Source organism: Oryzias latipes, chromosome 16, assembly GCF_002234675.1.
Source record: "Oryzias latipes chromosome 16, ASM223467v1".
In the NCBI taxonomy this organism is placed as follows: Eukaryota; Metazoa; Chordata; class Actinopteri; order Beloniformes; family Adrianichthyidae; genus Oryzias; species Oryzias latipes.
The window spans coordinates 9,531,984-9,991,305 of record NC_019874.2 but is presented as its reverse complement, the minus strand read 5'-3'; the positions used below and the strand labels follow the sequence as shown (position 1 = coordinate 9,991,305).

Sequence of the window (459,322 nt, the reverse complement as noted above, 5' to 3'; positions counted from 1 at the left end):
AAAGTCCTTGAGAACTTTAAAAGCCTTAAACATGTGATTCTGACACTCCCAATGTTAACGTGCCTCCAAGGCACGTTAACATTGGGAGTTGGGTCATCTGGACCCCACTAGACAGTGCGCTGAACCTTTTTTCTTCAATAATTTGTGATCTTCACTGGTGTCCATGGATTCCATGAAATCGTTTACACCTTTATCCACATTTGTCATGGTAGGGATAACACGTCAGTGTAAGGGTGGGGTCATCTGGACCCCACAAGAAAGCACAAGGGCTAACACACATAGGATTTCCTTGGACTTGTTAACGTATTTTCTTAACGTTTCATCTCTGCTGCTCTGGCTCCAGAGCAAAGTCTTCTCTCTATGATGTCATCTTTTCTACTCTCTCTCAATCTTCCTTATGCATCATCCAATTGATTTAAGAACAAAAAAAATAAATTCCCCCCTCTCTATCACCTGCACAGCAACCAAAATTCTCTACCTATTTAGCAAGATTTTAATAAGATTTTCACCAATGTAAATTTGCAACAACAAGAACAAACCAATCACATTTACATAACATTTTACAATATTATGTTCAAGCTGTTTTAAATCCTATTAATGAACTTGCTTTTCAGAGTATTTATTTCAATACTAAATTTTACCCAGGGTTACATTTTCTATCATACATTCATATCATACAACACATTGTTTCATTCATCTTGAGCCAGGGATTCGTGTCTCAAATTTTCATAATATTCTGATGAAAAATTAACTAGCAACAGGGAAACCCTGCTGTTGCGAGATGCCACACAACGCCTCTCAAAATCTACAACTTCTAATTGGCACGATTTGCCTCTTGTGTTTTTGGTTTCAGGGTTTTTCTTTCTCTCTCAGCTGTGACCTTTAGGCCCGTCACCCCTCGGTTTCCCTGGAGATGCTCCCAGCGGTTTCCAGTTATCTCATTTATTCTCTTTATTTGAGGAGCTGTCTTTTGGTGTTCTGCATCAGAGCATCTAATGCGTTTGTGCCTTGTTTTGAATCATAATTATACCTACCAGTGACACCTCCAAGATTTGTCTGAGTCTTCCTGCTCCTGAGTTTATCTAACTATCCCCCTCGTGACACAAATTCCAACCTTTTTTTTTCCCCCCAAGGACCTTCTGAGAAGTATGCTAGAAGAGTTGGGAGGTGATTGATCAAAATCGGTAGAAGCTGATTTTTTTTTTAAAGGTCAAAGGTCAGTTAAACTGCGGTGGTGGTTGTCGACTTAACCTGGTGGCTCAAAGTTTTCTTTTGTTGTAAATTTAAAAGGTTTCACACGTTGCCACAGCATATATCGCCACCAAGCTGTAGGACCTGTGGCCGTCCCATAATAGGAAACTTCCTTTGGATATCCTTGAAAGTTGTTTTTGGTTTCGTTGTCCAACTTTAAACTTTTTTTGAGTCAAGAACTTTTGGCCCTATACATTTTGGTTTCTCCTGCTGTGAAATCGTGGTTTTAGGGGGGGTCAAAATTAATTTTCAGTGTTAATTTTTAGTCTGTAAATGTTTGCTGAAAGGCCAGTAAGACAGAGGAATTGCAAAAAACAATCTGGTCCTTGCACTCCAGGACTCCTGGGGGAGGTTCTCCATTTGTATGTTAGGTTTTATTGGTTGCCTTTTTCCTTTATAATCTGACAATTCTGCACAATTTGGCAGAATTGTGGGTCAATTTGTGTTTCAGCTCTTGCTTTATTTTTGATTGAATTGAACAGTTCACAGCAGGGTTGTTTTTCTTTTCATATGTTCGAGCTCCAAGAATAAAGTTTCACGCAGCAAGCGCGTGTTTGGATGAACGCGCTCACCCATCCCCGCGCGCTCCAGCTCTCCCCTCACCGCCCGTCGGTGTTCTGTTGCTCAGTGCTGCTCACACTTGAAGTGACAGAGTGAGGCTCAGAGCTGTGAGCGCAGCGCGCACACGGCACAGCCGGCCACTGTTGTGCGCCGCGTGATTTTGGAAACAGAGGAGACGCGTCCAAAGGATTTTTTTTTATTAATACCATTAGAGACAGCAATCGATTGGGGACAGCGCTCATCCAGCCTGTCGTCAAATCACCATGCGAGCAGAGCAGACCCGCCGTGTGCCATGCTGAGAAACTCCCCGACTCTCCTCCTGGCTCTGACCGCCGTGGCCGCACTAGTACCGCCATGCCAAGGCTGGAGCGACGAGGACCTCCTTCTGCCGCCCATCAACTCCTCCAACAGGTTTCTGGCCAACCTGGAGGTGGACGTGCGCTTCTCCAAGAGGTCCGTGGAGGAGAGCGACGCCTCGCCCGGCGATGCCTACCCCATGCAGGCGCTCAGCCCCTCCGCGTCCCAGTGCAACGTGAGCGTCCACAGACTGCTGCCCACGTCGCTCGTGGCCCGCTGGGACAGCAGCTTCGGCTTCCAGTGTGACGTCCTCATCTACACCACCAACAACCACGGCAGGGCTTTCTTCTCAGCCTCCATCAACCGGGCCATCTCCCCGGTGGTCATCGAGCACCTAGGGGTCACCGGGGGTCAGCAGGAGCTGAGACTGTGCGTGGGGTGCGGGATGTCCCGGTACCGCCGGTTTAGCCAGGGGAGGTTGAGGGGCCAGCAGAGCGGGGATCAGCTGACCTTCTGCTGCGTGGACTTCAGTCTCGATGAGCTGAGGGGGGACAAGACTTGGAGGCTGAACAGGAAGCCCATCGAGTCCACGCTCGTGGCTTGTTTCATGACTCTGGTCATCATCGTGTGGAGTGTTGCTGCGCTCATATGGCCGGTGCCGATCATTGCAGGCTTCCTGCCCAACGGGATGGAGCAGAGGAGACCCAGATAACTGCACAATCTCCATTCAACCCTTTATAGCCCATGCTGCCTAAACTGTAGCCATTCACCTGTACACACATCAACACATGGAGGCTCCAGAACAAAGCTGTTCTTTAACCTTTATACCTCCTCCTTCCTCACTGGGATTGTAAGGTAAAGTATACAGGATTATTCTAATAGCCAATAGTAATCTATACTGGGACCAACGTGTTTTGTATGCCCTTAGGCCTTCCTCCAGATTAGAAAAAGTCATTGTTAAGCGTGCAAACCTTTGTCTCTGGGCGGTGTTTGTAAACTTTTTAACCTTTCTAACGTTTTTGCCTTATCTCATGTGTAGGACTTTTGCACAGGAAACTTTAACATTTTGCTGTCATTGATTTACACTATAGCCCCCTTTAGTCATAGATAAATGTAACCTCTTTTCTAATCTAATAATAAATAAACTACTGTTATTTATGACAACTGACATGTAAAAAAAGAGGATTTCAATTATTTATAGACTTAGATTTAAAGGTCGAGTGCATTATATAATAATGTTTATTTGTATATTTGTTGGAGGAGTTTTAATCAAAATAAAAAAAATAAGGATATGATATGTTTTCTATTGTTTTCTGTTTGTTTTTTGGCTGCACTAAATGTGAGATCGTTGAAAAGACAATTTATGATAATTTAATGGTCCAAAAAAAGCAAAAAACTCTACTACATGCATGAAAATCTGTGATGGTAACAATTCTCTTCCTATAAATCAATAAGGCTTTAATGTCAGGACTTGGAGACTTAATTTTAATGATGATAAAATATTTCTGAGATTAGACTGAAGAAGAATTTTAATGGTTTCATGTACCAGGTAGGCCCTCTATTTTATACTTATTTAATTCGCCCTTGATGTAAATTTTGTGAAATGAGCAAATTCAAATGGGAGAGACATTTTTAGTTCTCTTTGGTCCTTTCTTCTGGTTTAATTCGTTTTCCAAAAAGAAAGTTTAAACTTGCACTTCTAACATTTAGACCTAGTGAATACATAATATCTTTTTACCTGATGTGTCAGCAGATAGATTGTACTTCATAGCTGATTATTAACTTTGATAAGTGGATATTTCTAAAATAAAAAAGAAATAAAAAAAGGAAGATACTTAAGCATTTATCTAATTTTTCTCAAATAAATCAAGTCACAATATAGTTTAGGTTATAAATCTGCTTGGTGGAAAGTTTTTGTGGTGCTGAACTTGAAATGGACTTTTCACAAAACGAAGAGAGGGCTGGTTCCAATTGCAGCAGGTTTTATAAGCACAGCTAAAAGTCCACCAAGCTAAAACAGGGTCAGGCAGGCAGAGGTCAATAATAAGCAGGGGAGCATCAGAGAAGAAACAGGAGTGGTCAAGATCCAGGCGAGAGTCGGTGCAGGCGGAGGGCAAACGGTCAGAAGATCAGGTCCCTATTGAGGCTCAGTGCTGAGCTTAAGTAGACTCCACGATGAGCGGCATCCAGAAACTGCACGCCGGGGTTGCTGGGAGATGTAGTGCATCTAGAACTCTGGAGACTGCTCCCGCCGGTGACCAGAGGGGGAGACAGAGTTCTGACTTCTCTGGAATCACCAGAAGGAGGACGGCTGCTCTTTTTATTCAATACAACGAAGCATGAGGGCCACAGAAAACAGTCATAAATCTACAAGAATTAAAGTCATAACGAGGTTAAATCTTGTAAATTTATGCCTTTTTTGTTTGAATTTATTACTTTTTTTCTTGTAAATTTACGACTTCAAATCTCGTAAATTTACATGATTAAAGTTGAAGTGAGCAGTCCATCAAGTCAACGCTGTGCAGCAGCAAAGCAAACTGGCTAAACTTATTGAACCGGTGAGCTGAAGGTTTATTGATAACGCTACAAATGTTTGGAAGCTCCTTTGTTTTATTTGTGGCTTATTAATGTTTTTTTTCCCTAATGGGTTCCAATTAGTAAAGTAAAGGTAAACAGTCATATTAACAGCAATATTTTTGGTTATTTAGGCTGTTTTAGGAGAAAAAAAACAGGTTCCATTTTTCAAATGCCAATTCTCAACTTTTAATTCATATATTTATAAATGTTACATTTACTAATATATTTAGTTAGTAAACTAAGAATTAATTTAAATTTTAATGTCTTTCGTAACTGTGTAATTAGTTTACAAACTAAATGTTTACTTTAAAACAAATAAATAAAAAAATTAGTTTGCAAATTATTTTTTTAGATCTGACCAAAATATCTATTTTTCAAACTAAACATTTAAGTTTCATAACTAAATATATATCTGTTAAATGAATATTAGCATGAGTATAGCATAAATAAGTATTTAAATCCAAATTAAATATTTAGCTTTTTAACTAAATATTTAGCTTGGAGTTAAATATTTAGCTAAAATGCAAACTAACTTGCTGAGAAGTGGAAGACGACTACCAAATTAAAAGCTGGATTTTGTGCTGTCTGAACTGATTCACATTAGAGGTGTCGTCCATGTATGTACTTGTGTTTTACTGATTCAAGATATTTTCAAAATACTGGTCGAAAACATTTGGCGAGCCATTTCAACGACTTCTCTTTCATAAATAGGCTTCTTCTTAGGGCACTGCTACACTTTTGTGTCACTTCTGCTGGGACACTGAGCCGCGGTCAGAAACTTTTTTACCAATGTTTGTCATGTTGTTAATGATCAAACAGATACAAATGCATTTTGAAACAATATGTTGTGCTCTTAAATCATCATCGGCCAAACTTACAACAATATTTTCAGAAACCTATTAACTGGAATGACATGAGCAGTCATTGGACCAAAAATGTAAAACGGAAAAAAAAGGTTTCCATGCTTATTTTTCTGGCATTATATGAAGTTGTGTCACAGTTTGTCTTATAAGTTGCAGTGATTATTTTAATTTTATATATTGGGTTGTAAATAAATCTTCCAAAGAAGTATCTTGTGAGACCATTATCGTCCGCTAGACAAACAATTCAGTAAAGTAGTTAATTTACGAATCTCTTTGACAATAAAAGTACAGTAAAGCTGAATGTCATCAGCAAAAGACCGGACTAAACTGACTAAGAAGATCTTAAAAAGGAACATTATAGAACAAAAATGAAAGAGAACGTGGACAGAGCCCTGAGGAACACCGCAAGTCAGTTATTTTGATTTTAACATTTTGTTGCCTAATGCTACATTCAAACGTCAGTCTGTTTGATGGGAACAATTTAGGGTTGACCCCAACAAAACTGAGCTGCAGAGCCATGAATACGTTCTAAGACACGTCCAAGAGCAATCTCTGTTGATTGACTTTTTCTGAAGATAGAAAACGTCTAGCAGTTTATGATGTCCCATTAAAAAAGATCACCCGTTGTGACAATTTTCTTTTAAACCTAAGAACGACAAGGACATTTTTGGAAGAGCTTTGATCTGGGTTTGATCTTTTTTTGTATGATTACAAGATTAATGACATGTTTAAAGAAAGAGGGAATGTAGCCAAATTTCAGAGACATATTAATCAATTTGCTAAGGTCACACAGCTTACTGACCCAGACTGACCATTTACAGTCCCACTCCGATCATCTTTTGATTTATTGCAAAGCGTTGCCAGTTGTCTTTTAATTATCTTTACGCTGTTTTTGCCAAAATCAATAAACCTGTGTCATTTTCTAGGACATATTTTCTGCAGAATAGCAGCAGTTCATTAGAAATTTGTCTCTGAGTTGTGGGCGGGTTTGTTAGCACATTGGAAGCCTGCACACACTTCCCATCTTCCATCTGTTTACACTCTGTCCTGTTAGCTTACAGCCCCTCACAATCCCAAGCTAACATTAACAGCGCAACAAATATGGCAGGCAACATTGGAGCTATCCAGCCGTGCAGTTTTGAGTCAGATGCAGGTCTGACGAACATGGATCTAGTCGTCTACAAGTGAATGCATCAGAATGGAGAAAAGCAGGGAGCTTCTAGCCCACCCAGTGTATTTTCTAGGTCACACATACAATTTTCTGAACTACATTTTTTTGTCTGCTCGTGATTACCAACAATTTGAATAAAGAAATACTCAGAAATGCAATTTAAGCTTAATTTTCTTTATATACTTTCTCCATCATCAGAAAATGGCAAGAGAAAGAACACGTTAAAAACACCAAAAACACCATTTTCATCTGATTGGGTCTTTAAAGGCTCAGGATTTTCAGTTTCATTAAGGACTGACAGCCTGACAGCACATTATGTCCTCACAGAAATCCGGAGACTTTGCACATTTTAATCTGTTTTGCCTAAACTTTCATGTGACTTTGAATCACAGGGAAAAGAATTGAAAGAATTGAGTGGAGTTTTCTGTGTCTTCTGATTTGATGATGACTGTGCTTAGAAGCGCTGATTCCTTTGCAATCATTTCTAGTATACTATAAATTAACTGTTAAATCTAAATAACTTTAAAATAGCTTGCTTGTTATTAAGGATGTGGAAAATGTCAAATCTTAGTTTTGTTGTTTCTGAAAGGTGTTGATTTGGCTCTGGGTGAAGAGGATCTTAGCCTGATGGTCATGGTTGGGACACAGCCTGATCTTTTAGGTGTTTTATGTGTGAAAGTTCATCTTGTACTTTCTACAACTTTCTCTTGTTCTTGTTAGAATATGCAACCAGTCTCAGATTGGTCATTTTTACGTTTTTAGGCATAGGAAAAGTATTGTTTTTCTTCTTTTTGGGAACTTTGTTTTGTTGACTTTGGTTCTCCCTGAAGCTTTTTGATGATCCTGTTAACATTCACTTTTATGTCTGTAAATCATTAAAGTATTAGTTAGTGTATACAGCAGCTGAAAAAAAATTATGCCGCCTTTATGAACGCTGATTTAACCATTTTAGAACAATCAAATGAATGAAAGTGAACTTACCGGAGAGGGAACGGGATAATAGATAGTGGGTGCACTGGGCTAGGGCATGGGGGTGAAAATTTATAAGGATTTTACTCCCTTTCAGATCGTTCCTGTTTGTTTTTTGGTTTTTTCTTGTCCTATTTTTCCTCTAAAGTATATGTCCAAAATAATATATCATATTAGTATTAATAATGGAATCAAATCCAGTTTGACTTGTGCTATGACCTTACAATTTATTAGAAAATATGATCAAAACTAAAGTAACTAAAGTAAACTTAAGGTAAAAATAAAACTTTGACAAAAAAACGGATCATATTTGTGGAAAATAGCAAATACAAAGGATTTTCTAAAGGATGAATAAAGTGTTGCTGCGCCAGTCAGCGAGAAACAGGCCTGAAGGGCTCTTATTGGGTTGAAGGTTGTTGACCCCTGCTCTAGTCCATTCTACAGAACCTCTGTGTTATGTTGTTGTCCATCTGATCACCAGAAATGCAAGCTAGAGATCCAAACCAGGATGAAAAAGGAGAAAAGCATAAGCAGAACTGGATACAAAATGTCCATAATGTTAAAAAAAGTGAGTTGTTCAGTTTTGTTTTTAATCAGTGCTGGAAAGCTCTCCTAAAGTCGGTGCTGAGACTCTGGTTTTCCCCTCATCCAAGAAGAAAAATAAAAACATGAAACTCCTTCTTCCTCTTGTCTTTTCTTTAGAACAGATGAAGGAAAATCAGCTCCATCATCAACCAATAAATACTTTATTGTCCTGTGAGGGAAATGATCAAACATAAGTCCACAGTTAATGAAGCCAACTTTATGCTTGAAGAAAAGGAACAGCTGCTGATGAAGACTCCCCTGGGTACTCTTGTGTGGAAGGTTCAATGGTATACTCACGCCTGCTGGGAGGGGGGAAACCGGGGGGCTGAGCAGGTGATTGGATTCTGATTTTGGTAAGCCTTCCAAACTTTTGTAATTTTTCTTCACTGGTTTCTGTGATTGCTTGTTGCTGGGAGTGGCCTTTTTTTCTCCTGAGTGGAGGTTTTGTGAACCCCCTGCGTTGAAACATGCTTGTCAAGTTATTATGCCTCACTTAAAGAAGAAACGCATCCATGGAGTATTCCAAGGAGCAATTCGCACAACATCTAGACACTTGTCCTTGTTTTTCTTATTTTATTTTCCAACTTGAATAGATTTAGACAGTGCAGTGGATTTGCTTAGGAGCCACTGTAATCCACTAATACACATATGGACTGGATGGGCGAACATCCACAAACCCTCTAGCACCCTAAAGAGGGTATAGCGCTTGTCCACTGTTGTTCCTGAATCTGAGGTTTGACTCTCAGATGGACTCTCCTCTCCAGTACCCTGGCATGGACTTTCCCACAGAGGCTGAGGAGCGTGATTCCCTGGTAGTTGGAAAACACCCTCTGGTCCCCCTTCTTGAAAAGAGGAACCACCACCCCTGTCTTCCAGTCCAGTGGTGCAGTTCCTACCTCAGTGACTTCAGCTTGGGTAATGGACAGCCCCACCAAGCAGGCCCAATCATGCCCTTCCAGGTGCCACTGTCATTAATGACCACTGTGCCACGTGGTCATTAAAGTCCCACAGGAGGACAATAGAGTCTCCCCTTCGAGAGACACCAAGAAGGCAGGGTACTCGGAACTGGTGTTTGGCCCGTAAGGTGAAACCCCAGTCAGAGATATTTAAATTCAAATTAATCATTTAGCTTTTTAACTAAATATTTAGTTTGGAGCAAAATATTTAGATTAAATATTTAAATTAATAATAATTAAATATTTAGCTAACATGCAAATGAACCTGCTGACAAGCGGAAATGAACTACCAAAATAAAAGCTGTTAGAATAGCTGCTAAAACAGCTCATCCAATGTTTTTGGCCAGCGGGTTGGACATGACTTGAATTAGTAACACTAATACATGCATGGAGAACAACTCAGGCAAGAATCAGTTCAGAGATAGCGCTGAATACAGCTTTTATTTTGGTAGTCCATTTCCGCTTGTCTGCAGGTTCATTTAAGATAAGAGATAAGATAAAGCTTTATTGTCATCGTACAGTCACACTTGGTTCAACAGTACAACGAAATTGCAGGCATGTTAGTTAAATATTTAGTTTGGAGCTTAATATTTAGTTCCAAACTAAATATTTAATTTAAAGCTAAATTTTTAGCTCCAAACTAATTATTTAGTTAAAAAGTTTATTTGGACTTACAAAGCTTAAATGTTCAATTTGGAAAAAATATTTAAGTGAAATATAAACAATTAATTTGCAAGAAAATTGTATTTATTTTTTTAAATGTACAACTAGTTTACAAACTAAACATTTAATTTGTAAACTTAATATATAATTATAAAAAAAAAATTTAATGTTGAATTAAATATTGACCTTGCAAACTATTTATTTAGTTAACTATAGATAAATATAAATTTTTTTTGTAGAACTTAACTTTTCCTTTTTTTAATGTAAAGTGACTTTACATTTCAGCATGAAGAAGCTGAAAAAAAAATGTAAACTGAAAAAACCCTTTGACTTTGTTGGCTTTTAACCTCACAGACATGTAAAAACAACCTCAATCCCTAATGTTTCAGCTTTTTTCAGGCTCAAATATGTTACTTATGTGACAAAAGAACACTTTTGTAGAGTTTTTTTTACACGTTTATTAATTTAAATCATAAAATGCATGCATGAATACAAACAGAAATACATACAATAAAAAAAGGGATCACATGATTATCATTTCTGAGTCAAAAAGAAAGCATGAGAGATTCACTTAAAAAATAAATTATTCATCCCGAATTTATGTTAGTGAACAACATCAGAAAATGTAAAATATGCCGGAGAGTCAGACAAAATGTTTTACTACAAACCAAAATGGAGGAACTTTAAGTTTGGAGGATTATTTTTTAATGCATTCATTTCCTGCTATAAAAGTTAAATGCAACCACATTTGTAAGAAATATGTGTTTGGGGAATGCAGAATTTGTTGAATGTTGAAAGATTTCCCAAATCTTCAATCCACCAAACTTTTTTATTATTCAGTTCCAAATTCTGATTAGTAAAACCTTAGATGGAAACCAGCAGAGGTCTCATAATTATTGGGTTAAATTTGCCTGATTTATCAACTGCTCATTACTGTGAGAGTAACAACTTTCAGTGGAGGAAGTGTGATGGTGTGGGGTCTGTCATCTTCAGGCTGTGTTGCTGCAAGTAAATTCTAAAACCAAAGGAAATCTCATTTCTTTGCTGTCAGGGACCAAACCGAGTTTATCAAAAAACAACACAGAGGTTCCTGGAGTCTTTCAGAAACTTGCGTCAGAAAGTTGAAAAGGATCCGTTGAATCTTAACACTAACCCATGTGGGATGAGCTGGGGTGTGGTTGTTTATGCTTCCTCCACACAAAACTCAGGTTCTTTAGGACTTTAATCCTCCACACAGGAGTCAATGATGGAAGAAGCTGCTGCTTTTTAGGTATTATGTGATGGTTACTTGGTTACAACCCTGGCATGCTGCTGTCCTGCTTGTTACACAAATGGGTGTGCACCATAACATGCATATAACCAAATAGTAAAAACATACTTTATGTGCAGAGCTCTCAAACGATGTTGAACTCACACACAGAGGCCTTCTCGGCTCTGCAGCTCTCATCAAACCACTTACCCTTGGCTGTGGTGGAGAGGACAGCACAGTTCTGGCTGTGGCCGCCGTCCGGCTGCAGGGTGATCTCTGTCTCCCAGTTCTTGAAACGTACATTCGAGCCCGAATTGTCCACCCACTGGCCGTCTGTTATCATGTCGTTGATGCCCAGCCAGATGTGCTCCTCGGAGCTGATGCTTTGCCGCACGTAGTTGTAGAGCTGGTCGTTCTCCTCCCATGTCAGGGGGGTGCTCAGGCTTCCTCCTTTGGCGATGCAGTCATCGCTGGCTGAGTGGAAGGTCTTCTTCACTGGATCGGCCAGAAAACATTTGCCGAGGACCTTTGTGCCTCTCAGACAAACTGAAGGGAAAAGTTCTGAAAGTTTATCAGCTGATCTTTAGTGAGAATTTAGTCAAAAAACACTGTTAAACATTACACTTTACAGCTGATAGATCACTTGCTGCTGTGAACAAACCTGTCTGCAGAGCCTGCTGCTCTTTCAGCAAGTTCAGCTCCTGAACAATGTCGTTGATCTGCTTCTGCAGCTCCTCCACAGCAGAATCTAATTCTAGGGAAAACAGCAGAAAAGGAGAGTCATCATTTTCATTCCCAGGAACTGTCCATGTCAGGTCCTACCTGTTTTGTTGTTCCTATTCTCAGAGAAAGTCTGTTGCAGGGAGCTATGCACCATCAGCAGCAGATAAAATGCCATCCTTGGTCCTTTTGTGTCCATATTACATGAGAAATACGGCTGAAATGTGCTATGAGGAACCTTTTTTGACACAGCTCCACTGAAAGGTTCTCTTCCCTCAGCTCTGTTTGCTGGTCGGATGCAGACTGTTGTGTCTCCCATGCCTGGCGTGCAGCCTCATAGCAGGAGGGAGTCTTATCTCAGGGCCAACAACGTTTTGCAGATGTTCAACATCTGCGCGTGTCGTTTTTATGTTGCTCACTTCAGACAAGCATGAATTGAGTTCCACATGTGTGAAAGTTACCCACAGACCTGAGGATGGTCTGTGTTTTTCTATCAAGTTGTTTTTCTTCTAAAATTACAATTGATATAATTTGCAGACAATTTGATCAATGAATATACTTTTTAAAATAAATTAATCGCCACATAAGATCATGTAAAATCACACATTGTATTTAATGTTTTGATATTTATTCATTTATGGTGAGTTTTGTTTCTGCTAAGGACTAAAATGAACCAGATATTTGAGGATTTTTTTGTCCCCGGTTCACATCAGGATGTGTTCAGTGTACATGAGACTTGCATAAGAATTGAATTTTTATTGCAACAGAGCTGGATCGGTGGTGTTTCAAAAGCATATTTTAGTAATAAAAAGTGAATGCGTGGGGAGATAAGTGAGTCGATGTCAAACATGTGATTTGCTGCAAGTGAGAGCCGGAGAATTGTTGGATGAGCCGCTGGCACTCTCAGGGAAACAGTTTCTGTGAGGACCTGGTGGTGCAGGACCCAAAATGCTGGACTAGACTAGGCATGGTGGCAGAAAGTAAAACGTTTCATAAATAAACTGAACCATGCTAAAACCATGGGAGCAACACGAGAGTGACAAAGCAGATGATGTGACAAGGAGAAACTGAAAGCCAGATACTTATACAGGCTGAGGGTGATTAACTGAAATTAAGACAGCTGCAGATCATGATTAACCTGAAACGGTGAAGATCTTCATGGAGGCCCAGCTGAAGCTCCCCAAGGAAGAGGTGCAGAAGATCGCCTTCCATAGATTTCACTGACTCAGAGGAAGGAGATCCCACAGCAAGCATCCACGACCGATTGTAGCTAAATGTGAGCACCATAAACAAAAGGAGCTGGTGAAGAGCCACGGTCAGGAGCTGAAGGGAACACACTTTCAGTGTGAATGACTGGTTCCTGATGGAGATCCTGCGGCGGAGGAAGAGACCGTTCCCACTTAGGAGGAGCAGCTCACCGCCAGATCCTGAGCAGTGGTCGCCGTGGACAAACTGTTCCTAGACAGCCGGCTCTTTTGGCGACCTAGAGGTCACACCATGGCTGTCCTGAGGAGCCTCAGACACAGCGATGAGAACATCTGTGCAGCGCTGATGACCTGCTAAACTTACATCTCATCTTTTGAAAGTTTTACTTGAAAGCAAGGGTCAGACAGACAATGGTTACATTCAATCTGTACACTGAAGATGCAATCGAATCACAATCATTTATAATGTATTGAACACACACACACACATTCAGAAGTTCAGCCTCTCCTCACAGCTGCATGTCTGCAGCTTTGGGTTTTCAGGAAGGGGAAGTCAGAGCTGGGGTTGTCTTTAAGCTGCTGGGAGTTGGTGCAGACAATAGTCTGTGCACGCGGGTGTCCATTTTTAAAGTTTATCTCGATTTCTTTTTGTGTAGAGTTGTTAATTCTGATTTTATATGGATCCACATCTAATTGACAACAAGAGCTGATGCCTATACAAATGTCGTCATTTTGCTTCTAAACCACAACCTGTTTGGTATGTGTACAGAAGGAGTCAAGGTGACATAATTTAAAGCATTTTGCACTCCTCTGTATACAGATCATCTTTGGGCTAACTATAAAAGTGCCAGTATGAGAAAGCTGCAGGTGGCGTACAATGATGCTCTAAGAGTGCTTTTAAATAAGCCAGGGAGGACGAGTGCTAGTGAGCTTTTCGTTTCTCATAGAATTAACACTCTCTGGGCTTGCATGCGCTCGCTGATGTTCAAATTTAGCAGATTAAACGCTTCAGAGAATACTCTCATCTTGGCTATAAGCAACATTAGATTTAGTGACATACGTTTCTGGTCAAATTTATGGAAACACTGGAATTAATTAATTTATTTTTATTAAGTATTTTTTATTAACTTTTTTATTAACTGTAACTGTACACTGTACCTCAACTTGTGTATTCTTGACACTGTGTATTTTTTAAATGTAGTGGGTCTGTGTACTCCTTTTTACTGATTGGACCATGAGTCTGGAATAAATTCTATCTATCTATCTATCTATCTATCTATCTATCTATCTATCTATCTATCTATCTATCTATCTATCTATCTATCTATCTATCTATCTATCTATCTATCTATCTATCTATCTATCTATCTATCTATCTATCTATCTATCTATCTATCTATATGTGTTAACTGCTTAAATTCCTGTGGAAACTCTGTGACATGAAAATCTGAACAATAATTTCCTAAATTATTGTAAAGTATTACTGAACCCAGCACATTCTGTGATAATTATCAGTGTTTTCTTAAAAAGTGTGTTCTCTTTTTTCATTGTCTTCTGCTGTAGTCTTACTTTATTAATTTTTCACACCTGGTTTTGAGTTCATCGCCACACTTGCTGCTCAACATGGTAAATTGCTTTCATCTGTTTGTTTTTTTAACTCTGTATTTCAAAATTTAATAAATTTCTGATCCCCCGTCTGTTACTGTAAGGAAACAATCCCAGCAGTTGAGCTGGTTTAGCAGCCTGAAAACAATAAATGTATTTGCATTCTAATTTTAAAATAAAGGCTAATTTACATGAAACATACAGAGAGGAGGAGTATAAAAGAGTTGGGTGAGATTATAATAAAAAATGTAAATAATGAATCAGTTGATTTGATTACCGTTTTTGCACATTTGTAATGCCAAGAAGAAAATATCCTGAGACAGAATCCTTTTATTCTTCAGCTCAAATACATACAAAATAAACTCCACTTTATTTTTTTAAAGTTGCACAGAAAACATTTCTACTAAATGAAAAATAAGTTCTCTTATAATTTACAAATGCAACTTTTCAGACAAAGGCAGCTTGTATCAAGTAACTGAGTCAAAATATCTTCCGGTAGTTGAAGTGTTTGCTGCTGAGTGACCTGCAGGCACATGAGTGACACAGGCTCTGCATCACAGCTGCACTCATTTAACACATACAGATGCATAGTTAGTTAACAGTCTCCGCCCCCATTACAATATCTTTCATAAATACAAAGAACATGTGAGGCTGATGCTAAGATGAATACAGATTGTGGTTTGCAGCTTTGAAAGAATTCCTGCTTTTCCCTGCAAAAGTTCTGCACATGTGACATTTATAAAAGTCTGCATCTGTTTGTGTTTTTAATTTTTTACTAATCTTTACGAGTCTCAACTGTTTCAAGTTCTGCCTTTCAAAATAAAAGATTGCCTTCCTGGAATGTGAGTTTTCGAGCACGTCTCCATAGAGGTTCCACTCTGGCTTTGAAGTCTTTCTCCGATCAGGACATTTCACAGTACAAGAAAATCAAATTCAACGCCAGAAAAACAAGGTCAACATGTACATGTAATAACAAAATGACACACACAAACCAGCTCAAACCAGAATAAATTAAGTGTGCTTGCAATGAGTCTTCTTCATCTGGTAAACAATCAGGAGTCAGTCCAGCTGGTTCATGTCGGGCAAAGCACTGAAAGAAGAGCGGATCTGGAGGTTAAACAAATCCACGTGAAATGCAATTAGGGAAAGAAAAACACACACTGATCAATCAAATGGTATGAAAGTGTGCTAAACTGAAACAAAGCTCTCAAGGGCAGGTGGGGTGACAGTCAGGTTAAAGCTGAAAAGACATCTTTATTAAACAAAAACCAATTAGCAGCGCTTAATCACAAAGGGCGGAGTTTAAGAGCTCCAGGAGTGGCCCTAAAGCCGGCACTGAGCATGCTCCTCACTGTGCAAGTTGGGGGGGGGGGAGACACACCAGTGCTATGTCAGAATTCCCTCCCTAATCCCTAACTACTAAAAAAAACTATATAGCACTATATGACGACTATGAATCCACTGTGCTCTGAAGATGAAAATGTTGATTAAGAAAATGAATTTAAACACCTTTTTTTTTTTTTTTGCAAAAATTGTTCGAATGCATTGCGGTCTACATTTCCCCAATCCAGTGTGCATCGATGCACAATGGTTTTTCGCAGAGAAATTTCTATGGCATACTATTTTGGAATTGTAGATTCGGACAGCACTACAAGATGGCGAACGCACTAGAGTGCGTTCGCCATCTTGTAGTGCTGTCCGAATCTAGTAGTGAAGGAATTCAGACTTAGCCCAGGAGAGTTTTGGTTGGGAACCGACTACAGTACATTCAGAGGCAGGGAGGGGGCGACTAGGACGACACCACCGTCACAGCGCAGTGTGTGTGCCACAAACCTCTCCATCTCCTCTCCACTAGCTCAGACCACAGCTAGTGAGTGTGAGGCGGTGATAAATTATGCAGAGCGGAACAAATGACACACAGGAAGACAAAGTCATGAACAGCCAAAAAGCTTCAACTGCAGTGTTTACATTTGCAAAGGGGCGCGAGTGTGTGCTCCAGTGCAACTTTAGCTTCATATATATATATAAATATATATATTATATTTATAAATATATAGGACACATATATATATAAAAATTAAGCTTATTTATAATTGCATTTTTCTGCAGGAGTCCCACTTAAGTCAGCTGATCATCTTCTGTGCTGCTCACAATTTCCATTCATATCCTCTGCTAGTTACCACTCCAAATAAAGAGTAGTTGCTGTTTCATTAATACAAATATTACATGTACTTTAAAGGATACAATTACTGACCCAGAAGGCAGATTTGTAATCATTAACATATCCATTCAGAACAATGACTTCTGCATAGCTAGCATCTATGGCCCGCATGTTGACGACTTCCTTCATTCACAGATTCTTCACCTCACTTTTGGTTCACTCTGACTCTGATTCTGGATCCTGAACTTGACAGACTCGGCACAGCAGCAAACCAACGTACATGAAAGTATTCTTAAGCAGTACATGAATGATCTGGGTCTCTGCGACGCTCGGCGCTCATGTCACCCAAACACTAAAGGGTTCACCTTTTTCTCTCCAGTTCATCATTCACACGCTCGTTGAGATTATTTATTAATCAATACACCTCTTTTAAAAGATATCCAAAGTTCCAGTATTCATCCAATTATTATCAGTGATCATGCACCAGTTTCTGTAAATATTTCTAGGGAAATATCCACACCCTCAGGTAAAACTTTCAGGTTTAATACGTCTCCGTTAAAAGACCAAGAATGTATTTTATTCTTTAAAAAAAGAGTGGGCAACCTTCTTAGAATTTAACAATACTCCTGACATTTCACCACATGTTCTTTGGGAAGCAGCAAAAGCAGTGATGAGAGGGAAAATAATTTCCTATTCAACTTATTAAAACCACAAATAGAAAGCAGATTTAGTAGAATTAGAAAATGAAATCAAACCCCTGGAGGCTGGTTCTGCACAGAAACTCATTCTGGGAGATTTGAAAAAAAAAAAAGAATTAAAGCTTCAATTAAATTACATCATCAATAAACAAACATAATTCCACCTACAAAGACTTCGACTAAAAAATATTTGAATATTCAAATAAATCTAGCAATACACATCTATTATGGACCAGACCGGAAATGTCACTCATGACCCGGTCAAAATAAATAATGCGTTTAAAGACTTTTATAAAGACTTATACACATTTGAGATCATTCCATCAGAGCAAAGCATCAACTCATTTCTTAATAATGTAAACCTACCCAGGTTAAATGAGGATCAAATCACAAACTTAGACTCAACGCTCTCAATGTCTGAACTTCATGAAGCTCTGTTGCTAATGCCTAACAGCAAAGCTCCAGGACCTGATGGCGTTCCTGCTGAGTTTTATCAAGAATTCTGGGAGCAGCTGGCGCCAACGTTTTATAAAATGGTCCAATTTATCCAGAAAAGACAATCAATGTATTTGGAGTATTACTACTTTTAAGTCTCCTGGATTAGTTGGACTATTTTGAGCTTCACATCTGGCCTTTTTCTGAGACCAGACATGAGTAGAGCCAACGTGATGCAAGTTCAAAGAGGACAAATGCTCACCATTGAGAATATAATTTGTCAGCAGGCTGGGCACTTTGTCGCTGTCGTCTCTCATAGCTTGCAGAACTGCAGAGATAATCGACAAATCAGACACGATGGTTGAGCCTAAAGAGGAGGAAACACTGCAGGAGAGCTGAAGACTCTTACTCTTCGTCAGGACCTGAAGGTCTTCGACAGACGGAGGGTGACCTTTCCCCTCATAGGGGATGACTGTGGTCAAATACTGGGAATGGTTGAAGGAAAGAGAGACTATGAGACTGAGGCAGGAAAAATGGAGAAGATAAAAAAAGAGCAGCGGCTGGAGATGCATCTCAGTTTTAAAAAGCTCGTCTGGAGCAACATTCACACCGCCCTCGGCAATGTGTAAGCGGCCTCTTCCATTGAAAAGTCTATGTAAATGGGCGTTTAGAGGATCCGCGTTCAAAACTCTCGCATTCACGAGAAGCTACGCAAGTTTTTACAATCGTTTTCAGGCTCTATGTTCATGGAACGTGCATTGAAAGTTAAACCAGGTTGAACTTTGACCAATCAGGGACTCAGATTTGGTCCGTTTTAATTCATGAAAGTGCCAACCATTTAAAGATTTGATCATGAAGGATTAACTTAATAATTGTGATTTGGAATCATATCACAGCAAGTCTTTCATGTATCACAATAGAGCTGTAAAAGAAAGCCCAGAGCAAAATTGTTGAGCTTTGCATCTCTTCGACATTGCGCATCAAACCTCTTCCATCCGTAGGTGGCAGATGTGCGCTCGTAAACAGTAGAAAAAAAAAGAAGAAGCCCCTCCCTGCTGGTCCAGTGTGAACACTGTGTACTAAATGCCCTGTGTACGTAGCTTCAGATAGAAGAGGACAGTTTACCTGTCTTTCACTGCAACCACTCCCAAAGGTTTGCTTGAAGCTGTTCTGAATGACAGAGGAGAGTCCCTCCATGCTGAAGCGCTGAGGAGGTACAAGGACAAGTGAGGAAATGTGAGGAGACAGAAATTTCAGCAACTTTTTAAGAACAACCAAAAAAAACATAGAACAGATTGTAGATTGCAGAAACTTTTCAGTACAGACCGAAGTTCTCTCTGAAGGGCCCTGCGCCGTCCCTCCTTTAAGCTTCTTTTTCCTCCTCAGGGCTTCCCGGTGCTCCTTCTGTCGGTTCTGCACGTCAATGAGTGCCGAGATGAAACAGTTTTTCACCTCCTTCTCAAAGCCTAGCTCATCCCTCATGGCCAGCTGCTGCACCAGCTCCTCTGAAAACCTCTGGGTGTTCCTCTTCGTCTCCTCCAGACACCACATCAGCTCTGACACGCTCGATGCCCTCAAGCCTGAAGCATTAAACCACAAGCAGAGACTAAACAGGAGCTACATGAGACACAAGGACTCATTGCTGTGAACTCCAGAGGGCACTTACGCTCCTCAAAGCCAGGGCTGCACCTCTGGACCTCCAGGGGGAGTGTGGAGAAATCTGACTGTGAGGGATTGTGCTCGGACAAGTCCTGCATCATCTCCTCAATCTCCTCGATCACCTGCACAGAGGACATCAACGCATCATGGGAGGAGAACCTCTGTTGGGAACATCTGTGAAGCTTCTACTGGCCAGCAGCAGCCTCCTCCGCTCCGACCCCACCTGCTCCGCCGTCATGAGCGGCTCCTCTGAAAGGCACGGGGCGATGATGGAGCGCGTGTCCAGCTGCTCCTGCAGCTCCTCCTCACCGGACAGCTCCGCCAAAAAGGCCGCTTTTCTCTATTTAAGAACAGAACAAAGGGGGAGGTGAAATAATCGGCGCACTAAACCCAGGCCAAATAAAATATGAGATTTGTGGGCTAAACTGAGAGATTTAGCGATGGATGAAGGGAAAGTGGGGCAGGGAGGGGGGAAGGGGGGGTCATTCACCGGGTTCTCCTCCAAGTTGAATGTGGAGATGCAGACGGAGCAATTCTGTTCCCATTCCAGAGGCGCGTTGTGGTTGAAGCTACCGGTAAGAGCATTCCAGATTCTGCAAAAAACACAAAGAGTCATCGCTGATCATTACACCCCTATCTAAAAATGTACTTTATGTCCTCATAAAACCCACTGACTGTTGTCGTTTTGGGCCTTTACCATAAATAAAACTCTCCCTCCTTGAGCTTAGTTAATTCTGTTTAATTGGATAGGCTGTATTTACTTCAGCTGCCTCAAACTGAGACAGTATTTCTGTCCCACACAGATCAGCCTGCAGCTCTGAGCTTATGGCGCTGATCCCAGCTCAGCTGATGCAGTCAGAAATACCTGATGGGAACAGTGACAGGTGCACACAAACCTGCAGAAATGCTGCAGCATGAAAGTATCTCTATGGGCCATTTCTATCATCGCTTAAAGAAGGGGTGTCCAAACGTTTTGCAAACAGGGCCAGATTTGATGAGGTGAAAATGTGTGAGAGCCAACCAATCAGGCTGCATTTTTTTGAACCTTTATAATACCACGAAATGCAAGTTAACTATTTAATTAAAATGTTATTACAATGGGATACTTTTTAATTCTTCTTAATGTTTGCATCTTAATGTTTTTTTTAAATATATAACTACTTTGAATATCATATTTGAAGACCGGAAATCAAAAAAGGAAATGTCTGTCTGGGAAGAAATTGACTTTTATTAACACTGAATCTGGGTTCCTAGGAAATGTTTAACATTAGTCAATAATACATGCTCACTGTAAACTTCTAATTGTAAATAATGTGAACGGGAAAGTAAACCAAATAGTTATCTTATTTACAAATGTAGCCTTGAAGAATGTAGCTGCCAGGGGGCCCAAACCAGGGTCTCGTTGTGCTCGTCCAAAGCCCGGCTAATAAAGAAGGTTGTGTCAGGAAAGGCATCCGATGTAAAATCTTTGCCCAACTAAATTTGCAAATCAGACCTATGATAACCAAACCACATCAGGTTAACAACTGTGATGTTCACTGATGGGGTGCCAGTGGAAATTGGACTATTGTTGGTCAAAGGAGAGGAGGAAGAGAGAGAAGAGGAAAGTCATGAGTGTTGGACTGAGGGTAGGGACATTGAACTGGACAAACTGGTGGAAGCTGAAAAAGGAAGGATGTTGACTTTTAAGAGGCAGTTGAAACAGGCTCTGGGTGGTCAGGAGGTACTCCCAGATGACTGGAAAACTACAGCTGGGGTGATCAGAGAGACGAGTAAAAGTGTTCTTGGTGTGCAATCAAGAAATAAAGTTGATAAGGAGACTTGGTGGTGGAACGAGGAGGTGCAGGAATGTATACGGAGGCTAGCTAAGAAGAAGAAGTGGGACACTGAGAAGAATGAGGAGTTTAGGGAGATTCAGCGTAAGGTGGAAGAAGAGGGGTCAAAGGCCAAACAAGGGGTTTATGATGACTTGTATGCTTGGTCGGATAGTAAAGAGGGAGAGACTGACCCGTACAGATTAGCAAGGCAGAGAGGCCGTGATGGGAAGAACATGCAGCAGGTTAGGGTGATGAAGGATGGGGATGGTGATGTATTGACAGCTGTCAGTAATGTCATGGAAAGATGCAGGTTTGATTTAGCAGCACCGATTACAATAGTCTGACTGAAATGTCTTTATTTTTAGTCTTGGAAATTCAGTGAGAGGTTATGGAAAAGTCATGGAAAACTATTCCTAAAAAAGTGTACCAACCCTTCAGAGAGGGGGAGGTTTGCCCTGGAAAGGAGAGGAATGGAGGTTAGCTGCTGCAAGATGAAGTGGACATGTGTGTGAATGAGAGAGATCCAGGTGGAAGAGAGAGGTTACAGGGAGAAGAGAGAAAGAAGGTGGAGGATTGGAAGTTTCTAGGGTCAACAGTTCAGAGGAATGGAGAGTGTGGAGAAGAAGTGAAGAAGTGAGTGCAGGCGGGTTGGAAAGGATGGAGAAAAATGTCAGGTGGACGGAACGTAAACCGTGGTGAGAGCAGCCATGTTGTTGGGCCTAGAGCCAGTGGCACTGAGGAAAAAACAGGAAGCAGAACTGGAGGTACCAGAGATGAAGATGCTGAGGTTCTCTCTGGGAGAGACCAGGATGGATAGGATGAGGAATGAGGACGTCAGAAGGACAGAACATGTTAGAGGTTGTGGAGATAAAGTCAGAGAGGCCAGACTGAGATGTTGGGACACGTCCAGAGGAGAGACAGAGAATCTATTGGTAGAAGGATGCTGAGTTTAGAGCTGCTAGAGGTCTAGGAAGACCAAAGAGGTTTCTGGATGCAGTGAAGGAAGACATGAAGGTAGCTGGTGTTAGAGGAAAGGATGCAGAAGACAGGGTTAGATGGAGGAAGCTGATTGGCTGAGGGGACCCCTGAAGGGGAAAACCCAACGGAAAAGGAGAGATTATCGACTTTAGAAGTACAAAGGACTGTGGTTTTCATCACATAAACAAATAAATCTATACAATTATAAAATTGTTTCAAAATGAACTAAATCGATTATAATAGTTATTGGAAAATACCATTTGGATCGAGGCACAGTAAGCTTATTTTACTGTAACGTAAAAAACAAACAAGTGCATCACAGCAGACACCACAATCATCAGTCCATCATTCCAGTCCGATGTGTGGAAACACTTTGAATTTTTCAGACATGTAACCATACACTATGGTATAATGTTCTAATAATGTTAATAATTCGGATTATTATTTTATTGGCGCTTTGAGGAGGATCAAGCCTCCCGGGCAGGCGACAACTGTAAACAAACAAACAAACAAACAAACAAACAAAAGCAGCCCTCACTCGTCTGTCTCCAGCAGCTTGTCCTCCGTGATCTCCGGAGCCCTGCTGTCCGTCTCCGCGCTGTCTGGAGGCTCCAGCCCCGCGTCCTCGACGCTCCTTCGGCGGACGGGTCCTCCCGGTGAGAGGTCTCCGCGGCGCCGGCGGACGTCCTCGCCATCCCGGCTCGCTGCCTCTCCCGCCTCGGCGGACAAACGGCCTCTCTGGGGCGGCGAGTCTTCCTGGCCCACATTCAGTCCTCCGTCGTCCCAATGCTCGCTCGGTTCCGCCATAGCCCGACCATGCTAGTCAGTCAGGTGGAAGGAGAGTCTGCGGCCACGGAGCTGGCGGGCCACCTCATCCTCTCCGCGGGCCTGAGGCGAGGCCGGACCGGGTAGCGGTGCTTCTGCAGCGGCCCACTAGCGGTGACATCCAGGATGAGAGCAACACCCGATGCTCCATGCTCATCCTTTCAACAACAACACAACAATAATGATATTCATTTGAATACGTTTTTGTGTCATAACGTATTTTATAACATTTTATATAACTTCAACCTGCATTTTAAGACTATAAACCTAAAACCAAATCTAAATGAAGCGGTGTGTTCAAGTGAAATATGACATTTAGCTTTCAATGGTTACAAGTCCATATTAGTTGTTTATTTGTCTCGAAAAATAAAAACAGACACATTCTTCAGCATTTCCTGTCCTCTGGAGTCTTGTTTATGAATAAATAAAAATCGAACTATTTTATTTTAATAAACAATTAATATGCTTTTAAACCGGGTTTCAAGAAAACAAGCATGAGGAGGATTTGGCGACCTCTTATGGGTGAAAGAAGAACTGCACCCGTCTGCTCTGTATTTCCTTTACTGACTGTAACAGAGCCCCAACTAAACTCCAAAATTCAGGCCTGCAGGTGAATGAATGTTGACAATATTTACAGGATTCCATAGAAACGTAAGCACGAGCTCCCCGTTAGCGCTGCTGAATAAAAGAGGCGTTCTCCCTTGCAAGAAGCCTTGAATTAAAATGGGTAAGACAGGAAATAATACATTTTTGTTTTAACTTTGATATTCAGGTTTGTTTTATTTTTTTAAATTGTAAATCGATGAATGGTAATACATGATTAAGTGGTAGTGAATCATGTATGGTCTGCAGGGACAAAGGAAAAGTGCTCCCCAGGAAGAATTTGCATCAAGGGGAACAGAACTCCATTCAGAAGTTAATTATTCGGGTCGCACAAATGTTTTATTGTTTTTATAAATATGGTTGTCAAATACAAACCACTAATGTGCCAAATTTAAACATCTCCTTTGAACTGTCCCACGCTCTAATTTTCAGACTTCCAGACAGTTATGGGTGAGAATAATTCATCTTTTAAGGCAAACTCTTAAATCCCCGCTCACATTTGCATTTACCTAGAAGACTGGTAAAAGCTTAGAACTTCTTCTTCTTCTTCAGGGTCGGTTCAATCTTCTTGTCTGTTTTACACCATCATGTCAGGTTCAGATATTTGTTCCTTTAGGGTTTTGAAGAGAGGATCTTCCTTACAGCTCTGAGCTTGTGCACATCTTCATGCAGCGATTGACCTCACTAGAACAAACAGATTGAAAACAAGGTGAACACACATACAAAAACACACAAACACCTGTGGGAGTGCACACTTTGTTATGCTTTACGTCCATGAAGGGAAAGAAGATTTCACTTTAAGAGCAGAAGCTGCAGACTCAGTGTGAATCTGGTGATGTGTTGATGCACACATCCAAGAGTCTGATGTGTTTGGACTCATCGAGGTGATCCAAACATTCGTGTGTGAAGATGTCAGCACATGTCAGATGTGAAGATGTCAGTGGATGTCTCCTCATCTTGAGCTTTTTTGTAGCAGGACTTTCTGGGTGACTTTGGCCTGACCCGGGTGGGAAACGGTTAGACACGGATTCAGAGAATGAACACACTCATCCACGGTCTCCTCTCAACACTGCATCCTGATGCTGGTGGTTCCTCATTGCAGAGAAGTCCTCTGGCAGAGGGGATGCACGTCAATGTTGACCCCATTCTGCAGAAGATGTATGAGCTGAACGCCATAGCAGCTGAAAAAGATTTGTTTGTGCAAATGACAGCTAGAAGGACGAAGCTGTGAAGGAAGGATCTTGAAGCTCTACAGGAATGGCATCGTCATGTCTAATGGCCCATTTCACTCATATTAGGGGTAAAGTACCCAGGTTAGCTTTCAAGAGAGGAAGATTCTGCTCTTTGTGCAATAATTAGTGGTTTCCACTCCATCTTTGTTGGTTTTGACATCAGTTCATGCAGGACATTGTGGATGGAGACTTTCCAACTGAGCTTCAGGACACATTTCCAGATGGTGGACCATTTCAGGTCCGTTCCTATTGCTGTTTTTCTGCACGTAAAGGCACACGCCATCGTCGACGGGCCGCCATGGATTGCCTTTCCAGGTAGAGGGTTCACCTGTTGTGGAGAGGAAGAGGAACCCCCCCAATGTTGTCAGATACCAGCTGCAGGGTTTGTTTCAGGTCTGTTGCAATCTGCAGAAAAATGGGTTGTTACGCTGTTCCTCTGATGGTAGAAGAGAAGGGCAAAGATCAGCTCCTAAACAAGCTGTCAAAGGCGAGCGCCATATTTTGATGTTTTTCATTAACATGAGTATTTTTTTTTTTTCATCGGACTCCCAAAGAAGCATCTCCATGATCGGTTTGAAACCCCTGCTGTGCAAACAGTAACCGAGGGGTAAAGGAAATGCAATCATGCAGGAACAGAGGAGGAAAAAATTACCTTGTTTTTCTCTTCAGAATGTAGTTTTGTTGTCAACATCTTTTTTATTTCAGGGTAATTTGTAAATGTGAAAAACATTTAGATCATTTTTCTTTAGTTAAGGCAAATTTTACTACATGGGATTGTAAAAAAAACCCTCATATTTTGGAGGTCCAAGATAAAAGATTATGTAATTACCAAAGAATAAATCTCATTTGAGACCCATTTTTGCTTCAGTTTTTAGCAGCAGCTATTCAAGATGCAAGACCATTTTCACCTCAGAAACGGTCTGCGCAGACAAAAAACACAAGTATGAGGAGTATTTCCTCCTCAACACTGCAGCGCAGGAGGCCGATGTGGTTATCAGCACTTACCCACAATGCTCCAGTGAGGACAGCCTGCTGGTTGACAGAAGGAAACTTCCAGCACGGATTAATAAAAAGAAAAGAAGCTTTTTAAAAAAGTTGAAGAAAATCTCTGAATTGCACTCGAGTGTCTGACAGGCTCCTTCAAAATAAGAAAGAATGATTGAACCCTTTTCTAAATCAAGACATGATCACAATGTGGAAAGTTAAACTGGACAAAAATTGAAAACCAAATCTTGAAAATCTTTATTTCTAAAATATGCAAATACAAACAAGAACAAAAGTATGAAAATATAAACGTCTTTTTTCCCCTTTAGCAAAAAATTGGAGGCGTTAAGGCTGCAGAGACTTTCTGAGTCAAACTTTGTGCTACTCGAGAGATAAAAGGTCCCATGAAATGAAATATGGCTTCAATGTTCCTAAGACAAATTCTTCACTTCTTGCATATTTTTTAATCAAATTCCTTCCTGCACAACGGTTTTTCTGCACCACTCGTACTCTAAGACAGTAGAACTTTTCCCCCACAATGTCTTTTGGGATGATCCAGCCAGCCCTTCCCATCGCCTCAACACGGCTTCTTTTAAACACAACACAATTAAATAAAAACACATCTAAAATCCATTTCATGGGACCTTCACGTCTGAATGTTAGCAAACTATTACACAGGTTTGCTGAACCCCTGAAAGCTTTCAAAGCAGACAAATAAATACTGACAGTTAACACTGTTTCTCAGAAACCTTTCCCTTTGATGCATTGATCTAGCAGGAGTGAAAGCGTCTACATTCAGAGTCTGGGAATGTGTTGGCTGTCCTACTGGTTGATGCACTGACAGGAAAACTTGCCATGGAAGAGCCGGGTGCAGGCAGTCCTTCCTGTTGGTCAGAAACTAAAGGAGTTGAGCCTCCAAAACGGGACGAAGGCACATGCTGGTGTTCAGTCGGTGTTCTGCTGCAGCGTGAACACCGACACATTTGAGTGACAGCTAGAACCAGAGTTTCTTTGGTTTAAATGTTCTCGTAGGCTTGTTGGTGCGAGTAGCTGTTTGGTTGTTAAACCTCTCTGTTGAGTCTTTACATAACAGCGCATCAGTCATAAAGCACGGGTTAAAATATACTCAGTTGATTGTCAACCACTTAAGGATCCTTCCCCAAAAGAGGGAAGTTGAGATTTCAATAAGTTACATTTGCAGGACAGAGTCCGCTGCCAGTTTGGAGCAGGAAGAGTAAGACTGTTTGGTAACTTACAGCACGGTGTCAGCAAGATTCAAATCACTAAACGCTTTAAAGGATCAAGTAGTAGAGGTAAGTTATGTTCACTTTCTGTTAGCCCTTAAAGTGAAGCACACTAACTCGCCAAAGTGATGAGACAGTTCAGCTACTAACAGGCTTCAGTCATTCAGTCAACACAGAGAGGCAGAAGCTGACCCATCTGGGCTCGTCTTTGTCCTCGTTTTCAGAAACTAAATCTGTTCCTCTTGGAGAAAAGACTTGCTGGTGTGACGCGGCGGAGGGGAAGGAGGGCTTCTGTGGGGTTGGGGTTTACTGGGTTATGCAGTTTTCGCCCATGTCCTGTGCGTAGCGGTCCAGGATCACGTTGCGTAGCTCCTCCACGTCCCGACGGAGCTGCTGGGCCTCCACCAACTTCTTCTGCAGCACGTCTGGATCCATCCAGTCCTCGTTCTGCTCCGTCCCCGCAGGAGGTGCTGACACAAAAACAAACTCCATTAACACATTTTCCATGTCTGTGTGCTACAGAGAGCAGTGGCCCTCAGCCTTTTTTAAGCCACGGACTAGATTAATGTCAGGTTCATGGACCAGTCCAAATGGGGCCGATGTTGGCATTTCTTGGCAAAAACGATTGTTTATATTAAAATTCTACAACATGAAATTTAGTTTACAAGCCATTTGAAACTGCCTGTAAATGTTGATACATTTTCAATGAAACGAAGTTGATGATTTGTAGAAGTTGTGGGATTTTAACCTTTTTTCTTCTTCATAGAATATCATTACAACACTGAGAACTTGAACTCAGGTTCAGATTATCTTTCAGGGCAAATAGATGCATCATGTCTTTGAATTAAAGCTTGATTCATTGTACATTATTATCCATCTGAACATGATTGGCTATGGAGTCAAGAGGGCGGGTGTCTGCTGACGCTCTCCAATAAATGCATGTGCAGAGCATCACAACAACAGGAAGTCTCAGCGACCAAGGCAGCATTTCAGGCTGGAAATACACATTATTTACAAACAAAAGAAACTAAGGTTGACGTCAAATTCACTTTGTGTCCCGGAACAAAGACATTACCAACGTCCATTTGAAGTCGTTCAAATAAAGAATAAAAAAAGCACTGAACCCCAAACTTTTTTCTGTTTCTCTCTCGCGACACCCTTAAAACAAGAAAAACTGAACGTATTTATTGCAAAGCATGTTGTGGAGCTCATGCTCCTGCTGTACACTGTAGAGTCTGAGTCATTTAAAGATCCAGCAGGACTGAGCTTTCAGTCACAGCGGACATTAATGACGAGAACACCAAGATAAAGACATCACTTATAGGATACTTGAAATATGTTAATACTTTAAATCAAAGTAGGTTTTTCTCCTTATGTAAAGAGAATATTCATAATTTTCTTGCCACAGTTTTGTAGTGTGATCATTCTGAAGAAAAATGTTAAAGTTCAGGTTATGGTGCAACAGAAGAGCGATTTATCGAAGTGCAGCAGAGACATATTGTTACTTTATTATTGGCATTTAGTCTTGTTAACGATTTTACATTTCCATTTTTTCCTCAGTTAATATGGTTGAAACTATTTAGTTTAATTAAACTAAAAAAAGTTAATGATTAAAACCTTTCCATTCAGTTTATGTGAAGTTAATATCTATATTATTTATAGCTTGTCGCAGCATCTTTTTGTGATAAATATTTTAATTTCTACACCTCAATACTCTCTCGCTATTAGAATTAAACAAAATAGAGTTTTATTGGTAGAACTTTAATTAAATTATTGAACTTACGTTATTTGTTATGTTTGGAGGCAGGTGAGGAAAAATGTTGAATGTATTCACATATTTTAACTTAGTAAGTTACTAATTACTTTTAAAATGCAGTAACTGAGTTACTAACTCAATTACTTTTTGGGGAATTAAACTAGTAACTATGACTAATTACTTTTTTAAAGTAGTAATCTGGTAGACTCCTGCAGAGTAAAAAGAAAATAAACAAAACCGGAATAATCAAATCGTTCTTTAGTTATTTTATCATTTAAATATATATTGTTATTTTTGTCTGCGGTCTGGTATCAAGTGAGCCATGAACCGGTGTGCAGCCGGGGGGTTAAGGACCACTAGGCTAGAATACATGGATAGGAGGGGTGGAGCTTACAGGTGAGACCCAGCAGCAGCGAGAGGTTGGGGTCCTGTCCCTGAGCCCGCTGAGTCAGAATGCTGCACAGGGAGCGCAGGTCGCTAAGGCAGGAGGCGATCTCGGAGAGCAGCCTCTGCGTGAGCTGAGCTCCTGCTGGTTGGAGGACGGACGACGCCTGGTTGGAGCTCTTCTGCTCTGGATCGTTCATCTGCTCCTGGAGCGTCAGATTCTTCTCCATCAGCTCCTGATTCTGGGCAGACAGCTGCAGCAGCCATCCAGAAAACAGTCAGGAGCAGTTAGCATGTTTCACACGTTGAGAGAAGTCCAGCTCACCTGCTTCATGGCCACGTGGAGCTCCAACACGCTCTGCTCTTTGGCCGACATCTCTTCTCTGAGAGCCTGGGAGCTGCCTTCTTCCTGAGATAGCTGCTCTTCCAAAGCCTGTGGACGCAGATAAGACAAAACCGTAGCATAAGACAACTGTCAATTAGAAACATGTGGATGAAGATAAAGTTGTGCAAAACTTTGAAAAAAATGCACGGTAAATAGTACAATTATTTTTTCAGTTAATATTTCTGTTTTGAATACAATTTGTCTTTGTTTTAATATAACTTCTTTGTCTTGAACACAAAACTTCTGTTAACGTAATACATGATGGGGTCACAGGCATATATATCGAGTCACCAAACATAAATGATTCAAATTGAGGTTTGTTTATTAAACTAAAATAGAACTTTTTAGAATGCTATTGATCCCATAATGGGAAATGAATAAAAGAGCCTCAATCTGCATTCTCGCTTTGCTGTGTCGATGTTTTGGGACTCAATGTGAATGCATCACCCCATCATGTATTATGGAGGAGGTTTTGTATTCAATACAAAGAAAAGTTGTATTTAACACAAAGACAGATTCAAAACAGAAACGTTAAACACAAAACTAAATGTTGTATTCATGTTTGCAAAGCTTTGCAATAATGATTAATTTAAGCTCAATTCTGTCTTTATGAATGTTTCTTTTTGACAGTTTGTTAGCATATCAACACAACAAAAAAAACACAATCATGTAGACTTCAGAAAACAACAACACCTTAATCTGAGAGTTGAGCTGCTCCATCATTTTAAGTTGCTTCTCAATAACCTGAAAAACAAAAGGAAATCTCAGCTTTAAAAATGTTTCAGAAATCCAGACTTATAGAAACATTTTGGAAAGAAAATGTTTCCCAGAATCTTCACTTCTACTTGAGAACAAGTTTAGCGATTTTGTACAGAATAAACGTAAATCATCATATTCTGTCGCAGAGAATAGCCGGCCGTCTCTGGGACAGAACCAGTTGATCCACGTTGATCACATAGACGGTCAAAGAGTTCCAGTATTTCAAAGAGTGTGTGTTGTGTACGTGTCAACACCGGGACCAATTTTGCCCGCGATATTATATAATGTTGGTGATCTCTAACATGATGAACTCTGATGTCCTCATACCTGATCTTACTCATCCTGGTCACTCACAAAGAGAACCTTAGTGAGTGAGAGGTAGCTGAGATGAAGAACTGCATCTTCATCTCTGCTACCTCCAGCTCTGCTTCCCGTTTTTTGCTCAGTGCCACTGTTGCTAGGCTGAACAACATGGCTGCTCTCACCACTACACCTACACCTTTCCTTTCCTTTCCTTTCAGCTGAAACTCTTCTGTCCCACCTGACACTTTTCTCATCGGAATAGAGCATTAAGCCCTGCAGTGTGAACGTAGCCTTGGTCTCTAAAGGGTTTGAATCTCTTCTGGAACTTCTGTATCAACGTATGTGTTTGGGTGTGAGGGTTAACGGCTTCTCTGCACGGCTCATTTCACACGTCTCTAAGACAAACACCTTTCGGAGTTTCTGCTGTTCCTCTCTTAAAGCGTTGTTCTCCCCTCTCAGTTTGTCAACATCCAGGCAGGGCAACCGGGCTCCATCCTCCAGACCCTGCTGCACCCGCTGCTGCATGCTGATGAGGACCAAAGAAAGCCAAACAAAACCTCTATTATGCAGAGTTCTTATAGTCTCTTTGTACTTGCAGTAAGAAGATCATTCACGTGTCCAGCCAGCAGATGCCACATACTCAGTGATGGTTGTCAGCAGGTCCCTCTCCCTTCGTTTCTGTTCCTCCAGCTGTGTCTCTTTCCCTCGCAGTTGTGAGGTCTTCGTCTTCAGGCTGGCTTCCAGTTCTGTGACCCTCTCTTGTAGCTGAGCCGCCTGCTCCTCAGCCTCTAAGAGCTGTTTGGCCAAAGCGCACACAAACTCCAGGGGTCAAAACGTTACATATTAGGAGACGAAAACAAAACGCTGCTGAACTGCTCTGACCTGCTTATTCTGCCTCTGGTAGTCCTCTAAGGTGGGCAGGTCGGCCAGGTACCGCTCCAGAGTCTCGATGCGCTGCTGGTTTTCTCTCTTCAGCTCTGCTTCCTTCTGACACTTTTTCTTTAGGTTGTTGATGTGTTTGTCTCGACTGCGTATCTGCGAATGTCACAGACAGGTATGATAATCACCTGTACACGAAGGAGGAGCTTTTAACAACAAACGTGTAAATGAACTTTGTGTAAATGATGGTTCCACATAACATTTTAAATCTGGTTATCAAGCTAATCAGCTTTATGGTGGATTTTACCAGCAAACTAATAGACGTCTGTCTTGTTTTTTAAGTTGAAATGCAGCATTAAAATAGTTGAAAGAAATTGGTTACATCAATGTAGAAAGGAAATTGGTGACATAAAAACATTAAAATAGAATACACATAAGGTGTTTTTTATAAAACTTCTGGTTTTTCTCTTCTTCTTTTTTTACTTTTACCAAAACAGAAGAACAGAAATGAAAATCATCCCAAAAATTATAACTGTAAATGAATTTCCAGTGGATCCTCGATTCCCAAAAGTAAATTTAGCAATAAAGCTCCCTGATTTCTTGATTTACTAGCCAAAATTAGATTTTACTTAAACTCCATTTCCCCCACTACTAACAAAAAAGCAACCAAAACATGTCATTTTGCTCAGCTTTATAATTTAATATAAGTGTATTTGGTGTTTGTATCCCACATGGCGTTTACTTTGAACAATTGATGTACAGGTTATTCTTTGTTTTTTGCTGTATGTCACCTGTGGTCTAAAATAAAATTAAAATAAATAAATATTAAAAAAAGAAAAAAAAGTTCTGAAAACCAAAATGACAAAATGCTATTTAATTTAATTTGGAGGAACAGAAACGATTACGTAAAAAAACAGTAGTAATGAACACTTACGATAAGGGTGGTCTTAACTTTTTAGATTTTTGCACATTAAATAATACCTTTAAAATAAATTGGCTGAGACATTTTATTAAGAATCTAACTTCCATTTGGAATTTCATTCCAAATTATATTTTTTCTAAATTAGGAGGCATGAACTTTCGTTTACATTGTAACTATATTGTAAAAAAGATCCCCCTAAAACTTTCCTACTTCCATTAACAAATGTTACTTTCTTGGTCACTCATTTACAAACACATTTTTTCTCCACACAGATTCTACATATCAGTGACGTGCGGTCAGGTGAGGCGAGTAAGGCTCAGCCTCACCTGCCATAATCGTGATAAAACAGAAAAAGGTAAATTAATGAAACCAAAATTTAAAACAAAATCGCTTTTTCAAGTTGTAATTTTGTGGTTCTCCAAATTGCAACATGTGGGTTTAGGTAAGATATGTTGGGTAAGCACAAACCCTCTCTTCCTGTTTCTTCATTTCCTCTGCATGCTTCTCACAGGCCTCCTTCAAACTCCCCGTCAGGCGCTGCGTCTCCGCCTCAACTACCCCCAGCCTCCGTTCTGCTTCTGCTTTCTCCAGGGCAACACAGTCGGTGCGCTCACTGAACTGAGCCCTCAGGAAGGCATTCTCCCTCTGAGCCTCCTGCGAAAAGGTGTCTAAGTCAGGGGGAGAAGCTCCAGAGGGAGGTGGCAACAGCCAAAAACAAAGGTTACTGTCAGCTTCAGGATTCACAGCATGGTTCTGCTAACCTGAAGACGCAGCATACAAATGTCCCCAAAAGATGTTCCCCGGCCCAGAAGCGCCCCGTGGACTTGCAGCTCACTTTCCCTCAAACGTTGTTCCAGCTGGGCCATGTGTTGCTTTTGTCTGCATGGCAACAGAACGCAATGGTCAAAAAAACAACAACAGGAATACAAGTGGATAACCTGATACAGGAAGAAGCCCGGTTTCACAAACAGAGGAATATTCAAAGACGCAAAGGTTCATATTTTCTTATAAATTACATCAAAAAAGATTGCATATATAAAAAAAATCATCTGCAGCAAATTTCCAGCTTCTGGCTAATTGAAGAAGCATCTGTAAAGCTGCTAGGTTTAGCTGTTTGACAGTTCCGCTGTTTTTACCTGAATGTGTACAAAAATCTGACCTACAACTTCATTCACATTACAATTGAATTCACAAAGGCGTAAATCAGAAATGCAGTGCTGGTCTGCCTACTGTTGCTCATCACACAGAACACCATCAAACTGATGAGTTATTAATGCATTTCACTGTTAAATGCCATAAATATTTAAACAAATAATTTTAATTTACAACAAAAAGATATGTTTGGTAAGCACAAACCCTCTCTTCCTGTTTCTTCATTTCCTCTGCATGCTTATAACAGGCCTCCTTCAACGCGCCACATTCTACGTGATGTGGCGCGTTGTCATGGTAACAGCTGGGCCGACACCAATCATGTTCATTTGCATTCAATCTTATCAAAAAAGTTCAATCATGCAGGCCGAATGGTTGGCCCTCACACGGTTTCACCTCACCAAATCTGGCCCTTCTTGCAGAAGGTTTGGGAAACCCTGGGTTAAATAAAGCATCCATTCAGAGAGAAAGTTCCCCTCTAATCGCTAGTCTTTGTCCTGATGATGAAGCAATAGTTTGTTTTAAAGAAGCCAGTGCAGTGATATAGAACAATTAAGCTATGTGACCGGAACTTCTTTTTTAGGTGTACATTATCACGGTCCATCATCACTTTTTAATCCACAGCCACCAGCCAATCAGAATCGGGAATTCACCATGGTATAATTTCTGATAATGGACACCTGGTCGGCTATTATCCCTTACATAATAGACAGCCTAAACAGATATAGTGGGGTTAGCTGCAAGGTTTATATGTGTTGATATATTAATGACAAATCCAACCGTCTGGTGAAAGGAGCACTCACCGCTCGATAATCAGCTCCTTCTCTTTCAGCAGACTCTCACTGGCTTTGACCAGAGCGTCCCACTTTCCTGACACCGACTGCATCGGTGTAGAATACAAAGACGGGTACTGACCCACTCCTGCATTCATTAACTGAGACAGAAGAGATGGGAAATGGACAGAAGCATTACACATGTAGAAAAACATATTTGATTTGCAAATGAATGACCTTATCCACAATGACCCAGTTCCACCACCTTCTATCTTAACCGTCAGAGCTTACAGAGCAGCTGGTGGCAACGACTACAGTGGAGCTAGAGCAGAATCTGAAAACACGCCGTCACAGTGAAGTTCTGGGTTTGACTACATTTCTGACTGGAGACCTTCATTCTATCAGTTTCAAACACAGATTCTACATTTATGCAAACCTGCTGTAGGAGATTTAAGGAACACTTTTACATTTTGATGAGATAAAAGTTTAAAGAAGTTTTAGTTGCAACAAATAACTCGGCGCAAGCTTATTGACCCTTATTTTGCTTATTTAGAATTCATTTCGCTTTTTTGCACTGGAATAAAGCTTCATCCAACCCTCATACACAACTATTTTAACTCAACAAAATATGTTTTTAAATTCTAACATTTGTGGTGATAAAGGTCAAATATGACCTGGCAAGGACTACTGACTGTTGTGTGCACTCCATAACGTTGTGATTTTTTTAATCTTCTAGCTAAATTGGTAAATATATTATATCCATCAGAAAATGTTTAAAAAAGTTTTTGGGCTCCAACTGTTCACTGGTTCAGCGTTCGAAATAAGCGGTTATCCTGTTGTCCGAGACAACCAGATTTCACAGAGGACAACCAAAACTGAACCTGATGGTTGTCTGTGTGACAACCTGGTCTTTTATTCAACATTTTGGTATTAGGTAACTATTTTTCAAAGTTTTGAGGAAACCGACGTCCGACTTTTTAAGATAAAACCGAGTGTACACGAACGATGTCACGTGACCTCCGAACGAACCGAGGATGCTTGAAGACGTGAGCAGCATCAGCTTTAGCAGACTGAGTTGGACGTTGATGATGATGATGATGATGACATATCCCTTGAGGAACTTGTCTGAAATTACTTCTCAAAAATGACAACATTGTACCTGCATGTCTTGTTTAAAAGATCAGGGATATTAGTCTTTACTGCTACTGCAGCACACAATGTAAACATGGTATCATTTACATATGTGTTTATTTAACTTTTCATCATATAAATATTACTTTATATTTGGAATGCTGTACTAGTCCCAGTCCATACAAGTGTTCTAAATTTTAAAAATTCTCATTGGGTTACAGTGTTGGTTAATGTAATCAATTTTCTGATATATTATAGGGTAAGGTCAAGTATTTTCATTTGACCGTAGCAGTATTTGATTTACATGGCAATACTTTGTGTAACCAGATGCTTCAATATTTAGCAAAATGTTTGTTATTAATATTTAAAGATTTTATTAAATGTCCATCATAAGAGGCAGTTGATGTTAGATGTATAGAAGAAATAAAGATGTAAGTACTGACATGTGAGTAGGTTTCGTTGCTGTTGAACATTATTACTTGCCAGGTTGTCCAGAGGACAACCATTTTTTCCCCCTTATTTCTAAGGCTGCTGGTTATAGTTTGTCAAATTTAGCTCAGCCTGAAAATGCTTAAAAACGGCAGATATTAGGGGTGGAACAACTAACCGATTCATCGATTTCTATTCCTAGGATTGAACCAGACTGGTCTGTCTGAGGCAGAATTGTTTGCGTTAGCTCTGTTAAGAACTGCAAAGTCGCACATGGATGACATAAAAGCAGCGGCACGGCATGTGCGGAGTTCAAATAAAAGGTTCATGCAAGCAAATAGTTGGACATGTGTTTTATAATTGAGAACACAATAGTTTTAGATTAAAAATTTGATTAATGTGATAAAAAAACAAGCATTTGTTTGATTAATCACAATTAATTGGCACCTCTTGGTGTTTGGACATTTGTTTGGAAACAAACTGACCCCTAATAATATCCATTAAAAAACTGCTTGAAAGGTTTTAGGCTCCAACTGCTAACTAGTTACATTTCCTTTACAAATGAGTAATTATAATAACCACGTCTTTGAAAACCCACTTTTGATCTATTCTATAAGAGTTCCCAGTAGTCTTGATTGTGATTATGCCATTTTAAGACAAAATCAAAAAAACCTGTGTCCATTTCAAGGACACTTTCTGTAGTGCGAGAGTATTTCATTTGAAATTTGCCTCCCAGCTGAGGGCAGGAATGTAAGTGTAGAGCAATCCCGCCCCCCTTCCCATCTTCCACCTGTTTTCATGCTCTCCAGCAAGCTTAGAGCCTCTCCCATCCCCAACCTAACATTAGCAGTGCTACAAAAATGGCGAGCAATATCAGACCTTTCCAGCCGTACAGTTTGAGCCAGCTGCCCGCTCAGACGAGGAAAACAAAGACGTACACGGATCTGTTTGCCTGACAGTGGATGCATCAGAATGGAGCGGAGCAGGGAGCTTGTGGTTGGCCACATCATTTTCTACATCACAAATAAGCTCTTTTTCAATCTGCTTTTTTCATCTGCTCCTGATTCACTGCGATTTGAATAAAGAAATACCCAGACATACAATTTTAAGCTTAACTTAAAATGAGTCTTTAAACTAATATTAAAGTATAGATACCCAAGAAAGATACCATACAAGCTCCATCATGAGTGAACCCCACGCCTTAATTTATACAGACACATTAAACCTCATACTGTGTTGTTTCTAGAAGAGGATGGCATGTTTGATCAGTCGTCAGAGAGGACGTGTGGGCCTTGTTTACCTGCATTTGTTCCAGCTGCAAGCGCAAACTATCCAGGTGCTGCTTTTGCTGCCAGTTGGAAAGTTCACTGCATCTGTCCTGCCGCATAGGATCGAACCCTTTGGGGCCTACATGCTCCCTCAGCAAAGCTTGAGTCTGCAGACTGAGAGGGTTGGAATAAAGTCCTGCGGCACCGAGTTGACTGCCCCTTTGATTACAGGGATCAGATGTTCCAGAGAGACCAGGCCTCGCTTCAGGAAGAACGTTGTAGCTGTGCTCCAAACCTCCTCTGTAGGCATCAGACGCACAGTCCACAGCCTCTCTAATCCCTGTCGTCTGTAACTGGTGTCTTCCATCCGGACAGAGCCCCCCTATGAGTGCCGACTGGTTTAGCGTAGGTTCCACGTCAGGAGTATCAAACCTCTGTCCTTCATCCACCCGTGTACGGTCTGAGGGGAAAAGCGAGTGGTCCAGTCCGTTTATGAGACTGCGGTAGCGGCTCAGGCAGTCTGGCCTGGCTCTCACAGGATCAACCCCCATTCCGTCCTGAGCGTCCAAGTTGGGAGAAGACGCAGACTTGCAGAGCGATGAAGACTTTGATATGGACCCACTCGTGGTTCTTGAGCTTGATGAAGATCTGTGACCCTCAGCGGAGGACAAGGCGTCTTCCTGACCAAACGACTGGTGATTTGAGGCCGGGCCGCCCGCTGTTGATGGCATGACATGTGCAGTGGGAATGGGGTTCTGATTGCGGATGGGTTGGAAAGAGGGACTGCTGCTGGAACTGCAGAAATCTAAAAAAAAAAAAAACATAAATAACGTCTTAATAAAAACAGTGTAAAGAGCACAAGAGCAAACCATTGTCTTTATTTTTACCCGCTGGGATGAAGGAAATGAGAAATGCAGCAGGATTTATGGGTGGCCTACTTCAATGATGAGGTGTCACCACAGAAAGAATTAACCAGCTCTGACTGACGCAGCTCAGGGGACGGGCTTATAATAGACTTAAACCAAGGCTCAGACAATAATATTCATGATCCATAAAGGAGAATCTACCTAAAGAAAGCTAGAGTTTCCTTCAGAATAAGGCAGTTGTAATTCACCATATAACTTAGCTGCTGGAAAAAAAGGGAAGATTAAAATGTCTTTCCTTTAAATTAAACATAAACATTGACATCCATTGCCAACATACGGATTAACTCCCTCAGATTACACAACAGAGAACACATTGGACTCATTTCTTTTTGCAGGCTACAAAATGTTCACCATCCTAAGCCCTAAAAAATTGAAGGAGAGAACGATCAACCCCACCAGACACGCCTTCAAATGACAAAACTACACCACAAACCTCAGAGACCTGCTGAATTCTCAAAGACGGGAAGTCACTTGAACCCAAAGACCAATCACACGGCTGGGACATCTTTTTCAGACGCTTAACTCGGGCGACAGCTGTGAAACTTTAAGTCATAGCGGAAACCGGTCTTCTGCATTTCAGGGCAGCGCTGAGACGACCGCTGGAGCTTCAGCTAACCACACTGCAAGCTACCTGGCTATGCGCCCCAAAACCTCCCCGTTCTGAAACAGTCCAGCCAGCCGGCAACAGGCTCCCAGCAGAAGCATACAAAACAGGCACACAGGAAAGGTTAGGGGTATATTTAGCCCACCTCTCACATTACAGGAGGATCTGTGGGTGCCGCTCATTCAAGCACCTTGCCCCCTCCCACTGTGACACACACATCAACAGTCAAAAACTGCAAAGGATCATCTTTTCCCAGTTAAAACCACAGTCTGATCAAATAACTGGAAATATTTAAACAGAATGAAGGGTGGGAGCGCTTTACTCCTTCAAATACACCAAGGGAATAAAAAACCTTGAGGCTTCACTGGTTCTGGCCAGAACAAGTCTAAACTACTCTGCAGCAACAACATTTGAGAAATGTTTTCTCTGTAGACATTCCTGCAGGTGGGACACATGTACCGTTGTTAATGCTGAAGCATGGTTCCTGTTGCTGTTTAGTTCTGTTTAAGGGTTAGGCATGCAAACTACAAAAACATGCTTTGGTTTTACTTCATTTGGCACAGCGATTATGTAGGCAGTGTGTGGAGCTCTCATGCAGCTGCAAAAACGTGTTTTTAACAAACAGAATCGGGGAGGGAAACTTTCTTTCGTGTTCCAGGAGACTTCACACGCACAGATATGTGAAGTGGGGTTTTGCATGTACAAGCTCAGAAATTAGAGAACAAACACCTCATCTGCTTAAAGCAAAAGGCAGGAGAGACTAATTATAACTGTAAACAGACTGTGCTCCCAAAGCTAATTTAAGTAGACGTAAGCTTAGTGAGGAAGACCAAAGAAACAAAGATCTACCAAGAGTTGTGTCTTTTTTGCTGTTGCAAACATTTAATGAGTAAAAAGCAACCCGCTTCTGCAAACTTTTGTGTTTTGCTTGAAAATTACATTTAAAGATAACGATGAATTCCATTCAAAAAGCAGAGTTTAAAGGTTTTTTTTTCAAACACCTAGTTTGTGAGTTTTGACAAAAGGCAAAACAGGAATAACCACAGGATAGATAAAGAATAGATAAAGAGTTGAACTGAACTGAGTAAATCAGAATTAGTGCAACGCTAAAAACTATCCATTTTGAAACGTTTTTTCCCCTCAGAAACAAGCGCAAAATCAACTCAACATATGTTCCTGCTGTTTCCAGCTTCTTACTATACAGAATGAGAAAAAAAATCTTTAAAAAAAAACACCAAAGAATCCACAATGCTAAATCGTTAAAAGCTTGTTATGTCAGGTTCAAACCCTACAATACTGATGCACCTCAGATAAATATTCCAGTTGGGTTTTTTAGTCCTTTCTGTGAAAATATGGAAACATCCAATAACATGCTCCTATTATTTCTACTTTCCAATAACAAACCTGCCTTGAATAATGGACACTCTACTAGGGCTGGGTACCACTGCCATTGAATCAAATCAATAGGAATTTCTATTTTTACCCAACTTCCCTTCCTATGTAAATATATAAAACACCTCATATAAACAGTTATTTAAAACATAGGTGGAACTACCATTGAATAATGTATCAAATCTTACATTAAAAACTAACCAAAGGTGCTGAAAAGTGAACCACTGGAACAATGGACAGACATTATGGAGGAAATCTGTTCTATGAAAAAAATGACATTTCACTTGCGGTTGAAAGCTTCAACTCCAATGGAGGAGAACTTAAAGCTCAAAACTACACCTTTTTTGTACCCCACTTGTTCTACTTTGTTTGTGCAATTACTATTATTTTCATATAAACTATTACTTGATTGTACCTAGAATTACATTATAATTTAGGCTGCATTTCCGCATTCAACGGCACTGGATGTGGCACAGAACTGGTTTGATGCACATGCAGATTGTTGAATTCACTTGAAAAGCAAAACAAGATGAAGAAAGTGTCTACTGGCGCATCATTTTTGAAATACGTGAGGGCAGTGTTGAACTTTTTTCTTGGCTGCATGAACCCAGAGGAAGGGTTACGTTTAGGATGACGGGAGGTGAGCTGGCGGCCAGAAAGAGACCCGCTGCGGAATGGGGAGCCAGCCTGCTCGGGCCTCCTTAAATTTAGGATTTTTTATTTTTTATTATTTAAATCGAGGTAATTATAAAAAAGGGCCCCTGGTCTTATTCTTTTTATTTTATTTTTGCCCTCTCTGGTTACAGAGAAAGAACACCTCTGGGACTTAACCTTAAGTTTAATTTTAAATACGTGCAGCCAACAATTACAGAAATAAAGAAAATCCAGTCTTGGACGCACTTAAAATGCATGCAGAAATGCATGCAATGTGCCATCTTCTCTTCTTCTGCACAGGGCAAATCAGGGAGCTTGTAGAATGCGCACGCAGTCCTGGCCCATTGCCACATCACAGCAGCTCATTAATTCAAACTGAGCGTCTTTGCGACAGTTTCATTGACAACGAATTATAAGGAGGAATACTCAGAAATGCAAAAACTAAATGACTTTTTACTACATTTGCTCTCTGTCATAAGAAAATAGCCACAAGTATATGTCAAAACCTCAAAAAAAACGTGATTTTCATCCGAGGGGGAGTTCATTCACTGTTACACAACACTCTCGCGGGCAACAAAGAAAGAATGAAAAGTCATCACCTTCTGTGCTGTCAGATGCTGAAGTGCCAAGACCGGTGTCCCCGCTGTCAGATGTTCCAGGACGGCGGCCAAATCGGCTTTGGAACTTCTCTGACACAGCTGGCGTCTGCCACTCCATGTCAGCGATTTGAGCTAGCATTTGTTTGTGAAGTAGCAGAATGAAAGCAAAGCTTCATGTCAACACAGATTTAACAGACATTTGGCCATTTTGACAGATGGAGTGTCCGCATACCAGCTGGTTCGGAGTCAAAGTATCTCTGAGGTTGTCATTCCATGAGAGAGCACATCTAAAACAAACAATAAAATAATCCTCATGTCAAACACTACCATTCAATAATAATGCAACAAATGTGTCAAAATGAGGCTTAATGATAAAAGTCATGATATTATAGAAATAAGATCACTTATCTAAAGATCTACCAGATTTATTCCAAAACAAACTTTTAAACTCTTAAATTACATCATTAAGGACAAAGGAGATCTCTCTTAATACAGACATTAATCCTGTCACGGGAGATCTTTAAAAATACCAATTATGTCACAGGACCCAGCAGCTGTTATGTTGTCCCCTCGTGTGTTCACAAACACATAAACTACCCAAGAACGACGGCGCCAACGGCGAAAATAACACGAGCCCCTGACTTACATAACCGTACCTTTAAATCATTGAATGCCTGATGGAAGCCAAAATAATATAGCAGTAATTTAAAAAAACAAAACAAAAAAAACAACACGTTTACGGAGGTTAACTGTAAAAGCTGGCTCTTAAAACTCAAATTGACTAAAAAACAACCTCCAAGTTAACATTTAGCCATTTAAAACAAATTTAAATATAGGTTTGAACTGATACACATCGTTTAAAGATTAACTGTTTAAAACGGCTTAATTTTTAGAATTTTTCCCCTCGTCGCTCATCTTTCAAAGATGCGCTAGCCTGTACCGTCACCCATTTTAGCTAATCCGTAACAAATCGTCGAACAAGCTAGCTAGCTAGCAGCTAACACAGCTTTGCGGTTTACTCAGCGTGGAGTTGGTCTCATTTTTCCTCTCTATTGTCGCATTTTCGACTCTAGTTTAAAAATAAACTTCTATTTTGTGTAGCGGAGCATGGATATAAGTTACCTTCTTCTCCATATAGACGTGGAATTGCAATAAACAAATCTCGGTTTCAGGCTAATAAGTAAAGCCGAATCTGTACAAGCCACTGCTGCTGCTGCTGTTGTTGTTCCGCTAGCAAACTGATTCCCTCTGATGGCAGCCAGCCAACCAGACACGCAGGGGCCGCTTGTTTAATAACGCAGCGCCGCCCGCTTAGGTGTGGAGCTTCACTGCAGACCCAACTGCCGATTTTATCCCAGCTTTTTCTTCAGAGTACAAGCTTTCAACCTACACCCGGTATCAATATTTAATAAATATTATTTAGATAAACGTTAACAATTGAAAGAAAACATGACGTGACATGAACAGCAGCATGAATATGAATGAACTTTAAACCACTATTTATTATTATTATTATTATTATTAGTGTTATTATATTATTATTATTATTATTAGTGTTGTTGTTGTTGTTGCTATCATTATCATCATTATTATTATTGTTGTTGTTGTTGTTATCTGAGCAATAAGAGAATGTTTATGGTACATCTTTACTCTATTTTTTATGATTATATTTTATTCCGTCCTTCTTTTTCTGGTTCTTTTATGTCTTTTTTTTTTTTTTACTATTTTAAAGATATTAAAATGATTTTAAATGCAGTTTGTAAAGCTTCATCGGTACAAATCTGTACTAAGGTTGATTTGTTCTTGATATTTTTATGAAATTCTTCTCTCAAAGAAAATGATTTTGGTCGAACTTTCAACTGTAATCTCAAAAAGTACTTAGATTACAATAATGTAATTTAGTGAGCAATAATTTTGGAATTTTCTATATAAGCTTTAGTATAGTCAGCTCGATTGCGCCACCATGTGGTCAAACTTGATACAAAATGCTTAAATCTTTTATGTCATAAGTAATAATGATAAAATTCCTTTTTCCTCTCAATCATTGGATGCTAGAAAAACATTTTGAAAACAGGACCGCCCACTTTCGCCTAACTACATTTTCCGTTGTTATGGAATTTTTGGGAAAACGTGTGATTGGCTCCCGATTGAACATACTTTCGCCAAACTTTACCCTTTCGTTTACATAACGTTATTTGGTCCGTGTGGAATCTGATGTAACCATTCATTTTGCACAATTCTTTATTGTTTCTGTAGAAAACATGTGGAGAGTGGGATTCTTAACTTTGCAATGCTCCAAATCTCAGACAGTTATACCTAACCTCACAAAATTTGAAATAGGACTTCATCTTAGAGTGATCAATGAATATCAGAAGAACTATGAAAACATTCCTACAGGTGTCGCAGCAACATCTAACCACTGGTAGTTTGCAAAGATCACTGGGGAGATCTTTCGTTTAACGTTTGGCAACAGTCAGTGTTATGTTGTTTTAATAGGATTTTTTAGAGATTTTCTTTTGCCAAAGGAAATGAATGACCCCCAAATTTGATTACCTATATCCTTTATCTAAAAATGTATTACACCTAATGGTACAGTATGTGAGCAATTACTTCAAAATTACATTTTCTATTATTGTTATTATTATTACCATCTGCTATATGTGTCATAGTGCATGCAACTTACTGTTAACATGTTTCAATAGCAATAACAATTAGTTGGTAATGGGCTGCTAGAAGTTTGAAGCTGGAGGAAGTATGGTGCACTGGGGTTCTGTCCTCTATTCCCATTCACTCCTCCTTTCCTCTATTCTTGATCATCGTCTCAAGCCCCCAGTTCATTCATGCATATAGTTGTAGAGTTTGATCAGCTAATTTTTCTCTAAGAGTTCTGGTACATCGCCTGTCCGTCCTGGGAGACAATCCTTACTTCAAGCGGACACCCCTGAGGTTTCTCCTTTTTTTCCCCGGAATCAGTTTTTTTAAGGAATTTTTCCTTACTGAGGAATGAGGATGCCCAGTTTAGTTTAGTCTGTTTAGTTTAGTTTAGCAATTACCTATTTTATTTTTTGACTGATTTCATGTTTGGATAAAATTACTGATGTGAAGCCAGTTGAGAGAACTATTGTTGTAATATTAGGCATTATAAATAAAATTAAATTGAATTGTACTTCAGACCAATCTATCCTTGCTGCATCAATTCTGGCTCTATTGCGCCACCAGGTGACCAGTTGTGGCACAAAAGCCAGAGCATGAGACGTAGGAATAAGCTTTTATCCCCCAATGTTTCTTTGGATGGTAGAGATTTAGCAAATATGGATCAGCAATCTCTACCTAACTGGATTTTTCGCAATTTACGATTTTTGGCAAAACACTTTTTTGCCTCCCTATGCCAAATACTTTGAGCAATCTTTGAATAATTCTGCCGCAAATCCAATGGTACCACACATTTTTCTATAACTTCATACCCTATCTGTAGAACATGTGTTGGCAACTTTGCAACTCTGAAGCTCTTTCACAAATCAACAGAACCTCACCAAATTTTAAAGACTGCTTCCTTATTTGAAGACAGGTTAGTGCAACAACTTTTATAACAATACTCCCATAGGTGGCGCTACAATTCATTCCAATATGTTTCCCTTTATAACGCCAAAGGTCATTGACCTACATGAATGAAACTTGACGTGCAGGTTGGACAGAAAGTCTTTAACAGCAACAGCTTTAAAATGATTAAAAACAGCATTGCTTTCAGCAATCAGATGTAACTCCTTTAATGAATTGCACATCTAGTTATTATTATTGTTAGTAAGAAAAATAAGAATTTAGGTGACTGTTATGTATGGAGTGATTCTTATTCCCCCACGCTGCACACAAAACTTTCTAAATTTAAAATGAAAATATTAAATATTTGCTTTCAATTTTTTTTTTTGCTTTCAAATTTTTTTTCTTTTCTTTAATAACATATTTTTTCGCCCGCGTTGTCTCTCATCTTGTATGGAGTGATATTTATGCCACCACCTTGCACACAAAACTTTCTGAGTTACAAATGATAATATGCAAATATTTAATATTTTCATTTGCAACTTAGAAAGTTTTGTGAGCAAGGTGGTGGCATAAATATCACTCCATAGTTGTGCATTAGTCTTTTGTTGTGCAGCACTTTTTTTATGCCAAAAACGCGTCATTGCGGTGCTTTTACTTTGAAGCACTTTGACAGGAAGTGCTCAGACAAAATTGACCGATAATCTCATCTGGGAGGAGGGTTGTGTTCAAGTTAGAGAAGGTGTTCTCTTAAATCTTGTCAACAAAGTCCCATGGAGTGTTTTTACGGCCTCTTTTAAATGGGCCCTTCTCGTACGGGATATTTTCACTTCACCGGCGACAGCAGTAAGAAACTGTTAAGTGTTGTGAATCATAAATAAAATGCTGCAGCTGCCTGGACGAACTTAGCTAGCAAGGAAAACACCAGTGAGTTTGCCAGAAACGCTAGCAGCTACCTGGCAAACGACGGATCTGTTTAAGGCCCAGGAGACGGGGTGGCTCGAGATCCAGGTAAGCTGATAACGATTTCGCCTTTAATCGACTGTCATGTTCTAGCTAGCAGTGTAGCTCTGTCGTGCAGACAGAGCTACACTGCTACTGCTAGCAGTAGCCGGTCAGCTAACACAGCCTGGGTTTGGGATAACTGGAGAGGCACTATCAGAGGATTGGACTGACCAAAGTCTATAGATCAACGATGTTCTTCTGAAGGAGGAACGCGTACACATTTAGCAGTAGTGTTTCCACTAAATAATAATGGCTGCGTCTTCATCTTTTCTCTGTCTAACAGCTGAGTGATACCACAAACAAAAATACATGTAATCGATCTAAACATTGAGACCTGGAACCCTCCAGCTCAGAACGTGGTTTATGTTTTGAGGTGAGGCCATGACGACTATCAACATAACCAGGGAAATCCTGCACAGGCAGATAAGTGTGAGTATTCTATGACAGCCCCATCCTGAGATGTTGTATGCATGTATGTATGTATGCACACAAAAAAGTGCTGAGACATTTTTTTCTTTCTCTTTCATGTCTTCAGGATAAGAGAGCGTCAGGTTTTCAAAGGTTCCATCATGTGACCGATCCTTTCATTAAAAGACTTGGACTGGAGGCAGAGCTCCAGGTCTTTTATTTGATTTGATTTAAAATGTTCAATGAACTTCCAGTTATTGGTAAACACGACATCATAATTATGTGGGCTCTTATGTTTTCCTGAAAACCTGTCGCCCGTCTCAACAGGGCCACACCGGCTGCGTAAACTGTTTGGAGTGGAACGAAAAAGGAGAGTAAGTCCCCCCAAAAAAAAGTATAAGAACCTCCCTATCATTTCATTGTCACAAAGCACTTGGATCTTTATTTTTTTTAAATTCTTTGTTTTGTTTTGTTAAGTCTTCTAGCTTCAGGTTCAGATGACCAGCATGCCATCATCTGGGATCCCTTCAAACACAAGAAACTTACAACTATGCACACAGGTCATGCAGCAAATATATTTTCAGTTAAGGTAAAGAGCACTAACTTTAAGATTGTTTTTTTTAATGTGTATTAAAGGGGCATTAATGCCACATCATGGTGTAGGATCAGTTGGGTTGCTCTTTTTATTGCGTGGTACCTGAAAGCCATGAAAGCTTTAAAGTAAGAGTTTATAGAGTAACACCTAAAAACTGGAGACCTTTACTGCTTTTGTTTAAAGCCTTTGATGATTTGGCCTTTTACAGATGTTTAAATTGTTCATTCAGGAGTTTTAAGGCCTACTTGATGTGTCCACGCCACGACAGAAACACCGGGGTGTCTGCATTTAGTCCCAGTTATGCAATAATATTCTTCCTCAGCTGCACATAATTTAATAAATAACCCTTTTTGGATTGGCTTTAATTGGCTTTAGCTTTAATTAATTCGCTTTAGCTTTAATTGGCTTTGGCTTTAATTCATAGTTGTTGATGTCATGTTGTTTTCTTTTACTCGTTTTATACTTTTTTTTTAATCTAGTCATGTATTTTATCGCTCTTTTTAATTTATATTGTTATTTTCTATCTTTGTTCTTGATTTGCTCATTTTTTTAAAATCTCTTTTCTTAATGTAAGGTGCTCTGGTACCCTGGTGTTGCCGTAAAGTGTCATATAAATAAAGATTATTTATTATTTATGTAAGAGATTCTTATAATATCTCAGAAAAAGAGTAAATTGGTGGCTAATTGGTGATGTAAACAGGTTTTAACACTTTATTAAGGATAATTATTTAAAGTAAGAGCTGCTTTCTGGCTGTGGGAGAATTGTCCAGACATTTTTTTGTCTAGTCTTCTGTCAACTCTACATCTATTACACCAGCTGAAAACTCAGTGGAGATCTATTTGGTGGACACTTTTTTTTCATTTGTTTGCTTTGCATAAAAGTGCTTTTATTGAGATTTTACCAGCATTCATTATATTTGAAATTCTTAAAAACATTCTGGAAAGCACTCTTTATTTTTGTGACTGGCAAAAACCTTTTCGCTTTCCCTGTATACTTAAATCCTGAAAGTGTAAACTCCTAAAACAAAACAGCTAAACAAATAAAAATGCTCATTTCTTTTGTGTTTTTCCTTCTGAGCTCTGAGAAACTTCTTGCTGCAGGTGGAAGTACATCAACGTCAGGATTGTTGATTTTTGTCTGTTCCCACAGTTCCTTCCTCATTCTGGAGACAGGATATTGATAACTGGTGCGGCCGACACAAAGGTCCATGTGCACGATGTGACCGTGAAGGAGACCATCCATATGTTTTCCGACCACACCAACAGAGTCAAACGTATTGCCACGGCGCCCATGTGGCCCAACACCTTCTGGAGCGCCGCGGAAGACGGCATCATCAGGTAACAGCCGCAGAGGAAACGCGCAAGCCCTGCTTTTGACAAAGCTTGTCATTTGAAATGCCCTCTCTTTCACTACAGACAGTATGACCTGCGGGAGAATAGTAAACACTCCGAGGTGCTCATTGACCTCACAGAGTTTTGTGGTCAGCTGGTTGAGGCCAAGTGTCTGGCGGTCAACCCGCGGGACAACAACTACCTGGCTGTGGGAGCAAACGGGCCTTTCGTTCGTCTCTATGACATCCGGATGATTCACAACTACAGGTTATAGTTCACATCAGCATGAAGCACTTCCTCTAATTCCTCCCAGCTTCGCCTCACCTCTGGGTTGATTTTTTTGTTTGTTTTTTCATTCTTCAACAGGAAATCTTTGAGTCAGAGCACATCAGCAGCTGTGCACTCCTTCTGTGATCGGCAGAAGCCCATCCCAGATGGTGCAGGGCAGTACTATGTAGCAGGTGTGTTGCAATCGAGCTGCTCTGTTGAAAAAAATCTGTTGAGGACGAGGTGCGCTGCTGTGTGCTAATTGGAAAATGAAGTGGTTGAAGAAAAGGCTTTACTGCTCCCGTCTGCTGTGTGAATGCTTCAGGACACCTGCCGGTGAAGCTGTTGGACTACAATAACCGGCTGAGGGTCCTGGTGGCCACTTACGTTACCTTCAGTCCAGACGGCACAGAGCTGCTCGTCAACATGGGCGGAGAACAGGTGCTGCGTCTCAGAGCAAACAGCACAACGTTGAAAGATTTTTTTTTTTTACCTTGTTTGCGTCCCTGATGCATTCTGGGGATTTTTTTTTTACTTTCAGGTCTATTTGTTCGACCTGACCTTTAAGCAGAGCCCGTATACCTTCCTGCTTCCAAAGAAATACCAGTCATTACCAGGTACACTTATTCATAACATTAAAGACCCACTCTGATGAAAATGGCATTTTTGGTGTTTTTAACATGTTCTTGTGATTTTTTTCTTCTGATTATGGGGGACATAGATAAAGAAAATTAAGTATAAAAAAGCATTTTGAATATTTTTTAATGGAAATTGTTGTTAATTAGGAGCAGACATACAAATTCAGTTTGAAAAAGATCTTATTTGTGATGTAGAAAATACGTTGGGTGGGCCACAAGCTCCCTGCTTGGAGCTCTCAGCAACGAGGAGTTGTGACTGTTGCTGCAGTCACAACTCTGAGGTGAATCTCTAATGAACTCCTTCCGCTCTGCAGAAACTAAGTGCTAGAAAACGACACAGGCTAAAGACGACATAACCATAATTAAAAGACCACTGGGAACAGTTTTACAATAGATCAACGGATGATCTGGGTGGGACTTTAAGAGGGAATGCTTTGTAGCATTGGACAAAAGTTTGTGTCTAAATGCAGTATTTTGATCATGAAATTTTATTATTTTCTTTTTTTTTTGTAGAAGATATGCCGAATGGAAAGACCGCTAACAGTGTCTTCAATGGAATTCATTTCCCTTCCAGCCACATCTGCTTTGCCGGAAGCAAAATGCAACAGAGGTATCCCTGTGTCTTTCAAATATGTTTTTAATTTTGTTATGTATAGATTTTGCCGTGATTAAAGAAAATATTTGCTACTTTTTAAGTTCCACTGAGCTCCCACCTCACTTGGAGAAGATAAAGCAACAGGCGAACGACGCATTTGCCCGGCAGCAGTGGACGCACGCCATCCAGTTGTACAGTTTAGGCATTCATAAAGCCAACCACAACGCAATGCTTTATGGGAATCGGGCTGCTGCCTATATGAAGCGCAAGTGGTAGGGGGACCGAGCTACTTTTAAAGATTAAATACAATTAAATTAAATGAATCAAATTACATTCTGATGTTTGCGTGCATCTGTTTTTTCCAGGGACGGAGACCATTACGATGCCCTTAGAGATTGCATAAGGGCTCTCGCAATAAACCCCGACCACCTGAAAGCACATTTTCGACTGGCAAGGTGCTTGTTTGAGCTGAAGTATGTGGCTGAGGCGCTGGAGTGTCTGGATGATTTCAAAGGAAAATTTCCGGAGCAAGCCCACAGCAGTGCCTGCGACTCCTTAGACAAAGACATCCGGGCTGCGCTTTACACCAAATCAGAATCAGGTGGGAAAAGGCTTCAAGATCCACTCTGATAAAAAACTGTGGGGTATTTTTCAGTGTTTTCAACAGTTTTCTGATGATGGAGAACATATAAATACAGAAACTTCAGCTTAAAATCACATTTCTGAGTATTTCTTTATTCAAATGATTGTAAATCAGGAGTAGGAAAAAAAACATGCGTTTCCAGGCAATTTGCTAAGTGTTTAGTGTTTTTGTCCGCAGAAGAGAAAAAGGCAAACATTCGATTTCACTCCTACAACCGGAAAGAGTCCATTCCCGAGGATGAGCTGGTGTTGAGGGAGCGTAGCTTGGATTACAAGCACAGATACTGTGGCCACTGTAACACCACCACCGACATCAAAGAGGCCAACTTCTTTGGAAGGTCAGTGACGGGCCGTGCCAGCATCACTAGAGGGCAGTCACGAGCTGCGGGGCAGAATGTCATCTGAGATTCCTCCTTGTTACAATGTAAACAAAAGACAGTTCCAGCCGACTGTGTCGTTGCTGAATATGCCCATATTGCATTTTTATTTGGGAAAAGCCAGCAAACTCATTGATTTCTCTTCGACACATGAGGGGGAATTGAACCTGCAAACTACCGACCAGAGGGGGACTGCACTACAACGGACGGTCAAAGCTGAAGAGGCTCCACAGCGTCTTCAGCTTTTCTTTGTGGTTGTTCTTGAGTTTCTGTTTGTTATTTTCATTGTGACGCATGTACATATAACTTATCCAAATTAATTAATTCAATTGGTAACAAGTAATTGAGTTCAATTTATTCAACCTATTTTCTTACGTCTAACTCAATTATTGTTTATTCAACTCAAATTTACATATTTATCTAACTAAATGTCATTTTACTCCAATTCAATTAAATGTTTTTCCATCTAAATTAATTATAATTCTTGAACTCTCATATGTCTAAGTTTCAGCCTGCACATATACTCATTTTTATAACAATAAAATGAAAGAAACAATAAGAATTTATAGGATGAAACGTGTCATTTACCATTTCTCTGACTTAAACATTACACCACTTCGCAGTAGGGGTGCTAAATAATCTTATCATCCTTTCCCCCCCATTCATGGTGCAGAGACTTAAGCATAGTAGGACAAAATAACTGGGCAAAACACAGTAAAACAGCTAAACACATTTGGTCAAAAACCCACACTTAAACCCAAATCCGTCCAGACAGGCAAAGGGAATGGTATCCCACAATTCCTTGCTCCTAACAGCTGCACCAAAGTTACACCTACTTAATTGAATTAATTTGAATGAAAGTAAAATAACTGTCTGATAACTACGGGTTATTTTTAAGATCACTTAACCAAAAATATTGATTTATCGTAACTGAAGCAAATAATTAAGTTAGATCAAAGTAAAAAAGTTTATTTTTCCAACATCCATATGTGGTCTTATCGCCCTCTCATGGTGGAAAAAGTATTATCTGAGCTTCTTCATCCACTAAATCATCTTCAAATGGACGCGCCTTACCTTTAAACTAACCTTCAACTAAACCTGCTCCAGACCAGGTTATGTTCAGAGCATGAGTTACTATGGCAACTTGACATATCCTGAAACGTACCTCCATTTCTGGAACCGAAAGCTGAGGTAATCCGCTTCCTTAGCCTCAAACTTACCGTGGTAACTAGCATAACCTGCTTTCTGGAATACCTCCCTGGTTCTGGTGTCAGACACTTTCTTTGGTTTGCATTTAAATGTAATTCATTTACACTGTTTTCACCAATCATCAAGACTGGATTTATTTTTATTCCTAAAATAAATGCACACATTTCTCACATCTAAAATACACTGTTCATGAGGCCCACTTTGCTCACATTTCTGTGAAGTTTTGTGGATTCATATTTTTATGTCATAACATTAAAAGTTGCTCTGTGTCGGGGTAGAAAAACCAAGCAACAGTTTTGTCTGTCGGGCTTTCCTGCCACGCCCGTTTAACCTGTTTCCCTGCTCCAGTACCCCCACTCAGTCAAAGCCCTTCATTCTCCTCTGCAGCAGCCCTGACAATGACTGTCATTAGCATCACTGCAGCAGGAAAACAAGTCAAACATGCGCAGCAGGGAGGCCGCAGAAATGTAGATGGAATGAGAGCGTCTGAGTCAGCTTTCCTTTTACCTGGAAAAGAGCTGTGAAGCAAGCACGCGTTTAGTGGAATGACTGCGGTCTCAGGTTTCCATGTACAGGCGTTGGCATTCTCAGTAGAGTGTTTCCATGTCTCTCCAGCAAAGGCCAGTACATTGTCAGCGGCTCAGACGATGGCTCCTTCTTCATCTGGGAGAAGGAAACGACTAATCTGGTGAGGATCCTGCAGGGGGATGAGTCCATAGTCAACTGCTTACAGCCGCACCCCAGCTACTGCTTCCTGGCCACCAGCGGTATTGACCCCGTGGTTCGGTTATGGACCCCAAGACCAGAGGTGACTTTGTGTCCACTTTTGTCAACCAGAAACGACCCCCCCTTAAATTCAGGGTTCAGCTGTGACCTCTCTGTTTTGTCCCCTTGCAGACTGACAGTGAGAACGGGCGTGTGGTGGAGGACATGGAGGGAGCCGCGCAGGCCAACCAGCGGCGCATGAACGCCGACCCTCTGGAGGTTATGCTGCTTAACATGGGCTACCGCATAACGGGCCTGCGCGGGGTGGGACCGGACGGCTCGGACGATGAAGACAGTTCAGAAGGACAGGTGCAGTGCAGGCCGAGCTAAACCCGTCCGTTCCTTTGGATGGAGTTAGGAAGCAAAGCGCCCTCCCGGCTCCTGTGTGCCCCCTCTCCCCGCCTGCCTGACAGAGCGCTGAGTCCATCTCTGCACTATGCATCACTCTCTCCTCTCTGAAGCCAGGACTTGTGGAGACCAGGTTAGGGAGAGGAATTCACGCAGGATGACATCCTTCATCCTTTTAATGCACCTACGAAACCTCAGCTTCTCTCTCCAGCCTCTGCTGGCCGGGGAGCTTCTTTGAGGAGAGCGCCTTTGTTTGTACTCGCTACTCCTCAGGTTTAGGTTGAAGGAACGCATAGAAGCAGCAGGAGATCTGGCCAGGTGACCCATTTTCAGGGAAGCATGACTACTTTGTCATGCACCCCACCGTAAGGAAGATCAGTTCACATAAGAGAAAATGCTGGTGTGCTGCTGCTTCCCTGCCTGTCTGCTTGAGGGAGCAGCATGTCGCAGTGCCCAACCCCTCTCAGCACCTGCACATGCAAGTTACTGCTTTTGATTTTCACTGCTTTCCGTTGGCTTTGGTCACAGAAGGCCGAGACTCAATTGTATTTATAAACTTTTACTTTACAGCTGTCTTTTCTCCTCTCCCAAAGGTTTCCATCTAATCATTACAACTGCTAAGGATGTTGACGCAGGTTTCTCTGTTTCTTTGAATCTGACTGTGGCACCTTTTGGTTTGGATGACTTACTTGTAATAAAGACTTTTTCTAACATGTATTACTTGTTTTTGTCCAGCTGTTTGCACACATGATTGAGACAAAACCTTGGGGTTATGTTGAATTCTAAATTGCAATAAATGGTGGTTTAGCAAAGCTCCTGTGGGCTGTAAGGTTCCTGGCTACAGGGCCCTCCCAGAGTCCGTTGCTGCTGTCAGGTGTACCGTTTGCACAGGGTTTTGGTCTGTGACGGGCTGGGAGGAGTAAAAAAACACAGACACCTCATCAGATGGATAAATGATGAGTTTGTCCTCAGCCTCATGCATCACTTGGCTTCGTTTACTTAATGCATTTGTTCTTAATTTGAGGAACCCTGCAGTAACTTCTGTTTCAGCAAGACAATAAAATAATTGAACAAAATGTAGTGTTTATTCCCCTTTTCTTCTCACAGTGGCACAGACACCTTTTTTTAGGTTAGGAAACATGAATTCAGCTCACTCATTTATCAGTAGCTGCTCTACTCTGAGACTGAGCAAATGTGAACACAGTTCATCATAAGCAGGAGTTGTTAGCAGATCCTCTCATGACCCACATGCTTATGTAGTGAGATGACCCAACTTTAGTAAAGTAAAGGTTAAGTCTGTATCTCATGGCAGAAATGTATAAAAGCTGGGATGTTCAGTCATCTTCCATTCCCCAGGTAAAAAAAAATGTGTGAAAAACAAGTATTTAACTGGTTAACAGAACATTTTAACTTTATTCTACCACTATTAAGTGAAAATAATCCATAAACTGTGCCGGACCATAACTGAAGTGGCTGATATCAAGAAGTCCTACCAATGGCTAGAAAGGGCTGGCCTAGAGGACAGCACTGAAGCGCTCATCCTGGCAGCTCAGGAACAAGCCCTGAGCACCAGAGGGATAGAGGCTCAGATACCACACCAGATAAGACCCAAGGTGTAGGCTGTGCAAAGAGGCCCCTGAAACAATCCAGCACATAACTGCAGGGTGTAAGATGCTGGCAGGGAAAGCATACATGGAGCGCCACAATCAAGTGGCTGGAATCATAAACAGGAACATGTGTGCAGAATATGGACTGGAAACCCCAAGGTCAAAATGGGAAACACCTACGAAGGTGGTAGAGAATGAGAGGGCAAAGATCCTGTGGGACTTCCAGATCCAGACTGATAGGATGGTAATGGTGAACCAACCAGACATTGTAGTGGTGAATAAAGAACAGAGGAAAGCAGTTGTGGTGGATGTGGCAGTGCCAAGCGATGGGAACATCAGGAAGAAGAAACTGGAGAAATACAAGGGACTCAGAGAAGAACTGGAGAAAGCCTGGAAAGTGAAGGTGACAGTGGTGCCTGTGGTAATTGGAGCACTCAGGGCAGTAACCTCCAAGTTGGAGGAGTGGCTACAACAGATACCTGGAAAGACCTCAGACCTCTCAGTCCAGAAAAGCGCAGTGCTAGGAACAGCTAAGATACTGAGCAGAACCCTCAAGCTGCAAGTTGAAGGTGTGTTAGGGATGAATGTTGTTAAAGAGTGTTATGAGCAGCTGTTTAATCAACATGGACCTGATCTCTTTGCTCTCCCTGAAGTACAGAAGACGCCCCAGGACTGGCAGCAGGCATTACAGTGCCACCATTGGATGACATCTAAAGCTCAGATGTTAAAGAAAGGGATGGCAAGGCTTAGAGGTAAGGACTCGGTTATCATACCAGGAGGCACTGTTAAATGGGTTGCAGCCACATGTTGCTCCCAGTTCACACAGTTGACAGGGGCTTCACTAATTGAGCCCTTGGAAGATGGCTACGCCCTTCCTGAGAACCTTTTGTTATCTCCAGCCATGGTCGTTGGTCAGGGGGCACGGTTTATGTCCATATTGTGAATGTAGGGAAGATGGACACAACCCTCTGACCCCACCAGCCGATTGGCATACTCAGCCAGGCAGATGTGGTCAGTTTTCCGGATGGCGTTACATTTGTAAAACAGAGCAGTAGGTCTACTGCCACGGTTGATTCTCATAAAACTGTGGAGATGAACACTGTCCAAAAACAGGTCCAGTCGGTTGACCTGTCGGCATTATCAGAGTTGGATCAGCAGAAGGTGCGAACATTGTTGTTACACCACGAGGGTGCTTTTGCCACCTCAGAGTTGGACCTAGGTTGTAGCATTTGATAACCCATGATCTACCTCTGCTTGATGAGACCCCTATGAGGCAGCGACATAGGTGTATCCCGCCGTCTGATTATGACAAGGTTAGGGCTCATGTACGCAAACTGCTGGACAGTCAAGTCATACGAGAGAGCTGTAGCCCCTTCGCCTCCCTAATAGTTCTGGTTCAGAAGAAGGATGGGACTTTGAGGTTGTGTGTCGACTACAGACTCTTGAACAGCAAGACAAGGAAGAACGCTTTCCCTCTACCTAGGATCGAGGAATCATTGGACGCCCTATCAGGCGCTAGATGGTTCTCAACAACTGACCTGGCCAGTGGCCACCATCAGGTGTCAGTAACGGAGAAGGATAAGATGAAAACTGCTTTCTGTGCACCCTTCGGCCTGTTCGAGTTTCAGATGATGCCTTTTGGCTTAAGTAATGCCCCCAGCACTTCTCAGCGGCTTATGGAAAGGATGTTTGGGGACCAGAATTGTCATACTCTGTTATTGTACTTGGACGATGTGATTGTCTTTTCCTGCACTGTCGATGAGCACCGGACTGGATGGGAGCTAGTCCTCAGCAGCTTTGAGAAGGAGTCTCTGAAAATTAAGATGGGAAAGTGTGACTTCCTGAAACAGCAGGTGGACTATCAGGGTCATGTTGTGTCTGCAGCTGGGGTAGCAACTGATCCAAAGAAGATTGCAGCTGTAGCCGAGTGGGCCCCTCCCCCGACTGTATCTGAATTAAGAACATTCTTGGGCTTTGCAAGCTACTATAGGCGCTTTGTGGAAGGCTTTGCCCAGTTGGCTGTCCCTCTTCATCGGGCCGTTGCTGAGGTGTCCGGGAAGAAGCATGGTAAGTGGAGGGAGTCTTTGAATGAAGCATGGACCCACCAGTGTGAGGGTGCTTTCCAAGGACTGAAAGAAAAACTGATCTCCTCACCTGTTTTGGCATACGTTAACTTTGATCTGCCTTTCCTTTTAGAGGTGGATGCGAGTCATGAGGGCCTTGGCGCAGTGCTGTTTCAAGAACATGAAGGCAAAATTAGGCCCATTGGCCTACCCGAGTCGTAGTCTTTACCAGGCAGAGAAGAACTACAGCTCTGCGAAACTTGAGTTCCTGGCAATGAAGTGGGCCATGACGCAGAGGTTCCGAGACTATTTGGTGGGCCATAAGTGTGTAGTGTGGACTGACAACAATCCCCTCAGTCATTTGCAGACAGCATAGCTGGGAGTTACAGAGCAGCGTTGGGTAGCAGAGCTGGGGGTATTTGATTATTCAGTAAGATACCACTCTGGCCACACCCATCAAAATGCAGAGGCTCTTTCTCGACAATCTCAAACCAAGGCCTGTACCATCATCCATCATGACACCATCTTGTCCAGGGTCAGTGTTACCAGAAGGACTACAAAAGGTGGAAAGTGCTCCCATTTCAGCCACCCAGTGCAGTGTTTCTACTGTATGCACCTGGTCGGGCAGCAGCGAATGCCTGGCCGGCTGGAGAAGCATGCACTGGAGATCGGAGCACAGAGACTGTGGGGTTGGCTTAGTATTAAAGACGGACTGTTACACCGCACCTACCAGCGACCGGCCGGGAGTGAGCAAGTCCTCCAGCTAGTACTGCCAGAGAGCCTACAGGAAGAGGTGTTTTGGCAGTTGCATACCCACCATGGCCATCAAGGCATTAAGCGAACTCTGGAGTTGATTCAGCAAAGGTGTTACTTGCCACATATGGGTGCCATTATTTGGGATTTGTGCCTGAAGTGTGAACGGTGTTGTCTGGCCAAAGCACCCAACCTCAGGTACGAGCACCTATGGGTCCTCTTTTGGTTTTAAAGCCAAATAAAATTCTGGTCCATTGACTTTTCCATGTTGGAGCCAGCGAGGAATGGGAGAGAGCAAGTGCTGGTTGGATGACCAATGTCTTTTCGAAGTTCACACAGGTTGTGCCAGCCCGAGACCAGAGGGCTTTTAATGTGGCAGACATCCTCATCAAAGAGTGGTTTTACAAGTATGGAGTCCCCATACGGCTGCATTCTGATCAGGGCCGCTGCTTTAAAAAAAAAATCAAATACCAGCTTTGTGAGTTGTATGGCATCGCACAACACCCTACCATCCTCAGGGAAACGGCCAATGTGAACGGTTTAATCGTACACTTCATGATCTGCTGCGAACCATCCCATTTGACCAAAAGCACCGCTGTCCTAAGTATTTGCCTCAAGTGTTGTTCAGAGGAGACAACAAGTGGCTATGGTAGGTGCTAAAGAACGAATGTGCCTAGCTGCTGCGGGGAGGAAGTAAAGAGCAGACAAACATGTCACAGAGGAGGTGTTGCCATCTGGACAGATGATTTACCTTAGGGACTTTTCACACAGAGGGTGTAACAAGATCCAAGACAAGTGGACTACTGAAGTGTTTGTGGTCACAAGACATCCTGAGCAAGGAGGGGCTGTTTATACAGTTGCCCCACGCGATCAGCCCAAAAAGGTACGTCATGTAAATCGTTGCATGATTAAGCCTATACCTGTGGAACCATCTGTTTTGTCGGATAGACCCAGTTCTAGAACAAGGAGCCCTGATGTGGAGGAGAATGGCTTCTGGGTTTTAAGACCTTCAGCAGGACAAAAAGGAACTGGGGTCCCGGCTGTACATACAGTGGAGGCTGCCCCGGCTGCCTGCCTGAACACCTTTGACCCTTCTGTATTACGAAGGACTACTCGGGGAACAGGGAGTGAGTGGATAGACAGTGGCTGCCTGCATGGTGGTATGTAGTGTTGAAGCTCCTCTTCTTGGAAGGATGTAGATCACATTTTACTCGTTCACATTCTTCTCTTTTAACTAGATGCTGTAAGCGGCTGGAGGTGTTGCAGATGTCATAAGCCACTGTGTGCTCTTCACCCACCCTTTTAATACATTTTTAATGTGTTTTTAGAGCGAAGTTGCATTTACTGTGATTTACTCTGATTGTTGTTGTATAGGTCCAGGTCAGGCGCCGGTTCGTGCGGTGTCGGTGAGGAGGGCCCCTGCTGGCAGTGTTTTCTTCACTCAAATTCCCTCACTGTTTATTTCCCTTTTTAGCGTGTAGTGGAAGTTTCATTGGCACGTTTTTCTCACGGTGTGGGTGGGTTTGTTTTGTTTTCAGCACGGAGTGGAGTGAGGTGCACTGTCTCGTACTTGCTAAGTCCACGGCCCCTCTCTTCCCCTCACCTCCTGCACAGGCGGTCGACTCTGCCTTCCCGTTTTTCTGCACTTCCTTTTTATTGTTTTATCTGTGTATAGATAGCCAGAGTATAATTGCACCTACAGAAATTTAATTACTACAGAAATTTTTACAAGCTTTTATTGTCTCAGCCATTTTTTTGGTGGCTCCACTCTGCACGGCGGTAGCTTGGTCACATATATTGCAAACTATTGCAAAAGAACATGTTAAAGACCACTTATAAAACAAGTAATTCCACACCCAAAATGGCAAAAGAGGATGTTTATTCCATTCAACCAAGAACATGGAAGCAAGCACAAACAAGAACAAATAGAGGAAGGCAGAGGAAGACACTGAAGTGTCAGAACAAGAAACTCAACACAAACTGACAAACATTTTCATATTTTTTTTTTTTACTTTTTTTTTTTTTTTACCTTAAAGATTTTCAGTTTTGTGTATTCCTTTTTTTCTGTAACATTGTCTCAAAATTATTTAGTTGTGCTTTGTTTTTTTATTTTGAAATCTGTTGCATGTACTGTACTGTATGCCCAAGTTGGGAAAACGAATAGTAAAGCATCAAAGCATCATCAAAGCATCATTGACAAAACTAATTGTGAGTAGTTGCTGATTTATATCATGTATTTGTTTGTGCCCGAAATTATTTGAAGTATTTCTATTATTTAACCAATCAATTGATTTCAATGAGTGGGTACATTCATATAACTTATAGAATTTTAATTTAAAAAATTACATTAAAAATCCACTCTCATGAAAGGTTTGACTGTGTTTGGTAGAATGTCTCCGCGTATTTTGAATCCGTGCTGTGCCAGTGACCGTGAAGCTAACACTCCAGTCTCCGTTGCAACAACAGCGTTGCGTTCACGGACTGTCGGTTTTCTCCATCGCGTCTTTCCGCCTGCTCCCTCCTGGCGCGGTTGGTACGTCACCGTCGCTTCCTCCCATTCACTGCAGGCTGTTATGGCGGAGGTGGAGAAAACCGACACAATGATGGAGTACCACAGCGATTTCCTGAAAACGGACAAGAAGAGCAACCGCTACCCATTCTGCATCGTCTGGACCCCCATTCCGCTGCTGTCGTAAGAGGCGCAGACATTCAGCGCGACTCCGTATCTGACGGATTACACAGTTCAACAGTTAGCTATAATCACCCAATGGAGGCAGATTAGACAGAGCCGTTTTTCCTGTTATTTGTTAAAATGCGGTCAAACTAGAGCAGTCTTGGTTCTGACGGGGGCTTTTTTTCTCCTGCAGGTGGGTGCTCCCCTTCATTGGTCATATGGGCATCTGCACCTCCTCTGGAGTCATCCGAGACTTTGCAGGATCATATTTTGTGTCTGTGAGTTTTGGCACCCTGAAGCCAGAATCTGATGCAAAATTGCGACATAATTTTGCAAAAAATTTGGTGTATAAATAATTATTTTGATTTAATTTTTGTGTGCATTTTCAGTGACAAAATAATGTCAATTTTTACCAACGTAACTTGAAGAACATTCGTTTGAATTTAAATGTTCTTTCTAGGAGGACAATATGGGGTTTGGCCGCCCTACTAAGTAAGTTCATATACAGAAAATGCATATTTGCATAGACCTGATTTTAAATGTATGGTACTTGGAAATTTCAGGTACTGGAAGCTAGATGTGGACAAAGTGTGTGGTAATGGTGCAGCCACGTGGGACAAAGCAGTGCACGACGCATCCGAGGAGTACAAATGCAGGCCGGTAAGGTAACATTCAGTGACTTACATGTCAACACATGTTGCTGCATGATTTCTCATATAGAAACTATGTAATTCCCTCCTCCCTTCTCTCACTAAAGCACAATCTGTGCTTTGATAACTGCCATTCTCATGTTGCCTTGGCCCTCAACCTCATGCGATATGACAACAGCACATCTTGGAACATGGTGAACCTGTGTGCCCTGTCTCTCATATATGGAAAACATGTGAGGTAGGTATTTGACACCTTTTCAGCCACTTACACTGCATTGTAGCAGGACTTAAGTGGACTATGAGTCTATTATAGTCTAACTGGAGGTGACATGGAGCATGAATGCAACAAAACACAGAGTAAACTGATAAACCGCTGAAGAAAATGCTCACTCAATCTAGTATGGAAGTTCTAGCATGTTCTTTCTCCAAGTGCTCTGACTGTTTTCAGCAATAATCAGAGATATCCACATGGGGGCCCAAGTCAGGGTCTCATTGTGCCGCTCCCAAGCCCGGATAAATATAGAGGGTTGTGTCAGGAAGTAAATCCGACGTAAAAATCTTGGCCAAACCAAATATACGAACCATGAATGAAGAAAATGAGAAAGAACAAAGAATAGAAGAAGTGTCTGTTGTGGAGCAGGAACTAACAAAGACTAGTAAGATAAGATAAGATAAAGCTTTATTGTCATTGTACAATCACACAAGGTACAACAGTACAACAAAATTGCAAAAGGTGAATAAAGTGAGGGGGGGGGGCATTGAAGAGGATGAAAAGTGGAAAGGCACTTGGTCCTGATGATATACCTGTGGAGGTATGGAAGTGTCTAGGACAGATGAAAGTGGAGTTTTTGACTGTTGTTCAACAGGATCTTAGGTGGTGAGAAGATGCCTGAGGAATGGAGGAGAAGTGTGATAGTTCCCATTTCTAAGAATAAGGGAGATGTGCAGAGTTGGGGCAACGACAGAGGAATAAAGCTGATGAGTCATACTATGAAGTTATGGGAAGGAGTAGCTAAGATAGACTAAGAGCAGAAGTGAACATTTTTGAGCAGCAGGATGAGAACTACAGATGCAATCTTTGCTTTGAGGATCTTGACAGAGAAGTACAGAGAAAGGTCAAATAGAGCTACACTGCGTCTTTATAGATCTAGAGAAAGCTTATGACAGGGTGCCCAGGGAAAAACTGTGGTATTGTATGAGGAAGTCTAGAGTGACAGAGAAGTATGTTAGAGCAGTTCAGGACATGTATGAGGCTGTAAGACAGTAGTGAGGTGTGCTGTAGGGGTGACAGAGGAGTTCAAGGTGTAGGTAGGATTACATCAGGGATCAGTTCTGAGCCTCTTCCTGTTTGCTTTGCATTGTGATAGACAGGCTACAGATGAGGTTAGACAGGAATCACCATGGACTATGATTTTGCAGACAAATTTCTGATTTGTAGTGAGAGCAGGGAATGGGGGGGGGGGGGGGGGCAAGAGAGGTGGAGGTTTGTCCTGGAAAGGAGAAAAATCAAGGTTAGCCACAGCAACACGGTGTACATGTGTGTGAATGAGAGAGATCCAAGTGGAAGAGTGAGGTCACAGGGAGAGGTGATAAAGAAGGTGAAGGATTTGAATTAAATAGGGTCAACAGTCCAGAGTTATGGAGTGTGGAAAAGAAGTGAAAAGCGAGTGCAGGCAGGTTGGAATGTCCAGAGGAGAGACATTGAATCTATTGGTAGAAAGAGGCTGAGTCTAGAGCTGCTAGGCAAGAGGTCAAGAGGAAGACTAAAGGAGGTCTATGGATGCAGTGAAGGAAGACATGAACGTAGGTGGTGTTAGAGTAGAGGATGCAGAAGACAGAGTTAGATGGAGAAAGCTGATTCACTGTGATGACCCCTGAAGGGAAAAACCAAAAGGAAAAGAAGAAAGGCCCACTCTGACTAATTTTTGGTTCTATTGTAAAAGTCTTTCCAGTGGGCTTTTAATTATGATTTAACCATTGTTAGCCTTTTTTAAAAAAACCTGTTTCGTTTACTAGAACATCGTTCCTGCACAGTGGCAGAATTTTGTTTGTATCCAAACCTAATTGAAGTTAAATAAAAACTCTCCATAACATCTGACTGGCAGCTGGAAATAAAACTAACAGGTTTATACACTCTTCCACCAAGCATCTGCAGTTCTACAATAAAAATTACAATAATGTTTAGCAAGGTAAAGTTTTATAAAGGGTATTCCCTTTCCGTTAAAGCCGGCCAGCAAGCGCAAAACAGAAAATACCAACGAAAGCGAGCAGCTGCTAACGGGAAGGGAATGTATTAATAATGTCCACATAAAAAGCAATAAATAGATTTTAAAAAATCATTCATGATTAGTTTTATATTACATAGCTTCCGGGATTCAGGACGTTTCTTTTTCCGTTAGAAGCCTCGTCTTCGCTTTCGTTGTTTTGTTTCTGGATTTGGTCATTTTTACCGGGATTGCTTTTTGTGATTTGGAATTTGGTAATTCAAACTTGGATTTACTTTTGTGTTTCAGGAGAGGGTAATTTGTTCCATGATTTGCTGTTGTGTTTCAGTATTTGTTCATTTGTACCGAGATTGGTTTTAGTGATTCAGGATTTTGCAGTTTATACCTGGATTTGTTGTTGTTGTTGTATCTTAAATGGAAATGTGTCTTGCACTTCTCGGCCACCGTAGTAGAACTCTGCACTCAATAAATAGTGCACTATACAGCGCATTTGCAATTTTGAAGTGCTTTATGAATCTACAATGTCAAAATCCAGTGCCCTAGAAATTTCCCAGACGTCTCTTACCAGTGTGTATTTATACTCGCTAGATTGGCCAATAGACTACAATGCAATGCGTTTGACCAAATTTTGGGGGGAAAATAGGTTTTAATTTATTATTTTATAAACCATTCCAAATTATAAGACACAAATGCTTCCATACTCTAGTAAATGTGTAGCTAAATTCAATTAGAAATATCTAATTTGACAATCAGATATTGTCTAACAGAAATGCTTTTTTGCTCTCACAATGTAACTGCATCAATTGACTCAAAAATAAAATGAAAAATGTATCCTTTAAAATGCTTTTTTATTTTTTACTTCGACGCCAATCATTCTGTGACATAATTTAATCGATATTGCAAAGAGTGGATTGCATTTTCGTTTTCACATTCACAGCCCAAAAACTGCAACATACCGGTAATTCATTTCCAATCAACAGTTTCAGGGGGGAGGCGGGGCAATGAATCCTAACGTTAGCAGTGAAACAAAGATGGTGAGCAAAATCGGAGCTATCCTGCCTGTTCTGAGCCAGATTCCAGCTTGGACGAGGAAAACAAAGACGTACACGGATCTATTTGCCTGCAAGTGGATACATCAGAATAGAGCAGAACAGGGAAATTTTGGCCCGCCCAGAATATTTTTTTGTCTTTCCCTGATTCAAAATTATTTGAATAAAGAGATACTCAGCAAATGCAATATTGGGCTTAATTTTCTTTTATATGTCCTCCCTCAGAAAAATGCTACAAAAACATCTTAAAAACACCAAAAACACATTTTTCATTGAAGTGGGTCTTTGACATCTTCTTGCTAATTTGTTATACATTGCAAGTTATTCAAATTATAATCTGGCCAATCAAATACCTCAATAAAAGTATGTGGTCTTATGTGGAATGTTCGAAATGTTCAATTGACAGATTCTCCAGAACCCGCTTTCAAGTGGTAGGGGTGCATCCTTCCAGCAAACTTAATCCTGATTGGCGAGAGTGGTTCCCATAGCAATGTTGACTCAGACCGACTCGGACCAATCACTGTTTACTGAGGATTTCTGGCTCTAACATGGCGACCGTATTGCGTAAAATAGACGTATTTTTGCTGGAGCCGGAAGTAAGCCACTTTCTATTGTGATGTCAAACTCACTCAGTCCAGTTCTCATGTACAGTCAAGGCTCATCATACAACATTTGGGCCTCACTTGTGTGGTTCAATTATGGAGTAAGACAAAGTTCAATTAATAAGTAGGGTTTTCTGTTGTTTCCTCATTTGTGTGGTGCCAATCATCCCTAAATCCCTTCTTTTTTTTTTTAAATAAATGATGGTACAACATGATATATCCCATCCTTATAAACTTTGAACAAAAGTGAAACATGATGCTCAGACTCACACAGAACAGAGGTTCATGTTCAGGTGAAGGGTCTCCATTAAACACGTCTGGTTGAAGGGAAAATAATTCTGCTGCTGGATTTCAGTTGCATTGTGAGACGTGTGCCTCCCTCATTATTCTCCACTGACCCACATAGAGGACGCTGGCGTCACCGAGTGGGCTGCCTCTGCTCACATGCTCCCACAGCACAGGGGTCCGTTAAACAGATGGGCAGTCGTGTGATTCATAACTGAAGGCAGTGCTCCCCTCCCTCACCTCACTGCTGCGGCTGGATCTTTGTATCTACTGTGAAGGAAGAAGGAGATGTAGAGGGATAAGGGGTGAAATACAAGCAAAACACCTTCAGTGTTCAGGCATTCATTCCTCTAAAATATTCAACTTTCTGTCCCTTAGCATGGCCGCGTTCCTCAAGACTTGGCTGCCCTTCATCATGCTCAGTGGAGTCCTGGCCACCTTCATCCTCACCTTCCATTTACAGTAGTGTGTCAGGCTCTGGGTCTGCTTCAATTTTTCATTTCCCCTTCAGGGATTAATAAACTACCTTGTCTAAATGCATCATGTAATGTCACTGATATGTCTTGTTAACATCGATTGTACAAAAGCCAAGAGGAAAAACTGAAACTTTTACATGTTGTGTAGTGTGGTGATTTAGTTTTACAGAGAAACCTTACTTTGTATTTGAAGTTATAAAGTAATTTCTAAATAATTAGCTGTTTCTTTTAATTTTTTTTCAGTACTAATTTTAAAAAGTCTACATCTCTGTCTCCAAAGTTTATCGTTTTACATGCAGCTTTTTGAAAATATTGTCAATAGTGAATTTTCAGCATATTACTCAACATTTGATCCAAAGAAATGGATTTGCTGAGGTCAATTTTTCATGAGACGCCCTGATGAAAGCTTTTTCAGACTGGCTACGGTTCATTTCTGGAACAGATTCCAGGGAAACGAATCCAGAAATCCTATTCAATTATTTGTCCAATAGATATGAGCCGCTACCAAAGATAGAATGATAGAAGGTCCACACATGAGGAATTATGGGACATTTTTATGCTCAGCGAAAATCCATGAGATTTCACCTTTATTGTCTATAGAGGAATAATGCTTTTCAAATGTGCAGCTTCACACCGAAATGCTAATGTAAATCTGCAAAATTGTGAACGAATGACTGTTGTGCTTAAATATGCTTTATTTATTATTCATTGTCAGTATAGATTTTTTCTGTTTGATTTGTAGATTTGTTTTCCCCGTTTGTCTTTGCTGGAAGACGGCAGTGTAGGTCACAGGCTGTGTACGCCCTAATCATCCTCTGTACCTTTAAGGGAGCCAGGGATCTTTTTCATCCAGTAGATTCTATGAGATATGAACTACCATCATTTTACAGGAGCCCTTATTCCCACAGTGGAGCGAATGAGGAGACACTGATGTCGTCCTTGCCACCTTGTTAGATTAGTCTGTAAACACAAAAAAGTCCTTTTTTTCCCACCATCCTCTTTTGTCGTCAGTCTGACGATGTGTGTTTTTGCAGTCTTTGTGTTTTGGGGGCTTCTTTTTTTTACGCCCCACCAGCTCTCGGGATGTCCTTTATCCTGCGAGTGTTTTGCCGTCACCAGCACAGTGAAATGTGTATCCAAGTCTCTGCTCACAGTGCCGAAAAACATTCCGGGATATGCCAGGACTCTCATCTTCACAGGGAATCATTTACACCAAATTGGACCGGACTCTTTTAAAAAGCTGACGAATGTAACTAACATCATTTTAAGCAACAACAGGTGAGAATGTTTGTATTGTTAGTTCTCTGTCACTTGTGTATATTCTGCCTTTTTTTATGGAGACTTTCTTTGTGCATAATAAATTAATTTTATCCTCATTTGTGATTGTGTTTGTTTTTAAAAGATGCTTTACTTGTTTCTGAGATCAAGCCTGAACTGTCAGAGCAGGTCTTACAGTGATGCTCATCTTCTCAGAATCACAGAGTTGGCGTCCCACACCTTCTCTGCCCTCACCAACCTGCGCTTCTTGGACCTCAGTGCCAACCAGCTGGCTCTCATTCACCCGGAGGCTCTTAGCATCCCCGACAGTCCTCTTCAGGAGCTCAACCTGAGCCAGGCTCTGCACAACTTCACTGCACTGACAGACCTTACCACCGCTCTGCGCTGGGGTGGGCTTTGGGGTCTACTCCGCCTGGACCTCTCTGGAAACCACCTGGCCCTGTTGCCTCCTGGAATGTTCTCCTATGTTCCCAGTCTGCGGCAGCTCCTTCTCTCCAACAACTCTTTGCTGGCGGTGTACAGTGGGACCTTTTCTGGCATGGCTCACTTGGAGATACTGGACCTGACGCATAACGCTTTCAAGACTCTCAGGGCAGATGGTCTACAAGAGCTGGACAGGCTCGGGAACATAAAAATCCTCCTGGGTAACAACCCGTACAACTGCACCTGTGAGATCCATGATTTTGTCACTTGGCTCAACAAATCCAAAGCTCAAGTGGATGTGGAAGCTGTTAGATGTAGTTCACCTGAAGACTTAAACAACTCCCTGCTGAGAGGTCTCACAGTCCAGGCTGTTGGTTGTATTGTTCCAGTCCTTTCGGAGGTGACTGACATCACCCTGCCAACGTCCTACGCCTTCCTGGGGTTAGTGTTAGGCCTTGTGGGCATGGTGTTTCTGTTCGTGGTCTACCTGAATCGCAATGGCATGAAGAAATGGATCACTGACACGCGAGACGCATGCCGGGACATTCTGGAGGGATACCACTACCGGTACGAGATTGACTCAGACCCTCGGCTGGGCCACATCACAGCAGGTGGGAGCAGGTCGCAAAGGCACGCGGGAACAACGCTGTCCCAACAGCAGCTCAGAGACACCCGGATCATCCAGAGTCCCACACAAACATTAGCCAAACAGGTGACAATCTCCCCTAATGCAAACTCATGAAGGATCCTCGCCTAAACTGCTGTTTACACCTTCCAGTGCATGTTGCAGTAAGAACCTTAAAAAATGAACTTAAGTGCCTTCCTGTTCTTGAGGCACTGAAACTGCATCTGCAACCATTATCTGCTCGCTATATGAATCTGATGTGTCTGCATGCGTGTGTACCTGCATGTCCATATGGATATATACAAAGTGTGTATATTTATACATGCATTCAACAAAATAGCTTAAATAATGACTTTCATAAGATATGACTAACTTTATAATGTATGAGACCTATAGAGAGGAAATCGATTAGTCTTTACTTTTCTCTTTGGCAAAAATGTCCATATTTCATTTATACTACATGTTGGAATGAAACAAAGACGTTAAAATCTTTAGTGTAATAGGATAGATCTTAAAAGCCAGCTTGAAACAATAAAAAAATAAGTAGTATATTTTAGAATATAATGCTAAATATAATTTATTAAAACACAAAAAAGTAAATTAATAAGTTGTACTCCTAACTACTGCCAAGAATTGTGTATAATAAAGCTGTTGTGTGATAGTAAATGTGTATTTAGACTAATTATGAATAAAATATTTGCCTTTTATTTCTTTTATGTGTGTTTTTATTTTCAATTATGGGTTCACATAGACCCACGTTTTCCTCCAGGTGAGTTTCTCCTACTATTTTAATTCATAGAGGGCGTGATAAAGTGATTGTGTTCAGAGAAAATAGGGCAGAATGAAAGATGCTGTTTGGAAACACACCTGCAGCTGGGGGTTTACCTGTGGAGTCCATTTGTCACGGTCTAATGTGGAACATGTTTTAGTCATTTAACAAAAAAAGAGGGGGTGTTGCGCATTTTCAAATTCTGACAGAACTCCTCTAACCCCCACCCAACTAAACTTCTGCGAGTTTAAACCCGCCTCCCGTGACGTCACCGCTCACCTGTGGGATTAGCCGTAGCCGCAGGTAATAGCCAAACATTGGGAGGCAACACACAAAGGAAGAGTAGGGCGACGCCAATGAGTCGCGCTGCGTGGTTCGGTCGCGGAACCGGACTCCAATCGAACTCTCGGAACCACCTAGAAGTCCACCGTCCGTCCGCCCGCCCGCTGATGCTTGAACAAGCGCTCTCTGCGGGCTTTTCCCGTGGGACTTCCGCGGTGCTGCTCGCCGAACAAGTTGTCTGAGAGTAACCGCGACTGCCGCTGTGTCTTCTTATGCTGTGAGTGGACGTTTTGGTCACCTCTGAAGTGAAGTGGGCTGATGCTGAATCAGGTCTGCTCTGAACTGCACACGTCCTCCATGCCCTAAATATTATTTTCCCCATCGACCCACGAGTCTGTGCAACTTTTAATTTTCATATATTTCTCTTTTGAGTAGGAGCAGAGCATTTGGCCTGCCTTTTTAGGCTGAAGTATTTGAAATATAGTCGTGTATTAAGGCTGTAAGAGTGTTGTTTTTTTTTCTGAACTCATTGTCCTCACATTTCTGTCCCACACAAGGTCTCCGGCATTTTGAGCCATGCCTGGCCGCAGCACAGGGGCCCCACAGCCGTCCTACCATGACAGAAACCACACCTCAAGTTCCAGGCTGGACAAGTACAGACAAACTCGAACTATATCCAGGGAGAGCACGGCAAGCCAAGACTCCTACAAGGATCCCCATGGAGAGCATCTACACGAGCGCCACATGCACCACCCCCGCTACCTAGAGACCAGCCGGAGCAAAAGCCAATCTCGAAATGGTGTGTGTCGGAACTCCCAGAGTATTGGATTTATACCGGGGTCAGCAGACAGCACGCCAGTGAACAGGCCGTCTTGCGGCTCCTGCACGTCTATGGGATGGAGTAGCTGCAAGGCTCTCCTCTGTTGTGTTCTGACTTGTGGATTTTACGGTAGCCGAGAGCCATGTCTCCCTGTTAATGAGAGCTCCACAGACCATAACCCCAAAGCACAGAATGCTCCCCATCCTCCAAATGGGATGGCTCTCACCAACCCCACCTGTGGCCTGCCTTTGGAGTCGAACAATGCCTCCAAAGGTTGCAAGGTGCCACCAGGGGAAAGCTTCCGTTACAGAGATGTACGTATTGGAGGAAAGACGGTCCATTATCCAGTCACCAATGTCACCAAACGGACCCATATGGCCGACAAGAAGGAGAGCCCACGACCAGACAGTTACACCAGCCTGTTAGCCAACGATTATTACGACAAAGATGACCCAAGTGACAGCACAGATATTGACTCTCTTATCACCAGAAAGCTGCTGGAGCTTTACGCCCTCCACCAGATTGACCAGCTAGCCAAGTGCACCTCCGACTCCTCGTTCTCACGTAAGACCAATGAGATCAGTGAGCTGATCTACAGCATTGCTCAAGATTACAACCTAGAGGAGCAAGAAGCCGAGTGCAAGCTGGTTCACGGAGTCATCCGCATCAGCACGCGAAAGGGCAAGAGGAAGAAGAGCCAACTGTCAGGGCACCGTCCCAATGGCAGGAGCGACCGGACCCTCCCAGACAGCGGCAACGAGACCATGACGAACACTTTTGAGAGCAGCGATTGTAAGCAAATGAATAAATCGTGCACCACCCGTGATCAAAATAAACATAATACATTCAGGATATTTTAAACCTCAACTTGTCAAATATTCCCATCATCTGACTTGTTTTCTTCTAATGACTCACTGCTTCTTTTGGAACATTGCTGCTATTGTTAGACTCCCAATTGTGAGCTTAATGCAACAAACATTTCAAAGGTAATGATCCAATGATGATTGCCTAATCTCAGACAAGCTGGCACAAGTTCACCATGTCGACCCAAACACTTCCAAATGACACAGACGACCAACCTCATTTGATCGTACTTGCTAGTCGTAGCACTTGGCTTATGCTCACATCTGCGCTTGTTTTTGTGTTTTGTCCCCTTTTTTGTTTTCTGCAGTTCCAGAGGTCAAAGTGTCTGAGCAGACGCCATCGGACGAGCTTGCAAGAAAAATGAGGCCTTACAGCGGAAAAAGTGAGTTCATGCTGGGAATTTTCCATTGCAGCCACACAGACCCATGTGCAAGTTTTTGCTGTTAAAATATCCTGTCATTGACCTCTTCTTTGGGAGTTATGACCCTTACATGGGGTAGTATAATTACCACCAGGGTGTTTAAGTCGGTTTGTGTGTACGTGCTGCACCTGTAGTCATTTTCCAGTAACACAGCAGTTTTTATAACAGTAGAAGCCAGCTTTTTTCCTGACATATTGGCTCAGTAACCCGTTTAGACCTGAGGCGCCCTATTATAATACCGCATTACCTCACTTGCATTACCCCATCAGGTCTAAATGGGTTAAAAGCCTCTTCCTTGTTTCTGCCACCCAACAGCTACCCATCCATCTACCTCTTTCTACCCCAACTGCCTAGCAGTCATGTTACACCACCTGCTAAAGCTGCAGATCAGGTCACATTAAATATATGCCTGTTAATGTCCCCTGATTTACTGTGTAATTTTTAGAAAAGGTCTTTGGTTACAGATGGATTTACAAAGCCGCAAATCTCCCCCTCCCCTGCTGCTGTTTTGTAATGAGGTGGTGTAAAACCACGCCGTGTCCTGTTACAGGATTTTGAATGTGGGTTCACCGCATTGTTTTTGCACAAATTGGTACGCGGAGGCCTGGGAAAGTTTTTGTAACAGTTGAGCCGTTCTGCTTTTGATGGTGCATTTTTCACATTAAAAGCCGTAGTTCAGTTCTGTGTTTACAAATTAAACAAAACCTTTTTTTTTTTGTTTTTTTTGTTCCCACCCATAGCTTATTCATCCAGCATGAGTGCAGGCTACCACCAAGACACTGGGACAAACTCCTCTGCTGCTCCACTGCTCATTTAAGGACTGCTGATACGGAAAATCAAGAAAATAATGCCTGTTTTTACTAAGTTAATTTGACCATTTCACCCCCTCTTTCTTCATTTATGCTGTTACCCCTGGAGGGTCATGCTTCTCCTGGTGTTGATCAAAGTTTTGTAATTTTACTTTATACTTCAAGGATCTCTTTCGTTCTAATTCATGACCAATGAGAGAAATATTTGTGTCCATATAGGGTGTACCCCCCCCCCTTTTTTTATTTGTCTGCAGTGTTTTGAGAGATGCATCAACAAAATCAGTTTCCAGGAAGCCAGAGGGTGGAGGCCGATAGTCGAACACAACCATTCACATTTTTGTACTAGTTTTTTGTTTTGTTTATGCAAACTATTAAGTGTGTTACATGTGATGACTGTGCCATCTTACCATTGTTTAGGCTCCAGGAATCCATTTCTGTATTGTTATAAGTCATATTTGGATGTAAACATTTTTAGGTAACTGTTACTTTGTGCCATTATGCCTCATTTTTTAAAAATATTTAACAAGTTGTGTTTTTAATAAAATAAAAATCGATGGACCTTTATGGCTTTTTATTCAGACGGGTTTTTTAATAAAAGAAGTTTGATGTTTTTTAGCCTCTGACTGTGACTCACACACATAATTTAGTTGTTGCAAAGCCTTTCAATGGTTTTTTTCTGAAAAAACAAGGTCTATGTTTCATTAAAAATGATATGTCCCTCTACAAAAATGTTTTTTCAGGTTTAGTCTTTACCCTAGTGTTCCTCCTAATTGTCAGTCTCCCTGAGGTCAGTGTTGCAGCAGGCAGGCTTCTTCAGCCCTCAGCGATGAGAAGAACTTGTTGGACTGGTTCTTACAGAAAGGAAATAAAATCCTGGCATTTACTTTAGTCTTTTATTGCAAAGGAAGAAATGGTGCAGAAAACGATCTTCCGAGAACCCGTCCTAAATCTGTTTGGCCAAACAAATATTTATCAGTGAAAGTATAATGCAAAATGCTGCTACATGTATTTGCTCAGGGTCTGTTTTATAATTGCTGGAACAGAATAAACAGTTGTAGTTCAGCTTGAGAAACTACTATAAAAGGCAATCCCTCTCACACAGTCTTGAAGGGATAAGACTTCAATTAAAAAGATGGAAACGCAGGAAAAAAGTGGAGATTTTCCACCACCAGCTCTTTTTTTTTTTTTTTTTTTAAATGTTTTGTTTGTGCTGTGTTACCCCATTTCCCCTGGCTCACTGCCCCCACCATCAGCATTCCTGTTTTACCTGTATATGGTGTCAAGTAAAGAGAGACTGTTTCACAACCATCATACCACAGAATGGATGAATGTGAACAGCTTCTGTGGGGATTTTTGCATGAAGATTGTTAAGACAATACTGCTTTGTTGGCTTGGATTTACCCTTTTCTTCTCAGCGTATCATAAGATTGTAAAATAAGGTTGAAATGGGATCGAGGATCTTTCTTTTTATTTGCTTGTGGATGTGTTTTCCAATAGAGGGAGACAAAGCTTCGGAATGAACAAGAAATATTATTCTGTGACACATTCCTGTCATCATTTTTGAAAAAGAAAGAGCTCTTGTGGATAAATATCCACGTTCACCAACAAGATCCAACTGCAACTAAGAAATTTGTCAATCTGAGTTTAGCAACATCTTGACTCAATAATATGCGTTTAACAGCTGAATTTGTCAGATTAAGTGTGACAGTGGCATTGGCTTGGTGTGAGTCAAGAGCGTGAGGCTGTAATTTGTCATTTGTGTACAAAAATATATTTATTTGAAGTTTCCTGTAAAAGCAAAAGACACATATTTACAACAATGAAATAACAGAAAAGATTGACAAAATCAAATATTCTAATAGAAAGAGACAAGTCTGCCACTGTGTGAAAATCCTTCTACTTAGGGGAAGGAAATCTGTTGACACAGAGATAAAGTGACCTCAGCTTTGCGTGAATGTGAGCAATCATGGTGGCTTGTTCATCAAATCTACATTTTTTTTGTGGGGTTTTATAATCTGCTTCACAGCAGCCGTCCAACATTCCTTTCCCAGCCTGGGTGTCATGTGGTTTAAAGTCCCTCAGCTGAGGTCCACTGTTCTTATCTGTAAAAGAGCATGTCGACCAGCAGCTCCAGCAGGTCAGCCTGGCCTATGACGGGCCGGAAGAAGAGCTCGGTGACGAGGGTGGGTGTGATGCCCTGCAGCATGGAAGCTGTGAGCAGGATTCGAGCGAAGCGCTCCTCGCGACCCGGGTGAAGGAGCTGCACCACCTCCCTCAGGGCGTGCTGAGCTTCCTGCTGCAAGCCCTCCACAAACAATCCAGCCTTTAATTCCGGAACGTCTGTGGACGAGGAAAACGAGTAAAGTCAGTTAACGCACACACACATACTTCATCCTTTTACTGAATCCAGCACCTTCGTACCTGGATTGAATATCGTGGTTCCCTTCAGGTATGCATACTCCTTTGGGCTTAAATCCAAACTCCAAAACTTTTTGAGGCAAGACTTGAGTTTGCTGACGCCTGCCATGGTGGGCTGCTCCCTTTTAGCCTCGGGGCTCTCCTGGCGGTTCAGAAGAATCTTTTTCAGCATGCTGTCAGCGGGGGCATCTGTAACCTCAAAGTCCACATGTTCTTGAGCCAGCCCCAGAATAAAGAGGGGAGCCCAGCAGCTTCTCAACAGCGCAAACTGATCACTCAGTGGCAGCTGGTTGAACGCAGGCAGGCTCTTAATGAAGTGGACGGTTTTAACCAGAACTGCTGAGGCTTCTTTGCAGATCTCACTTGGACTTTTTAAGCACAGTGTCCGGCGCACCTCGCAGTTGCACCTGTGAGGCACTGAGATGTAGTTGAGGCAGTCTTGGCTCTGCATGCTGCTGTCCATTTGGCTCAGGATGTTGTAGAGGATGGGATTCAAAACCCTATCATTGTTGGTTAAGCAATGGCATCTGCTATCCATCTTTTTCCCCCCGATGACATATAATGGTGATGAATGCGTGCGTCCTCTCACAGATAGACTCCTCATGAGCTCCTGAGTGGTGCTGCTGCCTCTTCTATATTTATAGGGCCAACCCCCCTCCGTTCAGTGGACCTTGAAATGTCAATACACTCGATGTGAAAAACAACCGCTCGCTTTGCCAGGTGACTGCTGGAACAACCCTGGGAAACTGATAAGATTTTCTCAATGAAAGTAGCTGCTGGAGTAACACATATCAAAAAGGATGGGCCTTATCTGCCAGCAAGTGTCATTAACCCAGGCTGTACCAAGCTACCAAGGACTGCAGTGGTAATCCAACCCACACTGTGTCACTACACCTGCCAGATCACACCTGTGAAACTGGAACAAGGCCAGGGCACAAAGAGGGCATTGACCCCTGACTTAAATCCTCAAAAGTACAGTGTCATTTCAGTCAGTGGTAAAACTAGACAATATGGGAGAAAATTTTGAGAAAATTCTACGTATTGGCTTTTAAACTAAAAGAGAAATAAAAAAGAAGCTACTCTAAACTATTTTTAAGGGGCCTTCATCATGCTTTTATTGAGCCTTCCAGAGTGAACTATATCCATATATGTGATATATATTCTTTTGGCCCTAAAGAACGTTTTTATTATGAAATATGAGTTATTTTCACAATTCATTTCATACCCGGAAGTAGAATGACTCGATCTCTGAGGCACCGGCTTTCTCTCCTGGTGGGTCCGCCCGTTTCATGATGTCAACTTAGAGTCAGCCACAGCAGCGTGTCTGCGTTTTTCCCTCGAAAACAAACAATATCCGAACTTTTGCAAAGATGAATGTGCATAGAAACAGAATAAGCTAGAGAAAGTGGATGTGTGTTACCCTGGGGTTGGGGCTGCAGCGCAGACTCTGGAAGGGGCTGTTCCTCACTTTGAGACGTCACAATGTGAGGACCCACTCGTTGTTGTGGGTTGGGAGGGGCTGGTGCTCAGAGCACAGGTTTTTAGAGGAATGCTCAGAAATGCATGAATGGATCAAAATACCCCTTTGGGGTTGTTTACAGTGAGGAATGAAAATTACAATACACTTAAAGCTCAAAAAAGTTGATTTTGGATGATATAAGAACCCTTTGAAATTCCACAAATAAAAAGAAACAGACTGGTTAAAAATGACGAACTCTTGACATGAAATTCAACAAAATCTCAAATCACAGTTGCTTTGGGTCAATAGGTTGAATACTTGCCCAACAAACCTTGGACAAATATAGAAGTGCTGTGTCCTGTGAGTCATTTAAGGTTGTGTTTCTAAACCCGGTACTTGGGACACACTGTATTTTTTCAATCTTACCCGGCTCAAACTCAAATGCCTTAGGATAAATTATTTGCTTTTAATCTGGACATAAGTTTTAAAGCAATATTGTTTGAGACTTGTTCTGTAGCTCACTCAAATGAAAACAAGCTGCTGGAACTCCCTTTCTCCATACACTTTGGAATAGTCTATGCATTCAGTCTTGAATGCATAGACTCGAGCTCCAAACAGCCACGCAAAGAATCACAAATGGGGACGCAATGTTTTACAATCAACTGCAAAAATGATGACAAGAAAATAAACCGATCGAGAGGAATCACTTTTCACAGGTTAGTAATCACATTTTAATAAAGAGAAATCAGGCTTGGAAGCATGAAGTGGGTGTTAAAGTGGATGCTAGCAGGCTGGTTTGAGTCATCAATGTATATTTTATTTAATGTTTGATGTTTAAATATTTTAATGTAATGTTTATTACCTAAATATTTGACAAACTTGCTGCTTTCAAGACATGTTGGGTTTGTAGTGCAGGAATAAAACGTATTACTTTCACAAAAGGCTTTGTGGCTGTGTATTAGACAATTTGCATCCAGGCTACTAGATTTTAATAACTAAGCAATACTATTGCGCTGGTAATTCACACACCTATATAAAACTCATAAATGGCAGTTAGAAGACTAGTTAATGTTGGTGGCCGTGGTGCAGTGGTAGGGCTGTCAACCCATGATCGTAAGATTACAGGTTTGATTCCCACCTTGCACAACCATGAGTCGATGTGTCCTTGGGCAAGACACTGAACCCCACCTTGCCTCTGGTGGTAGGCAGGCGCCTGTGTTGGGCAGCGGAGTGTGAATGTGTGTGTGACTGGGTGAATGGGTCTGTGACTGTAAAGCGCTTTGGGCCTTTTAGGTAGAAAAGCACTATATAAATATACGCCATTTACCATTTAATGGCAATTTGTTAATTTATTTGTTTAATTTGATTAAGACTAAAGTGAGCAAAATGTCTGATGTTGTTTATGATAAAACATAAATGCGTTTCAAGGAGGAGAGATCTTGAGAATGAAATAGAGAGATTTATTAGTGAAGCATGAGTAGTCAGAAGTCTTTGGCGGTTGGGCTCAGGGCTGGAAATATCTTGCTTGATTGTGATGACCTTGGATCAAGTGAAGAGTCCCCGAGCACAGATGGTGATGGTGGTTAAGGCCAGACCGGCCCAAATCGAAGAGCCAGGAGGAGAATGGGGTGGAGGTGGGCAGACGGCATGTCTGGAATTTGGAATTGGGCTTTGATGAATTTGTGGACAGCTGTGAGCAAAGTGAGTGCTATTGGCTCAGAGTGAAGACCAAACAAGTGAAGTGTGATTGATGAATCAGCAAAGCCATCATACCTGGATATGAGGTATCTTCCTTATTGAAATTGCGTCAAATCTTCACTTTAGAACAATGTGCTGCACTCTTAAATGTTCTACAGATTCATCATAGCCCAAACCTACTATAACACTCCATATGATGCAATATTTTCATAAACTTATTAAATGGATTGCTTTTAACAAGTGAGCAGTCATTTGACCAAAAATAAAATAAAACATTTTCCTTAATTTTCTAGCATTTTATAAAGTTTTGCCATAGTTAGTCTCCAAATGCTCCAAACTGTTCCCACAAGGTTGGGAGCATGGAATTGTCCAAAATGTTTTGAGCAAAATGTTTTGAGCGAAGCATTCAGAGATCCTTTCACTGGAACTAAGGGGCCAAGCCCAAGTCCTGAAAAACAACCCCACACCATAATTCCCCCTCCACCAAATTTCCCATTCGGCACAATGCAGTCCAAAATGTACCGTTCTCCTGGCAAACTCCAAACCCAGACTCGCCCATCAGTTTGCCAGATGGAAAAGCGCGATTCATCGCTCCAGAGAAGGCATCTCCACTAGTCCAGTGGCGGTGCGCTTTACACCACTGCATCCGACACATTTTGAGTTTTTGTTTGACATGAAATGTAAACTTATTATAGAAAGACCCCAAAATATAAACAACAGAAGAAAAGAAAAATCAACAAAGTCTCAGAATCCTGCTTTTATTTAATAGATTCTGTCTGACACATTTTTATCGATCCATGTTATGTGTGATGTTTTTTGTATTTCATTTAACCATAAAGAACAACAAAGAACCCATGTTATTTGCTGCAGATGTTAAAACAGTTGACTTTCTAGGGTTTTTTAACACCTTTGGTATCAATGTCAGAGGATTGTAAAATGTTTGCTTCTGTAAGTAAATAACCAATAGAAAAGGGAATCAGGTTTATTGGTTCCGTAACAAGTGGAAAAGCATTACATGTTCCACAATTCTAATTTATCTTTTCTGTGCCTGGCACCGAGGTTTGAGAGTGATAAGCAAATGACTTTACTACTGTTGCAAATAAACAAAGTAAGTAGCACGTTATGGTTCAGACGAACAGTTTCATTAACCTTAAGCATCAAAAGCTGTTAACATTATGGAACCACAGGAAAAAAAACAATTTAAAGAATAATGTAATTTTTTTTGACAGTTTACACTCCTAGACTTTTTTTAAATTGACATCTGGGAAGTCTAGGGAAAAGGCACAAATTGTTAAGTTATGGAGTCAAGGTCAGTCACAACGTTTATGACCCCAATCAAGATAGACGGCAGACACAGCTGGCAGCACCAGTCACTGAATGTATTTTTTTTTATCCATCACTCTCTGATCACATTCCCCTCAAGAATAGTCTGGAATGTGTTTGTTATTCCCTGAAATAACATGAATGTGATAGTCTGTGATTACTTATACAAGATTTGATGTCCTCAGAGGATAAATTGCTCCACGATAAAATGTATGCTTATCATGAACACTTCAGCGGTGACTTACAATACACCCAGCAGCCTTCATCGAGCATGTGGGCCGCTATAAAAGCAGGCGATAACTGTGTTTATAGAGGTTTGGAGCAGGCAGAGACGGGCACGGAGGACAGACTCTTATCTCTGCCAGAACAGTAAGAATTATGTGTCCTTTATTGAATAAGTGGAATCACTGTACGAGATTGAGACAAACTGTACATGTCATAGCAGCATTACTTAATCCCCTGAAATATGTCCAAAATTATTTTCTTATTCCATTGTTTCAAATAGGCAAACACATCAACAATTACAGTTTAGCTGCAATCTCAGTCTCTAAAAACAAGGCTTTGGACTTGAAAGTCCTTCTTCCTCAGTGACGACAAGTTTTGAGTCTGCTAAAAGTAGTTCACCTCTTCACCAACTGTACTTTCCTGTGGCATGCCATTCAAAAAATAAAAAAATAAAAAAACTTTTGTAGTAGAGACTTAAGTGCTATAGTTTGCAGGCCACACGCTCCCTGCTCCACTCCATCCTGATACATCCAGTTGCAGACAAATAGACAGGGACATGCATCCTGTAGAACCTGGTGTATTCAACCAGGGATGACCAAGAGGCAGCCGCACAGATGGACTCCAACGGGACCCCATGGGCAGCAGCCCAGCACGTAGACACAGCCCTGGTTGAATGACACAGCACCCTGGTTGGCAAGGGACGGTCGTGCATAGTATAAGCCCACTGCTAGATGGTACCCACAACCTAAAAGGCCAAACAAGTGCCAGTCGACCCCCTGTGGGGGCAAGCAAAGTAAACAAACAGGCAATCCATAGTGCAAAACCCTGCGGTCACCTCAACATACCGCCGGGGGCACGGACAGGGCAGAGGCACTGCTCAGGACCACCTAAGTCGAAAAGGGGAAGTGCAGGGGCTAATGGCAATTAGGCGCGCGGCCACTTTAACCCTTGTGCTATCCTAGGCACTTTAACATTGGGAGTTGGGTCATCTAGACCCACTAGACAGTGCGCTGAACCTTTTTTCTTTAATGATTTGTGATCTTCACTGGTGTCCATGGATTACATGAAATCTTTCCACCTTTATCCAACTCTGTCATGGTAGGGAGAACACGTCAATGTAAGGGTGGGGTCATCTAAGGTAGCACAAGGGTTAAGGATGAAGGAAGCATCTACCATCAGACTCTACAACTCACCTGGTAGCCATGTGTGTACAGGTATTTAAGAGCTTTCCCTTCCCTGTATATTTCGTATTTATTTTATTGTGCTGCTACTACAACTGAATTTCCCTACAGGGATTAATAAAATTGATCTTAATCTTAATCTGACCAGAGAAAGACCCCTGAGCCATCAGGGGACCACGGTAAGCATGCATCACCGATGGACCGCACCTGGAATTCGCCAACACAGCACAGCCGTCAGGCACCCCAAAGAAACCGAGAGACCAGTCGGCAGTGGCTAGCAGAGACACCATCCACCCCGATACGCCGACACGAAATGGTGGCCATCCACAGGGTGGAAACGTTGAACCTGATCAAGTAAATCCTGGAGGAAGCGCAAAATGGAGTAGACCTCACAGGACCCCACAACAAGCCACATGCGGAAACACCAGCCATAAAAAGGACGCCATCTGTCGATGTAAAGCCGCCATGTGGAAGGGGCCAGGGCATTCAGGACAGTGCGACACATGTCAGCATCCAAGGCGGCTGGGGCCACTTCGGCCCCTGTAGCAACCAGGCGTACAGCTGGAGGCGATCGGGGTTGTGATGGAGAATCCAACCCCCCAGCTGAGACAGCAAGTCCCACCTGTCGGGGAGGTGAACCGACGAGCAGCACCAGAGCCTGTGCAGCAGTGGAAACCAGATCCGCGCCAGCCAGAAGGGAGCCACCAACAGGAGCCCAGTACCAGATAAATCAGGGGAACAGCGCTGGCCAACTTGCAACCTCTCTAACAAGAAGGGGGGCATTGCCCTTGACGACGATGCATTTTCTGCCTCATCTCTTTCATAACTCACAAGGGTTAAGCAAAACAGTTTAATTAAAACAATTGTGCGTCTATATTGTAAAATATCATGTTTGCAAGTGAAAATAACTGCACATAATTCTGTGATGGTGTCCAGACCTTGGCCTTTTACTGTGTGGCAGTGGAGCTATTGTTTCACAAACTTTAGACAGAGGGAGATTGCTTTTATCGCCTTCCAAATCTGAGCTGCTTCATATTCAGGATTTGGGTTCTTTTGGTCAACATCTTTTAGCACCAACAAAGTGAATTGACAAGATAGACCTCGGCCTTCATTTTTTTCTTGATAAAAATCACACACACCACACATGTCAATGTAAAACAAAAATGAAATTCTATAGCCAATATTAACGATATACAGTCATTCTTCTGAAAACTTCCTGAATAAGAATCAAATAAACTTGAAGAAAAAAGTATTTTATAATCTTTTATCTGATATCCTGGCAAAGTTAAATGTTTTTAGACCATTTAGGTGAAATTGCATAATTCCTCACAGCACACCTGACCATCTCTCATGATGGCACACTGGTGTACAGCAGCAGAGTGGTTAAAAACACTGTTCCACAGCTTGACTGCCTTTATTTTGCAATGACCTTCCTCTTCATTAGTTTTCCCACTGTGTCAGTGAACTCCCATCATATCTGTGTGCGTGTGGAACATGCCGTCTGGAGCATGATTTTTGACCTCAATCATGGCGGTACAGCAGGGAAATGTTTGTCCCGATCTGATTTTACACAAACAAGAAACAAAAGGCATCTATCTTGTGAGATTCCTTTTTTCTTTCTATATTTAGATTATAAATATGGTCAACAACCGTCACATACAAAGAAAACAAACAGACAGGGCAATATTTCATGTACCTGTGTCATAATCACCATTTTTCATTTTATACTGTACATATATTTTTATTGTTTTGCAGGCTGTTTTTATTGTCATGTATTTTATGTTGCCACTGTCGTGTCTTTTAAACAGATAGATAAATCTATCTATCTATCTATCTATCTATCTATCTATCTATCTATCTATCTATCTATCTATCTATCTATCTATCTATCTATCTATCTATCTATCTATCTATCTATCTATCTATCTATCTATCTATCTATCTATCTATCTATCTATCTATCTATCTATCTATCTATCTATCTATCTATCTATCTATCTATCTATCTATCTATCTATCTATCTATCTATCTATAAATCATGTAATCATTCCACTATTAAAATGTTCAGCTTTTTCCAGCTATGACTTTTGGTCCTTCAAATCCTTTAACTTTTCAAGATATTCCAGGATTTCCAGGATTTTTGCCTCCATTGAAATACATGGGGAATCTTTGAAAAACTTTGGTTCTTTCTGGGGTGCAGAAGCTCGCTGGTTCAATACCCACCGCTCGCATTCTTCACAAAAATATTTTTTTTTGTTATTGTGCTGTTTTTCCCTTTATTTATGGTAAACTTTGATCATTTCTTTCTTTATTTATTTTTTTGTGCCAATTATTACCCTTAAAGTTTCATTTTTATTCAGCGATATAGCATTCAACGCGGCATTTTCGTCTGGAAATGCAGCTCCTTTCTGTCTGCCTTGTGTAACCCTTGTGCTATCCTAGACACTTTAACGTTGGGAGTTGGGTCATCTAGACCCACTAGACAGTGCTCTGAAACTTTTTTCTTCAATGGTTTGTGTTCTTCACTGGTGTCCATGGATTACAGGAAATCCTCTTCACCTTTATCCACCTTTGTCATGCTGTGGAGAACACGTCATCGTAAGGATCGGGTCATCGGGACCCCATAGGACAGCACAAGGGCTAAGGCTTTGTATAAGTCCTGATCAGAAGTGGGATTAATAAATAACCAGTCTGACTGTGACCAAGGCAAAATAGTGTGTGATATGACATGTGTAAAATGATGTCAGGGTCCAGATAACTGGTGTTAGTTTTACTGCCATTACTAACAAAATACAATGATAAAAGCTGAGGTGAAGGCCAAAGCTGGAGTTATCCTCTGGGTTAATGAACTTCAACATGTATTTGTCATCAGACTGTGGAGTGTGGGGAGGGAGCTTCAAACTGACTTGTTTTGAAATCTTTTTTTACTTTTTTTAACCAGTTTTTTGTTAAGACTGGTCTCAATTAAACACGCTGTCTGCAAATGTGAACTTTACCAATGGTGAAATGTGAAGAGACAAAAGAAAGCAGGGTTGATTTTGTCCTTTTAAACCATAGACCATATATAGAGAAAGTTAGAGTTGAAAGTTTTAAACAAGCAATTGAGAGGCAGCAGGATGAATTTTGACTCAAAAATGACCAAAAACCTGGATCTTACTGTTTCCAACTGTAAAATGTTGAGGGAAGTGTACAAAGTGGATTGGTTACTGAACTTTAACATACTTTAATCCAGTGTTTTTCAACCTTCTTTAAAGCCGAGGTACACTTTTTCCTTGACAAAAATCTCAGTTCACACCAACAACCGAAAATGTAAAAGAAGAGAAACTCCCTAGTCTGTATTGATGAACAGTGTCTCCACAATCTCACATAGATTTTGTTGTAATAACTGAGGCACAAAAGGCTTGAAGTTCCAGCTGTTTTTCCTAAATGTTGTTACAGTTGTCAAAAAGAATGTTTAAACTAAGTTAGATAAAGTTTACTCAGGTAGTTGTTTTCCCTCCAGTTTATAACAATGCAATTTCATGTAACGTTGAAAAAAAGGGACAAAAAGAAAACTAAATAAAAAAAAATATATAGATATTTTTAAAATAGTGATTAATTTATTATTTATCCCAAAGCAACTGTTATTTTTTTACAATAATAAAAAACAACATGCTTGATAAATTTTATACAAAAAAGACTAACATTACATTCATGTTTGTTTACTTTTTTCTTTTGTCTAATTAAAAAAATGTAACTTTAACAACAAAGGGGCATTTTAATAGAATAAACTCTTTTGAATTTTGTTTACAGTTTTTCTCAGTGGCTTTAGTACAATTCTCAGATCAGAATTGAAGTTTGCAAATACGTGTGTGCATTTCTCAAAACAATTTGTACAAACAGCAAAACACTATGGATTTCTTGCAAAAGCCTGTAACTTGCTCAAAATCTTTAGTTCATCTCTCAAAACTAAGTCTTTATGTCATTGAACATGTCAGTGTCATCAGAATGTCAAGTCCTTGTGTCATTGTCTACGAACAAGACAGTCAAATGACTTTGTCATGTTGTCAATATAACTGTGTACTTTAGAGGGAGGTTCTGATGTAAACTATGGCTAAAGTTTTGATGACAATTGTTGTAAAATGGAAGTTACACCTTTTTTCTTTGATTACAAGAGACTGGACAAGATTCACATTTACACTTTTATTGTTCATATTGTAATTTGTTGACAGACCATGTCATGCAAACATAGAAAAAACCCACTGCGAACAGTAACACAAAGGCAGATAGGACAATATTCTGTACAACAGTACAGGCAGTGCAGTAGGAATTGGTGTGGTCTTCCTACACCTCTTGTCGTTCTTGTATGTTAGTCCACAAATTCTCATCCACATCACAGCGAATATCCTCTCTTGCAATGCAGTGAAATATCTTCGTCACATTATGACAACTTGGTCAACCATTTTGCAGTTAATGACTTATACGAGGAACTAATGACTAGGTGTTTTGAGGAGTAAGACTATTGCACAGTGAACTATATAATACATTTTGATCAACATGACATAAACAATTGGTAATGTAGCAAAGAGCAGAGAATTGTACATAATCATTTGCATGGATGTACCAAAGCAATTGCAACTTGTTCAAAGAAGTGAGAAACTGCTTATATGATGTGCACAAGTGACATCACGATGTGAAGATTGAACAAATAGTTTTGGGAATTTCATTCTGATCTGAAAATTGTACTAAAGCGACTGAGAAAAACTGTAAATGTGTCTATTGGCCACTTAACCATAATCCTGTTACTTTTATTTAAACTTGACTTCAAGTTTTTCAAAAGTGCTTGAAGTCTGAAATTGAATGTGTCTTACATTTTTGTGTTTGTTGTGCTTCATGACAGTTATCAGCAGCGCAGTAAGAAATGTTGTCACTTTAACCTGATGCATCATGGGAGATGTAGTGCTAACAATGGCGCTGAAGCTGGACAGACCCACATCTTTAGGTTTAATCATTTTATTCACTATCCCACTTCCCGTGGGAATCCACACCACTAAACACGATCTTGAGGTACTGTTTTTGTTGGAACTGAGAAACCAGCAGTGAACAGAACCACTCGTCCACTGCTGGCAACTTAGTGAGTTCTCCCGACCAGTGGAAAAAAATGGGGGTTGAACCCCCAGGATACACTGAAAGGGCGAGAGCCCAGTGGTTGCCTTCTTGAGGGAATTCTGGGCATATTCGGCCCAAACCAGGAATTAACTCCAGCCTTCTTGATGTTGGCTTTGGTAGGTACGGCTTGATTTCCTTGTTCAGGTGTTCCACTTGGCCATTGGGCAGAGGATGCTAGACAGAGGTGAGACTCACATTTATGCCCAGACCCTTGCATATTTCACACCACACTCATGAGGTAGACAAGACCTGACCTGACCTGACCTGATCTGATCTGATCTGACCTGACCTGACCTGACCTGACCTGACCTGATGTAATGTAATGTAATGTAATGTAATGTAATGTAATGTAATGTAATGTAATGAAGGCAGAGTGGCACAAACAATGCTTCATGCTGAGCTTCACTCAGTGCAGTACTTAAGTATGCTGTTGTTGATGAGTGAATGAGAGTCAGGTTTGTGGCATCCAGGAAGTGTGTGCTGGGGTTGCTGGGAGTTGTAGTGTGGCTGGAACTCTAGAGACTGCTCCTGCTGGTGACCAGAGGGGAAGACAGAGCTCTGACTTCTGACATTTAGTTTGTAAAGTATATAAATATAAAAATATTTAACTTTAAATGAATTTTTTAGCTGGCTAACAAAATATTTAGTTATGGCATTTAAAAAAATGAATTAAAAGATGAAAATATGCATTTCAAAAATGAAACCTGTTTTTTCCCCCCAAAAGACGTCAAATAACCAAAGATATAGCTGTTCATTTTTGACTGTCACTTTTCAACTGGCACTGCATAGACAAAGGTTTTTTGCTTTTTTTTAAACCTTTGTGTTTTTAAATTCCTGATTGTATTGAAGGAAGTTATCCCTCATTCAGTTGAATGTAGTTTATTTGGGTTCTGGCTGATGTTTTTCACACTTATTTTCGTGTGACAAGCACAAAAACTGATGGAAATTCATGTTGGCCACACGTGATACCTGCAGCCAAGATGCACAATCTTGCATATTGCCCCCACACGTATTTTAAGTGTGTCCAAGGCTGAATGTTCTTATTGGCCCCACGTATTTAAAGTTAATCTTAAAGTTCCATTAGTTGTCACGCACCTAGGCGTGTGAAATGTGTTCTCCGTATTTGATCCATCCCCTGCCTGCAGCGTGCAGACCGAGGCGTGCCTAAACTACGGTGGCCCTGAAGTGCAAAGCATTCAACAAATCACTCGATACAAAAACATTTTTAAGATCACAACAACAATTAAAAAAAAAAAAAAAAATTAAAAAGCAGCATTACATTTTAGAAAACAAAACAAAATTTCAGAAACCAAAACTTGAAAAACAAAAATGACAAAAAAAAAACATTTCAGAAAACAAAATTAATTTCCAGGAAAAAAAAGAAATATTAAAAAATGAAAACATTTCAGAAAAAAAAAATCCAGAAAAAAAATGAAATATTAAAAAATGAAAAACATTTCAGAAAAAAAAAATTCCAGAAAAAAAAAATGAAATATTAAAAAATGAAAAACATTTCAGAACACAGAATGAATTTCCAGAAAACAAAACGAAATCTTCAAAAATGAAAAACATTTCCAAACCGGAAGAGGCAGGTACTATGGGACAACGCTGATTGGATGATGATTTTTGTCAATCATTTGAACTGAAAAGTATTTTAAATGAAGCGATGACGGATTTTATCGTCCAAACAACAATGTACTATAATAATCCACGTATTTCCCATTTATATATCAAATAAAAAATGCAGCAAACTGTTAATGAACTTTAAAATTATTTTTTTAACATTTCGCCTGACACACGGTCACCCGGAAGTAGTTTGTGAGCACTTTTACTTTGAACGCTGTGCGCTAATGTCTACGGCTGCGAGGTTCACGCTGTCAATCATCTTTAGGTAAGAATCAATTCTGTGATCTTTTCTTTTGTCAGTCACATGTCTCTAAGGATGTTAATTTTAGGATGTTAAAGTGCTGCTTTGAAAAGATAATTTCTTTTTATCTTGCGCATGCGCAAAAGGAACCCGATGGAGACGAACCGTCTTCACATGATAGCCGTTCCCGTTTTCGGTGACAACATGAGAGAAAAAGCTCCGAGCCAGCCTGATTCTGTGATTTATACAGTAATTACAGTAATTATATGGCATCAGTGTTGCTAAAAATCGACTTTAAGACTGAAATCAGTAAACAAGTTCTTATGGGAAATAATATTTAAGTGCATTGTATATTTTTGAACCATGCATATACACATATACTGAAACTTAAAAATGAACTTTAAAGTTTATAAAATACTTAATTGAATTAACATGTGATATTTCTGCAGGTGAAGTTTCTCAAAGCGAAGTTCCAGAAAGGTTTGTGCTGCAGAAGAACAGATGGCAGCTCTACATGGGAATACAAGAAGACTAAAGTCATTCATATCATTGTGCAGTGTACAGGCAAGTCACCATGATTTATGTGCAATGTAATCAATAAATATTATTTAACCTTAATATCTAATTTTTTTTTTAAATTGCAGGTCCTTTAAAAAAACGTCTTTAACCTGCTGCATAAGCCTGATTAGTTGTAAATGATGCAGTGGGGAGTGAAAAACGAAGCACAATTCCTGGCTTTAGTGTCGGGCTGATGATCTGGAAATCACATCTGAGGAATCGCATCAAACACTTGTACAACTCCAAACAACTTAATGTTCCTTTAAGCAAAACTCCAGTTTAAAATGTTCATATTAGACTTGCTTCATTTAGGAGTTTTTCCATGTTTACCATTTTAGGTTTTAAAGCTTTATTAACAAAGATGATGTTTGATTTTCAAAGCTGTTGTTTAGAGATGTTTTTTTGTCAATGAAAAAACTGAATGCTGATGTGAGGATTGTAATAATGGATATGAAAATAAACAAATTTGTTTCATAGCAATGCAGTATATTTATTGAAAACTTAACATGAATACGTTATTCAGTAACAGAAACAAAGAAACTGTTGTGGATTTTCCTTTATGGGCTTCTTCATGCAGTCAATCAAATGTTGCGCTTACAATCAGCATTTACTCAGCGTACCTGTCAGTCACATTTATTAGAGGAAAAAATGCATCTGGGAAAAGTCTGTTTGTGCTTAACAACTATATCAAAAAGAGTCATGTCAGGGAAGTTTTGTCCACATTGCTGCTCAGCATCACATCCAGAGGAAGATGCACAGGTAAGGGACCCCAGTTCCTGCTCGTACATGCTTTGCAGCTTCCTCTGCACTGGACTCCAGCTCCAGCTCTTGAAATCCCTGACAGAGATAAATTAATAAATTAAAAATCCCTGACAGAAAAACATCGGCTGCCGTTCATCTTTCATTCAGGAAAAAGTTGAGTTCATCAAAATGAGGAGAAAATGGGTTAAACCAGAAATTCATTAGGGAGGGGTCAAAACACCAAACTCAGAATAAAATACATTATTTCAGTCTTATAAAAAATACATTCTAAAACACTTTGGTATTCCTCCTCTGCCTGAAAGACTAAAACGTTTTTTTTAAAGATTTATTCTACACTACAGACTTTGCCACCTTTAGTTACACACCTGGGCGTGTCTGAGGATGTGCACATCCAGTCATTTACTGTCATGTTTCTGTGCACTGACACACTCTAAAGTCACAGATCTTATAGTGTGAATAAGAAGCATTCATAAATGTTATTCTGAGACACAAACTGCTGCAGTTTACCTGACAGCTTTGCTGATTTATGCTGCTGGTACACCTGTCTGAGAATCCTGCCCACGTGACCCCCCCTCTCCAGCTGATGAGGTAACCTGTCATTAACGTATGACTGAAGGATCTTGGATCTGTCTGTAAACACCCACCTAGAAATCACGTTTAACGCTACATTTATTAGATCAAACAAATGTGCCTTCATACCTTATCTGTGGATGACGGGACTGCATTTCCTGATGATGTGCGCCGTCTTTAACACCTGTTTCTTCGCAGCTGCTGCTTTAGACAGAATCCTCTCACGACATTTTGAAACATTTGTAAACCTGGTTGGTGTTGATATTTCTGCGTGCGTTCTGTCATCACATCCGCTAAATATTCAAAGATTAACGTTTATGTTAACGTTTTACCGTCCCTTTCTTTGTTTACCTGCAGAACGGACGTCATCCACACAAACTACTTCCGGGTGACCGTTCTGCTTCAGACGAAATATTCAAAAAATAATTTAAACATTCATTATCTGTTTGCTGCATTTTTGATTTAATATGTAAATGGGAAATACGGGAATTATCATGGTACATTGTTGTTTGGACGATAAAATCCGTCGTCGCTTCATTTAAAATACTTTTCAGTTCAAATGATCGACAAACATCATCATCCAATCAGCGTTGTCCCATAGTACCTGCTTCTTCCGGTTTGGAAATGTTTTTCATTTTTGAAGATTTCGTTTTGTTTTCTGGAAATTCATTCTGTGTTCTGAAATGTTTTTCATTTTTTAATATTTCATTTTTTTTCTGAAATGTTTTTCATTTTTTAATATTTCATTTTGTTTTTCTGAAATGTTTTCATTTTTTTTATTTCATTTTGTTTTCTGGAAATTAATTTTTTTTCTGAAATGTTTTCATTTTGTAATATTTCTTTTTTTTCTGGAAATTAATTTTGTTTTCTGAAATCTTTTTTTCTTTTTTATGTTTTGGTTTCTGAAATTTTGTTTTGTTTTCTAAAATGTAATACGCTTTTTAAATTGTTGCTGTGATCTTAAAAATGTTTTTGTATCGAGTGATTTGTTGAATGGTTTGCACTTCAGGGCCACCGTACTAAACAGTGGGCGGAGCTAAAAGTGTTGCGCTCCGCCCACTGTTCGCGATTTTTTGTAAAGGTTTGCTTTCAAAAGTACTAAGTGTCTCAGATTGTAAAGCTGATCGGATTTCTTCTGTCAGTAATGATCTAATCTGTTTAGAAGAAGATTCTCTCAGTTCTCGGGTGCAGGCTGGTCGTGGATTCGGTTCTAGATGGAATTGTTTTCTTGCGAACTCTAAATTATGTTTTGGCATTATCAAATAAAGTGAAGTGGTTCCGGATTTGCCTGTGACTGTCCACGAGAACCGGGATGAACTTCTGAGCGGCGTTTCTACTTTTCAAACAACGCGATCGACACAAGGTTCTTTTTATAACATGATTGACATTCTGCTCATTCACTTGGTGCATCTGCGAATGTGGTGAGGAAGAGGAGGGTGGTGTGTTTGTCCATTCAGCAGAAATACAGAGATGGAAAAAAGAGTGCAAAATATGAGATATTTTTATGAGATAGGAGCCGTTTTGTACGAGACCAACACATCACAGTTTTGATCAGTCTGCCTTTCTTGTTCCTGTAGCCATAAATAGAAAGGGCTGGGTTTTTCCTAAAAAGAAAATTAAAAAAAACAAGATTCCTAAAGCTTGAGTGTTCACATCCTAATATCAAAATAATGAATCTTTTCCTGAATTTAAAAAAAACGTATGTTGAGAGCCTTACACACCGGGACGAATTTCGCGTGTATATTATATATATATATAATATTATATATATAATATTATATATATATATAATATTCGCCGACGTTTAACGCCTCGTCACTAAACAAAGGGCACCAATGTGAGTGTGCACACCGACGCGAAAAAACGCCACGCATCAAAGCGTCATTTTTTAAAAAACGCCTCGGGTTCGTTTTTTTGGTTTGACGCGCCGCGTCAAAAACTATACGACCAATGAGAATGGCGCTTTTGCACACGTGTCTGGAGCTTCTGAAGTTACAGTAAAACACAACTTGGGAGCGCTCAAACACAAAACTGCCTTTCTGAGCACACATACCAGAGAAGAAGATAGACGCTGACGATATGACGGACATTCTAAAATATCCCCGAAAACGCTCATGATACATTTTCAGCTCTTGTACCAGTCGATAAAACTCCCCATGTTCTTCTCTTCTCGTAACTATGGGATGTACCCAAAATCGGCGTCTTTTCCGGCGTCTTTCATCATTCAACAGAACAATAATTTCTTCATCGCTGGAACTGGAGCTGGAGCTACTGGTGCTGGAAATATTCATGTTTTCTTTGTATGATTCTGACAAGCGCGTAAATACTTGCTCTCTTCTTCTGAGTGAAAAGCGACTTTAAGAAGCGTAAAGTTGCGCAGCGCCACCTTATGTACAGGGGGTATTTCTGTTTTACATTAAGCGCCATCTAATGTCAGGGAATGAAATTGCATGTTCGCTCGGCTCATCGTCAGCGAAAATCGCCTGGGTGTGAACACAAGAAACGTGTTGAAAAACACTGGCGAAAAACGGCTGGCGAATATTCGTCCCGGTGTGTACGGGCCTTTAGTCATCTCATCACTCCCGAATCTGGTAGGTGGCAATATTAATGAAAAAGAATGTCATACAGTGGGTGGAGCGCAGCGTGTTTAACCCCGCCCACATTGAGCCACACCTCCGTCTGCACACTGCAGCCGGAGGGACCATTAACCCAAACCGTAATTCTAATTTTAGGAAAAAGAGCTCAGCAGTGGCCGCATGTATTTGGAAAATTACCAGCGAATGCTCTTTTTTATTGTATTTTATTTTTGACGTGAGGTCCGGATGCGGATGTGACGAAAGTTCCTGTGACGTACACGGTACTAAAACGTAAACAGCCATGGCGGACTCCGAGTGGGTGTTTTTCGCCGTCAGCAACATCCCGGTTATGTTCCGTTCCGTGGATCTAAGAAACTATTTCAGTCAGTTCATAGAAAGCGGTGGCTTTCAGTGTTTTCACTACAGACACCGACCAGAGGTTCTGAAAGATCCGGACGGGCCCAGAGCCACAGAGCGCGAAGACGCCGCCGGCGAGGAAAACGACAGCAGCAGCAGGCCCGAACCCTCATCAGAACCCGAACCGACAGCACAGAGCAACTCCACGTCCAGACCGCCAGCAAAGACCTGCTGCTGCATCGTGTCGGTTCGACCCAAAGACGCGGACCGGTTCGTGAAGATGTACGCGGGAAACCACTGGATCAACTCCAAGGGAAACTGGCTGTCGAGGCGCTGCGTGATCCGGAGATTCAAAGTCTCACAAGAAAATGGTACTTTTTCCTCACTTTCAATCAAATCAGTGACTCAATCGATGACCAGCAGAACACAAAATAAGAGTTCTTATTAATAAAGTAAATGTAGGTGTTCTATTATATTCTTTATTCCTTTAAGTTGTTCTAGTGAAACATATTGAATGGGCCGATCTTATGGAGTTCCTCATAAAACTGGTTCCACATATGGTACACAAATTAAATCAAGGAGTATATTGATTAATAATACAACAAACTGCTAAAAAACAACAACAAGTGTTTATTTAATTTGAACTAGTAAAAATCTGGTATGTAGTTTCTGTGGTTTTAACACTAAACATTTAAGTTTGGCTTTATTTAGTAGATGGGGAGAAAGTTTTTTTTTTTTTTAGAAATGTGTAATGTCTTCAATGTGAGTCTATTTGTTTGCTCCAGAACAATAAATCAGATTAAAGGTATTTACAGAAGAGTTGATGGCATGGAAGTGTCAAGAGCCAGACACGTTTCATTATTTTAACGGTCCCTGCAGGGAGGGACAAATGGCTTTTGACCGCACGCTGCTCTTGTTTCCATCTATCCAGATTTGAGGTTCAAATGAGGCTGCATGGTGATGCAGAAGGCCCTGGTTCAAATGTGTGAAGTTTGCATTCTCCCTGTATATGTGACAGTTTTCACTCGGCACTCCAGCTTCTTCCCACAGTCCGATAAACGTGCTCCATAGGTTGATTGGCACCTTTATATTGCTCCTAGGTTTGTGTGAGTGTTTCAGTGTGTGGCCCTGCAACCGGCAGGTGACCTGTTCAGGGTCACCTGCCCAACAGAAGCCGGGTCGGTTCCTGTGACCCTAAAAGAGATTATGAAGACGAAAGGAGAGGTTAAAATGGAAGATATATCCATTTAGTACAGAGAAAGAAAGAGGAAAGTTTTCAACTGTTTGCCCACAATTATCCATAAACTCTACTCTGCTGGTGGGTTTTATTTTGTTTCTAGTTGTGTTCTTTGGTGCTTATTGTATACTATTTGGGCCACAAAGGGATCTAAAATTTGATAGAAGGACCAAAACAGGAGCAGATACTTGGTAATCCACCGTATAATAGAAAGAAATAACATGGAACCAGGACAGAAACTTGCTTTCATTTGGATTGAAAATTAATATATACATCTTAGAATTGAACATTTTTTTGAGTTTTTATTTCAAAACGGTGGCATTTGTTTTCATTTTAGAGCCAATTGCACCATTTGGTGTACCTTGTGTAAAACATCAACTCAGAGAAATGCTGCATTCATGTGACGTTTGAATGATCGGAAAAATAAAAAACAACAAATCTTACAACATAATCCAACACCACATGGATGCACAACAACTTTCTGCACCTAAACAAAGGTCTATTTATTTGTAGTGCACCGTCTATGGGTAGACTTCAGAATTGCAGGGGCGATAAAACAAGAAGGATTATTAATACAATTTATTCCAGTTTGTCGGGCCAGATTAAGTAGTTTAAAAGATAAGTAGTTTAGAATATGGCCCCCAGATTGTAGTTTGCCCACACCAGCTTTAGAGCGGGGGTCCCCAAACCTTTTCTTATGAGGGCCACATAACTTCTTTGCTCTTGCTTAATTTTAAACTCTTTCTTTTATTCTGAAGCACTTTGGTACCCTGAAGGAGTTGTAAAGTGTTTTCTATATAACGTTTCATTACATTCATTCATTTTCCAACAATGATTATTTTGCTGACATATTTATTCAAAGGTCCTTTTTTTTTTTCAAAATACCACACTTCAAATTCAACTGAAAGGTTTTGCGTCCACTAGATGTCCTTTAGCAAACGAAGCTTCAAGAAGCAACTAACAGTTGCAGCTGGTTGTCTGATGTGTAATTGTAACTTTTTCTTTCTATTTCTGCTCTTTTCCTTCAGAGGAAGTCTTCCCATATAAGACAAAACACGAGCAGCGGCGCCGCGTGGCTTTGTCGGAACGCTTCACAGAGGCCGACCTCAGAGCCTTGCCTGAGCTCAACCCACCCGCTCTGATGCGGCACGGGAACGTGGGCACCCCCCTCAAAGTTTTCCTTCAGCTCATCCAGTCCTGCCGCCTCCCCCCACGACTCATTCGAAAGCTGGGCCTCACTTTCCCAAAGACCAGCTCCAGTCGTCGCTACGGAAACGTACCCTTCCTCTATAACAACACGTGCACCCTCCCCGCCACGGAAGATACGGTACTAACAGCCGCTGGACATGAAATAGCCGGTCCTGGCGCTTGGTCAGTTCCCTCTTCGAGACGGAGCCAGGGGACTGAGCATGTGCAGGAGGATGAAGAGGAAGACGAAGAGGAAGAGGAGGAGGATAGACAGTCAAACACAGATGATGTGAGTAGAGGTCACTGTCAACTATGTCTGTCAGTGTTTAACATAAATCTGTCCGTTCCTGTTTTGTGGTTCCTCAATGACTCTTTGTTGCAGGATGAGGATTACTGCGAGGAGTGGGAGCGCCACGAGGCTCTGCATGAGGACGTCACCAGCCAGGAGCGAAGCAAAGAAAGACTGTTTGAAGAAGAGATTGAGCTGAAGTGGGAGAAAGGGGGCTCGGGTCTGGTGTTTTACACTGATGCTCAGTACTGGCAGGAGGAGGAAGGAGGTATAACCCCAAAAACCTCAAACGTTTTAGTAACCATTTGACCCATGAACAGTGAAATCGACTCAGCTACACTTCCTGTTCAGTTAGTTGTCCTAAAAGCATGTTTTTATGTTTTGGGACTTTTCTCTTTCAGACTTCGATGAGCAAACATCAGACGACTGGGATGTTGACATGAGCGTTTACTACGATAAAGGTATCCAACACTCTTCTCTCAACAGGAAGGAGGTCAGCTTTTCTCTAACCCAGTCTCTCCGCAGATGGAGGCGACATGGACGCTCGTGACTATGTCAGAATGCGATATGAGAGGAGGCTGAGGGAAGGAACTGATAGTGGATCGGGGCACAATCAATCTATTGGCAGCTTTGAGAAGTTTACTAAGGTAAGGAGAATTCCAAAAATAAAAGGGGGAGGATAAGCTTAATCGGCTATTCTTTTATTTAACGGACCATTCTTTCGTGGGATTTAGGGTATTGGTCGGCGAGTGATGGAAAAGCAAGGCTGGAGGGACGGGGAAGGATTGGGAAACAGTCAGGTTGGGACTCCAGATGCTCTCAAGAATGAAGGTCAACATCCACACTGCAAAAGAGGCTTCGGGTGAGCATGAACTCTGAAGTGCAAGCAATGCAGCACTGGAATAAAAACCATGCTGACACATGGATTTTCCGCAGGTATCATGGAGAGAAACTGGTTCTACATTCTGTGAAAAAAGTCAAAACGGACCATCTAATATCAACGGTGTATGATAAACCACAAGACGTAGATGGAGGAGACAGTTTACTCAGACGCCAGCCAAGCACCAGCATGAAGTACAGAGGATGGCAACCAGGAGGCAGTATTGGAACAAAAAGATGACCATTTGTCATTTCCTTTGTGTGTGTGCTTTTGTATTAAATTTTAAGCCAGTGGCCTTGTGAGTTTTGTATTTTCTTCTTAAATACCTACTTATTCACTTCGAAATATTTATCTCGTTTAGATTTAACAAAGTCTAATAAAAGGGTTGTGATCATTCTCAGTGAACCGCCACCTTAACATGGTGGAGGGGTGTGAGAGCTGGACTGATCCTGAGAGCTAAGACGTGCAAGACTCACACCCCTGGTAGGGTCTTCCATGAGAGGACAGGTCCGAAGTGAGAGCCAGGCAAATTAGCTGTTCAGAACCCCTTTGTGAGAATAAACAACCAAGATCCAGCTAGGCCTGGGGTTGGGTTCGACGCCTGGCGGCTGGGGCTCTTCCCGCAGGGCCTGGGGCAGGTCCAGCCTGAAATAAGAACATGGGATCACTGCCGTGTTGACCCACCACCTATAGGAGACCTCAAGCGGGGCTGGTGCAGTGTGGTTTTGGTGGTGGTCAATGGTGGTACGTAACCAGCCCAACCCCTGGTCATTGAAGGGTGGCTTTTGGGACTTAAAAGGCCATCTCTACAGGAGGGTGGGAGCCCGAGCTCTTGCAGGAGGTTGAGAGGTATCAGCTAGATATAGTCAGGTTTACTTCCACACACAGCCCAGCTCATGCTCTGAACCTCAATCCCTCCAGAGGGTTTGGACTCAATGATCTGGTAGCTCACAGTTGCTCATGGCCCTAATTTAAACCTGAGTGGTGTTTTTGCGTTGGTTTTCTGTGCTCGTCATAGTTTGTTCATACCAATCCCTACGTTTGAACACAAGAGTGTCCTTCAGCCAACATGTGGACCAGGACAACCAAAGCAGGAGATCGATGATAGACTTTAGTCGCTTCAGGCAACCCTCTGTCGTGTGTCAGGTCAGTCAGGTAAAGAGAGGGCAAAGCTGTCCACTGATCCTTACCTGGTGGTGAGTTGGATCTGCTGGTGGGGGAGGAGTCTGGAAAGACTTGGCAAACACGAACGCACTCAAAAAGGTTAACTGGGAATGTCTGGCTGAGCCCTCCGTCAGAGAGGTCTTTTACTTCCACATCCAGGAGAACACAAAACTGGTACGGAGGAAGGCTGGGGACGTTGAGACAGAGTGAACACAAAGAACAGGGTCTCTCACTCAGGTGATGGCTGCTCCTGCCCTGGAGGTTAGGATAGGGGAAGACATGCAAAGTCCTCCTCAAGGCGAAGTGACTTCCAGCTGTAATCCAGAAAACGCGGTCTGAATCCAGTGGAGTAGTACCAATGCAAAATATATATTTATATATATAGGTTCAAGGAAATGGGCCAAAACTCACTCAGACTGGGAAGAAAAAAAAGAGGGGAAATCTTCCAAGAAGGCATAAGATAACCTAACAGGCTGGATGAAAAGCAGACAGCTCTTTACACTCTGGCACCACTAAAGGACGGAGAGAGGAGTGCAGGGGAAAGCTGCTGCACAGGACAGAAACCCCGGAACATGCAGGAGAGACCACCCTCAGGTGACCAGGGAACGTCTTGGGTTTGTTTACTCGGAAGAGCTGGAAGAAGTGGCACAGGAGAAGAAAAATCTGAGCATTGTTGCACAGACTGCGGCTCTCGTGACCCAAATGAGCAGGAGAAAATGAATGGATGGACGCTTTTGATCATTTTGCCCTGAAATAACACAAAACACGAGTTAAGTGAAAATATTACGTTTTAAAACCACAATGAAGTTATTCCTTATGACAAAGTGACTATTTTAATGCTTCAACAGCATAGATAAATACAAAGAAACAGAATCCAGTCAAAACATTATGGTTTATTAATTTGTTATTCATTTGGCTTTTTAGTTCTTTTGAAAAAAAGTATGCAATTTTTAAAGAAGATAGGGACAAAAATGTGTTTCTATATTATATGAGATTTTAAATGTCGAAAGGAATTTTTGAATTCCACTTCTCATCTTTTTAGCTTTAAGGCTTTAAGCCCGCAATCCAAATATTTTAGATTATTTTGACAAGTTTTTGTTAAATATGTAGCTATTGCTTTTAAAACAAAAACCATAGCTTTCCTTTATCTAAAAAAAATCCTGTTATAATGTAGCTAAAATAAATAATTTTATTTTAATTATCAAAATAAAACTACGGAAGCCGAAAACGGCCTGCCCTACTTTTAGTTATTTACTTATTTGTTTTTACCGTTTTTGAAAAAACGAAATTTGTTTTTTTGTGATAACGAGATAGTGAAGAATAAACTGTAGTGTCGCCCCCTCCCTCTCCCGCACTGAGACGCCGAGAATTGACCTGTTTCTGTCTTCATTTTGTGGTTAACGACAAAGGCGGCACGACCCCCACCCCAAAAGTTTTTCATTTCTTTTCTGTTTTTTTCTTTTTATCTTTCATGTATTGGTGGATCTACGCTCCTCAGATGCCTTAAGCATGAGACGGTACAGGTGTAGGTACCATGACTATTCGGCCTGCAATACCCGTTCGGGGTCCTTTCGATTTAGGATGATGTCACACTACGGTAGCCCCACTTGGACAAACTACATAGCGTACAGATCTGATCGGGCTCTCTTATTTTCATTTCACGTTTCCTTTTGTAATATAAAGTTATTTTACCTCACAAGCTTTGTCTGACATTATTCTTTGTAATGTTTATGGAGATATTTTGCCACAACCCAATTTGTAAAAAGATCTGTGACTGTTAAAAGGAACCTGCTGCTCCACACGAGAGAACTGTATCTCTAAGCAGAGCAGCTTTAGCTTTGTGTTTGCAGGCAGGGAAGATGCTTTGTTATAGAGTGCGGTCTGGAGAAGGGTTCGGACGGCAGCCCGTTCAGCTGCTAAGTTGGACCAACAGACAGCCAATCACACAATGTGACGCCAGCACTACTCGAAGGACCCCGAACGGTTGGTGCAGGCCGAATTGTTATGGTACCTACACCTGTACCGTCTCATCATGCACCAGGACCCTCAATTAATCACCCTAAAAAAAACCCGACAGCATGTTGAATGACAGAGCCCAGGGCTGACGAGCGTCTCTGCGTGGTGCGTTCACTGAACTCCGGACATTAACTCAAACAGCCCAACTCAGTCCGATCCAAAACACTTTTGTCATTTTTTTTACAATCTGCATTTTCGGCTTCCGTATAAAACAGTATACATTTTCATTAATTAAAATGTATTACAATTTATACTTCAAACAAAGTGAAGCTTTTATTTTGACAGCTGAGTAACGTCACGTAACCCGGATGTATAATTCAGCACGATTAGCGTTCTTGTTAGCAGCTGTTGTACACATGCTAATTTAAGTTGATTCATGACAATTTTATGCCAATATTTACGTTTTTATTGTAAAAGAACCTAAATGTAAGGACTTAATCCCTTTTTAAAATGTTATATAAGGACTTTGCGGAGTGTTTTGAAACTTCGTAAATGTAACCTGCCGGCTAACTGAACTGAACTGGTGACAACAACAACAACTGCATCGCTTGTTGTTTTCGTCTCGACATTTTCGGCCGCTTCCTGAAACCATGAGCACAACCGCGGAGGCAAAACCGTCTCTGCGTTTTGGCCAGGTGGTCATCGGACCTCCCGGCTCAGGGAAAACCACATACTGCCAAGGAATGCGCGAGTTCTTGAGCACCATGGGACGCAAGGTGGTGGTGGTGAACATGGACCCCGCTAACGAGGAGATGCCGTATCCCTGCGCGGTGGACATCTCGGAGCTGATCACTCTGGATGAAGTGATGGACAGCCTGAAGCTCGGGCCCAACGGTGGCCTTCTCTACTGCATGCAGTACCTGGAGGCCAATTTGGACTGGCTGGAGAGCAAGCTGAAGCGGCACGGTGACTGTTACTTCCTGTTTGACTGTCCTGGACAGGTGGAGCTTTACACTCACCAGAGTTCAGTCAAGAACATATTCTCCCAGCTGGGAAAGTGGAACTTCCGGGTGAGATGTCTCCATATCCAGATATTTCTGACTGAAAACCAGCTTTTTAGCCTGACACTTGATCTAAATGCTGTTGTGTCTATTCTTTCAGCTGACAGCAGTGCACATTGTGGACTCCCACTACTGCGCTGACCCAGCTAAGTTCATCTCTGTTCTGTGCACCTCTCTGTCCACCATGCTGCACGTGGAGCTCCCCCACGTCAACGTGCTCTCAAAGATGGACCTGATCGAGCAATACGGCAAACTGGGTATGCGTTCCGTTTACTAGCTCGTGTGAAGGTTTTCTCCACGGCGCTGACGCATCCTTGTGTTTGTCCAGCCTTCAACCTGGACTTCTACACGGAAGTGATGGACCTGACCTACCTTCTGGATCACCTGGCCACTGACCCGTTCTTTAAAAAGTTCCAGCGCTTGAATGAAAAGCTGGCAGAGGTGATCCAGGATTACAGCCTGGTCTCCTTTGTACCTCTGAATGTGCAGGTATTGCTGCTGTTTGTAAATGTTACTGTTTTTATCTAAATGTTACCAACTTTTAGTGATTTCTCTCAAATTATTTCAAATGAGTAAGTTAAAAATGGATGTTTTAAAAAATTATATTTTTCTTTCATTTAAGGTATTCTAATATGTTTGTGTTACACAATAACTGGTTATAAGCTTATAAAACACAAATGTTTTTTTTTTTTTATTGATGGGAAGCTTTAATCAGGAAAAAGCTTTAATTTTCATTTTTCCAGTTGATGTAAGGAATTTCTCTTCTGAATTTCTAAAGGTTGAGTTAAGTTAGGCCGCATTTACACTGCATGGTTCAAGTGACTCAATTCCGATTTTTTCCTCTCATGTGGCACAGATCGGATATGACCGGTGAATGTGTAAGCAGGACAAAAGCGCATGGATTCCGATTTTCTCAGATCGGATTCAGGCCTCATTCATATGTGGAAATAAATCGGATATGAATCGGATACGTGCATTTGCGTGTGCCATGTAGGCAGACAAATCGGATATTCCCCAGTAAATGCGAGTCGTACGTCAGTGACGTCAACTCAGGACATCACCAACTGAGATCACATGACTTATTAAGGTGCTTTTGTGCACTGATGTTGCTGTCAGCGTGTTACCTTTCAGCCTCAGGCTTAAGACCGTAGTCGGAAACCGCTGTTATTTCCGGTCCGGTCCCGGTCGGGACGTAAACGGTAACTAATGAAGCGGGACACCGTTGCTCTGGAACAGGCTAGAAGCCGGTTATATCTTTGCTTGTGTTTTTGCGGAGTGGGGGCGTGTATGATGGGGACCGCGCGTGGTGTGTGTGGGTGTGTGTGTGTGTGTTAGGAGAGGAGAGGGGATGTGACCACGGAGCGGGGGACTGTCAGAGAACCGTAAATCAAAAATAAGGTGTCCACTCTGGAGGCTGAGGGTTTCGAACGGGAAAGTGAACCCCGAAGTAGAATCCGCCTTCGGCCCTGGAGAAAATCTCCCGTGCGTTTCTGACCACGGTCGGAAAAAGAGAAGTCATCGCGCAGGAAAGGTTCAACACTTGGATCAAACTGTTAGTACAGCACGTCTGCAAACACTTCCTCATTCAAAATTCAGAGAGAGCTGAGGAGCCCTCCTTTTTCCTCTCCCGCGCATCCCTTCAGCAGCGCCCAAGACAACGCCTCCATCCGTCGCTGAGTTGCCTCCATGACAACCGCAGTCACAAAAGTCAGAAGGAGGTCCGCGGAAGGCAGAAATGCTGCTACGTAGTCCTCAAAACGTCTACGATTGATAGTTTCAGCATTGTATAGTGTGAAAGCAAAAATCGGATACGGGTCACTTTTAAAAGATGATGTAAGCGGGTCGTCAAAAAAATCGGATATAGTAGGAAAATCGGATATGAGCATCAAGACCTGCAGTGTAAATGCGGCCTTAATGTTAAACTTTCACATTTCTAGAGTCATTTACTGCATTTTATTTTGCTTAACAAAGTTAGTCTGGCTATCATTGTAGTTTTTGGACCTGAAAACGGGGAACATTTTCTGCAGGTGGATCTCAGTCCTGAAGTGTGTGGGCATTTGTTTCCTCACATTCCTCATAGATGAACAATGATTCTAAGCTGTGCGTGTCCACAGACCAGAGTCTGCGTGTCAGCACTTCAGATGGGACTGTTGTTTTCTTTCAGCAGATATTGTTATGGCTCTTGATCAAAAAGGGTGTGAATGGTGAAGCGTTTCCAGTTTTCTCAGCAATTTGTTATGTTCAACATTGACTTCATAAGAAGAAATGACCCTCCAGGAGAGGTAGAAATGAGGATTTTGTAGATTTGTGGGTTTGTGTGGTTATCTCACAGAGCCAAACCTTGATAAAACATTAGACCAATGACTTGATTTGAAGGTCACTTCACGCTGAAGATACAGTGGGGCAAAAACGGATTCTGTCAGCCACCAACTGTAAAAGGTTCTTCCACTTAAAAAGACGAGAGAGGCCTGTCATTTTCAAAATATGTAGACCTCAACTATGAGAGACAAAATGAGGAATGTAATCCAGAAAATCACATTGTCTGATTTTTAAAGAATTTATTTGAAAAATAAGTATTTTATCACCTACAAACAAGCAATATTTCTGGTTCTCACAGACCTGTAACTTCTTCTGTAATATGATCCTCTGTCCTCCACTGGTTACCTACCGTATATATAAGACACCTGTCCACAACCTCAAACAGTCACACTCCAAACTCCACTATGTCAAAGAGCAAAGAGCTGTCTAAGGACACCAGAAACACAATTGTTGACCTGCACCAGGCTTTGAAAACAGTATCTGCAATAGGTAAGCAGCTTGCTGTGAAGAAATCAACTGTGGGAGCAATTATTTGGAAATGGAAGACAAACAAGACCACTGATAATCTCCCTCCATCTGGGGTTCCCCGCAAGATCTCACCCCGATGGGGTCAAAATGATCACAAGAACGGTGAGCAAACATCCCAGAACCACATGGGGGATCTAGTGAATGACCTGCAGAGAGCTGGGACCAAAGTAACAAAGGCTACCATCAGTAACACACTACCCCACCAGGGACTCAAACCCTGCAGTGTCAGACGTTTCCCCTGCTAAAGACAGTACATGTGCAGGACCATCTAAAGTTTGCTAGGGAGCATTTGGATGATCCAGAAGAGGATTGGGAGAATGTCCTATGGTCAGATGAAACCAAAATAGAACTTTTTGGTAAGAACTCTACTCGTGTTTGGAGGAGAAAGAAAGCTGCATTTCGTCCAAAGAACACCATACCTACTCTAAAGCACGGTATTTTTGGCCCATTCCTCCATGCAGTTCTCCTCTAGAGCCGTGATGTTTTGGGTATAAAACAAAGTTTTGAGTTGAACTTTTGTTATTAACCAGTTACTTATTTTCCACCAAAATGTACAAATATATTCTTTAAAAATCAGACAATGTGATTTTCTGGATTTTTTTGTCTCATTTTGTCTCTCATAGTTGAGGTCTACCTATGATGGGCCTCTCTCATCTTTTTAAGTGGAAGAACCTTTTACAGTTGGTGGCTGACAGAATCCGTTTTTGCCCCACTGTATCTGCAGTGTGAAGTGACCTTCAAATCAAGTCTGGATAACACAGCTTCATTGGTCTAATGTTTTATCAAGGTTTGGCTCTGTGAGATAACCACACAAACCCACAAATCTACAAAATCCTCATTTCTACCTCTCCTGGAGGGTCATTTTTACCATCATATCTGCAGTGGAAGGTAAACAGGTGATAAAGATGGAGGTTTTGAAAACCACATTAATTTCAGTTGCTTTTGAATTCATTCATTTTCTTAACCTGTTTATCCCCTATAGGGTCACAGGGCTACCAGAGCCTAACCCGGCCACTGTTGGGCAAAGGCAGGGTACACCCTGGACAGATTTTATTATAATTATTATTATGAAGAAAGCACAAGCAGAAAAACACTCAGCTGCATATTTTTAAGGTTTCAGCAATCTATTGCAACAGTTTTGTGAGTGTCTCCAAGGGAAAACCCCCAGATCAGATGTTTTCTTCCTTCTTTCTGGAGGACAAAGAGAGCATGATTCGGGTCTTACGAGCGGTGGACAAGGCCAACGGCTACTGTTTTGGAGATTTGGAGGAGAGAAATCTACAGGCTATGATGTCAGCTGCGGTGGGGGCAGACTTCCATTTCAACTTGTATCCTTCCCAGATCCCTGCGCTGACTCACTGTGACTCATTTGTTTCAACATTAACTCAAAGAACAGTCCAGACTTTATACCGCCCTTTTTTTTAGATTCTAATGTTAGATTATTTCAAGTATAATCAAATTCATGTCTTAATAATAAGCACATTAGTTGCTATATTTCCTTAAGTGTTATTCCACAGCACACTTGGAGTTCAAGAGAGGTATGTTGAAACTGGTGGAAGGACCGTGGAGGAGGAAATGATGGAGCTGTAAATGAAGACTCAGAAGAGAAGGACCGCCGTACATTTGAAGACTCTTATTCAAGTTCTCATCTCACTGCCAGGATTTCACTACTGCTATTGAAAAAAAGGGAAGCCAGTGAGAAAATGAAAGCTAACTTTGCTGTGAAATATCACCTCAAATGAACCACAGAAGAGAGCATTCAGTTCTTCTAATAAAAAAGCTTTTTGGTCCTTTGTTTTATGAAATACACTTTTGTAAATAAAGCTTTTCTTTTGAAAGGTGTGAAAGTATTTCCTTTTTTAAGAGAAATTTTGAAATGCTGTGTTTAAAAAGTTACATTACATCATGAAATGCTGCCTTTATTTTATTAATCTGACATTTCCAAAATGCATTATTAAATATTTATTTCTTTTTTGTGGTTGGATGGTTCTTGGTTGTCCTCCTGCATCCACACTGTGAGAAGAATTTCTCCAAGAAAGAGACAGAAACCTGCATGTTTCCTCTCCTCTCTGTGTGATGGAACGAAATCCCTGCTGCTGCCTGCTCTTCTACAAACATCTGAACATTTTCTGTTTCCCAAAGATGAAGCGTCACCTCGACCAGCAGAGGGCGCATGCGCGTGCAGATGATCTCCCCCACCGATCCGCAGAAATCTGCTCCGACTCTTTCCAGCATCCGGAGCAGAAAAATTAAGTCAGGCGGGGAGAGGAAGCCACATTAAATCTGTGTTTCTGCACAACTGGCCCTGTGTCTGCTCTTTGGGATCTTCTGTCTTCATGAATGCAGCTCAAACTCCGCTGTATTTCTGCTTCAGTGTGAACCACTATAACCAATCCAATCCATGTTGTTTGGTCTCCTATTAAACCCATCTGAAACCCTCTCAGGCTGCCTTTTCCATGTCTGCACTTCTGCAGGGTTGCAGTTGGACTGACATAAATTCGTAAGCCACTTTGAGGACCCAAGCCGTTGTGGGAAATCAAATTAACCCTGTGTGGTGTGGCTGCTAATGACATGCGGGCACCGGGCAGCTTCCTGCCTGCTAAGCTGTGTGTGCATTAGGGGGTGTGTCAGGCAGAATGTTAAATTGTGTTTCTATGTTTGTACATGTGATCAAGTATCGCCCCCCTCACCGCCACTTCCTGCTTTTTTTTTCTTTCCTAACAGCCCCCTAGAGGTAGATAGATGTGTGCGTAAAGCGGAGCGCAGAGTAGAGTAGAGAGCGCGTGTGAGTGCGTGCGCGCCTATTTGTGTGTCGTGTGAGAATGTTAAACCGAAAGGCAGTGTTGTCCCACTTACATGCCAAATGTGAATTTCAACCAGTTGGATAAGGGGGGGAAACCAATAAGGATTTTGGGTTTTTATTTGGATCTTTTCTACCAAACAAGCAGTCCCTGAGACGCGCGCACGCACTTTTTCATTACCATCCCGCCCCTGCCCAATGCAGCGCGCACACCCAACTACCCCTGGCTGGAACGCGCCTGCTTTATTTGTCCTCCTTTAGAGGAGGTGCTGGGGGCCACACAACTCTGGAAAATGTTGTAATTGCTGTGAGACTTTGGAGGGAAAGCGAAAACACTCTGACAAACAGAAGATGCACGGGAAATGCGAGTTTACTTCAGCTGAGGGAGAACCTGCGCGCCCATCCCCCCACGCACAGCACACAGTGTTTCTGGTGGAGCGAGATACAGAGAGGAGAGGGGGTGGCAGCAGAGTAGAGCAGAGCTGAGCCGAGCCGAGCCGAGCAGGCAGGGGAGGGAATGTGCATTGGTAGTCTCTTGCTGCAAGGCTTCCTCCTTCTGTTCTGGAAAAACCTGTGTTGCTATCCTTGTCCAAATGAAACTGTGATAGGCAAGAGTGCACCAAAGCAAATCTGAAAGTAGAAAATACACAGACAAATATGAAAACTAATGTGTGTTCTTATTTATTGGAAGTATGTCATCTTATATGTCTCTTTGCACACTTAAAATAAGTAGCTAAACCATGTGGATTGTGACAATAAATGGCCTCAAAGATGTACAGAGTGGTCACAAAAAAGGAAAATCTGAGGCCAAATGTAAAAGATGATCTAAAGCAACCCAGACGACAACTGTTTGATCCCTAAAAAACAAAGTAGAACGAAAATGACTCAAAAAAAGACCACCTAAAATGAAATTAATGGAACTAAACAGTCTCCAAGGAGTAATAGATTGGTTTCAAAGAGCTGTGAAACCCAAGAGGGTATATTAAACTGAATGTTTAATCATGAGCCATGTCTCAAATTTTGAAAAATGAAGATGCAAATGTAAATAAAAAACAACAACAGCAATGTTTGGTATTTGGCTCAAAATTGTGAGGAAAAAGCTAATTTGATTTTGCTTTCAATATCTTTTAAACCATCTATCTAAACGAATTAATGCAGGGAATGTTTATGGGTTTATAAAGGTTTTTGAATCTATTGGTAGGAAATTGTTTGCAGAGCCTTGCAAAACAGTTATTCTTAAACAATTATTCTTTTATACATTTTCTTCTTCATGGTTACTCATGAAACGTTTTTGTACTAATGATGATATTTTTTAATCAAACATTATATTATTAGCTAAAAATATGTACTTAGGGATCTAATTTGTGTAAGTCTACGTTGAAAAATGAGCTCGAAAATGATGTTTTGAAGGCTGAAAGGGGGAAGCGGTCCGGTCCGCGCAGGCGCAGCTCCGCTCCGTGTTTTGCGGCCGCCCCCGCGTCTCGGTAAAATGGCTGTATGTAGCGGAGCCTCGTGCTGGTTGGGTTAGCTCCCTGCCTCTACCCGGGCTCAGTAACACAACTCCCACAACAATTTCTGTCGCTTCCTCACGCATTGTATGGATCTTCCATCACCTCTCTGACCCGTTTGTGGAGCCGGAACCGAAGGATGGCAGCCGGATTCGGCTAGAATGAGTCTTGGGAATGTATCGACACAAGGATGAACGGTTCTGAAGAATTATTTATATTCAATGCTAGCGTTTGATTGTGACTGACTCGCCGAGAGAGGGAGAGAGAGGTGGCGGGGGGGTATATCATGGCCGCTCAGGTCGCCAGCGCCGCCACTCTTAACACTAGCCCGCCTTCTGAACTCAAAAAGCCGGATCGAGACCAAAAGGAAGAGACGGGGGAGAAACAGTCCGATAAAAAGCAGCCGGGGTTGGACAGCGGATCGCCGGGCCGTGGGAATCTGCAGGACGGGGCCGACGGTGGAAATGCTGGGGGAGGAGGGCAGCTGGAGATGAAGAACGGGAATGGGAACCCGCCCAGAGCCATCAATAATAACCAGAATGACTCCGTCGGACCGGAGGGGAACAACCACCCTGGACTGGTGCATCACCACGGCCCCACATTTCCTCCACCTTCCTACGCGTACAGTCAGCATTACGGTCGGGCCCCTTTTCATCAACATGGCGGACAACAAAGCCCTGGCATGGCAGCTGCTGCGGGTCCGGTCGTGCAGTCGAGCAACATGATGGACCCTTATCAACCCAATTCACAGGAGCATGGCTTTTCAAACCACCAGTTCAACAATTACAGCCCATTCCCGAACAGAACTCCCTACACAGGCCAAGGATACGCCATGAACTCTCCTCGCAGCGCTCAGGCGCCGACAGCTGGGGGGCAGCCAGCTAAGCAGCAGCCGACACCGGGAGGACCCACGGTAATGCCCGGATCTTACAGTAATCAGAGATATAATATTGGAAACCCACAACCTACATCCACGCCGACACTCAACAAACTCCTGACCTCCCCGAGTTCAACGCGAGGATATCCAAACTACCCTGCAACTGACTACGGTAGCCAAGAAGGAGCTAATAAGGGACCAGCAGACATGAGCAGTAGCGGTCAGTACGGAGGCAGCAATCCGGCTTGGCAACAAAGAAGCCTTCACCCGTCGCCTTTGAGCCCGGGGAGTGCTGGGCAACCGCTAGCGAGAAACCAGGTAAATGAATTTTGTACCGAAACGAGTGCTTTAGCACACCCCTGTTTCTCGAAGCTAGTTCACAACGAAGCAGGCCAGCCATTGTCTGATACTAGTTCGCAAAGACTCTAAAATGGCTGCCTCGTGTGTATTTTTTTTCTCTCCCTGTACACCACACCGCTTAAAAAAGTGTTGCTTTCTCGGTTTTTATCTCAACACACGGTAGGAACACAGAGGGACTTGACTGAGGTAGAAGTTTGTGGAAAAGATGTCCAGGGAGCGAAGAAGGCCCGACTTTAAACGGGTTTAAAAAAGCCACTGTGTGTTGCAACGGCTTGTTTTTTTTTTCTCGTCCCTGAGTGTTGCTACTCCCTTTTTAAACGCTGAATTCACGGCATTTTTCCTATGAATTCAGACCTTTAATACGTGAAATGTCGTGTTTGACAAAGTCATATCGTGTTGTTTCGCATAGGCAAATGTTTTATACTTAATAAGCGATGAACAGCAGTTTCGCGCTAGCAACGGAAAGAATGCGTCGCGTGCTGACTGCGACCTTCAAGTGTACTTAACGGCTCGTGTTTTAAAATGTCTATTTACCCCCCTCAAACGGTGACAAGAGGACCCCCCCCCATCGTCAAAAATAATAAATGTTGTCGTGTATTGATAACCCGTTTCCCTTCGCCGAGAGGCGGTAGGGCTCTCGCGGCGTGCTTGTTGTAAACAGTCAGCCCTGCCTTGCGAGTGACCGAGCGCAGCCCGCAGATGGAAGTTTGCAGTGTGATTTGAATTGTGGAGGTAAAATCCTGCTGTCAAAGCCAGGAGATAGTTGGTCTTGGGTTGACATGCTAGCTCAAACCTGATTGGTTACTCATCCGCTGCTCATGGCCATTTATAATTACATGTGATGCAAGGCAACAGTTGCTGATAAGAGCATTGGCTCACCACAGGTCATCGGAGGTATTACTGCTACACTTCCCCTTTTTAACTCCTCTTTTTTTACATCGCAATTCCCAGATGTGTTGCTGCCTACTAGTTTGTGCCACTTTTCTGTATTTTTTTATATGAAATCAATTATATTTTTTAGAATTATAATTCTGTTTTCTTTCATCTTTATATACCCCCCCCCCCCTATTATGTGTATTCTAGACATTTCTTCCCAATTCTCATTTCCCTTCTACAATATGTTTGTGTTGCTGCTTCGTCTTGCATGCCATGCAAGTTTGGCACAACCACTGCAAAAAAAAAAAAAAAATCCCCAACCCCCCTTGAGGCCAATCAGAGTGCAGTCCAGCATCTCTCATCCACCAGAGGAGTTTCCTCTTCGTCTTATGCAGATTAGCCATGTGCTGCTTTTATTTATTCCCCATTATCTTGGATCTTTATCATGTTAAACATGGCACGTCCAATACCATTTGTGTTTGCATGGTTGGTTTGTGCTCACCATAAATGTTAAAAAAAAAAAAGGCTCAGTCTCTCTCTCTGCTTGTCTTTAAACTTCCCCATTTTCTGGTGTCACAAAGCGAAACTGCTTTCTCTGAGGGAGGAAGGGGAAAAAAAGTTTATTGGATCTGGCTCAAAACAGGAGCACAGCTGGGATATGTTTAGGATTGGGCAGAGTGCCCTTCATTTGAAAGTAGATATAAATAGCTCTGACTTCCGAACTATGGCAAAGTGAGATAAAAAAAATCAGGGTAGTAACTGTGGGAAGTAGGGCGGGGAACAAGTGGATGTTTGCTTCCATTCTGAAATTATCGCATGGTACTTAATTTTAAGGTGTCTGTTGGCTGTAATGTGATAAATGAATACATGTTGCTTGTTCAACAGTCAGAATCTTTTTGATGTATGGTGCTTACTGAATTGGTGTTTTTTAATCTCTAGCCACCTGGTTCCATTGATCCAATGGGAAAAATGAGAGGTCCTCCATATGGAGCTGGCAGTCCGTACAGTCAACAGTCACAGCAGGCTCACCCTACAGGTACTCAGCCTGGGCCGGGGTATTCTGGTCAAGGCTATGGGCCACCAGGTCCCCAGCGATACCCAGTTGGGATGCAAGGGCGCACCACAGGTGGCATGGGTGCCATGCCCTACGGTCCACAGGTATATGCTCTTGGTTATTAATGTTCTTTAATGATGCCGCTTTCTACAGTGTCTCTGAAGCTTTGTGTTTTATCTTTAGATGGGTTCCTATGGACAGCAGGGACCTGGAGGATATGGCTCTCAGGGCCAGGCACCATACTACAGTCAGCCAGGCCAAACTTCTCACCCAAGTCAGCAACAAACACCGTACACCCAGCCAACACCCGGACAACCCGGTGGGCAGTCACCATACACAGGACAGGCCCATCCTCCGCCAACTTCTGTTCCACACAGTCAAGGAGGATCTCCCTATCAACAACCACATATGCCCCAACAGTCCCAGGGGCCAGGCCAATCCCAAGGGCTCCCACAGTCTCAGCCACCGTATTCTCAAGGATCGGCACCACAGTCTAGCCAGTCTCCTTATGCCCAGCAACAAGGGCCACCCAGCCAGACACCCCAGCCAAGTTCCAAGGGTACCCCTGGATTGCAAGCCCAGTCGAACTATCCAGGATCTACTCCAGGGCCCCAGCAAACCTCTCAGCAGCAGCAGTCACAGTCTCATCCACAGGGCCAGCCTGCAGCTTACCCACAGAACACTCAACAGCAGCAAGCACAGCAGTCACCTTATCAACGCTTCCCTCCTTCTCAACAGCAGGTACCTTTCAGCATTTTGCTTTACATAATAGTTTTGGCCAATTACTAAATTCTATGCCTGTTTGTGTTTGTCAGGATGTATCGCAGGATTCCTTTCAGTCCAGCGCCCCTCCATCCACGCAGCCCAAGTCTGGCCAGGAGGACAGTCAAGGCCGACCTTCCAGCCTCCCAGTCAGTAACACCACAAAAGCTCTTATTTTGAAAAGCCATTTTGAATACATTACCACCCAAAACAAAGCTGTGTTTGAGGATTATATTTTTATATAAAGTTATGTCTATTTTATGCAACTGGACCATAGTTTTCACTTTATTTAAACGGTATTCTCTCATATAATGTACCAATATAGACAAAGAAAAAAAAACAATGTTTCCATTTTATTTGTTAGCAAAATCTTACTTATTTGCAGTTGTTTAAAAACATTCCTCTATATATATATATATATATATATATATATATATATATATATATATATATATATATATATATATATATATATATATATATATATATTGTTTGTTTCCATTGTTTATTGGTATTTATTGACATTGATATGAAAAAATTAATGTAACTAGACTCAATCACAGATTATCACTTTATCCATCTGTAAATCTCATAGTTTTATAAAACCATAGTATTATGAAACGAAACCCTATTTGTTCCACTGAAATTAACATCAAATTAGATTTTTTCCCCCTCCCCTTTTTGTTGATGTCGTTTGTCAATATCTAACTTATGTAATGTCTGTGCTGTAAATAGCAAAACCCAACCAGTAATATTCCTTGGCACTTGTTCTTTATGGTCTCTGTCTGCCATAACAGAACACTAGCACAGAGTTTTGAAATGCACACTGACCTAGAATCATCAAACTTTGACCTGCAGTCTGAGCGTGCAGGGATTACATCACAGAAACAAACGCTAGACTGAACGATTTTACACTTCACAGGTCTGCCTGTGAAAAGTGATCCTAAATCTGAGCTAATCCTAAATTAAACACTCAAGTTCATTGTTTTTGTCCGGATTAGAAACCTGATTTGAAAAAGTTCTCATCTGAGCCGAGTCTACATCCAAATACTTCGGTTTACATGTCGGATGCAACTTTTGAACCATAGCAATCACAACTCCATTTACTTATCTGAAAAAACACAGAACCAACGCTGTAGTGGGAGTGCACACACTCATATCTAGTATTTAAATCTTTTCTTCCACTGGGGAGTTGCATGCTCCTGCTATAGTAATCTTATCAATCAGAAATCACAGGTGGATGTTCTCTTCGGTCTGTTTGGAGTTGAACTCTGCTTGTTGTTGTTTTTTTAGGATCTGGCGGGGTCCATTGACGACCTGCCAACAGGTACAGAGGGTGCTCTGAGTCCTGGCATGAGTACATCCGGTGTGTCGAGCAGTCAGGGCGAGCAAAGCAACCCCGCCCAGTCGCCTTTTTCGCCCCATACGTCTCCCCACATGCCAGGGATTCGGGGGCCCTCGCCTTCTCCGGCTGGCTCCCCCGCTAGCTCTAGCACGCCGCGCACAGGGCCGCTGTCGCCCGCCAACATGCCAGGTGAGCCCATACCTCACCAGTCAAAGGCAGTCAAACCACTGAAGTGAGGTCTTGTGTTTGTTTTAAATGTATTTCTGTTCCAATTCTCAAAAGTTAATTATTGGAATAACTAGGATATATTTTCCCTCTCAGTCATCAAAGCTGGATGTCTTATCACTGCAATGGGTCTGTTTTTTGCTCACAGGCTTGTATTTGTGAAGGTGGTTTGTTGTGAAATGTTTTGAGTTGAGGTTAAAGTGGAACACGTTTGACTAGAGATCACGATGCTAAAGAAAGCACCAAAACAGTATCACAAACATTAAGAGCATGTCATGAAATGTAAAAATTGTGAACTTCAGTATCTACCAAAAGCAGAGACGACACGGACCTTAAAATGGATGATTGATGACAAGGTGTGATGTTTGCTAGACTTTGATTGACATCTTCAGAAAGTGCCACGTTTCTTTCCTTGAAGTTAAGAGACAAGGGTCTATTTTCCACTTAGTTAAAGATGATTTTTTTTTCTTTGCAAACGTTTTGTTTGATGCACAAAAGTCTTTTTAAAATGTTCTCGCACATTTTTTTCATTTTATTTGATTTGAAATGGTTTATTTCAAGCAATCACAGAATAATGCACAAACAAGACAATAAGCACCCATACATTCGTTCAAAGACATGTCAAACTTACGATAATTAGACTTGCACATAAAATTGTATAAAGTGTAAAATAGGGGGGGGGGGGGGGGGGAATCTATGATTCCTATTAATTTCTGAGCTAAAACCATTTTATCTGCATCGTCCTTTAGGACCCCAGATGCCTCCCAGACCATCAAGCGTGCAGTCGGATGGGAACCTGCACCCCGGCATGAGCCAGTCCCCCATGGCCCAAGACAGAGGTGTGTTTCTATCCTGATGAGCTAAACTGCCAAGTCTTAGCATGTAACACTAAGTAAGCCCCGTCTCCCCCGTTAATTTATTTCAGGATTCATGCAGAGAAACCCTCAGATGCCCCCTTACGGTTCCCCCCAATCCACCTCTGCACTGTCACCTCGCCAGTCCTCTGGAGGACAGATGCATCCTGGGATGGCTCCATATCAGCAGAATAACTCAATGGGGGGCTATGGTCAACAGGGAGGACAGTATGGGCCCCAAGGTTTGTACTTATAAGTGATCTTTGTTCAACTTCAGCGCAAGAAATGGATTTTTTTCCACTCCAAATACTCTTATACCGTGTGCTTTCTGAACTTCAATATTCAATATATTTTTGCAATCCTACTTTTCCTGTTGGGTTAAACTATGGATCCCATCTACCTGCTTCATCCAATCGCCATAATATCGCTGGTTCCTCTCTGTGATTCTGTTGCAGCTATTTATAGTTGTGGAGCAGAGAGTCAGCTGACGTAGCAGAGCCTCCTGTCAGTAGAGCTGAAACTGTGACAAAGGCTTGTTGCTCAGTCTGCCTGCAAAGACTCCAGAAAAGTCTGTTTGGTGGAAGATATTTCTGCTTTTAAAAGTTCTAAGCAGGAACTGAAATCATCTCACAGCCCAGAATTCTTTTTATTGGTTCTTTCATAACTCGCTGAAGGATCGCTTTGTTGTCGTCTGTAGGATATCCGCGCCCTGTGTATGGAAACATGCCTAATGCCAACTACCCAGGTATGGGCTCCATCAACCCCATGGCAGGTCAGGGTGGAGGGCCGCAGTATGCCGGCATCCCCCCAGGAAGGATGACGTCGAACCAGATGGGAGCACGTCCTTATGGCCCCAATGTGGGTCCTGGCATGGGTCCAAATATGCCTCATAACCATGGCAACATGCCACCGCAGGTAGGCTCAGGAATGTGCCCTCCCCCAGTAATCAACAGGAAGCCCCAGGATCCAACACCCATGCCGCACCCTGCCACCAACTCCATGCACAACCGGTAAGTCCCACCATCAGATCTAATGGAGGATACACCACTTCTGCTCAGCCGTTTAAGCACTTCCCTGGTTTCAGGATGCCCAGTTATCCCAACATGAGTCAAGGCATGATGGGCTCCGGTCCACCCTATGCCCCACAAATGAACAACATGCCTGGAATGCTGAACACTCCTGGTGGGTCTCCTTATCCTATGGGGCCTAACATGGTCAATAATGCTAGTGGTAAGTTTAACTCCAGGAAACTTGGTGCAGTGTTTTGTTTTCATCACTATGGGAACTTGAAAGCAACTCTTTTGATCAGGGATGGCTGCCAGTCCAGAAATGAATAATAAGATGAACAATAAAGTGGACGGGACTGGGACCCCCAAACCAGACTCCAAGTCAAAGGTAAGACTTAAGGAAAATTAATTAAAATGCTTCTCCCTCCACCTCCAGTTGTACTTTTTGAGACTATATTTTAAACGTTCTTTCCTCTGTCACTTAACAGAAGTCCAACTCCTCCACGACAACTAGTGAAAACATAACCCGCTTATATGAACTGGGACCAGAGCCGGACAGAAAGATGTGGGTCGACCGCTATTTGGCTTTTGTTGAAGAAAAAGTAATGGGCATGAGTAACCTGCCCGCCGTAGGACGCAAACCCCTCGATCTTTATCGGCTGTACATGTCTGTTAAAGAGATTGGCGGAATGACGCAGGTCAGTGTAGCTGTAACTTCCTCCAAACGTTTGGGCCTCTGCTGTCAGTCGATTTCTGATGTCGTCTCTGTTTGTACTTTGTAGGTGAATAAGAGTAAGAAATGGCGAGATCTGGCCACTTCGTTAAACGTGGGAACATCCAGCAGTGCTGCCAGCTCCTTGAAAAAACAGTACATACAGTGTCTTTATGCCTTTGAGTGCAAGATCGAGCGTGGTGAAGACCCTCCTCCTGAGATCTTTACAGACACCAAAAAGAGTCAAGCTGCGAAGGTCCAGCCCCCGTCTCCAGGTTTAGAGTCTTTTTGCTCATCTCAGTGGCCCTTATATGTAAACTCAATTCCTGGTTTGCCTCCTTGTTATTAAAGTTTTGCACCATATCTGTCTGCTCCTCTCCTGTTTCAAACTGAAGCGTCCCTCTGCTCCACAGCTGGATCAGGCTCCCTTCAGGGCCCTCAGACTCCACAGTCTACCAGCAGCTCCATGGCTGAAGGGGGAGATCTGAAACCTCCCACACCGGCCTCCACCCCACTTGCCCAGATGAGCTCCATACCTCCGGGATCAAGGTTAAAATCTTTGTGACTGGAGCTGAATGCAGATCATCTCTGTGGCTTCCACTCACATAACCTTCTCTTTCCTAGGAGCAGTGTTAACCTCCAAGACCCTTTCTCTGATGGGAGCGACCCCAGCTTCCCTAGGAAGAACATGATGCCCAACTCCACCTATCAGTCTGGCATGAACACCCCAGATATGCAAGCTCGCATGGGCTCATATGAACCTAACAAAGACCCTTTCAGTAACATGCGGAAAGGTGGGGGGACTAAATGTTATTGTAGAGTGGCTCTGGATAACCAGCTCTCACCACCAATCCTGACTTTTATTTTATTTTGCTGCAATTGTCATCAGTCGGAGAGCAGTTTCTACCTGCCAATCAGGGCCCAAACAGCGTAGTGGGCGACCAGCATCAGCAGCCCCCGCAGCAGCAGCCTCCCTTCAACCGGGGGCCACCTGGGAACATGGGCAGCATGCCAATGGGGTCCCGGCAGCAGTATCCTTATGGACCAGGATATGATAGGAGGTGAGAAGTGTCCAGCTAAAGGACAACCATTTATTTATTTTTTTACCTTTTATTTGATCTGTCACAACAAAACATTTAAATTTGAACAATTTGGCCAAACTGGATTATAAACATTTAATGTAGATTTTCTTTTGCCCGAAAAGTCTACTTTCTAGCCAAAGAATCACAGAAATTACCATTTATAATCAAATTTAAAGAAAAACTGGTTTTAAATTTTAACTTCAAAAAATTATATTTCAGGTTTGACTACGCTAGACGACTATAAACTATTTCAGTGTGGAGTTGCTTGTTCACTGATTTAAAAGTTCTGTTTACTGAGGAATATTATGAATAAATGTCCGTATTCCACAGCATAGCTCAGCATTTAACCTAAACCAGTAAAGAAGCTTTTCCGCAGAATATTCAAATGTTTCGTTCTTCACAGTTTAGCTTTAGACTTGGACGTTTGATGTAGAAGATTCCAGAACTGCAGGATCAGGCGGCTCATAGAGCCTTAGGTTCTGCTTTCAAATGGAACCAGCATCCAGACTAGTTCACGTTTCAAACCTAAAACTGCTCTTTGGTAATGCTGTGTAGCATAAAACAATCTGTTTTCCTGCTGCTAAAGCGTCTGGTTTCTTTACCCGCCACTCTCCGGAACTGCTGATTGGTCCCTGGCAGTCCTTTTTATTCATTGATTTGTTTAGTTGGTCAAATTCTGATTTGTCGAATTGTTTTCTCCTCTTCAAGAAACACAACATAAAGGCACTAAAAACATCTCTACAGCTGACAATTGTCCTCCTGCTTCTCCTCAGATCGGAACAAGGATTGGGCCCCGAGGGAAACATGGGACCCGGAGCCCCTCAGCCAAACCCAATGATGCCTGCCAACGCCGATACGGGGATGTATTCGCCAAATCGCTTCCCGGCACAGCAGCCACGGTCGGTTCTCACTACACATGATTGGCAGTGTTAAAAACAGTTGTCAGTGGACAGGAATTCTTCTGTGGTTTAAACACTGTTACTGACTAATAATATAATACGGGAAAAATCAATGAAACTCGAGTTTGTTGCTTAAATTTGAATAAATGTTTCCAGCTTGTATTATATCTCCATGTGCTGTAAGCTATTATTTTAGCCTGAGGCTTGTGTTAATAATTAAAAAAAAAGCAAACAGAAAGAGCTAAACATTTGTTTACAACTTTTGTGTTTTTTCTTAATGTGTGATGTGCATTCTAAGAAATGGTTGTGATTTTTTTTTTTAAATGGGGATTTAGTTTGAGCAATTTTTTACAATGTCAAACCAGAGCTTTTCTTTTAAAATTTTGGCTTCAAGTTAATGGAGCTTGCTTTTAACTGAGTGGGAGGTGTGTAACACTTGAATACCCAGGCTGACCATGCCTCATTCCTGCAGGCATGATTCCTATGGTAATCAGTATCCAGGACAGGGAACGTCCTCTACCGGCTCCTACCCAAACCAGCAGCCTGGAATGTACCCACAACAGGTAAATGATTTATTGTCTGCAGTACATCTGACTGGATTTGTTATAAAGTGTAGATTATATTGGTTTAGTGTGGAGTCGGTCCGTAATGCCTCTGCATTTCATCTGCAGGGCTATAAGCGTCCTGTGGAGGGAGGTTATCCCCCATCGAAACGTCATGAGGCAGATTACAGCGGGCCCTTCCCTGGAGGACAGCAAGCAGCGCAGCAACAGCAGCAAGGAGGCGCCCCGGCACCCCCTTCAGGACAGCAGGAGTCTTACAATCAGTACGGGGGCAGCAGCCCCTATCCCGGCCCCGACCGCCGGCCACCTCCCCCCGGTAATCAATTTCCGTTTCCTTTCGGCCGGGACCGGATGCAGGGAGCTCCTGGACCCAACTCTCAGTCCAACATGCCGCCCCAGATTATGCCGTCAGGCCCGGAAGGTCCTCAGGGTGGCATGTGGCAGGGACCTCGAGATCTCAATTATCAGAACTACCCCAACCGACAGGGTGGTCCTGGGGGCCCACCACAGGGACCCGGTTACCCTAGCATGAACCGCTCCGAGGACATGATGCCCACAGAGCAGCGGATGAATAATGATGGACAGTGGGGCGGTCAGATGGGCCCTCGTCAGCCACCCTACGGTCCGGCCGGGCCGGGGCAGGCCATGCCACGGTCGATGCAGTCCAACTATCAACCCCCTCAGGGAGTGCAAAACCACATTCCACAGGTGTCTAGCTCAGCCTCCATGCCGCGCCCCATCGAGAACCGAACGTCACCCAGCAAATCTCCCTACATGCACGGAGGGATGAAGATGCACAAGGCCGGCCCCCCGGTGCCTGCATCCCACATAGTACCCCCTGCAGTGCAGTCGCCTCTTATAAGACGGGACATGCCTTTCCCGCCCGGCTCTGTTGAGGCTTCACATCCTGTCCTGAAACCTCGACGGAGACTCACCATGAAGGAAATCGGTAAGATCCAATGCAACTAACGTTCATGTGAGGCTGCAGATTTTAGGTTTCTAGAAGTGAGCGATTTGTTTTCCCCCTTCAGGAACCCCAGAGGCCTGGAGAGTCATGATGTCCTTAAAGTCTGGCTTACTGGCTGAAAGTACGTGGGCATTAGATACCATCAACATTCTCCTGTACGACGACAACAGCATTTCCACCTTTGATCTGAACACGGTGAGACTTTGTTTCTGTCTTTATTTGCTGTATTGCCACAAATCCCGTGGACTTGGTTTGTAACATTTGTCCAAATGTTCCTCCTCCAGTTGCCTGGCCTGTTGGAGTTGGTGGTCGAGTATTACAGACGCTGCCTCATTGAGATCTTTGGCATTTTGCGGGAATACGAAGTTGGAGAGCCCGGCCAAAGGACACTGCTCGATCCCGATGCCTTAAAACAAGACTTGGACAACGCTGAAAAGGAGGAACTCCAGGGGGAGCACATGGAACATGAGGGGGAAGAGGAGGAGGAGGAGGAGGAGACAGAAATGGACCGACCCGCTCAAGTTAAAGAAGATCAAAAGCTCTGCTCTCTGGAAGACAAGCCAGAAGATCAGGAGAAGAGCAAAAGTTTTCTGCAGTCTTTATCAGCTAACGAGAGACCCAAGCAGTCCAGCAAGTTTGATAAGTTTCCTCTAAAGGTGGTACGAAGAAAAGACCCGTTTGTAGCGGCTCAGTCCAATTCCCACTGCAAAGTCCAGGAGTTTGACAGCGGCTTACTTCACTGGAGCGCCGGAGGAGGAGACTCAACAGAACACATCCAGACTCACTTTGAGCCTTGCAAGCAGTTCCTGGAACCATGTCAGCGTTTTCCCGTACCCCAGGTTTTACTGAAGCGGCGGTTATTGGAGGAGGAGATACGGGAAAACGGTTTGCCCGCCGAAGAGGACGACAGGAAGCAGGAGGAAGAGGAGGAAGAAAGTGAGAAACCTACGTCTTTGTCGGAGAATTCAACGGTTTTGGAGAAGTCGGAGAGCAGTGAGGAGAACAGTAAAATGGATCCAAAAGAAGACGCTGTTCAGAAATGTGTGAGGAGTCAGCAGGAAAACCACAGACCTATTCTGCCCCCTGAAAGTATTTTAACCCAGCGGTCAAAGCAGACCGTCACAATCCTGGAGGACGAGCCTCGCAGTAAAGACGAGGGGCCGCTCATCGCGCTGGCCGACTGGCAGGATTCCTTAGCCCGCCGCTGCATCTGTGTCTCCAACATCGTCCGCAGCCTCTCCTTCGTACCGGGAAACGACCACGAGATGTCCAAACACCCGGGCTTGCTGCTGATTCTTGGACGCCTCATCCTGCTTCACCATCGGCACCCGGAGCGCAAACAGGCCCCGCTCACCTATGAGAAGGATGAGGATTCAGATGAGGGCGTGGGCCAGAGGGATGAGTGGTGGTGGGACTGTTTAGAGCTCCTGAGGGAGAACACGTTGGTCACCCTGGCAAACATTTCAGGTCAGCTTGATCTCTCCATTTACCCCGAAAGCATCTGCTTGCCCCTGCTGGATGGTCTTCTCCACTGGGCAGTGTGCCCGTCGGCGGAGGCCCAGGACCCCTTCCCCACCCTGGGCCCCCACAGTGCTTTGTCTCCTCAGAGACTGGTCTTGGAGACCCTAAGCAAACTCAGCATCCAGGATAACAACGTGGACCTTATCTTGGCCACTCCGCCATTTAGCCGGTTGGAAAAGCTATTCGGGAACTTGGTGCGGTTAATCGGAGACAGGAAGGTCGCGGTCTGCAGGGAGATGGCCGTGGTCCTGTTGGCCAATCTGGCCCAGGGTGACACACTGGCAGCACGAGCGGTCGCCGTGCAGAAAGGCAGTGTGGGCAACCTCCTGGGCTTCCTGGAGGACAGTCTGGCTGCCACGCAGCTCCAGCACAGCCAGAGCTCTCTGCTGCACCTGCAGGGGATGCACTTTGAGCCCACGAGCCCGGACATGATGCGGCGAGCCGCCCGGGCGCTGCACGCCTTAGCGAAAGTGGAGGAGAACCACTCGGAGTTCACACTACACGAGTCCAGACTCCTTGACCTTTCCGTGTCCCCCCTCATGAACTCACTGGTTTCTCATGTTATCTGTGATGTACTCTTTTTGATCGGCCAGTCATGACAGCTGTAGGGAGCCATGGCTCCGCTTTTAATGGTGGTGGGGGTTTGGGCGCCAACCCCTCCTCCCTCCCTGACAAACTTGGCCTACATGTGGTAAAAGGACACTGAGAGTTCACAAGACTTTCTTTAATTTATGAGAACTTTTCAGAAAATCCTGTCGTCCCCCCCCCAGCCCCAACAGGCCTGCCTAATCAAAGAGCTGTGCTGTCGAGCGGACCAGAGAGATGCTGGCAAAGTGACACGTGGACGGCCACAGGAAGACGGATGACAGCACCACGGTCGGTTGGTCGGGGGTGTGCGTTACCTTTTAATAAAGATAAATAAATAGCTGAAAAACAAAAACTGTAACCAAAGTTGCTGTCTCGTTTACAGTGAGTTTGGGAGACACAACGTGCCCTAGGCCCCCTCGAGGGCACAGTGAGTCTGTAACTTGACGTTCAGAGGTGAGACGGGTGGAAAAAGCGCTGCCCGCTGGTTTCTAGTTGTTACAGCTGGAGCCTCACCAGTAGGCCCGACAGTTTTCTGTCAATAAACACCTTCACCGGGGAGGCCTGTGCAGTGTGCAGTAGATTGTAGGACATTTTCTGTACCGTACTGCTCTTGAGTGTAAGCATTCTGTACCGCATCGTTCACACAGAAGCGGATGGTCATTTTTAGTATGGTGTTGGACAGAAATGGCTTTCTTCCCCAAAGTATCAAGAACCTACAACACCCTTACCTCCTCCTATCCCCTGATTGTATGAACACCTGCCCCCTCCCCATTATGAAAAGAAAATCACCTCTTAGGATTGGTTTTAACTTCAAATACAGCTTTGCTGTGGTGTATATATAATGCTGTACATTATCCTTCCTTTCTGTGCGTCTCTTGTCTGTGTCATGTTCTCACACTTCTGGGTGTGGGGTTGGTGGTTGATGTGAGTTTGACTTCCACTCCCCACCAGTTGGACCCACTCCTCTGGTCTCTCCACAGCTCTGTAGTCACGGCAGACACAGCTCTAACCCGTTTCCTGGTATACAAAGAAAAAAAAGCGAGATGAAGTACACACTTGACAAATTTTCTCCACTCATGGATTCTGCATATTTGTATTTCAGACTATGTAGCTAAGATGACATGTACATTTCTCCCTTTTCCTTTTTTTGTTTTTTTTTGGCTCAAGGAATATCATTTATTCAGTATGAAATCTTTATACTATATGTTCCACGTGGTAAGAATAAATGTACATCAAATCTTCGTAAGCTGTTTGATGGTTTCATTTTGGGGGTTTTGAAAAAGGTGAAATAGACTGAAACTGGCCTTCATGTTTCTATTCAGAAAGGTCAGTGTAAAACCATTTTAAAAAATAACTGTAGAAATTGGAAGTAATATTTGAGGTAGTGTAGTTCTTGCAAAGCCTTTAGGCTTGTATCGCATAGAATCCTTATTGTTAGAAAGTTTATTTTTTTGTATTTTGTGGGTAAAATTGGGTTACTGACGTTTAATGACTTCTGCTATGGGAGACTTGCACACCCTAGTGGAGAGCCATATTACATACGAAAAGTGTAGTTTATGTCTGTTGGCAAAAAGGAAATTAAATTAAATTTTCCGAAAGCCGAACACATGAACAGTGTTAAAAAACATCGTGTGAGATGATTTGTCTAGAAATCATATATTTTTTAAAGTTATCATACTTTTATTTTGAAAACTAAATAATGCACCGGAAGTGAAAGTTTCGAACAGTAGAGTGAAGTAGTACGATACATACACACACACGAAGAAAACGATCTACCTATTTCTACCTGATGACGGTCAAATAAGACATAAATCTTTTATTCACAAGGAAAAAACTGAAATTATCGGACAAAAAAAATGAACTTTCAGAAAAGCTTGTCAAGAAACTCGTAAGCTAGCAGTCTTCTCCTTTAGCAGCTACAATGCTAATGGCTGTGACGGCCGGCTTTCCCCCGTTTAATCCGCTCCATCGATGACCATGGATGTCAAAGCAGTCCTCGAGTTTGCTACAGTCACACGAGGCCTCTCTTTGCTTCTGCAGGTATATTTTTAGCTGCTGTAATTGGTTAAACAGAGGTAATAATGCGCATAGGTTAGCTATTGTGTTCGGACGTGTTGGATAGTGATTAAAAGGGAAAACCCCAGTTTACCGTTTATATTTTTCTTTTACTTTTTTTGTTCCGTTTTAGTTTCTTTTAACGTTTTTTCCCCTCTGTCAGGCTGTCGTAAATGCTGCCATTCCTGACCACGAAGCTGATGCGTTCAGGCCCCCTCGGACAGAAGAACCTCTGTACCTGGACTCGCTGGTGGATTGGTTGTTTGGCGGTCTATCCCACTGGGATGCAGAGCATTTTCTCTTCATCGCGGAGAAAGGATACCTCTTTGAGCACAACTTTGCCTTTTTCCCTCTCTTCCCTGTCGTCATCCGGGGCCTGGTGGAGACTTTGTTTTGGCCCCTGAGCAGCTGGCTGAGCTTGCGGGGCCGGCTGCTGCTGGCTGTTGCTCTGGGAAACACTGCTCTGTTCCTTCTCAGCGTGGTATCCCAGCATGCCCTCAGCAGACTCGTCCTGCAGGACAGACGCCTGGCCCTGCTCTCCAGCCTGCTGTACTGCATCACTCCTGCCAATGTTTTCATGACGGCCGGTTACTCCGAAAGTCTGTTTGCTGCTCTGACATTTGGAGGTCTGTTCCTCCTGGAGAAAGGGTTCACGTTCAGAGCCTGCCTTGCCCTCAGCATCGCCACGGCAGCACGCTCTAACGGCCTCGTTAACATGGGCTTTTTACTCTATCTCCCAGCCGTGCATGCCATTTCTCAGATCCGAGAATACCGTGCCACATCTAAAGGCCACAGTAAAGTCCTCCATTACATCTGGGTCATCACCCGTCTCCTCCTCACCTCCCTCTTTGGGTGCACAATAATCGCCCTCCCCTTTTGTGCTTTCCAGTATTATGGCTACAGGACTTTTTGCACCCCCTCCACCTCTCCGGAGCAGGTCCATCCTGCTCTCCTGTCCCTGGCGGAGAGCAAAGGTTACCGCATTCCTGATGAAAATGGTCCACCGCCCCTCTGGTGCATGAGACCCCTCCCTCTGCTCTACTCTCACATCCAAGACGTGTACTGGGATGTGGGCTTCCTCCGCTACTTCGAGCTGAAGCAGATACCCAACTTCATCCTGGCCCTGCCGATGGCCACACTCGGCATAATGGCTGCGTATGCATATTACCAAGCGAATTCTGAACTCTGCTCAAGACTTGGACTGTGGAGAGCAGGTCCAGACGAAGGGCTTGCCAAACCCACGCCAGGCTTTTTTAACCCCCGGGTTTTTGTCTATGTTGTCCATTCAACAGTTCTCCTGGTCTTTGGAACACTGTGCATGCACGTGCAGGTAAGAAAAACCCACATCATTTCTGGACCGTCTGATCCCGGTTTGCAGGATTTACCATCTTCCTTCTCTGCGTCTTCTAGGTTCTCACTCGGTTCATGGCCTCTTCCTCGCCTGTGCCCTTCTGGATAAGCGCTCACCTGCTCCTCCTCAATGAGCCGCTTCTCCACCAAAGGAGAATGTCGAAGCCCAACGTGCAGCTGCAGCCCCATTCAAGAAGTCACACGCCTCAAAACCCCATCGTTGCACTGTTGACGCACTTCAGAAGCTGCTCTCCGACCACACGGAGCATTCTGGGATACTTTGTCTCCTACTGGCTCGTGGGGCTTGTGCTGCACTGCAACTTTTTGCCTTGGACTTGACTTTAGATTCAACTGGGCTGTTTTTCTATGTAGGACTGGGCTGGATCTGCAACTTTGGAACACTAAAAGTAAATATACTCCGGGTCGTTGCAGAACACCCCATAAATAGTGAAAAGTACATGTTAAATGCAGTCATTTGCATGCAAATACTTAATATACCTCAAACAATTTCAGTCTCATTTCTTTATAAAAGAAAAAAAAACTTTGGGTTGCCAGAACTTGGATAAATTATTTTTGAATGTTTTTTTTCGTGGTGTTTCATTTTATTTTTGTCGTTCTTTGAAGACAACGTTAAAAACAATTGCATGACTTCATTTAGTGCGGGGGTTTGGGGGGGGTGAATTTCTTCTTTTACCTTAGAAAACTTGAATTATTTATCTCAGCTGCTGCACTGCATGTCCAAAAGATCTGCTCCAAGTCAAAGCTGGAAATCTTTTTTTGTAAATAAAAAAATATATAAATAAAGAAAATGTCTTTTTTTTACTTTTAATTTATTCACAGTTGAGAGTAAATAATAAAATAACTTAATGCAACACGGACTTCATGAAATGAGTAGGGTTGACTTTTGATTTTATTTTTGAGTCAATTGATGCAGTTTCTGTTAATCCATTTTAATTGTCAAATGAGGTATTTCTGATTGAATTTTGCTACACATTTACAAGAGAACTTTTTGAAAAAAAAATGTCAAAATACCATCTTCTTTATCATTTTAATGAAGTGACAGAATGAGCTGTGTTTAAAAAGAAAAAGCTGTTTGGCGGATTTATTTTAATTTTATTTTTGAGTCAACGAACCCAGCTTTATTCTGAAAAAGCCTTTCTGGCACTGACTTTTATTTTGAAATATCAGACAGAAATGCTTCCATAGCGTTCACACCGAACGCGATTGGCGCAGCAGAGGTGGCCGGTTTTCAAAAGAGTGTTTGAAATCTCCCAGGCGGACGCCGCCCTGTGCAGATCGCCTGGTACGCGGTGTATGTTGTCACGTGTTTTTTGCTCCAACGTCACATGTCAGTCATCGTAAAAATATCGCGCGCTGCGAGCAGCATAGGACTTCACAACCTCAATGACCTTTGGAGTGACCTTTTGCATCGACATAGCCACCACACTGGTAGTATCAGACAATAGCAACAATATGTATTTGCGAGTGCACACTTTAGGGTGGCTGAGTCTTCTAAGAAATTCAGTGTACTTGTGACCCGGGAAAAGTTGTTGTGGCCACGCCCCTTTTTGGTATTATAAACAAAAATGTGTCGCTTTTTAGGCAATTTAATCATTTATGAGGATGCGAAAAGTATTACAACCTTCGATAAGTTACGTCTTATAGACAGCACCAATTCATGACTCTGACAACATGACTAAAAAAAGTTCAATCACGAGAGTCTGAAAACTCATCTTGATTAAAAATACACCATACAGAGCTGCTGTGAAAAAGGAGATTCTCTGTCCAGCTGAAGTCCTGCTGCCACTTTCCTCCAAGATCATCAATCTCCAAGCCATGAAGGCAAACCAAGACTCTGACATCAAAATTGGAGACCAGCTTGACTCTAAAGCTGCTCAGACAATTGGAGGAAACCTCCAACAGACTCCCAGAGACAAAAACCCAACTTCCATCAAGAAAGAGCCTGACACTCTTTGGGTCTGAAAGGTTCACCAGTAAAGACGCTCTCAGCCAAGAAGCATCCATCGGCATCTAAACCAAAGCTAAGCCTGCAAAATCAATTATTTTGTCTTTGGTAAGTAAGTTCATTTTATAGCTCAATAGTTTTAAGGAAGTTTTTCTGTGTTCTAATGGATTAAGGACGACAGACAGAAGGATGGAGTAAAAACTATTCAGCCCTTACTGCAATAAGTGTCAAATAACAAGCTAAGAGGCATGTATGTATTTGAAAGCTAAACGGTTATTCCCTTAGTTTATAAAGTTTCATACATGGATTTATGTAATATATTATTTATGTACCTTTCTTTAAAGCATCAACCTTTCATTAAAGCCTTAATGTTTGTTTCTAGTCATGGTCATTTATTTATAACTTGAATATTTCTTTTAAGAAATTAACTTTGTTCAAATCAAAAATGTTCTTTGTTTTCAATGTACAGCAGGTCCATTGGACCTTTTCCTCTAAAATCCATTGAATGTGTTCGGTCTGAGCAATAAAGTTTAAAAAAAAAATCGAAATAAAAAAATCAGCGTCAATACGTCACAGTACGCAGTGACGTACATTAGTCAAACGCAAAAGGAGTATGGGAAATGGTTCATGGACGCTTTCCTCGTCGCTGAATTCCTTTAATAAGTCGTTTCATTTTGCTTAAATTTGTGTTGAAATTTCAAGCCGTGTTTACTTTATCAGCCAAATATGGTGGTCAGTCTCGAGTCAGCTCGGCTCGAAAAACCGACTAGTGGCGAAGAAGACCTTAACGGCAGTTAGCTTGTTAAGCTAGTTTTAGGATGATGGACAGCTGAAAACGGACACAAGTACGATGTAAATCATGTACCGTAAGTGAAACGCGAGACCCCAGCCTAGCGAAAGGAGACATTTCCCCGGTGCCTTTGGCTACACTTGGAATACGTTAACTATGAAGAACTGCGAGTATCAGCAGATTGACCCGCGGGCGCTGTCGGTGTCACCGCTGTCGGCGCAGATTCACACCGAGAAGAAGGAACAGCGGCCGCGGAGGAAGTGGGAAGTGTTCCCGGGGAAAAACCGATTTTTCTGCGATGGACGTCTCATTCTATCTCGGCATAGCGGCGTCCTTCCTTTGACACTAGGCCTTATTGTTGTCACGTGTGGCCTTTTCTTCGCATTCGAGTAAGTCAGTGCTTTAATTTAATGTCAACGTTTCGATTTCTGTTTTTTTAGTGGCCCTCTAGTCAACATTGTGGCCTTTACACATAGAAAATCGAATGTCACGTGTTTTGAACCCTTTTATTGTGAAAGCAAATTTGAATTAAAGGAAACTTCCTTCACAGTTGCCCCTTCCTGGTGAAGCATCTGACCGTCTTCATACCTGTGATAGGAGGAGCCCTGTTTGTGTTTGTAGTCATTTCTCTGCTGAGGACGAGCTTTACTGACCCTGGAATTCTGCCCAGAGCTACCCTAGATGAAGCTGCAGACTTGGAGAGGCAGATCGGTGAGACCCTGGTTTGTAATTACACGCTCTCTGGAGGACATACAAGAGGAAGGAGCTTTGCCATATGGACGACACGTTGTTTGTTGTGGAAGTGCAGACTCAGGTCTAAGCTGCTTAACCTCTGTTAGCACAGAGGGAGCACGAACACCTTCACACAACTCCACATTAGGCATTTGCATACTGACTTATTTGGCCCCTGAAGGGAAAGGATCAAACGTAAAGTCTAACGAAGTATAATTTTCTGACATTTTTTTTAATAGATTCCTCAGGCTCCTCAACTTATCGCCCCCCTCCACGTACCAAGGAGATCCTCATCAACCAGCAGATGGTCAAATTAAAGTACTGTTTTACTTGTAAGATGTTCCGGCCTCCTCGGACCTCCCATTGCAGTTTGTGTGACAACTGTGTTGGTAAGGAAGTTGTCAGATTACCACTTTTTAAGGAAAAATGATCAAAATTAACATTTTGTTGTAACTATTATTGATGTAAAAATCAAACGCTAACTCGCATTAAGTTTAAAAAAAATGGGTTCATGCTGGTGAGCCTCATGTCTACAACTGTAATGGCAGTTATTTAAAAGGCCCTATACCATGCAAAAACATTTTTGAGCTTTTAAATGTGTCGTATTGTTAATTTCTCACAAAAATAAGCCCAAAGTGGTATTTTGATCCATTCACGCATTTCTAAGTAATCTCGAAAAACCTGCTCTCTGAGCACCGGCCCCTCTCAATCCACAAAAACGAGCGGGTTCTCACATTTATACGTATGAAAGTGAGGATCCGCACCTTCCAGGCGTAGACCTCAACTATGAGAGACAAAATGAGGGGGAAAAATCCAGAAAATCAGTCTGATTTTATTTTATTTTATATTTTATAGAATTTATTTGCATTTTAAAAGAGCACCAAGCTGCTTTTTATAGGTAAGCAGTGTGATGTGAAGAAATCAACTGTGGGACCCATTATTAGGAAATAGAAGACAAACAAGACCACTGATAATCTCCCTCCATCTGGGGCTCCCCACAAGATCTCACCCTGTGGGGTCAAAATGATCACAAGAACGGTGAGCAAACATCCCAGAACCACATGGGGGATCTAGTGAATGACCTGCAGAGAGCTGGGACCAAAGTAACAAAGGCTACCATCAGTAACACACTACGCCACCAGGGACTCAAACTCTGCAGTGTCAGATGTGTCCCCCTGCTAAAGCCAGTACATGTGCAGGACCATCTAAAGTTTGATAGAGAGCATTTGGATGATCCAGAAGAGGATTGGGAGAATGTCCTATGGTCAGATGAAACCAAAATAGAACTTTTTGGTAAGAACTCTACTCGTCGTGTTTGGAGGAGAAAGAAAGCTGCATTTCATCCAAAGAACACCATACCTACTGTAAAGCATGGGGGAGTAACCATCATGCTTTGGGCTGTTTTTCAGCAAAGGGACCAGGACGACTGATCCATGTAATGGAAAGAATGAATGGGGCTAGGGCTCATTTAGTCTCTCATAGCTGATGAAAATAACAGGCCTCTCTCATCTTTTTAAGTGCACAATTGGTGGCTGACGGAATACTTCTTTTGCTCCACTGTAACCGTGTTGTCATCTGACATGTCAATTCTAGTTGGTTCTATTTTCATTAGCTTCCATGGGTTTGCCATTTTTAGTACATAAATGCTACATTTGTTTGAATAATTGTTGAACCAATCTTTAAATACTTTTAACTTGCTTCAGCTGTCTTTTCTGTTGCTGATAGCTTTGAAATCTGCTCGTTTTTGAAGGTAGAATAGGATGTTTTCAGTGGTGTGCTTTGAGTTTGGTGTAAAATGTCAGAAAACATATTTACTTTCAGTAATCCTTAATAATGTTTCATTGTCCCTGTTTCCCTATTTTCTGGTGTCTCTTCAAATATGGTGCACTAGAAATAAATGGACTTTTGCTTAGGAAGTTCTTTTGCATTCATGTGGTGTTGAAAGATTTGTTGTTTTTCTACGTATATGTGTGTTTTCCAAGATGGACGGGCATTTTTCAAATGATTTACACCTTATTATTGGAGTTTTTGTTTTTCCCTGAGGAACATCAACTAATTCGTGGATTTGGCACTCAAATGAAAACAAAAGCCACAGTTTAGAAATAAAACCTCCCAAATCTTCAGTTTCGAAGTATATGGATAGCAATATTCAATCCAAATTAAAACATATATATATATATATTTTATTCCAGATTGCACTGTATTTCTTCCTCCTGGGTCGGGTTACCAAAACACTCCACACATCTGCCCTTCTGTCAAACTTAAGAACTCTTTGTGGCCCACGAGTCAAAGAGTTAGCCCACCCTGCATTAACGTAAAGCCTAACGTAAGGATCATGATTCCGCTGTAGGTTTGAAGTTTTTATTCTGGGAATTCAGCCTCTGCATTAAAACAAAACAAAACCCATAGATCGTCAGAAAATCAAGCTTTCCTCAGGTTCTCTTGACTTTGTCTCAACTTGCTTGAACTGACTTGCTGACATACATAAGTCATGTGTTTTTTTATTTAGGATTATTTTTTGTTGTTTTTGAGCAGCTTGGCATCCATGACAGGATTTTTAATGATTGGAAGTTATATATTTTTCTATTTTCGCGTCAGAAGGTTCAGGGTTCCACGGCGTGCGTTAATTCTGATAATGCACACTTTGTCAGCTATTAAACTGCTGATACATGTTCACTTGCAAAATAAATAAATACTTGTTTTTTATTACTTTATTCTTGTTATTTTTTTTCAGTTTGGATTTGTTACATGGTGCAGCCCGTTGTCACCAAACCCGACTGCAGCGGCAAAGCAAAGCGTTACATCTATGCTGGTTGTCACGATGGTTTGAATAAAGCATCAGTTCACGGAGAAAGTATCCAAGCCGCCGCAGTGATATAGAACAATTAAGCTATGTGACCGGAACTTTTCTTGTAGGCGTGCGGTTTTCACTGTCCATGATCACTTTTTATACCATGGTCCAGGTGAATATTTGATTCTGATTGGCTGCTGGTTGTGGATTAAAAAGTGAAAACGAACAGTGATAACTGCACGCCCCAAAACAGAGTTCCGTTCCCTATCTTAAATCCTCTGTATCACTGCGCCAGCTTCTTTAAAAACAACCTTTAGCTTTATCATCTGGACCAAAACGAGGAGTAAGAGGTGAACTTTCTCTCTGAACTGATGCTTTATTTAACCCATCGGGACGATCAGCATAGATATATATCACTTTATATTGCCGAATCTTGACTGCAGCGGTGGTGCGGCGCCGCACCATGTAACAAATAGTCCGCTTTTTGTGAAAAAGCAATCAAATAAAAAAAAAAACAAGAATTAATGACTAAAAACTGGTTATTTATTACTCTTGTAAGTGACCATGGTATAAGCAGGTTAATAGCCTTCGAAGTATGCATTATAACTTTTTAACACACTTCGCGGAAGCAACCGTTGGACGCGAAGGCTTCCACGTCGTGCATTAAAAAGTGATGATGCACACTTCATCGCCCATATTAACCCTTACTTAATGCACAACCAGCAGCCAATCGGAATTGTGAATTCACCCGGATCATGATAAAGGTTTTTATGTTAAATATCTTTAAATAAGCAGTCATTACCTAAACTAAATGTAACTAGAGAAGTTTTTATTCTAATTGGGTATATTTCTAACTCTTTTCTCCACTGTTGTTGTTTGAAAACAGAGCGATTTGATCACCACTGCCCATGGGTGGGAAACTGTGTGGGGAAGCGCAACTACCGCTTTTTCTACAGCTTCATCATCTCTCTGTCTTTTTTGACGTCTTTCATATTTGGCTGTGTCATTGCACACATCACCCTGCGTAAGTTTATGTTACCCTACGCTACACACATTTTCTATGAAGATGTGAATTTGTGAAAAGAACTTGATTTAAAATGATGTCTTTACAGGTTCTCAAGCTGGTAAAAGCCTTGTTCAAGCCATTCAGGAAAGCCCTGCTAGATATCCTTTATGGGATTTTTGCCATTAACATATCTTTTTTTGAGTTTGCAGTTTTTACCAAGAATACAAAAGCTTTTAATGTTTAAAGATTTTTTTTGTTAGTTAACCGTGTCTGTGCTCAAGTTTAGAGCAGGAAGTTGGCCGTTATTGTTGAGCTTATTAGTGTTTAAGATAAAAGCTACTCGTAACTTTAGGGAAAGAATGTGTCACTCATTCTCTGAAGCTGCATTGACGTGATTCACGATTATTTTTTTTGCTTCAGACGCCTCTCTTTTGACGTCTGTCAAATTTACTGCTCGCTGCATGTCCACAAAAGTGCCTGACGCCACAGACAGTTGTGGGAGGAGCTACCGCCAAATGTTTGTCTGTGTATATCTCATGGAAGACACAGAGGATGTTTAGAGATCGGATTTACCGTATATCTTCCAATAGTAGCCCTGGCATTTATTCCAGCCTTGGCAATCTGCCCAGCGTATTTTGGAGACAGGCGTCTATTAAAGCAGTTTTTGTAATTCGCCGCTGGCTTTCTTCGCACATCCACCAGGACATCTATTCGCTTGTTTCTGCAGCCATCTCCTCAATATCATCCATCTCGGTTACTTTTAGGACTCCAAAAATGCCACCGCACTAGGTTTAAATTGGAATGAGCGTTTCTTGGCCATCGCTACACTGGCTCACATTACAAATACCAAAGACACCCCATGTCTGCACGACTGTGCACAGGGCGGGGGGACATCGGGGGGGCTCTTAAAGGAGCCCGGCAACTATTATAGACCGGCGTCTAAAGTAACAAGTACCATTGACCTTTACGAGCACCAACAAACCCGCCGTTTCTTGGAGGCCTCTGTGACAGGCTTAGGCTCTGTGACAGGCTCGGGCTCTGTGACAGGCTCGGGCTCTGTGACAGGCTCGCGACCTGTCCAGGGTGTACTGCCTTCGCCCAACAGTGGCTGGGACAGTCTCTGCGGCCCCAGCAGGTTGAGAAAATTGAAGTTCAGGATGAAAATCCTCACATCAAGCAGCCATATTGGACTTTTTTTCTACCTGATCGACTCACTGAAATCGTCATGTGCCCAAAGCTTAGTCCCTGATTTGTTGGCGCTCAAAACGCGCTGCGCTTGAGGCCCAGATCGCGCCGTAAGACCTCAGATCGCGTTTGCACATTGACTTAACATTCAACTTGATGCCCCTGACACGCCAATCGGGTCAGGTGTGAATGCAGCTTCAGATGGTGGGAGTTACTTCCTGCTACACATGGTTTCATTCGAGTCTTTGCATTATTTTGTTGAAACGGGATCTTGTGCTACAATGAACACCTGCAATGGTGGAAAAAATGGGATCTGTTTTCTTAACTCTTCTTCCTGCACTGTGGTAGAGTTGGTGATTTGTTTCTTCTCCATCTGGTCTATTCTGGGCCTCTCAGGCTTCCATACTTACTTAGTAGCCTCAAATCTGACTACAAATGAAGATGTAAGTAGTTTTGTTTTGCAGTTGTGATAGCACTGAAGTTTAATGAGTGATTGTTTAAAAAAAAAAGCAATTGATTACTTACTGCTGGCTTTTTGTTCCCACATTTAAAGATTAAAGGTTCCTGGTCTGGTAAAAGAGGCGCAGAGGAGTCTGGGAACCCGTACAGTTACAACAACATTATAACCAACTGCTGTGTCACGCTGTGTGGCCCTCTGCCCCCAAGGTAAGTAGTGGAATAAAGAAGCATTGATTTCTAAACCTGCACTCATATTGAACATGATTTGGAAGAATGAATCCAGACAGATCCGTCCATTCACTTCAAAAACGAATTCTATATTCCGTGTCCAAGTTCCTCACCGTGGAGCATCTTCCCTTGGCTTCAGTTTTGTACTTTCGGAGATTGCCAGCCCTGCTACGTTTTGAGATGAACTTGTAATAACCTGGACTCTCTGATGTATTTTCCGGAGATCCAAAATCAGATCGATGTTATGGTTGCCGGGCAACATGTGTCGCTCCTCTCATCATAGCCTACTTGTATGCCTATAAGTGTAGACCTATGCGCTGTAAATGATGGCGACTGTCAGTCATTTAGTTCTTGGCCGGGCTAATAATGCCGGTTACGCACACGTCCTCCCACCAACCCCCCCCCCCCCCCCTTTTTTTTTTTTTTTTACCACCGCTCCAAACAGAGCAGCCCGCCATTTGGTGATATCTGCTTTTAAGGCATGTCGGCCTTTAAATCTCATCTCATCACATCTGTAACTTCACCAGTGAACATGCGTTGTGTGTGTGCGCCTAAAGGCAACCCTTTGCTCTGCCCTGTAGTCTGATTGACAGAAGAGGCTTCGTTCCTCCTGACGAGGTGGTGCCTGCAGCGTCTACTGCCTCCCAGATGGAACTGCCTCACTTTTCAACCAAGAATGACGTCAACATGGTAGGATGAAACGGCTCCGAAGGCTGTCTGTCCTGTGCGTTGTTTCTGGCGTTAGCCTGCCTCGTGTGTGCCTTCCCCCCCCTCCAAATGTCCCCCATGCAAGAAATGTATCCTCAAAGCTTTGCACTTTTCTTTTGTGTTACAGTAGAGGAAAGAAACCCTTTCAAACTTGCATTCATTCAAATAAAAGCTGTAGAAATGTGCAGAAAGTTTTTACAGACATTTATCTGGTCGTCTGCTGCAGATGTGAAGCTTTTTATTGTTTGTTTTTGACTCAATAAACCATATTTTTATGATTTTTCTCTTTTGTTGACGCAAACTGGTACTTGATGGTTTTATTTATAATCAGGACATGCAAAGGAAAATGTGTCTGAAAAGCAGCACTTCATAAAACATTGTCTCTCTATTACCATCCTGCAGTGTGTAACAGATTCTATTTTTATATAAAATGCACAGGAACTGTTTTGTTCATCTAAATAAAATGTTTTGTTTTCTAAGATGTACTCTGTTTCTAGTTGAATTATTTTTGCCACGCTTGCATGACTCATCAGAATCATTTCTTAATATCCCAGGTGACGTTTTCCGTCACGGATCTGATGTTCAGCTTTGTATTTATTCATCTTTGTTAGGAGGAGAACTGTCAGGATTTTTCTTTGTCCTGCACAGCCTGAAGGCCGCTGTCAAATGTTGGCAGTCGACGGTAAGAGTAGGGATGGTAAACGGCGATCCCGGCGCCTCGTCTTTCACTGCATCCTCATCCCGAGTCCTTTTTGCAGCCGCTCTAAACTCATTACTAATGTTTTTTCCCCTTTTGCGTGCACATCTGTACCTGTTCTTGCACATGTTGCCATGGGGTGATGCGGTGTGATGCATGCCTTTGACCTCACCTTCCACTCATTCTCCATAGCTCGTTACGTGTCTGAAGCTTGATGTTGAAGGGCTTTTCCAGCTCTTCGCCCACTGGATTTTCTCCGGTGTGCTCCGATTTTTCCATGTGCATGTGTTTGATGAGAAACGGATGAAAATCTGGTCTCCGTCCGAGCAAAAGGAAACCACTTCTTAACGCCGTCTGGCCCTGTTGTCATGTGAGAACAAGAGTAAAGAAAAGGATTTGTGGTAGCAAAAAAGCTCTGATCATTAACCTTTCACCTCAGTGCTTCTCAGCTTTTTTGACAAGTCAGTAACAAACCTTTTGATGCTTTAATGAGCAAAAACGGATACGATTTCACTTTTCTTCTCACATAATTGTCTATATTTGTCCTCTGCCTTCAACTCACTAACTCCATTCTCCATTTGAACCTTCTTGCTGTTTTGTGCTCCTAGTTATCTAAATAAATGTTGTCTCTCTGTGTTTTTGGGGCTTCATTTTTTCATTGTTTTTCCTCCTCATCCTCTTCTTTCTTCCTCCAGTGCACTCAGAGCACCAAGGATGTCTTGGAGAGGATGATCAACTCTGGATCCCAGACTTTGTGCTCTCCGGGACCCCCAAAGACCACCCCACTGGTCCAGGGGCTTCCCAGCACCGCGGCACTGTCCCCTGAGCCTCCCCCTTCTGCTGGCTGCTCGGGACCGCTCGGCCGGCGGCCCACGGATTCCCGCTGCCCGCTCTTCAGCAGAAGCAGCGAGAAGGAATCGCTGCACTCCATCAATCCCGCTTTCCGCCTGGCTTCCCCCTCGCCGTCGGTGACTCGCACCGCTAAGACTCTGGGGGGCGCAGCTGACGTCAGCTTCATGCCGCTGCAGCCGGGGAGCGTTGGGGACGAGGCGCCATAAACATCGTGCCTTCGCCTTCATCGCCCGGCATCTTTTATTTTTTTTAAACACTAACTTTCCCACAGCTGGATGACTTGGTGAACATAGGAAGCACAATATGTTTTTATTTTTTGAAGATCTCTCCTAGTGCAGAAGCTCAGTGTTGAAGCTCCCGGTAACACTTTATGCAAACATTTAAATCTGGGAAAACTTGTCGTTAGACTTGAATGCTGTGGCACAGAGAAGCTGCTGAGTTAGACGGGCATCCTCTGGAACAGTAGCCATCCAAGTGAAGACTTAGCTTTTTTATATTGTCTTGTCTGCTCGTCTGAATTCCTCTGGGCAGGTTTGGTTTGACAGGAAATAAGTCAGTAACCTGTTCGATACAGGCGTAGACTGGTGCATATCTTTGTGATTTGTGTCATTTTACAGAAGTAACTGGAGTATGCAGTTAATGGAAAGCATTTTAGAGGTGGTGTTTGTGCTGAAAAATGTGAGCTTTTTGTCTTATGTACAACATTTAAATTCTTACTACTTTGTTTTTTCCTCACTGATGCACTATTTACTTTAAAATGGTCTGTTGGAATTATTCATTAGCTTTTTTTTTTCTTGTACAGCACAGGCTTTTCCTGCCAGATGGTTGTTCTGTCTGCTGTAAGGTAATAGTTTGGCCTCTAGGGGGCAGGTTATGATTATTAGTGCTTCACCAAGGTGGGCTGCTTTTTATGTTATTTATTTACTGTACCTATGTGGGGAAAGGTCACTGGTTTGTCTGCTGTGCCACAAGCAGAGCTCGTACGAACAAATGTGTTCATATTTTGCTGTGTAACAATGGAACATGAAAATAAATAATTTTTTAAAAACCCTTTTCCTCTTTCTCTTAAAGGTATATTGCTTAAAATGCAGTTTATTTCCATTAAGGCCTCATTATTTCTGAAACTCTGGAATCGAAGAGCTTTCTGTCATTCACAGCATTCATCCAAAAGAATATGAAAAAGGCTTTCTGATATAGTGTGACCGACAGCTTACAAACTTACACAACCAAAACTTTATTTTCTAAACCAAGTCTCAGTACTTATTTCATTGGTGTTTTGACACCGTTTGGACCGAATACAAAAAACATCAACAAATCACTATAAAAACATTTTAAAGATCTCGACTATTAAAAGAAGTTAAAAGGCAGCAGAAGAAAAGAAAAAAGAAAATAAATTCAGAGGATATAATGAAAATGGATTTTAGAAAACAAAATTAATTTCCAAACAATGTTACGAAATGTTAAAAAATGGAAAAACAAAATGAAATGTTAAAAAACCATAAAGATTTCAGAAAACAAAATTAATTTTCAGAAAAAAAACCAGAATGTTCAAAAATGACAAACACATGAGAAAACGAGACACAATCTGAAACCGGAAAAGCACCAACACTCATAAAATTTGAATCCATCTCTCACCTCACTTTGATAATTTTCCTCATTTCCTACTTTTCCTTTGAGGTGTTTGTCTCTTCCAGAATTTATTTTTTGATTAACTTGTATCAGTAAACACACAAAGAAAATACCCAACAATGCACATGTTTTGTAAACTTCTTTATTTTGCTAACATGTTTATTCATAGGCTTTTTTTCTTCGAAATGCCACACTTTAAATTCAACTGATATTTTTTGCGTCCACTAGATGTCCTCCTAGAGCAAATGAAGCATCATGAAACATTACACTGGAGTGAACCAACTGCATGAAAGGCTTTAATGCTTCATGAGGCTTCACCTGCCCATCACTGTTAATCACAGAATTATTCAGGCAAGCGCATAGCTTCTTTTGACATGATATCACCGAAAATGGAAACGGCTAATCATGTAAAAACTGTTCCAAGTCTCCATCGAGTTCCTTTTGCCCATGTGTGAGTTTCAAATAGTAACAATTATCTCGTCAAAGTAGCACTTCTAGCAAATTAACATCCTCAGAGACATGTGACAAAAAAAGATCATAGAATTGATTCCTAAAATGTTTTAAAATTTCTAACTTTTCATTTGTTTTCTGGAAACTGATTTTGTTTTCTGGAAATTAATTGGTTTTCCAAAATCTTTTTTTTTGTTTTGTATCATATCATTTTGTTTTCAGGAATTTTTTTACATTTTGGCTTCTGAATTTTTGTTTTGTTTTCTAAACACGTAATGCTTTTTTTTTTTTTTCTAAATATATTTGTTTAGCTTTTTTAATTGTCATTGTGATCTTTAAAATGTTATTAGGTGTGTTGGAGATGAACCAGCCTGGAGATGAACCAGCCTGGATCGTCGGTGAGACCAGGCAACTGCAGTCGGGAAATGGCGTTTGGGATGAAGGCCAACGCTGAGCTGCAGCAAGACTGTACGAAAACAGGAAGTTAGACTTGTCCTCAACACTCTGTAGAATTTTAATATGCCTCTCTCCCCTCAGTATGATCAATGCTAATATATCTTTTATATTCATTGTAATGCTTTGTAATGTATGGATTTTTTATCAACAAATGTTTTAACTATTAACTATTCAGCCCAACATCTGCTGACTAGTTGAAAAGTTGTCGTGTTTCCAGAGCTGAGTAGACCAGAGCTCTTCTAGGGCCGAAGTTTGGGGGTGGGGGCCTGGGCTTGCTCCGGGGGGGGGCCGGCGCTTTCTGGCTCGTCTCTCTCTGTGTGGGGGGGTGGTGCTGGGCCTGGGGTGTCGGCGCCTCCGGGGGTGGGGCCCCTGGGCTGGGTGGGCCTGGCCCCCTTGCTGGGGGGGGCGGGGGACAGCTGTTCGACCACCGGGGGACAGTCTATCAGCTGTCCCCAACTTACCCCCTTCCTCATATAACCTCATAATAGGGTGAGGGGGTGGGGGGCTTAGCCTGCGATGAGCCTTGGGGGGGGGGGTTTACTAGGCAGTGGCCCCCCTCCTATGGTTGCCGTATGGAGTGGGCCCCCCCTCTTTCGGTTTTATTTGCACCTTAGACATGTAGGGCCCTTGGTAGGGGGGGTGCTTGGACATCACTGCCAGCAAGCAGCGGATGTCCTCCTAGCACCCTACGCGCCAATTTTAACCGCACCTTAGACATTTAGGGCCCCTTGGTGGGGAGGGTGAGGGGACGTCACTGTGAGTAATCAGGAGATGTCCCCTTAGTGCCCTACCAGCCAATTTTAACTGCACCCCCCTTAGTACACACACCCCTCCCCCCTCAATATATACATCCCAACATAAACACACACACATGCACACACACACACCCTCTCAAACACACATACACGCACACACATTTTGCAAGGAAGGTGGGACCTGGGTCCATCTGTCCCCTGCCTCTTCCCTGGTGGGGGGTACGGGCCCCTTTGCAACAGCGGTCGTGTCCCCGGGTTGCCGGCTTCCTGGGCCTGGCGGTGCTCTCTCCGCGCGGTGGGGGGGTTCACATTACATCTGAGCCGGGGGTGTCTGGTCCCTGGGGGGTGGGTTCTGGTCCTTGCTCCTGAGTGCTGGGCCCCGCCAAATTTCCAACTGTGGTCGAGCCTGGTCGGGCCATATTTACAACACCCCTAGTGGGCCCTCTTTTTTCCCCGGGGTTCCCCCCTCCTGGGCAGGGGCGGCGGGCCCCTGCCTCGCTCCTCCCTGGACCAACCGTGGGCCGGGCGGATGGCTGCCTGGAGTGCGGAGCGGGTCTCCCTTGGGGGGTCCTGGCTCGTACCTGGGGTTGGGGCGGGGGGATGCCCGGAACTCCTGGGTGGTGGTGGGGTGCTCGTTTGGGGCTGTGGGCGTCCTTCTCCGGTGGGGCCCTGCGTTGGGTTCTCCCGGCGTGGCGGGGGGGCTGCTCTCCTGGTTGGGCTGGGGCGGCGCTCTCTTTCCCTCCGTGCCTCCCTGGCCTCTGGCTCTGGGGGCCTTACGGCGGCCCTGCTGGCCCTGGCCTGGGTGGCGGGCTTGGTCGCCCGGGCGGCGGTTGTTCCCTGCCGGTTCCCGTTTGGCGTTGGGGGGATTCCAACTGCCGCTGCTGCTGCGGTGGGGGTCTTGGGGTGGGGATGGCTGGGCACTGTCCCTCCTTCTTTTCACGTTCCACCATCCATTTTAGAAGAACATAAACACTCACCTGAGCACAGGTGTTAGCTCACCTTTGCACTAACAGTTTGCATGATTGAATGACTGAAATATTTCACACTAGTTGGTTTTAAGGCATAAGTATGCGTGTGTGAACACTATCTGTTTTGTGTACATGTCGACAGGTGGACATTTTTGCAGCTAGCAGGTGTGTTTATAACATTTGAGTGTGTGTGTGGACAGGCTCCGCCCTTTATTTTTATTTTTTTTTACTACATTTGAACCTTACCATAATGATTAACAACCAGTAAACTTGTTGCTGTATGCTGCTTCATGGTCTTATCCCCCTTCCCCTCTTTTCTTCCCTTCTTTCCTTTTCCGTCCGGTCCAACACCAAAGATTTTCAGACATGATTGAAATTAATAAAGTTTGGCCTCAATTACAAATGGGTTTATTCAGACATACCTTTGGTTTGTCTGAAGATTAATAACCCCTCTTGTTAAAGTAAAATATGTCCAACACAAGAGGCCCTCAGCTCTCATCTGTCTGCCCAGCTGTTGGACAGGACAAGTTGAAAAAAAAAAAAAAAGTTGTCGTGTTTCTTTTGCTAAAAGTTTTTTTTGACCTTTTTTGTTTTTGGTGAGCTGAACATTTTTTGTTTGAAAAAGGGGCATTTGAGCATTCCGGAAGCTATTTTTAATGAATTTAAAAAAGTAGTAGTTAGTTGAATAGTTGAAAAAGCTGAAACTGTTGAACGCTCATCTCCTGAAGGAGCTGAACATTTTGATAGTTGAGTCAGTTGAATAGATGAAGGGGTTGAAGAGCTAGGCGGGGTGATAAAACAGGGACACTATATATAGAGAAATAAATATGTGTAAATGCTATACAGCATTCACACAATAAACCTGGAAGCAGCTCCTTGAATTAAAAAAGGCCAGCCCCAGCTGTCTGGAGGCTTCCCTGTCATTTTGCTGGGTGTCACACTGACAGGTCTGAGTTGAAGTTTGTTTGTGAGGAAAACAGGTGACTCAGTCAGAGCTGCAGTCAGCATCGCCGATGACTTAAAAGCCTGTCTCGGCTGGGCAGGGAGCTCGGATATAATTAACCCCTGAGCAGAACAAACCTGCCTGCAGCTGTCTTTGAGCATGTTTTTTTTTTGTCTCTTCCAGCGAAACAGAAACCTACAGAGGGCCACTGCTTGCATGTGCACTGAAGATCAGATTGCACAGTTCTAGAACTGTGGTGGAGCAAGTGCTATTTGCAGATGCATTTATGCTTAAAAGAAACGTTTTAGAAATTATTAAAATCTAAAGCAGCTAATAGAAGAACTCTGATTTGGTTTCATCCTAAAACGCAGTGAAGACCTCCTGGTGTGAAGCAGAAAGTTTGTTCAAAGCAGATCAGTTTGTGTGCCGCCTTTTTTTGGAGTTTGGGTGTAACGAGGGTGGAATGGGATTATCCGTGTGTTTGTGCATGGTGTTTCTGCCGTACCTAAAAGCCTCATCTAAAAACGAGTCAAACAGTGTTACACCTCACCGTTTACTATGCACACTTCCCAGGTTCACAAGCTGAGAGTCCCCGATCAATGCATCCTGAAGCTGCTTTCACACTGGAGGATGACACAGAAGTGGATTTTCACTCCTGTCCTGGTAATCTGACTCCCCCTCCTGTCCCCTCCCTTATATTTTTGTCCTATTTTATTCATTGTGTTAAACATGAAATGTCATTGTGATTTTAATGTGCATTTGATGTTGCATCACCATCGAACTCAACTCCCATACTTTTTTGATTCCATTTGGCTTCCCTACCAGCTCTCTGAACAACAAAATCGACAACGACATTAAAGTGTGCACAAAATGAAGAACTTATGTATTAGTATTGTCCCAATTTTTATTGAGACAATAGGAAAAAAAGGTTCCCTAATTTTAGTCTTCTTTGTATTTTTAATCCGGGACAGTACGCATTCAAACTCGGTCAGAGAGAGACGGAAACGCAGCGGAAGCGGCCATCTTTTAGACTCAGCAGCGGGACTGAAGCTAACTGTACTGGGAGAGTCTCTGAACGATCTCATGAACCCAAACATGGAGATATGATCATGCCCAATCTTTTCGTAGAGCTCTTTAAAATAAATAAACCTGATATCTCAGCATCATCTGTGTCTTCCATGCATTGTAAATGAGGTAAACACCGCTCCATGTAGCGATCAGGCTGAAAAACATTCGCTGGTAGCTCCTCCCACACGCGGCCGGGGAGTCAAGCTTGACCACGTTTGGACAGGCGGCGAGCAGCAAATTCGCCGAGCGATGAAAGAGGGGCGGCTGACCCAAACTTGTCGTGCAAATCGCATTTGGTGTGAACGCACCATTACACTTTTATTTGTTCTGCTTGATCAATGTGCCGAAAATCCTTATGATCATAACCTTCTGCCTCTGTAAAACTCATCAAAATCCTTTCCATCTATTCACAAAATCAGTTTGCAGCAACAATTCTTGTTTTCCTGGGCAGATCTGAATATTTAGACAAGATGAGAGACCCTTGGGGTTCTTGCGGTGGAAAGACATGAGCCCAGTGTGTTGAAGTGGAAAGAGCTCGCCATGGAAACCTGAATATTTACTATGGAGTTGGATTAGTGTGCCAGTCTACCGCCGGCCCGGACTTTGTCACAGCAGCTATTATCAAGGAGCCTGTCAGATATGGCCTTAATAACAGACTGGAAAATGCTTTGGTTGCTCGTGAGTCATTTCAAATTTCCTCTTTATGGCTGGAATGTCAGCATACGCGCTTACATAACAGACAAAAATGTTTTTATGACTCTTCTTCCCAACTTTGGATATCTTTATGTTTTTTTTATCCATTGATGAAATTGAAGACATGACAATCCCCTTTTTCTGTCTTCTGATGCTTGAATTGAACATAAAGACAATTTTAAAATCAAACCAAAACAAAGTGGCAACTGTTAATATAATAAAATCCAACAAGCCTCAAACAAACTTCTACTTCAACTTCTTATGTGTTTCTCTCTAAATTTACTGCAGCGTTAGAGCAGCCATATTGCAGAAATAAATGCTGCTGCTGAGTTTTGTAATAAAAAAAAGTTAAAAAATAAAAGACAAAACAGAGATTGATCAACAGACAATGTTGTGTAACACTCCTGTAAAGGCGATTGAACTTTGTGTACATGGTCACAGCACAAGTTTATGTAGAAAAGGCAATGAAGCCCGCCTAAGACAATAAATGCAGTCACTGTGAGGGAATGTCGAGACACACTTCTGTGCCAGCGATAGAAATCAGTACACATGAAAGTGCAAGCTGCTATGGAGACATGAGATAAGGACATACGTTCAAAACTGTTCCACTTCTGTAGGGGGATCCTGTAGTTGGTTTAGGGAGTTTAGTGATCTGAAACGATGTCGTTTTGACCGACCCAGTATGTGACTCACAGCAGCTTTTGACCATCTGCACACGATCACTGCCTTCGTGTTTTTGATCACAGCACCACATAAATCTCCTATCTGCGGCCAAAAACCCTCATATTGGTCTTTTCAATTACAGTAAATAAGCCAAGATTTTTTTTTTTCGGTTTAATAGGCAATTCTGTAAAAAACAAAAAAAAAACTAAATTAATCTAAGTTGTCTTCATCAATCGTTGAGAAGCTCGGTATAAGAGGTATTTCCCTGCAGGTGGAAGTTCTTGAAGAACGGATTGAGATCAAAGCTGCTGTTGACATGTTCTGTAGATGTTTGTACCTGACAGAACTATTCAGACTTGAGTTGCAAAAATGTTGTCATGAACAAAATTCTCATTTTTCTTTTGGAAGATCTTCAATCCTCTTACTTTTCCAGTTCAGAGCCTCTCTCAGCTACTGGATGGGAGGATTTTTGAGAATCAAACCAGAACTGGCAGCTAAAAAAAGACTCTCCTCTAACTTTGGCGAGAGAAGGAAAGCAGCCAAGACTTTTCTCTGGTAGCTTTTGATATAAAATGCCACCACCAGGAACATGGGTTGAGAAAATTACAGAACAAGTTCATTTTTTGTGTTTTTGAGGCTGGATTTGGTGACTGTATATTGTAGACAGCTGTCTGCTCTTTCTCTGCTCACAACATTTGGTCAGTTTTGATCTGAGAAGAAGGGAAACGATTGATCAACACCTGAAAATGAACGGTTTTGACAAGACGTATCCATTACCGAGGCAGCAGAGCAAACATGATTTAAGATCCAAAGATGCAGAAGCAGCCCAAGATGTTTTATTACCAACACAATAGGCTCTCCCTTTAACACAGGCCTCTCTTTAAGTAGCTATAGGTCATGGGTTGCAAGCTTTACGGCCCATAAAGGAAGAACATACAGAAGAAGTGAAAAAAACACCACCTATACTCCTATATTTGTGTATGTAACCCTTCTCCTAGGCACTTTAACATTGGGAGTTGGGTCATCTAGACCCCACTAGACAGTGCGCTGAACCTTTTTTCTTCAATGATTTGTGATCTTCACTGGTGTCCATGGATTACATGAAATCCTCTTCACCTTTACCCACCTTTGTCATGGTATGGAGAACACGTCAATGTAAGGGTGGGGTCATAGAATAGCACAAGGGTTAAGAAGAAAGATTTCAGCTGGAGAATGTGAACAGATCCTTCTGGTTTTCAGATGTTCACGGCTGAAGTGACTCAGTCTTTTCTTTCACACGAACCTTACATAATGCAAAGTCTAAGAATAAGTTTGACCATTGAGCCTTGACGAATTCCAACCGTGCAGTATTCCACAACATACTTCTGACACTGCAGCAATAAGGGAAATGCAGCTTCTCACACTAAAAAGCCACTAAACAACACATTTGAAAGAAAACTCCAACATGTAAAAGCGCTGCATTTAAAAAGCTTACAACTTTTTGTTAGTTTAGCCTCTGACAACTGCTTGATTTTTTGTAGCCGTCTGTCATTGATTCTTGTCATATTGTATTGTTATTTACAGCAAGTTAGATCATTTTCCTTTGGGACTGCTTTATCCTGACAGATCGCATAAAGCTGGGAGTATCCACTTCTTTTTCAACTTCTGCTGAATTTGAATGATTTCCCCTAGTAGCTACCTTATCTGATCTCCACGCTCTTCTGTAATCAATCAAGCGGGCAGCGCAGGGACTCTGACGTCAGCAGTGCCGCTGTTTGTGTAATCACTTCCCATGGATTTGTCACATGGCGCAATTCTGGAAAGGTAAATGCTGTCTTATCACTCTTTAGCTCTGGTGTGGGCCGGCATTTCAGCTGACTGGTCATCTCAACCTGGTGTTGCAGGTTAAAAAACAAAAATGAGCCCATGTCAACGTCACCCACTGAATCAGTGATTTGAAGCGCACAATGGATCTGTCAATAGAAACAGTGCACGTGTTGGGACACATCCTGACTTTGGATGCTTGTGTTGTTAACCTGTCAGATGAATACAGTTTTTTTTAAAGGTAATATCCATGAGACTTGACAGATTAATCCAAACGTGAGCTTCACATCTCATCTGGGGAATCTCATTCTCAGGTACATCTCATTCTCCAGGCAGACCTTACAGCTCGCTCTGACGTCTGATCAGGTCTCAGTACCTGAGAGGAGTCTGCGGCTCTTTTTTTAACAATGCCCATGATGCATAAATGGACGTATCACAGCTAAAACAAACTCACAGCTTAGTGAATGAAAAAGAAACGGCTAAATGTATACATTTTTAAGGTTCTTGATTCTTATATGCAGAAACACGAGACGCATAACCTTGTTTTGTTTTGTTCGCCTTGTCGGAAATGTATCATTTGTTTAAGGTGTGTCTAAACACTTGTTGGCTCGCCACACCTGTAAGGCTCACAGTCTCAGTTGTCATAGTTGCAGTAGGATGTCAACCCTAGGACAAACAAGGAGTCTGTAACACTGACATGAATTAACCAAGCAGGAAAGAAGGGGGTGAAGCACAGAGCTGCTGTTGAGATGCTATAGAGTGCTTTATTCCTGTTTGAGTATGTCTTATTCTCACAGCCTCTGTTTAATGTCCAGCTGAGAGGTTTCTGCTCCGAAGATGCAACGTTGAGTGGGTTATTTATGGTGGCATGATGCAGGCATCACATGTGTACGGAGCTGAATCCTCAGCTGGAGGAAGCGCTGCCTAGACGCTCAACAACTGTGGGTGCTGTTGCCACAGAAACGGGGCTACTCTCACATTAAGAAACCTAAATAGATGTCCTGTAGAGAGAAGATGGATGAGGCACCAACCATCTCCAGCCACATCTCCAGTCGTTGGATTTGGTTGCATGAGCTGATGTGTGTTTGAAATAAATCACTCATGCACAGATGTTTGGGAGAAGCATCCTGGTGTGTGATGGGAGTTTCATGGGGAGCTGCACAAGTCAATCATGAAATGAACTTCTAAGCATTTTACAGGTGCAGCATGAACAGTCATGGCAACTGTGGGATTCAAGAACTGATCAATCTCAAAAGAGGAAATCACTTCTGAAATATTTTGGACCATCATGAAATCACCCAAGAAGTAACGTCTGCTATTGTGAGTAATGTCTGTCATTGTGTAAAGCCCCTCATTAAGGGCTTGTTGGAGCACAATGCGCTGCACGCATAGGAGGAAAATGGACCCGTGACCACAGTACTTTGTTTTAACCACAAGAAGATTTTACAAATCCTGAGTCCAGACAGTGTAAAGAACTCAAATTTGACAATCCAAGTCCCCACAGGGCAGAGTCAAGCCGGGTGTTACTCCCTCGGTTTCCGCGTATGGCCCATCAAGTTAAAATAACCACCTTTTCCACGGAAGTCAGATTTTATTTGACTTCAAAAGCCAAATATAATTTTATGACAACCTATTTTTATAAGTGCAGCTTGAAACCTTTAACAATATGAAAGCACAACCTTATCATAGATTTAAATGAAGTCATTTAAAAAAAATCTAGCACTAGTAATATGACTTTTATAATGACTTTTAAAAAACTTTTCCCACCACTGATATTTGCTGTAGTGTGAGAGCATTGGGATTAAAGAGATGTGGCTATATTATCATACATGGAGATTAATATAATGCATGATAAAAGGATGTAATAATAATAAGATATATACATAATAGTAGGATATAATATGATACATGAACTGTATGACACATACAGTTTAATACACAGTTTAATGCAATGGTTTACTTTATGATAGAATAATAGACAAAGTGGCACAACCCTGTTAAAGTTAGTGTGATGTACAGAGATACAGAGTATGTTGTTACATAACATGAAACACTAGAGTGAAAGAAACAATATTATACACTATAATTCTATATGGCGGCACTAGAAAGATTTTACAATTCAATGGACAATATGATGAAAATCCCCTTATTTTTAAAAATACAATAATGTGATACAAAATAATATAATATAACAGGCTAAGAGACATTTTAATTTAGTGGGACACAATATAAAGTGTACACAATAGATGCAAAATATGGTCTTGTATGAAAAAACAAACAAAGTCCAACACATTATCATTGCATTTAAAATAATATAGTGTGACAGTGCCCTATAGGAATATTTAGTAACATATTTATCTACAATAATAATAAGAACTGCTGTGAAAGTCAATGTTATGGTCGTTTGGGATGCAATGCAACGTTAGCACTCTGCATGTGTCAGAGCTTTAAGGTCGAGACAAAGGATGTAAACACCTTTACGGGACTGTTTGTGATGCAGATTATTTTTATTTTTCCTTTTTCAAAACTATAAAAAATGTTAATAAAAAACAGATGGAACATTAGAAGACTTGAGGCTGGAAAATGCCTCTACACTGACAACACAAAAGGATGAGAAGCAACAGGAAGTGCTCCTAGTTTACTGATAGTCAATAACCATAAACTGTGTTTCATTTTTAGCAAACAAATATTTGCAATCTCGATTCCCTGTTATCAATGTTTACTCAATGACTGATTTCAGCAAAAGAGATGAATCATTTCCAGGATGGTTTATGGTGTCAAATAAAGATCCTGCATTTAATAAAATAGTAAAGTTTGAGTGTAGTTAGCATGGACACGACATTAAAAAATAATAATAACTGCTCCCTCAAATGACAAATTGGCATTTTGTGTCCACAGTGTAGTATTTTGTGTGGAATAATTTGCATTTTATTAGCTTTTTGTGGACACAAATGAGTATTTTGAGTGGACAAGTTCGAATTTTATAAGCATTTTGTAGACACACATTTAAAATTTGTGTGAAAACTAAACATTTAGTTTGTAAACTAAATATATAGTTATTGAAAAACATAATTAACTTTAAATTAAATACTTAGCTTGCTAACTTAATATTTAGCTGGTAAATGTAACATTTACAAATATAAATTTAATTGAATAAAAGTTAAAAATATGCATTTCAAAAATGAAACCTATTTTTTTCTCCTAAAATAGGCTAAATAACCAAAAAAAAAAGTGCTGGTAATATTTGACTTTACAAACAGCACCCCATGGTAAACAATGACTTTCATGATCAAAATGCATCCGATCATCCCATCTGTTTATCATTTAGTGCTAAAAGTGACAACAACATTTTCTCTTGTTTAAATTTTATCAATACTCATACATAGCTACTCAGTTGAACAGTTTAGGCATGTAAAATATTTATATTTTTTTTACTTTGTAATATTGTACAAAACGGAAGTACTGTACAAAACCCAATCTTACAAAATAAACTTCAATTATGCCGGGGGAGCATACAAATAACGTGCATTTTATACAAAAACATTCAAGGCTCTACAACTTTCATATAAACATAAACAGCTTTCTGATTAAAGATGGTACTGAGATGCATTTTCATTTGCTCGATTAATATGGGGGTGAAATTAAAAGACGAAGAGATTTAGCATTTATGAATATAAAATGTGCCCAATATAATAATAGTAACATTAATTATGATTTTTTTATTTGGGTCCACGTTTTTATTATGAAAGGCAAAAAATTATATGTTCAAATTTCAGAGTGAAGTTGGGGTGAATAATAATATATATAATCATATATATGAATAATAATAATATATATATGAATAATAATATAATAATAATGAATAATAATATGTTTTTGATGAATTTTAAACACTTTATTTCCAAAAAATTCTAATTTCAGTAAAATTCCAAAAAAGATGGTTAATGGTTTCTGGGTGTTCTTCGCAAAAGGTTTCAGGCATGTAAAATCCAAACATGCAGCAAAAAGCATCAAGGGCGTCAGGAGAAAGTGTTCCCTGGGGGCGGGGCGTCCGCGGTCAATGACCAAACACAGTAGCCAATCAGAGCGCTCATGCTAATGAGGAGCCTTTAAACCCTCCGGAACTTCCTGATGAATCGGCGCTTCGCAGACTGACCGGAATTCAGCGGCTCTCCCGGGAGGAAACTGCAGCTCCAGAGCCGAAGAGACCACCGCGGACGCGGTCAGGAATATCTCCTAAAAGCAGGACATCCACAGCTGAGGAGACAGACAGAAGACGGTTTTTCTTTTTCCTTTTTTAACAACTTCATTTTCCCCCCCCTGACTCTTGGAAGAAGTTTCCATCGCCATGTCCGCTGTTTCGGATCAGAGCCGGCGGTTCTGCGTGTTGTCCTGGGATCAGGTGCGGCGCTTGGACTCGATTCTGGCGGAGAGCGTCCCCATCCACGGCCGGGGGAACTTCCCCACTCTGTCCGTGCAGCCGCGGCAGATCGTACAGGTAAAAAGAAGCGACAACTTCCAACACACGTCCACACTCCAGCTTGTTTTTAAAATGCGTCTACACCAAATGTAATGTCCCAGACAATCTCTCATTTATACATGGACCCCCCCTGAGTGGCATTTGAGCTTCTCAGCCGCTCCTCCTGTGGTCTCCTGTCCTTCTTCACGCCTGAAAAGATCCCATCCGGGAAGAACCCCAGCAGAAATACCACTTTCCTCCAGGCAGCTCTGGTTTTTGTGTTAGATGTTCTCCAGATTAATTTAAGTTTAAAATCTTCATCCCAAAGAAAAACACTTTGGTATATTTATTTTTAATGGCTTTTGCAGCCAGCAGAGAGTCATGGTGCTGCACGCGGGGACACTCTCTCTCTCTCTCTCTCTCTCTCTCTCTGGAAAGGATAGGAAGGATCTATTTGCCTGGTTTGTTTGGTCTGCCTGAAAAAAATATCAGAAGTTTGAGAAACAAAAATATTTTTTTGTTTTTATATTTGAAAAATAGATATGATTATTGGCTTGTAAAGGGTCATTTTTTTGGTCAGCTTCTGGAACCGGATTCTGGGTTTACATGCAGTCACTCCAGACAAGGAAAAAAAAACAACAACCCAACAACAATACAATGCAGGAACACAATAGAGTCTAAACCTAACCCAACATGACATCAATGGGCAGTTTTCTCTCTTTCTCCCTCCTCTTGTGTCAGCTTCTTTAGCTGGACCACCTGATCCAGTCCCATACAGGGTCCCTTCGCCCCTGTGCCGGGGCTGGATCTGGTTTCACCTCCCCCGCTTCCTCCCTTGATGGCTGACTTTGCGTTAAAGGCCAGAGTTAACGTTTCAGAACCCTACAGCCACACAGGATCCTCATGTTCTCCTTCACACACTGACACATTCAGGGGCCAGCTTAATGTAAAGGAGCCCACGCGGGTCCTCATGGACGATGAAGGATGAATAGGAACTACTCTAAATGAGAGCGGGAAGGCGGGCGGGCGGGGGGGGGGGGGGGGGTGATTTCTACTTAAGGACACTCTACGGACTTTGGGAAAGCTAAGAATCTCCATCTGCTACATGGATCTAAAGTTTTGGAGTGGAGGAGTGGACTTGAACAAATGACTTTCCTGCGTTCCACAGCTTTAGTGGTGGTTTGGTTGTGGCCCCTCCGTCAGGAATCACTGACTCATGAATGAGTGTGGACTTAAGATAAACACTCTCAGCATCCTGAAAGCTCGAGTAGCAGGAGGGGGAACTTCAGTTTGATAAACACACACGTCACAAACTCAACCATCCTTCATTGTCGTTATTATGAACGACAGACGGAGCTGGAATGCGAACTCTTGTTTAGGAGCAGCTCTGACGTCAAGCAGCCAGAGGCAGGGCACCAGGCTAAACTCACCTGTGTTCAATCATGCATGATGGAGGAGTGAGGTGTGAACGCTACGCCTGACACAAAAAAAAAGTCTCCATCACTGCTCCTAATTGGAGTTTGAACCCAATAACCGATTCCCATCCTTATTGCCATTATTGATTTGCTTCTTCCACTTCTGCTGCGTTGGGGTTGCTTGGTCTCAAAATGTTTGTCTGCAGGCTGACCCGCTGTGTATAAATAGAGCCGTCATGTTATCTGATCACCATGAGAGAGAGTTAGCGCCCTAATCTGACAGGTCAGTGTCAGTCGGGGGATTTAAGGTTGCATGTGAATGTGTAAAGACAAACTGGGCTGCAGGTGTTAATGTTTCAGTTGCCGACAATAATGGTTTGAAATGTAGAAAACGCGGCACGATACTGATACCAGCATGAGGAAAGCTCTCAATCAGATTGAATTTCATCTCCCTTTTCATTAGTTTTACCCTGAAGCTCCCTTTTGATCTAAAAAGTGTTCTAACTGTGCATCTCATCGTTTGATTAGCTTCCATTTTGAATAGTTTGTGTTATATTTTTGACACTTAAATGAAAAAATGTCCCTAAACTTGAGTTTTCTTTTATTTTGTAGAGGGTTTCCACCGTTTGACCCTAAAAGCTGCACGTCTGGCGTGGACCTAATGGTTCTCGGTCGTTTTACTCTTAAATGTCCTGAAGTGTGAAGGTTGTTCAAAGAGCGCTGTTCTTGCAAGATCGGAAAAGATATCCAGTGTTGGGATGCACGAGGCCAGCATTTTCCTGTCCAGATTTTGGTTATTCGAGTTAGGAACGTTTTCCAAAAATTTAGTGTCGCAGAATTTCTTCAAATGGGGGGAAAAAAGGCAAAGAAAAAAAGCATTTAAAGTGTTTTTACTTACTGTTTTTCTCCTCATATTTGTGTGTGTGTGTATAGATTTGTCCTTTATTTCTTTTTCCAGGTTTTAGAAGCTGCTATTTTAGTGGCAAAATCCATTCAAGTGTCAGCCTTGATGTAATATATATTTTCATGGAGGTTGTAGTTAACCTTTCCCTTTTCCTAATTTGAGATCATAAAAATAAAATTAAAAGCTTTAAACAAATAGCTGCTTTTTGGGAAACCGTTTCCAGGAAGTTTTTTTTCTTCTTCTTTTTTCTGTTTTTTCTCGTTGACCTACAGAACCCAGCCGAAAACCCTTGAAATGACGGAAAACCTGCTTCTGTCCAAACTTTTTTTTTTTTTTTTTTGGCAGAGTATTTTGAAAATGTGATCATTGTTTTTCTTTTTTAGGCTTTTCAAGCTCAATATTTATGCTTGCTTATATTTGTTTGCTTCCAGATGAAAGGATGAGTTTTTACCACAGGCTTAGTCCGTGGGTTTGGCTGCTCGCACTTGTTCCTGTGACATCAGGGCTTCAACGACATGAATGTGCATAAATTAAGCTCCATAGCGACGCATAGGAACTCAAGGCTTTAGAAACGTTTTTGTCAGTGTCACTTCTGGTTGCTTCGGTCGTGAATTTGTCCTAATTTAACCCTTGAAGAGACTGAGTGTTGCGTTCACAGAGTGAGACTGAAGGTAAAGGTGAGGAACTGGACTTTTGTGGGTGCTTGAATTGATCCCGTCTTCTTAGCTAGGTCTTTTGTCAATGAGTGTTTACGTTTCATGATCATTTAAATGAACCATTTTTCTAAAATAGAACAGAGTTTCACAAATGACCTGCTATTCCTGTCTGTCCAGGTGGTGCGGGCAAGGCTGCAGGAGCGAGGCATCTGTGTGAAGGACGTGAGGCTGAACGGCTCGGCTGCCAGCCACGTGCTTCACCAGGGGAACGGCTTGGGCTACAAGGACCTGGACCTGATCTTTGGGGTGTCGCTAAAAGACGACCAGGCCTTCCGTCTGGTGAAGGATGTGGTTCTGGACTGCCTGCTGGACTTTCTGCCCCCTGGGGTCTCTAAGGAGCGCATCACGGCGCTGACGCTCAAAGAGGCATATGTGCAGAAACTGGTAAAGGTCTGTAACGACACGGACCGCTGGAGCCTCATCTCGCTGTCCAACAACACAGGCAAGAACGTGGAGCTTAAGTTTGTGGACTCTCTGAGACGGCAGTTTGAATTTAGCGTGGACTCCTTCCAGATCTGCCTTGACTCTTTGCTCTTGTTTGACCGTTGCTCGGAGACGCCCATGTCTGAGAGCTTCCACCCCACGGTGATCGGGGAGAGTGTCTACGGGGACTTCAGTGAGGCTCTGGACCACCTTTGTCGGAGGACCATTGCAACACGCAGCCCTGAAGAAATCAGAGGCGGCGGATTATTGAAGTACTGCCACCTGCTTGTGCGGGGTTTCACGCCCTCCTCTGAGGCAGACATGAAGCAGATGCAGCGCTACATGTGCTCACGCTTCTTCATTGACTTCCCCGACATCGGCGAGCAGCAGAGGAAGCTGGAGGCTTACCTGCAGAACCACTTTGTCGGGATGGAGCACAAACGCTACGAGTGCCTGATGACTTTGCACCAAGTGGTGAACGAGAGCACCGTGTGTCTGATGGGTCACGAGCGGCGCCAGACGCTCAGCCTCATCTCCATGTTGGCGCTGAAGGTGTTGGCTGAGCAGAACGCCATCCCCACCGTGACAAATGTAACGTGTTACTACCAGCCGGCGCCTTACGTGCAGGACATCAACTTTAGCAACTATTTCATTGCAAAGGTGCAGCCGCCGCAGATCCCTCACTGCTGTAACTCGTATCCAACGTGGCTGCCCTGCAGCTGAGTCAAGATCATGGCGTCTCCACCCGTTCCTTCATAGGGGGGAGACCCAATAACTCATCTTTGCCAAATGTGACTAAAAAAACAATCCTGTACTGCTGTGCACCAGATTGAGCCGACCGTTCTTCTCATTTGTGTTCTTTAAGAACTTTTATAAGATGGGTTGTCATTTCTGAGATGTAGCTAAATCTTATTTAAATATACCAAAAAAGGTTTTTCAGAAATGCTTTTTCTTTTTCTTTTTGAGGAAACAAATTTTGAGTTTGATGTTTTTTTTGTTTTTGTTTTTTTAAATGACCTAATGGACCAAATATACATTTGTTCAGAGACTCCTAGTGCCTACAAAAAACATCTATAAAATGAGAAGTGTGCATATAGTATTTTCTAGATTACTCTGTCTCCCTGCTGGAACAGAAACATTCATTTACGGTATGTGAGATTCTGAAAAAAAGACTTTTCTTTCCTCTATTGTCAATTCTATCTCAATTCTGTTCTGTAATGATTGTTGTCATTTGGATCTTTGGGCTGTTGTTAACTTAAAGTGCTCATTATCTGAATTGCTTCACCGGTCAGGTTGTACTTTGTCATGCTTCCATTAAATGTGAGAAGCTTTGGCTAAAAACCAAACCAAAAAATAAAAAAGACTCTGTTTTTTCCTTCTCCACAATGAATGTGATGGATGGTAAAGTAGCTAATAATGCGCTGGTCCATTTCTAGGAAACTGGCCCATTGAAACGCGTGTTCTGGACTGGAGTGTGTTGTATTTGTCAAACGGGAGCTGAGCTTCAGTTACAACCTGAGGACACGACCATAAGGAGGCTTTTCTAAAGCACAAGGGATTCTCTCTGTGTGATATCAAAGCTTGTTCACAAAGGCGGGCTTGTTCTCACGTCCATTTCACCACTAGAAATTCAACCCCTCTTGCTTGACTGATACTATATCCATGTCATTTCCAATGAGTCAAAATCCGAAATCTGTGCAGACAAAAGGAAAAAGTTAGCTACACCACAGAAACTGGGATTCAAACGGTTTATTTGCAAAAATGTCAAACCTTGAGGTCTGACAGTGGAGTATTCATCTGCCTCTGCCAGAGTTGACTTCTGTGCTAAAATAAAGAAAAACTAAGTTTCTAAGGTTTAACCATTAACCCAGAATGCCCGTAGCTTCAATACTGTGTGAAGTGTGTAGTTTTCATTTTAGCGTCCAAACCCAAAATACCAAACACAAAACTCCACTGTGTGCAAAATACAATCTTCACGTTTGCCAGGAGAATGAACAAAAAACCATAATAATAACCATGTAAAACAGGTTATGGAAAAATAAAACAAACATAAGAAAGGCAAAGGAGTCTGTTAAAGTTTCAGGAGAGACCATGTTTCAACTGTTCTGACAGCTTTTTTGTTAGTGGAAGATTTAATACTGTTCACATACAACACCATTTCTTTCTGAAAAACATAAAACACTGTTTTTTTGTTGGCATATTTACACTTGTGAATAAAATATTTAGCCATAATTATAAGTAAATTAACTAAATATATTTTTTCTGCATTAAGTCTTCCTTGTGTAAAATATCCAAAAATAATATGCTTGTAAAATAATCTAAACCTTTTCCCACTGAATTCTACAGATATCACTCTCCTCTATGGCTCACATTCAAGAGTTTAAAATAAAAACAAATCTAGAAATGTTCCGTTTTTGTCAACTTTGATCCTGAACGTAAACATTGAGATTTTTAAATTTAAACAGCCTCTCATGGTGTTTGGAATCACAGCAATAACTAAATATTAAATATCCGGATGTCTGGTGTTTATTACTTTTGGTCTCAGCATTTCTTCAGTTCCTGTTTGTTTTACTTTTTTTTACCTTCGCTTCATCCTGTTTGAGGTTTGGACTTGGAGCGGCAGAGATGCTCACAATCAGCTTTTGCAACTCTGCGTCACATTTCATGGTTTAAACAGGGTTTATTATGGGAGCTTATGATCACAAAAATATTTAGAATTTGTTTGGTAAAAATAAAGAGTGTAGCTTTGTGTGTTCTTCTGGATTTACTGTATTTATTCAGCCTCAATAGCCAAAGATTGAAAATAAGGAAATCAGATTTTAAAGGTGACAAGCTAATAGCAAAAACAAAGTAAAAAAAATGTGAACATATGGGAGTAAAGGACAGGACACACATGGTGCTATTGTGGTGGAAGATGCAGTTTGGGCAGCAAGATGCTCAACGTCCTCTTTCAAAATAAACCTCTATGAACAGCTTGATTATTTGGGCCTGGAGACCACACTTACAATCAGCTTTCCACACTGGACGTTCATTTGTGAATGTTAATTTCTGGAGATTAACTCTACCTACTGCCATAGAGAATATGTCAAGAGTGAAGAAAACTTGGCTTGAAAAATCACCAAAAAATGTTAGCCCAGAACGCATATTTTTGTTCATCTTTACCCTTAACATTTGGGTGACCAGTGTTGTGAAGGATGTTTTTCAAAGACAAATTAACCTTGTTCTATCTTAGATGACCCCACCCTTCCATTGACGTGTTCTCCCTACCATGACAAAGGTGGATAAAGGTGGAAAGATTTCATGTAATCCATGGACACCAGTGAAGATCACAAATCATTGAAGAAAAAAGGTTCAGCGCACTGTCTAGTGGGTCTAGATGACCCAACTTCCAATGTTAAAGTGCCTAGGATAGCACAAGGGTTACAGTATTGTATCTTAATATGGCAGCTGGATAGCTCAGTTGGCTGGGTGTAGAGTCATTCAGGAGACCTGTGGTCACTTCTCGGTGCGTGCAATGAGCCAAAATCCAACAGGACAAGCCGAAAGGTGAACAGCAGAAGTATTGTATCTTATAAATTTTGTATACGTCTTTAAAGCACTACAAGTCATAAATTAATGGATCTGTCTAACAAACAGCCTTTCTGCTGATTTTGTCCTTTTAGTCAATCTGAAGGCTTATTTCCATTATTTCCCTTTTGGTCCATTGCTATTTAGAGGGCTCCAAAGAGGGGATGTTATCTTAAAAGATTTTTTGTTTGAAGAAAAAACAAGAGCAACATTATTTTTCCATGATTTAATAGCCATTGGAAAATGAAAAAAATAAACGTTAGTTCTGAAAGATCTTTCATACCTCACCAGGGCAGATTCTATGACTTCTCTTAAATAATTTCAAGAGCAAAATTAATGTGTAAAACACAAAAGTATTGGAATGTCATCCCTTCCCTTAGCTAAAAACACCAGTAGTTTATTCAATAAGTGTACTGCAAGTATAGTATATAATAACACTGATGCAGTACGCTTGAAGTTGACTTTTTATATGCTATCCATATATTGTAAACTTAAAATGTTCCAATTTATTTTAAAGAAGTATTTAATTAGTATACTTCCTGCACTACACATGCATCGTCTATCGCTATGTTCAATTGTACTTAATAAAATTAACTTTAGGAGTACTATGTTTTTGCTAAGGTTTTATTCAAACTAAGTGGTTGCATTATAAATAACATGTAAAGGTAAATATTTCACATATACCAGAACAAATGTAATTTTAATTTTTATTCTAAATCTGTACGCAATCTGTCTTGTGTTCTGTGGTTTTTTTTTGGGGTTTTCTTTTCTTTTTTAAGGTTTTATCAATTTGTTGGTAGGTGTGATGTTTGTAATCAGGGTCGGGCCGCGGCCTCACCCGACACCTTTTTCGGTTAATTTTGTTCAATGTTTATGTTGTTTGATGTTTATGCGGACATTGTTCAGTGTCAATGCTTATGTTGATGTTTTAAGTTTGTGTGTTTAACATAACCGAAAAAAATGTCTCTCTCTTCTGTAACTCCTCAACACTAAAGGTTACATGGTGCAGTGAGACATTTCCAAAGTAATTTGGTCCTTTATTTCAGCTTCTCATTCAGAGTTTGTGTTCATGTGTGATAACATGACAAAAGTCACACATCAAACCCACCCTTGATTTGTGAACCAGGATAATTTGTAGAGGGTTTTCTGCCCCATGAAGTCCAGCTCTAACAGTATTTACTGTAATGGAAGTTTCTGGTTGGGCACTCTATGTTGTCAGATCTTTATCATGCAGACAGAGCCTTAAAAACGTCCTGTAATCCAGGCCACACTATGCTGAGTCAGGATGCTGGCGCGGCACATGACTCTGTGGATGTGACATCATCCTCAGGAGACAGCAGACAACATGAGTCTTCACTGATCTGCCAGATGGGGATAAGCCGGAAGCCCCCGTCAGCGAAGTTTAGGTGTTTCATGGTTGTGTGCGTCAAGAGGAGCGATTAGAATTGGGATGTCTTCTGTCAATTGTCAGATCAGACAAGCTCTGTGACGAGTCTTCCCATGCCACATTACAAGTTTTATTTTTATACACAAAGCATTTTTTTTTAAATATATCGCTTTGTCTACCCTTTTATCCAAAGTAGAGATGTATAGTTTCTATAGAAAAATAATAATTTGCAATAACAATAACAGTAACAACTGCAAGAACATTTACAATATCAATAACATTAGTATTAGCAATACCTATAACAAAAACAAACTGTTGCTGGTATTTTGGCCCATTCCTCCATGCAGTTCTCCTCTAGAGCATTGATGTTTTGGGGCTGTTGCTGGGCAACATAGACTTTCAACTCCCTCCAAAGATTTTCTATGGGGTTGAGATCTGGAGACTGGCTAGGCCACTCCAGGACCTTGAAATGCTTCTTACAAGCCACTCCCTGGTTACCCAGGCAGTAAGTTTGGGATCGTTGTCGTGCTGAAAGACCCGGCTGCGTTACATCTTCAGTGCCCTTGCTGATAGAAAGAAGTTTTCACCCAAAATCTGAAGATACAAGGCCCCATTCATTCTTTCAGTTACCGTTCACGGATCAGTCGTCCTGGTGCCTTTGCTGAAAATTGGCCCAAAGCATGATGTTTCCACCCCCATGCTTTACAGTAGGTATATTGTTCTTTGGAGGAGGAAACCCTGCATTCTTTCTCGTCCAAACACAACAAGTTGAGTTTTTACCAAAAAGTTCTATTTTGGTTTCATCTGACCATAGGACATTCTCCCCGAAAAAGGCTCCGACAGTTGCTGACTACAGTCAAATGAAATGTCTGATAGATATTAGTCAAGTTCGGGGTCATAGAGCTGCACCAATATGTCAGTTGTCATTAGCTTAACCTAAATAAATATTAAAACATATTTATCACACTGTTTTTCAAAGTATCTACATTTTAAATGAGGCCACACATCAAGGACAGTGTATAATTTCAATATTAAAAGCTAACACATTAATATTTATTTTAGACTTTTAGTACAACGTTGAAATTTAACAATAAAACTGTGTCCTAGTTGGGGGGATTTTCCATTGACAAGGAAAACTTGGATACGCTCTAACACCGAGGTATTCATGCTTTAATGCCTTTAAAGGTCTGAACGACCTGCGGTGTAAAAAGACGGCAAAACTGTTGAGAAATGGCGTGTACTTATGTAGCATTTTTCTACCTTCTTCAAGGCCCAAAGCGCTTTACAGTCACAGACCCATTCACCCAGTAACACACACATTCACACACTGATGGCAGCTCCACTGCCAAACACTGGTGCCAACCTTCCACCAGAGGCAAGGATGGGTTCAGTGTCTGGCCCAAAGACACTTTGACTCATGGGCATGCAAGGCGGGAATTGAACCTGCAATCTTACTATCGTGGGTCGACCCCCCCCTACCGCTGCACCACGGCTGCCCCATAATATAATAATGTTGTAAAGTTGGCAAAGACAGGAAGTGACGTATGGTTTGTGCATGTGGGGTCATGCAGTGAAACCGATGAGTTCCGCATACAGATCTGGTAGATGACAGGGCCCTCAGCAACACAATGCAAAGTTTACGAAGGAGTTCTATTTCCCGTCCGTTTACGCGTAAATGTCACAGCAAAAAGCCAGGGAACTGAAAACAGGTCCAGGTTTCAAAATAAAAACTTCCATTGTACTTTCAAAATAAAATTTTATAAGACTTCATTTCATTTTTAGGGTGACATGCTCACGCGACTATGCATGTTAAACCACTGATTTCCCCGGCATTCCCATTGTTGTGTTTGTCCTGCACACTTGTTCTATGTTCTGGATGATAAAGTATTTTAAAAAAATGCAGAAAACACCACCATGGTCAAAGAAAGTTTTACTGAGGAGGTTCAAAAATATAACATCATTTATGACACAAAGCATGTATTTTACAACAAGGATTCAGTGAGAAAGTAGAAGGCGTGGTTTTATCGTATAAGTGTTGGATGAGCTAAGAGAGGGGGACGAACTACGTGACACGGGGGTGACAGGACAAACCGCTCCTCTGGGATCCAGGGGTGAGGGGGGACGGACTGGAGACGCAGTGCTTTCCATGTAAAATGTTGTCAGTGTAAATGAACTGACAGTCGTGAGACAGACTCCTCAGAGACACACCGCAGACAGCCCAGTGGAAATTCAGGGTTAGTCTAAATCACGAGTTTTTATTCTAACAAAAAAACTTGATATTTCCTTAATGTCTGCTTCAAGGCATTCTGACAACCTCCTCTTAAGTTTAAATAGGTTTTCTGAGCATCTAAGTTCCTGCTTTATCCTCAGAAATGTGTATTAATTCAAATTTGGACTTTGTGTTATTTAGGTAAAAGCAGGGAAATGTGGGTCTGAGCACAGGGCTGTGCTGACCTGCAGACATTCAGAGAAGCACTACGGACCCGGATACAACTTGACACTCGCTTGACAAAAGCTGTGAATCATCGCAGAGGTGCGCCTGATCTTGATGTCAGGATGAGGAATATGCTGGAAAACACTGGAGGCCAGAATGTGCGCTTGGGAACAGGGTGAGGTCATCTCAAGTAGCCTGCTTGTGACCAAGATAGTTAGCAGGAGGGAATCTGTGACTTTGCTGCAGTGCAGAATGTCACAGCCACCTCAAACTATTTTTGGACAGGCAAACTTATGAGAGACACTGACACACAGCTTGGAGCATTCCTGGAATTACAGCGCACTGACAAACAATCCTAACTTTATCCAGTGAGCAGAGCTAACTGAATGGCTGCAGTGTGTGAAATTTACCCACTGAGGGGGCAAACAGCCGGCACAGTCTTCTCCTCTGTCCCCTTCAAACACCCTTAATGTCTTAGCGGGGACTCATCAGCTAAGTTTATCACCCACACTCAAAGACTACATACAAAGTACATCCTTTCCTTAAACCTTAAAGATTGAAAAAGAAAACAGTGGAGGATATTGAATTGTGGGGATAGGGGTGGAGCTGTGGATGCGTCGTGATCTTTGGGCCACCTGGGCACCTTGGCCTAGGGTGACGGGACTCGGGAGGCGGCTCCTAGGCCCTCTGGGTCCCGGCTCCCCCTTTGGCCCGTGTCTCTGTGTCCAGCGCCGGGGGGCCTCCTGCCCCGTCTCTCCTGGTCTGGCCAATCGGGCTGGGGAGGATCTGGTCCCCCTAATGAACACATGGTTCACCTCGGCAGTGCATCTCCACCCCCACGTGCACATGCACACTGTCACACTGCTCTCTGCAAGCTAACCCACAGTATATTGATGGACAGATATTGTCTGCTTATCCTAGTGTCAGAATTTTCCTTTTGGATGTAATATTTTTCTTTCCAGCTAATCGAGCATAAATGTTGTGAATCTTAAAATCACAGATAATAATGATAATCAGATTAGCAACTTGGCACATATATCCCCTTACTTTCTCCCCCTCTCTCTTTTTTTCTTCTATCCCCTATCTATTTCTTCATGCTTTTGCCCTCTTTCTTCCCTCTGCAAAAAAGAACATTTTATATATATATATATATATATATATATATATATATATATATATATATATATATATATATATATATATATATATATATATATATATATATATATATATAACATAAAATGTGATTAAAAAAAAGAATGAAAAAAAAAACACAAAAGGGGTTAATACAAATATACACCTTGGCTTGAAGAAGATACATAACCCTTGATGTAATAGTAAGACCTGTCCACAAAAGGCTTTCAGCTCTCATCTGTTAGCTCAGTTGTTTGACAGAACAAGTTAAAAAAAGAAAAAGAAAAAAAGGTCCAGCAGACTCTACTTCCTCAAAGTACTGAGGAAGAACCATGTGTCGAAGAGACTCCTGGTGACTTTTTACCAGTGTTCCATAGAGGGCATCTTCATATACTGCCTTGGTGTATGATTCACCAGCTGCACAGCGGCTCGGAGGAAAGAGCTCCAGAAGAGTGTTGGTTGCTCTCTCCTAACACTGAAAAAACCAACACTATTCCCACTGCATCAAAATAGCCCAAAACACCCTTAAGTACCCTAAAAAAAGTAGTCTATTTAAGTTTACTGCAAGTATATTCAATCTATATTAAAAGTGAGGTATATACTTGATATTTACTTTTTCAATACTATCAATAGATTGTTAATTTAAAATTTTCCAAATTAGTCAGAAGAAGTATTCTATTTGAATACTTCCTTTACTACATAAATGGTCTATAGTATACTTGCCTTTACTTATACTTAAGTGTACTTAATAAAACAAACTTCAAGTGTTCTACTTTTTACTGAGGGGACACATCACAGCCTGGAAACATTTGCGTGAACTGCTGTTGTCGGGTTGAAACACGGTTTTTATCAAAAGCCATTACAACACAAAACCAACAAACTCCTGATCAGTGGATGTGTGTTTCTTCTGACTTGAGTTGCTTGCTTGAGTTCTTATCTATTCTACATTTTTATCTAATTTTAAATTATGTGAATGACTGCATTGCCACTTTAATCTTTTTTGCACCTGTAGCATGTCACAATAAACATCTTGTCCTCTTAAGAAGGGCCTGGTCTGTAAAGATGCAACAAAAACCCAGGTCATGCTTACTAGATACAAACAAGTCGGTCATTAAAAGTTGTCAAATAGAATGACAACCATTTACAATGTTACAGCTTTACAATGACATCTGGGTGAGTTTAAACCAACTCCCCAGCATATAAGAGTAGCTTTTCTGGTGGGATTTACTGTTTTGCTGCTGTTACTGATCGAACAATTTCTCGGTGGAATAAAAACAAAGCAAACATAAAATTCCATGTGACTCTGCTTCTTAAGCAATAAACAATCTGGTGGATGAATTTACGACGGGTCAAAGTGAGTCCCCCCCCCCCCCCCCCTTTGTGCTCCCTCTCCAGCTGGAAAATGGAACAGGAAGTGTGAGGTTGAGAAAAAGCTGTGTGTGCTTTCAAAAGCGATGATTGGCATCTGTATTTTTTTTCCTGGCGTGGATTACTTAAAAAGATCTGATCGGATGTGATCTTCTTGCTTTAGCTCAAATTTTTAACATTTTGAGGTTTCTTTATGTCTCAAAGCAGCTTTTATGACTTCACTGCACTGTGGGGGTGTCTGGTCCCCACAAACCGCTCCTGTTGGGCTCAGACGCTGTGGGTTCCAATCTTCACGTCTCATTGGAGAACCTTTGAGGATGGAATGTTTCCCACAAGGAACCAACAATTCTATCAAATCACATTCCTTCAGCATCTCAAGCTGAAACTCAATGAAAAATAAAGTCAAAACTCATAAATCACAAAATAGTTTGGTTTCTATTTTTATGAAATGTGACTTTTGCTGTTATAGGCTGGAATCTGGAGTCTGTTCTTCAGTATATTTCCATATCTCTCACACAACTAAAATCCTCTCCCTGTTTTTCCCCTGAATTTTATCTGCTCATATTTCCTTTGGTTTATTCACTCAAGGTCAAGGAAGGTTAACCTGGAGTGCTGACAAAGACAGACACTCGTGACAAAGTTCTTATTTTCTTGTGTCCTTTCATTGAAACATATTTTTGGTGTTTAGTCTGCAGCTTTAAAGAGAAAGAAAAACAGTAAGACCTGTTAATGCTGATTTTAGTTCGTGACACAAGAACATTGAACTAATTAACGAATGGAAGTTTTAGCAGTTTTTCCTAAAAGTTGCGATAGCTTTCAAGAATGATTTTTAAATAATTTAGTTGAATTGAATTGAATTGCCCAGTTAGTTTTTTCCCCCTCCAGTTGATTAAAATGCAATTTTAATGTAATCTCACAAAAACCAAATAAAAATGTATATTTTCTAAATGGTAGTTTAGTTTTTAAATAGTCCTATTTTTTATGTGTGTGCAAGAGTAACTGTAATTTTTGAAGAAATAGCCTAAACTCACAAAATGTTTGATACATTTTAGACAAATAGACCCACATTTTATTCATGTTTATAAGTTCAGTTTTTCTAAACAAAAAGTGAACACGCTGAAGTTTTATTAGTTTTCTTTTGTCTAAATCATAAATGTAACCTTAACAACAGTGTTTTATTTATTTTTGGGTGATCGTTATATTTGAGTTAAATGTGTCTGTTGGCCACTTCACCTTAATGTTGTTTCTTTTATTGCGGTTTTACTTATAATTAAACCTAACTTCTAGTTTTTTGATAGTGATAGTAAAGCCTGAAATTGAATTTGTCCTTCATTATTAGAAAACAGTTCTATCTTTTATAAAAATGACTTGTACCAAACACTGGAATCTCTGACTGTGACTCCTTTCTGCTCTAACACACGAGTTATTGGAGGAGAAATAAACTGTTTTCCTGTTTTCATTATTAATATTTGCAAACTGCTAAAACAGATGTTTGCATTTGTTGTGTTTCATGACAGTTAACAACAGTGCAGTAAGGGACGCCGTCACATTAACGCAATGCATCATGGGAGATGGAGTGAAATGCAGTGGTGCTGATTCCGGACAGACTTATGTCTCTCGGCTCCATTATTATATTCACTTTTTACACGGTCTGAACTATCTCTATATTGGTGTTAGGGTTATGTAATTATCATTTGCTTACACGCTATTATCACCATGATATGTTCGTCACCGTTCTATCTTTTAGTAAGAAAACAAACACTGACCTGAAAAGTTCTGATTATACATGAATATGATGTTCCTGTACTGCTTGATTGAATGACCTACTTTTATGTTATCAACCCTGGCCACCAATAAAACCAGACTGGATACACTGGGAAGGCAGAACTCCTCTGTGACAGTTCGCGCTGTCACAGACCGATTCTCCTTCTGCAAAAGTTCTCATCTCCTGTGTGGTTCTTCTCTTTATTAAGGAAAAAGTCAGAACCCTGACAATTGGTTGCATTTGTTTCCTTTTTTTTTGTTGGACCCTCTCCACCCTTGCACTTGAGCACAAAAAACAGAATAACATGCTCTTTAGTTTCCATTGATGATCATTAATGAAGCCAATGGAAATGACCGGAATTAATTACAGTAAACCCTTGTTTTTCACGGGGGTTACGTTCCAAAAACAACCCGTGATAGGCAAAATCCGTCAAGTAGAAACCTTAATTTTTTTCTTACAATTAATATACAATTAAATACTCTATTATACATTGAAAAGAAAGAACAAACCATTTTACAGGCTCAAGCATTTGTTTCACAAATAAAGGTACTTTAGAAACATTTTTTTCAACAAATAACTTCTGTACTGTACTGTCAAATAATAATTTTAATCATCGATGTGAAGTGAAGGCTTCAAATTGCGGATATTAGCACCGCCCACCGCGACCCGAGTAATTGGATTAAGCGGGAGAAAATTTAAAATGATTATGAAAAAAATAAAAAGTACAGTCGGACAAATAGTGACTGACTCAGGTGTATTTCACTGCTCTTCAGACTGAGCCGCTGCATCCTGACTCCGCTCTGCAGTGTTTTCTTCTTTTGAAGCCCGCGGTGCAGCTGTGTTTGTCCGGGAGAAGAACATAGTGATTGGCAGTTGTTGTTGCTCTTTTTCTATGGGTTTTAGAGAAACTCGAAATTGCAAGAGAATTTGCATGTACGTAATGTAAAGCTGTTTCACGTACCTGTACATTTTAAACTGCAACGTTATTGACACACAGGTAGAGAAGAAGCGGAGTGACTTTTTAGCCAATCAGAATGCAGAACACAATGCACGATGCAAATCCGTGAAGTAGCGAAACCGTGAAAAGTAAACCGCGTTATAACCGCTTCATAGTTTGTGCCAGGGCTGTGTTCACTTCAAGAAGTCCAGTATTTCGCCAGGACATCAAACTATCCAGGACTGCCTCTGCCTGTGAACCACACTTTCCTAAACTGGACAGTATGTTTCTATGGGGTGCAATCAACCTGCCCTAACCTCGTAACCTTGGAGCCCTCAGGAATCACTCTGATGTGAGATCTGTTTCTCCTGAAGCATACAAGTGACACGTCAATGTTATAGGAACATGGGGTGTTGGCTGGGCTGCTAACCATTCCTGGGCTATTGTCTATTGTTCTTCACCCAGACCTTTTGTCCTGGTCTGAGCTCTTGTTTCGTTTAAGCTTTGTGTCTCTTGTTGTACCAGGAAGCTTATTTCTGTTTATGGTCCTGTTCTTTGCTCTGGAGAAGTAGAAGCTACTTTGGTTGAAATTTCTCTTCACTTACGGGCATTGGTGTCCTGATGTTGTCACCCATCAGCAGCTTTGCAGGTGAGGAGCTGTGCACCAATGGTGTGGCTCTGTATGCCAGGAGAGCCTTGTGCAGATCTTCCCCCTTCTTCTGGAGAGCCTTGATAGTCTTCACAGCCCTCTCTGCTTCCCTGTTGGTTTAAGGATAGTGGGGAGTCGTGGTCGCATGGCTGAAATCATAGTCCTTTGCAAATGCTTCAAACTCAGCTGCTGAAAACTGAAGGCCGTTATCTATAACAAAGGTTTTAGGAACTCCGTGTCACGCAAAAATGACCTTAAGTTTGTTTATCACTGGGACTACAGTAGTAGAGGTAAGGTTAGCAACTTTGAGTATCGGAAAATGTAATCCACTACTTATAGGTACATGGCACGATTCCACTGGAAATGATCGGCTGGAACATGCTGCCATGGTCTACTAGTGAGTGGTGTTGTCATGAGAGGCTCTGGCGCAATATGAACCTCCTGCGTGCACACTGCAGTTTTCAACTTTGGCTTTGATTTGTTTGGTCAAACCCGGCCACCATATGGACTGTTCTGCTCTGACGATGTATTTTTTCATGCCCTGGTGACCTTCGTGCACCATTTTCAGTATTTTCTCCTGTATGTCTACTGGAATGACAAGTCTTACACTAATAATCCATTTGCAACAAGCAGGTCTTGGTGGTCCTGTCAGTACACTTGAAGCTCAGGAAAATGTGCTTTCCTGCTGGTGGGCCACCCTGTTATTGAGATGTTGGCATGTAGAGTCCATTTCCTGCGCCCTTCTGATTTGTGCTAGTTTACTTTTAGATGCTGGCAGTGACGTGCGGTGAGGTTAATGGCTGGTGAGGCACTGACGTCATCAGTCAGATTTACAAACATATGAACCATGAATATAAATAACTGAGTAACTTATTCACCATTTGATTGACAACAGTTAACGTTTTGTTTAAAATATAATTTCAACATGTTTTTTTTTTCATATACAAACTGCAGCATAGAAAAAAGCACAAACGTTATTATCGTCTTACCTTTAGTTGTAAATAAAGTCCATACGCCGCTCCTTCTGAAGAAAATGACTTGCCGCTTGCTATCACTTCTTCTAGTATTTTTAGCGTCATAATCTCAGGGCTCACCGGCGCCCCCTAACACGAGGCACGAGAACTGCAACATGAGGCACGAGAATGTCTGGCCTCACCCAGCGGCTTTTTCGCCGTCGTTTAGCGCTCAGCACAAGAAACACGTCCCTCACATACAGTTATTTATAAAAACAAGCACTGTGCATCATATACATCTGCTAAATTATTTAAACTCAGCTCATATAGTACAAGTGATTGAATCGACATACAGAGAGACAGCAGTACCGTCTGACTGCATAGGTATTGCGCAATCCAAGGTGAGGCTCAGCGGGCTGATGCCTCATCGCAGGTCACTTAGTATCTGAACGGCAAATGCGGAAATTCAGCGATTTTGAAAAGAAAAAACACCCAAAAATGGTACATTTAAATGGAAAATGACCGCAAAGCACAACTTACTGATTAAATATAATAATTGAATTTATTTTTTCTCTTTTCTTCCCATAATGACAGGTGAGGCTGTGCCTCACCTGCCTCTCCTGACTGCACGTCACTGGATGCTGGCAACTGTTGCAAAATCTGATTAAAACACACACACACATTTTCTTCCAAGTGCTTATCATGTATTGTGGGTGGAGCTTGGATGGGTGCCCTGGACAGTGTATCTGCCATGGTTAAGTTCTTTCCTGGAACTGGTTTGGTTTTTTATATGAAACGGAGTAGTCGTATCCTACTGTAAATCTTAGAATACGAGCTGGAAAGTCAACAAGAGCTCTGCTGCTAAGTAGGGAAATGAGAGGCTTATGATCAGTTTGGATCAAAAAGTCCATTCCTACCACATAGTCTTTTGTAACTGCACCGTCCAAATGGGGTGATGGATGCGGTTAAAGGGAATGACTGAAATTATGTCTGAACATGCATGCCATGACCAAGAAGCCAGGAGTCTCTTTTAACTCTAACTGTAGCTTTGACACTCAATCTTAGCTCATTACTTTCTGCTACCTCAGAGTCCGTCCTCTTTAAGTGTCCTCCCCGGTTGTCCACCACTATATCTGTTCCTACACAAATGCCCTCAGTACAGTAAGAACTAGAAATGACAGGAAAAATAAATGTAAAGTAAATCTACAACAAGCCCTCCCAGCCCCAGACTCTGGTTTGTACCTGAGAGTTGTTCTCTGGCTCTGAGGGCCCCTGTGGCGGGCCCCTGTACTGGATGGCTGATGTTGGGTTACCTGGCTGGCAGATTTCCTTGATCTGCTTTTCTGCGCAGGTGTCTGGGGGCCACAGCTGCCACTGCTCCCTCCATCATCCATTCATCATCCCTCCATCATCATTCCATCGCAGTAGAACACAAACACTCACCTGTGTACAGGTATCAGCTCACCTTTGCACAAATAGTAAGCGAATAATATACGCTTCACATGTGTTTGATTGCATAAGTATGTGCGTGTGAGCTGTATTTGTACTGTGCACGTGTTGACATGTTTTCATCTGATCCAACAATAAAATGTATACAAATATGATCAATATAAATAAAGTTTAGCCTCAAATGCAAAAGGGGTTTATACAAATATACACATTGTATGTCAGAAGATTCATAACCCCTGTTGTAACATGTAAATCTGTCCAACACAAGAGGCCTTCAGCTCTGATCTGTTCGCTCAGCTGTTGGACAGGACAAGTTAAAATAAAAAGACAGTTTTATCCAATACTGTAAATCCATGCGTTGTGTCTAACACTTATTTGATCATTAGCTCATTTTTAAGTTTAATATGTCTGTTTCTTTTTCTTTGAGTGGAAATATGACAATACTTATGAAAAAAATAACTGTCACTCCAAATAAGAGACAGACTTCATTTTTGCACTAGGAACAATCAAAGCTGCAATAATTTAAACATGTGTTCATTATTGTGAGGTTAGGCAAACATTACTTTAAAAGAAACCTAAACATCTGATGCTAGCACTACATGAAATGTTTTCTTCTGAATAACTTTAGAGTGGCTTTAACACCCACAAAGAAAAGCAAAATCTGGTCTGATCAAACAAAGAATCGAACATCACCTCTGTCTCTACTGTTAGAGACATCGTGATTTATTACTTTATTTGAGATAGGGTCACCGTTTAGGGATAAACGATTTAATAATCAAAACATGTTTTTTGGAAGTGTTACTGACTTGAGCTGCTCATTTTTTAAACAGATGGCAAGAGGCAACGTTCAAAATAAAAGCAGAATCTAAACTTGCGTCCAGAAATTGTAACTTTTTAAATATTTTCTTTATATTGATTTATAAATTATATAAATATATATATTTTCTAAATGTATTTTTTAATGTTGAAGGACAGTGTTGGACAGTAACACATGATTGAAGGTATCTCAGTGCAGGTAGAGTTGCAGAAGAGTGATGAGGTGTATCAAGGCCAACCCTGACCTTTGTCACTCAGCCATATAATGATGTAACAGTAACCTAGTTTCTTCAGCTCTGTAGAGACTGCAACATTAATGAATTGATTGGATGAGTTTGCTTTTCCTCATAATCTTTTTGTTTTCTTTCGTCCTCTTAATTTGTTCTTCTCTGAGTCCTCAAAAGAGTCATTTAAAAACAAGGAAACATTTCAGGAAGCTTCAAGAGTTGTTTCAGAATGAGATGCACACATCTCCACTCATGTCTGCATACAGTTGCTCAACCAAAGTTTATCCAGTTGGCATAAAGGTTCACAAAAGGTACATAATTTTCTTTTCCATCAGGATTTTCACAAATGATGTGGTGCCGAAGAATCTGATTCAACGTTGCAACATCCAAAGCTGAAGGATGTTTGGATAGCTGTCAAATAGTGAATTAGTGAACTGATGGACCGGTGGTACTACACACATACATTTTTTTCACAAGGTGTTGTTGTCCTCAAACATCGGCTTCGATCAAAGTGAAGCGTTTCTTTTAAGGTGGTGAGTTTGAAACATGACTGAATCTATTTTTGTGTGAAGTTCATCATAAAACACAGAAAGCTGTGGGGGCTGATGGGAAAAGAGTTGAAGTGTTAGGGATTATTTCTGAAAAAAATGGTATTTTTGTATTTAAATAAACCCTAAGTGCAAGTTGCATTACTGTAGAAATGATAAATGATGTCCATAAGAGATGTTTGCGAGCTACCTTGAGCGTTCTCGCCATTCCCACGAGAAGTCTTCATTTTAAGCTAAAGCACAGACATGGCTGTGGGTGAAGGTACTAGTTAACTGTAAACCACTGCGTATAACGTCTCTTTAATTAGAGCCATGGAGAAGCTGCAAGCTCAGGAGGGGAAAGGTGTCTCTGGTTTTGAACTATAGTGCACTCTGTGGATTAGTGAGCAGTTGAAAAGGAAATCAGACTAAGAGGGGATTTACACACTAACACATTTTAGCCGTTAACCTGCGAGCTGTGCTTTGACAATTACCAGAGTTTCATCTGATGGGTTTGAGCTAAGAAATGTTTCTGTTGGAAAACTGCAGATTCATAGTGAAACATTTATAGAAATTTGATGCTTTATTCATTGGCATGAAGCAAACGCTCAAACACATCAAAGGGCTCCATGAAGTGAAATTAAAATCTCAGCCTGGAGGAAGACTTTAACGTTCCGATGACAGACAGCTGAGAGGAGTTATTTCACAGCTTGCATTCTCTCATCACATTTTGCATTTTAAAGTACCTATTGCCTTTGACTCTGGTGCTCTGAGCCACACTTTTCGCGTCCCGCCTGTGATAGTCTGCAGTTTGGGTGACACACAAAAATGGTACTTTTGTTTTTAAAATGGGGTTAAACATCTCCTGCTTGGGGCGTAATTCAGACTGAATTTGGTTTTTCATTTGCCTTTTTTTTGTTGGATTGCGTATAAAAAGCACCACCACTTACTTTGGTCAAATGTAGCCAAAAGCTGTGGCACCACAGACAGTTCTGGATGTGGCGGGTTTGGTGTGTGTGGCAGTAAATAGACATTTAGACCCAGCTGAAGGTACAAAGAAGTCTTTGGGTGGTCCTACTTTTTCAGCTGACTCTTTTTGTGAGTACTGACATCACACAGTGGTCATTAATAACAGACAAACCACACAAGGCTGGTTGGATTAAACTGCAGACGCCCATGAGCCAGAAAAAAATGGACAACAAAATGAAATCACTCATTTACTCATCCGATTCATCAAAAAAACGACCATGATTGTCCGAGTCTAGCGACTTTGTTCTGGGACTGTCAAGTTACAGCAGAGCAGGGTGAGGTCCACGGAAAGAAAAATTCTTTCTGGTGAATCTGGTTCATAAAAAAGACTAAATGAGAAGCAGGGATCCCTTTGCTGGCCTGCTTGACCAAAACAGCACACCTGAATATGGTGCAGCATTTCAAGACAGCACTTGATGTATCCAAATCCTGGAGGCCAATAATGTCTCTCAAATATGCCCCCAGCAGCAGCAGCAACTTTACGCATAACTTCACTGGAGCTCAGGGGTATGTAAGCTATGCAGTTACGTAACTGTGTACGTCTGAGAGCCATAAATCTGATAGGGGTGCAGAGAAAACAACACTGAAGAATCTGTAGTGCCAATCTAATCGGTTTTCGACAGGAAAGAAAAATCCTCTCTCAGCAAGTCTTTCATTTTCCATGAGGAAACAAGAAAAGAGCCCTTTGGTTTTGCTTTTAAATGGTTGAAACTGACTTTGGTATATGCTCAAGGAGTCAAGCCAAGCGTGAGTATTTTGTTTTTTCACTTTTTTCTAAATGCCAAGCTCTTTGGCTCCAAAAAGCAAAAATACCTCTATAGTCATGTTGCCTGCCTAAAACAGGAGCGTAATGCAACTCCTCCTCCTTTGTTTGTAATGACCCTCTCTGCTCTGCCAGCCACACCCTCCTGTCCCTTTTTGTACCTACATACCAACCTGCACCTGCCCTCTGCTTTACTGTCTCATCTGTCTAACCTGTCTGAAATACCATCTCAGCATGGTTCTGGCTCGGGGTTAAACAAACACTCACCAGTGATACAAAAGGAGTCTATGAAAAACTGAAAAAGGCCTAAGATTTACTCCTGGACTTGTGCCAGCTTTCTATTGCTCTGTTTTATTTCAGTATCTGCTTTTGTATTCAATTCAATTCTATTAAATTGTATTTATATAGACCAATATTACAACAATAGTTCTCTCAGTGGGTTTCATACCAGTAATTGTATAAGAACCTAAAATCTGTCATGTAATACAATAGGTACTGTAATTGCTAATCTAAACTAAAAAGACCAAGCTAAACTGGGCATCCCTGCCCTTAGACCCTCCCACTCCACTCCTCCCCAGAGAGGGGTGGGAAAGAGGGACAACACATGAATTGCACTGCACCAAACAGAGGCATGGAGAACTAAATGATAAATACACGATTAAGAATAGAGGAGAGGAGAAGTAGATGTGAATAGAGGACGGAACCCCAGTGCACCATGCTTTCCCCAGCTTTTAACTTCTAGCAGCCCATCAACAATTAATTGCTATTGTTATGAAGTTTAATTTAAACATATTGACAGTAAGTTAAATATTATCTGATTACTAGCTAGTCCAACAATAAGCCTGTCCAAAGAGGAACGTCTAACTTTGAATGTAGAAACAGTGTCGGCCTCTCTTACATAAGCTGGGAGTTTATTCCATAAAACAGGGGCTTGGTGGCTAAACGCTCTACCTCCAACTGTACTTTTACTAATTCTAGGAACCACAAGCAGTCCTGCATTTTATGAGCCAAGTGTTCTATTTGGGTGGTAAGGCAGTAAGAGGTCTTTGATATAGGACGGGACCATACTATGTAAGGCCTTGTAGGTTAACAGGAGGATTTTGAACTTGATTCTAGATTCAACTGGGAGCCAGTGAATTGAAGCTAACACAGGAGTGATGTGATCTCTTCTGCCAGTTCCTGCTAACAACCTTGCTGTTGCATTTTGAACAAGGTGAAGGCTTTTTAATTAACTTTTAGGGAACACTGCTAACAAAGAGTTACAGTAATCCAGCCTCGACGTAACAAACGTATGGATGAGTTTTTCAGCATCACTCTTAGAAAGCTTATTTTGTGATCTTAGCTGTATTGCGCAGAAGAAAAAAATACAGTTTTACAAGCCTCTGATATATGAGCCTTAAATTAAACATCCTGGTCAAATAAAACACCTACATTTCTAACTGTGAAATTGGAAGCTATATTTATGCCATCCAGGGAGACTATCTGAACAGACAGAGCATCTTTCAGGTTTTTAGGACCTACTATAATGACCTCAGTTTTCTCTGGGTTTAGGACAAGGTCATTATTGTCATCCATGTCTGGATGCTCTGATGCAGGCATTAAATTTCTCCACATGGTCACTCTGTTCAGGTTTAATGGATACATACAACTGCGTATCATCCGCATAACAGTGAAAATCTGTGCTGTGTTTCCTGATTATGTTTCCTAAGCGTAGCACATAAAGCATAAACAGGATGGGCCCTAGAACTGAGCCCTGTGGGACTCCGTAGCTAACTTGAGTGCACTGAGAGGACTGTCCATTTACATTAACAAACTGATGCCTATCGGATAAATAGGATTCAAACCACTAGAGGGAAAATCCTCTTATCTCATCCTCTAATTTTTGGAGTAAAATACTGTAATCGATAGTGTCAAAGGCTGCACTGAGGTCTAACAGGACCAGAATAGAAAGTAGTCCCTTTTCTGAGGCCAGTAATAAGTCATTAGAAACTCTAACTAGTGCAGTTTCAGTGCTGTGGTGTGGTCTGAATCCTGACTGAAAATCTTAAAAGTAGCTGTTGTCCTGTAGGTAGCAGTAAAGCTGCCTAACTACAAATCTTTTTAGGATTTTAGAAATAAAGGGAAGGTTTGAAATTGGTCTATAGTTGGCCAGATTGCCAGGATCTAAACTGGGATTTTTCAGAAGAGGCTTAACAACTACATATTTAAAAGACTGTGGCATATAACCTGTTTCCAGAGAGGTATTTATTATAGTTCATGTGGATTTATTAATTAGGGGGAAGGCTTCTTTAAAAAGCTTAGTGGGTATTGTGTCTAAGAGACCAGTTGAGGTTTTGCAGGATGTAATAACTGTTCTTATTTCCACTTGATCCTCAGCAGTGAAGCAGTCTAATGTTACAGAGGTTTCTTTGGATGCCTTCATTTCTACTGCTTCAGCCTGTTCTGGGCTGATAGTAGGAATAACTTGATTCAATTTGTGTCTAATATTGAGATTTCACTATCTGTGGCGGGGGTCTGGGTGTGGGGATGGCTGGTCACTCCCCCTCCTTCTTTTCACATTCCACCATCCATTTTAGAAGAACATAAACACTCACCTGAGCACAGGTGTTAGCTCACCTTTGCACTAATAGTTTGCGTGTTGAATGAAATATAATTTCACACTAGTTGGTTTGAAGGTATAAGTATGTGTGTGTGAACATTATCTGTATACATGTTGACATTTGGACATTTTGCAGCTAACAGGGGTGTTTATAACATTTGAGTGTGTGTGTGGACAGGCCTTTGAGATTTGTATTACTTCTCAACCTTACCGTAATGATAAACATCCAGTAACTTGTTGCTTTATGCCGCTTTATAGTCTTAACCCCCCACCCCCACCCTCCTATGATCACCCTCCTATCCCCCCTCTCTCTAACGTCCCTCTCTCTTCTTCCCTCCTTTCATTTTCCATCTGGTCCAACACCAAAGATTTTCATATATGATTCAAATGAATAAAGTTTAGCCTCGATTACAAAAGGGGTTTATTCAGACATACCTTTGGTTTGTCAGAAGATTAATAACCCCTATTGTTAAAATAAAATATGTCCAACACAAGAGGCCTTCAGTTCTCATCTGTCTGCCCAGCTGTTGGTGTTACGTGGCTTGACTGTAGCTGCTCAGCCATAAAAACTCATTCCATGAAGCTCTCTGCGAACTGTACTTGGGCTAATCTGAAGATCACATGAAGTTTGGAACTTTGACTGTGCAGAAAGTCAGCGACCTCTTTGGAGTATGCGTTTCAGCATCTGCTGACCCCTCTCCATTCACAATTTGTGGTTGAGTTGCTGTTGTTCCCAAACTCTTCCATTTTGTTCTGATAGAGCTGACAGTTGACTGTGATCAGTTGATCTATCTTCTGTTATCCTTGCTGTGGTACTCAGGGGCCGCCCTGTCATGGAGGATCAGGAATCCTAATGTACAAGTTCCTCTGAGATTGTGACCTTTGTTAATATGTGGATTTCTGTGTGTGATATTGCACATTTCTGTTAAACTGCTGAGGAGTTATGGAATCATAAGAGAATATCTTTTAAGCACCAGTAAAATGTTGTAAATCAGTTGGAATAATCCTGGAAGTAAAGTCTTTATCCTGGTCCAAACAGAAAAATTCAAATTTTGAGTCACAGTTTAAGTGTTATTTCCCTTCAGGGTTGAATAAAGTATCTATTCAACTATCAGACTCAACAGGTTGTCCGGTTTGAGTGTCTGATCTGGTTCAGAGGTCATAAGCTGCTGCAGGGGCGCTTGTGGGGCATGGAGGTTTACTACATGGAGTTAAGGGATGTTGTAAGCTGACCTTGATCACTGGTTCTTCTTTTTAGCCTGCTTCCTCTCTTACCTCAGTGATCTGTCCCACATCCCATGTTTTCCAGCACTGTCTACCTCCCAGACAGGGGTAGGTGGGGCTCATAGTCTGTTGTGTAATAGCCGTGCACAGAGGTCATATGCTTTGCTCGAGACAAGCTTTAAGTCTGTACTTTCACCTGTGGTCATTAACACAGTTATCTTGAAATCCCTGCAATGTAGACACACAGTCACAGCTTCTGTTTATCAACAGGCTGTATTCATTTTAAAGGATTTTATGTTCCATGTTTCCATGTTTTTCTCTGGTATTTAATATTTTTGTAACAGATTGAGAGTCATCTCACCAACATCGGATCAATTTTAAAATGCTTCCAGTTACATTTGAAAATTTAGGGTGTCTCTACCATCTGAACTAAATTCATCTTCAGTGCCTGGTGGGTTGTGGGAGGGAACCAACATGTCTGTTAAAAACATCTTTATCAAACAGTCGATCAACTTTTTTAGCCCTTGTGCTATCTTAGATGACCCCACCCTTACATTGACGCGTTCCCCCTACCATGACAAAGGTGGATAAAGGTGGAAAGATTTCATGTAATCCATGGACACCAGTGAGGATCACAAATCATTGGAGAAAAAAGGTTCAGAGCACTGTCTAGTGGGTCTAGATGACCCACTCCCAATGTTAAAGTGCCTAGGATAGCACAAGGGTTACAAATGTGTCAGTAGTTAAATACAAACACCTTTTAAAGGGACACCAAGGACTTTTTACGTAGCAGATTAATTCCAAAAATGTGTATTGAACTGGAGAAGCTGTTGAGCTATTGTGAGCAGCACGAACTGGTGCTCCAGTCAGGACTGAGTCAGGGGATCCGCGGGAAAAATGGTGTATTTCTGCATCGTTTACTGTCCCTCTCCTGGCTTGGATTTGAAAGTCTCAACAATTTGTATGTCAGAAATTAAACCGAAGCCAGTTCTTACAAAATGTTAAAGAGGAAAACAAAATTGTTTGAACTTTTTCTTTTGAACATTACCTTTTTCATTTTTTTATTTACTTAAGAAAAGAAACGTGTTTGTATTAGAAGCCTGGAAAACCTTCAAAAAATGTCCAAGTGTTTCTACAAGACTTTCATTGAGCGCAGTTACATTTTAAGCTGCATTTATGGAATAAATTAATGTGATGGCCACATGTTTCTCAGACGAACCTCTTGTCCAAAAAGTTTCAGGAACCACACACTTTGCTGCACCACCATCTTAAATCTGAACATCCTGAGTCCAGAGCTGAATTTTCATCCTTCAAGAACCGGAAAATACGCGAAAATCATATTTAAATTTGAGTCTGATTGTGATGGTGCCCCTGTCAGTCTCCTCCCCCTCCCCTCTCTGCTTGGCTCCTGATGTGACACAGCTGCGACCACTTACCTCATCACCCGTCTACCTTCATAAGGAGGTCCAGGACCAGTATTCTTCACCAGTTCGTTGCCCCTGATGGTGCATAGTTTGGTTGTCACGTTTTTGCTTATTGTCCCAAGCCCGCACCTAAAATCTTGTTCTTACCTCTCCAGGAATCCACAGCCACGAGTGGTCGCCTGAACCTGCATTTATTCTGGAACCCTGCTCTGTCTGCTTCACCCGGTCAAACCACGAGCCTCTGCCGATCCCCCTCTCCACCACGAGCCTCAGCTGAACCTGCTGTTTGTCGGAATCCACGAACGAAGGCACCAGTGACGCCACGAGTCTACAGGAACCGTTCACCCTCGTCGTGGGACCCCTCGGAGTCTGCTGTCCCTCATACTCACCTTATTCTGGATCTGAACATTAAATCCATTTTTCTAATCACGCCAGCTCTAACCTGTGTCTCCTTCCGGGTTTCAGTGTCTGGGTCTATATTGTTCTGTAGCAATGACACTGATACTATACACATTATAAAACCATGATTGTGTTTCCATCCATGACTCATCAAATTAGCAGATGATACAACCACAGTTGGGTTGATTGAAGACGATAAGAAAGAAGCATACAGGGAGCAGGTCCGGGTGCTGGCGGCCTGGTGCGGAGGCAACCAGCTTAAATATAGATTCAACTTATTGTACAAAAGATCATAGATGTGACGTAGGACCTACAACGGCAAGCCACAAGCTCCCTCCTCCTCTCTTTTCTGGGGCATTCACTTGTAGACCAACAGATCCAGATATGTCTTCGTTGGCCTTCGTTTTCTGGACTTGCACCTGAGTCAAAGCTGTAAGGCTGAATAGGTCTGATTTAGCTCGCTATTTTGTTGCAGCACTAATGTTGGGTAGGGGTTGTGAGGGACTGTAAGCTAGCAGGAGAGAGTATGAACAGATGGGTGTCAGAAAGATGGGGCGGGCTTAATCCAAACCAACAGTCTCACTCACAATTCTGAGGTGAATTTATAATGAACTACTGCCGCTACGTTGCAACTATGTCCTACTAGAAGGTTATTGTTTTTTTTGACAAAAAAAACAGCATAAACATAATTAATAGACTACTGGGAATGATTTTCAAATCAATAAAAAGGTGATTGGAGTGGAACTTTTAGAGTTCTCAGTTTTGTTGGGTTTGTTTCGTTCATGAAGAGTAACACAATACATTAACGTGTTCAATACAACATAAGTCCACACGTTTTCATGACTGGAAAGGAACAGTAAAAACTCTTTTTTTTTTTTAATTCTGCTCCTATATCAAAGCTTAAAGGAAAAATTGAAAAAAAGAGACAATCTACATGGCCTTTAACACTTGTCACCGCAAGCAGTTTCATTTGAAAAACTTTTTAAGTCACTTTGTTGGGAATTCCAAACTTTTACCCCAACAAAATTAAAACATCTGCGACAGACTGGCGACCTGTCCAGGGTGTCTTCTGCCTTCGCCCACAAGTGGCCGGGATAGGCTCCGGCAGCCCCGTGACCCCGAAAGGGAAAAACGGAATAGAAAATGAATGAATGAAAAATTAAAACATTTTGCTTTAAAGTAGTAGCAACTTGAAACTTAAATTCCTATCTCCCCTAGTGATTTTCTGAAGTACAAAGAAATACCTTTTGTAAGCTGTCTGGCACCGCGCTATTTCATGCATGTGCAATGCAGGAGCTTTTGAACACCTTTGTCAAATCACGACTCTGGAAACCGTCGAATATTGTCAGCAGGTTTATTGATACTTAAGAGCGTGAAACTGAAAGCAAAGGATCGATAGAATCAAGTATGCATAGCATTGCATTATTATTGTAAAATACTTAAAAATATAATAATAAAAAGTATTTATTTCACCAAAATCAAAATTCGCAAAATCAAAATTTCAACACAAACTGATGATGCAACTTGTGACTTAAGATGTATGCAAAATCTTTCAAACGATACAACGAAGTGTGTGCATGGTAACATGTATCCTTTGTCTCTTCAAGTGCAATCTTCAATAAAGTTTAGAGGGCTCCAAAACACGTTGAAAATAATCAGCGCACCAAAGAAGATTTAAAACCACATTTGTAAAACACAACTGTTAGTTATAACAGAATACTGTGCTCCTGTATCTGACCGTGTTCTTCCTCTTCTCTTGCTCCTACTTGGCTGTGGACCTCGCCTCTGGCTCGTCTCGCGCCCCCAACCGTCCCCCAACTCGTCTGGATGAAGCCCATCTACTGGACTGTTTAAACATGTCCTTGTAGAGCTAGATAAGCTAATTCTGCTCTAAGAGATCTGGTACATTGCCTGTCTGTCCTGGGAGAGGATCTCTCCTTCATGTGGACACCCCTGAGGGTTCTTCTTTTTTTTCTTTCTAGAATCTGTTTTTTTTTGTGTTGTTTTTCCTTACCGAGAAGGAAGGTCTAAGGCACATGTGTCAAACTCAAGGCCCGATATATAGTATATATCATTTATTTTATCTTTTGCATTTTATGTTGTTATAAGAGCTCAAAGATTGTGCAATGAGCTTCATCCAGTGAGGGTTCTTGGGCAAGACCCTTTGCACAACTGCACAACTATGTAGCCACAAGGGGGCCCAAGTCTGGGTCTCCCTGTGTTGGTCACCAGCCCAGAGAAAATGGTTGTGTCAGGAACGGCATCCGGTGTAAAAATCTATACCAAACCACCTGTGCAAATCAGGGAAAGCTGACTTGCTGCAGGGAAATGCCAAAAGGCAAAAAACAAAAAAACAAAACAAAAACAAACATAAGTGTTTAAAAAATGCTGACTAAATGGTTGGCCCTTATTTCACCTTATCAAATCTGGCTCTCTTTGCAGAACGCTTGGACACCCCTGCTGTAAATCTTAAAATTTCAAAAGTCCTGACTTAATAAGTAATGCATTCGTATTTTCCCTAAATATAACTTTTTGTAGCTTTTATTCAAGTAGCTCTTTTCTTCAGTAAACACAAAAGCATTTAAATTGGGTTTATATGTATAACAATTTCAATATTATAGATTAAAATGTATAACAAATGGCAGATCCTGGACCAAAAGGTTTTGTGTTTTCCTTATCAGTAGAAAATAAAAAAAACACTTATAACCATCCATCCTTTTCATCTATACCCGCTATATCATTTTCGGTGTTAAATAAAAAACATTAAAAAACAAAAATTTTCATCCATTTCATCCAGTCAGTAGGAATAGACTCAAGTCTGCTGCTGCCCTCTACCGGTGAAAGCGTGTTTGTGCAATCGGAGTGGCCCTGAACTTATTTCACTCAACACTCACCAGATGATTGACACGACAGCACCACCTGGTGGAAGTAAAACAAAAAAATATTTTCCTTCTGTTTTTTCTTGGATAAACTGCCATTCACCTCGTGTATGGTTTTTTATGAGTTTGACAGATAGGCAGGCAGGTAGACAGACAGACAGTCAGACAGACAGACAGACAGACAGACAGACAGACAGACAGACAGACAGATAGCTAGTGGGCAGTCCGCGCGCTCTTTGGCACAGCAGTTCGCTCTGTCTGTGGTGCAAATAAATAGTGGGAGTCCAGGCTACGCCCAGCCTCACATTCATCTAGTTTAATCATTACACAGTGACCCCGTTTAAGATTTAACGCATAAGTCTTCTGGTGATCTGTTTACGCAAACAAAACATCCAAACCCCCTGTGTCATGTTAGAAAATTTAACGTTTTTTCTTCTTCTTCTTCTTCTTCTTCTCAATTTTAACAATCAAACTATCTGCCTGGTTCACCAGGATTCACCTTGATATCTGCGCTGACTTTCTTCCACGTCTAAATTTAGTTGTCATATGTCCTGCCTGTCAACTGGGACAGCGCGGCAGGACACGCCCCTGCGCTGAATGAAGGGTGCCGTGCGTAACGCCAGACCTGCCGTGGATCCAAACCTCCCCAGTATTTTTTTTTTTTTTTTGGTTTTGTTGAGGATTTGTTGTCCGACACCTCTGCCTGGTTCTTCATGGTCTTCTAAAGGCAGCGATGACTCCAGAGGAAGATCTCGTTCGAATCGCAAAAAAGCTGGACAAGATGGTGTCTAGAAATAGCACGGTGAGACTGGACTTTTGACAGGTGGTCCCGCCGTCCCCGCGTGCTGCGCCGAAGGCCGCGCGAGAACGCGTTCCTCGAAGCTGGAATTTAACTTTAATGCGCTCGTGGCGCGCGCAAACTCCAGCTCAGCAACGTGCCAGCTGCCCCGTAACGGACGATCAACAGGTGTTGGTCAACAGAGTTGGTCTCTCAGTGCATTTCCAGCATGCAGCAATCTCTTCCATTTGAAGCAGTTTTTCTGCAAAAAAAAAAAAAGTAATCTGCGCAGTTGTGCGTATTCTAAAACGTGCACAAGAAAGTAAACAACAATGCGGCTCGCTCGAGCGAAATATGTGTCTGCCCCTGGAAACAGGACAGGGTTTTGCTTGGCGCATCTGCTGCAAACGAGGGGCCACAGCAACTTCTGACCTTTGCATTCTGGTAAAAGCAAGTGGAATCTGTGCACTGATGTTTTACAGTTTGATTTGAACGCAACAAAACACAAGTTAACGTTTTTTCCCCCCAAGAAATTCTATTGGTTGTTATGAAATTGTTATTTCATGAGTTGAAACAAAGACACAAACTAATCCCCTCTTAACAAATCTTTGTCAACACTGTGCGCAGGAAGGAGCACTGGACCTTCTGAAGGAGCTGAGGAGCCTTAAAATGACACTGAAGCTTCTCCAGGTGAGCACAGGAGGAAATGTGTTTCCCCCTGCTTCAGTTTGGGAGAATCAAAGCTCTAAATTGATGTGTTGCAGGAAACAAGAATTGGAATGTCTGTGAACAGCATCAGGAAGCACTGCACGGATGAAGAAGTCATTTCTTTGGCCAAACTCCTCATTAAAGATTGGAAGAGACTCTTGGGTACTCAGATTGTTGGCTCTCGGAGCAGCAGAGCTTTGTTTGTGCCGTGTTTAACTGTTGGCTGATGTTCTCCTCACAGACTCTGGTCCAACTCAGTCTGAAAAATCTTCTGAAGTGGAGAATGGTTTGGACTCCAGCAAAAAGTCTTCAGGATCCAACAGCCTCTCCCCCGAGACACAAGGCAGGTTAGTATTTCTGCTGGAACATCTGCTGACAGTTGAGTTCCGCTGATATGATCAATCAGTGACAGAAGGATGAAAAAGTTCCAAGCACTTCATACTTCAACTAAAAGGGCTGAGTGACAGACCTTACAGAATACTTTTATAGAAAAGTGTTGCTTCTACTTGTTAAAATTCTTAACCCTCAGTGGTCTCTGGCGATTTTTGTCAATCTCATTGGCTGTTTACAATGACAGGGTTGACTCAGACCACAATATCTTTCTTCAAGTGAAATTTTCAAATAGTTATTTTTTTTCTGGTTCAAAACATACATAACAATAGTTACATTTGTGAAACTTCTTGGAATAAATTCTTGGAAATTTGCTTGGAGTTTTGTCTGTTGTTTTAAACAAGTTTTACGTTGTTCTGACTTTATCTTTTCTTTGTTTGTGGATTTTATACATATTTACGTCGTCTCAAAATGTTTGAATTTAGTTATATAACCATAAGATGGTTTGATCTCATTTTTAGTGATTTGTGCAGTTAAAAAAAAACGACTACATTTACCACTGAGTTTTTTTAAAATAATCAAAAATAGATCTGTAAAAAGTAGAAGCTAGGAGTCATACTAAAAAGATGGATATCAAGCATTGCCACAAAAAAAAAAAAACAGTTTAAAGAGGATTGAGCAAATTGTAAAGTAGAAAAAAAGCTCTGAACGGCTCCAGACTACTAAGAGCGAAAAATGTAAAATAAAAACATCACATGGGTCTATTCAGATACAAATCTTATTCAATGTTCTTCCTGTTCATGTATAATATCAAATTATCTCTAAACTGTAAAACATTACTGATTACTTACTTAGTACTTACTTAGTACTGTTCCAGGATTGAGACTTAAAGTTACTTTGAAGTTACTTTCTTTTTTCCGTTGCAGAAGTATTTCTCAATGGAAACTGGAAAATGTACCTTAAAGTATATTTTACTATGAATTAAAAGGAAATATGGTGAAAGAACAAATAGTCAAATTAACTTTGAAATTTTTTTCTTAAGAGAAAAAATAAGGAATAATAGCGTTAATATGACTCAATCAAGCCTAAAACAAAACAAAGAACGAACCAGAAATCTTATTCTGTAATTTCTGTAACTTGTGATCAACACTTGTGAAATGGGAAAAACTCTGCAGCTGTATCCTTGGCCTGCGCTGATAAGACTGCCTCAACAGAGAAGGCCTCTTTATTAGCAGATGTCAAATCAGGAACTCCTTTTTTATACACTATATTACCGAAAGTATTCGCTTAGTCTTCCAAATGATCAGAATCAGGTGTCATAATCACTTGGTATAAAATCAGGCCCTCAGGCAGGCAGACTGTTTTCACAAACATTTCTGAAGGAGTGGGCCGCTCTCAGGAGTTCAGTGAATTCCAGCGTGAAACTGTCATAGGATGTCATCTGTGCAATGAATCCAGTCGTGTAATGTCCTCGCTCCTAAATATTATATGGTCAACTGTCAGCTCTTTCAAAACAACATGGAATACTTTGGGAACAAAAGCATCTCAGCCGTGAAGTGGTAGTCAGAGAGGGGTCAGCGTATGCTGAAGCACATAGTGTAAAGAGATCGCCGACTTTCTGCCCAGTCAGTTGCTACAGATCTTCAAACTCCATGTGATCTTCAGATTAGCCAAACTACAGCACACAGAGAGCTTCATGGAATGGGTTTCTATGGCCGAGCAGCCACAGTGGGGCAAGAAGGCATTTGATCAGCCACCAATTGTGCAAGTTCATAGATAAACCTCAAATATGAAAAGCACATTGTCGGATTTTAAGGAATTTATTTGTACATTTTGGTGGAAAATAAGTATCTGGTTATTAACAAGAGTTCAACTCAATACTTTGTTTTATAGCCTTTGTTGGCAATGACAGCAGTCAAACATTTTCTGTAAGTCTTTACAAAGTTTTCATAAACTGTTACTGGTATTTTGGCCCATTCCTCCTTGCAGTTCTCCTCTAGAGCCGTGATGTTTTGGGGCTGTTGCTGGGCAACACAGACTTTCAACTCCCTCCAAAGATATGGGATTGATATCTGGAGACTGGCTAAACTATTCCAGGACCTTTAAATACTTATAAATCCACTCCTTCATTACCCAGACAGTGTGCTTGGGATTGTTGTCACGCTGAAAGACCCAAACATGTTTAATCTTCAGTCGTCCTGGTCCCTTTGCTTAAAAACAGCCCCAGAGCATGATGTTTCCACCCCCATGCTTTACAGTAGGTATGGTTTTCTTTGGATGAAATGCAGCTTTCTTTCTCCTCCAAACACGATTAGAGTTCTTACCAAAATGTTCTATTTTGGTTTCATCTCACCATAGGACATTCTCCCAATCCTCTTCTGGATCATCCAAATGCTCTCTAGCAAACTTTAGATGGTCCTGCACATGTACTGGCTTTAGCAGGGGGACACGTCTGACAGTGCAGGGTTTGAGTCCCTGGTGGCGTAGTGTGTTACTGATGGTAGCCTTTGTTGCTTTGGTCCCAGCTCTCTGCAGGTCATTCACTAGATGGTAGTGGTTCTGGGATGTTTGCTCACCGTTCTTGTGATCATTTTGACCCCATCGGGGTGAGATCTTAAGGGGAGCCCCAGATGGAGGGAGATTATCAGTGGTCTTGTTTGTCTTCCATTAACTAATAATGGCTCCCACAGTTGATTTTGTTACGGTTGGTTAGGGAGGATAAACCCGGGAGCAGGAATACTCGAATCCATCTAGAACAGGGGTCGGGAACCTATGGCTCGCGAGCCATATATGGCTCTTTTGATGGTCACATGTGGCTCGCAGACAAATCTTTAATTATACTTTTTTTTTTTTCATTAGACCAGTCCTCGGCGCGATGCGATGCCAGAGGCGCGCAGTAGTAGCGGTGCTTAGAGAGAGAAATCTGCGCCAGCACTTTCAGTTTACTATTATCTATTATTTCACAGAGTTTGTGCCAGCTGAAAACCTGTGTGAATTGCCGTGGCTAAAACTACGCGCTCCCGTCTCTGAGAAAGAGCGCGCAGTTGCGGAGACGGGATGTGTGAGGAAGAAAGCAGAGGGTGGGGGTGAGGGGGTTGTGGGGACCGGCAGCAGGTGAATCGCGCAGGGTTTGTAAATACGTAAAACCCACTGCCTGTCACTCACTGTGGCGTGTGAGTATATGTTTGGCTCCCCGTCTGCATGTGAGCAGTCTTTGTCACATCTACAGAACATTCAGACCTACGATCACGTTTAAAGTCTCAACGTCTGCATGAAGCAGAAACTCACCACGTATCAACCAGACTAGACAATCAGCAAAACTACCATGAGAAATACTCATCAGTTATTAGAAACAGCATAACAATGTTATTAAAAAGAATCCACAGACTTATTGTACTTTAAAATGTTGAAATTACATCAAATGCACACATTCACTTGTATATTTAGTTTTAAAAATATTGTCGCGGACTGAGTTTAACTTGGCTGTTGGACCGCGTCATAAGTTCTGGAGTTCTGGAACGCATCAAGCAGAGATCTGATTGGCTCTCAGTTCTGTCGCTCAGCCTGTTGTTAGGGAGTTTGGACCAATGGGGTTCAGCTATGGGCCGAATAAGGGAAATGGGAGGGCTGACGCGGCAGGAGCGAATATAAAGTTGGGAGAAGCGCTCTCTCGTCTCGCTGGAGAGATTCAGAAGTTGCTGAATTAATTGTACGGCGTTTGTTGCGGTCTGCAGTAACCAGAATAAAGAACCTTAAAAGAGTTTAAGTCTCCGTGCCTCAGTGTGGGAAAGGGACACTACATTATTGTATGGCTCTTTCGAAATTACATTTAAAAATATATGGCGTTTATGGCTCTCTCGGCAAAAAAGGTTCCCGACCCCTGATCTAGAAGGTTTCAAGGATTTAATCAAAAGGCCAAACATAAGTCACAGAAGACGCTCCAACATCCAACACAGAACGAAATGTCCTTACATAAGGAAGCTAGATTAGATAATTGCAGGTAGCTGTGACCAATTCAGGGGAGGCCACAGCCAACCTGCAAAAAACACAACCTAAAAAACATCAGTAGGGGGAAATCCATACGAGATTTCTTCACAGCAAGCTGCTTACCTATTGCTGATTCAGTTTTCCCAGCCTGGTGCAGGTCAACAATTGTGTTTCTGGTGTCCTTAGACAGCTCTTTGGTCTTGGACATAGTGGAGTTTGGAGTGTGACTGTTTGAGGTTGTGGACAGGTGTCTTATATATACGGTAGGTAACCAGTGGAGGACAGAGGATCATATTACAGAAGAAGTTACAGGTCTGTGAGAACCAGAAATATTGCTTATTTGTTATAGACCAAATACTTATTTTCCATCATAATTTACAAATAATTTTTTTAAAGATTATACAATGATTTTCTGGATTTTCTTTCTCATTTAGTCTCTCATAGTTAAGGTCTACCTATGATGAAAATGACAGGCCTCTCTCATCTTTTTAAGTGGTAGAACTTGCACAATTGGTGGCTGACTAAATACTTTTTTGCCCCACTATAAATCCAAGCATATCACCAAGTGCATGGCCACTGGACTCAAGAGAAGTGGAGACGCCTTCTCTGGGGTGATGAAACACGTTTTTTCCATCTGGAAATCTGATGGAAGAGTCTGGGTTTGGAGGTTGCCAGGAGAACGGTAGATTCTGGACTGCATTGTGGCGAGTGTGAAATTTGGTGGAGGAGGAATTATGGTGTGGGGTTGTATTTCAGTAGAAGGAACTTTGAATGCTTGAAACAAAACATTTTGCACAATTCCATGCTCTCAACCTTGTGGGAGCAGTTTGGAGTAGGCCTTTTTCTTTTCCAACATGACTGTGCACCAGTGCACAAAGCAAGATCCACAAAGAGATGGTTAGCACTCTGTTGTGAATTAATTTGACTGGTCTGCACCGAGTCCTGACCTGAACCCCATAGAACACCTTTGAGATGAATCAGAGCAGAGACTGGGAGCCAGGCCTTCTCCACCAACATCAAGTACCTTGTACTTTTGTAAGAATGGTCAGAAATTCCTATAAACACACTCCTCAACCTTGTGGACAGCCTTCGCAAAAGAGCTGAAGCTGTCATAGCTGCAAAAGGTGGACAGAAATCATATTGAACTCTATGGGTTAGGAATGGGATGGCACGTCAGTTCACATGTGAGTCAAGGCAGGTGAGCGAATACTTTTGCCAATATAGTGTACTGTCTGTATGTTTTACTGCTGCCTGTCCTCCTGCAGGAGGCTCGTATGGCCTAGGAGTTAAAAAATTTTTTGTCTGAACTTCAGTTAAGCTGCAGTACAAAGAACTCCGGGTGATTCAATGTCTCTGTGAGTCACAGGTGGCTGGATGTCAAAATGAAATCAGATCCTGACAGAAAGCCCTCTGACAAAAACAGTGAGGAGAAGCAGAAAGAGCACCACACGCACAGAAAGATGCAGACGAGTGAACCCGAGAATAAAAAGGAGGACAATGAGAAACATCTTCAAGAAACCAGAGAAAATAAACTCCAAAGGGTGCAAGGAGACAAGAAACCGGTGCGTAGTGAGGACCAGCAATTCCGAAAACACAAGTTAGACCGGGTGAAGGATGGACTGATAGAAGATCCAAAAAGGATGAGACATGGGGAGGAACTGAAGAGAGAAGAGCAAAGTGAACAAATGAAGAAGACTGCAGATGATGTGAGGAAGGAGAAACATGGAAAAGAGAGCTTGCCGGTCCACATGCCTGCCAGGCCGCTGGTTAAACCCCAGAAACCTGCAGATGTTAGTAATCCACGCTTTGAAAGGTGAGGAGCAGTGAAAGGGGTCGACATAAAGGTCCAACAGAGCTTCAGATGTTACTCTTTTTTCAGACGAGGGGTTCTGGACAGCAGCCTCCTGTACCCCACCAGCTCACCCCCTCCTTCCCAACCTGCTCGGCCTCTAAACCCCAAACGTCAAGCTTTGGATGTAAAAAAAGACAGGTCTGACCTGCTTGCTGATGGCTGTATGACTGATTGCATACATGCATGCGTTTAACATCTGTCCATGCGGTGTACTGAGCTCACCAGTCCTGACTTTAAAGCTCAAAGAGCATACTTCTGCGGCACCGCTCTCATTTGTGCTGTTGTGACGTTCAGAAAGGATGACTCCGCCTCAAGAAACCATCGCCCACCTCAACCGACCATCCCCCCAGCTAAAAAACCTGCTGCAGAAGTAAAGAAAGAGAGGTCAGGCCTGCTTTCGTGCATGCTCTTTAATTGGTTCAACACTAATAAAGGAGACGTAAGCAATGTCTGATTTTTAGGAAAATTCCACCGGAACCTAATGCTCCTATAGCTTTACCTCTTCACCTTCGTCCTCCTCCACAAAGGTGAGGCCCTGCATGCCCACCTGTTCTGCATCCCAGTGTGTTTTTGCTGATCTGACTCACCCTGGATATAAAGTGATTCATCTGAGCTGAGAGGTTTTTGTGCCACTTAGGAAAGAGCCTCCTGATCCCAACGCTCCTCTTCCTCCACTTCCTCTTCACCTTCACCCGCCTCCTCTGGCTCTGAAACATCCCCTTATAGATGGGAAAAAGGAAAAAGACAGGTCTGATGAGTTCATCATGATGGAGTGCATGCAGTCTTGAAGATTTGGAGATTTGGCGGGGAAGTCAGATTTAGAATCTTCTTCCTTGTTTTTTGCAGCAGGAAACTGTCCACAGACGCAAAGCTTCCTCAGCCGAAACACGAGAAAAGAGAAAGGTCTGGAGTCTGGGAAGGATTTTGGTTCTTAATCACAAGAAAATAAATTAAAAATTCATTTAACTTTTCAATGTTCATGTTCAAAGTTTTTTTTTAAATTAAACATTCATTGTTTGAACCAGTGGTCTAACTGTGCCAGAGGTTTTAAAGAAAGGGGGGAATCATGGACACAATCAGACAAAATTTAAGATGAATTAACTATAAAACAGTTCTCATTTGTCAAATGTTAACAGTTGTTTAAATAAAAAAAGTCAGAACATGCTCCACGAGAATTAGATATGACCCCAAATCTACCGTAAAGCCTTACATAACTTGTTGACAGTAGCGGTTTTAGACATGGGCCATACGGGCGATTGCCCGGGGCGCAAATTTAAAGGGGGCTTGGAAACAAATAAATAAATAAAAAACTAAAAGAATCTGCACCATTATGGTTTACTATTATCTGTTATGCCACAGAGTTTGGAACAGTCTGAAACCTGCAAATTGGCGTCCCTCGTAGCTGCACGCGCTCCTGTCTGTGAGACGGTGCCGCAAATGAAGGAAAAGGGGAGGGGTGGAGGGCGCAGGCTACAAAGTAAACGGCGCGCGGAGCACAGCCTCGATTGTGCAACCAGGATCATCGCGTGCTTTTAGATTACTCAGCTCATACTAATAATGTAATTTTTTATTAACTGTTGTAGACATTTTTACCATGCGTCTTTATAAATGTATTTTTTACGTATGCCTCTAGTTGGTGTTAGTAACCTCTTTGACGTAAAGAAAGCAGGTACTGCAGGCAGTAAAACAGCTGTACTTTTTGAGATAATAAATAAACAAAAGATCATTTTTTTTATGTAATGTATGTGTTGAGGTTAATGTAATGGAGTTTTTTTACTGTTGGTGTTGCACAAAATTAGGAAAATGCCAAATACTTTTGGAGTAATCCTAGGGATGAGTTAGTTATATGATTTACTTTTTAAAGACCTAAAAATGATAATCACAATAACAGGTCTTAAAAAGAATCAAATCCCTCTGATATGTTTCACAAAGACACACACAGGACATCACACACCAAGCAAAAAATGAATGATTTGATTTGTTATTTCTTATTATTGATATTTCCAAGCTTTGTTTGTTTTGCTCTGCAGCATGTTCATATTTGTATAATTTTGACAGCATATATTTTTATGGTGAGCAAAATATTATACGTTATTAAGGTTAACTTGATTTATTCTGGATTAGTACAAGATTTATTTCAAATCAAATCAACATTTACATGAAATGAAACATAAGTCTACACAAAACTTTGAAAATAAGATTTGAAAGGGGAATGGAAGAAGCTTATGCTTATAAGAATCCAATCACCCACTCAACAACACTCATAACAGAAAACAACAAGATTAAACAATTTGACATTATAACGCTAGCTTACGACAAACACAAGACAAAGACAGACAGACACGCCCATCACGCCGACCACAGACCACACCTCCTGTAAAAGAGAAGAAAAAAGAAAGAAAGAAAAAGGAAGAAAGAAACAAAACGCCTCAGCTGAAAAAAAGAAACACAAACAAAACCGACCAAGAAAACATCAGTAAACCCATATACACCCGTTTCTTCTTTTTTCTCTTTTCTCTTTCCCTCTTTTTCTTCTTCTCCTCCTCTCTTTCCTTATGTCTTCTCTTTATCTTCTTCTTTCCTTCTCCCCTTTTTCCCTCTCCGTTTCCTTTTCTCTCTCACTGCTTATGGTGATTCATATTCCTGTCTGTTTTTTATTCATATTTATGTTCAAAAAGTTAAGTTTTAAAAGTTTAAAAGGTTAGCTTTAGTGTGTTCACTGAATGTTTATCTTGTTCGGCCCGCAACCTAAAGCGTGTTTTAGAGCCCCCCTGTGCAACTGAGCTTGACACCGCTGTAATACGAGTTTATACTTTGATGCCTAAAGTGAGGCCAGGAAGGAACATTTTGTTTGTGTTTTTTTTCTGTCCCATTGGCATAATTGCTATCTTTCTTTTGTCAGGAAAGATTCAGTGGATGGCAAAATATCCAAAAAGCTCTCAGGTGAAGCAAAGAAAGAAAGGTATTTAATGCTCTCAGTGCATGTGCAGATTGGACTTTTACAGTTCTTATGTGGATTTCACCATTTATGAACAGTTGTTCTCTTCTGTCAGGAAAGATTCATCTGAGTCTAAACCTCATCTTCCTAAAGAACCGTGTGTTGAGGTCAAAAAAGAAAAAAGGTGTGCAGAAGTGCGGAAATGAATCCTGCAGATCAGTGTTGTTGGATGTTTTTTACAGGAAAATATCCCAACCTCTCTTTGCAGGAAGGATTCCTCTGACTGTAAGCCTGGCCAGCTTGCAAGATCATCATCATCATCATCTAATTCTAAACTAGAAAGGTGGGAGTTTACCTTTAAATTCAGTAAAACTAAGAAATGATTTGAAAAAAATAACAAAAACAGCTCTACTGTCTTCCCACCCAGACAGGAATCCTCCGATTCAAAGCGAAGCAGCTCACCGCCAGCAAAGAAGCTGACAGCTGAAGGGTGAATAAAGGAGAGAGGCAGAGCTTTGGTGAAAAAAAACACATGTTTCATAAAATGATTTGTGTTCAAGGAGAGAATCTCTCAGTTCCAAACCTTCTCAGCCTGGACGTGCACAGAGGAAGCTCTCCACAGACAGCACTGAGCGGTATTTATGCAATAAATGATTTGATTCTCTCTTTTTCAACACTGACTTTTGTTTAAACCCCCTGTGCTGTTTTGAGGGTCAAAGTAACCCATTGCCATGTTTAGCTGTAGAAAAAATACACCAACTTATCTTTTTCTAACTTGAAATGTCGTGACTTTTCCTAAATGGGCTTTATCTTCGGAAAAAGGGATACTTTGATTGTGTTTAAGTTTCAAGTGGGCTTTAGATCCCCTAGAGAACTAAGATGGTCTAATGGGTCATTTTTTATCTGTGAATTATAAAAGCATGTTAACAACACAAAAAGTTTAAAGGCCACACATAAATTCTCCAATTCACACACACAAGTACAAACCTACACACACAACTATTGACAACAAATTCAAAATTATTTATGTTTTTTCCCCCATCAATATAATTAATTCTGAAGTAATTACTTCACATTTATATAATAGCAAGAAGAAACATTTACAGTATAACAGAAGGCCGTTATGACAGGTCATTTGTGTTGAAGTATAGTGCAAAAAAATTTAAAATGTTAGTATTGTGTTGAAAAAAATATAATCCCAAATTATTTAAATTGAGGTAAATTAATAAACAACAAGTTGTTTCATCATGCAAAATAGATTTTAGACTTAAAATTCAATTAGGTTGCCCTGGTAATTGGGGTATTTTTTGACATGTAGCACAAGGGGAGGAAACAGAATGTTAGGATCACATGAGGGGAACTTACAGAGCTGCCATTAGTGTGTGAATGCGTGTGGGTGAATGGAACTGTGACTTTAAAGTGCTTTGGGTCTTCGAAGAAGGCCTTCCCTTTAATAAAAAGAATTATGTATATATACTTAAAACACAAAATGTTACAAATAAATACAAAAATAATTTAAAAAAAACAAAAAAAAAACAGAAAGGGGTTAGTGGCGATCCAAAGATTCATAACCCCTTTTTGTAACAGTAAAACCTGTTCAACGCAAAAGGTCTTCAGACCTCATTTTTTTGTTCAGTTGTTGGACAGAACAAGTAAGAAATAAATAAATTTAAAAAAAAAAAAGAAATATGAAAGCATTTTTGTCTCATAATTCAGGATAAAAGTCAATACCAGAGATGCTTTTTCATTTTCACAATATAGCTGTGTTTGTTGACTCAAAAATAAAATGAAACAGCTTTATTGTGGAAATGAAAAAGCTGTTCCGATATTGACTTTTATTTTGCATTTTGAGACAGAAATGCTTCCATAGAAGAAAAGCGCTATACAAGTATACGCAATTTAGGTATACAAAATCTAAAATGTGTTTTGCATTTTTTAAAAGCAATGACATGATTTGAAGTTCTGAAAACACTTGATGTTCTTTTTCTGCAGGAAAGGCAAGTCTGACACACCCAGGACTCCCACCACCCCAACCAGCCCCATGTCCCTCAGCTTCAGTTCTGCTGGGGGTCTGCTGCCTCCTCACCTGGCGACCGGAGATTCCATCAGGGACAAATGTATTGAGATGCTGGCAGCTGCCCTGCGCACAGACGGTGAGGCTACAATGCTATTGGTCAGCAGAATTTCACACCTATGAACACCAATCCAAAGATCCTTTTTTCTTGATGCTCTGGTGTTTGCAGATGATCACAAGGAATTTGGAGTAAACTGTGACAGCATGGGAGCAGAGATTGAAGATTATATCCTCTAAATTTGTTTAATGAGCCATGTCATTCTGTGCTCGACTGCTAATGCCTTGTACTTTACGATTGTAAGACTACTTCATCCTTGACCGTGTAACTTCACATATCTACCAGGAAATAAAGGCCACTGACATGAAGTACAAGAACAGAGTGCGGAGTCGCATCAGTAACTTGAAAGACCCCAAGAACCCAGGGCTGCGAAGAAATGTTCTGGCAGGCAGCATCGAGTTAAGCCGTATTGCCTCCATGTCTGCGGAAGTACATAACGCTGAGATCCTCAAGTTTGGCCATGTGGCTAGCCTCCTGTCTCACTGTGCGCTTTCTGTTTAAGGAAATGGCCAGTGACGAGCTGAAGCAGCTGAGGAACGTTCTCACCCAGGAGGCCATCAGAGAGCATCAGATGGCCAAAACTGGTGGGACCACCACGGACCTGCTGCAGTGTGGCAAATGCAATAAGAAAAACTGCACCTACAACCAGGTAACGAGCAACCATACAACAGGACAATGTTCTCAAAGCTAAATCTAAGCGAGAGAACCCTCCAATAAAGTGGGAGTTAAAGAAGAAAAGTTAAAGTAGAAGAAAACCTGCAAGACTGAGTGATATCAACTGACATGGAGAAATGTGGGTAATATTTGGAAGGCCGGGGTCGCCCAGAGACTGAGGGTGAAAAGTTTAGCCATTTGGCAGAAATTTGGAATAAGTGGAAAAGCTGCTTCTTCTCCACAGATAATCCAGCCATGGCAGTTTTCACATCTGGCAAATGCCTCCCAAGCGCTCTCCATAGCAAGTTATCCCAGACATGCCAGAGATTCATTATTCCTCTTAGCTGGTCTAAGAACACCTACACCAATGATTGAAGTCCCACTCTGATCATCTTTTGATCTATTTTACAAGCATTCCCAGTGTGGTATTTTAATTATGATTACGAAATTCTTTTCAATCAAAAAACCTGTGTCGTTTTCAAAGAGAAACCCCGGCCCCTCTTCCTTTCCTGTTGCTGAGAGCTTTCTGTTGAGGCATAGAAAGGGACATAAGGTCCACCCAGTGTTTTGTCTGCTCCTGATTAACAACCATTTACTCTGAATAAAAAAATATTCAGAAACACAATATTAAGTTTAAATTTCTTTACGTATGTCCTCCATCATCAGAAAAAGGCCACAAGAACATCTTAAAACTACCATTTTTTGGAGTGGGTCTTCAAAGATTCCTTTGGAAGATCTGCTTGTCCGATATTTACCATAAAAAAATTGGATTATTACAGTAAAAACATTGGTACTTTTTGCTTTGGTTCAAAGTTTTGTTTCTTGTAGTTTTTGTAGAAAATACAAGAAACCGATTTCTTCTTTTTGATTTTGACTCAATCCGAGTCAAAATCAAAAATTGATTTTGCATTATACAGGCACTTTAAGTTGACAGTTTGATTTATTTTTTTTAAACTGCATTACTAAAATAGGTGGCAACATTTTCTCACAACACAGGTTTGTACTTGCTTCCTTCTTTTTTTTACAATTTTTCTCCATTGGTTTGGCTCATTTCTTGAAATAGAAATTACATTCTTAAAACAACATGGACAAACCTTCAAACCACTTGGCAATTGTTCACAACAGAATGGAATTTCTCATTAATTTCATCAAATTGCAAATGTCTTCGTACATGTCTCAATGTCTCAGTACATCTTTGCAATTGATTAAGTACAGGTAGCCTACATTTAGCACTATTTCCAAGTGAATAGATCTTGTTGATCTAAACTGATTGTTGATTCTCAGTCTAATGTTTGTTCGCTCCAAAATGAGTCGGCATCATTTCATTGTGTAAGTCATCATATGCCCAATAGTCTGTTCAATTGTCAAAATTAGTCAAGAACATAATAACATGAATACGATATATGAATCCCTTGGAACATTTGATACATTTATTATTATTATGATTTGATCCCTGAATATGAGAGAGGTCTCGTAGGGCCTCACCTGCCACTATATGTTATTGTATGGGACAATGTGAATTTCCACCATGGCCCGCTGATCGGGGCCTGGTTCACTACTCATCCAAGGATGGTCATAGTGTTCTTACCACCTTACTCTCCTATCCTCAATCCTATTGAGGAGTTTTTCTCCGCTTGGAGGTGGAGAGTGTATGAGCATCGGGCCCAATAGTCTGTTCAATTGTCAAAATTAGTCAAGAACATAATACCATGATGGACTTGTTAGGTCACGTGGTTTGGGAGCTATTGAAAAAAATGACTTGCGCATGAGCGTACAAAATTGAAGGGATCCTTCCTGCCAGGGTTTTGGGTCGTTGTGGCACAGAAAGTCTGAAGTGGAACACAGCGGAATGCTGCATGAGGATGAATGGTTGTTTTTCCGGTTTATGGAAGTGACGTGAAGTGAACATTGGTACTTTTTCCTTTGGTTCAAAGTTTTGTTTCTTGTATTTTTTGTAAAAAATGTCCCTCGCATTTATAAACACACACACATATCAGTGCAAATTCCGGCCGCATTTTGGCGGTGGCAGGCGTCGACAGCTGATCTTGTAAATGCACAAGCAGATAGTTTCAGACCCAGAAGTGGTGGAAAACAGCCCTGAAAGCGGTAGCAGACGTGCCACTCTTCTTTTTATTGTAAAAAAGTGCATTGCACCTGTTTAAATTTGTTGATGTTATACTAAGATACCAAAACAAAATCAGCTAACTCAGCACTAAAGTAGGGTAACTGGCAGCCGACTGTTGCGGCAGTAAAAAGGATGAAAAAAATATTAAAAACGCCAATAGGATCAGAAAATATCCATCTTTCTGTCTCTTTTTGAATTTTCTTTTTTAATTATGGCTACAGCCAGCTGACAGTTAGCCTACTTCATCTCCAAATTAGCTTTGTTGATTTTGTTATTTTTCCAATCATTTCCTTAACCCACTATATCCCTTTTGGGATCATGGTGCTGCTCGAGCCTGTCCTGCCTACTGTTGGGCACACCTGGACAGGTCCAGGGAATGGAGCAAGCACCCCCCCCCCTGTTTCACTGTTGTTGCCCGTTAGCCGTCAGGTGGACAGCAGGGAACCAGGGATCTCTCCGCCACCTAGTCAGGTTTTTCTAATTTAGTTTAATCATTGTCTTAACATCTCTTTTTTTGACAAACATGGACTTTTTTACACCTATCCATCCATCTTCCTCTGCTTATCCGGGACCGGGTCGCGAGGGCAGCAGTCTAAGCAGAGATGCCCAGACTTCCCTTGCCCCGGGCACTTCTTCCAGCTCCTCTGGGGAGACCCCGAGGCATTTCCAGGCCAGCCGAGAGACATGGTAAATGGCGTATGGCGTATACTTGTATAGCGCCTTTCTTCCTACAAGGACAAAGCGCTTTACAGTCACAGACCCATTCACCCAGTCACACACACATTCACTCACACATTCACACACTGATGGCGGCTCCGCTGCCAAACACAGGCGCCTGCCTACCACCAGAGGCAAGGTGGGGTTCAGTGTCTTGACAAGGACACTTCGACTCATGGGCGTGCAAGGCGGGAATCGAACCTGCAATCTTATGATCATGGGTCGACCGCCCTACCGCTGCACCACGGCCGCCCCGTGTCTAACGTGTCCTGGGTCTTCCCCGGGGCCTCCGCCCAGTGGGACATGCCCGGAACACCTCTCCAGGAAGGCGTCCAGGAGGCATCTGGACTACATCCCCAAGCAACCTCAACTGTTCCATGACAGGGACGGAAACCGCACTGTTGTTCCTGAATCTGAGGTTCGACTATCAGATGGACTCTCCTCTCCAGTACCCTGGCATAGACTTTCCCAGGGAGGCTGAGGAGTGTGATCCCTGGTAGTTGGAACACACCCTCCGGTCCCATTACTGAAAGAGGAGAACCAACACCCCTGTCTGCCAGTCCAGTGGTACAGTTCCCGACTGCCACGCGATACTGCAGAGATGTGTCAGCCAAGACACTCCTACAGCATCCAGAGACTTGAGGTACTCAGGGCGGACCTTATCCAATCCCGGAGCCTTACCACTGAGGAGCTCGTTGACTACCTCAGTGACTTCATCTTGGGTAATAGACAGCCTCACCCCAAAGTCCTCATTCTCTGCTTCTTCAAAAGAAGGCGTGTCAGTGGGATTGAGGAGATCCTCAAAGTATTCCTTTCACCGCCAGACAATGTCCCCAGTCGAAGTCAACAGCTCCCCACCTGCACTGAAAACGGTGCCTGTAGAGAACTGCTTTCCCCTCTGAGGCCCCGGAGGGTTTGCCAGAATCTCTTCGAGGCCAACTGATAGTCCTTTGGCCTCACCAAACTCCTCCCAGGACCGAGTCTTTTTACACCTAATAAGAGGAATGTCTGCTGCTCTTTTATCACAACCACTTCCGGGCCTGTGTATTATTTATTCAATCAGCTGTTTTGACAACAAAAAATGTGGCAGGACATCGCTGTACAATCTTTTTTTTTTAATTCATCAGAGCTTTGGTACCAAGGTAATTTCCCTGCTAGGGGAGCATTCTTCTTTCTCTTTCGGCTTTTCCCATCAGGGGTCGCCACAGCGAATCATCGTTTTCCACCTCACTCTATCATGGACATCTTCTACCCTAACATTAGCCAACTTCATGTCCTCTGTTAAGACATCCATATATCTCCTCTTTGGCCGTCCTCTTGCCCTCCTGCCAGGCAGCTCCATCTCCAAAATCCTTCTACCAATATATCCACTATCCCTCCTCTGAACATGTCCAAACCATCTCAGTCTGGCTTCTCTGACTTTGTCGCTAACACAGGAAACATGAGCCGTCCCTCTGATGTACTCGTTCCTTATCCTGTCTAACCTGGTCACTCCCAAGGAGAACCTCAACATCTTCATCTCCGCTACCTCCATCTCAGCCTCTTGTCTCTGTCTCACTGCTACCGTCTCTAACCCATAGAGCAGAGCTGGTCTCACCACTGTCTTGTACACCTTTCCTTTGAGTCTTGCTGGCACTCTTCTGTCACACAACACTCCTGACACTTTCCTCCACCCGCTCCAACCTGCCTGCACTCGCCTCTTCACCTCTTTTCCACACTCCCCATCACACTGAACTGTTGACCCCAAGTACGTAAACTCCTGCACCTTCTTCACCTCAGCCCCCTGTAACCTAACGCTTCTACCTTGATCCCTCTCTCCCTCTCGTTCAGACACATGTATTCTGTCTTACTACGACTGACCTTCATGCCTCTTCTTTCCAGAGCAAACCTCCACCTCTCTAGCTGTTCCTCCACCTGCTCTCTACTCTCACTGCAAATTACAATGTCATCCGCAAACATCATTGTCCAGGGAGATTCCTGTCTTACCCTGTCTGTCAGCCTGTCCATCAGCATAGCAAACAAAAAAGGACTCAAAGCTGATCCTTGGTGTAGTCCCACCTCCACCTTGAACTCCTCTGTCTGACCCACAGCACATCTCACCACCGCCATACTTCTCTCATACATGTCCTGAACTACTCTGACATACTTCTCTGCCACTCCAGACGACCTCATACAGTACCACAGCTCCTCCCTCGGCACCCTGTCATACGCCTTCTCTAAATCTACGAACACACAATGCAGCTCCTTCTAACCATCTCTGTACGTTTCCATCAACATTCTCAAAGCAAAAATGGCATCAGTGGTGCTCTTACGGGGCATGAAACCATACTGCTGCTCACAGATCTCCACCTTCTTCCTAAGCCTGGCTTCCACTACTCTTTCCCACAGCTTCATTGTGTGGCTCATCAACTTTATTCCTCTATAGTTGCTGCAGTTCTGCGTGTCATCCTTGTTCTTAAAGATCGGGACCAGAACGCTTCTCCTCCATTCCTCAGGCATCTTCTCACTCTCTAAAATCCTATTGAGCAACCTCGTTAGAAATTCCACTGCTGTCTCTCCTAAGCACTTCCATACCTCCACAGGTACGTCATCAGGACCAACGGCCTTTCCGCTCTTCATCCTTTTCAGAGCCTTCCTAACCTCATCCTTTCCAATCTCTGCTACTTCCTGCTCCACAACAACCACATCTTCCTCCCTTCTTTCCCTGTCATTTTCCACATTCATCAGCTCCTCAAAATACTCCTTCCATCTTTTCTGTACACTCTCCTGGGTTGTTAGCACCTTTCCATCTCTGTCCTTAATCACCCTTATCTGTTGCACGTCCTTCCCATCTCTGTCTCTCTGTCTGGCTAGCCTGTACAAGTCCTTCTCTCCTTCCTTTGTGTCTAACCTGTCATATGAAGTTTCTTCATTCTGTAGCTTCCACCACTTGGTCTTCTTTTCTGTTTTCCCTCTCTTCTTCTTCCTGACCTCCAGAGTCATCTTACACACCACCATGCGGTGCTGTCTGGCTACACTCTCTCCTACCACCACTTTGCAGTCATTAACCTCTCTCAAATGACCTCGTCTACATAGGATGTAGTCCACCTGAGTACTCCTACCTCCACTTCTGTATGTCACTCTATGTTCCTCTCTCTTCTGGAAGTAAGTGTTGACTACAGCCATTTCCATCCTCTTCGCAAAGTCCACCACCATCTGTCCCTCCAGATTCCTTTCCTTCACACCAAACCTGCCCATCACCTCCTCATCACCTCTGTTGCCCTCACCAACATGCCCATTAAAGTCTGCTCCAATAACAACTCTCTCTCCTCTGGGGAAACTCTCTATGACCTCATCCAACTCACTCCAGAATCTCTCCTTCACTTCTAACTCACAGCCAACCTGTGGCGCATACCCACTGACTACATTCACCATCACCCCTTCAATTTCTAACTTTAGGCTCATCATCCTGTCTGAGACTCTTTTCACCTCTAGAACACTTTTTACAAACTCCCCCTTCAGAATCACTCCTACCCCGTTTCTCTTCCTATCAACACCATGATGGAACAGTTTGTATCCTCCTCCAATACTACGTGCCTTGCTGCCCTTCCACCTTGTCTCCTGCACACACAGTACATCTACCTTCCTTCTCTCCATCATGTCTGCCAGCTCTCTGCCTTTCCCTGTCATTGTGCCAACGTTAAGAGTCCCTATTCTCAAACCTATGTTCCTGCCTTTTCCCTTCTCTCTCTGGCCACGGACCCTTCTGCCTCCCCTCTTTCTTCGACCAACAGTAGTCAAATTTCCACCAACACCCTGTAGGTTAACAGCATCGGTGGCGGTCGTTGTTAACCCGGGCCTCGACCGATCCGGTATGTCTAAAGTGTTGTGGATGATTCGCATGGTTATTTTGGCAATTTTTACGCCGGATGCCCTTCCTGACGCAACCCTCTCTATTTATCCGGGCTTGGGACCGGCACAGAGGCAACTGGCTTGCAACCCCTGTGGCTAGATTTCCTGCTAGGGGAGCATTAACATTCAAAAATTGTAAAAGTTAAATTCTGTATTAGTTTGAGAAATGAGCCTCAATGCCCATGCTCACTCAGTTGAATCGATGTTTAGGGAGTCGATGTATAGGCCTGTGACCCTGTGATGTATTTATGATAGTTTGTTAACAGGGGAAGTTTCATATTCAAGGAAAGCAAGAGTCGTATTCAGACATGTAAACAGACATGTCAAAAATAGAACTAAATTTTGCATTCATGTTTTTTTTTAATTGTGCGCAAAGTATTATTTTTATGCACACGTTTCTTATTGACAGTTATCTTACCCCATACTCAAACTGCTCCTTCTTGTTTTCTGCTCTGCTGTTTGCTTTCTTTCTTCTTTGTGTGTGTTTTAGGTTCAAACTCGCAGCGCTGACGAGCCCATGACCACATTTGTTTTGTGTAATGAGTGTGGTTACCGCTGGAAGGTAAGCCTTTAAACGGGAAACAAAAAAATGTATTTACTTAAATAAGTTTAAAAAATATGTTTCTTTTCTTTAAATTTCAGTTTTGCTGAGCCCTGCAAAGAAAAGCCAGACTTTTTTCTGAGCCTTTTTGATTTCTTTTTTTTCTTTCTATAATATAGGACTTGGAGGGAGTTTGTGAATTATTCTATCTGCTCATTAGAAAATATAATGTTATTCTTAAATTTTTTTTGTTGAATTGAAATGATTTTTAGGCATACTTGGGTAATAAAGGTTTGCTACATGTGGATTGGAGTAGGGCAAGCACTTTAGATTTTCTCAAATGGTGTCAGTAAATTAACCTAGCCATAACTCCTGAACAAATATGATCAAAGGTGCTGTCATAAGATGGATTTATTGTCATGTCACTTTGCAGCTGTTTATTTTGTATACATGCAGTTTCAATAAAGCCTCATAAATCAGTGCTTTTGTTCTTTTTGTTTATATTCTAAAGGGCCCATATCATGCTGTCTGTCTATCTATCTATCTATCTATCTATCTATCTATCTATCTATCTATCTATCTATCTATCTATCTATCTATCTATCTATCTATCTATCTATCTATCTATCTATCTATCTATCTATCTATCTATCTATCTATCTATCTATCTATCTATCTATCTATCTATCTATCTATCTATCTATCTATCTATCTATCTATCTATCTATCTCTCTCTCTCTCTCTCTCTATCTCTCTCTATCTCTCTCTCTCTCTCTCTCTCACCTTTGGCACACTACAGAACAAATGTTTTATGAAATAATAGTTATTTTCGCAGTTCAGTCATTCTCCTACCCAGAAATGAGACAAGATACCGGAGGCACAGGCTTTGGCTCCTTATGGTTGCCACCAATTTCATGAAATCAACCTTGACAGCAGCTTGTTTGCATTTCGCCCACGAAAACAACCAACATCTGAACTTTTGAAAAGATGGGTGTGCATACTTTGCATATAAAATGACTGTTTTTGACGATCACCACTAGCTCAGCGGAGAAAGTTAGTGTGTGTGTTAGCTTGTGGGCGGTGCTGGCAGTGCAGACTCTTCCCGGAAGGGGCTGTTCCTCACTTAACTACGTCACACTGTGAGAAACCTCTTGTTTTCGTAGAGAAGGGGCTAGTTCTCAGAGCGCAGTTTTTTGAGAAATGCTCAGAAATGTGAATGGAGCAAAAATACCTCTTTGGGGTTGTATTTTGTGTGTGCAGGAAATTAAGATTGTAATACACTTAAAAGCTCAAAAATTGATTTTGCATTATACAGGCACTTTAAGTTGACAGTTTGATTTATTTTTTTAAACTGCATTACTAAAATAGGTGGCAACATTTTCTCACAACACAGGTTTGTACTTGCTTCCTTCTTTTTTTTTTTTACAGTTTTTCTCCATTGGTTTGGCTCATTTCTTGAAATAGAAATTACATTCTTAAAACAACATGGACAAACCTCCAAACCACTTGGCAATTGTTCACAACAGAATGGAATTTCTCATTAATTTCATCAAATTGCAAATGTCTTCGTACATGTCTCAATGTCTCAGTACATCTTTGCAATTGATTAAGTACAGGTAGCCTACATTTAGCACTATTTCCAAGTGAATAGATCTTGTTGATCTAAACTGATTGTTGATTCTCAGTCTAATGGTAAATCAATGATTTATCTCAGTCTGTATTAGAAAACTCGTGATTCTGTTTGAAAGATCACTTGGCCCAAACACTTATTTCTCCGACTGTTAATAAAATCACATAAATATTATAATTGTATCATTTCTTCCATATCGTTATTGATCCTAAGGTGTTTTATAAAGTTGATTAAAAAAAACCTGAACTTTCTATCTGATCACAGTACATGAGTTCATATTTCACCAACAGAACATGAACAATAGATTTCTCTCAAACCCACTCACAGTAAATTCACTTTCATAGTAAATTCATGTTTATGGTGTGCTTTATATTCCTAAAATCAAATTTAGCAATCAAATAACAAATTTCTTTAAATTTATTTTTGGCCCAAATCAGTAACATATACTGTCAGTTTCAATCAGTAAAAATAAAAAAACAGTTATTAAACAGTTACTTATATGTTTCTGGTTCAAACCTATTGTCTTTTTATACTTTATGCATGTACATAATTTTATTAAAAAAAAGCATTTTTACTCTTATAAACGCTCTGGGATTGATGTTGAAAAAAAAAAAGTTCAGTTTATTGTTCCATGTTCCTTATTGAGATTCATTACTTTGGAGTAAAGATTCATACAAAAAAAAGCTCACCCCAATGAACTATGGGAGATGTAGTGAGGTATGATAAAGTGCTAATACTAAAACCAATGAGTTATATCGCTAGAGGAGACACGCCCGCTTGGGAAACCTGGCCGACACTGGCGGAGCGCGATGCCATCTTGGTGAGGTCGACGACGCCCACATGACAATGATTTCTATAGCCTTTGGTGGCATCTAAGTAGCTTTTATGTAATTTATATATATTCATATTTCTACATATTTCTAAATATAAATAGATATATTATCTATATATATATATATATATATCTATATATATCTATATATAGATATATATAGATATATATACATCATTTGTTGCTGTTAAATAAGAGAAACAGTCAGCCTTATAAGCTAAAACTTTAATGAAATATGCAAAGTTGCATGACTTGTAAATAAAAAAATATTACAAAGAATTTCTATAAATCATTTTTAAACATTTAGAAGTTTTAGACCTCTTTGACATGTAATTTAAATTATTTAGAAAAGCCCAACAATAAGTTAATAATAATAATTAAGAACAATATATAAATAAGTCAATAATAATAATGATGAATCAATAATAGATAATAACGATAATAAATCAATAGTAACTCAATAAAAATAATAAATGATAACAATAAATCCATAATAGGTCAATAATAATAAATGATAATAATACATCAATAATAAGTCAACAATAAGTCCCAAAGTCAACAACAGATTTACCTCTTAAAAAAAACAAAAAACAAAGAAAAAAAATAGATTTACACTACTGATTCATGTGAGTGATCAATAGGTGTTACTCAGATTGTATGGTGTCGGGTTTCAAGCGAACAGTCTGGCCAGTCTTATCAAAATCTGGTTCCATAAAATGTTTTGAACATAGCCAGACTGTAATGCTAGTTGGTAACCACAGTGATCCATCTGGGTTAGCTCTTTTGATAGCTAAGGCCCACTTTTTCATTAAGTCTGAATCCATTGGAAACCTGCAAGAAAAGTTCAGTCACTGAGTCAGAAATGTAGAAAACTACATTACTATAATAGCCTAATTCCATTTTTACTGTATATAGGTTTAACACGAGAAAGTTTACATTTATGTCGACAGCATATTAAATGTACATCATGCAGCATGTTGATAATAGCCCTGCAGCATCATGCATGTCAACATGTGTACTATTAATGAAGCCCATGCAGCATTAAAATAAATTAATTACAGTACTTACCTGTGAAATGTTATGCCTTCCTCCTTCATGGACTCATTTCTCTGAATTTGGCAGTTGAAACCCGCACAATGAACCGGTATTTTGCAAAAAATGTGTTGACATGCATGCACTGCAGCAGTGACTTGACCTAGGATACAAATTCTGGCAGGGGAAACATCCCTTGTCTATCCCGACTCCCAAGGCGCCCCTCTCAGATCGGTCCCAGAGCTGCTTCACTCGGTGAGAATTGGCGTTTGCTTTTCCCGCTACACTCCTCTGATGTCAGTCTGGCGCTTGCTTTTCCAGCTGTGTATCATCAGCATAACTGTGAATGTCAATGCCGTGTGTCCTGATGACATCCCCAAGAAGCAACATGTACAAGTTAAGAAAAACTCAGAAACTCAGTTTTGATTTTAATATTTCCTCCATCACAAGAAAAATGCTACACAAACATGTTAAAACACCAAAAACACAACTTTCATTGGAGTGGGTCTTTAAGTTGAGAGGTATGCTGTTGTGTCACTTTTATTTTGAAAGGAAAAAAGGGGAATGTGTCATGATGGTTCAAGCAGAATAACAAATTATTTTTATATTACGATGAGGCGTCATGTGTTCATGTTCAAATCTAGACTTAAAACATTTCTGTTTAGCCGTGTATATGACTGAAAGGTCCTATCTGCACTTTTCTTTCCTTTCCTTCCTTTATTTTTAAATCAGTTTTCAAATTTTTTTTTCTTTTCTTTTAAAGTAAATTTTATGTTGATTATTTCTATGATGTATTGTGATTTTAATGCATTTTTCTGTTTTGTGAAGCACCGTGAATTACTTTGTGTATGAATTGTGCTATACAAATAAACTTGCCTTGCCTTGCCATAGGCATAAATAATCCTCTGACACACTAGGTAACCCGATGTGCTGCATTTAATGACTTCTGGTGTGGGAAATCCTGCAGCTATTTCAATTCAATGCATTAAAACCCTTTAATCTAGATAGTTTTTAATGATTGTGGTCTGGGCTACTCAGAGGTTGCTCTTGGGTGCCATGGGGCCAGTGAGCTGGGGTTTGAACAGGTCTTCCTTAATGCATTGAAAGGTGTTTGACCTTTCGATCTTTTTGGCAATACAATTCTTTAAAGGTTGGCAGGTTGCACGGAATCCACACCAACATGAATGTCTGTCATTTTGCTGCTGCTCCTTGTCTTCCACTTTGAGACAGCAAAAATTGCTTGGACTTTCTCTCCCTCTCACACACACACACACACAGCTCCGCATCTTCACTCTCACAGTAAATTCACCCTTCTAAGGCTCCACAACAGCAGCATTCAACAGCAGCCATTTGGAGAGAGGATTTCAGTGAACAGCCCCTGTGAGGTGAGTCATTCTTTTTTTTTTCTTCACAATAATGTTAAATATCTCATGATCATCTAGAATGATTTTGAGTTTATTTTCATTTCTCATTTTTAAGCTTTTTCACACTTGAATTGTCATTTTTTTCCCCTATTGCTGTCTTTTCATCACAAACTTTTTATGTCACTATCAGAGAGAATTTTCTTCTTCTTGGTAATAACAGGATTTTGTTAAATTAAATCTGAATATTCTGCTATGTCACATCGTAAATCCTGTCAGCTCCAAGCAGCATGATCTAATTTCACAAATGGCAGCTGTGACACTGTGGGAAAACGAGCTGGAAACCTACTCCAAAAGACAAAACACACAACATAAAGGTTGAAGCAGTCGTGGCTTTTGTCCTTTACAGGCTGCCAACAAAGGCAGAGGAAGGATTTTCCTCCTGAAGCTGCGGTGGTGCTGTGCTTCAGCTCTTCTTACTGTTGCTGTTTGCAGCTAAATGTGTGGGAATGAATCGCTGGTGCTGGCACAGCTTTGATCAGACACAGCCTCCCTCTGAGCTGCTCTTGTCGAAGCACAAATGCTGCAGAGCAGAGACCTGCTAAGTCTTCACGTAGATCCGGCTGTTTTTCCCCCTCACTGTTTAGCTACAACGACCGCGGTGAGGATATGCCGAAGGCAGTGTGCGTTTTATCATGGGTGACTGCTTTTTTGTGGAAGTCTTGATTTGAGTTTCTTCAGTAAAACCTGAGCTAATGAGCATTTTATCATCAGCAGTCTTGACTAAAAGCAGAAACTGTGAAATCTCAATCTTCACAATGCGAAAGTCTGTCTTTCAAAATGCAGGACAGTATTTTTTTCTTTCAGGTTCAGGTTCAGGTTCTTTGGAGAAAACTGTACACATAACATGTGTGATGCTACAACATATCTGACAGGGTTTAGCACATGTCAGAAAATGATTAAATGTATTTTGAAAAGAGATTAAATAATGATTTTGCCTCCCAAAATAACACAGAGAAGAATTAGTCAATGAGTTACAAAGACCTATTTCAAACGGCTGATCCAAATCTGGTCTTTGATACAGTCAAATGACGTCTTTCACAAAAATGGTTGTCAGTTACGTCATTCCTTTTACATAAAGAGCAGCCCACATCTGCATGTTTGTCACTGACAACAAACTCATTCAAAATATCCCAAAGAACCCAATAACATTAGAATATTCTATTAGCCTGATAATGTTAATGCTAATTATACTGTATTATACTGCCCTGGTGACATCATTCCTCTGTGCATTTCAAGTGATGGTTGAAAATCCAGAGATGAACAGAATTATCCTTCAGGGGAATTCATTTGGATATGGCCCAGTACTATCCAAATGAATTCAGGAACAATCAACAGAAAACCAAAACATGTTTCCATTTTCTATTAAAATACTATGCATATAAGAGCACAAACAGTTATGGTAAGAGCCTTATTGAGTTTGCATTTGTAAGTAATATTGTGGCTCTTTGGAGGACTAAAACATTATGTGAAAACTAGAAAATATGGATTCTAAAAATGTTCCAACACAGCTACACCGTGAAAACAAATAAAAACCTTTTCATCTTATAGCTGCTTACAATAAATAGGAATCGTGAGTTATTTAAATCCTAAAATCCTCTGGTGGCAGCAAATTGTGGCAGCAAGCCACTGGAACTTCTGATAAATGCAGCATTACCCAACTGCTTTGATGAAAGACACAGGCAGAAAGCTTCAGAAAAGCTCTGCCTTTATCCATGTTACTGTGATTGGAATTAGTCACATCATTAAAGGAGCCGCAGACTGAAATCAGTTTGCTGCAAGCTTGTGGGGCTTCATGGAAATCACAGAGTGAAAGCAACAGCTCTGCAGTTGTTTGTAGATTCTTTATTAAGATTTATCACATGATTATAATATTCTGATAGAAGTATGGATGCAGGATCTCAATGTCTCCAGAGTTCACAAGACTTAAAGATACATAGTGAGAAATTATTGTGAAAACATTGTTTCTGAAATTTTGAACATGCGGATACTAACATTAAACTTCTACAATACTACTATATTATAGTAATCACACCAAATGTGGTGACTGGTGAAACAATTCCCAAATAGCATTTAAACAATGTTTTAACAATGTCACCAAAGTTTTTGTCACACCTTAAGATGGGAAGGTGTCAAATGTTCACTTAAGGATTGAGGTAAGAAAGGTGGCGCCTGCATGTGATTTGTTCGCTTTATTCTTTCATTTATTTGTGTTTCTCCTTGTGTCCAGACTGGATCAAAAATGTTATATTACTACAATTCTTTCTTCATAAAATTAACAATCCCTCACTCTTCTTTTCTGTTTTAGCCTGCATTGAGAATGGCCTGCAGATAGAGTTGTAAGCATCTAAAGACGCACCGCCCCAATGGAAGTGACAGATAAAACCAATTCTTTGCACAAGGCGCAGCTGGCCAACTCCACATGGAACTTCTACCAACAGAACTACACCATAGCTCCTCCCTCCCTAAAAGACAAGACAAGCCCTTCTGCTGCTGCAGCATGCGAGCAGGTCCACATCGCTGTGGAGGTCTGTACCGAGGCGTGTAAGCTTGTTCCTGGCATTTCAGGTATCTTTGGAAAAACGTCAACCAGTGATGGGACTTTGAGTCAGGTCTCATTACAGTGATGCAACGCGTACCATCAAGCATGACACTTGTGTACATCTTTATTAGTTTCGCTGTCTTTGTAGCAAATGTAGCTAAGCAGAGATGGATTTGTTCTTTCAGAAAGTTTGCATGAAACACTCTCGGGACTTGACTTGAACCATGAACATCTTTGATTTGTATTTTGCTGGATTCACACCGGACGCAATTTGCGCATCAAAATCGCGTCTGCCGCCTCTCATTTGATGTAAATGTCAAATGTACTGATCAAGCCTTGACGCCCCAGCCCCGCAGCAACCGCCAACGTTTTTCTGGACTTCACTTGTTGCCACCTCGAGGAAAACATGGAGGATGTTGAGCAAGTAGCTTGGGGTCATATGTTTTGGAGAGCTCTACTGAGGCACCGTCAAGCACGCCGCTGAGTCTGGGTTCACCAGATCCTTCAAAGTGCTAACACACCAGCTGGGTCGACTTGCATTTAAGTGGCCACTTTGAAAGAAAAGTCTATGCAAACGCATGCAGACCAGAATTTCTGGCTGTTGCGTCTGAAACGCACGTGATCGCGAGCTCTACGTACCAATTCAACCGGTTGAACTTTTTTACGCAGCAACGCAGAGATTTGAACAATCAGGGACTCGCATTTCTTAGTGACATGTTAGTAAAGTCCAGACGTGTCATCTGTTGTAAACATGATCACAAAGGAGATAATAATCGCGGTTTGTGCCCAGCTGGATTAATATGACACAAAGATGGATATTTAAAGGAACAGAGCTGGGAAAACAAAAAGCCTGGAGGAAAGTTTGCAGGACTTGCACTGCTTTGACTTTGCGCACTGAGAGTCAACCTATTGTATGTGTCGGACGAACGCTAGTAAACAGTAAAAACACAAAAGAAAAAGAATCCCCCCCTCCCTCAGGCTACCTGCGTGTCTGGCGGTGGTCCGGTGTGAACACCACCGGCTGAATGTGAGTTCATGAATCATGCAGCACGTTCTTGAATGCACCACACACGGCCAGTCTGTATGCGCCTTCAGAGACTCTTCCGGTGCACTTCCGGTTGACAGGCCGCTGCCGTCTGGATGGACCCTGGGTGGCGGCGGCCTTTCAAGGATGTATCCCGCCTGCTCCCAACAGTAATCGGGACAGTCTCCAGCAACCCCGCGGCCCCAGCGGGTTAAGAAAATGGATGGAAGTTCAGGACGAAAATCCTCGCATCGAGCACCCTTATTGAATTAATTTTATTCTCATTTGATCTAGCTGTGAAAATGTCATGTGCGGAGTCCCTAATTGGTTGACACTCGTGTGCTGCGCCTGAGACCATCGACCGAGACTCTACATTAACTTAACTTTAAAACTCGATGCCCCTGAAGTGCAAATTGCGTCCAATGTGGACATACCTTTTGCTTATTCATCCATTGTTGTTTGATTGGTGCCTGCTTTTCTCCTCTGCAGGTTTTTCTCATTCTTGGCATCGTTTCTCTGCTGGAGAACATCCTGGTGATCACAGCCATAGTCAAGAACAAGAACCTGCACTCCCCCATGTACTTTTTTGTCTGCAGGTGAGCAAGTCATGTTGTGAGGGAAACATGAAACAGTTTTACACTTTTGTATTTCAACAATTCATTATATTGTTGAACCTGGTTTTAAATGTGCTTTGTAAGTTTGGTTAACGTCTTATTCTCAGTGTTTAAAACTCCAGTTTCATTCATTAATGTATAGATTAAATTTCCCCCCAAGCATTATCCAGTGATTCCATAAACCTCTGTTATTGCTGTTTCAAAACAGTACTTTTGCCCTGCAGCCTAAAGGCTATTTTAATTATACTTTATCAGATCACTCACTGTAGTTATTGCCACTGTGAACCAGTGTTACCAGGTAGAATCAGTTTTTCAGCCCAGATAACATCTAAAAGCCAACAGACTCCCAAAAAAAACAAAAAAAACATCCAAGACGTTAATCAGAAATTATCTAGCCTGAAAGCGTGGACAGTGTTATGAATATTTGCATGCATAAAAACCCAATACATTTGCCAACTACAAATTGTGTTTCATATCTTAAATCAGCATTCTTTTTACAAACAGAGCAGGTTCATTTTGGGCCAGGAAGAATGTCTCCCAAAAACACAAACGTGAATGATACAGACAGACTATCAAATAGACACAGCAAAATACAAGCTCTCTCTGACACACATCGTCGTGTGTGCACACCCACAAAATTCACACACTGGTTTTACCTTTAGTTGTAAACAAAGCACTTATGCCTCTTTTTCTGGACAAAAATCTCAGCGACTTTAGCAAAAACGTATTCCTTATGTCCATTTTTTAACATTTGCCTACTCTGAGCAAGTGAGGCAGGTCTTGGTGCTGCCTCACCTCGCAGCCTGTGCTTTAGTTGAACAGGACATTAGCAGAAAACAGTGATTTGGAGTATAAAAATGATCAGAATCACACACGTTGTTACCCTTTTGGCATATCCCTTGTGGAACCAGCTTCTACTGATCCACACAGTTGGTTTGGCAGAGATTTCTACGCCAGATGCCCTTCCTGACACAACCCTGTATTTTATCTGGACTAGGGACTGGCTCATGGGGACCCAGACTTGGGCCCCCTTGTGGCTACATAGTGAGGTAGTAGCGCGAAGGGTCTCAATTTTATTTTCCATTTTATGTTTTTACTTAGATGTTATTTATTTAATTTTCACATCTTTCTGTAAGGCTTTAGGCAGACGTTTTAATATATATATTATACTCTAGGCTGGAACTTTGGAGTTTGAGGAGGCCTCAGGACCTTTCTGACCGTGAACAGCAGTGGTGACACTAGTAGAAAGAGACCAATTAGTCCGGCTCAAAACTGCCACAAGACACAGTACAGGGTCTCTCACTTGGATGTTGGTGGCTGCTCCTGCTTTGAAGTTTTGCGTAGAAGGGTTGACATGTGAGGTCGTCCTTAACGAGAAGTGACATCCAGCTCCAACCTAGCGATGGGTCCGGCAACACCAATGCGCAGGCTAACGTGTTGAGCTCAGAAAGTGAAACCCTGTGTCGGTGCGTGTCTCACTTCAGGAAAATTCACGATACAGCCACTGTGTTGGTGTGTCACAGAGGGGCCAAACAGGGAAGTGCATCTGCCAGCAGTGTTGCCAGATTCTGCGGTTTTCCACCCAGGTGGGTGGATTTGATTTTGACATTGCAGAGAAAATCTGCTTTGGGCAGGTTTCGCATCAATTTGGTGGGGTTAATTTAGTTTTATTTTGAGTCTAAGCTATCTTTAAATTTGAAAAATATTTTCTTTTGAAAAATTACTGGATCTTCTCGGTTACATTTCTGTCACTTGGGTGCTGAATTCTCGCACTGGCACTGGCGTGGGGGAAACCCCCCGTTTCCCCCACCCATCTGTGTTTAACGTTTTCTTTTACTGAATCTTTCCTAAAGGTGTTAAATGTCGTGTTTTAATTAGGTTTGTGGAATTATTTGATAGTTTTAATAGTGTTTCTGGCTTTTTGTCCCCCCCATATATGCATAATATTAATCAATTTCAAACTGACTCTTATTTGAAGTTAATCATTAATTATTCTGGAGGTTAAATGAGGCATTTGTTTAGCAGAACTGTCAACCTTAAAAGCACCTCCTTAATGCTGGGGCATTATAGAACGAGACATGGGAACGAAGAAGCAACAAATACAATGAGAAATATTGTGTTTACACTAGTTTATTTCATCAGTACATCAGTAGAGTTTCTTCACTTGGTTACCTGCAATGATGTTTTCGGTCCAGCAGGAGTCAGTATTGAGTGACACAGTATCAAAACAGTTTGGGCAATGTGCCGAAACGCTTCACGAAGCTTCATCTACTCATCACTACTCCAATCCAGAAAGCTGTGTCCGAGTCCAGAGAAGGAGGGCCAATAAAAAAGACTAAACAGGGTACAGGTATTTCATGTTTGTCTGTTGTTCATTTACTGTTTGGATCTGACTTAAGCCACATTGAAAAGGCACAAGGTCAGGCAGGCAGTAGCTCTGTCTTAGTGTAGTGGGGGCTCTTGAACTCATGTTTGTTCATCTGACAGCAAAAATAGCAGATGTAATATTATTTGAATATGTCTAAATATTGGACTTTCAACGAAAACCTAAAGTAAAAATTAAGGATGACTGTGCTGGACCAACACATCTCAACTGTTTCATCTCAAAGTTTCAGAAAATGACGAAGTGGAGAAATGGATTCATGAATCAGGTTTGAGGGACACTTATGAACTCAAGGTTCAATGAAGAATCAGTTGGAACAGTAATTGTGTGTCTGCATGCGTACTGGTCTTGTAGCAATTATTTATCTTTAGGCTATTTTTCCTTTTTTGAGGAGGAAATTCTATTAACATCTCTAGTTCCACACCGAATAAAGATGACGATCCCTTGAGAAATTAATAAAAACAAGTATTTGGATATATTTTGTTGCTTTTTACATACTGTAGTTTATTTGCTGTTTGTTTGTTACTTTTGTCACTTATCTGATGTTTTTTCTACCCTCGTTGCACAATGTTTCCTTAAAGCAACAAATATATATCTGGTCCAAACCTATCCGTTCTATCACACAATCAAATCCTGGAATGACCACATTCAGACTAGGGTGTAACCATGTCTCCCACACATGCGATATTTTCAGAAAAATTCTTATCTGCACACACTTTATAAATTACAACTTTAACCACATCCCTTCTCTCAGTCACTGATATCGACACCTTTTTTCCACATATTCCTGTGATTTTCTTGGCCTTAGAAAGTTTTTCAGTATTTGAACAAAATAAAACACTGGGTAAATTTTCAAAATAATTGAACCACAACCAGTTTTTAACTTCCTCACTACAGGTCTGACACTACCGTAAATTAATTTGTTAATATTGTCTGAGTAGATTTGCCTTTTTAAAATTCTTTTTGATTTAGTTTCACAATCTTTTGTATTGAAATCTTGCCAATAAAAACAAAAATCTGCGAGGACAAGATGAAAAAGAGAGTTTATCTGGCTGTGACTCCCCATTTTGAGCAAGAGTCACATTAGGTGTAACTCAGGAGCTGGAGGTGAAGGAGCCAAAATGCAGGAACCTGGGCTTGGAGGTAGAAACGTAAACATAAAAGAAAAACTTTAAACAGGACAAAAACTGTGGAGAAACAGTGGATGACCTGACAATGTAGAACTGAAAACCACACACTTCGAGTCACTGAGGACAATGAACAGAAATGAAGACAGCTGTGGATGATTTGCATGAACATAGAGGGACTAACCGGGGACAGAACACCACTGAAAAACTGAACTAAACTGCAGAATCCTAGAACATTATGATAACGTTACATATAAAAGATTTCACCATTCTGGGGATGAAAATTGTAGGAAATCTGTGTTTAAAATATTACCATTTGTATAAAACTTGATTCATGTTGATTATGCCTGAAGCACATGTACCAACATAAATAGCTTCCAGTGTTTTATCGCTTTAATGTCTTCCAAGTCTATGATAAAATGAACAAACTTATGTTGACATTTGTTTATATAAAAAAAGACAATTGTTTCACTTTCACCTACACAGGACACATTGCTGTGTAGTTATTTATTAGTGCTTTATTTTTATACTTTACTTTTCATATTGTTTAACTCTTGTGCTATCTTAGATGACCCCACCCTTACATGTTACATGTTCTTCCTACCATGACAAAGGTGGATAAAGGTGGAAAGATTTCCTGTAATCCATGGACACCAGTGAAGATCACAAATCATTGAAGAAAAAAGGTTCAGAGCACTGTCTAGTGGGTCTAGATGACCCAACTCCCAATGTTAAAGTGCCTAGGATAGCACAAGGGTTACAGGAAAAAAAAGTGCTTTTGCAGCCCTTTTCCGACTTCTGAAATCATTTGCACGCCCCTGAGCATCAGGTTAGGAGAAACGGATAACAGAGAGCACACTGCTTTAGAAAATTGAGCACAACAGTCGCTTTCACATCAAAGAAGGGTTTGTTTGCTTTCTTGAACATCTTTTGCATTAAAAAAACATTCATGAAGCTTTCTGGCTGTTGCAGCCTGGCGGTGGCAGACATGCTGGTTAGCGTGTCCAATGCCTGGGAGACCATCATCATTTACCTGCTTAACAACAGACAGCTGGTGGTGGAGGAGCACTTTATCAGGCAGCTGGACAACATCTTCGACTCCATGATCTGTATCTCTGTTGTTGCATCCATGTGCAGCCTGCTGGCCATTGCTGTGGACAGGTAAAGAACGGGAACATTTAATGATTTGATTACATCTAAATGGCATCTAATATCGAGTCATTACTTATCAGTTGTAAAACAGAATCTCATTCAAACGGAAATGCAATCACCAGGGAGACAACTGGCCTTAGAGCTTTGTTAGAAATACAACCTTGATTAAACGTTGTGGTTTTGAAAAATATTAAGGGCTTCAGGGGTCTCTAATATAGCTAATGTGTATGTGCAGGGGTGATGGGCAAGCTTCTGAAATGGTGGAGAAAACGAGACAAACAAAGGAACAGCAGTAGGTCTGATAGACAGCAGCAGAACTAAAACTAAATGTGGATCCAACGGAATACTCTTTCATCATATTGAGACAGAAATAAAGTTGCACACCGTTAAAATCCCTTTTTATGGAAGTTTATCTCCCATAGTTTAAACTATAAAAATTCAATGGTTAACGGTTTTTGCCTCACAGCAAGAATGCCCCTGGCTCAAGTCCTGCCTGGGGGACCTGAAACAGAACATCAATGGGGGACCTTTCTGTGTACATGGATGGGTTTTCTCCGGAGACTGCGACTTCCTCCCACTGTCCAAAAAACGCTTCATTGGTTAGCTGGTTACTCTAAATTGTCCCTAAGAGTGGATGTGAGTATGTATGGGTGTCTGATTTGTGGCCCTGGGACAGACTGGCGACCTGTCCAGGATGTCCCATGCCTTCGCCCCAAAGAGTCCGGGGATAGCCCCGGGATAGGCTCCAGCAGCCCTGTGACCCCGAAAGGGAACAAACGGATTAAAAGATGAATGAATGAACGAATAATACTTCAATTTGCAATTTAATCATGCAAATTTTAATGGCATTTTGCAATTTATCATTATAAATTACATTCAATCTCAAATTTTTTAAATTAAAGCAAAATCAATCACATTGTTGTGTTATTTCTTTAATTTACTGATTAACCCGCTTTTTCTTTCCTAAAAATTTAGATTGGAATATGTCAGTTTCTCATCAAGTGTTTACCCACTTGCCTGGATTTTGCAAGTTCTACTCCCACTTTCTTTTGATAGACCATTTTAAAATATTAAAAAATACTCATCTAACAAATGTGATAATCGGACACTGGGGAGTAGAGTAGAGAATGTACCACCCTATTAGATCGTATATTACCTACTAAGTTCATGTCTGCAACAGATTTTTGTTCAGCCCTCAGAAGTTATTATTGGATCATTTCTTTATGGGTATTATGTCCCTTAAAAGCTCCTGTAGGTATATGTTGTCACTTGTATGAATATGCATGGATTGGTCCATCTAGTTCTGCTGCATCAACAAGGGAGTATCACAATCGCAGTGAAGTCCTTAAACTGCCTCTTCACCGACCATCCAATGCGCAGTACAGATACAGTGAGGACTTTTTAAGACCAAATGTTTGGTGCATGGGCTGATCCAGTGGGACATAACTGTAATTAGCAAGCCCAGCACACCAGGAGCAGCAGCTCTTGACAGCTTGCCTCCCAATTACCAGATGCAGCAAAGTGACTGGCCCACCCTGCCACACAGAGAAAAGAGTTTTCATGCAATGGGGGCTAAGAAAGGAGGCCACCAGTGCTTTTGAATAATCTGCACATAAGAAGCAACTCAGTGTTCGTTAGCCAGCCTAAAAAAAGACAGCATCTGCCTTTAATCAAAACAGTCACTTTCAACACTGCAGAATGAAGCCGAGTTGGAAATACAACTCAGTTAAGAAGAAAGTTAATGCTGGAACGGAATTTGACCTTTTCAACACATAGATCATTGGCAAAACCTCACAAACCGTCATGTAGAGAACAAATACCACACCTCCCATTTAAAAAAGTAAAATGTCAGATGAAGCAGCTGATAAAGCAGAAGATGGACCTTTCTGCTGGACCATGAACTGGTCATTGTTTTTTTTCACTGAGATGCAGTTCGCCCTTTACTGAAGTTTCTTTTCATTTTTACCAACAGGTACGTTACAATCTTCTATGCACTGAGGTACCACAACATCATGACGATGAGGAGAGCGGGCTGCATCATTGGTGGAATCTGGATCTTCTGCACAGGATGTGGAATAGTCTTCATCCTCTACTCTGAAACCACCCCTGTCATCATCTGCCTGGTCTCCATGTTCTTTGCCATGCTTCTCATCATGGCCTCCCTTTACAGCCACATGTTTATGTTGGCCCGTTCGCATGTCAAGAGGATTGCTGCTCTTCCTGGTTACAACTCCATCCACCAGAGGGCCAGCATGAAAGGGGCCATTACACTCACTATCCTCCTGGGAATCTTCATTGTCTGCTGGGCACCCTTCTTCCTCCATCTGATCTTGATGATCTCCTGTCCACGCAACTTGTACTGTATGTGCTTCATGTCCCACTTCAATATGTACCTCATCCTCATTATGTGTAACGCAGTGATTGACCCGCTGATCTACGCCTTCAGGAGTCAGGAGATGAGGAAGACTTTTAAGGAGATCATCTTTTGTTTTAGTTTGACAAACATCTGTACCAACCTCTGTGCTCTGACCGGTAAGTACTAAGAACAGAGAAAACCATGAGCAGGAAGCATGCCATGAACTTGACAGGATCTACAGCCAAATGACTGACGTGTGCAGCAAACTGAGGAACCTTGATATGTATTGAAAACAGCATCTTCAAATAGTCTCTATGTTGTATCAAACAGCGCATCCACAGATGCAAATACTCTGCCAGCTCCATCTGAAAATATGAGCTAGTTATTATGCTTGTTAGCATGAAACCGATGCCAATGTCTTTACATCTATTTCTCATTTTTGTGGCATGCTCTGATCAAAAAGATTACAGGGAACAACACACTGGGACCTGAAAACTCTGTTAAAAAAATTCAGTCACTTTGTGTCTAATTTCGATGGTCTTTATTTAACAGACTATATTCGTATGAAAAATTGAAAAGTTACTATTGAATGTCAAAGACAGGGAAACTTGACACGAGGAATTAATCCAGATGCGGCTCTAGAAATACCTCCAGATTCCAGCTCTTCATGTAGATGAGTGACAGGTAGCTCTTCTTTTGCATGCAGCTGCAACCCTGACATTTGCCAGGGAACCTCGATATGATAGGCAGCTGAAGGAATGGGAACACCTCCAAACTCAGAATAATGGAGCTAAGCTTAAATCTTAAAGGAGAGTAAGTATAACTAATACAGAAGACTAAAGTGGTCTAATCTGGACTTTACTGTATTTTAAAGCTACAAATCGTGATCCAAGTTTCTGGATTATTGTGATTCTGTCTGCTAACAAGAGAAGAATTTGGTTCCTCTCACATCCCCATGCAGACATGCTACATTCACTGTCCGCTAGAAGAACACTGTGGCAGAATCGGGTGTAAACAGCTGACTTCCAACCTGCTGCTTTTTTGAATGTGAAGTGAACTCTTTTCTGTCTCTGTGCATTTACATCCCATCTGTTTTCTGATTTATAGAGACGCCATCAGGTTACTCTTGAATGTAAAAAAAAAATGTAGATATTGTGTGGGTGGTAGACCGAATGTAATGCAGCATTGCTTTGTGCCACACACTAAAACAGCTCTTTTGTGTCTCATGTCAGTATTTTTTGCACACAAAATAGCTTTGTTCATTCATTATTACTTCATGTGTTACATTTTTTTTATGCTGGGAAAAGGTATGAATTTGAAAGAAAACAGGGTGAGACAGTGAGAGGGAAGAACTAGTTTCCTTTTGTACTGTACTGTCCTTACTGTTGATTTCTGTGCAATTTATAATAAAAACATTCCTTAAAGACCAGGGAAATCAATAGAAACTCAGAAATACAACATCTCTGCAGTTGGGGTTTGTGAAATGTTTACTGAGTGTAAGCAGGGGCGTCTCTAGTGAGGGGGGGGGGGGGGGGGGGCGTGCCACCCCAGTTGCTCCCACAAGCTGAGACTGAAACTTGGTTTCGCATTACATGTTAAACGATATCTTAATAGTAAAACTAATATGTCCGAGGATCCTTGAACGCACCACTCATGTACTACGTGCCTCTACAAGCTGCCCCCCCCCCTCCCCCCACCAGGTATACCAGCCTGTACATTTGTAGTAGTTTTTTCAAACCTATGGACTTTATGCATATCTGTAACTCAGTTGTCATTGAGATTTTTTTTTCCCTGAATACTGTTACAAAGGGAATGAGGGAAGCACCCAGGCGCAGAGCGGATTAGGAGGCATGAGGGTCCAAGCAAAGGGATCTTGAATAACTAAACTAAAATAAAACTGAACAAAACTCCACTACAGCATGCAGGCAAACTCGAAACTCTAATGACAAAGACATAGGAACTCGAGAACAAACTAACATGAGACCATGGATCAGCACAGGAGGAAGGGAAGACAGGACTTAAATACATGCAGGAGTCACAGGTGGAAACAATGAGGGCAGATGGGGACCAGAAGTAAAACTCGAAAACACGACACAACACAGGAAACCCTACAAAATAAAACAGGAAACTGAACTCACAACATGACAGAAACAATAGACAATTAGAACACAAAAGAAAGTAACTAAAACCGTGACAAATACCTTTGTGGCAATGCAACAATCAGTCCTTAAATAATGAAGCCCAAATAATGAATCTCCTTAAACTACAGTGTATTTGTGGGCATAGATGACTACTGTCTCCTATCATTTTATATATTAGGTATTTACATATTTCATCACACCTGAGTTAATAGGTTACTACAGCTTGGGGAGAATAATTTTAAATGTAATCAGAAACTGATCCGTTAAAGCAGGAAACATCTCAAACCTGAAAGATAGGAGCCTCTGGGGACTAGAATATGCATTTCTTTACATTGCTAAGGTTTTATTGTAAACCAAAGTTTTTATTTTGTGACAGAAAATGTTGCTTTCAGGATCAATATGTCAAGGTTGAGTCGGGACACAAATGCAGGACAGCGAAAAGAGCTTCAAAAGCAAACAAGGTTTAATCACAATAGTACTTGAAATGACTGAAGCGAACTTACAAAACGACCCAGTGACAAGAAACAAACAGACCAGGGTTTAAATACACAAATGGGAATGACAAACAGGTGAGCAGACAGGTGCCGGTGATGACTGGTGAAGTTACCTAGTGAAACAGTGAGCCCTGAAAGGAAGTAACAAAATAAAAGCCCAAAACCGGAAGTGAGAAAACACCCACCAAACCCGCCCTGGCTCCGGCTCCTGACACAATAAGTAGGAACAGGGAGAAAAATTGCTTTACGGTGTCATTAATAACATATAGAAGAACTAGATTTCTAGTGCTACCTAGTGGAAATTTATAGTGGTCACTCTCGCTGTGCATTATGCATTCTGTCCTGACTTTTACAGCTATTCCATATGATGGCCCTGAGGTTCAGGCCACAGTCACGATTTGCCTTTTGATGTAGAATCCAGATAGGGAGCAGTATTTCTTTTAAGCTTATATGTTTTCTTTAGTTTGCTGTCTTTTACTAACTGTATTGGTTTGAATGTGCGTAGGTTTTTCTTTTCTAGTTTGCTTTATTTCTTAAAATTATTAGTTTTAATTATAAACTACTAAAAATATTAAGGGACGTTTAATTTTTTGCTGACAAATATTCTTTCTCAACAAATTATCAAACCATCATACTTTTACAACACAAGCACGCAGTTTCTATTTAAATAATGTGGAAAATCCAAGGATGAACAAATCTTTCGCAATGTCCTCGTCTTATTGAGATCAGTGTTTGTGTATTTGTTCAGAAAGAAAGAAACCCTGGGCATTTCTACAGGCACATGTGGTGCAGGAGAACATGTTGTTTTCATGTCAATCGTTTTCTTAGAGTGACCTGGGTTCGAATCTCACAACAGGTATAAATTCCATGTCTTACTACATGTTTTTCTTTGCTCAGTAACAAACAACTCATTAAACATTCAGCAACAAAAAATAACAGGACAAATGTTTAGATTTAGATCGTCATTGTTAAGTGTTAAATCAAGCAAACATCATGGGAATTAGGAGGACGTGGCAACAAACCTAACGGAAAATTGTTTTACTACGGAGGTCATGAATGAGCTCAACAAGCTGCATCACTACTGGCCAAAGGGTGGCACTGCAAGTGGGACTTCATGACCTTTGGCAAGCAAATTTAGCATTATTAAAAACTTTTTTAGCAATCAGACACAATTATGTAAAGTAAATGCAATTATAATGTAGTTTATATCCATCTCTTACTTATTGTACTTCTCAGACATACACTGAAAAACAAGAAAACACTTCAGCCACAACGTGTTAGTCCCAAAGGTCCAACGACAAACAGCACACACAGGTGACCCCAAATGCCAGTGGGGTGGACTTCAATGTTTTTCTCATGAGCACAACTTCCAGCTTGAACATAGGAGCATCTTCCTGAAGGTGTATCTGAGCTCAGCACTGCGAAAGGCATAGATGGCGGGGTCGATGAGGGCATGGCTCATAATCAGCACCACGTGCAGCTGGAACAGTGATCTGTAACACTCGCAATAAGGGTTCAAGGGGCACACCATGATGATGATCAGGTGGGTGAAAAATGGTGCCCAACACACCACAAAAGCTCCAAAAAGGATGGTGAGCGTCAGAGCCCCTCTCATGTTGCTGGCCCACCGCCGTTGACGCTGGCACTTGCCCCCACTACCGGGGGGGAGGGCTGCAATGCTCTTGGCATGGATGCGTGCCAACAGAAACATGTAGACATATAGGAAGCAAATAATAGCCAGAGAAACGATGAAAAAGACAACAAAGCAGATCATGATGAACTTGAAGTCAAAGAACCTCACCATCAGCACAGCTGACACACCACATGTAGTCCAGATGACCACCAAAATACCTCCAGTTCGCTGCATTGTCATGATGTTGTGGTATCGCAGAGCATTGAAGATGGTGATGTAGCTGAAAGGCAGAAAGAAAATGATTTCAAGGGCTATTACTGCCCTCAACAGTTTTTGGAGATCACAACTCCAGATTGTCACAAAAAAATCTTCAGAAGTGCGCTAGCCTGAAAATTTAAACCTTTCAGTCATGAAACATGATTAAATCTGATCTTCTTATTCTTTGTCTCTTGGCTGTTCTGATTAGGGTTCCCACAGTAAATCGTGCATGTCCCTCTAATCCTTTCTCTGCATCCTCCTCATTCACACCAACCCCCTCATGTCCTCCTCTACATCCATGAACCTCCTCTTTGGTCTTCCTCTCTTTCCTGGTAGCTCCAACCTCAGCATCCTTTCACCAACATCATCACGTGTTCAAACATCTCCATCTGCTTCTCTGCATTGATCTCCAGAACATTTAGTATGATCTGATTTCTGATGGATTCATTCCTGATCCATCCCGGTCTCTCCCAAAGAGAACCTCAACATCTTCATCTCTGCTGCCTCCAGCTCTGCATCAGAGCAACATGGCTGCTCTCACCATAGTCTTCTACACCTTTACCTTTCATTATTCTAACACTGTTTAGTCACACATCACACCTGAAACATTCCTCCACCCGTTCCAACTAGCTTCAGACACCTTTTCACCTGTTTACTACACTTTCTGGACTGTTCAGTATCATAGTCTACAGAAATTCCAGTCTAACCTCGTCTGTCAGTCTGTCCATCACCACAGCAAACAAGACAGGGTTCAACGTTGACCTCAGTGTAGTCCCACCTCCACCTTCAACTCCTCTCTCACACCTACAACCCATCTCACCACTGTCTTCCAGCCCTCATACGTGTCCTGCACAACTCCAACGTATTTCTATACATGGACTTCCTCATCCAAACCACAGCTCCCTGTCACACTCTGTCATAGACCTTCTCTTGATCTACAAAGGCACAGTACAGATCCCTCTGACCTTGTTCTTCTCCAGAGGCATTCTCAAAGCAAATATTGCATCTGTGGTTCTTTTACAGTTCATGAAAACATTGTGGCTCACAAATGTTCACTTCTGACCTCAGTCTACCTTCCTCTACAATGTGTCTTCGCTATATCATGGTTCATCTTTCAGTTTGCTGTTTTGTAAATTTCTTCCGGTGCAACTTTGCATGCTTTTTTCAAAGGGTGCACTGTGTTCTGCATCTTTATTGACCTTTGATTGTTGTTGGCTGTCTTCATCATCTTCAATGACTTCCTGACTTCAGTTTAAAGGATGAATCCTTGGTAAAATGTACTACTGCCTGCCTCAACCTTGTGCCCTCTAACATTTTAAGAATGTCTTCAAAGTTCTCCTTCCAAAGCTGTCAACATATTTTCATCAGAGGCCTTGGTCACGCTAACCTGCGGCTTATCCTTCCCTCTGTTTCTCTGCATCACCTGTTCAGATCCATCTCAGATCCATCACTTGCTCTTCTCCTTCCCTCCAACATGTCATACAAGCCCTCATACACCCTCTGTTTGGCCTTTGCCACCTCCACTTTCAGCTTGTGCTATATCTACTCCTCCTTCTGTCCTCTCAGTGCGTCATGTTTTCACAGCGAACCTTTTCCTTTTAACGCACTCCTGAGCTTCTTCATTCCACCACCAAGTCCCCTTGATCTTCTTTCCTCATTCTATATGATACATCAAGTCCCTTCCTCCCAGTCTCTCTGATCACTTTGGCAGTAGTTCTGCAGTCATCTGGAAAAAACCTGATTTAAGATGTCTGAAGCAGACTAAAGTTCCATAATGAAATGTGAGCGTTAATGATAAAGGTCTGGACATTTGCATTGCTTAATCAGTGGTTTGCAAAAGAGCATCCTAAATGTTCTGAAGTATTTCCTGTTTACGTACCGATCCACAGCAATGGCTAGGAAACTGAAAATGGAGCCAACAAATGACATGCAGAGCAGGGAGTCCATCATGTCATCCAGCTTTGTCTCTGAGGGACCTCTCTTCTCCAGCTGTCCCACATCAGCAAAAACTATCATCAGGTTCTCCCAGGTTTTTGTCAGACTTGCAATGGTGTTAAAGGCGGCCAGGCTGCAGATGAAGCAGTACATGGGCGAGTGCAGGTTTCTGTTCAGTATGACGGCCAGTACAACCAGCAAGTTCTCAGCCAGGCTCACGATTCCAACCGTGAAGAAGATGAGGAAGGGGACCTTCACCTCTGGGCAGTCCGTCCGGTTTACTGAATTAGTATTCATGACTTCAAAGTTAGAGCTAAAGGAGCTTGATCAAATTGTGAAAAAAGACAATGTTTTTGAAAAATTAGAACACTTTTAATCAAAATAAACATCTATTTATAATATTGAAAATAAAATCTGACAACATATCACCAAGTAAGAATCATAGTCAGTATCACAGCATATTTGAAGATACAATGTGTTTTAAAATAATTGATAACTCACAGGTTTTAGTTCTAACACAATTAGGAACTCAAAACACAGGTATTCTCTTCCCGCTAACTGTACATAGTGCTGCACTCACTGACTTGACTCTTTCTCTGTCCGGAGGCTCATGTTCCTGTGTTTTTCCTGTGTTTTTGTGTTTAACCAAAAAAAGAAAACAGAAAATAGTAAACGTGTTAACCATTTATACATGGTAATGTTTTGGAAAAAAGACCAGTAATACCAAAACACTCAGCTGTTAACCAACAGATAATGACAAAAGCAGATACCACTTTCAGGAAATTGACACAAAAGTTGCTAAGTAAGGAAGCGAGAGCATCCGTGTCGGATCTTCTTTTCAGCTTTTCAGGTCTTGTATTGTATTTATGTTGTTGTTTTTCTAAATGAGCTTAGAAAAGGTGTTATTTGTATGTCTACACTGCCAAGGGGAGTACCAAGGTAACACAAAATAGGTTTATAAAGCAGCAATTCCATTTTGGTTGACATCTACAGTAAACTGTTGTTTTTCTTCTCATCTCCAAAAAATAAAGGTGTTTTCCATAATATCGAGAGAATAAGTTTTGCTTTCCTATGAAAATGAGATATCAAGTTATTATCTGGAAAAAAACAAAAAATTTTGTCTAGATAATGACTCAGTAACTAGAAATCCTAATAAAATAAAACCAGACATGGCAGTTTGCCTCTTGCATAGCTAAGAACTTAGAGCTGGATTGGAACATTTGTTTTTTGGCATCAAACATCCCATTTTCTACCAGAAACTTGGTGGTCTTGGCACAACTTCATATTACCTTTAGTCATGCAAAGAAAGTGAATCTAATTTCTTGGTTGTGATCATCCGGTGTCATGGTAGCCTTTAACAGCACCATATTTATTTTATTTTTCTATTCTTTAGGGAGCTTGACATGAACCGGTTAAACTGTAAAAAAAAAAAAAAAAATTGAAGATCACTAATTACTAGTGTCATCATTAATCTGCCAGTAGCCTTTTTCCATGATAAAATGGAATTTGAGATTAGAGTGATTCAGAGCTCTAGCAGCACAAACTATTTGTAACAAGATAGTGACACATTAGGTAAAAAAAAGGCATTCTGTGAGGAAAAGAAACAGACATATGTCTTTTAACATTGTTTAAACAAATCTGTATTACATCACCCTTAAAGACAGGTGCATCATGCAAATATTTGCAGGCCCAACATTCAAGGATTTAAAGAAGTATTATTGACCAAATAAGTAACTAACAAGGTTATAAACATTAGTAATTAAGTATTTGTGTGTGTGAGCTTGTGTATTTGTTTAGATGTTTGCATGTGTGTGGGTGTGTGTTTTATGCTTATATGTCTCTCTGGGTCTGCATGTTTATGTATGATTGTGTGCATCGGTGAGTGTGTATGCATATGTGGGTTGTTCTGATGATTACAGCAGCAGCTGTTTTATTGGTCTGTTTTTTTTCCTAATCACAGTTTTTGTCCTGTGAGGTAGAATGCAGCCGACAGAACATGTCAAAGTAAACTCTTTATACATCTCATCGCTGCCCCCAAAAAACATCTCTTTCTTCCTTTGCTGCAGAAATACATAAAAAAAGAGGTATATTGCTGTAATAGCAGACAAAATAAATCCACAACGTTTCACTTACTTGGTATCATTTGCCATGAAAACACAATCCAAAGGATTTTCTTTTGTAATTTTGTCCGAAGCTCACATGGAAGTTGAGTTTTCTACTGTTTCTACTGTTGCAAAAAAAAACCCCACTAAATTGTATTAATAGTTCTGCTGTCACTATTGAAACAGAAGCTAAGTCTGTTTACTGTGCTGCTGTTTTCTTGAGATTGTTGCACCAAGTCCACAGTTTTTTCAAATAATCTTCTCAGAGGACTACTATCTCTGAAGAAGCCAGTCGATGCTCCTATCTGCTTGGTACGAGTTTTTACTGCAGGTTGCATTTCTGATAAAAATGTTTTTCTCAATGGAAGTGTAGTCTTAATGTGTTCTGGCCCTGCTGAGCTTTCTCTTTTACATGTGCCTAAACTTCATTTTCTGTAAGCCTTTAAGACTTCATACTGATGACAATCATCTAAAGAATCACAGTTCTTCACTTGGAAAATGCACGATGAAGCAAAATGTTAGTTTTCAGTCTACCTGCTGAATCCTTTGTCAGACGATGGTTCCTCCTCTTTTGACAGCTGCTAAATTATTCTTTCAAATTATTTTTAAAAATTACTTCTTTCTTCTGGAGAGCAGCTCTTGAAAGGTCTCAAATAGACCTGTGTCCCAGAGCTTTGGCTAATCAGGTTTAATCAAGCAGGAGGACAGAGTCTTATTTAGCCTTGGATGGCTGTCTCATCAAGGCTGCTTTCGTGTTATTTTACTCATTACCTTGTTTCGGTTGTCTCCAGTAATCCATCAGCTCAAGGAAAGTCATTTACTCTTTATGTTTTTTCTTCTCTTTCTTGCTGTTTCCAGGGCCCAAACTCATTTCTTTTTGTTTACTTTTAATCATATCATTTAAAAAATGAAGTTATAAAATAAGTATTTTCTTCGAAAATGTTAAATGTGTGTGTTTGTGTAAAGGTGCAGCACAAACAACATTTCCCAAGAGATTTCTCACACAAACACTTTAGCAGTAGTTCAAAAATGAAGAAAAAACAATTGAAAAACTTTTATTAGGCTTTAAAAAAAACAGTGCCACAGTTTCTGACAATGACTACACAAAACACAACACATTTATTGTTGGATGGATGGATGGATGGATGGATGGATGGATGGATGGATGGATGGATGGATGGATGGATGGATGGATGGATGGATGGATGGATGGATGGATGGATGGATGGATGGATGGATGGATGGATGGATGGATTTCAGGCAAATAATTGTAGTCAATACAATAAAAAGATTACACGGATTTATCAAACTCATAACAGAAATTATAAAATGCATGGATTAAAAAACACTGAAAAAAGACACACTTAAATCTCATTTGCTTAATTAAACATAGTGATCATCATCTAAAGTCAAGTGGAGCTTGAATTATTGATTGAAAAGGAGTGGGAAGAAGCGAGTTTATATAATCCCACCCCAACTGAGTTAATCTATTTTATAGTTTTACATAGTTTTTGTAATCCACTTCTGATCAGATAGATTCTTTTGATTAACAAAATCCAGTGCCTAGTAATGATTGATTATCTTGAGAAAACATTCATTCATGATTCAGTAAACAGTAACGGTTAACCGATATGTAAAATCATTGATTATCATTGGAGCATATTATCACAGTAAACCAGTAATTATTGCTACACATTGCAGATTAAGTAAAGAAAATCAATAGCTTGTTGATTGTAATACAAACATTTCAGTAATCATTATTACACATTACAATGTAAAACTCATTGGTTGTAATTAAAAGAGCTTTGATTATTTCACCACAATCACGTTCACACATGTATGTGGAATTATTCAAACACCTGTTGATCCTTAATCCTCTGATCTTTATATCATGAAATCAGAGTTTCTTTATACATTTTCTTGAATATTTGGATATTTGAACAACATTCATTACTTAACCCGTTCCAGAGTTTAGTGCCACACACCGACACACAGAAACTTTCCTTTGTGGTTCTTGAAGTTCCTACATCCTCTCAGTTTGTAGCCGCCTTCATCTTCTAAGAACTGTTTCTGGATATTTCATGGCAATGATTTCCCACTAGCTCCGTATAGAAGTTGTGTGGTGTAAAAAATCAACAAGGTCATAAAGTTTTAAAAGTCTGGATTGATCAAATAAACTGTTTGTACAATCAAGATAGCTTTATGTACAATTCTGACGGCTCATTTCTGAAGTAGAATTAGAGGATGTACCTAAACAGTAAGTGAAAAATAGTAGTATCAATGAGCAGTACAATAACTATCTACTGTCGTTAACTGTATGTTTAGATATATTTATGATTTAAATACTTTTTGAAACTTTAGTTTGTATGTGTCTGTATGACTTCCAACTTAGTTTGTCATCGATAACAATCCCCAAGAATTTGATTTTTGTAACACTTTCAATTGAGAGAGACCTTATTTATTTTAACTGAGAGCTCGCTATTGGCATTGTGGTTCAGTGCCGCCGGCTCCCCGGGGTGTGACTGCTCCGGGTGGCAGGGATGATCAGCTAGGTGTCCTGGCTGGGGGCAGGGCACCGGCAGCCAGCCAACTCCTGGTCCCGGCCCTCCTTGCACAGGAACAGCTCTACCTGTCTACACCGCCCTAAATAGCAGCGAGCGGCACCTTCCCCATAAGGTTGAGTGGCTGGTAGCTCTGGCAGAATGCTCTCACAAGAGGTGGCTCAGATCTTCCTTTAACAGCTGAGAATGACCATCACCTGAGCTACTCCTTTCACCGCCCACACAGCGACACGACAGATTCTTATCACATTTCTATGGAAACTATTCTCGCCAATCAAGACTAAGCTTGTTGGAAGTCCACACCCCTTCCACTGAAAGCAGCTCTGGAGAATCTGTCAATCAAATGCCAGCAGGCGCCACTTGCTTTTACTGAGGCCTCTGATTGGTCAGTGCATAAGTTGAAGAACTTTTGACAAAAAAAAAAAATTAAGAAAAAAATGAGGATTATCAAGAAGATGTTTAAAAAATGTATCCGAGCCAGAATGGTTATTCTGAACAATAGAATGACTGAGTAAGCAGCTGTTTATTTCTCTACTGAAGTCTATGGATTTTGCCTTCTTGGAGCCACTTCCTGTTTGGAACACCAGGGGGCGGAGTCACTCAGTCCAGTACTCTATACAGTCTATGGTTCAACTTCCATGATCACTTCCAGATGCAGAAGTTTAACAAAAATTAAACAAAAGAAAAAACTACGATCCCATTGGCGATTGCTTAAACGTCATCCCGTTCACTGGTCGGGTAGGGGCGGGGCCACAGACCGAGTAGGAAGCTGAAGATCCAGCTGAGGATGGTTAGCATGCAGGTAAGCCTCTGCAGGAGAACGGAAACCATCAATGAATCTAAAATTAGCGCAGTCCCTCGTCTTTATAGTATCTGGAGCTTTTAATCTGAAGATTAGAATCCACGTTAACAACCTATTTAGCATTAACTACACACGGTAAACCGAACCTAACCCGTCCGCGCTAGTATCTATCGGTGAGAGCCGTCCTCACTTCCGGATGTGAAATCCGACAAACGTGTTAGTCTTCATTCTGAACAGTTTCCGTCATCAAGAACAAACATGCCGCTGAATCCCGGAGCCTTCGCTCTGTCGTCAGTCTTCTCACCTTTCTCCCGCCGTCTTCCGGAGACAGAGATCAGCGTTTTCAGAGCAGAATCGACGTCTCTCTCTGTGTAGACGATGGACGAGCTGGATGGATGATCTGACCTTCCGAGCGACACGACCAGAGAGTCAAACACAAGATACGTCATCTGACAAAAGACCTTTCAGTCACAGGAGAAATATATCAACACCGGCTCAGGAGTAGTTCCTCAAACAGAGAAACAGTAGGTTCCACCTCTCCAGTTAGGAAATCTGGTCTTTACAGTGAAGACCAGGGGTCTGGAACCTGAGGCTTAGGGCCACGTGTGGTTCCTCCAGATCTCTGTTGTAGTTCCTTTAGATCGCTGTTTCGATTCCTGTAATTCAATGTTGTGGCTCCTCTAGTACAGGGACCACAAGCCACAACCTTCTGTGGTGCAGAGATAAAAGTTGGTGACCACAAATGATAGAAGCCGTGAAATGGATCCAAAGTCATAAGAAAGCTGAAGTTGGCTCACAAAAGTCCACTGTACCTTGTTCCAAATTGATAAGCCGTCCCAGTAAGCACCACGACACATATATTAACCCTTAATATTTTCCAATTCCAAAACCAAGTTCTTCAATGGTGAAGTGAACATGTGCAAACGGCGTGCGCAGCCACATCTGTTGTGGTACCTACCTCTACATCTCTATTGTGAATCTTTTGGCTTTGAAGAAAAAAATCCAATCCGTGTGCGTCTTTGTTTTCCTCGTTGAGTTGGAATCTGCATCAGAACTTTACGGCTGGATAGCTCTGATATCGCTCGCCATTCATGTTACACTGCTAATGTTAGCTTGGGGTTGTGAGGGGCTCCAGGGTAGCAGTAGAGCGGAGCGATGATGGGAAATGGGGGAGGGCTTACTCCGTGCCAACAGTCCTGGCCACAACTCAGAGAGGAATTTCGGACAAAGCCCTGTCGCTCGGCAGAAACTATGTTCTAGAGAACAACTCAGGTCTTTGGCACCATTATAATTAATACAGCTGGGAACAGCTGGAAAAGATCAAAAGGTTGGAGTGGGGCCTAATGAGATATCGACCCCTGTATTACAAGGGCTTTGGACTTGAATCTCCAGCAGGACGTCTGCACTAATTTGTCAGATCAGATTCATTTTAATGTGAGTCAAAGGTAAACTGGACATATTTTCAAGACTGGTTATAGTGTAGGGTTCTTGGTTCCACTGCTTTTAGTTTCTGTTGTGCAGCACATTCACACAGCTGTCAACATCAAACCGGGCTCATGGATGGATTAGAGAACAGAAAATGCAGATGGTGTAAATACATTGAAGGATGAAGTACTATTCCTCTGATCTAAAACTGATCCTAATTTAGACTTTATATAGAAGTTAAGTATATTTTTGTATTAAACTGTCTCTCTGTGTGAGCCTGTCTGTTAGCTTTTTCATAAAATTAATTTATGTGATCATAAACTCGTGTGACTCACGAACAAAACGATTTGTTCGGTGACCTGATTTTTGTAGATTTTTACTAACCCTTGTGCTATCTTGTGGGGTCCAGATGACCCCACCCTTACATTGACGTGTTCTCCCTACCATGACAAAGGTGGATAAAGGTGAAGAGGATTTTATGTAATCCGTGGAGACCAGTGAAGATCACTAATCATGGAAGAAAAAAGGTTCAGCGTGCTGTTTTGTATGGTCCAGATGAACCAACTCCCAACGTTGACGTGCCTCCAAGGCACGTCAACGTTGGGAGATGGCACAAGGGCTAAGAGAGATGAAAAAGTTCTGTTAGAGTTTAAGATTCCTGACAGAAAACCTTTATGACAAACTGTGGTCTCAAACAAAGAGGTTGATCACATGAAGTCACTTCATTTGTCCTGAGCTCTGCTGTGAAACTTTCTACATGACCTGAAAGTTAACACGTGTGAGTATCTTGCAGCTGTCATCCCTACCCATCAAATAATGGGCGTGCCATAAAGGTGCAGGGAGTCCGGGGGCCGTTGGAGGTCGCCTCTAACCTCGGGAAGGATGAAGAGTCCAGTGCACAGATGCAGGGATGTTGATCACGGGCGTGGGCAGACCGGGACAGTGGCAGTGTCCGAGTGCTTGCAGGCTGAGCAACGCATCCCCGTCTCCAAAGATGTCATCACTTCATCTTCCACTTCCGGCCTGTGGTTCATCAGAGACACCTGTGGCATCGTGTGTGCCGTCATCACATGGCTCCTGGTTTTCTATGCAGAGTTTGTGGTGGTGTTCGTGATGCTGCTGCCCTCCAAGAATCTGATATACAGTGTTGTGAATGGGACTGTGTTTAACAGCCTGGCCTTTTTGGCCCTCGCTTCTCACCTCAGGGCCATGTGCACAGACCCTGTAAGTCCTCACAGCCTCACTGATACCGTCATGCTCTTGATCCGCCTCTTCTCTGGCCTTTCATTGTGTGGTGAACAGCCTACGGTGAAGTCCTTTCATATTGGTTTGCTGACAGGGAGCAGTGCCAAAAGGGAACGCCACTAAGGAGTACATAGAAAGCCTTCAATTGAAACCAGGACAGGTGGTCTACAAATGTCCCAAATGCTGCAGCATCAAGCCTGACCGAGCACACCACTGCAGGTAGGATGTACGGACGTGTCAGGATGTCTGGAGATCTGCAGAGCAAAACATTGGCACTATTGAAAGCACGTTGTTTTCAACATTGTCTTTTCATAGGTGAACTTTATGAGCTGATCAGCAGGAAGTAGACAATGTGATCTCTGTTGTTCAGTGTGTGCAGGAGGTGCATACGGAAGATGGACCATCACTGTCCATGGGTCAATAACTGCGTGGGAGAGAACAACCAAAAGTACTTTGTGCTATTCACAGTAAGTAACTGCCTTTTGTTGTAAAGTGAACTTTGGTAGCTGAGATGTGTCTTTTCCCTTCTGGAGCACTGATTTCTAAAATCTGACAGAGTTCTCACTCAGCCTGTGAGCACGGTTTTCATTGAACCTACCTTTTTTGACCCAGATGTACATTGCACTCGTCTCTCTCCATTCTCTGGTCATGGTGGTCTTCCATTTCCTCTACTGCTTTGAAGATGACTGGACAAGTGAGTACTCTTCAGTTTTCCTTTTCACTCATCCCGGTGTTTGTTTGGACTAAGATATCTTAGAAACAAACAAATGTATGGAATTTAATGGAACTCAACCTCATGCTTCTAAACCAGGGGTGGGTAAACTACCACCCAGGGGCCATCAGCGCCCTGTTAAATTATTTAATATGGCCCGCCAAACTGGAGTAGATTATATTGATAATACTCAATCTTTTATTTTCCTTGTAGTTCTAGTGTTTGTCCATAGATGGCGCTCTACAAATACATTGACGTTAGCTGCAAAAGGTTCTTCTGCATTCATGTGGTGGTAGAAGATTTGTTGTTTTTCTTACGTTCATGTGTGTTTTCCCAGTCGGAAAGTCATTTTTTTCCCATCATTCCAACCCCACGTTACGCAGTTCTTTAAGTTTGGGTTTTTCCCTGAAGAACATCAACCCATCGGTGCACTTCTTACTAAAATGAGAAAACAAAGAAAGCCCTATAAGGTGCATTTTATTTTATTTTATTTAACCTTTATTTATCCAGGCGAGACAGATTAAGAAAAGAAATTCTTATTTTCAACTGTGGCCTGGCAAAAGGCCTTAGAGGACAGAAAATGAGTTGCAGTAGAGATGTAGAACAAAAAACCAGAATAAAACAGTAGTAACACAGACAATCATTAAAATAATACAATTATTACAATTATTAGATGCATAAAACTAAGTTGCATCAATATTTTTAGTTAAAATGATCACTAAGATTCCCTTTAAAAGTCTTTTTTTATTTTTTTAAACCTTTATTTAACCAGATAAGCTATGGAGAACATGTTCTTATGTACAATAACAACCAGGGAAAATAAAAGTGTCCATTGTCAGGGTTTTTTTAATGAATTATTCCTGTTTCTGGGCTTTGCAGACTGAAAGGATAAAGAACCCAAAGAGGAGTTTGATTTAGGGACCGATAACAAAATCCGTTTGTGCAGAGCGGGTGTTGTACATGGAGGGGGTGAAGAGTACAGCAGAAAGGCCAAGGAGAGTTTTTTAAATTAACAGAAACCAATTTGATGTCAAGTGAGTAAGGAAGTCCAATTTAGTGAAGATTAGAGGGAATAGTGGTGGGTTTTGAAAGGAGCGTGTTTTAAATCGTATGGCAGAATGGGAAAGAGGGTCCAGTTTTTTCAGCAAATGCTTATTAGCTGAAAATGACATCAAACAGGGAAGGATGGTCATTTGGACCAATGTTTTCTTAGAGCCAGAGAGTTCTGAAACCTGATTGGACAGGAGATGAGATATTGTGACAATCCAAGTAATGTGTAAGTTGATTGACAGGTCTTTCTAAAACCTTTGCAAGACGAGGAAGAGTTGAGACAGGTCTGTAACAGTTGGGGTCAGACCGATCCCCACCCTTAAAGAGGAGGTGCACCGCAGCAGAGTTCAGCAGTACAAAGAGAGAGGCTGAAAATATTTGCGATGGGGCCTGCAATGAAATGGCTCAGCCCATTTAAACCTGGAGGCTGTTTTGCAGCTCCTCCAAGAGCTCACATTCCAGAAATGACTCTAAGCTGTTCTTTAAAAATAGTTTGGTTTTGCTTTGCGGGCGACTTGTTTCTGATTTGTTTACATGCCAGAAGATCTGCTGCACTTTTTTTTCCATGCTTTGATCTTTTCTCGGAGAACAACACTAAGTTCATGGTGAAACCAGAGGCTGGGACCTTTACTTTGAGCCGCTTATTAGTGACATCACTGAATAGCTCGCTAAATAGTTGCATTGCATTATCAACAGTCGGAATCGAGCTGATTTTAGGCCACATCTGCCAGGTCACGTAAGAATGCTTGGGATTCAAATGAAAATCATACAGATGCTGCATTGCATCTGTATTCATGTTGCGATGTGAGGATGCTTGTTTCCAGGTCCTGGAGATGTTGAGGGGTCTGTTGGTAAAAGCCAGTCTGTATCCCCCCCCCCAGAGCAGTAGAGTAGCAGCACTCTGAGTCTTACTGCAGTACTTCTTTATGTAGTTTTTCTGGCCTTTTCATGTCCCTCCATCCCCCAGAGTGCAGTTCCTTCTCTCCTCCAGCAACAGTCATCCTCCTCATACTCCTGTGCTTTGAGGGCCTCCTCTTCCTCATCTTCACCTCTGTGATGTTCGGCACCCAAGTCCACTCCATCTGTACCGATGAGACTGTAAGTGACCCTTTTAGAGATCTTTTTCACTCATTCCCCTCTCTACTATTCTCTGCTTCCTTCTTTCTGCTACTGAGACGCCTGTTTAACACTAACCACCACCCCCCCTTTTCCTTATGTGAACATGACCCCCCCCCCCCCCACACACACACCTCGCAGCCTGCATAAGAGCAGGCAACTGAGAGCTAACAAAGGGGAGTCAATGCCGTGAAGAAACGGCTGTGGTGGAGCGTTTGAGGTGGCTCTAGAACAAAAAAAAGCACAATCTGAATGCATAGGTGCCAGTTAACCTGAGTGAAGAGACGGAGAACAGACTGGAGGTGCGGTCAGATGGAGCGCTGAACCATCTGACCGCAAGGCTGCCTCTGATGGAGCTTCCTCCTGGATTCAACCCCCATTTCTGCATGAAACTTTGACTCCCGTTTTACGGTTGGATGACTTTTGCACACTGCATTGTTTATGTGGAGGTGGGAGGAGTCTGTGTCCCCCCTCGCTCTGCCGTGGTCACATGGACCTCTGCCAGTGTGCTGCTGGTGTTAAAGTCCCACTACAATCATCTTCAGATCTGTTGTGATCCCAGTGGTTTATCCGAAATCCGAAAGATGTCATTTTCTTGGACATAGTTTCTGCAGAGCGGCAAGAATTTGTTCGAATTTCACCTCTGGGTTGTGGGCGGGACTGTTGATGCGGGATGAGCCAGTGCTCATTTCCCATCAGCCCTCTGTTTCCCCTCTCTCCCACTAGCTTACAGCCCCTCACAACCCAAGCGAACTTTAGCGGTGCAACAAAAACGGCGAGCAATATCAGAGCCATCCAGCTGTACGTTTTAGATCCAGATTCCAGCTCAGACGAGGAAAACAAAGACGTTCACGGATCTATTTGTCTGCAGGTGGATGCATCAGAATGGAGCGGAGCAGGAAGACTGTAGCTGCTGATTGTAGCTTCTAAATAACTGCTACAAAGTTTTTCCAACTGCATTTTTTTGTTCTGCTCCCGATTCACAATGATTTGAATAAAAAATACTCTGAAATGCAGTTTTAATCTTAATTCTCTTTACAATGTCCTCCATCCTGAGAAAAACTGCTACATGTTAAAAACCCCATTTTCAACAGATTTAAATCTTCCAAACCAAATTCCTCTTTATGTTCCGTATTGGGAGTGAAGCTATGCTGTGTGAAAAGAGCATTTTTACCAACATGAAAGTCTTCTTATGTTCTAAAAAGTCTTTGGAATGTGGTTTGGGATTAACCCGCAGGTCTCCAACTCACACCGTCTGAAGTTTGGTTGTCTTTCGTTTTCAGGGCATAGAGCAGTTGAAAAAGGAAGAGAGAAGATGGGCTAAAAAAACTAAGTGGATGAACATGAGGGCGGTATTTGGACACCACTTCTCCTTTTTGTGGTTTAGCCCCTTCTCTACCCCTGACCATGGGAAGGCGGAGACCTATCAGTATGTGGTGTGAGAGTCTCCGCTCCCCTCCGGGACTTACCCCCCCCCCTACACAGGCTTTGAGCAGCCTTTCCTGTGCTTCTCTGTGCTCCCTCTTCATTTTTGTGTTGCCTTTAGTCAGTCGAGTCGCAGAGAAAAAGACTGAATTTGCTCCTTAATGGTTTCAGAGAACCTCTGTTCTTTGTGGATTTCATTAAGATGTTCTTTTATCCAGAAAAAAAGGATCAGAAGGTCTTTTTTGGGTAAGATTGACCCTGTACCTGACAGTCAAGAAGCTGATACGAAACACAAACATCTTCACTTAGTCAGAATCCAGAAAACAAGTCAGCAAATGAATGACACCTTTGCTTTCCGTACCAGCCAGCTTAGACTGTGGACTCAACTGAGAGAGAAATGCTTCAAAGGCAGCTCTCTGCAGTCACATGTTCCCCACGCTGCATCTGAATGGATGTGACAGCATTGCTGTCTAAATCATTACGGGTGAGAGATCAAGCAGCAGGAAAGTTCGGCTGCAGGACGACCCCCTGCACAACATCCAGACCAAAAGAAGGTTCTGATCCGCTGCGTCAGTGAACGCAGCTCAACTTGTAACTCAGGATCTTCTGTTTCAATCAATAAACTGGAGCTGCAGCTGTTTCATGTGGAGAGATGGAGATAAGAAGTTAGAACTGAGCCTGTTGGACTTTTAAACGTTTAAACACTAAACTCTGCTTTTCCTTTTGGGGAATTTTGGCTTTTTTCTCTCATCTGTGCAGTTTTACATTCATGAATCAGATGTTGAGTTTTCAGATTAGAGAATTCCGGATTCAATCAAGATAAAGCTCCCTATTCACTGTCTGACATGCTTTAAAATGTAAAGCACATGTCCATTCTCCTTATACATATAATGTAACCCCCTGTGTTTGTGTGATGGGAGGGGTCTTCTTGGTTTCTCCTCCTCAGACCAGCTGTTTTTCAAGTCAAATCTGCACTTTCTCTGTGGGTTTTCTCCTTTGATCTTTGTGTTTGGATGCATGTGGATGGATCTCCTCTTTTTCATGTCTTTAAAACAATTTTCTGTTTTGTTTTTTGTTTTTTACACAAATGTAAACTTTTTTAATATTTCTGACATATTTCAGTAAATAGAATAAATTCTTCTCAGCTGCAGTGTATGTGCGTCTTTCCTGGGTGGTGGGGGGGGAGAGTTTGACCCTTTTTCTGCTCACACCTTTGCCCCTCCATGTCTGAGATCTGCCTCTTTCCCGGTGTCCCGTCACTCTCATGTGTTCTACTTCAGTAACTCAGCTTTCTGAGGCAGACATCTGTAATGATCCTAACAGGTAAGCTGCCCCACCCTGCATGCAGACCCCCCCCCCTCCCCCCTGCCCAGCCTTCCCCTCTGCCTTTACTGTCGTTCAGCCGACCTGAGTGGATGACTGGCTTTTGTGCAGACTCTGTCCTCAGGCCTTGGACATGCATGACAGTCCTGCATGTCCCCCCCCTCCCCCCCACTGTTTCTGAATCAATGTTTTTGGGACTTTTACCTGAGGTGAAAGCTGCCCTGTCCGGACTGGCCATGAAGCTCTCACTGCACTGCAGTGAATCCACTCATTCAGCTGCTCTGACACTTTGTTCAGCTCTCGTTCCATTTGAAGGAAACGGTTTTTGGCGCTCACCGTCACACCTGCATGTTGGGTTTGTGGGATTGGGAATTGTACCAGCAGACTATCTGCAGCTTCACTTCAGTGCTCGTCCTGGTGTTGGTATGCAACAGTTTCTGTTAGCTGTGTAACATTTTCCTCATCTGGAAGGAATTTACCAGTTTTCTTATGGAAGTCACCGTTTGATTTCAAATGGTTGAACTCATCTTTGATCACACTTGGTTGTAAAAAAAAAACAGTAAACATTTTCTGAGGCCATTACTTTAGACTTGTTGTAATCTGACTTTTTTTTCCTGAAGTCAAATTTAAATTCCTAGTCCGATCAACTTTTAAACTATTTTCAAAGCATTCCCAGTGGTCTTTTCATTAGGATTTTACCAGTTTCATACAGCCAAAATCCAAAAAGCGTTTTGTTTTCCAGGACATAGTTTCTGCAGAGCGACAGATGTTCATTAGAAATTCACCTCTGAGTTTTGGACCGGCATGTTTGCTGCGCTCATTTCCCATCATACCTTATGTTTACTCTCTCCCACTAGCTTACAGCCCCTCACACCCCCAACCTAACATTAACAGTGCAACATAAATGGCGAGCGGTATCAGAGCTCTCCAGCCGTACAGTTTAGATCCAGATTCCAGCTCAGACGAGGAAAACAAAGGCGTTTATGGATCTATTGGTCTGCAGGTGGATGAGTCAGAATGGGGCGGAGCAGGAAGACTTTGGCCCGCCCACTGAAGCACCTACGTCACTGCTACAAGCTTTTTCCAACAGCATTGTTTTTTTCATCTGCTCCTGATTCACCACGATTTAAAGAAATACTTGAATGTAGTTTTAATCTTCTTCATGAATGTCCTCCATTATGACAAAATGTTACATAGTAAAACCACCAAAAACACAATTTTCATTGGAGCTGTTTAAGCCGTTCTTAAGAAAGGGGTTTGTGCTGCACTTTACTGGAGCCTGAAGGCTGAGGTTCTAAGCTCCCTGCAGGCGCTCGTGAGTGGTAGACCACTGCAGCACATGCTCGGTGCATTTCAGAGGTCCTGGCCAGTGCAAAGCGCCACAACTGAAAGTCCTTCAAGCTCTTTCAAAGCAGATCATTTCAAATCTTTTAGCAGACCGAGTGTATTAAAGTAGGCCATTACTGTTCTTAGCTTTGAACTCTGCTGGCCTCACTCTTGTGTCTTCTTCAGGGAATTGAACGCCTAAAAGGAGAGACAGGAAAGTGGGGGAAGATGCCTTGTTGGGAGGCCATGCAGGAGGCATTTGGAGGCCCTCTGGCCTTTTCATGGTGCAGCCCCTTCACGGGCCTCAGCTGCCGAAAGGACTCTGAAGGCCACGCCGCAGTCATGCAGGGGGAGATCATCGAGGAAGACGTCATCACCATCCCGCTCAGCTAGAGCACTACACACCTGCGGCTCTGCACAACCTTTTTAGAATTTTGGGACTTTTCAGAGTGATAAACCTTTAAACTTAATTTGTTTCATTTTGTTGGAAAATGCAGCTACTGTGAGGATTTATAGCTTTTACCAAAAAATGTGCAGGAACGACAGCAAAGAGACATAAAAGTCTCTGCTGGTTTTCCTCTTCCTCTCTAAAGACAGACTCTGTGCCTTTTTCTACCCCACCATCAGGTATGCAGTCTCCATGTGTCACTTTCTTCTGTCTGGGTTTATCACCATCTTCTCTTCTGGTAAACCCAGCAGACCTACTTTCAAAGAGAAAAATTAAACTGCTTGTCTCCATCACTAAGAGTATTTTCTGTTATCAGTTCATCTGAGCAATTTTATGGGGCTTTTTAGTGGCTGGAGGAGGAGTGTCCGCGATGCCGAGGAGTGGAAAAACAATGCCGTCGAGAGCTTCGGTGCCCGGCTGTACCACATGACTGATTCGTGAAATGGTTTAGATTGTGCCATGAGTTTGGACAGCAGCATGAAGTCCTTAGGCTCCATTCAAAATGTGGATGGAAAGTTGCAGTTAGTAAGAGTTTGGAGAAAATGTAGTTTAGGCTCTTCTGAGATCCGTCCATTAAAGGTAGAATTCTCCTTTCCAAGGCTGAAGGGCTCTCTAGTCACTTATGCAGCTCAGTCTCTATATGTCAGCAAATTGACAAGCAAAGCTGTACATAAATTATGTGACTTTGTCTGGAGAAATCAAACACATCATATCAGGATATCAGTTCTGATGAATGACTACAGTAATGGTGGTCTGAACTTTTTGGATTTCATTACTTGTGACTTTTTAAATTAATGTGGGTCAGAAGGTTTCTGAAACATCCAAACTCTTTATGGATTTTTATCCCCAAACTCTGTTTTCTCTCAGGTGGGTGGCCTCAACATAACTTCTCTCCTCGCAGGTTCTACATCTGGAATAATGTAAATATTCCAGTATAAAACTGTCTTCATACAGCGATGGTTTGATAATAGCACTTCAATCATCAGGGTCAACTCTACACCTAAACTGAATTCATCCAACCTCAGGACTTTTCAGTCGTCTTTCCTGCTGCTCTTCTTCATCTCACCTATTGAATGGAACAGGTGCATCTGACCGCCAGCATCAGCTTCAACATAACTGTTGAAAAAAATCTGCTTTTCTACAAAATAAATAAATAAAGCTATCCTGAGATTGTTCCAGCTGAATCTCCAGCAATGATGTTTTGGACTTCCCTCCTTGCCCTCTGCCAAGAAAATTTGTATTGAACAATAAGGTCCAAGAAGTTTCATGAAACCCTTGTGCTATCCGAGGCACTTTAACATTGGGAGTTGGGTCATCTAGACCCACTAGACAGTGCTTTGAACCTTTTTTCTTTTAATGATCTGTGATCTTCACTGGTGTCCATGGATTACATGAAATCTTTCCACTTTTATCCACCTTTGTCATGGTAGGGAGAACACGTCAATGTAAGGGTGGGGTCATCTAAGATAGCACAAGGGTTAAAGACTCTTACATAGATTTTATCCAACCAATCAGTTCATGCAAAGGTTTAAGAGAGATCTGAATAAAAACTGTAAATTCTATGAACTCTATGAAGAAACATTAATAAATGTAATTTGGACATCTGAGCAAACTAAACTAGTTTGGAACAAATTACCGAATGGAATCAGGACTCGTATCCCCTTTTCTTCCAGACTATGAAGAACATTCTGTTTGGTTTCACTGATTATGATAATAAGGTAAAAAGCCTGATTTTATTAACAAATATTACATTCATAAAACTATATTTAGCAATAAAACTCCAGGTTTCTTTGAATTAAATACTCCAAACAGACATTTACACACGGTTTCTCTCAGTACCAACAAAAACTGTTAAAACCCTTCATCAGTTACAGCTTTACAGAAAAAAACAACGTTATGTGCCAAAGTGGAAAGAGATGGTGAAATACGTTGACTGCACACAAAGGCAGGAGGCGGGGTTCTAGAGTTAAAACTAAATTTTGATCACACGATTATAAAAACTCAAGACGTTTTTTTTTTAACTTACATGCACACCATAAACTAAACAGAAATAGTTCAGTCGGCAGAGGACCTGAATAAATGAGGGAGGTGGAGGTTTTAGACGGACGGACGGACAGTTGGAGTTTATTCCAGACTCGTAGTCCAATCAATAAAAGTACCCAGACCCACTACATTAAAAAAAGCAGCATGTCAAGAATACACCAGTTAAGAAGCAGTATACAAAAATAACAATAGTTAATGAAAAGTAAAAGAGAAATTCGTAAAAAAATATATGAATAAAATAAAAAGATTACTTATGCATAAAACACCATAAACATTAGACAGGCCCTCCAGTGTTTCCATATATATATATATATAGATAGATATCCTCTTTTGTCTTTTTTATAGATGCCATCTATCATCTTTTTTATCATTATGGGACTTTTTTTAGACTTGTAATTTTCATACATGCTAAGAAGCTAGACTTATCTGAAAAACAAGTGCAGGAATATGGCATTTTTTGAAACAAAAATGTCCTCGACTCAAGTCTCTTCACGTTTCTTAGTTCTTAAACAGTGGTGGAGATTCTCCTGCTGGTCTGAGATGAGAGGACGCTCCAAGAGGTGGCTAATCACAGACCACAGTTCCCAGCATCCATGAAGCTTTGAAGCCTTGTGAACTGCATGTACCATCAAAGTGCTTCAGACAAAAAACAGCTAAAGTTTCAAACCAGTCCCAAGTATTTATTTAAACCAGCACACCCTAACTTACTTAACCACCTCGTGGAAAAAACAGTTTTCTGTCACCAAGTGGTTCATCTCTGCCACTATAGATTGTTTTCAAAGCTTTGGTGTAGGACCAAAGGATCCTGACAACCGCAGTAGTGAGCCGTCCTCCGAAGACTATCGGTCACTTCTCTGCTTCGGTGAAGGTCTGGCGCCTCACTTATCCTTGGAGCTGCGGTCTACCGGCGGCATCTGAGCGGTTCCGTGAAGCAGCAGCAGTCCACACAGAGTGAGGCTGATGCCTGTCCACCACAAAGGCCCGTGGTTCTCCCCAAACATCAGCCGCCCCAGGATCCCCTGCAGCCGGACATTCAGGGTCACTGCGTGATCACAACGGCAATGAGGAGAAGCGAGGTGCTCACAGAAAAGATGAAGCTGGAGCCGGTGGTGGTGAGGGTGGTCCTGGCTGTGGAGGAGGAGTGACGGAGGGCTCTGGAGAAGAAGGTCCACATCAGAGCGTTGCAGCTGAGCATCAGGCCACCACACAGCAGCCGCAGCAGAACATGGATCTGCCGGGACAGCAGGAAGCCACCATGACTCTGTGCTTACAAAGCAAAAAAAGAAATAAAACAGCCCAACATCTAAATGACGACACTTTTGGTCATCTATGCTCAGTCCTGACGGCTACACTTTAGGTAGGTACCACAAAGGGTGTCGCTGTGCATGCCGTTTACTTCACCATTGAAGAACTTGGTTTTGGAATTGGAAAATCTACAGTGTTGATATATGTGTCGTGGTGCTTACTGACATAAGTTATACTCTGATTTCGATTTAGAACAAGGTACAGTGGACTTAGTGGACATTTGTGAGCCAACGGCAGCTTTCTCATGACTTTTAATCGATTTCACAGATTCGTGAAAGCTAAAAGATAAACTAGGGCGCCAGAACCACCCCCTGAACTTTGAGGAAATTTTGTGTGACGTTCATCATTGCAGACCCGAATCCCACACCTCCGCAGTAAGGAGAGGTCACAGGTTCAAACCCTTAATACAGAATATTAAACTGCACTCGGCAGACGTAAAGCATCTAACATAAAATGAACGATCTTCTGAAAAATATTAAAAATTGCAGCATCACTTCAATAATGTCCTGTGAAAAATTGATGGTGTTTAGTCAGAGTACAGACATGGAAGATGTAGTGTTGTGATTACCAAGTTTTGTATCCACAAACAAACAAGACCATCATCAGCAATATCTAAAATATTAACTTGCTGAGCTTGAGGTCTATTGGGCTATTGTGTTTATTATCTGTGTTCGGAATTGGAAGCTCCATCGTTTGTGGTATCTCTGACTGGACCACAGAAAGTTGTGGCTTGTGCGGTCCCTACTTTAGGGCCATTCACCTCTTTCAAACATCAATTCATTTTCTGTTTGCTGTTACCCATTGGCTACATGCGGCCCCCCCGGGGACGTCGGCCTCGCACAGCTTCAGGAGGTCCCCCCCCAGGGACAACTTGGCAGCCAGAGAGGCGGCAGCAGCCAGGAGACCGGCCGTCAGCGCGGACAGAGTCCCACCAGACATAATGAAAGCAGAGCAGGAGACCGACTTCCGTTGACAGCAGGGTCGAGCTTCCGGTGATGGTGACATTTCAAAATAAGAGCCAGAAGCTCATCAATAACACACTCAAAACCAAAAATGATCTTACATTTGTGGGCTTAAAACATTCACTGTTTGTTAGGTCCCAATGAAAAAAATCCTTACTGAAAATCCATGAAAGGAAACAAAAAACATCCACGTAACTCTTTTATTCTGAAGTGCCATATTTACCCGGAAGAGTTCGTACTCAATTCCACCAGTTAGAGCTGCCCTCACCGTCACGAGGGGCTGCTTCATGATGATGTTTCCGTGGGTAGAAGCTTTGGAAGCGTCTCATTGAGGATGGATAAAAAGAGGAGCGGCGGGGTTTCGTGGGTGAAGCCGGCAGAACCCACCTTCCTGAAGAAGTTCAAAACGGACGTTGGATACAAGGAGGGGCCGAACGTGGACACCAAGGTACCGAGAGGCGGTTCCACGAGCTGAAACGACACCGGAAACGCTTCTGTCCTACAACAACAAAGCCGTGAATTCACTTTGGGTTTTATCCGTTTAGTCCATTGAAAAGCCTTGACGTAGATTCACGAGGACAGAAATCGCCTCTGCGTCGACGATTGAAGTTTAATATGCTCCTCATTTCCAGTATTTTCAGTCACAGACACACATAGACATACATAGACAGATTCATAGTCACATACACAGATTGGTGAAGCCAACATCAGCCCAGGAGGCCCAGTTGGTGATCCGCTCATCCTTCTGATGATGCTGTTGTGTAGAACTCAGCGTCATCCACACTGCTATGAAGGGGATTCGGACCTGCAACACCTGCACTGTTTGACCAAAAGAGTAAATCCTTTGAAACGAATGTCCCATCAGTCAAAATCTTGTTCTGCTCCTCAGCGCCAGGTGATTCCCACACCTGAGGATGACAGCGGCAGTGATCGAGAGGATGAACAACCACAAGTTGTTGTTCTGACAGACGGAGACCTGTCTGCAGAGATGATCAAGGATATAAAAGCTGGAGGTGCAGCAGAAAAAGGTAAAAAAAAAAAAAAAAAAAATTTCTCCTTCTGAGTTGAAGCCAACACCCTAATTTCTTTACCTGTGCACCACACCCTCTACCCTCAATTGCCCCCCACAGATGAAAAATCAGACGGTAAAATCCTCTTCAAGAAACCAGCCAAGCGCTCTTCTGCAGAGAAATTCCAGGGTATCTCTGCCAGCTCCAGCAAGAAGAAGAAGAAGAAGGAGGATGAGGAGGAGGAGGGAGGAGAAAGGGAAGGGGTTGAAAAGAAAGCAGGAAAGAAAATAAAAAATATCAGCCTTCTTTCATTTGGAGGGGATGATGAAGACGAGGAAGACTAAATGTTAAACAGACTGTTGGGTTCTGGTCCTCCACTTCCTGGCTGTTGGTTTCCAGTCACCGCATACCTGAATACCAGAATCCGAAGAACCAAACCAGAGGCTGCATGATGGACCAATCAGGACTCGTCCAACCCTCTGCCCTGTCCCCAAGGCAAGAAAACTGAAACCTTTTTAAAGTTAGCATCAACGCTGCCGTTTTGTGAAAATGTTCAGAGTTTTACTGTTTTTTCCCCGTTTAGCATTAAACATTTGAATGATCGGACTCACTGGTTTTTTCTGACTCATGGAAAAGCCTGGATAGCGCAGCAGCATCATCTCATTGCTGAGGTCTTCTTCAAACCGGCCTAGCTCCAGAAACCTCATTCCTGTGACACCAGCCGTTCTTTAAAACAGACTCTGAAGACCTGATCTGTTTCTACAAGCAGCTTCTCACAGAGAGAAGATATGAATCATCATAAAGCTGAGCTAAAGTTTCTGATGCTGCTTGTTGAATGGTCTTTGTAATGCATCTACAGCGTGTGGCCCCAGACACGTCAAAGAGCTGGAACTGTTAGGTACAAACAGGAATCCACATATTTAAACCTCTTTATTCAAAAAGGCATGTTTCCATCACACCTGCATCCAGATCCTCACAGTCAAAGGAAGAGTGTTGAACGGATGAAATTACAACCAGATCGAAGACCGGATCATTGGACTCTGCAGCCTCTGGCCCACACAGCCTTCAGAACCCCGTTTTGGGAGCGTTCTGATGCTGGGTGCACTTAAATGCAACAGGAGTTAGTTTGCACAAACCAAACAGTTTCTGTGGAAAATTTACTGGAAAATGTTTGTTGTTGTGTAACGCTGCTGCAGCTGGGTTCACCAGAGTATCAGCTGCTGTGACAAACACCAGAGCCTGATGACACTTCCTGAGGATCCACGAGCAGGAGGCTGCATGCAGACATCAATGGCGCCAGGCCTGCTCTGAGCTGCAGTCAGGATTTTAAACTGTAGTGGATGCAAAATTTTCCTGAAAACTTCAAGTGATTTTTGCTCCGATTGTGATCTTGGGAAAATGTTAGTAATTGCTGTAACATTTAAAGAGAACATCCAGACAGGCAGGAAACCCAACTTCAGGTATCCAGGTCCCTCGTATCTGAGAGACGGATCTGGAGCCGGCGCCAAGGCCAGCAGACTGCATCCCGTGCAGAGTTTGAACATGTGTGTAGTGTTTGTCTGCATGTGTGTAGTGTTTGTCTGCATGTGAGTAAGCTTGAACTAAACAGTGAGGTTGAACCAGCTGTGAGTGTGAATGCATCAGGCATAAACACAGACTTAAAAATGCTCAGAAAGGGCGTTAAATGCATGCTGGTCTGTTGAATGCCAGCTTTGTGTTTTTTTGCTGAGGGCAAGCAGTAACCATAGCAACCTTGAACAAATGCTTCCATAAGGAAATCTTTGGTGGAGAATTATGTAATGAGGTGCAGCTCATCAGTCCTGCAGAAGCTAGACCTGCTGGTCCACGAACAGGAAAGGGGCTGTGTGGTTCAGGTTCAGACACGGTTCTGCAATCGAGGTGAAAGACATTTAAGAGAAGTTCTGGATGCAGGACAGCTCCCATCACATCCAAATATGTTCAAGTACAAAAAGAAAACAGTGGCAGTTTGTCGAGGGGGGCGTCAGTCCTCAGCTCAGAGGTCTTGTGGGCTGATGGAGCTGAAGGTGCGAGTGGTCTAAACAGCCTTCCTCGTGTGATGGTGCTGTGATGTTTGTTGAAACCCCAGTCCACAGCCTGATGAGTGGATGGAGTTTATAAGGACTTGGTCTTGCCTTTCCTTAGGACCAGCTTGTTCTTGACATACCCACGCTTCCTCTTGGCCGTCTTTAGGGGAACAGAAGAAACACATAAGTACTTCTCAAGAGACTCACTGCTGAAAATTCGTTTGTTCAGAAAGCTCCAGATCACAGTGGAAATTTCAATTGATCTTGACTGGAGAATAACAGCCAGCAGAAGGAATCAACCGATTACATGAAGGGTTTTGGGAGAGCCTACCTTCTTTGATGTGAACTTCTGGCGGCTGGAGTCCGTGCTGCGCAGCCTGTTCTCCATCCGGTCCCTGTTCTCCAGCTTCTTGACCTTATAAATTCTGACCAACCAGTGCTCTGATGTGAAGGCCTCCTCCAGGTGCTTAAGCTTAATGTCCTTGTTGCCAATCTCTGCATTTCTTGTCCGGTCAAAGCCCGGGGGTGTCCGGAAGTCCAACTTTGAACAGAAAAAAGATTCCCTTAGTTCTTTTCTGGAAGTAAATCAGTAGGTCTGAAAAACACGTCAACCTGCAGTCTGACAATACAAGTTTGAGGACACACAAACGTCATCTATGGTACGATCTAAAGCAGGGGTCGGCAGCCGCATGCGGCTCTCTGTGGTTTTGTAAAATAACTTATGTTCTAAGATTGTTGTGGTGCCTTTAACACCATCGGGATGTGCAAGCGGGCAGGAGGATGAGAGCAGAGTGAACGTGCGGAGCGGGAGTCTGCGGCTGTGAACGCTTATAAAAAGACAGCACATACTGAAAGTGAAGTGGAAAAAAAGCCTGATCATGCAGAGCCTCTCCGGGTCGTCTGCCGGCCAGCTGTTGTATTTAACCCTTGTGCCATCTTAGATGACTCCACCCTTACATTGACGTGTTCTTCCTACCATGACAAAGGTGGATAAAGGTGGAAAGATTTCATGTAATCCATGGACACCAGTGAAGATCACAAATCATTGAAGAAAAAAAGGTTCAGAGCACTGTCTAGTGGGTCTAGATCAGTGTTTTTCAACCAGTGTGCCGCGGCACACTAGTGTGCCGTGGGAGATGGTCAAGTGTGCCGTGGGAAATTGCCCTCATTAACTGATCTAAAAACATTTTCCATCTCCATGATTTCAGCTCTCTGTTCATCCAAACAGGCCCTGATAAAACACTGAGGAGTTAGGAATATAAAAGATCATAAAATACTTTTTCTTTGCGTTTATTTTATTTTATTAAAGACATTTTGATAAGAATGACGATACAGTACCGCGATTCAGCTGCACCTTCGGCTGTATTTTGGAAACGTCCCGTCCCTTTAACTGTCTCCACCAATCATTCTTGAAGGCTTAATCACATGTCATTAGTCTGACCAATCAGAAGTGGTTAAAGTCTTCACTTCCTTGTCCCGATTTAGCTCGTAAAGTCGCTCAGTTCTAAAAAAAAATACCAGCTAAAGCTCGTCTTTAGCGGTGTAGCTTTCCACAGAATCCGGTATCAGACTGGAACAAGTGAACAAAACAATGAAGCTCAGAGACGCGATCTCTGGCCGTTTTTTGCACTACATCTCCCATGATGCATTGGGTTGTGAGAGTGACAGCGCAAACGGATATCTGTTGTTAAACGTCTTGAAACCAACGAACACACATCAAACTGTTTTTAAATCTTCTAACTTATCTTTTATTGCATCTTTTAGAAAAAAAACAGCTGCAGTTTCCAGCTTTTTCTGCAACAATTATCTCAAAAATGCATGTGAGATTGCGGAGGGGCTGCAGATCAATACAGACTATAAGTTTCTCCTTTTTTTTAATTTTTGGATGCTGGTGTGCCGCGGGATTTTTTTTAAGGTTAAAGTGTGCCGTGGCTCAGAAAAGGTTGAAAAACACTGGTCTAGATGACCCAACTCCCAATGTTAAAGTGCCTAGGATAGCACAAGGGTTACAGGAGCTTCCTGTCCCTGGAGCGGCTCACTGTGCCGACAACGACCGTCGCCAAGCAGTAAACAGGAAAGGTTCATAAAAATAATTTTAAAACAAAACAAAACAAACTGAGAATTAGGTTGAAATAAAATCTAAATGTAGACATTTTCTAAGTAAAGTTCTATGTGACTATCGACCTGTGTCACCGCCACGACTCTCGACGGCGTGTAATCCCAAAAACACCCAGATAGGACAACGATGGAGAATTTTCCAGAAAACTGAAGTTCCTGAAGAAAACGGTACGTTTAGCGGCACCTGGGCAGATCTGTTTGCTTTCAACCACTTTGCCGGTATGAATAATATGTAATGAGGAACTAGCAAACAACAAAGTCTCAAAAGTGGCGAGACATCCCAGAATAAACACGCAGCTTTTGTCCAAAACCATCCTGATCCAGATGAGGAAAAACGCTTTGTTGACAAAAATCTATTGGAGAAGCGGATTAACTGCCAGTTAATGATGACATACTTGCTAGTTTTGTGGACTCTCGGGAAATAGTTCCCATCAGAACCCATTAAATGACAGGATCCATCAAAATCTCTTCAGGATCTTTAAAAACGAGTAAAATGATGTCGTTCACTGGAAACACCGGGTTTTCCAAAGGCTGTTGGGGCTTCCTGTGTTTAAATTTCTGTGAGTGGTTAAGGTTGCCGACCTCTCAGACGGCTACGATCTACGGCAGACCAGGTTACACCAGACCACGTCCAGATGTTTTTGGGCCGTTCTTCGCTTTAGCTAAAGGCAAAGGCGGTTTCTACAGATGTCTCAATTTAAGGTGCGGGTTCATATCACAGGACCAACTGTACCTGCATCTCCCCAAAGCGGTAGTAGGACATCTTGTACATGAGGCAGTTGAGCAGAGTGGGGGAGCCAGCTTTGTCTACCCTGAATTCACCCTGGGGGGTAAAGTAGTCGCTTTCCTGGGGAGGGAGACACAACAAAACCTACTTTGTTAATTTTGTAACCACTTTTTCAATATGACAAAAGTAAAATGTTTGTGAGTGTGCACATCTCAGTGTCTTTGCACGCGTGTCTGTGTGCGTGTGCACATGTGTGTGAGTGTGTATCCCAGCTCACCCGGATGTCCTTGGGATGCTCCCCCTCTGCAATGCGAACCATCCACAGAAACTTGTTGATGTCATCTCCAGAGTACCCAATTACCCCTCCAAAGATGATGAGGACATAGTCAACATCCAGAGATCGCATGATTTTGTAAGCTGCACTCTCATTGGATGACATGGCTTTGCCCACCTGAAGACAAGAGAGAGATTGTTTCATCTAAACTAAAAACTGATCAAACTTCTCACTGTGTGAGAAACCTGGGCGTTATTTTTGACTGAGATTCATTTTATACCACAAATTAAAAATTAACAAAACCAGGATTTTATCATCTTAAAAATATTGCCAGACTCCGCTCATTTCTCTCTCTTGCCAGCACAGAGGTGCTAGTGCATGCTTTTATTTCCAGCAGATTAGAGTATTGTAACACCCTGCTCTCTGGTCTTCCCAGAAGAAGGATATCGAACCTTCAACTGCTGCAGACTTCAGCCGCAAGTGTGATGATGAGGGCCAGGGGGCGGGAACACATAACACCGGTTTTTAAAATCGCTGCATTGGCTCCCTGTGCGCTTCATGATTGATTTTAAAGTTCTTTTATTGGTTTATAAGTGTTTTTATGGTCTTGGTCTATCTAAAGTATGAGCCCTCGTGGACCCCGAGGTACTCTGATACAGGCCTTTTGGTTATCCCAAAAGTTAGAAATAAAACATACGGCGAGGCCTCGTTCAGTTTTTACGGACCTCGCCAGTGGACCAGCCTCCCAGCATGCCTCAGGGCCGCAGAGACTGTTCATGTTTTTAAAGAAAGGCTCAAGACCTTTTTAATCTGCTTTTGGTTAAAATTTAGGAAATGATTTGATATTTCAGTTATTTATTTACTCTTTTTACTAATTTCATAAACGTTTATGTAAACATGTACCTTTAATATATATACCGGTATATACACATTTATATTTTTATTTCATTGACATATATCATTTGATATCTGTCTATTAAGATTTATTCAAGTACTTATTTGCTTATCTATTTTAATTTTATTCCTTTTAGATTTTAGTTGTAACTGTTTTCCTCACAGGGATCCTCCACATCACTGACTGACCCTTCCCAGTGAACAGGGTGGCCGCAGTGGGATCTCCTATGTCTGGCTCTTCGGGTAGATCTGGGGGGGGTCCTGTGGTGGCGCATTCTGTGAACTTGAGTCGGGGGGGGGGGGGGGGGGTCACTGGTGCCCAAAATATTGTTTGCCCACTTGAGTACAAAGTCAGATTACACATGCGTTGAATCAGTTAAGTGAACCATTTTATGCTTTAGTATGGTGCATGTGTGTTTGTATGTGTGTTGTATGGGTTTTATAATTTTGTAAACTGTCTTGCTTTTTGTTTTGAAAATTCAATTCTGTTTTTATATAAAGCACTTTGAGTAACACGAGTTGGAAAAGATTAAATTTGATTTGGATGAGGACTGAAAGTTTTTCACGTTTAGCTTTTATAATTATAAGCTTATTTTGTCAACACGGTTCTTCATTAGAGTCACTGATTAACATTTAGTCTGTCTCATCTGAGCCAGAACCTCTTTCTGGTTCTGATTAGTTCCACAGAGCTTTTCTCCTCTATGTTGGGGGTGGAGGGTTGGGGCTCACCAGAGCAATGTGACTGTTGTTCCATGTGTTGTTGTCCACCAGAGTGGTCCTATTGGCCATGCCTGCTATCTGGTAGCCATAGTCCCACCATGACATCACTCTGGCGTGTTCATCCGTGTTCTGCCTTAGCCAATAATAAGCTTCCCTGAAGTCATCCAGGATGTTTCTGGAACTGAAGGGCCACATGGTGCAGAGGGGGCAAAGGTCAAACATTACTGTGGGTCCAAATGTATGGAGGGACATTTTCTTTCATCATTACTGCACTACACACCCGTCATGGTTGTACGATGCCAGCACCACGCTGGGGCTGGAGTAGGCGTTGCTGGTGACCCAGGTGCAGTGGACAGCAAACATCATGAGCAGCATCAGCATCAGCATGGTAACAATGGACTTAATGTTGGGGCCCAGGCCGTCCTCAGCCTGCTCCTGCTCCGACACGTGTTTCCGCACCTTCCCTGCCTGAGTGGGGAGGCAGTTTACAAAGAGATGGAATCACAATTTTACAGGAAACGTCACCCATGAAAACCTTTCCTACACAAAAAAAAAACAAAAAAACCCCCACAGGATGCAAGAAATATTTCCATAGCATGAGTTAACATCCAGACATTTCTTCTACTTATATTTTCAACCATAGAAAAGTCAAAGATAAAACATAAGCAACTGCCCCGTCATGGGATCAAGTTCCATCCATCCATCCATCCATCACAGGACAGCTGAATTAATGTTTTCTTTTCTAAAAACAAACAGTTTCTACATGATGCAGAAAAGCTTAAATTATAGTATTTTTTACACAAGACTTAACTTAAGAAAGCATCATAGTGATTAAATTATTCATTTTCCAGCTTTCCCTTTTGAAAGTCTTGTAAAGGCACTCAGGTTAAAATAAACTGAACTAATGTGAAACAAAAATGAGTAAAGTGGAAAAAAGAAGCCACCTCTGGGTGAGGAGAGTCCTGTCGGTAAAGAAGTGAGCAGTGGTGGACCAGAGGGCCTCACAGAGCAGAAACATGCTTACTTTATCATACAGGTTGCCTGGGTTCTTTCTGTCGTCCTCATCGCTGCTGTCCTCTGCAGGGGGGCTCTGTCTCTTTGCATCGTCACCCAGGTAGTGCTCAAAGACACTGGAGAAAGCCACGGCTGACAGCATGCACACCACTGGAGTCAGGGTGAGCATCAGACGCACCATCACGCCAGCAAAGTATACCGCGCTGATGGCGTACAAGGCCACTGCAGAACACAACAGTCAGGCTTTGGGTCCTTTCAGCATGTAGAAAGTCGTTCATGATTAGGGCTGCACGATATGAGGAAAACTCGCTATATGCGATATTGGTGATTAATATTGCGATAACGATACAATTTGCGGTATATAAACAAATATCAAACCAACCAAAAACATAATTTCCATTTCAATGCAACAGTATGAAAATTATACTCCAAATGACCCTTGTCGACATAGGAGGCTCATTTGATTTATCAACAGCGTAAACGGGTCCTTCCGATTGGTTAAATGCATAAAGGGATTTATTTCATTTATTCAATATTTCAAGCTGCCATGAGTTTGTTTTAGCACATTTAACCCTTGTGCTATCTTAGACGACCCCACCCTTACTTTGACGTGTTCTCCCTACCATGACAAAGGTGGATAAAGGTGGAAAGACTTCATGTAATCCATGGACACCAGTGAAGATCACAAATCATTGAAGAAAAAAGGTTCAGTGCACTGTCTAGTGGGTTTAGATGACCCCACTCCCAATGTTAAAGTGCCAAGGATAGCACAAGGGTCAAGGTAACCATTTATTGCGATTTTCGCCGTCTTTTGCGGTATGCATATTGCACAGCTTGATGTCGCGATAACGATAAATTTGCGGTATATTGTGCAGGCCTATTCATGATCATCATCCAGTTTAGCAGAAATTCACAAAACAAATCACAATGGAAAGCAACCCCAGGTGTGCATTTATAATTAAAAATGAATACAATATTTTATTAGTTAAAAACACCTTATCGTCAGCATTATGACATGAAGCCAATCTCCATGCAAGACAAAAAATTCTACTAAAACTCTACTAAAATAAAGCAAAGCCTTCCCGTGTTTCCTTTTAGAGCTTTTTCTTCCTTTACTACTGTGGAAACATGTTTACGTTCTTTAACAAATGTTTTTGTTCTTGTCCAGAAAAGCAAATCCATCATAAAAAACCCACATTTGAATAGTGGGCTAAAAGGACAAAGGGGAATTTTAACCCAGAAAACCGAAAGGCAGAGAGCGACAGTCCAGCTTCATTTAGAAGTATTTTACATTTTCTCCCAAACTACTTCTTTTTTTTTTTTTTTGCAGAGGTTAGACATCCTCATGAGCTGCTCAGCGGTGCAGTGGTTAGCGCTATCGCATCACAGTGAGAAGGCCCTGGTCTGAATCCTGGCTGGGATCTTTCTGCGTGGAGTTTGCATGTTCTTCCCGTGGATTCTCCCTGCACTCAGGCTTCATCCTACAGTCCAAAACATGCTTCATAGGTTGATTATTCACTCTAGTGTTGGTGTGTGTGTGTGTGTGTGTGTGTGCGTGTGTGCGTGTGTGTGTGTGTGTGTGTGCCACAGACTGGAGACCTGTGCAGGGTGTAGCCCGCCTTCGCCTAACAGTAGCCATGACTGGCTCCAGCTACCCCGTGGGCCCAAAAGGGAAACGGCGCCATAAGGAAAACGCATGGATAGATCCTCTACCTGTATTCAGCTAAAGAACTGTCTTGAAATAAATAAATACTCCCAGAAAGGATGATAATCAGGTCGATGGTCCCCTCTTACCAAAGACTCGCTCATCATTGATGCTCTTGATGCAAAACCACAGGCCTGCTGGGAAGGTGCAGACCAGAATGTGCAGGTCAAAGAAGAAAGAGACCCAGGTGGTGGGCTGATGCTCAGACACTGATGCGATGATGGGAATGTGGATCTTTGCATATCTGATCACAGAAAACAAATTCACTCACGGTACAGAAGAACAAAAGCGAAAGCAGAAGGCCTTTGTCTGAGAAATTAACACAACAAGCTGGATTGACATTTGAAACTGACTCCAGAGCTGCTTTCACTACCTACCCGGTGTCCCACAGGGAGTAGAAGCGGCCACTCCACGGAGCGATGTAACCTGCAGGCGGAATCAGACGAAACTAAAGTCAACCATCTACCGCCAGCCTGCACACACTGTGTGGTTCTGTGAGTCTCTCGGTGTAAATTATCACGCACAGATGCACACAGAGATGCAGACAGACTCAGACTGACACACAAACACTGACACAGACTCACACCAACTCACACAGAGCACAAACTTGAAGATGGCTTCTAATAATGTTTCTGGGGTTTTTTCAGCTTTTTATGACCAAACTGAACTGAATCCTGGCAGAAGACAGCAGCCCGATTGGTCACAAAATTTCTTAAGTCCTTTTAGATCACATTATGGGACACTGACCTGTGTATGTCAGATAGATGACTGAGAGAAAAACCACCCCAGCAGCCAAAGACACCCCCAGAAAGAAGAGAGTCTGGAATTCCTGCCTGGTGAGTCTGTCCTTCAGATACTGCAGGAAAGCATAGACCTGGAGCAGCACAAACACGCCTAAATGCAAGGGATGAGACTCGTTAGTGCCTCACAAAACAATCCAGCAGAGGCGTGTTGTTTGTGTGGTTACTGACCTGCTGCTGCCATGTGTTCACTGGTCCTGATTGGCTGAAAGCCCACAAAGGGGATCTGCATGGACAGGATCAGCCCAATGATGTAGAAGGTGCTGTATGCTGCAGGTAAACATGTGCATGGATGATACGACTGTTCACCAAAAAAAAAAACGTATTTTAAGACTACAAGACAACTGCATCCTCACAATCCCCTCTTTATTCCTCACAGTCAATTTGGAAGCTGCTGCTGACATTTTCTGACCTGGACTTACTCAGAATCTTGAAGAAGATAAATTCTTTGTTCAGAGTTTTAACACACCTGAGAGTCAGGACCACAAGCACACAGTTTGTGTGCTTGTGGTCCTGTCAATCTGTGTTTGACAAGATAATTTCCTTTAATTATACAATAAACAATATAAAAAAACATTTTCTGTGTATTCTTAGTCTTTTATTTTGCCTCCTGCTTGCTTTGCATTTCGTCCCTCTTGATGATGGATATGGGGAAAAGCCAGTGTGATTTTTAAGTTTCTGCTCTAATGTTCTTTTGATTTCTATAGAAGATCCTGTGAGTGTGTGTGCTTCTCACCGATGTAGACTCTTTTACTGAAACGCTGCATGAGCAGCAGCACAAACACGTGTAGAGGAATAAGGTTGATGATAAACACATAACCGCCCCAGGCCGACACCTGTCAAACAGAACACCACGGTCATTCAAGTACATCAGCAGACTGGATGACATTTGAAACAGGCTCATTTTTTAGGTTCAGGTTTAGTTTGGCACTTCCTGTCATGCTGCAGTCTTTCCAGTGACTGGCACAAGCTCCTGTTGGGGCCACCACCAGCTGCTGCTGTAATACCTTTGAAAGTCCATTCATCCAGCTGTCAATTCATTTTTTTATTTTCTTAACCTGTTATATCCTTTTCGGGGTCATGGGGTTGCTGGAGCCTGTCCTGGCTACTGTTGGGTGAAGGCGGGGTTCACCCTGCTGTCTGTCGCAGAGCCACACCCACACACATGCACACCTAGGGGCACTTTAGAACAGGGCTCTCAAACTCAATTTAGCCTCGATCCACTGAAGGCAGACTCCGGCTGAGGCTGGGCCGCATTCTCAGCTTGAATGCACGTACACATTGGGATGAACAAGGACTCTGGTGTACGCAAAGAAGTGTGTGTCTGTTAAAACAACAAAGACTGGCCACACAGTTAAAACTCCGTGCCACTCCCAGATTTTATACTGCTAAGCAGTACCTGGTTGTAGCTGCTTATTTTCAGCCCTGCACATATCTGAGATACAAGAAAAGTAAGGAACTCATTAATGTGGTCTGCAGTCTCAATCAGAGCAGATCTATGTGAGAGTATGCTACAATCAGAATGCATTGCACATCGTAACCTCCATCTGCTCCTATGTAAGATGGAGAGGGGGGTGTCAGGTTTCCTGCCTTAAATGATTCTCTGCCTGCATCCATCAAGCCCGGTCAATGTCTCGCCCACAGGAGCCATGTGTCCCACTGTGATTGGTTGGTTCATCAGCTACGCACACAACACTGTAAATGCCTGTGGTTCCTTAGTGCTTTCTTATAAAACTCACGGGTCACGCCAATATTAAACTTTCATATTAAGGTGGGCCCCTCGGCGTGCCGGTTTAAGACCCCTGGTTTGTAGAAACATGCAGACATGTAGAAACATTCTTATTTGGTTTGTAGAAACATGCTTCGCAGGTTTATTGGTTACTCTAAATTGTCCATAGGTGTGAATGTGAGTGTGCATGGGTGTGTGGCCCTGTGTTAGCCTGGCGACCTGTCCAAGGTGCCACCTGCCTTCGCTCACAGATAGGCTCCGGCAACCCCGTGATCAAAAGGGACAAAACTGGTTTGATGAATGGATGGATGGATGGATGGATGGATGGATGGACGGACGGACGGACCATTGAAGATGAAATGTAGCTGGACAATGATCCCAAACAGACTGCTCGGGCAAAGAAGAACTAGCTTTGAAAGAAGACCTTTAACGCTCTGGAGTGGCCTAGCCAGTCTCCAGATCTTAACTCCATTAAAACTTTTTTTCCTGTAGCTCAGTGAAAACCCCTAAACATCCACTAGTGTGGAGCAGCCCTGCATTTAGCCAGCCTAGAGGTGTGACAGTGTGGAATTTTTATCACTGCGGTGGTGAAGCAGCAAGAGTTGCGGTGTTGCAGACTCTTGAAACCCCTCTGGTGGGCGTAAGGGTGATGACCTCATCACCACACTTTTGTTTTTTGAAATTTTTTTTTTTTATAAAGTTCTGCACATGGAGCGTGATTGGAACTATAATAAACGCATTAAATACATTCATCTTTGCTGATAATTTACTTTTTCTGCTAATCCTCTGTTCAGACTTCAAGGGCTTCTGGGGGAAACCTTTTATTACTGTTCTCCTTCACTTCCTGCGCCGCGCCTCTCACTCCCTCTTGTGCTGTGAACACTCCCTCTTCTTACACACACGCCCGTGGTTTCAGCAGCACATACACATCCTCATTCTGCAACAGAAGTTTCCATCTCGCGAGGAAATACGACAAATTTACTGCATTCTAATTATAAATTTCCATGTATTCATTTCCATTACAAGCTGTGTGCGTTCTTGAGTGTGCGACACGGCCGACCCCCGGCGGATTTTGTGTTGGGGGGGGGGGGGGGGGGGTGTTATTACTGTTCTCCTTCACTCTGTAACACCAAACATGAGCGCGCACTGTTAGATTTCAACAAATATCACAACATGTTTTGTTTGGAAACTATTTTATGCAGCCCAACGTAACCTGTCTATATAAACAAAGGCGGAGCCTCCTGCCCTGTGTTCTTCATGGGTGTCAGGCTTCATGGCTACCGGAAAGGTGACAAAAAGTCTGCAGTCTGTTTATTACTGGGCAACATATAATATTCTGAGAAGATGTCCGTACCAGAAATGCAGACTTTGTCTTCTAAGCAGGTCCACGCTTATTGAGTGGGCAGCTTTGTGAACCCCTGTTTGTGTGAATGTTCTTACCATGTAGAAGTAGGAAAGACAGCATCCAATGGCCCAGAAGATGGATCCAGTCTTCACAGACTTCACCTGCATGTTATACAGGAGAGCATTAACACCATGCAGTCTCACCTCCATTAGTGGTTTTCCTCCAACAGAGCTGCTCTTCAAAACTGTGTTTGTCTTTTAACTTTCTCTGCGAACCACACCTTTCTGCTTTATGATCATCTTAACCTTTACTAGAAGTGCACCAATAGCCACTAGATGTATATTTTAGAAAAGGATATTGTGTGCAAATTAGGTATGCTCTTTCGACTTTTTAGCCGTCAATGCCAATCTGAAGTAACTCTGCAACCTCTAGTGTGTCACTGTAGCAAAGATACAACAATACGGTAATGATATATAAGTAAAACAGACAGACCAAAGTGCCATACTAAGACCAAGAACGAAAAGGTTTACCCAGAGATAGTAGGTGAACTGCAGGGCAAAGATGGCGATGCCTTCATTATCGAAGGAGCCGGCCACAGAGCGGGAAATGTAGCCTGGAACGATAGCAATAAAACACGCTGCCAGCAGCCCTGCCCCCTGGTTCCACAGCTCCCTCGTCAGCAAAAAGGTAGAGATGGATGTCAGGCCGCTGAAAACAGGCGCCAAGAAGACACACACGTCCCGGATGTGCACGGTGATGTGCAGCAAGTTAAGGACATAGTGAATGAGTCCTGCTGTTAGCATCAGGCCAGGGTAGACCTGGAAGAGAACAAGGGTGGGGATGAAACCCGTCACAAAAGGCATCAACCCGTTTGGAGTAACGTGTTATGGAGTGACAAATAGGACAGGTATAGAAGGGAGAATGTCCTTCGAGGTGGAACTATAATAAACACATTAAACACATTCATCTTGCTGATAATTTACTTTTTCTGCTAGTCCTGTGTTCAGACTTCAAGGGCTTCTGGGGGAAACCTTTTATTCCCATTCTCCTTCACTTCCTACTCCGCCCCTCTTACTCCCTCTTGCGCTGCGAACACTCCCTCTTCTTACACACACGCCCGTGGTTTCAGCAGTACATACACATCCTTATTCTACAATAGAAGTTTCTATCTCGCGAGGAAATACAACAAATTTACTGCGTTCTAACTACAGTCAGGACCATAAATATTTGGACAGAGACACATTCTTTCTAATTTAGTTTCTGTACATTACCACAGTGAATTTTAAATAAAACAACTTAGATGCCATTGAAGTACAGACTTTCATCTTTTATTTCATGGGTTCAACAAAAAGATTGCATAAAAATGTTAAAAACTAAAGCATTTATTAAACATGGGCTCATATTTATGGTCCTGACTGTATTAATTTCCATTGTTTTCATTTCCATTATAAGCTGCGTGCATTTTTTAGTGCGCGACACGGCCGACCGCCGGAGGATTTTGTGTTGGGGGGGGTTTATTACTGTTCTCCTTCACTCTGTAACACCAAACATAAACGCACACTGTTAGAGTGCGATGAATATCACTACATGTTTTGTTTGGGAACCATTTTGTGCAGCGCAAAGTTACGTGTCTGTATAAACAAAGGTGGAGCCTCCTGCCCCGTGTTCTTCATGGGTGTCAGGCTCATGGCTACCTGAAAGGTCACAAAGTGTGTGTAGTCTGTTTATTACTGGGCAATATATAACATTCTGAGAAGATGTCTGTACCAGAGAGCACAGGTGAAAGCTTGCGTGCAGCTCGAGAGCGCGTGTCTCTTTGCAGGTGGCATTATTAGGGTTTCCAAAACAATATTGTTCTGCGCAATGCATATCTGCACTATTGCACTATTCTGGGGTGTGCCTTCTTTCACGCCCACACTTCCCTCTTTACCGTTTTCATGCTATCTTATCCTACGCCCTCTTTGCCAAAGTCACGCAACAACACCTTAGGCGCACCGCACCATAGGGCGCACTGTACATTTTGGAGAAAATTTACGACTTTTAAGTGCGCCTAATGGTTTTGAAAATATGGTACATTCAAAATAGATCAATTAGAGAAATGAATTAAAGATAATGGTTAATTAATTGTACAAACAAAATATGTTGAAATAAACTATCAGAAGAAAGAACATTTTAGGACTACTGAGATGAAAAGGAAGAAAAGTACATATTTGTCTTCTCCTACCCCTCATACATTAACAACTCACCGTCCCTCCAACTATCCTTCCCAGGGGGTACCAGGCCCTTTCATCAAACCAGTTCAGAAACTCATAGAAGCCATTGGTAGTGAGATGGTGAGTGGACCTGTAGTTGAACCTGCAAAGGGAAAAACACTTAACTGTTGCTCAGGAGACACTGCTGTCCCTTAAGACTGATTTCATTTGTTTCCCTGTTCAAAGCTCAGACACAAAATGTTATTTTAGAGCTAAAAGTGCAAGAGTCAGCAAGTTTTTTGCTGGAATGTGTGGGTAAAACTCTTTCAGTACAATTTCAAACTGTGTTTTTGCAAACAACTTTTCCACACATGTTCAAGATGGAACCGTAGTATGAGGCAAGCTGCCAATCTCTGCTTTTCACCCTGTTCCCAATTTTGCGTTTTTTGAAGTGACGCCACTACTCATGTTTGATCTTCTAAAAATCTGTGGTTTTGCAAATATTCTTGGGACTTCTCCTATGGGACAACAATAAAAGACACTTCCTCTGATTCTAGCGTCTCCTCTTCCCTACTTGGTGCGCTTCACTTGCGGTTTACTCCTCATCCGCCACCGCAAATATCACAAAGAAGCTGCGATTCCTGCTGCTTAAGGTTTTTTTAACTTTTCCCCCGCATCAAACACTCGAACGTTGAACCCATCCAAACATCTCGGCAATCGCACCAGCTACCATAGCAAAGCATCTGTGTCTGCAGCTCACTGTGCCCCTACAAATGGCTGCAGCCTGTCATTCCGAAGTCTGGACGTCCGCTACTGTCACCAGCCTCTGAGGATCCACAGACAAGGGCCTGCGCTGAAAAACCTCCAGCCAGTCAATCTTGCTTGTCAACAGTCTGATCGCACTCTTATTCGTATCTCCCTCCTGAACTCTAGACCTTTCAAAAACAAGACTTTAATCCTGAATGACTATTTAACGCCAACTTCCTTTAGTTGGTGTATTACACCACGTGAAGAAGACGCTTTTGCTGAGCTACTCCCTCCTGGCCGTTCAATCCTCAGGTCTCCACGCGACCGTGGTCGAGGTGACAGTCTGGCATCTGTTTTCAACTCAAGTTTGAAATGTTGGCTTCCTTCCAGCCAACATTTAAAAGCAGTTAGTTCTGTTATCTTCAGTAGAATCCGTTCACCATGGTTCGATGCGGGCGGCAGTGGCTCAGTTGGTTTAGCAGGTTGGCCAATGATCGAAGGTTCGACGATTAGCTCCCCGCTCCCTCCAGCCAACTGTTGTGTCTTTGGGCAAGACATTTCACTTTTCCTGCCTCCAGTGTGGCTCCACTGGTGTGTGAATGTGTATAAATGTCCTGGTGATAGTCAGAGGAGCCAAAGGCGCATCCTGGCAGCCAAACCTCTGCTAGTCTACCCCAGGATATCACATTGTAAACGCTTTGAGCGTCTGGAAAAGCGCAGATAAGAAGATTCCTAGGGGTGGAATGGACTATGAATGGGGCAACACCATAACAATGATGAGCTATTAACATAACCAAGTGAGGGTCCTTGGATAATACCCTTAATGCTACTGTCTACATCAGGGGTCGGGAACCTATGGCACGCGAGCCATATATGGCTCTTTTGATGGTCACATGTGGCTCGCAGACAAATCTTTAATTATACTTTTTTTTTCATTAGACCAGTCCTTCTCGGGCGCGATGCGATGCCAGAGGTCACTTTACTATTGTCTATTATTTCACAGAGTTTGTACCAGCCGGAAACCTGTGAATTGCCGTGCCTAAAACTGCGCGCTCTCGTCTCTGAAAAAGAGCGCGCAGATGCGGGGAAGGGATGTGTGAGGAAGGAAGCAGAGTGTAGGGGTGAGGGGTTGTGAGGACCGGCAGCAGGTGAATCGCGCAGGGATTGTAAAAACGTAAAACCCACTGCCCGTCACTCACTGCAGAGTGTGAGTGTGTGTTTGGCTCCGCGTCTTTATGTGAGCAGTCTGTCTCACATCTACAGAACATTCAGACCTACGATCACGTTGGAAGTCTCAACGCCTGCATGAAGCAGAAACTCACCACGTAGCAACCAGACACCATCAGCAAAACTACCACGAGAAATACTCATCATTTATTAGCAACAGCATAACAATGTTATTAAAAAGAATTCACAGACTTATTGTACTTTAAAAATCTTGAAATTACATCAAATGCACACATTCACCAGTATATTTATTTTTAAACATATTGTTGCAGACTGATTTGCATCAAGCAGAGATCTGATTGGCCCTCAGTTCTGTCGCTCAGCCTGTTGTTAGGTAATTTGGACCAATTGGGTTCAGCTATGGGCCGAATAAGGGAAATGGGTGGGCTGGAGCGGGAGCAGGTGAATATAAAGTTGGGAGACGCGCTGTCGTGTCGGCAGGAGAGATTCAGGAGTTGCTGAATTAATTGTGCGGCGTTTGTTGCGGTCTGCAATAACAAGAACAAAGAACCTTAAATGAGGTCAAGTCTCCGTGCCTCAGTGTGGGAAAGGGACACTACATTATTGTATGGCTCTTTCAAAATTACAATTAAAAATATGTGGCGTTTATGGCTCTCTCGGCCAAAAAGGTTCCCGACCCCTGGTCTACATCATAACCCATGAGAGACAATGTGAGAACAAGTAATCCTACTCAGAGAGGTTACATGCAGAGAATGTGGAGTGAGTGGATGCTTCAAACCCCACAATCAAGGCCAATTGCCACGCAACTAGTAGCCCAATGTTCCAACATTCACAAAAAGCAACCCCTAACACAACTTGAAATTGAAGTGGTAACACCACAGAAGTGGCAGAACACCAGATCAGAGAGAAGGCTATACCACACTCCAGACCTAAACATGGGAAGACAACCCCAAATAACTACTGTTACAGCAGTGATCCTTGAGATGCTTGGCTATAACAGCAACCATGGGAGAAAACAATAGTCTCAAGTATGAAGAACTGGACAGCACTGGTTCTTGACATGATACTTGCCTACTGGCTAAAAAAACTCATGGAACTCCATGAGTGCCTGGCAGCACAAATGAACCAAGCTGCTAAGAGATGGGATTCACCCAGAATAAAAATAATTAGAATGGATTGGATTTATCTGCGTTTTTCAGATGCTGAAACCACTGATCTGTGTAGCAAGCGTGGAAGTCTGTAAAGATGCAACATGGAATGACCTTACGCCATAGTGCGGGAGTTTTCGGTGGGCAGTAGTATCTGTGCAGAGAAGGTGAAAGAGCTGAAAAGTCATTTAAAAAACAGCCCCTGTTCACTAAATCGATGAAGAAGGCTAGAGGTATCATTTAAAGAAGCACACATTCTGACCAAGCAAAAGAAGCCCTTCACCGATCATCGAGATCATGTCCACTATTGCCGATGTCCAGCTTGGTGCAAAGACTGTGGCGTGGAGGGTGAGAAAGCTGTCTGCAGATCCTGTCAGACCACTTGAGTCGGACCTGGACAGGTGTATCTGGTTTTCACTGCAGTGTGACGAGTCGTAGACTCCAGAGATACAGCTCAGTTGGCTGTTTTCATACGGATGCTATTTTGAGAACTTATTCTATGAAGGAAATCCAAAATAGGGGATTGATATTTACAACACAGTAAAGGAGTGCTTAGTAGAATAAAGGTTCCCATTGATGACCTGGTCTCAGTAAGAACTGATGGGGCACCAGCGACCAGGACGTCTCGCAGGAATCATTGCTTACTGCAAAGCTGACCACACCTGTTGTTTCATCACAATCAATTTGTGGAAAAAATGCCACGCAAGCAACTTGTGATCCCAGTCATCTGCTCGTGCAAATGCCTTAGAATAAATTAGATAAGTACTACGACCCCACCATTCCTGGTAGTGTCACGTGACTTGCTTCTTCGTGATGATGCTGCAGTTCAGAAACTCAGACCACCTCCACGTCCAGCAATAAAAACTCACCAAGGGTCGAACTCGTGAATGATGCTCTCAAAACGGATGACGGCGAAGAGCCTGGAGCTGAACCCGGCCAGCCAAGCCAGGAAGAGGACGGTGAACGACAACAGGGACTGCCAACCTGCCGGCTGCGAGAGGCCGCCGGACAGACCTGCAGCCCCGGACGCTCCAGCTGAGGCCACCCCGTCCCTCTCTGGACGTCCGTTACTGGAGTACGATGCTCCGGGGCTCTGGAAGGATCTTTGTTTGCTGTCGTAAACCGGCTGATGCTCCGCCATGTTCAGGCTAGCTCTGCGGGTATCCGAGGACAGTGCTCGGTTTGACTTTTTCTTTTCTGTTCTCACACTCCCCAAAGCTGCCTTGCAGACTCGGCACCCTTATTTCCCACAAACACGGTCGTTCGTTGGACACATAGCGGCGTGGTTTCACAGCCTCGGAGAGTCACGCGCGCTTCTTGCAGTTTCTCCTTCTTTCCTGATAGAGGCGGGAACATCTCACAAGGCGGAAGAGATGTTAGCCTATCAGAGTGAGACAGCTAAAACAGGAAGTGCTTTGATTCTCAGAACACCAATAAAAGGACAAAGAATTTGACTGACAAATATGATGACCAAAGAAAAGACTATAACCTGACCTAAGGACAAGTTCTTCTGCGCCATAACAGGGACGAATGAGACGAGTTTTTTTATTGACATATTTCAAAATATAATATACACACAAACACAGGTGATCTTGGTTCAAATATTTTCCTTAATAATCGTTCTAATATTTTCAAGAACTACAAACAGCAATATTAGTATTAACAGCAACATATTTGGTTATTTACCCTGTATTTTATTTTATTTTATTAGAACTTTAAAAGATGACACACATATGAATAGATGAATAGAACAGAAAGAAATAAAAATGAAGAAAAACAATAAAATACAATAAAATAAAATTAGTATTGTAGTCTACAATACTAGGGATTGTCATACAACACGTAATCTTCAATGAAAACAGACAGTTTTATGGCATTTTGTTTTCCATAAATTTCAGAGGTTTAAAATATAAACAGATCTCTTTATTTCATTTTCATTCATTTCATTTTTCATTTATTTATTTGTTCCTTTCATGAAAATTGATGTTCAATGAAATGTATCAAATAATGGTTTGATTTTTAAAAATCTGTACTTATGAATGAAACATTTTCCAGATGTTAATAGTGTTAAATGCCAAATCAAATAAATTATCACCAGAAATTACTCCAAACAAAACGATGTCTTTTTGTAACTGAATAGGAAAAGGAAACTTTGAACGCCAACAACAAAAAAACTCCTACTCAAAAACTGTTAGTATATACACATTCAAAAAAGAGATGATCAAGTGTTTCTATATTTATATCGTAGAAAGAAACAATTATTTTCTTGAAAACTATAGTGTATATGTAGTAGGTCCTTGCATAGATAAACTGCATTAATTATTTTAAAATGGATTTCTTTGTATTTTGGAAGAATTAGATATATAGCCAACTGACATCTTAACTTGTATATTTCCTCTTTTGTGTACATAGAATGATTTTTGTAAGATGTCTGAAACAGTTCTCTAATAAACAAAGATCGTATGAATGAGTTTGAAAGTTTGGAATTAAGCGATTCACCATCAAACAACAGAGATAGAAGATGAATTGGAACATTATGTACCAGGCTGGAGGAAGTTCTTTTATCACATTGTTATATTGTTTTCTATCATGTAATTAAAACTTACTGGAAAAAGTTTCGAAAGAAATAATGTTTCCATTAAGATTCATAATGTGTAATAATAACCGAATACTGTTATCAATCCAATTTTTGTAAAATATTGATATGTTCCTACATAAAATATACCGACAGTTCCATATGGGAGTGTTGTGTGGACTAAAATTATGTTTGACGATGAGTTTCCAGTACAGTAATACCTGCTGATGATAAGCAGAGCGTTTGATTGGAAGGTTTCTGTAATTAGTCACATTTTAGAAGGAACTCAATGGTCCCTAGATGAGAGAAAATGTTTGAAGGAATATGAAACCAAATATTTCTCCCATTTTGCAGAAAAGACCGAGGCCAAATAATATAAATCTTTCCATCCAAATTTTCAAAATCTATGGCTATAAGTCCACCTTGACTGTAATCCTCAATTATTGTTCTTTTTTATGTAATAAGTCTTGTTTTTCCATATGAAATTGATATTGACCTGATTTATTGCTTTCCTTGCAGATTTAGTAATTGGGAGGGAATATGCAGGATAAATGAATCTGGATAAGCATTCTAATTTAGTGAGAAACACTCTGCCCAGAATAAAAATGTCACGCTGTGACCACATGTTTAAATTGACTTTACATTTTTCTAAAGTTTTCCATAAGTTCATTTCCTCCATTTTTTTGCTATCTTTGGTAATGTGAACAGATATTTCACAACAGTCCTAACAGGTATGTTATGAATAACTGACTGATGAGACTGGTGTATTAGCAACCATTCACACTTGCTGAGATGTAGAACTAAGCGGAAATTATTGTGAATTGATCGTACTTTTAAAAACCCTGATTGTGTGTCTGAGATTATCTGATTCTCTCCTGTTTTCATTCTAGATGCATAAATCTTGGTTAGAATTTTATAATCACTATTGAGGAGGGATATAGGTCTCAAATGATCAATTAGTCATCTTTGTGTCATGGCATCTTTCCCAGGTTTAGGAATCAAGGTGATGACGCCCTTCTTCATTGGAAGGATGTTCAAGACAGAAATTTCCTTTATGACTAACAAAAATGCTCTTTCAAGTGTTCCCAAAAATGTCTATAAAAGTTAATGGTAAGCCAATCAGATCCTGGAGATTTATCTAAAGCTAAACTTCTCTTGGCTTTTTCTGCTTCTTCCATTGTAATTTCTGGATGTCGTTTTAAATTACAGGTCAGCTGCGCCTCTAACTATTTTCTAAATATAGAACTGAGAATTTTAACATTAGATGGCGAACTTTACTGAAATGTTTAACTGGAAAATAACACAAATTATCAAGAGATAAATTATAGAAACATAGGGATTAAGACCTCTCACATCTTGGAAAAAATGTATTTTTGTTATTAAAGGTAAATTTTTAACTTAAATTTGTTCTAATATGTATACAAAGTGACTAAAATGTTAATAAGCCAGCAAACCTTAGAATAACTAGTATAAAATAACCTATTTCAATTAAACACGATGAACTCTCAATGACATAAATAAATAATTCACCTCCCTGTTAAATTTTGCACTCCACAGTGACCCGCTCCATCTTTGGCCAGGCGGCCGCTCAAGCTTCTCGGTCTGCTTTACTGAAGTCCTCCTTGAAGCGGATCCCCAGGTCTTTGCAGGTCTGGCAGTTTTTAGTGATTTTTCAGAATCACTCTATGTCGCCTCGTGAGGAACTGCAGGATCACATGGCGATGTCTTCCTTCCTCTCTCTTCCCCAGTCGATGAACAGTGTCCACCACCGTGTCCATCACGTCTGCCCACTGTGGTGAGATTTTGGACAAGATTTCAACCACAGTTTCTTTGATGTTCTCATGATCTTTTTCTTTCAGACCATGAATTTTCATGTTCCAACGTCGTTTATATCTTTCCAAGTCAGCACCTTTTTCCTTTATTTTTTGTTGTCCTTCATGATCCATGGTATTTCTCTTTCCATCATTGCAATCTTTGTCTTGCAGTCCTATATCTCAGCAGCGTTCATACCAGCCAGGAGATGTTTGCCACCATTATGGTGTTTTCAAGCAGCCGAAGTCCTCTATTTTGGAAGTTAACCTTTCGACTACAGCCAAAACAGCATCATCAGATCTGGAAATAGATTCCTGTCCCGCTTATATCTTCACAGGTGGTCCCATAGATTTTGTGGGAGTTGTTGGTGGTTTTCTTTTTATGTTGGAAGCAACATCTATCTGAGTGTAGTCATGCCCGCACATGGCCGACGGCTGCGATTTATTTTGCTTCGGACTTGTTTTCTTCGACGCCATTTGTGCAAAATGGCAAACTTACCAAGATGTTTTCTCAAAACAAAGATTCAGTTAAAGTGTGACTGTTTTTATCCGAACCGTTCCATCTCAGTTTTAAAATTCTGACATTTACAGTGCAAATCGGGATGATCGGAATGAACATTATGATTCACTTAAAAGCTCAAAAAGTTGATTTTGCACGATTTAGGCCCTTTGACACTAAGGCTACTTCTGCTGCCTCAGTGACCTCCTCAATGGCCCTTTGTTTGCTGGCCCTGGTGATGTCCAGCATGATGTATGCCCTGCAAAGCGGCTGGCCTATGAACCCCCTGAACCTCGCAACTTTCTCTCCAACCATTGTTCCAGTACTCCTCCACTGAGTCAGCATACTTTGCCCTCTTCCTCTCATTTGCCTCATTGATCCGGTCCTTCCAGGGGACAGTCAACTCCAAGAGAACGATCTGCTTAGAAGCTTCTGAGATGAGCAGCATATCTGACCTCAAAATGATGTCTCATGACGGTCTAAAACCAAGCTCACGTTTCTTAATAGTGGGTGAACAATCCAACGCTTGATAAATTCTGCTTCACAAGGATGGTAAGGGCCAACATCCAAGTGTCAAAAAGCGACATTGGGGTGGACACTTCCGGGTTGAGTGAACGATGGCGTGCATGGCACCCGCTACTCCCTGGACAGTACTAAAAGTACTAGCTCACTTGACTAACAACACAGCTAACAACCTCCCCTGCATGAATGTCAACTTCAGTCTCCTGAACATTTGGTCCCTCACAACCAAGGGGGATCTTGTCCAAGATCTCCTCATTGAGTTTCATGTGCTGACTGAAACATGGTCTTGAACACAAAGTTGTGGAGACAATGTCTGGCTGTATTGATTATGTCATGGAATATATGTCTATAGAGATTGACATTATCATTGTCAGTTGCGTGTATCGAGCCCCTGCCTCGAACGTGGAAACTTTCGCAAGTGTTATTGAAAAATGTGTTTGCTAAAATTTCCCCTGTAGGGGGGCCCTCTCTGTGCCTGGCTGGTGGGGTGGGCGGTCCCCTCCTCCTCCCCTCCCGGGCTGCCTGGGTCCGGATGCTGGGGGGGCTTCTGGCCTGGGGGGCTCTCCTCCCCTCTCCTGGTCTGGCTGGTCTGGCTGGGTAGGATCTGGCTCCCCTTATGAACACACGGTTCACGTCGGCAGCATGCATGTATCTCCACCCCCACGTGCACGTGCACACTGCCACACTGCTCCCTGTCTGCTTCATCCCTCCTCCTTACCCACAGTGTATTGATGGACAGATTTTTTTCGCTCATCTTAGTGTCAGATTTCCACCTTTGATGTAACATTCGTCTTTCCAGCAGATCTGGTATAATTGTTACAGCTTAAAATAATAACTTATTCAAATCAGTGCTTGTATCCTCCACCTTTTCACCTTTCTTCCTTTTACTCTCTTCCACCCTCCCCTCACATTCTTCCCCTCTCCCTCCCCACACACACTAAATGTAACAAATAAATAAAAAATAATACGACAAAAAGGGGTTTATACAAATCTACACTCTAGTTTCTTGAAGCTATATAACCTCTTTTTGTGATAGTAAAACCTGTCCAACACAAAAAGCCTTCAGCTCTAATCTGTTTGCTCAGCTGTTGGACAGAACCAGTTAAGAAAAAAGAAAAAAAAAAAAAAAGGAGATCCAGCCCATTCATTCGACGCCAGTTCGTTACCCCTAATGGTGACTACGCCAGGTCTGCCTGCTCATGCCTTGTATACTCTCGTCTTGTCTCGTTCTAATTCCATGCCTCCCTGTCTCAGGATTCATCACGACGAAGGTGACCTGTGTGGAAATCCTCAGTTGCTTACCTGCTGCCACGATGAATTCCGGAGACGCTCTGCCGCTGCTCTGCCTCCAGCCACGCCACGAGCCACGCTTTCGCCAAGGATCATCTCCCAGCCAAAACAAAATTGACATTAAAACTTAATTACCAAGCTCAGATTCAGCGTCTGGATCTGTCCCGCCTACCGATCATGACAGAAACATTTGTTGAGGAGCAGAAACTAATGTCGGATGATCAATATGGTTTCAGAAAAAATAAATCAACATCCATGATGTGACCACTCTTTTGTGCTCTAAGCATCCCGGCACAGTTGGAATCCCTCTTTTCTGGACTGAGGTATCGTTTTATGAATCCTACAAGAGTTAGTTGGTCAGGCGTTTACCCATAATGCTGAAGAATATCTTCCACTCAATACTGAGCAAAGAGATCATTCTGAACCGATCAATGGTCTTCCTCTTCCTTTGTTATGCATGCCCCTTCTGCAAATCGCCACTGCTAGCAACCTCCCCCCTCCACCATATCACCTTCAAGATCTTACAGAGCCTGTAGAGTAGCTTTTAGCAGTTCTTGTAAACCTTGTAAGGTACTCCACTTGGACCTGGAAACGAGTTTGCTCTAGCCTTCTTTATGAAGCTCCTGGACCTCCTCCTGCCTCTGTTCTCTCCTGTCAAAATCCACTGTAGGTCCACTTGGTTCAATCAGATGCTGGCAGTGGCCTAGAAAATGCTCCCTTTATTTGTCACTGAACGTCTTTTTGAGGTGGTGGTCGATATCTGCTCTGGAGCAGGTAAGTTGGCTGCTTCGCTTCTGCCCAAGCAGCTATTTTGTGAACCTGAATGGGTTTACTCATTCCTCCTTCTCCAGCGCTACTCTGCTCTCTTCAGATTCACAAGCTTGCTGTGGAAAATGTGACGCAGTTCAGTCAAATAATTGTTTTTCCGGCTCTGTTTGTATAAACAACGAAAGGAGGACAAACAAATCAGGACATATGTTTTATTAAAGCTTCTATAGTAAAGGCAGCATAGTTTTACTTGTACCGCAAGTACAATAATACAGGATGCAGCACAATTACACGACAAAAGCATAACTAAATAAAACAGAACAAAAAACTGATGGAGCTCCAGATGGAATACTGTCACAGTAGTCCAGCCAGCAGGAGAAGAATACTTTAGCTTCAATCTCTGTTTGACCTACAGTACATACCAAAAGTATGGACACACCCTCCCATTCATTTGAATTGTCTGTACTGTAGATGGTAAAAATCGATTTTCTCAGTGGTCTCCATGTGTGGCTGAAGCTCAGATCTGAGTCTATCATGACTACAAAATTTCTGAATATTGGTCTTCAAACCTCTGGAAATCAGCTGTTCAGTTTTATTCCTTCTTTCATTCAGTCTTTTAGTTTTTCAGCTGGAGCAAGTTTGACTACATCCAGGAGTTTATCTGCATCAGCAGAGAGTCTGATGATGGTTTTGTGACAAAGCTACATAAAGCTCAAAGTCATTGGGATACATTCAGTATGTAACATGATTTAAGTGAATGATCTGATCAGTGGAAACATGTTGAACAACAGAGGTCCAAGGTTGGAACCATGTGGCACTTCACATGGCCCACAGACTGAAGGTTGTCATTCATACAGGTCATGTTATCACAGAATTCCTGTTCCTCAGCATTCAGGTTTCTAATAACATCTGGCTGCTCATTTAAGTACCTTCTTCATGTCTGAACTGAAGAACAGAAATCCTGTGGTATGGAGACACATTTATGATCACCATGGAAACATCATGGTGTCTTTCTTCAAGAAAAGATGTAGACAGCAAATGTTCCTGAACGCACGGAAGATTAAAATTTAGAATATATTGTAAACATAACTGAAAGATGGTGATGTCTTGATTATATATATTTCAACAAAAAGATTCTAAAAGTCATGCGCTGTCACACACAATAACCATATTTAGCAAACACCCGACACCATTATGAACTGTCTGGATGTACTGGAGGGGACAGAAATTCACTGTGATCTGCTGCTGCTGTCTGCAGGTCTTTAAAAGGTTTACATGATTCATCTTAAGTCCTTTCCCAGGCTATGGATCTCATCCAGGACGAAGTCCAGGTCCTGTTTGCTGACTTGGGGATTGATGACCACCATCCTGAAGAAGTTAGGCTTGTCCCCATGGGTCTGGTAACCTATCATCATGCTGCCTGTCTTCATCATGCGCTCTTTAATCACAGGAGCCACCTGGAGGAGGCCAGAACATGCTGCACTGAAATTTCTTTTGGTTCATGACAAAGAAAGGTTTTTATGTGACTTGCACAATATGAACAATGATGCAACTAATATTAATAAAATAATGCATTTTTACAAACAAAAACAAAAAACTAACAAACTAACAAGCGAAAACGTATAAATACCAGAATTACTGTTCATTTAGGTAAGTCTTTGATGGATTGAATGAATCAATATTTGTTTTCTAAGTTAGCATTGATTTAAATATTTATTTACCCACCCAAATTATGATCCATAACTATCACTGCTGCAAACCCCAGCAGCTTTTAGAGCAAGAACATCAACACACAGACTGCAGTAAACAATGATATTTTGGTAGAGATGCTACACTAGCCTGTTACCATTGTCCAAGATACGTAAAGAGCGACGCCATATTGATAAGATCTGTAATCAACGAAACACGGCGTAGCAGATACAGTAAACTGACCACAAAATGCTTAATTTTTGTTTGATTTTAAAAAGACCAAAAAACTGATCATCACAAAAATAAAACCCAGGTCATGGTATTAATGTTTTTGTACAAGACATGGATGAACGACATTTCAAACTTTTCTATAAGTGAATTCATCAATATATAGGAAACGCAATGCGTAACTGATAAATAGTTGTGATTTTATTCAAATCTACACACAGACTAAGATTTACACAAAGTGTCTGTGTTTCAGAATGAGTCGGGGGTAGCCCACATTGCCACAGACCATTTGCGTCCGTTGTAAATGGGTCAGTCCCTGTCCGAGGCGGCAAGACGTGGTCGGAATAGACTGAGAACAGTGTAACCCAGTTGACAGTCGCGCCGGTCCAGATGGGAAAGAGGGCAGAAGGACCACTTCAGTCCACGGCCCCGGTGTGGCGAGGTAAAGCACGCAGCGGCCAGGCCTTGTCGAGGCGGAGCCAGTCGCAACACACCACGGTCTTTGCTCGGCACTACTGAGCGAATCCTGGTTAGTTTCTTTTTCTCTACTTCGTAATATGTTTCAATTCAGAGGGTCATCCCCCAAAAAGCAAAAAAAGATAAGTGGTCCTGGCGGAAAACATGGAAATAGTGCAAAGTCTAATGCTACATTTGACTTTGAATAGACTACAAGATCAGCCTAAATGTTCACTATTCTGAAAACTCACTCAGATCTTCCTAAACTAAAAGTTCTCCTTTATCAGCTGATAGTAATCGTTTACTTGTGGAAGGCCATATCCTTGTTTTTCCAGCTCTGTTTGGAGCACAGTGAGCCGGCATCTCGACCTATCCAATATGACGTCCAGCTTTGCGTACGTAACCAGCTAGCGTAGCGACTCTAACCTATACATCTCACTGGAAGCAAAGTTATACTCTTACAGTGTGCAGCTTTCTCCAGAGTTCAGGGCCATCAGGAAGACCTCTCAGAGCCGGTGGAACGTACCAGAAGCAAACATTTGAATATTCAGGCTGATGAGAGAATGAAAAGTTTTGTACTAAATCATGAACTGATGGACTAAAATAAAAAACAAGCTTGAAGAATTTATGGGAACAACAACTCACTTCCATTAACAAATGAAATCCCTCTCTTTTCTTGAATGTTTGAGCAAGATATCTGAAAGAAGGAACATTTTTCATGATTACAATCTTATGTGACTAACAGCTCAGAGTTGTGTTGCAAAAACTATCACATGTAAACATGACTCTTTGCATTCCTTCATAAAACGAAACATAAACTCATAATTATACACATATTGACATTGAATAAAAGTTGTCTTCTGTTTTTTAGATCAACACATGCTGTCATTGCTGTGCTTCAGTTAACTGTCCTGCATCCAGTCTGGGAAGTGGCATTATCATAGGGACACTTCTTTTTGGTAGCTTTAACACAGCTTCAGGCTGCAGGCTGATGCAGTTGTGCTCATAAGTTTACATACGTTGGAAGAAATTATGATTTCTTGGTCTATTTTAAGTGACTAAGAATGAAAACACAAATTTGTATTTTTCATTCATAGTTAGTGGTTGGGTGGTATAAAAATTATTTACTAATACTACTAATAATTAATTACCGTTTGTACCAGCTTGTGTGTGTGGTTTTAGAACAAAGTCATCAGGGAATGTCAACATTTGAGCACAACTTTAGTTTGTCCTGAGCTAGCTCCACAGGTGTGCTACCTCAGACCTACCTTGCCATAGCCAGAGCTCTGTCAACCCTCCGCTCAAGCTCTGAGGATCCCAAAGCCTTCCACATGAGCCAGAACTTAAAAGCATCGGGCTTCCTGCTGCACTGGACCGACTTGTCCCCTGTGTCATAGCTCACGTCGTAGAATTTGTCCTGCTGAAAGAGGTAGGAGGCCTTTGCAGAGTGGCAGCGTTGGAGGAGACTCTGAAAGAAAACAGTCTTTCACACACTCAGGCTCTAGACAATGAGGAGGTTTTGCCCTCCACGTGCTGAAAATGCTGCACTGCTGAGCAGTCCCATTTTCTGGATTTTGTATCAGTGCTTATTTCAGGAAGTAAAGCATCTTTTCTTACCGTTTTATCTTTAATCAGGAATGCTGAACACTGCAGACAAGCCATCAACATTTTGTGTGGGTTCCAAGCCACAGAATCCGCTCTTTTGGGTAAAAAGAACAACCTTTAGGTTACTTGGTTCTCCAAGTAGCATGGGTGAGATGTCTCGCCATGGTGTGTGCCACATGTTCCTCGGAAGCACTTGTCTTTTTTGCAAATCCTGATTGGATGTTGATTGTCACCTCCCTCCATAAGTAGAAAAATCCTTCAAGATACGCACCTTTTGTCACTTTCACCCAGCTTTCTGGTTAGACACCTGACATTTACTTAAAAAACCAGGGTACCGCAAGTAACCTAAAGTTCTCTTTCATAGCATGTGTTTCAATGTCTTGCTATGAGATACAGAGATTTCCACATTGCCAAACAAGCTTATCTCAAACACTCACCAATAATCAGGACCTATTTGCCTGATCATGTGAAAATCCACTGGCAATTAGAGCCTATAGCAGAGATGTAAAATGTATAAAAACAGATGTGAAGACCAACTCGCTGTCGCACAAATGTTGTGGATAGAAACAATCCTGTAAAAACCCAGGAGGCAGTCAAACACCTAGCAGAGCAGGCTTGCAGGCCAACAGAGGCTAGAGAACCACAAGTGATATACAAAAACATACATGCTTCCACAATCAAGGGAGAGAGCATTTGTTTTGTGATGGTTTACCCAATGAGTCTCCATGTCATGAAAAATTGAACTGTTTTTATGAGACTTCTGAGTCCTTTTAAAGTAGATGAACAGAGCACACACAAAACACAGAATCTACATCCTCTAACCATCAGGTGAGAAGAATGTATCCATGAGAATCAACCACGTTCAGCACTAAAGCCGGGTTGGGTTTTGCGTACTTGTAAGACTGGTTCCAAAAGCCTGAGATATTAACTGTTAGAGGGATATATTTGGACATAGGTTGAAATGTCACTCAGATCAGCAGATGTATCTCTCAGCTGGAGCAGGGGGATCAGGGAATGGGGAAAATCCAGGATTCTCTCTCAAGTGGAGAGATTGGGCTGGCAGCTGACAGTCTGCTGACTTGCTGCTGGGGCATTTATGGCTGTCCTACTGCTGGGGCAGATTTTCTGTGCCACTGACACTGAGCTGGAGTGTGCAAGGCTTTTCAATTTTAACTCAAAGAGAGCCAGACCCTCTGCTGGCCTTTTGAATTGGATGGTCAGGCTGCGCCATGTGGGCTGCTCCTGAAACACCCTCATTTCCATGGATGTGTCTTGGACAGCACAGCACTGGATCTCTTGTGTACCAACCAGACCATACAGTTCTAATGGGTACACAGAGAGCATGGAAGAAGTATTTAGTGCTCTGACAGCCTTATAAGCTCTTTGCACTTTTGAAATCCTTATCCTCTTTGGATATAAGAAGATTTTGCACATAGTTCAGTTTCCAGACCCTCTCTGTAGGCAGAGACACTGCATACGGATGTCACTGTGTGCCCCAGCTACCAATAGCATGCAGTTTCCCATCTAAGGACACATCCAGTGGGTCCGCCCTGTGAGACAATCCTCTTTGTATTAATACATTTATATCCTGTAAATAGTTGTGTGCAGACTATATGTTGGTCTGCATCGGTGTGTGAATGTGAGAACTAAGTCATGCAATATACTTGTGACACTCTTATGTTATGACTCTGTATTATCGACTGCTCCCCCACCCCCTCTATCTCTCCCATCCTAACCCCTTACCCCTCATCTCTAACATCCCACTCACTCCCCCTCTTTTCTTTTTCCATCCGGTCCAACAAGGATTGCATAAAAGTATAAATATTAAAGATAAAGCTTAGCTTCAAATAGCAAATCTTTGATGTTGTGTTGTAACACTGCCTAGTTTCGGACAAGTGAAGCTAGTGGGGTGATTACCAGCCAATCAGAATTGTTGCAATGAGATGAGTGCTTCTGGGTAACACATATGGGGGTATCCCATCGCGAGATATCAAAAAGTTTTTCACAGAACGTTTGTGGCAGAAAAAAGGATTTCAAAGTGTTTGCTAAAAAGCATTTAGCTTGTTTGCAAGAGTCACAGGAGAGAAAAGCAGATTTTAAAGCAGTTTAAAGAAAAATAAATATGAGTTCTTTCAATTGTTGAACAAAAAGAATTCAGAAGATTTAAAATTCACAATAGACCTTCAAATAAATAATTTTGATTATTTGCTATTCAAAGCACAATTCCCTAACATAACAGATTTGACACAGACAGCAAGAAAATTGATTAGTCATTACTAATGGCAAAGAAATTAATTTTTTTCCTAGTTGATCTTTCATACAGCACAATCTTCATGTTCCTTTCTTTACCTGTGAATGCCTTTTAGCAGGTGTTTATGTTGGTTGGAAACCAGAGCTGCTCCCCCCCAACATGCCTGAGGACATTAAGACGAAGAACTGGTTAAATGTTCCTACACTGATGTATGCTGAAGAGTGAATAAGAGAAGGAGCTGACATCCACATGCAGCCACAGACTGTGCCTCTCACAGATGTCTGCGATCTCGTCCACAGGATCGAAGGCTCCAAACACCGTGGTTCCTGCGGTGGCGTTCACAAAGAAGGGGACGGCGCCCTGAACAAGTATCGATAAAGACAGTAACATGTCTGCAGGGGGCAGTATGGACTCGACAGGTAATAATAATAAGGGGACTGCCTTACTTCACTGCGTGCCAACTCTATTTTCTCTTCCAGGGCTGAAGGAATCATCTTTCCTCTTGAAACAAGAAAAGAAAAGGCTTGTTAATTATGCACACACATACGTATACAAGAGGACACACAATATTTTCTCAACATTTTTGGAAACAGTGTAAATCCAGCAAACAGTCCTGGGTGTTGCTTCTTTCAATGTATTGATGGAGGAAGAAGATTGACTTTGCCCATACAGTTGCAGATACAATGGTGGGGTTTTGCACAACCAAACAAGAGGAGAGTGGAACTATTTCATTTGATGATAGAAGAACAGATTTAAAATTCTGTTAGATTTTCTGTTTTTCATTATTCCCAATAATAGTTTTCATTCACTGTATGGGTTCAATGCAGCCACAAGAGGCCAAATCTCATGAATTTGTGTGCCACATCCAAGTTCAGGTAAACACAGTTGGTGGTGTCCCATATCCCCTTCAAACTAGCAGTTGCCTCCAAATAATGCTTTTATTTCGTAACAAACAGACACAAAGAAATTAGAGGAGAGATGGAGGGACAGACATAAGCCATTTGCAGTCACTTCTGTCATTTTCTTCTCCGCTGCCCCTACATGACACCATGCTGCATGGTTGGTTCTCACCATCAGCTCAAAGACCAAATCACTGCTTACAGTTCATTTTTGAATGCATTCATAAAGACATGTGTAATACCATTAAGTTCACAACACAACCTCCGTCATACTTATCACATTTATTTTCACGTCCCCAGATTTCATTGAAATTCAGGAAAATACGCAATGAGGGTTTCAGTTCCCAAAGAACAGAATAACCTTCCCTCTTCTGTTAGTTTCTGCACATCTTTGACATTTTGTAGGGGAGCTCTCTCAAAATATTTATCTGTCTTTGTTTTCACGACCCTCAATTTTCCATTTCCATATTTCAATATAATATATGTTCTGTGTTTTGACTACCTGAATATTTTCTGTAAAGCTATCTTGGGATGAGAGGTCAAAGTGAGAGCTATTATGTATGTGTGTGTGTGTGTGTGTGAGCGTGCGCGCGTGTGTGTTTGTGTGTGGTCTCACATTTATTACTTTGTTTGTGTGTGTGCGCACACACAAACACACACACACACACACACAAAGTGTGTTTATGTGTGTTTGTTAAATAACTAACCTGTGTCACAATTAGTCTTTTTTTTGTTTCTCTTTGTGTGTTTGTTCTTAACTCCACTTTTTCATCTTTTTTAAATCTAAAAGGAGGAACCCCTGAAAGCAAAATGTGTCTTAATATAAAATAAATAACGTGTAGAAGTTTAGTGTGGTCAAGGACAGGAATAGAAATATCTTAATTGGTTCCACAAATTTGATGAAAAGGTGGAATGACAACTTTGAAGAACTTTGTTAAATGTAAATGAAATGGACAGAGATGTTTGGACACACTGAGACGAGGGCCGGTGATGATGTTGGTAGAGGATGCTGAGGTTGGAGCTTCCAGGAAAGATGCCCGCGGAAAGACCAAAGAGGAGTTTCATGGATGTAGAGAAGGAGGATGTAAAGGGTGGTTGGTGTGTGCAAAGAGGGTGCAGAAGGTTGAGTTGGAGAAACCAAAATGTAATTTTTTTTAAGGGTCCATGTATCCATTCATGATTTGCTACACGTCTTCTCTTTTTCCATCACCCTGAATTTGCTTCTTGTCCATTATCAATTATGCAGAAAACCTGGGAACGATTAAGAGAAAGTTTGCGGTAGCAGATGGACAGCTGGATAGAAAGATAGTTATAACTCCTAAAGTTGGAGAAAATTTTTAAAAATGGGAGAACTGCTAATAACATAAAGGAAGCATGAAGGAGGCCCTGTATAAAACATTGCACACATGAGTGAAACATTTTAGTCCAAAGACATGAAGAGCCAATGCAGCCTTAAGACTTAAAGAAACTTCTATCTTTACTCCTCACAGAAGATGTTTGTGTTGTCTGAGGCAGGTTACCTGTCATCGGATGGAACCGCATAAACATTTTTAGTGCCAAGTCCCAGCAAAGCTGCAGCTTTAGAAATGGAGTAATGTCCCTGAAAAAGGCAACACATTTTTCAATTCAGTTTAATTCAGTTTTCTTTACATAGCCCAATATTACAACAATTGTCATCTCTATGGGCTTCCTACCAGTAATTGTATAAGAACATGAAATCATAAAAAAAATGAAGTCATAGAATTCAATAGGTGATTGCCAAACAAAACTAAACAGGCTAGGCTAAACTGGGCATCCCTACCCTAAGACCCTCCTTCTTGGTAAGGAAAAACCTCTAAAAAAGTTCCAGAAAAAAATGAAAGGCCTTAGGGATGTCCACATAAAGCAGGGATGCTCTCCCAGGACGGACAGGCGATGTATAAGGACTCTTAGAGAAGAATTAGTTTATCTAACGCTACAACTACATGTTATAATAGTATAGTAGATGGGCTTCAACCAGATGGAGTTGGGGGACAGTTGGGGCGTCTGATTGGTTCACTCCTCTCTATGCCCAAATGAACATTGTTGGTTCATAAATGCTAATTGGACTGAGCAGACAGATTGCTGAGCAGCTCCGGTCCAAAGAATGAAACACAAGTCCAGTCCTTGCTCCTTTCACAAATGGCTTTTTTTTTGGTGCCTTTTTCTGATCATCAGCAGTTGATCATGTTGGATCCCAAATCTCTCTTTCTCAATTATGCTTTTGAAGAGTTGATGAAGACACTCACTTCCTGTGATGTAAACATGACCAGTCGTGGAGCATTATAAAGCCCAACCTCCTTAATGTCTGGGCAGAACCGGTACCTGGCCAGATTCACAGCATACATGTTGGACATTGAACCACCTGGAAGAAAGATCGTTTCCAACAATTAACTTGCAGGGTAAAAAAATGGAATGCTTTATGACCAACATGTATTTCTTTGAGTTGTAACTCAAACAGGAGGCACCAGATGAGGGCGCTGTCACCAACCCTATAAGAAGAAGGCTGATAGAGGAAGTGAGCTGCTGCCATTTTCGTTTGTTTGATCAGGTGTATTTTGAGCTCTTTCAGCTAGATCTGGCATGAATGATTGTACTTTTGTAAATTGACCTTTATTTGTTATTGATTTTGTATTTATTGTGTTTTTAGGATCATCTGTATCTTCTGAGGGATTATGGACTGGGCGTGAAAGTCGGTGTGGCGCTGCACCAGGTACAAGACATTTTATTCACTGTAGGCCAGAGACACAAACAAGGTGCTCACATTTATGTTACTGGTGTTGTTCTTGATATTGTACTGTTTGTTAAAGGACCTTTATCACACAAAATATTTTTTTTAACTTTTGAGTGTATTATAATGGTTATTCCAAACAAAACCTACCCAAAGTATGGCCAAAAAAAAGCTCTGATTTTTTTTTTCCATTTAAAATTTGATTTTTGATTTTTGATCAATTTTTTTCTCCCTGCTTTTGCTTTATTTAACAACAATTAAAAAATATGGAATATGTGTAACGGAAATGATTTAATTTAGATCTCATTTGGATTTTGGCTCTAACACAAAGTTCCACTAATAACAAGCTGTAAAAATGTTTCCAGAACAATCCAGCAGATGTTTTGGGAGCTACCCCTAACATCTCCAAAAGAGAAACACTACAACGCACTTAGCAGAGCATTTTTGGTAGCAACATCCTGGAAATGGGTTTTGCTGTGTTTGGTTTGATACTCCAAGTTTAAAGTCAAAACCCCAGAGACCAAAATCTCATTTTTGACGCACCAGCCAAGTTGACTGTTGGATAAAATGTCTAAAGACCAAATTATTCCATCGTTTTACAAAGAAAAACTATAGATGTTATTTTAAAATATGATATTAGGTTAAATGCAATGAGAAAGGAAGTCACAACATCATGAAAACATCAGATAAACAACAGTTTTTTTTTTCTAAAGAACTCTTGTACTGATTTCTAATCAATCTTTGCTCTCTGCCTTTGGTGTTTTCACCAAAAGAGAAAAGGGGGGGGGGGGGGGGGGGGATAAAACACACAGCCTGGCTCCACACAGGTTTTATACATGTTTTCACTGATATACCTGGATTAAAGATTCCATCTCCTCCCTCATCCCAGCCGATCAACTCCATCATCTTTTTCAGCACAGCATCCTCCATCAAAGTAAAGACTGGTGCCACCTCATATGTGTACCTGATCCAAATCACACGACACAAGAGTCTCCTGAAACAAGCACTTTTGAACTCTTAATAACAACAATAAAAGGTGATCACTTACAGACTGGTTTTGACGGCTTCGGTGATGAAGCTCGCCACCATAGAGTAAGGCTCCAACCCTGCGAACAGCTGGTTAAAAAAACGAGGATGACCTGCAAAAGTAAAGAATCAGCTTAGTGCAATGAAAAACCTCCTGCAGCTGGCTGGTTGGTGAGATATCAGCTGTTTTTTGCAGCAGAATAATTCTTCTTTTTTTATTATTATTATCAAATCAGATAGTTCTATTACACCTGCACTTATTCTTTTCTCTACAAAGGATGCATTGTTTTTTGACCATGTGTTTTTACTGACTAGAAGGTTTGGCTTCCTCCTTCGTCATTTAACAGTTGTACCTTCTCAAAAGTGCTCACGATGTGTTTTCCCGCTGTTGTGTTGGTTTCCAGGATTGACTTTTGTCACACAATGTAAAAATGTACAACACATTTAAAGCTTAGTTGATTTAAAGTCTTCTGGTTTTTTTTGGTGTAGAGATAGTTATTGAGTTACTCCATTGTCCATCCAACCAATTTTTTTGTACCCTTTCAAGGTCACAAGGCTGCTAAAGGCCTATCCCAGCTTTCAGGACTCAAGGTCACCAGTCTGTTACAGAGCTACTCCACCTTTTACTGCACATATAACGGTACATTATGTGGGAGACCTTCAGGTCCTGAACATGAAGTCTTACTGGTCTTGACGCTGTATCTGATGGCATTTTTGCAGTGCTGCAGAATTTTGGAGTCAGACTCCCCTCCATCTTTCAGCTCCAGGTCCAGCAGCTCTCTCAGCTTTTCAGGGGACTGCCACTCACAAACCTGTTATAGTAGGAGAAAACAGTCAGGAAGAATCAAAATGAGGTGCACAGTAAACTAAAGGTTTACCTTTTCTTGGACATCAGTGGCCTTTTTCACTGCTTCATCAATGATCACTTCCATGGCTTCATGGATGAAGCGCTCCGCTGCACTCATCTCTACAGGTGGTTCCTTCAGGGCAGGACCATCTCTAACAGCTGGACAGCATTTGCTAAGATGCCTGAAGCCAGCCTCAGGGCCCTGGCCTGGAGAGAGGGAAGGTCAGACCATCAGGTTCAGGTCTTTGGACTTGACTGTTACCCTGAATTTCCTAATTTACGTAGACTCCGTTTTGTCTCCCGTCCATCCAGGATTCCAGAGGAGTGGTTTGTTCCGTCACCCCCATGTCAAGTAGTTAGTCCTGCTCTCTTCGATCATCCAACACTTACCAGACCCCAAGGCCTTCCTGAGTCCTTGTAAAATACATGTTTTGTGTCATAAATGATCCTATGGTTTTGAACTTCCACAATTACACTTTTGTCGTGTGTGTTATCGCATGAGCACCGTAAATAGGAAACGAAATTAAAGTTTTATTTTGAAACCCGGACCTGTTTCCGATTCGCCTGCTTTTTGCTCCAAACTTGACGCGTCAACAGACTAGAGATAGAACTCCTGCGCAGAGGTGTGGAGGGACAGACCTGGAACGCAGACATGACTGAGACAATGTAAACATTCTGATTCATAAATAATCACTCTGACACATGTCAGTGTCAGAGTGAAACCAAAGCTTTCATGATGCTTGAATGGTTCGAATGGTTCAGGGTTGAGAAGCATTTGACACATTGAAAATCTGCACCTGAGCGACAAACAGCAGGAGGGTTTTCCAGAAAGCAGGTTATGCTAGTTACCACGGTAAGTTTGAGACTAAGGAAGCGGATAATCTCAGCTTTCGGTTCCACAAATGGAGGTATGTTTCAGGGTATGCTTAGTTCCCATAGCAACTCATGCTCTGAACATAACCTGGCCTGGAGCAGGTTTAGTTGAAGGTTAGTTTGTTTTCAGAGAGGTGAAGCAGCATGGCGTGTCCACTTGAAGATGATTAGTGGATGAATTTAGTGGACGAAGAAGCTCACAATATAGAATCCCTGTTGTGTGTGAGAACAGTTTAAAGCGGCCTAAGAGATAATGCTAATGTGAAAAATGTTAAGGTTGTCAGGCTGCTGACGCCTGTTCTTATGCGTGTAGACATAGGGTGGTTTTGGAGAGGCCTCTCTGTTTGAAGAAAGTGGAAAAATGAAAACTTCTTTCTACATTGAAGATATTTTTCTGTACTTGATCAGCCAGTGCTGAAATATAAATATACGCTTATATAACATCTAGAAAAGATTACTGTAACGCCCTTCTTTCTGGCGTTAAGAAAAATACCGTCAATCGGCTGCAGCTTGTTCTAAACTTAGCTGCTCGCCTTGTAACTAGAACCAGAAAGAAAAAGCATATGACTCCAATTTTGAAATCTTTGCTCCCAGTCAAATTTAGGATCCATTTTAAGGTTATTTTATAAAAGCTTAAATGGAATTAGATGTACTTTTAGTGTATGGGCCTCCAGAGCCCTTAGGTCATGAGGTGCAGATCTGCTGGTAGTCCCAAAAGTCAGACTGTTCTTCAGTCGGGACAGCCCGACTGAAAATGAGAGGGCTTCATCCACTGCGGAGGCTTTTGAAAAAAACCTCACAACTCATCTTTTTACATGTCCACATGTTTTAATTTAATTTTTATTAATAAGAATTTGATTTATTTTTATTTGGCATTTGTGGGATGTATATGTGTGTTGGGATTTTATTTGTTTTTATTTATTTTTAATATGATTGCTACTCTTGACTAGTATTTCGTACTTCTTATTTTAATATGTAGCAGGAAAAGTGCTAAATATATAAAGTTGGATTCGAAATTGATCCAAATGTTGGTTAAATGCCATGAAAAGTCGTCTGACACATGACTGACAGCTGTGGTTTTAACTCATGAAGTCGTACAAATGCATGGATGGGAGAAGCAGCAGTGAAACGGCGGCTGTGGTCCACCTGAACCAGACTTGTGCTGCAGTGTGAGGACACGTGATGAAACATGAGAGAGGTCAGTGAGCTGCTGCAGAAAATGCACTCAGAGTAAGAAGGATCCTGCAGCATTACCAAACAACTGTTTTGTTCAGACAAAAGCGCTCAGCGCTAAGTCACGTCATGAGTGCAGTCTTTTTTTATCAACAATGACAGTGTTTTTACCAAGACTTCTGAGACTTCCACAACAGTCATACTTTTAGCTTGTGCTAAATTAATAGAAACCAAAAGCAGCTGCTTTTTTCATTTAACCACACAGTTATTGGTCACTTCTGCATATTTTCTTTACGGTTCAAAGGCTCAACATCAATTACTAGTTTAGGATATTGCCCAGGGGACACAAACATGTATGTAATAACATGCATGTAACTTAAGAACACCTACAAGGTTATTTCTTTTTCTGCTTTTAAGGTTTTTAACCTTCCAATCTTAAAGACATAAAACTGTCTTTAAGATTGGAAGGTTGAATCTAATCCAACATTGTTTTTTGCCACCATCTGCTTTGAGCTAGTGCCCTCTCTAGATAATCACTTTCAAGAATAAATTTTATTTGGGGCTCTGAAAAGTGGAAATTTAGTTCTTAATTAGAAACAAGGGCCACCTAACATTCACCCCAACCTCTGCCGTCATAGAGGCGTCTTCATGTTCACATTTGTTTTTCTTACCTTGGGTTTGAAAATTATCTTATTTTTACAAAGTTGTTTTTTTTTTTTGCACTAAAGTCAGCAACAAAAAAAGATGAAAGCAACCGCCCCACCCACTGCTGACATAGAGGTGTCCTTGAGAAGTGCACTGAGTTGATGGTGCACCCGTGTGAACCCATGACCAGCACAAACTTCAGATTCTGCTGCATGAAACAGAACATTAAAGCACTGATGGATGTTTTAGTAAAAACAGCAGAGGTAACTAAGTAGAGAACTGTGCAGATGTGACCCAAAGTCAGGTAGAACTCACTGCTCTGTGTTATTGGAGTTAATTTTACAGACATAACAGCTGAAGTCCTTTGTGGCTGGGTTAAGACACAGTTCACTTCTGCTCTAACATTTGAAATCCTCCTCCTGAACTCACCATTCATGTGTTGCTCCATGCTCAAAGCCACTTCTCAGATGAGATGTTGAAGAATTTTGCTCCACGTGCCTGATTGGACTCCAACTGCAATGATGCCTGTATTTATACACAAGTCCTGATGTCATGGAATTTCCCACTGAAGCCAGAGGAAGCTACCAAGAAAAATCTATAGCATCACACAGAGCTGCTCTATTCAACCTCTACTGATAGCTTATAGAAATGCCATCCTGTAAATTACATCAGCAGTGAAGCACACACACCCCGCCTGTTGAATGGAGCCATGGAGACTCATTTCCATATATGCATTTGGATACACTCTAAATATTTCCTAAAATCAACGGCAGGACTGAATAAGACGTATGTTGTTGGTGGGTCAAACCATTGGTTCCAGCGGTCTCACAGCAGGGTAATCATTCATCGGCAACACAGACAAATGGGATTTTAAAGATAAGACTGATAGGTGGAGTTCTATCAGAGCCATGAATCTTTATCATCTAAGCGCCTGCTGTTAGCCAGCAGAAGACTTTCATCACCTACATTCTCAGTGCAAAAATGACATGTTGGATGTAGAGAAGGTTTTGTGACCTTTGCTTGGGAGCCTTATCACACAGCGTGCAGTCTTTATTCGTGAAAGGTCAGTGGGTTTTGCTTTCACACTTAAACCAACAGTGATGCATTTTGATTGAAGCTGAAGAGCTCATCTTTATTATGGAGTGGTGCTTTCTTAAATGTCTGTTTCCAAAACAGAGCGGCTCTGTGGGGCAGAGGTGAGAAACTGGTGCAGGGGTTAAATGAAACACGCATGAAACACATGTTCAAACTCAAGGTTGTGAAACGCACTTTCACTTGGATGTGCGCTGCTGCAAGGCCGCACTATGTCCTTTCACCTAGCATGGAAAGTTACTGAATCTGAGCGTACAGTGGAAAGTTACAGCATCTTTCCACATGTCACGTGGGCTAGTTTAATGGCAGCTTTAAAAAAGAGGACACCAGCTCACGCTGAGCCAGTGTGAGCAGCAGCAGCACGATTCGAGTGGTTCAGGGTGCTTAGAAGCCCATCACTGCTGCATGGGCGGACTGCATTAACACAAGTGGGGCCCTTGAATGCCAAATTTGTAGCTGAGGCATCGCAAAGCTGTTTTTTTTTTCAAACTTAGAATTTTCTATTGTGAAAATGAAAAAGCAGACAACAACCCATGAATATTTAGAGCATCCGAAATTGACATTAACAATTATTTGCATATGTCTGGTTAATGACCTAACAAAAGGGTAAACAAATACATTCAAAGGCATTACATCTCTAGGTGTTCTGCTGATTTATGGAGTCCAGCTTTCCCAGTATTTGGCAAATGTGTTTATTGCGAGTCCAAAAGTAAAAGGTTAGTCTCTCCATGATCTATGTATCTATTAGAATTGACGTCCAGCCTTGTGGAGTTGGGGGTCCTTGCTCAGCCATTTCCAGGTTATCACTTTTTTCACACCCGCCAACATTATCAAACAGAGGTACTTTTTAGAGTATCCTGAGGTACATTTTCCAGATAAATCACTGTGAAGTCCTTTGGTGAATCTAATCCAGTTGTGTTATTGATTGTTTTAATCACCTCAGACCAATAGGATCTGATCTCATCACAGCTCCAAAAAATGTGAAACGGTCCTGCTATATATCCACATTCCCGCCAACGCCGAGCTTCATCTGATTTGTTATAGTGGTTGCTTGATATGAGTGGTGTAATAAAAGAAAAATGGTGTTTTTCATTTGAATTTTCTCCACATGTTTACACATGAAGTAATCTTTCGTTTCTTTTATTTATTTATTTATTTATTTTTTTAACTTGACCTGTCCAATAGCTGGGCAAACAGATGAGAGCTGAAGGCTTCTTGTGTTGGACATATTTTATTTTAACAACAGGGGTTATGAATCTAATCTTTCGTTTCTGTATAGCCAGTCGTCATCTGATATTGTCACTCTAGCTTCTTTTTCCCATATGACTTTAACGTATGTTGTAGAAAGGTTTCTTAGCATTTGTAGGTAAGAATATATCTAGATTTTTGTTTTTTATGATGTTACCTTTACTCGAGTCAAGAAAGATTTTGATTAGATCCGTTTCCTAGTTTTCTCATTAATGGGCTTTATATGTCAGTCAAAGTAGTTTCTTCATTAAAGGAATAAACAAAAATCTTGTTTTCCTAAGTCTTATTGTACCGTAGTTGTTGATAACTTTCAAGTATGTATTTTCAAAACTTTTCCAGTATCATGTAATACCTTTATGTAAACACTGTTTAAACCCTTTGTCTATATTTGCTGGTATGAAATTCAGGGTCATCGGGTGGCCATCTTTGGGTTCTACGACCCCTCTCTATATTGTTTGGTTGAAGTATTTTGGACCAGGTTTCTAATGTCACATATATCTAGCTACAGAACGGGCGCGTGTTTGAATGTTTCTTCAGGAGGGGGTAGTCTCTGAGCAGTAATTGTAGAGGTGTGTCAAAAAAGGATTGATCTATCTCCTTCCATTTCACACCATTGCTTGGATCACAGCAGCCAATCAACAATGGTAGCCTGTCTGCTTTGTAATAGTTCTTGAGACCTGCAACCCCCTGTCCTCGTTTCTTATTGCTAGTGTCTGTAATTTTATTCTAGGTTTTACTTTTCCTTAAATTAATTTTGAAATTGTGTGGGTGGAATATTCCCAGGCAGGCTCTGAAACAAGTAAAGAAACCGGCATAAGATTAATTTTTATTACAGCAATCCGATTGTAAAGGTTTATTGGTAATAATGACCAACGCTGGATGTCTGCTTTAATCTCTACGATTAGCCTGGAAGAATTTAGTTTGATATTTTCTTTATTTTTAAATCCTTGGGTATTTGTAAACCTAAACATTTAATACTGGTGTTTCCCAAGTTGAATTTGAACATTTTTAAAATTTCTTTTAGCGGATGATAATAAAATCAAAGAATTTGTGTTTTCTGCAGATTTAATTTCAATTCGGAGAATGTGCAGAGTTTTTGAAGTAGGATTAAAATATTGAGGAGAGTGACATTCGGGTTAGACAATGTTATAAGAACATCGTCCTTATACAGTCATACTTTCTAAGAAATGTCTCTAATCCCTTTGTCATAGAGCTCAATTCTGTGTCTGTCTGTGTTTGATACAAAAATAGTATTTCTTTTCACCTTTTGACTTTTCCTGTTAGGTGTCCCCCTTCAACATTTTTTAATAGAATAGCCTTAGCCTATTTGCTGCTATACACAGCGACGTGCGCACACAGGCGCCATTGCTATGCATCAAGTCACGTCAACAGAACCCTGCTGTTCCAGTTTAGGACAGGCAGGCATCAACCACAAAAATCAGGCTAACTCCCTAATTCTTTAACCGATTTTCACAAAACATAGTTTCAATTAAAGCTTGGAAAATTATTGATCTCTTGGTATATTATATTCACTATCCCTAAAGATTAACCTGTGAATCTCCAATAACCACGCCTTTTGGTGTTGCAGGAAACGCATTCCTGTCAAATTAACATCTTTTAAATGTTCAATATTTGTTTCTCTTGCATAAATGCCAAAATCTTTGTACCTGAGCTCGTAAATGCTTGTCACCCAAATCCAGAAAGGAGGGAGATTGTTGAAGTTATATAGCAGGAATGGCTAATACACTTGACAAAGTGAAGGAACAAAGCCCTTTTTCTATTAAAAACACCTCAAAGTGCTGTATAAAGAAAAAACCTCTCTCTACCACACATGCAAATAAAATTAGGTAAGCAACACCTTGTAAAAATCTACCATAATGAAAAATAACTAAGAACAAACTACAACTTTTATTATATTTTATTATTTTTGCATGACATACATGTCAAACACATCTCAATCATATTAAAAATCACATTCAAATAGACGTTTTAATAGATCTTTGGTAATAATTGGTGTACCGTTGTTGCTGTTTGTGCTTCTGAAGCTGTGATGTGTGTAGATGTGCATTGTGATACACATTGTATGTGATTTTCTGCTGATGACGGGATAGTAATTACTGAATCTGATGGTTGCTGGAGCCTGCCAAGATCTTTCGAGGTTTACTAGAGTGAAGGCCTGTAGAGATATCCTCTACATGTCTCACAAAATACTTCTATAGAAGATTTCTTTAAAATCATCTAGAATAACCACTGCAATTTACAAGACAAAGTATGGAAAAACCTCAAAAATGCTAGAGAAATAAGCATGGGAAACGTTTTATATCAATTTTGGTCCAATGACTGCTCACTTGTCAAGAACAATTCAGTTAATAAGTTTACAAAGCTATAGCATCTTATTGAGTTTTATAGTAATTTTGGGCCATGACGAATCTGCAGAGCATTTGAGAGAGCATTTTGTTGTTAAAAAATGCATTTATATGTGTTTTATCATAAAAATAACAAAGATTGATAAATCCTCTTATGTCTTAACCAAATGAACCAAATGAATTAACAATTTACCATTAACTAGTCTACTAACTGCCACTTTATAAGTTTTATACAGGTGTGTAAATTATTTTGTAAATGTGTCTAATACACAGTCTTCAACTACAAAGCCTTTTGAGAAAGTAATAGATTTTATTCCTGCACTACAAACCCAACATGTCTTGAAAACAGCAGGTTTGTCAAATTTTGAGGTAAAAACTATTAAATTAAACACATCAAACATTAATAAAATGTATATCAATGACCAAAACCAGCTTGCTAGCAGCCGCTTCACGCACCCCCAGCCTGATTTCTCTTTATTAAAATGTGATTACTAAACTGTGAAAGGTGATTCCTCCACATCGGTTTATTTTCAGTGCAGTTGATTGCAAAAAATTGTGTCCCCTTTTGTGATTCTTTGCGTGCCTGTTTGGAGCTTGTCAGTACTTCACTAGGTAAGACAGGCAAGACTGAATGCATAGAAATGGCGCCACATGTCTCACACCGTATGTCACGTGACGGCCAATCCATCCATATAATGTATATGGATGGTTTTGCCACAGCAGATCAGCTTTCACTGATTCAGGCAGAAGTTTTGGGAGAGTTTTTATGCCAGATGCCCTACCAGACCCAACCCCTTTAATTTAAGGCACAGGGGGACCCATATAGGCAGCAGCACAAAGGGTCCTGCTGAAGGACCCATACTTGATGTTGGCTCGTTGCACACTCAGGTTTCCTGCATGACATTCCTACATCCAGCCAACTAAGCCATCCAGCCATTCAAAAAGTAGTCTATTCTTAAATATACTGGATGTGGTGTGGGAATGTGGAAAAATAGGTGTAATTTCTTTCAAATGGGTACAAATCTCTGCACACATCTATCAATCCCATTTCTTTGAGCGTAAAGCTCCGCTGTCCACCGGGTGCCAAGTTAGCATTGGGAGCCAGCCCACTGAGTGCTCACTTAAGCCAAAGTGGGCAAACACAGGTGGGGCCACCACAGAAACTGCGAACTAACCCATTCGGCGCCCACATTTTCTGTCCACTTTTAAACCACATGGGGCCCACTTGACAAAAAGTCGAAACTGGAGATTTATGATTTAAAACTGAAAATTTTTTTTGAAAGTGAACAAAAGATTTGAAATTTTTGAGAATTTGAGTTTTGAAACTTAAAAAGCAGATTATTTGAAACTGAAAAAAAATCAGGGTAATATTCAAATTGCAGAAATATTCATTTTTTGGTTTTATTTATTTTTAGTTTCAACACCAGTTTTTCAGCTTTCAGTTTGGAGTTGTATTTCGGTTGTCAAAACTATTGGTCCCCATTTGTCACCATAGAGTCAGAGAAGACAAGTGGTCATTTGGGCTTTTCACAAGCGTATTTTCAGAATAGTAGGTGAAAGACCCAGAATGCAGGAAACTAGGCATAGTGGCAGAATATAAAGCATTTAATAAATAAACTGATATTTGACAAAATCCCTGGAGAAACAAAAAGGCGACAAAAGCAGAACAGATGACCTGGCAATGAGAAACTGAAAACCAGACACTTCTATTAGTTGAAGGCAATGAACTGAAATGAAGACAGCTGTGGTTCATAATAAACCGGAAACTGATGACTGACAAAGGGCACCTCCAATAGAAACAAAAAACAAATTCACTCACAATTTTTTTTGTCACGTCACCTTTTTTCAACTGAAACGACTATAAAGTCAATAATCGATTTCCTGTCTTGGGTGTCCTGATGCCATGTGTGTTAGTGGAGATCCTTGTGTTCGAACATGGTGTTCGTTGTGGACAAACAATGACGGGCACAGAATGTCAACAACAAAACAACACTCAGGTTCAGATCAAGGAGGCCATTCCTTCCAATCACGACCCTCCAGGTGCCACTGACATTGCCCAAATGAGCATTGAAGTCCCACGTTGGGGCTAATTCAAGTACCCCTCTGGGAGACACCAAGAAAGGCAGGTACTCTTCTGTTCAATTACAACCTATCCTCCACTCAAAGGTAAAGGGACATGACCCTCTCATACATCAGGGTGAACTTCAAAGCTTGACAGCTGAGCTGGGGGCTCACAAGTAAGCCCACACCAGCCCCCCGCCGCCTCTCACCTTGAGAAAGTTCAGAATGGTAGAGAGTCCAACCCCCTCTCAAGGGATTGGGTTCCAGAGCCCAGCCGCTGCATGGAGGTGAGCTGAGCTATACCTCGCCGGTACATCTCAACCTACCACACAAGCTCAGGCTCCTTCATACCCAGAGAGCTTGTGTTCCAACTTTCATAAGCCAAGTTCCATGACCAAGGTTAAGGCCAATGATGCATCTGCACTTGACTGCCAACCGAACCACATTCCATTGGCCCCTTTTGAGTTCTCCTAGTGGGTGGTGGCGAGCCACCAGGTGCTCACATATGAGCCCCAACCCTGGGGCCGGGGTGACTCCAATCCAGGTGATAATCCTAGGCTACTACTCATAAAAGGGATTCTGAACCGCTCTTGTCTGGCTTGCCACCTCGGACCTGTCTTCAGTGGGAGACCCGACCAGGGGCATAAGCTCCTGGGATCACTCAAGGTCTAAAAACCCTTCTTCCACCATATAGTGGGGGGGTTCATGAAGGTTTTTTTTGGAATGTGTGACGATGCTGTCGCTCCATCTTCACTGGATAAAAATATTAGGCATTCAGCATGAACATTTGTTGTTTTCATTTTCTGTAACGTCTCTGTTCTGCTAACGGTGCTTCTTCGTCCAAGGCTGACCTCTACAGGATGTCCACCTGGGTGCACACACGAAGACAAACCAGAGGAGGATCAGCTGGGCCCTATTAACTGTTTACCTTCCAATGGACTAAACCATCAGCAGAGAGGAAGAAGAGAAGCAGAACACTAGACTAACTTTCTGGAGGGTTTTCTTTTGGTGTTGTATGTGGTTTTGGTTCTGTTAAGACCGTGGTTATTTTATATTTATGTTAAGATGCATATTTAGTTATTTTTGGACCTAGGAAAGTAATGTATTCCTTTCCAATAAAGGGAGTTTGTTGATCCCATAAAAAGGCTGGGGGGCTGTATGTTGAACAGACAGAGGAGGGATGAGAACTCCTCACTAAATGCCGGTCTGTGTGAGTCCCAATAAACGCGAGACACACTAAGAGATCTGAGAGAACTGTTCCCTCATGGTTATTCACTCTTTCCACTCATTCAGTCATTTTTTTCTGGCCGTTTGCTGACACTCTTTTTTGTTTCTGGAGGGTCCAGCGCAGAGAAACCCCACCAGATGTATTTGAGTTAACCTGATTCAGGCTTCTGTCATCATATCTCGGGTTCTCCAGTGTTTGGGTCTTCTGCACCACTGATTTTAGGATACATGACTGCTTTTTATCCTCCCAAAGCCTTTCATCTTTATTAGATAGATGAGAACACGACAGCATTCAGGATTTCTGCTGTCCTTGAACAGCACTGATCAGGTCGTTGGCTGAAGAGACATGAAACACTAAAGCAATAAAGCCCCCACCAGCCCAGTGAATTTGACTACGGGCCAAATATAATGTTAACTCATTACTGGATCCTGGTTTAGTTCCTAGAGAACAAGAGAGCTTCCAAGAAACGTAGCTGTAACACAGAGATAAGATTAAAAAAAAGTGCTGCTGTCACTCCAGTAATCATCTATCAGCTGCAGCCTTGAAAGCACACGTCTACCTAGACCCGTTTAACAGGGGTTTCCTTGTTGCTGCATTCGGCCCCTGCAGCCTCAATTGTGTTGCCTCTCTTGGTTTGGAGTTCATGAATGGTGGTGTCTCAGCCTGTTTTCTGTTTGTGTGTAATAGTGTTGTTTTCTGTGAACACAACAGTGCTTGAAAACAACCGGAGCATTTTCACACAGATGCTGCAAAGACATCCCATCAGATATTACAGTCTACATTTTTTTCTAATGAAGGCACACAAGCTGCTAAAGGTTGCTGGACATCGTCACAGGGTTTTCAAAGAGGCTGCCGATGACACACCTAACCACTTTTTAAAGAGAAACTGGGCAGTTACGGACACTGTGACTGAAACACATTGTTTTCACTCTAAACAACAGTTAGCTGGTGATTTTTACTCAAGCCTTTCAAAGCTGCAGGAGCTGCACAGATGCATTCCCGCAGTCAAGCAGCGTGACACATGCTTTGGAGGAAAATAAAATAATCTGTCCCTCAGAAACAGCTTGCCTGTCAACCCAGGATCTTCAGTGATTCTCCTACAGAAGTTTGGGTTGAAAACTAACTGAATTCATAGAAAACATGTCTTTCTATTCCCAGCATGGAGTTTGTTGTTTCCAGCATCAGAAAAACGCACAATTTCTGTTCTAGTGGTTCTCTTGTCATTGCTGTGATTCCTGCATTGATCTTCCAAAGAACAAGAGCACAGAGCAGCAATTTAAAACTCTCCTCTGAGCCTCCTTTAGCGTTGGTGCAAACCCCATGCAGGGAAAGTCGAGCAGTTCCTAACTTTAGCTCATGTCCTGGGAGCCAAATGAAAGGAGTGAGACACAGAAACCTAAAAGTAATAGATACTAGGACTCTCAATAACAACAAGAAGAATCATTCCACGTCATTAAATGTGGGTTATTAAAAATTGGATCCCTTTCCTCTAAATCCCTCTCAGTCAATGAGTTAATTAATGATAACAAACTTAGTCTACTAGCCTTAACAGAAACTTGGCTACAACAGGATGACTATGTTAAACTGAATGAAGCACAGCCCGAGCAATCACAAATCCAGGATTTCAGGGAAAGGAGGTGGTTCAGCAGTATTATCACAGTCTAGCTTACTTCCTAGCACTAAAGTCAAACACGATAAAGACTCCTTTGAAAACATCATATTGTCTATAAATCACCCAAACATGCAGGAAGACTCAAAAAGCAGTTTTGTTTATAATTATTTATCCCCCTCCTAGGCGGTATTCGCCATTTTTAACTGAGCTTTCCCACTTTCTATCACATTGCTGGTGATGTTGCAGAAAGAATACTTGAGATTATCGAATGCTGTCAAGAAATTCAGTCAAGAACTCCTGGCTCTGAAAGAGACTAGTCATATAAGCAACCTGATCCTGTGATTCCATGGTGGAATCTTGAGAGTCGGACGAAGGCAGATGCTAAGCATTTATATACATCACATCACTACCATCTGATGACAACTCTAACGAAGACGGAAGACATTCATTGAAACATGTCAGGTTTGTGAAAAACACACAACCGTGTCTGATAATAAAGAACCTGAGATGTCAGATGCTAAGCATCCTGTGATTGTTCCCAAAGACCACTGTGGGTCTTATGGGGATACATCAGAAATTGGGACACAGCAGAAGGCATTACACACGTTTGAGATTCCACAAGCAGGTTCAGAAGATATACAAGGAACTGAGAATGGCAGTCAGAAGGGTTCAATCTGTGAGAAGTGGAAAGTGAGGCGTTCTGTTGAAACCAAACCATGGTCACAAACATTTCTGCCACAACTGCCAGAAAAATTGTTAGGAATGCAAAGAAAAACCACCAACTAACTTCAGCTGTGGTCCAGGACTCTCTGAAAGACTGAGGTTTGGATTTTTCCAGATGGAAAATAAGATCATGAAGTGTCAGAAAGCAACAAGTTGCTGGAGCTTTATGATCACAACTGACAGGTTAAGATGCATGAAAAATATCATATGGGCGGGGCCTGTCCACACAAACACTCAAACGTTACGAACACACCTGTTGGTTCCAAAAGTGTTCACATACAAACAAGTCTACATGGACATACTACCACTAACATTCACACACACATACTTATGCATTCAGACTAACACATGTGAAACATTTCATTCAGTCACGCAAACTATGCAAAGGTGAGACAGCACCTGTGCTCGAGTGAGTTTCTATGTCCTCCTGGGGTGGATGATGGAATGTGAAAAGAGGGAGAAAACCCGGCCACCCCCCCCCCCCCCCCCCACCAAGGCCCCCCACCGCAGCAGCAGTGGCAGCCGGGACCCCCCCCCCCAACACCCGCACAGTACAGCAGATAGAGAAAGACCTCCTGCCGGGCAACCACATTCGCCATCCCAGGCAGGGCCAGCGGGACCACCACAGCGGCTTCACCACCAGAGAGCAGGGGGGGAGAGTGCAAGCCCCAGCCTGACCCGTAGAGCAGCCTCCCCACCGCGCCCAGGGGGCCCAACGAGGTGCCCCGCCCCAGGGGGTCACCCCAAGTTCCAGATAGGCGGCCCACCACCACCCAGGAGTCCTGAGCAGCCCTCCGCCCCAGCCCCAGGTACGAGTCAGGTCCCCTCAGGGAATACCTGCCCCCACGCTCCAGGCAGCCCCCCCCCAGCCTACAGTTAGTCCAGGAGAGAGCAAGGCAGCCCCCCCCCCAGCCAAGGAGGAGGACGCTTAAGAGGAGTGAGGGTCCCCTAGGGTGTTATAAACATGGCCTGACCAGGATCAACCGCAGTTGAATATATACATAAGGCCGGCACCCAGGGGACAGGACCAGAACCCTGTGGGTCTTAGGGGGACACATCAAGAACTGGGACACAGCAGGAAGTATTACACGCATTTGGGATTCCACAAGCAGGTTCTGACATCAGAAAGATATTCTCAGAATGTGTCTATGCAAAACAGAATTGTCAAAGCCTGTACAGTAAAGAATGGCCAATTTCTACAAGATCGTTTGGTGGCATACAAGCCTCCCATCTCTAATGTTGCAATAGGCTATTTTGGGATGTTTGGTGGAAAGTGTGGGAGAAGTACTGTAAAAAGCTCTAGGGTGTTTTTCACATGTCTCACTGTTAGATCAATTTATATTGGAGTGGCACACTCACTCGACACATAGTCTAGCATAAACGCCATCAGAAGATCCAACAAAGGGAAAGGTCAAGTATCAGTCCTGAGGTCAGACACCGTCACAAACATGTGGGTGCAGAGAAGGAGATACATGAAGCAATAAAAAAGTGGAATCATGCAAATATTTTAGAGATGCTTGTGAAAAAAAACCATCACCTGGATATCAACCTTTTTTTTTTTAACTTGTCCTGTCCAACAGCTGGGCAAACAGATGAGAGCTGAAGGCCTCTTGTGTTGGACATATTTTACTTTAACAACAGTGATTATGAATTTTCTGACAAACCAGAGGTATGTCTGAATAAACCCCTTTTGTAATCGAGGCCAAACTTTATTCATGTTAATCATGTTTGAAAATCTTTTGTGTTGGACCGGACGGAAAAGCAAAGGAGGGAAAAAGAGAGAGGGATGTTAGAGAGAGGGGGATAGGAGGGTCATTATAGAAGGGGGGGGGGGGGTAAAACCATCAAGCAGCATAAAGCAACAAGTTGCTGGATGGTTATTATCACTAGAGTGAGGTTCAGATGTAACACAGGTCTATGAGGTTGGGGCTTGTCCACACACACACTCAAATGCCATAAACACACCTGTTGGCTCCAAAAATGTTCACATCAACATGTACACAATACAAATAATGTTCACACATGCATACCTATGCATTCAAACCAACTAGTGTGAAACATTTCATTCAATCACGCAAAGTATTGGTGCAAAGGTGAGCTAACACCTGTGCTCAATTGAGTGTTTATATTCTTCTAAAATGGATGATGGAATTTAAAAAGAAGGAGGGAGAGTGCCCAGTCATCCCCACACCCTGCCCCTCGCTGCTGCAGCAGGGGCAGCTAGAACCCCCCAACACCCGGACGGTAACAGATAGAGAACAACCACCCCCCAGGCGATCACATCCGCCACCTGAACAGAATCCTTTGAAGGCATCTGGAAACAACAGATTCATTCTGTGGGGAGAATTCTTAACCACATCCTGAAGCAACAGACTCTTGATGAGGAGTGTCTTCAAACTTTCTCATAAGACATTTTTGGATTTTCTTTTTTTTTTAATTGTATATATAGTTGTCCTCATAAGTTTACATACCCTGGAGGAAATCCTGATTTATTGGTTATTTCATAGAATATGAATGATAACACAAAAACTTTTTTTCCACTCATCGTTAGTGGTTGGGTTAAGCCATTTTTTGTCAAAAATTTCAAATGACATAGGAAATGTCCCCAAATTACCCTGTTCAAAAGTTCACACACCCTGATGATTTTGTTCTAAAAAAATGCACACAAGCTGATCAAAATGGGTTTGAATAGCAGCTGAAGGTAACCATCCTCACCTGTGACTTGTTTGTCTGTCATCAATGTGTGTGGACAAAAGGTCTTGAAGTTTCTGGACTCCCAACAGATCCTTTATCCAGTGCTGCACTGGATCCTGAGTCTTTGGGAAAGCTAAAGAGCTGTCAAAAGATCTACGGGAAAAGGTAACTGAACTGTACAACACAGGAAAGGGAAAGAAAAGGATATACAAGGAACTGAGAATGGCTGTCAGAAGGGTTCAATCTGTGAGAAGTGGAAAGTAAGGCGTTCTGTTGAAACCAAACCACGGTCAAAAACATTTCTGCCACAACTGCCAGAAAAATTGTTAGGAATGCAAAGAAAAACCACCAACTAACTTCAGCTGTGATCCAGGACTCTCTGAAAGACTGAGGTTTGGATTTTTCCAGATGGAAAATAAGGAGGCACCTTAAGAAAAATGGGCTGCATGGTTGAGTTGCCAGAAGAAAACCTTTTTCGCAAATGCCACAAAATAGCTCATTTACAATATGGCTAACAGAACAGAGACACGCCTCAAAACATCTGGACCAAAGTCATTTGGAGTGGGAACAAGGTTGAACTTTTTGCCACAACCGTAAATGCTGCATTTAGAGAGGAGTCAACAAAGTCAATGATAAAAAGAACACTTCCTATTGTGAAACATGGAGGCGGATGGCTGATGGTTTGGGGATGTGTGAGCTACAAAGAAACAGGAAACTGGGTCGGAATTGATGGCAAGATGAATGCGGCACATTAGAAGATACTGGAGGAAAACTTGCTCTCTTCAGCTTGGAGGCTGCAGACAAGACGCACTTGGACATTTCAACATGACAAGCATCCCAAACTCAAGGCTAAGTCCACCTGTCATTGGTTCCTACAGAATAAAGTGAAGGTTCTGGAGCGAGTGTCTCAGTCTCTCAGACCTCAGTATTATTGAGCCGCTCTGGGGAGATCTTGAATGTACAGTTCAAGAGAGACAGCCTAAGAATTTATAGGAAATTAAGGTTTTCTGCCAAAAAGAATGGGCTGCTTTACGATTAGAGAAAAGAAATAACCTTATCCACAACGTCCACAAGAGACTTTGAGCTGTTTTTGATGCAAAACGAGGCAATACAAAGTATTAGGAACTGGGGTTTAAATTCGGTTCTCGCTTTTAATTGCACTTTAGACATCTAGGACCCTTGGTGGGGGGAGGGGGTGCTTGGACATCACTGCCAGCAAGCAGTAGATGTCCTTAATGCCATACCTGCCAATTTTAACTGCACCTTAGACATTTTAGGGCCCCTTGGTGGGGAGGGTGCTTGGACATCACTGTTTGCAAGCAGAAGATGTCCTCTCAGTGCCCTCGCTGCCAATTTTAACCACACCCTTTAGTACAAACACCCCCTTTACATCACAAAATAAACACTCCAACGCACACACCCATACATGCACACACACACTCTCACTAACACACATACATCACACAAGGAAGAGGGACTTCTGATCTTCTGTTCCCCGCCCCATCCCTGGAGTGCTGGCTAACTGGGCCCGGCAGCCCTCTCTCCACGCAGGGAGAGGGATCTCTGAGTTCTCGGGCAAGACCAGGAGCCGGGGATCATATCACATCTGAGCCTGGGGGTGTCCTTGTCCCGGTGGTGTGGGTTCTGATCCTGGCCCCTGGGCGCCGGCCTTCTTTATATTTTCTAACTGCGGGTGAGCCTGGTCGGGCCATATTTATAACCCTTGGGGACCCTCACTCCTCTTGGGCATCCTCCTCCTGGGCGTTGGGGGCCGCCCCTGCCTTGCTCTCTCCTGGACTAACCGTGGGCTGGGGGGGGGCTGCCTGGACCGTGGGGGCGGGTATTCCCTGAGCGGACCTGACTCGTACCTGGGGCTGGGGCGGGGAGATGCTCAGGACTCCTGTGTGGTGGTGGCTGCCTGTCTGGGGCTTAGGGTGCCCCCCTGGGGTGGGGCCCCTCGTTGGGCCCCCTGGGCACGGGGGGGGAGGCTGCTCTACGGGTCGGGCTGGGGCTTGCACTCTCTGCCCCCTGCGTCCCCCTGCTCTCTGGAGGTGGGGCCGCTGTGGTAGTCCCACTGGCCCTGCCTGGCATGGCGAATATGGTTGCCGGGCAGGCGTTCTTTCTCTATCTGCTGTACTGTGCGGGTGTTGGAGGGGGGGTCCCGGCTGCCACTGCTGCTGTGGTGGGGGGCCTTGGTGGGGGGTGGGGGGGTGGGCGGGTTCTCTCCCTCTCTTCACATTCCATCATCCACCCCAGAAGGACATAGACACTCACTCGAGCAAAGGTGCTATCTCACCTTTGCACAGTTTGCGTGACTGAATGAAATGTTTCACATGTTAGTCTGAATGCATATGTATGCGTGTGTTAATGTTAGTGGTTGTATGTCCATGTAGACTTGTTTGTGTGTGAACACTTTTGGAGCCAACAGGTGTGTTCGTAACGTTTGAGTGTGTGTGTGGACAGGCCCCGCCCATTTGAGATTTTTCACGCATTTTAACCTGTCAGTTTTTGATTATAAAGCTCCAGCAACTTGTTGCTTGCTGACGCATGATCTTCATGATCTTACCTTTGCTACTAAAATCAACCCTCTACCCCCCCCTTTTATCTGTCATCCCTTTCTCTTCTTTCCTCCTTTTCTTTTCCGTCCGGTCCAGCAAAAAATATTTACAAATATAATTAACATGAATAAAGTTTAGCTGAAATTACAAAAGGGGTTTATTTAAATATACATCTAGTGTATCATAAGATTCATAACCCCCTGTTGTAGAAGTAAAATATGTCCAACACAAAAGGTTTAGGCTCTCATCTGTTTGCTTAGCTGTTGGACAGGACAAGTTAAAAATAAATAAATAAATAAATAAAAGGTATTAGGAACTGGGGGATGTAAACTTTTGAGCAGGGTCATTTGGGAAGTTTCTGTTGTCATTAGTATTTAAAAAGGGCAAACAGAACTTATTTGATGGTAAATGGCTTAATCTAACCAGTAACTATGAGTGGAAACACTGTGGAGATTTTTAAGAATTGATTTAAGTTCATTTGGCTGGAGGTGGAAGGAAGGCAATTTCTGTAGGTGACGTCACACGCACTCAGTCCAGTTCTCTTTTACAGTCAATGGGAGCTCCATCTTGTATGAAGCTAGTTGCATCTTGTTATTATTAACAAAATAGTATATTTATATAAAAACATTTTGTAATAAAAGTTCAAAGTTCTTTGAGTTTCAGTTCAAACCTATCATCTTTCTCACCTTTGTAGATCAACATAAATTTAGTTTATTGTTGATGATTTTTTTGTATTTATTTATTAAAATTTATAATTCTCACTGTTGTTCGTTATAAAAAAAATAGATGTAATGTTGTTCCTTACTGAACGTCATTTGTTTGTCTTGAATAAAGATTTGAAAAAAAGTATGAATTCCTTCACTACTCACTAGATGTGCACTACACAGTGCATTTGTCATTGTGTAGTGCTGTCCAAATTCCAAAATCGAGTGCCCTATAGATTTCCCAGAATTCTCTGCGAAAAACCAGTGTTCATCAATCACTAGATTGGCAAATACAGACCACAATGCATTGCGTTTAAATAATTTTTGCAAAAACAATGTTTGTTTTTTTAAAGAATTTTATTGAATACAAAACAACATCAGAACACTCACATAAAAATCACAAAATATAGTGGATACAAGTAGAAAGAACACCGCAATTTAAAAGGAAACCAAAAAAAAAGTAGAATACTTATCAATATGGATATGTAAACAAGCAGATACACATTTTATAGAGAAAAAGATAAACCAAGAAAACATCTATTTCAGAGTCGGATAGTGGTACAAATTGTAGGGCGGGTACAATAAATGAATAAACTGTCTCAGATACTGGGAATATCATGAACTGTTATGGCTTTAGGTGAGTTGGTTAATCCTATGGATTTTAAGTATAAATTGACTTTGTTATTAAAGAAGGTAAAGTTGGGATGACATTTCTGTAAACTGTTTTTGTGTATAAAAAAAACTGGCTAAATATAACACGGTATTGATACATAAATTATTTACATTGTTGTGTAGTGATAGGCCAAAAATTATGACTTCTTTTGAAAATAAGTCCATTACGAATGGGAACTTGATTTTAAATTTGTAAACGTCCTACCAGAAATATTATACAACATTACACAGGAAAAATATGTGCTTGGTGTCTTCAATAGCAGTTTGGCAGAAGGAACAGCAGTTGTCATCAATGTTGAAACGTAACCTAATTAACTCTTTGGAGGGATAAATATTATTCATAATTTTGAAGTGTGTTTCTTTAACTTTTGGGGGAATAGGAAGTTTCATGAATTCAGTTCTTAATTTAGTAACAATATTTTGTTCAAATTTCTGCAATATATTATCTTTGTTCTGCTGTCCAGGAAATAACCTTTTAACCTTGTACTATCTTAGATGACCCCACCCTTACATTGACGTGTTCTTCCTACCATGACAAAGGTGGATAAAGGTGGAAAGATTTCATGTCATCCATGGACACCAGTGAGGTTTACAAATCATTGAAGAAAAAAGGTTCAGAGCACTGTCTAGTGGGTCTAAATGACCCAACTCCCAATGTTAAAGTGCCTAGGATAGCACAAGGGGTCTGAACCTATTTCTGATAAGAGTTATTCCTTTTTTTGTCCATAAGAGGGCATCCTTCAATTGATAATGAGGCTAATTGTTGTTAGTTCCTTGTTAGAAATACAAATTCTCGCCGAAGAGCATTGCATACTTTTAAGAATTCGGAGATGGGAAGATTGAAGTTATGTTTTAAACAAAATATCTCGTAATCTAATAAATAACCCTCCCTGTCCATCAGATCAGTGACTTCTCACAAAACAAGGACTTGTTTTTAATGGAGGATGCATCTGTTGTTCCAAATAATATTTGAGTGTGGCGAGAAATTATGCATAAACATTTTTCCAGTATAACAGAATTTGTTTGTGGAATTCTGATATTGCTAAGGAGCTTATTAACATAAAAATTATTAATAAGCACAAACTTTAATCCGCCTGATTTGTTAAATAAATAATTTGGGACAAAACCAGAAGGATTGGTTGTGTTGTGTGATCCACGATTTTAACCAGTTTATCTTTAGGGTTCCGTTGAGGCAGTCAAAATCAATAACTTTGAGACCACCGTCTTTAAATTCTTTGACCACATAGTTCTTTTTCAGGTAATGAGCTTGTTTCTCCAAATAAAGTTAAAAGTCATTTGGTTGATGGATTTTATCATTTTGTTTGGAATGGGATTAGAGAAAGATGGGTGAATACATCTTGACAAACACTCCCTCTTTGTCAGATAGACCGGCCCAGCAGCGATATGTCTCTTTGCAGCCCGTATTTAACTTTATCATGCATTCATCAATTTTTCCCCCACATTCCTTGACTGGCTTTTTTTTTGGTCTTTGTTGATGGAGATGGCCAGGTATTCAATTTCTGATTTAATGGGGATATGATTGATTTATTTTAAAGGTGTGTCATGAATGGCCAATAGTTTCTTTAAGTTTAAGTTTAACCCTGATGCTTTGGAAAAGTGTTTAACTTTTTCAATAGCTGCTGTAATTTGATGCTCATCTTTTAAAAACAGTGTTGTGTCATCTTCTAGCTGACTAATAATGATCTCTGTGCCCAAGACATTTAACTTTTTTATGTCAGTACAATTCTTAATATAAATGGCCAACATTTCAGTAGCTAATAAGAACAGATATGGGGAGATGAGACAACGTTGAGGGATTCCTACATCAGCTTTGAAACTTGGGGTGGTGCCATTAGAAATGATAATACAACTGTTGATACTCTGATATAGACCACAGACATGGTTATTAAATTTAGTGCCAAAACCCAAATTTTCCAGTGCTGCTATTATAAACGGATGCTCTGCTGAGTCAAATGCCTTGTAAAAATCCAGAAAGAGAACACAACCAATATCATCTATAAGATGTCAGTATTCAATAATGTCCATAACCATTTATTCATTCATTCATCTTCTAATCCGTTTTTCCCTTTCGGGGTCACGGGGCTGCTGGAGCCTATCCCGGCTACTTGTGGGCGAAGGCAGGGGACACCCTGGACAGGTTGCCAGTCTGTCCCAGTGTCCATAACCAGTCTTATATTAATATGAATTGACTGGCTCTTTAAAAAGCCAGATTGTGTTTCTGCAATAAGTCCTGAGAGTCCAGTCTGGAGACGAGAGGCAAAGATATGTTAATAATTTGTAGTCTGAATTTCTTAAGGTGATGGGTCTTCTGTTTTCTATAAGTCTGGGATCTTTGTTAGGTTTTGGGATGGAAAACTATAGCCCTATGTTTCATTGTTGCTGGGAGTGTGCAGGTCTCAGAAATTTCCAGGAAGACTTGATACAGTAAATTTCTGATATCTTCCCAAAAGTGTCTATGAAAGTCCCCTGTGAGCCCATCTGATCCAGGAGATTTATTAAGAGAGAGTCGACTCATCACAGCATCAAGCGCAGATATTAAAAGTTGATTATTGCATGTTTGTTTAAAATCGTTGTCTATTTGGTTGAATGCTGTAAAGCATTCAACCCTTTGTTTTCCTGTTTCTCTTTATTTATTATTGGTTGAATGCTGTAAAGCATTCAACCCTTTGTTTTCCTGTTTCTCTTTATTTTTATTATTATAGTATCTTCCGCCGTTTTTTGGCGTTTAACTACTTCTACAATTTTTAACCTATTTTAACCATTCAACTTTTAAAATGTTCAGCTCTTTTACCTTTTTTCTGCTATGACTTTTGGTTTTTCTAGTCCTTATACTTTTTAAGATATTCCAGGTTTTCCGTGAATTTTTGCCCTATTAAAATACATTGGAAAGTTATGGTGCAAGAGGTACCCGGTTCGACACCCGGTTCGGACGCTTGAAATTTTTTTACCATTCAACTAATAACATTTTTAACTCTTTCAACTTATTACAGTTATTACTTTTAGACCTTCAAATCATTGATTTTTTTAAGATATTCCAGGATTTTCCAGGATTTTTGCTCCATTAAAATACATAGGGAATTCTTGTGCTTAACCTTTTTTACAGGTTTTCACCTTTTTTAACCATTTTACTTTTAAAATGTTGAGCTTTTTCAGCTCAGTTCAGCCATTTCTTTTACAAATTAAGCTTTCTTTCAGCAATACAGCATTCAACCCTGCATTTTCTTCTGGAAATGCAGCTCCTTCTAGTTTAGGGATGTGTTGCGCAATCTCTTTTATAAAATTGTCACAGTCTGTTCTTGAAAATTTAGAGCTGTGGAGTTGGCAATGAAATCTATAAATTTCTGAGGACATAGCTTTTTCATCTGTAATTTCTATATCATTCATAAGAAGAGACTTTCGGCTGTTCCTTTTTTGTCTTCTCTGTTCCAGCCTGCAAAAATATGCTGAATTCCCCCCCTCTTCTATCCATGTTGCTCTGGATCGGATATATTCTCCTTGGGATCTCTGAGTATAAAGCTCATCTAATTTTAATGGTAGATTCAATATCTGTTGCCTTTCACCCTAAGACGGGTTAGTAATCATTCAGGTTTTTTACTAGTAATTGTTTTCATAGGAGCATAGATAGTCCCGCACCATATGGTTTTGTTTTTGGTGTTAAAACGTACGGTTAGGATTTGGTAATAGCCATGATATCGGTCTTTAAGGGCATCCTTTTTTATTTAATTGTTTTGTATTTCCACTGCACTTTTTGGTCAATAAAAAAGTTGAAAATAAAAAGGACGTAGCAGCCCAACTGTGGCTTTTTTAAACTATCTGGGTAATGTAGTCTTACAGCTCTCACTCAAAACCACGATGGCAGTCCATCTAACTACATTGCCCAGAGTCCTTAGCGAAAACATCGTCCATTGACATTCGCCGGCAAACTTCCTACAACACGTCTGCTCGTGATTTTCTAGCTATTCATGCTTTACCTGCACAGGTATGTGAATTGACCTTCTACGTTGCCCACAGCGAATGGAGAAGGCCAATCCTGATTAAGGCCCGGCTCGGAAATTCCGCTGTTTGGCTAGCTAGCAGGTGCTGAGTATTTGGCAGACTGAGGCGTTAGCCTTGAGTCAGTCAGTGTGATTGTAGTTAAGTTTGTAGTTTTCTGTTGTTTTTCTTTTAAAATACAAACTGGCATTAGAGTTTTATGTTTCTAAACTAGTATTTAGAGTTTTACATGTCTAAAGTAGTGTTTAGTGTATGAAATGTCTTACTTAGCGTGGGAAAACTCTACTACAGAGAGTAACAGACAGCTCACAGGCTCAGCGCATCAAGGCTATGGCGGTTTGCAGTGTTTGTTTTTCATCAGGCCATCAGAACTACAGTCATTTCCAGTCTAAATCCCTGCGTTCAGCCCCGTAAAGCTCTGACCCCTTATCTGGTGTCCTCCAGCGTCCTGCATGTTTGTGTTAACCCCCCGCATGCCTGCTGCTCATCATCGTGGATGATTCAGGATGTCAGCGGGTCCTGAAGCTGCTCAGACCAGTGTACGTTAGTCCGCTGTTCTTTTTCCTGACCTCAGACCCCAACCAGTTGTCCCCTTCAGCTGATGCTCAGTTCAGAGATGACTCAGAATTACCATCCATCTATCCATTAGCTGACCCCGCTCAATCCCTTTGGGGGTCATGGGGCTGCTGGAGGGAGGCGGGGTACACCTTGTACAAGTAGCCAGTCCGCCATGCAACTACACACTCACATTCACACCTTGGGACAATTGAGAATCATCAGTTAACCTATGAATTGTGTTTTCGGACTGTGGGCAGAACCATAGTGCCCAGAGAAAACCCCTGCTAAGAGACGAGAGTGCTGACCACTACACCACCGTGCAACTCCATGTCATCTGTCTGCCGCTTACATAGGCCGTTATTACGGAATGAAAATAATTTGAATATTGCAACAATTTAAACTGGACTGATTAGTTACACTTACCAATATTTGTTATTTTTGTGTAGCGCTCTGAGTGTACCTGATCACTTTTATTGAATAAAGTGATCATGTGTGAGTGTCCTTCGATGGAGTGGCAATCTGTCTTGGGTGTAGCTCACCTTCAACCTTCGGTGGGTTGGTAGACACCAGCCTCCCTGTGACCTCAAATAAGGAATACATTTGTTTTGGACTGATGGATGTTTTGTGGCTTTGCTGAAAGCTAAAACAATATCCAAACCTTTGCTCACAGAAGCCTGTTTTTTTTCCTGATGTTGACATGTAGAATTTTGTTCTGAGTCATTAGCTTGTTAAAGACACATGATACATTGAGTTGATTGAATCTTGTTCTCTTTTTTTCCCAGTAAGGACAGCAGTAATCATTGTCAAAAGGAGAGTGACGGAAAACCATGTCGCCTCCTCGACTCACAGGAGCTCTTCGCTCTTTCTCCAACGTCAGCAGGAAGGAGGATCTTTCTGAGCAGCTCTTTGATTTAAAGGTGACACCTCACACCTGACTCACTCAATTGGCAAACATTTTCTTCTTTGATAAAATAATGTTTAATAATTTGATTAATAAATCTCATGCATTTGATTCCAAAATATGGATAAAATCTACATTACGCCAAGATAATTTCTTTTACAACTAAAAGCAATATTCATCTGAGTTGAGTCTTTAAATTCTCTTAGTCAGCAGAGTGAAACTTTTTCTTATGTATTAAGAGAGTTGACCCACACACTGATGCCATTTCATGTCCCTGAAGGAACCAAGCTACACTCTTATCATCATTCTAAAATGCTAAGAAAGGTTTTATTGTTCAGTATGGCTTTCTTTCTAATGTAGTTGCATTTCTGTGTGGCCCATTGTAGGATAAGCGTCTGAAGAAACAGCTACTGTTTGCCAAAGAAGGCCTAAGTTGGCAGAAGATTTCCCGGTTCTGCACAGAGCATCAGGACAAATCCAAAGTGCAAGCTGCCAGGCAAGAACTGAAAAATCTCCTTCATGCTGCCAGCCTGGTCGGTAAGGAACTCTTCAGCCTTAAAGCCGTTCTTTTGACGTTCAATTTTTTTATGAAGCTACCTGAAATATTAAAAATACAGCGGAGTTTGCAGAAGTGTGTTTGTTGTAGTACAAACACACAAATGGACTCAAATGGATCTGTAGAACAGGTATGGATGCAAAACAACCGAAAATGTTCAAAATGTAATAAAATTACAGTCTGTTGAACAAAGACGTCAAATTCTGCTAGAGAAGCTGAGGCTTTTGGGGTGCTACCATAATTTTGCATGTAAAGAGTGGGACTGATGAATGTTTGTGATTTTCTATGCCCTTTGACTGGTTGAGGGTTCAAATCCTAAGCTTATATCAAACTTTATTTTTACATTAATAAGAGGTTTCTCTGGAAAAAAGTGTCTGCTTAGTGACCTAATGTAAAGACGGTTGTTTTATTTCTGTAAATACAGCATTAGATCCAGACATAAATGTGGATGACATGGATCATCGTGGTGTTGCGCTCTTTCTCCACAGAGGGGAAGTCCTCTACACCCCCAACCCCCCTTCTTTCAGTTAACTGTGAGAGCCCGTACTTTAAGAGCTTAATTGTGCTTGGAGACCAGTTTTAGTTTTTTTTTTGTTTTTCTTGTGCAGGAAAACAGAAATGTTTGCTTTTAACTAGGGCTGCACGATATGAGGAAAACGCGCAATATGCGATATTAGTGATCAATATTTCGATGACAATATAACTTGCGATAGATGAACAAATGGCAAAAACAACAAAAATATTTCCATTTCACTGCAAAAGTTTAATTTAAGTAAAAGTCAAAATACCTTAAATTAATCTCAAAATGATCCTCATCTAATTCGGAGAGCAACATCTAACATTAAAGGTCCACCCGATTGGTCAAGAACGGGAAGGGCTCCATCTGATTGGTCAAATAAATAAAGGAATTTATTCAATTCATTAAATAGTTCAAGATGCCATAAGATTGGTTTAGCACATTTAAGGTTTAACAGTTATTGCGATTTTCGCTGACTTTTGCGATATGGATATTGCACAGCTTGAAATCGCAATAATGATAAATTTGCGATTTATTGTGCAGGCCTACTTTTAACAATGTTTCACCATATTCCACCAACATCTTGTTATCTAAGTGGACATGCAGTTACAGGCCTCCTGACAGAAAGCTGTCTTCTCTGTGGTACAGTAGGAGCTGGACACGACCAAGAAGCTGTGGAAAGTGCCGCTGTCTTCCTGTTTGAGACCTTCCATAACAAAGACCATGTGGGCACAGAGGAGACTCGGGCCATCAAGCAGATGTTTGGTCCTTTTCCATCTTCTGCGGCTGAGACCTCCTGTGCTTGTGTAGCTCGCCTGGTGGCTCCTTTCCCTGAATCCAGAGTCCAGGACTTCATCAGGAACCAAAACCGGTGTCTCCGTCACCAGCGCACTACTTTTGGACACAATATTACCTTCTCATACGATTGTTACACCCTTGAACCGTTGGTGGAACTACCCAGCTCTGGTCTACATCATGACGCTTTGAGAGGAGACTTACTAAACTTTTTCAGCAACCAGCACAGTTGGAAGAAGGATTCTGATGGAGAATCCTCAGAGAAATCTTCAATCTCTGAAGATGCATCAGTCCTTCGTAGTGAAGTGGAAAAGTATTTAAAAAGAGGCAACATGATCTCATCCAGTCTGGAGGAGCTTTGCTCCTCCCTTTTTGAAATGCTGACTTCCCCGAGGAGTGATGACGAGCTGCAGAATGAGGTAGGTCAGAGAGGACAACTAAAGTGCTGGTTTGTATTTGTTAAAATTGTGAGTTACCTGGCCTTTTGATGTAAGTTTCCCCCAACATTCCCGTTTGACCCCCCCAGTGCTGAAGTGACTCAACACTCATAAAACTTTACAGCAGCCTTCTCTTTATGTAGAAGAAAACACCAGAGGTGGCGGAAAAGGGAGAGTTGACTGTTTAACCTTTGTGCTATCCTAGGCACTTTACCATTGGGTGTGGGGTCCTCTGGACCCCACTAGACAGTGCACTAAACCTTTTTTCTTCAATGATTTGTGATCTTCATTGGTGTCCATGGATTACATGAAATCGTCTTCACTTTTATCCACCTGTGTCATGGTAGGGATAACATGTCAATGTAAGGATCGGGTCATCTGGACCCCATTGGATAGCACAAGGGTTAAAGGGTCGGCTGCTCTGTTAAAGAACTGCATTTTCTGAGTGGGGCTTTTGCAGTTCATTGCAGCCTCCATCATTTTCCACAAACCGTTAAAAAACAGAGTAAACCAAAAACTTCTGAAGTTTCTTATATATCAGAGAGCCTTGGATCACAGATTCAGTCTTAAATTCTAGCTCTCACATTTAAAAAAGAGGAAACCTGAATCTTCGGTCAATGTCACCCATCAAACTGGGCTGCATGTTTTTGGTTACTTCTTCATGAACGCTCTGAATGGTATCAGGAGTGTACTTACATGTAGAATCTTATTCACAGACTTCATCCATCCTTTGAACATTGTATTAGAGGTATTTTTTTTTTCAAGTGTGAGTGGGGGGCGGGGGTGGGGGGTATGTGTCTACATTCAAAATGATTAACCCATGAGTGAATACTTCATATTTTTTCCATGACCATCTGTAGCTGTTTGAACTGTTGGGGCCTGACGGCCTGGAGACAATATCCGCCCTTCTGAAGTACCGCACTTCTATTGTTAACTCTCTGCGCTCCAGCATGTATGACAGAACTGCCCTACCACCAGGTAAGACGGCCCCAAGGGGGCATTTGCTGTGATCAAACATGGCTTTCTGTGACTTGTTGCATGAGTTTTTTGTTAAAGCGGCTTTGAAATTGGGATGTAAGTTCAGCGAGTTAACTTCAGTGGAAGTCTTCAGAGTGTTGCTCTATAGAGGTTGCCCACTCTGTTTGTGTGTAGTGTTCTCAACAGATCTGCAACATTTGTACGGCGATAAGCCTTTTGATTGTTCTCTTATGTTCACATTTCTCTAGATGTTTGTCGAAACCTAAGTGGGGAAGGGACCAAGCCAGCATATGGCTGCCAGGTAACCATTCTGTCAGAAAAGGAGAAACAGATGTTGAAGATGTACAGACGAGAAGAAAAGAAAGAGAAGAAGAGAAGCAGAGGAACAGATGACGCCGACTCCTCAGATGTGCTTACCTTAGAGCCCAGAGAGATGAGGGCCCAGCGGTACATCATTTCTCTCTTTTCCTTGATCTGATTTTTATTGTTGCTCGTTTTGAGAAGTGTCTTTTAGAGTCCCAGTAATATAAGTTTAAATAAAATAGTCTTATACCATGGTCCGGGTGAATACTCGATTCTGACTTGCTGCTTGGTTTGGATAAAAAAAGTCATATACCACAGTGTTATACCAAACCAAAAATAAGTTGCGGTCACATAGCCCAAATTCTAACAGTTCTATATCACTGCGCTGGCATAAACGTTTTAATGGACGATGAAGAACCCTGAAGGACGGTTGCTTACAAGTATTCACCTAGACAATGGTATCAATATTAATACCCCTTCCCTCAACAGAGGGGAGGCTTCAGACACATTTGGTCCCCTGTTTACCATGCTGCACTTTCACTTTTCCCAAAGAAAATAAAAACTTCAGCATGACCACCCTATGATTGGGCCCGGAAGCATTTAATGAGGAAATGCTTTTTACTCCGGTTTCATTTCTTTGTTCACCTTAATAAGCCATACAATTGTAGGAATGTGGATACCCACCTGGAGAACATATGGGGCATCAGACTGTTGGAACCACTTGGATGAGTGGTGACACATTTTATTAAAGAAGATTTTTTTTGTCCAAATGCCATTCCACAACATCAAGACCACGTCACCTGGATAAATGAGAATATTCAATGACGATACAAATACAGATCAACTCATGCGTACCCATACAGTGGAGTAACAAAATATTTAGTCTGCCACAAATTGCAAAAGTTACCACACTTAAAAAGATGAGAGGCCTTTAATTTTCATCATATGTATACTTCAACTAGGAGAGACAAAATTAGTAAAAATCCATAAAATCGGAATTTATTTGTAAATTATGGTGGAAAACAAGTATCCGGTCACCAACAAACAAGTAAGGTTTTTGTCTCTCACAGACCTGTAACTTCTTCTGTAAGAGGATCCTCTGTCATCCACTGGTTACCTGTATTAATGGCTCCTGTTTGAACTGGTTCTCTATATAAAAGACACCTGTCCACAACCTCAGACAGTCACACTCCAAACTCCACTAATGGTCAAGACCAAAGAGCTGTCTAAGGACACCAGAAACACAATTGTTGACACCCTAATGAATGTGAGGAAGGAGGGGAGTTCGGATCTGGGACCGACGGGACCGACTAGTCTTAGCAACCATGAGTGTCTGTGTCCCAACTGGACAAACATAGATCCCTCCCATCCCAGGGAAAGGACCAACTGACCACCCCAGCCTTCACCCACTAGATCAGGGGTGTCAAACCACCAACCTTCTGTTGGTTTTTCAGAAATCCTGCCTCATCTGCTGTTTATTACCAGGATCAGGTGTGTTTAGCCAATAAGGAGTTTCAATGGCAGGTTGGTTAGAAAACATGCAGGACACCGGCCCTTGAGGCCTGGAGTTTGACACCTGGGCACTAGACCCAACAGGTACAGCAGGTACACAGAGCAACTGTCCCAAGGCCAGAGGAGGAGGGATCTTAACCTTGTGCATAGACGGAGGGGCAACCCACCAGGGGGAAACGGGAACCTTGACCTAAAGGAGCCTGCCACCAACCCCCCCCGCCATCAACCCCCCCACCATCACATGAAGGAAAACTGTTCCCCCAGCCTAGCTGCAGCCCCGCCAGGAAAACCCATAGCTAGAAATAGGGTACCAGAGAGACTGAATTCTGAAATCAGTTATTCATACTGTGGGCACACATTTTCTCTTTTTCTCTCTTTTTTTCTGTTTTTGTTTTACCAAGAGCAGTGATAAGAACCGATACTATTTTTTCCTCTGCAATGGTACTCATGTCAACAAGCACACATAGTGACATTAAGTCAGACTGATACATCTGCATACACCTGTTGCCAGTATATTCAAGTATTTGTTTGATTTGGAAGCCCCTGGGACAACCATAATGCCTTTCTTTGGCCTCATTCTTTAGTCATCCATTAACACACACTGTTTAAAGCAAAAGATAGACATGAGTGTTATTGTTACACTGTTTCCTCTTTTTCTGCCCCTCCAGAGAACAAGCACTTCTGACGGCTCGTACTGAACCTCTTCTGACCAGGGACAGGGTCTATGAGCGAATCAGATATCCCAATGTCTACGACTGCTATGCAGAAGCTACAAAGGCCCCTGCTTTTGTTGGGGGAGCCAGGGTGAGCTGCTGCCATCTATGTAATCTAACTTTGTGTTTGACTGCTACCAAGCACCTGCTCAGCCTCACTAACTGATCTTTGGCACTTGGTCAGTGATGATGCCATCACGGATAAGTCCACGCGCCTCTTAATATTGTTTGATTCCCTGGAAACAGGAACAATATTCTGACTCTGCTGGATGTTTAGTCCCTCTAAGTGACCTTTCATTACAGTGTCTTAAACTTTTAAAACATCAAATTCCTACAGCGTCTCTTCTCTTTCATTCAGTTCTGAAGTTTACCTGTGTGGTTCTTTGAGGCCCGATGCATGAACTTATGGGTTACACACTCCCCAGCAGCACTTACAGAAGTATTGCTATCGTGCTCAGGCTTTATTGCTAAGGAGCTGATCTTCACTCTAGTTCTGGACCTGTCCGCTGTAGTCTCTGATTCATGGAGGCAGATTTGAGCAGAAGCTGTGGATTTTTCAAATAAAACCTTTTTTCCTGAGAGACTGGTGTGGCTGAAGACAAAGCAGGTGGATCCTGACACCCCCACCCTCTCTCTAGCTTTCACTTTTGTATGATGAACTTGTATAGAAGTGCCAGAGTTTGTGCAGTTTAATATTAATGACTTGAAAATTGCGTTTAGTTTCTCTTTTTTTTTGTGTGAAGTCGTATCAGATGAATATGGATGCAGGAGTTGATGTGTATCCTAAAACCAGTCAAGCTAATAAAGTTATTCCTAATGTTTGCTTTTTTCGAGGATGTTTTTTTTCCCATATGCAAGTGTCTGAGCTCATGAGTGAGGCCTGAGGCTGTCGGGGTTTTATGTTTGCTCATCAGTTGCTGCTGCCTGAAGGAATTCGCAGAGAAAACAACAAGATGTGTGAGGAGGTGGAGATCCCTCCCAATGACCCCATGCCTGTTGGCTTTGAGGAGAAACCTGTCTACATATCTGAACTTGATGAGGTGGGTGCCATAATTATTGACACTCCATGAACAGATTCATTAAACCTTTGGTCATGTTCAATAGTGGGGGAAAATATAAAAACACATAAACCCATTTGTAAGCAGAAAACTTTCATGTTCAAAATTTTAATTCAAACATTTGTAATACTTTGTTGGACATTCTTCCTGATTATGTTGACTGAAGCTAAAGACTGCAGGTGCTGTCTCCTATTAGTGTGACAGTGTCTTGAGCCGTGTTTAGCTTTAACAAATCTCCAAATCTGCATTTCTTTCCCAGCTTTAGTCTGGTCTCAGTGGTGTTTAAACTCACTGACAGTCATTAGCTTCTTGGTTTGGAAGTTAAATGGTGACTGGCAGCTGTGTAGTGTGGGAGGCTTTGGAGGTTTCTAGAAGTGTTGATGTTGCTGTTTTCACAGAAGCCCAATGATGCATTACCATGCTTTTATTTTCAAACAATATAAATGTAACAGTGAATTAATCACAGATGTTTTTCTTTTGGTGACAATGATGAGAAGTTCCTTTTCATCGCAATTCAAATCTTTGTTTCCTGCCCAGATTGGACAGTTGGTGTTCAAGGGAATGAAACGTCTGAACAGAATCCAGTCCATTGTGTTTGAAACTGCCTACAACACCAACGAAAACCTTCTAATCTGTGCTCCAACTGGGGCGGGTAAGACCAACATCGCCATGTTGACTGTCCTACATGAGATCCGCCAGCATCTGCAACCTGGTGGGGTCATCAAGAAGGATGAATTTAAGGTACACACCTGCCCCCCCCACACACACACGGAACCAGAGATGCACAGACATGCTCACACATATATGAATGCACTTGCAGGCTCAGACACATTCACAAACACATCCACATTCATACAGAAAAACATATATGTACATAGACACTTGCACGCAGATGTGCAAACACTAATATACACACATATTCAATCCAATACATATCAGCCTTACTTGGGAAAATCCATTGACTTCCAAGGATTTTGTGAGGCTTTGTTGTGAGCAGGATCCTACCTATTAACCTCAGCCCCAAATTACCAGAAGCCTATACATTTTAGTTTGTATCTTATATATCTATCATTTGATATTTATTACATCTTTAACAGCATTTTGAATTAGTGGTGATAGACTGCCCTCATGTGCACTCCTTTTGTGTACTCTCTTGGATTAACATGTTTATTGGTTACCTAATAGGTTTTAATTTGTTGGATTTCAAAACTGTAATTTCAATGTCTCATGTCAAATCCCAAAATCTAATTTCTTATTTCTTGTATTTCATAGATTCTTATGGCTCCAGCCTAATTCAGTATGTTGGCTCCGTTTGGGGTAACTTGCTAGAAGTCTGGTTTGGGGACAAAAATATGGATCTTAGCTAAAATTCTAAGTTCTTAAAATTCCTTTCAGATCCCATTCTGTGCAATAACCGGGTCTCTGTGCAATAACACACAATATTTATAATGCTGCGCTCATGGCAACTCAACTCATTCCATTCTATTTTGTTCATATGTATTTAATATTTAAATGTTTCTGTAGCAGCTTGTAAGGTTTTGTTATGTCCTCTCTTGGTAGATAGTGTATGTGGCTCCAATGAAGGCCCTGGCAGCCGAGATGACAAACTACTTCAGCAAGCGTCTGGAGCCTCTGGGCATCACTGTTAAAGAGCTGACTGGAGACATGCAGCTGACTAAAGGAGAGATCCTGAGAACACAGGTAGAAACCACCAGGCTCACCATAACCTTAGCACATACCCAGGTTACACACTGATAGTGGCAGAGCTGCCAAAAAACCAAGAGTAATGTGAGGTTCACTGTGGTAAGGAAACTTCGCCAGATGGGCAGTCACGGCAGAAACTGAACTTACGACCTTCTGATCAGAGGTCCACTGCTCTTCCCACAGCTGCTAGAACATCACCAGATGCACAGAATACTTAAACGTACCAGCAGTACAGCACTGAGACTGCTCTGATCAAGGTGGCAAATTACATCTGTGTAACGTCTGCTTGAACTCGGCCAACTTTGAACTCTCTTTCTTAGTGCAAGCCAGTGAATACGCAGCAATAATATATCATACCTGAGGTGTGCAGGCAACACTCTGATTTACATTCTATTGATATTTGATACATATATTGAGTAGTAGAATCCCTCTGTCCCTGCGTCCAGCAGATCAGAGTGGATGCACAACAACTTTCTTCAGGTAAATACAAGTTATGACCATAATTTGTGAAACATGGGATCTGAGTGAACTGGGGCCCCTGGGGTTCTTAATCTACTGCCTTAATTCACACTGACACATGCTCAAGCAAACAAACATAAATGCATATGCATCTGCATGCACACATGCACTTATACAAACTTTAAATCCTCCTGGGAGCAACACACTAGTAATGCCAAAACGTTGTCATGTAAAGTCATAAAGTTGATGTTTGTGTCCAGATGTTGGTGACGACTCCAGAGAAGTGGGACGTTGTAACAAGGAAAAGTGTGGGAGATGTGTCTCTCTCCCAGATTGTCCGTCTCCTGATTTTGGATGAAGTTCACCTTCTACATGAAGATCGAGGACCAGTGCTCGAGAGCCTGGTAGCTAGGACAATCCGACAGGTCAGTGCTCTACCCTGATTAAGACGTCTAATACTGAAAACAAAGCATACAGGTTTTACAAAGATCGAAACTTTTTCTGCTTAGTCACATTCTTCTTGTTGTATGGTACCATGAAACAGTTTCACCACAAACACCTTTTTATCCATTAGGATTTGGTCTGTCTGTGTAGACCCAGTCTGAGTCTCTTCTGATCTATTTTCAAATCATTCACAGGGGTCTTCTAATTATGATGATGCTGTTTTTAGCCAACATCATAAAACCTGTGTAATTTTCTAGGACATTGTTTCTGCAGAGCAGCAGGGGTTAATTTTAAATTCACCTCTGAGTTGTTGGCGGGATTGTTGGCACGGAAGTATGCCCCCGCTTATTTCCCATAATCCCTTTATTCACTCGCTCTCTCTCCCGCTAGGGAAACATTTCAGGGGTAGGTTATGTTCTGAAGGATGGATGAGAAGAGGAATAATAATTTTATAAAATTACTAATAAAGTTGGTAATTCTAAAAAGAGAGAAACCATCTCTCTTTAGAATTTAGCTGACTGCCAGTCTTCGGGCATCACACCTTCTACTTCCAGCTTCAGAATCACCACACTATCTGACACTTTCTCCACTTCCAGAACATTTTCAGCAGACTTATTCAGGATAAATCCTCTTTTCCTCTTTCCATCTTTCCATCCACACCATGATAAAATAGACTGAACCAGCCCCCAGTCCATAAATGTCAAAGGCCTATGAATGAGGTCACCGTCTTTCACATTATCTCTACAACCTTCATGTTTTTGATCATTTTCTCCTCCAGTCTTCCACAGGAATACGGAACTGAAGATTCAATGAAGTTCCACCCTTTTTTTTAATTCTAAGATCTTTTTAAGAAAATGCCCACCGGTAGGCTTTTGTGAGCAGAAATGAGCTGCTTCTGTTGCTTCTGTATGATGCTTAGGTGGAGTCCACTCAGAGCATGATCAGGATCCTTGGCCTGTCTGCTACACTGCCTAACTATCTGGATGTGGCCACTTTTCTGCACGTCAACCCCTACATTGGCCTCTTTTTCTTTGACGGCCGGTTCAGACCGGTACCGCTTGGACAAACCTTTGTCGGCATCAAAACTACAAACAAGGTAAATGATGCCTGTGTTGTTGGCATGAGGACATTACTTTTTTTTTGAGAAACTGAAATGACTGATTTAGCATTTTGTTTAGATCCAGCAGATTCACGACATAGAAGAGGTCTGCTACAACAAGGTGCTGGAGCAGGTGAAAGCAGGTCATCAGGTATGCAGTCTGTGTGGAGAAAGAGCATTCCAGGAGCTTTTCCACATCCTAACTGCTATAAAGTCGACTTTACCTCATCCTACTACATGCTGCCCATATTTAAACGGATTCTGCTCCCTTCCTGCCCCCACTAAACATGCCTGAGCTCCATCCTCTCTTTATGGTCAAAATAATAAAGCAGGTCAGACTAAAGTAGCGGTGGACATGACCTGGACTTTAAATTCGGCTGGCCTATCCTCTCAAGAAAAAAAAGATCAAGCGAGTGATTTCTAACCTGAGGGGGAGTGCTCCCTACCCCTCACTGAGCAGTGTCATCACCTGTTAACTGTTCAACTGTGCAGCCTTTGAGTCAGCAAAATAACCTGTCCTGTATTTTGGTGTCTTTTCCCATTTCTAGATATAATGTTTACTTTGATATATGGCGCAGGGAATCTTTGCACTGCATGTCCATCCAAGCTTAGACAAGTTGACAGTCCACCTGGCTATCAGACCTCTGATTACTCCCCATGTGTACCAATTTTCTGTGGAGGACCATGGATGATGGTGTAACAGTGTAAATAAATCCATAATGACATTCATTCATCTTTCAACTTGAACTACCTTGGATTAACTGGACTACTGGAATGACTGGACCAACTTGAACTAACTGGACTAACTTGAACTTGTGGACCAACAGGAATGACTGGATTCACTTGGACTAAATTGATTACTGAAAAGACTGGATTAGTCCAGATTTGGACTAATTGGACTAACTGGATTACTGGAAAGACTAGACTAACTTGGATTTGCATAGATTTACGTGGACTAACCTGGACCAACTTTCCTAACGTGGACCATCTGGAATGACTGAATTCACTTGGACTAACTGGACTAACTTGGACCAATTGGACTAACTTGGACTAACGTGGACTAACTTGGACCAACTTTACCAACGTGGACCAACTAGACTACTGGAATGACTAGATTCACTTGGACTAACTGGATTACTGTAAAGACTGGACTAACTTGGACTAATTGGACTAATTTAGACTAACTTGAACCAACTGGACTAACGTGGTATAATGTGGACCAACTGGAATGACTGGATTCACTTGGACTAACTGGATTACTGAAAAGACTGGATTAAGATGAACCAATTTGGACTAACTTGATTTCATTTTCTGATTTTTTAGAAGTTCAGCAAGTAAATTGCTGCCGTTTTGCTTTTTTTAATACTTTCTTTAACACACACACACACAGCATGTCTGCATTTATTGCTTGGGAATCTGGTTCAAGGATGTTCAGTCTAGAACTGCAGGATTCTTCTCGTGTGGACGTCTTCGCCTTCAGCTGGTTTACCTGACAGCCATGCTTTGGTGTTGCAGGTGATGGTGTTTGTGCATGCGCGAAACGCCACAGTGAGGACTGCCATGGCGCTGATCGAGATGGCCAAGAACCATGGAGAAATATGCTTCTTTCAAACAGACCAGGGCTCAGACTACGGCCAGTGTGAGAAACAGGTGAGAGGGCTCAACGGGATGTTAGGAGCTGAAACATTGCAGCCTTTTGCATCTGTGTGAACATACAGCATTTTACAGAGTTTACAGCTGCAAAATACTGAAATCAGTCAAACCTGTGTCCTGGGGAACCAAAGAAGGTGACATGGGCAGGTTACTAAAGACCCATGTCTGAATAGAGTGAAGAAGTGAATGGGGTATATTTCCCAGAGTTCCCTGTACAGAGCCAGAAGAGAATAGGTCCAGATTGTTCCCAGTAATTTGTACTGGACCAGGCCTGGTGGTAGATGTGGAGGTCCAGGAATGGAGAGATTTCCATTGGAGCCGCCATCAGTGTGTGAATGTGTGTGTGCATGGGTGAATGGGTATGTGACTGTAAAGCGCTTTGGGCCTTCGAAAGAGGGTAGAAAGCGCTATACAAGTATACGCCATTTACCATTGGACAGACAAAACATGACCTCCTGTGATCCATTTTACAGGTCCAGCGCTCCAGGAACAAGCAGATGAAGGAGATGTTCCCAGAAGGCTTTGGGATCCATCATGCTGGGATGTTGCGGTCTGACCGCAGTCTGATGGAGAGCCTGTTTTCCAAAGGTTACCTGAAGGTGCTGGTCTGCACAGCCACCCTGGCCTGGGGCGTGAACCTGCCGGCACATGCCGTCATTATTAAGGTCCTTCATGTTTTTCCTCAACTGTTTGCACACCGACAGACAGACACACCAGTGTGTGTCCCCTTTGTGGTTGAACGACTTTTTATATGTCTGTTTTTGTGTGGTTTTATATCTGTGTGTCTGATGGCGTGTGTCTGTCTGTGTGTGTGATTGTGTTACAGGGAACTCAAATCTACGATGCGAAGCGTGGTGCTTTCGTGGACCTGGGCATCCTGGATGTCATGCAGATTTTCGGCCGTGCGGGTCGGCCGCAGTTCGACAAGTTTGGCGAGGGAACCATCATCACCACACATGACAAACTGAGTCACTACCTGACCCTGCTGACCCAGCAGAATCCCATTGAGAGCCAGTACCTGAGCAGCCTGGCTGACAACCTCAACGCAGAGGTGTGTTTGATGTCCATGCGCTGGTTCAGCACCTCTGCATGGTCTGGAGCAGAACGTGCCGCCCCTCTTAACTTCTTTTGTGTCTGCGTGTGTGTGCGTCTGTGTGTCACCTGAACCTTTCAGTGTTAGACAAAGGTAGCACAAGGAAATAAAAAAGATTGTTTTGTTTCATTGTTTCAGACTTGGTGAGTCTTTATGCGAGGCAGCTCAGGGCTGCCACTACTAGGATGAACTTAAGAGTAAACCTGTGGTTTTTAATCAATATTTGCTGAAAGAGACTACTTTTAGCTATAAATTCAGACGTTCTGAATCTCTGAGCTGCTGGTCCGTGTCTGCTCCGAGACATGATCAAGACTCTTGAATAATCTCAGGAAATCCATATCTGACACATAGGGCCCCCCACCTAAAGAGGGGCTTGTGAACGCTGCATGCACCTTTGAGCTCAGCTTTGGAGTAAACTCAAACCTACACAGAACACAAGCTTCATTAAAATAATCCAAATGTTGGATCTGAAGCTAACAGAAAGAGCGCCGCCCCCCCAACACCCTGCTCACACTAACGGTACCATCTTTAAATGCACAACCCACCAACAAATATCAAAAGATTTGGAATAGCTTCTTTCCAGATTCTTACTTGACCCAGACTAAATAGTCCCACAATGCATCTCACTTTTTGACTATCCACCCTGAGCGGGGTCATGACCTTTTCTGCACTCCCTGTGAACATGTTGTTTTACATGTAACTGTTCCATGGCCGGAAAAACATCTGTGTCCTGCCCATCACGTTATGCTTTATGTTTAATAATGGAGTCAACAGAGCTTTCTTTGTGTGACCTTTATGTTCTAATATAACAAATTCTAGATCTGGAAGGAAATCTTTTGTTGCATTTTCCAGTTTGAGCCATTACGTGGTGCCACAGACCATTAGCTGTGTAAGTCTTACTTTTTCTGGCCTGCAGATTGCTCTGGGAACTGTCACCAACGTGGAAGAGGCTGTGAAGTGGCTCAGTTACACTTACCTGTATGTTCGAATGAGAGCGAACCCGCTGGCTTACGGCATCAACCACAAGGCGATTCAGGTGAGCGGGGCTTTGCCTGCATAGGCTGTTAGAGGCCCAAGTGAAACCCTAAATAGTAAACATAGAAACAGTTGAGAATTTCACAGTGAGGAAATTAACTTTTTGCAGATGGATCCGACTCTGGAGCTGTTCAGGACAGAGCTAGTGGTGGAGTCCGGCAGGAGACTGGATAAGGCCCACATGATCCGCTTCGAAGAGCGAACCGGCTACTTCGCCTCCACTGACCTGGGCCGCACTGCCAGTCATTTCTACATCAGATACAACACTATAGAGGTCAGCAGCACACAGCAGGAGTTGTGATGGGCTTTGCATCACTGGTTCAAGTCATGCTTGCAGCCATGGTGCAGAGGTAGAGCAGTTGACCAGACGATAGCAGGTTTGGTTCCTGCCCTGCCCGCCAATATGCCAAAGTGCCCTTGGGCACTGAAACCCACGTTGCTCCTGGTGCTTACAGTTTGGCACCAGAGTTCGGCAGCAGAGACGCCATCAGTGTGTAAATGGGACTGTAACTGTAAAGGACTTTGGGCCTTAAAGAAAGGTGTTAAAGCGCTATAAGTAGATGCCTTGCTCGTCTCACTGTCATGGCAGAACAGGCTTTTGACTTTCCACCTGCAGGTTGTTTGGTATAAGTTAACCAAATGCAGATGACGAAAAGGCAACAGTCAAATCAGGATTGCTACTAAATAGTGGCACTAACCATGATGTGAATATCGTCTGGATAGGTGGATGCAGAATAAATACCACTTACATGTCCAAGGACATTTACAGAACTGTTAGTAGCCTGTAAGTCTGCTGTAGCATTTGTCCACTGAACGTATATTTGGAAACTAACAGGGCTGAAGAGGTCTGCGCCTTTAAACACTGAGAGACTGCCTTTTTCACAGACTTTTTCACGATAGAACACCGTTTCTACAATGTTTGCCCCTTTTTTGTTGTTTCCTTTGAATAATGTGCATCGTTTCCTTTTTCCTTGTGTGAAGACTTTCAATGAGCTGTTCAGCTCTCAAAACACAGAAGCTGACATTCTCAACATCGTGTCCAAGGCAGAGGAGTTTGAGCAGCTCAAGGTGAGATGCCCTCGAGCCTCCATGTCTGACGAGCTGAGACCTTTCTGCAGTCCGCTAAAGACGTGAGGGAGAAGCTCACATGGAGGTCTGTTTGCAGGTGCGGGAGGAGGAGCTGGAGGAGCTGGATCAGATGCAAGTTAACTTCTGCGAGCTTCTGGCTGCAGGCGGGGTGGAAAACAGCTACGGCAAAGTGAACATTTTACTGCAGACGTACATCAGCCGAGGAGATGTGGACAGCTTCTCTCTCATCTCAGACCTGTCCTATGTGGCTCAGGTGAGATGGATCTGACTCAAATCCCAGTTCTAATGTGGCTCACTTGCTGCTGTTGGGATTTGGGGAGGTTCAGCAGGACCTTTCTTCTCTGTGGAGTTGCTTTATTTCTTTGCAGAAATGCTTGGAAACGTCCTCATGAATATGAGCGTTTTGCTGTTCTCGGAAGAGTTTGAACCAGACTTCCAGACAATGCAACTCTGTTTCTTTAACAAAAGTTTCATCATTTTTGGGCAACAGCTTTGCCCAAAACTGATGACTTTAGTCTGAGGTTTGTCTGCTGTGTTTTTGGTGACCCAGTGAACCTTTTTTCAGAATGCTGCTCGGATCATGAGGGCTCTGTTTGAGATCGCTTTGAGGAAGAGGTGGCCTGCTATGACCTACCGACTGCTCACCCTCTGCAAAGTGATTGACAAGCGGCTCTGGGGATTTGCCCACCCTCTCCGCCAATTCCCCAACCTAAGCCACATAGTGCTAAACCGCTTGGAGGAGAAGAAGCTCACTGTGGACAAGCTGAAGGAGATGAGGAAGGATGAAATTGGTAAAGCAGCCTCCATGTTTAGCGTACTGATGAGACACAGACAGACCCTTTTCCAAAACATTGCAGTATCATGGAAAAGTGTATTTGTTTCCTTAATTCCATAAAAAAAATTAAGCTTTCTTAGAATATAAAGTCTGGGTCCACATTGTTTTTTTTTACATAAATTGCGGTTTCAGCCCAGGAAACCCATGAAAACGGGATTTTATATACTGAGGATAAATCTGCTCAAACTTTTCATGACATGAACGTTTTAAAACTAAGTTTCACAGACTAATCATCTACGAAACTCAAAGCAGCTGCACAAGTTCTCCAGATGTCATGAAATTGTCTCAGTTTGGTTCAATATGAGGAAGACTTCTGACTTGATATTCAGCCAGAAGACCATCATGGATCCCCTCCAGTGTCTGGGTAAACCACTAAAGTTCTTAGCTAAGGAGGCTGGCTGGTCACAGAGCTCTGTGTCCGAGCAGATCAATGGAAAGTCTAATGGAAGGACAAAATGTGGCAGGAGAAGATGTAGCAAAAGAGACGGCCGTGGGCTTCCGCTGATCATCAAAAGCTTTCAAGAACCTCCAGACCTCCAGAAAGAGTGGAATAAGATGGAAAAATCGGCTTTAAAACCCACCACATTCAGACACATTTGGGAGACGGGCTCCAACTGTCGGCTTCCTCGGATCAAACCACTTCTGAGCCCGGACCAGCGGAGGAAAAGTCTCAACTGAGCCTAGAAGGACTGGGCTGTTCGCCAGTGGTCCGAAGTCCTGGTTCTGATGAAAGGAAAGCATGCCTTTCATTTGGGAATCAAGGTCCAAGGATTTGGAGGAAAACTGGTGAGGAGCAGAACCCGAGCTGCTGGAGGTCCAGAGAGAAATCTCCACAGTCTGTCAAAATTTAGGCTGCAATGTCCAGCGCTGGTGTAGGTAAATTCATCACTGCAACGGTCTAGCAGAATGTTTAGAGGACTTCAGGATTCGTTCTGCTGAGATTTCAGCTTCCAGCAGGACCTGGACCTGCCCATACCCCCAGGAGTACCAGAACCTAGTTTGATATCTGTGTCATCACACTGCTGGACTGGCCCGCCAACTCCCCAGAACAAAACCCCCCTGAAAGTGAATGGGGTATGAGGTGGGAAATAAGGAGCAGAAAACTACAAAACAAAGAAGAGCTGACAACAAGCATCAAAACAATCTGGGCCGCCATCACTCCCACGCAATGTCACAAGCTGATTACATCAATGCCACGGCGCATGCAGGCTGTTATTCAGGCAAAGGGAGTCCCAACCAAGTACTGAAGATGGACATTTAGAGAAAAACTTTTTTGATTGATTTGATCATAATCTCTGTCTTCATATTTTTGCAAAAACTGAGATGTCATTTTTTGAAATTCTGTTTTCATGGGTTTTATGAGCTGGACCACCAATTTATGCAAAAATGAACAACTAAATACTTGCAATCAATTAAACAGTGGGCCCTGAATCTATATTCTTTGAAAGTTATTTTTTTTGGAATGGAATTATGGAAATGAATAAACTTTTCCATGATATTGGAAAGGCTCTATTGATCACCATGTAGATTAAAGGGAGCTTTGGGAGATCCCTGTCCTTTCATGAAGAAACTTATCCTGCTAATGCCTGCTGTGTCTTTGTCAGGTCACATGCTCCACCATGTAAACATTGGCTTAACGGTCAAACAGTGCGTGCATCAGATTCCTTCCATCCTGATGGAGGCTAGCATCCAGCCAATCACACGCACCGTTCTACGAGTTCGTCTGATGGTCACGCCCGACTTTCGCTGGAATGACCAGGTGACACAAAATTCTTTTGCCTTCGTGGTTTCTAGGCATTTGATCTTCAAGAATACACCACCTTGACAAATCTGAGTCGTTCAGTATTGGCGGTTTGTGAAGGGTGTGAAGTCACAAAGGCTTTCGGATAAGCTGTAGCTCCTCCCATCGACGTTTGCATCCATCACTAATCCATCACTTTTTATGTATCCTCTGTTTGGCTCAGGTGCACGGGTCAGTGGGAGAGCCGTGGTGGTTGTGGGTGGAAGACCCCATCAATGATCACATCTACCATTCTGAGTACTTTCTTCTCCAGAAGAAGCAGGTTGGTGTTAACATGAAGCAGCAGCAGAGGCTCTCGCATGTGAAGGAGCGCTAAAGCTTCTGCTGGCTTCTTGTCCCTCATGCAGGTGGTCTCCAAAGAGCCTCAGCATGTTGTGTTCACCATTCCCATTTTTGAGCCGCTGCCCTCGCAGTACTACATCAGGGCAGTGTCTGATCGCTGGCTGGGGGCTGAGGCTGTCTGCATCATCAACTTCCAGAACCTCGTTTTACCTGAGAGACACCCCCCCCACACAGGTATGCACCGTTTTCACCTGCAGTCATCTTTACCTCAGGATCCCTCTTTAGGAAGTCGTACCAGCATTTGCTGATCCGTATATCATTCGTGAAGGAATCATTGACATACAGGTTGAACCAAAGAAGGGCTAAATAAATGTAAAATAGTCTGAGGGTCAAAGGCTTCTCAACAGTGAAGGAGACTCTCCTTCTCCTGACTTGTACTAATTTCATCACGTCGGTGTTTGAAAGCCTTTGTTCTTCAGTAACTCATGCTAAGATCTGTCAAAGCTGAATGTGTTTTGTTCAAGTCTATAAGTCAAGGTTTCAATTGCAGCTCTGAGACCACAAAAACTAACAAAGAAAAATGTCTTTTCTCACTAAGATTAAAATAACTGAATATATTTTAAAGGAACGCAGTTTGAAGTAATATCCATAACCAGATATTTTCTGCTGTGCAGCTTGGAGAAAATGTCTTTTTTTTTCTTTTGGGTTTCAGAGCTGCTGGACCTGCAGCCTTTACCGGTTATTGCACTGAGGAACCCAGAGTATGAGAGCCTGTACAAGTTCACTCACTTCAACCCCATCCAGACCCAGATCTTCCACACCCTGTACCACACGGACACGAACGTCCTGCTGGGAGCCCCTACCGGCTCTGGGAAGACCATCGCTGCAGAAATGGCCATGTTCCGGGTCTTCAACAAATATCCGTCCTCCAAGGTTCGGCCTTCTGGCTTCTATATATGCATATCTATCTACCGTATTTATTAATCACTTAAATGGGATTCTATTAGCATTTATGTGGCGCTGGGCTGGAAATCCATTATACTGATTAGTTTGAATGTGCTGTTAGATACATTTTTAGGGAAATCTGAATTTTGTTCTCTTCAGTTGTTTCTTACTGCTGTCTCTTACAAACGAGAGTAAATTATTTGTTGGGATTTTTTACAGGTGGTGTACATTGCACCCCTCAAAGCTCTGGTAAGGGAGAGGATGGAAGACTGGAAGATCAGGATTCAGGAAAAGTTGGGCAAAAAGTAAGAGCAGCACGCAGTCGGTATGTTTAAGGTTCCTGCGTCTGCAGCAGCGCCGTCAGTCTCAGCTCTTCTTACTAATCAGGACACTGCAGTATTTTGCACACAGTTTAGTGCTCAGTGGGTTTCATCACACATTTCCTATCATTTTCTGATTTACTATACAGGCATCTCAAAAGTACTCAGTATCTGGCAAAATACTTAGTGATTAGGGAGGGAATTTGAAAACACCCTTTTAGAGACAGCTGTGTTGTTAGACGCTGATGCTATGATGCTAATGATCTGTGGCGTCTGCCGCCAGCATGTGACCACAAACTGGTTCAATGCAGACGATATTTCCCCGAATGGACTTTAAGACGTGGAGGATGAATAAACCATTCATAGGACATTCATAAAAAGGTGGTATTTTCCACTTTGAATGCAACTTTATTAAGCAGCATTTTTCGTAACATTACAGAGCCCCCCGACCCCCATGAGTCTCTATAGAAGCCTGCATCTTTGGTGTCATTGACATACTGTCTAGTATCCAAAACATGATCATGTTTTCAGGCTGTTTTTGTAAGGATTTCATATTGAAATGAATCAATTGGGGGTGTAATTAGAAAAAAACAATAAATCTGTCCTCCAATGTTAGGCCTTCTGGCTTCTATATATGCATATCTATCTATATATTAATAATTTATATGTGATTCTATTGGGATTTATGTGGGGCTGGGTGGGAAATCAATTTTATTGATTTGTTCGAATTTGCTGTTTAACCCTTGTGCTATCCTAGGCACTTTAACATTGGGAGTTGGGTCATCTAGACCCACTAGACAGTGTGATAAACCTTCTTTCTTCAATGATTTGTGATTTTCACTGGTGTCCATGGATTACATGAAATCTTTCCACCTTTATCCACCTTTGTCATGGTAGGGAGAACACGTGGGGTCATCTAAGATACATTTTTGGGGAATTTCTTTTGTCTTCAGTTTTTATTACTGGTGTTTTTTTTCACAAATGAGAGTAAAATATTTGTTAGGATTTTTTTTACAGCCTTTAACATACTTTTAACCTTAATTTTCTTTATGTCCTCCATCATGAGAAAAAGGCTACAAGAACATGTTCAAAACACCATTTCCATTGGAGCGGCTCTTTAAAGTCTAACATTTTCCATTTGTTGTGCATAAAGAGTGGTAGAGTTGACCGGTGATGTGACTCCAGACGTGAGAGCCATCGCGCAGGCGGACCTGATAGTCACCACGCCTGAGAAATGGGATGGAGTGAGCCGGAGCTGGCAGAACCGCAGTTACGTTCAGAAAGTGGCCATTCTCATCATCGATGAGATCCACCTGCTGGGTAAGAGCGCTGCGGCTACCCTTGGTTGCAGCTGAGCGCACGCAGGCGCCTCATTCTCTCAGCCTTCATTAACTGGACCCTACTGTCTCCAGGGGAGGACAGAGGTCCGGTGTTAGAGGTCATCGTGTCCAGAACCAACTTCATCTCCTCCCACACGTCTAAGAGCGTGCGAGTGGTGGGTCTGTCCACAGCTCTGGCCAATGCTCGAGACCTGGCCGACTGGCTGGGTATCAAACAGGTCAGCCCCCAGCAGCAGCCCCTCCCTCTTCAGTGCTGCTGCTTCATCATATCTCCCTGACTTCCTTACTGCTTTATGTCTTCAAGGTGGGTTTATTTAATTTCCGCCCGTCTGTGCGTCCCGTTCCTCTGGAAGTCCACATCCACGGTTTTCCAGGACAACACTACTGTCCCCGCATGGCCAGCATGAATAAACCCACCTTTCAAGGTACTTGCACACCTTATTTTCCTCTCTTTCTTGGTTCTTATGTTTGATTTAGCTTCAAAAATGTGAAGAAAAGCCCACATTTACGGTTTGCAGCCATTGTGTGACACAAAAACCAGAACTTTGAACCAGAAATGTGAAAATATTTCCAGTTTCTCTTCCAATCCCTTCCTATGAGCATGCTGACAGATTCAGAGTGAGTTTTAGTGCTCAGTGGGTTTCATCACACAGTCTGTTACTGTTTTCTTCAAAGAACAGCAAATGAAGCTGAGCTTGCTGTAATGGAAACCTGATCACCTTTTCTCTGCTAGAAAAAGCAGACTTCCTCAGCAGAAGCTGGTCCCCAGAGCAGTGTTTGGTAGAGACAGAGTGGGAGCATGTTCCTTCAACTTCAGAACAGAGACTTTGGTTGATCCCTGACGGTAAACAGTAGATAATCCTGCCACTTTGCTTCTGTCTCCTTAGCCATACGCAGCCATTCACCAGCCAAGCCTGTGCTCATCTTCGTGTCATCACGGAGGCAAACCCGGCTAACTGCCCTGGATCTCATTGCCTACCTAGCTACTGAGGACAACCCCAAGCAGTGGCTGCACCAGGATGAGAGAGAGGTTTGCTGCCATCATGTTGACAGAGGTCTGCTGGCTCCAACAGTCTCTGTAAAAACAGATGTTTCAGGAGAGAGAACCGATGTTTTCAGCTAAAACAACAAAAGGAATCTATTACTTTTGCAGAAGCAACGTTAAAATATAACATCTTTTTTGTCTTTAAACGTTTTATATTAGTGTTTCTAAATGTAAAAGAATGTTGTAGAACCCTGTACCTCTGATCAGCTGGATTCTGTTTCTGCAGATAGAAGACATCATCGCCACGGTGAGGGACTCCAACCTGAAGCTGACGCTGGCATTTGGGATTGGCCTGCACCATGCAGGTCTTCATGAGCGGGACAGAAAAACAGTGGAGGAGTTATTTGTCAACTGTAAGATCCAGGTAAAATAGAGTTGACCACAGCAAGACAATTTCAGCTGCATGATGGAGCTCTGCTGCTGCTTTCTGTCCTCTCATCCATGACATGATGTCACAATGGGAGCAATCAAACCAGAGCAAGCTTTTCTCTGCATTAACATAGTCTTTGTGAGGCCTGTGTTACGTTCTGATTGTCATTTGTTGAAACAGGTTCTGGTAGCTACCAGTACTCTGGCATGGGGAGTCAACTTTCCTGCTCACCTGGTGGTGGTGAAGGGCACCGAATACTACGACGGCAAATCCAGGCGCTACGTTGATTACCCAATAACTGGTACGGTACACCACTGCCCGTCCTGTGTGATGGACAAATAGTGTGACCTTTTCACCTGCTGCACCATCTCCTCAAGCTCTCAGTCTCCAGTCGAATGTGTCCAGTGGCCTTTGTCGTCATGCTTACCTTTACCTGCTGTGTGTCTGTGCAGATGTTCTGCAAATGATGGGCCGGGCAGGTCGCCCTCAGTTTGACGAGCAGGGCAAAGCGGTCATTCTGGTGCACGACATCAAGAAGGACTTCTATAAGAAGTTCCTGTACGAGCCGTTCCCTGTAGAGTCCAGGTAGTACTGCCCCCCTGTCTGCTTCAGTGTGCTGCAGTTTCTCTTTCTGTTCATCCACCAAAGCTGCCATTCAAGCACATTGAACCCGAGTGCTGAAGCTCCAGAGCTGGCTTTGGTGGGGTCTCTGGGAAACCTTCTTTAGCCAGTTTCAGGTCTGTTCTGCCGCTGAATCCCTCCGAAGAAATTCAGATGAAATGCAGGAAAGAAAAGTCTGACTTTTAGGAAATCTGTATCCCTGGAGACGCAGACATAAGGAATACCGTATATCTTCCAGGAGTGGCCGGTCTTTAATTGACGGCGGGGCTACTATTAGAAGATATACGGTACCTCAGGCTGTTGTCCACGGAACTCTCATGGTTCTCTTGAACACCGATCTAACACCAGAAGGTCTTCAGAGAAAATGAGTGAACTTTAAATCAATTGATCAGCAGCTGTACTGTGCTGGACAATGAAACTTAGAACATTAAACCCCACAGAAGAAAGCAATTGCTGTTCACAAGTCCGGTTTTGCAGGTCAAGGTTCAGGGATCTTGAGAAAGTCTCACATCTCTCTGTTTTGTCTGCACAGCCTCCTCAGTGTTCTGTCAGACCATCTGAATGCAGAGATTGCTGCTGGAACCATTTCATCCAAGCAGGACGCCATGGACTACATCACCTGGACTTACTTCTTCAGACGCCTGGTGATGAACCCCAGGTCAGAAACCTCCATTCCTTATCACAGCAGCAGACCTGAGCCCACAGAGCTGTCCCACATCTAGATACAGGCATGTTGTTGTCAGGAAGGAAGTGACTGCTCTGAGCTAACCCTAACCCTAACCCATGACCTCCAATCCATAGAGCTAGAAAACCAGAGGAACATCTCAGTAGAACCACTATAACATTATTTGTTTCTCCAGAGTTTAGGTTCATTAGTTATATCATTATAAAACCACTTCATTTTCATTTGCTAATGCAAGGAAAAAAGCCACACCCAGCATGCATTGAGAGAATCTGCATGAAATGCATGCTGGTCATGATGCCATGCAGCCCCGCCCCTCAATGGGTGTGGCCTTTTTTTGCAGTTATTACAGTCTTGCAGACACCAGCCATGAATCCATCAACAAATATCTGTCTAACCTGGTGGAACAGAGCCTTCGGGACCTGGAGATTTCTCACTGCATTGAGATAAAGGAGGTATGTGTTATTGGCTGTATTCTTCTGCAGCTGTGTTGCCAGTAAAGTCCTGTGACCGTCACACTAATGCTCTTGATGCTGCAGGATGAGCGGACGGTCGAGCCTCTGACTTACGGCCGCATCGCTTCCTATTACTACCTGAAGCACCAGAGCGTTGGCATGTTCAAAGAGCGTCTGAGGGCCGAGCTGCTCATCCCGGAGTTGCTCTCCATCCTCACAGTGAGTGTCACTCCACACAACGTCGAGAACACTCTTGGTGGCAGGAATTCAAAAATGAGGGTTTAGTTCTTAATGCCCTGCTGGCGGGAAAGCCCTGGTTCCATCTGCTCTATGTTCAAACACGTTTGCTCATTTCCCTGTTTACTTCAGGACTGTTCTGTTCATTGACTTTGCTCGCTGGCATTTTCCATGTCTTTGCATTCTCTGTAGAATCTCTGAGACGTCCACCCAACTGTCTCTTCATGATCGTTCTTTTGGTTTGAACCTCAGTGTTTACCCAAAGCCCAAATACAGAACCATGATGCTGGTTTAAAGGACGGTCTGAAGACGAAGCAAAACACTATCAGAGAATGTTCTCAGAGTTACCTTGGCTCCAGATATCATCAGCTTGCAGTGGCTTATCTTTCATGTGGCTGTCTCAGGATGCAGAGGAGTACGCTGAGCTGCCAGTGAGACACAACGAGGACCAGCTGAACAGCCAGCTGGCACAACAGCTCCCCCTGCAGGTCAACCCCCATTCGTTTGACAGCGCTCATGCAAAGACCCACCTGCTGCTGCAGGCCCACTTCAGCCGGGCCCAGCTGCCCTGCAGCGACTACAGCACAGACACCAAAACGGTGCTGGACAACGCTATCCGGATCTGTCAGGTACACCTCGCCTTTTATGTTTAGGATCCCCGTGGTCAGTTCTTCTCTGTTTTCTGTTGAAGCTATTGGAGCTGGGTGTAGGTGTACTGCTATCATTTCTGTGTCATGGGTCATTTAAGGTAGCTCTAATGTTGTTTCAATGCTTTATCTACGTGAATTCAGTTTGTTAAGCTTTGTGAACATCTGCTCGCCCTGCAGGCCATGCTGGATGTTGCTGCAAATGAAGGATGGCTTGTTACAGCAATAAGCATCTGTAACCTGGTGCAGATGGTTGTCCAGGGCCGCTGGCTGCATGACTCGTCTTTACTGACATTACCACATATTGAACAGCAGCACCTCCACCTGTTCAGGTAATTGCTTTACTGTTCCACAGAAAGTTGGTGTGTTCGTGATGTTTCAGACGATCGTGCTGCATCAGTTAGAAATGGAAAACGACTCATTTCCTTTGGCAAAAATTGGGTTTTCACCCCGGTCTGCAAGTATCACAGACATGATAGAGGGTCCTGAATGGCTAAAAGGGAGCCTGAAGTGGGACGGGTACAGTGACTGAACATGGCTGACTGGATGAGACAGAGGAAAAAATGGGTCCACCAATGCACATGTTCCATTTGCTCGTACAGAACTGGGAAAAAAGGCTTTTGTCTTTTCTGCCCCCTCCACATGGAACACTCTACAAAAAAGATGGAAATTAAAAGAACTCATTCCTCTGAATATTTTTAAATCCAAGCTGAGATTGGAGGAGAAAGTCACTTTTAACTGTACCTGTTTTACATGAGCTCTCATTTTTTATTTATGTTTTTAATGTTGACATTTTTATTGTAAATGTAGTTTATTGTTTCCCCCCTAGCTAGGACTCCCTCGAAAAAGAGATTCTTAATCTCAATGGGACAATTCCTGGGTAAATAAAGGTTTAATTAAAAAAAATATTTTCACACCCCTAATGTTTAGATTTAGATATTAACACATTTAGGCTTTAACAACATCAAAATTAGATCTTTAAAACAAAATTCAACCTCATCTCCTTTTATAATCATTATAATTCTATAATTACACCACATAGGAAGCAAGAAAGATTAGTAAGGGTGAAGTGAGGGGCGGTATTGGAGAGGGGCTGCCAAAAAAAATAATTTTTGTTTAGTGGAAAACATTCTACAAACTCCTTTTCTAAACAATTCTATAGGAAATGGACAAAAAAGAACAGAAGAGGTGAGGAGGAGGGCTTCACTGGAACAATCCAGGGACTTCCTGAATTGATCGCTGCTTGCAATGGAAACGAAAGTGTTTTCACGGCCATGGTCAGCTCAGAGATCCACTCCAGCCAGGCTGCACAGGTGAGACTATTCACTGTTCAATACGTCTGCTTCAGTTTACAGGGCCGGTATGAACACACAGCTCTAAGAACCTCACCTTTCTCCTGACAGACATGGGCCTTCCTGAGTCACCTCCCCATGCTGGAGGTCAGAATGAGTGTGAAGGGCTGGTGGGAGGAGAACCAGGAACAGATGGAGCGCCCGGTCCACATAGTCAGCAAGAATCTGCGTGAGGATAGGAACTGGTTGGACATCCATGCTGACCAGGAATACGTCCTACAGGTGTGCCTGCATCGGATAACCGTGGGCCAGCAGAAGGTTAGTGTGCCTGGTGCCCCAGCACCTTTGACCTCCTCTGCAGTCTCAGCAGAAGCCCTGTGGACACGGTTAGCTTCTGCTCCTTCTCTGAGCGTTTGCATGGGAGCTGTTACAGCTCTCATTCAACTGTAAGATTGCGCACTAACCGGCTAACGCTGAAGCTACCTTCACACCGACCTCAGCAATGCACGTTTAAGAGACTACTTTCCAATGAAGTCAATAGAAACATGCAGATACTCGCTTCGGGCTTCGGCGTTCAAAACTCTCGCGATTGTGTGTTGCTACACAAGTTTCTACAACCGTTTTTGGGCTCCACATACCAAACATACCTGTTTGCGTGTTGGAAGTGAAACCAGTTGAACTTTAACCCATCAGGGGCTTGGATTCGGAAGTGGCGTATGGATGGCGTCTCTTTTAATTCACGGAAGTACCAACTGACTTGATCACGGAGGAGAAATTATTAATTGTGATTTCGGAGCGTGACCTTTTAATGCTGCGATCTCCCCAAACGTGACTTGGCAAGAGAGCTCCAATTTTAAGTCAATAGTACGTACGCAATCTGAGGTTGTGTGGCGTGATTTGAGCAACGGGCATGGCTGGGCGGTCTGGTAGCCGTGCGATTTGGGCAGAAAGGTTGGACTCAACATGACGTTTTCAGTGACTCGATCAGCGGGTAGAATACAAATCATGTATGGTGGATCGATCCAATAGTTCTCCTGAACTTCCAGCCATTTTCTCAACCTGCTGTTTCCCTTTTGGGGCAACAGGGTTGCTGGAGCGCACCCCCAGCTACTGTTGGGTGAAGGCGGGTACACCCTGGACGGTCTGTTGCATGGCCCATGGGACTGGACCGATTGGGTCCGCCACACCAGCCCCCCAGGAAGAAAGAAGGCAGCTGCGGCATGCAGGATGCAGCCTGCTGGGTCCCCTAATTTTATTCTTGTTTTTATTTCTCCCTTCTGGCATTAATGCGGGACAGTTAGCCTTCAAACGGGGTCACAGAGAGACGGAAACACATGGGAAGTGGCTGAGGATCAGATGCAGCTCTTGCAGCGGGAGTGATGTCATGAATCCAGACATGGAGACAGGATTACCGATGATTTTGTAGAAATCTGCAAAATGAATAAACCCGATCTCTAAACATCATCCGGGTTTTTTATTGCATTGGACATGTATGTGTGGGTTTTTAGAGAAGGTTTGGATCATGCTAATGAGATTGGAGTCTCAGAAATATGTGTAGTAGGCTGTAGATAAGAACTGGACTGATTGACCCCTCCCCTCTGGCGTTTTTCATGATTTTTCATATATATATATATATATATATATATATATATATATATATATATATATATATATATATATATATATATATATATATTTTGTCTCTAGTCATAAACTGGCAGATGCCTCGATAAGGAGAAACAAACAGACAGAGCCCCCTCTCCCTTCCTACGGTCTGAAATATTATTTTGGTTCCTCAGCAAGTGTCCTTGACCACTATATCCTGCTGTTCTTAAACCTTTCTGAGTAAACGATAGCCATACATATGATCATATATTACCTTTGGCTACCTTCACGGACAAAGTGGATGTGTGTGTTAGCCTGTGGGCGGAGCTGGTATTGCAGACTCATCCTCACTTTGTGACATCACAGTTTGAGGACCCACTCATTTTCGTGGATTGGAAGGCGCTTGTGCTAAGAGAGCAGGTTTTTAGAAGAACACTCAGAAATGCATGAATGGATCAAAAAACCGCTTTGGACTTGTCTTAGTGAGGAATGAACATTATAAGACACTGATTTTGCATATTTAGGCTCTTTAAAGCCAAATATTAACAAAAAATTCAAGGTAATGCATTTTTAAAAACTATATGACTTTTAATTAAATAGGCCTGACACATCCTGGGGAAAAGATACAAGAACATGACACGGATTGTTTCATAATGCCATAAATTTACTCATACCTCTATGTGATTTGTGTCTGTCCTTGCAGAAAAAGCAGGACGGAAAGGCTGTGGCTCCTCGCTTTCCCAAGGTGAAGGATGAGGGCTGGTTTCTAGTCCTGGGGGAGGTGGATCGCAGAGAGCTGCTGGCTGTCAAACGAGTTGGTTATGTGCGCAGTCGAACTGTTGCATCTGTGGCCTTTTACACACCAGAGAAGCCTGGAAGGTAAAGTACTGGGCAGCAACAGCAGACCCACACAAACACTGCAGGCAAATGGGAAGGGTTTTTTGTTTTTGTTTAAGAAATGCTCTTTTATAGTCACCTGTGTGCTGGACACCCCTTAAATGAATCATTAGACTCACCTGTGGTTGAATGCCTGTTAGAATTGAATTTTATAAGTCTTAAATTTGGCTTTTCTCCTAAGACTGACTGGGGTGTACTTATTTTTGCAACACGGGGTTGAATTAATTTGTCAGGAAAACCACTTTTTTGTGTTTGCAAATGGTGCATATCTTTGTGGGTGTATTTTGTAGTATAGTATTTCACAGAAAATGTATATATATATATATCTTGCATGCCGAAAAAGTGTGGTCACCCCTGCTCTAGATGCTTTAAGCGTAGGGGTAGACTTCATCATGTGACAATGCTGCATCTTCTCTCTGTTCTCAGGTACATCTACACGCTTTATGTGATGAGTGACAGCTACCTGGGCCTGGACCAACAGTACGACCTGCACCTGAATGTTACACCTGCCAGCATCGCAGCTCAGGTCAATACAGAGGTGTTGGACTGAGCAACCTCTTCGTTTCAGCACAGGGGACCACCCAAAAGGGGTGTTTTGCTGTCCTTGATTGTGTTTGTGTGATCACCTGAGTGTCCTAATCAAGCCAGTTGATCGTTTTTCTTTGAATCAGCTTGCTGGAAGGGGCTCCAACAATCATGAAAAGTCTGTAAAATAAAGCACAGGGAGTGGAATGAGATGCCTTCAGTGAGTATTATGATTGTAAAGGCAGAGTCTGTCTGTGATCTGAAGACAAGAACATTCAGGTAGGGGGTGCATAAACTGCATGGACTTCTGGGTCCCAGACCAAACCCAACCCAGCACTGAGGTGGTCTTGGTCTGTAGTTGTACTGCAGCTCCTGATAAGAATGTTCGTTCTCAGTGGACCTTCTCTGTAAAATAACTATTAAAAATGATATCTTCTTACATCTGTTGACAAAAATCTGAGACCATCTTGGAGCTCTGTTTCTTTGGCCTTCATTTAATCCAACCGGTGGGGTTTTCTCACAGCAGAAAACCTTTTCCTGGTGATTTGGTTAAACCCTCCTGAAATGTTCTAAAGCTGTTTCTCTGGCTCCATCTTCCTCGCCGAAGGTCGTCCTTCCGTTGCCTCCTCTGCAGTCACTCATCTTTCAGATTGCAGTAGTTGCAGAGATGTAATCAATCATCGTGTGTTGTCCTGCTTCTGCCCACGCCCTCCACCTTCTGGAAGAACGTGCACGCTGTGAAACAGTAATCTGCTTTTGATACCAGAATCTACTGAGAGGATGATGATGAGCTACAAAAACTGGCAGAAGTAAAAAGATATATAAAATAATACAAGATGGTAAAGCAACAAAAATACTCCAAGAGTGAAGATTTGGAACAACTTTACAGAGTTGATCTCCACCAAACTAAAGTTCTGCCCGACCATCAACTGACCAACAGAGTGAGGATGCATCAGCAAGAACAAGACCCGGGCAATAAACAGCAACGCAATGCCAGTTATCAGATATCCTGCAGGGGTAATAAGATGGCCAAAGGAAGAGATACAGACCTCATAGGTTAAGACACTAAAGCTCCTCACCATACATGGAGGGTTCTATCACATATCCAGCTCACTGAGACTGTACGCTAGCTGCAAGGACGGAGGCCAAGGACTAGTGAGCGTGGAAATCCAGGATGAAACATCCAAGATGCATGAGTACATCAAGCTCTGTTGAAATAGGTGAGGTTACATGCAGAGAATGTGGAGTTAATGGATGCTTCAAAACCCACAATCAAGGCTAACTGCCAAGCAACTAGTAGCTCAATCTTCTAATATCCACAATGGACAACTACTATCACAACTTGAGATCGAAGCGGTACAACACAAGTGTAACACCGGGGGAGAGCAGGAACAGCAGGTCAGAGAGGAGGCTGTAGCACACTCCCACCCTGAACTTGGGTACACAGCCCCAATAACTACTGTTACGCTGAGCGAGGCAGCAACTGGCCTGAAAGCAGGATTATATCTAGAATGAACTCCAGGCAACCTGACGCCAACTACAATGGTTGAGTGATGTGTGTCACAATAAAACAGCCCATTTTGGACCAACTGAGAGACGTGTTTGAGACGTCCCAACAAAGACCTTTACTTTGAAAGAGTCAGCTCTCAGACAATAATCCTTCTTAGGAGATTAGTCTTTTGAAGGCCTCCTGTCTGCTGCCATGTGAGAGGTTTACAGCACTGAGATGCAAAAGAACATGTTGATGTCAGGAGGAAACCAAAGTGACTCAGAAGAAGATGATGATGACTGGAACCATGAGGGGGACGGAACCGGGGCCTTTACCTTTCTGAAAACCTTCATTTCAGGTGGGTTTCTGGTTTCTTTTCCCTCACCATTGGAAAAATATTTCTAGAGCCTTTAAAGATGAGCATTATCTTTAAAATCTAGAGAGGGGGAGGGTTTGCTCTGAAAAGGAGACGATTGAAGGTCAACGGCAGCAAGACAGAGGAACTGTGAATGTGAGGAATTCAAGAGGAACAGTGCAGTTACAGGGAGCAGAGGTGGAGAAGGTGGAGGACTAAGTCCAGAACAACAGAGACTGCAGGAAAAGAAGTGAAGAGGCGTCTGCACGTTGGTTGGAATGTGTGGAGGAAGGTTTCAGGTGTGATGTGAGACCAAAGGAAAGGTGTAGAAGGCTGTTGCAGAGATCACTGCAGAGAAGCAGATGAAGACATTTGGACATCTTGAGAGGAGGAGCAGTGATGGTGTTGGTGAAAGGATGCTGAGGTTGGAGCTACCAGGAAAGAGAGGAAGACCAAAGCAGAGGTTCATGGATGGAGAGAAGAAGGAAACAGTGACAGTTCTAACTTTGTCCATGTCAACTGACATGTTTTATTGTCATTGAAAGTAAGAAATTGATAGAAAAGACGTTTATCAGAATTCTGCACCGCATTATAACAGTTATCAGAACATAAAAATAAAAGACTATAAGCGTGGCAAAAATACAGTTAGTTAGGAAAATATTAAATCAAACACAAGATTGAATATATAATATAAAATCAATATTATAAAGTACAAATCTTTTATCACACAAATAACACGCTAAAATAAATATAACTGCAGCACCATTAAACTAAGAACAGAAAACACTAACACCTAATCTTTCTAGTCTTCCTTGATGCAAACTAGTCAATTACATCATCAAATGAAATCTGCTCCCCTACTGAATGATTGATACTAACAACGGCAAGGTTAGTGAGTCGCTCCTGAAACGTTGTTGACCTTATGTTTAGGCTGCCACAAAAAATAATAATGGATTGGATTTATCTGCGCTTTTTAAGTCACTCAAAGCGCTAACAGTGTGTCCATTATTTATTTATTATTATTTATTGGTAAACTACTGTTGTAGCTGTACATACACATTCATACACCAGTGGAGCCACACTGGAGGCAAGGAGGGTGAAGTGTCTTGCCCAAAGACACAACAACAGTTGGTTGGGGGGGGTGGGGATCAAACCGCTGACCCTTCGATTATTGGACGACCCGCTCAACAACAAAACCTTCGTGTTGCAGCAGAGCAGACAGACACAGGAATCATAACTAATGTTACAAGTTAAAGCAGAGCAAAGGTTTAAGAAGAAAATCTTAAAAAATGAACAATGAGGTTATTTGCAACATTTGGGCCTTCAGTTTTCATAGACAACGTTGTTGTTGTTGCAGGGCTAGGTAGCATTAGAAAACGTGCATTTAGCAATGAGAACATTCCCTTTTCTTCATCTCTTTTCTCCTTTTTTTCTTTTCTGTTTTTTCTAATTTAGGCACCAGATGGCTTTGACCTTTTTTTTTCTCCAAATTTCAGATGTTTTTGGCATTTAGCACTAAATGTCCTCACGAAGGCATCAAGTTCGTCGACTAAACCAACTGTCACCTTAGAGACAACATTGTTTTGTGTTCCCATTTTTTATTTGGGCATTTCACACAAAAATTAACCCAAATTAGCACAATGTTTTTGTTTACCTTTATTAAAATGTAAGTTGTAGAATGTCACCGTATGACTGACTTTTAGAAAAGTTTTATAAAGTAGATTCCACCCCCCGCCCTTGTCCCCCACATGGCCACTTAATTTGGAAGCGACACACAGTTGAACTGATTCCCCGCAGCCCTCCCCCTTTTCGTCACACATTTCCAGCAGGAGCGCATGCAGATGCAGCCAGCGGCACCAATTCACACACATTTGCGTTTTCTTCTCAAAGACAGGAGAGCGCGCAGCTGCAGGGCGGGGGCGCCGCCAGGTTTCAGGCTGTTACAAACTCGGTGATATAAGTAAACCAAAAATGGTGCATATATTTCTTTACAAGCGCTGAGCCACCGGCACCGCCCCCCTTCATTTTTCGCCCTGGGCAATTGCCCGTATTGCCTGTACCTACAACCGCTTCTGGGAGGACATGTGGGGGTTGGTGTGAGTGAGGAGGATGCAGAAGATGGAGGCAGATTTTTTGATGCAATAATGTCGGACAGATAAAACTGTCTTCCATATTCCGTTGTTACTGTTGCAAAGTGGAAAGAGATGGTGGAATAGATCGACTGCACACAGGCGGTCAACACCGCCACAGAGGCAGGAAACGGCGTTCCAGAGTTAAAATAGATGAGGGAGGTGGAGGCTCGAAAACTTTAAATCACTCCACTGACATGATGCAGATCAATCACACACACAAGCATGCACACAAACACACACACACACAGGTGAAACGACCCAAAGACACGTGACTTCAAACTAAGGAAGGCCTCCGGCTTAAACATGGGACTGACACCTGGGTCCTCAGCACTAAAAAAGATTGATGGGATTCCTGTACAAAGAAAAGTAATATATAATAATAATAAAAAAGCTAAAGAAAACTGAGTAGAAGGTCTCAGCAACTCCTCAGCTCTGAATAACAACCAAATTTTAAATCCATAAATGCAAATTCTCGTCAATTCCCCCATATTAATTAAACAAATTGAAATGTATTTCCGTACCATCTCTAAAAGCCTTAATCAGAAGCTGTGTGTTATTGTACTCTACCCTGGCATATTTGAATTTTATTTTATAAAAACTTCTATTTTGTACAATAAAGGTGTTTTAAAAAATCAGTTTACTGATTATGTTGTCAAAGAAAAAGAAAAAAAAGCATTCAGCACTCGTGATCCACATTCCAGACCAGGTGGTGGCGGTATATCCACCAAACAGTTGATTGCCAAAAAGAGAAGAAGAAGAAACAGACTGAAACACCACAGAAGAAGACGGAACTAACGCTTGTAATCAACAGCGATGATTGGAACAACTTCCGAGGCGGTTCAGTATCCTGAACAGGTGATGTTTTACCTGAAAATAACGTGACAGTAAAGCCTTTCAGCCATTAGTGATTCATTCGCCGCTGTCCGGATATGCTAGCTACAGACTAGTTTAGCCTCGGAGGACGGAAGTTTGTTTCTTCACTATACCGCCGGCTGGTAACTTCCGCAGGTTTGGTAAACAGCTGGGGCTGCCTCCGAACTGTGGGCACCATGCTGAACGTCCCGGCCCAGTCGTTCCCTGCCTCCGGCTCCCAGCAGAGGGTCGCCTCGTCTGGCGCTGGGAGAAACAAGGTAACGATACCGTCGTTCCGCAGGCAGAAGTTACTAAATTTGCGGTTACTGACGGTCCTCTTCCGGAAGCTGAGTGCAGGCCCCACCTGCTGCGTGTGTGTTACAGGTGGTGTTGAAGCCCGGTCACAGCCTGATGGACTGGATCCGGTTCGCAAAGAGTGGAAAAGACCTGACTGGACTGAGGGGCCGCTTGATCGACGTGACCCCAGAAGAACTCGAGAAACACAACCGCAGAGATGATTGCTGGACCTGTATACGAGGTTTTTGAAGCAAATTTACTCACAACGGCTGGTTTCGTCTTTATGTGAGAGAGTGACATAGTGACAGTAACAAGTGAGTGACATACTGACAGTGAGGGAGTGACATGGTGAGGTAACCAGTCAGAGAGCGACTGGGTGAGGTAACCAGTGAGCGATCGACATAGTGACAATAACCTCCTTCATCATCTTATATAACAGAAAAAAACAATATTTTGCATCACTTTGTGGAAGTCCGATGCCCCAAGTAAAGTTGGTTTTAAAAGATTGCTTAAAAAACTGTTTTAAGTGAGTAGTTTATCCCTAAAGATACATAGGATTATGTTTTACCCTCTACGTATTAGAAATGTTTAGTCTTTTTTGACGTCCTAAAGAGTAGCTTCAAATAATGATCTAAACAAGAATAAACGTGATGACAGAAGAGAGTTGATCTGTGAAACAGACAGGCTGATGGCTGTTCATCACATTTTCTTGACGTCTTGTGATTCATTTTGATCATCCTGTTTTAGTTACCTTACACATTTCTGTAGATACTCATTTCAGCTGCTTGGTCGGTGCTGAAAGTTTGGTTTGCTCATCCTAACATAACTTCAAAGAAAAATACAACTTTGTTAGCTTTGTATGGTGATTTTTTTTTTCTTTTTTCAGGCATGGTGTACAATGTGACTCCATACATCGACTATCACCCTGGTGGAGAAGATGAGCTGATGAAGGCTGCTGGGATAGATGGCACTGACCTCTTTGACCAGGTAGAGATCTGGAGGAAGAATGTGGGGGTGGCTATCTGCCAAATTACCAAATCAGTTTTGTTTCTATTTGTGATTCAATTTGATACTCATTGTTTTTTTTTTTCCCTTTTAAACCAGTCACCTGTCTGAACAAGGGTGGAGCTTTTTGTCATCAAACCCTCTGTCTTCCATTAAAAACTATAGCTGCATTTAATATTTACAAGAGTTATTTTAAAGGCAAATGTATTTATGGATTGAATTATTAAAGTAAAGAGCAGTTAGATGTCATTTAAACATTATCAGGAAGTCAAATGTATGACTGTAAATTAGGAGGATAAGTCCTCTCCGGAAAACCTGTTTGTTTTCATTCAGATCCCAGTTGGGAGCATCTGGCTTTTGAAGCCCCCCCACCCTGAAAACCTCCTGATGTACCATAATGGGATCATTTATATACTGTTCAATTGTTTTTGTAGAATGAGGGGGCTTTGTCTTGGCACAAATCCCCCCCCCCCCCCCCCGCCTTGGCTTTCACGAGGACTCATCTAAACCTATATTCTGTCTTTCAAAACCCCATTCTGTTTGTTGAGATTGTGTGTTTGTGTCCAGGTGCATCGTTGGGTCAACTATGAGTCCATGTTAAAGGAGTGTCTGGTTGGCAGGATGGCACTGAAGACCCCAGCAGCTGTTAAAGGTATCTAAACAATAATAATAATGCATTGGATTTATCTGCGCTTTTCCAGACACTTAAAGCGCTTCCAATGGTGATGGTAGCTACTGTTTAGCCACAGTTACCCTGAGGCAGACTGACAGAGGCGTGGCGGCCAGTTCGCGCCTACGGCCCCTCAGACCATCACCCTCTGACTATCTACAGTACAGTTACAGTGAACGGGGGGGTCGCTTTCTCCTGCCTGTGCTTGGTCTTGAGCTCATGAGGAGGTTGTAAACTGCCTTGAATTACCATAGCAGTCAAATTGACTTCATGCTTTGTAAACAGGTGACATATTTCGTCATTTGCTTTGTTTTCCTGCTCTGTCTCCTGCTCTGTTGTCTTTTTGTTTTGTTTTTTACGCTCTCTAAAGCTAAAACCTAGTTATGACTTCATTCTAAACCCAATGGAGACAAAAATAGAAAGTAAAAAAAAAAAGACTGTTCTAGAGACTCTAGCCTTTATGCGGAAGAATTTGGCGGAAAAGCCCGTTCTGATGTCTGTCGGTGTTTAGAAGGAACCTCATCAAGCTCTGAGAGTGACATCCTATCTGCTAACCTTCAAGGTATGAGGACAAGCAGGAGGACTACCAATTATCCTCAGTATTTTTAGGATAATGTTTGCAATGATGCACATGTCCGTAATGCAGTGCTTCTCAAATAGTGCAGTAGTGGCGGTTTTAGGCACAGGTTAAACGGGCAATTTCCCTGGGCGCAAATTTAATGGGGGGCGGTGGTGACAGCGGCTCAGTGCTTGGAAAAAAATCGTTGCCACTATTGGTTTCCTATTATCTGTTATATGACAGAGTTTATAACAGCCTGAAACCTGTGAACAGCCGTCCCTTTTTCTTTCTTGGTTTAGTGTTTTGGCTCAAAACTGAAAGTGATTTCATTTCTCTCTTTCATCATAATAATTACCAGGTGGAGTTCTCTTTAATTGTTTTCCTCGTTACAGGCGTTACTTCTCCACTGACGGGCTTTGCTCCACCCGCTCCAGGAGCTCCTCCGCCAGTCAAAGACTCTCGGCCTCGGTATGACACTTCTGAGAGTAGTTACAGGGAAAAGGTCGTCTCATAAAACGCCATCTGCTGTTCACTTACAGATACGACTGGTTCCAAACGGATGCGGCCGTCCATTTGGTCATATACACCAGAAGAAAGGTAATCACACATAGGAAACCAACACGCGGATGCCTTTACGGATTATATTGGTGTCACCTGTAGCACCTACGTCACTGCAACAACATTTTATAGTCTGCTTCTGATTCACCATGATTTATATAAATACTCAGAATCTTAATTTATAAAGAATCTTAATTTTCTTTATAAATGTCCTCCATCATGCTGCAGAAAAGTTGTTAAAAACACTAAAAAGACTATTTTCATTGGAGTGGGTCTTTAAACTAGAGTTGTGAAGGCTGTTCATCAAACATTTTTCATCGTCTTTTTTGGAGTTTGAGGGGAAAAACTAACGGTTGCTCGGATCTTGTCCCTTCAGATTCCCAGCTCTGGCTGTATGACTGCGGACCTGAAGGCAGGCCTTCTTCGGGTGGAGGTCCTGCTCGGGAAAATGTCCTACATGCTAAATTTGAGTAAGCAGCACAATTACAGTTTAAGGAGGCTGTTAAATTAAACTGCTCTCTATAATGGATTAGCAGTATTTGCAGATTGATCAAAGAAGCGCATTATTCTGTAGCTTACAGTGTGTGGAAGTTGAACTGGATGCTTTCCGCATACACCCTGTGCTTATTTTGGTTTCTGCTGATGTGATGGCTGGAAGCGGCTGCAGGAAGCTGGAGTGTGATGTCAACAGGCCAGCTTCACTCCGACAAACACGGCTCCATGTTTTCTTGGTATTAAGAAACCTTGACTTTGTGTGGTCTTGGTTGGGCTAACACAGCTTCTTGTGTTTCAAAAGTCCTCTTCATTCTGATTGTCTGAAATTGTGCTTCAGTTAAATTTAAAAAACAAAAAAACTGTGAAATACTCTGAGAGCATTAATTGAAATGCAGCTAGTTTCCAGAGTAAAACTCCTTCAGAAAGCTTCATAATGACAAGAAGAGAAAAACCGAAAGTCCAGACTGCAGCGTACGCTGTGCATAACTGACAGAGGATGACCACCAGCCTTAGGCAGTGCTGAGTTGATCAGTTGTGAGCACGCAGTCTGCACAGGCTTCTAATTAAAGGACTTTTTCTTCTTTCAGGTCTGGCTCATGAAGTTGATGCAAACATTTCTGGTAAGACGATTTGCAGCTTTGCTGCATGTGATTTGTTCTGAACTGCACCTTCCAGGAGTCCCCTCCAAAATGAGATGGAAGCCGCCCAAGCTAACATTACATGTTGTACTAAACAAACAAACAGATGTTAATAATGATCACCTTTGGGGAATGTTTGTGGCTGAATAGCTGGTTTTTCTTCAGAAGACTGGGGTGATAAAAATAAACACTTTTCCCCAACAAGCTTGTATTTTCTGCATATTGTAGTTTGGATGTGTCTGAACGGGTTTCACAGACACCAGTATGTTTCCCATGCTGGGTCAGGTGATTCTCTTTCCTTGTTCTCACATCCCACCATGTTTTCCTTCACAGTCAACGCTGCCTCCTCTGTGGGGAAGATCCAGCTCAGCGTGCGTAAACTGACCAAAGGAAAATGGGCGACTTTAGGGCAACCTTTGGAACACCACAACACCTTTCTATGCAAAAAAGACCGAGGTGAGAAACGGCGAGAACGTCTGAAGTCGGACGTGCTGTACATCCCACCCGGTTGGGTGGGATGTACAGCAGAAAACGGAAGAGAAGAAGTCTGGGAAGATTTAAAACTCTCCCCAACTTTTAAGGTTGAATATATCAACTTTCCTCCTGATCTGTCTCTGTTCTGATGCTTCTCTCATCAGAATGGAGACAGATCGGGGGTGGGTGGAGCTACGCGGCAGTGGCTCCTCCCTCCGTGGTTGGCTCTCTTGTTAGACATGTGGGCTCCTTTTATGAAGGGGGGGCATGGGAGATGAAGACATAACAAACAGTTGGAGTCTTCACAATGTGACCACACTTTTTAATACACACACTTGGTGACCTCTGACCCCCCCCCCCGCCCTTCCCTCCCCTTTCTTTCACTTGCATCAAAGCAAAGCAGCAAAAAGTCATTTGTTGAAAGGAAATTTTCCTGCAGATTCTTCATTCCGGATAGCGCTGTATGTGTCTCTGCCCATAAGGAGGAGAATAGAGTCCTGAGTACTGATCTCCTTTTTTGCAGCTGTCTTCTATCGAGATTGTGTGCTGCTGTCAAAGACGGAGGTCAACTATAACACTCAAGTGTTCAGGCTCCAGTGTCCACAGGGGACCATTATGCATGTTCCTGTTGGAAAACACGTCTACCTCAAAGCCTGCATTAAAGGTAAACAACAAACACTAAAAAAATACAGGTAAAACATGTTCAAGTAGCTGCTAAAGCTAACTCCCCCCACCATGAGAAAGTCTGCATTAGGACCTGCTGGAAAGGTCTTGGGAGAACTTCTCGCATCAGAGAAAATTATTCTAGACGAAGAGTCACGGAGGCCAGTCAGGACTGACTGAGCCCAAGAGTCCAGCTTATTCATGACAGATAAATGTCATGTCAGGAAAGCTCATCATTGCCAACAAAGCAGACCTGCTCTTAAAAACACGTCACTGAACCTAACTTTGAATATTGGCAACCAAATGGAGCAAAACCCAGTGATAAACACATTCTGGGATTTGAGATACCTGGGGGGTAAATACTCGCACGACTGAAGACAGGCAAAGAATGTTCGACTGTTCCACAAAGACAGAAAAAAAAGTCTCTCCCATGTTGTGTCTAAAATCATTTATTGTGAAGACAATATGAATGTGAGGCTGAACTCTTCCAACGACAGCTGCAGTGTGGCTGTGCAGGCAGCCATCACACCATAACTACAGCCATAGGAACGAGTCAAACTGGAAGGCAGGAGCTAAAAGGTTGTTCAGATTTCTGAATTCCTTTCAGATTTCTCTGTCTGTGCTCTAACATGTGCTATTATGGGGTTGAGATGTCAACGTTTACGATCCAACAGTAATGCGATGTGTTTGACAGCAAACATATGCTGAGGATTGCTGATCTAGTTAGTGTAGCTCCATATGTGAAAAGGCGAGATCCTTTCCAGAGGAACTCTGAGGATGTTGGTTCCCTCACCACGAGTTTGGTTCCAGAGCTAGCAGAGCAGTGTTCCACATGATGAATCAAAGCCTGCCTTCATCTGCAGACACCGAGGTGGTGAGGCCGTACACTCCTGTAGACCAACGCCTGGCTGCAGGTCCGGACCCCCCCTCACAGGAACCTGACCTCTACCTCATGATCAAGGTGTATCCGGACGGTGTCTTCACGCAGCACCTGAACAGCCTGCAGACTGGTGAGAGACCCCGACATTTTTGTTTACAGGCTGTGGTGTCACCATCAGTTTTCTGTGGTGTTGTGTTTGATGACGACTCGTTTCATGACCTTCAGTGTCACAGAACGTTCTTTCTGGTGTTAGTCTGCTTCTGTTTTTGATTGTATGCATCAATGTTTCCTCTCTAAAGGTGACCATATTTCTGTCAGCGGTCCCGAGGGCTCGTTCAGCGTCCGTCTTCTGCGGGATGTAACGCACCTCTTCCTGTTGGCGGCTGGCACGGGTTTCACGCCCATGGCTCGACTCATCCGCTTATCCCTCCAAGAGATTGACACCATCAGGTGGGGCCAATTGACAAATGCACACAGACTTTAGAAATCAACCCAGGCAATCTGAACCCAACCATGCTAGAGCACTTTGGCCAGCCCTTCTGCAGCTGTCGCTGTTTCACACCTCAAACAGTAGGTGGCAGTATTTTCCTGCTTTACCATCCAGTAGATGCATGAATAACCACAGGTTTCCCATAACCCTGTCCTGCTTGATCGTCTTTTTGACCTGACTTTGCTTTTCTACAAAGCATTCAAATGGAACATTCATAAAGTTCAGACAATACTTTAGCTAAATACAACAGAGAAATAGTACTTCAGCTTTGTGTCTGTAGTTCTGCGTTTGTTAGTGTTGTCATGTGCTTTATTTTTACTTATGGCCTGTAATCTATTTTTGATCAATGATTCCTGTGAAAAGCCTCATTTTGAGGTATTTTCATTTCATTCGCAGTAAAAGATCAAAATACAAGTAAAGTTGTGGCTTTATTTTATTTAAGTTTTTTGTTGTAACACACTTCCAACCTTTACCTTTACATCACCAAGGGGGATTTTTCCATTTCCAACAATTAAGGAAACCAAAAAAACAAACATCAGGTGCAGAGTCTGTTATTTACCACCTAAACAGGAGGAACCCTTTTCTGAATACATGTGTGGTATGTTTATCACAACAGCCAGACAGAAGAAAAGACTTCATTCTTTAAACTGTTTGGTGAATTTGATCATGACGATCAACAGATGCTGCCGTGGAGCCAGGTCGGTGCTGGCTCTGCAACTGTTACCATAACAACACAAGTAATCACACTACCTATCAAATAATCTCTTCTGTGAAAAATAACAAGATTTAATTATGAATTATTGTGGATTTAATATTTATTTCTTTTGTAAGTCACAATAGTAGTGAGAACGTCAGCATCCTGCTGCGTTTACTCTGAACGTGATTCCCGCATCAAATTCGTAAAATATAACATTCAGGAGGAAACAATCAGATGTTGTCCCCCCCCCCCCCCCCCCCCCCCCCCCGTGTTGACCTAGGACTCCCCCTGCTGACCGATCATTGGACATGTCACAGGCCAAAGCTGAGTTCCTGATTGGTTGATGCAACACGTCTTTTTAAATATCATTTAACTCTGAACGGGTCGTCCAAATGGCGCTGCAGGACCTCAGGTCGCGTCTGTACAGTGACTTAACCTTCAAAAGCAGGTCTTGGTAGCTGTTCACTCTGCTTTGAATAAACAGGCTTGACGTTTACTGCTGGTGTTCAGTGATGTCCTGTTACAAAGAAAATAAAGAGCTCCTGCTTCTGGTTTCTGTGTTCTCAGAAAAACAAAACTGCTCTTCTTCAACCGGCGGGAAGAAGACATTTTATGGCACAAAGACCTGGATGAGCTGGCAGCTGAGGATGAACGGTACTGCAAGTATTTCTACACTTTAGTGTTGATGAAGGGGCTGTATCTGTAAGAGGGGAGTTTAGATTATATGCAATAGAAATGCCTTTTTTTTAAGGAATGAGTGTGAGGTTGGACTGTAACCCACCATCACTAAACAGTAGGGCTCCTGCGGTCCACTGGACCTTTAACACAAGATCTTCTTTCCTGCAGACGACCAAAGCTTTGTACTTAAGGAAAAGTACCATTACATTGTTGAAGTAATCCTCACATACAAGTGAATCTGTAAAAAGTACTAGAGTAAAGGTAAAGACTATTCTGCTTAAAATGGACTCAAAGTCCGCTGTCAGGGTCGGCTGCTTTGCCAGATGGAAATGATTTAATGGCGGTGAGGAGTTCCTGTAACGTGAAATCATATGTAGGTTATTGCTGGTGATGTTGTGTTTTCAATGTCGCTGACTGAAGCCTGATAGTTTCCAAGTCCACATCTGAAGCTGCATGTAGTTTACATTCCATAGTCTAAATACAGAATCATTCAAGAATCAAGAATTTTTATTTGTCACATACAAAGTTATATTTAGCAAATACAACCAGTAGTGCAATGTACGCCAGGTCCGCTCCGTGGAATATTATTCTTATTATTATTATATTATCATACTCCGTGGAACAGAATATTATTCCTCAGACAGGATCAGGCTGAGAAAAGCCTCTTAAAGGTTTCAAACAGGACTTTCACAGATGAGGTCTTCACGGTTGGGATTTGTTGGGTGGATCCAGGTTCCAGGTGGAGTACGTCCTCCAGGAGCCCCCAGCCCTCTGCAGCAACAGCAGAACGGGTGGTGTGGACGAGGCGGTGCTGAGGGAGACCCTGGTCCGACCGCACGGATCCAGATGCTTCGTTTGTGTGTGCGGCCCACCAACCTTCACCGAGCTCACAGTCCGGTAAGGAGAAGCTCCTCATGCCGTCAGTGTGTGCTGCTCCGGTCTTAGGAACATCGGGGAACTCGTGCAGCATCCAAGAAAGTTCAAACTTTCAATCGATCCATTGGTGAATTTTCTGTCTGAACTCTTTCTGACAAACAACATGCGTGAGATTTATTCTGACTTTAACGAGGAGGAAAACTGGAAAGTCCTTATTTAATATATATTTTATATAAGTCCTTATTTGGACATGCAAATATTCCTTTAGGGTCCTTTTTATCTACTGAAAAAGTGAAATCCCATCATGCCTTTGTTTGCATTCTCTCCCGCAACCTTCCACCCCCTCACACCCCTAAGCTAACACATGCAGTGCAGCATCAGAATTATCCAACCCTACGGTTAAGATTCCAGTTTAGCTGAAGAAAACAAAGGGGATCATGGATCCTTTTGTCTGCAAGGATGCATCGGAAGGGGGCGGAGCAGGGTGATCTTGGCCCCACCCATTTCAGTTTATGCGTCACAACTGAGAAAATTTTCAAACTGTATTTTTTTATCTACTAATGATCCACGATTTGAGTAAAGAAATCCTCAGAAAGTTTTAATCTTAATTTTCTTTATAAATGTTCTCTATCCAGAGAAAAATGCTACAAAATCACATTAAAAAACCAAAAACAGGATTTTCATTCTTTAACTCTTCCCACATAAAATAGCAGCAACATATCATTTAGGTTATCTGAGCTTAATTTTCAAAGAGGAGGCTTTGATTGTCGATTTACCGGTTGACCTTCAATGCCGTTCTATGAACTGATGCAGTAAAGGCCCTTTTCAGGGTCTTTTACGATCAATACATGTAGGCTGAACAGAGGGAATCGGGGACAATGTGATGATCACTGGAACTCAGTCGATCACATTTCACGTGAAGAACAGCGAACTCCAACATTTAGAGGTTAGAGTAAAGTGGCCTTGACTGTCGATGGGTTACAGGCGCAAAAGCAGAAACTGGTGGATGAAAATGAAATCTTAGCTGAACTGCAATTCAAACCTAGAAAAATGAATGTAAAAACAGAACTATAGGGTTCATGATGACCTCTGATGAAGCATTCATTCATTTCTTCATTGGGATGTCGTTAAAGGAGGCCCTGAGTAGTTCCATCATTTTGACGTGGAATGGCCCTCTGTTTCCTCTCAGGTTGTTGAAGCAGCTGGACTTTAGTGAAGAGGAGCTCCACGCCTTCCAGGGGTGAGCAGGTCTTCAGCCTCATCCCTGCCAGGACTGTTTGAATTCCAGGAGGGGAATCTGATTGATCTGCTGTGGAAGATGCTGAAGAAGGCAGAGAGGAGCAGGCGTGGAATAAAAAAAAAGCAGCATTTACTGTTCTCTGCAGAAGAACCATGTTGAGGACGGTGAGGTTCTGCTGTGAGGCCCAGACGCTCTGCCTCATGTTAAGGTGGACGGTGAAGTGCCTCCTAAAAGACTTTTCAGTACCAGAAATGATTGGTGCTAGACGGTTCTGAAGAAGAGTACAATGTTCTGCCGGTCTATTCTGTGATTGTCACATGTCAACGCAGAACTATGAATAAAACTCTTCCAGTCTTAGCGTTTTGAGCAGCAAACTTTCTTAATGAACCAGACGACACACGAGGATTTCAGCTTGAAGATGGAAATGGCCAAGAGCAGCTCATGGAGATGTGTGAAGGTTTTCCTCTATTTTGATGAGACTATCGTGGGACACAGTCATGCATTTTGGTAAAATGGTAAACATTTTTGTTTACCTTCCACAAAGCATTTTATAGTCTCATTCACACACCGACACTGGCGCCAACCTTCCACCAGAGGCAAGGTGGGGTTCAGTGTCTTGACACGTGCAGGCAAGGTAGGAATCGAACCTGCCGACCAGAAGTCAGCCACTCTACCGCTGCGCCAGGAATGCTGTTTTGAGATGTGAGTGAAATACTCAGAATTCTGCCCTCAAAGGTTAAAGAAGGGGAGACGATATTTCTCCAGCTTTTGTGGATGAAGCTGCCTCGCTGTAGTCGGGTTTCTGGGACTATAGATGGAATCGCAGCAGTGATGGACGCTTTCTAGAGGGTTGTTGGGTAGTGATGCATGTCAGCATGACTGAATTCTGTCTGGGCCAGATTCCTTGTCCAGATGGTTCAGCACACAGAGCTGCTGATGGACACTGATGTCAGAAAACCGAGCACAGGGCAGAGTTTCTGAACTGTTGAATTTAAAGATTCTCTGTTACACATGCTGGAAGAACCTCCTGGGCTTTGAGTCATAGGTGAAAACCAAGCAATTATAAACGCATAGAAAATAAGATGACCAAGCCAGCAGACTCCAAAGATCAGAGACTTTATTTTCCCCCAAAAAATTCAAAGAAAGAATAAAACCGTGTCTGGAAGAGCTTTTGCAACCAAGACTGCCCTCTCCTGACTGGAAAAAGTTTATCCCTTATAAAGGCGTAGCCCCTCCCACACATTGAAATTCCTGCCTTGCATTGACGTGTTCTCCCTACCATGATAAAGGTGGAAAGATTTCATGTCACCAGTGAAGATCACAAATCATTGAAGAAAAAAGGTTCAGTGCACTGTCTAGTGGGTCTAGATGACCCAACTCCCAATGTTAAAGTGCCTAGGATAGCACAAGGGTTAACATTGGGAGTTGGGTCATCTAGACCCACTGGACAGTGCACTGAACTTTTTTTCTCCAATGATTTGTGATCTTCACTGGTGTCCATGGATTCCATGAAATCTTTCCACCTTTATCCACCTTTGTCATGGTAGGGAGAACACGTCAATGTAAGGGTGGGGTCATCTAAGATAGCACAAGGGTTAAGGTGGCCATATGAGACACCTGCGCTGCCTTGAAGATGCAGCAGCACCTGTCGACAACGCTTTACAACCCAAAACCCCTAAGCCCCCATCCAGATCATGTGACTAAGGCTATACCCAGCTCTGCTCAGGTCCTTCCTCTGAAGGTTTCTTTACCTCCATCACAGCTACAACTCTTCACATACCACACAGCCAGACAGATGACTTTGGCCCATTTTATTCATGAAACATCTTCACAGTCATTTCACACTGCACCGACGTTCAAGCACAAACTACAGCGGTGTCACATGGCGGCCACACGCTGTCGGGGTCACTGACTCTGATGGTCATTGGTCTGAAGAGGCCAGCATCGCAGCAGGGCCCCTGAACAGAAGAAAGTGAAAGCTTTGGTCTCCATCCCAGCAGGAGTCACCATGATGATCACAGAGTCTCTGGCTTAACATCAGAGGGACCTTCAACAGAACAAGGAGCACAACCGCCCACTAATGCCAGACTTCTTCAGAACCCAAGGAGCTCCATCCCTGCAGAGGAGTGGTTGTTTAGAAGGCTGCAGAAGTCCACAGAGTTCCTTGGAAAAGTTCCAGTTCGGCTGAAAGATGTCCACACTGAGGTTCTTCAGAACCACGCGGAACCAGTAAGAACTGTTTCAAACAAAGCTGTGCCCAGGTGTTCTCCCAAGTAAAACCCAGATCCCAGTTTGTGGACAACCTGCAGAGGGTTTTGGGAAAAACCCATAGACCCTACAGAGGGGAGAAGGGATTTCACAGGGACCTCTGACAATGGTCACAGCAGAACACAGAAGTCTGGATCTGTTCTAGAGTCAGAATCCTTCAGTCTGGATTTTTAGGATCGATGTGAGTCAGAATCTGTCTGCGTCAGTTTGCCTCTTTATAAAAACATGGACACAACTAAACCAGAACTCTGCTGATGTCTAATAAACAGGTCAGCAGAAACAGGGCCAGCCTGTGGGGCTGAAACTGCTAAGCTCTGAAAATGTTCTCTCCTCAGCTGCTGGCAGGACGCCGTCCTCACAGGAAGACGGCGGTTTGTGCAGGAACTTCAGGACTATGAGCTACGTGATAAGGTAGTGTTGATGTGCAGGAGTGAAGACAGTCTCTGACAGTGTCAGCATGATGATAAACCTGTGCTCGGACGTTTCATACACGGAAGAGGCCGATCAGCTCCATCAGTCATTGATCAGAGCCAGAATCATGCTGAAAAACAGGGACAGGAGCAGGCGTGTTAGAGGCTGCCTATCCAGAGACATACCATCTATGAACACTACAGGTTACCTGTACAAGTAAATGAAGAAGCAGAGCAGGTGGTAACCCAATTTAATCATGGCTTCTTTCATGTGGGACTTGAGCAGGCCTCGGTTGTGGATCTCGGTTGGGTCAAACACTCCCATGTTCCCCATAGGGACCTTGGCGTACCTGCAAGGACACGTCTGAGCAGTTCTTCCTTCATCTGCAGAGCTGACCCTCAGCCATCAGGCTGCATCTACCTGTAGATGTTCCAGGCTGCTACAGGCAGGTTGAGCAGCAGGATGAACCAGTGCATGGACACCATCATGAGCATGGTGGAGAGACACTGCGCAACCATCTCTGGAATGACCCACTGCAAATACAGAAGCAGATCCCAACACAACAGCAGGTTTTACGGACGAAACATCAAGAAGGACCAGACAACCAAAAATGGAGAAAACGAACAAAAGAAGAAAGGAGCAAGTGATGGTAAAGTTTACTTTGTTGAGCTTGGAGCAGCAGGCCCGTGCGTTGATGTAGTCACATTCTAGGTCAGACAAGGTGATGATCTGGGCCTCAGGTCAAGGGGCTGTACTGGCTGTGGAGGTAGATGCACATGTGCGCCGGTGGCTACACCAAAGGGAACTGGTTTTCTCTGCAGTTTTATCACCTGCATCGCTGTGTACTCCCTGATCCCACCCATAGCGGGCAGGTATGTCACTTCACCCATCTGCCAAACTCACCGTATCCCAGTGGGGGTTGCTGGAGCCTATCTAGCTCGGATGGGTTTCACCCGGGACAGTACACCAGTCCACCGCAGGGCCACACAGACCCACAACCACACACACTTTAGGGCCGATACAGAGTCACCTATGAGGGTCCAGAAGAAACCAGGCATGTCTGAGGAAAACATGCAAACTCCACAGAGACAGAGCCCAGCTGGGATTCAAACCAGTGCCTTCTCACTGCGAGGCACCACTGTGCCTAAGCACCGAAGGTCATTTCTCACTGAATAAAAAGACCATAAAAGCCCGGGGACCATCTCGACCTCTTCTGAGAAGTCATTCTGCCTGCAGCAGACAAAAGCTGAGAAAGGTGGATGAAGACCACGCAGAGAATCTTCCTCAGTCCCAGCATGCTGCTTCATATTCATCAATAAGTTTTGCTTTAGCAGAATTATACACACCACCGAGTTAAGCAGCCCTTTGGCTTCTTGGAGCCACTTCCTGTTTGGAACGCGAAGGGGGAGGGGTCACTCAGTCCAGTCCTCAAATCCAGTCATGGGTTTGATCAATCTATCAATTGATTTATTAATCAGGGCTGTAACAATTGATTGATTTCTATTCCTACGATCTAACCGATCTGTCTGAGACAAGTGGTCATTTGAATCGACATTTAAATCGACCTAAACCATTTAAAGATCCTTTCCAAATGAAATAAATTCATTATTTTGATATTGGAAAATGCCTTTTTGAATGATTTAAAGTTGGCTTATTTGGCTGTAAGGTAAAAACAACCAAGTGCACCACAGCAGACAACACACATGTGATGACATCAGCAAAAACTGATCAACCATCATTCCAGTCTAATGTGTGGAAACACTTTGAATTTAGCAAAGTCATGTGACCATACAGAATGTTCTAATAATGTTCCCTTTGGGTTATTTGGATGTGGAAAAACAACAGTTGAACTTTAGGAAACTAAAATGTGAATAGATTACACATCCATTCTTGTTTACTTGTTTGTACACATTTTATTTACACTTGATTATCTAGAAGAAATCCAATAAATCTGGAAAACTTCACCAGCACTGTTCAGTATATCAGGTATTTCTGAGTCACACTGGTTGACGTTTCGGCTAAACATGTCCTGGATCCATTTTAGGTAAGTGGATCAGAACCAATCGGATCATTCAAATGAACTGATGTCAACAGTGGATTGGATCAGGAACCACAGATTTATGATGTGAATCGGATCGTTGTTCAAATGAATGGTTACAGCTTACTATCTATCTATAGAACTTCTGTTTGTCCTCCTGTTGGAGCCTGACCTGTCGTGAACATGTCATCGTTTTTCTTTTTACAGAGCAAAGGTGCAGCTGACGCAGCTGCCTAAGACAAACTGCACCTTAGGCTCGCGGCCAAATCATGGGGCGGGAAACTGAACAGACATGTCAAACTTCGTTCGGGCCTTTAACCTGTGATGATGTCAGGGTTAAAACCCCTGTACGGTTTGGTTAAAGGGCGTTTACCAGCGTAGTTCGATGCAGCCCCCATATATTTGGAACAAACTCAAATCAGAATCAAAATCAGTGTCCTTGTTAAATTTGGACCAAACCGGAACCACCCGTTAGCTTTCAGGAAGTGACATTGCTAGCTCCAGCGCTGAAAGAAAAGCTTCTGTTTTTGCAAACCAAACCAAGCCGCAGATTCAGAACCGAACCTCAGAAAGGATACGAAGTAAACCGCCAGGAAGATGAGTGCGCAGCAGTCCACGAGCGACACGATGAACACCACCGCCTCCATCGCGCCTGCAGTCGGCAGCCCCACTTCCGGCCCAAACAAAGAGGACCGTTAACCTTTTGTGCTGCCGCCTAGCGGCCGGGAGGTCTTCATCGGCGGTACAGCCTTTTTATTCGCATCGCACATCAACAACAAACGTGCTCACACAAAACAGCTGCAGTGAAAGGTATACATAATTTGACAAAAAAAGACGGCAACATGAAGACACGAACAATAAAACACAGATAAATGATTAAAAGATGAGAATTTTTCCTGATTTTTATTTTCAAATTTTCATTCATTTTAATGAATGAAAATTAATGTTTAAAAATGGGTTTATTTTTTGAAAATGTACTTTTATGAATATAGAATTTGCCAAATTCATGATCAAAATATTACAAACCAAATCAAACAGGGTGTTGTGAGAAATTACACCAGAAAGAATGTTCATTTTCTAATTTGGAAGAACACCAGAAAAGAAAATTATCCGAAGAACTATTCACATGCATGCAATCAAAAAATGGATTTTCGATTTTTAATTTTTTTTATTACTGTTATTTTATAGTCCAAAAAACAGAAGGACAGTAAAATAGGGGAACATTGCAAAACAAAAGTATGCCTCGGCTTGCCTTGACTGGCTCTACAGGCTTTTTATAACCGTATCTATACATAAGTCCTTATAACATCTTTATGTATTTATTTCATTTTTCCCATCTTGTTTGACAGAGATCTTCTTGAGTTCTTATCCGATAGTTCAGCAATTCCATCACATGTTTTTCTTCCACAATTCTTTTCCATTTCTGCTGTGTTGACTAATCTGCCTCGTACCATTGTCTGTGATAGTTTTCTTGCCTGCGGCTAGGAAAATTTTGACTAAAATCTGTTATTTTTGAGTGCATTTTCTGATATTTTGCCCAGATACAGAACTAAGCATGTCTTTGGTATATTGTATCCCAGGACCTTGGTTATAATCTTGTGAATATTCTTCCAAAAGAGACTAGCTTTGGGGCAAGACCAAAAAATATGAGAATTATCTATGTATATGTCTCCATATTTTCTCCAACGTGGCACTGAAGTGTGCTTGTTTGTGATTTTTGGTGTAATAAAATATAGTATTGTGTTTTTCCAACAATGCTGTCTCCATATCCCTGATGAAGTGGAGGTATTCTGTTTTTTCGCCAAATGTGAAGCCAGTCGTCATCTGATATTTTTATACCCAGTTCCCTTTTCCAATTCTTATTGATATCTGTGGTATTGTCCCTGTTAGGAATGATTAGAAGCAGAATAGTTAGAAACTCCCTTTTGCATTTTGTTAAACTAACTTTTACCTTTTATTACACTAATGGCTTAACCTCGATTTACTCTGTATTATCATCTCAAAATTATATTACACTCCAGACAGAGCACAACCAAGACTATTGTCTCGCAAACATTCCTTTAACATCCTCCCTTTTCATCTTTGTGTGTTCTGGTGTATGCGTTCTGGCAAATGTCTGCAAGAGATCTGACACTTTAGGTGCTCTGACCTTCGAGCATCTAGCCTGCAACAGTCTGTGGGTGTGTTTTTCACACCATGATCCATCGAATGAGGTTCTGAATATGCAAATGCAAGGTATATATGCCAGGCCTTTTGCTGAACCCCTTTGTTCGGACTTTGAATGCACCATGTTCACCTGTCTGTCCCCTTCGTGTTTGTGCGAAGTAAAACCTCCACAAAAGATAAGTAACTGTCTCTGAGTCGTTATTCATTTATTTCTGTGTGCAAGAAACTGACGGGTACGAACCTAAAATTTAATACAGTCCTTTCTAGAGAATCCAGTTTCTTTACAGTCCCCTTTATCTTCCATGAGATTTTTATAAAGCGTAGATATAATTGTGTTTTTTAGAATTGTAAGTTTCAACAATATTTCAAATTATTCCACCTTCATCTAAGTTTGTCCTATTTTCTTGTCAAAGTAATCTTTTATCTGTAAAAACCTGAAGTGGTCACGATTAGTCCAGTTAAATTTCTGTTTCAAAGTTCCAAAATGTAGGAAACTTCAATTTTTATTCAATGTGCACATCACTGTTGTGGCTTTTCGGTTCTATTCTATAATTTTTTGTTATGAGACGCTGGAATGAAGTCCTTATCATAAGTTACCCACTGGAGAATCCTAAGCTCTTTCTCTAGTTTGTATTTTCACAAAACATCGAACCACAATTTTAGCATAAATTCTGTGACCCTTTCCATTTGTCTAATTCCATTCAATTGTCTATTGTAAATAAAACTGTGATCGTGAGGGCGGGGGGACATCCTGGACAGGTCGCCAGTCTGTCGCAGGGTCACACATATCACACACCCACACACTCTCACATTCACACCTATGGACAATTTAGAGTCACCAAATAACCTATGAAGTATGTTTTGGGAGGGTGGGAGGATGCCGGGGGGCCCGGAGAAAACCCACGTATGCACGGAGAGAACATGCTAACTCCACACAGAAAGGACATTGATGTTCTGTTCCAGTTCCCCCAGCCTGGACTTCTTGCTGTGAGGCAACCACTGCGCCACCGTAGTGCAGCAAAGGTAAACAAACTTATTCATGCATACATTCATGTTAAACACTTTTATTTTCCCTCATTTACTTTAATACATCGTATTATTAGATGTTATAATTCAACTGACATAACAGATGACATAAAAAAGTCTTTTATCCAGTGGTAGTCGATGAAAGACAAGTCAGGAATGAGCTTCCAAAGGCTCTGGCCGTAGATCCTGATGTGACATCATCAACAGCAGTGAGAAATGAAGGAAAGCATGCATCACTCCCACATACAAAGTATCAGTAAAAACTCTGAAGGTTTTCTACTTTTACAAACTAACAATGGTGATAAGAGATAGTTACATCATTTATGCCCTTTTGTAAAGTGCTTTTTTTTAAGTCTCAATCTGCTTTGTATCTTAAATGTCAGCGATCAGCAGCAAAAGCACATCTTCACATTTCAACTGTCCTCAAGCAAAATTTAAAAAGCTTCTCTGAAACACAAACGTGTTCACACACGTAGAGAAAACCCCAAATCACTGATGAAAACATTCAGACACTGGCTGTAATACTCGTGCAGAAAAGAGGAAACTGCATGATGACGTGTTATTGCAATAAAAGACAGAAACATGAAAATATTTGAACTGTCTAAAGTTGATTCAGAACCCGATTCATGACGTGAACTTCTTCGGTAATTTACAGCTGTCCTTGTTTTTAATTTCATCAAAATAATGTTCAATGTTCATCAAAATTATCCTTGTGTTTAATTTCTTCTTGGAAACCTTTACCTTTGTCTGTTTAAAGCAGGTCCAACAATACCGGGCCAAAAGTCTGAAGTGGGCTAACCATTTAAGCTCAAATCAATCAAACTAGTGGCTAAACATAACTTGGAAAGTGTTGGTCTAAAAACGCTCCGTTCCATTCTGAATGTTGTACCAAAAGTAAGAGTACAAAACAAATGAATAAACCGACAGTGATAACAAAGACATTTGTTGGTGCTAAGTCTTGCAAGTGAGAACATCTGCAAAAGGGCCAAGGAGGTTCTTGTTAAAAATGCACCTAACCCACACCAGGTAGGTGGTGAAGGGTTTAATGTTCTCAGAGAAAGTATAGTTCTGCTGAGGGAGAATGTACGGCATGTACGTGTTCTCTCCTTGCTCCTGGATCCACACTTCGTACTTCACGTCTCTAACCTTCAGGTATTTTAGATTCCATGGGATCTGCCAGGAGACGGAGAGCTTGGCTTCCTTGGTCGTTTGAACTGAAGTTTGACACTGGGCTTCTCTGACGCGACCAGGGTGGACCGTACTGGACGCTTTGTCTTTTCTCAGGCTTAGCTTGGTCTTCGAAGCCTCTTTGAGAAGCTCGATGAAAGAAGGTATGTCCACCAAAGTGTCTTGGTAGATGCGGAAGAGCCACTCTGGGTTCCGGCAGCACAAGTGTCGCGGGACTTCCTTGCTTTTCAAAATTCGCCTCTGATCCTCTTTTTCCAGGTGAACTATTCCTCCTTGCTCCCAGGGTCTGTCTGGATAGGTGACAGTGTTTTCTTCTTTAGTATTCCTCCAGGAAATGTAGTGAAGGTCCATGCCGGGAAGGGACGCCAGGGTTTTATATGGGGTGTAATGCTCAGGGTTGACAGCAAATGGGAACAATTCAACAACAACAGCACCTCTGGGAAGGAACAGTGAGGTAATGAGCTGAGCTCCATGCATACTGACAAGCATGGAGGCACCGCTGATCACCTGGACGATGCTGGGAAAAGATTGTTCCTCTAGGGAAACTGTGACCACCCTCATCTGTAACTCCTGGACTATGGCCATGACCACCTCAGCTTCATTCAGGATTAACCTAGTCGTTGAACGGCTAAAGATGACGACGTATTGATCACTCGCCTCTCCCTTGTTCTCATGCTCGACTCTTCCTTTGTCATTTCCTCCAATCTTCACTGCTGTAATGTTCATTTTCTTCATTAAGGACGAGGCAAACTGTCTGACCTCATTTCCAGAAACCAGAACGTTGGCTTTGGGACCTTGTGGCTGAACAAAGCCATACTGGTACCAGGTAGTCATTTTGGATAAACCAACATAGGATTTAGTGAAACACATTAGTTTTCCAAAGTTCCTTAAATGTTCTTTAAGCAGGGGTTGCTTGCTACTAAGAAGTCTGTATAGGTCAAAGTAAGGGCCTTCCCCCCAACCCTCCATGAAAACAAGGCGCGCCTCTCCATCCAAGTCAGAATACTGCTTCATGGTGTAGAAGGCTGGCAGAAGGTCATCGTGGAATATGTGCATGAGGTTATCAGGATTGAACCTGTTCAGGATAAGTGTGGCGTCTGGAACAAACACAGGCTTGGGCATAAACTTCAACGCTGCCACTGGTAGCTCTAAAAAGTTAAAGTATTGGGTGTTGTGATCCTCCACTGAAGACAGGTCTAGCAGGGCTGGTTGAAAACGCCTAGATCCAAGATTTGGTAACATGACAGAGAGGTTGGACTGAAAGAAGACAAATTCTTCGGCCTCGGAGCTGTAGCAGAGGTAATCGAAGCGGCAGATGCGGTCGGTGTGCATTTTGCCGGTGCAGACCATGCGAGTGCCCTGTTCCTGAAGAGCCTGCAGGGCCACGTGGTAGTCAATGCGGGCTTGTGAGACCTCCTGGGACCGCTGAGCCATATGCAGCTCCTCCTCCAACAGGAAGGCCTGCTCACTCAGCTTGGAGCACTTCCAAAGCAGTGCTGCAATAACCGAGACCAACAATCCATTTAAGAGAGTTCCCAAGTTCATTCTGCAGGCGGCGGCGGAGGCTCTCATCCCTGCTGCTGCGGAGAAGCCACCCTTCAACTGAAACTGTCATCCAACTTTGGCAGGACCGACCGCCAGACATCAGCCGACCTACAGAAGATCACAGACGGCAAGCAAGACAGATTACAGCAATATAGAATTGTAAGGGAAAAAAAACGACCATATTATAAATCGACAAATTTATACAAGAGTGAGAGGACTGCACGTTACAGGGTCACTTTCAGGTGGCCCTGGAACGGACTGGCAACCTGTCCAGGTGGACCCATTGATAGAAGAACTGATGGAGTGTGACATCACCCATAGGAAATGTCTTACTTCCAGCTCCAACCAAGTAAAGTCAATCCAGTCGCCTAACAGTAGCTGGCATAGGCAGCAGATCCCACAGTGGAATCATCTCAAGTGTGTTTTGGAGATTATGGAGACGTGGCAACAGCCAAAAACTACCTCGCTAGCTGCACTATTTCCATCCTCCACTATTTATATCGCTATCCTAGGACAACATCAGCGTCAACCCCGTCAGTGTCAACTCAGTCACGGTCAACCCCATCAAAGGACCTCCTCCCAAGTGTGACTGTGTTTTTGTTTTATTCGTTTTAGCTTTAGTAACATATTTTAAACTGGTACCACGCCTTGGCCTCATTTTAGAAAACAATCTGCGCGTCTTTTTTGTTGAAGCACCTTTGGGTTCCCCAGAACCTGTACCCGGGGTAGTGGTGTTGCTCATCCACTCTATCCACCACAAGGATATATGTATTTCATTTTATTACATGTCAGAGTAACGAAATGCTATTACAATATAAATCAGATGTTACGATTCTTGTTGGGTCATTATAATTACATAATTCTGAACCTTGTCTGACAGAGATAAATCAAGACACTAAGGTAAACGTTCATTTGTTTAAACTTTTTTTTAACATCCTACCTGCACCTGCTGCTGAAGCAGGTTGGAGGTCTTTTTATCAACTGGATCCAGTCTGGCTTTTTTCCTCTGAGCTCTGGCAGCAACAAGGTATTTCTGCCCACAGAACTGCAGCTCCTGGGTTTTGTCTCTTTTCCGGACCATTCTCTGTAAACCCCAGAGATGGTTGTGGGTGAAAATCCCAGTAGATCAGCAGGTTCTGAAATCCTCAGACTTGCCCGTCTTGCACCAACAACCAACCACGTTCAAAGTCACTTCAATCACCTTTCTTCCTGGTTCTGATGCCCACTTTGAACCGCAGTAGATCGTCTGGACCATGTCTACATGAATGCACCGAGTTGCTGCCATGTGATTGGCTGATTAGAAATCTGCAACAAGCAGCTGGACAGTCAGGTATGTCGTAGGCGCCACCCGTCTCTGAGGCGTCACCTTTTTTCCAAAACTCAGGCTGTCTTTGTGGCGTCGCCTATGTCCGGGGCACCACCTGTCTGCAAGGCATCACCTTTCATCTGCGCAGTCACCAGTCTCTAGACTCAGGCGTGTCAGCAGCATCACCTATTTCTGCAGCGTCATCTATCTTAGTGGTGTCACATGACTCTGCGGCATCGTCTGTCTCCACAGAGTCACCAGTTTTAGCAGCGTTGCTCATCAGCTAGACCGTTCCATCTCACCCATTGACTGTATAAAGAACTGGACTGAGCGAGTGTCACATCACCCATGGAAGGTGGCTTACCTCCTGCTCCAACCAAATGAAGCCAATTCAGTCACCATTTTACCGCGATTTGGACTTCAACATGTCGGAGCCAGAAGGCAGGGATTGGCCAGAGTAGGACTGAATAAAGGTTTCTATGGCAACCATTCTCACTAATCAGGACTAAGGTTGTTGGACAGCCCCACCCCTTCCACTGAAAGCAGGCTCAGGAGAATCTGTCAATCAAACCATTCCAAGGTTAGAGGTGGGGGCCAGCGGGCACCACATGATTTCACTGAGGCATCTGATTGAACAGTTCATTATTTGAATAACTCGTAATTAAGAGAAAGAAAAAAGAGGATTATCAAGATGTTAAGAAAAGGTATCAGAGCCAGAATGGTTCATCTGACCAATTGAATGACTGAGTAACAGCTGTTTATTTCTCTACTTCCTGTTTGGAACGCAAGGGGGGGGGGGGGTGTCACTCAGTCCCGTTCATTTACAGTCTGTGGTCTCACCTGTCACGGTTCTCCTTTGGAGACTCGCGGGTTGAAGAGCGGGCCTCTTCATGCTGTGCAGCGACGGCCTGCAGTCCTGACGTCACGGTCACAAAACCACCCGCGCGCGGCTAATGAACTGAAAACACAGACACTGTCTCATTCAAACTCACCTTAAATCTCACGAACGACGTCCATCCATGGTCTTTAGAGGCGTGACGGGGTTCAGCAGCACCAGCGGGTCCTCATCCCGCAGAAGAACCAGCGATCATGGCCTCCGTCCAACGGGGAACCGGCGGATGAACGGATTTTCAGAGGAGAACGCTCCGTTAACGGGGTTTTTACAACAAAATCTTCTTCTTCCTCTTATTTAGCATTTAGATCATTTTAAGGTCTGTAGCGGTTGTAAAACAGCAGAGTGGCGCACTGCTGCCCTCTCCTGGTGAGGGGTGTGTGTGCAGGACAGTGGGTTCCAGTCTGACTCCAGCTTCGGTGAGTCTCTCCCTCCCCCTTACAGCTGATGGTTGATGAATATTTCACCCCAACAAACCTCTACCCCGCTTTATGAACAAACTGATTTGTCAGTGGGCTCAAAGACCTAAATCGTCCTCCCACAGACAAATCTGGCAAGAAAAACAAACCACAAGTTTCTTTTTGAGTTTTTGAAGACCAAAGGGAAATTTAACTCAGTGTTTAAGTTAATATAAAAAAGCAAGAAATAAAAACGCTTAAGGTGAACAACCAACCACAAGCATGAAAAAAAAAACGTTTTAATCATTAAAGGCCTCATGGTTTCACTTTCTTTTGTACAATTAAAATCTGAGCAGTAAATATGTTGTGATACACAATTTTTGGGCACATAGAGTTAAATGTCACTCAGATATATATATATTTTAACTTAAGTTTTATTTTTCATTTTTTTAAACAAGATATAACACAACTGTACATGACATCAAACAAAATAAGTTACAAACAAAGAAAAAAAGTGTAAAAAAAAAAAAAAAAACAAGTGAGGAGGAAGAAAAAAAAAAGTAGAAACATAAGACATGACAGCTGCCGGTCCATAAATGTAAACAGGTCAAACAATGACCAGAGAGTTTTTATATACAGATAAAATTTCCTTCTCTCAATCTTAAACAAAAGTCATCTTCTCCATGATGTAGATCTCCTCCACAGTCCAGTCTGTGAGGCCTGGTGGTTCTGGCTTAAGCCATCTTCTGGTTATTGCTTTCCTTGCTGCAATTAGCAATATTTTCACCAAATACTGATCTTGAGCAATGACTGTTTTACCCAGATGTAACACTAGTGAAGGGGATTGTGTAGCACAGAACATTTGTTAAAACACAATGGATGGAATGCCAAAATGATCCCATTTGCGAACAGCTCCAGAAAATATGAGAATGATTTGCATTTACTGTATCACACTGTCTCCAACACGTCTGTGGATCTACTCAGATTCATTTCTAATTCCGTAAAAATCGTTGTTGATTCAACTCACAGATGAAAACTAATCAGTCGAGTTACATTCTTCCTAGAGATCCATTTTACTTTTTTCTCTAAAATGGCTCCTGGTTTTCTCCTTTGACCTGTGAAATTTACCAGGGAAACATAGTAGCATAAGGTTATGTACAGGGTGATTTATTATTATTATTAACATTATTACGAATGGGAGGATTTGATCCACCAGCAGGGGGCAGCAGAGCTAGTCTGGCGCATATAAAGCTGGAGAAGCAAACGTCTCCTGCGCATGTGCAAGTTTGCCTGAAGTTTATTTTTCTTGTTGAGACCCCAGGACCTGCCGCCGTCATGCTCGGACTGCGCTCCGCCGTCTTTCGGGCTGTGACCCCGCTGAGCCGGGTGTTGGCGTGTCGCTTCTCCGCAGCTCCAATCCCGGTTCCGAACACTCAACCAGAGGTCCACTACAACAAGGTAAACGGCCGTGAACCCGCTCGGCTGCAGGTTACATTCTTGTTGTGCTTTGAAAAAAAGTGTGTTACAATCAGCGTTTAGATCCCCGGGAACTTTCTCCGGTGCAGGAGGGGGTGGGGAGGGGGTGTGTGCACGTGACATATTTGCTCGAGACGTTTTATGTAGCAAACACATTGCCTGGACTGACCTGGATTGAGTGGCCCCTCCCCCCTGGAGTCCCAAACAGGAAGTGAGTTCTGCTGCTCACTTGTTGCTCCCTTTATAAGAGCAGCTGATCTGCAGCCTTTGGCTCCAAACCAGGTGGCGTGTCTGATCGTGAACGCGCACGTGATCACTCAGCAAGCCCTGTTTTCACCCAGTTTAGGTGAAGTCAGGGGTCCTTGGACTTTAATCTGGGGTAGCATTATGCCACAAAAGGGGTGTGGGGGCAGCAAACATAAATCTGCCCTTCAGTCTGCAGCCCTGCACTCGTTCTTACACAGAAAGAACACATAGAACCATCTTTGGGTCACATTCTTCTGATATTTTCTGTTCCAGGATGCTATTGTCTGACATTAAAACCTCTGCAGTTTTATCATTATCATTTGACCCATCCGTCCATCCGTCTTATTAGTTGTCTGTTTTTCAGAGTTGATATTTTTCCTTTTTTGTATTTAAAGTCATTTCAAAGCAAAAGGTCAGTCACAACAACGTGTTTGTTTTTGTTAAAATCATAATTCTATTCACCCCACATCCCGTCCTCACTGGCAGTTCAGTACTGCAGATGCTTTTTTTTCTCCTTCTGATACAGTAAACTGTGTTAACTTGTGCTAAAGTGTCGTTTAAGTTGCTCAAATGGAGTTTTGAAGGATTGAGACAAAGGCCTGTAGTTGAACTAAAAGAACTGCTTCTGCAGAAAGGCTGATGGGTAATGAGACATCTGTCATCTTTCAGCTCTTCATAAACAACCGGTGGCAGGACGCAGAAAGCGGGAAAACCTTTCCAACCATCAATCCAGCGACCGGAGAGGTGATCTGCCAGGTTGCCGAGGCGGATGAGGTAAAGAAACACAACGTTGAGACATGAGAGATGGGATGTCTGTGTCAAAGAGTAAGTCTGATGAAGGTCGTTGCATTAGCAGAAATTTAGCACAAGACTCAATTAGTTGATATGGGAAAGTTCCAAAAATATAATTCTTTTCTTGATTCTACATAAATAATGCAAAATCAACCTTTATTTATTTTTTATTTTTTTAACCAGTCTGATGTAAACAAGGCAGTGAAGGCAGCATCTGACGCCTTCAGACTGGGATCGCCATGGCGACGCATGGATGCCTCTCATCGTGGCCTTCTGCTCAACCGATTAGCTGATGCCATAGAGAGGGATGCAGCCTACCTAGCTGTAAGTAACAGGAAGTCTGTTTGTTTGCAGCATCAGAGACTCCTGTAATCATATTCACCTAATGAACATGAAGACATGCAGATGTGGCGTGAAACGGAAAAACTGGAACCAGATGTTTCCGCTTCATTCATGTTGAAGCATCACTTTATTAGAGGGAACTTTTTAATGTGGTTCTGAGGACTGACCATGTGGTCGATCACCAAGTTCTGCTCTGGTTTGACGGTGACGCCAGAAAAAGCATGAGCTGCTGTGGTCATGAACCCTGGTCAGGTACAGCGAGGCTAATAAGTGTTTGATCCCTGCGTGATTGAAGTTCTCCACCTTAGGAACCGTGGGGGGGGGGGGGGGGGGTCTGACATTTGCATCTTAGCTGCATGTTCACTGTGAGAGACGTCATCTACAACAAATCTGGAAATCCCACAGAAATGAAACCCATCAGAGTTGGCGCTACCATGACTAAAGAGCTCAAATGGAAACCAGTAATTATGACATCACTGACTTTATGATTTAGCATGTTTAGCAGCTTTTATGACTCCCAGCTTAATTTATACGGAGCCCGCAGAGAAACCCAATTCACCGACGGATGTCATCTAAACCGAGGAGCAACGCTGCACATGGTGAAGAGACGCTGTGGTAGAGCGGGCGACCTCTGATTGGATTTCTCACAAGTTTGGTCCCCGCCCTGTCCCCCCCTTATATCTGTGTCCTTGGGAGAGACACTGAACACCACATTGCCTCTGGTGGTTATTGGCAGGCGCCAGTGCAGAATGCCATCGGTGTGTGAACGGGAGTGTGACTGTAAAGGGCTTTGGGCCTTTAAGGAAGGTAAAAAGGAGCCATATAACCCTTCCCTCCCTCCCTCCCTCCCTCCCTCCCTCCCTCCCTCACCTGTAACTCTAAATGTATATTGACAGTAGTTTGTCCTCCTGGTCTTGTCTGTTAAATGCAGCTTTCTTCTTCTTCTGTTTCCTTACTGGATCTTTTCTGCACAAAAACCTTCCACAGGTGTTGGAAATGACATGGTGTGTACTGTTCTAGTACTTTTCTGACTTTATGAAGGCCAAAGCGTGTCCCAGTCTCAGTCCCATTCACACACTGATGGCACCTCCTCTGCCATACATGCCACCAACCTATGACCACCAGGAGCAATGTGGGGTTCTGTGTCTTGCCCAAGGACACTTCAATACATGGATGAGAACCAAACCTTCTATCAGAATTTAATCAAAACAACCGGAAATGCAGCAGCAACAGAGTTTTGTCAGCTGCAGTGTAATGAAGGTGGAGGCAGGAAAGGACAGCTCTGAAAAATTTCATGTTTAAAAAAAAAACAACACAGGGACAACCTGACAGAATAATGGAGGTATGTACAAGGCCTTTAATGAGCAAGTTTCAGTTCAAACCAGTTTCTTTTCAAATTGACCCCTGTGAGACACCGTAGGGTCTGAAACTGAGGCTCAGCTGACATGTGGGGTTTTTAGAGTCACAATCACTCTTGCTGTACTCGTTTTGATGCCTTTCTCTGTAAGCCGTGCATACATTTGAATAATAAGCTTCTGACATGTCAATGTTGTCACAGGAACTGGAGACTCTGGACAATGGCAAACCCTATGCAGTGGCTTATTCTGTGGACTTGCCTAATGTGGTTAAATGTCTCAGGTGAGCGTCACAGACTACGGCCTTTTGAAATGACTCTCAATTGGAGATAGAAAAGACCTGTACCTGAAAACTGAAGTCCCAGGACTACAGGAACAGTCTAAATCCACGTGTGCAGACTGCCGCTGCACGTGCGCAAAATCTACACGTGTGCAGAATCTACACAGCAATCAGCTCTTGTTTACAGATCAAACAGGGGCTTTTTACTGAACCACGACTGTTCCACGGTCAGTGCAGGGGGATCAGCTGACCCCAGCAACCCGTACACAGAAAAGCAAGCAACACTTAGACATGGAACCCAGATCCACCCGCCTGAGGAAAGCAGAGCACCTCCACATTCATGTCTGTGGGAAGCGGAAAAGGACTAAAACAGCCAAAGCAATAGGCTGGAATCCAGAAACATACTTCACCTTTCAGAGTATTGATGTCCCGAGAAGTGCACAAACCTGTACTTTATTCCATAAAACATATCACCAGTTACATGTTTGGATGTCAGCAACCACTGCTGCTAATGGCGTTCTTCTGAACTAATGTCAAATGGTGGTTCCATCCTCAGATGTTCAGCAGATCAGGACAGTTCAGAACAGCCTGTTGTGTTTAGCTTTTTGTGTCTGTCCTGATTAAAGTTGTGTCACTGTTTTTCTGGGGTTCGTATTGTGATGCAAGAAAAAGGTTTTCAGTTAAGAGTTTTTTCTTTCTCTTTCCTCCAAATGGTCATGTTTGGTTTGTGGTGTTTAGGTACTATGCAGGCTGGGCTGATAAGTGGGAAGGGAAGACCATCCCCATCGATGGAGATTATTTCTGCTACACCAGACATGAACCCGTGGGGGTCTGTGGACAGATCATTCCAGTAGGTGCATCGAATTGTTTATGCATGCACGGGGGTGGGTGGGGGGAGGGTGTCAGTCACTGGAGCAGTTTTATAAAAACCTTTCTGTCTCTTCTTCTTTCTCTTTCGGCTTTTCCCATCAGGGGTCGCCACAGCGAATCATCGTTTTCCACCTCACTCTATCATGGACATCTTCTACCCTAACATTAGCCAACTTCATGTCCTCTGTTAAGACATCCATATATCTCCTCTTTGGCCGTCCTCTTGCCCTCCGGCCAGGCAGCTCCATCTCCAAAATCCTTCTACCAATATATCCACTATCCCTCCTCTGAACATGTCCAAACCATCTCAGTCTGGCTTCTCTGACTTTGTCGCTAACACAGGCAACGTGAGCCGTCCCTCTGATGTACTCTTTCCTTATCCTGTCTAACCTGGTCACTCCTAAGGAGAACCTCAACATCTTCATCTCCGCTACCTCCATCTCAGCCTCTTGTCTCTGTCTCACTGCTACCGTCTCTAACCCATAGAGCAGAGCTGGTCTCACCACTGTCTTGTACACCTTTCCTTTGAGTCTTGCTGGCACTTTTCTGTCACACATCACTCCTGACACTTTCCTCCACCCGCTCCAACCTGCCTGCACTCGCCTCTTCACCTCTTTTCCACAATCCCCATCACACTGAACTGTTGACCCCAAGTACTTAAACTCCTGCACCTTCTTCACCTCAGCCCCCTGTAACCTAACGCTTCTACCTTGATCCCTCTCTCCCTCTCGTTCAGACACATGTATTCTGTCTTACTACGACTGACCTTCATACCTCTTCTTTCCAGAGCAAACCTCCACCTCTCTAGCTGTTCCTCCATCTGCTCTCTACTCTCACTGCAAATTACGATGTCATCCGCAAACATCATTGTCCAGGGAGATTCCTGTCTTACCTCGTCTGTCAGCCTGTCCATCAGCATAGCAAACAAAAAAGGACTCAAAGCTGATCCTTGGTGTAGTCCCACCTCCACCTTGAACTCCTCTGTCTGACCTACAGCACATCTCACCACCGTCATACTTCTCTCATACATGTCCTGAACTACTCTGACATACTTCTCTGCCACTCCAGACGACCTCATACAGTACCACAGCTCCTCCCTCGGCACCCTGTCATACGCCTTCTCTAAATCTACGAACACACAATGCAGCTCCTTCTGACCATCTCTGTACTTTTCCATCAACATTCTCAAAGCAAAAATGGCATCAGTGGTGCTCTTACGGGCCATGAAACCATACTGCTGCTCACAGATCTCCACCTTCTTCCTAAGCCTGGCTTCCACTACTCTTTCCCACAGCTTCATTGTGTGGCTCATCAACTTTATTCCTCTATAGTTGCTGCAGTTCTGCATGTCACCCTTGTTCTTAAAGATCGGGACCAGGACGCTTCTCCTCCATTCCTCAGGCATCTTCTCACTCTCTAAAATCCTATTGAACAACCTTGTTAGAAATTCCACTGCTGTCTCTCCTAAGCACTTCCATACCTCCACAGGTACGTCATAAGGACCAACGGCCTTTCCGCTCTTCATCCTTTTCAGAGCCTTCCTAACCTCATCCTTTCCAATCTCTGCTACTTCCTGCTCCACAACAACCACATCTTCCTCCCTTCTTTCCCTGTCATTTTCCACGTTCATCAGCTCCTCAAAATACTCCTTCCATCTTTTCTGTACACTCTCCTGGGTTGTTAGCACCTTTCCATCTCTGTCCTTAATCGCCCTTATCTGTTGCACGTCCTTCCCATCTCTGTCTCTCTGTCTGGCTAGCCTGTACAAGTCCTTCTCTCCTTCCTTTGTGTCTAACCTGTCATATAGCTCATCGTAAGCCTTCTGTTTGGCCTTTGCCACCTCTCTCTTCACTCTACGCTGCGCTTCCTTGTACTCCTGCCTACCTTCCTCAGTCCTTTCTACATCCCACTTCCTTTTAGCCAACCTCTTCCTCTGGACGCATTCCTGTACTTCCTCATTCCACCACCAAGTGTCTTTACCGTCTTTCCTCTTTCCAAATGACACACCTAGCACCTTCCTACCTGTTTCCCTGATAATTTCTGCTGTAGTTTCCCAGTCCTCTGGAAGCTCATCCTGACCACCCAGGACCTGTCTCAACTTCTGCCTAAATTCCTCACAAGTTTCTTCATTCTGTAGCTTCCACCACTTGGTCTTCTTTTCTGTTTTCCCTCTCTTCTTCTTCCTGACCTCCAGAGTCATCTTACACACCACCATGCGGTGCTGTCTGGCTACACTCTCTCCTACCACCACTTTGCAGTCATTAACCTCTCTCAAATGACCTCGTCTACATAGGATGTAGTCCACCTGAGTACTCCTACCTCCACTTCTGTATGTCACTCTATGTTCCTCTCTCTTCTGGAAGTAAGTGTTGACTACAGCCATTTCCATCCTCTTTGCAAAGTCCACCACCATCTGTCCCTCCAGATTCCTTTCCTTCACACCAAACCTGCCCATCACCTCCTCATCACCTCTATTGCCCTCACCAACATGCCCATTAAAGTCTGCTCCAATAACAACTCTCTCTCCTCTGGGAAAACTCTCTATGACTTCATCCAACTCACTCCAGAATCTCTCCTTCACTTCTAACTCACAGCCAACCTGTGGCGCATACCCACTGACTACATTCACCATCACCCCTTCAATTTCTAACTTTAGGCTCATCATCCTGTCTGAGACTCTTTTCACCTCTAGAACACTTTTTACAAACTCCCCCTTCAGAATCACTCCTACCCCGTTTCTCTTCCTATCAACACCATGATAGAACAGTTTGTATCCTCCTCCAATACTACGTGCCTTGCTGCCCTTCCACCTTGTCTCCTGCACACACAGTACATCTACCTTCCTTCTCTCCATCATGTCTGCCAGCTCTCTGCCTTTCCCTGTCATTGTGCCAACGTTAAGAGTCCCTATTCTCAAACCTATGTTCCTGCCTTTTCCCTTCTCTCTCTGGCCACGGACCCTTCTGCCTCCCCTCTTTCTTCCACCAACAGTAGTCAAATTTCCACCGACACCCTGTAGGTTAACAGCATCGGTGGCGGTCGTTGTTAACCCGGGCCTCGACCGATCCGGTATGTCTAAAGTGTTGTGGATGATTCGCATGGTTATTTTGGCAATTTTTACGCCGGATGCCCTTCCTGACGCAACCCTCTCTATTTATCCGGGCTTGGGACCAGCACAGAGGCAACTGGCTTGCAACCCCTGTGGCTAGATAAAAACCTTTCTGTCTACTGCAGTGGAACTTCCCTTTGCTGATGCAAGCCTGGAAGCTGGGTCCTGCCCTCGCCACTGGGAACACGGTGGTTATGAAGGTCGCAGAGCAGACGCCGCTGACCGCGCTCTACGTGGCCAGTCTCATTAAGGAGGTATGTTTGACTGTGTCCGGAAAACCTCAGACCCAAAGACGCGTGTTCTTTCATCATAAATTCATAAGACCCTTCAGACCCCATGACACTCCAAACACAAGGCTGGGATTATTGGGTGTGGGTGGGGGGGGGGTGTTCATGTGATTTGCATTAGACCTGGTCAAAGATGCACCGAGATGAAGTCAACATTTTCCTTTAGATCCTCCCTTTTTTCCGTGGTGACTTGTCTTCTGAGTGGACGCTGTCCCTCTGCTGCCTCTGTCTGCATGTGGACAAAACTGTTCTCCCCCCAGAAAATGCCACACTCAACAGATGAGGACAAATGTAACAAAAATAAAAAAAAATATGCTGATTTATTCTTGATGTTTGTTCAAAATGATTGTTTGAAAAAACAATCACTTGGACAAAATTGGTTTTACCTTTTTAGGTGAAGATTTTACTGGATAATCTTTAAAGTCCCACTTTGATCATGTTCTGATCTGTTGGCGAAGCGTTCCCAAACTCTAAAAACCTGTGTCGTCTTCTAGAACATAGTTTCTGTAGAGTTGTGGGTGGGACTGTTGGTTGCACTGATATCCTAATCTCTTTTACACCGCTAGCTTACAGCCCTCACAACCCCAACCTAACATTAGCGGTGTGACAGAAATGCAGAGCGATATTGGAGCCATGCAGCCAGACTGTTTAGATCCAGATGCTTTCAATGTGATCAAGTACACTCCAGGAAACACACATTCAAATCACTTCCTCATTCGCGCTGTACAAAAGGCAAATCCCATGTCTGCCTGTCTGCATGAGGAAAATCTGAAAGATTTGTGACATTCCTATATCTTCCAATAGAAGCCCAGGCGTTTATTCTAAACCTTTGGCAGCCGGCCCAGAGTTTATAAGAGACTGACGTCTCAGTGATGACAGAACGGTGATGGCCGGGAATAGGGCTGCACGATATGAGGAAAAATCGCGATATGCGATATTAGTGATCGATATTGCGATGACGATATAACTTGCGAAACATGAACAAATGGCAAAAACAACAAAAACATTTCCATTTCCCTGCAAATGTTTAATTTAAATACGAGTCAAAATACCTTAAATTATTCTCCAAATGACCCTCGTCTAATTAGGAGGGCAACATCTAACGTAAGAGCTCCATCTGATTGGTCAACAATGTAAAGAGCTCCATCTGATTGGTCAAATGCATAAAGGGATTTATTCGATTCATTAAACAGTTAAAGTTGCCATAAGATTGTTTTAGCACATTTAAGGTTTACCATTTATTGTGATTTTCGCTGACTTTTGCGATGTGGATATTGCACAGCTTGAAATCGCGATAACGATAAATTTGCGATTAATTGTGCAGGCCTTGCGGGAACATCCAAAGCCTACCAGCCAAATTAGATTTCTACTAGCCAAACATTTCTCTGGAAAATTAATTAATTCCTTTATTTAAAAACAAAAGTTATTCCCTTTATTTTAGTTGATGAGTATTCTCTCTCGACAAAACAAAACTCTATTAACAACTAAAAGTGTCGTCTTGTGTCAGGTTTTATAACGTTACAGAAATGTTTTTTTTTATTTGAACTAAAGACACTACTGATCAAAGCTATGTTTGTTTCTAGTGATTGTAATTTATTTACAGCTGGAACTTTATATTAAGAAATTGACTTTATTCAAATCATAAATGTTTTTCTTCTTCAATGTACATCAGAAGAGTAAAGATTAAAACTATTGATAACAATAAAATAATAATTTAAAAGTTTTGGCTTTTATTTATTTGCTCATTCAGGTTTGTGTCTGTGAGAGTCCGGTTCTGTTCACAGGTGGGTTTCCCTGAAGGTGTTGTAAATATCCTGCCGGGAATGGGACCAACAGCCGGTGCTGCCATTGCCAGGCACATGGATGTAGATAAAGTGGCCTTCACTGGATCAACAGAAGTAATTTTCCTTCCATACCGTTGTTTCTAAATGAACAAATTCAACCGGAGTCCTTCAAGTTTGCCGTCTAAGCCGTTAAAGTGATACTCGGGTGGGGACACGACCTGTGCTCGTCTGTCCTCAGGTGGGTCACCTCATCCAACAAGCTTCAGGAAGCAGTAACCTGAAGCGAGTTACCCTGGAGCTCGGAGGAAAGAGTCCAAACATCGTTTTGTCAGATGCCAACAGTGTGTATCCTCAGGCTCCTTTCTTTTTTCTACCATGTCCTGTCTGTATGCCTTTCCGGCTTTTTTGCTGTTATTGTGAGAAAACAAGAGGAAGAAATGAACTTTTTAGATTGAAAACAGGCATTTTGAAGAAATCTAGATCTGCTCTTTCACAGAAATCTTTAAATCAGATCTGATCTTAGCTGCTCTTTATTATGTTGCTATCAGAAGTAAATACGTGCACCGGAGCATGACATCAGTGACTCAGTGAATAAATCGGCTTCTTACACAGAATGTTGACGATGATGCTGCTTTAAAAAAAACAGTTTTTCTTTGCGAAAATTCCGGTTTTGGCTCCAGGAAGTCGGACCCACTGAACACAGTGAGACTTTGGTGTGGAAAACGTAAAATGCCGTCAATAGAATTCCCCACCTGTCCTGTAAACCTGTGAGGTGAAACAAACTGTGTATGGCTTCACAGTGTCTGTAGCTTTTTCCCAGCATGCCGACCTTGTAGTGAGCGGCGTATTTAGAAGGTGACCTCTGAAACACTGAAGGCTTCTTTCTCAGATTTGTTATCTGAAGTGTCTTTTGGTCTTCCCGCAGTGGAAGATGCTGTGGAGCAGTCCCACTTTGCTCTGTTCTTCAACCAGGGCCAGTGCTGCTGTGCTGGCTCTCGCACGTACGTCCAAGCAGACATCTATGATGAGTTTGTGGAGCGCAGCGTTGAGCGTGCTAAAAGAAGAGTGGTGGGAGACCCCTTTGACATGAAGACTGAGCAGGGCCCTCAGGTAACCCACACCACAGCGTCAGGCTAAAATCCGCTTTGACGTGAGAATTCCTGACCTTAAACTTTTGGAACGCTTCAGGTCGATCAGGAGCAGTTCAACAAGATCCTGGGCTACATCAGCAGTGGGAAAAGAGAAGGAGCCAAGTTGATGTGTGGAGGCGGCGTGGCAGCAGACAGAGGATACTTCATCCAGCCCACAGTATTTGGAGATGTTCAGGATAACATGACCATTGCCAGAGAGGAGGTGTGCTATTTCCATTATGGGAAAACAGCTTCACATGTTTCTATTAGGAAGATTGTTTTTCTGACTAAGATCCTCATTCATTTCAGTAACTGTTAACATCTCAACTCGGTTTTTTTTTGAAGCACCAGTTCGCAGCCAATGTTGTCTCGAGGTGCAACACAAAGAGGCTAAAATGATCCAATGGAGCTGCATTCATTGATGATGTCATAGTGCAGCTCGATCCTGATCACTTCTTCATAGGTTCTCCGGTCTCAGGCCAGTCAAGTACAGAGCAAAAAATATAAAAACATAACAGTTAAACTAAAGTACAATATGCTGACAAGAATAGATTTAGAATATGTTGGTCCGTGGTTGTTGGATGTAAGCGTGGGAAGTGGTGGGGGGTGGGGGTGGGGGTGGGAAAAGGCTACAGGGGTCTTCCTGAGTGCAGTCCAACGCAGAAGTGGGCACTGAGGGCCTCGTTCCTGCATGTTTTCCGACATACTCTGCTCTGGCATGTTCTGATTGGCTGGACACACCTGAACCAGGTAATCAGCCATGAGTAGGGCAAGACTATATGGAAATCATGCAGACACACCGGCCCTGAGGCCTGGAATTGCCCACCCCTGGTCTAACGGGTTAAGTGACCAACCAGATGGCATGAAAGCCATTGTCTCCACCCCCGGTATTCCCGAGCTACTGGCCTGCTTGTTCTGCAGCTGATGATGGTGATTATGCCGTGCCGGTGTCTCACCTACTTTCCTCTTACTTAGAGGTGTTTGCTACGACCTGTCGCCTGCAGGAAAAAAAACTTTTCTCTACTTTGATATTTTGTTCAGACCCCCTGCGTGCCCTCTACAAATGTGTGCATTTTTCCCCTGCATGAATTCACCTGTGAGGGCAGACTTTCTGTCTGCCTCCCAAACTAAAACAAGGAATGTTCTATTGGGGACAAAGTGGAAAGAGGGAGAAAAAACAACCTTACAGCCAGTGGAGGATCAGCCTCAGTCTCTGGATGTCATGGGGCTGGTTTGGGTGAGACGCCTTTGGGACATGGCGTAGTGGTTGGGGTCATTGACTCTGGACTATCCGATCTTGTTGGTGGTCCCCTTTTTCGGGAAAGGGGGATCAGATGGTGTGACCAGAGTCCTGTCAGTGGTCCAGAGTACTCTAAAGGGGTACAGAGAACTTGAGAAACCCCAGGACCAGTGCTTACATTTGATTTCTTTTTATCACACGTCTTTTAGATTTTTGGTCCAGTGATGCAGATTTTCAAGTTTAAAACTTTGGAAGAGGTTCTAACGAGAGCCAATGACAGCAAGTATGGCCTCGCAGCTGCCGTCTTCACAAAAGACATCGACAAAGCCAACTACGTGTCTAGTGGACTTCGCGCCGGCACCGTCTGGTTAGTAACCACTAAAGGATCTGAAGTGAAAGTTGTAGAATTGTATATTGTAGTTGAAAGAACACTAAAGATGACTCGCTCCGCAGGCTCATCAGCAGTAAAAAGGTACAAAGTTTTTGAAACTCCAAAGCGAAAAGGCAAAGGCGGATCTTATCTGCTTTTGTTCACGTTAATTCTACCAAAACTTCATAAAAAAAAACACTCAAACCATCTCTGTCATGGCAAACAAAACAAAGAAACTGCAACAAAAATCACGTCTTACTTTGAAACACCTGTATATTTTTTTAACACAATACTGTTTAAAGTTTGTTTCCCTAAAACTTGAAGTGATGACTGAAACATTTTTAGGCTATATTAAATATAAACCTGCAGACAGACTTTATTATTTGAAAATCTAAAGATGAAATAGTTTTTTCCTCTTACCTTCATTTGGTATTTTGTCTTATCTGCTGGGTCTTTTATTTTATTTTTATTATTTAGCAAATACTTTATATGTGGATTGTTTTGTTTTTCATTTGCCATCTTTTGTAAAAAGATTAAAAAAAAAAAAAAAAAAAGGTTTTCTGTTTGTTCCATTGGAATTGGAGAACAAACTTGTGTCAGAGGAATGTGGTTGATGGTGAATAGAAACTGAGGGCTGCTCATTGGGGTGGCGTGACGGTTGGCCGGCGGTTCGTTCCGGTCTCAGGTGAATAATGTGGTGATGAGTCTGTTTACCTGCAGGATCAACTGCTATGATGTGTTTGGAGCTCAGGCCCCATTCGGAGGTTACAAAGCTTCTGGAGTTGGCAGAGAGCTCGGGCAGTACGGCCTGGAAAACTACACTGAAGTCAAAACGGTATTCACTCGCTGCATACATGAAGCACCATCCGACCTGATCACACGATAAAACGCACCAAACTCCTCACATCAAGTTAATCCCACTCCATCAGAATTGCTTTTCCTTAGCATCATTAAGTGTTTGCATTACCTGGCTCCATTCTTGGATGAAACAGAACTCAGTTCTCAGACGAAGCGGTCCTCCAAGGATTCTACTGTATTTTAAGGGTTTTTACTTCATGTCTGCTCTGCAGTTCAGTTTCGTCCTTCTGCCTCAAAGCCTGAAGATGACAGTGGAGGAAATAAGTATTTGATGTGCATCGTCTTAATGGAGGGTTCATTTGAACAGTGAGAGAGAGAAAATCAAGAAACGGGCTTTAAAGAACTTCTATAAATCTTTTCGACGTGTTTATTTGCGTAAAATCTCGGCCAAACCACGAGTGTGAATTGGTGAAAGCTGATTCGATGCGGTAACCTCTGAGGGGTTATGTCGAGAGGTGAACCATCAGCAACATATTTGCATTTCATTGAGGGGAAATAAGTAGTTGAACCCTCTTGCCGGAAGGACTCTAGTACTTTGTGGCTAAACCTCTATCAGCCGCACAGAGTTTAGACATTTCTTGTAGTTGATCGGGAGGAATTCTGCTTCACTCTTCTTCCCAAATGACTCTTGGCTGTTGCTTAGCAACCCTGAGCTTCAGCTCTCTCCATAGGTTTTCTAAAGGGCTGAGATCTGGCTGGACCACTCCATGACCTCGATCTGCTTGTTCTTCAGCTGTTCTTCTTGGTTGTCTTGGCTGAATGTTTTGTGTCATTATCCTGTTGGAAGACCCATCCACCACCCATTTTAAGCCTCCTGGTGGAGGGAAAGAGGTTCTCCCTCAGGATGGTTTGGCCAAACCATAATGTTTCCACCACCATGTTTGACAGTTGGGATGGTGTTCTTGGGGTCATCGGCAAATACTTATATTCTCCTCTGTAATAGAAGAAACAAGTCTAGATTCATAATATAAATACTAAACCTTTCAATAACAAAAAAACAACAACATTCTAGTCCTTCAGAAATTGGAAAATAAACAAGCTTTCAGTTGTAAGACCTACTGATTGGTGAAAAAACTCCACAAACCTGTGCTTTCTTTTAGGTGACCATCAAGATACCCCAGAAGAATTCTTAGGTTGGAAGCTGTTGATGGGAAACAAAAGGATGTGACTTGTATGATCCTGAATCTTTCTGGATGATTCTAATCATCTCACGTTGAATCCAATCCTGGAGATCTTTTCCTGAACTGGAAGAAGCTAATGTAGCTAACGTAGAGGAAGACGATCACGCCAACAGTTGCTATGCTTTGAAATGCATTATGTTGAGTGGATTCCTGCAAAGATCATTGTTTGTTGTGAAACATTAAGCTACAATTGTAACCGTACAGTTTTATTTGGTAATTTCCTTAAATAAAGGCAAATACAACTCTGCTGTTGTCCTCTCTGCTTTGGTTTCATGAGAGGAAGTTGGATATGAGGTAAAGTTATGGTTGAAGTGTGACAGTTTAGTTGCAACAATACCTGTGGAGGCAGCTTTAGAGGTGGGACAAAGTCACAAGTAAGTCTCAAGTCTTTGTCCTCAAGTTCAAGTGAAGACCAGCAAGTCCTTTCAACAGAGAAATATTTACAGACCATGTGTGCTTCTAGTTATCTAAATTTTGCAGGCATATTAGGTAAATTCCCTCTGAGCTCATGCATCCTCACTGTAACCCTTGTGCTATCCTAGGCATTTTAACATTCGGAAGTTGGGTCATCTAGACCCTCTAAACAGTGCGTTAAAACTTTTTCTTCAATGATTTATGAACCTCACTGGTGTCCATGGATTACACAAAATCTTTCCAACTTTATCATGGTAGGGACGTCAATGTAAGGGTGGGGTCATCTAAGATAGCAAGAAGGGTTAAAACCCCAAAATAATTTCTCAGAAGCAAAAGCCAAGTTTACTTCGTCTGGAATCGTGGTTACCTGGAGATGGAAGGGAACCAAAGTTCATCTGTGGGCCTGTCCCTTCAGGGTTTGCCACAGCGAACCAGCTTTCACTGATTCACTTTAACGGGGCGGCCGTGGTGCAGGGGTGGGACAGTTGACCTCTGATCAGAAGATTGCAGGCTCTGTGATCCCCTTGCCCACCCATGTGTGTCTTAACACTGAACCCCTCACTGCCTCTGGTGGTTACAGGTTGGCGTCAGTGTTCAGCAGCAGAGCCTCCATCGGTGTTTGAACAGGATTGACTGTAAAGCATTTGGGCCTTCTAAGAAGGTGAAATGCTATGCAACTATAAATTTATTTACATGGGTGGTTTGGCAGACTTTTTAGCCGGATGCCCTTCCTGATGTGGCAGATGGGTAACGATGCCACCCCAGGTACAGATACTGTGTTCCGGGGAACCCAAAGGCTAATTAACAAAAGAATGTTTACCAAAATGACACCAAGACATGGTTCCAGTTAATTATTTTATTAAAGCTAAAACTAGTGAGGGGGGGGTGCCACTTTGGGTTGCAGGGTAACTGGAATAACTTGTCAAAGAATATGAAAAAATTATTAGCAAAAGGATATTAAAATAAAGTTATGCGAGCCAGAATGGTTATTCTGACCAATAGAATGAGTAGCTGCTGTTAAGCCTCAGGTCCTCTTATACCGTTCAAATTCTGGTTTCTCCTTAAATGCTTGTATAGACAGAAGAGGACTTGCTATTGACACTACGTAAGAACCATTCAGGACCTAAGGAAAGGACTCAGACGTTTGGTCCAGCCAAACTCTGCCTCTGATGCTGATGTTCTTCACAGATGACCGCAGACGCATGAAAGAAACAAGTCAGAGGTTTTAAAGATCGACTCAGTTTATTCAACAATGTCTGAACAAAGTTCGTCAGTCAAAGTCCTGTCCCGGTTTGTTTTTAGGTGATGTTCTGTAGAAACACACCCCTTCCATTTTTCACTCAAGGAGAATCTTCTGGAACCAGATCTCTAAAGCAAATAAAAGGTTCTGAGATGACCCATTGCAGGGTTTGGAAGGAGCCGCCTGCTGTCCTGGGGTTATAAAAGATAAAGTAGCAGCCTGTTTTCTGAGTCTGTAATCGGACACCAGAACATGACATTCTCTTCAGAAAGCTTTTTCAAGACACTGGAACAAGCCAGCATTTCCCAAGGAATAACTAATGACCTGGGTCATCTTTCTTGGTCTGCTTCACCACAACCCTCAAACTCTGCATGTCCCAGTCAGGCAACACTTCAGCCCACTGCCGGTCCGCCAGCCGGCTGCTCTCCGTGTCTGAACTGCTGCCAAAAGTCACTGTAGTGGAGCGGTTCGAGTTGACTCCATCCTTCAACCCCGAGCCAAAAAACAGAGCCCCTTCAGTTGTATCCAACTGTGCTTCTGGCTCTTTGTTGAACCAGGAACCATCTGTACTTTGGTCCAACTTTAACTCTTTATTTAGACAAATCCAGCGTTTTGACCCAGCTGCCTTGTTTGAGTCATGGCCTCTGATCATGACATCATCTCCATGATGTCCTTCACTGGATAGGGAATCAACAGCTCGCACTGATATGTTGTCAGATGTGGATCTGTTGAAACACACGTGCTCTTCTGACCACAGCTCATTGTTCCAGTTCCTCAACTCTAAGCCCCCAGTGTCTGAAACTCTGACTTCAGAAAAAACTGGAGGATTTCCACGCAAGTGACTGGTGGCGAGCTGAACACCTCCGTCTCTAAGACCAGAGCTACTTTTTCCAAGAGAGGGGCTAAGGCTTTCTATATCAGTGAAAGTAGCTACATCACGCTTCTGCCCTTCGAGGGGTTCCTGTTCACGGGGAAGTGCACCAGTAACTGCCCCACACATAATGTCGGAACATTTGGCGCCCATGGGGTCACCTGCGGGGGGAATGTCACCTCGAAATCCAGGAGTGCTACCAAAACGAGAACTTCTTGCAAAAGTGGATGTAAACCCATCGATCAAAGTGTTGCTGCCTTTGTCATGTGATAAACTCATCTCGGTTTTCTTCAGGTGTGGGAGGTCGTCAGCGGGGGGAGCACTTTCATTCCGGTGTGATCGGCCTTCATCTGATAGAGCCATGTCAAGGGGAAAAAGTTTTTTCTGACCAGGCTCGGCTTCCAAGCCAGCCAAATCTGCCAGTCTTCTCTCCTTCACTTGGTCCAGGCTGAATCCAGTCAAATTCCACGGCTTCTCATCCCTGAGGTCGACTCTCAATTTCTCCTGATCGTCATCTTTGACGTCACTCAGAAAAGTCTTATAACTTTTATAGTACGATTCCTTTTCTTGGTGCCTCTCTTTTCTATCAACCACTTCTCCATCCGGAGCTGGGAGATCAAGGTCTTCCTTTTCTGGTCCGTTTTTTTGACCAACATTCCAGCCTAAACTTCTGACTTTGCTCTTGAGCACTAGAAAGAAAGTAAAGATTACAACAATCACGTCTGGCATCCCATCAAACTGCACCTTTGCTTATCCTAATTGCTGCTACTGTCATTGTCACTTTTGCACATTTGCACTTTTACAACAGCCACTCGACATCTTGTGTTTTTGTGTGTATGATGTGAGTGAATTGTTTTGTTTCCTCTATACTTTTGGGCATTCGGAGCAGACAGCAAAGAAAGAATTTCATTGTGCAGGGAAACCCGTTTCTTTACTGTGCATATGATAATAAACCCTTTGAATCTTGAATCAACACCTGGAAAGCCACGTGTGTGCATCCGTGTCCGTGTGTGTGTCTGGTTTACCCATCGATTGTATATAGACAACTGGACAGAGTGAGTGAGAGTCACCCATAGTCACCCAGTTCCAAACATTTTTCTGGGATAGGTCCGTTGCCATGTTGGAACCAGACAACCTCAGTAAGCTATGATTGGTCTGAGTTGGTTTGAGTCCACATTTCTATGGCAGCTCCTGTTGCCAATCAGTAGTGACTATGTTGGAAGGACACACCCCTTCCATTGAAAGCAGGCTAAGGAGAATCTGTCAATCATGTGGTCCAAACATTTGACATGACACCACCTACTATTACTGAGGCATCTGATTGGGCAGTTTATAACTTGAAAAACTTGCACTACAGCAAAAGTATGAAAGAAAATTATTTTTAAGAAGAATTTAAGGGTTTTACAAAAAGAATGTTTATTCTCACCAATAGAAAGAGTAACAGCTGTTTCTCTATAGAAGTCTATGGGATTTTGGCTTCTTGGAGCCAGCAGGTACTTCCTGTTTGGAACACGAGGAGGGGTCACTCAGTCCAGTTCTGATATACAGTCAATGGGTTCCTGCTTAGCAGGTCACAGTTGAAGTAACAAAAAATCTCATTTTAGCCAACGCAGATTGTCCACACATCTGTGTGTGAAGCTCTGGGAATCAATCTGGCCGAAAAGCCTAGATATGACTACTGGCTGAGCAGCAGGTCCAGCCATGTTAAGGGTTCAAATCCCAGGGTTCCTGTTGACGAGGGACTGATCTAAGCTCTCCAATCAGGATAATTGTGGCTGCATTTTATGAAGTTAGACAGAATGGGTGTGGCATGTTGGGAGGCACAAAAAAAATCTGCTCAGGAACAAGGAATAAGTTCAGGTTTTAACATTCACATGCCACTAAATGTACTTCAATGTGTCACTTAAATGTGATGCGTTTCCTGTCATCACTGGTACAACTTACAGCTTTCAGAGTCTGAACATTCAAAATCACAGCAGGAGCACAAGGATGGCGGGGCTGAAAGCTCCTCCCACCTGTAAAAAAATAAAAATTGTGCCATTTATTGTACTTCATCACTTCATGTGTTAGTGCTGCATAGGAATCCAAATGTAAACAAATCTTTGACTTTGGGATGTTCCTTTAAGGCATCACAGCGATTCTTCCTCCTCACACCAACACCCTCATGTCCTCCTCTCTATCCATGAATCTCCTCTTTGGTCTTCCTCTTTCCTGGCAGCTCCAACCTCAGCATCTTTTCACCAACATCCTCTCATTGTGTTCAAACATCTCCATCTGCTTCACACATCACACCTGAAACATCCTTCCACTCGTTCCAACCGGCTTCAGAGTCCTCCTCACCTCTTTTCTACGCTTAGTTGTTCTGGACTGTTGACCCTAAGAACTTAAAGTGCTCCAGACTTCCTCATCCAAAGCACACCTACTCTGAGGACCCCGTCATTGATTTTCTGTAGATCTACTAAAGACAGTGGAGTTCCGGACCCACTCGGTTCTTCTCCAGAAGCAAAGCAAATATTGCATCTGTGGTTTTCTTTATTCCATACCTCCATAGGCATTTTGTCAGGACCAACTAGCATCTTCTCTTCAGTCTTCCCCACTTTATTCTTTGTGACTTTTGCACAACAGCCCCCTCTGTAGTCACACTGGATCACCTCATCCACCTCTCCAGAATTTCTCCTTCCTGTAGCTGAGATCTCTAGAACAACTGACAGCATTCTCTCTTTCCAGCTCCACCTCCACAGCAATTGGGGAAAAATTACATTTTCTTGCCTTCATTTTTTAAAAGTTTTTTAATCCCGATACTAACCTGCCAATTGCCTTGTTGTAGTTGCAGGCTTTTGCCGTTACAGAAACGTCGAGACTGACCGAAAGGGAACAATGGAGGTACAGCATCTGCACCAACAAAGTACCGATAAAAATCCACATTCAAAAAAAGGTGAACAGTATAACATTTTGTTTGCATGACAAATAGTGACATTTTGAAAAGATACCATTAAAAAATAGACAAAATTAAGCCATTTTATTTTATGTGTATTTAGGCAGCGTGGAACTGGATTTAGTTCAGGTTATTTTCATTTGTCAATATTCTATTTTATTGATTTATTAGCTTCATTTCACACAGCAGCATAAAAGGAGGACCTACATTCAAGCTTTTCTGTTGATCATCAACAAGATAGAACCTGCAAATGTTGAAAGAAAGCAACTTGTTGGTCTATATGAACAACTACTTTAATGGTTAGAAGTATGAAGTAGGTGGCGAGTCAATAGTGTTTGAAAAAACAAACAAGCCCGAGCACAAGTAATATCTATGCATAAGTAATACTAAGTTTGTAATAATGGGACTTTAATATTGTGTCAGTTAGTCAGACTTAAATGAAAATGGTGTTTTTAACACGTTCTTGTAGCATTTTCTAATGGAGGACATTTATAAAAGAATTTAAGATAAAAGCAGCATTTCTGAGTATTTCTTCAAATCAGGGTTAATTTTTACTATTAGTGTCAGGTTTTTGTGGGGCAGACTAACAAATGCGTGAGAGCGATGACAGGACAGGAATGGTGAGACGGTGGTGCGGTATCCAGGCAGCTGGAGCCGGGAAGCTGGCTGAAAGGATGGAGATGGCAGTGGTTCACACCTGCTTTTACTTTCTTTAACTAAAATTACAAATAATGGAATATATTTAACAAATACGCCTCAATAAAAATTTTTGCAGAACAATGCAACAGATGTTTTGTGAGTCACGCACTTGGCAGAGCATTTTTGGTAGGAGTGTGAGGAAAAATCCATTTGGTGATATGGCATTTCATTTGGGGATACTTTTTATCGATTTAAAAGGCTGTCAAGGTGATATTTAATTATTTGAGCATCCTTTAGCGTCAGACTCATTTTCCACTTAAACCCCCGACCGCTAGTCGGCAGCGCGCACTGAGCCTGAGCAGCTGTACACCGCAAAAAACAACGATCCAAGATCTCAGTGAGAAGCAGCTTGTTTGTATTTTGGACAAACGATTTGGCTAAACTCAGGTTTTATTGGAATCTGTCTAAATTATACCCAGAGTAGGACAATGGAAAATATCTAGAGATCCATGGCTCCAGTTTTGTTTCCAGAAATGGGTTAAGTGTATTTTTAAAATCATGATCAAGTGAAATAAGTCAAATTCGGGACTAACTTTTAAAGTTCAGAGATCTGTTTGTGTCCAGTTTAGTTTTGGGATTCTATAAATAGACTTACAGTTTCCAAAATAATCCCCAGGATATTCTTTTTGTAACTGTCTTATACATTTATATGGGAGGTGACTGTTGGTGCATGACCCAAAATAAGTTAAAAATGTTCTTACTTGTGAGACTTCTCTGAAGAGAAAAGCATCCACAGAGAACTTCAACACACTGCCTCCTCCTGAGAGGAACTGGGATCTGCTCCCCTCTCTGACACTGTCCATCATGCAGCTGCAAAGAAAATGGCCGCGTTACTGGGGCTCCTACATATGAACACCAGTTTTTTTCTGCATTTACCAGGATGTACAAAGATCAGTGCGGACATGAGAACTACAGATCCATGTGAAACTCAACAGTAAACTGGCATTGGCTAGTCCGGGACCAGAGTCACCCTGTGGTGAAATGACAAAGAATCCTTGAATCTTAAAATGTTCTGCTGACTAAATATTTAGTTGGGAGCCAAATGTTTATTTTGGATATAAATATTTGTTTAGATTGGACAATAAACATTTAGGTGAGATCTAAATATTTAATTTGCAAACTAAATGTTTAAATTTTATAAAAATACTTAAACTAAAAATTCGGCTTGTAATCTAAATGTACAAATATAAAAACATTCAAATTTAAATGAAATATTTAGCTTGCCGACTACAAATCTTACATTTACCAACTAAATACTTAAACACATAACTATTGCTGTTAATATTTGACTCTGCAGCTTTACAAATGGCCCCCTGTACTCCTAAAGACACTGCCATACCTCCACAGGTATATCATCAGGACCAAGTGCCTTTCCACTCTTCATCCTCTTCAAGGAGGATGAATCAAATGATTCTCATGTTTGGTTTGTCAAAGATCTAACTCTCTGCATTTATCTGGATCCGGGACCAGCAAATGAGACCCTGGCTTCGGCCTGCTACTTATGACAAAATATTCATCAATTCATGTTTATACTCTTATTGTAAGGAGACCGGAACCAATATGAACCTACATGAGCAAAATATGCAAATACGCCTGAAGGTCTGTTAAAAACTGGTATGTCAGCCGATAGAAATGTGTGCCTGTTACAAACCCAGAGTTGTTGATGATGTCCACTTCAAGTGAGTTGGTTGGATCTTCAGAGCTTGTAGCATGGCATGACTCCACATGAAGCTTTTCTCCAGCCAGCAGCACTCCAGCCCGAGCCACAAAATACACCGACTCCCCCAGCAGGAATGTGTGGCCTGGAGGGAGGGGCTCCCAGTTGGCTTCCAGAGGGGAGTTAAAAAAAATAAAAGTCGTTAAAAGTCATTGAACAAATTTGTAGTTTAGGGTTTGTAGTGAATGAATACAACTGTGGGGTTATACAACAGTTTTGTTTGATTTAACTCTTTTTTTCCAATCCGTGTGCTTATTATATATCACATAATTATACCCACATTTGCATAAACAGCACAGCTGATGACTTTATGGAGACGATCCTTACCATTGCAGACGGTGAGGCTGAATGTTAGTTTACTCCTGATGCGCTTCAGGAATGTCGTATGCTGAACCTGTGGTGCGAAGCCAACTTTGTACGAGTAATGAAATCTGGAACATTTTATAAAGTAAAGATGAACCTCAACAAGCAGATCAAAAGCAGGTTGAAAAAAAATGAACCGCTGTAAACCAAACTTAATGTACAAGAAGATTTCAGCTTCCATTTACATTTGATTGAACAGTAACATGTCCAGTTTAGCTTTCCACATGCTGCAAACAGTATGTGGAAAAATCCAACGTTCTGAATCCCAAATAGTCCAAGCTGTTCCCAATGTAACCTCCATTAATTGGAAACAGGAGTTTCCATCAACTCAACAGGTCAAACGAGTCTCTGCTGTTGGATTGTGGACAGTCTTGATTAAGACAAAGGTGCTTTAAGATTGCAACTGCTAACAGGTAAAAAAATAAAATTAAATTAAAAAAGCTAAAAGACCAGATCAAAAACTGTTAAAGTTCCAGTGACAACAGTGCATACTGGACAGCAACACCTCTGTGGCCAGGATAGTAAGTGAGGTGAAAAAAAAAATATCCATGAACCACCACCAAGGAATCCTTTTGAACCTTCTGGTGGCAACATCTCTAGACAAAGAGTCCAAACACTGCACACTGCTGGGCTCCTCCAACACAGATCAAGGGGGGACTCCACTTCTCCAGATAAGGCCAGCAAAAGCCTCTTTGTCTGGACAAGGGAAGAGCATTCAGGCCTTCTATTTTAGGGTCTAAAATAAAAGTTACATCTTTGGCTAGTTTTCCTTTATTTGGTATTAAAAGGCGAAGCCTTCAACCCTAAGAACACCATCACCACTGTCGAGCATTGTTGTGAGGAATGGGGAGCCTTAACACATTAAACAGCATCATGAAGAATGAGTGACATCACACCTCAAAAACATCAGTCTGTGAGAAACTGGGCTCCAACAGACAAATAAGCATGACAAACACTCAGCAGCAGAGCCAAAGAAATAGACTAAAATGGGAACGTTTTGCCGAGGTCCAGCCAAAATTCACTGAGAATCTGTGGAAGGAGCCAAAGCTCAGAATGATGCCAAGGAGACCCTTCTACCTGACAAAGTTGGACATCATCCCTAAAGGCGAGAGTGCAAGAATACCAGTGGAGACATACAGGCAGCAGTAAAAGCATTTATTGTTGCTGTTCTGTGAATTAGAGAGGAGTATGGATATTTACAGACCCGTCACTTTATGTGAAAATGCAAGTAGAAACTGAAACCATCTGAACTCCAAAGATGAGACACGTCTGTTAAATAAAAGTAACTGATTAAACATTGGCTATAAATAATCAAGCTCCACTGTACATTCATACTAAATAGAGTCACACACTGTGCACAAGAGATTTAGTTTTAAGTGATCACACTCACCTGGATGTTGACTTGAGCTAAAAACAGTTATGAATTTTTGAAGATGGAATGTAGCAAATAAAAGTATCAGAATGTGATTCCTGAACTTAATTTTACTGGGATCTACGGTAAATACCAGATTTTTGAAAAGTGATAGAGTACAGGTGGGATTTAGATTCTAAATACAAAACGTTACTATCCAGCACTAATTTTTACTTGTTCATTTTGACTGATTTTAATTAACTTTTCTAAATCAGTGGAGAGTTCAAATCCTCACCTGTTGTAATGGCAGTGAATGGGAAGCTTGAGGGGCCAAGCTCTGATGACGTGATCTTGTGGAGATGGCGTATAGCTCAGTAAATAGGTATATACCAACTGACCACCAACAACCTGAGTAGAAACAACAAAAAAAAAAAATTCTATTCATCCCTAAAGAAAAAAAGTTTTTGAAAATTAACCACTATTCTTTAGAAAGGACCATTGAAATACTAGAAACTAAAAGACGACGGCCAGACCCAACGCATCACAAATAGCATTAACTCCTGTGCGGAGATCACTGTGCATACCCAAAAGGCACGGCGTTTCTCCAACAACAAGCCCTGAGGGACCCTTGAGCTCAAAGCTCTGCAGAACTAGAACAAGAGGGCTTTGGCATAAGGGGGCAGAGAGGAGAAGAAGAGGGTTCAGCATCAACTGCAGCACAAGACCCGGCAGGCCAAGGACGACTACAGGAAGAAGCTGGAGGAGCAGCTGGAATAAAAGTTCCAGTGGCAACATAAGGGCCAGACCGACAGCTGAGGGAGAGCAGTGCTCGACCAATGAGCTAAACCGATTTTTCAACAGGTTTGACTCCAGTCCCCCCCCCCTTCACATATCACCAATCCAGCGGCCACACCCCCCCTCCCACCTCACACCCCCAGACTCCACCACCTATCCCCCATCCACCTCTTCCTTTCATTGGATCAAGTGAGGGTGGGAAAGCAGGAACGCTGAAGGCCCAGATGCCTCCAGATGCTCAGGTATTGTGCGAACCAGGTCTGATGTACTCAGCTATCACCTGTGCCTAAGCAAGACAAAAGAGATGTTGCTTGACCGATGAAGAGCGTTGGCCCCTGCAAAATATTTATTGTAGAAAGAATATGCTGACGAGTCTTCATTACCAGCTGATAAATGGAGACATTTACGATTTTTTGAGAGACAGCCCTTTGCAGCCGTTTCCACCTGCAGCTGAGGAGGACACTTCCCCCTAAAAATGCAAAAAAAAGTCCCTTTGTGTTCATTAAAAGTGACTAAGATAAGATGACTAAGATGCTGAACTGTTTGGGTCACAGTGAGATGATTGTGAGAAAGTCTGGATTTTATTACCAGCAGAGCGGAGCAGGAACTAAGCCTCTCCATCCTTTAAGGGAAAAGTATTTCATGTGAATCTTGTGTTTAGGTTTTATAGATTTTTGATTGAGCATCTGTGTCAAACCGAGTCAAATGTGGCGCTGAAGGCTGACAGGTGACCATGTGTTGCGCGTCACGGCGTCTCACCTGAAGGTCCCCGCCACACTGCAAAAGCCCATAGTGGAAATAGATGAATCTAGAGGTGACCTCGGTGGGCCCGCAGGAGCCCAGGCGGAACATCATGGATGGCACGGTCCAGGCCCCGAGTCGGTGGAGGTCAACGCGCACAGAGACCGCGTCCATCCCGCACCGGGCCTCCACGGCGCGTGCCCCCACATCACGTGGACTTTGCTGCTGAGTCTCTGGCGGGATGAGCAGCGCGGTCAGTCCGGCAGGTACTGCCGCTTGGAACGGAGCGGGCCTGAACAGCTCTGGGGGCACGAGCGGGCCGGATGCGTGCAGGAAAATGGGCAGGCGATAAAACGCAGTGACTCCACCCGTCTCTGACTTTGTGGAGTCTGCATCCTCCGTCCAGATCCGACGTGCAACCGGGCCTCCCGGTGCCCCGGAGCACGACATCCCCAGAAGCAAAACAAGCAGCAGCGGCGGCAGCAGCATGTCTGCAGCGGGAACAGACGACAGAGCGAAAGGAGCTGCAGCCGCCAACAACAGCTGAACCATCACCCAGGTGTGCAGCATTAGTGCACCTGTGGCCCCGTTGATTGGCTCGTGTCAGGAGAGAAGGAGACGCGAGATCACGTGCTTCATAATAACCCACTATGACCAAAGGAAGGTTTATTTAAGTGCACGTGGAAACCTCTACAATTCAAGGAAAATACAAAGTACATGTTGTTAAAAGCTATCAGACACTAAAGGGCTCTCTTCTTTACAAATGCTTTCATCTTTTCATGGATTTTCTTAATATTCTTCAATATATATTCTTCAAATGCAGGCGGGGCCTTCTGATTGAAAGATTCCAGGTTCTATTCCCGCTTCGCCCATTTGTCGAAGGGTCCTTGGGCAGGACACTGACCCTCACCTTGCCTCTGGTGGAAGGTTGGGGCCAGTGTTTGGCAGCAGAGCCGCCATCAGGGTATGTATGGGATATGGTGTAAGGTATAGAAGTGCTGTACAAGTACACACCATGTACCCGAATACTTCTGTATAACAGACAAATGTCAACACAGTGATCCTAACACTCATTTAGTGCTGGGTTGATGGGCTGCCATGTTTCAACACATTGCCAATCATCTTTTGACCTAGCCACATGCAGTGGTCTTTTCATTACGATTTTATTGTTTTAAGGCAAAAGAAAAAAAGCTGTTGTTTTCTAGGACATAATTTTTGCAGAGCAGCATGAATTATGCCCATTTTAGATTAGATTGCCCTGAACTCATTAAAGAAAATGGTTTTATTTTATTTCTAGATTTTTATAATGCTATTAACACTGTTGAATATCAATTTATCATTCTCTTGAAACAATGTTGCTCCTTTTGTCAGTTGTTATTCACCTTTCTGCTTAACCCTTCAGGTGTCACCATAGCCAATACGCTTCCATTGATCCACACAGATGATTTGTCAGAGGTTTTTTTTACCCCGGATGCCCTTCCTGGCTTGGGACAGGCACAGGGGGATCCAGACGTGGGCCCCGTTGCGGCTACATATTTAGGCAGTAGTGTGAAGGGTCTTGCCAAAGGACCTTCAATGAATGAAGCTTTTTGTGCCCCCTGAAAAGAGAAAAGAAAATGACTGTTCCCTGTTTTCCAAATACATGCGGCCAGTGCTGAACTTTTGTCTTGGCCACACGGATCAAGAGGAAGGGTAAAGTTTAGGATTACAGGTCACGGTTAAGATGCGTTCCTATTTCTCATTGTCTTTTCCCATCAGTTAGGGCAGGGGTGGCCAACCCTGGTCCTCAAGAGCCTCAACCCTGCCTTTTTTCCAGCTCTCCCTGGACTGCTTGATGCTGATAACCTAAATCAGGTGTGTTCAGTCAATCAGGATGTGAAATCGCTTGAATCAGCTAATCAACAGCAAGCAGTCCAGGGAGAGCTTGAAAACAGGCAGGGTTGAGGCTCTTGAGGACCAGGGTTGGCCACCCCTGAGTTAGGGGGTGGGAGGTGTGAAAGGAGTGGGGGGCTAGGTACGGGGAGGGGGGCCCTATTTATTTATTTATTTTAATCGTCATACTTGTTTTTATATTTTGTTGTGTTTTAATGTAAAGCACTTTGTGTTATATTTTTATATGAAAAGTGCTTTATAAATAAAGTTTGATTTGATTCACACTGAACACGATTCGCGAGGCAGAGGCGGCCAGTTTCAACTTTAGGTCATGGTACAGACAATATCTGAGGCCCTGAAGCGCAATTTGAGCAGCGGGTGCACCGCAGTGGTCTAGCAGAAATGTGACGCTGTTTGGTACCCATCTGAACTGCCAAAACATAATCAGTCAGGGAGCTTGTACGATGTACATGCATGCACTCCTGTAAGCTCCTGGGCTTTTGTGACATCATAACAGCTCGTTAATCCATTCAACAGGAGAATTACTCAGAAATGCAAAAATGAAACGATTTTTTTTATCACATTTGTTCTCTTTTATGAGAAAATGCCACAAGTACATGTAAAAAACAAAACATGATTTTCATCAAAGGGGAACTTTACAATGTTAAATGTGTTATGTTTTGTCAATTCTGCTTTAACATACCAACTCTGTACCATTTCATTACTAACCCTAGTAATTTACATTATATGTTGTATACATTGTATGTACAAAAGATTTTTCTGTGCTGTGCATGGCATTAACAATAAAGTTTTTTTGGGAGGAAAAACCAATGAGTTATATCACTAGAGGAGACACGCCCGCTTTAGAAGCCTGGCCGACGGTGGCGGAGCGCGACGCCATCTTGGTGAGGTCGACGACGCCCACATGACATTGATTTCCATTGATTTTAGTGGTGTCTAAGTAGCTTTTATAAACTGTATATATTTTTAGATTTAAATATATTTATACATAAATATAAATATATTATATTTTATGTATATAATGTATATATAGATACATCATTTGTTGTTGTTAAAGAAGAGAAACAGTCAGCCTTAAAAGCTCAAACTTGAATGAAAATGCATTGTTGCAGGACTTCTTACAAACAAAAAAATTATTAGAAAGAATTTTTTAAATTAATTTCTGAACATTTAGAAGTTTTAGACCTCTTTGACATGCAATTTAAATTATTTAGAAAAACCCAACAATAAGTCAATAATAATAATAATAATAGTAATAATAATAATAATAATAATAATAAGTCAATAGTAAGTCAATACAAACAATAAATAAATAATAAGTCAATAAATAATAATAAAAATAATTATATTATTATTACTATTAACAACAATAATAATGATAATAATAATAATAGTAATAGTAATAATAATAATAATAAATCAATAGTAAGTCAATACAAACAATAAACAAATAATAAGTCAATAAATAATAATACAAATAATTATATTATTATTACTATTAACAACAATAATAATGATAGTAATAGTAATAATAATAATAGTAATAGTAATAGTAATAGTAATAGTAATAATAATAATAATAATAATAATAATAAATCAATAGTAAGTCAATACAAACAATAAACAAATAATAAGTCAATAAATAATAATACAAATAATTATATTATTATTACTATTAACAACAATAATAATGATAGTAATAGTAATAGTAATAGTAATAATAATAATAGTAATAGTAATAGTAATAATAATAATAAATCAATAGTAAGTCGATACAAACAATAAATAAATAATAAGTCAATGAATAATAATACAAATAATTATATTATTATTACTATTAACAACAATAATAATGATAATAATAATAATAATAATAGTAATAGTAATAGTAATAATAATAATAATAATAATAGTAATAGTAATAGTAATTATAATAATAAAAAGAAGTCCAAAAGTGAACAATAGATTTACCCTAAAATAACAATCTGGCCTCTTATCTAAATGTGTTTCCACAAATGTTTTGAACAGTCAGACTGTATTACTAGTTGGTACCACAGTGATCCATCTGGGTTAACTCTTTTGATAGCCAAGATCCACTTTTTCCTGAAGTCTGAGTCCATTGGAAACCTGACTCAGTCACTGAGTCAGAAATGTATAAATCTGTATAAATAGCCTAGTATGCTGTATACAGGTTTAGCATTTAAAATGTACATTTATATTGACAGCAAAATAAATGTACATCATGCAGCATGTTGATAATAGCCCTGCAGCATCATGCATGTCAACATTTGTTCTATTAAGCCTTAAAAGAGCCTTAAAGAAAAAAAATTAAAATACTTAGCTGTGAAATGATATACCTTCCTCCTTCATGGACTCATTTTTCTGATTTTGGCAGTTGAAACCCGCACAATGAACTGGCATTATGCAAAAAATGTGTTCACATGCATGCACTGCAGCAGTAACTTGACCTCACCAAGATGGCGGTGCTCTCCTCCCATGAGGAACCACGTGATGTCTCCTCTAGTGATATACCTCATTGGGAAAAACAATGTGTTGGGCACACAAACTAAGTTGCCACGGCAACGACTCAGACTGGAGTCACCCCGCTTTGTGAACCCGTTTATCCTCAATTTGGTCAGGATTTCACCCATTCGATCCATTTTCCGCCTCTAAAACGGGCCGTGAAATTCCTTCTTTTTGTTTTTCTTGTTTTCGATTTTTTTTAAATAAAGATTGACTAAAAAAAAAGTTCCGGTTGTTCATTGGTCAAAAAACAGTAATGACGCTCTTTACTAGCCAATCGCATTGCACATGTGAACACCGTGGGACTGTGGGAACGGCGTGAAACGGCGTCAAACCATTCCTGCAGGTACTGCTCCTCTGAAGTTACATTTCTGCTGAGATCGTTTGTACATAAGAACCTCATGGAAACCTCAGGCTAGCGTTTCCGGTGTTTTAGGCGGGATTGGTGATGCATCTGAGGTTATGCTAGTTGCCTCCTAGGTCTGGGGGGGGGAGGGGGGGGGAGTTCCATCCTTTCTGTCTTCGAATCTACAAGGTTTCTTTTAGCTAACTGGACATGTTTGCTCTAATTAGAAGAATCACTTTAGACCAACATGTTGAGCAAATGACGTTTTAGCCAAAGTATTAGCCAAGTCTGAGGCTTAACGGTTCCCTGATGAGACAGAGTTACGTTTTGACAAACACATACATTCTTACTTCAACGCCAGGAAGTGTTGCTATATCTTGATTAAAAAATTGTTTCATTGCTGTATGGTACTTCTATTCATCTTTTTAAACCTGCCATATCTATTTAGGAGTTAAGGGATTGCTGGAGCCTGTCATAGCCTTTGACTGTATACAGAACTGGACAGAGCAAGTGAGACTTCTTTATTGTCAAAAAACGAGGTTCACTGTATTTTTTCATTTCACAAATGAAAAGAGGTAAAGGTTTCCTGTGAGTAGTTGTGAATGTGAGTGTGTATGGGTAATGTAGTCTGTGAACTTGAGTGGGTGTGTGTGTGTGTGTGGGGGGGGGGTCACTGGTCCCCAAAATATTGTTTCCCCACTTCAGTACAAAGCCAGATTTCTTCATAGCATCATTTTAGTGAACCATTTTATGATTTACCTTGAATGGTGGGCATGTGTGTGTGTGTTTGGGGGGGGGCATTGTATGGGTTTTATACAAAATATTTGTGTAATCTCTTGTCTCTTGTTTTTTAATTTGATTGTTTTTGTGTAAACCACTTTGAGTAGGATGAGTTGGAAAAGTGCTATACAAATCAAGTTTGATTTGATTTGAAGTTAGATCTAATTGGAAACCATGTCTTTGTCAGCTTTGTTGGCTAGCTCCATCTCCAGACCAGGTTGATGATCACTTTTCAAAACTGATGGATGAATCCATGCTTAGCCCATGTGGGGTCCAGATGACCCCACTCCCAACGTTAACGTGCCTTGGAGGCACTAGACAGTGCGCTGAACCTTTTTCCTTCAATGATTCTTGGTCTTCACTGGTGTCCATGGATTACATGAAATCCTCTCCACCTTTATCCACCGTTGTCATGGTAGGGAGAACATGTCAATGTAAGGCTGGGGTCATCTAGACCCCACAAGATAGCACAAGGGTTAAAAGATAGTTGGGGGTATGATAAAGTGTTTCATGTTTTCGTCTCCAAACGTACTGGACTGGTTTGTAAACAACATCTGCATTGCAATGATGGCACAATGTAAATACTGCGAATTTATCATCTCATACAGTTGTTTAACTCTCTTCTACAGAGGAAGTGAGACCGTGAACTTTTCTCCATATCATTACTGACGAGCAATGTCAACTTAAAGTGTGCTTAAAGGCTAAACCCCCTTTAGCTCATGCATGGCTGTACATCCTTTCCCCTTTGGAGCTGAGTACTTTCTGTTAAGGTGCCGTGTCATGGAGCTCTTCTAGCTAGTCTGGCTGTTGCAGCTCAGGAAAGGTGAGCATTTTGCTGCTCTGGAAGGGTCACTTCATTCCTACTTGTGGCAAAGCTTTGAACTCCTCCCATCTGGACAGCCAGCTGACTTTGTTGTGCTAGAGGAGCCGCAGCAGAGTGATAAAAGAGAAAAACCGCTGCAGAACTGCAGGTCGCTGAACCCTGACCGAGTGCCATAAATAAAATCTATTTGTTATTATTGTTTTTTTTCAGTTCTGTTGGAAACATCCCAATGGCTCGTGGGCTCACAGAGGAAGACCTGGACGCACAGTTCGAACAGTTCTTGAAAGAGGTAAACAATCAAAAATGGATTCCACTTGTTTTCAGCAACATGCAGGTGTGTGTGTTTCTGTGCGATGGACTGGTCACCTTATCTGAGTGCACCCTGCCTTTGCCCATTGGTAGCTTGGATAGGTTCCAGCTTCCCCATGATCCCAACAAGCACAAACCTACAGTTTGAGACCAACTGATGATCTTATTCCTTGTGGTGTAATTCACTGGTTCTTTAAAGCAAGAGCCATTTTTCCGAGATGCTTGTCAAACTGTGCTGTAAAGAAAATCAAGTCATAAACTGTTTCACAATTACTTTCATTTTAATTCCACTTATTTTTAAAGCACCAAGTTAAGAGCCAAACTTGTCCCAGAGCCTTACACAAAGAGAAAAATGATGATATTGTTGTTTGATAGAACTGGGCTTGATGTTTCTATTAATCTCAGCTCTATCAATTACAATATTGAAGATGCAAATCAGTCCAGACCATTCAAATGCGGTGGTCCCTCATTTATTCTGCAAGTTGCGTTCTACAAATAACATTTAATGGCTCAAGTAGTCCAATTAATTTTTTTCTTTTTTTTCTTAGACAAACATAAACATTTTTCCACTTTTCTCTCTTGTTCAAACTTTCAAAGTTCAAACCTTTTGTGGAAAAAAAGTCCAGTATCATAAAACGAAAACAAAGCTCCTCTTTGCAAGTTGAATATATTCTGGTCTGTACAGAAGACAAGGCACAGAGGAAAGTAATTTACAATGGTCTACAGCCAATGGTCTACAGCCACACACACACACAAAATGCAAAACTGCACTAAAAAAATCAGTGAAACTGTGGGTCTGCGAAATGTGAACCACGATAAAGCAAGGGACAATCGTAATCCAGATTCTGTTTTTACAGTCTATATAACTGGTCTGTACAATATAAGAGTTTTAGTGCAATCCCCATGTAATGCCCATGCATGCCTTTGATTGTGTGGCAGCTGTGGTGCAGAGGTGGAGTGGTCGACTCCTGATTGTCAAAGTATCCTAGCGCAAAAGACTGAACCCCACATTGTTCCTGGTGGTTATAGGGTGGTGCCAGTGTTCAGCAGCAGAGCTGCCATCAGTGTGTTTATGGGTAAATGGGACTGTGACTATGAAGCACTTTCGGCCTTCTAAGGAGGGAGTAAAACAACATTTACCTTTTACCTAGTATACACCATTTTCCAATACCATCATATGTCATATACTTTTCAACCTTTTTGGTTGAGCATTTCGTTGGTTTTGTTGGAACATTTGTTTTAAATTAAGTGAATGGGAGAGAAGAGATGTATAAACAGCTGTATAAAAAACAATGATAAGTCTATCCCATCTGAGTTGATTCTCAACTCAGAGAAGTCAGAGAAATGGACTTGATTCTCAACTCAATACTATCGGTATCGGCATGGGAAGGTCATTTTCTTGTAGTAGACAATAATCTACAGAGATTGTGACTGGTTTCACCTCTTCTTGTCAGTCTGTTTCTGATGACTCCATACATCTCGGCCACGATGATGACCAGCGGCAGGCCATCAGTAGTGGGGAATCCAGCCAGAACCAAAATAGTTTGAGGGGGGAAGAAAACAAGATCAGAAGTGGAAGAAGAGGTAAGAGGACGGTGTACATATTAAATGTACGTGAATGAGGTTTTTTACACATGAACGATGGAAAGGTTTAGCTCTGGACATATAAACAGCTATAACCTAGATTTTAAATCACTAAATGCAAGTCTTATATATTATTTAAGGAATATCATATAGAAAATCACTATTTCATCACAGTGATAATTATTTATTCTCTCAGCAAGAACTTGAGATGTAGCAGTGAAAAGGCACTGGCCCTCGAGGATGCAGGAAGCTTAATAAATATCCACACGTTAGTCAGAGAAATGGACTTGGTTCTCTTTCTGGTCCTCGTTTTTGAAGATGGTGAACTCAGAGATAACCATGAAGCTGTTAAGCAACTGAGTTTGCCATTTGTTTGGGACATTTAAAAAATGTAAAAGATTTTATTAAAAATGTGGTCAGTACGTAATTGAATATTAGGTCAAATTTTAAATTTATTCCAACTAATTTGATCATTTCTTCCAGGATCTAATCAGATACATCAGACAAGGAAAGTGCATACATCTCATGTTATGGTGTTTAGTAAGGGAGGTGTGTAGAACTGAACAGAACTGGTCTAAGGATAGAGCCCTGTGGGGTTCCAACAGCTGTAACCTATCAGATAAATGTCATCCAAACTTCACTAAGTACAACTATTTGTTATCAAGATTTAACTTCTGCATTTTGACTGATGCCAGATTTGAAAGCACATTACTTATCTCACTTTACTTTGTATATTTCTTTACTGCTGAGAGCAGAACTGGCTCCGATCTCAGCTGCAAATGTGACCGGTATTGGCTTAGACACTATGGAGGAAGAAGAGGAAAAAAACAGGTTCTTTGCACAACTTGAGGCAGGAGCTTCATCAACTGTTGACTATTCCCAGCTCAACAGACAGTGGGACTCTTCTAGCTTCACCATTACTGCTGACCTCAGGTATGTTAGCCCTCATTCTCTCATTACATCTCTGCAGAACCAAACGAGAAAAGTATTAAATGAATCTGTCAGACAATATATGACATAAGTCATTGAGTCCCCCTGTTTACTCTTCTCTACTCTACTTTACTTTAATTTACTCTACTCTGCTGTATTCCAAAAATACAAGAAATATTGTAGACAATGAGATGAAAATCACTTTAGCAGCTGAATTCAGTGTTTCTTCCAGTAGAGCAGAACAAACACCAGTGAATCACAGAGCCACGGATGTTGTCAGACCATTACAGGGTGAGAGCAAATTACCTTAGGACACTGCAGTGTTCCTTCAGTGAGCGTCTTCTTCAGTTGTTATCTCCTATTTCCACCTGTACAGATTCCCTGCACCCCAGTCAAGACTTTGAAAATAGGAGTGATGTGAAAGAACCACTGGAGGAGGTTTGTAGTTGTCGTATATTCATTAAAATCTTTTAGTCACAAATTGACTTATTTTTTACAAGATATACAAGCTTCATCACCCACAGTTTGTAGTAAGTGTACAGGATTATTAGACCATAAGGCATACTGGACAACAGGAAAACAAAAACATACATGGATCTATTTGTCTGCAAGTGGATGCATCAGAATGGAGCGGAGCAGGGAGCTTCTGGCCCCGCCCATTTAGTTTGCTGCGTCACAAAACACAGCTTTCTCAAATGGCATTTTTCATCTGCTCCTGATTCTTCCCGATTTGAAAAAAGAAATAATCAGAAACACAGTTTTAATCTTAAATTCTTTTATATACAGTAAAGACCAAAAGTTTGGACACACCTTCCCATTCATTTGAATGAGAAGGTGTGTCCAAACTTTTGGTCTGTACCATATGTCCTCCATCATGAGAAAACGGCAACAAGAACATGTTAAAAACTCCAAAAAAAACCAGCTTTCATTGGAGTGGGTCTTTAGTTCTATACACGCAGACCAGTTAGCCTGTCACCTGAATTGAAGACACCTATTTGAAGTAATCACCTGTAGAAAAGACACCTGTCCACAGAATCAGTGCATCACTCAGACTCCAAACTCTCCAAGATGGAAAGACTTTCAGTTGATTTAAGGGAGAAGATTGTGGACCTGCACACGTCCAGAATGGACTACAAAGCCATCAGCAAGAAGCTGGAGGTTAAAGGGACAACTGGTGGTGCCACATGACCATCAGTCCACCTTTAGGTCTGAGGCTCCAAACCAGATCTGACCTGCTGCAGTTTCCACGATCATGAGAACAGAGAGAACTCGTCCTAAAACCACACGGCAAGCGTTAGTTGATGAGCTCAAACCAGCTGGAAATACAGTCACCAAGAAAACTATTCGTAATACTTAACACCGCAACAGTTTAACGTCTTGTAGTGCCCACAAAGTCCCCCTGCTTTAGAAGACACGTCTGCAGGTCCACCTTTGAACACCTTCATGATTTACAGAGGGATTGGGAGAAGGTGCTGTGGGAGAAGGTGCTGTGTTCAAATCAAACCAACAAAGAGCTTTTTAGCATCAACTCAGGCTGTTGAGTTAAAGTTATATGTTAAAGTTAAAGTCCCATAAGTTTTCACACACCTAGGTGTGTGAAAGGAAACTTTAACTGAACACAGCCCAAGGAGAAAATTGGGTGAACAGTCTCCAATAATAATCCTTTCTTTGTTTTGTATTCAAATATCCAACACTTTTATTTATACGGTCATCTGTTTTTTGTTTTACGGGTTTACGTGTTATAAATAGCAGCAATAAAAAACCTATTTAAAAATATGGACACTTCGTTGTATGTGTGACTTTCAGGAGGAGAAGGAGGATCTTTTTGAGGTGAAGGAGTTGAGGGCCCAGCTGGCACTGAAAGAGGAGGAACTACAGAGGATGAGGAAGGAAGCTGAGGAGCTGACTTCAGTCAGGCAAAAGAATTATGTCCTCCAGAGCAAGGTACACAAACATAGTCATCTGCAAAATAATGGAGGAGATAAAACTGCATCCAAAGGATCAATGCTGTTGTCATAATGGAGGTAAATTTAAAATGAAGGAATAATTGATAAAAACAGACAATTTTCAAAATACCTAAAACTGAGTTTTGTCATTTGATCTCATTTTTCTTTAGTGAGTTATTGTTTACCAAGCTAACCGTAACCACATCACTAACCCTAACAACACAAGAGCACAGGTTATTAATGAAAATTTTATTTCTAAAAATTTAAACATCCAAAATTCAATTTAAACAAACTGTATAAGACTGACTCCTTAAAAGAAGTCCACTTCAAGCAAATTTCCTTGAACATGATCAGCCGGCAAGCAATTATCCACTCAATTGCGCTCACACTAACCAGGAGCTAATGTTCACATCGCCCACTTAAACATGGGCTTGGAGTAATGAGAACATTGCAGCAGAACATAAACAAGCTCAGAAAAAAACAAAAAGAAAAGGTGCGGGAGGATTAGACCATTAAAGGGAGCAGCCGAAAGGCAGAGAAGAAATGTGGTCGGAGAAAAAAAGGCGGCTGGATGTCTGTTGGCTGGGTGTAGGGTGTAGGCACATGTTGGCACATGTGGCTACAGCGCTCTGTCCCCGTGTTCTGAGTCCACGATTACTGTCCCAGGTCCATTACTAACCACAGCCTAAAGTTTAGTAATGACACAAAAGTATTGGGCCTTATTTAAAATGCTGATGAAAAGGCATACAAGGGAGAGGTTTTAAACCAACAACCCCTCCCTGAAACATGCAAAAATAAACCGTAATGACACATCTTTTACAACCTTGAATAAATACATCTTATCCCTTCATTGTTTTGGCAACATCAATGAAACAAGCAGATTAAAGCCATGATGTTCTCAGACCAACAGGGTTTGGCTAAGTTGGGCCCAAATCCTGAGTGGAAGGTTCTACTGTCCCAAAACAACCCCTTCTCAGCCTCATTTGTTTATTCAATATTTGTTATAATTGTTTGTACTCCGTAGCTGCAAAGTGCTAAGAACGCTAGTCAGAAGAAGAGCTGGAAAGACGAAGGCGCAAATCCAGCCGACAAAATTCAGCAGGCGGAAAAAGACTTCAAAGAGCAAGAGATGCTTATAAAAGGTTTTCAGCAGGTTTGTTTCTTTCATTGTGTCTCTGAGCTGCACTGTTACCTGTTGCATCTGTTTGGGTTTCATTTTTATGATGTTTTAGCATTAAAGATTTAATATGAAAAAATGTTTTCAAACCAGATACATTCCAAATATTTGCACTGGAAAGAGAGATTTATAAACTTTCTACAATAATTCTTACCACTAAGAGGTGCTGCTGAAAGAGGGGTGCCAGGAAATCCATCATCTTGGAAATCTTTCTGAGTAAATCAAATGAAAAAGACAGATTTAGAGTCTGACAATCTTTTCTTTTATTGGTTTCAGAGCACTTAAACATGGACTTTTTATTGATATTTAACGCTTAGCATTTCCAAATAATGGTGTCGCTGTTGCCCTGCTGTGTTTTTGCTAAGTAGCTCTTTACGACTTCCTCTCTGCAGTCTTTCCAGTTCTCAAACTCTTTTAATACCTTTAAGGAAAACTTTTTAGAAAATCCATGCAGTTCATCTGCCCCTCTTTGTTTATGAAATGTCAAATTTCTTTCTTCAGGTCGACATTTTTCCTGTTCCCTAATGTTCCTTGTCTCGTGTTTTTTCAGGAAAATGAGAAGCTGTATTTCCAACTGAAGACTCTTCAAGCCACGAGCAAAGCCAATGAAGAGGCTATGTTTGAAGCAAACCAGAGGCTGCAGAACCAGCTGGCTTTAACACGGTAAGCTCATTGTTTGTGAGCTGCTCACACATTCTGTCTTCAGTTTTTTATCTGCTTAAACTGATGGTCAAAGTGCTTTTACCTTTACCAGAGACCAGCTAAAGAAAACCTCTTGGCCTGTGGGAAGTGTGTTACCAGGGACGTCCTCTGGAGACTTGTTGGCTCAAATCGGAGCGCTGCAGGTACGCCCTCCTATTTCCTGTTTCATGCTGAAGCTGCAGCCTGTTTCAGTTCCCATAGACGTGTTTCTTCGTGCAGAAGAGTGAGGCCAAACTATCGGAGGATTTGCACCGTCTGAAGCAGGAAAAGCTGGCTCTAGAGGTGGACCTACAGCTGATGAAGAAGGAAAGAGACGTGGCTAAAGCACAGATTGTCTCCACCAAAGGTTAGATGGATTAAAGAGACTATCTTAAACCTACAGAGCAGCTTGGTTCACAAAGTTCACATATGGGGTAAACTGTCTGTTTTTTCTGCAAACATTTATTCAAGACTACTGGTTACTGCTGCAGTCGCATCATCTGTGACTGAAGGATGGGGGTTCTCTTGCCCCCCTCCAGAAAATTAGGAAACTATGGAGATGGGCTGAGTTCAGACTCAAACCCTGGAGTCCAACTTTTTTTTTTCTTGACTTCTGCTACATTTGCATTGAATTACATTTTCTTGAAATCCAAGCCGTTTTAGAATAAGACCCCAGGTTTTCTATCTTAGTTACATTTTGACCACAATTATTTTACACATTGTCCCTAAAAAATGCCAAACCCCACAGTTCCTGAGACACTGGTGTCAGACACTCAACATGCACTTGTGCTAAATGTGACAGGAGATAAGGTTTTTGACATGCATGTTCTAGAAGACGAACCCAACGAGGAGGTGGTAGCTCTAAGGAAGAGGCTGCAGTCATTTGCTGAGAATCAGAGAACATGGGAAAGAACTGCTGACAGACTGAAGACTGCCTCCACAGAGATAGACCAGCTCAAGGAACGGGTAAGGAGACTTTCTGACATTTCCACACTAGTTCCTATGTCTTTGGAGCTGCCCCTAAATCTTAGTCCACCTGACCTACACAGGGTTTAATGCTTTTATCAGAATGACACTTTAGCCAAGGACAATGCAAAACCCAAGACATGCAGATAAACAGACCCCTTATCAGTCATTCATGTCAAATTTTCCACGTCTTTCTGTTTTCATCAGGTGAAGCAACTGGAGCAAACTTTGAGAAGCAAGAATCCAAAATTTGTGCCTGCTGCGATTCATGCTAGGGTCTCATCTGCTCATCATCAACCAGCAGATTCCACTAGGAAGTCCATGTCCAGCTGTGTCAACGCCTTGCTGGAGCGACGGGTTCAGCATTTGGAGGCGGAGCTAGAGGGTCAGAATGAAGAGGCCAAGCAAAGCCTGTGTGCCTTGCAACAACAGTTCCATCTGATTAAGGTGTGCTAGATAGCGTATGAGGAAATGTTATTCACATTTATGTTTTTTGTCCATGCGTATGTTCATTAATCCATTCAACCATCAATTCATACATCTTTTTTCTTTGAACTCATTTGTTGGAGACAGCACTTAAGCAAAGATGCCCAGATTTCCCTTCCCCAGCCACTTCCTCCAGCTCCTCTGGGGGGACCCCTAAGCCGAGAGACATAATCTCTTCAGCGTGTCCTGGGTCTTCACCAGGGCCTTCGCTCAGTGGGACATGTCCAGTTGGCCAGATGTCCTAGCAAACTCAGCTGTCTCCTCTGGATGTGGAGGAGCAGCTGCTCTACTCGGTGCTCTCTCCGGGTGACCGAGTTTCTCACCTTATCTCTGACGCTACTTTCACAGCGGCCTCGGAAACACGCGTTCAAGTGACCACAAGCGAAGTCCATTTTTGGGTTCTGTTTACCAAACACGCAGTTGTAGAACGCGCATTGAAATTTAAACCAGTTGAACTTTGACCATTTAGGGACTCAGTCTTAGTAGTGACGCATGGACGGCGTTTTTTTTAATTCAGTTTAATTAAGTTTCAACCATTTGAAAATGTATCATGAAGGGGAAATTAATAATTGCGATTTGTATCCGGCCAGATTCATGTGAAGTTTTTCATAAATCAGAACAGAGGTGTGAAAGAAAAGAGCTGAAATATGATTGACCAAATTTGCACTGCTTTTTACATTTGACATTTCAAACCAGTTACCATTGGTAAATGGGCTAGTATAAGGTAGCGACAGTCCGATGTGAACATTAGAGCTGGGTTAATAAAACTCGATTAATCGATATGAATCGAAAGCTTTATTAATCAATAATCGATCCATTATTAATCAATAATCGATCCATTAAAGTATAGATAGATCTTTTATGCCTTCGTTTTCCAAAGACCTAACGCTACTCGTGAGATTTGGTGAGATCAAGCTTTTAAACAATCATGGTGTACAACTGTAAACCTGCTAGACAGTTTACAAAATACAATCGGAAGGTTATGGAACATTACCAGTGTACTCTGATTCATCTACAGTGTAATTTTAACAATAGCAGCGGTAAACCAAAGTCTACTAGCTTGATGCTAAAGTATAATGGAATTTCCCATAGGAAAACATACATTGCTGACTAAATTAACAGCTTTATATACTCACAGCCATGAATTTTCTAAACTCTTTTAAGGAAATAAAAAAAAAAAACATTTGCGCCAGTCTCGTGCTCCGAACTTCCCTCACTCGTGAACAGGAACCCAATTCCCCCCACAGGAAGTGCAGTGCACTCCACCCACTCAGAGAGCAAACTACCTTTCTCCGGTCAGGAACTATGACCTCAGACTTAGCGGTGCTGAGCCTCATCCCAGCTGCTGGAGGTCTTGACTCGATGAAGCCAACAGGACATTATTATCTGCAAAGAGCAGAGAAGAGATCCTGTGTTCCCATTTAGTTTGTTTGCATTACAGGGTCGTCTTGAGCAGCAAATTTCCGAACTGGAGCAGCAGCTGGAACAGAAACCGCAGGAAAAATCAGGAGATCCTCGAATGGCAGATTGCAGGGCACTAGAAGAAGAGCTGAACCGTGTCAAGGAAAGCCACCAGGAGAAAGAAAAAAGTCTCCTGCAGGAAATAGAAACTCTGCAGCAGCAACTAAAAACCAAGGTTGGTATATGAATCATATCAAAGCTTTTTCCCCTGCACAGGATTGTCTGACGAGAACACTGAGACGTATTTTATCCTTACGAACTGCAGTGAGAGCTCACATGAGCTCCCCATCTGTGGTACTTCAGCTTCCCAGGGATGTCCCCTTCACACTCGCTGTAGACGTTTCAGTTAAATGGCTCTGAAGTAATAAAGTCCATTTCCCTGGTTGCAATGCAGGCCAAACAGTTGACTACAGCGTGCTAGCCAACCTAGCTGACTTGAATAGTTCCACGGTTAACTGCTGTAACATCACTGGTACCTTTGGTCTGCTTACTATCCTCTCACTTTCTAGTTAGTGCATCTTGTCAAGAATTTCCTCATGGACAGAGAGCTTCACTTTCTGTTTGTATGAAACAACCCCATTACTTTACACCCCAGTCATTTAATGAACCCAATTACTTTTCAATCCAATTACTCTACAACCCAATTACTCAAATGACTTTATACCCAATTACTTAGCTCTGAACAAATCTAGACCCTGAGATCCTCATTATCATCTCAACGAATCGTCTACTGAATTTCTACCTGGACCAACTCTCCCACTCACCGCCAGTTTATTGTCCTCCCAAACTTAAAAAAGACATTTTTGAAGCACTTTACTGCCTACAATACAATAGTACTTTATTGATCCAGACGAAAATTATTTGATCAACCAAAAATGTTCTTTTTAGAGATTTTATTACTCATGTGGACAATGTTAACAGGCCACTGACCGAAAGCTAAGGATTGACAACATTAGCATGGTGAAATTTAGATAGACAACCTCCTTCCCTCAGTTAGAGCAATGAAGACGGGTCATGGTTGGGTCTTTCAAGATGACAATAACCCGAGGCACACAGCCAGGAGAACCAAGGCATGGCTCCGTAAGAAGCATATCCAGGTTCTGCAGGAAACTACAGGAAACATTTGACCTGTGGAATCGCAAACACAGGCTACTGTACCAAATATTAACAATAATTTTAACAGGGTTTCAAATACTTTTTGGCAGCAGTAGCATACAAATAGATGTTTTAAAAATCCTGCAGTGTGATTTCCAGATGTTTTTTTTTAAATAATGTATCTCAGTGGACATGCAGATGAGATGAAAATGTCAAACTCCTCAATGATTTCTAAGTGGGAAAACAAAAAAATTCACTGGGGGTTCAAATACTTATTTGTTTCACTGAATTTTTAAGGCCAGCTGCAACCTTGCTCCACCATACCTCTCTGACCTGTCATTCGAATCACCATACCTACTCACCCCCCCCAGAACTTTTCTTCAATTTATTTGTTCTTATTATTCTATGAAATGATTTGAACCACCCCCCTATGATTTTGCCAACAAACCTGCTCTGCCTTGCTCACACTAATGTGCAGTTTGTGGAATAGTCTGACAACTTTTCACCCAGAGAAAGTACAGAATAAATTTGCTTCCACCAGGCTCAGCCAGGTCCAGGCCGGCACCAGCGTCAAGCTGAGGCAGCGTTCGGATTCCGGATTGAGAGGCTGAACCAGGAGCTGGCCGCCAAGACACGAAGCATTCAAGAGCTAAACCGCACGGTGAAGAAATTACAAAGGGAAAGGAGGAACATGTTGTCTGTGCCAGAGAGCCGTTCTACAGAGACCAAACAGCAGTGTAGCTGCCACCAAACACACCACTCTGCTCCAGCAGAGGACCATTCTGCTGAAGTCGAAGCCTTTCTACCTGCTCAGAGCGAGAAGACCTACCAGCCTGCTGCTTTCACAGGTGGGTCAGATTCCCTGTTTTGTCGCTTGTCACATAAGACATTTACAAACTCCTGACGTCAAGCAATCACTACACATCAGTTTGGGTTCCAGTTTGTGTTTAAGCATTTGTCTTAATAGTGAAAAACTTCCTTTGCGGCTGCAGAAAGCTGAAGATATGTACCACTATGAACTGACTGGGGCTTCTTGTGGTAGGGAGTCACATCAATGAGGTGCTCCAGGAGAACAAGGATTTAAAGCAGTGCATTGAGCTCCTCCAACTGCACAGTGAGCACGAGAAGGCGGCGCTCAAAGCTGATGCTGTGCAAGCAAAAGAGGAGCTGGTCAGGTATGTGCAGATGAAGGACAGCTTAACAAAGGCTTTCTGCCAGCCTGTAAGTAATGTGATGTGGCTGTTAGACTGGAGGAGCATTTCAGGGAGCAGCTGGCATCCATGAAGACGGAACACCTAAGGGAGCTGGACCATATGAGGGCCTCTCATGCCCTGGAGCACTCTTCCTCCAAAGTTACTGAACTGACCAACAAGCTGAGCACTCATCAGGTAAGGGCTGGCAACCAAGCAGAGGTGAGCTGCTGCAGCACCTGGGCTGATCAGGTCTTTTACTTTGAAATCCTTTTCATAGACGGACATGAAACATTTACAAGCTCGGCTGAAGGAACTTCAGGAGACTAAAGAGGCACTGGCTCTTTCTAGATCCAGAGAAGATGCTTTGCAGATGCAGGTCAGTGTTTGTTTTCACGACAGAATCATTTGGTAGTTTCAGTACCACTATCAAGCATAAGACTTGTCCTCAGACCAAAGCTTTACACGTGTGAAGTTGTCATGATTTTAGCTATTAAAGTTAAAGTTAAAGTGTATCTGAGGGCTGCAAAACTATGGTGGTGCACTGTTTGTTGACAGGGTGAAGACCATGGTTGAAATCCAGACCTGTTTCTTTTTTTTTTTTTTTTTAACTTGTCCTGTCCAACAGCTGGGCAAACAGATGAGAGCTGAGGGCCTCTTGTGTTGGACATATTTTATTTTAACAAGAGGGGTTATTCATCTTCAGACAAACCAAAGGTATGTCTGAATAAACCCCTTTTGTAATTGAGGCCAAACTTTATTAATTTCAATCATGTTTGAAAATCTTTGGTGTTGGACCGGACGGAAAAAGAAAGAGGGGAAGAAGAGAGAGGGACGTTAGAGAGAGGGGGGGGTAGGAGGGTGATAATAGGAGGGGAAGGGGGGTAAGACCATGAAGCAGCATAGAGAAGACAGGTTTACTGGTTGTTTATCGTTACGGTACGGTTCAAATGTAGTACAAAAAGGGCGGGGCCTGTTCACACACACTCAAATATTATCAACACACCTGCTAGCCGCAAAAATGTCCACATGTCAACATGCACACAAGACAGATAGTGTTCACAAACGCATACCTATGCCTTTAAACCAACTAGTGTGAAATCTTTCATTCATTCAATCATGCAAACTATTAGTGCAAAGGTGAGCTAACACCTGTGCTCAGGTGAGTGTATATGTTCTTCTAAAATGGATGGTGGAATGTGAAAAGAAGGAGGAGGAGCGCCCAGCCACCCCCACACCCATACCCCCGCCGCAGCAGCAGCGGCAGCCGGAATTCCCCCAACGCCACACGGGAACAGGCAGGGAACAACCGCCCCCCGGGCGACCAAGACCGCCACCCAGGCCAGGGCCAGCAGGACCGCCGCGAGGCCCCCAGAGCCAGAGAGCAGGGAGGCGCAGAGGGAAAGAGAGCGCCGCCCCAGCCCAGCCAGGAAAGCAGCCCCCCGCCGCGCCGGAAGAGCCCAACGCAGGGCCCCACCGGAGAGGGACGCCCACAGCCCCAGACGAGCACCCCACCACCACCCAGGAGTTCCGGGCATCCCCCCGCCCCGACCCCAGGTACGAGCCAGGACCCCCCAAGGGAGACCCGCTCCGCACTCCAGGCAGCCACCCACCCGGCCCACGGTTGGTCCAGGTAGGAGCAAGGCAGGGGCCCGCCGCCCCCGCCCAGGAGGGGGGAACCCCGGGGAAAAAAGGGCGGCCCACAAGGGATGTTATAAATATGGCCCGACCAGGCTCGGCCATGTTGGAAGTTTGGCGGGGCCCAGCGCCCAGGGGCAAGGACCAGGACCCACCCCCCAGGGACACGAACACCCCCGGCTCAGGTGTAATATGAACCCCCCCACCGTGCGGAGAGAGCACCGCCGGGCCCAGGGAGCCGTCACCCAAGGGACACGGCCGCCATCGCCAAGGGGCCCGCACCCCCCACCAGGGAAGGGGTAGGGGACAGATGGACCCAGGTCCCACCTTCCTTGTAAAATGTGTGTGTGTGTATGGGTGTTTGAGAGGGTGTTTGTGTGCATGTGTGTGTGTTTATGTTTGAATGTATATATTGAAGGGGGAGGGGTGTGTGTACTAAGGGGGGTGCAGTTAAAATTGGCGAGTAGGGCACTAAGGGGACATCTCCTGATTACTCACAGTGATGTCCCCTCACCCTCCACACCAAGGGGCCCTAAATGTCTAAGGTGCGGTTAAAATTGGCGGGTAGGGTGCCAGGAGGACATCTGCTGCTTGCTTGCAGTGATGTCCAAGCACCCCCCCTACCAAGGACCCTACATGTCTAAGGTGCAAATAAAACCGAAAGAGGGGGGGCCCACTCCATACGGCAACCATAGGAGGGGGGCCACTCCCAAGTAGCCCCCCCCCCAAGGCGCATCGCAGGCTAGACCCCCACCCCCTCACCCTAATATGAGGTTATATAAGGAAGGGGGTAAGTTGGGGACAGCTGGTAGACTGTCCCCCGGTGGTCAAACAGCCGTCCCCCAGCCCACCCCCAGCAAAGGGGCCAGGGCCACCCAGCCCAGGGGCCCACCCCCGGAGGCGCCGACACCCCAGGCCCGGCACCACCCACCCCACACAGAGAGAGAGTAGCCAGAAAGCGTCGCCCCCCCCGGAGCAAGCCCAGGCCCCCACCCCCAGACGCCGGGCCTAGAAGAGCTCTGGTCAGGCCTCGACGGGACCGAGGAGGCCAACCGGCCGAGGCAACCACTGATTGCCTCAGCGGAGACCCCGACCCGCTAGCCCCCCCGACCCGTACTAATAATGGGCCCCCCCTCCCCCCCAGAACGCCCCCCCACAGGACAGGGCCAACAAGCCCCCCACCCCACCCCAGACCCCGCAGCCGAAGCGGGTGACACCCAGAGCGACCGGGGGCCCCGAGAGGGTTGTCCCGTCCCGTCCCAGAGCCAGGGAAGGGCCGATCCCAGCCCCAGGTGCAGATGGGCAGCCCATCCGGCGCCGCTGGGCCCCCCCCACCCGAGCAGGGCCCCCCGCCAACCCCCCCCAGCACAGGCAAAGGGACCACCCCCCCAAGCCAAGCCAGACCACCACCCCACCCCCCCACCACGCACCCCCGCACCCAAGCCCAGAGGACCACGCAGCGCCCCAGCCCGCCCCACCCAGGCACCGGACCCGACCCCCCGACCAACAGACCTGTTTCTGTGTGTGGCTTTAGCAATCAGCTTTTTTCCCACAGTCCAAAATCATGCTTTTATTGGTTGATTGATGACTCTAAATCAGTGGTCCCCAACCCCCGGGCCGCGGACCGGTACTGGTCTGTGGGTCACTTGGTACCGGGCCGCAGAGAATAAATAAATAACTTGCATTACTTCCGTCTTATTTATTTTGGAACCTGAAAGATATTTTATTTTGAAAAATTGCCCAATTCTCTGCTACATCCGTCTATGTCACTCTAGACGCAAGCCAAGGCGCTCTTCTCGGTCACGTGATAGGATACTGCTAAAATAAAACCAAGGAGCTAGCAAAATGATTAAAAAACAAACGTCTTTGGAAAGTTTCTTTGCCAAGGGAAAAACGCCCAGCCAGGAGACACAAGAGGAGCCTTCGACTTCCGGGGGGGAAAAAAAAGCCACATTTAATAGACAGCACTTCTTTTTTGCACCATGAGTGTGGGAGAGGACGATGACACCTGTGCGATGTACAATGTCATGCGTGTCAAAATAAAAGCTCATAGTTTGTTTTGTCACATCTCTGTTCCCCCTTTGTAGTGTTGCTATATTACCCATCAGCCTACATTTGAAAGACCGGTCCGTGAAAACTTTATGTGACGTCATACCGGTCCGTAGTGTTAAAAAGGTTGGGGACCACTGGTCTAAATGACTCCTTGTGGGTGGGTGTGTGGTTGTCTGTATGTTTGGGGTCCTGAGCTAGACCTGACATTTGCTCCATCCTCACTGTGGTAACTGGGACAGGTTCCAGATCCCTGTAATGAAGAGTCCTTCAAAACTGCAGGTCATGGCACACCAACCTGTGCACAGCCTGGATTGATTAAAAGAAAGCCTATGACTCAATGCCACACATGTGGATCCCTGAATGCTTGGAGCTGTACAACATCAACTGGACTCTAAAGCCTCGTTTCCACTGAGCGGTACGATGATGATATCCAGTATCGCTTCTTGCCAAATAACTTTTGGATGAAATAATGGACAAATGTCATCATCCAGTCAGCGATGTTCCGTAGTACCCACCTTTTCCGGTTTCTCACTATGTTTCATTTTTTAACGTTGCGTTTTGATCTCTGGAAATTACTTTTGCTTTCCAAAATGTTTTTGTTTTTCTTCATTTGGGTTTCTAAAATTGTATTTTGTTTTCTAAAATGTAACGCTGTTTTTTTAATATTTGCTTAGTTTTTTTAAATGTTTGGATCTTTAAAATGTTTTTGCGTCGAGTGATTTGGACTTCAGGGCCACCGTATATTAGCATTCCATTTTGGAGCATGTTAGAAGTAGTGATGTTTGCAGGTAATTATGTTAAAAATAAGGGGTCCTTTTTTTAGGCCAAGTTTTAAACCTCCAATCACCAAAACTGGGTTGTTCTGCACAGAAATGAGAGAACCAAGATGAGCTCATTCCTACAATTTGTCCATTTTTGTTTTCAGGTGGCCAGGTTGCTCCAGGAGTTAAAGAAAGCCAAAGAAGCTGAGGGACCAGGAGCAAAACTCCTGAGTAACCTGGAGAAGAAGATTCTTCAAGTAGAGCTCAGACATCAGCTCAGAGAGGAGGAGCTGCAGCAGGTACCTCGGATCGGGAAATACTGTCTGCTCTGGTGCTGGGTCCAGCTGCAGAGTCCTTATGGTCTGTAATTGCTGCTGGTATGTTTAGTTGTTGCCAGTATTGTGTTCTGTCCGCTGTTTTGTTTTACCCCTGCAGTTCTGGAGGTTGCAGCGTCATTGTTATCACAGGCAACCTTCTTTATTTACCATCTGTTCAGCCTTCCTAAGTGACACTGCTGAGGAGAAAACTGCTGCACTAGGATAACCAGTGATGACAGTCGGGCCTCAGGAGCTGTTTTGTTTTATCGTTGCAGTTCACTAGAGGGGCGGGGCAAACATCTGCTGATCTGCGGACAGAAGACAAGCGCTGGAAATCTCTGGTTCTGAACAAGAACAAAGAACTGGAGACTTTTCGCCTTGAGCTGGACACCATCCTTGACATCCTGAGACATCTTCAGAGGCAGGGAATGACTCCAACGCTTTCAAATCCAAATGGATCCGCCTCATAAAGATTAGATGTAGTAATGCTGAGAAGTCCATACAGGCTGGAACATTAGTTCTATTGTGGACAGAAATGCTATGCATATGCTTAAACTTCCTACAACTTTCCAGTGTCTCTATGTGCTGCTCCCTAGCTCCAGAAAATGCAGAGCTTTTGTCAAGAAGAACATCCTTTGTAAACTGAAGCTAAATCACAGGTGACTCACTGTGATGACTCTGAAGGAAGCAAATGAGTGAAAACCTGAACATTTCTTTGGTGACACAAAGCTTTTCAATAAATCGCTGTTTATTTATCTAGAAATTGAGTCGCATTAAGAAGGAATGGTTTTTTTGTTGATGACTTGTCCTTTGAGGCAATATGCCATTATACACTATTATTTACAATCCGGTCCTTCTACCGTTAGTTGTTCATGGAAACTTTAGCAGAATTATCTTCTGTTGCAGTGGATGACCTGCAGAATCCAAGATGGTGGCAAAAAGCTGGACCAGTTCAGCATAGTTTTTTTCGAGGTTTAATTTTGGGGTAGACCTCCGATTCAATTCAATTTTAATAAAATTTTATTTATAAAGCTCAGTATCACAACACAGTTGTCTCAATGGGCTTCTCACCGGTGACTGTACAACACATAAAAAGCAGATTCCAGGAAAAAAACAACAACAGCTGAACCGTTAACCGCTGAATTTTGAAGCAGCTGGAGACGGCGGAACAGAGACTGGTCAATGCCACTGTCCAAAGAGTTACAGTAGTCCAATCTGGAGAATATCATAGCATGGATCACTTGAAGATATTGCTTAACTTTGCTGATTCGCCTCAAGTGATAAAAACTAGACTGTCCTACTGCACTGACCTGTTTGTCAAATCTAAATGCCTGTCATGCCTGTGTCCTTCACATTGACAGACTGCTCCAGTTGGAATAAAAAAAACACTGATCGTCTGTGTCGAAAGCAGCAGTGCCACAATGTGATGTGACAAGAGTGGCCTGATTTACAAAGGAGGCAGATGACTTTTAAGTCAGCTCCAAGTTTTAATTTGCTAGTCTCACACCTTGGCCACAAAGCTCACACATGCTCTCCCTTCACACTGAGCTCCTTCTCTTTTATGGGCTCCAGTTAATTGGCTGGCCAAGCCCAGGAAGGAAGCCACATTTAAATAACATTTCAAATAATTACAACAAAACATAGAAATATCTTGTAAATAATACAGTTACAATCCTGCAAACAAAGACATACATAAATAAACAAACAACTGAAATCATTACAACAAAAAGGTATATACAAAGAAATCCAAATTCTTCCCACTTACTGTGCCTAGCTATTAAACAGGAAGCCAAGGCCTTGGCCACCATTTTGTTCCTTGTGCACCAGGAAGAGAAGGTGAGAAACATTACAAAAATCAAACAAGTCTCAAACATTTGGTGATTATGCATTATGTCTCTAAAAGTTATGAGCTATGCCAGACCGGTGACAAGTAGATAAACTCTCTGTCTCAAGCAGTGAGATCTAAAAGAATCAACGGCTAAAAGCAGGTCATTGCACGCCCTGAGGAGAGCAGTTTCAGTGCTGTGACAGGATTTAAAACCAGACCGAAACTTCTCAAGAATCTGACTGTCTAGATGGTCCTGTAATTAAAAATAAACCTCCTTCTCTAAAATTTTACAAATAAAAGATAACTTGGAATCCGCCTAGAGTTTGAAAGAATGTTAGGGTCCAAGTTAGGCTTTTTCAAAAAGGGTTGCACAACAGCGGGTTTTTAAAGCAGCTGGCAACCCCCCAGACAAGAGAAGAGGTAATGAGACCAACTATCCAGGGCCTATGGCATCGAAGACCTCCTTCAGGAGTCTGGGAGGAATACAGTCACCTGCACAGGAGGAAGGCCTCAGGTGCTGAACTATCAGGCTCAAAATGATCTAAAACACCAGGTGGTGACGTTAACCCTTGTGCTATCCTAGGCACTTTAACGTTGGGAGTTGGGTCATTTAGACCCACTAGACAGTGCTCTGAACCTTTTTTCTTCAATGATTTGTGATCTTCACTGGTGTCCATGGATTACATGAAATCTTTCCACCTTTATCCACCTTTGTCATGGTAGGGAGAACACGTCAAAGTAAGGGTGGGGTCATCTAAGATAGCACAAGGGTTTTAAAACAGAGGGCTCATGGATGCAAGGAGAGGGTAAAAACCTGATGGCACTGACTATGTCGACATAAAATGTTAAAAACTGTTCACAGAGTAAAACAGAAGGAGTCAGGCAGGAGAAATCACAAGGACTAAATGAAGACTTTATAGAGTTAAAAAGGATTTTAGGCTTGCTGATGTTCTCAGACACATTTGACATGAACTGGGTCTTGGAACTTTTCACAGCAGTCTGATACTTGGTGAAGTAGTTTTTAAAAATCTCTAATGATACGTGAAGCCTGTCTATGCGTGACAGAGTTTAAATCTATCAAATGTTGTGGAATTCTGTTGTGTAATAATGTGAAACAGTGACTTTGAAGGTTTTTAGTCTTGGAAAAAAATGTTATCTTTAGGAGGTTTGTTCAATAACATTTAATTTATACTCTGATGGTTATTGACTTGAAAATGATCAGAGAAAAACATGGGTAAATCAGAGAAAAATTTAGTTTGCATAATAAATTGGGACATGCTGTAATTGCAGGTTGTAAGAGCCAAAATGAAGTTTTCTCCCACATTTCTTTATTCTATACATTTGCACGTTCACCTTTTTTTATTTGGTAATTGTGGGCAGCTGGGTATACTGTGTAACATGTACTTACTGAAGTATCTGCAGTTTACTGAGCTTTCGATAAACCTACGAAATGCAGAAATGGCGGATGTGGTCGGTCGGGGGGTGGTTGTTCCCTGCCTGCTGCCGTGTGGCGTTGGGGGGTTCCGGCTGCCGCTGCTTCTGCGGCGGGGGTCTGGGTGTGGGGTGGCTTGGCACTCTCCCTTCTTCTTTCCACATTCCACCATCCATTTTAGAAGAACATAAACACTCACCTGAGCACAGGTGCATGATTGATTGCATGATTGAATGAATGAAATATTTCACACTAGTTGGTTTAAAGGCATGAGTATGCGTGTGTGAACACTATTTGTTTTGTGTACATGTTGACATGTGGACATTTTTGCAGTTAGCAGGTGTGTTGACAACATTTGAGTGTGTGTGTGGACAGGCCCCGCCCTTTTTGTACTACATTTGAATCTTACCGTAATGATAAACAACCAGTAAACTTGCTGCTCTATGCTGCTTCATGGTCTTATCCCCCCCCTCCTATTATCACCCTCGTACCCCCCCCCCCCCCACCTCTAACATCCCTCTCTCTTCTTCCCCTCTTTCTTTTTCCGTCCGGTCCAACACCAAAGATTTTCAAACATGATTGAAATTAATAAAGTTTGGCCTCAATTACAAAAGGTTTATTCAGACATATCTCTGGTTTGTCAGAATCTTTATAACCCCTCTTGTTAAAGTAAAATATGTCCAACACAGGAGGCCTTCAGCTCTCATCTGCCTGCCCAGCTGTTGGACAGGACAAGTTAAAAATAAATAAATAAATAAATAATAACCTACGAAATGCAAAACAAGACAAAAAAGTAGATAAAAACAAAACTAAACAGGATAAATAAAGTTTCTGACATTTTGAACATGCTACAGAATATGAACCTTTTTTTCCCCATAGTTTTACTATTTTTGTAACTTGGTTCATCCGTGACAAGGACACTGACTTTGAACAAATAAAATTAAAAATCACAAATAAATAGATAAAAAAAGAATAAAGAATACATTTTTTTCTAATCTGTGATTATCAAATATGTAATTTGTAAAAATTATGTTTTGAATCACCCTTTTTAAACATGTCTATGAAGACCTTCATTCATCCAGGTTGGTTCCATTGTAGTAGGTTTAGGGGCTGTCATCTAGACTTGGTTTTTAAAGTTAGAAGACGTTTTACCTCCTATCCAAGAGGCTTTGTCAATTCTGAAAAAGCTGGTCGAAGAGCTGGTATATATGTGCTCATGGGGGAGGAGTCAGACCTGAAACTGGATGGTATTGTCAACTCCCTTTTTAAAAAAATCTTTCCAATAAATAATTGTCACCACATTTTTGTCACTTGATCTTCATATGTTATGATGATTTTTGAAATACAGTACATCTTTTTACATGATCATTTTGTACTTCAGCTATTCATGTGATTTATGGATACCTTGGGTTTTTAAAAAAATGACCTAAATCTGTATTGGTACGCTATAAATGACTGATCAGAAGTAAAGAACTGGATAATGATCAGTTAGTGAAGAAAAATGAAAAGTCGAGAAAAAGCAGAGCAGGGGTGGAATTATATCAATTCACTTCCTCCCTTTCGGGCAATCAACTGAACTGCTTTTGACAACCTCAATAGTTTAGTGGTGTCGTGAAGTATATGCAAAAGGGCAATTATGTTTAAAATGTTTGATAGTAAAATTTGTACTATTTACTAGTGTATTGGAACATATGTGTAATTTACAATCAGGTTTTATGACTATCCTATATTTGATATATCTTTGTATAGGTTCAAAGTTTTGTTTTTGTATAATTTCTGCTTTGACTGCTTGAAATACCAATCCAGTAACAAATGTTAACTTTATGCAAATAAGGAATAAAAATTGCACTATGTCCAGTTTTTTAACTTTATAGCAAAAGCACAGAGTCAAAGTATCTGATTTTTTAGTGAGGAGATTGTAAAAAATAACTGTGTCCCATTGGAGTAGATTCTGAAAGTTTTCTGTATGTCTTCATAGTTTTACTTTCTGAATCTGGATAAGCTGTATGATGTGAGTCATTTTACATGAAGAGATTATGTTAGTACTGCACCAAATTTTGAATCCTGTCTTTATATATTATGACCTTAATAATCGAGTCATAAACTAAACCTATCATGTCTGTGACACAGATACATTGTGGTTTCTCAACTTTAATTGCAGCTCAACTTGTAGTTTTAATGAGCAGATGAGGTTAGAGCCCATTCTGTTTGGAGTTCTTTGCTTTCGTAGTTCTTATAAAACAATCGAACCAAAATCACAGAAAAGATTTGAACGAACATTATCCGTTTGTTTATGCTTTTTTTTTATTGAATGCAATACATTTCCATAGTAACGCCACCATAACCTGTTTTAAAAAGTTCTCTGAGCGACTGGCTTCTTCAGCTGGAGCTGTTTCTTCCCTTTCATGAGGCTCACCAGCCCTGCTTCTTTCATGCTGCTTCTTTGAAGCAAAGTCTGCATTTTGCACGTTTCTGGTCTGGGTCTTTCAGTAGCCACAGTTCTCATTGAAAAGCCACTTGTTGTTAAAGCTACTTTTCCTGGCATTTCATAGCATTTAACACTCCATGTCTGATAGCAAGCTAAAAGCGTTGCACGGTGAACTGACGACAACTCAACGTAAACGTCCATCACAGATGTTGAACTTCTGCTTCAAATTAGAAAACTTGAATGTCATGTTGAACTATTCTATTTTTTTTGTTTTTTTACATCCAATTATTAAAATTTCATGACTTTTCCAAAACTTTACAGATTTTTTTCTCTCAAACTTTCAAGGACCTTGAAATTACATCTTCAATTTCCAACACATTTCCAGGTTTTTCATGACCCTACGAAGCCTGTTTAGCCAATCACCGCCGGCTCCACACAGAAAGCTGATGTATCTATGTTAGCCTGGGGGCGGGCCAGTGCAGACTCTTCCTGGAAGGGGCTGTTCTCACTTTGTTCCCTGAACTGTTGTGATTTGTTTTATTCGGGGCAGTTGCTTTTTAAGTGGTGTGTCTGTCTACAGCTCTGCCTTTTCTTTTTTTTTTTGAAGAAACTACAGTGGTATTGTGTGTCTTCTGAAATACCAAATAAACTTGTTAAAAGCTGCCAAATAATTTAACTATGCATGCTAGTTGTTTTCCTTACACTCTTTTGGACTGCTACACATAGAGCAGAACAACTTTTGATGTTGTAATGTAATTTTTACACACCAATTCCATCAATTCATTGATCTAGGAAAACTGCCCTGAAACTTTCCACGTTCAGTGTCCTCTGCAGCTTTCTCTCTGTTCAACAACATCCATGATGTCCGTCCTTCTGCTGCCTGCATTTGCAGCCTGTTGTCGCTCTTACAACGTGCAGTTTAGATCACCTCGATTTCATTCGCCATGCCCAACACAGGCCTCATCTCAGGTGTTAATCCTTTGTCTCCCTTCTCCACGTAGCGCTGCAGGATGCTGTAACACTCTTCTTTCTTGGAAAAATTGTAGTATGCGGAGATCTCCTCCCATGCCGTATGATCTGGAAGAGCCATGGCATCTGGCTTTTTCCGCTCAAAGAAGCTCTGCAGGTTTCTTTTCGCCAGCTTGTTGGCATACTCTGCAGTGAACTCATCAAAGTGCTGCCTCTCTTTGTCCAGGTAGCGCCTCCAGAATGTGAGCTGCAGGTAACTGACTTCAGAGCGACAGTTTTTGTAGCAGGTACCAACCAGAGAGACAAAGGCAGCTATTATGATGATACTCCATCCCAGAATCTGCAACAGTGAGAAAGAGTGAGTGAGTCATGGGCTACTGAAAGGAAGGGAAACTATGACACACTCTGCTACAAATGAAGTGTTTCTTAGTGAAAGCTACATGGCTGCATTTTCTGCTGGACCATGTAGGGTATAAAATAAAGCCAGTCATGCAGGTTTTCTCTAGGTGACGGTTGGTGGTTTGTAGAAGGTAAACATCAAATCTGCATGATTATCCCTTGTGCTATCTTAGATGACCCCACCCTTAGATTGACGTGTTCTCCCTACCATGACAGAGGTGGATAAAGGTTGAAAGATTTCATGTAATCCATGGACACCAGTGAAGATCACAAATCATTGAAGAAAAAAGGTTCAGAGCACTGTCTAGTGGGTCTAGATGACCCAACTCCCAATGTTAAAGTGCCTAGGATAGCACAAGGGTTACATTTCACATAAATCTTTTAGAGGTGAGAAGCAGACTCTTCTGGACTGTTTTGAGCAGAGAACAAAGAAACTATTGTAAATGTTTGTAACACATCTTGTATTTCGCATACCTGGTAACCACAAGCCCTGGTGTCTGTAGGCCTATAATTAGTGGTGTGGAGTTTATGGATTTAACTTCAGCTGCTAACAAAAAAAAAATACTTAAGAACTTCAGTCCCTCTTGTCCCTCATAATGACCACCTCCACCTTGTGGGACAGGTGGCCTGTGTTCTTCTCTTCTGAGCTGGTTGATGGGGCTGAGATGGGCTGGTCTGGGTCTGAGCTACATAGTACTTCTGAGTCCCCTGGGGACACACCCTTGTCAGTCTTTGGTGGGGCTGGCGGGTGGGGGGTGCAGTGTGGACTGGTAGTGTGGTGCGCTGGCTCGCCTCTGGGGGTGGTGGTTGTGGGGGATCAGGACTCCCCAGCGGGGGCGTGCCTCCCATCTGGGTGCTGGCATTGGTCAAGGCTTGAGTCTAGACCTGAGACGCATGGGTGGGGCTCCTGCCCTGTGCGCTTTCTCTTCCTGTCAACCACTGTTGCTAGTGCGGGATGTGTCCTCTATAGATACTGTAAACTTGTATACATATACGTAATACTTGTAAGTATTTGTGTTGAAACGCTGTGATGGTGTTTGTGTGTGTGTATCTAAGCACAAACGCATGTTATTCACTTCAGACACTCATCTTATCCTATGACTCATTCCCCACCCCACCCCTCTCTCGCTTTCAGTCTGAGTGAATAAAACTCTAAGTTCAGCTTCAGTTCCCAAAAATATTAACACACTAACAGCCCAGATTGTATTAGCAAAACATGTCCATCACAAGAACCTCTCAGCTGCAATCTGTGTGTTCATTTGCTGTAAAAGACAAAGACAAACGGCGTCATATCAGATGAAGAACAAACTCTGGGTCTGCTTCTTACCTGAGACTGAGCCCTGAACATTAGCAGCAGCTCCACCTGCTCATCGCTGGGCAGTTTGGACCGACTGCAGGGCACTCGTGCAAGCTCCTTCTGGCATGCCAAGGTCTTGTTTTTGCAAAAGAGATCCACCACCAGCTTGTCATTCATGCCACTAATGGCACACTCATAGAAAGTGCCATTGAGCAAGGCAACAGACAGCCACATAACAGGAGCTACACAGGCATCTGAGAAAATCCCTAATAAAACTCTAAAACAGCCAAAGCAGTTTCCTCGAGGACAAAGCTTCCTGGGCTTCAGGCAGCAGCCCGTGTAGAGCCTCCAGAGCTTCATGTTGGCCAAAAAACCAAGGACCAGCAAGACTGCTGCTGGGCCCAGCAGAAAAGTGAGTCCATAAGCCAAGTTCTGCTCATAATTGCAAGGGCACTGAAACGAAACCATGGAAAAAATTCGCTCTCCACCCACAGTCAGAAGGGCCATCACGCCATAGCCGATGGTTGCTTTTTTGTCCATGAGGAATTGCTGAACAATTTTGAAGTTATCCATGGTGGCTCGCAAAGTTCTTGTAACGAAAAAGAGCAGAAAACAACAACAAAGAAAAGCTCTGGCTCTGCTTCCGCTTTGAAACTGCTCTAAAAAAATGTGAGCTCCTCCCTGTCAGCAAATGTCTCCTCCTTTAGCCTGTCTCACACTCTGATTGCATTTGTCTCTCAGCACAAGCACCTGAAGAGCAGCTCAGCTGTCCTGTGTCCCAGAAATATTTTCAAAAGAATAGAAGGGACTCCACCTGAGGTCAGGTAAGTAAAAGTCAAGCAGTTCAGTCAGCGCAGAAACATGACTAAACATGCAGACGTTCCCCCTTGGCCAGCAGTCAGGCAGACAACAGCAGTGTTTGTGTGGGGGTGGAGGGGCATGCTCACATCCTCTTAATGGTTTCTCCATTCCAGTCCCACCGGAATGACTGCTGTCCATTAAAGAGCACACATCAGTTTTTCTCAACAGCCACAACCTCCACACGCAGCTGCTTTCACTTAGTCACACAGCTTAAGAAAAATACTCTTCGGCCCACTGTGTGGATCCCTACAACTAATTCAGTGCAAAGCAGAGGAAGTGGTTGTGAGGAGGAAGACGAAAATTGCCCCATCAAAGCTAATAAGTAGAAAACGGCTGATGGCAGTGCAAAAGACTGCAATCAATCAAGCAGCGCTTGGATCTCTGGTTTTGCTGTCAGAAGGTAGCAACAATAATGTCTCCTGGGACTGGAACCATGCTAAAAGTCTGAGTTCAAAAGTTTTAGTTTTGAACTACATGGGCCAAGGCCAAAAAAAACAATCTCTGGATTTTAAAGTCTGTTTATCTCAGTGACAAATGAATCCTGTACTGAAGTTCCCTAAAAAGAAATACATTCATGTCTTACATGAGTCTAGTTGGGGTGAGTGAAGAAGGATGAAGGGGGAGGGCTGCATGAAACTAGGCGGTTTTGCTGTGGAGACCACTAAAGGGAGCAGCTGAAAAGCAAAGAAGAAATGTGGTCAGACAAAAGGAAACCATTAGAAGTGGTTGTGAAGGCCGTGATACTATTTCAAACAACAATACTGGACATTTGATGCCATAGATTCAGAGAAGAAACGGAGAGAGACAAAATAGTTTTGATTGGTTTAATTGGTTTCTAGTCTGTAAACTGATAGAGGAATCCTTCAGAAAAGAGAAGGGAACAGCCTCATCTCAGCAAATTTAAAACATTGATGTAATTGTCGATGGGTGGAGTGCTCCTGCCCCAGGTGGAGGAGTTTAATTATCTTGGGGTCTTGTTCACGCGAGGGAAGATCAGAGCATGAAATCGACAGGCGGATTGGCAAAGCGTCCGCTCTTATGTGGTCGCTGTACCGCTCTGTTATGGTGAAGATAGAGCAGGACCAGAAAGCAAAGCTCTAAATTTACCGGCTGATCTTCGTTCCAATACTCACCTATGGTCATGAGCTCTGTGTCATGACCCAAAGAACCTGGTCCCGAATACAAGCGGCTGAAATGAGCTTCTTCCATAGGGTGGCTGGGCGCTCCCTCAGATATGAAGTAGGAGCTCGTGTAACAGGACATCTAATTGTTTTAATTACACAAAAAATTGGCTCAGTTGGAAAAAATGCCTCAACCAACATGGTAGACAATGACTGAGATGGTAAATCTCCTTTTTTTTAACTGGACCTGCAAATGGTAAAACCTTTCTTTATGGTGAGTGTCATAGTGGTGCTGAATGTTATATTCTTTCAGCACTGCGACCTGTTGATGACAAACCAAGCATGCAGGATTTGCATTCAACTCTGTGGACAAATAAAACTCTTTCCATTTTTCCTGGAAAGCTTGGCACTCCAACTCAACCTTTTTTTCTTTTTGACAACATTTTGGTCATTAAGGTGTCACTACTGATCATTCTTATGGCAGTGTCGCAGCGGTGAGGCTTGCAGGGAATCAAACTGCATCCTACTCAGAGGCAGAGCTGTCAGGTTTCGCTTTTGGCATGTGCAGAGATAAGCTGTTTCACCTGTAATGCTTCCCTCGCTCCCACTAGTGGCGAAACAAAAAAACCAACAACAACAAAAATGTCAATTAAAAAATCCTGACTGTACATCACTTTCTGGTGACAATGAGCTTGTGTCTTTTACTACATTTTCTTCATTAATAAAATAAACATTGCTTCCTACGGGGCCATGGGGAACCCCTGATCCAGTTTGACATGGATCATCAGCTATAAAACCTTCTCATATGCAACCCAAAACTCCTGGGAGGAACTACAGAAAACATGTTAATCTTAACAGGCTTGGAAGTGGACATGATGGATGGCAGATTCTCTGCTGTTGAGGTGGAAAGACCAAGCTTCTGACAGCAAGAACAAACATCACACCAGAATACCACAGAATACTTTGAACAAAAAAACAGCTGTGATGATGACAGATGTGATGAAATAATCTAAAATCTCCAGGTTGAACATTTTTTATCCCCCTTCCAAAGCCATCTAATGCTGAGGGGGCTAAGGATACTGGAGCCTATCCCAACCACTGTCAGGTGATGGCAGGAGGATGACTTAAAGTATTCAGTCAATCTGTGAAGCATGTTTTTGGACTGTGGGAGGAAGCTGGAGTGAACGTGGAGAAATTCCACAGCATGCAAAGGCCACACAGGAAGGAAGTGAATCAGTGAGACTGCTGACCACTACACCACAATGCAGCCTTCTGAATATGTTTTTTATTAGCAAAACTATAACTGTGTTACAACAGCATTACATATGGAAACAGCATTCTGGGGTTTCTTAGATCAGTGGTCTCCAATTGTTTTGAAGTTACAGACTGATTTCATGTCAGACAAGATTTTCATGGCTGATGCTGACGTCTAAATGTTCCCAGAAAATATATTTTTCCTTAACAAAATGGTTTTTCCCTCTGGTGTAAAACGTTTATAAATATTTACAGATACTGAGGATTCAATATAGCCAAGCTTCTGATTTGTGTTCATTTATTAAAGACAAAATTTTAGTTTTTTTCCCCAATAGAAAAGTATTTTAACACTGAAACAACTCAATTCAGGGCAAAAAGATGAACCCTAGAGGATTATCCCCGGGTGACTTTCACCTGTGTAACGGTTTCAGTTTCTTTGTGTTTGGTTCCTTTATTTCCTGGATAGGTTTCAGTTACTTCCTTTTATTTTGTAGTATTTCCTGTTTTATTTGTTGTTTGAGTTTTACCTTTCCCCATCAGTCCTGAGTGTTTCCACCTGTGTCTTGTTGCCTTGTATGTATTTAAGTCTTGTCTTTCCCTTCCTCCTGGGCTGGTCCATAGTTTGTAATTCTGCTCTTCCCCTGCTTTCGAGTATAATGAGTGTTTCAAGTTTCGAGTTTTGGTTTGCCTGCTTTAGCAGTGGTTTTTGGTTTGTTTAGTTTTATCATTAAAAGCCCTTGTTCCTGGAACTCCTGCCTCCTCTCCTGTCTGCGCCTGGGTGCTTCAACCTTCCCTCACCGTGACAACCCGAGCAAAACTATTTACATGAATTTCAATGTGTCTGGTTTCAAGCAGTCTGTGCTTTCACCAGGGAAGTCTCACATGTCCCAGGAATGGGTGGACCAAAGATCAAGTTTCTAGTATCATTTTATTATCTTTTATTTAGGAATTTTTTATCTTTTAAATTCCTAATGTTTTAGTAATTTTTGAGCATGCTTTTAGGAACTTCCTATGTTCTTTTTCTTACACATACCACAGTTAAAAATAAAAAAATAAAACCACTCTAAGTTATCATGTTTTGATCTATTCTTTATGACAAGTACTCTTTGTTGGGTACATTATGTTAGGTAAAATTTACACAGCAAAAGGGATTTAACTTTTTATACTGAAAGTTTTCTAGGGTTATGCAGTTTTTAAAATACAATATTGACTTTTTGTGAATTCTTTAAAACAGGGGAGTATTTTGGATGCTAACGTTTCTTCATTTAGCTTTACTGTAGGAAATTCTAAATTGTCCCGGTAACAAGTTTTCACAAAAGTAGCTACTGCTTAACTTGACTGACCCAAGCCAACCCCAGGACATCATTCTTGAAGCTCCCAAGAGTGCTGGATCTGCAACAAAAAACAAGAAATGTGTCAAATTTAGGTCCAAAGAGGAACTGAAAACAAACTTCTTCTAACATTTTTTCTTTTCTCTTCTTTTCTTTCACAAACGATTGTTCTCAGGGCCCAGCTAAGGAGACAACTCTAAAATCTCATCCCTTCTGAAATCTAAGTGTGATCATTTCTAGATCCTTTTAACTGGTGAAAATCTTCTGTGCTCCTCCAGTTTTGTTTGATTCCTTAGAGGAACCATTATGTTTCAACCATAAATAATGAGCACCAAAAACTTTAATAAATGAACTTCATTCGAATCTTTGTTAAAGGAATTGGGATTAAATAAAGCCAACAGACAAATCCAACAATATAGGGTATAAGGTTGCTGTTGGGACAAGGACGACATCTTGTCTACACTCCACAGACCTGTTTGAAAGTATTTCTTTGTACTGTATGGGTAGTCTTTCGTCATGATTGATTAAATACTGAAACAAATGTCATTTGACTGACAAATGTGATGAATGATAAAGCCTTAGGAGATGTAACATCGCAGAGATGTGTAGGAAATTCGTATTTCCATCACAATTCTGCGATACTACATTTATTTCATGTTATGATGCGCATGTGCGGAATCAGAAAAGGGTTTGGCATTCATGCATTTTGTTATTTTTTGGAAATTGTGAGGTAGAAATCGCTACACAGAGACTGAGCTCAGATAACTTCTTCTCTGCAACCTTCTTATATTTATGCTGGTAAACAAAGAGTCAATGAGGACATGTTTTCTTAGCGGGGGCACTTCAAGTGCAGAATCAACTGCCCCCTGTGACTACTGCACAAGAGCACAATTCAGCCAGTCTTTGTCTTCTAATGAGGAGCTGAGATTTTTTTGACGTTTTTGCAATAATATAAAAACAAGAGAACACAAAGAAGGCCCAGTAAGAAACAATCAAAAATAAAAACTACAATAATTACAAATGAGAGGAGGGGGTTCTCAATTTATTTGCTGTCTCTAAAGCAACTTACCTGAAATCAAGTCTTGGGTTGAGCCGGTTCGTCCTCACAGAGCTGCTGTTCCTCCATCCTCAACGTCTAGAACTGGAGGGTTGTTAGCAAACTCATTTGACCTCATTGAAGCCAACCTCATGCAACCTTCCGTCTTGTCCTTGTTTTCTATGTATCCATGCAGAGTGCTGTAGAAGTGGTCTTTGGTACTGAACTTATAGAGTGAGGAAATCTTCTCCCAATCCTTATTGCAGGGGGTGACAATTTTTGCCGGCAGGGTCTGATTAAAAAAGCTCGTCAGGTTCCTCTTTGCAAGCTCTTTGGCATGTTTAATTGAGTAGTTGTTCATGAGGTCATTCTCTTCCTCAGTATAATTCTTCCAAAACTTTAGCTGCAGGTAGCTGATGGGGGAGAAGCAGTGAGCCACACAAATCATCAACAGGTTGGATATCATGATGGAGGCGATGACCAGCCAGCCCAGAATCTGTAGTCACAAACAAGCATGAGGGCTGGCTCAACACTTCTACAAAACATAGAAAGCCTGACCCAGCCATAGAGGCCACCACACTGTTACGCTACAGTCACAACTCAGGCGACAGCTGGGTGGCCACAGGGCGGGGACAGCCGGAAGAAGCTCTGATTGGACGATGTTTAAATGTCTCTGGATGGCGACTGTACATGTCTAGATGGCAACTGTACATGTCTAGATGGCGACTGTACATATCTATTTGGCGACTGTACATGTCTAGATGGCGACCGTACATGTCTATTTGGCGACTGTACATGTCTAGATGGCGACCGTACATGTCTAGATAACAACCGTACATGTCTAGATGGCGACCGTACATGTCTAATTGGCGAGCATACATGTCTAGATAACGACCGTACATGTCTAGATAACGACCGTACATGTCTAGATAATGACCGTACATGTCTAGATGGCGACTGGACATGTCTAGATGGCGACCGTACATGTCTAGATAACAACCGTACATGTCTAGATGGCGACCGTACATGTCTAATTGGCGAGCATACATGTCTAGATAACGACCGTACATGTCTAGATAACGACCGTACATGTCTAGATAATGACCGTACATGTCTAGATGGCGACTGGACATGTCTAGTGCCATCGGCCACCTGGTAGCCGTTGGGTATTTAAAAAGCGAGCAATTCTGCACCACTGGTCATTCACAATTCAGATTTTGAGCAGACATTAGAATCAATTCACATTTACATATTTAGACAATTCAATTAACACATTTAGACAACATGCTTCCCAAGAAAGCACAATGTTTTGTCCTTTTCGTGTTCTTCTCAACATCGACCGCAATTTGTCAATCCACAGGTCTCACAGTTGCTGTGGTGCTGTCAACACTGTGATCAGTTTTGTGCAGCATGAATGCCGTCTCCTTATTTGGACCACGGTGGCTGGGATCACCAGATTGTCGTCCAGTCATCGCCGGGCCCCCGGCCCATATCATCAGCCCTCATGGAGAGTCACCACTGCTACTGTACGATTGCTATCTAATGGACAGTAGCAGTGGGAAGTTAGCAGGGTGGCTGGAGGGTGGCAGTCTGAAATCAGGCAATCAGACTATTTTGGCAACCTTGGCAACCCTTCTATCAGTCAACTAACGTGCTGATGCCTTCCTGCCACCTTCCTGCCACTGAACTGCCACCGTGCCATCTCCAAATGTGTCCGGCCGCATAAAAATGCCACTACAACCTCCTGATCACAAATGCCACCGCACGGCCACCTACAGAATTTGTTGAAAAACTTGCATAAAGGTTGCCACGCTGTGGCATTTTGGGATATGTGACAAGATGTAAACGTCATCTTCAGAACATCATCTTCACCAAAGACTGCCATCACTGACTCATCTACTTACCATACTGTTCTTTGCACTGTTGTCACTTTAACCATCTCATTGCTCTTTTGCACTATTTAGATTGCTATTCTTCTTCTTATAACTGTTATTTTATCTATTTTACTTAATTTATTTTATTTTATAAGCAGCTTGCACTGTGGGTCGAGAGGAAAGTAATTTCATCTGAGCTATATGTTATGTGTAGGCATACTTGACAATAAAGCTGACTTTGACTTTGACTTGACTTTGAAATATCATGCAAAGTCAGGAAGAGCAACTGTGATGGTGTAGGTACCATAACCGTTTGGCCTGGAACTTCCGTTCGGGGTCCTGGGACTAATGCTGACATCACATTCTGTGATTGGCTGTCCGTTGGTGACGTGTCAGATAGTGATTGGTCTGGACAAATGACGATACTACCATAGAAGAAAATATTATGAAGTCTCTTGTAAACAAACAGAGTTCAGACACAGAGCGAGATTATCTTCTAAACATGCTTTTATTATTGTTATGATTATTATTGAATGCATGTTCACTTATAGTTTTTTTAATCCATGCTCCCAATGCTTTATTATTGGCAGAACGCACCCGGAAGAACAACATTTAGCTGCGCTAAAAACCTTTTCAGCCACGGCTGAACTTGAACTGGAATAACAAGCGGATTGTGGCAAAATCTCTTTATAAAAATTACAAAGAATATTGTCAGACACAATTTATGAGGGAAAATAACTTTAGGTTACAAAAGGGAACGTAAAAGGAAAATTTGTAGAGCCCAAGCAGATCTCTACGCTACGTAGTTTGTCCAAGTAGGGCTACCGTAGTGTGACGTAAATAACCTTCAGTTGAAAGGACCCCGAATAGTTATTCCAGGCCGAACGGTTATGGTACCTGCAATGGCAGCATACCCTGCCACACCCACAACAAAATGGCGGTAATTTCCCATCCAGCACTGCACACTTTCTTTTTCTTTTTATTATATCAGATTCTTTATTCTTAACTAAATGCACACATATCTTTGAGTTAAAATATACATGTATTCTTTGGTTTCAGTGTTTATTGGTAACACAGACATATACATATATTGTTTAGGTTACTCATTTAGATTTGTTTTTGAGTTGCCAGTTCTGAGAGTGCTACTGGTCCCTACGGAAGTGGCTGAGGTTCTACTCCTGGAGCTGTGCTGTGAGGCCTAGCAAAAGAGGAGCTCAAGTCCTCACAGCCTCTAAAGGCGTCAGGCAATTGGGCAGGCGCCATCCACAGAGGTCTCCAAGGAGAGAAACCATGGACTTCTTTAATGTTTATTTACTTTGCTTCTGTTGGTCATTATTCATTTTGTTCTACTTTTGATATTTTTTCTTTTCCACTAAGAGACCAAGTTTTGTGTTGAGTAGTTGTTCATGAGGTCATTCTCTTCCTCAGTATAATTCTTCCAAAACTTTAGCTGCAGGTAGCTGATGGGGGAGAAGCAGTGAGCCACACAAATCATCAACAGGTTGGATATCATGATGGAGGCGATGACCAGCCAGCCCAGAATCTGTAGTCACAAACAAGCATGAGGGCTGGCTCAACACTTCTACAAAACATAGAAAGCCTGACCCAGCCATAGAGGCCACCACACTGTTACGCTACAGTCACAACTCAGGCGACAGCTGGGTGGCCACAGGGCGGGGACAGCCGGAAGAAGCTCTGATTGGACGATGTTTAAATGTCTCTGGATGGCGACTGTACATGTCTAGATGGCAACTGTACATGTCTAGATGGCGACTGTACATATCTATTTGGCGACTGTACATGTCTAGATGGCGACCGTACATGTCTATTTGGCGACTGTACATGTCTAGATGGCGACCGTACATGTCTAGATAACAACCGTACATGTCTAGATGGCGACCGTACATGTCTAATTGGCGAGCATACATGTCTAGATAACGACCGTACATGTCTAGATAACGACCGTACATGTCTAGATAATGACCGTACATGTCTAGATGGCGACTGGACATGTCTAGATGGCGACCGTACATGTCTAGATAACAACCGTACATGTCTAGATGGCGACCGTACATGTCTAATTGGCGAGCATACATGTCTAGATAACGACCGTACATGTCTAGATAACGACCGTACATGTCTAGATAATGACCGTACATGTCTAGATGGCGACTGGACATGTCTAGTGCCATCGGCCACCTGGTAGCCGTTGGGTATTTAAAAAGCGAGCAATTCTGCACCACTGGTCATTCACAATTCAGATTTTGAGCAGACATTAGAATCAATTCACATTTACATATTTAGACAATTCAATTAACACATTTAGACAACATGCTTCCCAAGAAAGCACAATGTTTTGTCCTTTTCGTGTTCTTCTCAACATCGACCGCAATTTGTCAATCCACAGGTCTCACAGTTGCTGTGGTGCTGTCAACACTGTGATCAGTTTTGTGCAGCATGAATGCCGTCTCCTTATTTGGACCACGGTGGCTGGGATCACCAGATTGTCGTCCAGTCATCGCCGGGCCCCCGGCCCATATCATCAGCCCTCATGGAGAGTCACCACTGCTACTGTACGATTGCTATCTAATGGACAGTAGCAGTGGGAAGTTAGCAGGGTGGCTGGAGGGTGGCAGTCTGAAATCAGGCAATCAGACTATTTTGGCAACCTTGGCAACCCTTCTATCAGTCAACTAACGTGCTGATGCCTTCCTGCCACCTTCCTGCCACTGAACTGCCACCGTGCCATCTCCAAATGTGTCCGGCCGCATAAAAATGCCACTACAACCTCCTGATCACAAATGCCACCGCACGGCCACCTACAGAATTTGTTGAAAAACTTGCATAAAGGTTGCCACGCTGTGGCATTTTGGGATATGTGACAAGATGTAAACGTCATCTTCAGAACATCATCTTCACCAAAGACTGCCATCACTGACTCATCTACTTACCATACTGTTCTTTGCACTGTTGTCACTTTAACCATCTCATTGCTCTTTTGCACTATTTAGATTGCTATTCTTCTTCTTATAACTGTTATTTTATCTATTTTACTTAATTTATTTTATTTTATAAGCAGCTTGCACTGTGGGTCGAGAGGAAAGTAATTTCATCTGAGCTATATGTTATGTGTAGGCATACTTGACAATAAAGCTGACTTTGACTTTGACTTGACTTTGAAATATCATGCAAAGTCAGGAAGAGCAACTGTGATGGTGTAGGTACCATAACCGTTTGGCCTGGAACTTCCGTTCGGGGTCCTGGGACTAATGCTGACATCACATTCTGTGATTGGCTGTCCGTTGGTGACGTGTCAGATAGTGATTGGTCTGGACAAATGACGATACTACCATAGAAGAAAATATTATGAAGTCTCTTGTAAACAAACAGAGTTCAGACACAGAGCGAGATTATCTTCTAAACATGCTTTTATTATTGTTATGATTATTATTGAATGCATGTTCACTTATAGTTTTTTTAATCCATGCTCCCAATGCTTTATTATTGGCAGAACGCACCCGGAAGAACAACATTTAGCTGCGCTAAAAACCTTTTCAGCCACGGCTGAACTTGAACTGGAATAACAAGCGGATTGTGGCAAAATCTCTTTATAAAAATTACAAAGAATATTGTCAGACACAATTTATGAGGGAAAATAACTTTAGGTTACAAAAGGGAACGTAAAAGGAAAATTTGTAGAGCCCAAGCAGATCTCTACGCTACGTAGTTTGTCCAAGTAGGGCTACCGTAGTGTGACGTAAATAACCTTCAGTTGAAAGGACCCCGAATAGTTATTCCAGGCCGAACGGTTATGGTACCTGCAATGGCAGCATACCCTGCCACACCCACAACAAAATGGCGGTAATTTCCCATCCAGCACTGCACACTTTCTTTTTCTTTTTATTATATCAGATTCTTTATTCTTAACTAAATGCACACATATCTTTGAGTTAAAATATACATGTATTCTTTGGTTTCAGTGTTTATTGGTAACACAGACATATACATATATTGTTTAGGTTACTCATTTAGATTTGTTTTTGAGTTGCCAGTTCTGAGAGTGCTACTGGTCCCTACGGAAGTGGCTGAGGTTCTACTCCTGGAGCTGTGCTGTGAGGCCTAGCAAAAGAGGAGCTCAAGTCCTCACAGCCTCTAAAGGCGTCAGGCAATTGGGCAGGCGCCATCCACAGAGGTCTCCAAGGAGAGAAACCATGGACTTCTTTAATGTTTATTTACTTTGCTTCTGTTGGTCATTATTCATTTTGTTCTACTTTTGATATTTTTTCTTTTCCACTAAGAGACCAAGTTTTGTGTTGAGTAGTTGTTCATGAGGTCATTCTCTTCCTCAGTATAATTCTTCCAAAACTTTAGCTGCAGGTAGCTGATGGGGGAGAAGCAGTGAGCCACACAAATCATCAACAGGTTGGATATCATGATGGAGGCGATGACCAGCCAGCCCAGAATCTGTAGTCACAAACAAGCATGAGGGCTGGCTCAACACTTCTACAAAACATAGAAAGCCTGACCCAGCCATAGAGGCCACCACACTGTTACGCTACAGTCACAACTCAGGCGACAGCTGGGTGGCCACAGGGCGGGGACAGCCGGAAGAAGATCTGATTGGACGATGTTTAAATGTCTCTGGATGGCGATCGTAAATGTATAGATGGCGACTGTACATGTCTAGATGACGACTGTACATGTCTAGATGTTGACCGTACATGTCTAGATGGCGACCGTACATGTCTAGATGGCGACTGTACATGTCTAGATGTTGACCGTACATGTCTAGACGGCGACCGTACATGTCTAGATGGGGACCGTACATGTCTAAATGGGGACCGTACATGTCTAGATGGCGACTGTACATGTCTAATGCCATCGGCCGCCCGGTAGCCGGCAGGTATTTAAAAAGCGAGCGATTCTCCTCCACTGGTCATTCAACATTCAGCAGACATTAGAATCAATTCAATTCACACATATATACATTTTTAGACAACATACTTCCCAAGAAAGCACAATGTTTCAATCAATTTGTCAATCAATTTGTCAATCCGCAGGTCTCACAGTTGCTGTGGTGCTGTCAACACCATGATCAGTTTTGTGAAGCATCAAGGCCGTTTCCTTATTTGGACCACGGTGGCTGGGATCACCAGATTGTCGTCCAGTCAACGCCGGGCCCCGGCCCATGTTATCAGCCCTCATGGAGAGTCACCACTGCTACCGTATGATTGCTATCTAATGGACAGTAGCAGTGGGAAGTCAGCAGGGTGGCAGTCTGAAATCAGGAAATCAGACTATTTTGGTAACCTTGGCAACCCTTCTATCAGTCAACTATTGTGTTGATGCCTTCCTGCCACTGAACTGCCACCGTGCAACCTCCAAATGTGTCCGGGCGGCCACTGACCGATGTCAAAAATCTTTTGGTTGTCATAAATTTGCGGCCGCATAAAAATGCCACTACAACCTCCTGATTACAAATGCCACCACACGGTCACCTGCAGAATTTGTTGAAAAACTTGCATTAAAACTAGAACGCCAAGGATTTTTCACTCCCCCTGACTAATTAATTGAACAGCCTTCAATTAGCCACCTTTTATTTGTAAATGCAGCACCAACTACCCGATCATCTGGATGAAGACATGTCCTAGCTAACCACATTCTTTACTCAGATCAGGGTGGGCGAGGTTTTTCTGCTTCAAAAGAGCCTCCAAGCTCTGACAAACTTTGACTCCCAGTTTGTCAACTGAAAAACCAAGATGCCTTAATTTTACTACCCTGAGCAGACATTGAAAATGATCCTGGAGCAAGTCAACCTATTTGCCTCTGAGGGAGAAGAGATAGTCCTTTAGCTGGACTCAGACTGATATTTCTTTTGATAAGATTTCATGAACATCTTGTTCTCATTTGCTGATTCTAGCAGTTGTCTATCCATTTATTTTCTGTGCCTGCTCATACTTGTCAGGATCACAGGGGTCTGCTGGAGCACATCCCAGCTAGTCACAAGCAACTGGGGAGGGGTACACCCTGGATGGGTCACCAGTCCATTGCAGGGCCACATAGATAAATAACCAGGCACACTCACATACACACCTATGAGAAATTTAGTCATTTAATTTAACCACATGTTTCTTGGACTGGATAGGCAAAGGAGGCCTATTTGACATGTTTTGGAATTTATAGTTTCAACAAGAATTCAACAAAAAAACAAAAAGAATTAAAATAAACAAGTGAAACAACATATATCTTTACATTGCTGAAGGTTTTCATTGATCAGATCTAAGAAATCAGATCACAGATGAGGAGATTTCATTGCCATCAGGAAAGAGAGGACGACAGAAAGGAGACACACTGTGCCAACAGAAAAAGCAAAAGATGGCACGATGTGGCATTCAGAAAAGGTTGGGAGGCCTCTCCATCACAGCACAATTGAATGTTACACTGCTGAGGAAGAGCCAACTACTTTGGTCAGAAGTACGGTGTCGATTCGCTTACAGAGTTTCCTGTGTTTCCTCACTCTGAACATGCTGTAGACTATTCAGGACTGTGTTGTTCAGCATGAACGTCAGACAGAGGATGACAGCTAGTTCATGGCCCTCCCTGAACTAATGGGGTTCATTGCCATCCTCCTTGTGAAGGGGGGATAAAACTTCCATCCATGCAAAACGCAAGATGGTTGGCGAAAATGGGAAATCCACTGATCTAAAAAAAACTATGGTCAGAAACCACTTCAAAGATATCATGCGGCATTTACACTTTGATGTCAAGGGCACGCGCATGGAACAAGCTGGGACTGACAGGTTTCCTGCAATCTCCAATGTTAGTGGGTTTGTTGTTGCCAACTGCATCAAACTTTCAACCCAGGCAAAATTCACTGGGAGCTTCCAGAATCAGTAAAAAACCTCGCACAGGTACATGCGCGTGCTGAGAAGGCGAAAAAGGAATACCGTGTTTGGTGACAAGCTCCCATACCTGGCAAAGGGAAACGGGCAATATGCCAGGTGAATAGTCAGTACAAGAACAATAATGCCAGAGTGCGCTTTGTTGATTGCTACAAGTACACCATGTGACAAAAGCAGAAAGGAGATTTTGGGATAGTACCAAGTATGCGCAGAAAAGTAGTGGGTTGAAGATATGACTTTGACCACATGATTTCTTTGCTTGAACATTTCCGTATTATGTCGGTTAAGAAGTGTCTCTTGTGCATGAACGATAAATCTCAGCCAAAAAAGAAAAACCAAACTGTGGTGACCTCTTACTAGAAGTGACAGAGGTGAGGGGAAATAGTGAAAACTTGCGCAGCCACTTGGCTTGTCCTTTTTGCATGATAAAAGAACAATCTAATGGCTGTGCTGTTCATGTGCAAACTATGTTGAAGGCTGCTCTTTGGGCATGTAAATTTTAACTAATCCAGCCACTTGGCTGTCCCTTTGACATTGTAGGTAGAAAAGCCAAATGGCTGCCCTACAGACGTTCTAGTGTTAAGGTTGCCACGCTGTGGGATTTTGGGATATGTGACAAGATGTAAACATCATATTCAGAACATCATCTTCACCAAAGACTGCCATCACTGACTCATCTACTTACTGTTCTTGTTATGGCTCGTAACCGAAAAACCCAAACGCAGGAAGGACTCGAAACCAACTGTAGTGTAGTCAAAAGATTTACTCGAAAACTCGAGGAAAAAATCATCAGAGACACTGAACAAACAGGACGCTGCGACACTGAAAACAACAAGGACAGAAACTTAAATACCAAACACATAATCAGGAAACTGAAAACAGCTGAGAGGACAGGTGAACACACAGAGGGAGGAGGAGGAGGGTGCAGCTGCCAGCTGATCCATGACATAACCCCCCTCACAAAGTCCGGCTCCCAGTCGGACCCCGACGAGGCTGATCAGGGTGGCTATGGTGGAAACGGGCAATCAGAGCCGGATCCAGGACGTGACGTGCAGGCACCCACTGTCGATCAGCAGGGCCGTAACCCTCCCAGTCCACAAGATATTGGATACCCCGACCCACTCTCCTGGAGGCAAGAAGCTTCCGGATAGTGTAAACTGGACCGCCACCCACAATACGAGGTGCAGGAGGGGGCACCGGAGCAGGCTGAAGGGAGGAGTCTTTAGCAGGCTTCAGTTTGCACACATGAAACACTGGGTGGACTCTGAGGGTGCGGGGAAGGCCTAGCTTGACCGCCACAGGGTTGATGATCTTGACGATAGGGTATGGCCCGATGTAGCGGGGCATCAGCTTTCTGGAACCCCCTTTGAGGGGAATATCTGTGGATGACAACCAGACTTTGTCTCCCACCTTGTATTCCGGAGCGGCTCGCCTCCGGCGATTGGCAACTGCGGTAAGCCTCTCCTGGTTCCTTAGTAACTGGTGTCAAAAGTTCACCCAGACTCGTCGACAGCGCCTTACAAATGCCGCAGGACCCGAAACAGTGGCCGTCTGTTCCTGGTGCGGGAAGAGGGGTGGTTGGTAACCATACGCTGCGTGAAAAGGTGAAAAACCGGTGGAGTTGATTAGAGAGTTATGAGAGTATTCAGCCCAGGGTAGTTGGGATGACCAGGTGTTGGGGTTTTTTGAACACAAGGCCCGTAGGGTAGTCTCCAGATCCTGATTGCACCTCTCCACCTGGCCATTGGTTTGCGGATGAAAACCAGAACTTAGACTGACCTGGATCCCCAACAATTTACAGAATTCCTTCCAAAAGGAAGCTACAAACTGGGGCCCACGGTCTGAGACTATGTTTTGAGGAAGACCGTGTAGACGGAACACATGTTGAGCGACTAGTACAGCCATCTCCTTGGCGGATGGTAATCTTTGCAGCGGTATGGCATGAACTAACTTAGAGAATCTGTCCACGACAGTCATGATGACTGACTTTCCCTTAGAGCAGGGCAGACCTGTGATGAAATCCATGGCCACATGGGACCATGGTCTGGAAGGAACTGGCAGAGGATGAAGTAAACCAACAGGGGGAGTCCTAGGAGTCTTAACACTGGCACACACCGGGCATGAGGCAAAAAAAGCCCTAATGTCGGAAGACATTGTGGGCCACCAAAATCTTTGAGCCACCAGGAATGCAGTCCTAGTCCCTCCTGGGTGGCAAACCAAACGAGAAGAATGTCCCCATTTCAGGACTGACTGACGAAGGTGCGAGGGGACAAACAAACACTTTGGAGGACAACCTGAAGGTATACACGTCGGATCAGGAACAGAGGCCTTGACCTTGCGCTCCAAGGTCCACCGAGTTGCTCCCAGAACCAGTTTAGTAGGGAGAATGGTGTCGGAAGTGGTGGAGTCCTCGTCCTCCTCTCTCTGATATAAACGTGACAGAGCGTCTGGTTTGATGTTCTTGCTGCCAGGACGAAAAGAGAGGGTGAAGTTAAACCTGTCAAAGAACAACGCCCACCGAGCTTGGCGGGGGTTCAGGCGTTTGGCAGTCCGAATGTATTCTAAATTCTTGTGGTCGGTCCACACAAGAAAAGGTCTTTCAGCCCCCTCCAGCCAATGCCGCCACTCCTCAAGAGCCAACTTGACGGCAAGCAATTCTCTGTTCCCTATGTCGTAATTTCTCTCTGCAGGAGTGAGCTTGCAGGAGAAATACGCGCAGGGATGGACTTTATTATCAGAAGCCCTCTGAGACAGAACAGCCCCCACTCCCGACTCAGACGCATCCACCTCCACAATGAATTGTTTGGAGGTATCAGGCTGAGTCAAGATGGGAGCTGCAGAGAAGCGTCTTTTCAGCTCGGTAAAGGCCTTATCAGCTCCCTCTTCCCAGATAAAACGTACCTTTGCTGAAGTTAGTCTATGGAGGGGTGCAGCTACGCCACTAAAACCTCTGATGAACCGCCTGTAAAAATTGGCAAAACCTAGGAAGCGCTGGAGAGGTTTGCGCCCGGTAGGGACAGGCCAGTCCAGAACAGCCTTTACCTTGCCCTCATCCATCTGTATGGACCCCGGTGTGACTACGTGGCCGAGAAACTTAGTGTGGGTGGTGTGGAATTCACACTTTTCAGCCTTGCAATACAGTTGGTTCTCAAGCAGGCGTTGGAGTACGGCTCTGACGTGCTGCACATGAGTCTCGAGATCTGGAGAGAAGATGAGAATATCATCCAGGTACACGAACACAAACTTATTGATCATATCCTTAAGTACGTCGTTAATTAAACCCTGAAAAACAGCAGGTGCATTGGTAAGTCCAAACGGCATGACCAGATATTCAAAATGACCGCTAGGGGTGTTAAAGGCGGTCTTCCACTCGTCCCCCTCCCTTATGCGGACCAGATGATAAGCACTTCGGAGGTCCAATTTGGTGAAGATCTGAGACCCTTTTAGCAGATCAAAGGCGGTCTGTAAGAGAGGTAATGGATAAGTGTTCCGAGCAGTGATGTTATTCAACCCCCTGTAGTCAATGCAAGGCCGCAAACCCCCATCTCGTTTGCCTACAAAGAAAAATCCCGCTCCTGCAGGAGATGAAGAGGGACGGATTATTCCAGCCTGAAGACTCTCCTGAATGTACTCCTCCATTGCCTCCTGCTCAGGAGGATATATATATATATAGGATATATGTGGCCCTTAGGAGGTTGCGTCCCCGGTAGAAGGTCAATGGCGCAGTCATAGGGACGATGGGGGGGTAGAGACTTGGCCCGAATTGTACTGAACACTGCACTAAGGTCATGATAAGCGGGAGGAACAGCGTTGAGATCCAGAGGTTCAGGAGAAGGGCTCTTGACTGATGAGCGAACAGAGGCAGCAGTTAAGCAATTTAACAGACAAAATGAACTCCAGGACAATACACGCCCCGAAGTCCAGTCAATATGTGGAGTGTGTCTGCACAACCAGGGGAAACCTAAGATCACCTGTGGTTTCAAAGAGTCAACAACAAAAAAACTACGTAGCTCTGTGTGATTACCGGAAACAGTTACTTGAATATTAACCGTACGTGCAGACACATTATGGATGACAGACCCGTTAATAGCACGAATGAGTAAAGCAGGAGACAAATGTTCAACAGGAACCTTAAGCTCGGTTACCAACTCGTGAGAAATAAAGTCCCCATCTGAACCAGAGTCAATAAGAGTCTCCAGCTCCTTCTGGACTCCTGCATAGTTCATCAACACCTTGGTTGAGGGTCGTGAGGGTGACGAAAAAGAGGAAGTACGGCTCACCAGTTCCCTCCTTGCTGGTGAACTCTGGCATTTCCCGGGCAGGCGCGCACCAAGTGTCCAGACTGTCCACAGTACAAGCAGAGTCCAGCTCCCATACGGCGCCGTCGCTCAGCGGGAGTCAGACGTCCGGTTCCCAGCTGCATGGGCTCGGGGGGAGGAATGAACTCCTGGTTCGGAGTACTGGAACGGGACGGTGGATCACTCACGTGAAGCGGTGGGCGGAGGCTGGAGTTGCTGCGCCGCTCACGACCCTGTTCCCGCATCCTTCGATCGATACGCACCGCTAGATCAATCAACTCCTCCAGTTTCTCCGGGATCTCCCTCGCCGCCAGCTCATCCTTGAGGTTGCCGGAGAGGCCCTGAAGAAACACGTCCACCAGCGCTTCGTCCCTCCAGCGGGTGCTGGCAGCCAGAGTCCGGAAATCCACGGCGTAGTCTGCGGCGCTGCGCGCCCCTTGCTGGAGACGAAGTAGTTCCGAAGCGGCAGCTCTGTGGGGTGTAGTAGGATCGAACACCGTGAGGAGTTGGGTGGAAAACGCTCTAAAAGAGCGGCAGAGGTCGGCTCCCCGCTCCCACTCTGCCAAGCCCCATCGTTTGGCCCGACCAGTCAAAAAGCTCAGGGCAAATGCCACCTTGCTCTGCTCGGAGGGAAACTCGTCGGGATTGAAGTCGAAGTGAAGGCGGCAGGAGGTGATGAAGGCCCGGCAGTCCTCAGCTGTTCCGTCGAAGGGCTCGGGACGACCCAGTTGGGTTTGACGGAGCGAAGATGGAGACGGGGGAACATGTTCCAGCCTGGAGAGGCCATCATGGAGTTGTTGCATACCGGACATGAAACCCCGCATCTCCCGCGCCAGGACAGACAGCTCCTCACCGGCGGCTGAGCCTCCAACAGCGGATGATCCAGGTAGGTCCCCAAGATGCGAACTTCCTGCTGGGTCGGTCATGGTCGCAGCGTAATGTTACGGCTCGTAACCGAAAAACCCAAACGCAGGAAGGACTCGAAACCAACTGTAGTGTAGTCAAAAGATTTACTCGAAAACTCGAGGAAACAATCATCAGAGACACTGAACAAACAGGACGCTGCGACACTGAAAACAACAAGGACAGAAACTTAAATACCAAACACATAATCAGGAAACTGAAAACAGCTGAGAGGACAGGTGAACACACAGAGGGAGGAGGAGGAGGGTGCAGCTGCCAGCTGATCCATGACAGTTCTTGGCACTGTTATCACTTTAAACCATCACTTTAACCATCTCATTGCTCTTTTGCACTATTTAGATTGCTGTTATTCTTCTTATTATAAATGTTATTTTATCTTTTTTATTTTATTTTATTATTTTATAAGCTGCTTGCACTGTGGGGCGAGAGGAAAGTAATTTCATCTGTGCTGTATGTCATGTGTAGGCAGCATACAGTACTTGACAATAAAGCTGACTTTGACTTGACTTAGAAACATAATCTGCTACTATAAGCAGTCATAAGTCATGTTTCTTTGAATATTTTGAGCGGGTATCTTACCTGAGAATGAGCTCTGACGGTTCGCAGAATTTCCTCTATTTCATTTCCAGTGTTTCTACAAGGAAACGTTTGCAGCTCTGTAACGCATTTGGCTTCAAAGTTCACCCCCCTGCACACAACCTCAGTGTAGCTGGTGGAGTTGGCCCCCGTCATGGCACACTCATAATAGCTGCCATGCAGCAGAGCCACAGCAATCCAAGTAGACGGCGCTACCAGTGCAGAAGCACTGATTTGGAAGACAGTCACTCCCATGCTCTTCAGATTCCTCCAGTTACATAGCTTTGAGTTGCGATGGCAAAACCCTGTCGTCAGTTTCCAAGTCTTCTTACTGAGAATGATGCCAAGCAGCAGCAAGGCCAGGGCTGGCATCAACAGAAAGACTAAGCCGTAGATAAAATTCAGCTCATTGCAGGGACATTTGAAGGCTACCGATGAGAAGATCTGCTCTCCACATGCCGTTATCAGAGCAACCAATCCATATCCAAAGTTGGTTTGTTTGCTGGCAAACTTAAGAATTGCCTGAAACTTTTCCATGTCTGTACAGTGAAAGAGCAGACGCAGAAATACGAGCTCACTTTCACTTCCACCTCTTATACGTGTGGTTACTTCCTGAAAGCAGCGTCGAAAAGTTTCAGTATTTGCACTGTGATGACAGTTTGATTTGATTTGATTTGAAATGGTTTATTTCAAGCAATTAAGTAGAAATAATACACCAAAGCAATATAATCATCAGTTATACATTCATACAGTGACTAATCAAACTTACGATAATTAGAGATATTAATAAATATTGCTTGAAAGGGAGTGGAAGGAAGCAAATTTATATAATCCCACCCCGTCATACTATAACCATTTTATTACATGATTTATCAATATCCGGTTCCCAGTTTTTATCAGACAGAATTAAAAATCATAAAGATGAATTACTTACTTATTATGTAAAAAATAACTATTTTAGAAATCAACATGACAAATGCAGATCAGTCATCTAAAATATATGCAGATTAAGTTACTTATAAAAGTCATTCATATGATTAAAACATAATACCATATCAGTAAAATAGACACAACACTGTTTCAGGAATTTTTATGGCAAAATTTCATCAAGTATCAAAAGTATAAAACATGTGCAAAATTATGCTACCTTAGGAAAGATTTTTGAATCAATTTATTAATTTTTGGAGCAAGTGAAGTAATATAACTAAACATCGATCAATTTAACCATTTTCAATAAGCGATTAATTTTATATATATATATATATATATTTTCCTTTTTTTTAATATATTAAAGTAATGCTGTAAGGGAAAAAATAAAAAAGTCCATAATCTGTCGATTGTCCAAGGTTGGCATTTCTTCTTCTGCTGAATAACAGCTGGTCTTCTGGGTTCAAAACAGTTAATAGTTCTCTTCCATGTTATGTCTGCAGACATTAGATTCAGGTCCATATCCTTCTTCAGCTGATATCAGCTGCGGTGAAAGTTGAGGTCAAGTTGTCTGCATGTCAGAGCTCTGCTGTTATTCAGGTGACGTCAGACGATGGAGAAAGTGATGAATCCAGGGCTGGCTGGTCATACATACAGTAAACAATTTACTACAGTTTATGCCTGATGTTTAGCTGACTGCTGCTGGTTGGATGTCACTCACCTGCTTCACATTATTAGTCACAGTATTAGGTAGACGTGGTTAGAAAAGACTGACAAAAGTGCCGTCAGTTAAAGAAAGGGTCCACAAATATGATCCAGCTTCAGAGGGACAAAGCTTCCTGGGCTTCAGGCAGCAGCCCGTGTGGAGCCTCCAGAGCTTCATATTGGCCAAAAAACCAAGGACCAGCAAGACTGCTGCTAGGCCCAGCAGAAACGTGAGTCCATAAGCCAAGTTCTGCTCATAATTGCAAGGGCACTGAAACAAAACCATGGTTGCTTTTTTGTCCATGAGGAATTGCTGAACAATTTTGAATTTATCCATGGTGGCTCACAAAGTTCTTGAAACGAAAGAGAGCAGAAAACAAAAACAAAGAAAAGCTCTGGCTCTGCTTCCGCTTTGAAACTGCTCTAAAAAAATGTGAGCTCCTCCCTGTCAGCAAATGTCTCCTCCTATAGCATGTCTCACACTCTGATTGTATTTGTCTCTCAGCACAAGCACCTGAAGAGCAGCTCAGCTATCCCGTGTCCCAGAAATATTTTCAATCTTTCTGTGAAAAATAATATGAAGGTACTCCACCTGAGGCCAGGTAAGTAAAAGTCAAGCAGTTCAGTCAGCGCAGAAACATGACTAAACATGCAGACTTTTGCCAGCAGTCATGCAGACAACAGCAATGTCTGTGTGGGGTGGAGGGGTATGCTCACATCCTCTTAATGGTAATATATATATATATTTTATAAGGGGCAATTACCATAACAATAACGGGCAATTAACATCACCCAGTGAGGGTCCTTGGGCAAGACCCTTAACGCTAATGCCTACCTCACAACATGAGAGACAATAAACCACATGTCATCCCGGTTCAGACGTCGCCCGGCCAAACAAGGTCTGCTGAGGGACCAGGGCACCCTGATGGAAAGTGGGCTACTGGAACAAGACGGAAATGGACTAGATGTGAGAACAAGGTTCTGTTAAAATGCTACTACTCGAGTAATCCCACCCAGAGGGGTTACATGCAGAGAATGTGGAATAAATAGATGCTTTCGAACCCACAATCAGGGCTAACTGCCAAACAACTGGTAGCCCAGTGCTCTAACATCCACAAACGGCAACTCCTATCACAACTTGAGATTGAAGCGATACAATACAATGCCATGGGAGAGCCAGAACCACAGGTCAGAGGAGGTTATACCACACTCCCACCCTGAGATTGGGTACACAGCCCCAACAACCACAATTCCGCTGAGCGAGGCAGCAACTGACCTGAAAGACAAGATCATGTCTACAATGAACACTAGGCAACCCCGACACCAGCTACAACGGTTAAGTGATGTACCGCCTGAAAGTCTACTGGAAACTGTGAATGAAGCATTGAGGGCAATTCCTACCACAACCATAATTGAAACCAATGAACTGGTTTACACTTCAGCAGCAGTGGTCCTTGAGATATTTGGCTATAAGAGCAACCGTGGAAGAAAACAGTACCCACCATGGAAGCTACGGTTAGAGGCTAAAATCAAGGCAACTCGGAAGGATTTGAGTAGGCTGACAGAGGCTCAAAGAGGTACAATGAGAAAGCAAGTGCCTAAGAGATACAGCCAGATGCCCATACCTGAAGCACTGGAAACTGCCAAACAAAGGCTCCTAGCCTTGAGCAGCCGCCTAAAGAGGTACACAAGAGACAATGAAGCCAGACGAATAAACAGGCTCTTCGCAACTCAACCTGCAAAAGTGTACACTCAGTGGCAGGGTCAAAACAGCAGAGCAGACCCACCAAGGCTTGAAACTGAACAGTACTGGAAAAGTATATGGGAGAAAGAGACAGCACATAACAGCAATGCCCAGTGGCTGGTCTCTCTGAGAAAAGAACATAGCAACCTCCCTGAACAGAAACCAGTAACCATCACAGTGGCAGACATCCAAGAAAGACTCTCAGCTATGAAGAACTGGACAGCACCGGGCCCTGACATGATACATGCCTACTGGCTAAAGAAGCTTACCGAACTCCACGAGCGCCTGGCAGCACAAATGTACCAGCTGCTAGGAGATGGGACTCACCCCGAATGGCTAACGCAGGGGTCGGGAACCTTTTTGGTCAAGAGAGCCATAAACGCCACATATTTTGAAATATAATTTCGAAAGAGCCATACAATAATGTAGCGTCCCTTTCCCACACTGAGGCACGGAGACTTAACCTCTTTTAAGGTTCTTTATACTGGTTACTGCAGACCGCAACCAACGCCGTACAATTAATTCAGCAACTCCTTTTTCTCTCCCGCTGAGACGAGAGCGCTTCTCCCAACTTTATATTCCCCCCCTCCCGCTCCAGTCCTCCCATTTCCCTTATTCGGCCCATAGCTGAACCCCATTGGTCCAAACTCCCTAACAACAGGCTGAGCGACAGAACTGAGAGCCAATCAGATCTCTGCTTGATCGATGCGTTCCATGAACTCCAGAACTTTTAATGCGGCCCAACAGCCAAGGTTAACTGAGTCCGCGACAATATGTTTAAAACTAAATATACAAGTGAATGTGTGCATTTGATGTAATTTCAACACTTTTAAAGTACAATAAGTCTGTGGATTCTTTTTAATAACGTTGTTATGCTGTTGCTAATAAATGATGAGTATTTCTCGTGGTAGTTTTGCTGATGGTCTAGTCTGGTTGATACGTGGTGAGTTTCTGCTTCATGCAGACGTTGAGACTTTAAACATTAATAAACTAACACAATTTCAAATACAAAGGCTACGACTTGAAAGATTTGAAAACTCTAATAAATCTGGCAAATTTCTGGCTAATCAGCTTAAAATTAATAGAGAAAAATCATCAATCACCTCTATTATGGACCAAACAGGAAATGTCACTCATGACCCGGTCAAAATTAATAACGCATTTGAAAACTTTTATAAAAACCTGTACACACCGCAGATCAATCCGTCAGAGCAAAGTATTGACTCATTTCTTAATAATGTAAACCTACCTAGGCTAAATGAGGATCAAATCACAAACTTAGATTCTCCGCTCTCGCTGTCTGAACTTCATGAAGCTCTGTTACTTATGCCCAATGGTAAAGCACCAGGGCCTGACGGCTTTCCTGCTGAGTTTTATAAAGAATTCTGGGAACAACTGGCACCAACATTTTATAAAACGGACACATCTATTAATGAGAGCCAATCAATGCCACCTAACATGAACTCAGCCAACATAATTCTTCTTCTAAAACCAGACAAAGATCCCACTAGTCCTTCAAGCTATCGCCCTATTTCTTTAATCAATGCAGATGTAAAAATTATCTGCAGAGCTCTAGCACAGAGAATAGAAATAATCACTCCTCACATAATTCACTTCGACCAGACTGGATTCATCAAAGGCAGACACTCGGATGATAATCTCCGTAGACTAGTTAATATAATAGACTTTGCCACCATTGAAAACCAGGAAATGACGGTACTATCGCTGGATGCTGAAAAAGCATTTGACAGAGTAAATTGGAAGTTCCTTATTGCTGCCCTCCATAAGTTTGGTTTTGGAGAAGCATTCATCAATTGGATCAAAATATTATATCACAACCCCAATGCATCAGTTAGAACTAATAAACAGACTTCAAACAGGTTTTTTCTTGGAAGAGGAACCAGACAGGGCTGCCCACTCTCTCCTTCTCTTTTTGCTATATTCATTGAGCCTTTAGCTGCAGCAATAAGACAGAATGAGAGCATTATAGGAATAAAAACCAAACACAGCCATCATAAAATTAGTCTTTATGCGGATGACATATTACTGTTTTTAAGGAATTTACATTCTGTAAATGAAACAGCAATGATCATAAATGAATTCTCCTCCATATCAGACTATTCCATTAATTGGAATAAGTCTGTTTTATTACCACTCAACAGGAATATGGAACAAAGACTCACAATTCCAGTTAAAACAGGAAATATCAAATATCTGGGTATCTACTTTTCCCCCAAACTATCAGAACTGGTGCAGCTAAACCACACCCCATTACTGAAAAGCATACAGGACGATCTAACACGCTGGGCCAACATGCCTCTGTCCCTTATGGGCAAGGTAGCCACGGTTAAAATGAAAATCTTACCCAAGGTTAATTATCTCTTCTCAATGATTCCCACACAACCGCCATTAAAATGGTTCAAAACATTAGACTCATCCATATCAAGATTTCTATGGAACAACAAACCTGCAAGAATTAGTCTAAAAACTTTAAAATCTGCAAAAAGCTGTGGAGGATAAAAATTACCTAACTTCCACAAATACTTTCTTGCAAATAGATTACAATATATCTTAAAATGGTTAAAAAATAATCCAGAAACCAATTCATGGTTAGACTTGGAACAGGCGTTATGTGGAAAGATCAACCTGTCACAGCTACCATTTATTAGCCAAACAGTTAAAAAACAGGATTGTTTCAAAAGCATTAATATAAATGCCACTTTAACAGCCTGGTGGGAATTTCTCAAAATATCAAAATCATCAATTCAACCGTGCAAAATGACACCCATCTGGAACAACCCGGACATCCTTATTAACAAAAAAATGATTCACTTCCCAGCTTGGCAAGCAGGGGGCATAAAACAACTAGAGCACGTAATTACTGATAGAAGATTCATAACTCCCCAGGAACTTCAAGACAAATATGGAATAAATAACTTCTTGGAATATCAGCAACTTAAATCAAGTATTACTAAAAAGTATAAATTTAAAGACGACGATTTAAAGCTACCAGATGTAGTTACCACTCTGATTAATTTTTCAATGAATAGAACTCTCTCAAAAATATACAAACTTTTATGTAATTTAGATAACAATATTGCCCTTCCAACAAAAAAATGGGATGCAGATTTGAGCATCAGCACAGATGAAAGCTTCTGGTCAGAACTCTGTCTAAACACCTTTAAACTGACAAAAAGTCCAAATCTGCAGCTAATCCATCTCAAAACTCTTCACAGAATTTACTACACTGGACAGAGGATGTTCAAGATGGGTCTCAGTAACTCAGACATTTGCGAGCACTGTGCTAATAATCTACCCGACAGCTACATGCACCCACTGTGGTTCTGCACTCCTGTCCAGGCTCTCTGGCAGCAGGTATGTGCCGATTTATCAGTCTGGATTAAGGTTTCAATCACTGCCTCACCGTCACTTTGTGTGCTTGGTGACATGAGTGCCATCGATATAGGGTGCGTGGTGGGGTGGTGGGGTGGTGGTCTGGCTTGGCTTGGGGGGGTGGTCCCTTTGCCTGTGCTGGGGGGGGTTGGCGGGGGGCCCTGCTCGGGGGGGGGGGCAGCGGCGCAGGATGGGCTGCCCATCTGCACCTGGGGCTGGGATCGGCCCTTCCCTGGCTCTGGGACGGGACGGGACAACCCTCTCGGGGCCCCCGGTTGCTCTGGGTGTCACCCGCTTCGGCTGCGGGGTCTGGGGTGGGGTGTTTGTCGGCCCTGTCCTGTGGGGGGGGGCGTTCTGGGGAGGAGGGGGGGGGCATTATTGGTATGGGTCGGGGGGGCTAACGGGTCGGGGTCTCCGCTGAGGCAATCAGTGGTTGCCTCGGCCGGTTGGCCTCCTCGGTCCCGTCGAGGCCTGACCAGAGCTCCTCTAGGGCCGGCGTCTGGGGGTGGGGGCCTGGGCTTGCTCCGGGGGGGGCGACGCTTTCTGGCTCCTCTCTCTCTGTGTGGGGTGGGTGGTGCCGGGCCTGGGGTGTCGGCGCCTCCGGGGGTGGGGCCCCTGGGCTGGGTGGCCCTGGCCCCTTTGCTGGGGGGGGGGCTGGGGGACGGCTGTTTGACCACCGGGGGACAGTCTACCAGCTGTCCCCAACTTACCCCCTTCCTCATATAACCTCTTATTAGGGTGAGGGGGTGGGGGGTCTAGCCTGCGATGCGCCTTGGGGGGGGGCTACTTGGCAGTGGCCCCCCTCCTATGGTTGCCGTATGGAGTGGGCCCCCCCTCTTTCGGTTTTATTTGCACCTTAGACATGTAGGGTCCTTGGTAGGGGGGGTGCTTGGACATCACTGCAAGCAAGCAGCAGATGTCCTCCTGGCACGCTACCCGCCAATTTTAACCGCACCTTAGACATTTAGGGCCCCTTGGTGTGGAGGGTGAGGGGACATTACTGTGAGTAATCAGGAGATATCCCCTTAGTGCCCTACTCGCCAATTTTAACTGCACCCCCCTTAGTACACACACCCCTCCCCCTTCAATATATACATTCAAACATAAACACACACACATGCACACAAACACCCTCTCAAACACCCATACGCGCACACACATTTTACAAGGAAGGTGGGACCTGGGTCCATCTCTCCCCTACCCCTTCCCTGGTGGGGGGTGCGGGCCCCTTGGCGATGGCGGCCGTGTCCCTTGGGTGCCGGCTCCCTGGGCCCGGCGGTGCTCTCTCCGCACGGTGGGGGGGTTCATATTACACCTGAGCCAGGGGTGTTCGTGTCCCTGGGGGGTGGGTCCTGGTCCTTGCCCCTGGGCGCTGGGCCCCGCCAAACTTCTAACATGGCCGAGCCTGGTCGGGCCATATTTATAACACCCCTTGTGGGCCACCCTTTTTTCCCCGGGGTTCCCCCCTCCTGGGCGGGGGCGGCGGGCCCCTGCCTTGCTCCTACCTGGACCAACCGTGGGCCGGGTGGGTGGCTGCCTGGAGTGCGGAGCGGGTCTCCCTTGGAGGGTCCTGGCTCGTACCTGGGGTCGGGGCGGGGGGATGCCCGGAACTCCTGGGTGGTGGTGGGGTGCTCGTCTGGGGCTGTGGGCGTCCCTCTCCGGTGGGGCCCTGCGTTGGGCTCTTCCGGCGCGGCGGGGGGGCTGCTTTCCTGGCTGGGCTGGGGCGGCGCTCTCTTTCCCTCCGTGCCTCCCTGCTCTCTGGCTCTGGGGGCCTCGCGGCGGTCCTGCTGGCCCTGGCCTGGGTGGCGGTCTTGGTCGCCCGGGGGGCGGTTGTTCCCTGCCTGTTCCTGTATGGCGTTGGGGGAATTCCGGCTGCCGCTGCTGCTGCGGCGGGGGTCTGGGTGTGGGGGTGGCTGGGCGCTCCTGCTCCTTCTTTTCACATTCCACCATCCATTTTAGAAGAACATAAACACTCACTTGAGCACAGGTGTTAGCTCACCTTTGCACTTATAGTTTGCATGATTGAAATAATGAAAGATTTTACACTAGTTGGTTTAAAGGCATAGGTATGCGTTCGTGAACACTATCTGTTTTGTGTACATGTTGACATGTGGACATTTTTGCAGCTAGCAGGTGTGTTGATAATATTTGAGTGTGTGTGAACAGGCCCCGCCCTTTTTTCTCTTTAGATGTGAGACAGACATGAAACCAAACACACACTCACACGCTGCAGTGAGTGACGGGCAGCGGGTTTACGTTTTTACCATCCCTGCGCGATTCACCTGCTGCCCCCCCCCCCGGCTTTCATCCTCACACATCCCGTCCCCGAAACTGCGCGCTCTTTCTCAGAGACGGGAGCGCGCAGTTTTAGGCACAGCAATTCACAGGTTTCCTTGTGGTACAAACTCTGTGAAATAATAGATAATGGTAAACTGATAGTTTTCTCTCCAAGCACCGCTACTACTGCGCGCCTCTGGCATCGCATCGCGCCCGAGAAGGACTGGTCTAATGAAAAAAAAAAGTATAATTAAGGATTTGTCTGCGAGCCGCATGTGACCATCAAAAGAGCCATATATGGCTCGCGAGCCATAGGTTCCCGACCCCTGGGCTAACGGAAGGGCGAACTATCCTGATCCAGAAGGATCCCTCAAAAGGTGCAGTCCCATCCAACTACCGGCCAATAACCTGTTTCTCCACAACATGGAAGTTCATGTCTGGCATTATTGCCACCAAGATAAATAGGCTCATGGATCAATTCATGAGTAACACACAGAAGGGCATTGGTAGAGACTCCAGAGGAGCCAAACACCAACTCCTGGTCAACGCTCCTGGGTCTCCCGTTCTCTCATTTTGGATCCTGCCCTCCAGCCATGCCGCGTCAAGATCACCGGCCATGCCAGGACCTATCTCTCATACTGGAAAATAAACCATTACTTACGTATTCACTTACCTGTGTCATCCTTCCGGGTTCCAGCATCTGGATCTGTCTTGCATCAGAAACATGACAGTGGTCAGAGAAAAAGAAACCATTAGAAGGGGTTATGAAGGCCTTGATACTATTTCAAATAACAATACTGGACATTTGATGCCATAGATTCAGAGAAGAAACGGAGAGAGACAAAATAGTTTTGATTGGTTTGATTGGTTTCTAGTCTGTAAACTGATAGAGGAATCCTTCAGAAAAGAGAAGGGAACAGCCTCATCTCAGCAAATTTAAAACATTGATGTAATTGTCGATGGGTGGAGTGCTCCTGCCCCAGGTGGAGGAGTTTAATTATCTTGGGGTCTTGTTCACACGCGAGGGAAGATCAGAGCATGAAATCGACAGGCGGATTGGCAAAGCGTCCGCTCTTATGTGGTCGCTGTACCGCTCTGTTATGGTGAAGATAGAGCAGGACCAGAAAGCAAAGCTCTAAATTTACCGGCTGATCTTCGTTCCAATACTCACCTATGGTCATGAGCTCTGTGTCATGACCCAAAGAACCTGGTCCCGAATACAAGCGGCTGAAATGAGCTTCTTCCATAGGGTGGCTGGGCGCTCCCTCAGATATGAAGTAGGAGCTCGTGTAACAGGACATCTAATTGTTTTAATTACACAAAAAATTGGCTCAGTTGGAAAAAATGCCTCAACCAACATGGTAGACAATGACTGAGATGGTAAATCTCCTTTTTTTTAACTGGACCTGCAAATGGTAAAACCTTTCTTTATGGTGAGTCTCATAGTGGTGCTGAATGATATATTCTTTCAGCACTGCGACCTGTTGATGACAAACCAAGCATGCAGGATTTGCATTCAACTCTGTGGACAAATAAAACTCTTTCCATTTTTCCTGGAAAGCTTGGCACTCCAACTCAACCTTTTTTTCTTTTTGACAACATTTTGGTCATTAAGGTGTCACTACTGATCATTCTTATGGCAGTGTCGCAGCGGTGAGGCTTGCAGGGAACCAAACTGCATCCTACTCAGAGGCAGAGCTGTCAGGTTTCGCTTTTGGCATGTGCAGAGATAAGCTGTTTCACCTGTAATGCTTCCCTCGCTCCCACTAGTGGCGAAACAAAAAAACCAACAACAACAAAAATGTCAATTAAAAAATCCTGACTGTACATCACTTTCTGGTGACAATGAGCTTGTGTCTTTTACTACATTTTCTTCATTAATAAAATAAACATTGCTTCCTACGGGGCCATGGGGAACCCCTGATCCAGTTTGACATGGATCATCAGCTATAAAACCTTCTCATATGCAACCCAAAACTCCTGGGAGGAACTACAGAAAACATGTTAATCTTAACAGGCTTGGAAGTGGACATGATGGATGGCAGATTCTCTGCTGTTGAGGTGGAAGGACCAAGCTTCTGACAGCAAGAACAAACATCACACCAGAATACCACAGAATACTTTGAACAAAAAAACAGCTGTGATGATGACAGATGTGATGAAATAATCTAAAATCTCCAGGTTGAACATTTTTTATCCCCCTTCCAAAGCCATCTAATGCTGAGGGGGCTAAGGATACTGGAGCCTATCCCAACCGCTGTCAGGTCATGGCAGGAGGATGACTTAAAGTATTCAGTCAATCTGTGAAGCATGTTTTTGGACTGTGGGAGGAAGCTGGAGTGAACGTGGAGAAATTCCACAGCATGCAAAGGCCACACAGGAAGGAAGTGAATCAGTAAGAGTGCTGACCACTACACCACAATGCAGCCTTCTGAATATGGTTTTTATTAGCAAAACTATAAATGTGTTACAACAGCATTACATATGGAAACAGCATTCTGGGGTTTCTTAGATCAGTGGTCTCCAACTGTTCTGAAGTTACAGACTGATTCCATGTCAGACAAGATTTTCATGGCTGATGCTGACGTCTAAATGTTCCCAGAAAATATATTTTTCCTTAACAAAATGGTTTTTCCCTCTGGTGTTAAACGTTTATAAATATTTACAGATACTGAGGATTCAATATAGCCAAGCTTCTGATTTGTAAAGGTTCTTTCTGATTTGTGTTCATTTTTTAAAGACAAAATTATAGTTTTTTTTCCCAATAGAAAAGTATTTTAGCACTGAAAAAACTCAATTCAGGGCAAAAAGATGAACCCTAGAGGACTATCACCGGGTGACTTTCACCCGAGCAAAACTATTTACATGAGTTCCAATATGTCACGTGTCAAGCAGTCTGTGCCTTCAGGCACAGACATGTCCCAGGAATGGGTGAAACAAAGACCAAGTTTCTAGTATCATTTTATCATTTTTTTAAAAGTTTTTTTAAGCTATTTTTGAGCATGTTTTTAGGAACTTCCCATGTTTCTCTTTTTCTTACACATACCACAGTTGAAAATAAAAGAAAACCACTCATTTATCACATGTCATGTTTTGATCCATTCTTTATGACAAGTACTCTTTGTTGGGTATATTATATTAGGTAAAATTTACACAGCAAAAGTGATGGTTTAACTTTTTATACCGAAAATGTTTAAGGGTTAAGCAGTTTTTAAAATACAATCTTGACTTTTTATGCATTCTTTAAGACAGGGGAGTATTTTGGATGCTAACGTTTCTTCATTTAGCTTTACTGTAGGAAATTCTAAATTGTCCCGGTAACAAGTTTTCACAAAAGTAGCTACTGCTTAACTTGACTGACCCAAGCCAACCCCAGGACATCCTTCGTGAAGCTCCCAAGAGTGCTGGATCTGCAACAAAAAATAAGAAATGTGTCAAATTTAGGTCCAAAGAGGAACTGAAAACAAACTTCTTCTAACATTTTTTCTTTTGTCTTCTTTTCTTTCACAAACGATTGTTCTGAGGGCCCAGCTAAGGAGACAACTCTAAAATCTCATCCCTTCTGAAATCTAAGTGTGATCATTTCTAGATCCTTTTAACTGGTGAAATTATGCAAATCTTCTGTGCTCCTCCAGTTTTGTTTGATTCCTTACAGGAACCATTATGTTTCCACTATAAATAATGAGCAACAAAAACTGCTTTAATAAATGAGCTTCATTCGAATCTTTGGTAAAGGTATTGGGATTAAATAAAGCCAACAGACAAATCCAACAATATAGGCCAAGGTTGCAGAGACTGAGCTCAGAGAAATTCTTCTCTGCAACCTTCTTATATTAATGCTGGTAAACAAAGAGTCAATGAGGACATGTTTTCTTAGCAGGGGCACTTCAAGTGCAGAATCAACTGCCCCCTGTGACTACTGCACAAGAGCATAATTCAGCCAGTCTTTGTCTTCCAATGAGGAGCTGAGATTTTTCAAACTTTTGCATTATTATAGAAATATGAAAAAACAGAACACAAAGAAGGCCCAGTAAGAAGCAATCAAAAATAAAAACTACAATGATACAAAAGAGAGGAGGGGGTTCTTAACTTATTTGCTGTCTCTAAAGCAACTTACCTGAAATCAAGTCTTGGGTTGAGCCGGTTCGTCCTCACAGAGCTGCTGTTCCTCCATCCACAAAGTCTAGAACTGGAGGGTTGTTAGCAGACTCATTTGACCTCAATGAAGCCAACCTCATGCTACCTCCCGTATCGTCCTTGTTTTCTATGTATCGATGCAGAGTGCTGTAGAAGTGGTCTTTGGTGCTGAACTTATAGAGTGAGGAAATCTTCTCCCAATCCTTATTGCAAGGGGTGACAATGTTGCCGGCGGGGTCCTGATTAAAAAAGCTCTTCAGGTTCCTATCTGCAAGCTCTTTGGCATGTTTACTTGAGTAGTCGTTCATGAGGTCATTCTCCTCCTCAGCATAATTCTTCCAAAACTTTAGCTGCAGGTAGCTGATGGGGGAGAAGCAGTGAGCCACACAAATCACCAACAGGTTGGATATCATGATGGAGGCGATGACCAGCCAGCCCAGAATCTGTAGTCACAAACAAGCATGAGGGCTGGCTCAACACTTTTACAAAACATAGAAAGCCTGACCCCAGCCATAGAGGCCACCACACTGTTACGCTACAGTCACAACCGTCACCGCACGACGGGGACGCATCTGCAGAATCTTCAAATCAGGCGACAGCTGGGTGGCCACAGGGTGGGGACAGCCGGAAGAAGCTCTGATTGGACGATGTTTAAATGTCTCTGGATGGCGACTGTACATGTCTAGATGGCAACTGTACATGTCTAGATGGCGACTGTACATATCTATTGGCGACTGTACATGTCTAATGGCGACCGTACATGTCTATTGGCGACTGTACATGTCTAGATGGCGACCGTACATGTCTAGATAACAACCGTACATGTCTAGATGGCGACCGTACATGTCTAATTGGCGAGCATACATGTCTAGATAACACGTACATGTCTAGATAACGACCGTACATGTCTAGATAATGACCGTACATGTCTAGATGGCGACTGGACATGTCTAGATGGCGACCGTACATGTCTAGATAACAACCGTACATGTCTAGATGGCGACCGTACATGTCTAATTGGCGAGCATACATGTCTAAATAACGACCGTACATGTCTAGATAACGACCGTACATGTCTAGATAATGACCGTACATGTCTAGATGGCGACTGGACATGTCTAGTGCCATCGGCCACCTGGTAGCCGTTGGTTAAAAAGCGAGCAATTCTGCACCACTGGTCATTCACAATTCAGATTTTGAGCAGACATTAGAATCAATTCACATTTACATATTTAGACAATTCAATTAACACATTTAGACAACATGCTTCCCAAGAAAGCACAATGTTTTGTCCTTTTCGTGTTCTTCTCAACATCGACCGCAATTTGTCAATCCACAGGTCTCACAGTTGCTGTGGTGCTGTCAACACTGTGATCAGTTTTGTGCAGCATGAATGCCGTCTCCTTATTTGGACCACGGTGGCTGGGATCACCAGATTGTCGTCCAGTCATCGCCGGGCCCCCGGCCCATATCATCAGCCCTCATGGAGAGTCACCACTGCTACTGTACGATTGCTATCTAATGGACAGTAGCAGTGGGAAGTTAGCAGGGTGGCTGGAGGGTGGCAGTCTGAAATCAGGCAATCAGACTATTTTGGCAACCTTGGCAACCCTTCTATCAGTCAAATAACGTGCTGATGCCTTCCTGCCACCTTCCTGCCACTGAACTGCCACCGTGCCATGTCCAAATGTGTCCGGCCGCATAAAAATGCCACTACAACCTCCTGATCACAAATTCCACCGCACGGCCACCTACAGAATTTGTTAAAAAACTTGCATAAAGGTTGCCACGCTGTGGCATTTTGGGATATGTGACAAGATGTAAACGTCATCTTCAGAACATCATCTTCACCAAAGACTGCCATCACTGACTCATCTACTTACCATACTGTTCTTTGCACTGTTGTCACTTTAACCATCTCATTGCTCTTTTGCACTATTTAGATTGCTATTCTTCTTCTTCTTATAACTGTTATTTTATCTATTTTACTTAATTTATTTTATTTTATAAGCAGCTTGCACTGTGGGTCGAGAGGAAAGTAATTTCATCTGAGCTATATGTTATGTGTAGGCATACTTGACAATAAAGCTGACTTTGACTTTGACTTGACTTTGAAATATCATGCAAAGTCAGGAAGAGCAACTGTGATGGTGTAGGTACCATAACCGTTTGGCCTGGAACTTCCGTTCGGGGTCCTGGGACTAATACTGACATCACATTCTGTGATTGGCTGTCCGTTGGTGACGTGTCAGATAGTGATTGGTCTGGACAAATGACGATACTACCATAGAAGAAAATATTATGAAGTCTCTTGTAAACAAACAGAGTTCAGACACAGAGCGAGATTATCTTCTAAACATGCTTTTATTATTGTTATGATTATTATTGAATGCATGTTCACTTATAGTTTTTTTAATCCATGCTCCCAATGCTTTATTATTGGCAGAACGCACCCGGAAGAACAACATTTAGCTGCGCTAAAAACCTTTTCAGCCACGGCTGAACTTGAACTGGAATAACAAGCGGATTGTGGCAAAATCTCTTTATAAAAATTACAAAGAATATTGTCAGACACAATTTATGAGGGAAAATAACTTTAGGTTACAAAAGGGAACGTAAAAGGAAAATTTGTAGAGCCCAAGCAGATCTCTACGCTACGTAGTTTGTCCAAGTAGGGCTACCGTAGTGTGACGTAAATAACCTTCAGTTGAAAGGACCCCGAATAGTTATTCCAGGCCGAACGGTTATGGTACCTGCAATGGCAGCATCCCCTGCCACACCCACAACAAAATGGCGGTAATTTCCCATCCAGCACTGCACACTTTCTTTTTCTTTTTATTATATCAGAATCTTTATTCTTAACTAAATGCACACATATCTTTGAGTTAAAATATACATGTATTCTTTGGTTTCAGTGTTTATTGGTAACACAGACTATACATATATTGTTTAGGTTACTCATTTAGACTTGTTTTTGAGTGGCCAGTTCTTGAGAGTGCTTAGGTCTCATGTTTGAGTTCTCTCCTGGAGCTTGTTT

At 42.4% G+C, this 459,322-nt stretch overlaps 33 protein-coding genes and 4 long non-coding RNA genes across 58 annotated transcripts in view; 22 read left to right on the top strand and 15 right to left on the bottom strand.

Moving 5' to 3' along the window:
- Positions 1-859: 859 nt before the first annotated feature.
- On the top strand, positions 860-3,406 carry tmem158 (transmembrane protein 158). The gene has a single exon (XM_004077667.4). The coding sequence runs from the start codon at positions 2,105-2,107 to the stop codon at positions 2,819-2,821; it is 717 nt and encodes a 238-aa protein (XP_004077715.1). The 5' UTR covers positions 860-2,104; the 3' UTR covers positions 2,822-3,406.
- A 6,918-nt stretch (positions 3,407-10,324) lies between these two features.
- Positions 10,325-14,099, bottom strand: LOC101174944 (tetranectin-like). The gene is made up of 3 exons (XM_004077740.4): positions 11,965-14,099; positions 11,804-11,896; positions 10,325-11,688 (listed from the first exon to the last, which is right to left on the bottom strand). Exons 1-3 carry the CDS (start codon positions 12,179-12,181, stop codon positions 11,288-11,290), a joined length of 711 nt encoding a protein of 236 aa, XP_004077788.3. The 5' UTR covers positions 12,182-14,099; the 3' UTR covers positions 10,325-11,287.
- Positions 14,100-14,984: 885 nt separating this feature from the next.
- LOC101155054 (fasciculation and elongation protein zeta-2) lies at positions 14,985-23,395 on the bottom strand. Of its 2 annotated transcripts, XM_023964408.1 has the most exons (10): positions 22,959-23,395; positions 20,116-20,218; positions 19,849-19,965; positions 19,633-19,747; positions 19,293-19,546; positions 19,092-19,172; positions 18,376-18,451; positions 18,229-18,294; positions 16,506-16,539; positions 14,985-15,762 (listed from the first exon to the last, which is right to left on the bottom strand). In XM_023964408.1, the coding sequence occupies exons 1-9, from the start codon at positions 23,225-23,227 to the stop codon at positions 16,529-16,531; spliced, it is 1,092 nt and encodes a 363-aa protein (XP_023820176.1). In that variant the 5' UTR covers positions 23,228-23,395; the 3' UTR covers positions 14,985-15,762; positions 16,506-16,528. The 2 variants fall into 2 exon arrangements, with proteins under 2 accessions (XP_023820176.1, XP_004077714.1); XM_004077666.4 differs by lacking the exon at positions 16,506-16,539.
- A 2,903-nt stretch (positions 23,396-26,298) lies between these two features.
- cep85 (centrosomal protein 85) lies at positions 26,299-42,890 on the bottom strand. Of its 3 annotated transcripts, XM_011484963.3 has the most exons (14): positions 42,744-42,890; positions 41,854-41,908; positions 41,622-41,753; positions 37,479-38,251; positions 34,649-34,779; positions 33,458-33,575; positions 33,165-33,350; positions 31,778-31,930; positions 31,536-31,690; positions 31,304-31,421; positions 30,527-30,577; positions 29,774-29,881; positions 29,459-29,702; positions 26,299-27,778 (listed from the first exon to the last, which is right to left on the bottom strand). In XM_011484963.3, the coding sequence occupies exons 3-14, from the start codon at positions 41,737-41,739 to the stop codon at positions 27,615-27,617; spliced, it is 2,319 nt and encodes a 772-aa protein (XP_011483265.1). In that variant the 5' UTR covers positions 41,740-41,753; positions 41,854-41,908; positions 42,744-42,890; the 3' UTR covers positions 26,299-27,614. The 3 variants fall into 3 exon arrangements, with proteins under 3 accessions (XP_011483265.1, XP_023819887.1, XP_023819888.1); XM_023964119.1 differs by lacking the exons at positions 41,622-41,753; positions 41,854-41,908; positions 42,744-42,890 and adding an exon at positions 38,806-38,984; XM_023964120.1 differs by lacking the exons at positions 41,622-41,753; positions 41,854-41,908; positions 42,744-42,890 and adding an exon at positions 38,334-38,570.
- Positions 42,891-45,834: 2,944 nt separating this feature from the next.
- Positions 45,835-54,056, top strand: wdtc1 (WD and tetratricopeptide repeats 1). The gene is made up of 16 exons (XM_011484962.3): positions 45,835-46,169; positions 46,447-46,592; positions 46,699-46,782; positions 46,899-46,945; positions 47,049-47,160; positions 48,317-48,504; positions 48,583-48,765; positions 48,865-48,959; positions 49,091-49,206; positions 49,307-49,382; positions 49,917-50,013; positions 50,100-50,270; positions 50,364-50,599; positions 50,819-50,978; positions 52,842-53,034; positions 53,124-54,056. Exons 2-16 carry the CDS (start codon positions 46,545-46,547, stop codon positions 53,319-53,321), a joined length of 2,004 nt encoding a protein of 667 aa, XP_011483264.1. The 5' UTR covers positions 45,835-46,169; positions 46,447-46,544; the 3' UTR covers positions 53,322-54,056.
- A 6,055-nt stretch (positions 54,057-60,111) lies between these two features.
- Positions 60,112-67,099, top strand: LOC101175504 (transmembrane protein 222). Its single transcript, XM_004077664.3, has 6 exons — positions 60,112-60,454; positions 60,630-60,714; positions 60,897-60,928; positions 61,000-61,096; positions 61,194-61,324; positions 65,626-67,099. Exons 1-6 carry the CDS (start codon positions 60,126-60,128, stop codon positions 65,711-65,713), a joined length of 762 nt encoding a protein of 253 aa, XP_004077712.1. The 5' UTR covers positions 60,112-60,125; the 3' UTR covers positions 65,714-67,099.
- A 2-nt stretch (positions 67,100-67,101) lies between these two features.
- LOC101174453 (trophoblast glycoprotein) lies at positions 67,102-68,756 on the top strand. The gene has a single exon (XM_020710002.1). The coding sequence runs from the start codon at positions 67,126-67,128 to the stop codon at positions 68,164-68,166; it is 1,041 nt and encodes a 346-aa protein (XP_020565661.1). The 5' UTR covers positions 67,102-67,125; the 3' UTR covers positions 68,167-68,756.
- A 331-nt stretch (positions 68,757-69,087) lies between these two features.
- kdf1 (keratinocyte differentiation factor 1) lies at positions 69,088-72,626 on the top strand. Of its 2 annotated transcripts, none has more exons than XM_023964366.1 (4): positions 69,088-69,430; positions 69,658-70,712; positions 71,092-71,166; positions 71,946-72,626. In XM_023964366.1, the coding sequence occupies exons 2-4, from the start codon at positions 69,677-69,679 to the stop codon at positions 72,020-72,022; spliced, it is 1,188 nt and encodes a 395-aa protein (XP_023820134.1). In that variant the 5' UTR covers positions 69,088-69,430; positions 69,658-69,676; the 3' UTR covers positions 72,023-72,626. The 2 variants fall into 2 exon arrangements, with proteins under 2 accessions (XP_023820134.1, XP_023820133.1); XM_023964365.1 differs by having other exon boundaries at positions 69,089-69,377.
- An 839-nt stretch (positions 72,627-73,465) lies between these two features.
- nr0b2 (nuclear receptor subfamily 0 group B member 2) lies at positions 73,466-75,038 on the bottom strand. The gene is made up of 2 exons (XM_004077663.4): positions 74,436-75,038; positions 73,466-74,354 (listed from the first exon to the last, which is right to left on the bottom strand). Exons 1-2 carry the CDS (start codon positions 75,034-75,036, stop codon positions 74,113-74,115), a joined length of 843 nt encoding a protein of 280 aa, XP_004077711.1. The 5' UTR covers positions 75,037-75,038; the 3' UTR covers positions 73,466-74,112.
- Positions 75,039-92,057: 17,019 nt separating this feature from the next.
- gpatch3 (G-patch domain containing 3) lies at positions 92,058-96,046 on the top strand. Its single transcript, XM_004077662.4, has 7 exons — positions 92,058-92,528; positions 94,423-94,871; positions 94,965-95,139; positions 95,273-95,332; positions 95,397-95,518; positions 95,606-95,733; positions 95,808-96,046. Exons 1-7 carry the CDS (start codon positions 92,102-92,104, stop codon positions 95,989-95,991), a joined length of 1,545 nt encoding a protein of 514 aa, XP_004077710.1. The 5' UTR covers positions 92,058-92,101; the 3' UTR covers positions 95,992-96,046.
- Positions 96,047-99,223: 3,177 nt separating this feature from the next.
- Positions 99,224-104,621, top strand: gpn2 (GPN-loop GTPase 2). Its single transcript, XM_004077661.4, has 5 exons — positions 99,224-99,941; positions 100,033-100,189; positions 100,261-100,421; positions 103,977-104,107; positions 104,297-104,621. Exons 1-5 carry the CDS (start codon positions 99,522-99,524, stop codon positions 104,367-104,369), a joined length of 942 nt encoding a protein of 313 aa, XP_004077709.1. The 5' UTR covers positions 99,224-99,521; the 3' UTR covers positions 104,370-104,621.
- Positions 104,622-107,075: 2,454 nt separating this feature from the next.
- On the top strand, positions 107,076-122,021 carry LOC101173968 (AT-rich interactive domain-containing protein 1A). 2 transcript variants are annotated; one of them, XM_011484959.3, is made up of 20 exons: positions 107,076-108,282; positions 110,140-110,358; positions 110,438-110,995; positions 111,070-111,165; positions 112,310-112,550; positions 113,336-113,425; positions 113,512-113,682; positions 114,138-114,450; positions 114,525-114,670; positions 114,750-114,835; positions 114,936-115,145; positions 115,230-115,434; positions 115,573-115,708; positions 115,784-115,953; positions 116,049-116,220; positions 117,015-117,140; positions 117,613-117,703; positions 117,812-118,652; positions 118,735-118,865; positions 118,955-120,790. In XM_011484959.3, the coding sequence occupies exons 1-20, from the start codon at positions 107,374-107,376 to the stop codon at positions 120,788-120,790; spliced, it is 6,747 nt and encodes a 2,248-aa protein (XP_011483261.1). In that variant the 5' UTR covers positions 107,076-107,373. The 2 variants fall into 2 exon arrangements, with proteins under 2 accessions (XP_011483261.1, XP_011483260.1); XM_011484958.3 differs by having other exon boundaries at positions 107,077-108,282; positions 115,555-115,708; positions 118,955-122,021.
- Positions 122,022-122,127: 106 nt separating this feature from the next.
- pigv (phosphatidylinositol glycan anchor biosynthesis class V) lies at positions 122,128-124,993 on the top strand. Its single transcript, XM_004077660.4, has 3 exons — positions 122,128-122,819; positions 122,998-124,164; positions 124,245-124,993. The coding sequence occupies exons 1-3, from the start codon at positions 122,751-122,753 to the stop codon at positions 124,521-124,523; spliced, it is 1,515 nt and encodes a 504-aa protein (XP_004077708.1). The 5' UTR covers positions 122,128-122,750; the 3' UTR covers positions 124,524-124,993.
- Positions 124,994-126,729: 1,736 nt separating this feature from the next.
- Positions 126,730-136,648, top strand: LOC101173734 (palmitoyltransferase ZDHHC18). Its single transcript, XM_004077735.4, has 9 exons — positions 126,730-127,329; positions 127,491-127,651; positions 127,912-128,061; positions 131,350-131,487; positions 131,576-131,627; positions 132,995-133,097; positions 133,208-133,320; positions 133,923-134,031; positions 135,442-136,648. The coding sequence occupies exons 1-9, from the start codon at positions 127,097-127,099 to the stop codon at positions 135,802-135,804; spliced, it is 1,422 nt and encodes a 473-aa protein (XP_004077783.1). The 5' UTR covers positions 126,730-127,096; the 3' UTR covers positions 135,805-136,648.
- Positions 136,649-148,964: 12,316 nt separating this feature from the next.
- fam46b (family with sequence similarity 46 member B) lies at positions 148,965-154,326 on the top strand. Its single transcript, XM_023963896.1, has 2 exons — positions 148,965-149,524; positions 152,638-154,326. The coding sequence occupies exons 1-2, from the start codon at positions 149,375-149,377 to the stop codon at positions 153,664-153,666; spliced, it is 1,179 nt and encodes a 392-aa protein (XP_023819664.1). The 5' UTR covers positions 148,965-149,374; the 3' UTR covers positions 153,667-154,326.
- Positions 154,327-159,730: 5,404 nt separating this feature from the next.
- Positions 159,731-177,625, top strand: LOC110016624. The gene is made up of 2 exons (XR_002291939.2): positions 159,731-160,506; positions 177,351-177,625. It is a non-coding gene; the product is annotated as an uncharacterized LOC110016624 (long non-coding RNA).
- Positions 177,626-180,940: 3,315 nt separating this feature from the next.
- On the top strand, positions 180,941-201,607 carry LOC101173248 (transcription elongation factor A protein 3). 3 transcript variants are annotated; one of them, XM_020709999.2, is made up of 21 exons: positions 180,941-181,275; positions 181,879-181,941; positions 182,016-182,121; positions 182,201-182,306; positions 187,643-188,089; positions 188,156-188,266; positions 188,423-188,512; positions 188,590-188,655; positions 188,766-188,876; positions 188,978-189,031; positions 191,031-191,090; positions 191,182-191,250; positions 191,335-191,409; positions 191,494-191,556; positions 191,627-191,701; positions 193,059-193,219; positions 193,310-193,366; positions 193,473-193,627; positions 193,701-193,847; positions 201,076-201,147; positions 201,228-201,607. In XM_020709999.2, the coding sequence occupies exons 1-21, from the start codon at positions 181,207-181,209 to the stop codon at positions 201,234-201,236; spliced, it is 2,166 nt and encodes a 721-aa protein (XP_020565658.1). In that variant the 5' UTR covers positions 180,941-181,206; the 3' UTR covers positions 201,237-201,607. The 3 variants fall into 3 exon arrangements, with proteins under 3 accessions (XP_020565658.1, XP_020565657.1, XP_023820101.1); XM_020709998.2 differs by having other exon boundaries at positions 180,942-181,275; positions 188,975-189,031; XM_023964333.1 differs by lacking the exons at positions 187,643-188,089; positions 188,156-188,266 and having other exon boundaries at positions 180,945-181,275; positions 188,975-189,031.
- A 4,284-nt stretch (positions 201,608-205,891) lies between these two features.
- LOC101174292 (melanocortin receptor 5) lies at positions 205,892-218,684 on the top strand. The gene is made up of 5 exons (XM_004077659.4): positions 205,892-206,005; positions 208,350-208,569; positions 210,097-210,203; positions 214,704-214,892; positions 216,856-218,684. The coding sequence occupies exons 2-5, from the start codon at positions 208,408-208,410 to the stop codon at positions 217,424-217,426; spliced, it is 1,029 nt and encodes a 342-aa protein (XP_004077707.1). The 5' UTR covers positions 205,892-206,005; positions 208,350-208,407; the 3' UTR covers positions 217,427-218,684.
- Positions 218,685-219,821: 1,137 nt separating this feature from the next.
- LOC101173003 (adrenocorticotropic hormone receptor) lies at positions 219,822-226,619 on the bottom strand. Of its 2 annotated transcripts, none has more exons than XM_004077732.3 (3): positions 226,337-226,619; positions 223,645-224,022; positions 219,822-221,787 (listed from the first exon to the last, which is right to left on the bottom strand). In XM_004077732.3, exons 2-3 carry the CDS (start codon positions 223,995-223,997, stop codon positions 221,229-221,231), a joined length of 912 nt encoding a protein of 303 aa, XP_004077780.1. In that variant the 5' UTR covers positions 223,998-224,022; positions 226,337-226,619; the 3' UTR covers positions 219,822-221,228. The 2 variants fall into 2 exon arrangements, with proteins under 2 accessions (XP_004077780.1, XP_023820136.1); XM_023964368.1 differs by lacking the exon at positions 226,337-226,619 and having other exon boundaries at positions 219,822-221,555; positions 221,676-221,787; positions 223,645-224,302.
- Positions 226,620-228,994: 2,375 nt separating this feature from the next.
- Positions 228,995-239,532, top strand: LOC101172759 (palmitoyltransferase ZDHHC3). Of its 4 annotated transcripts, none has more exons than XM_023964178.1 (7): positions 228,995-229,165; positions 231,384-231,814; positions 231,930-232,054; positions 232,206-232,302; positions 232,448-232,529; positions 234,565-234,695; positions 238,974-239,532. In XM_023964178.1, exons 2-7 carry the CDS (start codon positions 231,473-231,475, stop codon positions 239,178-239,180), a joined length of 984 nt encoding a protein of 327 aa, XP_023819946.1. In that variant the 5' UTR covers positions 228,995-229,165; positions 231,384-231,472; the 3' UTR covers positions 239,181-239,532. The 4 variants fall into 4 exon arrangements, with proteins under 4 accessions (XP_023819946.1, XP_023819949.1, XP_023819948.1 ...); XM_023964181.1 differs by lacking the exon at positions 238,974-239,532 and adding an exon at positions 237,419-237,442; XM_023964180.1 differs by lacking the exon at positions 238,974-239,532 and adding an exon at positions 235,997-237,288.
- A 1,798-nt stretch (positions 239,533-241,330) lies between these two features.
- Positions 241,331-243,868, bottom strand: LOC101174048 (transmembrane protein 42). Its single transcript, XM_004077658.3, has 4 exons — positions 243,769-243,868; positions 243,382-243,569; positions 242,363-242,509; positions 241,331-242,297 (listed from the first exon to the last, which is right to left on the bottom strand). Exons 2-4 carry the CDS (start codon positions 243,520-243,522, stop codon positions 242,157-242,159), a joined length of 429 nt encoding a protein of 142 aa, XP_004077706.3. The 5' UTR covers positions 243,523-243,569; positions 243,769-243,868; the 3' UTR covers positions 241,331-242,156.
- Positions 243,781-245,161, top strand: kiaa1143 (KIAA1143 ortholog). Its single transcript, XM_011484950.2, has 3 exons — positions 243,781-243,993; positions 244,435-244,573; positions 244,676-245,161. The coding sequence occupies exons 1-3, from the start codon at positions 243,880-243,882 to the stop codon at positions 244,897-244,899; spliced, it is 477 nt and encodes a 158-aa protein (XP_011483252.1). The 5' UTR covers positions 243,781-243,879; the 3' UTR covers positions 244,900-245,161.
- Positions 245,162-245,466: 305 nt separating this feature from the next.
- LOC101173575 (dolichyl-diphosphooligosaccharide--protein glycosyltransferase subunit STT3B-like) lies at positions 245,467-264,581 on the bottom strand. The gene is made up of 16 exons (XM_004077656.4): positions 264,071-264,581; positions 260,173-260,281; positions 258,457-258,744; positions 258,022-258,087; positions 255,589-255,688; positions 255,024-255,122; positions 254,800-254,946; positions 254,430-254,478; positions 254,142-254,296; positions 252,358-252,569; positions 251,614-251,801; positions 251,343-251,514; positions 249,723-249,896; positions 249,452-249,565; positions 246,932-247,141; positions 245,467-246,760 (listed from the first exon to the last, which is right to left on the bottom strand). The coding sequence occupies exons 1-16, from the start codon at positions 264,340-264,342 to the stop codon at positions 246,689-246,691; spliced, it is 2,427 nt and encodes an 808-aa protein (XP_004077704.1). The 5' UTR covers positions 264,343-264,581; the 3' UTR covers positions 245,467-246,688.
- Positions 264,582-270,864: 6,283 nt separating this feature from the next.
- gadl1 (glutamate decarboxylase like 1) lies at positions 270,865-298,338 on the bottom strand. 2 transcript variants are annotated; one of them, XM_011484949.3, is made up of 15 exons: positions 298,153-298,338; positions 282,448-282,623; positions 282,255-282,381; positions 281,592-281,682; positions 281,398-281,507; positions 280,062-280,177; positions 279,315-279,394; positions 277,342-277,396; positions 277,139-277,255; positions 276,994-277,058; positions 274,657-274,738; positions 274,308-274,507; positions 273,685-273,736; positions 273,502-273,591; positions 270,865-272,123 (listed from the first exon to the last, which is right to left on the bottom strand). In XM_011484949.3, the coding sequence occupies exons 1-15, from the start codon at positions 298,172-298,174 to the stop codon at positions 271,947-271,949; spliced, it is 1,560 nt and encodes a 519-aa protein (XP_011483251.1). In that variant the 5' UTR covers positions 298,175-298,338; the 3' UTR covers positions 270,865-271,946. The 2 variants fall into 2 exon arrangements, with proteins under 2 accessions (XP_011483251.1, XP_004077778.1); XM_004077730.4 differs by lacking the exon at positions 298,153-298,338 and adding an exon at positions 285,537-285,674.
- Positions 280,184-282,257, top strand: LOC110016623. The gene is made up of 3 exons (XR_002291937.2): positions 280,184-280,363; positions 280,463-280,525; positions 282,117-282,257. It is a non-coding gene; the product is annotated as an uncharacterized LOC110016623 (long non-coding RNA).
- LOC110016622 lies at positions 282,530-282,964 on the top strand. The gene is made up of 2 exons (XR_002291936.1): positions 282,530-282,638; positions 282,729-282,964. It is a non-coding gene; the product is annotated as an uncharacterized LOC110016622 (long non-coding RNA).
- Positions 298,339-305,974: 7,636 nt separating the features above from the next.
- Positions 305,975-337,342, top strand: ascc3 (activating signal cointegrator 1 complex subunit 3). 3 transcript variants are annotated; one of them, XM_023964174.1, is made up of 42 exons: positions 305,975-306,065; positions 307,420-307,554; positions 307,925-308,075; positions 309,260-309,825; positions 310,704-310,821; positions 311,070-311,268; positions 313,305-313,440; positions 314,264-314,389; positions 314,945-315,148; positions 315,968-316,108; positions 316,831-316,995; positions 317,934-318,110; positions 318,193-318,264; positions 319,629-319,763; positions 320,240-320,431; positions 320,593-320,817; positions 321,776-321,895; positions 322,004-322,168; positions 322,876-322,962; positions 323,060-323,236; positions 323,549-323,774; positions 325,423-325,577; positions 325,783-325,881; positions 325,967-326,135; positions 326,614-326,834; positions 327,066-327,151; positions 328,320-328,486; positions 328,579-328,724; positions 328,811-328,931; positions 329,394-329,536; positions 329,778-329,915; positions 330,102-330,222; positions 330,374-330,506; positions 331,075-331,200; positions 331,568-331,679; positions 331,764-331,898; positions 332,321-332,545; positions 332,744-332,895; positions 333,726-333,876; positions 333,967-334,173; positions 336,164-336,339; positions 336,784-337,342. In XM_023964174.1, the coding sequence occupies exons 2-42, from the start codon at positions 307,465-307,467 to the stop codon at positions 336,905-336,907; spliced, it is 6,579 nt and encodes a 2,192-aa protein (XP_023819942.1). In that variant the 5' UTR covers positions 305,975-306,065; positions 307,420-307,464; the 3' UTR covers positions 336,908-337,342. The 3 variants fall into 3 exon arrangements, with proteins under 3 accessions (XP_023819942.1, XP_023819944.1, XP_023819943.1); XM_023964176.1 differs by having other exon boundaries at positions 309,263-309,825; positions 336,784-337,298; XM_023964175.1 differs by lacking the exon at positions 305,975-306,065 and adding an exon at positions 306,562-306,618 and having other exon boundaries at positions 336,784-337,298.
- Positions 337,343-338,593: 1,251 nt separating this feature from the next.
- LOC101173088 (cytochrome b5 reductase 4) lies at positions 338,594-352,288 on the top strand. 2 transcript variants are annotated; one of them, XM_020709986.2, is made up of 16 exons: positions 338,594-338,729; positions 341,867-341,988; positions 342,095-342,248; positions 342,894-342,994; positions 343,580-343,664; positions 344,634-344,709; positions 344,781-344,838; positions 345,176-345,269; positions 345,882-345,914; positions 346,266-346,388; positions 346,930-347,070; positions 347,933-348,079; positions 348,249-348,399; positions 349,704-349,790; positions 350,547-350,711; positions 351,880-352,288. In XM_020709986.2, the coding sequence occupies exons 1-16, from the start codon at positions 338,609-338,611 to the stop codon at positions 351,932-351,934; spliced, it is 1,713 nt and encodes a 570-aa protein (XP_020565645.1). In that variant the 5' UTR covers positions 338,594-338,608; the 3' UTR covers positions 351,935-352,288. The 2 variants fall into 2 exon arrangements, with proteins under 2 accessions (XP_020565645.1, XP_011483250.1); XM_011484948.3 differs by lacking the exon at positions 338,594-338,729 and adding an exon at positions 341,591-341,713.
- Positions 352,289-353,726: 1,438 nt separating this feature from the next.
- cnih4 (cornichon family AMPA receptor auxiliary protein 4) lies at positions 353,727-357,369 on the bottom strand. The gene is made up of 5 exons (XM_004077653.2): positions 357,226-357,369; positions 355,270-355,338; positions 355,030-355,142; positions 354,818-354,958; positions 353,727-354,739 (listed from the first exon to the last, which is right to left on the bottom strand). The coding sequence occupies exons 1-5, from the start codon at positions 357,292-357,294 to the stop codon at positions 354,712-354,714; spliced, it is 420 nt and encodes a 139-aa protein (XP_004077701.1). The 5' UTR covers positions 357,295-357,369; the 3' UTR covers positions 353,727-354,711.
- Positions 357,370-359,857: 2,488 nt separating this feature from the next.
- pomgnt2 (protein O-linked mannose N-acetylglucosaminyltransferase 2 (beta 1,4-)) lies at positions 359,858-365,139 on the bottom strand. 5 transcript variants are annotated; one of them, XM_020709984.2, is made up of 4 exons: positions 364,871-365,139; positions 363,774-363,877; positions 363,513-363,656; positions 359,858-362,680 (listed from the first exon to the last, which is right to left on the bottom strand). In XM_020709984.2, exon 4 carries the CDS (start codon positions 362,597-362,599, stop codon positions 360,791-360,793), a length of 1,809 nt encoding a protein of 602 aa, XP_020565643.1. In that variant the 5' UTR covers positions 362,600-362,680; positions 363,513-363,656; positions 363,774-363,877; positions 364,871-365,139; the 3' UTR covers positions 359,858-360,790. The 5 variants fall into 5 exon arrangements, with proteins under 5 accessions (XP_020565643.1, XP_011483248.1, XP_011483247.1 ...); XM_011484946.3 differs by lacking the exon at positions 363,774-363,877; XM_011484945.3 differs by lacking the exon at positions 364,871-365,139 and having other exon boundaries at positions 363,774-364,655.
- A 1,285-nt stretch (positions 365,140-366,424) lies between these two features.
- aldh2 (aldehyde dehydrogenase 2 family member) lies at positions 366,425-380,735 on the top strand. Its single transcript, XM_023963887.1, has 13 exons — positions 366,425-366,626; positions 367,560-367,664; positions 367,866-368,006; positions 369,583-369,662; positions 370,398-370,509; positions 373,764-373,892; positions 375,710-375,823; positions 375,948-376,050; positions 376,635-376,819; positions 376,898-377,062; positions 378,289-378,446; positions 379,170-379,284; positions 380,408-380,735. The coding sequence occupies exons 1-13, from the start codon at positions 366,504-366,506 to the stop codon at positions 380,438-380,440; spliced, it is 1,563 nt and encodes a 520-aa protein (XP_023819655.1). The 5' UTR covers positions 366,425-366,503; the 3' UTR covers positions 380,441-380,735.
- Positions 380,736-382,125: 1,390 nt separating this feature from the next.
- LOC101172017 lies at positions 382,126-392,206 on the bottom strand. Its single transcript, XM_004077728.4, has 8 exons — positions 391,633-392,206; positions 390,374-390,486; positions 388,692-388,795; positions 388,299-388,473; positions 387,349-387,457; positions 385,820-385,905; positions 384,958-385,028; positions 382,126-383,702 (listed from the first exon to the last, which is right to left on the bottom strand). Exons 1-8 carry the CDS (start codon positions 392,182-392,184, stop codon positions 382,459-382,461), a joined length of 2,454 nt encoding a protein of 817 aa, XP_004077776.2. The 5' UTR covers positions 392,185-392,206; the 3' UTR covers positions 382,126-382,458.
- A 3,892-nt stretch (positions 392,207-396,098) lies between these two features.
- cep162 (centrosomal protein 162) lies at positions 396,099-415,349 on the top strand. Of its 3 annotated transcripts, none has more exons than XM_023964359.1 (20): positions 396,099-396,376; positions 398,190-398,268; positions 399,743-399,872; positions 400,628-400,805; positions 401,035-401,093; positions 401,179-401,240; positions 402,609-402,746; positions 403,773-403,901; positions 404,476-404,588; positions 404,680-404,770; positions 404,847-404,973; positions 405,442-405,572; positions 405,780-406,019; positions 407,500-407,694; positions 409,156-409,462; positions 409,657-409,789; positions 409,861-410,002; positions 410,085-410,183; positions 414,420-414,554; positions 414,848-415,349. In XM_023964359.1, exons 2-20 carry the CDS (start codon positions 398,209-398,211, stop codon positions 415,040-415,042), a joined length of 2,664 nt encoding a protein of 887 aa, XP_023820127.1. In that variant the 5' UTR covers positions 396,099-396,376; positions 398,190-398,208; the 3' UTR covers positions 415,043-415,349. The 3 variants fall into 3 exon arrangements, with proteins under 3 accessions (XP_023820127.1, XP_023820126.1, XP_023820125.1); XM_023964358.1 differs by having other exon boundaries at positions 396,100-396,376; positions 401,038-401,093; positions 405,439-405,572; XM_023964357.1 differs by having other exon boundaries at positions 396,100-396,376; positions 405,439-405,572.
- Positions 415,350-420,114: 4,765 nt separating this feature from the next.
- Positions 420,115-424,926, bottom strand: LOC101173286 (calcium homeostasis modulator protein 5). The gene is made up of 2 exons (XM_004086187.4): positions 422,956-424,926; positions 420,115-421,569 (listed from the first exon to the last, which is right to left on the bottom strand). Exons 1-2 carry the CDS (start codon positions 423,496-423,498, stop codon positions 421,180-421,182), a joined length of 933 nt encoding a protein of 310 aa, XP_004086235.1. The 5' UTR covers positions 423,499-424,926; the 3' UTR covers positions 420,115-421,179.
- Positions 424,927-426,177: 1,251 nt separating this feature from the next.
- On the bottom strand, positions 426,178-443,706 carry LOC101155014 (calcium homeostasis modulator protein 6-like). Its single transcript, XM_023964114.1, has 6 exons — positions 443,106-443,706; positions 434,697-434,866; positions 432,817-432,892; positions 431,848-431,945; positions 428,562-429,031; positions 426,178-427,553 (listed from the first exon to the last, which is right to left on the bottom strand). Exons 1-5 carry the CDS (start codon positions 443,637-443,639, stop codon positions 428,596-428,598), a joined length of 1,314 nt encoding a protein of 437 aa, XP_023819882.1. The 5' UTR covers positions 443,640-443,706; the 3' UTR covers positions 426,178-427,553; positions 428,562-428,595.
- Positions 443,707-454,574: 10,868 nt separating this feature from the next.
- LOC111948990 lies at positions 454,575-456,505 on the bottom strand. The gene is made up of 2 exons (XR_002874990.1): positions 456,266-456,505; positions 454,575-455,558 (listed from the first exon to the last, which is right to left on the bottom strand). It is a non-coding gene; the product is annotated as an uncharacterized LOC111948990 (long non-coding RNA).
- Positions 456,506-456,509: 4 nt separating this feature from the next.
- The window catches only part of LOC111948934 (calcium homeostasis modulator protein 6-like), a gene marked incomplete at its 3' end in the record, with an annotated part of 7,239 nt that continues 4,426 nt past the window's right edge, over positions 456,510-459,322 (bottom strand). The window contains exon 2 of the mRNA XM_023964113.1: positions 456,510-456,728. Coding sequence (XP_023819881.1) covers positions 456,510-456,728 — 219 coding nt within the window. The remainder of the gene's footprint in view (positions 456,729-459,322) is intronic.

Excerpts from the sequence above, each read along its gene's own strand:
- tmem158 (XM_004077667.4), top strand. The coding sequence starts at position 2,105 with ATGCTGAGAAACTCCCCGACTCTCCTCCTGGCTCTGACCGCCGTGGCC.
- LOC101174944 (XM_004077740.4), bottom strand. The coding sequence starts at position 12,181 with ATGGGAGACACAACAGTCTGCATCCGACCAGCAAACAGAGCTGAGGGA. Across the intron at positions 11,897-11,964 it reads GAATAGGAACAACAAAACAG|AATTAGATTCTGCTGTGGAG; the intron begins GTAGGACCTGAC and ends TGTTTTCCCTAG. Across the intron at positions 11,689-11,803 it reads GCAGCAGGCTCTGCAGACAG|TTTGTCTGAGAGGCACAAAG; the intron begins GTTTGTTCACAG and ends TTTTCCCTTCAG.
- LOC101155054 (XM_004077666.4), bottom strand. The coding sequence starts at position 23,227 with ATGGCGGAACCGAGCGAGCATTGGGACGACGGAGGACTGAATGTGGGC. Across the intron at positions 19,748-19,848 it reads CGCTCATGACGGCGGAGCAG|GTGATCGAGGAGATTGAGGA; the intron begins GTGGGGTCGGAG and ends TCCTCTGTGCAG. Across the intron at positions 19,173-19,292 it reads GCCCTTCAGAGAGAACTTCG|CGCTTCAGCATGGAGGGACT; the intron begins GTCTGTACTGAA and ends GTACCTCCTCAG.
- cep85 (XM_011484963.3), bottom strand. The coding sequence starts at position 41,739 with ATGGAGTGGCAGACGCCAGCTGTGTCAGAGAAGTTCCAAAGCCGATTT. Across the intron at positions 31,931-33,164 it reads TGAAGAAACAGGAAGAGAGG|ATACGCAGTCGAGACAAACA; the intron begins GTTTGTGCTTAC and ends TGACATTCGCAG. Across the intron at positions 31,691-31,777 it reads ACCAGAGGCAGAATAAGCAG|CTCTTAGAGGCTGAGGAGCA; the intron begins GTCAGAGCAGTT and ends TTGGCCAAACAG.
- wdtc1 (XM_011484962.3), top strand. The coding sequence starts at position 46,545 with ATGACGACTATCAACATAACCAGGGAAATCCTGCACAGGCAGATAAGT. Across the intron at positions 48,960-49,090 it reads AGGGCAGTACTATGTAGCAG|GACACCTGCCGGTGAAGCTG; the intron begins GTGTGTTGCAAT and ends TGAATGCTTCAG. Across the intron at positions 49,383-49,916 it reads GAAATACCAGTCATTACCAG|AAGATATGCCGAATGGAAAG; the intron begins GTACACTTATTC and ends TTTTTTTTGTAG.
- LOC101175504 (XM_004077664.3), top strand. The coding sequence starts at position 60,126 with ATGAAAGGTTTGACTGTGTTTGGTAGAATGTCTCCGCGTATTTTGAAT. Across the intron at positions 60,715-60,896 it reads CAGGATCATATTTTGTGTCT|GAGGACAATATGGGGTTTGG; the intron begins GTGAGTTTTGGC and ends TGTTCTTTCTAG. Across the intron at positions 60,929-60,999 it reads GGGTTTGGCCGCCCTACTAA|GTACTGGAAGCTAGATGTGG; the intron begins GTAAGTTCATAT and ends TGGAAATTTCAG.
- LOC101174453 (XM_020710002.1), top strand. The coding sequence starts at position 67,126 with ATGCTTTACTTGTTTCTGAGATCAAGCCTGAACTGTCAGAGCAGGTCT.
- kdf1 (XM_023964366.1), top strand. The coding sequence starts at position 69,677 with ATGCCTGGCCGCAGCACAGGGGCCCCACAGCCGTCCTACCATGACAGA. Across the intron at positions 70,713-71,091 it reads CACTTTTGAGAGCAGCGATT|TTCCAGAGGTCAAAGTGTCT; the intron begins GTAAGCAAATGA and ends TGTTTTCTGCAG. Across the intron at positions 71,167-71,945 it reads GAGGCCTTACAGCGGAAAAA|CTTATTCATCCAGCATGAGT; the intron begins GTGAGTTCATGC and ends TCCCACCCATAG.
- nr0b2 (XM_004077663.4), bottom strand. The coding sequence starts at position 75,036 with ATGAGGAGTCTATCTGTGAGAGGACGCACGCATTCATCACCATTATAT. Across the intron at positions 74,355-74,435 it reads AACCACGATATTCAATCCAG|ACGTTCCGGAATTAAAGGCT; the intron begins GTACGAAGGTGC and ends CCTCGTCCACAG.
- gpatch3 (XM_004077662.4), top strand. The coding sequence starts at position 92,102 with ATGGCGGACTCCGAGTGGGTGTTTTTCGCCGTCAGCAACATCCCGGTT. Across the intron at positions 92,529-94,422 it reads CAAAGTCTCACAAGAAAATG|AGGAAGTCTTCCCATATAAG; the intron begins GTACTTTTTCCT and ends CTTTTCCTTCAG. Across the intron at positions 95,734-95,807 it reads CACTGCAAAAGAGGCTTCGG|GTATCATGGAGAGAAACTGG; the intron begins GTGAGCATGAAC and ends GATTTTCCGCAG.
- gpn2 (XM_004077661.4), top strand. The coding sequence starts at position 99,522 with ATGAGCACAACCGCGGAGGCAAAACCGTCTCTGCGTTTTGGCCAGGTG. Across the intron at positions 99,942-100,032 it reads TGGGAAAGTGGAACTTCCGG|CTGACAGCAGTGCACATTGT; the intron begins GTGAGATGTCTC and ends CTATTCTTTCAG. Across the intron at positions 100,190-100,260 it reads CGAGCAATACGGCAAACTGG|CCTTCAACCTGGACTTCTAC; the intron begins GTATGCGTTCCG and ends GTGTTTGTCCAG.
- LOC101173968 (XM_011484958.3), top strand. The coding sequence starts at position 107,374 with ATGGCCGCTCAGGTCGCCAGCGCCGCCACTCTTAACACTAGCCCGCCT. Across the intron at positions 113,426-113,511 it reads CCCCATGGCCCAAGACAGAG|GATTCATGCAGAGAAACCCT; the intron begins GTGTGTTTCTAT and ends AATTTATTTCAG. Across the intron at positions 115,954-116,048 it reads TTTCAGTAACATGCGGAAAG|TCGGAGAGCAGTTTCTACCT; the intron begins GTGGGGGGACTA and ends AATTGTCATCAG.
- pigv (XM_004077660.4), top strand. The coding sequence starts at position 122,751 with ATGACCATGGATGTCAAAGCAGTCCTCGAGTTTGCTACAGTCACACGA. Across the intron at positions 122,820-122,997 it reads GCCTCTCTTTGCTTCTGCAG|GCTGTCGTAAATGCTGCCAT; the intron begins GTATATTTTTAG and ends CCCCTCTGTCAG. Across the intron at positions 124,165-124,244 it reads CACTGTGCATGCACGTGCAG|GTTCTCACTCGGTTCATGGC; the intron begins GTAAGAAAAACC and ends TGCGTCTTCTAG.
- LOC101173734 (XM_004077735.4), top strand. The coding sequence starts at position 127,097 with ATGAAGAACTGCGAGTATCAGCAGATTGACCCGCGGGCGCTGTCGGTG. Across the intron at positions 127,652-127,911 it reads AGACTTGGAGAGGCAGATCG|ATTCCTCAGGCTCCTCAACT; the intron begins GTGAGACCCTGG and ends TTTTTTTAATAG. Across the intron at positions 131,488-131,575 it reads CATTGCACACATCACCCTGC|GTTCTCAAGCTGGTAAAAGC; the intron begins GTAAGTTTATGT and ends ATGTCTTTACAG.
- fam46b (XM_023963896.1), top strand. The coding sequence starts at position 149,375 with ATGTCCGCTGTTTCGGATCAGAGCCGGCGGTTCTGCGTGTTGTCCTGG. Across the intron at positions 149,525-152,637 it reads AGCCGCGGCAGATCGTACAG|GTGGTGCGGGCAAGGCTGCA; the intron begins GTAAAAAGAAGC and ends CTGTCTGTCCAG.
- LOC101173248 (XM_020709998.2), top strand. The coding sequence starts at position 181,207 with ATGACTCCAGAGGAAGATCTCGTTCGAATCGCAAAAAAGCTGGACAAG. Across the intron at positions 182,122-182,200 it reads AGATTGGAAGAGACTCTTGG|ACTCTGGTCCAACTCAGTCT; the intron begins GTACTCAGATTG and ends TTCTCCTCACAG. Across the intron at positions 191,091-191,181 it reads GGTGAAGCAAAGAAAGAAAG|GAAAGATTCATCTGAGTCTA; the intron begins GTATTTAATGCT and ends CTCTTCTGTCAG.
- LOC101174292 (XM_004077659.4), top strand. The coding sequence starts at position 208,408 with ATGGAAGTGACAGATAAAACCAATTCTTTGCACAAGGCGCAGCTGGCC. Across the intron at positions 208,570-210,096 it reads AGGTCCACATCGCTGTGGAG|GTTTTTCTCATTCTTGGCAT; the intron begins GTCTGTACCGAG and ends TCTCCTCTGCAG. Across the intron at positions 214,893-216,855 it reads CTGGCCATTGCTGTGGACAG|GTACGTTACAATCTTCTATG; the intron begins GTAAAGAACGGG and ends TTTTACCAACAG.
- LOC101173003 (XM_004077732.3), bottom strand. The coding sequence starts at position 223,997 with ATGAATACTAATTCAGTAAACCGGACGGACTGCCCAGAGGTGAAGGTC. Across the intron at positions 221,788-223,644 it reads CTAGCCATTGCTGTGGATCG|CTACATCACCATCTTCAATG; the intron begins GTACGTAAACAG and ends TCTGCCTTTCAG.
- LOC101172759 (XM_023964178.1), top strand. The coding sequence starts at position 231,473 with ATGAAGAGTCCAGTGCACAGATGCAGGGATGTTGATCACGGGCGTGGG. Across the intron at positions 231,815-231,929 it reads GGGCCATGTGCACAGACCCT|GGAGCAGTGCCAAAAGGGAA; the intron begins GTAAGTCCTCAC and ends GTTTGCTGACAG. Across the intron at positions 232,303-232,447 it reads AGTACTTTGTGCTATTCACA|ATGTACATTGCACTCGTCTC; the intron begins GTAAGTAACTGC and ends TTTTTGACCCAG.
- LOC101174048 (XM_004077658.3), bottom strand. The coding sequence starts at position 243,522 with ATGTCTGGTGGGACTCTGTCCGCGCTGACGGCCGGTCTCCTGGCTGCT. Across the intron at positions 242,510-243,381 it reads GGGCCGCATGTAGCCAATGG|ATCCATGTTCTGCTGCGGCT; the intron begins GTAACAGCAAAC and ends CTGTCCCGGCAG. Across the intron at positions 242,298-242,362 it reads GCTCCAGCTTCATCTTTTCT|GGGATCCTGGGGCGGCTGAT; the intron begins GTGAGCACCTCG and ends GTCCGGCTGCAG.
- kiaa1143 (XM_011484950.2), top strand. The coding sequence starts at position 243,880 with ATGGATAAAAAGAGGAGCGGCGGGGTTTCGTGGGTGAAGCCGGCAGAA. Across the intron at positions 243,994-244,434 it reads GGCCGAACGTGGACACCAAG|CGCCAGGTGATTCCCACACC; the intron begins GTACCGAGAGGC and ends TCTGCTCCTCAG. Across the intron at positions 244,574-244,675 it reads TGGAGGTGCAGCAGAAAAAG|ATGAAAAATCAGACGGTAAA; the intron begins GTAAAAAAAAAA and ends TGCCCCCCACAG.
- LOC101173575 (XM_004077656.4), bottom strand. The coding sequence starts at position 264,342 with ATGGCGGAGCATCAGCCGGTTTACGACAGCAAACAAAGATCCTTCCAG. Across the intron at positions 254,297-254,429 it reads TACTCCCTGTGGGACACCGG|ATATGCAAAGATCCACATTC; the intron begins GTAGGTAGTGAA and ends TTCTGTGATCAG. Across the intron at positions 251,515-251,613 it reads GCATCGTACAACCATGACGG|TTCCAGAAACATCCTGGATG; the intron begins GTGTGTAGTGCA and ends GTGGCCCTTCAG.
- gadl1 (XM_011484949.3), bottom strand. The coding sequence starts at position 298,174 with ATGACAGACAAACAAGTCACAG. Across the intron at positions 281,508-281,591 it reads GAAGCCGTCAAAACCAGTCT|GTACACATATGAGGTGGCAC; the intron begins GTAAGTGATCAC and ends GATTTGGATCAG. Across the intron at positions 273,592-273,684 it reads GATTTCATTTGTTAATGGAA|CCTGAATATTCAAATGTTTG; the intron begins GTGAGTTGTTGT and ends TTCTCTCATCAG.
- ascc3 (XM_023964174.1), top strand. The coding sequence starts at position 307,465 with ATGTCGCCTCCTCGACTCACAGGAGCTCTTCGCTCTTTCTCCAACGTC. Across the intron at positions 331,680-331,763 it reads ACTGCATTGAGATAAAGGAG|GATGAGCGGACGGTCGAGCC; the intron begins GTATGTGTTATT and ends TTGATGCTGCAG. Across the intron at positions 336,340-336,783 it reads ACACCAGAGAAGCCTGGAAG|GTACATCTACACGCTTTATG; the intron begins GTAAAGTACTGG and ends CTCTGTTCTCAG.
- LOC101173088 (XM_020709986.2), top strand. The coding sequence starts at position 338,609 with ATGCAAAAGAACATGTTGATGTCAGGAGGAAACCAAAGTGACTCAGAA. Across the intron at positions 338,730-341,866 it reads TCTGAAAACCTTCATTTCAG|GTTTGGTAAACAGCTGGGGC; the intron begins GTGGGTTTCTGG and ends TAACTTCCGCAG. Across the intron at positions 342,995-343,579 it reads GCACTGACCTCTTTGACCAG|GTGCATCGTTGGGTCAACTA; the intron begins GTAGAGATCTGG and ends GTTTGTGTCCAG.
- cnih4 (XM_004077653.2), bottom strand. The coding sequence starts at position 357,294 with ATGGAGGCGGTGGTGTTCATCGTGTCGCTCGTGGACTGCTGCGCACTC. Across the intron at positions 355,339-357,225 it reads TCTTCCTGGCGGTTTACTTC|ATCATCACCTTGTCTGACCT; the intron begins GTATCCTTTCTG and ends CCTGAGGCCCAG. Across the intron at positions 354,959-355,029 it reads GCAGCCTGGAACATCTACAG|GTACGCCAAGGTCCCTATGG; the intron begins GTAGATGCAGCC and ends GTGTCCTTGCAG.
- pomgnt2 (XM_004077652.4), bottom strand. The coding sequence starts at position 362,599 with ATGAGAGCCTCCGCCGCCGCCTGCAGAATGAACTTGGGAACTCTCTTA.
- aldh2 (XM_023963887.1), top strand. The coding sequence starts at position 366,504 with ATGCTCGGACTGCGCTCCGCCGTCTTTCGGGCTGTGACCCCGCTGAGC. Across the intron at positions 378,447-379,169 it reads CTTCGCGCCGGCACCGTCTG|GATCAACTGCTATGATGTGT; the intron begins GTTAGTAACCAC and ends GTTTACCTGCAG. Across the intron at positions 379,285-380,407 it reads ACTACACTGAAGTCAAAACG|GTGACCATCAAGATACCCCA; the intron begins GTATTCACTCGC and ends GCTTTCTTTTAG.
- LOC101172017 (XM_004077728.4), bottom strand. The coding sequence starts at position 392,184 with ATGCTGCACACCTGGGTGATGGTTCAGCTGTTGTTGGCGGCTGCAGCT. Across the intron at positions 388,474-388,691 it reads CAGCCTCACCGTCTGCAATG|CCAACTGGGAGCCCCTCCCT; the intron begins GTAAGGATCGTC and ends CCCCTCTGGAAG. Across the intron at positions 383,703-384,957 it reads ATGTTCAGACTCTGAAAGCT|TGCTCAAGAGCAAAGTCAGA; the intron begins GTAAGTTGTACC and ends CTTTCTTTCTAG.
- cep162 (XM_023964357.1), top strand. The coding sequence starts at position 398,209 with ATGGCTCGTGGGCTCACAGAGGAAGACCTGGACGCACAGTTCGAACAG. Across the intron at positions 401,094-401,178 it reads TGTTGTCAGACCATTACAGG|ATTCCCTGCACCCCAGTCAA; the intron begins GTGAGAGCAAAT and ends CCACCTGTACAG. Across the intron at positions 405,573-405,779 it reads TAGACCAGCTCAAGGAACGG|GTGAAGCAACTGGAGCAAAC; the intron begins GTAAGGAGACTT and ends TGTTTTCATCAG.
- LOC101173286 (XM_004086187.4), bottom strand. The coding sequence starts at position 423,498 with ATGGATAACTTCAAAATTGTTCAGCAATTCCTCATGGACAAAAAAGCA. Across the intron at positions 421,570-422,955 it reads TGTTCAGGGCTCAGTCTCAG|ATTCTGGGATGGAGTATCAT; the intron begins GTAAGAAGCAGA and ends TCACTGTTGCAG.
- LOC101155014 (XM_023964114.1), bottom strand. The coding sequence starts at position 443,639 with ATGGAAAAGTTTCAGGCAATTCTTAAGTTTGCCAGCAAACAAACCAAC. Across the intron at positions 432,893-434,696 it reads ACACAAAACTTGGTCTCTTA|CCACCGTGGTCCAAATAAGG; the intron begins GTGGAAAAGAAA and ends TGGTGATCCCAG. Across the intron at positions 429,032-431,847 it reads ATCAGCTACCTGCAGCTAAA|ACTACAGATTCTGGGCTGGC; the intron begins GTTTTGGAAGAA and ends TGCTTGTTTGTG.